The sequence below is a fragment of the Hemicordylus capensis genome, chromosome 4 (genome assembly GCF_027244095.1).
Source record: "Hemicordylus capensis ecotype Gifberg chromosome 4, rHemCap1.1.pri, whole genome shotgun sequence".
Classification (NCBI taxonomy): Eukaryota; Metazoa; Chordata; class Lepidosauria; order Squamata; family Cordylidae; genus Hemicordylus; species Hemicordylus capensis.
The window spans coordinates 52,713,429-53,170,911 of record NC_069660.1 but is presented as its reverse complement, the minus strand read 5'-3'; the positions used below and the strand labels follow the sequence as shown (position 1 = coordinate 53,170,911).

Sequence of the window (457,483 nt, the reverse complement as noted above, 5' to 3'; positions counted from 1 at the left end):
TGCACGCACTGTGCCAGGCACATGCGTAGCACCAGCTTCTACTTACTTTAGAGCTTTGCAGCCAACGATGGAGGCAGGGGTGGCAGGGAGGAACCCTGCCATCCCAAAACGTTTGTTTAAAGACGTGCACTGGAGAGGGAAGAGCGGTGGGAGGGGTAAGTACTACCCCCACTTAAAGTGACACTCCATGCCTCCGTGGTTCCGTGCACATCCCTACCCATCAACTTTGTAATAAATTGACCAATATGAACCAAATTGGGTACAGTTGTAGTGACATAGGAACATAGGAAATTGCCATATACTGAGTCAGACCATTGGTCTATCTAGCTCAGTATTGTCTTCACAGACTGGCAGCAGCTTCTCCAAGGTTGCAGGCAGGAATCTCTCTCTGCCCTATCTTGGAGATGCCAGAGAGGGAACTTGGAACCTTCTGCTCTTCCCAGAGCAGCTCCATCCCCTGAGGGGAATATCTTGCAGTGCTCACACATCAAGTCTCCCATTCAGATGCAACCAGGGCAGACCCTGCTTAGCTAAGGGGACAAGTCATGCTTGCTACCACAAGACCAGCTCTCCTCTCCCATAGGTACACCTCAATGGCATAGTTTGTGGTGATGTCATCCACCCCAATTCAAGATGGCGAATGCATAAGCTTTTGAGGTCCAAATGGGCTAACTTGTGATCCATCTAACTGATTTGAACCAAAATTGGTACAATTGTAGTGAGTGACACACAGGGACACCTCAATGGCATGGTTTCTGATGATACAATCCATCCTAATTCAAATCAAGATGGCAGATACATGAATGTTTAAGGCACAATTGGGCTAACTTGTGGACTGCTTAACCGATTAGAAGCAAATTTACTACAACTGTAGGAACACATAGGGATGGTTCAAGGACATAGTTTGTCATGATGTCATCCACCCTGATTCAAGATGGCAGAACATGAATATTTGAGGTGCAAGTTGGAAGTAATTTGGACCAAATTTGGTACAATTGTAGGGACACATAGGGATGGTTCAAGGACATAGTTTGTGATGATGTCATCTACCCCAATTCAAGATGGCAGACGCATGAATATTTGAGGCATAAGTGGGCTAACCTGTGAACTGCCTAACCGATTTGGACCTAATTTAGTCCAGTTGTAGGGATAGTGAAAGGAAAGTAGGCAGATTAGTTCTTACTAGAACAACTTGTTGAAGTGGTGGTGGGCATTTTGCTGCTACTTGAGATGACTGCATCATCTCACCTCATGAAAGGACTGCCCTTGCTTGCTCAATGGAATATCCTACCTGGAGATGTCAGGAAATGAATATGGAACAGTCTACATGCAAAGCAGGTGCTCTACCATTGAACTCTGAGCTCCAAATATTTTAGATTTAAGCCAGGCAAAGCTAGCTAGTTCAACAGTTTCAAAGTCATACAGTACTTTTGTGGCCAAAAGCATGCAAGACTTTTGTCAATGTAAGTACAGTCTGAGGTAGGAGAAGAATAACTCTACAGGCACCACAGAAAACAAAATGAATTTTAATGCAGACTATCTTGCACCGTATTAATTCCTGCCAGAGCTGGAACAAGGCATTTGTATGCCCTCAGCAAAGTTTGAAAATCACACCACCATGAAAGCATAAAGTGCACAATTTTACTTCTCAAAAGTTGGGAACTTGCGTGGGAATTGTTTTTGAGAAGTAAAATTTGAAAAATTTGTAATTTGTAAAAGTAAAAGTTGAGAAATTCCCAACTTTTGCCTGAGATTCTCTGCCCAAGTTGCCACCAACATTTGAAGTTGGGCAGAGGATCTCGAATGAAAGCCGGACAGAAGTTGAGAACCGGCATGAGAAGCGGATGTTGGCAAGCTCAGATGGCACACCCTCCAGGCGTATCAGCTCCCTGCAGACCTTACTGACTTTCATGTGGTCATGGGAACCAGCCCTATTATATATACAGTAACAGGATCCTGCCATCCCTTCCTGCCATAAACAGCATATTTATTGCTTTCTTGAGAAGCAGTTGGATTGTACGTACATTTCAGGCTGTAGGCTTGGTGAGTTGTGGTTGAAAGGAGGGTGGTATTCTTGTTTCACACTGTAGTTATGGCCGTCTGCCTGTTATAATGGTTCCAGTAACCTCTTCCTCCCCACAATGCAAATTCCAAATATCCTTCTGGAACCATCCACTGGAAGGCTTGGGGCCTTCATTTTAATGCCTGTGACGTGAAGCATCACAAAATGCATGCTACAGTGGGAGGAATTATCTAGTATTGAAAATACATTTCTAAAGTGTAACACTTAATAGGTCAAATGCTCCTTTCTTGTGCCCCATGTGTGCTACACCCTAGGTGGCTGCCTTGCTCACCTACACACCATCCTGGCTCTGATTCCTGCTAGTCATAGGGCTTTGGGAGTGTGTAGGTCAGTGGTAGAGTGCATTCCTTGCAGACACAAGGTGCCAAGTTCAAGTTTTAGCCTCCCTAGCTAAAAGGTTTTCTCGTGTCAATGTTGGGAAAAACCTCTGCCTGGGACTCAGGAAAAGCACTGCACCGGAAAGACAGCACTGGAGTAGATGTACCAATGGCCCAGCTCAGTATAAAATACCATGTGCCTTCCATATACACAACTGCTGCCACTATTGTAAAGGACCAAATACATCACCTGCATGATTGATGAATGGGATTCCTGTTGATGCCTTCCCTTACCCTGCTCTTCATGGGGACATCCTACTAAAGCTCAAATTTCCTAATCCTGGGAATTAGATTGCATCTGGGACTTGAGGATCCAACTGTAGAGGGAAAACAGTCTGCACTAGTTGCATTCCAGATGGCACAGAATGCAATGCACAGTATGCACCTTATGGTCTTTCCCTTTCCTCATGATTAAGTCTCTAATCATGATTTATTCTAGATCATTAATAGGGTGATTCACACTGCCTAGTATAAGATGAGCCCGGCTAGTCCAACTTTAAGTCCAGCATCCCGCTTTCCACAGAGGCCACCCAGATGCCTCCAGAAAGCCCACAATCAGGGATGGAAGTCAAAAGCCCTCTCCTGCTGTGGGACCCCATCCACTGGTACTCAGAGGCATTCTGCCCATGGACCTGAAGGATCCATGAAGCCATCATGACTAGTAGTAGCCATTGACAGACTTGTTCTCCATGCCTTTATCAAACTCCTCTTTAAAATCTCTAACATAATATCAAAGACCACATCTTGTGACAGTGAGTTCCATAGATTAATTATGAGTTATTATTCTCAGTGCCTTAAGGAGCCTTATATTCAGCCTGAACAATAGTGATTGGTTGCATTAACCCAAGAAATTTCAGCTTTGGTTCACAAGAAACATTTACCATATAGTCAGTTGCTGTTCCATTTTCTATTGTTTTCTAATTAATAGTTCTTGATTACCTGGAATTGCGGCTTCTAGCTGTTGCCTGCCCCCATGCCTGCATGCTGCTGCCCAGTCCGTATCCTTTCTAATCAGAAACCTCCTCTTCATTCTTCTTGTCTCACCAAAATGCCCTTCATGCTTTTATTTTTACATGCCTGGAGAATTACAACAGTCTCCCAAACAGTGAAATTGATGGAACAGGAACAGCTATAGCATTGGTGGGTCTTAAGAGAATGAATGTTTTCTTCCTAAATGTTTCAGACAGGTCCCAGCTGTAAGGAATCTTATCCTTCTAGTTTTTATCCGCTGCAGAATCCTAACAGTTTGGTGGTGACAAAGGAATGGCGCTAGAACAAATTGGTCCTCAACCAACAGGAGTGTAAGATGAGTGTGCTGATCAAATTCTGATTATTCCCTCTTTTTTCCTCTTTGCTCCCTTTCCCCTTCTTTTCATCTTTGCCTCCTCTCTCGCTCTCTCGCTCTCCCTTCCTCTTTTTCTTCTCCCTTTTGTTTCTTATTTAGGCTTTCCTGTTTATTTGATTATCTCTTTGTTGTGTGGGCAGAAGCATGAATTGTGGATGGCTGTGTGAAAGATTCATCAAACAGCCATACTTTTTAATTGGGAAGCAACTTCTACAGAGGATCACTTGGGCTGTGTTGATGGGCGGGCGGGCGGAGGCTGGAAAATTAAACAAGGATAAAAATAGGTATTTAAATAAAGTTAAATAAATAAAGTTATTTATGGTAACTGATTGTATTGATGGATAAGTATGTACCAACGTGAATAAAATAAAAATCTTTAAAATGTCTCTGTGTATATGAAATGTGTGACTGGCTGCAGCCAACAGATCAGCAGCATATGGATGCAATTCAGCACAAGCATATCTATGTTTGTACAGTATGTATGTGTGTGCATTGCCTCACACACATAGGCAAATGTTCTAAGGGCCAGTGCACATTCAGTCTGTGTTTACAGGTTATACACAGAGCAGGGCACACAAGTGAAACTTGGATCGCATGCACATACAAAGATAGGGGTGTGCACGGAACTGGCTGGTCTGGTTCGGTTCAAGTCTGAACTGGACCCAGACTGGGCCAGTTCAGTCCAGCACCCCCTCGAACAAAAAACATACCCCCGGCGGGGGGGGGGGAGGTGTCTGCAAGGCACTGACCATTCTTTGACCTATTCAGTCCTTTCTCCTGGTGTGGAGGCCACTCAGAGGCCTATTGCGCAGGCGCGGCAGCCTCCAAAATGGCCACCACGCCGGAGGAAAGAATGGGTGAATGGGCTGATTTTTGAAGGCAGGGTGGCCGGTGGGGGGAGAGGCAACCTCCGCAGACACCTCACCACCTTGGGGGAAAACACCCCCCCCCACCGAAGGGGTAAGTTTTTAAAAACAAATAAATAAAAATTTAACCTAAAAATGTTCGCGGACCACCCAAATGGGTTTGGTCCAGGGCCGAGCCAAACCAGCAGTGTACATGCCTAGTGACAGACTGCATTTGTGGGGCCTGTTCATTTGGACATCTATGCACATATGGAATTTGTTGCCACAGACCGCAGTATGGCCATAATACTACTCTGAAGGCATTACATTCAGGGAAGACAAGTCTCTCTCTGGCTGCTAGTCATGATTGTTGGAGATGGAGTTCCAGTGCATCATCCTTTTGCACCAACTATCCTAATGACCAAGCCACTTAATGGCACAGTGGGGAAATGACTTGACTAGCAAGCCAGAGGTTGCTGGTTCGAATCCCCACTGGTATGTTTCCAGACTATGGGAAACACCTATATTAGGCAGCAGTGATATAGGAAGACGCTGAAAGACATCATCTCATACTGCACGGTGGGAGGCAATGGTAAACTCCTCCTGTATTCTACCAAAGACAACCACAGGGCTCTGTGGTCACCAGAAGTCAACACTGACTCGACGGCACACTTTACCTTTATCGTAATGACCACTAAAGGCACTGGGAGCAGAGGTAGCTAGTGAGGGTCTCCTTACCTGTCCCTGCTTTCTTCTGCTCTGTGACCCCTGCTTTGTCTCCTCAGGTACTTCCTGTAGTGCAGGGCTGCTCAACTTCAGCCCTCCTGCAGATGTTGGCCTACACCTCCCATAATCCCTGGCTATTGGCCACTGTGGCTGGGGATTATGGGAGTAGTAGTCCAAACACAGCTGAGGGGCCTAGGTTGAGCAGGCCTGCTGTAGTGAGTCAGTCCTCTTCTTTTCCTCCTAGAGAGAAGATGTAGCCCTCTCCCCCCCCCCACTTATTCATTATGTAGCTGATAGATAGGATGGGTCTTTTCTATCCCAATTGTATTTCACTAATAAACCTATTTACTTTAGACTCTACACAGTGATCTCCATGTGTGTTCCTTAAATAGCTGCAGCAGCTAAGCTCTGCACTCTGTAACTGGAGTGGCAACTTCCTTGGTGCTTTGCAAAATAATCACGAACCCCACCAATGATGACCTTATCCTCCTGGTTCCACCTCTGAATATCCATTGCAGGGCAACAGCGGCCAGAGGGGTTACTGTACATCTCCTGCTTGTGGGCTTCCCAGAGGCATCTGATGGGCCACTGTGGGAAACAGGATGCTGGTGTAGATAGGCCTTGGGCCTGATCCAATTAGACTCTTTCCATGTTTTTATCCCTCAGTCCCCATTGGCAGTTATATGCATGGTAGGGAAGGCCACACAGTTGTGGGGCTCACGTCGTCCACACAGCCATATAACCATATGGATAGCCCATGTGGCCACCTGTTAACTGACCATGAGTGATCATAAACTGAATGGGAAATGGCTCGTGTAATTGCAAGTGAAAGGTACTGTAGATCTTAGGGTGGGGGGAATATCTTGAATAAAATGTTTTACATACTACATCACTATAGGAAATCCCTGATAAAATTAACTGATAAAAGAACTTCTCTCTGGGAAGGTATTGCACGGGGTTTGGGGAGCAAATCCTCATTAATGTAACAGGGACATTCAAGGTGTGTGTCTGAGGCTGAGGTGTCTGAGGCTGAGGAATTCAGAGCTTATTGCAGGTGTCTTGTGCAGGAACAAACCAGCTTGCCAAAAGCTTATACCAAAGTGATTCAGGAGGGATCAATGATATTAGCACCCTAGAAAGAAGTAATGCTGCTGAAGTCTGAAGTTCTAATTAATGTCCCATAATAAAGAACATTGATCTTTTTAATCATTCCACCAAATAATCTCTCAGCATCACCAATCCATTTCAACAAAGACAGTTTTTCATTTCTGTTTGTCCAAGGGCTTATTAGAAATGAATCAGGAAAATGCCTTCTCATATGCTGCTATGAGAATCTGTACAGTAATCTATGTTGAAAATCAAACACTAGGATTCATTGATATTAGTTTTCCTAGCAGGTATATGCAATGCAACTCACTGTCAAAATGAGTATAGCTGTACTTGCCAGTGACTAGTTCGCAAAGATCTTTTATTGCTCCCTTGTATAGAAAAAAATGCACTGTTGACTTAAGCCACTGGGGATTTTTGCTGGAATAACCAACAGCATAATTCAAATCTTGCTGACAACTAACATTCTGTCACCTCCTTCTCACTCCATTTAATGGCTTCTCCACACAAGAAACAATGCTTATGTCAACGGAGGATACCTACCAGGTAAGGTAAGGTTGCTAGGTATCTCTCCCAAGAGTTACAAGTTGGAGAAAAGGCTATATTTCATGTTTGTTAATCCTTACCTTGCCCCGAGCCCTTCCCCACCTGCTACTGAGTTGGACTGACCACAGCAGCCCTCTAAGAAAATCACCATGCGAGGGCAGAAAGATCTTCCCATTATGGAGGGATTATCATTATTATCATTTATTCAACACTGCCAAATATCTACTACACTTTACAGAGTAATGTGCAAGAGAGAGAGAGAGAGAGAGAGAGAGAGAGAGAGAGAGAGAGAGAGAGAGAGATGGTTCCTGCCCACAAGGAACCAGGAAATCTAAATTTCAGCAGTGAGAGAGATATCAGAGAGAGGGGAGGGCCTGCTGTTTAGTGGATGCATGCAGACAAACTTCAATACCTGCTTTAGTCCCTCCCTGGCACTAATGGCGCAGCGGGAAAATGACTTGACTAGCAAGACAGAGGCTGCCGGTTCGAACCCCCGCTGGTATGTTTCCCAGACTATGAGAAACACTGATATCGGGCAGCAGCAATATAGGAAGATACTGAAAGGCAGTAACCCCTCCGGCTGCTGCACCCCTGCAATGGATATTCAGAGGTGGAACAGGTCATCATTGGTGGGGTTTGTGATTATTTTGCAAAGCACCAAGGAAGTTGCCACTCCAGTTAAGAGTGCAGAGTTTAGTTGCTGCAGCTCTTTAAGGAACACACATGGAGATCACTGTGTAGAGTCTAAAGTAAATAGGTTTATTAGTGAAATACAATTGGGATAGAAAAGACCTATCTTATCTATCAGCTACATAATGAATAGGTAGGGGGGAGAGAGTGGGGGGCTACATCTTCTCTCTAGGAGGAAAGGAAGAGGACTGACTCCCGTAGACCACAGAGCCCTGTGGTTGTCTTTGGTAGAATACAGGAGGGGTTTACCATTGCCTCCTCCCGTGCAGTATGAGATGATGCTTTTCAGCATCTTTCTATATAGGTGTTTTTGATAGTCTGGGAAACATACCAGCAGGGATTCGAACCAGCAACCTCTGTCTTGCTAGTTAAGTCATTACCAAGGGTTAAAGCCAAGGCATTGTGGAAATAGTGGCTGGAACCAGGAACCCAAAGCTCTTGGTGTTGTAGAATCTAAAGGAAAGGACAAGGCAGTGGAGTGGAATCAGGAATATTAATAGTTGGATGAAATAGATATTCTGTGCAGAGAGGCAAATGCAGACAGCTTTCAGTGCTCTTGCTGCTGGGTTGTTGTTTTTTTAAGCCTCTACTCCAGGTCTGGAATACTAAAGCCCCATTCAAAAGTTTGCCTGAGTCAAGGAATGGATTAACACAAACACCACAGGTGCTACTGCCCATTGTGTGCTCCTTGGACAGTAAAGGGTTCTAAGGCTCCAGAATTCCACTCACCCAAGCTGCCCATTGGCTCCCGCTGACCTGGAAGGACAACACAGGCTTTGGAGTCAGTTTGGTACTTTGCCTGGGCCACAGACGTATCCAGTGTATGGGTTTGGGCAGAGAGAGAGACAGAGAGAGAGAGACAGAGAGAGAGATGGTACCAAGTGGGTCTTCTGGGAGGTTCTGATGTATGGCACACAGAGGAAGGATGGACAGAGTTGCTAAGAGACCAGGAGGCAACCTAGGCATAAGAGAGTAGTACAGTCCTCTCTACGATATAGTGTAGGCTAGCATTTCCCAGCCATTTTATTAAGGAAAAACCACAGATGGAATTTTGTCCTAGTTTAGGACCTAGCAGTCAGCTCTCAAAATGGAAGATGCCATTAATCACTTGTGCCAGCTTGTCAAAACAGTCACTGCCAATCACCTGGCAAGAAAAAAGATTCCCTTTTCTTGTAGGTGCATTTTAATCTAGCCTGTGGAACCTGTTCAATGACTACAGGCAAGTCAGAAAACACAAATATGACCCATTTCTGCAGCCTGCTTGAAGCTTGCTCCTTCCCTGCTGTTGCCAAAAAAAATTGAGCCAAAAAAATAATGCTGTGAATTCCTATAAACAACAGGCTCATTTACAGGAATAGTGTTGTTATTGCCAGGATTTCTCAGAGATGCGAAGGGGCCGGGTGTCAATCAAGGTTAGTATTGAGCCATGTTAGCATAATGGCTAGAAGAAGAGCCCTTCACAGACTGGGAATCTTCTTTAACCTTCTCCTATAAAACTGCTTCTACTTGCCCTGAGCCCTAGATATAAGTCGGGCTGTAATGCAGAAAGCACTTTCCCCAGCAATAATTCACCAAGGATGGGTCTCTTGGAGGAAAAGAAACTTGGGTTTTGAATCATACGGAAACAGAAACTAAATACATTCATTCTAATCTATCTGTACACTATCGCACAATCCAACGAAAACCACATGAAGGCAAGCATGTTGTTAGGCTTTCCATGGATCAGGACCTCGATGTGTGGTTTTGCTGGGATTTCAGTCAGTGGGCAGCTTTCTCTCGACATCTCTTTTGCTGTGTAGAATTCCAGCAAAAGGAGAACATGACCAGTTGCAAAATACCATTTTTTGTTTGTACCAGTTTCAAGTATGAATGAGAAGCTGTTGAGCACTCTGGCAATAGGTCAACATTTCCAGCAGCACAAATACCTTATGTTAATATCTGGCTTCACTGATTTCTTTTACTAGTGAAGCAGCCGAAGGCTAGAATTCTCTACCTCATGGCAGCACCTCACTTGCATGAGGGCTTCCCTGTTCTCCTTGATGAACAATGGCACCTGCATATAGTAGAGAATCTGGGCATTCAAAGTGCTTCGCTTCATAGAAGAGAATGGAAATCCCTTGGCCCACGGGGCTTCAGATCACATACATTGTGCTTATGGGTTCCCTCAGATATTTGTATTTACAATATGTCCATCAGGTTCACCCACACCTCCCTGTACTTTCCATTCATTGGTGAAGAAACTGCCTTTTATTCAGAGGTGTGTGAATTCTGCATTTATCTAATAAGCAATAAATGATAATAAAGATAATAATAATAATAATAATAATAATAATAATAATAATAATAATAATAATCTTTTATTATTATTATTTTCTTATTATTATGTTGTATCAGCCTAACACAAATTCAGTGCCAAATTCTGTGACCTATTTAAATTAGGCAAATTTTCATCTTTCCATGTTTTGCTGTTTCTGTTAGCTATGGGATGGAAATAGGACCTATACAGAGCATTGAAGTTTGGATTTTTGGAAGTTTGGAAGTATTTCCAGTTTGGAAGCAGCTCTTGAGGAGATAAGGCTCAGACCAGGGGAGGCAGCAAACATTTGTTTTCTTTCCTAAAGAAGCAAGCAAGCAAACAATTAAGTCAGTCAGTCAGTCAACAAGAAAACAAAGGGGAAAGGACAAGTTTGTTAGGGCTAGTCTTTTCTAGGGCTTGATTTCTGCCTGGCTAGGGGTTTGTTTTGGACATGGCAGTTTCAGTTTCAGATGTGCCTAGAGAGACAGTGGGTAGGGATTAGCCGCAGGTGAGTCACACAGCTTGTGGGAGGGGCCATATTTCTGAAGTGGCTCAGTTTGGAAGCAGCTCTTGAGAAGACAAGGTTCATGCCAGGCGGGAGGCAGCAAACTTTTGTTTGGAATTATATTACCTAATTTCCAGTCCTCTGGTACAGATCCTGATTGTAGTGACAAGTTATATATTTTTCTCCCTTTCTTACAACACTAGAACCAACATCCCATGAAACTGAAAGCCAGGAAATTTAGGACCACCAAAAGGCAGTACTTTTTCACACAGGACATAATCTTTGGAATTATTTGCCACTGGATGTGGTGATGGCCACTAGCTTGGATGGCTTTAAAAGGGGCTTAGACAAATTCATGGAGGACAGGTCTATCAATGCTACTAGTCTGGTGGCTATAGGCCACCTCCAGCCTCAGAGGCAAGATGCCTCCAAATACCAGTAGCAGGGGAGCAACAGCAAGAGAGAGGACATGCCCTCACTAGAGGTGTGCATGAACTGTTTGACAGTGGCCATGCAAATGGCCTCCATGCATCCATGGAGGTCATGCAAATGGCCTCCGCACATCTGCAGAGGCCAGATCAGTTTTGGAACTGTGTAGGTGGGCTGCTGGGGTGACCGCCAGATCTGTAAGCACCTTACAGCTACTTGTAAAGATGCCCTCTCGCCTCCCCCTCCCTCAGCCGCCATTTAGAAGTCTTTAAAAGCCGGGATTCCCCTTTGCTTGTAAAGGGGAATCCTTACCGGATTCCAATTCAAACCAGTTCAAACCAGTTCAATCGAATAGACCACTCCAGCCAGCTGGCTTGTCCAAATCAGTTCTCAGCCCAGCAGTTCAGTTCGAATTTGGTCCGAATTAGAACCAAACTACCAAAACAGGTCCGTGCACACCCTTCGTCCTCACCTCTTGCCTGTGGGCTTCTCAGAGGCATCTGGTGGGCCACTGTGGGAAACAGGATGCTGGACTAGACTGGCCTTGGGCCTGATCCAGTAGGGCTGTTCTTATGTTCATATGTTAAGTCCCACCTCATGGCTAATGGACTTCTTTGCTCACTCACTTCTAGTTCCTGGTATTTCACCAGGTTTCATGTTGCCCAGACAGTTATTTCTGCAACAACATGGCACAAGCCACTTCTTAACTTTAAAAAAGCCTATTAAATGAGCAGCTAAAAGTTTTGCAATGACCCAGTCATTGTTTTATCAGCTAATGAGAAGGATCTATCTGTGATTTAACAAACAGAGTCAGCACTGCTAATACTAAAGAGGCAGGAGTATTATTATTGGTTTCAGTTAGATCGAGCGCATGGCCATCTTCCAGGAAACTTTTCACAACCCATCCTCTCTTGTGAACATCAAGGATCTTCTGGCATTATTCCCCACCCAAGACCTTTAATCACCCATTGGAGTATTCCATTAAGTACCTGTGGAGCAGGGCCCAACAAAGAGTGTGTTCCTAAATGGAACTTAGGACCCAAATGTGACAGCACGTTATTAGTCAACTGGGAGCAAAACGTGCCCTAATGCTCACTGGCTAGCATCCAGAGTAACAGACCCAGGATGCAGCAGGAGCTGTGTCCTTGCAGCCAGAGACTTCTCTAGAGGCAGGGAGCACACACGCAAGTAGGGGTGTGGCAGGCTCCATTAGCCTAGAAACAGAGAGTTAGTAGAGTTGCAGAAGAGCACTCTTGCACAAGACGCTGCAATAGTGCAGGTGTCACTTTAAGCGGCGCAGCGGGGAAATGCTTGACTAACAAGCCGAAGGTTGCTGGTTCGGATCCCCACTGGTACTATATCGGGCAGCAGTGATATAGGAAGATGCTGAAAGACATAATCTCATACTGCATGGGAAGAGGCAATGGTAAACCCCTCCTGTATTCTACTAAGGAAATCCACAGGGCTCTGTGGGCACCAGGAGTCTAAATCGCCGTGACAGCACACTTTACCTTTAATTGCCTGGTAGAGGATCATTTGGAAATCATGGTCCTTTATCATGCAACTGCACATGTGAAATTGTGTGATCTTGTGTAAGAGCACTCTTGCGCAACTGCACAAACACCCCCTTCCTAGGCTGATGGAGCCTTGTGCAGTCAGCCGGTGAGGTTTGCTGCTCTCCCCAGCATCCAGAAATGCTATGTGCCTTAGGGTTGTACAACTTCTCCCCATATTTCCAGAAGAAATGTGTCCCCGAGGGTTGTACAACCTTTCAGCTTCTTTTGCTGGCAGGCTGCAGCTATTTTAAACAACCATGCATATGGGAACATAGCCAGGGCTTCTCACGGGATGTATGTTTTTGTCCGACAAGGGCTTGGACTAGAGAGATGACACCTTGGAGTCCCTTCCAGCCCCATGATGACCATGGCAATTGAGCCCCCACCATTCTGTGCACTGTGGGGAATTGTACAGCACCCTCCAAGAGCTGCCAAGAATCACTGGATCAGTGCCTGCTTCTAGTGCCAGGGCTCGGGGCCAAAATATATGACGATATAATAAAATGAGACAGTATCTGATCCCATACAGAGTGTGTTTCCTTGTGCCTAGCCATTACTCACCTCTGAGATTAAAACTTGGCCCTTTTTAAATAAACGACCCACTGCTCCAAGATACTGAAACATTAGCTATAGATCCTAAGCCAGAAACTGTGTGCAGCATGAGCCTACACATCTTTAAAGGTAAAGTGTGCCGTCAAGTCGATTTCGACTCCTGGCGACCACAGAGCCCTGTGGGTGTCTTTGGTAGAATACAAGAGGGGTTTACCATTGCCTCCTCCCGTGCAGTATGAATAAGATGCCTTTCAGCATCTTCCTATATCGCTGCTGCCCTATATAGTACCAGTACGGATTCGAACTGGCAACCTTCTGGTTGTTAGTCAAGCATTTCTCCACTGCGCCACTTAAGATGGAACTTACACATCTCTTCTCAGGAGTAAAACCCATCAAGTATGCCTAGGGTTATTGTTGAAGACGCAGCTCCAGGAGGATTGAATCTTTACACCTCCTATCCTATCAACCACTAGGGCCATTGGGAACTGAGATAGTAAGCAAGGTCTTCCTCTTTGCTTCCCCACTCTTGTTGTCTCTTCCTCTGTTCTGGCTTCTGATTGATAGACTCTCAGGTCTCCCCCTCCTCTTCCTACCTGCTTGTTCCATTTTACCTTTCTCGCCTTCCTTGTTCTGCTCTCACACTATGTAGACATAAAGCTCAGGGGCACTGGCTTTCTATCCAAGCATGTAACTTGCTTAATAAATTTTTAGTGGTATTTGGACCATAAATGTGGGTCTCAAGATACTCTTAATGGGCTTGGTTCTTCTCTCACACACTTGCTCTGTTATAGATGGGATAATTGAAATCCCGTCACTTCCCTACAACAATTTTATCTATCTATCTATCTATCTATCTATTTACACACACTTTTATACCGCACCCCACTCGTGTCTCTGGGTGGTTCACAATGATAAAACAGTTAAGACACATAGAAAAACAACGAAAAACTCACAATTTAAAACTCATAATTTAAAAATCAATCACAGAATTAAAAACCTATACATTATTAAGAAGCTGAAAAAGCCTGAGTAAAAAGATGGGTTACAACCATTGTAACCTTAGTGTAATATTTATTAAGACCCAGACCCTATAGTGCCAGGAAGAGGCAGTTCTTAGGCATGGTTCACAGCCCTGAGTTGCTCATAAGAGAGAGACATTCATCATCCCTCAACGTTCACCCTTGCATGGCAGCCTTTACTTGATCCACCGGCACACACACTGCCCGCCGCACACACACACCCCAATAGCTAGCTGTTCAATAGCTCCAAGCATCAGCCTCTCGGCTGCTTGGTATGCCATACTGGGCCCCACCGCTGGGAGCTGCAGCCATCAGCCTGAGTGTTAATTTCATTGTGATTGTTATTGATTACAGGCAGAGGGAGGGCGCCCAGAGTGGGCCAGGTTGCTGCTCAATCTCACGTTGTCAGTCCCGAGGCAAGAAGGAGAAATGTAGACCAAGGAGGCCATCCGTCATCATCCAACTTCCAGCACTTGAATCAAGGGAGGGTGCAGAGACAGCTCTCCACTCTGTCACTGGGACAACACAGACATTGATGCATAAGGGAGGTCACCGAGGAAGGTCAAGTAGGACTTTCACCTCCTCTGCTCTGATCAAAGTCCCAGAGCTGCAGAGGGGAGTCTGTCGGTCATCAAATGCCCATTGGTTGCTTTCTAAGGGGGTGGGACATATCATCAGTCTGAATGCCTTGAAGGGCCAGCCCCCCTGCATAAGCTGAATAATCAAGATCTTTTTAAAACGTATATAGTAAGCAGCCAGTGTGATTTAAGAAGGAATTGGTAGAGAGTGATAGGGGAGGGTGTCACGCTGTATGAAGCTGCCATATACTGAGTCAGAACATTGGTCCATCTAGCTCAGTATTGTCTACACAGACTGGCAGCAGCTTCTCCAAGGTTGCAGGCAGGAATCTCTCTCAGCCCTATCTTGGACAAGCCAGGGAAGGAACTCGTGGGCCCGTCGTGGGAGGGAAGGACTCACAACTAACTAGTAATTACTTTAATATTTATCTTTTATAGTTAACTTTACTGCAATAATCAATGCACTGAATATTGACCTTGGCCCCCTCATACAATGTCATGGTTGTTTCTGGCCAGCTGGGACGTTTGAGTTGTGCACCCCTGCCCTAAGGGGAATCTTTTACAGTGCTCACACATCAAGTCTCCCTTTCATATGCAACCAGGGCAGGCCCTGCCTGCTTAGCTATGGGGGCAGGTAATGCATGCTATCACAAGACTTTTATAAATATATAATGTAGGTTCACCAGTTTAGACACATTTTAAATCAGTTGAAAAGGCTTTGAATGGATGGATCTGGTCAAGCAACAATGCAGCACTAAGAACCCCCTATTTAAATCACACTAAATAGCAGATAGGTATTCCTGAGAATAGGTATGCACCACTGGAGGTCAGAGAGAATAGGACATTTCTGCTGCACTCTTTTTCACCAGCCGAGACAAGCCAGGCTGGGTCTCTGCTCGCTTTGCTTAGGCCGTCAGGACCTACATCACTGCAGCAGCCTTCCCCGGCACTAGGATTCCTACTGGATGACTCAGAACTGGACCAAGCCAACTCTGTCAAGGCTGAGCTGGTGACATGGAGCCTGGAAGGGACCAGATTGTTCCAGCCAAAGCCTCTGAGTGTGCAGATTAATTTCTGCCTGTGCCTCACTGCTGCAGCAAGCCATGCCAGACAGCCATCTTATATTAAGTAGGCCCCAATTAATTATTGAAATCAGAAGAGGTCAGTTATTCCCTTTGCCATTGCAAATGAGCAAGAGGGACTTTGACTCATCTCGTCTTGCAGAGCTTCATTGGAGGCCCAAACTGGCAAAAATAATGGCACTGTCTGGTTAAGAGGTCAGCAACAGGATCTCGGACTACTTTTCTCCCCCACCCCTACCCCTACCCCCACCCTTGTGTTGGTCTAGAGCAGGCCTACTCAACTTAGCCCCCCCGGCTGTTTTTGGACTACAACTCCCATAATCCCCAGCCACCATTGCCAATAGCCAGGGATTATGGGAATTGTAGGCCAACATCTGCAGGAGGGCCAGTTGAGCAGCCCTGGTCTAGAGCAAGGGTAGGTAATCTTGGCACTCCAGCTGTTCAGCTACAACTCCCATCATCCCCAACCCAAATACATTGTGGTTGGAGATGATGGGAACTGTAGGCAACAACAGCTGGCATGCCAAAGGTGGCCAGCCTCTGGCCTAGAAAGCAGCTGTTTTTATAATAATAATAATAATAATAATAATAATAATAATAATAATAATAATAGTAATAATAATAATTCGATTTCTATACCGCCCTTCCAAAAATGGCTCAGGGAGGTTTACAAAGAGAAATAACAAATAAGATGGCTCCCTGTCCCCAAAGGGCTCACATTCTAAAAAGAAACATAAGACATACACCAGCAACAGTCACTGGAAGTACTGTGCTGGGAGTGGATAGGGCCAGTTACAGTTACTCTCCCCCTGCTAAATAAAGAGAATCACCATGGTAAAAGGTGCCTCTTTGCCCAGTTAGCAGGGGATAATGGCACTTAATGACCCTGGCTGATATGTTGAGGAAAATTATGCAGAGTAGTCCCATTGAAATTAAAAGGACAAGTTATGCCTAATTTCATAATTAATTTCAATGGGACTACCCTGGTACCTATATTGGGCAGCAGCGATATAGGAAGGTGCTGAAATAGCAATAGCAATAGCACTTACATTTATATACCACTCTGTAGCTGGAAGCTCTCTAAGCGGTTTACAATGACTTAGCATATTGCCCCCCAACATTCTGGGTACTCTTTTTACCGACCTCGGAAGGATGGAAGGCTGAGTCAACCTTGAGCCCCTGGTCAGGATTGAACTTGCAACCTTCTGGTTACAGGGTGGCAGTTTTACCACTGTGCCACCAGGGGCTCCTTGAATGGATGATGAAAGGCATCATCTCAGGGAGGAAGCAGTGGTAAACCCCTCCTGTATTCTACCAAAGACAACCACAGGACTCTGTGGTCGCCAGGAGTCGACATCGACTTGACGGCACACTTTACTTTACTCTGAGTCATTTTCTTCAACATGTCAGGCCCTGGTCTTTTAGAACTGAGAAACTGTTTTCACATGCAATCTAACCTGGGCTAGGGACACCCAGCCTGGGTAAGGATGCACGTGAGAACCATCAGCATTGGGTCCAATCCTGACGGGGCAGCACTGCCAAGCCCAACATTTAAGCCCGGCTGTTAGCCAAGGAGGTTACCCCCACCCCACTCTGGCTACCTGCTCGTGTGTGAGCACGGGCTGATTCCAGCCTGGTCGCACACAGAGACGGGCGCCTAGAGCACCCATGTCACCTGGTGTATTCTGGGCTTGACAGAGGCCGGGACAAAGTGTCCCAGCCTCAGATCAATCTGTCTTGCTCAGCACTGCACAGAGTGCAGGAGTGTACTCCACCCTCCCACCAGGAGGTTTTACAGACAGGGCTTCCCCCCCCGAATCTACTCCTGATTGGAGTGTGCCAGTCCACATATTCACTGGATTTAACTTGACCTCCTTGTGGGCTATCGGGGCCAGGACAGACAGGGATTTATTTTTCTCCAAAGGGAGGCTGCGAATTCTGGCTTAGCCCGAGTTATGTCCAAGGTAAAAAAAAACCCCAACAACAACCCCTCTGTTTCCAGCAGCTTTTGGGGGAAAAACTCGGGGGGGGGGCCTTCTGCTTTCTCAGTGGGCGTTGATGGAGGTGCTGTTGGCTATGCGAAGGAGGTGCTGATAGCTATGCAAACGGTCCATCTAATCCCTCAAATTAAAATGCCTCATATCTGCTTCGCAGCAGATTCACTCTTCAGATACCCTGATCGTCTGGGAGGAAGGCAAGGTTTGGGAAACCTCCCTCCCTCCCGCCCTGTAGGTTATGTGAATGGCCCCTGACTTCTACAGCACAGAACATGTTGTTCCTAGTCCATTGAAAGAGAAGTTGCTGTTGTCATCAGGCTCCAAGAGCTAAGGAAGCCTGGGCTGCCTTTGAATGCTTGGAGAGTGTCCTTTCTGTAGCCTCTAGCCATGCACAGCGCGATCGCAATAGAAATATGCAATTTCAGCCAAATCACAAATCCCTGTTGAGACTAGTTGTGCTGTTTTAAAATATCCTTTCCTGGTCACACACAGATAATAGTTTACCACTATACTCTCATTAACTAATTTCCCTGTGTATATGTCTTTACTGGTTTTAACTTGCTTGCTTGCCTCAAGTTTATCTTGCTTTCTCCAAGCTGGGCATCATCTTCCTGTTGAAAACTTGGACCAAGCTACACATTTCATCACTGGCCTGGTTCACACAATTGCTCAAATTTAGGTGGGTTACTGACATGAGTGTGATTGTGTGAATCCACGCCAAGGTGGGAATATCAGATTTAACCTTGGTGTGGGTTCACACAATCATGCTAATGTTGGTAACCCACATTAAACCTAGATTTGAGCAATTGTGTTGACCAGGCCACAGTATTTTTCCTTGTTAAATAGCTGTCTCTGTGTGCATATCTATGTCAGAACCATGGCAGGAGAACGGTTAACCCCATCCATTTATTATTACATGTTTATCCTGGCTTTCCTCCAAGGAACTCAACTACAACACTATGAATTGGGTTAAGCTGAAAGAAAGTTAATGGCCCAGGGTTGCTCAGTAAGCTACATGACTAAACAGGGAATTGATTGTGGGTTTCCTCAGTCCTTGGCCAATACTCTAATCACTGCACTACACTGCCTTTTTCTACTTCCTTCACCGTGGCCCAATCCAACTGCTATTCACTCAGTTAAAAACAAGCCTACCAGCTCTAGTGTCTATCACACTCAACATCACGTGTCATTTGGCTCTGTTAATATCGGGAGCCTATCTTTCCTATAACAGTCCAGTTCTGTGACAACATACAGTCCACACCATAACACAGTGTGCTGAAGGCCAGGAGGAGCTCTATCTTTAATAACGTTTAAGAACCTTTATAGGAAGAATGCTCCAAGGGCCCTTTCATATTTCAAAGGTAAACATAACATGAACCAATTGGAAGCTGGGAAAAATGCCATGTGGATGTAAGCTTCCATTTGGAACAGGAAGAGTGACTTACCATCAGGTTTGCCAACTTTGTTTCCTGGCACGGGACCTGTGCCTTAAACAGCTGCATGAAAAGCAGAAACTCAACAGGTGAAGCAGACCCAATTTCTGTGTTTGCATGCTAGAAGAAATGTCACCTGCTGAATTTCTGTCACACAGCAGTTGAAAGCACAGGAATCTGCCTGAAACACTGTTGGCATTGGCCACTGGGCCAAAGTCCCAAGGGTTAAGCTAATCACTCCTCAAATTGTACTTTGATCAAAACAATTCAGATTTGACACAGGATAAACATTGTCAGTCTTTTTCACTGGCCCTGTGCCTGTTGCTTTTACCAGCAGCTTGGCATGCAACTAGTAAACAAGTCTAGCTTTTCCTGCCACTTATCTCCATGCCAAAAAAATCTGCAGGCACTCCTGTTAAAAGCACAGGAGCAGCAAGGCTCATTTTAAAAAGCATCAACTCTAGCAGCTGTAGTCTAGAGAGAGCAAGATTCTGCCAAGTCACACACTCTTTCACCTGGAAGTTCAGCCCCTCAGTCTCAGATTTTTAGTAACTCAGTGGTAAGAGAGATTCACCCTCTCTCTCTCTCTCTCTCTCTCTCTCTCTCTCTCTCAATTTCAGAATGGCTGGACTGATTTGAACCACATTTGGTACAGTTGTAGGGATGCATAGGGACACCTCAATAGCATAGTTTGTGATGATGTCATCCACCCCATTTCAAGATGGTGGATGTGTACTAACTTGTGAAGATGGCAATTATCAATTAAGATTATTGTGAAAGGAAAATAGGCAGATTAGTTCTTCCCAGGACGTCTTGTTGTTAATTGCTTTTGTGTGCACCAGATTTGAGACTTGGCAAGGAAAACAGGGGTCTGTGGCAGCCCTGATTATGCCCTGATGTTAGGGACCCTGAGAAAGGATGAGATTCACATTATGTGATTCACAACAAGGATTTCTTCTCACAGCAGGGATTGCCTTTCCATTCCCAGGACTGTCTACCAATGCTCCTTTAGTATCATCACTGCAGTGCCAGGAGTCTATGCTATTGAAGGGGAGCAACCAGGAAGAAACCAAAGGCTGATAAGAAGCAAGGACAGTCTGCCATGGGAGAAGGACAATCCAAAACTTAGCAGGGTTAGGTCATGCTGTAATTTGAACAATGTTCTGTCTCTCTTCCAAATGGATTTAGGTTTTGCAGCACTGGCTCATCTAGGCGAGGAGGCCTTGAGTCGGTTCCAAATAGCTATGGTGCCATCTGCTGGCTGAAGGTGCAACTAATCATAAATTCATGCCGTGCCAGAGTGAAGTGTATAATCGCTATGCAGCCCATGGGAATCACACCATTTCAGTTTGCAGGCCATTCACTGGCACATGTATAGCCACAAATAGTAAATACAGCTGGGCTGTAAAACATGAGATTCATGTGCCTACAAATGCACAACGTGGCAAGTAACAGCCAAAAAATCAGCCAGAGATGCTGCAAAGGGGATTGCCCTCCAGGCAAACTGCAGGACCATTCATGCTTTACATACAGTAGGCACACTTACACCTGTGTGTTTTGTAGTATATTCTCCAAAGCATAAATGGGGATATCTGTGTCTGTAAACACACAGCAGCTGTCGGAGCTGAGGCAGACTGCAGCTTCCTGGCATGCCTCAACCACATCTCTCCCAGTGAATGTCGGCTCTTTGACATCTGTGGCTGCTTTTGTAAAAACAATGAAAGTCCTTTGTATTTGTTCAGGCTTTTACCCCTTAGGGGCTGCCAGGCTTCTCCGCTCTCCTGCTTCTGTATGTCTTTCTTATGGTAGTTGTTTTTTGGGGTTGTTTTATGGTTTTTATTGTTAAATGAGTTTACGGTTTTAAATGTGATTTTTATGGAGTTTTATTGTTTTTTAACTTTTGTAAACCACCTTGGGCTGTGTTATGAAAGGCAGTATAAAAACTGAACAACCAACCAACCAACCAACCAACCAATCCCCTCTTCATGTGGGGCAGGGACATTTGTCACATAAAGAGGCTGTTCACCCCAAAACTGGGTAAGACCACCTAGGTTTTGGAGCTCTGTGTGCTCCCAATTTTTGGTTGTTTGGGAGCAACCAACTAGTGGGGAGGAAAGGGAAGGGGGGGGAGAAGTGATTGCATGGGAGACAGAGGCTGGGAGGGACAGTGCTGTCCTACCAGCATTTGACCAAGGTAGGAGGGAAAGCTAACTTGTCCAGCTCCTGTCTCCCACACAATCACCTCTCCCTCCTCCAACCTCGCTGTTCGCTCCCACACAACTGAAAGTTGGGAACTCACACAGCTCCCAAACCGGGGTAGGATCCTTGTCCCACCCACTTTTCAGTCGTGTGAACAGCCTCACTGTGAGGGCCGGTCCTCCACATCAAGAAACCCACATTCTGCCCAAAGAAAACTCAAGTCCACTAAATTAGGCACAACATGTTTGCCTCAATGTGTTTCATCTGTGTGTGGGGTTTTTTTTGGTTTTTGGATTTGCCCAAACCAATGTCCTGCAAGAATTGCAGATGGTCAAGGCGGAAGATGGGGAGAGAGATGCAGTAAGAGTGGGAATCATGGATTGCTTTCTGTTGAGGGCTAATGAGTGGTGTGTGGTTATGGAAGCCCAGGGCTTTCAAAGTGTAAAGCCCTGGTTGAGCTTTCAGCAGACAATGCCAGTACATTTCCTCACTTATTTATGCATCCATGAGTATTGGAGAGCTGGAATTCTCAGGAAGCCAAATCCTGCCTCCAATTCCAAAGGTTGTTATGTGCACACAGTTGGTGGGAAGATGAACAGCTGTGGCCACAACCACTATATCTTTTGGCAGAACAGAAGAACAGCCCTGCTGGATCAGCCCCAAGGCCCATCAGCATCCTGGTTCACACAGTGACCCACCAGATGCCACTGGAAGCCTATAGGCAGGAGTTGAGGGCATGTCCTCTCTCCAGCTGTTACTCCCCTGCAACTGGTATTCAGAGGCATCCTGCCTCTGAGGCTGGAGGTGGCCTATAGCCCTCCGACTAGTAGCCGTTGATAGACCTCTTCTCCGTGAAGTTATCCAAATACCTCTCAAAGCCATCCAAACTAGTAGCCAACACCACATCTTGTGGCAGAGAATTCCACAAGTTGATTATGCATTGTGTGAAAAAGTACTTCCATTTGTTGGACCAAAATTTCTTGGCAACCAATTTCATGGGATGACCCCTGGTTCTAGTGTTATGTGTGTGATAGAGAAATTTCTCTTGATCCACTTTCTCCACACCATGCATGATTTTATAGATCTCTATCATGTCTCCTCACAGTCATCTTTTTTTTCTAAACTAGGGCCAATTTTAAACCTGTAATTTCAGATAATGTGGCAAACTTCTGTTTTGTGGCGTCAAAGCTCTGTAAAGACTGCATTAGTAATTTGAACAGTTTGTGATTTTGTAAACTTTTGAAATTATTGAATTTTCTTATTAATGCTATTAATTGTTATTGTTTGTTAATCTGGTCTGTGACCGCAATAAACATACTACTTTTCTATACAAAAAAGCCCCAGGTGTTCTAGCCTTGCCTCATAAGAAAGGTGCTCTTCTGCACCTTTTCCAGTTCTACAATGTCGTTCTTTCGATGTGGTGACCAGAATAGTACGCAGTACTCCTATACATCATTTTGTATAAGGGCATTATAATATTAGCAGTTTTGTTTTCAGTCGCCTTCCTAATGATCCCTAGCATGGAATTGGCCTTTTTTACAGCTGCCGCACACTGAGTCGACACTTTCAATGAGCTGTCCACCACCACCCCAAGATCCCTCTCCTGGTCAGTCACTTACAGCTCAGATCCCATCAATGTATACTTGAAGTTGGGGTTTTTGTCCCAATGTGCATCACTTTACACTTGCCAACATTGAACTGCATTTGCCATTTTGTCGCCCACTCCCCCAGTTTGGAGAGATACTTTTGGAGCTCCTCACAATCCGTTTTGGATTTCACTACCCGAAAGAGTTCGGTATCATCTGCAAATCTGGCCACCTCGCTGCTTACCCCTATTTCTAGATCATTTATGAATAAATTTAAAAGCACCGGTCCCAGTACAGATCCCTGAGGGACCCCACTTCTTACTTCCCTCCATTTTGAAAACTCTCCTTTTATACCTACCCTCTGTTTCCTGTCCTTTGATTAACCAGTTAGCAATCCACATATGTGCTTGTCCTCTTATCCCATGACTGCTAAGTTTTCTCAGGAGTCTTTGATGACGAACTTTGTCAAAAGCTTTTTGGAAGTCCAGGTATACTATGTCAACTGGATCACCTTGATCCCTACACTTGCTGACACTCTCAAAGAATTCCAAAATGTTTGTGAGGCAAGGTTTATCTTTGCAGAAGCCATGCTGGTTCTTTCCCAGCAGGGCCTGTTCTTCTATGTGCTTTAGATGTTTATCCTTGAAGATGCTTTCCATCAATTTGTTGATAGACTTTCAGAGCAACATTCCTCGGAAGCCTAGATTTAAAAAGGTGGAATGGAGTCACTTTAATCCCACTTCTCTGTTATTAAAATGCAGCAATAGCACAGAGAGCAAGCCTAAGTCCAGGTAAGTGAGTGGCCTGGTTCACACAATCATTTGTATCTAGGTTTGATGTTAATTACTGACATTTAGCATGATTGTGTGAACTTACACCAAAGTGGGAATTTCAGATCCCTCTTGGGCCATAAACCACTTTGACATAGGTTCACACAACCACATTAATGCTGGTACCCCACATTTAACTTAGATTCAAATGACTGTGTGAACTAGGCCAATGAGTTTTAGGGTACACTGTCAGGGTTCATTCAAATGGCTATCCTCTTTTAAGCCCTTAGCAATTTGGCTCCTGGATGGATACCCAAAGCACGCCATCTGCTCCTGTATGTTTCTCCTCATTTGATAGGCCATCAAAGGGGCCTATCTCTGAGGGGCTCTGAGCCATGTGCCAACACTGAAAGAGACAAACCTTTTACGCAGACATGACAGGGCCTTCCTGGTTATTGCCTCAGGCTTAGGAATTCTCTCCCAGTGGTTGTTTGCCCCTTGATTCCCCCTGTTGCCTAAGAGGTTATTAAAGAGCTTGCTGTTTATCCAGGCCTTTGACCCTTAAGCGGTGATGTATTCTCTGGTTGATGTGATGCACAGTGATAGGCACCACTGCACACCACATCAGGGTTGTTGCACACTCATGAGGCAGCCCCTTGCTGTAGAGAATGAGCAGTTGTGCAATCGGTGCTCCCGCAGTTACTCCCAGTCACAAGCAATGACAGTAATGGCAGTAGAGATGCTTATGTGAGCACTTATTCCCTGCAGTATTGGTGCTGCTTTACAAGTCTGCATCGACCCTGATCCTGTGTGCGCCTTCTTTTTGCTGCTTCTTTGCTGTATCGATTGTTTGTATGGTTGGTTGTTTTAATGTGATGCTTATGTATTTTTTTAAAAATGGTGGTATTTATGTATTTAGATTGTGAACCACCTGGGGACTTGCGCATTGGGCAGCATGGAAATCCATTAAATAAATAATTAAATCAAATTAAATATTTTGATTCTGTGAAACACCTTGGGACATAAATTTATGAAAGGCAGTATTTAAAATGTATATCTCCCTTCTAACTGAACAAAAGAGGCACCTTTTAAAAGTGGCGATTCTCTTTATTTAGCAGGGGGAGAGCAACTGGCACTATCCATCCCCAGCACAGGATCCCTCCAGTGGCTGTTGCTGCTGTCTCTCTTAGGTTTCTTAGATTGTGAGCCCTTTGGGGACAGGGAGCCATTTTATTCATTCATTTATATCTATGTAAACCGCTTTGGGAACTTTTGTTGAAAAGCGGCATATAAATATTTGCCGAATTTGTATAACTACACATACAAAGAAATAAAATAGCAGATTCCTGTCCTCCTGGTTGGGCACTGAAGCACCAGGTCCATAGTTACAGAGAGACCTTTGAGTATCTAGTCTCCTTAAAGATACACTAAGCCCTTTCTCTGAATTAAATTAGATTAAATTGAATTAAAGTAATAAATTAAGACTGCAAAGCTATGCACACTTACATGGGAGTAAATCTAATTGAACAGAGTGGAACTGTGCATGTTAACTCAGAAGTTAATATGCATGGACTTGCACTGCATAGAACCTGAAACATAATTCATGTCTGCAGACATAAGAGACCATCTCCTCCATTGTATACTTAGACTGCTGCACCCTGACGGTTTTTGTTTTTTTTGTTTTTTGGCTATGGCCTATAGAACACTCGCCTGCAAGTGAAGACATACTAGTAGTGCCAGCCAAGGTAGTGAAGGAATCTTTTGCCCTGTGGCAGCCCTCCATGAAGGTCAGGAAGACAGCCGTCCAGACTGATAGTCTGGTGCAAGACTTTCAATGGGCCTTGTCCGTTGCAGCCCCTGGACTTTGGAATGCGCTCCCTGTTGAAATAAGAACCTCCCCATCTCTGGCAACTCTTAAAAAGGTGCTGAAGACACATCTATTCACCCAGGCTTATAATAGATTTATGGTTTAAATTTTTAATGCTGGTTTTAAATGATGTTAATGTTTTTAAATGTTTACATGTTTTTAATTGTTTGACTGAGTTCTGATTTTAACTGTTAAATTGATTTTAATCTTCTTATATTAATTCTCCTGGGTGTGCCTTGGAATGTGCGTCCCAGCACCCAGCTGATTGGCTGGGCAGCGGACGCGCCTGATTGGCTGAGGTGCACCCAGGAGGATTGGTCGCCGTAGCAGCGGGCCTGGTCGCAGAGGCCAGAGGCAGTGGCGGGCCCAGCCTGCCCATGGAGGCAAGGCCCGGGGGAGGGGGGGAGAAAGTGCGGGGGGGCAGAAGTGGCAGTGGGGAGGAGAGGCGGCTGGGCCCGGAAGCGGAGACTGGGGCAGAAGTGGGGGGAGAGGCAACCGCTGGCCCCAAAGAGTGCACAGATGCTCTGTGCGAACTTGGCTAGTTGTTTTTTATTTGTTGTAAACTGCCCTGAGCCATTTTGGAGGAGTGGTATATACATTGAATAAAAATAAATAAATAGAGCACTGGGCTTGATTAAGGGAAACCCAGATTCTAAGTCCCACTGGGCTAACAAGTTCTCTGCGTGGACTTGGCGAGTCATGATCTCTTTGCTTAACGTGCCTCGCCAGAGAAACAGTGAAGAATCTTGTGGTCCCTGAAAGACCAACAGATTTATTGTGGCACAGGTTTGGGTGGACTAGAGCCCACATCCTCTCGCAACGAGTGGGTTCTAGCCCACAGAAGTGCATGCTACAACAAATGTGATAGTGTTTAAGATGCTGCAAGTCTCTGTTGTGTTTTATTTGTGCTCGAACATCTGCAGAAATGATTCCGTATTTTCCGAAACCGTTCTCCTGTCCCTGCATAGATGACTCCTGGCAATGCTGTACCCATCACTCCTTTTGGTGTGTGTCTTGCTCTGGTCCCAGCACCACACTGACCAGCTGGAAGCCTGCCTTCCATATGGGGCTGTCACAGGGCAATGTGGTGCAATGGCTAGGCTAGAGATTCTCAGCGTTGGGTCCCCAGATGTTATTGGACTTCAACTCCTATAACCCCCAACCAAAGGCCACTGGGGCTGGGGATTATGGGAGTTCGTCCAATAACATCTGGGGACCCAGCATTGAGAATCCCGAGGATAGAGCACTGGGCTTGGTAATGGGACACTCAGATTCAAATTTCTGCTTTAAACCAAATGTATTGTCGTTGGGATTAGGGTTATCCCTGTGACCTGGGCAAAGAGGTACCTTTTAAACATGGTGATTCTCTTTATTTAGCAGAGGGAGAGTGACTGGCTCTATCCACACCCAGCACAGGACCTCCAGTGACTATTGCTGGTGTCTATCTGATGTTTCTTTTTAGATTGTGAGCCCTTCGGGGACAGGGAGCCATCTTATTTATATGTTATTTCTCTATGTGAACTGCTTTGGAAACTTTTGTTGAAAAGTGGTATATACATAATTGTTGTCAGTGTGTGTGTGTGCACGCGCGTGCGTGCGTGCACGCGTGCAGATAGATAGATAGATAGATCTAACAACCCTAAATGGCTCATTGCACCCTGAGCCCTGGCCAAATTCTGCTGTTGGAGGCCTTACTTTCCCAGCAGGCAGGGTGTTGACTTGCCAGCATTGTCAGTCCATATCTCAAGCATTTAGCATTGGCAAGCCGCTTCCCCTGAAGGATAAGGCACAATCGATGGCTGTCACAGCTCTTCAAGATCCAAACAGCCCTGTCAGGTGTCATGAGACTGTGCTAACAAGCGAGATGACCAATGAACAAGAAACAAAGAGTCCAGGCAGAGCACAGTGCCGGCAGTGTTCCCCAATGAATAGACCTGATCACTCAGAAGAGTACTCTCCAAATAGTACTAAATGATCAGATAATGGAAAGTAATGAATCAGCCATGGCTGGGTCAAGGGGAGGAGTCAAGCAGGCATCAGCCTGACACCCATGGGAGGTTCTCGACATCTTCCCTTGCCAAATGGGTGCGGAGTTGGAAGTGGGTCCCAGAAGGTTGAGGCTGCATGTAAAAGGGTCTCAAGTTTAAAAACCTGGGCTAGTTAGTAAGCAATGTAGCAGCAGAGGGCAGTAAAAGGAAACTGACCATTCTTCATACCAGCATTGGTATGGATGGTTACGGAAGTAGAATGCATTTCTTCAGTCAAAATTATACCAGAGCTTTGGGCTCCAAACTGCAGCAATGGGAAGGACAGCTGGTCCCCCCAAGACAAAGCAAGGTTTGTCTTGGTTTGCATTGCATTTGGATGGGTGTTTATATGTGACCACTGGAAGATACTCCCCTTAAGGGTGGGGCCATAGTTCATAGGAAGAGCATCTGAGCTGCTGCCAGTCAGTGTAGACAATACTGAGCTAGATAGACCAATGGCCTGACTCAGTATCAGGCAGCTTCCTATGTTCCTATGATTATGAAACAGGTTAGCAGAGGAGCTATTCCCACGATCGGGAAAAATCAGGCTAGGAAAGCCTAGCCTGATTTTTCCAGATCATGGGAATCACCAGGCTCGGCTGCGAGCTCGGGGGGTTCCTAGGCAGGTAACCCACCTAAGTACCCCTGCATTTAGCCTGGGTTTGCGGAGCAAGTGCTCTGCAAAACAGGGCTCCCTGATCATGAATAGCCACAGCGCGGCTCTGTGCTGCAGCTACTCACGAGTAGACCCCCAGAGGGGAGGCGAAAAGCCACCTCCCGGCTCCGGGGGTCTCCCCAGTATGCCCTGCGCGCTCGCACAGGGCATACTGGGGCTTCCGGGGGCCGTGAGGCCCCCCGAGCTCCCCAGCACCCGCCAGCTCCGTCACAGAGCCGGCAATTGTGTGGGCACCTCTTCCACCTGCCCAGGGCTCCCTCCCCACTTACCCGAAGAAACCAGTTCTCACGGATCATGAGACCCGGCTCAGAGTGTCTCTCATTACACACAAACCACACCGCTTAGGAACATAAAGTGTGCCGTCAAGTCGATTTCATCTCCTGGCACCTGCAAAGCCCTGTAGTTTTCTTTGGTAGAATACAGGAAGGATTTACCATTGCCTCTTCCCGCCGAGTGTGAGATTATGCCTTTCAGCATCTTCCTCTATCACTGCTGCCCGATACAGGTGTTTCCCATAGTCTGCCTAACGTACCAACAGGGATTCAAACTGCCAACCTTCTGCTTGTTAGTCAAGCATTTCCCCGCTGCGCCACTTAAGGTGCTGGTTGCTCATTAACCAAGATGGTTAGGGACTGCAACTTATCTAGCTCACACTCTGATTATTCCCTAAACAAGACACTTAAAAGGCACATCAGGCACCACAGCTTTGTGCTTTCGTTCTCTGGAACATGCACAGCTTGTCCCTGACAGTTCCCTGCGCTGACCTAGTAAAGCTTCCTTTACGTTGTAGGCCTAACACTGTCCTGTTACATGTTTTAAAAGCATGAGTTTGGCCTCAAGAGGTTTCGCACTCCCTGTTCAGCATTGGTGGTATTGCACTACTGTGATACATGGCTGGATTTAATTGAACAGAAGGCGGTAATGGGATGAAGACGGACACATGGCCACACACAATTTACCTCTGGACAATAGCAAGGGAATCAGAGGCAAGCTACATGTTAAGAACCAGGTGGTCCTCCTTGAACTATACCACTTCAGAATGCAGGTAGGGGGAATTGCAGTGCTGAATGCTCCCCCATCCCACTAAAAAAGCTCCCTGTCCATGGACGGTTAATGTGTCAGGAAGAGGGGTTCTAGCTCCCCCGTTTCCCTAGCAGGCAACTTACTTGTGACTTTGGCATATTACTTTTGGGGGGGAGGTAATCATTCCTACAGTCCTGCCCCCACATTTTGAAGTGGTGCAGCCCCAGCATGGCTATACCATGTGATGCTTTCTGTCCCATTCATCTTCTCGGTCAAAGGGACAGAACTCTGGTTCTTGTCAGGGTTATTACAAACAGATAGGATCGACATGCAGGCAACACAGGAAGATAACTTTATTGAACTTTGAATGATGTTAAGACAGACTGACGGACCCAAAAGAAACATGCCGCATGGGATGGGCAGCTTGGCAGAGACAGATGAGTTGGTGAAGAGGGCTGTAGTTTGCTTGGGGTTTTCCCCCCCTTTTCTTTTATTTTTGCTTTTAAAGCCTTTTCCTGGCTTCTTTCCTTATACCACAAGAACAAATGGTTCATGTTTGAAACATCCAGATGGTAGTTGTTCCCCGTGATTGTTTCCGCAGCTATGTACAACATCTGGAATTTTTGATTTCATTTTGTCTACATCAGATATAAAACAGGTTGCAGGTTTACAAAGAACCATTTTCGAGAAAGAAAGAAAAACAAAACAAAACAAAAAGGTAAGAGAGAGAAAAAGACAAAGAAGCAAGGGAGAAGGTAGCATAGAAACTGGGACCAAAATCTTCCAAGAAATTTAAAAAGTGCTATAAAACCCCCAGGAAGGAATACCATGCAGTTAAGAAACACAGAATCCGTCAAGTACACAGCTCTTCTAAAACAGGAATTCTTTCACTTTTTTAATATTAAAAAATGCATTTTCAATTAGAAAAAAGCTAAAATCGTAAGGTTTGGGCCACCAGTCAGCAGTAGCTAATGAGCCAAGGAGGAGACCCTCGACTTTCATACTATCCCAGCTTCACCCCAAGCCAAGACTCATGCCTTGGCAAGAGTGGAAGGTCTACATGTCTTTGGCAGGGACGGTGGGGAAGGGATGCTACGTTTGCCGATGGATCAATGGATTAGTGCAATTATCAGTGTTCCTGCAGCCTCCTTCTAAGCTTTCCTTGGGACAGAAACCCCCAGCTCCTAAGCACCAATGCTCCTGGTAGGAGCCACTAGGAAACATCTAGCTTTGCCCTTTGGAGTTTCATGATTAGATGGATGAAATTCCCAGATTCCCCATTTGTAATTTATTTTATTTTATTTTTTATTTTTTGCAATACAGGGCTGAAGTTGGAATAGCACTGAAGTCTGGCCCTCTCTTCCCCTCCCTCTCCTGACACTGCATTTGCTGAAGATGAGCATGTCTCATCCTTGGCTTTTTGGTCTTGGTCCCACTGCTCTTTGTCCAGTTGGGTCTCAGTGCTGATGCTGGATCACCCCTGCACAAGCTGAAAAATGGGAATTTTGCCCAACAAACATACAGGTGAAACTCGGAAAATTAGAATATCGTGCAAAAGTCCATTAATTTCAGTAATGCAAATTAAAAGGTGAAACTGATATATGAGACAGACACATTACATGCAAAGCAAGATAAGTCAAGCCTTAATTTGTTATAATTGTGATGATCATGGCGTACAGCTCATGAAAACCCCAAATCCACAATCCCAGAAAATTAGAATATTACATGGAACCAAGAAGACAAGGATTGTAGAATAGAACAATATCGGACCTCTGAAAAGTATACAGTGTACTGTGCTTGATTGGCCAGCAAACTCGCCTGGCCTGACCCCATAGAGAATCTATGGGGCATTGCCAAGAGAAGGATGAGAGACATGAGACCAAACAATGCAGAAGAGCTAAAGGCCGCTAATGAAGCATCCTGGTCTTCCAGAACACCTCATCAGTGCCACAGGCTGATAGCATCCATGCCACGCCGCATTGAGGCAGTAATTGCTGCAAAAGGGGCCCAAACCAAGTACTGAATACATATGCATGCTTATACTTTTCAGAGGTCCGATACTGTTCTGTTCTACAATCCTTGTCTACTTGGTTGCATGTAATATTCTAATTTTCTAGGATTGTGGATTTGGGGTTTTCATGAGCTGTACGCCATGATCATCACAATTATAACAAATTAAGGCTTGACTTATCTCGCTTTGCATGTAATGCGTCTGTCTCATATATCAGTTTCACCTTTTAATTTGCATTACTGAAATTAATGGACTTTTGCACGATATTCTAATTTTCCGAGTTTCACCTGTACTCCTGCCTATACACCACACTGCATGAGACTGCATGAGGGGGAAATCAAATTGCATTTGCAGCCTCAATGGAGGGTCCATAGCTCAGTGAAGCAGCCACAGCTCATTTTCCTGTAGACAGTGCCAGGTTAAACTCTTGGCACATCCAGGTAAGAAGGATCTTGGGCAACATGGCTGAGAAGAATCTCTACACAAGATCCAGAAGAATCGTTATCATTTGGGAGTTAACAGTACTGGACTAGATGGACCAGTGATCAGTGTCATGTACTGTAGTTGATTGTGTGCAGAAGGTCTTGTGTTCAGTTCTTAGCATCTCCAGGTAGGGCTGAGAAAAGCTTTTGACTGAAACCCTGGAGAGCCACTGCCAGTCAGTGAAGACAATCCTAAGCTACATACACCAATGGTCTCACTTGGTATAAGGCAGCTTTAAAGGTCCAGGCTCTTTGCACTTTTTTATTTTCATCTCCTAGGGGCTGCAGCTTACCAAGTATCTGCACTAAACATTAGTCATTTAAGTGAACTGTGTTAGCTCCAATTACAAGAAAATGTCTAAGACACACAAAATAATTCCTCAGCTTGTTTTCACTTTGTGGGACAAAGAGAGGGTTTGGGTAGAAGTTTCAAATGCTTGTCAGTCAGGTCGTTGGTCATTTGGCTATGGCAGGAGTCTAAGATCTGTGCACCTATCTCAACAGATCACTGGCGTCAGGTGCTGCATCTGGCAGCTATTCCGTCTCTGTAGCCAGCAGCCTCCCTGACCAGACTTCTCATCTCGCTGCCTGAGGAATTAAACTCAGGTTTCTTGAGCTCATTTGGGGCATCTCCTGAGCTTCTGGTGTTAAGCCCAGCACCATACTGTGTTACCTATTCATCCATGGTTAAGGGGCATCTTAACCATGCTTTCCCAGAAGTAAGCCCCCAGCTTACAATGGGACTTTTCAGCAATTTTGAGAATCATAAGCAGCATGGTTTTTATGCACGTGCTTGCACCATGAGTGAAAGTAGTAGTTCCACCCTTCCTACCTCCACCTAAGGAAGCAAGGTGTCATCTCGCTGGAAAACAATAAGAGCATCAAAGCTTCCTTAGGTGGAGGTGGGAAGGGTGGAACTACTACTTTCACTGTGACAAGGGGAACCTCATTTCCATAATTACTACCCCAACTGTGCATGCCCCGTTAGCTGTACATGCTTGGGCATCAGAACACTCTTATGTTGCAAGCAAGTCCATAAAAAAAGAGCTTCATGAGACTCTTGACTGCCAGTGTGCTACAGTCTTGCCCTTCTGCTTATCCTGTTTATGACTAAGGTTATGATTTTAAAAATAACTGAAAATTCCCATTGTAAGTCAGGGGCTTACTTCTGGGAAAGCATGGTTAAGATGCCACTGTACATCACCTGGATGAATCGAAAACACAGTGTGGTGCTGAAGCCCTTACCAGAATTTTCTTAATGTACCTACATCTCCTTAAAGGGGGAGAAAAAATCTTACACCAAGCTCATCACATAAACGGAATGGGAGATCATTAATGTTTGGCTCACAGGGAGGGTGAGAATTTTTGATGTTGGGAGTAACTGTGACTGAACAATCGCTCTTTTTCCTCTACTAGAAAGTGCCACTTGGGCATGTTTTAACCATCTGAGGCTGCAGTCCTATGAATACTTATGTGGGAGTAAATCCCATTAAGTACAGGATTTATTTCTGAATAAAACTAGATAGCTATAGATTACATACAACAAATTTTATTTGTAAACAAAAGCTCAAACTCACTGTTTCACAAGGGGCTATTTCGTATGTTTAAATGTATAATGGAATGTGTCTCTTCTGAAAAGAAGTGGTAACCTTAAGTCCTTTACAATCCTGTAGATGACAGTGTACTTCTTGAACTGATAATCAAAATGGCTCCGTCTCTGCAGGTGTCTCTGAGCAGTGGCCAAAACATACAAAAAAACAACCCGCTTGGGATGGGACAATCCTGGAGACCTAAGAGGATTCAGTGTCCATCTAGTTCACTGTGAATTAGATAATTTAGTTCCAGTATAACTCACCTCAAAATTCCAGCTGATCCTAAAGTTCATATTACCTTACGTAACTAGGACTTATCAGAAATGCATTTCTGCCTTGCAATCTCATTACAGTTACACCAGATCAAGGAGTAGCTAGGAAGTTTTCTAATCTTATTGCACCAGCTTTATTTGAAAGGACCCCGTCAGCCTCATCATTACCAATCTAGCTGAGCAAATGCAGAGCAAGCAACATGAGAGATGGGCTGGCTAAGCCCCATGGGAAGGAGGCATTTTGCTTCCACCCTCTTCCACTGGCTCATAGCGACTGCTGGGAGGTGCACATCCTACAATCAGAAATGAGTCCGCACAGCACAGTTACTCACACATAGTACAAAAAAAAAGAAGAACCCAGCAGGACGCATCACAGACACAGGGCTCAGCCCCCATGGCTGGTCCATCAGACTCATTCAGGCCATTCAGTTACAGGTTATTTACAGCATATCTTTATCCTACAAGAGCAAACAGAAAAGGCAAACGAGGAACCTTTGTGTCAAACCCAGCATTAGGTTTGGCATCTTGTACATCACTGTGCAAATAGCCCCAATACAACGAGGTGCTTGGGGTCAGGGTGGGGTGCTCAGCAAGAACGTTGAAATTCCAAGAAAACCGACAAATAAGGAAAACAGAGTGGGAGGAAAGAGAAAGCACCAAGCCTGAACACAGGGCTCACCCTGACTGGGCAGATGGCAGAGGAGCCCAACAGGTTGTGTACAAAGCAGTGTTCCACCTCTGGCTGGCTTAATGCAACTGTTGCTTCCTGAAGGACACAATCCCATGCACACTTACTTGAGAGCAAGTCCCATTGAACTCAGTGGGATTTGCTTCTGGGTAAGAGCATACATAAGGTCAGTCTGCAGGTGCCTCCAAATGGCCAATCTGGGAGTCAGATGATAGCATGTGCCTGTTTTAGCGATTTATTAATTTGGGCTCCATTCCATATATGGTCTATTAATGGATCCATCTATGCTTTTTTTAGCTGTTTGATAGAAAAATCTGTAAACTTAAAATGGTACGATGATAAAAGGTTAAATGCAGAATGAACCACTCAGTCCGTAGGAGACATTACCACATCACATGTTTCCAGTTAGAAATTCCTTGCTAATTACCACATATCTCCTCTGAAAAGTACAGCTGGATTTTGCGTAGGGATTCTCATGAGCAAGAAAGCATCAAGAATGACACAAGGCTTTCATGTTCTCTAGAGCAGGGTTCTCAGACATGGATACTCAGGTTTTTGCTGGGACTGTGGTCGGGACTACAACTCCCATCATTCAAACCACAATGCTATTCATCCAGAGATCCAAGGTTGGGAGCTCCTGCTCACAAGAAGGAGGCAGTCTGTGCAGCCACCCTGCAAAATGAGGCCTAGGACTGACTTGTAATTGGCTGACAATATATGATCATGAAGGGAGAAAAATGAATGCAGTATTGAAGCACTAACTTGAGAGAGGTCAATTCATCAGATACATTACTCCCTGCCCCCCAGCTGTAGCTCTGATAATATTTTCTGAATATTTTTTGTTACAATGGCATATTTTGGTGAGGGGATACAAAGAACTGTCCACTTTCCTTGTGGGGGATTTTTCCTCTCTTTTTTTATTGAGTGAACATCTTTCAAGTCAGTGCTTTTTAGTATTGTATGGTTAAAGACATTTATCATGCCAAGAAAACAGCTCCAATTACAATTGCTGGGGAAACAATTTGGATGGTGTGCAGTGCAGAGCTAAGTATTAGCAGCTTGCTAAAGGAATTCCAAAGAGAGACCCAGTCCTCTCTGAAGCTATTGGCAGGACACAAGTATCAAGGAAGGTGGGCATTTGCAATCTGTAACTTCAGCAAGGAGAGGTTTCCAGAGAGTGAGATCCAGAAGGCTATGGATGAGTTTCATAGCCTAAGGCAAATAAAGAAAGCTACCTATAGTTGACTGGGTTGTTCTTTATACCTGGGATAAAAATAAACAAATATTGAGAAAGGGGCTACAGAACCCTACACTGCTTTCCTAATCACTGAAAGCCCAGCTAATTGTCCTAGCCTGATGCTGCTCTGCTCCTATTGCACAGAACTAAGGATGCCACAGATAATTTCTGAGGGAAGCAGATACTCAACCACAGCAATGGCAATTTAAAACTGTTTATCATCTGAGAACTGGTTATGTACATAGCACCTATGCATTTGATTGTGACAGAGCTTTTATCCAGGAATGCGAAGGATCCAATCCAGTCAAATACTTTGCCTTAAACCAGCCAGTGTGCAGCTTTTTCCATAGTCCCAGAGTATTACCACTACCTGCTGGGTTCCAAAGCTTCAATGACATGACCAGGATATGTATGTACATATGTATAGGTATACAAAGAGAAACAAGCACCTTAGATCTGCAGAGGCCCACTGGCTAGAATCTCCCACAGTGCTGTTACATGGACCAATTCTTGAGAGAACTATTACAGACATATTTGAATGGCAGCATCACCCTGCAGCTGGCCACCAGTGGAAAGCAGGGGGGGGGGTTGTACCAAACCATGTTTTTCTTACAGCAAAAGGCCTCTTTGATTATACAATCCCAGATACAATCCAGGGAGAGAAACATTCTGTACTCTCTGGTCCCTGTTGTAATCAGCATCTACCAGGTAGCAGACCAGAGCATTTGTCCCAAGCTCTACATTAGCACACAACAGATCATGATAAAGGCTGGATGGCTGCAGCTTGATTGAGGTTATCTGCCATCAAAGCCTATCAGAAAGATGGTAGCACCTTCACATGGGTAGGGAGGCCCTTTTGGAATGTCTGTCAGGGACCGTAATTGGATGATGTTAAATGTTTCCACCTGATCAACTAGAGCAAATGTAGGGAGGAACTAAATTTGGATGTATTTTAGGTCCTTTGACCTGCTGTAATTAATCTTAATGCATCTTTTCATCCCCTTATTCAGGATTACCAGTGACTGAAATGGAGACTTCAAAGCAAAGTTATACATTTTCTTACCTTTTTGCCCTGTTCTAGCTATCCCTGGAGAAATTTAAGCTCTGAGCTCTGTTGTGCTGGAATGTATTATTCATAACCCTGCACAGGGGGGCGGGTGGCTTTCAACTCTAAACCCAAAGGGAGAAATGTTAGGGTGTCTGACTCAGGAAATGTATGAGGAATACCTTGCAAGGTAGTAACGGCAGGAATAACTGGCACACACAGCTTCTCACAAGTAAAAACTTCCTACTACCTCCTAGGCTTTAGGAAAGTCTCACAAGTTCTTCTTGGCTCACTGTAAATCTACAGACTTCACCAATGTACACTGCACAAGTTTAGCCAATGCAAAAAGTGGGTGGGAAAAGCCAACAAAACACAGAGTTGTATCTCCCCCCACTCCATTATCCAGCAATGATGCTTTCTGGAACTCCAGCTGGAGTTATGGCAAGTTGGAGAGGGAGGAGGTAGAGGGTACCTGGAAAAGGCACAAGAGGGGCCTTGTGTCTGCTTCTCATCTGGGGAGGGCAGCAGGTAGGAGCCAGGCTGTTTCAGTGGGTGGGAAGCTGTGGAGCTGGCTTGCATGCTCAGCCCTGCAGGGGACCAAGTAAAGGCCAGGCTAGATCTAGGGAATGACTCAAGATAAGGCTGGAGAAGGTCTTTGCCAGAAAACCAAGGCAGGTGATTGTCCCCAAAAAGGCAAGTGGTGGGGGCAGGGGAGCTGAAAGAAGCTGGGTGCCACTGGTATTGCATCTTTGCCTCCAAGCCCGAAGAGGGAGAGAAGGCCAGTGGGGAGAGATGCTCCTGTCACTGGGGAGCTACTGGACTCAGCACAGTCACATTACTACTGTTCCTCTCTCTAATTCTGGAGTTGGGGGCGGGGAGGATGAGAGAGGCCTGTTCTCTTTTGATTTATCTTGGGTTTTGGCAAGCAGGATGGCTCCTTTTCCTCGGAAGGCAGAGCCAAGAGTTATCTTTTCTGGCCAGATTCAGCTCTGGTTGGCTCTACCCCGAACTAGTGGCTCTACCCCGAACTACCCCCTTCCTGGTTGCTTTCCTGCCACTAAAAAAGAAATTTAGCTTTTGATCAAGGTGGCATCCTCACACTGCATCTTTCTAATGTGTAAACACGGCTCTGATCTCTTGATGGCAACTGGCTACAGCTGCCCCCTAGGTAATTGCAAGGCATGATGGGAATTAGGTAAAACAAGCTGGGTCTGGGTTGGGACCATACTTCCAGGTGGCACTCTTGATTCCAACCAAAGGGTCAGATGGTCACATTTCTTGAGAAACCTGTTTCATTCCGAGGTTGGGCAATGCTTGGCTTAGTCACAGCCACTCCTAGAGCAAAATGTCTCTCCAGTAAAGGAATGAGGGGACCAAAAAACTAGCCAAACCTGTACAGGTAAGTAGAGAGAGAGAGAGAGAGAGAGAGAGAGAGAGAGAGAGAGAGAGAGAGAGAGAAGGTTGGCTTTGTTTGCTGTAACTAATGATAAATAGACATCTACCAAATTATTCACTAAGGCGATCACCTAAAAGGTTGTAAACAACACTGTGAATGATGGGAGCAGGGGGGAAAACTTTGAAGAGAAGGAGTTAAATACTATCCTGCCTTTCCTCCCTACACTCTTAGCACTGGAGATGGAAGATCTAACATCTATCCTGGGCCTACAAGAACATTGCAGCCTTCTTCCTGAAGTCAACAAGAGTAAGAACAGCCTATCATGGCCAGAGGCCCCTCCATCCCTTCACTGAAATGATGACATTAAGGCAGAGTTTCAGCACCATGGGCAACTCCATAGTCATTCAAGTTGCTTTTTTTTTTTTTTTTTGCTCAGATCCTCACAGCTTGACAGCAGCACAACTTCAAGTTAAAGCACAAGAGCATTATGCAAACCGGGTGCTCATTTGCCTTGAATACCCATCCTTGAGTGACAGGGTAGTTCAGTGCTCCTTAGTGCTTGATAAAGCTTCTCTTCTCATGTACCCCTGCATCCTAATTCTGTGCTGGTTGGGGTATGTGTATGAGGTCAGTTTAGGGGGAAAGATACAACTGGGGAATAAGTGCTTGTCTGTGCTATACCACTTCCTTCGTACTCTTTCCCTCCAGTCTGTCAGATCAGGCAGAGGGGATTTTAGCAGCAAATGCTGAAGTCTGTCTCTTATCAGACTCCCTTAGCAACGACCATCTTGGTAGGGTCATTGTGGCTCACACTCTCAGATTAATTCAAAATGGATGGATGTAGAGACATTTAAAGCCCATTACAGGCTGCTTGAGGGAGGTAGTGAGGCTTCAAAAAGGTTGGGAGATGGCTTGTTCTGTATCCAGGAACTGGGGGGTGAGATGTACTCATATAATGTTTCAAACAAAAATCATTTAGTGCCCAACCATTTTGTTCACAGTTACAACCTAAGCTAACCGTTTTCAAAATATGAGGCAGGCTTCCATGGAGAGGCCCAGATAGCTGCTAGAAGAAGTACAGGAAAAATAAAATTGGGGAGAACAGTGGAGGCTGAAAAGAAGAAACAGAGGGTTAAGAATGACACTTTTGCCAAATTGCGACAACACCCTGTCTTATACAGCCCTTCTTTATGGGCTGTAAAAGATGTCATTTAGTTCTTGGGCTAAGGAAAACACTGCAAAATCTTCCATTTAATCCTGCATTTAATTTTCATTACTTGTAATTAATTGCCAAGGTGGTAGTCAGCCTTTTGGGCAATTCCGTGACCACTAAAGTCCAAAATATGAGATAGTGTCATTCTAGCGAGTGCTACAAGTGTGCACATACAGTCTCAATAGCTTACTCTATTTTTGCTTCTTATCCAGGGAGCAGGGCACAGTGTACTGTTTGAGAGGCAGGTTGGCCTATAGGGCTGACTAAGCCGTAACCAGGCCCGTGGGTCATTCTCCTCCTTTCAAAGCATACTACAAACAGCTGCCACTTGTAACATCTCATTAATTACATCATGCTTTTTCTTAACCATTTTTTATTTAGGGATGTTGACTATGGCAGTATTTGAGAAACTTTGTACATTTGTAGTGGGGCTTGGGCAAATTTGGCACATAATCTGGAGTCCTGAGAATCTTCACTCTAATTTTTAAAGAGCACATTTCTAGTCTTCATGATTACAGAGAAAATACTGAAACTATGGGCAGTGCCATTAAAATATACAGAAATAAGTGGGGCTAAACAAGACCTCTACTGATTCAGAGTGAAGTCCTTGAGATATCTGGCACAGAATATCCATAGTCCTAGCTAAGAATCAGTGTCTACTTCAGTATAAAAGAACCCCTAGTGGTTTTCATATCATGGTGATGGTTAGATTAGTATATTAGATTTATGAAATATAGCCAAATCCTTTAACTTGGATAGAAAGGTAATACTGCTTTGAATAAAGCTCTCAGAACACACTGGGACAGCCAGAATTCTGCCATGTACATTCTGATGCAGTATGAATTGAACCCCTACAATATGCCTACATGTTGGAAAAGTGGGGCCCTTCATTCTGGAGAACCTAACTTAGTTATCCTTAAGAGGATGTAATAAAGGCATAATTTAGCCAAAAGGAGAAGGGTGAACATTTTCTAATTTTCACTACCATGGAAACTAATTCAGACTTCCACCTTGTATTTCACTTCCTTTTCAGTGTGGCCCCCCAGGAAAACTAGTTGCTGGCCAGGGCTGTACAGGTGGGCACTCACAAGTATGTCATGAACCTTCTTCTCATTTGCAAAGAGATATAACCCAAAACAGCTACAGACTTTTTTTTCTTAGTAGAAACTGCACTAAAACCCACTCGAGACAAGCCTTCTTCTAGAACCGAAAGGCAAGGCTTGCCAGTACAGAAAAATAAGTCTGGCCTGAACAAAGCACTGCTGTGTACCAGTTAAGGTAGCCAACAGTGCAAGGGCAGGAAAGAGAAGAACAAACAGGATTATCTTCCTTGGATTTGGGAAGCCTGCTCATTGATGGCTCCTTGTTTAGAACCAAACAAGTGACATCCAAGGTTCAACATTGTCAGACAGCTTAAACACAGGACAATTTCTTTTGCTCAAGCTAACAATGACTATAGCAGATATTTCCATATCTACTATCCTTTCTGCAAGGTGGGCAACAGGGAAAGCAAACGAAGTCAAGCAGAGCCAGCAGCCTTATGTGTGTAGGTCGGGATGAGGGGGAGCTGAGAAACTTCTCTAATTGTGGAAACCCAAGACACATGATGGTTTTGATGCTGAAAGGAACAACAATTAAGCACTCTCCCCTCCTCTTGGTCCCAGTCAACAGGCCTCTTGTGCTTTTAAGGTTGGAAGGCCAAGGAATGAGGCAGGAAGGGAAGCCCATCCAGCAAACTGTGCATCTTTGAGAAGGTTGTGCCGCTGATTCAACCCTGTGTGCATCTGAAGCAAGTTGCAAGGACCCACAAGGCGGGTCTGGTTGCTGGAGGTCATCCAGTCAGCACCTATGTTAGTTTGGAGGGACTGCAGTGATGGAACTTACCGAGGCATAAAACAAGGACATGAAGTGAACTGAACAAAAAAAAAACCACAATGAATCCCAACGGCTCCTCCCTGTGTAACCAATGCCAGGTGGTTAAAAACAAAACAAAAACCAGAACCGCAAACATAATCCCTGAAACCAAAGAGCAAACAAAATGGCCCAGCTTAGCCAAAATAAAGAGAAGGGGGAAATCAGAGTTTATTGGGAGTCTGAATGTAAAAGGACCATCATGCAGATTAAATAAGGAGGGTACAAAGACAGAATTAACAGTCCTAGGCCTTTGCCTATGTTTGTGTTGAGAGGGAAGCGTGAGGGGAAGCATCCAGAGGGGAGCAGCTGTGCTAGCAGTTGGTTTGCTGCAGCGGTGACTCTTCCACTCTGATGCTTACAGGTTCCGTTCTGGGTTTTTGTTTTACTTTACTTTATAAAAAGGTCCTCATTTTAGGGAACCACAAACTTGGCTGCTGCCCTGTCCACCAGCACTGCCCTGCAGAAACGCAGTGGCCAGTTCTGTGAGGAGGTCTTAAGAGTCTCTGTCCCACACAGGAACTTGGATGCTGGGAACCCTGGATCCGAGAGATTTATCAATGCCCCGCCTCCAGTCACACTACAAAGCCCAGGAGTTTGTGATAGAGGCAGAAAGCCTAAGAATAAAAACTATCATTCGCCTACCACCATGGTCACAACGGTGGCCTTGCAGGCGGAGGAGCAAACCATCTGACACACTCATTGTCCATCTGCACAGATCCCAGAGCAAGCGAGTGATGGGTCGCCTCCCTGTCCTCTCTGGTGTTCTGTTCCAGGCTCAGGTGCAGATACAAATGACAAAGAAGAACTAGGAGCGAAGGCAGCCGAGACCAGCTCACTCCCATCTCCATTCCATCCTGTCCCAGTCACCTTTAGAGTGTGGACTGCATGTTGGGGTCCAGAGTTTCTCGGTCAGGAGACTCAATGTAGTTGGCGGCTTCCTGGAGCTTCAGCAACATTGCCATCTGTGTGGGACAAGACAAGGAAGAAGGCACTGGTAACCCCAAAGTTTTATAGGTGATGTGTATTGCTCTACAGATGTCCTTCAGTCTGTCAAGGCCAAGATCCAGCTGCTGCATGCCTTGTGTCAAAGCCTACCCCACAGGAATTTCAAATGAGTTATGGGGGATCAGGATTCCCATATAGGTGAGACAGAGAGACAGAGGTTTCACCTCAATGTTGTCTGCACTTTGGACAAGTCTTGATCAAGGGTGTGGAGGAGTGTACTGCCCTTGTGACACAGAAAGGAGTTCAAGTACAATTGATACAGTGTTGCATAATGCAGTCATGTTCCAGTTACTTACAGTTACATACAAAGAAAAAATCCTTGGTTCCATTTACATCTTTTTTTAAAAATTGTGGTCATTGTGTGCTGACTGATTCAGGTAGGGAGGGAGGGGTGTGTGTGTGTGTGTGTGTGTGTGTGTAAGCGCATGCACTACAAAGCTTTCCAAGAAGGCCTTGCATCTCAGAAGGGATAGATAGACATGCACAGTGAGGTACCTAACTCAGGCTCCTCAAGTCAATGTGTTTGGTGGTTGCCTCCCAGTATGGGTGTAGCGGATTACCAAGCCTTTGTCTTAGAGCAAGCCCACGTGAGGGGAAGAAAAATGCTAAATCATCCCCTCCATGCTTTCTGAACAAAGGCTTCTTCCAAAATTTCCCTGTATTTCAAGTAGTTTATGCGCTGCCACCACACCCAATTTTCAATAGAGTTTCACCCGCCCTGGGCTTGGGTGGAATTCCAGGGCAACTCCCTTTCCTCTGCTATTGGAAAAGTATAAAAACCTTTCACATGCAAGCTTACACATGGTGGGAAAACTTGGAAGCTGATGAATGTATGAGGCATGTTGCACCAGAGGGTGGGGGACTCCTTTCTCCCCTGCTTTCCTGAGTTAAAAATCCACTCAAAGAGGCTTGTTAAAATTGCAAAGAACAAAAATAAAAATAAACTTTATTCAAAATACTACAGACAGCTTCCGTCTGAGGCTCTCTTAGCTTTTAGTTACAGGTAAAAGAAATACTCAGTAGATTACAAGAATATTTCAAAAAGCACCCCAGATGATATTGGGGTGGCACACTTTAAAAATTGTGGTTACCCAGTTGCAAAGAATATGGATGTAAGAAAACCCTATTTAAAGCTTACAGTATTTTTCAACACCCTAGCTGGATGGGCTCAGGCTCAGCTTTTCTTAGCTTAGTTGTGTTACAAGAAAATGACAGTAGAACAGGTTCAGGGATATGCAGAGCACATGAAAGAAAGATAAGTTTCTAACACAAAATCTGACTAACAACTGTTTCCTAGACTAACCTCCAGAAGCCAAAAGCCCTGGCTTCCTTGAATTCACCCCAAACTCCGGGAGAGAACTCAGGTTTCCTGCCCTCCATGCCTTTTCAGGAGTTGCCGAGGTTATTCCATAAGAGAGTTCTCCAAGCCAGCTTTTGACCATGAAGAAGCAAAACTCCATCGCTCCTCCAAAAGCCTTCCTGCCCGTGCTTCTCCCAAATAGACTACTTCTTCTTCTCAAAATTTCACACAACGCCTCTCCAGGGCCCACCCACCTGGTGTACTGATTGGCTGCCCTGGATTTCCCAGCATGTCCATCAAGACAAGGGTTCACTCCCTGTTCTCTTTAGAGGAGAGGAGAGGCTGATTATTACAAGGGGTCATTCATAGGACCTGGACCCAGATGTGTCCTGGTTGCAGCATTTGGGAAACCAACTGCATAAACCCTCTAAGTTGGAATCCGGATTCCAAAATGGAACCCATTAGACTTGGACCCATGAAACTAATGGGGCAGAGACTGGCAAGTTCCCTAAGCAGGACCCTACGAGGTTTCTTATCATGATTCAACCCTAGACTTCCTAAACACAGCTGTACCAATACACCTCAATGCAACAGCACAGAAGTGTGATTCCCAAATGATGACGGCAAGACTCGTAAACTGGATAAATAGGACATCTGTCCCACAAAGCTTGCCCCTAAGGGGTTGCCTAGCAACAGTTTGTCTCAAGGTTTACAAAGCAATGAAAGCTACCATTTGCTTCCACCTTCTATCCTAGGGCTGCACAACTACAGCTCCCATCATCCCTAGCAGTAGTGGCCAATAGTCAGGAATAGTGGGAGTTGTAGTCCAAAATCTGCAAGAAGGCCTAAGTTGTGCAGCACTACTCTATCCCATAATATCCAAAATACCACAATGATATATTTCAGGAAAACCAAGACAACCCAGTAATATCTCAGTTGGTATGTGACACTGACAACATAATTCTTTGTCTTGCACTTACATGCCACCTTGTGATCATTGTGTGCACGCACGCTGGGTACTTGCTTTTACTTTCGGCTGAGGAGGATACTGGGGCGGCAGGGAGGTAAGCTGTCGCCCCGACAGAGACTTTTTAAGTGGAGTGCCAGTGGGGGAAATGCGGCGGAGTGGTAAGTGCACCCTCCTCCGCCTTAAAGGTATGCCCCCCGCTGCCTTCGAACCAACCCCCACCGGTTCCATGCACATCCCTATCTCCTAGTCAGTCATCGAAAGCTCAGACTCTATAAATGTATATGTGAAGTTGGGGTGGGTTTTTTTGCCACAATATGCATCACTTTACACTTGTTTACACTGAGCCACATTTGCCATTTTGTCACCCACTCACCTAGTTTGGAGAGATCCAATCTGTTTCGGATTTCACTACCCTAAATAGTGTAGTGTCATCTGCATATTTGTCTACTACGCTGCATACCCAACTTCCAGATCATTTATGAACAAGTTAAAGTACAGTGGTCCCAGTACAAATCCCTGCGAGACCTCACTTCTTACTTCTTTCCATTGTGAAAACTGTCCTACCCTCTTATTCCTACCCTCTGTTTCCTGCCCTTCAACCAACTACCGATCCACACATGAACTTGTCCCATTATCCCACGACCGCTAAATTTACTCAAGAGCCTTTGGTGGGGAACACTGTCAAAAGGGAGCCAGCATGGTGTAGTGGTTAAGAGTGCTGGACTAGAACCAGGAAGACCTGAGTTCAAATCCCCATTCAGCCATGATACTTGCTGGGTGACTCTGGGCCAGTCATCTCTCTCTCAGCCTAACCTATTTCACAGGGTTGTTGTGAGGAGAAACTTAAGTATGTAGTACAGCGCCATGGGCTCCTTGGAGGAAGAGCTTATATACTTATATAAATGTAAGTAAATAAATAAAAGCTTTTTGGAAGTTCAAGTGTACTATGTCAACTGCATTACCTTTATCCACATGCCTGTTGACACTCTCAGGGAACTCCAAAAGGTTAGTGAGGCAAGACTTTCCCTTGCAGAAGCCATGCTGGTTCTCCTTCAGCAAGGCCAGTTCTTCTATGTGTTTAACACACAGTATTCTTTCCATCAATTTACCCAGCACAGACATTAAGCTAACTGGCCTGTAGTTTCCTGGATCCCCCCTGGATCCTTTTTTGAAAATCAGAGTTACATTAGCTACTTTCCAGTCCTCTGGTACAGAGCCTGACTGTAGGGACAAATTACATATTCTAAGCTCTCTGATGCTGCAGGAGCTGGGCCATCCCTAAAATCTAATTCCCTCATACCAAGATTCTAACCATCATGCCATCATCAGAAGCCTGGCTTCAGTTTCTTGGCAACTGTCCTCCTCTGTAGCCTGAATGACATACCAAGGGATCCGATTCCAGAGAGCTGGGCGTAGTATCCTTGCCACTCCGTTCCTCTGGGGGTGAGACAGTGCTGTGGGGCCCCACACTGGGTGGGGGAAGGTGGTAGAGCTTTGATTGGTCTTGTTGGGCTGATGGCCATGGCAACGTGTCTCGCACCCACTCCACAGGGTCCTCCCAGGCAGCTTTTTGCCCGTGCACCTGCAATGGTTAAGAAATTAAGAAAGAATATTAATGTTTGCTAGAACCTGGCGGCAGCATTGTTCGCAGAAACAAACATCATGCAGCTGCCACTCATCCCATCTTTCTGCAAGAGACAGGGTTGAAGCTCAGAATGAATTCAAGCAGGAGCTGAGCAATGTTCAAATAGGCAGTTTGGCTGAGACTCATGATCTGTAAAATGCTTTAATCTAGACCAGCAGTTCCCATCCTTTTCCTTTATGTGGACAACTACATTATTTATTTATTTATTTATTTATTTGATTTCTATACCGCCCTTCCAAAAATGGCTCAGGGCAGTTTACATAGAGAGATAATAAATAAATAGATGGATCCCTGTTCCCAAAGGGCTCACAATCTAAAAAGAAACATAAGACAGACACCAGGAACAGTCACTGGAAGTACTGTGCTGGTGGTTGCATTGTCACCAAAAGCTTTTGCAGACCACCACATCAGCAACCCGTTTTAAACATCTTTAACATAGCCTATGGCTGATGGAAGTCATATATCAAGGGGTATTAAAAACACAGCTATTTCTAGTAATTTATTATGTTATATTACACAAGAATGTCTGTGAAGTGAATTATATTGTGAATAGTAATGTAACATTGCATATGATACAAAAGAGGTACACGGGATTATATTATTATTACAATATCTCTCTCACCACCCACAGACCACTTGCAGTTCCTTCACTGATCACCAGTGGTCTGCAGGCCACAGGTTGGGAACCTGTGTTCTAGACCATTTACAACAGAGCAAAAAGGTAGCTAAGCCATCCACCCATGCAAAGTGGAGGAGGCTACCGCCACTACACTAGATCTACTAGTGATGGTGGAAATGTAAGCGAAGATACCTTGATCCCATCCTTTGCTCCTTCCTGAAGGTAGGGGATGATGGAATTGTTCCACAGGTCAATGAACCAGGTCCGAAAATCCTCTATACCAATGGGGCACGACAAGAAGAAACACGGGCCTGGAAAGTGAGGAGGGGAGAATGAGCTACTGTCAATGTGGAAGCACCAAATGAACATAATATTCTGTCTACAAGAGGTCACTATTAAGTCACAGTGGCTATGTCTGTGCCAGATCCAGTCAGTGTGGTGTAGAGGAGAGAGTGCTGGATTTGGACCAGAAAATGCATTTGCCTAGAACAATTCTAATGAAAGTCACAGGGTGGATATATAAAAAAAAATGGAATAACCCACTAGCTGTTTAGAGATCCTTTCACTGGAGAGATGTCCATGTGGGCTTGTCCTATGCCTCATCGTTCCTGTTCTCATTGACAACACAACTTAAGGGCAGCCTGACCAACCAGTTCTAGGTAGGCCTGACACCTCCTTACTAGACTGGAATATATTCCCTCTGATTCCTATTGTAATGGATAGTGAAATAAGTTCACCCAAACTTTCCTTATTTCATTTGATTCAGCTAAGGCCTAAGAAATTATAATCTTATATAATTTTATATAAATTAAATGTAATTAAATATAATATACATTTAGTGAGGGAATATATATCTACATTAAATAAGTTAATCATGCATTTGAGTTAAAGTAACAATAGATCAAGTAATCAGCAAGCAAAGTTGTATGTGATAGGATTGGTAAGTAGTAAAACAGACAGGATTAGCTAGTAAGACAGGATTGGAACACTGATGTGTTTCTCAGTTATGATCTTGTATAGGCATGACAAATTTTAGGATAAAACCGTGGACATTTTAATGTAGATGCAGGTTGCCTTCAGGCACCTTCCTGACTCTGGACAATTGCAAATATGACTGAAGTAACTTTGAATTAAGAACTATGCTCTTTGAAGCCATTTTTCATGTAAAGCCCTTTGTAATCAATACTATGTTTATGTCTTTTGCTTTGTCTATGCTATAATGCCTGTATATGCTGTACTACAATTTATATAAGTAAACTAGTATTTTATAGAAGCTTTTTCTCTTTAGTTCTTAACACTGTCTATACTATAGCCTGAGAGAGAAAACTGAATCCACCCTCTGGGTGTACTTTCTAAATTGGAGCTTAGCACACCCTGCAATTTCTGGATATAGCTTAAGGCTAATCTAAATAATGAGGTGTGAAATGTCACCTATTAGTGGCAATCTGTGACACTGTGATATTTGGGTTCAAGAAATGGATTTTGTAAACAACATGTGGCTCACCAAATAGGAATTAATGAACGTGCAAGGAGGAGATAATATAGCAATTAGGGAAGGATGCCCTAAATATAGAGATGTAGAAGAAAACTGGACCATATCTGAGTCAGGACTCAGTGCACAAAATCTCTCTATATAATTCTCTAAGAGGTACCCATGGCTTATCCCATGTGTGGCAGCTCTTGAGAGAGTTTGTGAGTAGAAGCATCTGATTGGGCAGTGGGGATTCCATATGCAGATAAGGAGGAAGAGCCTGTGAGAGCAGAAGTACCATGGTGATTGGGCAGTGGAGATTCCATATGCAGATAGGGAGGAAGAGACTGTGATGGTTAAAGTCAGTTGGAATGCAACTGTTACTAGTCGGAAGACAGAGGGGTCGTGATGCAGGAAAGAGCCCCCCTTCAGGAGAAGTAAGCTGCCTTTGTGTGAATTAGATGAGGAAACAAGATGAACAAGATCTGTTAACTCAGGAAGGGAGAGAGAAAGAAAGAGAGAAAGAAAGGAGGGGAAGAAAGACAGAGGGGAAAAGCAAGTGGAGGAGAGAGAAAGAGAGAAAAGAAGGGAGGGGAAGAGAGAAAGAAGGAAGGGCAAGGGACGGGCCCAAGCCTGTCAGCGGCTTGAGGGGAACGAGCGGCCATGGCGACAGCAGCAGCAAGGAAGGCTCCAGTCAACCACTGCTGCTGTTTGGGGCCACAGAGACTACTGGCAGAGAGAGGCAGGCAGGCAAGGGATGGACCTGGGCCTCTCAGCGGCCTGAGGGAAATGAGCAGCTATGGTGGCAGCAGCAAGGAAGGACCTGGTCAACCACTGCTGCTCCTGTGAGGAGCAGCAGAAGTGGGGCTCGGGTGGGGAGGTCTCTGGGGATAGGGGGCTGCAGCTTGGCCAATAGGTGCCGGCAGTGCTGCAGCTGCGACCAAGAGGGGTGAGGGGCAGTGGAGTAAAGGGATGGAAGAGTGACCAAGAGGGGTGAGGGGGATGGAAGCAACGGGATGGAGGAGACTCAGGTGAGGGTAGAGAGATCTCTGAGGTGAGGGGGGCTGTGGCAGGGGGTGAGGGGAGCAATCAAGTATTAGCACATAGATGCTCTGCGTGGGTTAAGCTAGTTGTCTTTAAAACCAGGGGTAAATCCTAGACCTCAGAAATAATAATTCACAGTGCCTCTGAGCACATGCAGGTTTCTTTGTTCTCACAAATGAGTAACCACACAACCTAACCAATGGCAGGGATGCCAAATTGGCGAGCACAGCTTCTGTGTAATACTGAGCCCTGGAATCCCTCTTTCAGAAAAGTTAGACTTAACTGTTGGAAATAAGATGCAATTTGACTTATGCTGCATATTCCCAGATCTCATTACAGCTTCCTGTCCTAGCATCCTACACATGACAAAGCTTATCCCTGATAGCAGCTCAAGCCTTACCAATGAGGAAGTCAGAGGTACTGTGCTTCTCCAGAAAGGTGTGCAGATGGTACCAGAGTTTGGGCACCCAGTCTAACACACGCAGCAGCTCCTCCCGGTTAGCATTGACATCACTGTCGGACTCAAGCAGTTTCCGGCGTAGGTAGCGTACTAGGAAACCGTTGGCTGGCTCCACGTTATTGGAGAAAGTGAGCATCCTGCAGGACAAGAAACAAGTTAGATATGAGAAGAGGGAGAAAGGCCTGAACCTCAACACACAGCCTTTCCCCAAAGTCCTTTTTAGACCAATAAACAGAGTAGAGAAATAAGCTGTAGCTCAAAACTTCCTCTCCACCCTAGACAACAAAACATTTTGTAATACTGGCACAGTTGTAGCAGTATAGTTAAGATGAGGAGTCCTTTCAACATTCTGCTGTTATAAGCCCTGAGCATTCTAATGCTTATAAAGTCAAAAGCATCTACCCAATCCCTCTGAAATCATGCACGCATCAATTAGGGGACAAGTGACACCACTCCTCCGAAATTGTTGAGATGGAGCAGTTTAGAGCTGTTTTTAATTCCTAAAAAGAGGTTTCAAAGTGTTGGCAATGTATTTTCACCAAAGATAATGTCTATTTTTAAGTGTTTGATGTCTTCTTAGCATTCCCCCCAAACATTCAGGTCATAGGAAACATAGGAAACTGCCATATACTGAGTCAGACCATTGGTCTATCTAGCTCAGTATTGTCTTCACAGACTGGCAGCAGCTTCACCAAGGTTGCAGGCAGGAATCTCTCTCAGCCCTATCTTGGAGAAGCCAGGGAGGGAACTTGAAACCTTCTGCTCTTGCTAGAGCAGCTTCATCCCCTGAGGGGAATATCTTGCAGTGCTCACACATCAAGTCTCCCATTCATATGCAACCAGGGCAGACCCTGCTTAGCTAAGGGGACAAGTCATGCTTGCTACCACAAGACCAGCTCTCCATCATACGGACTGATGCCTTTTGCTAGTTTGAAAAACACCAATCTAGTGATTTTTGAGTAATTGTGGTCCAAAATCCCCATTTAGAAGGGGTTAATAACTAAGGGGAAGTTAACTAAGAGCACAACTGAGTCTGCCCACTGAGAATTCTGAAGCCAAAGTTGGGAGGGCAAATCCTGAAAATTTTTAGTGAGTGACTAGGGGTGTGCATGGAACCAGCTGCCTTGGTTCGGAACCCCTTCGGACCCCCCCCCCCGGTTCAGTTCGGTCTGGGGTGGTTCGCAATTTTTTTAAAAAATAAAAAATATATATTTATTACCTTCAGCCCCTTTGGGGGACTTCCTAAAGGCCCAGGGGTGGGTGGGTCCAGAGGGGTCCCCCCCTCCCCCCACTGACCTCAACTATCACTGCCGCAGCCCATTTTAAGTCTTTTTTCGGACCGTTGGGGCCTTGGTGAGCTAGCATGGCTGCCAATTTCATACCTGAGACATACCTGATAAATTTCTGCCCAATGCATCTCTGATCAAGGCAAAGCGTGGGTGCATGGAGTCTCATTTCTAAAGCCATCATCATATACCACTGTGGTGACCAGTCTCCCCTCCCTCTTAAAGAGTTAACAGGAAGTGAACCCTTGTCTTGACTGACAGGCTGATGAACTCCAGGGCTCACCCAATCAGTGCAACAGGTGGGTGGGACTAGAGAGCTGTTGCTGGGATTTCTGGGAACAAGAAAGGAAGTCTGTGCAGAAAGTGCAGACTAGCATGAGGTTGAATGACTCATGATTGAGCTGCAGGATAATCTCTCAGGGTGAGAGATTGGCAGGAGGCTTGATTCTCATAAGGAGCTTGGTGAGTTCAAGGGAACAGAAAGCCAAGGCTAGGGGCTATGGAAGTTTAGGGCAAGAGAAAGTGTTTTAGTAAGAATTTGCGTTAGAATTTCTGTTTCTTTGATGTGTGTGCTTTGCATTGTCATAAATATCTGTTCTTTGCAACTGAGAAACCAAGATTTCTAAAGTGTGCCGCCCCAGCATCATTTGGGGTGCTTTTGAAGTATCCTTGCAACCTAAATTTTAACTGTATCTAAAAAGCTGAGAAAGCCTCAGACAGAAGCAATCTGTAGCATTTGAATAAAAGTTTTCTTTTTCTGTTTTTTTTTTTACTTTTTACAAGCCTCAGAAGGGTTGTAAAAGAAGCAGGAGCTATGGGGGGACTTCTCTGCTGCAAAACACGTCTCAAGGAGAGCTTGGTCAAATTAATAATTAGTTCCATGTGCAAACAGATGAATGGGAGAGAAAGCACCCCCGCTTTCTTCATTCTTGCCTGGTAACAAAGGGAAAGAGGAGGGAGACAGGGATTTTTAATCACTCTAATTCCCGTTAGGAATAGCCTGGTTTTATAGGAGATATTTGTTGGCAGCAAGATTTACCCTACCAGAATATTTATTTATTTATTTCTGGGCTTTGGAAAGTTAAAGTTTTTTAAGCCAGCCAGTCTACTTCTCAAGCAGTTCTGCAGAATTAACTCAGACTGGTCAGTGAACTGGCTGAGTCAGAAGGAAAGGAAATTTTCCATATCCACAATCAGCTACAACCAGACTGTACAAAGTCTTTACAGCTTATATGGTGTATAAGTTAAGATGGGCACCTTGCATTTTAGGGCACAAGTGAAAATGTAAAGCATTTTAACTCTCATCTTAAACCGAAGGTTTTTTGATTACTGATATACTCTATGAATCCATATCAGTATCACAGTTTTGGAGCCCTAGATGATCTTGGAGCTGACAGAAGAAGAGATCCTAGCTATTTAGAGATCCAGCATAATTCTGTTGTCTCCTGTGGATTCACTATTACTCTTCTTACCTGAAGCTAAGGTGGAGACCATGGTTTGGAGTCATCTTCACAGGTTGGTTGGTTGTCCCAATGATGTAGGGGCTGATGAGAGAGAGAGAGAACAACTTTTTAAGCACATATCACATTTTATCACTATCTGTGAGAGTACAGCTGGACACCCCACCCCCGCATCTTTTTTCTCCACCCTTGAAGCAGAAGTATCCATTAGCATAGCTGCTTCACACCCATCTCAAGAAATGGAGGCTTTGAACATTACTAGCACAATATCTTTTTTTCTTGTACCATCTATCCATCACAAAACAACAATGCTCTCCACCCCCTGTCCGGAGAAGCTGTGGAAAGACAGAGTCCTGAACACTCAAGTTCTTCTGAGGACATGGAAGGTGCTGAGACTCAGGAATACACCAGAATCTGGTAGAACAAGTTGTCCTGTGTTTTGTCAAGCCCTTGATACCATCTGAAGTTCCAAAAGCCAAACAATTTCAGAACCTGTAGTAATGGAATGCCTCTCTCCAGTTAAACCTACAGCAGAGAATCTGAGCTCAAAGCAGAGTGCTGGCCAACCATTTCTGGCAGCTGCATCATAAGCATGAGATAGTGCTTGTCTAGTGCAGGGGTGGATACAAGGTAGCTCAGGAGCAACTTGTAGCTCCCAGGTTTAACTGAGTAGCTCTCCAGACATTTGGGATTACTTCTTCCTTCCAGCTAAACATCTGATTGGTTGACTGAGTGGGGGCATGGCGGAAACCATTTCCAATCTCTCTCTCTCCTACCACTGTAATGGTTGAAGAAGTAGTGAGGGGAAAGACATTCACACCCAATTGGATACTTGCTATCACTCCATAGGAGTGTGGCTTGTGCCAAAATCCCTGAAGCTGAGCTCTAGAAGATTCTGATGGGTATTATGAGCAGGTGCAGAAGATACCATCAGTCTGAATTCAGAGACCATGAAGAAGAATGCATTGTGTGGGGGCAGGGAGTTATATTAAAGTTGACTGGATGCTCAGAGGAGCACTCAAATTCAAAGAACGTTCTTTTCCACAGAATACAAGTCACAAGACAGCGATGGCACAAGCCATGGGCAATACCAATGACATGCCAACACCAGCAAATGCCAGCTGTGAGCTGGAACACAGGCAGAAGTACAAAGTACGGTCTAGTCTTGCCAGACCTTCTAACTGCAGAACATCCCTTGATGGTAGAGTGACAACACAAATAAAGGGTGCAAATCCAATGCTGATATACTGTAGTTTCTCACCATTTGTGGTACTTGCAGGTGAGTGCCCCATTGACAAGCTCACTGATTGAACCAGGTTCACTGAGGTCATCAAGGAGGATAACCAATGGCACATCTATCCCTGTTTCCCGATCAATTTGATTGGCCAGATTGGAGAGGTAAAGCTGTAGATCCTGATAAAAAATGATGCAAACAGAAGTCACTGTGCCAGGAAGTGAAATATATGCAGATATTTTATAACCAACCACTAAATAATATAAGGGCATTAGGAAAAGGTGCTAACATGGTGGCAATTCCAACAGGGCAGGAATGGTGTTCTGTAGTTTAGGACTAAGGAGGATCACTGGTTAGGAATGCAGGGGCTTAATGGCAAAGGGCTGAAACAGGAGGGCAAAGATGAAGGCTTCCAATAGTTGTGCATGAGGCTCCTCAGGCAGAAGTTACAAAAGGGACTGCGAATCAGGAATGAAGGTTATTAGCAGAGTTCTGCTAAGGACAAAGAGATTTGACCTGTGATCGGGCAGAAACTGGAGGTAACTAGTCCCAGCCAGGGGCTTCTTACCTTGCATGATTGCTGGTGCATGTTGAAAGTGTTGACAATGCCTTCAGTGACCTCACGGCCTGAACGCTCCACCAAATACTCAGCCAAACGATTCGTTAGATAGGTCTTGCCAGTTCCACTTGGCCCAGAGAGGATGAGGCGCCGGTGCTTGAGGAGAAGGCTGATGTAGTGCTGCATCATAGGCTTGGGGATAAGGGTCTCAAACACCAAGCTGTCCACACACTTCTCTTTCAAGCCTGTGCAGAAAAATTGGGCTGTGACGGGCATCCCTTCTCAAAGCACGGACCCTCATAAGATTCCAAGCTCCCTCTGCCATCACAATGGTCCCTCCTTCACCAAGATAGGCTCCTTTCTTCTAGAAAATTTGCCTAATACACTACTACATGGTGTAGTGGTTAGAGTGCTGGGCTAGGACTGCTAACTGGGCAAAGAGGCACCTTTTACCGTGGTGATTCTCTTTATTTAGCAGGGGGAGAGTAACTGGCCCTATCCACCCCCAGCACAGTACTTCCAGTGACTGTTGCTGGTGTCTATCTGATGTTTCTTTTTAGAATGTGAGCCCTTTGGGGACAGGGTTCCATCTTATTTGTTATTTTCTGTGTAAACTGCTCTGAGCCATTTTTGGAAGGGCGGTATAGAAATCAAATTATTATTATTATTATTATTATTATTATTATTATTATTATTATTATTATTATTATTATTATTATTATATTACCATTATTATTACATGGTGTAGTGGTTAGATTGCTGGGCTAGGACTGGGGAAACTTGAGTAAAATTCCCATTTGGCCATAAAACTCATTGGATGACTCTGGGCCAGTCTCTTATCTCTCAGCCTAGCCAACGGCGTGCTTGTTAAACATGACCACGTACACTGTTCTGGGCTCCTTGAAGGAAGAGCAGGATATCAATGTAAAAATAAAATAAATTGTCAACTCCCATCACCAAGCCTCTCTTCTTCTGTTATCTTCATTACGCCAACTTAGCTCATAGCAGCCTTTCATCTCTCTCTTGGCCAGCACTCTAGATAGGCCTGTGCCCACACAAAGGTCTGCTTGGAAATGCTGACACATCAACTGCATATACAGTCATATGAAAATAGAGAGAGGTGCAGTGACACTACACTTTTGTGCCTCTATATATGCAATTTGCATATTCCTCCTTGTCACATCCTCCCCACCACTCATTGAGCTTTCTCCCAGGCCCCTTAGAACAGAAACCTTTAGGATAAACTATTTTTCCATGAGACGAGGACAGGGGTGGTCCCGGGCCATACATCACTGGAGGAGGCCCAGGGGCTGGCTGTGCCCTAGGGCCAAGATGAACCTGCCACTGGTCATTCTCTCTCTCTCTCTCTCTCTCTGATTCGTATTTCAGCCCAACAGGAAAACTTGAGGGAAGAGATTCCCTGCAGTAGTCAAGCTCAGAGCACAGGTTGTCACCTACAATATGGTGCTGCAGTTAGCAGCTCCACCACCACCACCACCACCACCACCACTTCTGACCTAGGTGTAAGATCTACATGTTCTGAGATTCCAAGGTCCCTATTGTGTTTTCCTCTTCCTCCTCCTGCTCCTGCCACACTGCTAGCAGCCTGGGAGTTAGACAGGATAGAAACAAAGTGACAAGCAGAGCTGGTCTGGCATATCACTGCTGCTAATTAAATGAGTTGCAATGGTACCTTTCAACGTCACAGCAATGCTGGTCACTCCCCGCCGGCAAGGTGGCAGCTCTGGTGGCTCTGTGTCCAAGACTCGCTTAATGTGGCTGATGCTGTAGCCATAGACAGACTCAATGCTGAGCCCCAGGGTGGCAGCAGGATCCATTTTGGTGATGTACTCCTGGGTGGAAAGGGAGAGGGACCCAATTCAGGCCAGTCCTCAGAAACAGGCCTACTGTGGACAGGTTGGCATATTTAATTTAATTTAAAATATTTAGATCCCATCTACTAACCAGAGTTATCTAGGAAGCTTACAGAACACTTGTTTTAAGAAGGCACAATATAAAACAATCATTTTAAAACACACACAGAAAAATCACCAACAAATCCAAGCAGAAACAGTGACTGACATGAAACTCAATCTACCATTTCCATAATGGTCTGTTCTGGGAATGCGGTGAACTTTTAAGCACCTCGACGCTGTTCAGAACAAGCAGCCATGCAAGTAGCACTGCCACAGTTTCCCCCATTTTGCCTCAATGGCAAAAACCACGGTAGCACTGAATGCACAACCATTCATTCTGAATAGAGCTGAGGCTGCTTACCAGTCTGCAGCAACCCCAGGCAGAGCATTGCAGAGGCAGCATGCTGGGCATCATGTTAGCCAGTGACTGAAAAATGCCAGGATATACAGAAAAGCTTTTACTTGGCATCCATAAAGTCAGTCAGAGACGGAGCTCTGCAGAAAAGGTGCCAACACAGAGAAGACCTTTTCTTAGGTATTCATTCACCAATCTAAAGTGAGTAAGCAAGGTAAGTCCCTGACCATTTAGGGCTTTCTAGGTCAAAAGCAGCACTCTGAATGGTGACCAAATCAAGAACTGCTCTGGCTACCAGTTTATAAGTGCGGGCAAGATATGCTCCCTCCTCTCTGTATGAAGCAATAGCCTTGCTGCTGTATTCTGAATCAGCTGAAATTTATGAACAGTCTTCACAGACCACATAGCACATATGACATGTTTTAGTGCTCAAATTTGGGGTGAGAAAGCTGGACTCTGAAGAAGCAAGATGGAAAAATCACTGATGCTTCTGAACTTTGGTGCTGGAGAAGACTTTGGAGGATACCATGGACAGCCAGGAAAACACACATATGGATCATAGAACAAATCAATACAGAATTTTCACTTGAGGCACAAATAACCAGGCTCAAACTATCATAATTTGGACACATTATGTGAAGTCCCAGCTCCCCTGAGAAGTCCATAATGCTGGAGAAAGTTGGAGGAAAGAGAAGAATAGGACAACCAGCAGCAAGGTGGATGGACTCGGTTACAAAAGCAATGAACGCACCACTGAGAGACCTTAAAGGGCAAGTTGAAGACAGATCATCCTGGAGAGAATCTATCTATGTGGTTGCTAAAAGTCAACACTGACTTGACGGCACTTAATCAATCAATCAGTCAGTAGTCAAACTGGATGTTACCAGGGCATAGATAACTGTGGCCAGATCATGCTTTTCCGGGAAGACCTGCAGTTAGCATATCAACCAAAGCTGGTAAAAAGTGCTTTGTGCCCTAGACACCAGATGAATAGGTTCCTTGGACTGGGATGTGTTGATGCAAACAAACAAACAAACAAACAAACAAACAAACAAACAAACAAACAAACAAACAAACAAACAAAAACAAAAACAAACAAAAACAAACAAAAACAAACAAACAAACCTGTTTTTATTTGGTGGCTAATAGAATAACTATCAGGTGCATGGACCTAAAAAGGGCATCCCAATGGAGTGCTACCACCAAAGAATTCTGATTCTTACCTGTCTGACCACTGCAGGTGAGGATACCTGAAGCTGGGCCTCCCCAGATTCTCCCAGAGTCATGGGCACGATCTTGCGATTCATCTCTATCAGCACTAGCATTCAATATTCTGCATGCAATGCTTCTCTCTCTAGCTACAGCCTAGGAAGGGGAAGCAGGCAAGGGCAGAGGAGCAGAGTGCTTGAACTCTAACGGCCTTTTAGATCCCAAGTAAGAACCTTTCTGAGATAGATTTCAGATCAAGCTTTTGAAGATGTGAGTACAGCCAAAAGGCTGCCATTAGCCCCTCACCTTGAAGACCTGACAAACAGCTTCATCCAGCATTTTCCAATCCAGTTTACCACTCACTTTACTACTGCCCAGATAGAACTCTTGCTGCTTCAGGTCCTGAAATCCAAAAGGGAGAGATAAACATGGCTGGGACGCTACTGCAAACCAGTTTATTGTGGCCACTGGCTCCACTTGGCAAAGCCTCCACCTCTATGTGGCTGATACAGCCCCAAATACTGGTCTCTTTCCTCTCTTTCACTGGTGCTTACCCCTTTGATGATGTGCTGCGGTGGCATGCGCACGACAATGCGTAGGGTCACCTCATCCTTCTGGGTGCCAGCACTGATGCCATCCATTGGTGACAGCTCTGGAGAGAGGAAAGTACCGTCAACACTCAGTACAAAGGCAAGCACTAGTATTCATTTGGGATGGTGCTGCCAGGAACTCCCAAATGTCAACAGAAAGACTTCCTTCCTGCATTGTCACACATTTGCTCTGACTTTCATCATGCTCCCTTCGCAGCTCAGGACATCTCTTAGCCCTTTTGCCAATAGATCTTTTCCCCTTCTCCAGCACAGATTCTCCCTTCTTTTAGGATCAGATTATCCCATCTTGCCCTTGCCCTTTTTTCATCTCTTTGTAGGGTCCACCTTAGATACAGCAACAAGATAACAATAACCAGCAGATCTATGTACTTACAAAAGAAATGACATTTACTCAAACTGATAGAAGAAATCACATTTACTCTGATGCAAGGCAGGACCACTTGCATACCAGCCCACTGCCCAAGACTATATGTGAGCACTGTAGATATTCCCCTTAGGGGATGGAGCTGCTCTGGGAAGAGAATCTAGGTTCCAAGTTCCCTCCCTGGCTTCTCCAAGATAGGGCTGGGAGGGGCTCGTGCCTGCAACCTTGGAGAAGCCACTGCCAGTCTGTGTAGACAATACTGAGCTAGATGGGCCAATGAGACCATAACTCAGTATATTGAAGCTTCCTATGTTCCTCCCACGTAAATCAGTCCACACAATCCCTCCACATATTGTCCAAATGCTTCCTCCAAAGCCTTTCCCCACCACAAGATCTTAAAAACCAAAGCAAACTGCTCTCAGTATCTTTGTGGACATCCTTTCCCTGTTCTGTTCATACCTGTATCAGCCAGACTGGGGCTGAAAGGGTGAGCAAGTTGGAGTCCTAGAGAGCGTCTTGGGGAGGAGGCAGCAGATGAGCTCAAGACATGGCTCGGGATGGAGCTTGGCACAGAGGAGGGTCCAGGAGCCACCTTCAACCGGTCATTCTCAGCTTTCAGTAGATCCACCTCCAGCTATAGTGAATGTACAAAGCAGTGGAAGGGTTGAGAGAATTGCTAACTTCATGGTTAAAGTCCCTAATAAGAAGGGGATAACTTAGCATGGTAGCTAGTCCTAAGAGGTGCAGCCTTCTTGAAGGATGGGACACTGAGCGAAGACTCTCACAGCCAATCTCAGGGTCCCTTTCCTAGAAGGACAGCAGGAGACAGACAGTTCTCTCCTCCTGCTCACTACCACGGGACACTGCTGTCAAACACAGAGTAGTGACCAAAGGCTGCAGAGCCATTTCTTAGGCCCAAGGCCCTTCCTCCAAAATGCCAACTAATATGGCATTGACACATCTGCTTAGAACGTTATCACTGGGATGGAGTCAGAGAATGAAAGAAATGTTGAATAGCTTCTACTGTAATATGTCCCATGAAGACTTTGGTGAAGTCCAAAAGCTTGCTTGCTCACCTGCAGACAATGGGATGGTTAGAGGATATTAATCATGCGGCCTGCTGTGCCTTCTTGTGTAGCCACATGAATCAACAGCAGAATCAAAAAGGTGTTTATAAACTGGGGTCTCTTGGTGGCGCAGTAGGACACAACACCCACCTGCATATTGTGCATAGTTTCACGCAGCTGGTCCAGCTGGTGGGCAGAGTTCAGAGCTTCCAGTCGAATGTCAGTCAGTTTCATTTCTTTCTCCCAAAGCTCTGAGCGCAGCTCTGAGACTTCCTTCTTCTCAGGCTCCTCCTCTTCATTGGTCTGGAAGAGCCTGGACAAGGGAGGAATTCCAGTGTTCAGATATGGGGACAGATGAGAGTACAGGTAGAGGCCGAGGAACTGTGCCAAATGAGAACTGCTGCTTCCGTCCAAGGATCTTTCCACATTGCTGTGCTCTCCTGACAGTGTCTGAAGCCCACACACTGCAGGAAGTAAGCTGCCCATTTCTTCCATCTAGTCTCCTAATAATCATGCCACTCCAGGGTATGTGATATCTGGAACCAGACCGATCAATCGAACGGAACCCCCAAATTCAAAGAAAGGGAGGGACATTATTGCACTTGAATTGAGGACTGGAGCTTAATGTAAAACATAACAGGTTTAATGGAGAGAACTTGTGTCATAATGCATTACTATTATTGTTATTCCCTAACCTGTCCATCATGTGCAGTATGCTTGAAAATGTTTGTGTCATCTTATCTTCTATCATCTATGTGTTTAAATAAATGTGCTGAATAAATTAAATAAATATATCAGATAGCTCACTATTTTTCACCATACAGATGCAAAAACTTGAGGCCCCGAGACGCTGACGTCCATCTACAGTAAGGCTGCACAATTTTGGCCACAGCTTGTATGGGCCACAACTCCCATCATCCCCAGCCACAGTGGCCAGTAGTCAGGGATTCTGGTAGTCCAATATCTGCAGGAAGGCTAAAGTTGTGTAGCCCTGATCTACAGCCTAGTATACCACAATGGGTGGAATGGGAGGCAAGCCCACCCACAGCAGATGAAGGTCTGCCCAGTGAGGTACTCCTACTTTTGCTCCTCAGAGAATCAGGAAGTGAACTTACTCGGTGGTATCAATGCCCACTGAAGAGGAGTTGGAGGATTTGATGGAGGGCGAGGCTGTCTCAGTGGAGCCATGTTGCAGCTTGGGGGAGGATGGTGCTGAGGAGTCAGGGGTGGCAATCTCTTCTATGTCAGAGTAGGAGGAAGCAGATTTGGGGCCCTTCTTGATGCTGAAGGCCTTGTTGAAGGAGCTCCTCAACTGAAGGGGAAAGTGGAGATGCAGAAAAGGTTGAAAAAGCCAAAACTCATTGCAAGGAAATAGAGGATGCTGCACAAATAGGTTGTAGGTGACAGAGGCAGTCTGTGCCTTCTATACTTCATTTCATTGCACACTGAAACCAGCCTGTCCTTTGCTTTTCAAGACAACCAGCAGACTAGGTGCTCCTCTGACCTGCCCCAGCCCCTTAAAGGACACATATCACCCTCTAGGATCAACACACATTACACATCTCACTGTTTTGAAGAGCACATATATATGATTTTTACTTTGGCTTAAATTACTTCTGGGTTTCATACACACAATCTCTAATGCAGATTAGAATCCCCACCCCATGCCTAGACAGGCATTGACAGAATGGGAGAAGTACACCTTGGAGGTGTTATTTAAGCAACCTGAATGCAAGCATGTAAAAGGCAAACTGTTACCTCATTTGCATTTAATACATCTTAATTGTGCTCCCCAAGACACCAAGCAGCATATCTAGAATGCTGAACAAGAGGAATCAGCAGCAATACTGGTTGCTTCAAGCATGCCAGTTTCTGCTCTGAGACTCCAGGGAGTGAGATTACTTCTGCCAAACCCAAATGCTAGTTCCCCAATGGAATGTAAAACACCTCAAAAGCCAAGCCAGCTCCTAGCAAGGAAGCTGAAAGGCCTCGAAATATCATTACATTATCCCATCACTCAAAGAACTGGTTAACTGGCAGCCTCAAATCTGGGCACTTTCGGAAAGAAGCACTTTTAAATGCTCTCAAATGGGAGGATCCAAACACACAGAGCCCAGCCATCACCAATGATTCCAAAGAGGAATGATCACTGAGCTATTGCAAGTTGGGGCAGATTCCTTACTTGCATCTTAAATAGGAATGGTAAGTGATCCGATCCGACCTACACTAGGAGGAAGCAAGGCAGTTTATCAGCCTGGAACTTGGGCTTGTCCAAATATGCATAACAGTCACTTAAAAGCCAGTAGTAACATGCCACTGACCAGCTGAGTCCATGCATTTAAGTGTTGCCACTCTCATGCCATGTGTGGAAGATGCAGAAGAGTGCAGCCTTTCATTCTGAGTATTCCATCTTCCTTGCATCTTTTTGAAGAGCAGGGGGGTGGGATAGCAGGCTTGTTTGTATAACTGGCAACTTTGTCCATGCATACAAAACTGCCAGTGGTATTGTACATGACCAGGCTCAAACTATCATACTTTAGACACATTATGTGAAGACCCAGTTCCCTTGAGAGGTCCATAATGCAGGGGAAAGTTGAAGGAAAGAGAAGAGAATGACCAGCAGCAAGGTGGATGGACTTGATTATGACAGCAATGAATGCACCGAGAGACCTTAAAGGGCAAGCTGAAGACAGATCATCCTGGAGAGAATCTATCTATGTGGTTGCTAAGAGTCGACATTGACTTGACAGCACTTAATCAATCAATTAATTGTACAAGGAGTGTACAATGGGAAAATTCATTGTGAGATCGTCATGGCCACTCGCTCGATGTAATGGCCAAGTTGTTTGTCAAGAGGGGCTAAGGTTTAGCAAAAAAAATTTCTCATAGCTGCTGTCCTGCCTTGGGAAAACAAAGGTGGTGGTATACCACAAGCCAAAAACATACAAAAACATACATGCCAAAACAGAATTCTTGACTTTCAGATTTGCTTTTCAGCACCTTTTTGCTTAACCTATGGGCAGTGGCAGATAGTGCAAAGAGAAGACAGAGCATCAAAATCTTGTCATCTCTATTGAAGGCAAGAGGCAACAGGGAAAGAATATCAAGACCTGCTGTGTCACTGAGGAGTGGACAGAGGGCATACCACATTTCAAAGTCACATTCATTTTCTCACAGGTTCAGGTAAGATATTAAAGTTAAGCAAAAGAATTTGAACGATTGCAGTGGTGAGTGGGATAACTTCAGGATCCCCAAAAAGGGTCTACCCACTGTAGGGTTTTCTCCTAGATTCACACATTCATCTGCTTTTCTAATATAACTGAATGTGTCAAGTCAAACACGTATCATTTGTACAGCAGCTAGGCAGAAAATTGCTCATTTGGTGTGGACAGGCCCTCAATGCTTGTTCATCCAGGACCAGCAGCCCTCCTGACCCATTAAAGTCTTCACACCTGGAGCTTACATTTGCCAAATCAAACTTGGTTAAGGACAATTCATTTATCCAGAGAACCTCTCTCATGACCCCGCCCCCATATGATAGAGGCACTGGCCTGCCAAATCTACAGAAAGAATGGTAGGCTCTTCTCCATCCACAAAAACATGTAGCAACTTGAAACACATTCCAAGTTTTAATGGAAGCACTCATCAGGCAGTGGTGCTCAGGCCTGAGTGGGTCCTTTATCTTGCACTCAAGGAGTTGGCTGCTATGAGTCTGGGGAGGAGCCTTTCCTTGCCTAATATGTTGTGGCTCAATCAATACTACAGAAAGGTACAGAGTCAAGTCCAACACGGCTGTGTTCTTGCTCTTGAGGGGAATAGTTAGTGTGCGATCCCAACCATGCTCAGGCGGAGCATGCAACATGCACGCACGCAGACACACACACATACGCACGCGCAGACACAGAATAGGCATAGATTCACACATGTACTGAGAGAGTAGCAAGGAGCATAGGCACTGTAATGGGTGGAGGCAGTACTGGAGTGAGAGGGGAGGTGCTATCTTCCCCCCACAAGCCAGTCTGGGAGCACACAAGAGGCCAGGGGACTGGAGCTGTGTCAGTGATAAGACAACTGCTACCCCTTCTTCTGGCTTCAAAGGGCACTTGCCAGAGTCTGAGTTGGATACATGGGAAGCAGTATTCCTTGGAACAGGGATTTCCAGATGTTGTTGACTACAGCTCCCAGAATCCCCAGCTGCAATGGCCTCTGGCCGAGGATTCTGGGAATTGTAGTTAACAACATATGGGAATCCCTGTTACAGGGAACACTGATGGGAAGCCATCTCTCCCCTTCCAGCTTACCATAAGCTGTGGCAGCACTGAACCCTTTGCTGGAGTTTCCAGGCCCAGGCATGAGCTCACTGATGCCATTGATAAATGGATGCAGGCCCATTGGTGCCTGCCAGAGCTTTCATCTTCTGCTCTTGACTAGGCCTGGCAGACATGGGGGGATTTTCACATTTAATTGCATGTCATCATTCGGACATTTAGATGGAAGTACGAATACAGCGAATATTTATACACCACTTTTCAACAGAAATTCCCAAAGTGGTTTACATAGATATAATATGTAATTCCAGACAGACTCACAAACTCAAAGTAAGTTTAGGTTAGGTTTAGAAGTCACAGTCAGACTGCTGAGTGTGACCCCCTGAATTACAGCACAAGTTATCTCTCCAACCCAATGATTCCTGAATTTGGAAAGTTCCCTCAATAGAAGCAAAGAGAAACTGCTCAAATTGGGAAAATATAGGACGATTCCCTAGCATGGAAAGGGAAGCTACCCAAATACATCCATCAATGTTCTCAGGGTGTACTTCCTTTTCCTGGACATAGAGCCTGCTGTTACCAAATACATTTTGAAACAAGACTTTGGAAAAAACATAGTGAGGCTTTGTGACACACGCTCTCCTCCCTTCAGTTTGGAATACAGGCCAGAGAACCCCAGCAGTTACTTGTGGCTGAAATAAGATATTCCGCCCCATTACTAAAATATCTTTGATTGGGGGGAAATCCATTTCCAGAACTCCTTTTCCTGGTGTCTTTCTAGGCTTTAAAGGAAAGTGGCAGATGCAAAGCCACCCTTGACAACAGACGTGAAACATTCCCCCCTAGCCCCAGTGCAGTGGCCCCTTGTTGTGTGGCTTGGCAGAGCAGGGGTAAGAGCAAATGGAATGGTTAGTTTCACGAGTGCTGTGTTATCCCAACACAATGGAGGAGTGACCAGTCAGGAATAAAACGCAGGGAAAGGACTGGTGAAGAGGGGACAGGGAAGTTCCAAGCTTACCTCATACACCTGGAAAAAAGGGGGTTGGGGTCAGCATTGAAGGAAGAGAGGAGGGGGAAAAAAGTACAGCAAGACTTAATCATGCGTTCAGCTCAGATCCCTGCCCACAACAAGCTGGGAAGTTGAGAAACCAGGACAGCCTCTTAGGTAAGCTTTCACAAGGGGATGACACACCTACGGAGCTGGGAGATAGACATGGCGAGTGAGCCCTCTCCCCCTTTGGAGCAGTGGGGAAAGGCAAGGGCCACAAGGTTAACGTAACGGAAAGTAAGGGCCAAGACAGCAGCACATCTAAAAAACTGCCATGCAGAAACACTTGTGATGCAACAATTACTTATATCCAAGTCTTTTATTGTCATAATGTCATATCTATTGATAATACCCCCAACAAGTTTCAAATCGAATAATTCTTTTCCACATAGGCTTCAAAAACTGGAATTTTGCTACTCTCATTTCTGACTCAGAACTGAATGAGAGCAGAAAAACTCTGAGTGCAAAAGAGTAATGTGATGTGAAACATGTCAGGAACATTTCAGTGCATGTAGAATGATTATAATAAAGACTTGGACTTTATTATAATTATTGCATCACTGCTAGGTTAACATCCTTGTTTTATCTACCTGCTGGGCTGGTGCCATCACATCCACATCCTGATTAAGGTTAGGAGATCTGGTGGATGATGAACATAACTTAATACTCTATCTAGCCTGGGAGCCAGAACAGATTCCTATTGACATTCACCCTCAAAATGGGTGCAAAGTAGGCTCTTACAGGAATCTGCTAGACAATCATTTCTGCTTCCACAGACCAATATCTCTGAGCCCCAAGTTATCATTACACTAACTAGCCTGGCAACACATAACAGGGTTTCATTCTCCGATATACAGATAGAGCCCATCACTACTTCCCCCAGCTTTCCCCCCTCCTTGACCTACCCAGCTTTTCTTCTTCTTCTTCTTGGCATCTGCATCCTTGCCACTGCCAATGCTCGAATGGCTGGTGATGCTGTTCAGGCTGGAGATGCTGTCTGATGAGTTTTGCCTCTTGATTCGTAGCTCTTGATTCAACACAGAGAAAGGAGGACAGAGGGAGAGAGATTCAGAATCTGTGGACAGGGTGAGGCAGTCTTGCAGGCACCCAAGAGATGCAGGTGTCTGTGTTCCAACTTCTGCCCCCAATCAGCTAATACTCCTGCCCAACTATAAAGGGCCTTCTTTGAACTTTGCTCCCATTCATCTAGATAACTCACAGGAAAGCTAGAATTCCATCTGAAAAAAATATTCAACATTCACCCCCCCCCCAAAAGTAATGTTAGGCAGAGCTTGGGATGTGGACTGGAGTAGGGAACGGAGCATTGGTGTTCACTTACCGTGAAGGCTCCTTCTGGTTGATGTTGCCAGGGACACCTCTGGGTTATCCTTTCCCACTAGCTCCAAGGCAGGACAGATTCGATTGGTTGTAGAAATTTCAGCCACGCCTCCTTGGTGCTAGGAGGATAACCCCTCCCAGTTCTTGCTGTCCGAGAGATATACTGGTACACACCAAAGACGGACTGGACAATAAATAAACATGTGAAAACAACCAGACTGTAGCCGCACACAGGGTTCTTGGGCTAGAGGCAAAGAGCGGATCGGTATACCCTGCGAACCCCGGAGGGAGGCCTGAGAAGGGACTCTCCACGGGAGGAGGCCAGGAGCGCCAAACTGGGTGGGTCGAGGTGTCCCTGGCAACATCAACCAGAAGGAGCCTTCACGGTAAGTGAACACCAATGCTCCGTTCTCGGTTGAACTGTTGCCAGGGACACCTCTGGGACATACCACAGCTTGTCCAACGCAGAGGGCGGGTGCGCTCCGGCCTACTCCCGAGGGAGAACCCGCTGAAGCACCCTTCTTCCAAAGGACGCCTGAATATCGGCGTAGGATTCGATCTTGTAGTGCTTAGTAAACGTAGAGGGATTGGCCCAAGTGGCGGCTCTGCAAATGTCCTGGATTGGGGCATTAGTTGAAAAGGCGGCTGAGGTGGCGGCCGCCCTGGTAGAGTGCGCCGAGATGCCTGAAGGCTGGGGTAAGCGGAGTGTGTCGTACGCCAGCGAGATACACGCCCTTATCCATCGTGCGATAGTAGGTGCTGATACGGGCGAGCCCATTGATCTCGGGTGGAAGGAGACGAACATTTGGTCCGTATTTCTGAATGAGGCGGTGTGGGCGATATATTTCTTGAGGCAGCGCCGGACATCCAGGTTATGCCAGAGTTTCTCCCTCTCGTGGACCGGGCGCGGGCAAAAAGAAGGGAGGAAAACATCTTGAGACTGATGAAAAATTGAGGCCACTTTAGGTCTAAAAAAGGGGTCTGGGATTAACCTTACTGCATCTTTTGAGAAGATACAGAACGAAAGATGAACAGACAAGGCTCTTAGTTCAGAAATCCGCCGTGCTGACGTTATAGCCACCAAGAAGGCGAGCTTAAAAGACAGCAGTCGCAGGGGGACGTTTGTAAGAGGTTCAAACGGAGGCTTCTGAAGGGCTTTGAGAACGACATGCAGATCCCATGACGGGAAACGGTGCACTGTTGGGGGGGATAGCAGGGTTGCCCCCCTAAGGAAACGCCTCAGGTGTGGGTAAGTTTGCCAGGAACTAGGGCGGTGGCCCGAAAGCAGTCCGACCAGTGAAGCCGCCTGTCTTTTTAAGGTGTTGGGGCGGAGGCCCTTGTCTAACCCGTCCTGAAGGAAAAGGAGGATGTGGCGGAGAGTAGCACTGCCCCTGGGAATGGAGTGGCGAGACGCCCACCTCAGGAAGGCCCTCCAGGTGCACTGATAGATGCGGTTAGTGGAGGGCCTGCGGAATGCCAGCATGGTAGAGATGACCTTTGTAGAATAACCGAATTGCCTTAAGGCTCGCCGCTCAGTCTCCATGCGGCAAGCCTTAACCATCCGGGATCCTGATGAGGAACTGGTCCCTGCGATAGGAGGTCTGGGCGGACCGGGAGTTCCCAGGGAGGTTGAGTGGATAGGTGAAGCAGCTCTGCGAACCAGGGACGGCGAGGCCAGAAGGGGGCAATTAGAATGACTTGGGCCCGCAGGAGGCGAATCCTCCTCAAAACCCTGGAGATGAGAGGGGTCGGAGGGAAGGCGTATAGAAGGCCGGGGGGCCAGACCGCTGACAGAGCGTCCGTTGCCATTGCTCCCCGGCAGGGGAACCTGGTCATGAAGAGAGGCAGTTGAGCATTCAGTGGGGAGGCAAACAGGTCGACTGTCGGTGATCCCAATCTGTCTACTACCTGCTGGAAAACGGCCGGATGGAGAGACCATTCTCCTGGTTGTACATCCTCCCTGCTCAGCCAATCCGCCAACACGTTCAGGTCTCCCCGCACGTGGTGAGCTGTGATGGACTCTAGCTCCTTCTCTGCCCAGGAGAGGAGTAGGATCGCTTCTTGGTGGAGGGAGTGGGATCGGGTGCCCCCTTGTCGGTTTACATGCGCCTTCGCCGAGGTGTTGTCGGTCTTCACCAGCACGTGGCGCTTCAGAATCGTGGGGTGAAAGGAAAGTAGCGCCAGCCTGATGGCATGAAGCTCCCTCCAGTTGATGCTGTGGCGTTTTTCTGTGGCCGACCAAACGCCTTGAGCCGTCAGGCCGAGACAATGAGCACCCCAACCCCTGTCGCTGGCATCCGTGGGGACGACGATTCTTGGAGGGTCCAGGAATCCTTTCCCCAGGAGAAGGTGGTCCGGCGAGAGCCACCAATGGAGGGCTGTTCGGACCGATGGCGTCAACCCCACCTTCATTTTGCGCCTCCGAGCGATGGCCTGTTGATGGGGAATGAGGAACCACTGGAGTGGGCAGAAATGGAGTCTGGCCCATGGGACTACCTCTATGGTGGCGACCATCAGGCCCAGGAGCCTCGCCAGAGAGAGCAGCCAAGGGGATGGAGACTGTAAGGCTTTCCGCACCTCTGTAGTCAGGGTTACAAATCGCTCTTGCGGGAGAAAGAGACGATCTTGCTCTGTGTCGATGAGTACCCCCAGGTGGAGGAGTCGGTGGGATGGAGATAGCTGGCTTTTTTCGCGGTTGATGATGAAGCCGTGCCGTTCTAACTCTGTGAGGGTCAACAAGATGTGTTGTTTTGCCTCTAGATGTGATCGGGAGTGAAGAAACAAATCGTCGAGGTAAGCCATGAGCCGCACTCCTCGAAGCCTCAGCAGGGCCACCAGCGGTGCCAGGACCTTGGTGAAGACTCAGGGCGCCGATGAGAGGCCGAAGGGAAGAGCCGTGTATTGGTAATGTAGGCTTGCATATTTGAATCGCAGAAATCTCCTGCTCTCCAGGTGGATAGGGATGTGCAGGTATGCCTCTTTGAGGTCCACAGAGGCGAGAAGATCTTGGTGATGTAGGGCCTCCGAGATGGAACGTAGAGTGTCCATGCGGAAGCGTTCTCGCCGGACCCACTGGTTGACATATTTTAGGTCCAAAACTGCGCGTCGGGAGCCGTCCCTTTTGGGGACGGTGAACAAGATAGAATAGATGCCTCTCCCCTCCTGAGGGGTTGGGACTGGTTCTATGGCTCCGATGTTGAGGAGATGAGATATTGCCTGAGCCATCTCGGAGTGCTTGGTAGCTGACTGGGACCGAGGTGTTGGGAGGAAACGAGGGGGGGGAGGGGCGACCATTTCTATCTTGTAGCCTACTCGGATGACCTGGAGAACCCAGTTGTCTCCCACGGAGGACTCCCAGGCGGGGAGGAAACGGCCGAGGCGGCCCCCCAGGGAGCCCTGGGGCGTGTCATTGGGCTGGCTTTTGTTTGGATGTAGATGGTTGTGGTTTATAGGATTGCCTACCCCGGTAGGGGGTGCGTTGGCGACCCCAGGAGCCGCGCTGTTGTTTGAAATCTCTATCTCTGCCCCTGAAGGGGCGGTAGCCCCGAAAGGGCTGCCACTGGGAAAAAAGGTCTTTTGGACGTGCGGTCTGGTTTGCGTGCCGATGAAGGCATGGTTTTGCGTTTGTCATGGGATTCAACTAGGACGTCCTTAAGGGCGGCCTCCCCAAAGAGCTTGGTTGCGTCGTATGGAACCGCAGTTAGGTTGCTCTTTGATGTGTTGTCAACCTGCCAATTCTTTAGCCACAGGTGACGGTGCCCTAGCACTGCAGCAGCGGCAACTCTAGAGGAGAATCTAACAGAGTCCAGGGTGGCATCAGCTATGAAAGCCTGAGCCTTCTGGACCTTCACTAACTGTTGCCTAAGCTTGACTGGGTCAGATGGGGTATCGTTAAGGAGATCATGTATCCATAAAAGAGAGGCCCTAGCAGCCATAGAAGCTGCGGTGGCTGCTCTGGTAGACAGGGAGGAGTTGTCGTGTGTCCTCTTAAAAGCAATCTCCGCCTTTTTATTGGCTGGATCTTTTAGGGTCACCTCACCGTCCCGGGGCACCAATGAATTGGAGACCAGTTGGGCGATGGGAGCATCTGCGCAAGGCGTCTTAAGGAGGTCAGATGGAGCCTGCTGGTAAGAATAAAACCGGTTAGTTATAGACATGGGTTTCCTGTTGGCTGCGGGGAGAAGCCACTCCTGCTGGATCACCTCCGCGAATAAATCCGGGAGGGGCAGCAGGATGTCCTTAGGTTTAGCCCTGGGAAAGACCACCTCTCCTTTATCAGGAGCGGAGGCATCAGCAGGGGTACTATGATGAAGACCAATGGTTTTCAGAATACGTGTCATTAATGGGTTAAAATCCTCCGCCACAAACAGCCTCTGAGAGACAGAGACTGTCTCATTATCCTCCCCACCAGACCATTCCCCTTCCTCCCTGTCTATGGGTTCGGTATCTTGTGGAGGGCCCCCTGGATTAGAGGGGTCAATCTCCACCTCAGAATCCGAGACCGCTGGCCGTGAAAGGTTAACTGGCCTTGGGTTGCTCGGAGTGGGATCCCCCGACTCGTGCCCTGAAAGCTCCGAAGAGTGATGGGAAGGAGGAGGGGCACGCTTCTCTGGCCTCGGAGCCTTCTTAGGTCTTAGGTGCTTTTTCTTTTCCCTGGCCTTTTTAGGAGGTGGGCTATGTTCAGAGGAGGAAGCAGAGCTCTCCGAGGAAGAGGAGGCTCTCCTCCGCTTTCTTGATTTTTTCTTTCCCTTTTTTGCGGGTTTCAATTGGGAGACAGTATTTATGATGGCATTTTGAAACCAGGCTTGCCATTCCGGTGGAACAGATTGGGGAATAGCCATCTGGATTATAGGGGCCGCATTAACAGGGGCAGCTGAAGAAGTAGTGGGGCCCACATATACTGGAGCAGAGTCAGAGAGCTCTCCCACAGTAGCGCCAACAGAGGGCTCCGAACACAGTACCTCTGAAGGAGGCTGGCCAGGGGCATCCAAGATGGCCGCCGCTCCGTCCCTTCGCGCCATTCCCGCCTTTTCTAAGGCCCTTGCCCGCTCCAGTTGCAATCCGAACTCCCGATGCTCCGAGGAGGCGGGGGGTGGTTTGGAGTGGGGGACGCTACGACCACGGAGGAGTAATGCGTCCACTTGTGCCTGGGTAGCCCGCCTAGCCGCTGCAGCGCGTATCTCGCGGCCCTGGGGCGGGAGATCAGCGGGAGGGCGAGATGCGATCGGCGCGGGCGGCTCTGAGGCGGCCGTCGCCGTCGCTGGTAGCGTAGCCGTTGTCCGGGCGGAAGGAGCAGCCGCTGCGCTATTTGGCTGTGGAGCTGAGCGGTCAGGAGAGAAAAACGCTGGCTCCGGAGCTACCGGCGGGTCACCCAAGGATTGGGGCGTTGGTGGGTCGTCAGACTCCTGGGCGGGCGATAAGGCGGCCACAGAGAGAGGAAGTCCGAGAGGCTTTGAAAACCCCGGTCCAAAAGGCCGCTGGCGAGACCCCCGTGGGACTAAAACTATCCTTCCCCTACGCTCAGACTCCATGCAAGGAAGGGCGGGGGAGGAAGTGGGGGGAGACAAACAAACGGATCCCTATTCCTTCTTTTTTTTTTTTTTTAAAGGTGGACACGAGGGGAAAATATGGCAGAGAGGAACAACACACGGGGGTAATAACTCACGAGGAAGACCAACACTGGAAGAGAAAAAAGCTGGAGGAGAAAAAACACGTCTGCCTGGAGCTGAGCGAGGACAGAAAGAACTGGGAGGGGTTATCCTCCTAGCACCAAGGAGGCGTGGCTGAAATTTCTACAACCAATCGAATCTGTCCTGCCTTGGAGCTAGTGGGAAAGGATAACCCAGAGGTGTCCCTGGCAACAGTTCAACCGAGAAGGGGGCATGCAAGCCCAATAAGAGAAGGGACATAGTCTGAGGACCAGAAGGATAAGTTCTAGAGATCTAATGGAAGTAGGACTTTGCCCCTTCAGTGGACTCCCATCCACCATATATTTTTATAGACCACCCAGAGCCTTTAGATGGGGTGGTCTATAAATGTAATTTAAAAATAAATAAATATAAAGGTCAAAAGATAAAAGCAAGGTCAGAGATGGAGAGCTTGATGATGACCTAAGTTCCATCTGGCTAGGAAAAGCACACCCAGTCCAAAGTCTGTCTCCAGCTTCAGAATGCGTTGGGAAGAAAAATCATCCCACCCTGTAGGGGCCTAGCTCGTGATCAATCTCCCAGCCTTCGAACCCATTCTTAACTGACACATGATTGGCAGTGTGCCCAGCTCCCAAATTAGGGAGGTTTGAGGAGTATACTCGTGTGAAATAGGGGCCGTAACCCAGAATTTGGCTTTTAAAAAGCCAATTTGGCAACATGTGCTGAAGGCTGTGTTCACCTTTAGGTGTGATGTCAGTTCCATTCAGGGCGCCCTGGATAACAGCCTGGGCTTCAGAGTTCTTCTTCTTCAAAAAATCAATTGTCTCCCGCAAATCCAGAAGCTCAGTGTCCTAAAAGATGAAGGGCTGATTAAAACCTTGAGTTTTATCATTTCAGTCACTGTTTTGTTGCAAACATATCTTAGGGGAGAATGGGCAGAAGAAAACATAAGCATGTATAATGCACACAGTTCTCAACTGCGGATGAGAGGAGGCAGACTGGCAATCACTTGAGCCTCATCATAATGAACTTTTTTTTTTTTTTTAGTAAATTAGACATAGTTATCATGATGATGGATGTAAACAAAGTTTGCTTAGCTTGGGTTTGGAGAAGAATTCTTGGGGCTTGGAAAAGTCCCTCAAAGGAGGGAAAAGCCAAAGTTTTTCTGAGCTCGGAGAAGTTCAACATCCTCTCCCCTGCCACCCACCCTGTGACCTCCCCACCACTTTTCCTTAATAGGTAGCAACGGCTACCACGTCCCCTAGAGTGGTTTGGAGTTCGTGGTGTTTTTTTGTTCATTATACATCTGTCATTAAAATGGAGGGCTGGGGGAGGGAGAAAGAGGACTGGTTTGCACAAGACTTTAATAGCTTAAAAGTAAGTATTCTGGGGGAGGGATTACAGATGAAGAGACATGCAGGCTGTAAGATTAAAGAAGGACACCAGCAAACTGATCTCTTATTGGAGAAGAATTTTAGGAGTTCAAAGAGCCCACTTCAAAAGAGAGGCTCTTTGATCCCCCATATTCTTCTCCGCTTGGAGAGGCTCTCCCCTCGTTTATTTATTGCTCCCTGGTCACCAGTGAGGAGAGTGGAGGCGACAGTGACAGTTCTTTCCCTTCTCTCCCCACCCTTGTTTTCCTGGCAAGCTGTGAAGCAGAGCAGCAGAAGCAACAGCAGCAGGACAAGGACTGGGAGGACTTCTTCTCCCGCAAGCCTTGTCATCCCAGCATACGGCTCCTCAGTGTGTGTGCCAAGAATAAAAGCAACTTTACAATGGCTGTTGGGACTTCTTGTCTTTAAAAGGGCTAATGCAATGGCTTTGCAGTGCATCAGGAAAACAGGTGGATGGAAGAAAACCTCCCTTGTCTGTCTCCATCACTACCACTTGTCCCAATGCTGCTCCAGGGCCCCACAAGGAAAAGAAGGTGAGATGGTGTTTGAGGGTAAGGGCTGGCATGCTGGGAAATTACCAGACTTTGAACTGGCTTGGAAAATGACCAGATGGTGTTTTTTTTTTAAAGACTGGACTATTTCTAAGCTAAGTCAACGTGAACAGAAAAGAACTCACCTACCTCTAGTGAAAAAAACTCCCCTCCCTGCTTTATATGAAGATGTTTCAGGAGGAAATCAAGGAAAACAGAACATGCTTTTTGTTTTCCACTATCCAAAACCACCACCACTCCACTCACACGATATAGCACTGAAATGTTTAGGTTCAGGGCTTGCACCCAGTCCCAGGGACCGAACCCTCTAATTTTTTTTTAAAAAAATAATAATTTTAAAAAACATCTTTTAATAACTATTTTATTCTATTGTTTTTATTGTTATGTATTTTAATTTGTGACTTCTAAATATTTTAAATTTTGTACACCACCTGGAGATGTACATATCAGGCGGTATAGAAATATGATAGATAGATAGATAGATAGATAGATAGATAGATAGATAGATAGATAGACAGACAGACAAATAATCCTATACTAGCTGACCGGGCCCAAAGCATCTGTGCCCCTAATTCTCCCTGTCTCTCCGCACCATCTTCATTTCATTCTCCCCCCACTTCAGCCCCATTATGTCCCCTCCCCTCCCCCAGCCCCAGTTAGTTCTCCTCTGGCCGCCGTTTCTCCTCCCCACCCAGCGGCCAGCTGGCCTGGCCACCGCTTCTCCTCCCGGCCTGCTCATTCCCCTGGCCAGCAGTTTCTTTCCACCCATCCCCATTGCTAATTGGCAGCTGCTTGCAAACTCTTGTGAGAGCTGCCACACATGGGATTAGTGATGGGTATGTCTTAGATAAATATATATAAAGAAGAAGATAGCACAGCAGGAAATGGCCTCGAATGGGGGCGGGGGAGGAAAAAATGTTGTTGCCTTTTCCTGCCCTGAAATTACCCCCACTCCTGCCCCCCCCCCCCAGTCTGAACAGCACTACAAGCCACCTACTTCAGGTTGACTGGAGCCCTCTCGTTAAGGGCTGCAGATACACTGCAGATACATCTTGAGTACCACTTCTTCCTCAGGTTTCTCTTCACCTTCTCCGCTCTCTCCCCTTCCCCCTCCAACTGTCCCCAACTGAACTCCTCCCCCCAGCTCTTTTCCACGTTCTGTGCCCTTCCCTCCAGAGCCCCAGTGCTCTCATAGGCGTAGGCATTACACATTTAGGCATTTATATTTTGCATTTATGTACCACCTCTTTGTTTGGCAGTGGGAGAAGCATTCAAGGCAGCTTACAGTTTAAATACAGGACACAAAAATTATAGCAGGCCAAATAACGAAAGAGTGGATGGCATTAAGCTTTTGGTTTGGTGCTCTTCTCTCCCGCCTTTCCTTCAGGGCACACAGGACTTAGGAAGGAATAAGAAGAGGGTCTGCTCAACAGTCCACTCAGGCTAGCAATGGCTACACTTGCGGATGGCCAACGTCCCCAGGTCTGGGCTTCCCTTCTTCTGCCTCCCCCTCTGCACACATGGCGGTGTCTCACCTCAAATACATGGCGAAAGCATTTGGGGTCCTCCATTACTGAAATTTCTGGCATGACTATACAGGCATTTAAAAGAAAGGCCTACTCACTCTCTCACGCACAAACACACACGTGCATTCACACTTGCTGCTGTAGGATTATTATAAATCAGTCTTTATTACAGTCTTTGGCCAGCATAAAGTAAAATACATTAAAACAGCATATAAGTTTACTTGTTGGGACTAGTTGCCTTGTAATGTTACCTGCAGAGTTTTAAGCCATTCTATTCAGTGGACACCCAACAGGATGGATCAGAGAACTGATTGCTATATGGTGGGACAGAGAGGGGAAGAAAGGCAGTAGATTCTGTGACCTGGTCTTTCGGTACATAGATGTCCCAGTGCTGCTTCTCCTCTACAGTACTCACCTTCTCTTCTGCAGTGTCTGCAAGATGTCGGAGACGGGATGTCATGTTTACCAGGCTCTGTTCAAAGGCAGCTACTAAATTAGCCTGGAAAAGGAAAAAGCATCAAGAGTCACATCCCAGCATGAAGAAGCAATCATATAAAGAAACACGGCATGATATTGCACAAAATGCTGCAAGTTCCTAGTTAAATCAACTAATCTGATCAGAGATTATAGTCCTACAGGAGACATATATGGTAAGAAAGCAAGGGTTGAGAGACACACTTAAAAGCCCAGCTTTACCGTTCATTACTATGGGGCAGGTGCCCTTAGGAGTATGAATCTGGTAAGGGGAGGCAGATTTCCAGAGAAAGATAATATTTCTGAGGCAGGTGGCCTTTTCTCCCTGCTCCAGCCAAGACTTATTGGCAGGTTAAATACTGCCCAGCAGAGGACCCTTTGATCCACATTGGGTCTGTCAGAGTGATCGCTCCCCTACTTGCTCAGAAAAGAGAGGCTGCTGTATTCCAATGGAATTTTCCTATGCATGGCTTTTGCAGAGCAGGGATCAGAGATGCCTGGTCCCATTTCTGTTTCTAATGCCAGTGTCGGATAAGTGCTTTGTGTCCTGACAAATCTCTGCACAAAGCAACACACTGCATGCAAGGATATATGACTGCATGCAAAGATTTCCATCCATTATGCAGAAGAGCAGGTGGTTGATTCTGGGGGGCAAAAGGTAGAAACAATTTAGGAGGGGTCATCAGCTTCAGTGGCACAGCAGAGAAGCAGCTGGCCTAGGGAGCAGCAATGGTAAACCACTCCTGTATTCTACCAAGAAAACGACATGGTTCTGTGGTTGCCAGGATTCGACACAGATTCCACGACACAATCCTTCCTTTCATCCTCAATACGTTTGAGAAATACTGCATGACCAAAACCATAAGTGCCCACAAGAGGGTGCTCCTGTTCCATGTTGAATAGAGAAAAGCCAATTCTGTCCCCACTCCTCAATTTTCTATGGTCATTTCCTGCAAGACAATCAAGGACAGAGTTCTGGACTGCATGGACGCCGCAGTTGTTCAATAGGGCACCGTTGCAGGCAGATGTCAGAATCTCATCTTCTGTCTCACACAGAATACATTTCAAAGGATCAGCACTGGGGAAGGTAAGCCTGCAAATCCTTACTTGGATAGGGCTGCTGACATTTGCAAGGCTGAAGTGCAGTTTTGCCCAGCAAGCCATCTTTCCTCACAGCGTTCTCAGCCACTGTCTCAGTTCCACCCAACACCTTCTAGCATTTCTTGGTCTTCCCCTCTGTAGCGTTTCCGCTGGCTGACATTCTGCACAGTGAAACCTTTGCACTGCACACTTAAAAGGCAGTCCAGGGCTGTTGCAGAGACAGGTTGTTGCCCACCTGCACATGGGCACTTCTGCAGTGCTTCTTCCATTGGGAACAACCGAAGGAGCAAGACACAAGGGCCCACATGCTGTTTTAAGGCATTTTGCAGCAGCCCTTGGGCTGCCTTTTGCATGTGCAGCAGTCCTGGTGGCTTGCTAACACTGCGGATTCACTGCAAAGCATGTCAGCCACTGATTTCCCTACACTGCATAATTACTTCTGAATACAAAAGCAATGGTCAGTACAGAACCTGCCTGGACTCAAATTCAAATCCAGCGCATAGATTGGAGCATCCATTCTTATTAACATAATAAAATAGGTTAAATAAGATAAATAAACTTATGCCAACTCTGAGGAAACAAGGCAACTCACATTGGCTGAGAGCTGGGATGTCAGGGTGGCCACTTTCTCCTGGGAGGACTCCAACTCACGCCGCAGTTTGCGGATTTGCTGCAGGAAAAAGAAGAGGAGGGGAGGAAGGTCAGGGTGCAGAAAGGCCCTTTGCTCTCCACCGACAGTCAAGAGCAATGCAGGGGAGGAAAGAGAGGATCTTACTGTACCTCAGACTGCATCCTCTCCTCAGCCTGGCAGCACATGATGGGGCAGAGGAGAGACAGAGAGGCAGGCAGTTAGGGTATATAAGTAGAGCAGAGGCATTCACAGGCAAAGACAGCACAGGTGAACAACAGCCATGCACAGAACCGGCCCCAGCATGGCACTCTTTCCAGCCCCCACATTACCCTTCTCATCGCAACATCGTGCAACTTATTGTTCCATGCCGCGCCCCCCTCCGCCCCGCTAGAAGACCAGCATGCCAAGCCCTGCATCTGCTGCCCCCCACCCCACTCTGCCTGAAAAGACTGTAGCAGGAGATCTCCCTAGGAAAGCCTGCTAGGATGCAGCACAGAGAAAGCAAAGGGTAGGACAGGCTGGCTGATGAAGGGAACAGAGCTTACGGAGGAGTAAGTGGAGGAAGCACTGGACGCCAGGGACAGCACGGATCCATGAACTGCAATAAGACAGAGAGAGACATGTGTCACCGGGCATCCCCTGGCCACGGAAGGGAGAGCAGCCGGTCAGCAAAGAGCCTTGGGAGGATGAGCGCGCACAGGGGGTGAGGAGAGGGGGACCCAGAGGGCAGGTGTGTGCAGAGGGGTGGGACCATCACACCAAGAGCATCCGGAATTAATACGAGGGTTCTCTTGATGACTAGTGCAGGAAACCTAGAGGTTCAGAAGAACATTTAGTCCTGGGAGAAGCTAGCCATATCCCTTTGCTTGTGAATGCTTGGGATGATTTAAATTCCCTACAATGAAGGATCATTCATCCCAGCATGAAGAGGGAAAACTTCATAGGAACACTGGAAGCTGCCATAAACCAGTGTTCTTCATTTTAAGGCCCAGGGGCCAGTGGAGGCCCCCGTCAACCCTAAGTGCAACTCCCTGACTGACTCTTTATTGGGCCTGTGTGAAACTTCAGCCAAAGCTGAATACTCTGCATAAGCCCCCCACCCCACCCCCACCGGCCCCTTGTGGAGACAACTAGTCCACTGTGCAGCCGTGCTCTGCTTCACCCAGCACCGTAGGGCTCCTTTAAGGGAAACGGAGCCCTCTTGAGCCCCTGCACCATCTTGGGAGGTGTGCACAGAGTTGCTGGGAAGTCTAGCCTTTCTCAGCAGTTTCCTCTTACGAAAGGGCTCCGCTTATCTTAACGGGTCCTCCCAGCACTGAGAAAAGTGCCAGCATAGTGGGAAAGGGCTCCCACATTGGAACCTTTTTGCCAAAGTGACCCCTTCTTGATCAACAGTAAGGATCACGGCCTTTTACCGAGTCAGTCCATTGATCCACCTAGCTCAGTACTGCCTGCTACACTGCCTGGCAGCGGCTCTGCAAGGGTTCCAGACAGGAGTCTTTCCCAGTCCTATCTGGAGATGCTGCCAGGGATTGAACCCGGGACTCTTTGCAGGCAAGGCAGATGCTCCTCTGCCACCGAGCAATGGTCCCATCCCTGGCAGCACAGCCTCCTGAGTTGGCCGTTTATTGCTCTATGCAACGTGAATGCTTCCTTAGTGCTGGCCAACGTGCAGGAGGGAGAAAGCAATGTTGCAGAGGCGCCCGGTTCACCTACTCACACCTTCCATCTCTGCCGAATCATGTTGCTGCCCTACTGCAAGAAACCTTTTCAGAGCTGCACTGGCCACCTGCCAAGATATCCTGAGCTGCTCGGGAGATGCCCTCATGAGAATTCACGGGATCCCTCCCACCGCAGAGGAAAACCTTGCCCTCCGGGCTGGGTGCAGGGCTCTCACCATCATCCACAGGGTCGCGGAAGGAGCCCGAGCGGATCATGCCCTTGGGCCGGTCTGCCAAGGAGAGGGTGCTGCCCATAGGGGAGGCGTTGTACAGCTCAAAGGTGGAGTCATGAGTGGGAATGCTGTTGGAGCGGGTGATCCTCGGGGTGTTGGTTGCCGTGGGACTCACTGCAGGAGAAGGGGGCAGGGGAGGAGAGGATGGTCAGAGCAGCTCGGAGCCAGGGACAGGGTCTAGGCAAGAGGGTGCATCACGCAGGAGGGATGTGCACGGGACCGGCAACTGCCAGTTCAAAGGTGTGTGTGTGTGAGGGGGAGGGGTAGCTTTAAGGACTGGGAAGGGTCCTCTTACCCCCCCTGCTGGCGCTGTGCTTTAAAACAGTGCTGAAGGGGTGGCAGCACACCTCCTTGCTGACCTGGAAGAACCCAGAAGTGCACAGTGCGCATGTATGAGAGTGACGGGAGCACAACATGCGCACATGAGCTGGGCACTTCCAGGTACTTCTGGTCTGCCATGCACCAAGGAGCTACGCTGCCACCCTGCGGGACCGTCTTAAAGTACAGAGCCAACGGGGGGAGGACATGGGGGGGGAGAGCACCCTTCCCGGTCCTTAAAGCTACCCACCCCCCGACCTTTGAACTGGTCGAACCAGTTCGTGAACATCCCTACCACACATGGGGGATTCCTTAAAAACAGCCAAGGTGGAGATATAAGGAAAGGACTACTATGTACGCACCACATCTTACATATGAACCTGTTGGCATCTGTGTCACTATAGCAAGTCCATGACTAAAGCTGCTGGGAGCATCTTGGGAACAGCAAATAGTCCATACGTAACATCTGTCCCTCTCTCACTCTGACATAAATAGAGAACTCACACTGGCTCAGTCTTCCCCACACAGATACTGGGGGTGCTCAGTATAGTTTAATCCCCTCCAAAGACAGGAGAAATCAAGACTAAATCTACTATATTAAAAAAAAGTAAATACTAGAATGGAAAGACATAAAAGGTGCATCAATATTCTAATACATGTTCAGGAAAATTCCGGACTGTTTATATGTGCTTTATATTCACTGACCTTTAAAAGTTTATCCCTTATTTTATTTATATACTGCCCATCCCAGAAGGGCACAGGGCAGTCCACATCCAAAACTGAAACTATTAAAATGTAACATAAAACAAAAGCAGTTAGAATATTAACATAAAACTCAATTTCTAAAACTTTAAAAACCAGTTAAATATTATTAAAAACCAGGCTGAAAACAGGAGGAGTCATAGCTCTCTTGAAAGCCTCGGAAGACGATAAGCCTCTTATGCCCATGGAGAGTGTGATCCACAACTTAGGGGTGACAACTGAGAAGGCCTGATCCCAGGTCGCCACGAGATGAACTGGTGGCACCCGAAGACGGATCTCTCCTGATGTTCCTAATGAGTATAGTGGGGGTCTTGCAAGAAAAGGCGCTCTCTCAGGTAACCTAGGCCTAAACCATTCAGGGCTTTAAATGATGATGAGCTGTTTTTAGTCAAAATGCATTGGACTGTCTACCTTTTAAAGTAGATATGAGTCCAAACAGCCTAGCTGCACTTTCACTTTTGCTATTGTCAAAAACCACCTGCATTTTTCCATATGTGCCCTCAAAACTGCATCTGTTTTATGTTTATCTACTTTTTAATGCTATGTAGTGCAGAAAAGGGTTGTTGCTGGTCACATGAGCTAGGAGGGGAGGGCTTAAAGACTATCTATAAAAGGATTCTGCCAAAGTTTTAACTCAGTCAATTTGGGAAGCTTCCTTGACATTGGTTACAGAAGCTCCAGGATTTTACCAATCAATTGCTCCCAAGGCTCAAAAGCTTCCCTGCGTGATGCCCTCTTGGTTAGTTCAGGGACTAAGCAATTCCCTGGAGCCTTAAAGATCAGCCTTTGGGTGTTCTACCACAGTTCTGCCTGAGATGTGATTAGTGTCCTGAATTTGAATCCTGTCCGACCAAAAGGATGAAATATTGAATGAAATGGCATATGGGAAAATGCAGCTGCTTTCTGACAATAACAAAAATGAATCAAACAGACTGGGCTCATCTCAACTTTAATATGTATGTGCATCCACACAATTTTTCTTTGTCTCTGGGACTTTTACATAGCTCTGTCAAGCTGTCATTAGCACCCACAACTTGGGTGAAAAGTAGAAAAATGTTTGGCTTTTTGCAGATTTGTTTATTTGTTTGGTGAAAGGTCCTCCCGCACTAAACATGCAAATTACAACATTAAAATCAAAACTCATAAAAATTCAGGTCAGCTCTGCAGTGAAATACTAACACACCTTGGTGTGTTTCCACTCTAGTTTTTCCTATTTGCAAATGTACTACAGCCAGTGAAATCACCCTGGGTCAGCAAGATATCTACATGAATCTTTTTTCCCCTGGTGCTCTTATCACTATTGTCCCTGGAGATAACCAGTTGGGTCTAGGGATGTTACATCACCATCCAGTATGACCTGGCTTCTGGTGTCACTAATGTGTCACATTTCCATCAAGAACAGCAGCAGGCAAGACCCATGAGAAGGACAAAACAGATGTGCTCATTTCTGTCATGATACCTAAAGTCATATCAGGCAGTGTGGTGATGGAAGTCCATCTTTCACGTTTTACACTCCATCTCCCCGGGTGATATTATAAGCTACCTCCAGGGCACCCCTCAAGGTGTCCTTTCGATATGGCATTTTCTTTAGACTCTGGGCAAGTTGGCAATATTTTTTTGGAAGGAAGAAAATCAATGGCTTCAGTTGGATTGCACTGATTCAGAACTATCGTGCCCTCTGCCGCAAGCATCCTCTTGCAGGAAAAAAGGAGTAAAGAGAACTAACCAATATTAGTGAGTGGAGCCTTTCCAGCCAACGGCATGGAGACAGCAGGAGAAGGCAGCTCGGACTGATCATCTGATTCCTGTAGCCCTCCAGTGGTGTGGGAGTGCCGCCTCTCCTTGGCTTCTTCCTGGGACTGGATTTGATACCTGCCAAAACCAAGGGAAAGAGGTGTAAAGCGAGACCAGTTTGGATGCAGATTGGTAGTACTTTGGAAGGAGAGAGCCATAAAGGATCTGTGGTGGGTGAGCCTTAACAAGTTTCCTCTCCTATGTTCAAGATGTTAAACAGAGAGATTCTGATTATGATGCAAATCTTATCAGGTTTCCTGGTCCAAGCCCTGGTTTAACAATCAGAACTATATCTTTACAACTGTTGGGAGATTGTTGAATAACACGTCTCTGTTCTACTTGTGGAAAAGAATAAGGACCAACTTTTCCTGATTCTAACCCTCTTAAGTTCCCCAGTACCGTATATAAAGGTAAAGTTTGCCATCAAGTTGATTTCGACTCCTGGTGCCCACAGAGCCCTGTGGTTTTCTTTTGGTAGAATATGGGAGGGGTTTACCATTGCCTCCTCCCTCACAGTATGAGATAATGGCCTTTCAACATCTTCCTATATCACTGTTGCCCAATATAGTAGCAGCGGGGATTCGAACCGGCAGCCTTCTGCTTGTTAGTCAAGCATTTCCCCACTGCACCACTTCATGAGAGGGTTTAAATGTGGAACATAACCTTTTCATTCAAAATGGCCAATTTGAAGTACCGTACAAGTTATAACTCCAAAAACATTTGGAATGTCACTGTTTGCAAATGACCTCGAAGCACCTAATCTATAGCAATGGTGATGCTGAAGAAATATGGACCACTGGAAGCCTACTACATCCCTCAGAACTTTCTAAAAGAAGAGCAGCATACCTTCATCAGGATGCAAGGCATGCCTCCCAAGTGAAATCAATGTGGGGCGGGGGGGGGGGGACAACTTAAGTCAGTGAATGCATTTCACACCAGCAAATATTTGAAAGTGGCCCTAAAAATCAGTAGAGACTAAAGCAAAAATTGTAGCTCTACAAATCCTGCACAGGATTTTATTCCACTCTATATTATTTATTAATTGTGGGTTCTGCTTTGTTGCTTTTAAAACAAATGCTATCGCAGCCATTAGAAATAAAAATAAGGTCAATATAGTTCATACAAAATGGCTCTTACAGGGGCTTCTGCTCTGCATAGGTGGGACAGCTGTGCCTGCCCTCTGACAGATGTGATCAAGCAACAGAACCAAGAAGTGAGGAAATATCGCCAGACCTCCACTCTAATTTGGAACGACTGAAACTGGGTGGGGCACTTTGTAAACTAACACTTAGCTTGGTCTCACAACCATAAACTAGGTAGGACAAGCGTCCTACCAAGCTTCGGGAGTTGGGTGCGCTCCTGATTTTTGATTGTGTGCAAGTAAAAACCTAGGTAGGAGGAGGGAGAAGTTATTGTGTGGGAATCTCATGCTGGGTAGGGTGGTGCCATCCTACCTAGCACCTGTACCCATCTGTTTAATGAGTTGAAGAAAAGCTGTCCTACCCAGCCCAAGGCTCCCACATGATCACTTCCCCCTCTTACCATCTAGATTTTGGCTAGCACACGATCAAAGATCAGGGGCATGCACAGCTTCTGAACCTGGGTAGGATGCTTGTCCTGCTGAAATTACGACTGTGAGAACCAGCCTACATAGGTAGTCCATTTTCTATGGAATCCTAAATCTTTAGTGCTGAAGAATTTCAAGTTCCCTGAGTAAGCAGATGATAAACAGCATGTTCAGAATTATGCGCAGTGCTTGTTGCTTCAGCTAGCCAAAAGGCAGTTTCTCTGCACAAAAAAGGGTAGGCCATTCCTACCCAATTCCAGGTAACTGATTTCTTTAAAAAAAAAAAAAAAAAACACTGCCAAAAATGTCAAATTGTTATCAACTTGGGGGGGGGATTAGTGGGGGAAGGATGATTACCGTAGTCCCTTCTTGGACAATGTATTCCGGTCACGGTTAGAGCTGCAGGAAGGGAAATGAACAACAGTACTTGTTAATTGTTTGCCCAAGTCCAGCTGTGGCTCCTGATGGGAGATAAACTAGTTGTGAAAGGTTAGGAATGCAGGACATATTGGGCTTCAATGAGAGGGAAGCTTTTATTTGTATCTTGGGTTTAAGTTAAAAAGAGAAGTTTGCATTTGCACCGTTGGTGCCACTGGACCTTTGCCATAGAGAGAGGTACCAGAAGAATGAACTCAAAGATTATGCTGGAGTTTGCATTCCCTGGCAAAGAATGTGCATTGTAATTCCACCCCCATCACCATCTCCCTTCCTGATCACACTGCAAGCATTTCATTACAGGGACAAGGGGTTCCTTTATGAAGAATCCCTTTCCTAAAAGTTACCATCCCATCTAGCTTGAGAAGCATCCTACCTGTCCAGGTGTGAGATCCTGGGACTCCCCGTCCAGGCCATCTCAGTGGGCTCCTCCTCGGCAGGAACAGGAGGGATGGGAGCAGTGGTGGGAGCAGTAGTATTGCCTGCAGAGAAGGCACTGTGCAGGCTCATTGGCATCTGCAGGGATTCCATGCTCCTGTGCAGCCCCGAGAGCTTGGGATACATGCGGGTTTCCTTGGGGATGCTGAAGCCCCCCATGAGCTCCAGGCCCTGGGAGAAACTAGCAGAGTTAATGTTGAGGACTGGTGCAGGGCTTGGCGTGAAGCACGACGTAAGGTGGGAGCCCACTGCAGCCGAGTGTGGCTCCTGCAGCTTGCCACCATGTATCTGGTGGAGCTCACTGGAGGGAGGGAGGTCCAGACTGTTGGAGTTCACCTTGTCCAAGTTGGCCAAAGAAGGGGCTTTCACGTAGCTTTTGGCAGCTGACCTGCAGGGAAGGAGCACAGTGTTAGGGCACAGCTATGAGCAGGGATCTCTGGAGAAGGGAACACCGAGGGTACAGGGACCACTTTGTGTGCCTGTGATCATATCACACATTGGAAACAGGACATGAGAGATCTGTACAGTTTTCGGGGGGGGGGATGAGTTTGTTTTCAAAAGAGCAGGTCTCTAGCTAATGGAACTACAGAACCTGGGTGTTTTTTTAGTACAGAATTCTAAATATGCACGCACACACACGCTCCTGAGTCACATAGTGACCTTGGAACCCAGAGGAGTACAATTACAAGACACTCCAGCACTGAGGGTAGAGTGGAAGAACCACACAGCGCTTTGGCCTCACAACCGACAGCCACCCTGCTACCCTGTGCACACAAAACTCACATTCATTGTCTGAGGCTCATAATTCTGACTGTGTCCGGGTTATAGTGCTTGGGATCCAGGCTGGCCCCCTGAGCAGAGTTTGTATCTGGACCCCCCTCCCCTACCATCACAGCACCAGTCCCACCTGGAGATCCCTCACTGCCCCAAGTAATTCCAGGGCAAATAAAAAACTTCGGTTGGAGGATGGGGAAGAAATTGTGTGGGAGCCTCACACAGGGTAGGGCAGCACCATCTGACCCAGCACCTGTACCCACCTGTTTAATGAGGTAGGAAGAAAAGCCGAGCTATCCAGTGCAAGATGCCCACATGATCACTTCCCCCTCCTACCTAGGTTTTCGCTAGCACATAATCAAAAATCAGAAGCGGGCACATCTCCTGCAGCTCCCAAAGTTAATTCCAAAGTCAGAGTTCAAGGCCCAACACTCAGCAAGGCTTTGTTGTTATTTCTCTTGGTGCACTGTATAAATAATGGGATTGTTAGGTTTATATTCACCTATATTCCATACTATTTTAATAGCTGCATGCAATCACAAACTCTGGGCCCTGTAAGATGCCAGCAATGACTAGCTTTAAACATACACCATTCATGTCTTCAGGGCAGAGACAGCAGATTTTAAGAGAAGGTGAGCCCTCCTTAAGGTACCAAGTGAGTCCCTACCTGAGTGGTGTTGGCGGCAGCTCAGCCACTTTGGCAGAGGTCTGGTGGCTGCCTTGAGCCTTTGGGGTGCTTTCAGGGGAGCCAATGCTCTTGAGGGAGATGCAGTCGGAGTCCAGGGCCACTGCCTTGGCTTTGGCTTTCTCTTTCTCTCTGTCTGTCTGATTCACGGGCACTGGTGTGCTCCGCCCCGTGCCAATTTTAGAGGGCTCCTTGAGCCGTGACACAGAGATGCCCCCTTTTGTGCTGAGGAGGCTGGGGTCAATGCTGCTGCTGACAGGCCGCGGCCCATTGCGCCCCCCAGTCACACTCATGGAGCTAGATTTGGCTGGGCGTGGCAGGCTCCGGTACTGGATGTTGGTGCGGGCCCCAGGGGCCATGAAGCCAGGCTCTCCAGCATTAGAGACATCTAAGCTGGTTTTCCTGCCATTGACTGGCTTGACGGGGATGCTGGAGGTCTTCTGAATCTTTCCAAGAGTGGCTGACCCACCAGCTTGCATCACGGTGGCAGTGCCAGTTGCAGGAGGGGGCTTCTTGTAGCCAAAAGAGCCAGAGGTGGTGGTCCGGGTGAGCCCAGAAGGTGGCTTCTTGGCGTCCGAAAGCCGATCTCGGCCAGCATCAGAAGAGGAGCGCTGCAGGCTGGCATTTTTCACAGACAGCTTATTCTTGTCTGTTGCTTTTGCTTCAGGCTTACCTGGTGGAGAAATTTAAAGCATCCAGTCAGGAGATAAAGGTCTGAACAGATACAAGAAAATTTTTTGATGAGAGTATAAGATGATCACAAGTACTCAGGTAGACTAGCCAGTCCTCACACTGAGGTGAGCCCACACTAGTCCACAGTCCATCTGCAGAGCAATAGGAGACCTCAATGGTGAAGTGGATCCCTGCTACCTGAGCAAAGAGGCACCTTCTAAAGTGGTGATTCTTTTCTATTTAGCAGGGGGTGAGCAACTGTTCAGCCCCAGTACAGCATTCCTTCAGTGGTTGTTGCTGGTGTCAACCTAGTGTTTCTTTTCACATTGTGAGCCCTTTGGGGAACAGGGAACTATATTATTTACATTTCCATAAGAACAGCCCAGCTGGATCAGGCCCAAGGCCCATCCAGTCCAGCGTCCTGTTTCACACAGTGGCCCACCAGATGACTCTTGGTTCTGTGAAACCAGTCATCCTGAAAGGGCCAGGGTTTCATGTGCTTACTCTGGAAGGCTCTTCCTGATATACAAATACAGGATCCACAGAAGTCTCAAGGGACCACTGAACTGAGCTCTGGAAACAGGTGAACTAGAAGAACATAAGGCCCAAGGCCTATCCAGTCCAGCATCCTGTTTCACACAAGAGCTCACCAGATGCCTCCGAGAAGCCCACAGGCAAGAGGTGAGGGTATGCCCTCTCTCTTGCTGTTGCTCCCTGCAACTGGTATTTAGAGGCATCTTGGAGGTTGCCTATAGCCACCAGACTAGTAGCCAATGATAGTCCTCTAGGTTTGACACTCAAGATGAATGGCAAGCAGACAAGTGGCCACAGCCCTGCTGACAACAGTTAGTGAGGAGCTGTACCTCCATGATGTACAGTAAATTCAGAATCATGTGCGTGCATAGTGGACAAGGGGGCAATTTTCAGCTATCCTCCCTCTCCCTGTGAAGTAGGTCCCCGAGGACTGCATGACCTTCAGGAACCTATTTCTGATTTGTAGGGAGTACTTCCAGAGGGATCAGCAAATCCCTCCCCCAGAGGCCCCCCCCCCAAAAAAAACCCAGCATCACTTTGCATTGCTAAACACTGTGGAGATGGTTTGCATATTGCACCACTGCACTGTTAGTCAGGACATCAACCATTATGTCTCCACTTCCTGTTCGAACCTCACCTGCCACTTTAAGAGTCTGGGCTGTATGTGTAATTGGGGAAGTCACAGCCACAGGTGGTGTCTTGCCCTTCTTCAAAGATCCAGGAGGGCCCAAACTGATTGGCTTTTTCAGCTCCCCGCCTTTGGCAGGAGCCTCATCGCAGCTTTCAGAGCGCTCCCGCCGCCACTTGGAGGAACTGTGCTCCATTTTCAGACTCCCGCTGTCATAATCCATCTTCTTCTGAGCCTTTTCCTCTGGCTCTCCGTACCAGTTTAACCCACTCTCCGCCAGTGAGCGCTTCTCTGAGTCTGTCCGCAGCTAGAGGAAAGACACCAATGGAAAGATAGTCAGCTTGGTACCTCAGCCTTTCTACTCATGGATGCACCACAGCCCTCTTTCAAATGATCAAAGCTCCCAAACGGCTGCAGTACACACCAGTTTCACAAATGAAAGAAAAACCACTCCTTTAGTTCCAAATCAGAAGTCCCTACTGGAACGTGCTCCCTTCTGAAATAAGAGCATCTCCTTCTCTATTTGCTTTTAGGAGGTCCCTGAAGACGTACCTTTTTCCCCAGGCTTTTAATTAAAATATAATTTTAATGTGTTTTTATTTATTGAGATTTTATCTGTTTTATGAATTTTAACTGTTTTATATTGTTGTATGTTTTAATTTGTACACCGCCTGGAGATTTCTATATCAGGCGGTATAAAAGTACAATGAATGAATGAATGAATGAATACTGCATCAGGGACAAAACACAGGGCAGAATGAACGAATACTGCATCAGGGTCAGAACACAGGGACAGAACACTAAATACTCTGGAACATCGTTAAATCTCCTTGGGCTTTGGTTTCCACTACTGTGACTTAAAGTGAAATGTAGCACCAGGAGTCTCTCTCTTCCCCCTGATAAACTAGCATGAGCTTTATGGAAAGGCAATCCCTTTCCTAGACTTCATTCAGCAACTTTCTCCAGTACCAAGTCTGCTAGAATGGCATGAAAACATGCAGGCATCTCTGGGTATCCCAAGTGCTTGGCCTACCTACCGCTATGGCGGAGTTCCTGCGGGAAGCCGTCGGGGTGGAAGGCAGGGAATTGAGCGAAGAGCTGGCATTAAATTCTTCTGAGCTGAGGTTATCTGAGGCATCGCTGAGGCCGCTGCTGATGGAACTGCTCTCATCCCAGCTGCAACACATAGGAAACAGCAGTGGTTAGCAAAGAGTTAACATGGAGATGCTATTCAGCAATAGGATCAGACATCCCCACCCATTACAGTCCAGGGATGGAAACAAAGCGTTAGCAGCTATGAAAAATTATTTAATTTCATTTTAATTCCCACCCTATTTTCCAAAACAAAGAAAACAAGGAAGCAGTAAAATTAAATCACAAGAAGATTAAATCCAATTAAAAGTATACTCATTGCAAGCCCAACTTCAGACACTAAATTGTTTGAACAAGAAGATGATTCATGGTTTTGATATATATCCAAGAGTGCATATTCCTGATTATGCAAAACATACTGTGAAGAAGTATGTCTTAGCACCCTTTAACCACCCTGTCTTACTCACAACCATGGTGGTCAAAAAAGTGGCAAAGAGCCATTGTTTTGCTATTCTTTGACCTCCCTCGGTGTAACACTTTGAATGATGTTGGATTATTATTATTTTAATTCCAAAGGCATAATTGTGGTAGAAACAAAAGATCAAAATTTTATTCTGGATTAACTGAACTAGAATAACTACCACTTCTGGATTCTAATGCATGGATGTTAATATAGATTTTAAAAATAGAGAAAAATCCCATCTGAATGTCAACCAGTGTAAACTGAAATGTGCTCAGAAACAGAAACTGGGTTTCACAGCTCAGCTGCGTCTTTCAAAACACAGGCCTAGAAGGGAACAAGCCAGCCAGACCTTGGGGCATCCCAGGAGAAGAATCAGGGACACAGCAAGCATGAGGAATTGCTGCCAACCCTTCCTCATGGGACAGAGGTTCAGGAACACCATGAACAGGAACAAGCTTCTTTCCTATGCGGAGGGTCTGGAAGGAGCAGGTGTTTGGGGAAGGAGCAGGAAACTTTTTTAAAAACAAAAACACAAAAGGCTTCATTCATCTCGTCTGGTGCTCTGCACTTCAAATTCCAAGAAGACTAGCACAGGCAGACTCAAATTATGATAGACCATGAAGTCGCACACACGATCTCTGAGAGTGCCATGGAGGGCAGGAAGGGGGAAAGGCAGGATAGCACCTACCTTCCTTCCCCCACCCCCAAGACAATCCGGCATGGGCCCGATATGCACGGCTTGTGTGCCCACACAACCAGAGCCTTTGAGAGTCATGTGGTGTTCTGGGAGCTGGGGAAATGAGTCCCGGCCTCCAGACACCCCCACAATGCACTGGGTGCTGAATGTGGTGCCCTGAGGGATTCCATCATGAGTCAGGCACTCTAGGTGCCCAGCTCTGTGTCCGCTCAGGCTGCGTGCAGCCAGGTCAACGGTCGGGTAAGAATCCCGGGCTACCTGGGAGGACAGCACCAGGACCAGCCTCAATCCCAGCATTTCACCAGAGCAGCCCTATATCATGCGCTGCCCAAGCCTGGGTAGGGCTGCTCATATGAACAGCCTCCATGTCTGACAGGAGTTCCTTTTAAAACGGTCCAGATGTTTAAACAAACTTGGAGGTCCTGTATGGAAAGGGGCTGTAATGCAGCCCAGTGAAGGAATGTAGGATAGAGGTCATGTGATTACTACAGTACAGTCTACTGAGGACCAGGACTACAGAAGGGTATGCAATAGCATAGATTCTCTCCCCATACACAAAGTTTTTCATGTTCCATGTTATTGATCCAAAATCTGTTCCCCCCCAAAAATAAAAATTCCAGTTCCACAAATTAGTAACACTTATGCCAGTTTGCTCAATTTTACACAAAGTCAATCATCTTGCATTCTTTTTTCCAATCTCATTGTTAGGAGTAAATACACTATTCAAGCTGCCCTACATGTGCAAGTGAGTGGGGCTGGTAAAGGGCTTTTGTAGGCTACCAAAATGTATGTATTTATCTGAAAGGTAGAGAGATGTGCACAAACCAAGCTTTATGCATCTCCCTCATCCTCCCATTGCTATGCAAGTATCTGGGATGTTCAAGCCAATTCTACAGCTCCTTGCTGCTTCCTGACTTTAAGCCTGCCATCATATATAGCGTTGCCAGGTTCTGTGCAGCGGAGACCAGCATTCATCAGCGGATGGCAGGCAGTGAGTCTTATCAGCCTTAATCTGACCCTCAGTGACTCTGGGTGGGCTCTACACTTGCTCACTCAACACCGACTCAACAGAAAGACTTACACGCCTCTCTTTTTCTTACTGCCCCTTATCCAGTTTTATTACTTAGGCTTTTATCTATTCTTGTCTTCTCAGGTCTTTTAATCTTTTTACATCCCTTCCTTTTTATGCCCCCCATCCCTTTTTATACCTTTTCAGGTTTTTATACCCTCATGCTTCTTGTATACTTTCTACTATTTTTATTATTTTTAATATTATTAGGTACCCTAAGTACCGTACCATATGTAATCACCCTGTGTACTTTTTATCTATTCTCACTTTTAATATGTAATCAGCCCTTATACTTTATGCCGGTCTATAACCATAATAAAGATTGATTGATTGAAGCTTCATGCACAGGTTTGGCACCACCAGCAGGAGAGCAAGAGCTTTAAAAGAAAAGAGAGCAGGTTCTTCCCAGCTTTCTGCTGTCACTTCCTGCTGTGGCAGCACTTGGCCCAAGAATCCCCATGCGGTGCCAACATGCACATGGTGCCCGTGCATGCGCAGATGCCATGTGCACGCTGGCACCGTGCTGGGGTTCTTGGTCCAAGTGCCACCACAGCAGGAAGCTGCATGTGGCGGTGGAGAGCAGGTAATGACCTGCTTTCCCCTTTTAATATAAAGATCCTGCTCCCCGCTCCCCTCCCTGCAGTGCCTAACAGGTTCGGACCATTTCGGTGCCAAACCTGTGCATGGTTGGTTCGTGAACATCCCTACTGAAAGGTTGCTTTATTCTGAACCCAGCAGCTGAACTGTGGTAAAGAACAATGTGGTAGGAATAGAAAGAAATGGTTGGTTGATGGGCAGTAATGATACTTGCTGGGTGACTCTGGGACAGTCACTTCTCTCTCAGCCTAACCTACTTCACAGGGTTGTTGTGAGGAGAAACTCAAGTATGTAGTACATCGCTCTAGGCTCTTTGGAGGAAGAGCAGAATATAAATGTAAATAAATAAAATAAACGAATTATGCTGTAACTGGAGCCACTGGCAAGGAGAGGTAGCCATATTGAAACATAAAAGTTCTCTGACCCCATCAACACTAGATTGTTTTGTAGATTTTGCCTAAATATATTCTAACCTATTGCTATAGTCATGAGGACTAGAAATTTGTTCTTAACAGAAGCATTTCTAAGAATCCATACCAGATATTAGATGTTCTACGAGTCACAGCCAATAAGGTCAATAGCACTGATTATCTATTAAGTAATCTGTAGTCTGATGCCTGCTCTCCTGTGAACAACTCAGCTGAGTTGTTATGATGTGACCTGCCCTTGTTCCAGCCAGCAGTTGTGGCTAATTCAGCAGTCGGTGGAAGTTCAAAATGGTTCGGTCAAAATCTTCACAGTTCTCCCCTTAGTACCATCGAGGGTGCTATTGAGAGCAGAACATCATCCCAAAGCACGGTGGTTGCTGGAAGCACATTACACCTGATCTTCTTACACTTCTAGCACCAGTCAAGCTATATCCCCAGCATAAGTACTGAGTGAAGCAGGAGACTGACAGATGCTAATTCAGGCATTACCAAATGTTACACAGTGACATTTATTGAGTGCTGCCACCACCAATGTCAGCCAATAGCCTGGCTCTGAAGCACAGCACAAGGAGATCATTAAAGAAAGCAGAAGGGATTGGTTCGGTTTAGCACAGTATGGTTATTATCAATCATTAGCACTTGCTGAGATGGAAAACTACTGCTGCCAAGTTCTAAGAATCTAAGGGGCGTTTGTAACATTCTAGAGCAGGGCTGTACAACTTTGGCCTCTTGTAGATGCTGGACTGCAATTCCCATAATCCCCGAGGTCATTCACACAACCACAAGGGGATGACCATTTCCCCTTAGGGCTCTGCCGCCTGCGAGCCCACACAAGCGGCACAGCAGTGAGCCTAGCACCAATCAGGAAGGAGGAAGCAAGCCGGGGCCGCCAGGCATCCCACAATGCAATGTGTGAGCAGCAGCGTGGTGAATTGGAGAAGCTCCGCACTCCTTGGCCTCTCCTCTCTGCCACACCCTGGGCTCTATCATAAAGATGGCTGCCGGCAATGCAGAGCCCCAATGAGCATTTATTTAGCATATCTGTATACTGCCCACTACCGAAGTCTCTAGTCAGTTTACAACATTACAACAGCAGAGAGTGAGAGGCACACACTTGTCCTGACTAACTTGAAACCTAGGTAGCCAATCAGGGCTACCCAGGGGAGGAGCAGCGAGATTGGGGGCGATCCTGGGCCCCAGATGGGCTAACCCTACCCTGGGCTAGCCCTGTGTTACCCAGGTAGGGCTGATCATGAGAACGCGCTCCCTGACTATTGGCCACTGTGGCTGGGGATGAGGGAAGTTGCAATCCAAAACGGTGGAAGGCCAAAGTTGTGCAGCCCTGTTCTAGAGCAAAGGGGTCTAAGCGGGAACTTTCTCAGAGCATGTGGGCAACCTTTTCATTCTCTCCCCTCCACCCCAGCTCTGCAGGACTTAATTCTGCTTATCCCAACAGGCCAGCTCCTTCAGGTAAAGGACAGCACTTCCACCCCCTTTGTTACCAACCTCAGCCAGCATCCTTCTCTTGCTCCTCCACTATCAACCCACAATGAGCCCAAAAGCAGAGTTCAAGCACACTGCCCTCTCTTTATGTAATTATTCACCCTCTTTTTTTCAACACTCCCTCAGTTCGCTGTCAGAGTGTGACCCTGGACAATGCGGACACTGGTTGCTCAGAAGAGGCAGCCAAAGGGTTCCTTCCCACACCGAGACTTTCACAAAAGGCTGCATTAGGCTTGCTCTTCTGCTCAGAGTGGATTCTGAGGACCAGAACTGGAAAGGCATTGGACTCCCGTGCTGGGCAAGAAGATGAGACTAGAGCCAAGCAAGAGAATGAGAGTGACTGATGAGGCTGGGAAGGGCACTCCTGCGAAAGGAATCTTTCATATGTCTTTACTCTGATCCACAGATCCTCGCTAGCAGCTGCAGGCTACACTCAAACAGCTACATGCCAAGTGTTCACCCACTAGAACAGATGGTTAAGAGGGGAGGGTTCACTAGGCAGTGTATTTTTAGCTGGGTGGTGGTGGTGGTGGGGGGAGTATTCAAATTGTTTCAGAAATGCTGGTCTAAAACAACAGAGATCTCAATCAATGATGTTCCTTACCTGCCCAAACCAGTCATATGTATTCCAAACAGTCTGACTTGGGAACAGCATTACAAGTGTAAGTGTAAGTGCATGCATATGTGTGTGTGTGTGTGGGGAGAATCTTTAGCCGCATGACCCCCCGCCCGCACCCCGCCCAAAAACCACAACTGGGCAGCTTTTCACTTGGGATTCAGTTCCAATGTACTCAAGATAATGATGGAGACATTCCAAAGAACACCCAAGAGTCTAAGCATATTCCCTTCTACCCATGGAGAAATCACTGCATCAAATTAATAAACAAGATTAGAGTTGCATCTTCTTCCCCAACAGAAGCTCTGTGCCATTAGGAGTTGTGTGACAGGCAGATATTCAGTAGGTGAAGCTAATAGATGCAGTGACTCAAGGGCTCGGGAAAGCAGTACTTGTTATGAAGTTTTGTTCATGTGCTTCATGAACACCCAGATGGTAGGAAGAAAGAAAAGTCAATTTTCAAGCACTTGGGAAGCAAAAGAAGAAAGATGGATGATATGGTTGCACAAGCCAGGCCTTGATCCCTCTGATCACTAATGCTGCACACTCAAGCTTCTGTGAACAATCCCAAACAAGTTCTGTATTTGTCTGCATGAGGGAGAGCCCCTCTGCTTCAACTGCAGCTGCCAGATCCCATTCTCCCCACATGTCTGTTTCCAAGTATGAAAGCAGAATTAATGCAGAAGTAACTGGATAATTTATTGCAGAGATTTTTGCAACTGTATTGGTGGGCTTTTCAAAAACAAGGGAGGGTAAAAACAAAACAATCCACCTCCCACGTAGCTCCTTAATTCAACACGCAACTCCTTACTTAATCCAACACATCCTGTCTATACAGAAACAGAATATTGAATGAAGGTTTCATCCCCCTCAAGAACTTCCAGCAGTTCTGCTATTCCCCCTCACCTTCAAGTTGGGTTTGCTCCTCTCCCGCCCTGTTCTTCCTTTGCATGCCATTCATCCGCCCACGTACTTGAAAGAGCTTGTGAGCTCTTCTCTCTGTTCATACCCAGCACCTTAACCCCATTTCCCCCTGATTGATTAGGACAAAAAATAAAATAAAATGATACAAGTGCATAGGAGGTGTAAAACAAAGCCCCCCTCCCCAAATCTAATCCATTATTGACAGCCTGGGAGGAGAAAGCACCACTATCTAATAACAAAGCCCCACCATGTTAATCTTTATTTTGTACAGTCTGGATTGTTTAGACAAGCGTCCATGGACGCCAACAACTACTCCACCCACGCTGAAGTGCTAATTCCCAACCCCCACCTCCAGGATTGTTGGCACATATATTGCAGCAAGATCCAAGGCCAGAGGGACAGAGTAGAACTGAAGAGGGTGGGGCAGCAATGGATCAAGTTTACTTGCTATCTAGGGCTCTTTTGCACTTTACAGCCAAATGAAGTCAGTACACTAACAAAGGCTCAGTACCCACAGTCACAGCCAAGCTATGAAAAGCTAAGACAGACTCACACACATGCAAGTTTGCCCCGCCAAAACTCTATCCTTGCATGGACAAAACTCCTCAGGCAAACATCCTCTTTCCCCTCCCCTGCCAAATTGTTGCCCATATCTACCTTATGCCTAAATCAGACTACTTCAAGACCCCTCTGGGCTATTCTGCTCCTTCCCAAGATTCACAGCTTCCTTCCCTCAAATGCAGTCTGCTTCTGTACCTCTAATTCCCTAACCGCCCACAGAATGGACAGGACCTTTTGAATAATTATTTTAAAATCAACAGTTTTCATTGTTTTTCAGGTTTTTAGGTCACAGAGTACAGCAATTCGTGAAATAAGTTGTCTGTATAGGAAAATAGACCCTCACAGTAGAGATCAATATAGGATTCTGTATGGTTTTTATTCCTTTCCCTTCATGCGTTCTGTTTATCTAGAGACTATAGTTTGCAAGGTTTTACCATCACAAATCCTATCCAGAGGGCATGATTAAAAGGAAGAAAAAGAAAAGGGTGAGGGAAGACAGTAGAAATCCTGGTTCATTTATTCCAAAAGCAATCAAGGATGGGTACTTTAGATTTCCATAATTATCTCATGGCGTGATGTAGTGGTTAGAGTGCTGGATTAGGACCAGGTAGACCAAAATTCAAATCTCCATTCAGCCATGAAACTCACTGGGTGACTCCGGCGCAGTCATGTATCTCCAACCTAACCTACTTCACAGGGTTGTTGTGAGGATGAACATAACCATGGACACTGCTCTGAGCTCCTTGGATGAAGAGCAGGATATAAATGTAAAAAAATTCCAAACAAGTGTTTTAATAGCAGACAATCTGCTAGCAGGTATTAATCTGAGCTATAGCTCACCAGAGCCCAGCACCACTATCTGCTGACAATGCTTGGACTCACCCTGAAACATGTGACCCAATAGTAAAGACCATGTCCCTGAGCATGTGCTAGTTACTCAAATCCCAGTTGTGTGGGTGGTAGGGAAAGGCAAAGGGTGTCCAGGGCAGAGGATGCGATTTCCAGTCAAGCTTAAACCTAGCAGCTCCCTGTCCAGTGGCCTGGTGGCTTTCTCTGGGATAACCAGGCAGGAAGGAGGTCAAAGACAGCTAATGGCATCTTCCAGTCTCAACAACAGAGAAGAATCTTGCTAACAATGCCCTTAGCAGGCCATCTGGAAAAGCCCATCTTCTTAGCTGTCAATCAAACCATCTCAAGTGAAGAATGCTGCTCGGTCACTGCATTGCTCTGATGCTCCAGGCTGGAGTGGCAGCTGCCATTTCTCCCTAAGGTCCATCCTCCCATCAATTGAGGGACCCTCAGGCTATCCCCATGCAAGCTGGAACAGAACTCCTTCCATCAGGATAAGCACAGCCCCCTTTCAGGTCACTGCTTGAGTAGGTCAGTAGTAGCCCCCCAGGCCATTTTAGCAAGTCTAGACAAGGTCTGGGGCAGAGGTATGATCAAGAGGACAAATGCCAGCTTTCTGAATGAAGAAAAGGAGTCTGGAGGAGGGAAGAAAAGACATCTCCCCACCCCTTGTGTCTCCATTTTGGCTCTCATAGGCCACAATTCACTCACTGCTCTCTTGCTCTTAACTCAGTAGAACAATGCATCCACTGCTCATTTCCAGAGATATTGGGGCAATCCAAAGGGATAAGGGATATTATATTCTCTCATTCCTAACTAATAAAATCTCACACGTAGACGAGACTATGAAACAAAAGACCATGTAAGTTGGAGAACACGCAAGATGCCTGTGTGCAAGCAAGAGAATTACAATGATAAAGATACGAGCTTTGGAATATGCTCCCTGCTGAAATAAGAGCACCTCCTTCTCTGTTTCTTTTCAGGAAGAGCCCCAAGACTCTCCTGTTCTCACAAGCTTTTAATTAGAATCTTCTTTATATATAATTCGCTAAGACATACTTGTGGCCAATCCCATGTGTGGCAGCTCTCGCGAGAGTTTGCAAGCAGCTGCCCAGATAGTGATGGGCAAGAAAAAAAGCAATGGTGGCCGGAGGCGGGCTGGCTGACTGCCAGGAAAAAGCAGTGGGCCAGCCGGCGAGAAGAGGTGGCCGCCAGCAGCGGGAGGTGCCAGTCCGGCTGGCAGAGGCAGCCAGTGGGAGGGTGGCCGGCCGGGAAAATAAGCACTGGAGGCAGGCAGAGGAGCGGGGAGAAAACAGCTGTGGCAAACTGGAGGCGTAGATGCTCTGCACCCAGCCCAGCTAGTTAATTTTAATAGTTTTAATAACGGTTTTATACTATTGTTTTTGTTGTGACTTGTATATTTTAATGTGTTGACTTTTAAATATTTTAAATCTTGTATACCACCTAGAGATGTACATATTAGGCAGCATAAAAATATGATAGATAGATAGATAGATAGATAGATAGATAGATAGATAGATAGATAGATGATGGTGATAGCAGCCATATTGTGATAATTGTTTTATATTTCAGCATTCTCTGCACAGGGTTACGTTGTACTGAGGAGCAAATGATTGCTTACTGAAATGAAAGTCTGTAGGAAGCTAATAAGGTAGCATAGAAGGCTTCTGTATTTGGTATCCAGACGTGGAAGCTGAAACAGGAATGATGTGTAAGAAACACAACACATAATCACACAATGCATAATCAACTTGTGGAATTCTCTGCCACAAGATGTGGTGACAGCCAACAACCTGGATGGCTTTAAGAGAGGTTTGGATAACTTCATGGAGGAGAAGTCTATCAATAGCTACTAGTCAAAGGGCTATAGGCCACCTCCAGCCTCAGAGGCAGGATGCCTCTGAGTACCAGTTGCAGGGGAGTAACAGCAGGAGAGAGGGCATCCCCTCAACTCCTGCCTGTAGGCTTCCAGCAGCATCTGGTGGGCCACTGTATGAAACATGATTCTGGACTAGTTGGGCCTTGGGCCTGATCCAGCAGGGCTGTTCTTATGTTCTTAAATAAAGAATCCAAATTCTCAAGTGATATTCTTTACAGGTCAGGCAGACATCAGATCTTGTTTGCCCCCACTGAAAGTTCGTGTACATGTATTGTAAGTACTGCAAGTACATAAGTACAATAACTACGTTATTGTAGTTACTAATGACTCCACCTCAAAAACAATATCAAAGCTGAAGAAGGCACAGAAAAGACAAGGGAAATTATAGTGCTGGCATAGGACTGGTGGTTTAGTACTATGCTGACACTATAATTTTCTTTGTCCTTTTCTGTACCTAAAATTATCAGGATCACCTTCTTTATGAATACATTTTTAGGTGGGGTTGTTTTTTTTTTAAAAAAAGACTAAGTGGGAATATGACAGAGATTCATAAAATTACTAGCATGAGCAGTCCATAGTTGTGCCATCCCAGCAACATGTGGGTGACCTGCTCTGATGTCACAGAAGGGCTTTTCCTATGAGCTTTTCTTGAATCAAACGTCAGAGGATGTTCAAATATAGACCAAAAGAGCTACACAAAAGTCAGCTATCAGCACGCCAGGAAAAGTGATCCCTCTAATTTTTTTCATCTCTGTGTAGAATGAGTTTTGTTCTGGGTGGCAGTATCAAGGCAGTGTGTGTGTGCACATGCATTCAGAATGGGGCCTTCCTGATTCAACCTGAGTGGGATCTAAAATGAACTGAGCAGACATCCAAAAACTTGTGAGCACACGACTTAGAGGGAACAGTGACCAGGAACAGTAAATAGAGAAAACTGATGGAAATGGAACATCTAGTGACAGGCTGAATTTCATGGCGATCAATATAAGATGTGAAGAAGCAATAGGTTTCCCATTCAGCATGCATGATGAAAGCACCACTCCTGTGCCGACACTATGGGGCAACAGCCCCGACAGTATCAAGGAAACAGTGGCAAACATATTGTGCAGTGCTAAGAGGGTGAAAGAAGGGCTGTGTGACCCTCAGGAACATATTTCTGCAAGCCAAAAGGACTTTTGCAGGGAGAGGAGAAAAGCAAAAAGCACTTCCCCATCCCCTTCTGCACATGCTCGGATGACGAACAAGCCCTTGCCGCAGCTACTCTTTGCAAGTGTGGAACCCTTCTTCTGACCTTATAGGACTTCATAACATATGGGCCAGTGTTTAAGTACCAATCCTGTCTGGCCAAAGAAGTGGATTAGATGGAGTCAAATTCCTGGGCCCCATCTATAGTTCACAGATCAAGAAAACAGTGGATGCTGGAGTTTTGCCTTCCCACTGCATCCTTCCATCTAGTACTTGTTCCTTGACTGAGTGGAGATTATGATGATAGTTACCCAGTCAGTGGCCTGAAATCGTCTCCAAGGAAATTTGTGCTGCTTCTTGCAATGACAATTCCATACTGAATTATTTTTTGTTGACTGCGGACTACTTTGGTGCCAGAGAGGCATGCCACTGCTAGTAGCTAGATTTCTCTCTCTTCTATAATTTTCCTACTTTTGCAGAGCCACTCAACTGGTACTTCTTTAAGGGGTTATAAAAAAATAGGGAGCAGGTAGCCTTTGTGTGCTCCCACATCCACAGATACAGCTGAAGTTTGATATGGGTGGTCTTCCAAGTTACTGATTACATCCATTCCTGCTGCAGTGTGGTCAAGGTGCAGTGATATTCCTCCCAGAAGAGACAGAAAGGCACTAAGTATTCATTCCTAGGCAGCTGCAGTATTCCAAGAGCTCTAGAACTTCTTATTGCATTGTAATGTCAAATACTATATAGTGCCAAATACTATTATCCTGTGTTAACAAAGCTGAAGGGGAAAATGAGCTTTTGTTGAATCAGAAGTCAGAGGATATCCAAATGTAGACCAAGGCAGATGTAGTTACATAGAATCCATCCTTTTAAACAACAAATTAAGTGGCCAAGAATACATTATGGTCATTCTGCCCTTACTTTGGCTGTGATGCCACATGTGTTAGTTTGTAGAGGGAGAGAAGTTGTCTCCTTTGATGATCTATCTCCTAATGCATCCCCCCCACCATGACCGGATGAAAAGCGGGACTGTCAGGCAGCCAGCTTGGACAGTCCGCCAAACACTGTACTATTTGTATCTGCACCAACAACTGCAAGAGCATATGGAGGGGGCGGCCCTCTTCCCACTGGGAAAAGCACCAATACTAACAAGCCTTCCGGCTTGTGAGAGTCCTTGTTTACAAACTCAGCTTGTTGGAAGCAAAAAAAAAAAAAAAAAGAAAAAAAAAGGACAGGATGAGTGATTGTGGGGAGCAGAGAGAGATGAAGAAGGGGGGGAGACCAAGACAAAACAAGGAGTTCAGTGTCCTCTTGTTCAAAAGCCCAGCTAACCATCAATTTCCAACAGGAAGAGACTTACAAATTTTGCACTCAAGTGTGCCAGGTGTTAGATTCAAACTGACTGCATGCAAATGGAGAATACACAAGTCCTTGCAATATCCCATATAACTAGTGCTGTGCATTCACTTGCTAGCACACAACACGTAACACATTTTCCTGCAAATTTACCCACCTACTACAACTGATTTCAATATGGTACCCAAAAAGCTATTATTTTCCTGCCTCGTTTCTAGACCAACAGTGCAATGCATGCTGTTTACTCAAAAGTAAATCCCATTGTGCCAAATTATGCTTACTCCTGAGAAAGTTTGCATAGGATTGCTGCCCAAATTTCTAAAGGCACTTTTTAGAGATGCCAGGCTCTCAACCACCATAATGTGATTGGGAAATTCTACTAGTTGTCCCTGTCCTAATCTTTCCTATTAAGGCACTCTCAAGCAGAGAAGCTTGAAATATAAAATGGCAGCTAGAAGGTAATGTGTCATCAGCAACCTCCTTGGGGTGTAACTAATTTCCAGGAAGAGAGGGATTAAAAGAGATGCTTTCTAGCACTTTTGATATCTCATGATCTTCTTCCACTTATTCTGGAAACCAGCTCTGGCTCTTCCTCTTTCCGTTTTCATTTGTCCTTTTTCATCTCCCGTTTCCTTGGTTAGCATTAGTTAGCAGGACATTTTATTAACTAAATAGAATCTCTCTTTCCTGCAAGGAGATAGGGTATTTGCTCTTGGCCAAGCTCAGGTAAGTTATAGCCTCTTCCACCTATCCTTTTCCCCAATATAGATTAGAGCAGTGTTTCCCAACCACCTTGCCGAAGCACTCTGGTGTTCCATGATACTGGCTGGCGTGCTGTGCTGAATTACTTCAAGTGAGCTCCAAAAGTGAGGAGTTTTGAAGCCAACTTGGACATAACATATCAGGAAGGATGTGTTATGCCCCCTTCCTGGGGCATATGAAGAGTAAGCTCCCTGCTTTTGAAGCTGGCTCAGTTCCTTATGCACCAAGAGTGACATATGCTATGGGTGAATCAGCTCCAAATGGAACTCAAGGGATAGCTATAAATAAGAATAAAAATGGTATATGAATCAAGAGGAGGAAGGGAACTAAAATAAACAAAAATTGTAAGCTAGCTTTGCCACCACACACAAAAATAGTATGTGTGTTGGGGGAGGCAGTATGCCCCAATATACACTTTTAAAAATTTAAGTGTGCTTCAGAATGAAAGAAGTTGGGAGACACTGGATTAGAGCATTCCCACTGTGGTTTTACTCAAAACCACTGATGTGCTGGGCACACTTAAGATTCTTGAACCTCCCGATGTTACATAACAAAAGCAGATCAAGTGTATGGATTTTGCAGATCAGTTGATTTTTTTCAGTCACTGTAAATCATAATCTCCATAAGAATTGGCACCACATAAATGGAAGAACATCGTATTTGTACTTCATACTTATGCATCTAGAATATTTATCACTGCTTAGCTCCATACTATCATAAGCATAGATTCCCTCACTTCATATGTAAGTGTGCAGTGAAAAGTGTGGAACAAATCTGCCCTTTAACCATTATTTATCCACTGCCATGGGAACAGAACAGGGTTCTTAATGGATATTAAATTTCTTAATGGGGTAACTAATTTACAGTAAATATACACCAAAGGTTGTTTGAAATAGTTCATATTGTGAGCTCACAGGCCATGAGACTTTCTGGCTGGAGAAGGCAGTTAACAGCCACAGAACCGATTTGATTCCAAGAGCAGAGACAGGCTTTATTTTCTATTGTAAAAAAGCACCACAAATACAGACTTGGCTAATTTTTTAAAAAAAAACTGACATTCACAGCTCAACCAAAGAAAAGGTTACAGGCTGGTCGACTGCTTTGCAAAAACAAGTTAGGCAAGGAGACAAGTGGAAGTTCGGATGCTGCTCATTGTGCCCACTGTAGTCATCACAACAAACCATGGTTGGTTGTTGCAATGAGAACAAGCCTCGCCTCACAGACTTCCTTCCCGCTTCTGGACTCTGAGGAAGAGACTAGAAGCAGGGGCATAGCAAGGTTTCCGTCGGCCAGAGGACAAAGTTAGGCAGGGTAGGTATGTGCACAAAACTGGTTAGCCCGATTCGGATCCGAACCAGGTCCGAACCAGGAGGGAGTGGTTCAGCTTTGGTTTTGTCCGAACCACCCCCAGGTTCGGTTCGGATCCGAACTGGTTCGGACCCCTGAAAATTGGTAGGATGGTAGCTGGCACCCAGGGGTACCTGTCACCCAAACCCCAAAGCAATCAGACACTCGTACAATTTTTTTATGAATTTGTGAAAATTATTTATATTTCTTTCTCATAGGACATAATGGGACTCGAACCAGGCCATTATTCCTTATTGTGGAGCACCCATGGGTGCCAACAACCATGCAAATCCTGAAGCAATCAGACACTCCTATGATTTTTTATGAATATTAGAAATATTTTAATTATTTTTCTCATAGAGTATAATGGGACCCAAACCAGTCCATATCCCCTATTGTGGAGCACCTATGGGCACAAAAGTGGGGTGGGTGGTAGACAGACAGGGGTGCCTACCACCCAAAAAAATCCCAAGGCAATTGGACATTCCTCTGATTATTGGTGAATTGTTAAAGTATTTTTGAATTCCTCATAGGGAATAATTAGGATTGCAGCAAATGTATAGCTTCACGTCGGGGGGAAAGGGGTGTCGTAGAGTGGAGTGTGGTGGGTGGTAGTTCCTAGGGTGGGCAAGGAAGCTATCAGAATTATTTGAAAGGATTTGGGCAGAGGGCTGATTTTTAGTTAATTGTTGAAGTTTACGCGTCTTTAAGGTTTTTCCTCATAATAAGTTATAATGGAGCTTTCAGCAGCCCCATAAGTGCACTTGGGGGCTGCTGGGGTGGTCCAGAGCGAGTGGTGGTGTAGTGCACATAGGGTGCCAAACACCCCCATGGGCTTCTAACCCATGGGGTACAGGGTTCTCTTGTTTCTAGGTATTGAGTGTGGGTTCTATGATAGCATATTAGAGTGGATTCATGGTGTCTCATTGAAAATCTCATTTGCTATCATAGAATCCACATTCAATGCCTCAGAAACAAGAGAACCCTGTACCCCATGGGTTAGAAACCCATGGGGGTGGTATTAAGTGTGGATTCTATGATAGCATATTAGAGTGGATTCATGGTGTCTCATTGAAAATCTCATTTGCTATCATAGAATCCACACTCAATACCTCAGAAACAAGAGAACCCTGTACCCCATGGGTTAGAAACCCATGGGGGTGGTTGGCACCCTATGTGCACTACACCACCACTCGCTCTGGGCCACCCCAGCACCCCCCAAGTGCACTTATGGGGCTGCTGAAAGCTCCATTATAACTTATTATGAGGAAAAACCTTAAAGACGCGTACACTTCAACAATTAACCAAAAATCAGCCCTCTTCCCAAATCCTTTGAAAAAATTCAGGTAGCTTCCTTGCCCACCCTAGGAACTACCACCCACCACACTCCGATCTACGACACCCCTTTGCCCCCGACGTGAAGCTATACATCTGCTGACACCTCCATGCTTCTTTATGGAGAAAAACCTTAAAGATGCGTAAACTTCAAAAATCACTTAAAAACCACCCCTTTGCCCAATTCCTTTCAAATAGCTTCCTTGCCCACCCTAGGAACTACCACCCACCACACTCCACTCTACTACACCCCCTTCCCCCCGACGTGAAGCTATACATTTGCTGACACCTCCATGCTTCTTTATGGAGAAAAACCTTAAAGACGCGTAAACTTCAAAAATCACTTAAAAATCACCCCTTTGCCCAATTCCTTTCAAATAATTCTGATAGCTTCCTTGCCCACCATAGGAACTACCACCCACCACACTCCACTCTACAACACCCCTTTCCCCCGGACGTGAAGCTTATACATTTGCTGCAATCCTAATTATTCTCTATGAGGAATTCAAAAATACTTTAACAATTCACCAATAATCAGAGGAATGTCCAATTGCCTTGGGATTTTTTGGGTGGTAGGCACCCCTGTCTGTCTACCACCCACCCCGCTTTTGTGCCCATAGGTGCTCCACAATAGGGGATATGGACTGGTTTGGGTCCCATTATACTCTATGAGAAAAATAATTAAAAATATTTCAAATATTCATAAAAAATCATAGGAGTGTCTGATTGCTTCAGGGTTTGCATGGTTGTTGGCACCCATGGGTGCTCTACAATAAGGAATAATGGTCTGGTTTGAGTCCCATTATATCCTATGAGAAAAAAATAAAAATAATTTTCAAAAATTCATAAAAAATCGTATGAGTGTCTGATTGCTTTGGGGTTTGGGTGACAGGTACCCCTGGGTGCCAGCTAACATCCTACCAATTTTCAGGTGTCCAAACCGATCCGAACCGAACCGGGGGTGGTTTGGTTCGGATCCGAACCAGTTCAGATCCGAACCGGTTCGCACATCCCTAATGCGCTGCCAAAACCATGCCCGCGCTGCCAAAACCATGCTCCCTTCATCTACGAGTCCCCCCTTAATTATCTCTGCGGGTGGGGTGGGGCCTCACTGCTGCCCCTGCAGCTACTTCACATTTTCACCGCCAGGAGAGCAGCGGCAGTAGCGGCAGGCAGGCTTCTCCCTAGCTTCCCCCCATTCCACTACCAGCCAATGCGCAGGCTTCCCTGCCTCCAAACAGCACTTCCGCACTGTTTGAGTATGGAGACCATCACGTGCTGTGACAGAAGCACTGTTCAGAGGAAGAGAAGCCCATGCGCTGGCCGGTAGTGGCAGGTGGCAAAGATAGGAAGTAGCAGCAAGCGTGGGTGGGATGGGCTATCCTTATAGTCTCACAAGGGGAGCTGTTGAACCAACAGCAGGCAATCAGGATCTGAAAGCTTTTGTAGCTTGCACGGCCCACACTCTCTTCTGCTCTTCTTAGAAAAGCTCAACTTCTGAGGAGACTTCCAAGTTGGCTTCCCCTCCTCCTGAGGTGACCCATCGGGTGAAAACCCTGAGCAGCCAAATGTATGGTCTGAAGCTGGAACTGGATCTGGGCTTGGTGCCATCTCCTTTCCTAGGGACTTCTTGGGCAGGGGCCGTCCTTCCACTAAGCAGTGCTAGATCCTCAGTGCTCCATGAAGTCTCTGCAGTGACTTCTATTCCAGTGCTGCTGAGTCTGGGGGTTCACTGTCGAGGCCGGCTTCTCCTTGTCCTCAGAGTTCTCCTCCTTCAGGTCGGTGCCTGAGCAAACCCTGAAAATACTGCAGTTTGTTACAAACCAGAAATTGAAGCTTCTAGTCTTTTCCTCTTGCAGTTGAAGATGAAGAAGGAGAAGAGGAAGTCTGTGTGCTCAAGGCTTACCTCTGCTCAGGTGTGGAGGGAAGCCAGCAGGGCCCCGGATACAGCTCGCCGCTGTGGCCCCCCCCCAGCCACGCCCCATACATCATGTCAGTGTCTGATGTCAGATGCAGGGGGCGTGGTCTGCTCACAAATGGGGCCACGTGGTTGGAGTGACTCTCCTTGCCTTTTAAAGAGCAAGCCAGATTTTACTTGCAAATGGGGCATGCGGCTCTGTTTGTGAACAAACCATGCCTGACGTCTGACACTGGGGGCATGGCTGGGGCACGAGGTGCAGCCCCTGAAGTGCAGCAGCCCCTGTTATTTGGACCCGTTCGCACTATGGTGGCTCCGCCAGTGCCTCTGCTAATTCTCATCAAAACAAGCCATGGCGTATTGTGATGTCTGAGCCAGGCAGCGTCTCTGATTTCACTCCTGATCGCGAGAGACAGCATCACATATTTCAAAGTCTAAGAATGGACAAACATGATGGTATGATATTTTCAGACATCAGAGGAAACAGACCATCTGTATTTTACATTGTAAGCCACCTCCTGTCATTTGCTCATGTTATGGTCACACAAACCATACGGGAGCGGGGAGCAAATGCTGGTCAACATGTATCATCAGGGAATTCTTGCTGTTATCAGTGCTTCTCCTACTGAATTCAATTGCAAAATTCCCATTGATGTTTGATGGAGCAGGGCTGCAGTCCTCACCAGAACGTTTATTAGAGCAATGATCTGAAGGCCTAGAATTTCCAGCGATTCAGCTGGCCTTTGCTGTTACGGACAGCAACAAATAATCTGGTCAACTTGGCATTTCATCAGCATTCTTATGCCTGCCTTATAAGAAGCATCTGGGATCAGTTGGCTTTCCATACAAGCCAGAGTGTTACACAGCATCTCCTCCCATGGGACAAAGGGCATGGTTTCACACAACCAGTGAAACCTTTAATTGGTAGGTATGATAATCCTTCTCTGCACAGTACTGTCATGACCACATCTGGAACATCACTCATATGGCTGACCACCAAATGGTAATGAACTGGTAATGCCAGAGAAAAACAATCCGAAAAGATGCTCTAGACAGCATCCAAGGACTAAGATACGAGGAAAGAATGCCAGAGTACACTGTGGACAAATATAGCCTGTTAATGAAAAGGGAAGGGAAGGATGTTTAGCAGACAAGAGCAGCCTGCAAATATTACTGACAAAAAGAGAGCTAGGAAAGGATAGGTGTGGTCCAAACAACTCTGTGAAGGGGAAAAGTTGAGGGCATTATTCTGGGAAGTGGGATGACGACACCACGCTCAGGCGTTATGTTTAAACTGTCCATCTGCAACTCCTGTCTTGTAATTGTTTTTTATTTTATTGTTCTTTCATGTTGGGAGTCACTTTGAGCATTTTTAATTGAAACCAAGGGGGGTGTGTGTGTGTGTGTGTGTAAACTAAGTGGAAAATTCATGTCCAGTTAGAAATAATCTTGTGCTTGCATGGATTAATTAAATATAAGGTTAAGCTGGACCTCTTGGTGGACTAGCTCCTGTTGGAGAGACTACACAAGCACTGGAGTGTTAGACTAATTGCTATAGAAACCAGAGCATGGTGTGCATACCTGGCCCCATCCTGACAGATTAGAAGCAGCAGAGAAGAACACTAGCCACGTGGGACAGAGAAGTGGGAGCAATTTGTCTTGGGTGGTGAAAAGGAGGAGGCCAGCTCTGACTTGTCTACAAGAGTCTTCCTAGAATGAAACAACCCCTCCTCCTTTTCACTTTGTTAATACACCATTTCAACTCCATTCCAGTGCTTCTGATGGCTACTCGCTAAAGGAGAGCAATGCTCTGATTCTTCCCCAGCAGCTGAAAGCATTCAGACTGGGGTGACATCTCATCTCTGAAGGGGCTGAAATTCATTAGGCTTGCACTAGTTACGCCTGGCCCTAAGCCATGAATATCTGTGGTTTGTGCTTAAACTCCATCTAAATTGTCTCTTTGATGCTCCTGAACATTGTAACATTGAGGGAATTTTGTTAAAGCACCACATCAAATTCTGAAGGGTAGCTTATGAGGCAGTGAAGCGAGAGGCAACAAGAGGTTTGGCAGGGTACACAGGAGAAGTACCAGAGAGGATCCCAAAGACAGAAAGGGACCATAAGCACCAAAGTGATTTTGGCAGCTCAATCTGGAACATGAATTCCTTGCCTCCCCCCACTTTCCTGCTTCCATACTTTTCTTGACCTCGCAATCACTCCAGTGAGGGGGAGTCTACCGTCTGCCTCATTACATGTCTGTGGTTTGAAGCAGTTCTGAGTAAGCCAAGCTAATCTAGCCAGCAAATCCCATGGCGGCAAGGAAAAGGAACCCTATGGAAAGAAGGGTTTGTGGGTGAGAGCAAGAGAAGGGAGGCTGCATTCCTTAAAAGAAAATTTGCTGAGAATTAATACCCTAGAAGGCAGGAATCCAGAAAAATCAGACTCCTTGCAGCAATGGGAGGTTGGTGCAGACACGGCAAACGATCAGGGTGCTTTGAAAGTCTTCCCCAGACATTCTATAAATAGTCAGCATAAACAAGCAGGTTGGGATACAAGTGGTGAAAATATCTATTCTGATGTACCAGACAAAAAATGGGGGAGGGGATGATCAAATTCGACATTATCACATAGAAAATACTGCTGTTGGGAGGATACCCATGCTCCCTCCCCCCACCCTTGGGTATCTGGGTGGTTGGAGATATCAACACAACCATCTATTGGGCTTTCACATAACTCCCATCTTCTTAACCATCAGGCCATGTGGGTGGGAAAAGCAGAAGCATCATACATTATTTAATATGACCAGGAGGATAATTCTTTCCTACACTGAGTGAATCCAGATGGCTCAGGAACTGGAAAAAGCAAGAACTTCTCGGTGACCTTAGATCTCTCCCTATGCTGATCCTGAGTGCTATTGTCATGGCAGGCCACCCACGCAAAGTCAGGACACAGTCAACTCTGATCAGGCTTGGAATTTTTGCAAGGCATCTTCCAAAAAACAAACAAAAAAGTGCTGGTTTGGTGGTGGCGAAGGTGTGACTCGATTTGTTCTGGGTTTAAATGAAGCTGAGCTTCACTACTTACTGAGCTTCACCAACTGCCCTCTTGCTACATTTTTATCCAACACATGCAACTTAAAACTGTTTTGCTCAACACTATTCAGTGTAGAATCACCAGCCAACATGACGAGCAGTAGGAACCTGTCAGGGCTGCTGCACAACTTAAAAGGCAGGTAGCAACAGGGCTGCTGTGGAATGGCTTGAAAGCACCCCTTTCTATTGCTGCCTTTTAAGTTGTGCAGCAACCCTGGCAGGCTCCTACCAGTGTTCCCTGTAACAGGAATCCCAGATGTTGACTGCACCTGCCATACTCTCCAGCTACAATAGTCTTTGGCTGGGGATTATGATAGTAGTAGCCTAATGGTGCAGTGGGGAAATGGCTTGACTAGCAAGCCAGAGGTTGCCGGTTCGAATCCCCGCTGGTATGTTTCCCAGACTGTGGGAAGCACCTATATTGGGCAGAAGTGATATAGGAAGGTGCTGAAAGGCATCACCTCATACTGCGTGGGATGAGGCAATGGTTGGAGATACCCCTCCTGTATTCTACCAAGGGCTTTGTTATTGCCAGGAGTTGAAACCGACTGGATGGCACACTTTACTTTAGTTGACAACATCTGGGAATCCTTGTTACTGGGAACACTGGTCTCTACCCTAATGAGGGCCTTTTAAATGAGGAGGTAGCAAGGTAAACACTGAGCTGTTTTTCATTTTATTTCCCCGCTTATGTTTCAAAAATGTGTGTATGGAAGTAGAAATAAAATGGCCAAGATACAGATCTTTGTAATGTATGGATCAGTTGAATTCAAAACTGAGACGTATGTCTGTTAGAGGTCCCCAGAGATTGTTTGAACTTAAGTTGTAGCAAATTACAAGACAATTTTTGCTGTTTTCCTACCTCCTACATAAAAGAATGCAGAAGATAATGGACATATGTGAACCTTTTGGTAGGGGAGCCTTCTCCCCATCAGAGAACAAGCAAGACTAGATTGGAACGATATCTTGTGGGATACAGATGTTCTCTTTTCCTGCTACCACCACTTCCTATCAAGCCTGAAAGTCATTTCACAATTCTGGGCTACAGCCCCAGTTCTCTCCCTACCCACTCCAATAAGCCCTACTCCTACATAACCTGCTCTTCTCTCAGCATGTGCAAAGCAAAAGATTTTAAGGCCCAAATTCAATGGCACGCTTCACTTTTTGAATCTTATAAAATAATGGCACTCAAAACTGGAAGAGTATTCTTTTTCAAATGGGGTTTGATAATAACATTTACTATTGATATAATATAGTTCAAGGGTTCATAGAGCTTTACACACTTAATCTTAGAAAGCTTTCAACAGTGCTGCAAGTTAGGCAGGTCTTATTAGCTCTGTATCCCAACTGTGGGAATGGAGCTGAAGAATGGTGGCTTACCTAAGGCTACCGAGTGAGCCCGTGGCTTAGGTGGATAAGAAACAGGGCTTCCTGGCTCACAGCTCAGACTCTTAGCCCCAGACGTAGAGCAGCAGACTAGCATGGGATAGCTCTGCCCTGGGGATAAAGGGGCCATCTGTTGCTTCTGCAGATTGGAGGGACTGGGCAAGTCTTGGACACACAAGGGAACTCCACACAGCACTCAATGCACTCCTTTGCACTACTGGACTGCAGCCACCAGCGGCGTGCATTTGTATGACATATAGGACTCTAAGCAACAGGAAGGCGGCATTCCCAGCTGTGGTCCTTTGGATGTTTGCAACACACTGAAGTCAGCGCCCCAGAGTCAGGCCTGTACACAGAGAAAGGGATGAGGCTATAATGTTTCCTTAAGAAGCATACAGTATTGAAGGTGGGGGGCAAAGAGGAAGGACAGGCACAAAAGGCTCATTGACAAGATCTTGTTTCTAGGCTCCAGATTTCCCCCTTCACTATATTTGCCTTTTTCGTTTCAAAACAAAGGGCAGAACCCACAGCACTGCCTGGCTTAACAGGCTGCTCCTTAATGAGGACCAACTGTGAGGGAAGTGCTGACTCAGCCTTTTGTCACCCAGCCACATTTGCTAATGTTACAGCCGCCCACTCACTGCCTCCACCTAGGTAGACTATAAAATACAACCAAACCTGGGGACAACTCCAGTAGGCGCACAGCCAAAAGAAGGAAACTCGGGAGACCTCAAAGAGCCAGCCCAGCTTCTCTTTCCTATTCCTTTCTCAGAACAAACAGGGCTGAGCCTAAACCATTCACATTCAATAAGCATTTTAGCACCACTCTTTGCAAAGAGAATGACAATATAGGCCTTTCCCAAGCTTTCCAGTGCCCCAGGCCCTCCCTACTCCTAACAGACAGAGCTGCTGATCCTGCGTTGGAAAGTCCTATTCCTAAAATGAGCCCAGATACAGAGTTGTTCGCTAGGAATGTCTCTTCAGTGTCACCAACCAGATCCCCCTCTCCTAGCTACCCTTGATACTTGCAGTGGCTACTGGATGGTCTGTATTAAGGTGACCAAAGTTGATAGCATGCCTACTATACCCATCATGATTATGTGTTGAAGAGTTCCTCTTCAACACTATTAAAGATATTGGGCCCCTGTCTTCTATTATTATTTATCCATTGGGCATCAGGAAGGAATAGCAAACAGCATTTAGAAGAAAGAAGTTGAAAGCCAATACCAAACATCCATTTATGGATGGCAATGCTTGGAGTAGTGAAGCTGGATGCCTTTTAGCAACCATCTTTCCACAGAAGTCTTAATATTTTATCCTTTGGTTCTCAGGCTGGAAAAGAACGCCTTTACTCTGATCAACCAAGCAAACTACTTCTCAAGCCTGGCTTATGCATGCAGCAGAATGAGGTGGTGAATGGACATTCCCACTTCAGGCTCCAGGAAAGCGATAGTTTTTTGAATGCTCTTCCAAATAATAAAAATTCCCTAAAAACAGAAAACTAGACCATCAGGAATAAAAGTTCTAGCCCAGCCTTTTGCCCATTGTGCTGGTTTTCTATTTGCAAGGAGGGTTTAGCATCAAGAACATTAAATGAAGTGATTCCTGCCCCCACAGCCTGAAATTCTGCAGCCCAGTCTATTATCTGCATTGTAGAACAAGCCTTAATATATAATAGGGATTCTGTGTGTGTGTGTGTGTGTGTGTGTGTGTGTGTTCATCCAACTCCTAACATCAGCCAAATAGTGTTAGTTCTTTCTCGCTCAGTTACTTTCATACAAACATGCATGCAACGCTGCCAGTTTGTCTCCATCCCAAATCACAGTAAATGATGTTGTCCTGCTTGTTGTTTCCATATAGCTCTTGGGCTGAGAACAGAGCCTCACATAAATGTGTCAGTCTTTATGATGCCACAAGATGCTTTGTTCTTTTTTGCTGCAACAAACTTAACACAATAACCCCCTGGAAGTTGTTTCAATTACTAGACAAGACTTTGAGGCACAGCCTAAGAAAGGGTTTAGTAGGCACAGGATTTTCCTAGCATCAGAATCAGAGTCCTCACTCAAATCAGTTGGCTACAGTTAACCAAGATGGAGGGAGAACTTAAATTCGGTGGGGGTGGGGGGGACATATTACTAAACTGACAGAAGATTTCCACAAAAATTGAGGTACTGAATTTGGTGTATATTATGTACACAGCATTTCCACCACCTTATCCAACACAACAATTTTTCCTCAAATGCTTGAGTGCTGATCCTAGAGTCAAAGGAAGACCTCTCCCAGTTTCCAACAGGTTCCCTGCAAGACATCTATGCACTCTTATGAGTGGGAATGTGTGCATGCAGCCGTGCAAGAGTACATGTGCCTATGTGAAAGCAATCTCCCTCTCTCTCTCTCTCACACACACACACACACACACACACACACACACACACACCCCCCTTGGAAGCAGTCAACTGGCTATTGCTGAATTAGCAGAGTAGCCCCAAGACCTAATAGCTATGCCTCAGAGGACGGATCATTGATCAAGATTTAGCTGAAAATGGTGGGGGGGGGGAATCTGTTTCCTAGGAAACGTCTAGAGTCTTAGTGAGGAAAGTCTTTAAATCAGTAGAAGAAGATGCAAAAATCACAGCCCTGGCTCCAACTCATAAGGACAGCTCTATATCAACTAGTGACCGACAGAACGTATTTCCTTTAGCACAGGGCTGCACAACTTCAGTCCTGCAGATGTTGGACTACAACTCCTATCAGCCCTGACTATTGGTCACTGTAGCTGGGAATGATGGGAGCTGTAGTCTCAAGTTGTGGAGAACTCAACAGCTGGAGGACTCAAGTTGTGCATCTTTAGAACCTAAGCCTGGGCAGCCACAGTAAGGCCCAGACAAGGTATGGCAGCAACAATTCCACAATTTAAATATGGAGCTTCCAAAGGTGGGATGGGACTGGTTTTAACGGGGCAGGAGGGGATCTCCCAAGCAAGCTTACTTCTGATTAGTATAATTTATCATCCACTTTCAATCCAATACAATTGCTAACTATCCAAGAGGGCTAATAATCCACCAAAGCACACAGACGAATCTGCTTCATCATTCCTGACAAATCTACATTCTGTTGAGGTGTAAACAAAAGTAGCAGCCCCATAGCTTTGGGAACCAGCAAATCCTGGGAACACAAGACAGTGTGTACCCTTAAAATACTGGCAATAGCCCTGTTCCTACTTGTTTACTGAAAACTAAAGAGACCAGTGCCTTTTGTAATTAACCTGTATAATTCAGTAATATTCAAAAGTATGAATTAAGTGTGGGTGGCAGTAAATGGAATAATTCCAATGGTAAGAATGATTCAGTCTCCAATTCCATGCACCACGGAGGGTGTGTCACTGCATCCTAATGTCTCCCAATCCAACATATGGTTTTCTACTCAGAAACACGATTGGTTTAAGGGAAAGAGTGTTGGGTGACATCCATTCTAACTACTTTAACTTTTGACTACTGACTCATACAACTATTTTACACCATTCTTCTTTCAAGGAACTCAAGGTGGCATATTTAGGTTTTTCACTTCACCCTCATAAAAACCCTGGGAGGCAGGTTAGGTTGAGAAACTGCAGCTTGTCCAAGGCCACCCAAATTGCCCCTTAGCTAGTTTTTAAGGGTTTGGTCACAATATGAACCAGCTGCCTAAATAATAAGAAAAACAAAACATCATTTCATACAGCAACAAACAGCAGAATGGTTATTTTCCATAAACTCCATGCGCAACATACACACAAGTTAACATTTCACGACAGCAAAAAGAGAGCCACAGCCATGGTCCAAACGTGCCCAATGTGCTTCTGGCACATCACAGATGTCTGACTAGCTCACAGACAGGAGGACTTCTGACTAGAAGTAGGGTGGGAAAGCAGGGTGGCTTGATTCAAATATCTGAGGAAAGGGGCTGATTTAAACAACAATTCCAACTTCCTAACAGCTATTTTCTGAACAAGCATGCATATTAGTTGGCTGCTGTGACAGATAAAACAAACCTGTTTGCAACAAGAGAGAGCCTTTTCCTATTCAGGAGCATAAACCTCTGGGCAGGCAGCCTACATGACTTTTGCACTACAGAATTATTTATACCTGCTTACCAAAAGAACCGTGTGATCGAAGATTTCGGTTTGATTTTGTTCATGCACATGTAAAGTCAATAAGCAAGATCACTTAAGTAACCAGATCTTTCCAGAAGGTAGGTACTGGCCACAACAGTGACTCTCTAGGACAGTTACAGTAAATATCTATTGCATATGTTTGACACAGTGTGAACAAATAATAAATATATTCCTATTGTGTCATATTTATAACAGTTGACCTAAAGAGCCACTTTTGCTTCTTGTTCATTCTTAGAAAACAAGCATGCAAGTTGTTTGATAAAAGGGCATAATTTCTTTGTTGAGATTATAAGTGTGTAGGCTTTAGATTGTTTTTGTGTTAGATACGTTCAGATACCACTATAAATACCAAGTTATTTTAACAGAAGCCACCTAATGGCGCAGCAGGAAAATGACTTGACTAGCAAGCCAGAGGTTGTCGGTTTGAATCCCCGCTGGTATGAAACACCTATATCGGGCAGCAGCAATATAGGAAAGTACTGAAAGTCATAATCTCATACGGTGCGGGAGGAGGCAATGGTAAACCCCTCCTGTATTCTACCGGAGACAACAATAGGTCGCCAGGAGTTGACACTGACTCGACGGCACACTTTTACCTTATTTTAACAGAACACTCAATAAAACTCACTTGTCTTAATATAAATAAGAATTAAAAATAATAATTTATTGTTATCCATTATGTAGGAACGGGCAATTCTGTGCCACTAAGACAACAGCCTAGCTCTCCTGAAATGCTAGATGGTGGTATACTGTTTAGGATTACTCCAGTCAATTGCTATTGGTATATAACCAGAACAACACAGTGTGTTAACTGGCACTTCTAATGTACCCTGCAGCCAGTGTTCCTTCTAATAGGGATTCCCAGATGTTGTTGACTACAACTTCCAGAATCCTCAGCTGCAATGGCTTTTGTTTGGGGGTTCTGGGAGCTCCTCTAATAGGGACTCTAATAGGTCACACTGTCTGTGGCCAACCTGGCAATGGTCAGACTTGGATAAAATAAAGTGATGGGCAAGCTTTCTAACACTTGCTTCACAATTGGCTCACAATTTCCAAGTTTTCTCAGAGAACCTCAAGCATTTTTCTCACAGTTCACTTCCAGTTTATAATGGTGGTACATTAAGGGCTCGGAGAAACCTCCCTACCAGTCTCCTCCCAAAATTCACCCTTGTGAAAGGGCAAGGCTGGTGATAGGTAGGGTTGGTGACAAACACCACATCTTTCTCAATATTTTCATGGTGTGTCCATTGACAATGGGGAGCATGGGAAATCTAGTTTCTAATGCATTCAGACTCAATCCTCCATATACACTCCATATAAGCATCCATGCTTAAAAGACAAAGACGCTGGCGCTAGCTCTCCCTGCTGTCACACCTTTTCTTGTTTACAAAGGAAAGTTTGAGAAATGGAAGGAAGGGAGAAGCAGGGAGATGGCTGGCAAGCCTATTATGAGCCAGGCCCATATTTCAGAGGGAATTTGGGTCTGTGGTTTTCCAAACTAGAGAAGACAGTTTCTGAGCCCACCCAGTTCTGAACTACATCATCACCACGTGATTGAATTGCAGGCACTTGATTTCCAACAACATTGAGCTCCTAGGAGCTAGACACTTTCACATCACCTAGAACCTGATACTAGCTCCCCTAAATCTGAGGCATCTGCCTTCCAACCCTGAAATAGGTTAGTGGGTGGGCAGGTTAATTATCTGCTCCCACTTCTCCAATGTCCTTAACAGCACATATTTTGCAAATGTGCCTTGGCCGTCTTTGAAAAAGGGTTAAGAAACTCTAATCCTTATTAAAAAGTGTCTACATGGGGGCTTAATATAGATTAAGTCCAGGCTAATTAATCCTGAGAAAAAACATCCAATCCTATCCAATCCAATGAAGAAAAATATCCTCAAGCCAAGGCCTTTCAATACTGTGTATTTTAAACAAAGCAGCAAACTCCCAGATTTGCCTAGTGCTGCCAAGAACGAAGCAGCCACACAGCCTCAAGCATCTGATTTCCCATTACTTGCCTGCTTCCATGTGGGACCCTAGGAAGACAATGGGATCCCACATGGGGATTTCCATATGGAGCAATGACAAGAGTGGAAACTGGAGGGGAGAGGCTACTAACTCTCCTCTTAAAAGGTGTGTTATGTAAGGTGCACTGGAAAGAAGTGTTCTTCATTGTAAGGCCTGGAGCCAGTGATGGCTCCCATCAACCCAAAGTTCAGCTCCCTGATGAATTGTTTAATAAGCCTGTGTGAAGCTTCAGTCAAAGCTGAATACTCTGCACAGTCCCCCTGGCACCTTGCAGAGGTGACCTTTCCCACTGATGCTTTTCCTGGCACTGGAGGGCTCCTTTAAGAGGAAACGGAGTCCCCTTGAGGCCCCACACCAGATTGGAAGGTATATACAGAATTCTGCGAAGTGTATTCACCATAAAGCTCTTAAGAGAGGGTTCAGTCTCTTTTAAAGGCATTCCCAGCCAAGAGAAACGTGCAGTATTGTGCAGAAGTCAGTACAGTTGGAAATTGCTCTCACACGGAAGAGTTGTTGTTTTTGTTTTGCCAAAGTGGACCCGGCTTAAAAAAGAGTGAAGATCACTGCTGCAAAGCAAAACCATCCGAGTGGGAGCTATTAGGTATTCCTGGAGGAAAATCAGAACAGTAGGAGTTGCAAGAAGGAAAGCTTTCTACAGGATCCAGGTACATGTAAAGCAATCCAAGTTTCCCCACTATAACTACATACATTCAATGAGGCTGTTCACACGAGTAGCCAAACCCAGGCTTGAGCAGCCCTGCCTGAGTTTGGCTGCCCATGTGACGCACTGGAATCAACGCCAATCCTGGCCTGGTGCTGCCTGCCCTGTAAGCCCAGAACTAGGTTACAGGGCACAAATGCACCCTTTACCCCAGGTACTCATTGTGTCCGCATGCTAGGGCTGCACACAGCCCAAACACACATAGAGTTGAATACCTAGAGTGCCCAATTCAGGGGGAATCCCCCAAAGCGGGGGGATTGTGGGATATCAGGAGTCTAGGTGTCCTTCCCCCGGCCTCCCTACCGCTTGCCACATTGATGCTCATCTGCAGTAGGGAGAGGCACCTACCTCCTGCTTCAAGGAAAGAGGTTGTGTACACGACCTCAATATCTCTAATCATCATCACCTCAAAACACAGAACCTTGATGTGGACTGATATACCTCCTATTATGTCAAAGAGCCAAAAAAGCTATAAACAGAAATAATAGCAGGCTATATGAATGTGGTGTGAGCATGCCACTAGCCAAGGGTCAGTGGTACATCTCCTGGGATACAAAAGCCTCCATTGCCTAGGCCTGTTCTTTCCTCTGGCTTCCATCCTTAGAGTTGCTTTCCATGCTGCTTGCTCTTCCATGAGGGGCGGGGGAGGCTACTGAGGTTGATGGAGGTGGGTTTTTTTTTAAATAATGAAACCAGTCTGTATTGAGAAGCAGAGGAACAAGGAGGAGCTGAGCTTTTAACTGAAGTGGCTGGAACAGGCTTTGAAGAGGACAAGAGGCTCTGAATGGTGCAATAATGAGTACTCCACTAATCAATGGCCATGCCAATCTTACAAGGACCCTAACCATTGAAGCCTGAAGTTAACTAAAGTGAAAAAAGGCCAAAAAAAAAAAAAACCCTCAAGGAGATAGGCTCAATAGTCAAGACAAGACAGAGTGATACAGTCTTAAAGAGCGATAACAGTGCTTAGGATATCTGTAACTTCCATTTTGTCTCTGCTCTGCCCATCCCTTTTGATCATCTTTACACATCTGATCTATGCTAACTGGGCAAAGAGGCACCTTTCAAAGTGGTGACAAATACTTCATATTAAACAGAGGAAGAGAACTGGCCATATTCAACCCTCACACAGCATCCCTCCAGTGGCTGTTGCTGGTGTCTCCCTTGTGTTTCCTTTTAGACTCTGAGCCCTTTGAGGATAGAAAAAATTATCATTATTTTTTTTCTATGTCAACCACTTCACAAACCTTTTGTTGAAAAGCGGTATATAAATAGTAGTAGTAGTAGTAGTAGTAGTAGTAGTAGTAGTAGCAGCAGCAGCAGCAGCTATTCCTGCTCTTATACCTTTACATTCGGATCCTCAACACATCTACCTGAAAGCAACTCACCCTTCTGATTTCAGTGCAACTCACATTCAAGTAGCATAAAGAGAGCCCTTTCTCACGATCAAGAACTTCCCTTCCCGCAGATGGTCCTGACTCCTGGTCTGGGCATGGAGATTGCACGCCCAGATGTGTAGCTGCCTCCTCAGGCTGCGCAGAGGGTAGGGAGCTGGGACCCCACCTCACAACACCCATAGTGCACTGAGCAAGTCCCAGCCCCAGACAATCAGAAAAATTAATATTATTATTAATTTGATTTCTATACCACCCTTCCAAAAATGGCTCAGGGCGGTTTACATAGACAAATAACAAACAAATAAGAACATTTAACCTCATGCTCCCTTAACCTCATTTTGAAGGCAAGCTCTGGAGGCAGGTTTAGGAACATAGGAAGCTGCCATATACTAAGTCAGACCATTGGTCTATCTAGCTCAGTACTGTCTTCACAAACTGGCAGCGGCTTCTCCAAGGTTTCAGGCAGGAATCTTTCTCAGCCCTACATTGGAGAAGCCAGGGAGGGAACTTGAAACCTTCTGCTCTTCCCAGAGCTGAGGGGAATATCTTGCAGTGCTCACACTTCTAGTCTCCCATGCATATGCAACCAAGGCAGACCCTACTTAGCTAAGGGGACAGGTCACATTTGCAACCACAAGACCAGCTCACCTCTCTATGCTGCCGTGCTTCCGCCAGGAGCTGTGTGGCTCCTGGCAGTTCCCATGCGCAGGCAAAACCGGTCTGGGCTTCCTTAGCCTGGTTTTGCTTGTGTGTGAGAATAGCCTCTTAGTATCACAGACTTAAGAAGTTCTCTGCCAAGCTTTGCTGATTCTCTCCAATGGCCTCCTAAGTGTTTCCTAGGTATCAAATTCATATAGAAGTACGAGAAATCTAAATCTACTTCCCTTGGGAGCAATCAACAATACCTAGAGAGGCCATTCAAGCAATTCACTGCAGAGGGCATTGGAATACCAGGCAGACAACATGGACTGTGCTTCCAACTCGCCACGTATTGGAGAGGGAACTGCTGTATTGTTTCCCTTGATCTTTCAAGCTGTTTCTTCCCCAGGAAATCACAGTAGGGTGCTGAGCAGCGACACTAAAGAGGTCAGGCAGATACAGAATAGCCTAAAGGACGCTGGGTAGGCTGGAGGGGACCTGTCAAGGGACAGGCAAAAAGAGAGGCTCAGAGAGCACAGGAGTAATTCCCATATAGAGGTTTTAGTGAACAACTTGGAACAGAATTCCTAGACTTCAAGAGAGTCTCCTCCCAAAAATGCCTGACAGAACCAAGGAACTCTGAAGCTGTCTCCAATTGTTTATTATTTTTCTAGGACTGAGAGAAGGCAAGTGAGGAACTCTGCTCTTGTGCCAGAAAACTAATGCGTTGCTTTACTTTAAACTGTATGCATATACAGAAATGGTGAAGCGTGTCCAAGTATTGGTGAACAGAATTTTACTGTTGTTTTGCATAAACAAGCCGGCACTCACATGCAAACCCAACTCATTGAACATGTGGCCATGGACAGTGATGCTAGAGTTGCCAACTTTTTCTGGCAGAGCTCCTATGCTTTTATTATTTCCATAACAAACCATGAATTCAGCAAGTGAACTTCCCCCCTCCCAATGACTGTATGTCTGGGGCAAGGTGTAGTTATGCAGCTGATAAAGGCACGAGAGAGCCAGAGCAGTGGCTACCAGAGATAACCAGGTTGAAATCTCCACTGAAGCCCAATGGGTGATTTGGGGACAATCAGCATCTCTCAACCTCTTCTACACACATGGTGGTTGTAAGGATTCAATAGAGAAAAGAATCATATACATTGCCTTGAGCCCCACAAAGAAAGGATGGGATACAAAAATGTAATAAATAAAACAGAAGATTTTCCGGGGGAGGAACTGAAAATCTTATTTGCTCAGAGACAGGACACTTCTTTGTGTCAATAAACAATGAGGCTATTCACACGAGCATGCTTAGCCCAGTTTTGCACGCTCGTGTGAACCATGGGGATCGGGCCTGATCCTGGCGGCTAAACGGTGGCAAACCCTCCTAAGTAGCCTCCCTCTTAAGTGAGGTTAAGGGAGCACTTGTGCATTTTATTGATCGTGGCTGGCACACTCGGGGGGGGGGGGGTGTCCCAACAATGCATCATGTGCTTGCGCAGTGCATTACTGGAGCTCGGGGGTGGGTGGAGCTGCTTGTCTGCAGGGAGGGTGAGCCAAACCCGCTCTCCACGCAGACCTCCATGGAGCTCTTCTCACTGATTGTGAGAAGAGTTCCAATAAGAAATCAGGTTCTTCAACAGCTATTAGCCAAAGAACAAAAAGTGAAACCTCCATGTTCAAAGGCAGTGTATCTGTGATTGCCAGAAACAGGGGACATACAGCAGAGAATGGCTGTTTCCATTATGTCTTGCTTGTGAATTTCTTCACAAGCAGGATTTCGCTCACAACAGCTACTCAGTGGGCCTTTGGTTTGATCCAACATGGAAATGCTTACATTCTTCATTAATTTGAGATGATTGAGCAGATTTCCTGTTTTGGCTTGCTCAGCAAACCTTTTGGCAGTTGAATATATAATACACAATGCTGTCTGAGTGCAGTACTGAGCTCTGAAACTCAGGCACTCCTTGCAGACAACACCCTATGAATCATTCTAGGATTGTTGTCAAGTCTTTAAAATAAAATAAAAATTGTTCTGGTAAGAACTAATCTGCCTACTTTCCTTTTACTATAATCAATTGTTAATTACTATCCTCACAAGTTAGCCCATTTCAGCCTTTACATGTCTGCCATCTTGAATTGGGGTGGATGACATCATCACAAACCATGCTGTTGAGGTGTCCCTGTGTGTCAAATCACTACAACTGTTCCAAATTTCAACCGATTAGGCAGTCAAATTCACGTGTTCGCCATCTTGAATCAGTGTGGATGACATCATAACACACTGCGCCATTGAGGTGTCCCTATGTGTCCCTCCAGCTGTAGCAAATTTGGTTAAAATTGGTTCATAAGTTAGCCCAGTTACACCTCAAATTTTCATGTGCCCACCATTTTGAATGAGGTGGATGACTTCATCACAAATTATGCTGTTGAGATGTCTTTATGTGTCCTTACAACTGTACTAATTTGGTTCATATTGGTCCAGGCATTGTGAAGATAGGGGGATGGACACACACACACACACACGGAATGCCGGGTGATCTCATCAGCTTACTTTCCTTAAGGAAAGTAGGCTAAAAACAGAACAAAACAGAATAATGTGTCTTTTTTACAATCTTCTTTTTAAAATATTAATTTTTTTTTAGATTTTGCTGTAAACCACCTTGGGATTGTTTTAATGAAAGGCAGTATATAAATTTGACAATAAATAAATAATAAATTAAAGCAGCCTAGCTAGTTCAGTACTGAGCCAAGGTCCGTAGGCCATGTTGCATGGGTGCTGTCGGTCTCTCCTTGGCTGTCCGCCTTGATGCCAAATGTACCAATGGGCTAAGCTAAACCAGGGAGAGTCTGCTTCACCCCACCCAGTGCACTCCCAGATGCCCACACCTGTCTCTGAGAAACACGCCAGTAGGTTAATTTATTGTAGACAGAATTTGGCATGTCTGGCTAAGTCTGCCTACGAGAGGCCAAGGGCCTGGGAAAAAGCACTTGTATGAGTGACTGTGCATGTCAGTTACAGCTTCTGTAACTGGTCTTGTGGTAGCAAACATGAATTGTCCCCTTTGCTAAGCAGGGTCTGCCCTGGTTTGCATTTGAATGGGAGATTACATGTGAGTATTGTAAGATATTTCCCTCAGGGGATTATTTTGGTGTAACACATGAGCACAGGACTATTGGATCAGTCATCATGAACTTTTCACCTTGTGGGTTGGCAAAAACTGGTCACTAAGCATGAGCTGAGGTTGGCAGCATGCCTGCATGTGAAGGTGTCAACAAACTGGAACAGGACGCACCTATCCCTCCCCTAATGGAGTTGAGCCCCACTGAATAGAACACTCAAAAGCAAATTGCTCTGGGGGGAGATCTTCCCTCTTGAATGATGTTTGACGGTTGAATGATGTTTGACGGTTGAATGGCTACTTCTCACCCAATTAAAATTGATGAATTGGCTAGCAAGGACTGGGGAGGAGAAGCTTGTAAGTCAACAAGAGGCATGTATCTTTCCACCTGGAAGCATTGTCATCTCTGAGATAGTAAACAAACAGAGCTCATTCAGCAAACTCTGCCACATTTGCATAGCTGGCTCTTGCCTTTGTCCAGAAGGACCCACCTAAAGTAGCAATGGACCCTGTTTTACACAGCAACTCCTTGCCCTCTGGGGTGGGATAGTCATCTGACTGAGTTAATAGTTGCTTCAGGGCACATTTTTTGATATAAATACCCCAGCCAGGCAACAGTGTCTTCAGATTCTGTTAGCTCCTGCTTGGACTCTGCCTAGATTCCCTCCAGTGGCTGTTGCTGGTGTCTACCTTATGTTTCTTTTCAGATTGTGAGCCCTTTGGGGACAGGAGACCATTTTATTTATGTATTTTTCTATGTAAACTGCTTTGTTGAAGAGCAGTATATAAATATTCATCAAAGTAGTAGTAGCAGTAGCAGTAGATTCCATCCCACAAATTTTCACAAGCGAGCTGTGGCTGCTGCTCCCTTACTCTTCATCCTCACTTCTACCCAATTCTTTGCTCCAAAGGAGGCACATTTGCCTGGTCATCGCGCAACCAACTCACCCAGGAAGGACCACTAAATGACTCTGGGCCAGTCACTTCTCTCTCAGCCTAACCTACTTTACAGGGTTGTTGTGAGGAGAAACTTAAGTATGTAGTACACCGCTCTGGGCTCCTTGGAGGAAGAGCAAGATATAAATGCAAAATAATAAATAAGAAGAACTTCATGCCTCTCCTGAAGCCTTCTTACTTGCGTCCCTTTCTGCATCCTTCCCTGCTCTCCACTCCAAGCACTTTTGACTACAAGCCTCTAACCAAGACTCTAATTTAGAACCTTCGCCAAATTATTTAATGCCTAACTAAACTCTCTTTGCCTTCTGTAACCCCCATTTTAAACCTCAATAAAGCTTTAAAACTGTACCTTCATCTCTTCATCCTTTCCAATACATCAAGACTGCTAAATTGACACTGTGTCACAACTACTCCCCCAATCTGAGCTAATTTCCCTACTTTAGCCAAAAGCCTAGCTGGAGCGCCCTAGCCAATCGCTCCAGGGCAGTTTTGGTAACAGTATCAAGTTACACCCAGTTCTTTTTTAATGCTCAGAGTCAAGGAAGTTCTTGTCACCAGAAATCCTGCCTGCACAAGAGCCTTGGTTTTCTTTCTTAAAGGAAACCTGGTCAAAGATTTCCCTTTTGTATCCAGTTTCCACTTCTTCCTGCAGACTCCCATTTCCTCATGGAAAACACATTGTAGCTATTCAGCAGATGGAGGATGGATACAATCACAATCAGAATATGGTTTCACTACCTCTCAGAAGTGAATGCAGCTACATGTACAGGCAGAAACACTGTGGATATCTGCCTGTAGGAACAGCTGACTATTCTGAGGCAGAAATTTACAACTGTGCACAGTCCATTGTCTAAAAATTATACATTTTATGCAACACATTAAAATATTTGTTTTATTCAGTACTAGTAAAAGGGCTCACAGTTTGCAGGCATTCCTTCTATACCACAGAATGCCTATGCAATCTCCTTTCACTCCATGCTAGAAGAGTTTCTTTGTTTTGAGTGTGTAATAGTGTTGCTACTGCCCCAAACCCCAAAAGAGACACATTCCAGGAGACTGAATGAGATAGATAAAGGCATCTAGTGCAAGCCTTTTCATGGTTTTTTTTTTAATTTCTTAAGCACATTTCATGGAAATCCAACACAGATAAAAATCCAGAGAACTGAAACAATATAACTTGTTTGTTTCTGCATCATTCTGTTGAAGTATGCACTTCCTGTCTGTAAAAGTACCAGAGAAAACTTCCAAAGTTCATCAGAAGGCATCATTTCCCATGCTTTTCCAATGGGAGAGTTTCCCCACATTTTCTGGGAAATTAATGAATTTTTCTGGGGGGTTTGATTTTCCTGGTAGTGTGGCAAGGTCTGGAACCTACCTGTAAAATAGTATGCTTCTATCTTTCATGGTTTGGTCTGGGAGTTTCATGTCAGTGAATGCAGCTGAAGGAGCTTCATTGGACATTTATTGCCAGGAACTGTACACACTGCTCCTGCCTCCCTGTTAGCCCAGGAATATAAAGAAAACATTTTGCAAGGTCAAGGAGGAATGCATTATAGCTTTGAAAGCTGGAGTCAAATATGCAATGTCGCTCGCACTGTAGGGGACTCTCCTTCAGAAACAGCCCGTATCCATGCAATATTGCAATGCAACCCTGGGAAGAGAGAACTGCGGAAAGGACGACCTGGGACGTTCGTTTAGCTGGGGAGAGAGCGAGGTCCTCTTGCTTTCAGCTAACCTGCGCTACGTTTGCAAACGCCTGGAGTAGCGGATGACTCCACGGATCAAACGCACCTGAATTCCTGAGGAGTGACCTCTGCACAGAGCAAAGCCAGAAGAGGCGACGACGGTTTCAGCCTCGCTGCCACATCCACCCACCCTCCCCTTGCTCCGCCCTGCACACAGGAGGAATTGCGGCTTCGTTGAAGGGAACGCCCGCGCGCCCCGCTCCCAGGAACAAGCTGCCTTCCGCGAACGAGGCTGCAACGCTCGCCTCCTTGCCATTTCCCCTAGGCACGCCACTTTGCCCTCTTCCCACAATCGAGCCGCGCGCCTCGCCATCCACGCCTCCTGCTCGCCAAAGAGACAAGGCTCGGTCGCTCCCAAGGGGAGCCTTGGCTTCTGCTCCTTGCGAGCCGGTCTCACGCGAGCATGTGCTGCTGCGTCGCTCGGCAGGGGCTGTTCCGTGCAAATTCAAACCGGCCAAGTCCCACCTATTCTTTCCCTCGTGGCCTCCGCCCCTCCCCTCCCGGAAAGATCGCATTTCGCAGGCAAGGAGATGGGGGAGAGATGCGCGCGCGCGCAAGCACGCACCCAGACAACCGTAATGCCGGGGGTATTTCAAATCAAAACACGCACGGAGAGAAGAGGAGGGACGGGAGGCGGCCAGGTGCCCAAGAGAGGGGCAAAAAAAGCCGAGCAAGCCTCGAACACTGCAACAAGCGCACGAGAAGGTCCAGTTAATCCCCCCCACCCGCGCGCGTGCTGGTGCCATCTCCCCAGACCGCGATCGATACCGGTGTGCGTGGCACGTTGTTGCAACAAGGTATATTGTTAAACACTCTCCCTCGCTCCTCGGAACCGTTAACATTTTGTTTCTCTTTCTGCTTTGACATTAAGACGGCGCAAAAGAGAGCATTTCTCCGCCAAAGAGGCATCCTAAGAAGTAAAGACCCTTCTCTTTGTAGCTCGCGTCCCACCTCACGTTTGTGTGCGAGAGAGATCGAGGGAGGATGGGTGAAAAGCCATATTTTTACCATTTAAACCCACGCCACACCCCCTTTCGATCCAGGTTTCCACATTCACACCGGTTGCCCTAGAGTAGAGGGGCTTGCATTGCACTCGTGTGCGCCCATCAAGCCCTCCCCCACGCACATCTGACGCCCAACGGACATTGTGAAAGGGCTGTGCTTCTCGCCCCACATCATTGTTTCCGCGTACACTTGCCCCCACCCGCCCAGAGCAGCCTACACCGTTCGAGAGCGTACCACGACGACGGCGCCGGCTGTGCAAGCGAGGGGTCCGTGGCGGTGCAGGGAACTGTCAGGAGACCACGCGGCTGGCGCGGACAGAGGCGCTTCTGCCCAGCCAGCACATCGGGAGCCTGACTGTCAGCCAGGAAGCGGCGGCATGGGCGAGCTGAGCTCTGCCTGCAGCCCCGATCCTTTCTACGGCAACACAAGGCTGGACCCGCCACCAAGCCCCGACGGCGTGCCTTCCTTACCTGCTGGGCCTGGCAAAATGGACCGTCCGGAGCGCCCTCCCCGACCTCTGCACTGGGGCATGGAGCATTTTCTCGAGCCGTCCCTAGAAACTCATAGCAAGCCTTGCAGCATCCGATAGCACCCCGCAAGGCGAGCTAGTCAGTCACTCAGCCTCCCCAAAAGCGGCCACATGAAGCAAGGAGGAGGGAGGAGAAGAAATTAAGCCCTCCCCTCTGTCCCTCCTTCGCTCTCCCCTCACGCTCGCTCTTCTCTCGGAGGGTTCCTGTCAGCGGCGCTTAAAGCTGCAGCGCACCATTTCCCCCCAGCGCTGACTCTTGTCCCCTCCGCTTCCTGAAGCTGCCTCTTTAACACCCACTGCAGGTACGGCAGACAAAGGGCTGTTTGGGTTTGCCTAGCCATTTCCTCCTTGCAGCAGAGGCTGCACCGCAAAGATGCATGCTACCCTAAGAAATGGAAGGGAGTCCTCCTAACCAGCAGCCACGGGGGGGGGGGTGCTGCAGCATCCTAATTGCATTAAACCTTTTGCACCCTCCTGCTATGTACCTCTTGCCCTCCACATTCATGCACCCCTGTGCTGCGTTTCTCTACAATGCCCCTAGATCAGCCTTCATGCTGGCAAGAAGCAAGCAAAATGTCTTTGTTCTTCACCAGGCTCTTTCTTCCCTGGCTGCATGGTGCATCTGTCTATTTGTGCCCTTACAATCAGGCAATCAGTGGTGCTGCTGCCAGGGTGGAAAGGGCACTGGGGAAGCATGCTAGCACGAGCAGGCGCTGGTTCTCAGCAGCCGCCTTCCATATGCTCAGCAAAGAGATTCTCGTACTTTCAAATGCAGTCCATCTCCTCCACTGCCAAAGTGTGCAAAGGAAGAAGACGCAGTCACCTCCTTCAGCTGTAATTACAGTGTGTACCTTATGCTCTTGATGATCCTCTCAGATGTAGCAGCAGGCTTCCCCCCCCCAACCCCCCCCCCCAATCCCTTTCCAATAGTCTGATGAAGTTCCGCACAAGAGAGAAAATCCATAACTCTTCCACTGGAGGGGCTTCGTACAGGCAACCATTTCTGCCCATCATAGCACTGGTGACAGAGTACTATAAACTCCTGATGGACAAGTTTGCACCATAAAGCACCACAATAGTTACAACTGTAAAGTGTTCCACTGAGTTAGTGTCAACCCCTGGAGACCACAGAGCCCTGTGGTTGTCTTTGGTAGAATACAAGGGGGGTTTACCACTGCCATCTCCTGCACAGTATGAGATGATGCCTTTCAGCATCTTCCTATATCGTTGCTGCCTGATATAGGTGTTTCCCAGAGTCTTGGGAAACATACCAGCAGGGATTCGAACCAGCAACCTATGGCTTGCTAGTCAAATCATTTCCCCACTGAGCAGGGGTTATATCCCAGGAGGCCTTGATTCTCATATTCTTTATATGAGAATAGTAGCCCATGTTGTGTGTGTGTGTTGGAAGACAGTGAGCTAGGAACTCCATTAGGTTAAATCTCACTCTAGTCAATGGGCCAAACAGTCTTAGGCAAGTCACTGTTCTTTCAAGGCGCCCTCCCAGTCTGTGATATTTCTGGCATACCTAACAGGGTTGTTAAAAAGAACAAAGATATAATGTCTGTGAAGGGGATTGGGGCCATAGCTCAGTGGAGAGCATCTGCTTCTCACACAGAAATTCCCAAATTCAATCCCTGGCATCTCCTGGTAGGGTTGGCAGAGACTCTTGCCTGAAATCTTAGAGAAGCCACTGCCAGTCAGTGTAGACAATGCTGAGTGAGACAGACCAATGGTCTGACTTGGTATAAGGCAGCTTCCTATGAAGCACAGAAATAGAGCTGCCAGGTCACCTGTACTTTTAGATGCCCTGCTGTAGCCCTGAGTTTCCCATCCTTCCCATCCCACTTGGACTCTTGGCCCATTTCTCCTTCCCCAGTTGCCATGTCCTAATGTCAGTTTTGTCAATGTGAGAGACCAAGGCAGGCTAAACCCCATAATTTATGGGAGGCACTTTCCTTGCTCTCATCCCAGGCCCATCATATCTCCTCCTTACTATCATTGCTCCATCAAATGAGGTTGAGAAAACCAACTAAAAAGCTTTATCGGCAATTTAAATGCCAAGAACAAAGCCAAGTGATACAGTATTCAGGTGTTCTTAAAACTGCAGGGTAACCATTTGTTCTGCCTCCAAAGGACAAGTTCATTAAGGAGAAGTCCCTGACAATGGACTCAAGGCCTAGACTTCAAAGATAGACAGCAATGACACCCAGGAGACACCCAAAGAGCTATGCTGTTGTTGCTTTCCCACTTTCAGCCACATGTAGAACTGAAACATTCCTTTCACATCACAGCAGACATATGGTATTTTGGGGGTGCTTTCATTATGCTCTGTCTCTTCTACACTTGTGCACAGCAGAGAGCTACACTGCTGCTTCAAAAAGTCATATATGCTGGTAGGAATAAACACAACAATTGAAGTGCTGGGGAAAATACAAGTGGACTGTGGCATACCACATAGACAATAATGTTGTATAACCTCCTTGTAGAGACTAATCAAAACATGACAATCCCATACTAAGCCTGCCTGGAAGCACCCCCACTTTTGACATCCTACTCAGTTACAAAGCTTATCAAGCAGACTTGAGCAAGTCACTCATTCTAGCCAACCTTCTACGTCTTTTAAGGGAATAATTGAGATAAGAGGTGCAAGCACACACAAGAGTTTGTTTTAGAAGGGTTAGTTACTACAAGCCCAAAGTGGTCCCAAATCATGTTCTCTTCCACTTGTGGTTTCTGTTCAAGTTTATCACTTATATTTATTTTAACTGTATACTAGATATGTTCCCCTCCCCTCCCCTTCTTCCTTGACTTCCCTCCTCTCATCAGGTATCAGAAATAAAGACTCCGGGGAGCAGGTAGGAAGGATGACCCAGCTCTCACATTCAACCCCTCCATCTCCTGTGATAATCTGGACACCTGGCACTGAAGAGCTCTCAGACATAAGTCTGCAAAGCCCCTAATATGCATACATCTGCAACACGCCTTCTAAGGTTAACCAAAAGCCTCTGTGAATGTCAGCCTGACCATTTCTCACTGACTCAATCCTGATGCTTATTCAAATGGTACCCAAAAAAACCTCTACACCCAATGCCCCATTTAAGCTTAGGTTGCTGAGTCAGAGGAGCATGATAGACTTTAGTCACACCTACATTACTCCATTTGGACTGCAGGTAAACCTGACTCAGGAACTAATAAGACTTTAGGCAGGCAGTTTCAAGCCAAGACATGCTCAGAAAAGACTGAGAAAGGAGGAATCGCTGGTGAGAGGAAACAAAGATGTCACTGAAGTTGCTGCCATCACTGGGTACCTGAGGTCAGTGAACCTGTTTGGGTCTACAGAGTTTTATATAACCCATCACAAGGGTGCTCTCCCATGCTGGCCAGTTTTTACTTGATGGTTAGGTATTTGTGATGAACTTTCCAAACTCACCTTTCTTAAGGACATCATTAAGACTGGTGGAGTGATTCCGAGATGCACAGAAGGGATGGCAAACAGAAAGCACTATTGCTATACAGGGCAGCTTTACTGAATGAGGCTGATTCCCTGAGTACATCTCTAATAGCGCTGCCAGTCAGAGCATAATAACAACTACCAAGGCAATTGACAGTCAACCCCATTGCTATTCAAGTCACACAAATGCCTCCTATCAATTTTAACGTAAACTGAATCAGGCGTACCTTCAAGTGTGCTAAGCTGGGTGATTAAAAACATAATCTAACATCCATTAAAACAGTCTTGTGAATAGGCTACCATGGTCAAATTCCCTAAACTATTTGATCTGGTAAATTTATGGACTTTTCCAGCATGTTTCAGAACTGCAGTGACTGCAATTCATGGTGGTAATCCAGAGCAGAGATTCTTACCTTTTTTGAGTGCTGGGACCAGTAACCATAACACAATAAGGCTATTCACATGCACAGCCCAGCCGGGGTTGGCTGTGTGTGTGAAGCACTGGGAGCAAGGTTGCTCCTGGTGCTGTCCCTGCACGAAGCCCCTCTTTTTAAACCCAGCATTCATTTAGTCGAAGTCAAGTGAACCTGGGATTCTGGGTGATTGCCACCAGGTTGAACAGCTTCCCGCTGGCCTACTGCTATTTCCGGCAGCGAGCCAGTGAGGAGGAAGAGCCATGCCGAGGATGGTGGCTGCTGTTACAAGAGTAGCCACCGTGCTTGTGCCCCAGGGCACCTTGCGATGCGGAGGGGGGAGTCCTCCTGCCCCCAGAGTCTCCATCCTCCTCACCATTGCTTGTGTGGGTTGGTGGTGCAGCAGAGGGGAGTACGGCAGCTGCCTGTCTACCACGGAAGGCGGGCATGCTCCTGCTTTCCCTGTGGCCTGTGCAGAAGCCCTCTGTACGTTTCACCATGGCATGGTGACACTATTTTGCTCAGACCTAGATCAAAACAAAATGCTTCAACAGCTTCCTTTGCGCTGCCATTTTTTGCTGAAATTCAAAAATGAGAGCAATCTGAAATATTAGAAGCCAATGATAAATAAATATGAATAGACTGGATGGCATCCTAATGAAGAAGCATGTGTATAAGTAGGGCGTGTATACATGCTGCAGCAGCAGCACCCTCACATAACTTCCACTGTCCCTCTGGACTTGCACAGTAACACAAGATGGCTAAGGGTCTGGACTCCCTCCCTGCACTTCAGAAATGCTTAGTAAGATCAAAAACAAGCCATGCAACGGCATGAGTGCGAAGGGGCAGGGGAAGGTAGATGAGGGGTGTTGCTGCGTGCCCACGCACCCTACTTACATGCATGCCTCATTTGTCAGCCACTATGCTTTCTTTGTCTCACAGGGTGGTATGAAGCTATTCAGGGCCTTAGCCCCCTGTGGCTGGTAATTAGCGTTACAGAGCCTATGTGCTTCCATGGCTGGCAATAATAGATGGAACTCCAAATATACACATGGTGCCTGCAGCTACCATAGCTGACAAATGGAGAGCCACAATTGCCTGAAAAGAGGTCCAGCACTGGACCACAGCCCATGTGCTTAAATGTCTCAGCTGGTCAAGCTAAATTGTGTGTTCGGTGGCATGTTTAAATATGTAGTATTTGATCCACACATGTTAACTATTTTAACACATTAGCACCCCTCCCTTTGCATTATATTTCCCCATCATACACATTAGCCCTCAGGGATTATAAAAGATCATATAAAAGAACAAAAGAACATAAATCAGCTGATTGATTTACATGTCTCTGCTATTTAATCAAGGAGCAGAAAGACATGCTATCCCAGTCATTTGCTCCGAGCTTTGCTAAAAGTCATTTGCTCTGAGCTTATACCAGCAGTCTGTATTTACAGAGTGTTCTGAGCTCTGTAGCTGAACAGAGAGGGTTAAACATAACTTTAGCAAAGCTGGAAGAACATGTCCCTGTAGACTCAGAAATAAGTAATTCCTTCCTCAAGCTTTCCTTTGCCTAGGCAGGATTTCCCCCCCTCTCCTCTCTTGTCAGTGAGACCTCAGCCTACACCTTGTTTATCCCTATGCCCAGGAAAACTACAAAACAGCAAGTGATGGGTCTGGTTCCATATTCTTCATTAACTCCATGTGTGTGTAAGTAAGTGCAGTGTGAGTTCAAGTATATATGTGAGTCTGTACACAGATGTAGAAGTGGCTGTATGTGCATGCCAGAGATGTGCAAGCAGACACAAGTGTGTGGAAACTGACTGTTAAGAAGCTGTAGATAGAGGTGATGTGACTCCACCACAGTGTCCCCGCCTGGACTGAGCAGTTCCTCATATCTCCACGGTTAGCTGTGATTGCTCATGCTGAGGCTAATTCAAATATTAGTTGAGTCTGTAACTTGGCACTCAACCAACGCCTCTCACACAGAATTGCTAGGCTGTTTTAAGCAATGAGAGTCCAACATACTGAGCAATGCAATTAGGCAGTAATGAAGGCTAAGCTGACAGACCCAGGAGTAAGGCACCACAGAAAGGCCACCACTCACTCCAAAGGAATCCCCATGCATGGTGTGATTAAAAGGGTGATCAATTATTCACTCTTCCTGTGTGCTGCTCCGCACCACTCCTCCCCTGAGCCCACCGCCTGCCTTGTAAATCAGCTAGCCTGAAGAAGCCCATCTTCCCCACCCCTTCTTTGAGTCCACTGCCTGCCTTATAAATCAGCTAGCTGGAAGCTTATGCTTTCCCTCCTTTCTTCAGTTCTCTGGCCAGCATTTGGGAGAGTTACAGCAAAAGACTCTTAAATCAGATCAGACGGAGCACTGACCTTCTCCCGACTTCTGAAGCTGCCACTCCCCTGCACCCCACTTCCCCCCTTTTGCAAGGAAAGAATGACTCCATTAAGCATGTCTGGCTGTCTACCCAAGGGCCAGACTACATGTCACGTAAAGCACGGCATTGGGCCACATGTCCTTGCCTTTTCCCCCCTACATATCAGCTGGAAGAGGGGCTTTAACTGTCTGCCATTGCTGTGGTTGTGATTCGGATTGGGCCTCCTGCAGCTCCTATTTGCTGCAGGAGGCATGGTGATGCCAGTGCCCCAGCAGGAAAGCTGGGTCACACAGAGAAGGGGCCAGCCCCCAGTACTGGTGTTGCAAACCCCTGTATGTTAGGCTCACTGAGAATCTTGTCTAGACAGAATGCACAAGTGCTTTGCACAACACCATGCCAGGTCATGCCTCAGCAACATTGGCGGGAAAGGGAAAATGCAACCCAATGAGCACTCAAGCGGCAAGTCCTCTCACAACTGAGCGAGATGATAAAAGCCAGAATTGAATACCACAGCTCACCATCATCTCCCATTCTGTCCTGCTATTCAGGAGCTAGTAGGCATTACTTACCTGGGTCAGATAAAACAAGAAGCGGGGTGGGGACAAGGGACAAAGGCATTACTACCAATCCGAAACTGAAACTGCCAATTAAGAACTGAGAGCAGAGCAGGATCTAGACCATTTGTTTGCATCCAGACACGTTGGTTATTTCCCATTTCAACAACTTCCTTTCAGTCTCTGGGTTTGGAATCTAAACTAGCTAAAAGAGGTACTGTCAAGCAAGGGAAGGTTCCCTCTGAAACCTCTGTTCTAATGCTCTATTGCACTCTTTTGATCCGGACTCATTAATCCAGAATAACTACCACCCCGTAGTTCCATATCCATACCCACAATTATTAAAACAGATCAAAATCCACTCTCTCCTCATAAGTGTGCATTGGGTACTACGTGATGCAGCCATGTAGAAGCAGGTCGGAACAGCTTCCATAGAGTGGCTGTGACTTGCTATACATGTCACGTGAGAGTCTTCATGCCTCTGCTAGCCGATGTCAAGAATGCCCACCAGTGGCATGGGGACTCTCCACACGATGCGGGCAAACCAGGATGGAAACTCTCTCTGCAACGTGGCAGATCCACACAGCAAACAATTCCAAGTGTCACATGGCATGAAGCACTTGCAACAGAGATGCTATTTGAGCCAGCGTCCATGATGTAACTGGTGCAACATGTAAATCAACCCTGACAAGTTGTGTGTGCTGGTAGGAGGTGCAAAAACAGTCCTTTTATCATTCCTTAGCCAACTGATTTGAATAATAGCAATAGCACTTAGCAATAGCACTTACATTTATATACCGCTCTATAGCTGGAGCTCTCTAAGTGGTTTACAATGATTTAGCATATTGCCCCCAACATTCTGGGTACTCATTTTACCGACCTCGGAAGGATGGAAGGCTGAGTCAACCTTGAGCCCCTGGTCAGGATCGAACTTGTAACCTTCTGATTACAGGGCGGCAGTTTTACCACTGCGCCACCAGGGGCTCATAAAACAGGTGATTTTAGGATGTGCTCCCAAAAGACAAATGAGGAGCATATTTAGAGCAAACCACATTGACTGAACTGTGAAGGTCTGCCAACTAAGTCTTTACAATTAGAGACAGACATATAGAAGACATACAGAAGGCAGACGTGGGCCTGGAGACCTACTATCCTCCCAAAACTGGCATGGAAAAGATAACGTCTGCTGAGATGGCAGGAGGAAGGCAGGACAGATTTATACCACTTGGCTGCTGCCAGGCAAGTGGGGTGACAGCTGCTAGGAATATGTGGGCTGTTTGCAGCAAGCACCTGTTCTCTTTGGGGGTTCACACAGAAACACACACACCATCACTATCCAAGCCCTGATCAGCTGATGCCTGTGGAATGCAGCTTTGATGCAGAGACATACTCCTGCTCCCAGAACACTATTCAAAACTAGAGCTGAAAAATACAGGGCTTTGTCTTTATGAATCAAATCCAAGTATCATCTCCTTTTGACTATTAAAAAACAAAAAAAGGCCACATTACCTGGTTGCTTGTGTGGCCCTGTGGAGTCTGGAGAAGGGTGTGGCATCCCTCCTGTGGGGCTTTCATTCCCTTCAGGGGGCAGGAGGGATGAGAAGGGTCCAGGCTGGTCGGATCTAGGGATGTGCATGGAACTGCGGAGGCGCAGTCCGGTGCCGGCAGAGGTCTCCCTTTAAGGGCGGGGGGGGGGGGGGGGCGGTGTTTACACTTACCCCTCCTGCCACTTTTCCCCTACCAGTGCTCCATTTTTTTAGCTGCCCTAGCCCAGTCTTGGCTACTCGTGAGAACAGCTTTATTCTGTTTCAGTTTCTTGTTCTCAGTTAAAGCTTTAGTCAAAGTCATCAATAGCTTTGTGGGAACATGGCAGATCAATCTCAGTTCCCACTCTGCACTGTGTGGCTTATTCAGGTCCATGCAAACAGAAATAGAATTTCTTTGTTCAGACATCTTCCAGAATAAGGGACCAACTGAGAGTACATTCCTGGTGAATAGGCCATCAAAAGAAACTGATCGAACCAGCAGGTGGCAAAGAGGTGGATTGTGCAAAAGCACTTCAGTTAGGGATTTTTCCATGGAAAATAATGAATGAATGACTAGGATGAAATAATTTAAGGGGAGGGGGAGATTATACAGGCAGTGAGTTAAGGCATTTACTTGCTAGAATACATAGTTCAGAAGAGTGGAGACAGAGATCTCAGGAAGGGAGTCCCCCCCACTCTTATGTTTTATTTCAATGTATTTCATGTATTTATTTATTTAACATGTTTTTATACTGCTCCATACACAAGTCCATGGGGTGGTTCACAATCTAAAAACACCACAATTAAAACATTAACACAATCAAAACAGTTTAAAATACAGATTAAAAACTCTAAAACACAATAGCCTGCCTAAAAAGCCTGCCTGAAATGGGTCCAGATAATTTGCTTCTTCCAAGACTATCTGGAGCTGAGACGCCATCACCATCTCAATCACCTTGCCCAACTATGAGAGGTTGGAGACAGGCTTATAATTGCTTAATTCTGAAGGATCCAGTGCAGGTTTCTTCAACAGTGGTCTAAGAATCGCCTCCTTGAGACAAGAGACATCCTGCCCTCCCTCAGAGAAGCATTAATGGTCTTAACAAGGCCCTCTCCAATAACCTCCCTGCTAGCTTGTATAAGCCATGTTGGGCAAGGATCAAGAGGACAGGTAGTAATGTGAAGTGTCCCAAGCAGCTTGTCCACATTCTCTGGAGTCACAAAGTGAAATTGGTCCAATTTCATGTGACACTTCCACAGTACACTCTACAGTAACTGTAGCATCTAATTCAGTTCAAATATGAAAGATTTTATCGGGGGGGGGGGGGTGCTCATTTAAAATGTCACAATGGGTAACAGATGGGTCCAAATTATGATTCAAGGGAGGAGAGACATATACTAGCCCACTCACAACCCAAGACAACTCCGCTGGACGTGAGCTTGCAGAAGCAATGGCTTCTTTTTCTTTTTGTTTTCTTTATGAGATGTTAGAATATGATGAAACAATCCCCCCCAGTAACTTTGGCTTCACAGAGTCGATGAATCCTTAATATTTGACAGGTCCTGGGCTAGAGCTGTGGCGTTCTCTGCTGCAGGGGAAAACTGAGATAGGGCTGGTCCTATCTCATTCAAGAGCTGTACACTACTCACGAGTTTTCCCCATATGCCAGAGAGGGTTGCCTATGTGGACTCTGGGGCATAGAGCGTTTACTTAAATTCCAGGATCTAAGGATCTTGTTACCAGCTTGCCAGGAAAAAAAGACTGACCTGATCTTGTAACTTCTTGGACGGCAGACATCAGGAGAGCCATGGAAATAAGCATTAACATTTGCTAATAGTTTGCACATCAAGCTGATGTTAAAGACAGAGGTTAGAAGCTGAGCTGGGGGGAAAAGAGAAGTTGGCAACCCTATCTGTGAAACCTCTTCAGAGCTACTGTGGCCCACCTGAAATCTAAATCTACAAGTGCTCAGTTTCCTGAGCTGCTGGGGTGGGGGTGGGTGGGTGGGGGGAGAGACATTCACCTTAGTTCTTATAGTAAAAAATCCTAATAACTTAAATATAGAACAATGGCTGTTTTAAACAGTGCCTTTCCCTTATTCCAGAGGCATTAAACCTTTGTTTGCATATCTAAACTTGGTACTCTTTCCACATCAGGTAATTTTAAAAAAAGGAAATCACCAGAAGTCTTGAATTAAAAACAAGAGAACGAGGAGTCAGGGAAACAAAGGGGTTAATGGCATTTTATTTTCATTCAAAAACTGCTGCAGGGCGGAGCTGGAGACAGAGACAAGAAGAGGGGAGGAGAGAAGACTAATTTGCCAGAGCGCTCCTTGGTATGTGTCTGCCTGTGGTTAGGGGAATTAGGGGAGGGGGAAGGAAGCATATGGGATCATGCTGCTAGAACCAATACATTTGTTTTTTCCTGCAGTTGGCTGAAGAAAGAACCAATCACATTCAAAATAAGTAGCTTATATAGACCGTTAGTGGTAGAGAATTGGGTGTGTGCAGGTATAGGCTTAGAGGTGATTGCCAGGTTTGATTTGGGACAAAGAAGCCACGTAAATTTTCCCAAGGGCAGATTCTAATTCATTCTTCTCATCGAGTGCTATTGCAAATTATTTTGTATCCTGGCTGTATGATATAAAAACAAACATAAAACCCTCTGGGTGTAGTACTGCTTAGAATTACACTCCCAATATCTTTCTCTAAATCCACCAGACTGACTGCATAACAAATTCTGAAACACATAGATCCACACTGCAGCTGCCACAGAATACAAGAGCGTAAATCTATGAGTCATGGATTTAACACCAAACCCACTGCAGCTGAATCAGAAAACAGGGGATCAAAGTGAATCCTCTTTCTCTCTTGAGAGCGAATGGTTCAAGGCATGTTTTCTGTCCCTTGTATGCATGAGTGTGCACACATGCATCCCTTTTTCTACTTACTATGATTGAAATTGTTAAGCACATTGTTTTAATCACTCTGCTGTACCTATGGGAAGGGCACAGCAGGGAAGTTTTAATGTCATTCTGGATATTCTAACCCTGAAACCAGTAAAACTCCCAAACTTATGGGAAAGCAACCTTCCCGAGTTTGGGGAACTCTCAGTACAACCCTAACGTTTCTCAGAAGTAATTCTCACTGGGTTCAATGGGACTTATTCCCTAATAAGTGTGTACAGTACAAGCACATTGTCTTGAGAACAAACCGCATTGAACACAGTAGGACTTACTACTCCGAAGTAAATATGCACAAGATTGCCCTACGAGGTTTTACGCTCCCATCCATTTGGTGTGCCATAACTCTTGTCAAACTGACAAGATTTAGTTCAGTTCTCTGAACTTTGGAAGGTGGCTTTCTCATGAGCTTGGGAATGTTGCTGCTTAGAATATCCTCCTTCACACTAAGGCTATCCTGCCCATAGCAAAGCATAGTGATTAAAACAGTGGCTGAAATCCAGACTAACAAAGCACTGATGCTAGCAGAGAAGCATGATGCTTCTAAAGAGTTTTACTAACAGCTCCACCATTCATGCAGGGAGGGGTAAATTTCAATAATCTCCCCTTCCCCCTGGAAGTGCTCTGTGCCACGCAAAAATATGTCCCCATGGGTTGTGCAGCCCTCAGGGACGTAATATCGGCTGGCACAGAGTGCTTCTGGGGAAAGGGGAAGTTGCCTAATTCCTCCCCCTGCTCACAAACACCAGTGCAGTGCAAGTCTGAAACTCTTCAGTAGCATTGATTAAGCACTGGGGCATTATTAGTCTGGATGTCACACTTATGTTCAATCTATTTATGTAAAAAAGTGAGATATGTGTATGTGAGAAGGACAGAAAATATGCCTTTATTCGTGAGTTATGAACCTTAAATGTGTAAGGGTAGAAGGACACCAGAATGTTCTTCATGTTAGCATTATTATTTTAAGATGTTTATCCCTCTGAACATGGTTCCATATAGCCCTCAGGGTGACTAACAACACAGTGTAAAACAACAATATGTAAAAACACTATAGATTCAAACTACAAATAAACCAACAAATCAGCCACAGCAGTGAAGCAAAGGAAAGTCTGCCCAGCAGATGCTAGAAGTATGAAAGGCTAAGCTGGCTCCTATAGCACTGAAGGTCTCAAAAGCCCACTGGAGCAAAAAGATGTTTTCTTTTTACCAGCATTCCAAACACTGAGCTGGCTCGACAGAAGGGAATTCCACAATAAAGTGCCATGACAGCAAAGGCCTGGTTCCTTATTGGCCATCAGTCGAGCTATTGCTAGACTGCTGCTGCTACTGAGGGAGCAGGACTCCCTTGGGTTGTCTGGGGCATCATTAGGGGTTGGCCCATGGGGCACAGGTCCCCTGTGAATTAGCCGGTACTGATTAAGCTGGGACACAGGATTCATCCCTGGCCTCTCCTTGTCTGCCCACCCAGCCTGGAACTGCCTCCTCCGTGACCTCTTCCAGAAAGGCAGTGCAGCAGCAAAGGCACCTGCACAGCACATAGAGAGTTCCTACTCTCACCTAGCTCTCTGCTGCTTCCACCATCATAAGTGCTGTACTATAATATTAGAGCCTTTTAAAAAACTTTAATAATTATTGGGGGGGGCGGGCGTGTTACAATTGAGTTTGATTATGAAAAGTGGGGCTATGGGTCTGAGTCCCAGATCTTTTAAGTACCTAGCAACAGCCCTGATTTTGGTACAGAGTCAAGAGTATAAGCTCTCATCAACACACAGCATCCTTGAGCAAATACTGGAGCCAGGGCCTACCACCACTGATGCCATACTGGATTTACATAGATGACATAGGAAAGCTGCCTTATACCAAGTCAGAACATAAGCTCAGTGTTGTCTACTGGCAGTGACTCTCCAGGGTTTCAGACAACTCCACCTTGAGATGCCAGGGATGGAACCTGGGGTCATCTGCATGCTAAGCAGATGCTCTACCACTGAGTAAAGCCCCTCCTTTGGGGGTGGGTGGGATATGTTCCTTCCAAGCACTCCTCTCAGGGCTGGCACAGCTGAAGCTGCCATTTTAATTCCCCCACTATGGCCCCAGTGTAGTAGTGCTGATCCAGAGCTAACATGATAGCATGTAATGAGTGGGAACACTGGTCCCATTCGGACATAGCATGAAACCTTGGGTAGACGAAGCTGTGGTGTATTTATTTAACAAATTTCTATACCACCCAAAACATATATCTGTGGACTGTTTATAATAAAAACAGTACAAATTAATACAGAATTAAAACATTAAAGCAAATTTAAAATTTAACACAATGTAAAACTATAAATCTAATTAAAAGGCTGGGTGAACAAATGTGTTTTAACTGCCTTTTAAAAAGTTGTCAGAAATGAAGAGGCTCTGATTTCAGCAGGGAGCACATTCCAAAGCCTTGGGGCAGCAACAAAAAAGGTCCATCCCTGAGTAACTACTAGACGAGCCGGTGGCAACTGCAGATAAACCTCTCCAGATTATCTCAAAGGGCAGTGGGGATCATGGCAAAGAAGATGTTCTCTTAAATGCCCAGGACCTAAGATGTTTAGGGCTTTATAACCAGCACCTTTTATTTTTCATGGAAACTTATCAGCAGCCAGTGTACCTCTTTCAACACAGGAGTAATACGGTCTCTCCAAGACCAACCTGGCTGCCGCATTGTGTACCAACTGCAGTTTCCGAACTACATTCAAATGCAACCCCACACAGAGCACACTGCTCAAGTCAAATCTGGAAGTTCCCAGCAGATGTACCACTGTTTTGAGGTCCTTTATCTCAAGAAATGGATGCAGCTAGCATATCAGCCGAAGCTGATAAAAAGCACCTCTGGCCACCGCCTCAACCTGGGACACCAAGGAGAGGTTAGGATCCAGAAGCACCCCCAGACTACATACCTATTCCTTCTGGGGGAGCATGACCCCATCCAGAACTGGCAGATCAAAATCGTCTCCTGAGCTCCAACCCCACACAATAAGTACCGCCATTCTATCTGGATTCAGTCTCAGTTTGTTATCCCTCATCCAGCCCATCACCACCACCTCCAGACAGGCATTTAGGGAGGTTATGCCTTCTCCCAATGATGTTGACATGGAGAAATAGATTTGGGTGTCATCTGATAACACCCTGCACCAAATTTCCTGATGATCTCTCCCAGCAATTTCATGTAGATGTTTAACAACACTGGAGACAATGTGGAGCCCCAAGGGACACTATACAAGAGTTCAGATTTTGTAGAGCAACAGTTTCCAAGGAACATCATCTGGAATCTGCCTGAGAGGTAGGAGCGGAACCACTACAGAGCAGTGCCTCCCACTCTAACCCCCTCAGACGTTCCAGAAGGTTACTATGGTTGATAGTATTGAAAGCCACTGAGAGATCTAAAAGGACCAACAGAGTCACACTCCCTCGGTCAGTTTCCAATTGGAGATCATCCATCAGGCCAACCAAGGCAGTCTCCACCCCACAGTCCATCTGAAAGCCAGTCTGAAATGAGTCTAGATAGTTTCCTCCAAGACTGCCTGGAGCTAGGAGACCACCACCCTCTCAATTACCTTGCCCAATCACGGAAGGTTTGAGACAGGCCTATAGTTGCTTAACTATGAGGGATCCAATGCTAGCATCTTCAAAAGAGGTCTAATAATTGCCTCCTTGAGATAAGGAGACACCCTGCCAGAGATCCATTTATAATCTCTACCAGGCCTTCTAGGACAACCCACGGGCTGATAGTATAAGCCAAGTGAGACAAGGGTCAAGAGAACAGGTGGTTCAGGAGAACAGGTTGACCGCTCCAAGCAGCTCGTCAACTTCCTCAGGAATCACAAACTGAAACTGATTCAGCCTAACCACATAAGAGGATTCGTTGGATACCTCCGCATTAGACACTGCAGCAATTGTAGCATCTGAATCTAAGTCGGCCCAAATATGAGATATTTTATCCAGAAATAACTCATTAAAATATCACAGCAGGTAATAGATGGTTCCAAGTTCTGATTTAAGTGAGGAGGGGCACACACTAGCCCTCTCACAACCCTGAACAGCTCCTCCAGGTGGGAGCTTGCAGATGCAATACGGGCAGAAAAGAATCGCTTTTTGCCACACGTATTGCCTGAGCATAGATCTTCAAATGTGCTCTATGTTGTAATCTGTCAGAGTCAAGTTGATTAGAAGCCGGCAAGCCAGCTTCAAATCTCTGAAGCTGGGAATCATGCCACAGATGCACGGGTGGAGCCTCCATTGCATGAATGGGTTCGAAGAACGCAGGCCGCCATGCTTCAGAGGCCACGCTTTGTGCCCCGGCCACACTCCTGCATCTGACGTCAGATGCAGGGGCTTTATTTCGCTCACAAACAAGGCTGCACAGCCCCATTTACGAGCAAAATCTGGCCAGCGCCGCATTCGCAGCATGGCCGGAGCAGCTCCCCCGCCTTTTAAGAGCAGGTATTGTTGCTCCTAGCCACACTGTGAGCGAAATCACCAGCGCTGTGCTCAGAGAATGGCCAGGAGCGACTCTCCCTGCCTTTAAAAGGCAGGGAGAGCTGTTCCAGCTGTGCTGTGAACGTGGCACTGACTGGACTTAGCCCACAAATGGGGCTGTGCGACCCCATTTGTAAGCTAAGCCATGCCCCCTGGCTATGAGATGCGGGGTGTGTGACTCAACTACACACCCTGCATCTGACATCAGATGCTTATGTCTGATGCAGGGGGTGGGGCTAGGGGGCAGTGGCAGCAGGGTGAACCTGGGCCCCTGCTGGTCTCCCTCCGCCCCTGCACAGACAATTGACTAACTACAGTTTGGCAGCCTCTGGCTACTGGGTAGAGGAATCCCTCCCTTTCCCATGTCCGCCTGGGCTGCATCTCAGCAAGCTCCATCCTTCTCATGTCGCCAGACTGAGGGCACGGCATCAGCATGCTAGTGAAGCTGCACCATTGGCTGCGATGTTAGAGGGCTCATGGTCAGCATGATCATGCCTTTACAGCAGTGTTTGCCTGCCCTCGGCAGGGCAAAGACATGTTAATCCTTTCCTCACACAGCTCACACCACTGTCTTCTGCAGTTGGGGAAGAAGGGTCTTGTGGCCCCCCTCTTCCCTCCCCTGGGAAGAGAGGATTGGGCTCCTCTCCTCCCACTTATACTGGTTAAAGATAGACTGCATAAGCAATCCCTCTACTTTTCCCCATATGTTCGCAGAATGAGTTTGTTCCTGGCAATGGCCATATGTGACATACCCATACCAGCCCATTCTCTAGCAAATATGCCATGGGATGCATGCCCTCCTCCTCATTTCTCCAGGGGCTTCTATTTTTTCCTCCCACTAGTCCCAAATGAGGCTTACATATGGATGGACAGGATGAGACTGCTAGGAAGAGGGCGAGATTACATAGGATTTGCCTAAAATCCAAAAAATCCTTCCATTTTTGGCAGTATTGCTCTATTTTTTGTACAAGTTGGTGGGGGACAGGGGAACCAGCCCCTTCCCCTGGGTGCAAGCATGCTTGGTCTTGGACACACATCATGAGACGAATTATCCATCTAGAGCAGGATTAAATCTCATAAGAGATTCCTCTTATGCGATGAAAATGGATTCTGCATCTGGAGCGGATCACTCTCTCATGCAATTGCCTGGCCATAGAGAAACCCATGTGGGCTGGAAGGTTTTTACTGCCCAAACAGTTCCACCAAAGCCCCAGGGAGGGGCCCTCAGCAACATCTCTCCCAGTCCCGGAGATTGTAACAATATAAACTCATCTTAAAAGAGTCTGATCTCCCTGCATTTCCATGCTCGATTTTGCTGCTCATGGTCACCTAGCTGGCTAATCCATGGGTATCCCATTCCAGAGTGCCTCACAGTGGCTGGTTTTTAGCCTGGGACATAGGTTTCTTCCTTGGTCTCTCCTTATCTGCCCACCCAACTCAGAACTGCTTGAAAACCAGAAGTGGCCCAGACCACTTTTGAGTCCGGAAGGGTTGGGTGGACGGGGGAAGATGCAGAGTATGACTTATATTTTTAACCAGTGAGACCCACTATAGTTAGAAGGATTACCCCATGAGAGAGCTGAAACACATTGGTATTCCTGTTATCTCTGATGGACTGGCCCTCATGAGAAGGCTAACCCCCTGGCCAGCAAGCTGGCACAAGGATGAGAGTGAGTTGGGTCTTTCTCACAGCTTTGCCCACGTTTGCAAGCCTGGTGGCACCCTTGGCTACAGTGAACCAATCCCCAGGATCCTTTGCCTGCCAGTGTGTGTGTGTGTGTGTGTGTGTGTGTGTGTGTGTGTGTGTATGTATACACATCTCCCCTCCTAGGAAGTCAATAAGATCTGTTCCTGGAATACCAGAAAAGCACCCCTGACCCTTCTGTGGTCCAGCAACCAGGATTCCCTCAGTCTGGTTTCCTCTCCACACCTTTGTGTACATTAAAACCAAAGAAACCACACTCCATTGATAAGATCTGAGAGCCCCACGAATGGGGCTGGATCAGGTGTTAGGTCAATGAAAGGCTCCATGCACATATGTCTATTCTTCTTCTTTTTAAGTGTGCTTTCTCCACTGCTATTCCATCCCTTTAAATGCAGGAACCGCAGGGATGCGACATCCCTGTTGCTAAGCAGCAGCAGGAAGAGCAAGGGGACGGCAGAGGGAGGGGACAGCAGAGGGTGGGGCCACAGAGAGGCAACCAGAGAGAAATGCAGCCACCCTAGAAGTGACGCATTTATGGGCTGCTCTGAGCCAGACTCTCTAGTGGTGGGAGGAGCTTGTGCATGAAATCCAGGTTATAGTGGTGGCAGAATTCAGACACAATTCTGCCTTTTAACCTCAGGTTTCATCAGCAAAACTCACTACAAACCAAAGGTTGAGATCCAGGTTTGGGAGCGAAAACAGAGATGCAGTTGGGTGATTAAACCACAGCTTCACGCTTTCAGACAATCACGAACTCAAATCTCTGGTATGTTTACCTCTGGTTTGACGTTATGTCTGAACGGGGCCACTCAGACGCCCCTGCACTTTAAGGACTCCCTTTGTCCTTAGGTTTGGATATTTGTTTTTATAGACAGATCCAGCAATATGGAGCATATTTCCCTACCCACCCACCCACCCCCCGCCACACACACATCCTGAAGTGCAAGAGATTTTGACAGTTGCTTCCCAACAACTTAGGTTCCACTTATCAGAGGTCAGCCAAGACTGTTGGGTGAGCTTGGTGAATAGTTTTTCTCAGAGCCGTGCACAGTCTCTTCAGACAGTCAGTGTCCCCAAACTTCCTGCTAACAAAGCAGGGACAGAAATGATACATTAAGTTCTTTTAGCAGACAAAAACAAGGCTGGAGGGAATACTGTTTTGCTCTCTAGGCATCTGTAATCGATCTGCACTCCTTTTCTCTCAATTTCACTTCTGTTTAATTGGATAGGAAAATAATTAACTCCATAAGCCAATATTTCCATTTGTGGGGTGGGATTGCATTCCTGGCTTGTTTTGCTGTACAGCAGGGAAGTATGCTGGCTCCTTGTTGAACAGAACCACCATCTTATTTCCTTCAACTTCACAGCCCTGATTAGAAGACATTCTGAGGATCAGCTCTGCCCAAACTCCGTATTTCTCTTCCCCTTCAAGGAGCTAAACCATTCAGGGTTACATTTTCTTGGCTTCGAGAGAAAACCTAATTTCCAGGCTCGGGCCAGCAATTCCCTGTTGGAGCTCAGCCCAGCCAGCAATAATCATTAGGGGTTTGTAAGCATTTAATTGATTAAAGACTCCACCTCTGTCTTATAACCTCAAGTGGCTGACACAGCACACACTGCCATGCTCTTGGCCAGTCATTTCATCTTCTTGAAATGCTCTTGCTATAGCCTTGGGGTGGCCATAATGCTAAACTATTCTGGTCCCCATAGCTTGCATTGGCAAAATTGACCAGAATGGTCAGACTCTCTAACCCTTTTGTTCAGCTAATATATTCCACATGCCATATATTTCACTGATGTCACGGGAAAGTTCCTATTCTAATTTTTTTTTTTTTGCTCTGAATTACAGATTTATTCCATCTTTTCTCAAGGTGGTATATGTGGCGTGCCCTATGAGGTAGGTGACATTGAGAGGGAGTGAACATCTCCCTGTGACCATGGCTGAAATGGGGATTTGAACCTTGGTTCAAATTCCCAGACTGAACCGAAACCCTTGATCCACGACATCATGCTCTCATTTCAATGATTTATAAAGGTATGGAAAATTAATGCACTATTATGTTCCTTTTCCAGTGCACATGCTACTTATTCCATCCATCTAGGGGCAAGGCTAGCAGATGCCCAGAGGAGAACACCTGGTAATCTAGAGTTGTTGGAATCATCAATGTCTTGCTCAGACGGCACAAGCCGAACTCACATGATGCAGGTAAGGTCAGCAGCTATTATGGAGGCTACAGAGGATATCACAACAGGGTTCTGTTCGCTTGTGTATGTGTGTTGCCAGGATTTTATTTTTTAAACTTCTATTCCAGCTTTCGGTTCTGTAATGCAGCTTCCAAGGTGCATCACAATTTCAGTCGGTCAATCAATCAAACACAAACCAAAGAACAGTGAGGAGCAGGTATAACCACAAATAAAAAGAACAGCACATCAGCATTCCAACAGGAAGTACCAAGTCAAGAGCACATTATTAAAAGGCAAGCCTAAACAAGGTGGTTTTGGCATCCAAAGGAGCATGAAGCATAACCCATGTGTTCAGGAGTTTCATAACCAGAGTGCCATATCTACCTCCCCTTCTCTCACAACTTGCAGCAAAGAGTTGCAGCTCTGGGGCCAGAGGAGAAAGGCTCTGCTGTCCAGCTCCCAAACAATACTTGCCGTCTTCTCATCATCATATGGGAGGACATCATATAGGAATCCCAAAAACGTGCTGTCTTCCCACTCAACATCTCAGGCCTTGCTCATACCACTAACAGAGATCCAGTTAGTGGGAACTAGAGACAAGGCCTTTTCGGTTGTGGCCCCTCGGCTCCACATACAGCTTCACCATGCTCCCTCCCAGTGTTTTTGTTTAAAATTGAAAACACATCTTTTTAGATAAGCTTTTAAATGTTTCATCTCTGTTTATATCTAGTAGGTTCTTTAGTTTTTATAGGCCTTAGTTTTTAAAATAACCTTTAATTTCAAACTTTTTAAAAAAGTTGTTGTTTTAAATGTAGTTTTAGCCTGGTTCTTAATGTGTTTTAACTTAAATTTGGTTAACTTTATTTGTCTTATTTTACACTGTATCTTTTTATTAATGCTGTGAGCTGCCCTGAGCTGTAGTGTGCTGCAGGGGGTATAAAGGGTTTATTTGTTTGTTTATTAGACAGACAGACAGACAGACAGACAGACAGATAGATAGATAGATAGATAGATAGGACAGATAGACAAACTTTTGCTGAAATCCAGAAGATGCTGTGCCCTGCAAATCCCTGCTGTGTCTGCGATTTGCATGACCCATCTTTTCTGTACTGAGCAGCTGGAGCTCATCTGTGGTCACCAATATACAACATTCAGGACACTCAGCAAAGTTCTCTACATATACATGTATCTCATTCCATTACTTTACCAAGGAGTCTGATAATAATGGGGTCCAGTTTCCTGGCACAATGCTCAAGCAAGCAAGGGGAGACACAAACAATCCCATAATGGCCCTTTCAAACAGTTACCCAATTGTGCAAATGACATCAGCATCAAATCACAACCATGTGCCCTGGCTCTGAAATGATCTGGACTAAGCCACAGAGGTCCGCTCACATCCACACTGTCCACAGAGCAATACTATTGCAAGAAAGAGACTGTATGCAGGGCTGATCAGAAAGCATCACTGCTAGCTATTCATCCACAATAGCAAAGTAGAGCCCATGACTGTTTACTTTTGAGGCACAAATGAGACCCCAGACAGGAAAGGGACTTGTGTGAGGTCCCGTGTATAGAGGAAATTGTGGTGGAATCCATCACTTTGGTCACGCTGCAATCCCTCTGTATAAAAGCGCAGCCCTTGTAGAAAGAAAGCCAGCTCTCCTCACTTCATATTTTTACTCCTCCTCTGTTGCAGAGAGTTCCTGTTGGGGCACAGCCTGAAGCGTGGGTGTATGGCTGGGACCAGTTCCTGATTCTGGGCTGATCTGTGTTAGATGGATGGCTCCCAGCAGGGTACTGACGTTGGTATTTTCCATATGAACTTCAAAGCCCTCCAGCGGTGGTGGGGCCTTTTCAGAACCACTAAGGTTTGGGTGTCAGCGCCAACCAGCAGACTCTCCAAATCGCTTCCATCTTTTGCATTGTGCTGAAACATGATACCATCCCTTCCCTGCACACGCATATGCACACACACACACTTTTGCTCATTTCAGTGGAATAGGCCTCTTCACAAAGTCACTTTCGGGAACCATAGAACACGGGATCTGCCTGGGCACATCCCGTTCTCAGTGCTGCACACTTCAGCTGTGTGCCCAACTAACAGAGCAGGCTCTCAGTGAGCTACCTGGAGCAACAGGATCCTAGCACATTATCACCATACCCTCATATTTATTCCACCTTGGGAGTTGTATACTGAAGCATGCTTTATAAATTATAGATTAAGTTATAAATTAAAAATCAGAATGAAAGCATGGAAGCAAAATCTCTCACTCTGCTCGGAACAGCAGGCAGAGCTGCCTCAAAGACAAAGAAATAAAAACTTGGGTAAAGTGATGCTTTCTTGTTGAGGTTCTCCATGTTGTGTGGAGACAATGCCCTATGTACCTTTCAACGTTCTGAGGCACTAAGCAAGGATATGGCTGCTGCACCTCTCAGCACAATCGTCCATGGATCCCTTTAGCTGCCACCCCCTTGCTCCTACTGTACAAGGCAAAGTTAGAGCCCCGCAGGCTACTGTTGTGGCAAGAGAAAAGGGGGGAGGGGCAAGAAGAACAGGGGCAGCATAGGGAAGGAGGTACAATGGTTGCATCTCTGTTGGTGCCTTAGAAACTTTAAAATATAGACCGTCTCCCAGAAAGGGCTCAGCCACTTCACTTGTCTTCTATCTAAACTCCAGCACCAGCTTCTTAATTTCGGGCTGATTCACGCCCATTGAAAATGGCAAATGGTACTCAGAAAGGTCCTCCCTCCGTTCTAAACATGATGAGTGCCAACCCCAGCTGTCCTGCAACACCCAAATTGCCATTCCATCTCCATTTCTCCCCAGAAAGGTTGGAGCATGTGACAGGGAAGTAGAGCTTGATGTGTATAGCAGACCTGGCAACCAGATTGTTTTGTTAGTGCCAGCAACAAAACCAAAGACCCAGATGCCCAGAAAGGAAGTCTTCTTGGAATCTAACAAACAAGAGAAGCAAAAAACCCCACATGAACACAGTTCTATGTACATGTGTTCTGCACAAAACGTGTCTCGTTCAAGATCATACAGTACTATCTGATAACTGGATCCACAATACATACACTCCTCTCCATTGCAGACATGCAAAGCTTTTTATAAAGCAAGCACATCTATGTAGACTGGTAGCTAATTCCAAAACAAGCTCTTCTTCCCCGCACAAACTGTCTTAACTTACACGTGCATTATGTCTAAGGCACCCACATGAAAACACATTTCCAACTCTACAGCCACAGGCTTCCAAACATCTCCTCGCTCCATTAAGCAATTCCCATTGCACCCACCACACACTACACCCTTTTAGGAGCATACACACAAACACCCACCTTCTCCCTGAGGGCGAACTGCAACCATGGAGCTCAGTCACGGCTACTGAGCTTTGCAAAGTGGGGGAACCCACAGCAACAAAAAGCAGACATTATATTTCACCTCCATCTGCAAAAGCACAGCAGCCACAATTGCAGGGTAACCAGAGAAGAGTTAGCTGTCACAGCACCCAATTAAGGCATCCCATTCTGGGGAGCGAGCAATGCCAGAGACATGACTGGAGAACGCTGCTCCCAGCATCCTACATTCTGTCTGTCTGACCTAGACAGATTTCTCCAGGTTGTGGAGGGGATGCCAGCTGGCCTATGGCCAGTACAGTTGGCCTTAGCTGTTCTCACAGGGCCAAGTTCACTGAAAGAATACTATATTTCTCCCAGGGAGGGTGGGTGGCTGAGTGTCTTGAGCTCAACACAATGAATTATCAGGAAGGGAGGGCTCAGAAGCTGCTAGTAAAAGGCTCCAAACAACACAGATCAAATAACTATAGTGTGACTTCTGTGGAGTTTTTTTAAAAATCCACACATTTTAGTCCACTGATTAGCAGTAGATTCAGGACAGACAAAAGAAAGTTCTTCAAACACAATGCATCATTAACTTATGGAACTCACTGCCACATGATGTTCCCTGTGTCCCCAGGGCTCACAGTCTTAAAAGGGGGGCTGAGGCTGGCATTAAAGGAGACCGTGAAGTATACTGGCTACTAAGGAATATGTAATGTAGGAACACAGACACACAGCTGTATGACCTTGGTTCCCATTGTCTCTTGTCTTCTCCCTCCCCAACTTTTTACCTCGTTTGTTGATTGAAATTACTGCTGGAGTGTGTAATTAAAGTTGTGAACAATATAAGCAGGTGACCCACAGAAGATGGAGGAACAACATTGAGGCTGGAGTTTGACGCTGAAACGTACAGTTGTTTTTTCTATGCTTTTAACAACATTTTAAACAAAGTTTTTACAAAGCACTGTCATCTGTTTTTACATAATAAATTTGAAGCTTTAAGACAAAGGTTGTTCTAGTACTAATCAGCCTATTTTCCTTTTACTGTCTCTACATCTGGACTAAATTTGGTGCAAATCGAGGTCCACAAGTTAGATCTCTTGTGCCTCAAATGTTCATGTGTCTGCCATTTTGGATCGGGGTGGATGTCATCATTACAGAATGCACCATTGAGGTGTCCCTGTGTGTCACTCACTACAGCTATTCCAAATTTGGTTCAAATCGGTTAGACAGTCCTCAAGTTAGTGCACTTGCTCCTCAAAGGATTATGCATCCACCATCTTGGATCAGGGTGAGTGACATCATCACCAATTATACCATTGGAGCATCCTTATGTGTCCATTCAGCTGCAGCAAATTTGGTTCAAATCAGTTAGACTGTCCACAAGTTAGTGCACTTGTGCCTCAGAAATCCACCATCTTGAATTGGGGTGGACGACATTGTCATAATCTTTGCTGTTGAGGTGTGCCTGTGTGTCCCTACAGCTGCAGCAAATTTGGTTGAAATCAGTTACGCAGTTCACAAGTTAGCTCACCTGCACCTCAAAAGTTTACGCGTCCACCATCTTGGATCAGGGTGGATGACATCATCACAAACTACATCATTGAAGTGTCCCTATGTGTCACTCACCGCTACTGTACCTAATTTGGTTTACAGTTCACGAATAAGCTTGCTTGCACCTCAGATTTTCACACAGCCACCAACTTGAATTGGAATGGATGACATCATCACACACCATGCCATTTGGGCATCCTTGTGTGTTTCTACAGCTGTTGCAAATCTGATTCAAATCGGTTAGGCGGTTCACAAATTATCCCACTTACGCCTAAAAGGTTTATGAGTCTGCCATCTTGGTTCAGGATGGATGACATTATTACACACTGAGGCTATTCTCACGATCGGCTAAAATCGGGCAAGGGGAGGCTAGCCCGATTTTAGCGGACCATGGGAACCACTGGGCTCGCAGGCAAGCCCAGTTGCCTCACAGCGGGCAACCAGCTTCTGCAGCCCTCCCCTTAGCCCAGGTTAGCGGAGCAAGCGCTCTGCTAACCGGGGTTTCTGGATCTTGTGTTGCCACAGCGCAGCTCCATGCCACAGCAACTCACGAGGAGACCCCACCCGGGAGGCTGAAAAGCAGCCTCAGGGGCTCTCCAGCATACTCTGTGCACTCGCACAGAGCATCCTAGATCTTCTGGGGGCCATGTGGCTCCCAATCCCCACAGCCCCGTGACAGAGCTGGCAGTCATGTGGGCGGCCGATCCGGCCACCCAAAGCTGCAGCCTGCTCGTGTGCAGGGAGAGCAGGCGAAGCCCGCTCTCCCTGCTAACCCTCTCGAGGCGGGTCTCACTGATCATGAGACCCATCTCACTACATCGTTGAGGTGTCCCTATGCGTCATTCACTGCAACTGTACCTAATTTGGTTTAAATTGGTTAGACAGTCTACAAATTAGCTTGCTTGCACCTCAGATGTTCACACAGGTGCCATCTTGAATTGGAATGGATGATATCACACCACACCATTTGGGCATCCCTGTGTGTCTCTACAGCTGTAGCACATTTGGTTCAAATCGGTTAGGCAGTTCACAAGTTAGTCCACTTGTGGCTCAAAAGTTTATGCATCCACCATTGTGGATCAGAGTGGATGACATCGTCACAAACTACGCTGTTGAGGTGTCGCTATGTGTCCCTACAACTGTACCCGATTTGGTTCATATTGGCCCCGGGTTGCGAAGTTGATGGGGGGGACACACAGATGGCGACATGGAAACACACACAGAATGCTGGGTGATCTCATAAGCCTACAGGAAAGTAGGCTCAAAAAGGGGTGTCAAACTGTGGCCCTCCAGCTGTTGTTGGCCTACAACTTCCATCATCCCCGACTGTGGATGATGGGAGTTGTAGTTCAACAACAGCTGGAGGGCCACAGTTTGACACCCCTGTCCAAAAAAGAAACGTGAGTTAGGCACCAGCAACAAAAAGGATGATGACTTTAAAGGGGGATAAGACAGTTTCACAGAAAAGGAGAAGTTTCTCTATGGCTAATAGTCATGATGGTCAAATGAAACCTCCATGTTCAAGGGCAGTATACCTCACAATATCAGTTGCTGGGGGACAAGCAAAAAGGGAGGGCCACTGCTTGTGGGGTTCCTGGAACCCTCTGGTTGGCTACTGTGGGAAACAGTATACTTGAGTAGGTGGGTGCTTGGACTCGTAATCCAGCAGGGCACTTACATTCTTTGCTGGTAAAGTGTCAGTACGGGAAACAGCCATGAACAGTATGGCAGGCTTGTTATTGGTGTGCTTCCCAGTTTGGGTTACTAACTGTGTCTCCTGAGGTGAATCTATAAGTTAATTACACATTCCATGAAGAAGTTCAGTACCTCCTCCTTTTTCTTAGAGTCAATTCGTTTTATTCCATTTCAACTCTGACTTTTCACAAAGCCCTAAGGCAGCCTACGATCTACTTAGTTACACAAAACAACATCACACACATATAATTACATCTAAACCTTATAAAACACAAAGCGCACAGCCTAGAGTAATGTAATTACAGCATTCTAGGTGCTTTGTTACAGATCAAAGCGTTAACATCTTAGCTGACCTTTCACAGCAACGCTGCTTTCATTTCCCACAAACCCGTTACCTACACAGGATGAAGTCCTCCCTTAGCGAGAGTCCAAGATTTACTAGAGGGGGGATCATATTAACTTCCTGCTGGTTATTAAACTTCAGCAAATGTTTATAAAACAGCCAAACATGCTGAAATAAGCAACGGACTCCCCAGAGCGGCCCAAGAACAAGCCCGCACACACTTGGATGCTAATGCCTTCATGGATGTTTCCTATAGTCTCCTCCTGATGGCTCATCAGTTCTCTTGGACTCTCTGTGGCTACACAATCCTAACGGTTTTGGAGAGTATGATGTCTTGTGCTGGGGAGAGCATGTCCAGCTAAGAACAAGAACAAGAGGAAGTGATGCTATAAAGTCCAGCAAGATTTCTGATTGAGAATGTGTGATGCTAAGAAATGGCAGAGAAGGTTCTCCCCAAACACCATCAAACCAGGGAGCTTCTGCCTCTAGAGCTTCACTGTAAGACTCAGGAGCCAGTGGTGGCTCCCATGAAGTGCAGCTCCCTGACTAATTGTTTAGTGGGTCTGAGTGAAGCTTTGGGACAAAGCTGAATAGCTTGCACAGTCCCCCCGGAGCCATGTGGAGGAGACCAATCCCACCATGCAGTGCTATAGGAACACAGGATGCTGCCTTGTACCGAGCCTGACCACTGGCCCACCTAGCTCAGTATTGTCCACTCAACCTGGAAACAGCTTCTCCAAGGCTGCAGACAGGAGTCTCTCTCAGCCCTATCTTGTTGTCAAGGGAGGGAACTACATGCAAGCATGCAGATGCTCTTAACCCCTGAGGGGAATGTCTTACAGTGCTCACATGCAATCTCCCATTCAAATGCAAACCAGGGCTGACCCTGCTTGGCAAAGGGGACAATCCGTGCTTGATGCCACAAAACCAGCTCTCTCTATACTTTGCCCAGTGTTAGTCCTTTAAGGGAAGCAGAGCCCTTTTGAGCCCCTGCATCATCTTGGAAGGTGTACCTGGAGTGATAGGATGTGCAGCCCTTTCCAGTGCTTTCCGCCAAAAGCTCTTAAGAGAGGGCCTGAGAAAAACACAGTACTGTGCAGAGGCCAGCACACTGGTAAATGGCTCTCCCATTGAAGGTGTATTGCCAAAGTGGCCCCCACTTGAAAAATAGTGATAATCACTGCTCTAGATGGGGTTAGGCAAAAGCAAGGTCTGAAAAGCAAAGAAATCTAAAGCAGAGAGGACTGATGGGACAGAGCATGCCAGGCACCTGAAAGTGGCTGAATGGAAGTGGAGAGTTGACCAGTTCTGGCTAATCAGCCTGAGAATTGCCATCTTCACTCCATGCTGTCCATAGTGTTTTTCTATTTCTCCTTTAAATTGAAGTTTCCATTGCAAAGTTATCACACACATTCAAAGAAACACGGGTAACCAACATACCCACTTTGCTGTTAAATAGATCAATGCAGCCTCGACCTTATTTCATTTATTTAGAAATTTTAACCTTCAGCCTTTCAATAAAATATTACCAAGGCAGGGAATATCAATAAAATAACAATAATAAAATCACTAGGACGCTCAAATAAACAATAAAGATGAACCAAGTTATTTCAAACAGCAGTAGAAAACAGTAATTGTCACTCCAGCTGTCATATTCTGTAACTGAAAGCTAATCTGAAAAGGCTTTCAAGGCCTCCTTAAATGGACCAAGTTCCCAAATTTGTCAGATTTCTTTGGGAAGACAGTTCCACAATCTGGGGGGTATAATAGAAAAAGCCCCCTCAGCTGTCATTACTAATTTTACAAAACACCACTTTGAAATTGGCCTGGAAACAAAATGAACACCCAAAGAAGCTCATGAAGAATTTGTTCTTATACTTTATCTTATCCAGCAAGGGTAATGAGACTGGCTGCTGCATGCTGTACTAATGAAGGTTTCCAAACAGTATCCAAGGGCAGTCCCATGTATAGTACATTACAGTAGTCGAAGTAAAACACTAGGACAGGGATTGACAAAGCCCTGGAAATTTAACTGTGGTGCCTAGACTAAGATATTCTGAGGCAGCGTTATTTTTAAAATAACTGATTTTATTAAGTTAAATAATCCTTATTTGTCCCAGACAACACTGTTTGTGTTCTAAGTCTGTTACTTGTAAAGGAGATAAAAAGAAGCCCATTAATAAATCATCATCATCATCATCTTTATTTGTTAGCTGCCCCATAACAAATTGTTCTCTGGGCAGCTCACAACACAGCATTAAAACATAAAATGAAAATACATAACACATATCATTAACCTTTCCCCTCCACAATGTCACTAAGTCCAGTACTTCTGTTATGTGTCCACTGTTTAAGATGCAAAGAAAATCGGTTAAGGCCTGCAGTAGGAAGCTGCAGGGCAGGCAAAGCCATTTTCCTTTTGCAAAGAAAGTACTGGGGACTAAAGATTATTTTTGTAGTATCTATTCATGTACAAATACTGTATACAAATAGAGTAGGGAGGCAGGTATTCCAGCAGGTAATGCTAATACAGCAGCAGTCTCCCCCCCCCAAATACAAAGCAACAGCACACCCATATAGCTCCCCAAGACTGCCTTTTATCACTCAGCCAAACAATGCTCAATATCCTTTTTCTGGTCCAGTTTGAACTGCAAAAGTGTTTCCTTCATTCCCTGCCCAGACAGGTGAGGTGTGACTCAAATTCCAGTGGCTTGGAGTAGCCACCAACCATCCAAGGCCATTAAGCAGGATCCCTTCAGCTATCAAACTATAAAAAAGCCGGGAGAGATGGTGATCTCTTCACTTTGCACAGCAGAGTAGTATATCCCATAACATCATGCTGTCCAAGATACTGATCTGGAAAATTACTCACATGCTTTATGGTTAACTTCCCTGGATTTCACATGCCAAGAGCTGCAATCCCTCTCCAAGGGGAAAGGGAGACCAGTTGGGGCTGTCTCTAAGAGGGTGTGGGGCTGGGGGCGAGCTGCACTGCCCCTCAGCCACTCTCCTCCGCCACCACCGTTCCGCTCCTTGCCCCGCACCCTGCTGCCAGTTCATCACTTACTTCCAGATAAAACTTCGCTTACATGTAAGCAAATTTCTATTTGCCCACCGCATGCTTAACATGAGGCCTGGTCCAAAAAGGACCAAGGCAGCTTAACACAGCCCAGGCAGGCACCAATCCTACCCCTGTCTTTTTTGCATGCACATGCACACACAGACACACAAGCTCTTTCAACCCATTATGGAATAATGAAACAGTCAGATGCAGCTAGTCAGCAAGAGCTAGCTAGCATTGCCTCATAAACCACAACACAGAACATGATCCCAGAGGCTCTGTTTGCATCCAGAAAAATACAGCTGCTTTGCAATCCCCATTTCACTGACTGTCAGCTCTGCCAACATGCTGAAGGGTTTTAATCCCAAGGCTCTGTATTGGCTGGAATCCCAAGATATCCTGGAGCATCTGGCCAAACAGACTTCTTCCCTACATTTTTCCACCCCACTATCTACTTCTGCTTTCTGGACTGCTGAGCCCATGACGTTGTGTGGATGAGCAGGGTCTGAACTCTCCTGAAAAGATGTATTGGGTCACCCAATTATATTGGAAAACAGCCAGGGCTAAATATCTTCTGCTATTGGGGGAAGAAGTGCAGTATTGGCTCTGCACTTGTGTGTTGCCAGAAGTTGGGGGAATGAATTGGGGGGGGGGTAGGGAGGGGGGAGCGGCATCTCGCCGCACGTCACCTGTTGGGAAGCATGCTGCTGCATGAAAGGAAGGGCCAATGACAAGGAGAAAGTTGGGCAGCTGAAAGCGCCAGCTCCTTTTCCCATCCACATTTGAACCCGCAGCTTGCGGGTGATTCTGGACCAAACGCTGTCTTTGGAGGCACAGGTGGTAGCGGTGTGCAGAAATGCCTTTTACCAGCTATGGCTGGTGAGCCAGCTGCAACCCTACTTGGAGAAGTCAGACCTGACCTCAGTCACTCATGCTTTGGTAACGTCCAGATTGGACGACTGCAGTGCACTCTATGTGGGGCTGCCCTTGAAGATGGTTCAGAAGCTTCAGCTGGTTCAGAATGCTGCCGCAAGGATGCTCGTGGGTGCAGGTCACTTCACGATTATTACACCCATCCTGCATCAGCTTCATTGGCTACCAGTCTGCTTCCAGGCTAGATTCAAGGTGCTGGTATTGACCTTTAAAGCCCTACATGGTTTGGAGCCAGGGCACCTGTCGGACCACATTTGCCCATATGAGCCTGCCAGGGCCCTCTGCTCATCATCTCAGGCCCTGCTCATGGCCCTGCCACTAACAGAGATCCGGTTGGTGGGGACTAGAGACAGGGCCTTTTCGGTTGTGGCCCCTCAGCTTTGGAATGTCTTCCCTGAAGAGCTTCACCATGCTCCCTCTCTCAGTGTTTATAAAAAACAACTAAAGACATATATTTTTAAAGAGGCTTTTTAATGTTTCACCTGTTGTGTATAGCTGGTAGGTTCTTTAGTTTTTATAATTCTTAGTTTTTAGCTTTAAGAATTTAATTGGGAATTTTAAAAGCTAATTATGATTATGGTTTTAGCTTGGATTTGTAACTTGTTAATTTGGTTAATTTTATTAGTCTGGTTTTATATTGTAACTGTTTTATAAATGTTGTGAGCCGTCCCGAGCAGTAATGTACTGCAGGGGTGGGGTATAAATATTTTAAATAAATCATAACTAAATCCAAGAAGCACTCTTCCATTCACTCATGTGGCCATGGAAATGTAGCGGCTTGGCTTCCAGGAGCTAAGCAGGAATCCCACCCTGCAGCCCAAACTGGACTGGGAGTTGAAGGGTTTGCCTGCTCCGCATTGCCTACATGGCAGGGTCACACCACACTTCATGTATTGAAGCAAAATGTAGTCACAATGGCAATGGTGCCAGGGTAGAAAGTGCCTAGCTTTAGATTTGGTAGGCACCCTGAGACATCAAGTGATGACAGGATTTCCCTAGATCAGCCTCTCAGTCATTGGGCTCAGAGGATGCAAAAGGAATGGAGCCCCTTGAGGACTGTCTGCTCACCCACTAAGCATCATAGGGCTTGTGTGGTGGAAAAGAAAGCAGGAATCCCCGAGTCACCTTAGTAGTTGTGGTTACAATGTGTGGTGATCAGAGCAGCTACTGATCACTGGCATGGAGCCGGGGTGGACTTTTCTTAAGCTTTGGATTGTGGGTAGTGTTAAGAAGTTATACTATCCCAGACCAGTTAGCTACCAGTACCAGGTTTGGTTGGTTTAACTAGTTAGTTAATCTTGTGGCAGATGGCATGTTAATAAATAAAACTGTGGCCCTTTATTTCATCCAATACAAATGTCTCACCTCTTCATTACTGCATCTGGGGGCAATAAAATGACCTGCTTGAAGAAAACAATTCCTTTGCTTTCCTTAATGTTCTCATCTGTACAATAGGTAAATACAGATGTCCTTGTTTCTGAAGGGTTCATATCGTTGCTGGGCAACATTCTGCAAAGGATGAAGAAAGACAGCTCTCTCTGTTGCCCTTCACCAGGTCTGGTGCCACATAGGCAGGAGCAAGGAATCCCTTTCTCATCAAGCTGAGAGACTGAGACAACCAAGTGAGGTACTGCAGACTAGTTCCTGGCCACATGGGCGAACACTTGGAAATTTGCCAGCTTAAAAAACTGGGGAAGAAGGGGTTTAACAAACAAACAAAAAGGTAGAGGAGAAAACAGAAAGTGAAACCAAAGGAAAAAATAGATTAGCAGAAACTTGAAGCCGATTCAAAGAGGACTTTTCCCAGGAGTGGCCTCATCACTTTCAAGGCAGCATGGATCATTTCCTCTCACTACTAGCATAGCAAGGGGAAGGGGGGCCCGTGTTCAAATGGGCACCCCTCACAGTGGCAGAGGCCCTTGCCCTTCACCTTCACCCCATCCCTGTGGCAGTGGCACCCCCTCCAGCATCTCGCCACACTCCCCATCCCCAGCCACACTCCCCATCCCCATTCCTGGCAATACCGCACTCCTGCAACCACGACTACTTTCCCGCTGCTTGGATAAGAAGCTGACCCCAAGCTGCTTGGGGGGCAGGCGTGGAACAGTGTGCATGCACCCTTCATTCCCAGCCGGCTCAGGGTCAGAACCCAAGAGGCAGGAACATGGTGGAGCACAACAGAAGCATAGCAAGATGTGGGCAGCAGGAGTGCAGAACCATGCAGAGGAGGATGGCGATGGGGCCCCCATGGGCCAGTGTTCCTTGAACACTTTGGGACACTGCCTAGATATGTACATATAAGGGAGGGAGGGAGGGAGGGAGAGGGATCTGCCCCTGCCTCTCATACGTCTCTTTGCACTCTACTGGACAGCATCCGCTTGCTGTATGTTATCAGCCCCAAAGGGCAAGGGGAAGATTAGACAGATAGTAGGCCACATCTCTCTAAGCACCTTGTCTACATCCTCAGACCACAACTGAAATCCATCCAATAAAACAGGATCAGATAAGGCCCTGGATGGATTTCATAGACTGAACTGCCAAACTAGTAGCATCACGTCAAGTCAGATAGGAATGATTTTATCTTCAAAGAGTTTAGTAAATGTCATATCTTGCTTCCGAGGGTTCTTTTACATCTCACTGAGGGCCACATTGTAAAAGGCCCCCAAAACACTCAGAAAAAGTCGGCTGGACACTACTCCACAAATGAACAGAATCAGAGAAGTGCTGTTTCTTCATCATCATGACTGTCACAGTGTAGACTCCGTAATGAGCTGATGTAACGAAATGACTTATGTTTGATTTTAGTCACAGTTAGTTTTCTGGGACACATTCTAGTCAAGCATGTAGGAGCAATCGTGTCTACCACCTGAGTTATTTCCACACCAGACAGAGTGACTAGGGCTTCAACAGGAGCATAAGTCATGCCAAGCAGAAGCTCCCAACAGATTCCATCAGCTTCTGGGATGGGTTATTCTAACAGAGAAAAGTAGTTGCTGTCATTCTAATCCTCAATGGAAAGTGATCTCACTATGACAAAGAAGTAGAAGAAAAGCCTCCCACAACCAGGTCACCACAAACATATGAATCTTCCAGCCCAGTTGGGGGGGGGGCAAATTGAGAGAGGTCATTCTCACAACCTTGGACGCGGGGTTGGGGAGGGCTGGGGGGAAGGCAGGCAAGTTCCTGTCTTTTCGATTTGTTGTTTTCCAACTGGATTGGAAGATTATGTATGTCTGTCAGATTGGTACCTGGAGAGGGAGTTGGGATTCCTTTGAGCCTGGAGAGGGAGTTGGGTTTCCTGTAGATTCCATCAACTCTACCTTCCTGGTCATCAAGACTGTGTTGGTGCTGCACTGTAAACCCAGTGCAGCATGACTAGGAAAGGTAAACTCTTCCCAGCACATCCAATGAAGTTTCAATAATGCAGGCCAAGTCTAAAGGAAAAACGCAGCTATTAAATGCCCAATGGGGAGTAATACAACCTGGGTAATAAATCATCAGTCATCCACCACCACACACCACCTAGGTATGGATATTAAATAAAGTATGAGTTGGCCCTATCCTGTTCATCTCAGCATCAAAGGACAGGCTCTTGCAAATAGCTCTTGCAAATGCAAAGGGAGGAAAAAGGGGAAGTATACACTACACTGCATTTCCTTTCCAGGGCAACAAATCCTTATGTATAACCTCAGCTATGTTAGCACTGGCTCCCAGTTCTCCTGGCCTCTTCATATATGGAAACAATGATAACATTTTGCAATCTTCAACCACAGGCCTCACAGTACTGTGCAGGAGGCAGATCAGCACAGCTCCTTCCATCACACAGGCTGAGAGATCATTTGAGACAGTGCCATCTTCCCAATGTCATTTTAGAAACCATTAACACAAATAACAATACCTACCAGGTTTCACATAGAAATGACCTCAGTAGTACCTGCTCTAAAAGATTTGATCTGCATTAAATTTTTCAGTACAGTATTATTAATACTGCTATAAGTCTGTTCTGATGATGTGAGAAGTGTTTACTTTCTACGTTACACAACCGCAGGGTAGGATTGTTAAAACCCAGTAGTGGCAACTCTGCATCCTCTCGAGCCAATTACACAGACAGCAGAAGTAAAATACCTCTCTCTTTTGACAATCAGTCACTAGGGCATTTGGGCTATAAACTTCAAATCACTCACTTCCAAAGACATTCAATTATAATATTATTCATATTATGGAATATGAATGTTAGAGTTATAGTATGGAACAAATAGGGACAGAGAAGCAGAGAGCAGGTTGGCAGGTATATCGGGGAATTAATGTGTGCCTGCAGTATAAAAACAAAAGGAGAAGTTGTTTGTCTCATGAGCCAAAAGGCCAGCAATGCCTTTTGAGGGCTCCACAGGTGCAACATCTCGGATATGTTCAGGCCTTCTACTGTAGTAGGCATTCTGAAAGGGTACTCCCTGGAAAACTAATCCTGAGTAAACCACATTAGTTGCTTTACTGGACCAAAACGCTTTGCCCCTGAAGATTTGTTCTGCAATTGATTTCTTTATTTTAATTGTTTTTATTTATGTCTATAAGTTGTCTTGAATAGTCAGAGAAGCAAAGTATTAAATCAATACAGTGTGCATTGTGCAATGTCAGATAAGCTTGCTTAATTTAAGGAATAATTTAATAAAACAATCCTGAAAGGTCTAAGAAAGTGATTCAAGCAGCATGTTATGGTATACCCTCTGTTCCAGTTTTCTGGAAACGAGTACTTGTCCCAGTTTTGTCCCTAATTTACCTGTTGGCTAGACTTTGGGATTATCTCTTCTTTAAAACAAAATGTATTGTGCATACATGTGCATTGGAGCACACTAGCTCCCCCCTTCTACTCCCCATGACCACCTACAATAATGACCGTTCCAGACAATAAATACTGCTGACTTGCATCTATCTATCTATCACTTTCTAAGGCATACCTGTGGCTAATCCTGTGTGTGGCAGCTCTCGTGAGAGTTCGCAAGCAGAAGCACCATGGTGATTGGGCAGTGGGGATGCCATATACAGCTAGGGAGGAGGAGCCTGTGATGGTTAAGGTCAGTTTGAATGCAACTGTTACTGGTTTGAAGATAAAAGGATAGTGGGCAGAGGTCTGCGAAGAGAGGGCTCACGAGGGAGGAAAGAACCCCTTCAGGAGAGGGAGACTGCCATTGTGTGAATTAGATGAGGAAACAAGATGAACAAGATCTGTTAACTCAGGAAATGAGAGAGAGAGAGAGAGAGAGAGAGAGAGAGAGAGAGAGAGAGAGAGAGAGAGAGAGAAGAGAAGGGAGGGGAAGAAAGACAGAGGAAGCGCGAGTGGAGGAGAAAGAGAGAAGGGGGGGAGAAAAATAAGGAAGGGCGAGGGATGGACCCCAGTGGCCTGAGAGGAATGAACAGCCATGGCGGTGGCAGCAAGGAAGGGCTTGGTCAACCGCTGCTGTTGCTCCTGTGGGGAGGAACAGGGCTCGAGTGAGGGTGGGATGAGGGTGGGGAGGTCTCCGGGGATAGGGGGCTGCAGCTTGGACAATAGGCACCACAATGTTGCAGCCACGACCAAGAGGGTTGTGGGGGTGGAGTAAAGAGATGGAGGAGGATGAGCAGGAGTGCCACTCAGGTGAGGGTGGAGAGATCTCTGAGGTAAGGGGGGCTGTGGCAGCGGGTGAGGGAATCAATCAAGAATTTGAGCACAGATGCTGTGTGGGTTAAGCTAGTTCTATATAAGTACAACCAGATCCTCAATGAGATCAAACTTTCTATTCAACACTCTTGCATATTAAGACTTAAATCTCTAGAAGGCCAAGAAGCAGGATATAACTTTTCAAAATAACAAGAAAACTGTTATGTAAAACACTTGTTTCAGAAGTCAGAGTGTGAAAGCTGTTGAATAGCAAATGAATGCAGAATATAGTACACAGAGCAATGGAGTTGGTATTGCTGTGAGAATGTGGTGTTATAAGTATGTAAGAGTGCCCCTATTTTAATTTCTGCAATGTTGGAAGGCATGATACAGCAGAAGGCAAAATAATAGCATTTGGATTCTTTGCTACCCTTAGGAGAGCCAGAAATACGTCTTTTTTATCCCCAATCTTGTCATCATCTCAAGTGTCTGTCTTGGTTTTAGATATTCACAAAGAAAAAGATGAACTCTCTACTCTCCAGGTTCTATACCCAACTACAGCAGGAAAAAGAATTTATTTTTCAAACTTTTAGATAAAATCCAACATTTTATTTTCACCAACACATTCAAATTTGTATTCTGTGAATCTGCCAAGCTATATTGTCTGCACACATTCATTCTGTTTCTAGTTTATATTCTGTTTGATCAGGGCAGGGTTGCCAATCGTCCAGGAATGAGCTGAAGTCTCTAAGAATCGGCATCGATCCCCAGGGGATGATTGAAAGCAATCCCGAAGATGTTAATAGCTTGATACTGGGAGAAATGTTTTGGGGGTTTTTTGTTTTGATTTTTTGTGGTGGTGGTGGGAAATAGTCACAAATAGCTTCACTCAGGGAGGGCAAGCCTAGATCAGCAATAGGCTGCAACGGTGCCAAACTAGGTCATGGCTAGGTCTGTTCGGCTTCAAGTCGGGTTCTTTTCCTTTCTCTTTGTTATTGTTCAAGGCTAGTGTCACCTTAAGTGGGGAGTGGGGAAATGCTTGACTAACAAGCAGAAGGTTGCCGGTTCGAATCCCCGCAGGTACTATATTGGGCAGTAGCGATATAGGAAGATGCTGAAACAACAACAAATATTTATATACCGCTTTTCAACAAAAGTTTCCAAAGTGGTTTACATAGAGAAATAACAAAAAAATAAATAAGATGGCTTCCTGTCCCCGGAGGGCTCACAGTCTAAAAAGAAACATAAGATAGACACCAGTAACAGCCATTGGAGGTACTGTGCTGGGGATGGATAGGGCCAGTTACTCTCCCCCTGCTAAATAAAGAGAATCACCATGTTAAAAGGTGTCTTTGCTCATTTAGCAAAGGCCATCATCTCATATTGCATGGGAGGAGGCAATTATTAACTCCTCCTGTATTCTACCAAAGACAACCGCAGGGCTCTGTGGGCACCAGGAGTCGAAATCAACTTGATGGCACACTTTACTTTATTCAACAGTCTAGCTTACAGACATGAACCCTAACCCAACCAGTCTGCATAACAGTTTGTCTGTTCACCAGATGACACAAAGGCAAGGGGCAAACCACTTGGAGGGACACGGCTGCAGAGAGCAGGAAAAGTCCTGGCTTCTTGGCTTTACATTGTCAAAGACATAAGCGAGAGGAGGAAATCAGAGGAGTCTGTGTAAACACAGCATAGTGCAGAGACAGGGTCAAGGCATGCAAGAATGACTCACAGTTTAAACAAACATGACCCAGGCACTGCAAGGGAGAGATGGCGTGGGGGTGGGAGAAGCTGCTTTTCATCGAGGACAGAAAGAGAGAATTCCAAATTTGGAGTAGTTCAATGAGTTATTTTGGGCAGGACAGACCCATCAGTATAATTTACGAGACTGCCTGCACTGCATGCATTAATAGCTATTTAATATAATTTTAATACACATCTCAGCTGTAGCAACTGTGAAAGGCACTCCAAGAATGGGCATGGCTAATGAGTTACTGTACTAAAAGCAGTCCCAGTCTGCAAGGAGCAAACTGAATGGCATCACTTTTATAGAGTATAATGCGCTGTGTGAACAAACTTCTTATGTTGATGCTGGGACTCAAGCACTGCAGACGGGCAGATGGTTGTATCCTTATAGCTTTCCTTAATCATCTCCCTACTTCCTTTGTTCACCTACCTGGAACACTACAAGATGGGTTCAGGTGTAGCTTATGAGTGACTTGATTTAGCAGGGGCATTGCTATGTACTTAACAGATCCAAGACCCAGGCCCACAGCCTTCCTTTTGGTAATTAAACTCAGTCATTCTCCCCACAAGAATCATTATGCCTGACTTCTCCCAAAAGGGAAACTAGAAGAGACAAGTGCTATACTGAGGGCTAAAACATCAGTTTTGTCTCCAGCACAGCAACTTCTGGAGAAGAGATGAGAAGTGATTCTTGCTGCTGCAGCAACAGCAGCAGAGATGACCGGCCGACCCCCCACTCAGAAGGAGGTGATTGATTAGATTCGGGGCTCTCAGTCATTCACTGGGAACCCGAGCTCCAGAAGCTAATGATACCCCTGTTAGCCTGAAATTTTAAAAAGCGGGTAGAGAGACAGAAATTCCACCCACACACCTGAAAGGTACAGCTTAGTTACCCTGATGTAATCAGACAATTGTTAGTACAGTAGAAAGCACCAGACAAAAGCATTAATGACATTTCTTATCTTTCATAGGAAAAGCATAGTTTGTCTTATGAAACATCAAGATTCATTTTGAGGAAACTTTTATTTTATTTTATTTTATTTTTACATTTTTATACTGCCCCAAATGTACGTCTCTGGGCAGTTTACAACAGAATAAAAACAAAGTAAAACATCCATTAAGACAAAAATGGGGGGGGGACCACAAACATTACAACAATTTTTAAAAATTTAAAATAATATTTTAAAACAGCATTAAAACCATTAAAACAGCATTAATTAAAAGCCTGGGTGAAGAAATGTGTTTTTAAACACTTTTAAAAAGCTGTCAGAGATGGGGAGGCTCTTATTTCACTAGGGAGCACATTCCAAAGCCTCGGGGCAGCAGCGGAGAAGGCCCGTCCCTGAGTGGCCACCAGACGAGCTGGTGGCAGCTGCAGACGGACCTCTCCAGCAGATCTCAGTGGGTGGTGGGGTTCATGCCGAAGAAGGCGTTCCCTTAAATACCCAGGGCCCAAACTGTTTAGGGCTTTATAGGTTATAACCAGCAGCTTGTATTTTGCCGAGAAACATATCGGCAGCCAGTGTAGCTCCTTCAATACAGGAGTTGTATGGTCTCTCCTAGATGACCCAGAGACCAGCCTGTCTGCCATATTCTGGACCAGCTGTAGTTTCCGGACTATGTACAAGGGCAGCCCCACATAGAGCGCATTACAGTAATCCAGTCTGGAGGTTACCAGCAGATGTTCCACTGTTTTGAGGTCATTCACCTCAAGAAACGGACGCAGCTGGCGTATCAGCCGAAGCTGATAGAAGGCACTTCTGGCCACCACCTCAACCTGGGGCACCAGGGAGAGGCTCGGATCCAGAAGCACCCCTAGACTGCGTACTTGTTCCTTCTGGGGAAGTGTGACCCCATCCAGAACAGGCAGATCAAAACCGTCTCCCGAGTTTCGACCCCGCACAATGAGTACCTCCGTCTTATCTGGATTCAGTCTCAGTTTGTTATCCCTCATCCAGCCCATCACCGACTCCAGGCAGGCATTTAGGGAGATTATGCCCTGTCCAGATGATGCTGACATGGAGAAATAGATTTGGGTGTCATCAGCATACTGGTAGCACCCTGCACCAAATCTCCTGATGATCTCTCCCAGCGGTTTCATGTAGATATTAAACAACATCGGAGACAATATGGAACCCTGGGGAACAGCATACAAAAGTTCAGATTTTGAAGAACAGCAGTCTCCAAGGGACACCATCTGGAACCTGCCCGAGAGGTAGGAGCGGAACCACTGCAAAGCAGTGCCTCCAGCTCCCAACCCCTTCAGACGCTCCAGAAGGATACTATGGTTGATAGTATCAAAAGCCGCCGAGAGGTCCAGAAGGACCAACAGAGTCATACTTCCTCTGTCAATTGCCAGTTGGAGATCATCCATCAGGCCGACCAAGGCAGTCTCCACCCCATAGCCAGCCCGAAAGCCAGTTTGAAATGTGTCAAGATAATCAGTTTCATCCAAGACTGTCTGGAGCTGTGAGGCCACCACCCTCTCAATTACCTTGCCCAGCCACGGAAGGTTGGAGACAGGCCTGTAGTTGTTTATGTCCGAGGGATCCAGGGTAGGCTTCTTCAGAAGTGGTCTAATAATTGCCTCCTTAAGACAAGGAGGCATCCTACCTTCCCTCAGAGATGCATTTATAATCTCTACCAGGCCTTCCACAACAACCCCCCTGCCAGATAATATAAGCCATGTCCGACAAGGGTCAAGGGAACAGGTGGTAGGCCGCACCATTCCAATAAGCTTGTCCACATCCTCAGGAGTCACAAACTCACATTCAATAGTGGGGCTTCTGTTTAATCAGTTTTAAGTTGTGCTGAGGTTGGGTTGAAGTTGTAATGTGTGTAGGTTTGTCTGGAGATGGGGAGTCACGGAGTGCCTTCGTTGAAGGTGGGGCAGCTATTCCGGTGGTGTTGGGGAATAGAAGAAGAAACACTGGCAGGTCAGCAAGCTGTTTCAGGGGAAGGGTGGTCAGAAATCTAATAGCTGTCCCCCTTTCCGGCTGTCCTGCCAGCTCTTTGACCTCGGGGAGCACTGCCAACATCCCACATAACCTTACCTTGCTCCTCTGCAATGCCAGGTCGGTCCAGAATAAATCAGAACTCATCCATGATTTGATCATGGATGAAGGGGCCGACCTGATGTGTATTACTGAGACTTGGTTTGGGGAGGCTAGTGGTCCAGTCTGGTCCCAGCTTCTCCCGCCAGGATATTCTGTAGAGGAGCAGGTGAGGGGACGTGGGCGGGGAGGTGGAGTGGCTGTCGTCTATAAGGATAACATCTCCCTCACCAGGGTCCCTATTAGGGTATCGGACCATATTGAATGTGTGTACTTGAGTTTGGGGACCAGGGATAGATTGGGACTTCTGTTGGTGTACCGATTGCCCCGCTGCCCAGCGGAATCCCTTACTGAGCTCACGGACTTGGTTGCGGAACTTGCGTTGGAGTCTCCCAGACTTTTGGTGCTGGGGGACTTCAATGTTCATTTTGGGACCAATTTGTCCGGTGTAGCTCAGGAGTTCATAGTGGCCATGACAACTATGGGCCTATCCCAAGCAGTCTCTGGACTGACGCATATTGCAGGTCACACACTTGATTTGGTCTTTTATTCTGATCAGGGTGGTGTTCCGTGGGTGGGGACTCCTACGATCTCCCCGTTGTCATGGATGGACAACCATCTGGTTAAGGTTGGACTTACAACCACTTTCCACTTTCGCAGGGGCGAGAAGCCTATTAGAATGGTCCGCCCAAAGAGGTTACTGGATCCGGTAGGATTCCAAGAAGCCTTGGAGGGATTTAATGTTGGCTCTGCTGGTGATCCTGCTGATGCCCTGGTTGAGAACTGGAACAACTTGCTCAACAGGGCAGTAGACACGATTGCTCCTAAGCGTCCCCTCCGACCTGCTTCAAAATTGGCCCCTTGGTATATGGAAGATCTACGGGGGCTGAAGCAGCAAGGTAGGTGACTGGAGCGCAAGTGGAGAAACACTCGACTCGAATCCGACAGATTACGACATGGAGCACATTTAAAGATCTATGCTCAGGTGATACGTGCGGCAAAGAAGCGGTTCTTTTCTGCCCGTATTGCATCTGCGAGTTCACGTCCGGCGGAGTCGTTCAGGGTTGTGAGGGGACTAGTATTTGCTCCCTCTCCCTTGAACCAGAATTTGGAGGCATCCGTTACCCGCTGTGGTGTGTTTAATGAATTTTTCGCGGACAAAATCTCTAGGATTAGGGCTGACCTAGATGGGGACTCCACAATTAACTTGATGTCTGAACTGGGGGTGTCCAACAACTCCTCTTATACGATTCGACTGGATCAATTTCAGTTTGTGACTCCTGATGATGTGGACAAGCTGCTTGGAGCGGTGAGGCCTACCACTTGTTCTCTTGATCCTTGTCCAACATGGCTTGTTCTATCTAGCAGGGAGGCCGTTGTAGGCGACCTGGCAGAAATCATAAATGCTTCTCTGAGGGAGGGCAGGATGCCTCCTTGTCTTAAGAAGGCAATTATTAGACCTCTTCTGAAGAAGCCTGCGTTAGATCCCTCAGAGTTGAGCAATTATAGGCCAGTTTCCAATCTCCCATGGCTGGGCAAGGTAATTGAGAGGGTGGTGGCCTCTCAGCTCCAGGCGGTCTTGGAGGAAACTGATTATCTTGACACATTTCAAACTGGTTTTCGGGCGGGCTATGGGGTGGAGACTGCCTTGGTCGGCCTGATGGATGATTTCCAATTGGCAATGGACAGAGGAAGTGTGACTCTGTTGGTCCTCTTGGATCTCTCGGCGGCTTTCGATACTATCGACCATAGTATCCTTCTGGAACGTCTGAGGGTGTTCGGGGTGGGAGGCACTGTTTTACAGTGCTTCCGCTCCTACCTCTCGGACAGATTCCAGATGGTGTTGATTGGAGATTGTTGCTCTTCAAAATTTGAGCTTAAGTATGGTGTTCCTCAAGGCTCCATACTCTCTCCAATGCTTTTTAACATCTACATGAAACCGCTGGGAGAGATCACCAGGTGATTTGGAGCTGGGTGTTACCAGTATGCTGATGACACCCAGATCTACTTCTCCATGTCAACTTCCAACTCGTTTGGTGGCTACACAGATACGGGCCTTCTCGGCTGCTGCCCCGAGATTGTGGAATGCGCTCCCTGCTGAGATACGATCCTCCCCATCTCTGGCAATTTTCAGAAAACACCTGAGAAAACATCTCTTCAACCAGGCTTTCTCAGCTTTTTAAAACTTGTTTTTAAATTTTTTTGATTATTTAATTGTTGTTTTATGATGTTTTTAATTGTTAGTTATTGTTTTATGCTTTATAATTTTTGTTTAATTATTAATTGATTTTAATGGTGCTTTAATGTAAACCGCCCTGAGCCTTTTGGAAGAGCGGTATAAAAGTTTTTATAATAAATAAAATAATAAATAAATAAATAAACTGGAACCGATCCAACCTAATCACACAAGAGGAATCACTGGACACCTCCACATCAGATATTGAGGTAATTTGGAGACGGAGTCTAAGTCGGCCCGAATAAAAGATATTTTTTCCACAAAGAATTCATTAAACACATCACAGCGGGTAATCGATGGTTCCAGATTCTGACTCAAGGGAGGAGGGGCACTCACTAGCCCTCTCACAACCCTGAACAATTCTGCCGGACGTGAACTTGCGGATGCAATACGGGCTGAAAAGAATCGCTTCTTTGCCACACGTATCGCCTGAGCATAGGTCTTCAAATGAGCTCTATGTTCAATCTGTCAGATTCAAGCTGAGTCTTTCTCCACTTGCGCTCCAGTCGTCTACCTTGCTGCTTCAGCCCCCGTAGTTCTTCCGTATACCAAGGGGCCAGTTTTGAAGCAGGTTGAAGAGGACGCTTAGGAGCAATCATGTCTACTGCCCCAGTGTGTTTGCTGTTCCAATTCTCCACCAGGGCATCAACAGGATCACCAGCAGAGCCAACACTAAATCTGTCCAAGGCTTCTTGAAATCCTATTGGATCCAATAAGCTTCTTGGGTGGATCATCCTAATAGGTCCCTCGCCCCTGTGAAGGTGGGAAGCGATTGTGAGTCCGACTTTAACCAGATGGTGGTCCGTCCATGACAATGGGGAAATCACAAGATTCCCCACCCACGGAACACCACCCTGATCAGAGTGAAAGACCAAATCAAGCATGTGACCAGCAATGTGCGTCGGCCCCAAGACCACTTGGGATAGGCCCATAGTCGTCATGACCGCTATGAACTCCCGAGCCGCCCCGGACAAATCGGTCCCAAAGTGAACATTGAAGTCCCCCAGCACCACAAGCCTGGGGGACTCCAACACCAAGTCCGAGACCAAGTCCGTCAGCTCAGTTAGGGACTCTGTTGAGCAGCAGGGAGATCGGTACACCAACAGAAGTCCCAGTCTATCCCTGGTGCCCAGACTTAAGTACACACATTTGATATGGTTCGACACTCTAACAGGGATCCTGGTAAGGGAAAGGTTATTCTTATAGACCACTGCCACTCCACCTCCCCGCCCACGGTCCCTCACTCACTCCCCAACAGAGTAGCCTGGAGGAAGAAGCCGGGACCACACTGGGCCCCCAGCCAGGTCTCTGTAATACATAACAGGTCGGCACCTTCATCCAGAATCAAATCATGGATGGTTTCTGATTTGTTCTGGACTGACCTGGCATTACAGAGGAGCATGGTGAGGTTCCAAGGATGATCGGCACTGCTCCCCAAGGTCAAAGAGCTGGCAGGACAGCCGGAAGGGGAAACAGCTATTAGATTTCCAAGTCCCCTTCCCTTATAACGGCCCAATGACCTGCCAACATTCTTTCTTCTGTTCCCCACCACGACCGGAATGGCCGCCCCACAGTCAGTGGACACACCCCGTCTCCCCATCCCCAGTTAAGCCTAGACACATTCTAAGAATGTCTCAACCAGGATAAATTAAAACAGAAGCTCCACTATTAAATGCCCCCCCATACAAATACCTAGGTCAAGAGACCTGGCCCTCACCCTCACTGTCCCCCGAAGTGGCTCCCCCAAAGGGGCGACCCCCTTTGGTGTCGTCCCTTCGGTGGCGATCCCGCCGCCACTGGCAGAAGCCTATATAGCCCTGAGCAGGCAACTCTAGGCAGCTGGAATGCAGGAAACTGCCAAGTCACCCTCCTCCCCAGCCCCAATCCTGCAAGGCCTCACCTCAGCACAGCAACCAGTCCTGGGGGGCAGATAACAGACGGGGGGCAGTAGGGCAAGCAGGACAAGCAAACAGGCAGCTAAAGCAGGATTTTACCAGAATAACCTTAATCCAAAGCACTATTGTTAACAAATCTGGTGCATGAAATTGAAGGACCATTTACTTTGCTGAAGTACAACCAGATCTGTGTTATATATACAGAGGCATCCAGAAGCAATAGACACTAGTAGCAAATTCACTGAGATTAGCCAACCCTTTGATTGCTGCCAGGAAACCTCTGGGACTTAGATAGCACACCTAATCAGTGCATGCAAGTAAAGAGACATGCAAGGCAAGGACATCTCAGGATCCTCGCTGATGACTCTAGCAGCAGAGGAAGAAGACAGTCCGAGGCACCTTTTAACGTGGTGATTCTCTTTATTTAGCAGGGGGAGAGTAACTGGCCCTATCCACCCCCAGCACAGTATCTCCAGTGACTTTTGCTGGTGTCTATCTTATGTTCCTTTTTAGATTGTGAGCCCTTTGCGGACAGGGATCCATCTTATTTATTTATTATTTCTCTGTGTAAACTGCTCTGAGCCATTTTTGGAAGAGTGGTATAGAAATCAAACAAATAAACAAATAAAAACAATGGGACTGAATGACTCTAAAGACCCTCCTGCCAGTGACATTTGCAAGAGGGAGAAGCAGAATACAAAGGACAGGGTGGCAGCCTGTACTTTTGATTGATTCGATTGATTGTCTTCAAGTCAGTGTCAGCTCTTAGCAACCACATAGATTCTCTCCTGGATGATCTGTCAGCCTTTAAGGTCTCTCAGTGGTGCATTCATTGCTGTCGTAATCGAGTCCATCCACCTTGCTGCTGGTCGTCCTCTCCTTCTCTTTCTTTCAACATTTCCCAGCATTATGGACTTCTCAAGGGAGCTGGGCCTTCACATAATGTGTCCAAAGTATGATAGTTTGAGCCTGGTCATTTGTGCCTTGAGTGAGAATTCTGAATTGATTTGTTCTATGATCCATGTGTGTGTTTTCCTGGCTGTCCATGGTATCCTCAAAAGTCTTCTCCAGCACCAAAGTTCAAAAGCGTCAATACTTTTTCTATCTTGCTCCTTCAAAGTCCAGCTTTCACATCCATAGAGTGTGACGGGGAAAACCATAATCCGAACGATTCTAATCTTTTTAGACATCACAGCATCTAAATATCCTTTCCAAGGCCTTCACTGCAACCCTACCAAGTGCTAGTCTGTGGCATATTTCCTGACTGCTGGATCATTTACTGTTGATGGTTGATCATAAAAGGCAGAAGCCATCCACCACTTCAGTGTCTTCATTATCAATTCCAGCTCATACAGATGGTTGCTGTACCCATTGTCATTAGTTTAGTCTTCTTTACACTTAGTCGTTGTCCCATTTTTTCACTGTGCTTCTTGACATTCATTAATAGGGCTTGCAGATCATCCGCATTCTCAGCTATGAGAGTGGTGCCATCAGCATAGCGCAAGTTATTGAAGTTTCTTCCTCCAACTTTAAAGCCACGCTCATCTTCTTCCAATCCAGGTTCTCTCAGTATATGTTCAGCATATAAATTGAATAAAGAGTGAGAAAGTATACAGCCTTGTCTTACTCCTTTGCTGATCTGGAACCAGTCTGTTTCACCATGATCTGTCTGGACTGTGGCTTCCTGTCTCGTGTATAGGTTTCTCGTTAGAACAATGAGATGTTCTGGGATGCCCATTTCCCTAAATATATTCCACAACTTGACATGGTTGATGCAATCAAAGGCTTTTCTGTAGTCAATAAAGCACAGAGACAAAGTTTGGGTGGTATATAAATGTGATGAATAAACAATAAAATATTGACAACTTCTTGGTTCTCTTCGGCTTTCTCAATTATCCAGCATGCATCAGCAATGATGTCTCTTGTTCCTCGGCATTTTCTGAAACCAGCTTGAACATCTGGCATTTCCCTTTACACACAGGGCTCTAATCTGTGTTGGATGATCATAAACATTATTTTGCTAGCATGTGAAATTAAGGATCTTGTGAGATGGTTTGTGCAATCTGTTAAGTCTCCTTTCTTTAGTATGGGTATGTAGACTGACCTCTTCTAGTCTGTTGGCCACTGTGTTGTTCTCTAAATTTGCTGGCATAGTTTGGTTAGAGCCTTGACTGACTCTTCTTCTGTTGCATGTCATATTTCTGTAGCTATCCCATCAATTCTTGTAGCCTTCCAACTTGCTAATGACCAGAATGCTGATATAACTTCATTTTCCTGTACTAGAGGTTCATGCAAGTAGGAAATATCTTCTAGATTATCTTGGATGTTGACATCCATGCTGTACAGATTTTCAGTATACTCCTTCCATCCCTGTTTTATCTTCTCTGAATCAGTTCCTATCTGTTTTTTGGCATCTCAACATACCAATTAGAGGTTGGAAATTCCTTCAGAGTTCAGAGATCTTTTGGGAAACTTTCCTTGTTTTTCCATGTCTATTTCCATCCTCAAGGTCTTTACAGATGTCATTGTAATACTGCTTCTTGTCTCTTCTAACAGCTTTCTGAAATTCCCTATTAAGTTCCTTCCTGAGGACTTTTATCTTTCTTGACTTTGGCTTCTCTCCTCTTCTTGGCAATTTCCACCGTCTGTTCTGACACCAATTTTGCTTTCTTCTGTTTCTTGGTCTTTGGCAGTCTCTTTTCACATTCGTCCTTAACAACTTCTTTGATTTCATTCCACAGTTCCTCTGGTTTCCTATCAATGAGGTTCAGAACTTCAAAGTGGTTCCTGATGTTTTCCTTGAAAATGGTGGTACATTCTCAAGATCATATCGTGGAAGCTGGATAGCTTTGTTTTTCCGCTTTAGAGCCTGTACTGAGCCTCAATGAGAAAATGTGCTTGGGCATTTGTATTGTGGTGGAATAATACATGTGCTATACTTTGTGTGTGCTGTATGTGAAAGATGGAGAGGAGAGAAGGACTGGATGCCATGAGAAATCTTTCTCATTTCCTTCCTTTGATTCACATGGCAACCCTATAGCTCTTAAGTACATTATACTCCAGCGTCACGCTGCAAATTTTTACTGAGATCTTGCTATGACTGGGTAATTCCATGCCTCTGGCTCCCTTTGAAGTCCAGATTACCATAGGCTTTCCTGAGAGAAGCCAGACTATTGATTATTATGCCTCATGTTTTTTTGTTTCCTGGTTATAAAAGGCTACAGGCTTAATTGGCCCTGCATATAATCTATCTTCTTAGGCTACCCAGAAGATCTTGTAAATTCATCACCATGATCCCTTCAGGATTCATGTTGAGGGAAAGGATGCTCATGAAATCCCATGGCAGTGAACTTGAGATACCAGTGAATGGAATTCAAATGACTGATCCCTTTAGTTAAATCTGTCAGATCTTGTAACAACAATGATAAAAGCAGTATTTTTTAACAATTCTCTCCCCCCTCCACCCCACAATTAATCTCACAATATTTTGAGGGCAGAAATTTCAGTCCTATTTTTCAAACGGGAGCTCAGGTACAGAAAAAACGTTAAGATATTGATCACACAAGAAGCTCACACTCAACCAGGGTTCTTCTATTACGTAACACTGACATGACGACTTCCAATATGCCACACCAGAATGTAGTATTCAAGTGTTTTAAAACATTGCTTCCCTCATACACTGATTTATTTTTCCCCCCTCTTATCACCACCACCTTTTACAAGTATTACTATTGCTGCTATCACATTTCCTACAATCCTTTCAGAAATTTCACTCACTCAGAACAGCCACAGAGGGAGGCAGCCTGAGCACAGAATCTCTCCTACCACGAATGCAAGAGGATGATTTGGGGGTGTGGGGGACCCTGACATCCAGCCCTGGGCCTGCAAATACATCTAAGGCAATCACCAGTGTCAGCACTGGTGAGAGATGAGGAAAAGAAGAGAGGCAGTTCAACTGGCAAAGCAGCACAGGCATTCTGACTTTTGCTGAGCTCCCACTTGCTGGTCTGGGGTAACTGCCTTCAGATTAAAGCCTGAACCACAAGGTGATGAAAATGCCAAACATTGATTTTAGGATCTGTAAACCTCGATATGCATCATAAAAACACAATCAGAGGCAAGACAAGCAAAAATACCACTAGCACAAATGACTCTGTTTAAGTTAGTTATATATAAGCAGCTATAATTTAAACTGGAAATTGAGCTGGGATTTGTCCCCTTCTAGCATAAACATTCTATCTCTAACTCATCTCTCTGCTGCTGCCATACCAGGAACAGCTGATCTGACTTTCCTGTTTCAGGGGGTTGCACCAACATCTGCCAAAGTTTTAATACTTTTAATATTGGGTTTTTAATGTTTTCAATGTTTTAAATGATTTAATTGTTAATTGATTTGATGTTTTAAATGATTTTAATTGTAAACTACCCAGAAACGCAAGTTTTGGGCAGTACAGAAATATTTCAAATAAATTAAATAATAAATAAAAGGGCAGGATGGATCACTCTGAGTTGTCTTCACAGCCTGCAGACTTGGCATGCTGGGTACATGAACCAGAGAGGCATTTATGACCACTACAGGTATTTATATACCGCTTTTCAACAAATGTTCCCAAAGCGGTTTACATAGCTGTTGATTGGCACTATGCCAGGCCCACATAATTCCCTGGTCATCTAGACCAGTATCAAGGAGGGCAGTGAAGTAGTTGCCGAGATGGGTACCATACCTACAAGAGTTCAGGTGCATAGGCTAGTAGATGCTATAGCAGTTGCCAGCTACCTTGGGAGAACACTTTCTATTAGGCTCTATAATCCACACAGCTTAAAGACTCACCACCTGCCACATCCTTGCAGCCATGCCCAATGTTGCCCAACTCCTATCCTCAGCCTCTCCCCTTTCATTCATTCATTCCATGTCTGCACCACCCAATCCAACAGCTCTGGGAAGGATTCCAATTAAGTACGACTAGCCTCACTGGCACCCTACATTCCAGGCAATCTCATGATAGTGCAGCTAGAGAAAGGCCCAAGGCTGCACCTCTCTGGTGCAGATGTGACAGGCAGGTTGGTCTTGAGGAGTCTTATGATGGTGGCTAAAAGGTCTGGCAACTGGGGTGAGAGGAGACAGTCCCTGATGTATCCCCTTATTGAGCTTGACTGAATCTACTTGGCAGTCATCATTGCTGGAGTTCGTTTTTAAATTTGTTTTCACTTTTTGAGAAGAAAGAACCCCCACTGTGTTCAATAGGAACTCCTGCAACAACAGCTGCAGAGCAGAACTGGATCAGTTCCCCTCAGATACATGGAAGAACTTTCAAGTTCGTGAGTCATTGCAACTGGAGCAGTACATCCCCTCTCCCCTTGAAAGGCATTAGCAGATCCATCTTAAATCTAAATGCAAACACATAATCCACTCCTGTACATCATCAGGTCTTCAATTTGTTGCCGGGTCAGCAGCTAAAACACCAACATGCAGCAGCCAGTTGAACAATCACAGGTGTCTGCTTAGAACAGTTGCTTTAGCAGATGCCGCAATGAATTTTTTTTTAAACTATGACAGGCTCTCACCAACACATAATCAGAAGTCATAAACTAGAGATCAGGGAGGTAGCAAGGTTGGAGTGGGCCCTGGGCCAAAGAGTGAAGATGGGCCCCTTCCGCCGCCCCCTTTTGAGAAGCGGGAGGAAGAGAGCAAAGAGGAAACAGTCACTCAGCTGATGGGGGCCCCTCTTCCTCAGGGGCCCGGGGACATTTGTCCCCCTTTGTTCAATTATAAAGAGACAATGCCCCCGCTAGAGATGGAGATCCAAAAGGGAGAGCAAGGGAGGAAGCTCCTGTACAGCCACTAGATCTTCCCTAGTGAGAACAGGCCTAGAAACATCCTGGCTGCTTTCAGCTTTTATCTGTGACATGCAACAACAATATGGCATGGATCCACTCGAAGCAAGATGTTTTTAATGGTGCTGCATTAGTGCTATAGCCACCGAAGCATCCTGGAATAAAACCTTAAGCACAGCCTGACTCAGTTGAACCCACAATGCTGTTGCCTTTAGCAAAATACAGGGCAGCTGAACGCCTTTCCAAGCAGGAGGACCTTCCCCTGAGAAATTCTTTGAAATCACCCTTATTGCTTGACACATTTTGGGCACTCCCAAAGTAACATGCAGCAAATATGCCAGAATCCATGTGACGAATGAAGAGGCAAAGAAATCTCTGTGCACAAATTGATTCGAGTTTACTTCCAGATCCTTGTTATTCCCTAAACTATACTGATATAATTTAGAGCATTGGGGAAGGGGAAGGATACTAGAAATAAATCTGAATGCATGCAGGTTGGAAAAGAAATTCAACTCTGCACTCTTCACAGCTTGTTCCCTATGGACAGGGAAATGTGATCGGAATGAAACCAGACTTTCCAATAAAGGAGCAAGCCCAGAGCATATTGTAAACTACCTATAAAATACCCACTGCAGATTCCTAGAGCATCCCTTAGCATGTTCACTGAGGAGCAGCCATGCTCCGCTGCCATGGAAACGTGCCTTTGCTCATCCCTCCCTCTCTGAGCATCTGCAAGGCAATCTTTCTGCTACTTCGGCAAATAGAGCAATCAGGCTGGGCAGCTTGCCAGCCAGTCTTCCTCAGAACAGCTGACATGACCCTGCAGAGGGCTGGCAAAACCTCACCCTAGATCAGGCCTGCACAACATAAGGCCCGGGGGCCGGATCTGGCCCACAGGGACTATTTTACTGGCCCCCACGTATCCTGCAGCAATACAGGAGCTGGAAACTGCCTTATAGCGCCATCCTGTGCATGCTTTCTCAGAAATATGCTCCATTGCTGTGCCCAGTGAGGCTTACTCCCATGTAAGCATGCCTAGCATTGCAGCCTGAAAGCAATGGCAATTTAGGGAGAGGAGAGGACTTGGCATTTGTTTGGGGCCAGCATGCACTCCAGGGGCCCCACTGATTGAGCAGTGACAGGACCTGTTCTCTGGCCACTGTTCTTGGTTAAAACTATGGTCCATTGACACTGGGAATAGATCCACAAGCAATTAATAGTATGTTTAATTGTAATGTAATAATGTGCTAAAGATTTGACCTCGGCCCCTGCATGCCAAGTGATGGATGGTTCCGGCCCACCAGGGCATTTGAGTTGTGCAGCTCTGCCCTAGATAAAGGCTTACAGACACAAATGTAAGAGTGATTGTTCAAAGGTATGGGCCAAATCTCAGCTGAACAAAAGACTACCTTTCTCAAAAGTTGTGACTGGGGCAACTCACTAATATAGACAGCATTTCAGTAGTCAAGCTTTGCGAATATGCTGATAATTGCAGTTACAAGCATATGCACCATTGTTTTAATTTTGTTTGTCTCAATTTATCTCAGCTTGAGTTATCAGGGAGAGGTATGGATCCAGAAGTGCTCCCAAGCTACATATCTGTTCTTTCAGGGGGAGTGTAACCCCAGCCAGAATAGGCAGATCTAAAACACTTCCTAATTTCAGCCTCCCACAACGAGTACCTCCATACTGTTTGGATTCAACTTCAGTTTGTTCTCCCTCATCCAGCCCATTACCAATTCCAAGCAAGCATTTAGAGAGGTTAAGCCATCTCCTGACTTAGTTGATATGGTCCCAGTCTCCATAACTCAACTCTGGGCCAGAGCGTATAGGTCAAAATATATTTCAAGAGGATTACACTTGTGTAAGAGAGCAATGCAAGTTCCTTGAGGATCTTGACTACTGTATGCCATTGCAAAGATACCTGCCGCCCATCCATGAGCACTGTGCAAAGGCTAGTACGACAAATATCAGGACCACATTGTGCAAGAGAACCTGCCTGCCTAAGACACGTCTAGGTTTCCAACAAGGAAAAGGTTGCTGTTAGCAAAATAACTCACCTACCCTCTACAGCAAGTGCAAAATGTTTTTAAAGGTCCCTGGTGGCCTTTCTGACTTACAGCTCATTCAATTATGAACTCACAGGAAATTGCTGCCTGTAAATTGTCCTTAAGAAATGTGTCAGGCTCAGCTATTAACTACAGGGCAGGCCCATTAAATCTGCCACTCACCACATTGCCTCCTACAGCTACCCTCTTATTCTGGCACCTGCCAAAGAGTCACAACCTGCCCAAGGAGCCTGGTGTCTGTGGCATACCTGATTGCTCTATTAATGCTATCTGAGTTTGCGTGAGCTGGAACCTTCACATCTGGTGGGGATCCTGTGTAAACTGCCCCCTAAGTAGAATTTTATTTGGGAAAAATCACAGAGACAAGGATTTATAGTAAAAATAAAATAAAATAAAATAAAATAAAATAAAATAAAATAATAATTATAATTATTATTATTTTGGTATTAGCCTCAGAGGTTCTACCAGCTTCTTCTGGACCTCTGTCAGCACCAGCTGTAGAAACTGGAACCATATTGGAGCAAAGCTTTACAACATGAGTAAGTTTCAAAGTTAGATCAAGCCAGTAACAGGAAAAATTAAAGAAACCATTATCCTGAGCAAAGAGAGCGCCTTCTCTGTCATTAATCCTGTCGCCTATTAAGATCATTTGGAGAGGTCCAGTTATGGTTGCTGTCAGCTCGTTTGGTGGAGATCCAGGACCAAGCCTTCTCTGTGGCTGCCCCGGGGGTCTAGAATGCACTCCCTGTTGAAATAAGAGCATCTCCTTCTCTGCTTGCTTTTAAAAAGACCCTCAAGATGTTCCTCCCCCCACCAGGCTTTTAACTGAAATTTAATTTTTATTGTTTTTATTTACGGAGATTGTTTTTATCTTTTTAATGAATTTTAACTGTTTTATATTGTTTTTACATTTGTTATATTTTAACTTTGTACACCACCTAGATATGTCTATATCAGGCAGTATAGAAATATGATAAATAAATAAACAAATAAATAAAATAAAGAGCACTACAGTGTGAGAACAAAGTACACAGTCAATATTAAACTAAAGAGACTAGATAGAACAGTCTCTCCCATTCAGTTCTTTCACACTTTATAGTCATGATACATCCTGTGTTTCATTTATTTGTAACTGATGTTATCCATCTCAAGGACCTGGGGAGAAACAGGACAGAAACGGAACTAAATAAATAAGTCTTAAACCAATATATCCTAGTACAATGCTAGTGTATATTGGTTTAGTAATTTAGTATATTGGCTAGAAGTAATTTTTCAACCAGTGGGTCTTGTTCCCAGCGGAGGGAGGATCCAAACAAAAAACATTTGTGTGCCAGGCCAAAGTATTTTTTAAAAAACAGAAACAAACACATTTTAATAATCAAACCAAGTTCATTGTAACAGAGTACTTTAATGAGACACTTGTGCTTCTTTGGCATCAGTTAACTCCTTTAAGTTGGTTTGAATTAAAGAAACACTCATCAGCTCATCATTCTCCACGTTCTTTGCTCCTTCATTCTATGAAGTATTTGGTCAAGATCTTTTTTTTTTTAAAGGATTGCATTTGCACAATAGGATAAAAGTACAGAATAATAAGACAATTTCTACCCACAAAAATAAGGAGAAAAAGCTGTACAAAGCTCTTCTCTTTGTTTAAGGGCCCCCTTGCTACTAAGCCTGCACACAGAAGTTCTGTCCAGCAGCTGGGCAAAAGCATCTCAAATAAATAGTTCTAAGTAGAACTAACAGAGCCTACTTTTCACTTCTTTTAACATGGCGACTTTCATCTAGGACTCCCTCCCATGTGCTGTGAATCTGTGTATCCAGTTGTCAGCAGATCAGTTACTAAGGGGTATTGTCTATATTTTGAGTGGCTGCCATCTTGAACCAACATGGCAGACAGTAAACAAACAAACAAAACCCACCTCCACTGAGGTCTCCTAGTGCCCCCTCTCTTGTGCTGTGAATTTGTTCTATATCAGACTATAAACACAAGTTACTGGAGAGGAATACATAGACCTTTTCTCACGGCTGCCTTAGTGAAGGTGATGGCTCCTCCACCAGATGTGTGTTCATCTCCTTCAGTTTTGATGTCCCATTGTTGCTGCTGGGATTTTTTAGAATTGTGTTTTGCTGATTTTCCTCATTTTTTTCTTGTTTTGATTTTCCTTGAATTTTTAACTTCGGTTTATTTTTCTGTAAATTGCCTTGTTTGGAACCATTTTGGGGTCAAAGGCAGTAATGAAGATTTAGTTACATCATCATCATCATCATCATCATCATCATCATCATCATCATCTCCTCACTCGCTCAGCAGAGCTTCTTGGCCTTCCAGAAAGGTGGCACAGCCACCACTGAAAACAATGGAGCAGTAGTTCACTATTGCTCCTAACAGCCCCTTCTTCTGGCTTCAGCTCCAATGGGGCATTGTTTTTGTGTCCTTAGTTGCTGAGGTCAAACAGAATTATGAACACTCTGCTCAGTAGAAATCTGAGTCTTGGATAGGGAGGGACGCGCTCTGACCGGCTGCTTTGGACTAGAGAGCAGCATTGAGGCAATTTGCAAGCCACAATGGCTCAGCGGGGAAATTACTTGACTAGCAAGCCAGAGATTTCTGGTTCGAATCCCCACTGGTATGTTTCGCAGAGTGTGAAAAACACCTATATTGAGCAGCAGTGATAGGCATAATCTCATACTGTGCAGGAGATGGCAATGGTAAACCCCTCCTGTATTCTACCAAAGACAACCACAGGGCTCTGTGGTTGCCAGGAGTCAACACTGACTCGACTGCACACTTTACCCTTTTACCTATAGCAATTACAGCAGGAACTCTGCTACGGAAGCCTTCAGGGGGGAAATATCCATCCTTTTCAAATGTCCTAAGGATAAGATAGATTGAGAGACTTTTCTTTTGGACGCTTTCCAGATTAGCTCCTCAAAAGCAGCAAAATGCTTCCATTCAGGCAAATCACTTTCAAAACTAACAACCCGAAAAAATAGCAACACTTTTATGCTGGATATACAACGTCATAGCACTATATCACAGCGATTAAATTCAAAACAAGGCATCAGAACTGTGAATGGCACCCTGCTGTCAGCGTAGGGACTGTGGTGTCACAACACAGGACGTGTGGAAGCACACTTCAGAGATTCGCCGTGACCCCGTTGCAGGTCGTAATCTGGAAAGTGCCTCGGTGAAAGATCATGTCCATTGCTACAGAAATGATTGCAACAGTATAACTAACAATAGACATAACAAATGATAGTAGTTTGGGGTATGAAACCACTCTGCTAGCTTAAAAAAAGTCCAGGTCAAGAGAACTACCCAACATATCTGTAAAGGTATGAAATAGTAGTCTTGTGGTAGATCAGTATTCTTCTGAAATTACTTTTTGATGTTTACAATAGGAAAATATTGTGGGAAACAATAGAAAAGTGCGCTGCGCTGCTGCCCAGAAGTGGTCACTACACTGTCAGGGCTGCCTTTTAAGTTGAACAGCAGCTCTGGCAGGTCCCTAATGTTGATGGAGGGCTGCCTGTCATACCAGCTACTGTGTTTTCAAATCTTAGGGTAGTGGGATCACAGTCTCTTTCTCTCACTCTCTAAATTCTGAGGGATTCTCAAGTCCACTACTTGAAAGCCATAGATATAGGAGCCTTGTCAGTTACAACCATAGATAAGTATGTAATATGGTTCCAAGATTCCCCACAACCAACATAGATGTCCACACACTTTTCCAAATGTAACTTCATATGCAAGGGTTACCAGTTGTCCAACATATTTGAAAGATTAGCTTCCCTTCACATGCTCTCAATCGCTGCTTCTAAATAAAAAAAATTTCCAAAATGGCATACACACAAAACATTAAAAACAACACTTATAAGCAGAATCAGTGGGAAACACTTTTAAAAACCAGAAACTAAGCTGAAGGCTAGGCAAATAAAAAAGTCTTTGCCTAGCATCTAGGTACTGGGCAAGCAGCACTAGAGAGAGCATTCCACAATCAGAGTGCCAGTGAGGGTGCCACCCCAGAAAAGGCCCTTTCCCCAGTTGCCACCTGCCTAATTTCTGATGACTGCTACACACAGAAAAAACCTCTAGTGCAGCTCTTAAGGTTCATGTGGAAGAAGAAAAATCCTCAAATACCTGGGTCTCAAGTAGAGGAGACTTCTGATGGTTTGGACCTGGAAATTGTAGAATCCACCTTAATATCTCCTCTGGGATCAACTGAGACTTGAGAAAGGGCCTTTTGATTGCCTCCTACACTGCAAAACTACAACCACAACTCATGTCCATGAACAGGGAATGCTTTGGTGGCCTTGCACTCCTGTACAATATCCCATCTGGCAATGAGACAGCTCCCCAGAACGTGATTAAACAATCCGGCCATAACAGACACGTGGACAAGAACAGCAGAGCCATTATAACAGCACAATTTCCCCAGCACGTCTTTGAGAAGGAGAGTTCCACAAATGAGGTTGCCAGATGTCCTTTATTGGAAGGGAATGTCCCTTAATTCAGAGCATAGCACTGTCATAGAGTACAACAGCCATCGCCTCACTTCATAAGATCACAGCTTCACAGAAAAATGGATTGAAAGAAATTGAAAGCAAAAGCAAAAAAAAGGACTAACCTCAAGTTCTGAAAAGTTGATCTGACAGGCCTAATCATGAAACCCCCATCATGAAAAAGATGCCTCCCTGCGGCTTGCACATCCACACAGAATATGCCACGTATTATAACAAGCAGGGCATCTTTATCATACAACTTGGGAGAGAGGAAAAGAATGAGAAACATCTGCAAGGAGCAAAAACTGACTCCACTATGTTAGTCCGATCCTGTGTCCTCTGCTAAAACTTGTGGTTCTTCACCAGCAACCTGACTGCTAGGATCTTGCTTGCTTCAAGCTGTTGTGAGACCATGCCACCTACCTTCGCCAGCCCTACCCCCTGGGTGAGCCTGGTCATGATGCCCTGTATTTTTTCCAGGTTTGTTTGTTTATTGGTATTATATATACGTATTTTAAATGTTAATGTTATAGAGCTGTGTGTAATGTTTTTACAATGCTATGTAAGTATGTGCAGGAGGTAAAGGGTTAAAGGAATTTTTATGTGACACAGAGAGGCTGCAGTAGTGGGATCCCTGCAGGCAGCTGGGGAAACCCAGTTTGGAATAAAAGAAGCAGCAGCAGCAGCAGTCAGGCTGAGGGAAAGAAGCTAGTTGTTGGTTAGGATCGTGGGTCTTGGGGAAATAAATAAAACTGCACAAGAAAGTGACTTCTCCAAGGACAGAGGAAGAGTGGATTTTATCTAGAGGCAGAGGAGTTTCTCTAAAAGCAAAACCCATTTTCTGTCCTCAGCTGAGAGGCAGGTCTGAGCAAATCAAAGTAACTAGGCAAGTCATCCTAACCCTAAAAAGGAAACTCACAAAAAAGAAAGTGACAGAGAAAGATTCTTACCAGTAAAACATCACAAAATATCAACACTATTATGCTCACCTTTTGATACCTGAAACCATCATGCTTGCAAGAACTTGTTCAACATCATCTGAGTAAGCCCAAGTAAAATAAAACCTGTTACTTAGTGATACAAAAGTGCCAGAATGTTTTATTTTTTCTCCCAAATTCACCAGAGGTTTTTCACCACCTACAGGTAGCTTATCATATTGGAGAAATATAACAAAGAATAAGCATGTCTCAGAAAGGGGCATAGGGACTATGGAGCAAGGGGGGACCATCGTCCCCCAGCCGCCAGGGTCTGAGGGGGCTGCCTTGGCACCTCCTTGCCCTCGGCCAGGGAGCCTTCTTGCCCCCTCCCGCACCCAGCCAGCGCTGCACGCAGGCTGCAGGGAGCAGTGCTACAGCTGTGTGCAGCCTTTTGAACAGTGAGCACTGCGCCCAGAAAAGTGGCAGGGCGGCAGAGGAGCAGGTAAGGGCCTGCTTACCTGCTTTTTAAAGGAATTGACCCCTGCCCCACCCACGGCTGCATGAGCTATTCGTGCACATCCCTATTGCATACTGTAGTAGTTAAGAGTGTTGGACTAGGGCCAGGGAGACCTGAGTGCAAATTCCCATTCAGCCAAGAAACCCACCGAGTGACTAGGCCAGTCACTTATCTCTCAGCCTAACCTACCTCACACAGTTGTTGTGTGAATAAACATAATTTTGTACACTGCTCTGGGCCCTTTGGAGGAAGAGCGGGATATAAATGATAAAATAAATATAAATATATTCTTTGCTACAGAAATAGGGCAACCCAAATTCTATCTGCTCTGCTAATGCATCTTCAAAAAGAGTCTGACATGCAGGAATTAAGCAAGGAAAGATTTTTCTTGCAAGGATGGGAAAAGCTTTGCTTGCTTAATGTTTGCATATCAGGTTGCAGTTGAGCAAGGCCAGTTAAAAAGTTGGCAAACCTAAACTGAGATTGCCCATTATCTGTCAGGAAATAGCCTTTCATCTTCCCATGTGGATTTCCCATTGCAGCCTCACAGATTCCAGCTTCACTCAGATCTATACTGTTAGCGATAAGCTCCATTATTTCAGTATCCCAATAACAGCAACGTTAAGCCTCACAGCTGGACTCTGGGCATGTCACAATTATACATCTGCAGACCAGAGCTGTGGAATTAACAAGGACTCTCCAGCATGGCTTTCCATGACACGTGAGTATTTTTAGGCTCCAGTCTTCTACACCCCTTCCCTTGCTAGAGCTCTGGGATTTAAATCCTTCCAGTGATAAATGGAAAAAACATGACATAATATCTCACTCTGTGAGTTTCCATCTCTCTCAAGCACTAGGGGGTGAGAAGCCAAAAGGAAACATGGCCAAAGGCCCCTCACTGCCAAACTGACCAAACCACCTAACAATTTGAAGCATAACAATCAAATAACAAGGACAACACCAATGGCAAGTTAACAGATTTGCAGAAAAAAAGAGACACAGGATCCCTTAAATCCAGATTTAGGATATCCTTGAGTATCAGTACAGGCAGGAATTGACCCGAGCTGCAGTCAATGTATTAAAGGTAAAGTGTGCCGTTGAGTCGATGTCAACTCCTGGCGACCACAGAAATGGTTTAGAAAGAATCCCCTGAGCATGCTACTATAGTCATTCCAGCAGAAGAGACTTCTCAGATCCATTCTCGGGCAACCATGATGCTTTTTCTCAGCTGCCATCTAACCTCTCTAGATGGAACCCAATCAGTTGTCATTGCACTGCAGGGCTGGGCGGGGGGGATGAACTACAATAAATTCCTCCTTTTGCTCATCTCAGACTACAGTACGGGCCAGTTTTACCCCTATTACAGGCTTCTGAGAAGGGCCTTTAAATGAATGTCCCAATGGTTTGAGAGTTCAGTGGATTATGGCATCACATCCTCTAGACTCTTTCCTTAACAATAATGGGAATAGCAACACGCAGAAAAACCATACTGAAGCTATTCCCACAATCAGTAGAAAGCGGGCTAAGGGAGCCTAGCCCACTTTCTACTGATCGTGGGAACCAAGGCAGATAGCCCTCCCCTTAAATGAGGTCAACGGAGCAAGCGTTCCATTAACCTCATTTTTTTGCTCGTGTGCCACCGCGACGCATGGCAACACGTGAGTAGACCCCTGACTGCGAGGCTGCAGCCACCCTCTCAGCCTCAGGGGTCTCTCCAGAATGCACCACATGCTTGTACGGGGCATCCTGGAACTTCCGGGGGCCACGCGGCCCCCGATCCCCACAACCCCCACCGGCTCCGTGACGGAGCCGGTAGTCATGCAGGTGGCCAGGCTGTAGGCATGATCATCTGTGGGGAGAGTGAGCTAAGCCCGCTCTCCCCACAGATCCCAGTAAGGCGCTTCACATGAATCGGATGAAGTGCCTCACTATATGGGTGCACTATTTAAGAGCTTAGCTTCTTTTGCTGGTAAATAATTTCTGGCTAACTCTTCCCTCTTTTTGCTGCTTTTTAGATCTAGCTTCACTTCTTTCAGAATATAGCAAGCTGTGAGGAAATGCTACAATGAAGTCTCGGTGTATGTGGTAGTCTCTGGTGGCAACCTACATATGGTTAGAGCTGCCAAATCACCACCTGGAGATCCTGGCTGTACCTTTAAAAGTTGTTAATTGGCACAAGCAGATGCAGCCACAGCGATTCCCTTCTCTACCACTTCCTTTTTCTCTGTCACCATCTTCTGTGAGTCCTGCTTCCTACTTTAGGTTGTGAAGAAGCAGGGTGGGCAAAAGGTCCTACAGAGGTGTGGGGTAGAGAAACAGTAGCTGCATTATTCTGCAATCCAACTGTCTCAGAATAATTTCTGAAGGTAAAGATAGTATTTCCAGGTTATGATCTAACAGGTCTATACACAATGCAACTGGGGGTCAATTTCATGAATCAGAAAATACTATTTTAAAAATACAAATAAGGAGTGAACTGGGATGTGGTTTGGAACAATGTGAAATGATTGCCCAGAAAAACTGAGCAGCCATTTTGTACTGTCTACCAAGGCGCAAGCATTCACAGAGGTCATAAAATTGGCCCAGAGCAGTTGTGTGTCTAGCAAGGTGGTGGTAACAAGTGAGCATCCAGATCCTAAAAACCACTGCTTGGAAGTCAGTCCATTCAATGCAATGTATTTAGGACTAGAGAATCTATGATGACAACTGTAAACATCCATTCTGTCAGATCAATGGACTTCATTCAGCTGGAAGAATTGGCATAAATACAAGCAAGACAATCACACTAGGCAAGAACGTTTTCTCTAGAGATGATGAGTAATCAAGAGCAGATGTCATTCCTTATCTGATTCCCTGTATACAAAGCATGCTGCTTCAGGGCCAAATGAGAAATAATGACAAACACTGGCCCAGGGTACAAAAACAGCTATGTTCAGGGCTAAATACAGTGCACGAATATCCAGAATACTGAGACTTAGACCCTTTCAGAAGCACACTGTTGACTGACTAAAACAGAGCAGCGGGTAAGCTAAGTGGACTAGGCAAACACATGACCATAGCCCGACCTTGGCCTTAGCCCCATAGTTCAGCTGGGGCTGAACCTCCCCAGTTCCACTTGCAATGCTAGCAGTCAGAGTTTGGTTTGATGCCCGGAGGCTCTACTCACCCTGTAGTGATGTCATCGTCCTCGGTCATTGTCTTGCCCATTAAGTCACTGTCACTCATGTACCCAGATTTGAGATCTACGTCGTCAGCATCCAGTGACTCGACAAGCTCCAGGCGGGAAATGTGGCTGAGCTTGCTAGGGCTGCGCATGGGCATGGTGTGGGAATAATGAGCTCGCTCCCCATGCATGTACCAGCTGGGGGTGCCTTCTGAGCGGCAGCCCCCGCCCACTGAAGGAGCATCCCCAGCCTGCAGACGTGGACTAGACTGGCCATAGCGCCAGGAGAGGGGAGAGGAGCGGTTTGACAGACTGGACACGCTGCGGGGGTTGGCTTCGTCACTGTCGTAACACGTCATCTCCAGCGAGCTACAGGAAGAGAGCAGAGAGGGAGGTTTAAGGGCCAGAAGGAGGAGGACAGAGGTCAATTCCAGTAGTGCTCCTGAAAATCAAAAACACCCCCAAACTTGAGGCACTAGAAATCACAAGCATCTAACCCCAGACTATGGCAGTTTGAAGACCAGATTCCATGGGATGCAGAGAAAGTGCAGGCACCACTCCAAAGACTATATGCTGAGCCAACACGGCAGATTGCCAGATTTAGTACAGGATAAAGATCCTGTGCTTTTAACTGGTTGCACAGAAAGGGAGAATTTCAGTAAGCACTGATTTTTCACTTAATTGCAACAGGAGTAGGTGCACTTCTCACAGTTCTTTCTCTTTAAGCATCACAACTCAGGTGCTCTGTCCCATGGTTACCCTGTAACTAGAGACAAAACATAATAAAGGCTAGGGAGTTGTTCCTGGCAAACTGAGACAATAGGTAGTGCTGATGCACATCAAATCAGAGAAGCTAGGGCAGTCTGCTCCCTGTTGTTTGCACACAAATGGAGAGTAACTCACAGTTAAAACAATAAGATACAAAGCTTCTGTTTCAGTAATCCCCGCTCAGTATGACCTTCCAAGACACCCCTAAAATTCTAACCTACCTGATGGGGCTCCTGGCTCTCCCTCATGGTGGTTATTTATTTAATTTAATGTATTTATTTGCTAAATAAATATTTATTTATTAAAATTATCCTAAAGCAGTTTAAAATATAATTACAACAAAGTACAATTAAAATACCAATTAAAAATAAAAGTATTATAAAATATTATATCTCTAAAAGTTTTAAAACCTATATAAAGCAGTAAGACACAAAACACAAAGCAGCAGCAGCAAAAACTGTACTCTCATACAAAAGCCTGTGTAAGGAGTCACATTTTAACTTGTTTTCTAAAAACTGTGATGGAGGCTGAGGAGCGGATGCCAGCCAGGAGAGCATTCCAAAGCCTGGGGGCAATGACTGAGAAGGCCCTGTCCTGCGTGCTCGACAGCTGAGCCTCTCTCACCATTGGCATGCAGAGCAGAGCCCCCTCTGATGATCTTGTCAAGCGGGCAGAAACCCTTGGGAGCAGGGGTCCTTCAGATATCCAGTGCCAAAACCATTAATGGCTTTAAAGGTCAAAACCAGCACCTTGAATTGGACATGGAAACAAATTGGTTGCCAGTGCAGCTCTTTCAGAATGGGTGTAATATGATCCCAGCAGGCAGCTCCGGATAAAATCCTAGCTGCCGCATTTAGTACTAGCTGTGGTTTCTAAATATGCTTCAAGCGCAGCCCCACATAGAGCGTGTTACAGTAATCCAGCTGTGACATGACTAAGGCATGGTTAACTGTGGCCAGGTCTGCCTTCTCGAGAAAGGGATGTAGCTAGCACACTGGCTGAAACTGTGCAGAAGCATCTCTGGCAACTGCCTCTACCTGAGCATTCAAAGGCAGAGCTGGGTCCAGCAGTACTCCCAAGGTGTGCACTTGCTCTTTCAAGGGGAGTGCAATCCCATCCAAAACAAATCGGATCCCTTCATCCCAATTGGTTCTCCTACTGACCAAGAGCACCTCCATCTTGTCTGGATTCAATCTCAGTTTACTAGCCCACATCCAGCCCATCACAGCCTCCAAGCCCCAATTCAGGTCATCCACTGCCTCCCTAGGATCAGGTGACAAGGAAATATAGGGCTGAGTGTCATCTGCATATTACTGACAACTCAGTCCAAGTCCCCAGATGACCTCTCCCAGCAGTTTCATGTGGATGTTTTCTGTTAGTACTTGCCTTGCAAACATTTCAGATGACCATTTCTGAGCACAATAAATGCACAATAGTTACCCAGTTTTGTTCTATGCAGTTGGGATGTTTCCCACTGACATTATGCTGTTTGTGAGTAGAGACTGCATTTTCCCAGTACTGGATGTGTTGCGTTTTGTACCTAGAAAAATGCATTTCCCCAAATTGTGTATCCATTACCACTGCTGTAACGGATTGCTGTGTGGAATATAGTTGCGAAAGTGTCATAGGCACTTACTAGATTTTGCCCACTGCAGTCACAAATCCTTCCTTCATGTCCATGCTATCTTATAACTTCCTTGATGGTTTATTGAACCATCAAGGATGGTTTAGATGCTGAGCCATCCCCCAGCATCCTGTTCCACAACAGGAGTCTTCCTCTCACAAACACTAGCAAGGTTACCTTTGTCCCAGCTTGCCTGCAGCAGTGCTTTGCTATTTCTTGAACTGTTTGCTTTCATTTTTATTCATCTGAAGGCTGAGTGCAACTCCTTTCCAATACTGCCATGCACCTTTACCCTGATTTTCTTTTTCTTCATTCATTTATCTCTTCTTCCACATCTACCCCAAATCCACTAGGCATTATGTGTGGACTGGATATCACACTACTGCTTTTGAATGAGGAAGTTAGTAGTTAGGGCAGTCAGGGGACACGTTCACCTGCACAACTAGAAAGCAACCTACAAAGCACTTTGCTGCTTTGTGCTAGAGAAGTATCAGCAAGTTCAGAATTCCCTCCCCTGCCCCACCACATGACACAAAAAGCAGTGGTGGAAATTGGTGTGTAAAGAGCACGATGGTGTTATCAGCGCAGCAGTACAGCGTGTTTGTGTTTCTATTACAAATAAAGGCACGTATGAGAGTTAATGGCCCTTACTGATGCCCCAGCTCCCAGGTATGCCTTTCATTTAGATTCAATAAAAGCACAGTTACTAGACATCAAATACAAAGTGATGATTAAAACCATCCCTGGAATGAATTCACAGCACAAGGAGAAATGGGGCTCAGCCTGCAGAGGTCTGTAGACATGGTTTCAATCATTGTGTGGATGCCCAAAAGTTGTCTTGTTAAACTGAAATTAAAATGCGGGTTTTCAGCCTTTTAACTTGGTGGGAAAGGCTGCCAACTTTCTGCTTAGCACATAAGAGGAAAGTGCTGCTGCACTCTGGTCTGGCCCATGAGCAATTGGTGGACGTGAAGGAATCCCAGCATTACTGAGTGCCCCCTGCTGGCAGAGATGCACACAGCATCAAGTATTCTTCATCCACCCTGGAGATTTCTGCTAACACGAAACATTGCCTTTCAGCTGCTACTACTACAACAACTACAATTTATATGCCACTTTTCAAATAACGTTCACAACGGTCTGATTCTCAGCAGTAGAATCCCTTCATTGCTAGCTGAAGTGTTCATTGCTAGCTGAAGTTTTAGCAGTGCAGCACAAGCAGGAGCAGAAAAGATCTACAGCATTAAGGATGGGTTAAATTAGGGTCTTTTGTTGCACTAAGGTTGGTTGTCCACCATCACATAGCAGCAGCTTTGCAAAACAAGTCTCAAGATCAGAAAATTAAAGCTCCTACCCAACATATTTTAAACAGCAAGGTGTAACATTGTGAGAGTCTTGCCAAGGAAAGGTAGTGGATCCACCATCACTTAACTCTTCCCCAAATCAATATTGTGCTCAAAGGTTTTAAAGCAAACTTCTCAAACTTGGGTCCCTAGAAGTTGTTGGAGTGCAACTCCCATCATCCCCAGCTATGTTGGGGATGGCTGAGGGTGATGGGAATTGTAGTTCAGGTGCTATTGCACCTGGAGGCCCAGGTTTGAGAACCCAGGCTTTAAAATTATGCTAAGATACATTAATAGCCCTAACAACTAACAAGCAGAAAACAATTATTTGGCTGTTTCATACTGGTGGTCAGCCTAGGTCAGTAGCTGTCAAAACCCTTGAGATCCCAAGCTTGTTTCTGCCATGGGAGGGTATAGGAACATAGGCAGCTGCCATATACTGAGAAAGGTCCATCAAGCTCAGTATTGTCTACACAGACTGGCAGCGGCTTCTCCAAGGTTGCAGGCAGGAATCTCTCTCAGCCCTATCTTGGAGATGCTGCCAGGGAGGGAACTTGGAACCTTCTCATGCTCTTCCCAGAGCGACCCCATCCCCTAAGGGGAATATCTTACTGTGCTCACACGTGGTCATCCATTCAAATGCAACCAGGGTAGACCCTGCTTAGCTAAGGGGGCAAGTCATGCTTGCTACCACAAGACCAGCTCTACTCCCATATAGAACTCAGTTCTGTATGCTCATGCTGATAACTCTCTTAAACGAACTACAGCAATTACTTTCAACACATAAGACCTGCTATGAACACATGTTAAACTCAAAGAGACCAAAGTTGTTCAAAGTGGCTATGGGAACAGCTCACATCTAGGCTTTTGATCATGACAGTATTCAACTCTGCTTTTCTTCACTAACAGATGACTGTGGGAAATCGACTTCTCTTTTCCAGCAAAGTAGGTGGGATCTAATCTTCATGCCAGATTGCCCTGGGTTGCATTTGCAATATTACCTGCAATACTTTTTAATTGATTCAAACCGTGTGATGTTTCATGCTATTGCCTATAGTTGAAACTGAGTTTTCCCTCTAAAATGGAAAATATGGACTTTGGGGGAATGGCACTCTAGGATAAATCTTAGGAACAGAATACCGGATGCTGTGAGATAGTGAGGCTTGTTTTGAACTCTGAGGACTGTGTTGCTAAAGCAGCTTTATTTTGGAGTAGCAGACAGCACCCCACCATATGCTTGGGACCACACCTTCCATTTTGGGATGCCTGTGCTCAGGGGATCATGAACTCTGCACATGCTCATATTTGGCAAGGCTTGCAACTGGTCGCTTAGCATAAGCAAAACATGGGGCAATGCTACCCCAAGATCATAATAATAATGGAGACTAGAAGGGAGTCATCCCCACAATCTCTGGCAAAGTAGACCCCCAAGTCAAAAATGCTGTCTAGGAAAGTAATAAACTCCCTTTCGCAAGAGAAATAGCATGAGCAAATCTTCTCCACAGTAACTCAAGATAAGCGCGACTCCCCATCCCACTGTCAACAGCAAATGAGCTAGCAAATGACTAGAAGGAGGCAAACTTCTAGTTTACCTAAAAGTTTACGTAGACATTTATCTTTGCACCTGGAAAGAGGTGCCTACTTGTACCTCAGACACATGCCCTCAGAACCTGTACTGGAATCTATACTGGAACCTGAATTGGAACCTGCATAGTAGTCTGCCTGGATTTACAACATACTGGTTCTCAAGCTTGTGAGTGGTAGCTCTATGCCACTTGCCCTTTCTCCTTCCCGCTCTTCTGCTGCCTTCCCTCTGTGAAGAGGCCTGCTCAGATGCCAACAAGCACACCTGATGTGCCAGCATATCAGTAATACTAACCTCCTAACCCTCTGCTTCTCCTCACCCCCTTCTCTTTCCTCTCCATTTCTGCATTCAAAGCCCTTTTTCTATGGCAAGCCTTAAGGTGACATTTACAATTTGGACCCTATGCTAAAACCCCTCTTAGTGAGATTCTGGTTAAGACTGTTACTTAAGATAGTATTGCCTGCCTAACCAATCTGCTTCTTTTCCTGTACCCTTATTTATCCTTAAATGAATCCTTGAACTGCATTTCTGCCTCTGCATTATTTCCAGACCAAAACTCTGCTCAAATTAAAACTGATAGACTGCTCCCCCAAAGTCAAGCTGATTCCCCACGTTAGCCCAAAAGTATAGTTAGAGTGCCTAGCCAGCATTCTGGAGCAGATCTATTAACAACTGCTTAAACCTTACAAATTTCCTATGCAAAACAAACTTACTTCTGGGAAGGAAAAAAGTAATGAAACCTGCATGTAGGTTGTCATGTTTGATATTAAACAATAAAGAGAGTAGCAAACAAATATTATAAACATAAACATATTTTTATGCAGTATTATATGATTTAGATGACTATCTTATCCTGCATTCTGTAAGCTAGCATGCATGATTCACATGTTATGTAAGATTATTTTTATTTTGTTTATTACAGTCATACATATTTGTTTCTCTAAAATGTGCATGTTGGTTACTCTTTGTGCCTTTTTGAGGACATACTTTTCCTCCTTCCTTTTTACTGGTATTCCTGGAGTACCAGTTTGCAAGGTGCGATATAAATGCATCAATTTTCTCTGTTGGTATATATCGTGAGACAAACATGGGCACAGTTGCACATTTGTATGCATAATTTATTAAATACATTTGTATCCTGTCTTTTCAATCATCGTCCAAAACAGCATAGAAATATAAAATCATATGGCTATTTATAAATAATTTTCATGGTTATTCCTAAGTGGACATGCTTTCTATGCAGGAAATTTATAGCGTCTGAAGTTGGCCTAGACTAAAGAGAACACATCTCACATGCAAATATATTGGTAAATCTTCAAAAACTTTTCAGATATTTTCAGAAACTGCTTTGAGAAAGTTTGTTGGAAAGTGGTATATAAATATTCGCAGTAGTAGTGGAAGATATTTGCATTTCTTATTTCCTGCTAGTATTGTGCAATATTTTCAGGTATGCTTGAAATTATGTTCTATTCTGTTTCCCTAAAAATACGTTTTGTGGTTTAAGATTACACTTTCCCCCTGGGTTATTCTAGAAGCCTTTAGGCAGTGGGCCTAGATAGCTTTCTACTATGTTACCTCCATGAAATAATTCCAAGGAGAGGAATACAAAAACTAGATAGAACTCCCGTAAGCTAAAGAAAGAGATGCATACACAATGTCAGATTTACTCCTGCTTGAGCTGAACAGATCTATCTACCTGAATTTGTAGCATAGTGGCAGCTACTCAGAATATGTGGAGTATGGATATATAGAGTAGTGGCAGCCACTCAGATTAAGCACCAACATAAAACTCTAGTTATCACACTCTTAAATAAAAAACCATCCAAGGGCTGTGTCTGAGTATGGAAAGCATGCTGGCTTCACAAGACCAGCCCCTGGTTACATGGCAAGACCTTTTTTAAAAAAAGGAAAGGAAATGGAAAACCAGCACGCCAGGGAGAGCACACAGACATGCTCATTTCCTACACGCAGGGAAGTTTTTAAACTTTTTCCTTAAAGGAACATGCAAAATGTGATGCATCCCCAACTTTGTAACCTGCAGGCTACAAACTGTAGACTTACATAGGAACATAAGAAACTGCCATATACTGAGTCAGACCATTGGTCTATCTAGCTCAGTATTGTCTTCACAGACTGGCAGCAGCTTCTCCAAGGTTGCAGGCGGGAATCTCTCTCAGCACTATCTTGGAGAAGCCAGGGAGGGAACTTGAAACCTTCTGCTCTTCCCAGAGCGGCTCCATCCCTTGAGGGGAATATCTTGCAGTGCTCACACATCAAGTCTCCCATTCAGATGCAACCAGGGCAGACCCTGCTTAGCTATGGGGACAAGTCATGCTTGCTACCACAAGACCAGCTCTCCTCTCCTATCTATCTATATGTATAGATATCTATATGTATATGCAAAAGGCAATAGCTTAAATTTTTCTATAGATGGTATAAATAGATCTAAACTTTGTTCTTCTATTACCTTTGTATGCTGTACTCTTGTGTTTTGTTTTTGTTTGTAATCTGGAAAATGGTAGCACAGGAATCTAATTTATCCAGATGAGAGGTCATGGCTGAAGCCTTAACATTCTACTTTGAAAAGTATTTAACAAGTAGCAAAACGCTGGTTGTCTCAGAGGAAAGGACCCACATTTAAAAGATTCTTTTGCTTTAGTAATCCAAGTGGATTTTTGTTTAGAGAGAGAGGGGGTCTTGGAAGGTTTCTGCCACTTCTGAAGGGTAGTTCTACCCCAAGATTTTGATAACTAATTTTGCAAGCATATCAAAACTTGGGGTGAAGGATAGGCCAAACGTTTAGTCATCCAGGAGTTCTCTTACTAAATATAGTCCTTGCCCAACAGGTCTCTTTGATCTTTACTTGTGTTTGGCACTCTATAATTTTGTTTTGCTCATAGGTTGTATTCTTGTATCATATGGTTTAAGCTCTTACTAGAAGTGTGGGTGTGGCAGATCACGTCTCAATGCACTATGTTATTTTATGCAACCTACTCATGCACACACCCACACACATATTCTATTGGAACCTACAAATAACGCCACACTATATTCTATTTTGATTGGCTTAGACGGAGAGCCAGGCTTTAGGGAGATTAATCTAAATAGAACAGGAGCTTATGTGTGAGAGAACTGGTCTTGTGATAGCGAGCATGAATTCTCCACTTGCTAAGCAAGGTCCACTTTGGTTTACAGTTGGATGGGTCAATACATGTGAGCACTGTAAGATATTCCCCTTAGGGAATGGGGCCATACCTCAACGGTAGAACATCTGCTTTATGTGCTGGAGGTCCCAGGTTTAATTCCTGGCATCTCCAGGTAAGGCTGGGAAAGACTCTTGCCTGAAACCTTGGAGAGTCACTACCAGTCAGGGTAGACAATACTTAAAAGGACCAATGGTCTGGCTCTGTATAAGGCAGCTTCCTATGTTCCTATGAGATTATCTGAGCCCTCAGTGAAGATCCATAAGATTCATATTGCTTCAAATTTCACTGAAGCGTTCTGTAACAAAAATAAATTAACAAGAAAACTACTCTGTACTCAAGGGGTACTTTCCAACTAGCAAGTGGGCAGAATGACCATTGCCCAGGCAGCCCAAAGGCTGCCTACCTGCCCTGCCCTCTAGTCTGCAGATAGCCCAGATCTTACTGATCTGGTAAATCTGTGTCTGGACTGTACCACTCCAGACTGCAGGTGGAGGGACACATGGGTGAATAGGTGTAAATCAAAATCCCCTGCACATAAAAGATTAGATGTCAGAGAGGAGGGTTCTAGCTTAGCCTTCTCCCTGGCATCTGGGATTGCTATGCACAAGGGGGTGTTTATAAATTTAGCATGGAGGAGCCATGTGAGCCTTCACCTACAACCTTAAGTGGTACAATTGGAAGGGTAGATATGGAGGATGCGGAGAAGTGGTGAGGAGAAGTGGTGGCATTATATATTAAATTAAGATGGAGATATGTTCAGTCAAGTGAGCCTCTATCTACAATCTGAAGGATGAGGAGAGGTGGTAAAGTGATGGGAGAAGTGATGGCAATCTGAAGTGGTACAACTATATTACTTCAGTATGGAGGAGCAGTTAGTCGTGTGAGCCTCCACCTACAATCTAAAGTGGTGCAGCTCAGACACAGGTTTAGCACTTTAGTGTGAACTGGCCCTAACCTGCACAGCAGCAGTTATCATCAGACATGGTGGCATGGGGCCACTCCCCTTGACGATCCATGCTTGTTCCTGCCACTGGGCCACTTACGCCCAGTCACTAGGCAGCCCATCTTTACTACCAGGTTCAAGGACCAAGCTTTGACCTAACAATATCGTGACAAGGACACCAGGCCAGGAACAGGAGGGAGGCGCATGTGTGCCTGCCTTAAGGATTTGGAGAGCTCCGCTTGGAAATGTAGGAGTTCATCACAGCACACTATTGGAAGGGCAGGATAACTGAAGAGACTCTTGTGCAGCTTTCCTCACCCCTTGCACACAGAGACCTTGCTCTGGCATGGACAGTTTGTGCTGACTTTTGTTCATGCACCTGCTCTGCCAGTTGTTCTGGGGCTACAGCCAGGCTAACTGGCAGCATTTTTGATTTACACTAGGCAGATTTCAAGGCATGCATTAGATCTCCTTCTGTGCTTGTCCTTTGCACTTTCTGCACAATCAGCTTCTGTGTCTTGCTTCAGGTCCAGTGCTCCACTTTTTCTGTCTGCCTGTAAACTCACTTTACTATAAGAAACTGGGCTTAAAATTCAGCTTCTTGAGAAATTCAGTTTTTAAATTTATGTATGATTTATTTCCAATCCTCAAGGGCACAGAGATCTTCTGAAATTTCACAAACATCTGTTGAAATCTGAGAAAATAAAGCTCCAGGGTTGAACAGGCTTCCATGCCCCTACTCCATGTGGCCGCTTAATCCGCTATCCCTGCACCTATTCCCCTTCCAAGCTACAGCTTCACTCCTTCCTTGCCTAGTATAATTCCAATCAACCATTTTCTGCATAAAGTTCACTCAGCTCTTGGCTATGTATTGTATGCATTGCATTCTGCATACACGTACTGGACTTGTATGCTCCTCTGCTGCCACATATCAGTCAGTGTATCTGCAACGTGTGTGTGTGTGTGTGTGTGTGTGTGTGTGTGTGTGTGTGTGTGTGTGTATTCATGGTAGCTTCTGAGTGCAGAATGGCTGCTTTAAATTCTGCCATACTTATTAATTAAAAAGGAAAGAGAAAAATGAAAATGAAGGAACAGGCATGACTGATTATGTTCTTGCTTGTACCAGATGGTTGGAAATCAGGTGACAAAAATGCTACTTCGGGCAAATGGGCAGAACTGCTGGTACACAATAGCCATCAGTTGCCTGGTGCATGATTACACTGTAAGGTAAGACAGCTTAAAGCAGTGAAATCAGGTGGGGAGGGAATAAAAGCCAGACATGGAAACTGGGGCAAGGTGTATGCGTGGAAGGGATCCTTTAATTACTGAATGTTCAGAATTGGCTCTTTGATCATTGGGTGCAGTGACTCCAGTGTTGGACTTAGCTGGGAAGACCCAGGTTCAGATCTATATTTTAGGCTTGTTGCAAGGATAAGCGGATGGAGAACCATGTATATGCCCTCTGAGCTCCTTAGAGGAAGGGCAGGACAAAAATATAATGAATAGAAAATATGATGGGCATAAGGACCATACAAATGCATCTGTTATACTGCCTGAAAGGCACTGATGGGCTCAAGTACATTTTGCAGAAAAATCACAGCGCCCTGGTATGTAAAGAAATGCCTTTCACACCACTGGCTGTTACATTTTCTCCTTTGTGTGTGCTGATTTGTAGAACCCACATTGTGGTTCAGGTTCACACATTCCTTGGACATTTGGAGCTTTCCTCCTCATTTTCACCAGGGAGTTTATGACCTGGTTCACATGGTAAACCTCAAATCTAGGTTTAAATGTGAGTTACCAACATTAGCATGCATGTGTGGACCCATGCCAAGATGGTTTATGGCCCAAGAAGAATCTGAGATTCTCACCTTGGCATGGGTTCCCACAATCGCACTAATGTTGGTAACCTACCTTAAACCCAGATTCGAATGACTGTGAACCAGGCCTATGCCTTTTACCTTGATTTGCCTCTTGGTTAGCCCAGCCCTCCTGAGACTAGCCTTCCTCTATGAATAACCAATGCCTTGGATGTCTCCCACAAAGCAGTCTGCTCTGATCCAAACTCTGCAAGTTGAGCAAAGAAAATCAACTGGAAGCAACCCAGCATCCCCCCTCTAGCTGTATGGACTCATCTGGGTGGGGTTTATTTGGCTGCTCCCATTTTGCATGGGGGAAAGCAGGCAGCGTGGGGCTCTTGTTTTGCAACATGCTATAAACCATCAGCCAGAATCATTTGGGGAGAAAGACAGAGGAATAAGATGGGAAAAGATGAGCAAGAGCATGTGTGTGTGTGTGTGTGTGTGTGTGTGTGTGTGTGTAGGGAAACTGCATTCAGAACAGCAGCTTGTCATTGCATGCAGCTGGCCTAGTATTTATAAACTGTCCACGATCAGCATTAATCTTTGGATTTATTCAAAAAGCAGTGACTTTTCCCAAACAACTCCAGGTGGCTCTCAGTAACTTCAAGGCCAGGCCGATGATAACAGGAAGTTACACAGTCATGCAATGGCTCTGTGGGAAAGGAGATGAAGCTGCACTGTCAGGAACAGAGGACTTGCTGCAAGGAGCTCTTTCTCATGCCATTACATGTTTCTATTATAATTTCACAGAGAAAAGATCCTGCTCCATCTCATTATCAGCTCCCTAAGACAAAACTCAGGATGTAAATTAGGATTCCAGTGAGAGTTGGAACCATGGAGAGAAAAGCTGGACAGATAGAGATTGGCCACATTTCCTTCATTCCCTGATCTTGGCAGCCTGATCACAAATTCCACGCACTCAGCTTGGGGAATGAGCTCACCTTGCCAGCTGCCTACTCCCCGCACCCCCCCCCATCAAATTACAACGATCCAGATCCACACACAGAGACCCCTGTGGTTTGCTCACTGGAGGCCTCAAAGGCTGTGGTCACTGCATTAGGTAATTTGGACAGGACAGAGCCAAAGCAAAGTTTTATTATGAAGAGGCCACTGTCAGTGCCTTGGCCTGAGGAAAGCGGGGAGAGGGAAGGACTGAGGCCATGAGGGGACAAACCCACAAGGCACTGATGCTACACCTGCCTCGAAAGGGACTGAGGTTATTTATTAAGACGGATACTGTGAGGCTGCTCGCACAAGCAGCCCTGCTAGGGTTTGCACAACTCTACTCAGATAGAGGAGAGGAGAGCTGGTCTTGTGGTAGCAAGCATGGCTTGTCCCCTTAGCTAAGCAGGGTCCACCCTGCTTAATGGGAGTCTTGATGTGTGAGCATTGTCAGATATTCCCCTCAGGGGATGGGGTCGCTCTGGGAAGAGCAGAAGGTTCCAAGTTCCCTCCCTAGCTTCTCCAGGATAGGGCTGAGAGAGATTCCTGCCTGCAACCTTGGAGGAGACGCTGCCAGTCTGTGAAGACAATACTGAGCTAGATAGACCAATGGTCTGACTCAGTATGTGGCAGCTTCCTATGTTCCTAAGGCTGCCCATGTGGAGTGCTGGAATTGGGGTTAATCCTGGTGCTGCATCGCCAGGCAGCCCAGGGTATTTCCCCAGGCTATTTCTTAAGTAGAAGAGCATGAGCACACCTTTCTAGCTAGGGTCCCGGTCATGTCTCTGCTTGGGCTTCCTGCAGCCTGAGCAGACACAGAGCCAGATGCCTAGAAGGGCCGGCTTGCACTCTTCACCTGGTGAAGGCCCCTGGCCTCCAGAATGCTGTGTTGCCAGGAGCAATGCAGCTTGTGTGGGCAAGTGAGCCATGCAGCCCACGGAAGAGCTAAGACCGTCTGGTGGGGAAGGTAAGATCGATCCGACCTTCCCCCCGCCCTTCCTGCTCTGCTCACAGGTTGTGAGAAAGACCTTTGGGTCTCTTTTGGGGAAACGCTCCCAACTCCACCCATCTCTTTCAGAACAGGTAATCCAACCATTGTTAACAGGTATCTGAAGAGAAGAGTTGGACTGAAAAGGATATGCATGACTAACTAGAGACTTTTGAGTAAAGAGATCAAAAGCCAAATCCATTCTTCTCAGAGCTGCTTCTCTAAATATTTGAATTACTTTAAAGAAACAGGTAGGGGTCCTTCCAAAATTCCTCCCTCCAAATCTCACCCCAGATTCAGAGGTTCTGAATCATTGAAGCATGGCACCAATGGCTTAGTTTGCTGCCATGTTTTCCATTTGAATTTCTTGTCTTTGTAAATACTGCTTCATATGCTCAGTTTGCTCTTGGCACAGTTTCCCATTCCTTTTATTTGCTCATGTTAAAGCCCATGAACATGTGCATTAAAACATCACTTTTAGTACAACTGCATTAACATTCCCTTCAGTTAACTGAAATACAGTAAGCTCCTATACCATCTTAGAAATCTTGCATGCCTCTCATTTTAAAAATTATTTCCTCCACACCCTGGCTATCTACTTATAGTTTATTAAAGAAAATCTGGTGTTTTAATGTTTATGATAACACATGTGCATGACTCTCTAAGAAGGTGGGGTGGGGGGAGAATGCACTAATGCTAAATTTAATTATTGAAATTATGAACAAACAGAAGTCAAGCAGAGTGGAACAACCAGCATAGCTAATCTGTGGAAGATTTGACAATCGAAGTCAATTAATAAAACTATTGCTGAGTCATGCCTTGTTGCAGCTGCATACGTGGTGAAATGGGCCATCACTTTACACATATCCAGATGTAACACAGATTGACTACGGTCAACTTGTCATGCTGCAAGCATTGTGTGATTTGGACCTCAGGTTCTGATTGTTTGGGGTGCAATCTGATCTCAAAACAGAGCTCTCAATGAAAAGGAATTTAAGAGATGCATCAGCCAGCAGGCATGTGATTTGTGTCATTAATCTAAGTGTGATTTGTCTCAACTAGTGGCTGCTTTAGATGACAGTAAGAGCTTAGATCTCAGTCTTTGCAGAAGAGACAAAAGGGGAAAGAGCACAACTATGTAACTGGCAAGGACTGAGAGTCAAATCTTGAACTTTCAAATTGGTGACTCTCAGGAAGTATTTACTTGGGAGAAAAACAATTCTTATCTTCCTTGTAAAGAAGGTTTGGGAAGGGAGGATGTTGCCAGGAGCACCGCAACTGGGCTGGTTTGCGGGATCACAAATGAGCTTTGGGTGAGAGGATAGTAAACGAGCTTGGTGTGTGCCCGCTCCCTCCTCTCCATCCCTTCTCCACTCACACTTGCAGCAAACATCTTGGTTTGTCAAACCAGTTTATTGAAATGTCTGAATCAGCAAACTGTGGTTTAGCAAATCAGGAAGTATTCTATTAAACTGGGCATGCAAGGGGAAAGGGCAGCAAAGCATGTGCATGGCTATGAGTTTGAAGGCTCAGAGAATTTGACGTCTGAATGCAGCCACAGAGCAGAGTGAAAGTGGCAACCCTTAGCTAGTATGTCTGGAATGCCAAAACTGAAATGCCACCTAACTACACTGGCATATTCACATCGTAGCACACAAGAAGGAAGACATCCATGATCAGTGAGCAGAACCAATATCTTTTCAATAAACTACACCCTTTTTTAGAGGCAGCACTTCATCTTGGCAATGTCTACGCACAGGAGTAGTTTGTGGGCACCAAAGCTGCCTTTTCAAAGATTTTGATCCATCAGGATGAGTACCTCGTGTTTGTTACCGAGTAAACAACACTGTTCTTTCCTGTCCTCTGGATGCTAGGAAGGGACAGGCAGGATCTAGTCAGTCTGGGATATGATCAGATGGGCTATTGTGATGCACCCAAATCCCAGACCTCCCCCATGGCCAAGTGTAGGGGAAACCCAGGAGAAGAGGCCTCACCTGTGAGTCACTTGGGAGCCGCGCAAACTGGACATGGTCTCCTCCAGGTTCTGCCGCAGATCAAGCACATTCTGCACAGTTCTCTTTCTCTGGGATTCAGGATCTGCAGGGAGAAAAGGATATTAGTTCCGCAGTGAACTGCAAAAGGAAAATAGGGCATTCATCGTGCTGAATGCCACCGTGGGCCCCCAGCATTCCCCATCAGTCCTTCGTTGGCTCTCATCACTCAACCTGCCCATTGCCACCAGTGCATCTACATTCCTAACAACATTCACCTCTGTGTGCTATTTGCCCACCCTACCTGTATGGCTTTCTCTTTCCCTGTTAAGTGGACTCCATGCATGTATGCTCTCTGCCCAATCTAATTAGCCAGCGGTGGGAAACTGAATTACACGAAGGACCAAATACTTGCAGCAGTTATTCTATTATAGTCCTAAACCTAGTTGCTTCCAACAGCACAGCCAGAATGGCTGTTTGTAAGTCATGGACTGGGGAGCTTGGAACCAGCTCCACCACCCAGTACCTCAATTGCTCATCCCTGAATTAAGGCACTTTTTGTGCCACCTGTCTTGGTGTATGCTCAGTGTCTCTATATGTTATACTTCCCCACCTGTTTCTATTGCCTTGTTATCCAACAGGCAGGTGAGTATATCCCTTTTCATACCAGAATTTTCTAAAGCTTCAAAGCTGTGGGGGATGTCTCTGGAAGAAATAACACTTCTTTTCTGCTCTCTTTGCCAGTAAAAAACACGTCTGATGAGTTAGGCTGCTAGACACAAACACTTTCTTATGAAATAAATCATCTCAATTTTTATCCACACACATTAAGATATTACTCATTCTTCTTAGCATTCCTTTAATTCTCATGGACAAAGTGATTTTTCAAGATGAGGTATAAAGATCTCTGTGCACACATGGCTCATCAACCACTGAAAAAAAAATTGTCCTGCTTATTTTCACTGTTTGTACTGGGATCCACTAAATATATTACTACATTGTCTGTATGTAAAGATTTCTTCTTCTTCTAGTCTTTATATGCTATGTCAGTCATACACACACACACACACACACACACACACACACACACACACCTGTTTGATGCAAAGTACCTTACAAACTTGTACCTTACAAGCTTTCTCATTCATCTTCACAAACTGTGAAACAGAATACTTACACTAGCTGACACTAAGGGAGACTACTCTACTGGGCTAAGAGGCACCTTTTAAAAATTAAGTTGATTGAAGGTGCTCAAAAGTTTTACAATTGCATCCCCCTTATCTCCTCCCCACTCCCAGTTACAAGAATATGAGTATATTCTCTGCTCATATGCTGAAGAACATGGGCATAGGGTCCACTGGACAAGGGGGGGACAAATGTCCACTGGCCCGGAGGGTCAGGGGATGCAACAAGGCTTGGGGTATGCCCCGCCACCACCTCCCTTTCCTCACCGGGCACTGGTGCCCTGCAGCTGGGGCATGCACACGCTTTCCAAGTGTGGTGGGCAGAGAAGAAGCATGTGGGGCTGGGCTTCCTTTCTCCTCCCTCCCCCTATGCTTCCTCCTCCCAGGGTAGCGGACCGCCCATCGCCGCCCTCAGTGCTCCGGGTGCTGGGCTGGGCTTCCTTTCTCCTCTCCCCCTGCATGCTTCCTCCTCCTCCCAGGACCGCCCCTCGCCACCCTTGATGCTCCTGGCCATGCTGCCCGGCCCCATTCTGCTGCCACTACCCCAGCAGAAGACAGTGACCCCCAGCAGCCCCACACCTGGTCCAGCTCCACGCTGTTGAGCCGGCACTGCTGCTGGCCACCCTCCTGCTCTGAACAGGTGAGCCAGCGGAGGGCAAGTCTTGTGGGGGTAGGTTGCCCTGCCCCTTGTGATTGGTGTCGGATGTAGGGGTCATTTAAATAAATAATAAATAAATGTTTACAAGACAGTAGTGTGGAAGGAAGGAAGGAAGATTTGTGGTGTGTCTACACTGGTAATGGTTTTTAACTGACTTACTCTCCATATAATTCCACAAAGTTATGCCAAATGGTTAAGAATCTGTCTTAAGGAGGCACCTTTTAAAGTAGTGATTCTCTTCCATTTAGCAGGGAGGAGATGCAACTGTCTCCATTCCTCCCAGCACAGCAACCCTCCAGGGTCTATGCTGGTGTCTCCCTTGAAATTCCTTTTAGATTGTGAATCCCCTTGGAAAAGAGAACCAAATTCTCACTTCTTTTGCTATGTAAAACACTTTGAGAACTTTTTGAAATAGAAAAGTAGTATACAAATACCTTTAACAACAATAAGTTTACCCACTCAGTCAGTACATTGTTGAGCAAGGAATTAAATCTAAAGTTTGCAAGTCTAAGTGTAACCCACTCGTCACTGGCCAAAGGAAGATCTTGATCCAACAACCATATCTTGTTTGCTAAAGAGCAGTCTGTCCTGTTTAGTTCCATGTATATTCTCCTGTCCCATAGCTCTATTCAAGAAACAGCATTCACGAATGATAAAATCAACTGCATTATGTCCTAAATTCTCCACTACATCATATGTGTGAGACCTGACACATCTGCGGGTAGGGGAGTCTGCCAAAGAGTTCGGCTCTCAGATGACTATGCTCTTCTGCCAACACTGGCCTCCTCCAGAGTCATCACGAGCAGAATGCATTCCAATGTGTTCTCTTGCATCAGAATGTTCTGCCACAAAGGATAAGTAGCAACTGATGGAGCTAACTCAGTGTTCACATTCAGCAACAGTCACTACAGCATGTTAGCCTCTATAGCAGTGGTTGTTTAACCATATGACAACAAACTGTGAGGATGCTTCAGAAAATTATCAGATGTTCCTCAGGGGGGAAACCCCCTAGAAACAATAGACAGCTGTCCCTGAAAGATAGTTTTCCCACCATGACTGATCTTCTCTTGCAACACGCAGCCACGGGCGAGTGCTTGGTGCATTCCGGCATGAGCAATCCCGTTCACATGGAATGACTGTGAGGTCTGTTTGGCTTGGCCAGCACTCCACTTGAATGAGCTGTGAGGAGGGCAGAACCCTTCCCCAACCAGCTAGTGTTGCCGCCCCAACACCCCTCACCCCTGCCACCTCTCATTCAATCTTAAATGTGGCAAGGGAAGCCAGGGTGTGGACATCCACTGGAAGGGCACTCTAAAGACTGGGGGCAAGGACAGTTGAGCCAGGCAGTCCTTCAGGAATCCAGGCTCCAAACCATTAAGGGCTTCAAAGGCAATGACCAGCCCTTTGCATTGGTCCTCATTCCAGAACACAACAGTCCTGGTGGCGGACATGTAAACACACTAAGCATGCAATGCCATGTGAACCCAGGCAGGTAGCAAGATGCAACCCAACTATTTGCCAGGTGTGGTCCCAACAGTACTGTATATCCCAAGCTCATTCTGGCTGCTATAGCTAAGCTGTTGTGTAGTAGGTCACAGGGTAGCCTGAACCACAGAAAGATTCCTGCCAAGTGGATTTGATTATTACTTCTGGAAAATCATGCTAGGCTCTTTCTTCTCATGTTTTATAAGGCTTAAGGCACGGGCGGAGCACAGCCAGACAGTTGCAAGGCTGCCTCTCTAACCTCCCCTTTGGTCTGCCCCATTTTCTACTGGCACAACCCAGCTGGCAATGACATTTGAATCCCAAATCTCAGCCGGCACCCTGCCTGTAACCCAACTGGCTAACCCAACTGGCAGGGGTGGAATTATACACCCATTCCCTTACAATGTGAAAGACTTCTGAGAGCAGTTCTCAGCCCAGCCAGTGGAACTGTGATGGTGACACTAGAGGGGAAGGGAAGGGGGGTCCAGTGGAAAGAAACTTTTTCTTATATAGCAAAACAGGAGCTGTAACGGAAATGCTGGGCAAGCAGCCAGCTGATTGAAGCTGGTATAAACGACAGCAGCTGATACAGTCAGCAGCAGGTATGCTCGTTCCCTGGGACGTGAGCTGCTGCTGCTGCTCTTCGGAATTAAAGTCTGCATGCAGGAATTTGGAGCTAGCTGCACAGTCTGAAGGCTGCGCATGCTCTGAAGGAGAGCAGAGCAGAGATAGAGAGCTGTACAGCTATGGGACACTAATGGGCTAGGATGCAAGAGCAATGGTGGTGCAGTGGTTAGAGTGTTGCATTAGAAACAGGGAAATCCAAGTTCAAATTCTCATTCAGCCATGAAACTCACAGGGTGGCTCAGCCACCCACTTATTTCTCAGCCTACCTCACAGGGTTGTTGTGGGGATAAACATTACTATGCACACTGCTCTGAGACCCTTGAAGGAGGAGTGGGATATAAATGTAGAAAGAGAGAAAGAAAGAACATTTCTGTACATGATGGGAACACATTCTGCCACTATTGATTAACATTAGCAATTCATTCAGTGATAAGTATCAAAATAAACAGACATGACAAATGTGACAGACAGGGCTTGATAAACAGGGGAAGGCTAACTGGTTGTTGCTGTGGGGCAAAGAACATGGGTGCTGTACTCCAGAGAGGCAACTGGTGCCCCAGAACTTATCTGGCTGCAGTTCACATGGGATTACAGAGCCTTTTGCCTGTGTCTTCAGCCTGTGTAGTCCCTGTTCAAATTTAGTAGCCATCCAGGGCCCTGGAGGGAGCCAGAGTTGCCAAGCTGCAGCAGAAATGACACTTCCATTTCCATCAGGTGGTCTTTGCAAAGTAAAGTGTGCCGTCGAGTCAATGTCGACTCCTGGCGACCACAGAGACCTGTGGTTTTTCTTTGGTAGCATACAGGAGGGGTTTACCATTGCCATCTCCCACACAGTATGAGATGATGCCTTGCAGCATCTTCCTATATCGCTGCTTCCAGATATAGATGTTTCCCATAGTCTGGGAAACATACCAGTGGGGATTCAAACCGGCAACCCCTGGCTTGTAAGTCAAGTCATTTCCCATTAGGTGGCCAGGTGGCCTTTAGGCATTCCCAAATAGTGTTCAGGAAGCACCCACCTGCTCTAGTCATGATGACCCTTTGAAAGAGCTAGAGATCAATGGCGAAGCAAAGGCTGGTTCATGGAGCAGCATGCAGGGGGTAAACAGATGAGCTAGATTAAGGTATAACATTGTGGACTCAGTTACCAAGTTCTCTCTCTTGTTCTCCTCACAACCTGCAAAACGGTTAAAATACAGTGATAGAATGCACAGCATCCAGCTCCTCAGTAGCATCATGGTTCAGGGACCGATTTGGAAAAACACACAGTGCCAGCCCCTAAGTATAAACTTGCACACAGTCTGGAGACAGTATAAAGCTTTATTTTGCCTTGTGGTTTCACAAGCACAAGTCGAAAAAAACTGTGATAAACTGCTAGTGTGGTGAAACATTAGGCCAAGCTGACTAAAGGATTCTCAGGCAACATATGTTGCCAGGAACTGAACAGCTTCTCATGCTTCTACCTCACCCATCCCCCCACGCCCCACACAACTCCCCCCCCCGCCCCGCCACTCCCTGCCCTGAGCAAGGAAGCAATTGGTTCAAGCCATGCAATTCAGACCCTGCTCCAGATGTTATGGCCTGCAGCAAGGTGGCCTAAGCCAGTTATTACACTTACAGTAGCAGTGGGGTAGGAACCTGGGGAGAAAGTTCAAACCACACATGGAACATACAAGATACCGTAGGTCCAAAAGGATTGGAGTAGGCTCACTCCCAATCTGGATCTGCATACTTAAAATAATAAACCCCAGCTGCATGTAGAAACTCTGCACTAAGCAAACATTCTCCCTCCAGGAGGTTCTTGCAATAAAAGCTGAAACAAAGAGCTTCCTAACAGATAGTGGACTTCATTGTTAGCTGGATGGGAGTTCCACACAAGTTACTCTGAACTTTCTAAAAGAACAGCATGGCACAGAAACATTAATTAACTTAGCAGCAGGCAACTGGGTATTATATTTGCTCGAAAATATAAGTCCTTTTTAGCCTACTTTCCTTAAGGAAAGTAAGCATATGGGATCCCGGCTCTGTGTGTGTGTGTGTGTGTGTGTGTGTGTGTGTGTGTGTGTGATGGCATCTCCATCATGCCCTTGCTCAAAGCAGGAGGAGAGCTGGTCATGTGATAGCAAGCATGAATTTTCCCCTTTGCTAAGTAGGCTCCACCTTGGCTTGCATTTGAATGGGGGACCACATGTGAGCACTGTAAGATATATTCCCCTTAGGGGATGGAGCCACTCTGGGAAGAGCAGAAGGTTCCAAGTTCCCTCCCTGGCATCTCCAAGACAGGGCTGAGAGAGATTCCTGCCTGCTTGGAGAAGCCACTGCCAGTCTGTGAAGACAATACTGAGCTAGATAGACCAATGGTCTGACTCGGTATATGGCAGCTTCCTATGTTCCTATTTTTAACACATGGGTTCTTGAGAGCACAAACAGCAATTGAACTCACAAGAATGTAAGAATACAAAACAAGTATATTTATGTAAATATGAATCAGCAGAAACATTTCAACACACAACTTAAAATATTCCCATCCCACATATTTCTTTCCCCACTCCCCGCTCTGTCTGTAAAGCAGAGGTCATGTTTGGCCACCCAGTGCAGCACAAGCCAGCAGACTAAAGAGGATTTGGGGCCCCCAGGTTGCCAGAACCCAAGGGGTATACTCATGGGTCAAATGGGCCGTAACCCAAAAGGGCCAGGGGTAAGAGCACTTCTGGTGGCAAGGCCCCCATCCATCCCTCCCCTAGGACAGCCCCTGGCCCCTCTTGCTTCTCATGCCTCCATTTTCTCGATCTTCTGCATCAAGCAAAAGAAACCGATGGATGTTTTAAAACACTCAAATCTGCACACTCAAAACAAGGAAGAAACACATGAAAAGTGTTGAGAAGCTTATTACAGTTCATGAAAATCTCCCAATTCTGATGTCCATTCATACCAAAATGAACATTCAAGCTACTAACAAGAATAGTAAGTAATAGTAACAGTCCTCAAACCCCTTTAGAAATCATCCCTCCACAGGGCCGGGCTTCAAAATTTCTGGACATTTCACATCTGTGGCTTCAACCAACCAGCAGAGGGAAACATAATCATACAAATTGCAGTACAGAAATATGGCCAGATTTTTCCATGTCATAGGAACATAGGAAGCTGCCTTCTACTGAGTCAGACCCTTGGCCATTTTAGCTTAGTATTGTCTACACAGATTGGCAGTAGCTTGTCCAAGGTTGCAAGCAGGAGTTACTCTCAGTCCTATATTAGAGATGCCAGGGAGGAAATTTGGAACCTTCTGCATGCAAGGCTGTAGATGCTCTTCCTAGAGCGGCTCCATCCCCTCAGGGAAATATCTTATAGTGCTCACATAGTCTCCCATTCAAATGCAAACCTGGCTGGACCCTGCTTAGCAAGGGGGACAATTCATGCTTGCTACCACAAGACCAGTCCAGTAATGATAACTGGTGTAGTCTTTTCCCACAGAGTTCAACCACCAATATGTGCTACATTTCATTTGATAACCTGGATCTGGTTCATAGGAATATCAGGCTGTTGGGTGCATAGCTATGATGCCAATTGCCAAGACAGGTGGTGAGAGATGCAATGGGCAGTGCCACACGCAGTGCCATAACAGGAGGCACAAACTCAATATTCTAAACTTTCAGAAACAGAAACAGGCATACTGCAGAACTCACAAAATATGAACAGCAGAAACAAAGATTAAAAGTAAACGTTTTGGTGTAACAGCTTAAATGAATTTGCAAAGTGTGGCTTTAATTTTGAATTCTCAAACATTAAAAAAGGATTGTGAAAAGAGCTTCAGATATTACACAAGTCTGAGTCTTTGTGACTCCACTGAAGCTTTTGCAGCAACCAGTGGAGAGGGCACTTTAGCCTTACTTCCGCACACAGGAACTTTGCAAACTCATACCTTGTAAAACCACCCAGTGGCACAGTTGCCAACCAACCTTTACCTCCTGATTTATTAACTGCTTTTTCTCTTGCTTTCCATCTTCAAATAATCAGGCATAGCTGATCAATACCCACCTCTTTTTGTAATGTGATGCACTTCCCGCCTCCCCCTCCTCCAATGAAAAGGCATTTTTCCAAAGCCCTAATGCTAAATGCCTAGTAGAGGAATGGCTGATGAAACAAACAACTCATGATCTCTTGGTAGCAGACAGCTGCAAGTTTAAAGAACAAAACAAAAACCCACAGCCTAAATTTTGTCATCTTGGTATTCTAGTTTTTTTGTTTTTTTGGGGGGTGGGGGGGAGAATCTGTCTTCTCCTAGTTTTTGTTCTAGAAGGGGCAAGGTCAGCCTCTAAGAGGATCAATGAGTCCAAGACCATCTTAATGGACTTCTTTCATCTTCAGAGAATAGAGACATCAGAGAAGGCTGAACAGGAATTCTCTATAATTTATTAAAACTTACTAACCAGAAATGCCAACAAACTTCTCCAGGCTCAGAGAAGAATTTTGGGGAGTCAGAAAGACCTCTCCCAAAGGAAGGGCAAACTTCCAGAGCCCCAATAGTTCTCCTGAGCTCAGAGAAATGCTCCCCTGCTCCCTGTCAGCCTCCCAGTCAACACTTCGCCCTTTACTTACCTACCTCAGCAGTGGCAGAAGCAGTGGCGGCCCGTGAACGTGCCTCCAGGGGGGCGGCGGGAGGCAACTTTAAGAGTAAAGAAGTTCGGGACTCACCTCCACGGCACTTGAACGCTATACGGAGCCGCAATATGCCGCCCAGCAGCCCCTACAGTGGGGAAGCGCCTCCGTCACTCACCTGGCTTCCATGGAACCAAGCCCCTGCCAGCGGCCAGGTGAGTGGTGGAGGCGCTTCCCCGCCGTAGGGGCTGCTGGGCGGCACGTTGCGGCTCCGAATAGCGTTCAGGTGCCGGTGCCGCGGAGGTGAGTCCCAAATCACTTTACTCTTAAAGCTGCCTCCCGCCGCCACCCTGCACCGGAGGAGTGTTCACGGGCCGCCACTGGGCAGAAGCAGCAGAATTTACACTGCAGTAGCCCTATGAAAGACTCCAGATCCCAAGGGCTACTGGCCCTTTTCTTGGTGCACAGCAGAGCAGCACATGCCCACATGGAAGCATTGCCTCTGCTGCTTTTCCCATGGTGTGTTGATCTGGAGCCTACTGGGGCAGTGGGGAGAAAAAGAGAACCTACAGGTGAAACTCGGAAAATTAGAATATCGTGCAAAAGTCCATTAATTTCAGTAATGCAAATTAAAAGGTGAAACTGATATATGGGACAGACGCATTACATGCAAAGCGAGATAAGTCAAGCCTTAATTTGTTATAATTGTGATGAGCATGGCATACAGCTCACGAAAACCCCAAATCCACAATCTCAGAAAATTAGAATATTATATGGAACCAAGAAGACAAGGATTGAAGAATAGAACAATATCAGACCTCTGAAAAGTATAAGCATGCATATGTATTCAGTACTTGGTTTTGGCCCCTTTTGCAGCAATTACTGCCTCAATGCGGCGTGGCATGGATGCTATCAGCCTGTGGCACTGATGAGGTATTATGGAAGACCAGGATGCTTCATTAGCGGCCTTCAGCAATTCTGCATTGTTTGGTCTCATGTCTCTCATCCTTCTCTTGGCAATGCCCCATAGATTCTCTATGGGGTCAGGTCAGGCGAGTTTGCTGGCCAATCAAGCACAGTACACTGTATACTTTTCAGAGGTCCGATATTGTTCTATTCTTCAATCCTTGTCTTCTTGGTTCCATGTAATATTCTAATTTTCTGAGATTGTGGATTTGGGGTTTTCATGAGCTGTACGCCATGATCATCACAATTATAACAAATTAAGGCTTGACTTATCTCGCTTTGCATGTAATGTGTCTGTCTCATATATCAGTTTCACCTTTTAATTTGCATTACTGAAATTAATGGACTTTTGCACGATATTCTAATTTTCTGAGTTTCACCTGTACTGCCTCCTTGTATGACACTACCATTGCAACTGCTTCTTCTGCCACCAAGAATAGTAAGTGAAAGGCAGGAGGCTGACAGGGACGGAAAGAATAGTTTTTCAACCCACTTCAGACCGGCCCAGCAAATGATCCAATCTCCTAAAGATTTTTGTGGAGGGCAGGAAAGAACTCAGATAATTTTTGAGCCAGTTCAAGACAAGCTCTGAAGGGTTCACCCATCTCTGATAAGGACCACAAGGAGTTGGGTGTCCTTCTGGATGCTGGGCATCCTTCCCCCAGCCTGAGGATCAGTGTGCCGCTTGCTACAGCACCAGTTTTGTGGGGGCACAAGAAGCGGCACCTGTGGACGATCAGTGGTCATGTGGTGGGAAGGTAGGTAGGATCCTGCCTTTCCCCCAGCCCTCCTCAACGACAGGTTGCTTACCTGTAGCTTGGTCTCTTCTAGTGGTCATGTGTGCACTTACACGAATGGGCTTTGCGCCTGCGCAGAGACCACATCGGAGCTTCCAAGCTAGAGTTCTAACTTTTTGGCGGTAACCCCACCCCCACGGTATATAGGCGGCTGCGCGGGCTTCCCTCTTCAGTCTTCTGAGTCCACCAACCTGAAAGACTAGCAGAAAAGACATTAAAAGAGGAGAGGATGGGAGGGTGTATAAGAGCACAGATGACCACTAGAAGAACCCAAGTTACAGGTAAGCAACCTGTCGTTCTTCGACGTGGTCTCTGTGCTTTACACGAATGGCCGCATAGCAAGCTGCACCCGTGCCATGCTCACCTGGAGGCGGGATCAGGCGAAGATGGATTGCAACACCGCCCTACGAAACGCCGTGTCTTTTCTGGCTTGGACATCCAGGGCGTAGTGCTGCACAAATGAGTGTTTTGATGCCCACACAGCCGCCTGGCAGATGATGTCCAAAGGAATGGACTTGTCAAAGGCAGTGGAAGCCGCGACCGCCCTTGTTGAGTGTGCTTTGATGGAGGGTGGGAGAGGTTTCTTGGAGAGCTGGTATGCTAAACTGATGGAGCGAACCACCCATCTGGATATGGTCTGTGCAGAGGCCTGCTTGCCTCTGTTGGGTCCAGAGTGAAGTACGAAGAGAGAGGTAGAGGTGCGGAGAGCCGAAGTGCGGTCTATGTAGAAGGCGAGCGCTCTACGAATGTCGACGTCGTCCGGCCTCAGATGATGGTTCAGAGAAGAACGCAGGCAAGGAAATCGGTTGGGAGCGATGAAAGGAAGTAACTACCGTCGGGAGGAAGGCAATGTCTGGTCTGAGGACGACCCTCTCTCTAAGGAAAACCAGGTAAGGAGGGTCAACTCTCAGTGCTCTGAGTTCACTGACCTGCCTGGCGGAAGTGATAGCCGTAAGGAAGGCCACCTTACAGGAAGGGAGGTCCAGAGAAATCGTGGCCATGGGTTCGAAGGGAGGGTGCATGAGAGAGGACAGCACCAGTCAGGTCCCATGCAGGTGCCATGACCGGCGGGTCCGGGTAAAGATGGGTGAGGCCTTTCAGAAAACGCTTGACTGTGGGGTGTTGGAATCACGATGGTATAGACGGTGGAGAGTTAGCCACTATGGAGGGCAAGGAAGGCATCTTCAGTCCAGCCTCCTTGAGGGACAGTAAGTATGAACAAACATGTTCTACAGAGACAGAGTGTAAGGGAACGTTCCTGTTTTCTAGAAAGTTCCGAAAACATGTCCATTTATGGGAATAGGAGGCGAGGGTAGTAGGTTTACGTGAAGCATTAACTATTCTCTGTAGGTCTACAGGCAGGTTGGGACTATGTGCCAAGCCATGAGATGGAGACGTTGTAGGTCTGGATGGAGGAGGCGACCATTCTGCAGGGAGAGGAGGTGAGGGTTGTGTGGCAGGTGGAGGAATTGATGATTGGAGAGGCAGAGGAGGTGGGGAAACCAGGGCCTCCTGGGCCACCACGGGGCAATGAGAATGCAGTGCAGTCGGTCCTGGGAGATTTTCTGAAGAACTCGAGGAAGTAGAGGCAATCGAGGAAATCGGGGGAAAGGCGTAGACCAGAAGTCCCGCCCAGTTCATAGCAAACGCATCCCCGAGGGAGTTGGGCCCGATCCCAGATCTGGAGCAATACAGGTGACATTGTGCATTCGTCTCTGATGCAGAGGTCTATTTATGGGAGGAATCAGCAGCGGAAGAGGGAGTGGAGCGTGGGGGGATTTAGCTGCCATTCGTGGGATGTTGAGTGAGTCCTGCTCAACCTGTCTGCCGTGACTTTGTCCTGGCCCTGAATATGGACCGCCAGGGGGGTGATCTCGTGGCAAATGCACCAGAACCACATTTCCATGGCTAGGAATAGGAAGGATCTGGAGGAGGTGCCGCCTTGCCTATTCAGGTAGGCCTTGGCAGTAGTATTGTCCGTTTGGACCGGAACATGAGAGTCTCGTATCAGAGGGAGAAAGGTTCTTTGAGCCTTGAAGACAGCCAGCAGTTCGAGGTAGTTGATATGGTGAGCGGCTTCGGCCCGGGACCAGGGCCGTGGATGTTGTGGTTGTTGGCGTGGGCACCCCAGCCTTCCATGGATGCGTCCGTAGTGAGTAGAAGGGTATGACGCAGATGCTGGAAGGAGGAGCCGATGCTGAGGTTGGCAAGGTCTGTCCACTACAGGAGGGAATGTAGGACTTGAGGCAGGATCGTAAGGGTGCGGGTGAGGGAATCTTCATGTGGGGAGAATACGGAGAGGAACCATTGGTGAAGAGTCCTGGCACACAGACGAGTGTGAGGGAGGACGTAGGTGGTAGAGGCCATGTGGCCCAGCAGGCGCTGGACTGTATGTGCAGACTGACATGGGTGGTAGAGGAGGTGGGATGACAGATCCAGGATAGCCTGGATCCTGCGCTGAGGCAGGAAAATCTTTGACTGAATGGAGTCGAAGATGATCCCCAAAAGTCTATGGTTCTGGAAGGGATGAGTTTTGACTTCTCGTAATTCACCTGGAGCCCCAGGTTGGAAAGGTCAATGACCGTGTGGAGATCTCACAGTAGGGATTGTGGGTTGTCGGCCACCATGAGCCAGTAGTTGAGGTATGGAAAAATTTGAATGTCTTGTTGCTGCAGGGCCGCCACCACTGGAGCCATGCATTTGGTGAACACCCGCGGAGCGGAAGCCAGCCCGAAGGGGAGGGCACGGAACTGGTAAGTGGTGTCCGCTGTCTGAAAGCGGACGAAATGACGGTGCTGAGGTCTAATGGTGATATGATAGTAGGCAGCCCTGAGGTCTATTGAGACAAACCGATGTCGAACCTGTTTGGTTCAACTGTCTGAGGTCGAACTGAACCACCCCCTGTTCGGTTCCCTGCCATTCGGTGGTTCATGATTTGGGGGGAGGGATTCCCCCCATTTTGGAGGCTGCCGCACCTCTGCAATTGGAATCTGTGAGCCACCACAAAGTGCAATTGGTCTCCAAAATGGCCACTGCACCGGAGGTGGAAGGCCCAAACAGGCCGAAGAGCTGGCCGAACGAGCCAGTTTGGGAGGTAAGGGAGGCCGGCGGAGAGAGCGGGGGCCTCCGCAGACAACCCCTGCCACCTCGAGCAACTTCCCCGGAGGGAGTAAGTTAAAACAATTTGTTTTTAATTCAGGGGAAAAATCACTACCCCCCCAGACCAAACTGAACCAGGGGGGTTCGAGGGAGTGCTGTACCAAACTGGCCCGGTCTGGTTTGGGTCTAGTTCAGACTCGAACCGAACTAGACCACCCGATTCCATGCACACTCCTACTTACAACAACCCTGTAAGGTGAGCCTACTACCCTTCCTCACAGGATTGTTGTGAGGATGAACATAACCATGTTTATCGCTCTAGACTCCTTGGAGAGAGAGCAGGATATATATGTAAATGAAAACATAAACCAATAAAAGGAAATAATAATATCCCTATTTTGCAGCTCGGGAACTGAGCCTAAGTGGCTTGCCTAAGTGGCTTGCCCCTCTGATGAACGTAGAGCAGAGGTGAGATTCAAGCCAGGGAAGTCCTCATTCACAGTTCAGTCTCTAAGCTACCATGCTAAAACTGGTTTGGATTTGGAGCTGAAGTATGGAGAATATCATAGGCCTGCTGTATCCACCCCACAACCAATTTCTTCCTCTTCCTACACTTTCCCATATGCTCTGGGTTTGCAGGTGCTGAGGGACCTTTTGCTTCTAATGAGGAAGAACTGGATGCCCAGCACTGCGGCTGCATTCAGCTAGAGAGCAGGAGCTGGTGAGAATGCATGGTACCGTTTGTTGTGGACAGGGCCTGTCTTGTGTATAGGCCTGCAGAAAATGAACAGAGGACAGGCAGCACCCAGAACAGTAGTCTCCCTGCAGATTCCTGTGGGCAGTTGATACAAAACAGCTCACTGTGTGAGGAAATCAGAATAAAACAGGCTCTCTGTTTACTTGTTCTGTGCTGGCCTATTAGGAGTGTGAGTGGGTGTATTTATCAGTGTTTGTGTGTATCTATGTGTGTCTGTGTTTATATGCCTAGTAAAATTAGCCAGGGTTCAGAAAGGACCTACTTAGATGACTCAAAGGCTCCCTTATTACAGGGAGAGGCTTCATGTATGCAATCTCGTTATCCAAGGCTTAAGGGTCAGCAGTCATGGTCTCTAAATGCCTGTGTGAGTCCTCTCAGTGGCAGGCAGTTTTATGAATGATACATGATGCTCAGAAGGTAAACCAAGAAAAATCCCTCTTGGTATAAGGCCCAAATTCTTCGAGCTAAGAAGGGTTGGGCACTAGAGCTTGTGATAGATTATACTATATCATCTCAAGGCTCTATTCACAAAATATTCATTTTCTAGAAGATATGCTGAAGCTTATCCAAAAATAGTGAGTTTCCACATTGTATCATATCATACGGTATATCATTCATGTGCAAGCAGTGCTTGCGTGGAGGTCAATAAAATGGCCTCCAAGCACACACAGAGGCCTGAACTGAGCCTGCCTGCTCCAGCAGGGGGATGAAGTCCCCACCACCACTCCCATGGCCACCACCACCACAGGCAAATTTAAGGTAAAATTTAACTCCCCTACCACACAACCCTCTTTAGCTAAGCCCCCTGCCCCCCCCCTTTACTGGTAAAGGGGAATCCAAGTACAGTATGTTCCAAGTTGGTTTGAGTTGAACTGGGCCCGGTTCGGTTCTACCTGAACCCCATCGAACCGGCTCGCACACCCCTAGATCTAATACAACCCATATTGTTCTTGTCTTTGGAATAGAATCTATCACAAAATGGACTACCACTTAGAAACGTAATAGTTTGAAACACACAGGAAGTCCAAGTCTTTTGAAAGCTATGTCCAGCACCCATGGGATCATGTGTTTAGAGCACGTTGGATTCTATAAACGATGGCTGTGCAAGGAAGTAATAAAGCCAGTTCAACATTCTACTGCTTTTGGCTTCCATCCCTACCAGCAAAGCTCCATTTATCACTAGGCAAATGGTCCGGAGGTAGCCAGCCACTTTTAAGGATTAGTGAGATTTGAACATTACATTACAGAGACATGAGCATTAGGGGTGTGCAATTCAATTCACCCTCAAACTGATTCAGGTCAAATTGGGGGTAATTCACAGATTTGACCCCAAACTGAATTGCCCTCAAAACAGAGGGCCCAATTCGGGGTTGAGGAGAATCACCCCCGATTCAACCCAAATCTACTCAGGTGATTCGAACACCATTTTGAGGCCCAGTTTGCTCGAACTGACCTCGAATCAAATAGCAGATTGGGATTCGTTCACATCCCTCGTGAGCATTACATTATTAAGGGATCTTATCTACTTGGCTGCTGCAACTCTGAGCGGTACAAGTCCTCTTTGGAAAATAATACAGCCTCGATAAATTAATTGCAGTATAGAAGATGCAAAGCAAAAAGCAACATTCAATGATGAATAATAAAAATGCTAACACTGCAGAATCACACTAAGAGTTTAGCAGTCATCGCCACAGTGGTCTTTGTTCAGCTCAATGCTATAGTTTCAGGACCCCACTGAATTCCAAGTTTTATTTCTGGTTCACTTTATTTCCATCAGCTCAGAAATTTAGGGCAGGTTTGAAGATATTGGCCCCAATCACACACTTATTCAAGATAGTCTGACTGGTTGAAGTGGAACTTTCTCATAAGAGCTTTTAGGATAGCAGCCAATGTAAAACTAATGGAAAAATTCAATACATTGCACTTCACATGGTTATTAACTCCCTACAGTAGACAGCATCATTCAGTTGCCATCTACTAAGTTACCAAAGTAGATGACAATAATTAATGACTAGGCATAGACATGCTCTCCATGCTTTGTATCTGTCAGAGAGTTTTTACACCTAGTATAAGACTACTGTAGTTTTACTACAGTCCATAGAATCTCTGTGTGTTTTTTCTTCTTCCTTGCTCTCTAAAATGGTAAGTACTGTACCATCTACTAGCCTCAACAGCCACATTGTTTCTAGGAAGTTCCTCAACTGGTAATTGGAGTTAAAGAAGGCAATCTGCAGATCAGGAGTGAAGGACACTGATAAAAATAGAATAGCACATCGTGGGGCAGAAAAATGCCCAAAATAAGCTGAACCGTTAAAACAGCCCTACAAGCATGGAATTTGGCAGAAATGTTTTCAGATACTACTTTTTTTAGAAACTGGGGCAGGGGTGCAAAAAAAAAAATCCAATATGGTGGCTAATAATAAGCATATAAAATATGTGATGTAAGATGTGAAAAATCATCAGAATCATTCATATTGTGATACAAACCTGAGATTTGGCAGGAAATTTTTAATATGTTTATGGTTGTAATTAGCTGGCTCGCACATCCCCAGCAGCTATTGAATAAAATGATGAGATATTTCAGAAATCAGAACTGGAATTTTGGAGATCTGGAGGGCATCTTTTCTTATCTGTGGTGTTCCTTACACAAGAAAAGCATTTACTGTACAGGGGAAGGGACAGAGAGGCCCCTGAAAGCTGTTTTGTTTGGCCAGTGGGTGGTTGGTAAAATCATCAAGAAGGGGTGAGTTCTGAGCTGGATTTGTAATTTATAAAGCTGCCAATTCCACTCTTCTCAAAAGCATTTCCTCACTATCACCCCTCTGTAGCATGTGGCACTTGCCATATCCAACCACAAGATGGCAGTAAAAGGCCTTGTATGAAGAAGCTGCATGTTCCTTAGACCTGGTCAGAAATTTGCTTGGAATTATTTCACACTGTCTAACAAAGCTCCCTGGGAGGGTGGGGGCAGAATATTCTGAGTAACCATTTAATATGTCTGCTCTGCAGCCTGGTCATAGGCACAGAACTCCATTGCTCAAGCACAGATGGATCCTGACCCTGTAGGTGAGACTGGAGAGAGAAACCTAGATGCATAACTAGCAAAAAAGAAATGGCTTTTCCTACAATTGAAGCACATTTCTTGCTCTGCTGGACAATGCTGATAGTGCTAAAGCAAGCAGATGGGAGTGGATCCCATTGGAAGGGACTGCACTGGAATCCAATTTAAAGGCTATTAAATGTGGAGAAGGGCACATAGTCTGTACCTCCTCAAAATATTTGACACAAAGCAACCCCACTTCAAAATCTCTCTGCACAGTCAAAGTTAACATGTTAGAGAAAGGGCTAGGCTTGGCTAACACCCCTGTCCCCAACATGTCAGTGCTGCACATGCAGAGAAATTCTGATGAAGCATTCAAACATGCCATGATGCCTAGCCTGCATTCTGAAGTGACCATGATCCACGAAGACCACACCATGTGCCCAGATCAAGGTTTGAACCTACTCTGAGCCTTTAGCTATTGTGGGTACTTCCCCTTTCACTTCTATTCAGACAAAGGAGAGGAGAGCTGGTCTTGTGGAAGCAAGCATGACTTGTCCCCTTAGCTAAGCAGGGTCTGCCCTGGCTGCATATGAATGGGAGACTAGAAGTGTGAGCACTGTAAGATATTCCCCTTAGGGGATGGAGCTCCTCTGGGAAGAGCAGAAGGTTTCAAGTTCCCTCCCTGGCACCTCCAAGATAAGGCTGAGATAGATTCCTGCCTGCAGCCTTGGAGAAGCCGCTGCCAGTGAATCTGTGAAGACAATAATGAGCTAGATAGACTAATGGTCTGACTCAGTATAGGGCAGCTTCATATGTTCCTATGTTCCTAAAGCTTATTGAAGTTTCTAGTGAACTTCCTATGTCTTCTCACTTTCTGGGAAGCAGCCTATCTGACCTTTTGGGAAATAGTCAGTTGGAAACAAGCCAGTGGCTCTGAAAGATTCATGGCCATATCCTCACATTGTATCGAACTGCATTACAATACAGTACACACGCCATGAGTAAATAAGGCAGGTTTGGCTCAACCCTCGCCAGGAACTCTTGGTAAGAATGGGCTCCCCAATTGCTCCCTGATCATCATCAGCGACAGAGACCTCATGGTCCTGTTATTTCACTGCATGCAACCCCATAAGGAATACCAGACAATGAAGGTGTTGGCTGAACAACAGTCTGTGCCCAAGGGCACAGCTATGAACTGTACTGCATAGTACACTGTTGACCTTGAATGAGGTAATAAAATGGTGCTTAGAACCACTTTCATTGTACTGGGCCCTTGCAAAAATCTGATGCACCAATTGGGTTTCATAGGAAAAGAGATATATTTTGTGCTACACCCTTGGCCTGAGCTCATGAACAGGCCACAAATGGCAGTACAATCTGATTCATGCTTCATATGGGAGCCAACATCTCCCATATGAGGCCTGCCAGCAAGGCCTTGCCAGTTAAAATTTTCATTAAGAACATGCTTAAGTGTTTCCTGCCAACGCCTTGCCACACAATTGTTCGAGGCAAGATGGAGGGAAAGGGTTGCTACAGCAACACAGACAGAAACAAGAGCATCAACCGAGCAACACAGATAGAAACAGGAGGAATTCAGTGTGCAGGTTCAACTTCTCCCAAGAAATACATGAGTAAATACAGTGTACTAGTTGCTTATAGATAAAAATTGTTGGATAAATCAATAGAATAATCCTCTAGGTATTGGGTTACTACTCAAAGGTTGCATTAGTAACAAGTAGTATTTAAAATATGTAAGCATAATTAACTAAAACCGAACAGTCGCCACTCAGGAATAAGTCCAAGGTCGCCTCCTTCTCTTTGGTTGGTTCTGCAACCATCTGTTCTAAAGCACAGTCATTTAGCATATCTAGAAATTAGGCCTCTCTGTCAATATCCGCATGTGAATAGCCACACATAGACTGTATGTTACGTGACTTGAATTTGAGAAGAGTAATCAAAGATCGTTAAAGAATAACTAACTTCCATTATATGATCTTAAAAACAATACACTAAAATGTGGTAAAATGTGGTTGCCTTTTCGCTTCTGGGTCCAATTCAAAGTGCTGCTTCTCACCTACAAAACCCTAATGGGCTTAGCACCTGTATATCTCCAGGATCGCCTCTCCAAGCCAGTTGTATCCTGTCCTGCGAGGTCTTCTCAGCTGGTCCTCCTGAGTGTCCTGGGCCCTGGTGTAGTGTGTGGTACCTGGGCCCATAGGAGGACCTTCTCTGTGGCTGCCCCTCTTCTTTGAAACACTCTTCCCCCCAGATTTGTTCAGCCCCCTCCCTGGCTGCTTTTAAGGCCCTTCTTAAGACCCACCTGTTTTGTCAAGCGTTAGAAGAAGAAGAAGAAGAAGAAGACCTGGCGCAGAGCATCTGCGCCCCTCATTTCCCCTTGGCGGCCGCTTCTCCTCAGCCTGACAGCCAACCTGCCAGCAGCCACTTCTCCTCAGCCCGCTGGTGGCCACTTTTCCTTGGCCCGCCAGCCAGCCCAGCAGCAGCCGCTTCCCCTGGGCCCGCCAACCGGCCCGGCAGTGGCCACTTCTCCTGGGCCAGCCTGGTGGCCGCTGCTTCTCCTCCACTAGCCAGGCCACCCGTCGCTAATTGGCAGCTCTCTTGCAAGAGCTGCCACATATGAGATTAGCGACGGGTATGTTTACAAGAATTATATATACACAGATGATGATGATGATGATTTTAATTAATTGTTATTGGTGTTGTTGTTCACCACCTAGAGTCTTTGGAGGAGGCGGTATATAAGAAAATTTAAATAAATACATACATAAATAATTCCGATCTAGTAATTGTATTGTTTAATTTTAATAAATAAATAAATAAATAAATAAATAAATAAATCCGATCTAGTGATTGTATTTAATAAAATATTCTAATATTTATTTGACATGATTACTATAGCATGATGGGCAGCCCTGTGTCGAAGGAGGGGCCCACCAGGACTGCTGCACAACTTTAAAATGATGCAGCGACAGGACTGCTACCAAATGACAGGGCCATAGCACTCCTTTTCATTGGGAATAGCCAACCATTTTATTGATAATTTATATGCAATAAAATATTCTTATAATTTTATAGACAGAACCATGAAGCAGTATTTATTACAGATTAACTGGGTGGAAATTAACTGTAAATTTATTACAGATTAACTGAATGTGAGACTGTACAAATGCCTCCACTCTTGCTAACAGCTGCTAATCCCAAGTCAAGGACGTTCCCCTTCAAGACCATGCACTCAAAGTCCATGAATCAGCACTGACTTTTGCTGACATGGGTGTTAGCAGAGGATGTGGCACAGAAAAGGCCAGGTTTGACATTTCACAGGAAGCTGAAAGGAAATGACCAAAGAACAAAATGGAAGACTGCTGATTATTTAGGCATGTAGCAATGCACGGAATGTTGAGGAAACTGCCAAAGAATTCTTTGCTTGTGTTAGGTTGTTTGCATGCAAGGATCACTATCCCCACTACCATACTCAAGCCACCAAATGTGGTAGCTGTTGACAAAATGCAACAATACAGTCCAGCACTTTAGTACAGTAGATTGTCACATGATAACTACATTACACTAAAGAATGGATGATGGAATGCTGCATACATGATAACATTCATCTCCCAAACAGGTGCATTCCGGCAGAAGGACAAATGGGAAATTGCTAGAGGCTGATCAAAACACAAAGAGATGGGTTGCTTTACTTGTGCAGTGAATACTGAATAACTGGAGAACATGACATTAACAGCATTAGCACAGTGCTACACGCAGATGTGAGCTAGGTTACACAGCTGCAATAAAACAGGCAGTAGAACACACCTAATGGTGCAGCGGAGAAGTAACTTGCCTAGGGAGCAGGAGGTTGCTGGTTCAAATCCCCGCTGGTATATTTCCCAAATTATGGGAAACACCTCTATCAGGCTGCAGAGATATAGGAAGATGCTGAAAGGCATCACCTCATACTGCGCGGGAGGAGGCAATGGTAAACCCCTCCTGTATTTATCAAAGACACCCACAGGATTCTGTGGGCGCCAGGAGTCAACACCAACTCAACGGCACAACTTTACTTTACTTTAGAGCACACTACCAAAATCCTGAATGGATGTGGCTTTTGCTCTCTGTTGATCCTCTATTTTATTTTATATTTTATTTGTACACTGCTCCAAACTTCCGTCTCTGGGCAGTTAACTTGGAAGTGAAAGAGTACCAGCCACCACATCTCTGTGAGTCCTAGCAGCAGCATTTCTGATCTCTTTTCTATCACCCTTCCCATCACCCTGCCTAATACTGATGGCACCTTTCATGTCTGGAACTCAAAATTCCAGCACCAAACCCATCACTGCAGACTACTTACAAATTCATGCACATTCCACACCAGACAGCAACCCCAAGCTGATCTCTGCTACCATGATCATTCTGAAGAGACCTTTTCATTATCTAACATGCCCTCCCATTCCCTATAGTAAAGATTTGACCTCCATCTGCTATGATAGTCTGCAACAAGCTTTGATGTGACCAAAGGGTATCGATGATACGGGGCCAGGTGCTGTTCTGGCAAAACAATTCTGCTCCTCATAAATTAGATTCAGTTTCCACTAGCTGACCAATGACCTTATCTTCACACACCGTTCTGCACATGTGGCAGCTATAATTTCCAGAAAGCCAGTACTGCCTTCCAGCTGTGCTGCCATGAGCTGAACCAGTCATATGCACGTTGAATGAATATGCTGACGTCAATCTGGATTGACTTTTGGCATGCTAGAATACAAACCTCAGCATGCACTGCAAATCAGCATGAGCTGTCTGAAAACTGTGGCTCTCATGGGTTGATAAAGTCATGAGAATTGCTCCTGACAACCATCAAAATATGGGTCAGTCACACAACCTCTGCTAGAATGCCTTCCCTCATTCTCTGACAATGTAGCTCTCTGTTATCAGTTGGAGACACTATATGAATCATATAGAACAGGGGTTCCCAACCTGTGGTACTCTGGATGTTGCTGAATTACAACTCCCATCATTCCCAACCACCGTAAATTGTAGCTAGGGATTATGGGAGTTGTAGTCCAGCAACATCGAGAGCTTGCCTTGCATGTACTATCATGCCTCTAACAGTGGCTGGAGCTAGAGCCGGAGATATGACCATAGCATTCTGACTAAATAACATGATTGAAGTCCTATCAAAATTAGTAAGTAGTCCTTTAGAGTAACTCCTGAGCAGCACTACTGAGTAACTTAGCTTTCAAGTCAGCCACTGTAACTTACAATGCAAGCCAGAACAGTCCCACTTTCTCTCACAGGGATTTTCACTAGCCATAAATATTTGCTGGCACTCAGGGAGAGAGCCAGAATTAATTAACAGATTTCATTAGCACTCAGGGATTGGTCCGTTATCTGAAATCCCCAATACTCCATTATAGAATTAGTCAAACATCCTGAATGGTGGTGGGGGACCCTTTAAAGTGAAATGTTTGCTGACTCAAATTATGCCACCAAAAATAACTATTTTCCCCCAAACTGTTTTCTATTTACAAACATTTTCAAAGTTTCTTTTCCAGAAGTTACAAATAGCAAACACTGTGTCCTCAGGAATATGAACAGCACCCAAGGTTCAATTCTGCATTCATGTTTGTTTTTGACTTGTCCTAAACTTCTATTAGTTTGGAAATTTAGAGCACCCAGAGAATACCAGTCAGGCCGCTGGTGGTGGGGAGCAGCGAGCAGGATCTTTAGGGAGTAGGACAGCAAGTCCTTACCTGCTCTCCATCACCACATGCAGCTTCCTGCTGCAATGGCGCTCCCCCCAAGAACCCATGCCTGGCACTGGGACACACATGGCACCCACACATGTGTGGATCCCATGTGCGTTCGGGCACCGCACACAGGTTCCTGCACGACGCTGCATGCAGCAGCAGAGAGCAGGTAAGGACCTGCTCTCCTCCTTTTAAAAGATCCCACTCAACACTCCCCAGTTTGGGGAGTGCACATGCCCTACAGTCAGGATAAGTTGTTTGTGGTCTCTTACTCCCTTAGGTCTGCCCACATTTGTATAACTAGGGAAGTGCGAAGCTTTTGACAGCCTAGTTGGTTTCAGTCCAATACTGTCTGGTCCAAATCAGACTCAAATCAAAGCTGATCAGGTACCTTTAGGCCAGCTGCTTAAGCTTTGCTTTGGCCCATTCCTCTTCCCACTTGCAATTCCCCCTACTGCTTAAGGTACTTACTGAACCAGACAGGGGCAAGAGACAGACTGGCAGTGGAGAGAAAGCAGCAATCTGCACACAGTTTGACTTTTATAAGTCTCCTTCTCTGTGGGGTTTCTCTACCCCCCCACCCCACCCTGCCTGCCTCAGTAAGTCCCCTGGAGTCCTGGGAATGGTGTAGTTATTCCTAGCAATTAGTCTATTCTGGGGCTGCAACCACTGCACCAACCCAGGAAAAGACTACCATTCCCAGGTTTACCATGAGGCTTTACTGTGAGTTCGTGGCGTAATGGATACTCCAACGCAAAATGAGCATTTTTTTTATCCCAGACATAAACTGGGCTAGGTTCCAATATGGAGGGGGAAACCCAAATCGTGTGTGAAGTGCTCTCTGAAATATCTCATTGAGTTCAGGCTAAATCTGGCCGATATGTGAATGTACACCCACCCTCCCAAAGTAAAGTCACGGTAAAGTCGTCATCTGAAAAAGCTCCAAGGGAACTGAAGGTAAAGTGTGCCGTCAAGTCAGTTTCAACTCCTGGCGCCCACAGAGCCCTGTGGTTGTCTTTGGTAGAACACAGGAGGGGTTTACCATTGCCTCGTCCCGCACAGTTTGAGATGATGCCTTTCAGCATCTTCCTATATCGCTGCTGCCAGAACCTTCTACTTGTTAGTCAAGCATTTCCCCGCTGCGCCATTAGGTGGCTTGCCCAGGAGAACTAAAGCGGGGAGGGGAACTGAAGAGTCTTTTAAAAAGCAAGGCAATGCATGAGTTGCTGCTCTCTCTTTGGCAAGCCTGTCTCCTTCCCCCTGTCTGGTCTGGTAAGTACTTTAAGAGGCTGGGGGCGTGGAGGAAGGAGCTGAACAAAAGCAAACCCTTCAAATCAGGTCAAAATGAAGCAGAGCCCTCCCCAGATCACTGAATCAGGGGAGTGGGGCTGAACCACTGAGGCAGCCCCCAAATCAAAGCAATGTTGCTTCACACAGCCATAATACTGAGCTGCCCAGATGACCATATCAGCTTCAGACAATGCCTGCAAGGCTGTGAGTAAAACATGCAAGAAAGAGTTTATCAGGGAAGGTAATTTGATAAATCTGTCTGTACTCTTGCTGCCAAAGCTGTAACCCCTCTTCCTAAAGCTCTGCAAGATTGCATGTAAATACTGCATATTTCCTTTTCTATTTATATTTCTCACTGTAATCGCTATGTGATTGCTTACCTCAGCCAGAAACCAGAAACCTTCTGCTCATCTCTCTTTGCACACATTTATTCATTTTAATACAGCTACAAAATTCAGGAGAACCAGGCTTCTTCCAAGTTTGCAAAACATAATTGCAAAGAGGAATGAAATGCCTAGGGAAGTTATTATTCTGTCTAAGCCTGGCAGTGTGAAAGAACTCCCAACAGAGTTCCCGACTTCTAGAGAGTGCAATGCCCTGAATATTAATGCTAGGTGTGGAGGAACTCTTAAGTGTCAACTCTGAAAGGACTTGGGTCTGTAATCTAATACTTAAAGAGTCTGCTTCTGAAGTTGGGAGCTTTGTTACAATGAATAAAGCTACCCAGAGATAAACCAGCAGAATTATTATTATTATTATTATTATTATTTATTATTTTACATTTATATCCCACTCTTCCTCCAAGGAGCCCAGAGCGGTGTACTACATACTTGAGTTTCTCTTTCACAACAACCCTGTGAAGTAGGTTAGGCTGAGAGAGAAGTGACTGGCCCAGAGTCACCCAGCTAGTTTCATGGCTGAATGGGGATTTGAACTCGAGTCTCCTCGGTCCTAGTCCAGCACTCTAACCACTACACCACGCTGGCTCTTATGACCTGGTTTCTGGGTGAGGCAAGTGCCATGGTGGTTATTGGTAAAAATATGACTCTGAATAAGCTCAGAGCCAAAAAATCAAAATAAAGTGCCTTGCCATGCTCTGCAGGTCTCCAGTTGTCCAGGAATGCCCCCCTCCAAAGTCTGAGGATTTTTTTTTAATGAGACACAAAATGGCTAATTTTCTCAAAATGGTTGCCAGCAGTGACCGCTGAGGTCACCTAGGAACCTTAGATACATGGGTTTTATCCCTTTTGTATCTGCGGAAATTGAGGTCGGGTGCCTATTATCTGACTGCAGATATGCGGAACCGCAAATAGCGGTACCACAATTAACGAGGTCCACCCATAGTAAATTCTTCTGCCAATAAATTACTTGCATTTTCACTACGTTGTGGCAATATTATTTTGTTCTTCTCTGCTCATGAACAGGGTAAGGATCCTCTCCTAGATTTAAAATATTAATACATTAAAGGAAAAAAACGGAACAGTCAAATATTGCTGGAGTGCTTGCTCTAACGCAGTGACTTCTTATCTGGGAGGCTTTAAAAGTCTTAACCAATTTACACCTTGGAAAACGGAAGCAACCTGTTCACAGATAATTTGCATCCCAACTTATTATAGTCCTTGTCAATGAAGCTTGCATTATGCAAGGATAGAATCAGGCTCTTAGTTGCCACAGGAAGCCTTTCCCCCTCAGATCACAGTCTGAATGAAGTAGGTGAAGATGCAACAAAATTCTCTTAGTCCAAAATTCTGGCTCACTTTGTGCTGGAATGCACACCTCTGCTGTTGACTAATATAACATGTTCAGATTTTAAAAGGAAATTATCCTGGGCAATGTGTGTCCCAAATTTCAGGTTTCAGGGTAGCCATCTTAACCATTTGGAGGTATTCTTATTTCTATAGAAAGACATATACAGCTGTCCCCCGCCAACTCTAGGTTTCCCAATCACAGATTTTAGTATCCGTGACTGGGAAATTGTGGCAGGTCTCACCAACCACGACCTGAGTATCCACGGTTTGGTGAGATTTTTTTGAAATGTGGGGGTTGGGGGAAATTTGAAGGGTCAGGGGTCATTTATTCTATTTTTAGCTGTTTTGTGACCACAATTCCCCTAACCCCCTGTTTCCCATCAGTTTTAATGCCCTGTCAACCGTGAATTCGCCAACCACGAGGTTTCCCAGGAACTGAACCCTCGTGGTTGGCAAGGGATGCCTGTATCCCATTTAGATATTTAGAGTAATCAGCTTGTCTTGAGCTACATGTCCACTATGGGTGGCCTGGAAGTACCTTAACCGTTTGTGAAAAGATGGGATATATTGGAGTATCTCATGTTAAAAGAGAAGTGTACAGACGTCCCACTGTCAGAATTTTCTAGTAAATGGGGTGTCTTGGTCTCCATGAACACCAAATTTCAGGCCTTTGATTCCTCAATATATTTTGACACACACAGCCCCTGAGTGAGGTTCAAACACCTCATACAAAATGGCTCTAGAATATTACTCTTCTCTGCTACAGACCATGTACACCACAGCTAGTGACACAAACAGAGGTAGTCCCATTAAAAGACCCACTCACAAGGCCTACCCTTTCGAAAGCTCCTTCACCCTTATTAAATCCAATGGGATCATAGTGTGCAGACTATCATGGTCTGCTATCACGTCTATCTTTTGTGGGGAACAACGAATCACTCAAAACCTACAAAGGGCCAGCTGATCCCTGTATCTCCTGAACACCCTGTGTTGCTATGGAGATGCTGGCAGCGCCTCTATTAAACAGAGGTCGTAAAAGCACTAGAGAAAGAGAGATACTGCTGAACAGCAGAGGAAGATGAGTGATATCTGAGCAGAGAAGGAAACTCCCTGAGCAGAAATAGAAACAAAGGCAGGATGGACAGAACACAGTTCAATTGCCAAGAGCACAGGAAGTGATCTAAATGACACCAGGCAGGGAGGGCGCGTCACCCTGTGTCCATCACTCAGCAAAAGCCAAACGGAGAGAGAGATCAGCCACACCCGCCAAGCAAAACATCAATAGGCCAGAGTGGATCAGATGATACTTCTTCACCCCTACTATAGTTTCTGCATCAGGCGTGCTCATTGGTCTGAACAACAAGGGCACCGGGTTTTCCAACTACAGTCCGCTTTGGATGGGCTCCCTGCCTTCCAAGACTGTCCAAGTCTCAAAGCCACTGAGGAAGATTTATCTGCCAGGAGGAGAGTTGTGGAAATCCGGCTACCTTAGCTACCTGCCAGGCTCTGACGGCCAAGGAATAGAGCAAGGCCTTGCATCTGCCCTCTGCCCTCACCCTGCCCAGTTTCCATAGCAACAAGAGGGAAGCATGCATGTGCCGTTCTCCTTGTTTTGTTTGCTTTCAGAAATGTGGACCCCCTTTTGATGGGACCATGTTAAAAAAAAATGAACTACTTCTCCTTCTTTATGGCCTCATTTTGCTTCCAAACCTATCAGAATGAGGCCACCATCTTTTGCTATTCATCATTTCCTCTAGTAGCAAAGTTGGTGGCCCCATTCTGCCTCCTGCTAAAGAGTGATCCAAGGGTTCTCAAACTAAAGGCAAGTGTTTTTACAGCTTGAACTGTTACTATAATAGCCGCTGGGGTAATTCACACTATCGTGCACGTGGGCGGGGAGAAGGCAGGGTTCAACCTACCATCCCCCAGACAACCAGCCACTCTAAGCCCATGTGGCCCACATGACCTGCGCTGCCAGGAGCAACATGGATGACTATCAGCCCTGCTCCCAGCAGAGCAGATCAGCAGGGGCCGAGACTCTGGGTATCCCAGACTTTTTATAGTTCTCAGATGTTAGCTTTTAAAATAACTTTTAATTTGGAACTTTAAAAAGAAAAGAAAAGTAATATTAAAAGTAGTTTTTGCCTGGTTTTAACTTGTTTAACTGAAATCTGGTTAATTTTATTAGTCTGATTTTACTTTTAAATTTTATCTTTTTATTAATGTTGTGAGATGCCCCGAGCAGTAGTGTACTGGAGGGGTGGGGTATAAATATTTTAAATAAATAAATCCCACTGTGCACCAGTGTGCTGAGTTATCCCTGCCTCCGGGCATCCCACAATGCACCCCATACTGAACGCAGTGCACTGGGGGATTCCCCTGGGGGACGGGCGCTCCAGGTACAACTAGCACACCATCAGGGGCGTTAGCAAGGTTGGAGGGGGCCCAGAGACAAGATTTTAAAATGAGCCCCTCCTCACTGAAGCTCAGCTCATGAAGTAAAGAAATCTTAAATGAGGCTGAAGAGTGGTAACAAAAAGCATAGTAAAAATTTATATATATATATATATATAAAACACCTATGTGCTACAATAGAACAGCGTCCTAAATTATTTTTAATAAGGTTTTGTAAATTGTGGACGATGCAAGTCATTTAATGGTACTAGAGAAAGACATGCTGTTCTGGTAGCTCCAGTTCTTAACACTCACATCAATTTCAGAGAATGAATACAACTGAAAGAAGCCCGGGCGGGTGCGTGGCTGGGGGGAGCCAGTCATGTGACTTGCCTCTGGGGGGCCCCCCAAAGCAGTGGGCCCCCAGACAACTGTCTCCCCCTGCCCTATTATAGTTACACCCCTGTACACGATCCTAGGAGCCAAGTTAAGGGCGCATTTGCACATTTAACATTGACTGAGAGCCAGGCTTCAGTGCTGGGTTTGGCACCCTGGCACCACCAGGATCCCTGCAGTCCTTATGGGTAGCCAAGCCCAGTGAGAACAGCCTCATTGACTGCTTAGCTATGCTGTCCAACAGCCGTGCTTTTCCTTCTTTAAGCTGGACAAGATTCATAACCCTTCCCACAGGCACACACATAACTGCTTGTGCTGTGGATCCATTGTGCCAGTGTGCAGCTCTGATACTAATGCAACTCTGGGATTAATGTCTGCAAGTAATGCGTCCATGAATGATTTAAAGTGTGTGTTTGCAATTGTGACCCTATTATGAAATAAGAAAGAACATGGCTGGTGACTCTGTGTGACAGTGGCACTTGCTTTCATGAGTGTGTGTAACTGCATGCTGTTTTTATCCTACAGAATGTATTCAGGAAGCCCCATGTTTCAGACACAAATCAAAGCTGGAAACTACTCCCCCTGACACTATAAAAGATTTTAACAGTGAACAGGAATTTGCTATAAAAGGCCTTGCTGTAATTCTGAGTCATTATACTGGGGTCCATTATACAGTAGCAGCAGCAATGAATCTCCTCAGCCAAGGAAATATTTTAAGTGATTGCAAGATTCCTTCCAGCTGCCTGGAAAAAAAAATAATCTACACAATAAAAGGTAATATTCTAGAGTAGTAAAGATTCTTCTGCCCCAACAGAATATCTCTGGATCTATAAATCCTTGTAAAGATTTGTGTCCCCTGTGAACTGAGCCACTGACTTACTGAGATAGTGCAGATACAACCAGAGCCTGGCTATGCATTAGACAGATATTCATGCTGGAAGATGCTGCCTGTGTCTGTTCAGGGTTCAGAACTCTCTGTAGAGTTCTCTTAGGCTCCTTCCCACAACTGCCCCTATTGGTAGGGAAATGCTAGAAAGAACTGAATTCAAACCCGAACTGAGGCCTGGTGTCAGCATGCAACACTCTTAGGCAGTTGTCAGGGCCCCAGAAGGCCCCGCAATTAATACTATCTCTAGGTACCTATCCTCTTGTTGGTGGCTTCCATTTCCCCCACAGTGCCTTGGAAATAAAGTTGTTCCAAGGCATTGTGAGGGGAAACTGGCAGCTGCCAATGGGGAAACACATTCCCCCCCCCCTGCAATAGTTCTAACCTTGAAGATGTGGGGGGGGGGGTGGCATCTGTCAATCAGCAGTCACCAAGAGAGAAGAAGAAAGAAGCAGCAGCCACTGCCACTATCCAGGTAAGCCCTCCCACATGAACCTTAGGGGACAAGAGGCCCACCTGAGAATACCTTGCCAGGCACTCTCAAAACTTCCAGCTGGCTCTGCCCTGTCACCACCCTAAGAAGCAGAAAGCCCCAGCATGTCAGACTCTGCAGCTGTAGCTCCTTGTTGCCAGAGAGCAGGGTTCCAGGCTGGGGGTTATCTTCCTGTCTTAACACCTAAGCTTCCAATCTAACCTAATGCTCGGAAAGAGGGAAGATAATCCTATTCACACAAAAAGTTCCTTCATTTTAGTAACTGCTGGAGCTAAAACTTACAATCTTCGCATCTGTGCTCTCCTTTCCTGTGTGAGAAACCACTCAGACTGCAGGTCAGAAGATCTCCTGGGCTTTGCTATGCCACCAGAAATTATAGCTTCCCTCCAGGGACTAACAGCAGCATAGCAAAGACGATCCAGATTAGGACCTTGGTGGGGTAAAAATTTAAAGTCGTCCTCCCTCCTGCACAGTCCCAATCCATATCAAGTGTTTACCCAATCGCTGTCTACAGTTTAAAAAAACAAAAACAAAACAGGCCCCAGACATGCAATATTATGCATATCATCTAGTTTGGCCTTAACTCCCATTGGTTGCCCATGAGCTGGTAGAGGCCAGTGCCAGGCTTGGGTGTTGCCTGGGATAAGGTCGCCTTGAATGTATCTGTCTGGATTAGTTCTCTGTGTACAAGACCTTATTCGATTGCCTGCCTCTCAGTTTGCCTATCTGCATGCTGGATTATTCTGCTTCCAGCTTCTCCTTTGCTTCCCTCTCCAAATTAACTACTATGGCCCAATATCTACACTTCGGCTTTAAAAAAAGACACCTTAAGGCTCTCCACACAAGCAATGTGCCCACACAATTACCAGCTCCTTGACGGAACCTGTTGGGGCAGCAGGGATCAGGGGCCGCCCAGCTCTCAGAAGTCCCAAAATTCTGGGGAGCCCCGCAACGCTGGGAGGCTTGTTGTAGCCTCCAGATTGGGGGTCTTCTCGTGAGTCACTGCGGTGCAGAGCCGAGCCATGGCAACACATGACCAGGTAGACGGGGTTAGAAGAGCGTTCACTCCGCTAACCTCATTGGTGGGGGGAGATTAAAGAGGCTTGCCGCCGGGAGCCACACAGCTCCCAGCGGTTCACACATGCATTGGAAACCAGGCTGGGCTCCCTTAGCCCGGTTTCCACCACGTGTGAGAATAGCCTCCTTAAGTCCTTGTAGCTCTTTTATCATTTCTTATTTTCTTTCCAATATTTATAAGCCGTGTTATCCACCACAATAAAATTCCTCTCCAAGTGTGCTGTCCACTCAGAGGGGAGTTCAGTATAGAAGGAGCAGCACAAAATTCATTTTAAGGAGTAGTACACTGAGCCCTTCACTGTTTGTTCATGCGATTGTTACAGGAAAGGGGCCTTTTCATCCATTTTCCAGGGTGACTTTATTGTATGGTTCCTTGCAGTGTAGGAGATGGTTTCAAGAAGAACTCTGGGACATTCTACACCATATCAATATCAATGATATCATCTCCGACAGCTTTTAAACAGTCCTTAAAGACGCATCTGTTCACCCAGGCTTTTAGTTGATATTGTTTTGATTGTTTTTAATGTTTTAAAACATTGTTTTTAAAAAAATTGTTGTGTTTTTAAATTTCTAGTTTCTGTTTTTAAGTAATGTTTTACTTTTGTTTTTATCTGATTGTAAACCGCCCAGAGACATAAGTTTTGGGCGGTATAGAAATACGTTAAATTAGCCCAGAAACAATGCTATTAGGTATTGACAACAATGCTTTGCCGAGGAAATACTGGATCCTCTATATATTTGACAGCAGCAGCAAGACTGACATTTGCACACAAATGGAAAGACAGTCATTGCCTGAGTAAAGAGGATTGGATACTTAAAGTATTAGAATTGGCAGAAATGGCAAAATTAACAGCATTATTAAGAAATAAACTTGAAGTATTTAAAAGGGATTTGGACCCTCTTCTTGTTTATCTAAAAACACATTATAAAATGGATTTTTATCAGGCCTTCGAGGGGTAACAACAAATGTTTTAAAAATGTCCCAGAGTTGATTTCTGTATGATTTATCGGGGGGAGAATGATGAAATCACAGGCATGACCTGGGTATTGTTATGGACACTTGTTTCAATGATGAGATGGAAGTCCTTATGTGCTCTTTTTCCTTTTCTTGTCTGTCTGTCTGTTTTATTTGTGCTCTCCTTTTTGTGTTGTGGAAAAACTGAATAAAAATATAATTTTTAAAAGAAATACGTTAAATTAAAATAATAATAATAATAAAATAATGTACATGATCCTCCAAAGATGGGAGGATGATCATCAGCATCCTGAATGCACCATGAATGCTACATGAGACTCACTCTCATATAGAACCACGTCAAAAGTACAGTTTATATTAATGAGACTATAGCCTCAGACTGAAAATCCTATGCAAGTGCTTGTAAATTCAGTGCAGCACCTACAGTATATATCAGTAGCAGTAGTAGTAGCAGTAGTAGTAGTGTTGGTGGTGTTATATTCCGCTCCCACAAGGCAGCTTATCCCTCTTGCAACAGTTTTTATAATATGCATCCCTCACCAGCGTCATTCATAATGGCCTAACTGCCAACCTCAGGCATTCATATGTTAAGACTAAAGCCAACAAAATCATGAAACTAAGTCTACAGCCTTTGTTTGCCTTTTAGAGTCATTCACTTCATATTTCTTTGCACATTTCTTCTCTGCAATACCAAAGGGTAAACATTCAATGTGTTATTAAATGGAAGCTGACCACCTCCACAAAAATCACATGACTCCAAGGAGCTGGTGTTTTGGAGAAATATATCAAACAATACCACGTGATTTTCCAAAATTGTAGTGGCAGTATAAACACAGGCAAGAAAAATAAGCCAGGAGATGAAATATGTCCTCTGTACAAGGTTTTAATGCCAGGTTGACAGTGACAGTTGGCTTATCTAAAATTATTACCTTCTTGATTTTTGAAGATGTTCCTTATACAAGAATCTTGATTGCCCTCAGTGGGCACACGGAGTCTAACTGAACAGATATTCAGATCTCAATATTAGTTATTAAAGCAGCCAATCAGAGACTTACACTCAATACAGTGTTCTCTACAACTGGGCCAATGCACATGCATTATTTAGTCCTCTTGGAGCTGGAAGGGACGACGTCTGAGTTATCTCATCATTCTTGGGCTTGGGAACAGTTGGACAAAATGGAATACCCCAGAGAGTTTTAATGGAGGCTGAAGACAAACTTACCAATCTTGAACAAAACCACTACCACAAAGTGAAATTCACTGCTTTGATCTATGCCCAAAGCCATCTCTGAGCTCAGTGGCCTAAGAAATACAATCTGAGGGCTCAGCACCATTCATAACTGTCCAACTGTACCAAAAAAAGGCTCTACGTGTTACACTAGTTCCAGACCACCACTTGTTGCCCCTACTGTTTTCCTGTTTCAAATGAGCTCCATGAATTGCAGAATGCCGGGAACCAATGAGATTTGGACAGTATTTTGCATGTTGTACGCTGCCCCGAGCACAAGTGCACTGAAGGGTTGGGGTATAAATATTTTAAATAAACAAACTACAGGACTAGGCTGGCTTTTGCAGTTGACTGTAGCTCTCCTGCTAATGTGTTCTGCATTCCTATCTTGAAAGAAGGATATAGAAACGGTTACATACATATAAAGGAGAAGTCAACATTGCCTGTATGAGGGAGAATGGCTGAATACTCTATCCATTAAGACCTGCAGAAAAACTGCTTAAAACACATCTGTCAAAGGGCATCAGGCCACTGGATCATCTTATCTTAGCATTTCCACTGGTTCTGCAGCCGCCTGTACTAGGTGGTGACAGCAGTCTAAAATCTTTGTGTCCTCTACTACTATGTTATAAGTGACATGGGGAAAAATCCCTCCTGATCCCTGATGACTATTATCTTTCACCCTAGAGCACATGGAGTGATTACTATTAAGTTAGCATTTAAAATGCCTTCTCAGATGGAATTAGATGGCCTTTGAATCACTAAGCCAGAATCCATCTCTGAGCCACTTTTCTGCGCAGCTGGTCCCAGAGGCAAATGCAACTTGTTAATATCACCTTCCCTGTTAAATTAATTCTCCTTCACTCCTCAACTTTCAACAGTTATTTAAAGGAATAAATTATCAACTAAGAAGGGTAATTGAGCTATTTATGTTTTCTTGACAATCACTGAGAGTTCATATACAATTTCTGGGCCAAATTCTCATGCCACAAACACTCCTACTGAAAAAACAGAGAGCGAGAGAAACACACACACACCCTTGTCAGCCCTGTGTGGAAAATGATCAAATATAGATAACGATAACAGTTCTTGCAAAACTCCATTAATACTTTGGGAGCTAGCAAGACTTTATCAGCTATGGGATATTCATCAGCATTACAACTGGGAGGAACATCCATACAGTATTTATCTGACACCTAATTGTACATGCTTTCTCCCTACCCTAATCATTTATACATGGATGCACAGCAGTTGATAAATGCTATCCAAATGACCCCATTTTCATCCACTTGGCATAGCTGTAAATGATACTTAACCACCCCTGATAAAAAGTTACATAAAAAGAAGTGGCAAGTATTAAATGTGGAAGGATTGGTTTGATTTAAATCAAATCAATTGAAATTATGATTTAAATTGTTTCACAGAAGGGCTCAAATTTAATTATTTAAATCACATTTTAAATCACTAAGGAAGATTCTATTTGATCATGATTTTCTAGTAAAATTACATTCTTGTTGTCTAATATAACCTTAATACATATTCAGAGATTTTGGTTTTGGAAGGTAGGTACACATAAAGTAGGTACAAACTTCTCATAATGCTGTTTCATTCAGGCAACCAGGCCTTTTATTTCTTTGTTCCACCGCTTGCATTTTGTATACATGCCCGTCTTAACCACAGGCACAGGAACTTCATTAAAATATTTGCAAATATGCTCTCTTTTACGGCCTGCTGCCATAATAGGTGTTTCCCTTCTACAATGGAGGATACATGCAGAAAAAGTTTCCTCAGGACTGCATGAATATGTTGTTCACTTTTGGTTTCACTTTCTATTCCCCTGACCTATCGCTTGTATTTATATCCAGATTCCTCCTCCTTACTCAAATCTACTCACTTGCCCACAAATCCTTTATTCATTCATTGGGCTTTTTAAGCCTGATTCAAGTCAGTGTATAGATGTCTGTACACATGTTTGTATGAATAATTGTACCTGGATTCATTTTAAAAGTGAACCTGGATACAGGCCATTCAAATGCATGGTACAGATAGGAAGTGCACTGCTATGCCTGGACTTAACATAACATATGAATGACTGTTCCTGTGTACAGAACTGTACCTGTGTGTACTGTATACTTGAATGAGTGTTAAACATAACGTGTGAATGGTCCTAATGTCTTTGTACTTTTAGAGGGTGGGGTGAGGACTTGACTGTTGTACTGCTGTTCGTACACCACCTGCAGAATAGGATTGATCAGGTCCGTCTTCTCTCATCCCCATATACTGCGTTAACATGTTCATAGAATACAATTAAAAGTTATGATTAACATTCATTATGATATATTTGACCTAGGTTCTTTACACACACACACACACACACACACATCCAATTTAACTTTTTTTAAAAACCTAATTTGCATTTTAAAAAATCATCATTTTTTATCGACTCTGAAATGTGGTCAGGCCAAGAACTATTGTTGTCCAAAGGGAGAACAACAATCTGTCATATTATCATCTGAAGGATTCTGTGCTGCTTAAAATTATTTGAACAATACTGTAGTTTTACCAGAAATAGTTCTTGATAATACATAGCTTATGAGTCACCTCTTAATTCATCATTTCCCCCCTGTTCCTAGTATTCTACTTCCTATGGTTTCCCCAGTAGGGATGTGCACGGAACTACGGAGGCGTGGGCCGGCACTGGGGGGAGTGTGGCTTTAAGGGCTGGGGGTAGTACTTACACACACACCCTGCTGCTCATCCCCCTCTGGCGCTGGACTTTTCTAAAACATTTTTGGGGCAGCAGAGTTCCTCCCTGCCACCCCTGCCCCCATCGTTGTCTTCCAAGTTTACAAACAGTAAAAGCTGGTGCCACGCATGCACTCATCGCGGCGCACACGCGCCCGTCGCCTCCACCGGCGTGCGCACCACATACGTCACAATGATGCTTGGTCTGGAGGGCAGGCTAGCTGATCATCTGTGGGGAGAGCAGGTCAAACCCGCTCTCCCCACTAACCCCCTTTAGGCTCTCCACGGTGCTTGTGTGTTGGAAGTGAAGGACTATGCGCTGTCTCTTGTCTCAATGACAGTGGAGGACAGACCAGTGAGTCAGAGGGCTAGAGGGTCAAGACACTGGTCATCTCTTCTCTACTGCTCTGACACTATCCCTCTGGAATGTAGATTGCTACTCTCAGGGACACTTCTTTCCTTCCAGCCACTTCCTTCCTCTTCCCCTCTCTTCCCTTCCTTCTACCTTGCAGCATGCAAGCTCCTCTCTCCTGCACCATGTGTGCAGAGATGCAGAATCCATCCGTATCCAGCTAGCTAGCTAGATTAGAGATCCCATCTCCTCACTTTCCTATCTAGAATGGAGTTCTCTCATAAATACCACTTAAATTGATTTGAAACTATGAACTGGCTCCAAGTGACTTTACTCTCAGCATACACACATGCCTAACTAAATTCCGCTGTGTTGTGCCTCTGTGCACTCTGCTACAATGGAAAAGGGTTTCTCTTACAAGAGAGAATTCCCAACAGTGTGGAGAGCCTTTTATGTTTAATGTTGTCTAGTTTTAATTGTCATTTTAATCTGCTTTTAATTGGTTTTTTATTTTAATTGTTAATTGCTTTTAATTGCTTTTTAAAAAAAATGTAAACCACCCTGGGCCACTTTTGGAAGGGCAGTCTATAAATCAACAGTCAAACAAACAAATAAAAGCCCACAAAGAATTTTTACTAGCCAGCTTATCCTACTACTGGCCTGAAAGAGAGAAAAACCAGCAGCCTCATTTACAGAACCAAACCTAGAGGCAGTTCTTACTCACTACAGGTAACCAGGTGAACAGCTATTTGCAAGCCTGTTCTAAAGGCATCATTAATTTCCTCTCATTCCACTCTCAAAACTGAGAGACAAAAAGATGAACTTCGTGGTCCATTAATCTGCACTGGTTTTATTCATCCACACCTCTACCCTGGCTCTGGACCCAATTTTGGCTGGGATGGAGGATCCTTCAGCTACTTAAACAAGTCTCCTTGAGAGCTATAAACATGGCAGCTGCAAGAATGAAACTGCCACACCCAATTTTTATAAGCAAAACAAAGACATGTTCAGCTATGGAACCAGCAGACAGCAAGGGGTAGTCTAGTTCAGAATGCTTGTTCATACCTATTCAGAAGTTTGTGCTGACAACACTGCTTTAACTCATCATTAGAGACTGGAAGGCAGAGGGCACAGAACAGTGGCTTCAATGACCAGCAGTGGAGAAAAGAACTCTCAATTCAGCCAGATCAGCATTTCCTGCCCAGCTAAGTCCTGTGAATCTCTCTTAATAAATTGAAAAGAGCTAAGAGACCTGAAATTTGAACGTACCCACGCTTAAGCAAGCCAAGCTTTTAGAAGGATTCAAACTTTCTCAGGAAAGAAGTCTATAAATCTAGTTAATTGGGTTTTCACACACACATACATAATCCCAAATGAGTTCTCTATCTACCAGACTATAGCAGGATAAAGTCTGTCATCCCATCTCTCTAAAAACTCTTTAGGCATATCCAGCTTTCGCCTTGGCCACAAATACAGAAACAGCCCCGCCACACACACCATTTATTAGACAAATTGGACATTTCTTCCAGCTGCTAGTAGACTTCCAGGAGACACTGAAAAGCAGAAGCTGGAAGACGGTGGGGTGGGGTGGGGCAGAACCAGCACAGAGCAGAAGTGGGGAGGGAGTGGGAGGCAGCAAGCCATCCAAGAGGCAAGAGAAAGCAATGCAGGTCTCCAAGCAGGAGGGCTTCGGAGCAAACACAGACCCAGGACAAAGGGTGCTGCCCTGGGCTCTCGACAGAAAAACTGTAGCGCAGTGGCAGAGCATCTGCTTTGCATGCAGTGGGTCACCCCAGGTTCAGTTCCTGGCACCTCCTGGTTGGGCTGGGAAATACCCGTCTTAAAACCTGGAGAGCTCCTGCCAGTCAATGTAGGCAATACTGAGCAAGATGGATCAGTGGTCTGACTCAATATAAGTCAGCTTCCTATGTAATATGCAACCTATGACATGGGCAGCAAAATATGTAATATCTATCTTACACAGATTCTCCAGTCCACAGCTACATTCTCCCACTGAGCACCAAGAATCTGTTCCTTTTCAGCAAATATCTTAACCTCTCCATGACAGAGTAATTGTTCCCATTATTGGCACTATATTCAAAAATATCATTACATTCCTGAGATACATATTTTTTTGTAAACCAAAAATAAGATGCAGTTGAAATGGTCTATATGCACACCCTCAATCACTAACATATTATTTAACCCATGCAACACATCAACTAAAGAATGCACCATCTCCTTCACATTAGTGGATTATAGATCTCAATTTTGCTTCTCTTGCTGCATAACCTTGGATGAGTTACTTCCCCCCATGTGATTGCTGCACATATTATTTGAAGCCAGTTACAACTGATAAATAATAGCTAGGTAGTACACTAAGCACAATCAGAATATCTATTTAACATTGTTCACCTACCTAAATATTGTAAAACATTATATATGGTTAGAAAATAAAGGCTAAAGGAGAAGAAAGGAGGGGGAGCAGAGGAAGAGCACTGCGTTCTCTGAATCCCAGAGAACAAAATTCTAGAAAGGTTCTAAGATGCTTTATTCACACAGATGGTGCTGTATTCCAGAACAGCAGGCAATATCAATTCTTCTCCATCTCTCATAAAAATAAAATAGTTTGAACAGGCATATGGAAATTCAAAATTGCAGATGGGTCTTTTCTTGGATTTTTGTCTTGTTTCCAAGGCAACAAGACTCAATGTCATCTGCTAGTTGCCATAGCAATTTCACCTGATTTCTGGTTGAGCAATGTATTGGGAGATAAAGAGAAACAGCCCCTCTGCTGTCACAGGGTTCCTGGCCTTCTGCATTAAAGTTACTGGGGAGAGTGATAAAAATGGGTTGAATCAAAAGGAAAAAGGACTGCAGACATCCACAGCACAATCCATTCTCAATTAACTATTTCTGCACCATCCAGATGCGTAACTGGTGGTGACCAACACCTTACTTAAAGGGGCAGTCACATTATCAGTAAGCAGGTGATAAAGTACTCCAATGATCTTCACTATTTTGCAAGTGGGGGCCACTTTGGCAAAACACCTTCAACCCGAGAGCCATTTCCCACTGTAGTACTGCACTTTTCTCAGTGCTGAGAAGGCCCTTGAAGAGAGAGAGAGAGCCCTCTCTTAAGAGCTCTAGGAAGAAAACACTGGGAAGGGCTTGGGCTACACTTCCCAGCACTCTGTGCATGCCTTCCAAAATGGTGCAAGGGCTCAGTTGGGCTCCATTTTCCTTAAAGGAGCCCACCTGCACTGGGCAAGGCACAGCACTGCACAGTGAGAACAGTCACCTCCACATGGTGCCAAGGGACTGTGCAGGGTATTCAGCTTCGACAGAACCTTCACACAGGCTCAACAACCAACTAGAAACTGCACATAGGGCTGATGGGGGACACCACTGTCCCCAAGGCCTTGCAGGGAAGAACACTGAAGAACTTTGTTTTACATTGCTACATTGTTACAAGCTTTTCTTTTTCTGTGCTTCCTTTAAATCAGCAGATATGATCCAGTTGGTCAGATGATTATAAACTGAACTAACCATGTTTGCAAACCATAAGACTTTTTTTAAAAAGAAAAGAAAAAGGCCATATTCTTCCTTGGCCCAAGATACGCAGAACTAGTTTGGCTTCAATGTGTCATGAAACAACTGTAGATATCTAAGGATTCTTTAGATATAGAGCAGCGCTTAAATAAAAGCTACTTTTAAAAAAATGTTACAGGAGTGTAAAAATATCTGCATTTTTTAGCACAAATAATATTAAGAAGGTGTCCTGAAATAGTAGGAACATAGGAAGCTGCCATATACTGAGTCAGATCATTGGTCTATCAAGCTCAGTATTGTCTTCACAGACTGGCAGTGGCTTCTCCAAGGTTGCAGGCAGGAATCCCTCTCAGCCCTATCTTGGAGAAGCTAGGGAGGGAACTTGAAACCTTCTGCTCTTCCCAGAGTGGCTCCATTCCCTGAGGGGAATATCTTACAGTGCTCACACATCAAGTCTCCCATTCATATGCAACCAGGGCAGACCCTGCTTAGCTAAGGGGACAAGTCATGCTTGCTATCACAAGACCAGCTCTCCTCTAGTATCACACAGCCTCAAACAACTGTAGGAAAGGATAGCCAATGGGTGACCCAGAGGCCTGAACAGCTTCCCCGAAGAATTTTATTTCATTCTTAAGGATTCCAACATTGTCAAGAATACCACAAGCGTAATCTTTTCACTCTCCTTACAAGTAAAAATATTGCATAATTTCACTTGTGAGGAAAAGTGGGGGGGTCAAGTTATAAGACACAGTGCACAGGTTGATCTCACATCTCTCTTTTCACTTTGTATGCTAGTATATACAGAATATTTTGCATATAATGTTATGCTTGAACACATACACTCCGTAACTAGGAAGTCCTCCTCATTGCTAGATAGTACCAGCTTGACCACAGACTCAGATCAGTTTTTGTTGCAGGGTCATGGACCACAATCTGGACAATGGCATGCTACACGTATATAGAAAAAGTTGCCCATTCCTGCTCTATGATACAAGACTGTAGCTGGCAGTCTTACTTCAATGTGGGCAGAGCTTCAAAAAACAAGCATTTTTTTCATTTAAGTATCTAAAATCAAAATTGCTTGGAGTTCAGGACTGTGGTCAGCTAAAAGCTGCTGCAGCTACTCAACAGACCACATGGGAAATATGAAGTCTCTCAAATACTTTCTAAATGGACAAATTGGTAGGCTGAAGTGCCACAGATCCAACAATTTTCTAAACAGACCAAGGGAGAAATGAAGTCTCACCAAAAAAAAGGTAAGGCAATTATTGGCCCACCCTCTTTTTCTCTATTCCAAGTGAACACTAGCAACTATGTTTAACACACATGTTGAAAACCCTGTGGAACTCCACTATAAAACATGTGCAACATAGTCTGTTCTGTGCAAGTATAACCTGTAGCTAGACTGCATACAGCAAAGGGATACTTGTGTTAGGAGTGCAACATCCTTACTAGTTTATTGCTCAGGATCTATGTCTTCTCTCAGAGAAGCACTTATATGCTTTATGGACAACACTTCTGCCAGCATACAAACTACAAGGTATTGTTCTGGAGAAAATCCAATTCTTTCTCTAGCTAGTGCAACTATTATGGTTTGGAAAGGTGTCTTCAATCTGAGTGAATCACAGGCACCTACGGAATAGTCAATCTGATGCATCCTATGATATGACATAAATTCCCTGTGCTCATGCTACGTTGTGCCCCTAATACCAGCTTGAACAGAAGATACAACTAACCATTTTCAGGGTAAAGTCTAGCTTCTCTCTCCCTCTCCCTCTCCCTCTCTCTCTCTCACACACACACACAGTTTGACTCTGCCTTGAGACTTTACTTAGATTCAGTGAGAATGTCAAACCAACAAAAGATTTATCCAGACTTGATACTAGTCAGCTTCACATATTACATAATCCTCTCTTCACAGGTGGAGTGCTCCCCTTCTATACTGGAGCATACATCATCCAGCCATTAATTAACTGCTCCTCATTTCTGCTCAGTTGATCAACTATTTATGTATTTAATTTAACACATTTATTTACCCCACTTTCCCACTCCAGTGAAAGTGCCCAAAGTGGCTTATGAAGTAATATGAAAACATTTAGCAAAACAGCAAAGTAAAACACCAACTCTTCCCAGTGTCCAGGGACTACATAATGCTATATAATAAGGGTTTGTACATATCTAAACAGGTTGTTCTAGTAAGACCTAATCTGCCTACTTTCCTTTCACTATCCCTACAACTGGACTAATTTTGGTCCAAATCAGTTAGGCAGTTCACAAGTTAGACCACTTGCACCTTAATGTTCATGTGTCTGCAGTCTTGAATTGGGGTGAATGACATCATCACAAACTGTGCTGTTGAGGTGTCCCGAGGTGTCCCTACAACTGTACCAAAATTTGGTCCAAATTGGTTCCCACTTGCACCTCAAACATTCATGCGTCTGCCATCTTGAATCATGGTGGGTGATATCATTACAAACTATGCCCTTGAGCCATGTGGCCCTACACCTATAGCAAATTTGGTTCAAATCGGTTAGCCAGTTCACAAGTTAGCCCAATTGCACCTCAAATGTTCACGTATCCACCATCTTGAATTGGGGTGGATTACATCATCGCCAACTAGGGATGTGCATGGAACCACAGAGGTGTGGTCCGGCACTGGGGGGCATGTAGCTTTAAGGGGGGTGGTAGCACTTACACACACCCCCGCCGCTCTTCCCCCTCTGGCACTGGTGCATTTAAAAATCTTCTTGGGGCAGCAGAGTTCCTCCCTGCCGCCCCTGCCCCTGTCGTTGTCCTTCTAAGCCTGCAACGGAGTACAGCTAGCGGTGCGTATGCGCCCTGCGCGGCGCGCACGCTCATCTCCGCTGCTGGCGCGCGCATGCACCACATAATGTATGCGGCGCATGCCAGCAGCGGAGACAAGCGCACACACTGCGCAGGGCGCATGTGCGCCACTAGCTGTACTCCGTTGCAGGCTTAGAAGGACAACGGCAGGGGCAGGGGCGGCAGGGAGGAACCCTGCTGCCCCAAGAAGATTTTTAAACGCACCAGCGCCGGAGGGGGAAGAACGGTGGGGGGGGTAAGTACTACCCCCCCCTTAAAGAGACATTCCCCCGCCCTTCCAAACCTCCGGACCGCCGGACTTCCGAACCGGTCCGGAGGGCTTTTATATTGTGCCTGAACCGAACCATGCACACTACTATTGCCAACCATGCCATAGAGCTGTCCCTGTCTGTCACTCACTACAACTGTACCAAATTTAGTTCAAATCAGTTAGCCAGTTCACATGTTAGCCCTCTTGTGCCTTAAACATTCACACATCCACTGTCTTGAATTGTGGTGGATGACATCATAACAAACTACACCATTGAGGCATCCCTATGTATCCCTACAGCTGTAGCAAAGTTGGTCCAAATCAGTTAGGCAGTCCCCAAGTTAGCCCACTTTCTCAAAAGTTTGTGCATCTGTCATCTTGAACTGAAGTGGATGATATTATCACAAACTACACCATTGAGGTGTGCCTATGTGTCGCTACAACTGTACCCAATTTGGTTCATATTGGTCCAGGCATTGCAAAGTTGATGGCGTGGACGGACACACGGATGCACACTCAGACAGACACATACCTGGAATGCCGGGTGATCTCACAAGCCTACTGAAAAATAGGCTAAAAATTGGAGTGGGGCTGAGACAGAGGTGCACACAACATTTTGGTCTGATGTACAATTTTCCCCGCAGGGTTGAATTAATAGAAAACCAGTTCTGCCAATTTGTAGCAGAAGTTGACTTTTTAAAAGCACCTGAAAACCCACCTCTTCACCTAAGCCTTTTCAGCTTTTTAAATTTTTAAGTTTTAATCTGTTTGGACTTTTAGATTGCCTAAATTGTTTTAAGATTTTTGTGTATGTTTTAACTTGCTGTATGTTGTTAACCACCAAGAGACGAAGGTTTGGGGTGGTGCACAAATTCAACAAACAAACAAACAGACAAATAAATGCCTGATTGGTTGGTGCCCATAATACCACCACCTAGACTTCATTTCCCTGCAACAGTACAGTTCACCTTTAAAAAAAACCCACATATACAATATTATTCTAAAAATAAGGTGACAAATCCATAAACATTCAAGCAGCACTTTAAACAACACCAATACACAAAGGCAGTCAGCACAGCTGAAGCATGGTGAGAGGGCAAAAACTGAAGTCAAAAGCAGCACTGGACACGGGAAGCAAGCATGTCTGTCATTTGCAGTGCCAAGGTGGGGGGAAAGCTGGGCTGGGCTCACACTGCAGCAGGGTGGGGTGGGGAATGTTGATGCCTGCATTTAGGTATGTTGATATGCACCCTAATGTCAAGGTATTACAGCACCACAAGGAAGATCCAAATGATAATCTAAACCTTAGATAACCAGTAAAACTGTTATAACTGGGTAGGCAACTGCATAGATGGGTGTGAAATCTGACACAAATGCAGTGACAACTTGCAAAACATTTTATACAAAATCATCCAGTTCATCAACGCTCCTCATACAGGCAATACACAATTAAAGTGGGCATATCAAAAATCAGTATTTGCCTTCATCATATTCATATTCATAATCAGCCCTAAGATAGAGCAATTTAAGAGATTCAGTCCAATTCAAGAGCTTAAACACAGTAGGCAACTGTGGATAAAAAAAAATCAATGCACAATATACCCAGTGGTCTCTCTTGAATTTAACTTCTCTGATACGGATTAGCTGAAAGGAGGAAAAGGTGGGAGAAGGAAAATAGCTCTCTCATTCACAGTAGTTTGAGCTAGCCAAGCTCTCTTGATGGCCCTGTTCTTACACATGCTCTGTGGGCCTAAACCAAAGCACAACTGAGTAAAAAAGCATAGAAATTGAGTGTTCCCACTGAGAAAGGGGAAGACACCAAAGGGAACTCTCTGATTAGCATAGGCCAAAGCTGTGGGTGAATAATTCACAGTGAGCCAGCAGGGCTCTCCAGGGCTTTCATTTCCATGGCTTTAGTTAAACACTTTCTATGAATTCTAAAGGGGGAAATAGCAATGTCACCCTGTTGCAGCAAAACCAGTAAAGTCTTGCGGCACCTTAAAGGCTAAGACATTAACAAGGCCAAACAGCCTCAGATAGTTGGAAAGCTAATGAGGAATATATTCTTCCCCCAGAGTAGCCTCTGGAAGACAAATATTTTTCCAGTCCGTTTGCCCTTGCTCTTGGGTGCTTGGCTGTATGCCAAAGACCATGGCATCCCACATACTCTTAAGTTTAAAAAACAAAAGTTAATAAAACCTATAAACAGAACCTTAAAAAACAACAACACAGAGTAACTTCTTAAAGCCACTAAAAATTATGAAGGCAGGAAGCAAGTGGGCCAGCCTGTGTTTTGCACAGTGTCTAAGCTGGTGTTCATTCATTCATTGTTAAATTTTTATACCACCTTTCATTAAAATAATCATTAAAATAAATAAGACATTTAAAACAATAGAAAACTATAAAAACTGCACAATAAAAATTACATTTGAATAAAAATAAGTTGTTCTAGTAAGAACTAATCAGCCTACTTTCCTTTCACTGTCTCTACAACTGGACTAAATTTGGTTCAAATCGAGGTTTACAAGTTAGATCTCTTGCACCTCAAATGTTTATGCATCCACCAATAAATAAAATAATAAATAAATAAATAAAATAATCTTGGACCAGGGTAGATGACATTATTACAAACTATACCATTGAAGTGTCCCTGTGTGCCACTCAGTACAATGGTATCAAATTTGGTCCAAATGGTTTAGACAGTCCTCAAATTAGTGCACTTGTGCCTAAAAAGTTCACATGTCCACCATCTTGGATCAAGGTGGATGACATCATCACAAACTACACCATTGGGACATCTCTATGTCTCCCTACAGCTGTAGCAAATTTGGTTCAAATCATTTAAGTGGTTCACAAGTTAGCCCACTTGCGCCTTCATAGTGTATGCATCTGCCATCTTGGATCAGGGTTGGTGGCATCATCACAAACTATGCCTTGTGTGTCACTCACTGTAACTGTACGCAATTTGGTTTAAATCAGTTAGACAGTCCACAAATTAGCCCACTTGCACCTCGGATGTTCACACGGTCTCCATCTTGAACTGGAGTGGATTACATCATCACACACCACACCCTTGGGGCATCTCTGTGTGTCCCTACATTTCTAGCAAATTTGGTTCAAATCGGTTAGGCGGTTCACAAGTTAGCCCATTTGCACCTCAAACATTTATGCTGCTGCCATCTTGGATTGGGGTGGATGACATTATCACAAACTACGCCGTTGAGGTGTCCCTATGTGTCCCTACAACTGTACCCAATTTGGTTCATATTGGTCCAGGCGTTGCAAAGTTGATAGGTGGGGACACACGGAAACACGGACACACACATAGAATGCCAGGTGATCTCATAAGCCTACTGGAAAGAAGGCTAAAAATACAAATCTAATTAAAAGTTTTAAAAACATGTACAATATAATAATAAGATACAAAGCAGCAGTAACAAAACACTCATATAAAAGCCCGGGTAAAAAGCTAAGATTTTACTTGCTTTTTAGAAACAGCGATGGAGACTGGGAAGTAGATGCCCATCGGAAGAGCATTCCAAAGCCTGGGGGCAATAACTGAGAAGCCCCTGCCCCACATGCACCAAAGGCAAGACTCCCTCATTGTCGGCACACAGAGCAGGGCCCCACCACCACCGATGACCCTGTTGAGTGGGCAGAAACTCTTGGGAGCAGGTGACCCCTCAGATATCCAGGGCCCAAATGGTTAGGCTCAAGGGCCAGTAGTGGCCCCCATCAACTCTAAATGCAGCTCTCTGACTAATGGTTTATTGGGCCTGTGTGAAGCTTCACTTAGAGCTCAACACGCTGCACAGTCCACCTGGCTGACACCATGTGGAGGTGATCATGCCCACCATGCAGTGCTACATTTTGCCCAGCATCAGGGGCCTTCTTTGAGGGAAACAGAACCCTCTTAAGCTGCTGTACCATCTTGGAAGGTGTGCAAAGAGTGTTGGGCAGAGGCGTAACTATAGGGGGGCAGGGGGGGCACGTGCCCCGGGCGCCATATTTTCTGGTCACGTGGGGGGCGCCGCCATGACAAAATTTTTTATTATTATTATTTATTTTTTGTTAATACAAATGTTTCCTGCTCAGTGCAGCAGCGCTGCAGCAGTCAAGGGAGCGCGTCAGCGCCCCCTCCCCCACGAGCGGTCCCTTCTGTGCTGCCCACACACCCCCATTGCTTTGCTGGCGCCTGGCAGCCAGTCAGTGGCCTGGCTTGGCGGCGGCGGGCGCTTGTGAGGAAAAACCTAAGTATAATGTAGTATGTTGGGGGGGGGGCACCATTTCAGTGCTTGCCCCGGGCGCCGTTTTCCCTAGTTACGCCTCTGGTGTTGGGGAATGTAGCTCTTATCAGTGCTTTCCTCCTAGAGGTCGTAGAGGGCTCTGTGTCTCTTAAAGCACAGTACTATGCAGAGGTAATGGCTCTCACACTGAAGTTTTTTGCCAAAGTGGCCCTTGCTTGAAAAGCAATGAAGATCCCTGGTCTAAACAATCAGGGGCCATAAACCAGAGACTGTAGTAGCCAGATTCCAGCATTTTACTCCCTACATTACCACAAGTGGTCCCTCTAATTGTTTTCATCTTTGTGCAGAGTGAGTTTATTCTGGGCAGCAGTATCAAGGCAGTGTGTGCGCATGTGCATTCAGAGTGGGGCTTTCCTGATTCAGTCTGAGTGGGATCTAAAATTAACTGAGTGGACATCAAAAAACCTATGAATGCATGCACATGCACACGCCTTAGAGGGAACACCGATTATCACAGCATCCAACCAGAAGAGAGTAATACAGGTACAACAAGCCAGTGATCTGTGGTGCATCACCAAGACAATTAGCCAGGGAGAGATGACTGCTGCCTGCCACACCCAGGCTTGACTCTGGTGACTCAGCAGTCTGTCAAGCAAGCAATTCAGGGAATAATGGAACTTACATGTACATTGTGCATCCTCGAAGCAAAACTTGTTCCTTCTCTTCAGTCTAACAGATAGTCTCTCTATTTAACTGCTTTCACATGATCATGCAGGCAGGCGGGTGGGAGAAGGCAGGGTTAAGCCTACCTTCCCTGCAGACGATCTGGACTAGCCTCAGCCATGCCATGCTGCTGCATGTACGATCACCAAGGTGGTGACTGGTGCAGTGCTCCGGAGGCCGGGGGAATCCCATAATGCACTAAGCAATGAGCACAGTGCATTGGAGGATTCCCCCAGAAGACTGGCACCCTAGGTGCTCATCTCTGTGTCAGCACAGGTTGCAAGCACCCCGCGCTGACACATGGTCCTGGAACCAGGGTTAACAGTGAGCTCACTCGGTTAACCCAGGCTAAGACCCAGGCTTCGGAGCTGGGCAGGGGCGTACCAAGGTTGGAGTGGGCCCAGAGACAAGATTGTAAAATGTCCCCTGTCACTGAAGCTCAGCTCATGAAGTAAAGAAATCTTAAATGAGGCTGAATAGTGGTAACTTTATATATAGAGAGGGGGGGAGAGGGAGAGGGAGGGAGAATGGACATCATCCTAAATTATTTTTTTTAAGGTTTTGTAAATTGTGGACGATGCAAGTCATTTAATGGTACTAGAGAACGACATGCTGTTCTGGTAGCTCCAGGTCTTAACACTCACATCAATTTCGGAAGATGAATACAACTGAAGGAAGCCCGGGTGGGTGCGCGGCTGGGGGAGTCAGTCATGTGACTTGCCTCTGGGGCGGAATCCAAGGCAGTGGGCCCCCAAACAACTGTCTCCCCTTGCCCTATTATAGTTATGGCCCTGGTGCTGGGTTTGGCACTGCCAAGATCTGCATGGATCCCAGTGGTTCTCATGGGCAGCAAAGCCCAGACTTGGCTGCTCAAGAGAACAGCCTCTAAGATTCTTAGAGACATACATAGATGGGTTTGTGATATGCATGCAAAGTGTATGGTGATTTGTCTGCCTAGTGCAAATACTGCGGTCATCATTTAGAATCTGGTTGTTCGGTTTTCTTGGAAAGGAGTGAGTGGTCACTCTGAAGAGGAATGTGGAGAGCTGGCAGTTCAAATCTCACATCAGCCATGAATCTATTAGGTTTCCTTAGGCAAGACCCCTCTCAACCTCAGTACCTTGGGTATTGATGGAGCAGTGGAATACCATCTTCACAGCTTCTGCACCTAAGATGGCTTCTTTGTACCATAATCACTGAAGCCTGATTCCAGCTACTACAAGCAGACAAGCAACTGGGTAGCAATTAGGGTTGCCAATGTTTCTATGCCACAATGAGGGATACAAGTTCCAGAATGAGAGAGACACGTTGGTGGGTGGGTGGGGTGGCTGGCTGGGAGGTGTATGCAGTGGTAATCATGAGGCTGAGTATCACTGATGTATATGTAATGGAATTATATGCTATTGAATAATGCCAGCATTGTTATTATTTAAAACATATTCAAGTTATACCTACAAGGACCAACATTTCATCCCTGAAATGAGGGACGCCCTGCGTAATGAGGGACAATCGGCAACCCTAGTAGCAATACACTTGCAAAGCTGGATCCTAATGGCAATCCCTGATGCACAGCATAAAGCCCACCAACAATAAATAATATTATTATAAATAATAAGATTAGTTTATAGTAAAATCCAATTTCATAATTTTAAAGGATATTTTTAAAGAATAACTGGTTTATGTTTAATATCATTTAAACAAAATCCAACACAAATCAATAATGGGGTGGGAAAGCAGCATTTGGGTTGTTTTACCCCGCCTGACTTGAGGTTTGAGTAGAAGTTCAATGCAAATGATTTGGAGACATTTCCACCCCCTCAGTCATCTACAATATAACTGTTGTTGGGCTTAGCATATTCACATGGTATTGGGTCAAGTAGGGACACATTGTTTGAGGGCCAAAAATTCTATGCAGTCTCTGTTTCACACCCTTCCAATCACCATGTCCTAGATGACATGCACATTCCTTACCGAAGCCCATTGGGCTATTGTGCTGTTTGGATTAGGCACTTCTAGTGGAGTTCTCCTTTTAAATGCAGTCATGATCCAGAGCAGTACACAAACCAATCTTAGGCAAAGACACATCAGGCAATTACTCTTCTCCCACAGGGCAGACAAAACAGGTCAAAATAGTATGTATGTGTGTATATAACAAACGTAAACCACTAGAGTTCTTTTCAGTCTGGATTTTCCTACTAGGATATAATTGCTGGTGCCAAAACTTCCCGAGCTGTTGGAATCTACAAACGTTTCCTTCAGGCAGCTGCCCAAGTACACACAAGTAATAATGAATAACATGACACAAGGAATCATTATGAACCAAAATGAATGCTTTCATTTGCACCAATCAAGGGTGGCCTTTTTGGGTTTTTTGTCTCTCTACTGAGCCAGCTCTGTTAACAATGCTGACTCTAGCTTTCTGTTGCCTTCTGCCTGGTGTACTGTACTTCAGGCTCCTTTAACTGCCTGAGGTTAATGAATTCCTTTTCACTGGCTATTTCTTGCCACACAGACCGAGTTTATAGCTGATCTTTAACAGAGTTTTATTCCCAGGAAAAAGTGGAGTCTCTTTTTACTACAACCCTGATTGTATGGCATGTGGGAAAGAAAGAGGGCTCCATTGACAATGCCAGCTTTATGTCAAATTCACCAAGCCAGAGCAATGTGGGTCCAAAGGCAATGCTGCACCCACACTGCCTGCCTGCATCCCCAGGGCCAACTCTTGCATGGACAGTCATGTGGAAAAATAATGTTTGCAAATGGAAGGGTGGAGAGAGGGAGAGCGCAACAGAGCACTGACAGAACTGATTATATTACCCTGGCAAGGAGATCCATAGACCCAGTTATGGTATGTCAAGCCTGTTCTGGACACAGTTCCACTCTCCTTCAAAGAGCAAGTCCGCAGCTTAGGAGTTCTCCTTGACTCAGCTTTAGAAAGGCACCTGACCTTTCTAAGTGGTGATTCTCTTACATTTAGCAGAGGGGAGAGCAACTGGCCCTATTCAACTCCAGAACAGCATCCCTCCAGCGGCTGTTGCTGGTGTCTACCTTATCTTTCTTTTTAGATTGTGAGCCCTCTGGGGACAGGGGACCATCTTATTTATGCATTATTTATTTTTCTATGTAAACCACTTTGAGAACTTTTATTGAAAAGAGGTATATAAATACTACTACTTGTAGTAGTAGCTTTATACCTGAATGCCCTGATGGCAGCTGTGACTCAAGGAGCCTCTGCCCAACCTCAGGTGGTGTGCCAGCTGCATCCATTTCTGGATCAATTGGACCTGGCCATAGGAACAAAGGAAACTGCCTTATACCAAGTCAAACAATTGCTTCATCTAGCTCAGTATTGCCTACACTGACTGGCAGCAGTTCTCCAACGTTTCAGGCAGGAGTGTCTCTCAGCCCTACCTGGAGATGCCGGGGATTGAACCTGTGACCCACTGCATGCAAGGCAGATGCTCTACCATTGAGCTACAGCCCCATCCTTGTGGCTATCCATGCCCACATCATTTCTTATTTGTACTACTGCAATGTGCTCTACATGGGGCTGCCCCCAAAGACACTTTAGGACAGGTCTGCACAACATAAGGCCCAGGGGCTGGATTTGGCCCACAGGGCCTATTTTACTGGCCCCCAGGTATCCTGCAGCAACACAGGAGCTGGAAACTGCCTTATAGCACCATCCTGTGTATGCTTTCCCAGAAATATGCTCCATGGTGTACTCAGTGAGGCTTACTCCCATGGAAGCATGCCTAGCATTGCAGTCTGAAAGCAACAACAATTTAGCGAGAGGATTTGGCCTTTGTTTGGGACTGGCATGCTCTCTAGGGGGGCCACTGATTGATCAGGGACAGGACCTATTCTCTAGCCACTATCCTTGATTAAAACTATGGGTCCATTGACTCAGGGAATAGATCCACAAGTAACTAACAAAATTTTTAATTTTAATGTAATAATGTGCTAAAGATTTGACCTCGGCCGCTGCACACCAAGTTGTGGATGGTTCCGGCCCACCAGGGCATTTAAGTTGTGCAGCCCTGCTTTAGAAACTTCAGCTGATACAGATTGTAGTTCAAAGGTTCTGACAAGCTCTAGACAATTAAGTTATTTACATCTTTTTTACAGCAGCTGCACTGGTTGCCAGTGTTTCCAGACATGATTCAAAGTGCTGGTCATGATGTTTAAATCCCAAAATGGTTGAGGTGAAAATACCTTAAGGACCACCATGTTCCCTACAAATCTGCCAGTTCATTATGGGTCTTTCAGAGTGGCTCTCTTGCATGCTCCACCAATTTCTGAAACCTGGTTGATGGGGATGCACAAACACCAGGATTTTTTTTATGACTGCTTCCACTCTGTGGAACTCACTGCCATGTGAAATGTGGTTGGCATCCTCCCTGCCAGTTTTTAAATGTCAGCTGGAGACATTTATTCCAGCAGGTTTTTCCTGAACTGCTTTTTATTAACTATATTTTTATTGCTGGTCTGGATAGCTTCATTATTCTATGGTTTGAAAGACAAGATTTTTCAGACTGCTTTTATTTTGCATGTATTGTTTCTTTTCTTAAAAACTGTACTGTTAGCCATCCTCAACTTTTGTAGGAAAGGACAAGATATACATTTTAAATACATGCATGTATACATACATACATACATACATACATACATACATACATACATACATACTAGTACCAATGCTACGATTTGCAGTCTCATACTCAAGTATGTGAAAAAAGACCCATGTTTGTTTCATGATATGACAATGTCACTTTCTGTTTAGATGCTAATATTAAAGACAAAATAGTCACATGCAACCTCCTGCATGTCCCCAAGGCCTTTATTACTGCCAGCTACTCAAAGAGCTCCCCTGTACAGTATTTCACTTGAAAGGTTTGTCTTAGTATCCCAGATTCCCTATTTGCTGATAACACATACTAGAAGCAAAGTCTTTTATATCTTCCTGTCTTTCACAACTTTGCAGGAATGTCTGGCTTGATACAATCCTTCCCAAGTAAAAGACCATTCTTAACATTACCACAGCAGCACAAGAGCTGCTGCAATGTCGCTTCTTCCTAAACCATTTCATTCATGCAATATCCTGGAGATAACATGTGAAAAGTTGATGATGCAGATACTAACAATCCCACCCCAGCATTTTCTGTCCTAGGAAGCAGGCTAACATTTATGTGGGCTTTAACCTTGTTGGCAACCCCTCTCATGTGATCTCTCAGAGATCATACATTAGTGGAACACCATGATAACTCCTTAAAAGAACAGCCCTGCTGGGTCAGGCTAGAGGCCTATCTAGTCCAGCATCCTGTTTCACACAGTGGCCCACCAGATGCCTCTGGGAAGACCACAGGCAATTGCTGAGTGCATGCCCTCTCTTACTGTTGCTCCCCTGCAAATGGTATTTAGAAGCATCTTGCCTCTAAGGCTGAAGATGGTCAATAACCTATGATAGACCTGTCCTCCATGAATTTATTTAACCCCTCTTAAAGCCATCCAGGCTGCTGGCTGTCACCACATCCTGTGGCAGAGAATTCCACAAGTTGATTATGTGTTGTGTGAAAAAGCACTTCCTTCTAAGCTGTGTTCCCTCTAACAGGGATTCCCAGAGGTTGTTGACTACAACTCCCAGAATCCCCAGCTACAATGGCTTTTGCTTGAGGATTATGGGAGTTGTAGTCAACAATACCTGGGAATCCCTGTTAGAGGAAACACTGCTTCTTAAGAACAGCCCTGCTGCAGCTCCCAATGCCATTATTCCCACACAACCTAACTATTCAAGAATAGCAAAGGTAAAGTGTGCCATCAAGTTGATTTCATCTCCTGGCACCCACAGAGCCCTGTGGTTCTCTTTGCTAGAATCCAGAAGGGGTTTACCACTGCCTTCTCCCGCGCAGTCTGAGATGATGCCTTTCAGCATCTTCCTGTATTGCTGCTGCCCGATACAGTAGCAGCGGGGATCTGAACCGGCAACCTTCTGCTTGTTAGTCAAGCATTTCCCCATTGCGCCATTAGGTGGCTAGCCTTAATAAATGGGTGTAGTCCCAACACAAGAAACACTAAAAAATCAACAACTATGGAGGCTGACGGGAGTTCCATTTCTTGTCAGCATTATCTGGCTACACCAGGCTCTTCTGGTGGTTACCAGTGGTCTTTGCCACAATAAATTACAGGTCGGGATGAGGGAAGCTGTAGTCCAGCAACAGCTGGAGAGCCTCAGACTGACCCCTCCAGTCTATAGCAAGGGGATTCGCTTTCCCCGTGAAGCTGAATTCCAGCTCACGTGACTCTGGCATAGCAGGAAGCAAGCTGCTCATCCATGGCAACCTAGTCAGCCTCTTGCCTCCAAAATCCAGGCTTCCAGTTAAGGATGCAATTTGTTTGAAAAGGGCTATTAACATTGGGTAGTTGTTCAGCAGTTCATGTGTGTAGAATAAGGATGTCGGAATCAGCAGCATCTGTATGTACTTAGAGAAAACAAACGAGAAGTAGATTTGCCAAGGTTTTGATACCTATCAGGTTCTTTGACTGGCTTACTCTTTGCAATGCTGCGTCTCTTCAGCGACCCATGAGGTTTATTATCAAAGATATTAAGGATACCATCAAAGAAACATTAGAAACTATACTCTCTGGGTCCACATAGGAGCTTGGCTCCCCTTTTGTGCACATTATGTTTTTCTTCTGCCTTATGTCTGTAACTACATTGAGTGATATCCTATGACTATTTGTTACTCCATGATATATGTAAATAATATGGCTGTTCTTACTAGCCCTTATTAGAAGACAGCAATATATGAATATATGGATTGATTATACTATTTACTTAGTATCTATTTTTCCACTGCATTTGTGTGTTCCATTAACATGGTATTCTGATTGAGATTTCTTGATTTTACGTGTTCTCCCTTTTGTATTTGGGACCTAACCTGGGCTGCCCCAGGCAGGGTTAGGCTGGTCGTGAGAAGCACTGGCATCCTCGTGGATCCCTCCGCTCCCTGACCACCTAACCCCACTTAACAAACCTGGCTTTTAGCTGAGGTCAAGGGTGCTCTTGCATCCTTAACCCGGCTACCGGGTATCGTGTGATTCCTTGTGCAGCCTGAGGAGTCAGAGATGGGCACTCTATGAGGGAGGAATCCCCAATGCAACACCCGTGCTGCGCATTGCACAGTGGGATGCCTGGAGGCCAGAACAACAAGTTCCGGCTCCAGATCCCTTCGCCCTGCTCCATGCTTCACGGAGCTGCACAGAGCAAGGCGGCCTGTGTGGGTTCGTCGTGGGAGGTGCTGATAAGAGGAAGGTGTGCCGAAGAGGAAGGTAAAGGTGAAAAGACTGGGTGGTGTGCCCAAGAGGACCTGCTTGTCATCTGGGGTGGGTGGGTGGCAAGATGAAAGCAGCCTCCCCGCAGCCGCAACACCCTCCCCACCCTCCCAGGGCAATCGTGTGAATCACCCCAAGCTGTTGCAATGTTGTCAGTGGGATGGCTATGTTTCTTGGCATGGGAGCTTCAGTCCACCTTCTTGAAAAACCTAAAGATACCAGACACAGATATGACGCTGACTGGCAACACTTCCTAAACAATACCATTGCTGCTAGGGAAACTAAGTCAGTGCTGGACACAGCAAACACTGTTTACAGTCAACAAAAACATCAGGTCTCCTAGTTGCTCAGACCAGCAAGCAAGTCTGACCTGGAAGCTTGTATCACCTGATCTTCTCTGATGCAAAGAGGCTTCCTTGGCTGGTCGCCTTGAAGTTCCTTCCTTTGGCCACTGCTGGGTGGTAGAGCACAGATTAAATCCCTACCTGAGATCCCTCAGTTCTCTACTGTGGACTTAAGTCCCATGAGCCGGTCACATCAAACTACTTTCACAGAAATTACTGAACTTTTATAAAAGAGACAGGTGTGGACTAGAGCCTGGAGGATGCTATAAGGCATGGGTGGGGGGACTGTCTCAACAGTGTAATTTTTAGAAAGGTTTCTGACATATGAAGCTGCATCAGTATAGCAGCTTTAGGAGGCAAGGATGGGCTACATACTTTGAGGCATTTGAGGGACATAAACACAGTGGAGACTGTTGGCATACACATCCTTGAGTTTACAAGAAGGTTTTGCAGCTCAAAGCCAGGGGTGTGTCACAACCAGAGCCAGGCTCCCCACTCTGAAGCAGAATAAAGACAAGCAGGAGACATTTTATTCAGAGAGAGGAGCAACTCACATTTGCTTTCTGACTATTGGAATTATATACCCTATGGGACTAAATGAACAAGGGGCCTTTTGTCCCTTTCTCCTGGAGACCAAGAGCCTTGTGTAGAGAAATGTGTTGCAAATACAATTCTTCACAGTCTGAGCTGGACTCCATAGCAAAAAGATACAAACTATTTGTCCATCACAAGAACTACCAAACCATCTTTCCCCCCTAACCAGCAGCAAGCCTAATAACCCCTCTTTTCCCCAATAGCAGATGAGTTTTCATTCATAGGAAGATTTTCATTCCGAAGCAATTTTAAAACATGATGTGAAGGGAATCCCTGAAATGCAACCACCTCTAAGGCAGAATGCAGCAGCTGCTAAATAACCAATAGCAACATCACTAAGCAATTTAGGACAGGATATTAAATTGTGAATGAAGTACAGGCAAGCAAAACGGAATTGTTTTTGTGGGATCTTAGCCAGAAAAATCAGATTAATAGTTCAGTTTTGAGAAAGAAAGAAAGAAAGCAAGCAAGCAAGAAGGAAAGAAAGAAATAAAAAGAATTTTGCAGCACAGCAAAGACGGCAATGCTGAAAGTAACTGTTTTTACATGCACCACAAGGGGGCTAGTGCCAAGGGGACATTCAAACATATATTCAAGTCATTATTATCTCTGAGAACGTTCCTGAAAGTCTTCTGTTCAGTCTTGCTTAGTGTGCAAACCAACAGAGCCAGAGGGTGCACTAGACTAGACTGAGGGCACATCCAAAAAAGATGCTAATTATAAAAAATGAGGTGGATACAGGTGTTCTTTTTTTAGAATTGCAATTAGAATCTGACTTGAGATTTCACAAACTCATTACATTCAGTCCACCAACCACAACTCTGCTGGGTGGAACACTCTGAGCAAAGAGCCCCTTTCCTGGTACCACCTATTTCTAAGCATTAACAACAAAGCAAGCACAGCTAACTTCTCCACACTAAAAAGGCAAATTTGTCCTCGGAAGCCCTGTTTGTGGAATGGACACAAAACAACCCATCTCCAATACTTCTCTGTTATTGCCAATATTGGAATGCAGCCCAGTCTTTAATGCATTTAATCTTTCAATTCACACTATGTAGAAGAATAGTGCTGTTTTTCCTTTCTTAAATGAGGAACTGTGGATCAGAGTTTAAATGATTTGAACCATGTAAGAGAATGAGTCTGAACACAATAGGGAACTGAATACAGATTGCCATGGTGCTAAATTGTCACTCCAGTGCAGTAATGCCCAAACTCTGTGCTCTTCAGAGTACATTTGAAGGCTGTGAGGGAGCTGCAAGTGTGCCACAAGACATAAATTTATTAAATATATTACCCGCGAGGCCCCACGTTATCAGAAGCTGCCCACTGTGTCTGTGCATTGTGAATTGCTCTGGCCTTATCTCTTTACAATTGGTCTTCCCTTTAGCCCTATTCACACACTAAGTTCAACACACGCACAATCTGTGTATAGTTTGTGCATGTATAGATCTGTACATATGTACAGTTATTCACACATTATGAACACACATACAGCAGCACTGCCCTAGCTGTGCCATGTATTAGAGCAGGCTTGCACAACACACAGCCTGAGGGCCGCATGTGCCCCCCCCCCCGATGCCTTTTTCCCTGGCCCGCCACTCCCAAGCCCTCCACGGAGCTTGTTTTCCCCACCCACCTGCCTTTCCGGCAGCTACGGCTGCCTTAACTGGCTAAGCCCTACACGGAGCTCACTTCCCCCCACCCGCCTGCTGCCTTTCTCTTCACCGGCCGAGCCCTCCATGGGGCTCACTTCCCCCCACCCGCTCTCCTCTCTGGCAGCTCTAGCTGCCTTTATTGCCCAAGCCAAGGAACCTTCAACCTTCGCTCCGAGCCCCTCGGCTGCTGCCGGGGCAGGAGCTTCCTGGCAACGAGGGCGCACGCGTGCTCTGAATGCCCCCTCATTGCCAGGAATTTTCCCTCCACCTTCCGAGACCCTCTCACATTCAGGGCAGCCAGAGCCAGCCACCATTCAAGCTCTCTCCTCCCCTTCCCCTGCCTTCTCTTGCATTCTGCACCCCCCATTTCTCTCGCCAAGTCTGCCCCATTCTTTCTCAAGCCAAGCCTGGAATTTAAAAAACAACAACCACGGAGGCTCATGGCAGGATAAAGCAAGCGGCAAGCAGCATGAGGTGTGGCGCAGTGGGGTGGCTCTTTCCATCAGTTTCTTTTTAAACTTTCTCTCTCTCCCCAAGTCTGCCCCATTCTCTTTCTCAAGCCAAGTCTGCCCCGTTCTCTCTCTCTCTCAAGCCAAGCCTGCCCCATTCTTTCCCTGTCTCACTTCTCTCTTTCCCTCTTATAAAAGCCTGTGTGGTGAAGGATCAAAGTGTAACCTTCTTATCAAAATTAAGAGAAAAACTTCTCTAATTTTTTTCCTTAGAAGTGCTCCATGTTAAGTGTGATGATTTGGCAGAGGTGGAAAGGACGAACAATGCATTTTATTGTTATGTATTTTGTACAGATTGTATTGTATTTATTTTATTAGAATTTGATTAGAATTTTTAATTCAATTCATTTTATTTTAATTTAATTTAATCTTGCCCTGCCAGAACTTCAAAAGTTTAATTTTGATTACATCCATTTTAATTAATTTCACTTTAATTTGATGTAATTAATTGATTGATATTAAGTGTTACTTTGATAATCAGCACCGTAAAAATTGACCTCGGCCCCCATGAGTCAAGTCATAGTCAGTTTCGGCCCACCAGGTCACTTGAGTTGTGCAGGCCTGTATTAGAGGGACCTGTACCTAGGTTCGCTTTTAAAATGAACAAACATAAACGTTATTCTCATGACCAGCCCTACCCAGACAGTGCTAGCCTGGATAAGGCTGGTCGTGAGAACCGCCGGGATCGCTCCTGATCCCAGCACTCTTTCACTGGGTACCCCCAAGTTCTAAGTCTGGACTAAAAGTGAGGTAGGAGGGTGCACACATGCCTCCTACCTCACTCCTGGCTCGTGTGGGTGAGCAGGCTGCCGGCAGCCATACTCGCCATAAAGCCTCTGGGAAGGAGGGACCTGGCAACCAGGAATTCCCCAGTGCACTGCACTGACTGTGCAGTGCACTAGCTGAGCCAGACCAGGGACGGCCCATGTCCGGCCACTATGACGGCCCTGCTCACCTCGCCCCCTACGTCTGACATCAGACACGGGGGTTAGCCCCACCCCCACATCTGACGTCTGATGTGGGGTGTGTGGTCTAGCTCCCAAATGGGGCCGTGCAGCCCCGTTCGGGAGTTAGATCCAGGCCAGCGCTGCGTTCGCCTTTAAGGCAGGGAAGAACTGCTTCCTGGCAGCGCTGTGAATCCAGCGCTGGCCATCCAACTCCCAAATGGGGCTGTGCAGCCCCATTCAGGAGCTAGATCAGGGCCAGTGCTATGTTTGCAGCATGGTCAGAAGCAGCTCTCCTTGCCTTCAAGGCAGGGAAGAGCCGCTCTTGGCCAAGCTGCAAATGCAGCACCGGCCATTTAGCTCCTGAATGGGGCCGCGCAGACCCACTCGGGAACTAAACCAGCAGGACCCACTCGGGAACTAAACAAACCGGCACGTTGGGGCCGTGAGGCGTGGCCCCTGAGGGGCGGCGGCCCGGGTTCTTTAAACCTGGTTGCCCAATGGTGTCTATGCCCCTGGTGCATTATAGGATTCTGGCAGACTGGGCATCCCCCACCCCACCTTTGGACCAGCACGCCACTTGGTGCAGCACCAATCAGAGGAATTGGCTTTTGTGGGGGCAAGAGGAAGGTAGTAGGATCCTGCCTTCCCCTCAGCCCTCCCCAAGCCCAGCCCAAGTGGTCATATGAATGACATCATAAGGTAAAATGTGCTGTCAAATCGATTCTGACTCCTGGCACCCAAAGAGCCCTGTGGTTTTCCTTGGTAGAATACAGGAGGGGGTTACCATTGCCTCCTCCCATGCAGTTTGAGATAATGCCTTTCAGCGTCTTCCTATATCGCTTCTGCCCAATATAGGTGCTTCTCATAGTCTGGGAAACATACCAGCGGCAATTTGAACTGGCAACCTTCTGCTTGTTAGTCAAGCATTTCCCTGCCTCATACAGTCATTCAGACAAAAACTTGTTTATGTGTAGCAGAATAGCCCATCCTCAAAAGCCCTGTTCAAACAATGCATGTACAATGTAATGTTTGAATAGGTCTTTTGAGGATGGGCTATTCTGCTGCATGTCATGCAAAAAAACAAGTGGTGGGTTTATCTGAGGGCAGGTACTTATATTCTTTAGCACTGTGGGGTCTATGGGAGAGGTGTGCCTCCAATTTCAGTTTAGTGGGGAGAAGTGGGTCTGAACTATAAATCATTTAGAAAGCACTGCCACAACAAGAAAACTACCTTTCCAACCTAACAGATTGGTCTGTTCCTATAGATTTGATTATAATGTACAGTGGGGAACAACACTATACATTTAACTCCTCGCGTTATATAGCACTCGGAGGATAAGAAAGCAATCAGAAGATAGAGAGCTGACTTCACATTTCCATCTTGGAAATTCCTTTTATCCAAGATGTGTTAACAATACTAATTCTTGGGCTGCGTGATTAAGTGATGACAGCCTTGTTATTGCATTGACTACTCAGCCTAATACAGGAGTGCTGAGGACTGAGGGAATGTGTTTTGACACATGTAGTCAAATCTGCATGTAGTTGACATTCTAAGAATGCCAGGCTAATAAGAATTATTTACGATGAAGGGTCTGGAAGCAGGTGGTGATGTGGGAAAAGAACTGACCTCAGTGAAACAACTGCACTTTACTAACCAAGCTCTTTATACATTTTCCATAGCTTATTTGCATAATTATATCAAGGCTGATAGTTGTTTTTTTTAAACAAAGTTATAAAGAGAATAAATCAAACCTCTTGCTTCAGGGTGTAGGAGAAACTGCAGATGGGGCTCCAGTAGGCATCCTCCTCCTATTTTTACAATGTGTGAAACATTTGCCTTAGGAAGGCTAGTGATTTGTTTTAGAGCTAATCAGAAAACTGAAGTACAGAATTAATCTCCAGTCAAAAGGGAATTCTGCTTTATCTTGTTTGAATCAGGATGGTATATCTAATGCTAACTTGGCAAAGAGGCACCTTTTAAAGTGGTGATTCTCTTTTATTTAGCAGGGGGGAGTAACTGGCCCTATCCACCCACAGCACAGTATCTCCATTGATTGTTACTGGTGTCTAACTTATTTTTCTTTTTAGATTGTGAGCCCTTTGGAGACAGGGATCCATCTTATTTATGTATTATTTCTCGGTGTAAAACACCCTGAACCATTTTTGGAAGGGCGGTATAGAAATCAATCAATCAATCAAATAAATAAATATATCAGGATTGTTGTCTTATTTTAACCACACCAAATGGAAATGCCAGAATTATTTTATTTGGCGTGCAGGTTCATAGACCACCCTGCCATCATTCCCAAAACCCTCTTGCTTATTCTTCGATATAGGTGTCACAAACTTGCAAACTGTATTTACACATAAGCATGTGCATGCACATGTATGCATACACACATATACACAATCCTGCACCATCTTTCTCCTTGGGACTGCACTCCCTGTTGACTGCATCAACAAAATCACTTGGAGTCAGTTATTGCCTTCAAGTATATTTCATGTTTGGGAAACATTTCCTCCACATGGTTCTAGGCTTTCCATTCCCCTGCAAGACTGCATCAGATGCAGCAGAGGCCAAGGGATATTGAACTAAATATATCCAATCTACAAATGCAAGAGGCAACTTCCCTTCCCTACCTAAAACAACGCTTGTCACTCCTGAGGTTCTCAGTTTTGTTTATTTGTAAGAATACTGCTGGACCCGACTCCAAATCTAGTATTGCTGGATTAACATTAATCTATGCCATGGAAACTTACAACTCACTGATCAAGTGTTAGGAAATGCTGAAAGGACAGACAGAAAAGATGTGCAATGATACAACGGAAGCCTTTTAACTTAACACTCTCTATACCTAATTGCCTATGAAAGCTCTGAATCAAACCATTTTTCTGTTTTCCCAACATACTTGTAAGCCTCAAAGGAAAGGCATTACTGGAAGTACGTCCCACTGAATTCAGTAGCATGGATCCAAGTAAAAATACTCAGAATCAAATTGTAAGGCAACTTTTTAAAATGGCAGTTAAGTAATGCACAGTTACAAAACAGAGAGAGAATTACATAGGCTGATGAGCTGAAGCAGAGGTCGCAGCTGTGGATACATAAAAGCACCCAAGGGTAGCCAGCAAATTAAAACACAAGCACAGATGCCACCTTCTTTCACTGACAGACAGGGCACAGTCAGCCAGTGCAGAAAATAATGCAGTGTGTTCTGCCACATTAGAAGAGCATGGAAAAATGGCTCCTAATGAAGCACCAGCAGTCTCGTGAAAGAGGCATAATACTTCAGGTAGCATATCTGTACTCCGGACGTACTAGCTGGATTGGAATCATGTCACTGATGGCCAAGTCGTGTGTTTCTGATCTAACTAGTACTTTCAGAGTGGGTGTGCTACTTGAAGTGTCTGAACTCTTGAACAAAAACGCAAAGCCGCCAGTGCTTTGCTAGGAGCCTGCAATCAGTGTGGGCAGATTGGCTCAGCCTGATGGGGATATGATCCCATAGGCACCGAGGCTCTCCACACAAGCAGTGTGGAGAGCCGAGGTGGGCTGAGTGGGCTTAGCCTGCTCTCCCCGCACACAAGCAAGCAGGAAGCCCTGGGCGGCTGCACGATTGCTGGCTCTGTCACGGAGACAGGAGGGGCTGCGGGGATTGGGGGCTACCTGGCCCCTAGAAGTCCCAGGATGCCCCGCACAAGTATGTGGGGCATCCTGGGGAGACCCCTGAGACCAGGAGACTTGTTTCAGCCTCCTGGAGGGGAACTTTTCGTGAGTCGCCGTGGTGTGAAGCTGCGCTGCGGCACCTCACAATTGGGTAAACAGGGCTCTGCTAACATCATTTAAGGGGAGGGGTATTTATGGAGGCTAGTTGCTGGGAGCTGCACGGCTTCCGTTGCAGCACACGATCAGCCAAAAGCAGGCTGGGCTCCCTTAGGCCACTTTTGATTGATTGTGGGAATAGCCTCGACTCTCAACACCAATAACTCCTATTGACCACTAGGGACAGTAGGAGTGGAGGTAGAGAGCACAGAACTGTCCCCTTGTTCTCTCTTCAGTCTGTCTCTCTGCTTGGTAGACAGATATTCTTAGGGCGCTCAGGGGCGGATTAACGCATAGGCAAGATAGCCTCTTGCCTACGGTGGCAAATTCTTAAGAGGCAGCAAATTCGGAGGGATCAGGGGCAAGTTAAATCTATTTTTAAACTTTCTTCAACTGCCGCTGCATGGCAGGGATGGTAGAACAGATGGGGGGGTGGCCGGCAGGCACTCGCAGAGCTGAGGGGAGAATGAGGAGGGGGACAGCAGTGGCAAGAGCTCCTTCCCTGAGCCCGTCTGTCTCCCAAATGAAAGGTCAGGGCTCTCTGACACACACACACACACCCGAAGCCCTCAAGCTGGAACAGAAAATCTTTTTTGCCTACAGGTAGCAAAAAGATTAATCCGCCCAAGGGCACTCCTTCTTTGTTCTCTCTGTTCCTTCTCCTTCCTTCCACCATGAGGTACTGTAGGTAGTACAGGGTGCAGGATTTCTATCTAATTGTAACTTCTTCAAATAAGCTGTTACTTGTTTTAGACCTTAAGTAATTGTCTGCAGATCTTCTCTGTGAACTCTGTTCTCAGTGAAGCTAAATAAGGTGTTGACACAAATTCTCCCCTACACAACCCACATTAAACTGTGCTACATATTGGGTATTGTTTTTTTAGACTGATCTACCAACCTCACAGGGTTGATACAAGGATAAAACCACAACCCCAAGAATGTAATCCTAAACTCTTTGGAGGAAGGACATCATACAAACATGATAAAGGAACATCATGCTAAATGATGAAGTCTAGTCATGTTTAAATTTGTCTTTTTTTTACCATAGGAAAACCTTCCTCCAACTTGGACACACCCTATGCTTCTGCTAGAGTCATCAAGGGCTTCATTATATGGTTTCAGAGCTGATTCCAATCCCTTAGTCATACAATCATTAAGTCATACAATCTTTGAAGAAAAATCTTGATTTTTCAGTTAAACATTTTTACCAACAGTCTTTGAAATCATACTTCCACAAAGCAAAATAGGGTGTGTATTAGTTGGCTTAATGATTTGTTTCATGCAAATCAGAACGATTTGCATGAAACAAACCATGACAGAACAAAGACTCAAAGTTATAATTAGAGTGGACATTCCTTATGGATACGGATCAATTAGAATTTAAGGCTAGATTTTAGGCAAGAAAAATACAACAGTAATATACAGATTAATGACTGTATCTATGCCACAGAAAGAATTTATATATAGGGATAAAAATGTGATACCTGTAAAAATTGCATGAGTGTCTCTTACTGTCCTGATTATACACATTTGGAAGCTAAAGTGCAGAGTGGCATCCAAAAATGAGTATTCACAGTAAACAGACATCTATGTGATAAATGAAAGTGCACATAACCATAGCTGGTTTATTCAACAACGTTATTACCTTCATGTAGGAAACATCACGTATGAAACAGCTTTCAGGGAATACTGTCCTGTAATCTGCATTTAATTTTACAAAAGAGACTAGCTCCTAGATTGGAGAATCATCAAACTCCAGAAATCCCCTGCAAAGTTGGGGCTTACAGACCATCAACGAGTAAACACTTAACATTCCTTGATTAAGCTGATAAAAAGGTTATGCTTTCCAAGTCTTTTACTATCAGTGATGCCTTCCAGACCACAAAAGTATTCATGCAATTCATTTCTGCAAATGTTTCCAAAATAATAATGAGAAAGACATTTGATGAGGTAAACGTGCATGACAGTGGAGCTAATAGCTCAGTCAACATTATCTGGGCTGGCAAGGGACTTCATTGAAAAGACAGATACGGTCACATTCCATTTTACACATGCATCTCAGTGGAGATGACTTTATTACTCATCAGAATCTGATGAGTCTTTGTCACCTGATGACAAAGACCTTGGACACCCTGGCTGGGCTCTTTTTCACAATGTGTATTAAGAGGCATGTCAAAGAGGGGATAGCCTACAGTAGGCACAATAGAAAGACTTCAGGAGGTCTGACTCGGCTGCAGAAACCATTCCCTACCAGCTGTCAGTACAACACCATAGACGATTTCTCCACATTAGCATCTTTTTCTCCCACACTGGGCAGATGTCCTGAGTATTGCAGCAGTGGCTTCTTTTCACAGGTTTAGTCGCAAATCACACTAAACCATTATTACCCCAGAATTCAGCCACCTGCTATCTTAAGGGTGAAATGGTTAAAAAAAATCATTATAAACTGTTCATGCACATGAACTAATAGATTAATCAGGTTGTTTTGAGGCTCTGTGACCAACAATGCCAGTTCAGGTGCAGAAAAAAAAGTTCACTCTCTGCATGACCCATAGGTGATATCTGAACACTGCATAGGCATCTATACTGTTGGAAGATGGGTGAGTGGTGAAAATAAACTTGGTCTTGGCATTGTGGGTGGTTGCTGACTGGCTAACTGCCCTTTAAAAATGTCAGTGCATTTCTTCTTCTGCCTCATTAGGAGATGGAGCCAGGAAAACAGAGGCTTAGGCTTTAATGCATAGAACTGGGAAGATTTTAGGCCTACAAGATCTACTTTATATTTTACCAGATCACTGAGGTGCAAAAAAGTTGGGGGGGGGCAGGAATGGCTGGAGGGCAGAGTCAATTAACTTACTGCACCCCATTTATAGTGGGATGACCTCAGGGGCACAGCTATAATTGAGTGAAAGGATTCAAAGAACATGGGCCCCCAGCCCCTGAGGGCCCTCCAGCTCCATCCCTCCCTATTTTCTTCATTACCTCCCTCATTCTGGGGGGCCACCAGAGAGAGGGATGAACACGGGCCACCTCTCCCCTAGCTACGCCCCTGGATGACCTGCATATACAAATACAATCTGCCTCTGAGTTACTACCTACTAATCAAGGATTCTAACTCAAATCTGTGGAACTGGATAGCAGAGCTGCACAAAGACTCAGTCAAAGGCAACCAATTAATATTCATATTTTAAAAGTGAAGAGCACTGAGTCTGAGAGGTGTTTTACATGCAGTTTTACTTGCTATTGTTAATCCCAACAAGGGTCAGAAATCCTTGCTGATCTACTGGAAATCACCCAGAGATCAGCAGTAGATCTTGATCTGCCCACTCACCCCTGGACTTTGGGGCCAAGGTCCAGGGCCTCCACACCCCCTGGGAGCCCCCAAATCCTCTTTAGTCTGTCCTGGGTGGTGTGGTTTGTGCCCTCAAGAGACTACATGTTAAAAAATGATGCTTAACTTGCAGCGGGTGGAGGGGGGCTCAAAAGGCCTTTAGGTCCAGGCTCAAAATTACCTAGGTGCACCTCTGCTCCCATTCCAAAAGTATCCTCATTTTCTGCCAAGAGCATATCTCTACTGTCCTTTTTAATCCAGGATAACAGCAGCAGTATCTCTGGATTTTTGGTTTTGGCATTGCCAATCTCCAGTATTTCTTTCTTTCTTTCAATTCTGTGTTGTCTCAGGTTTCTGACATGAACTGTCAAGGAAAAGGGGAAAATATAACATTCCTATATTTTTCAACAGTTGTGATTTCTGAGTCTTTTTATCAAGATTTCTCGTGAGTGGCCTCAGGTTTCTCACACCAAGATAGCAATTTCTGAAAGAGACTTTTGAAAATATGCATTATAGCTATAAAGTATAACCCAAGCCCCCTCGATGTGAAGCTCTCTCATATTTTCCCTTTCGAGTTTACTCTACTCTACCATGACCACATCTAAATTGGACACAAAAGTCATTCACACGACCTGACCCAATGGGGCTGGGGAGGAAGGGAGGATCGCACCTACCTTCCCCCCAGATGCAGGAGTGGATTAAGCTCTTTGCCACTCATAGGCGGCCAAAGATTTGCCGCCTCAGTAGCAAAGGAGGAAGGAGAGGGGAGTTCAAGTCAAATTTTTTAATGTTTAAAGTTGCTGCCTCGCAGGAGCCAAATTATGATGGTGGCGGGTCAGGGCAAGACAAATTTGTGGGCGTGCAGCGCCAGGAGAGTGGTGATACCTCTCCAAACCCAAGTCCGCCTACCTCCCAGATGACTGCAATTGCCTGGTTTCAGGCCTTTCTGTGCGCGCGCACACACACACACAGACAGAGAGAAAAGCCTGAAGTTGGGTGATTACAGTCATTTGGGAGGTGGGCGGGCTTGGGTTAGGAGGGGTATCACCACTCTCTGCATTGCACGCCCGCAAATTTGTCTTGCCATGACCTGCTGCCATCATGATTTGAGAGGCGGGCTAGCGGGTGTGAGGGAGCTCTTGCTGCCATGCTTCTGCGTGGTGGCAGTTTTAAAAATAAAGGGGGGAAATTTGTCAATGAACAAAATTTGCCACTGGGGGAATTTTGCCAACATAGGCAGTCACCTCTACTGCCTCTCGGTTAATCCGCCAGTGCCCAGAGGGCCCTCTCTTCTCTGTGGCAGCGCCACCCACATGCCCACATGAGGGATTTCCCTACTCCTGGGTGCTCTAGCCACACAGCTCTGTGGCTGTTTGGGCTGCAGGCAGCCAGGTCAGCCACATGACTGGGGACTGAGGTAGTAGGGTGCATTTGTGCCCTTCTACCTCAATAAAAGCCGGGTAAAATACTGAGGCTATCCAGAGGGGCAGGACTGGGATTGGGACTGATCCCAGAGCTCCACACGAGCAGCCCTACCCAGGTAGGGCTGTGCAAGCCCTGGAAGAGTTGCTTGTGTGAACATCCCCACAATGTTTTTACTCTGTTTAGATCATGTATCCCACTTGTGCTCATCCTCATGTAGGGAAAATGTCATGTGCCCAATGGCCTTTAGCAAATAGGTAGAACTGCAAATGAGAATTCTCCCAAGGTTTGAAATCCAAACGTAGACACCTCTCTTTAAAATATTAACTCCAAGATAAACACTCCAAGGACAATGTGAAGCTCTAAGTTAATACAGGAACAGGAAAGTGAGGTGTCATACCTTACATATCTCTTAGGGGGGATTGAGAATTCATGTTCCCCGTCACAGTATAATTCCATATTTATAAGGTTGTGGTAAAGGCAGGATATTGTTCAATTAACTTTGGAGGGGATCTACTTTTTCGATATGGAACCTCAGAGCTTAAACTCGGTTCACACAGTCACAAGGATCCTGATGAAAAGGTTAATCAGGATTAGTGGGCCCTGTTGAGCTGATTGTGAGAACCCAGAATTCCAGGATAATTCTGGTCAAGTCACTGTTAAATTTATATACTGCCTTTCATTAAAAAAATAGTCCCAAGGTGGTATATCAGCATTTAACCATGATAGATAACCAGGATTGAATCCTAGTTATCTATCCTGGTCAAATGCTAGTGAACTGAAGAGGTTTGACCAGAATTGCACTGAAATTCTGAGTTCTCACAAGCAGTTCCACAGGGCTCACTAATCCTGATTAACTTTTTAACCAGGATCCTTGAGATGGGGTGAACCAAGCCTTAATATATTATTCCCTCCCTGTTACAGAAGGAAAGATTGAGACCCAAGGACAGGAAGTGACTCAGCCCAAGGTCAAAGATCTGGAAACATGAACCAGCTTCTGAGAAAAGTTTCTGAGTATAGAGTTTAGATGGTCAATGAAGAGGAAACCCTTTGTGAATATTTCATCATTTTAAACAGAAATTGCATCAGAAAGCATATAAAAATAGCAAGTTGAGCTGCAAACTATATGTCTTACTCTTTCAATAAGATACAACATACTGCTTTCTATGGAGAGTAAATTGCTAGCTAGAATGCAGCCTATATGCTGGATTTTCCTTCAATAGTTGAACTTAAAGCCAAGTTCATTCAAGACTAGCAACAATCTGAGGAATTCTGGTTGTGTGCTTTGAGCTGGTGGTAACAGTACTCAACAGCTGTTACTGAGTTGTAGAACCTTTTCAGGAATAGAGTAACACATGAACATTCTAACCAGATCATGCCCATAATGTTGGTATGGACCTTTTCAGAGCACAAGCACGAGAACTTCATTCTGCCAGAGAAAGCCAACCACATGACCCTCTTGTGCATGCAGGGCCAATCATATATAAAAAGTGTCTTCAATGGGCTGTTGTACTGACGCACTGTGACAGGTCAGTGGCTGTACAGCCCCAGGGCACTTTAGCTGGGGGAAGGGAATGTCAGATTCCCAATGCACTCAAATGTTAAACTGTATAATTGCTCGCCTTGTGCCAAACGGTTCATAATGGAAGGCAGCGCATCCTTTCACTCCCGCAGAGAGGCAATTACTCCCTGTGGTGGGTCTTGCAGGCCTCAGGGAACTTCATGAGCCACATAAGCGTGTGGAAAAGTGGATGAGCTACACACCACCACTTGAGCATCTCATGAACTCTGAACTGGGTTGGAATCCCTGCTGTTTCACCCACTGTTTTTCATTTAGTAGGAGAATGAATGAGGGTCTTTCTATTGAGTAAGAGGGCACTGACAGACCTTTTTGCATTACTGCTCCTACTGGAAGACTAACTCACAGACATAGCCTGAGTGAAATGGCAAATAGCACTGTGAGGAACATCTTGCCTTGCCTATTCAAAAAATGGCTTTTCCTTCAGGCTTCTTCATGTAAAACAGGCACTCCTGAACAACTTCATTTGCCTTACAGCAGTGGAGTCAATTTGACTATACCCTTTGCAGTTGGGATTGAAATGCTGCCTTCATCTATCTACTTTGCAGCCCCTGGTGGTCACACATCCACAAACCTTAGGTTCGTTTGTGAGCTGGGGCTGGAGAGGGCAGGGGGTGGGGGGAGGCAGGAGCCTGCCTGACTTCCCCCACAGAATTGGAGCCACTCCCGGGCTCCAAAGCACCGTATGCCCATACAACCAATGTGCCCACCATGTGTCCACAGGACCAATATGCAAGCTGAGAGCAATGAGGGTGAGAGGTGAAAGCAGGCTTTGTCCTTATATAGGAACATAGAAAGCTGCCATATACTGAGTCAGACCCTTGGTCCATCTAGCGCAGTATTATCTTCACAGACTGGCAGTGGCTTCTCCAAGATTGAGGCAGGAATCTCTCTCAGCCCTATCTTGGAGATGCCAGGGAGGGAACTTGGAATCTTCTGCTCTTTCCTGAGCAGCTCCATCCTCTGAGGGGAATATCTTACAGTGCTCACACATCAAGTCTCCCGTTCATACGCAACCAGGGCAGACCCTGCTTAGCTAAGGAGACAGGTCATGCTTGCTACCAGAAGACCAGCTCTTTCCCCTACATGACCCACAAGCTGGGGCTGGGGAGGGCTGGGGTGAGAGAAGAGGCTGTCTGCCCTCCCCAATATGAGCGAGGCCATTTCCAGGCTCCGAAGCACCATGCACCCACATAACTAGTGCACGAGCACTCCAGGAGTAGCAAGGGTGAGTTGGGGAGGAAGCAGGCTGGGTCCTTCTCCTCCCCACAATGCACCACACAAGGAGCATGGTGCATTGGATGATTTCCCCGCTGCTGGGTGCTCCTTCCACCCAGCTTTATGGAAGCTCCAGGCACACCCTCCTCTCTCACTTTTAGACTGGGCTTAAAACCCGGGCTACCCAGCTGAAGAGCACCAGGATCAGGACCGATCCTGGTGCTTCTCACGGCCAGTTCTACCCAGGTAGGGCTGCGCTAGCCCAGATAAAGCTGGTCATGAGAACAACCTCCTTATGGGAGACACAAATTTGTAAATTTGAGACCCAGTCCACACTCAGTCTGTGACTTGCTTATGCGGTTTGATTCCCAGGGCTTTAATGATACTGGCTGACATCCTGACTAAGGGAGCACTTGGGTTCCTAGGGGTTGTGGGGGCACAACGGGAGTCTTCGAACAGCTCCTCCTGACCCCCTGTGCAACCTCAGTTGTGCAAGAGCCTGAGGGCCAGCAGCAACACGTTCCCTGTCTTTCAGAGCTCTTCTGGAGTACAGGGAGCTCTCTGGTGTCTAAAGGCTCTTGTGAATCTTGTGGGAGGAATAGCGCAAGGGCTTCTTTTGAGACCATGCAGCCCCAGAAGCCGAAGCACTTAGTTAGTCAGGATGTCAGCCACTATCTGAAAAGCAGCTAGACCAGGTCTTTGATGTTACTGTCATGGGGAACGAGAATGGGGGATCATGGGCAGGAACACACACTACTGATTGGCCACAACTTATCCAGTGAGACATCTAGCAGGTAGGAAAATCACTACAGAGATGCTAGTCGCCACACAAACATAAATGAACCAACTGTTATTTGGTGGCATGTAGTAGAATCCCACAAAAAGTAGTTAAGGGCCAAACTAGACATGACTCTAATTATGTCACTGTCCTGGCATGCTTGCTTTCTTTCCCTTGCAAACAGCATGCAGATTGGGAACTTGGCAGGCACTCAGGGGGCTTTAACCCTATCCCACCACCATGGTCCCAATCCAGATTCCCTCCCCCATGTATATTATTTACAGGAGAGAAGAAACATTATGCTGGGACCAATGATGTGGCTAAAAGTCGCATCTAGTTTGGTCCTAATCGAGTTTATTTCTCTTGATCCACTTCATGAGGCTGATCAAACCACCTACATTCAATCATCACATTTCAAATGTTTGACAAGATGGTAATCATGCACTGAATAGTAAGTGAATCTCTGCAGAAAGAAGAACATTATTTCATGTATTCACTCTTGAGTTGGGGTGGTGGTGGGGGGAGCAGGGGTTACATGGGCTGAATCAGGTTCACTTTGGTCCTAAAGGGAGGCTTTAATCTGCAGTCTCTAAGAAAGGTGTTTTGGAGCACTGACAGAAGGATGGAGTGAATGTCATAGAGAGTCAACACAGTTTCTAGGTCAAAAATGCAGCCATTTTTACCAATCAAGTACAAGACAAATATCCTAGAACTGTGATGGTTGTAATGTTGATAATACATTTTTATCATTGAAATGGCAGCACATACACTCAATTGATGGAGGCTCAGCAGCCTCACACCTGGAGATTGAATTCATCATCACACCACAGCTCCTCACAGCCACCCAGCCTAATTAGCCAGGACAATTCATGCATCCTGCTTATCATCACCCCTCCTCCTCTCCACCTGACCACCACCACTCCGTCCCCCCCCCCCACACACACACACAAAATCCCCATCTCTTCATGATTCTGGGGTCTTCCTTCAGAACAGCATTCTAGAAGTGTCAGCTTCATGAAGGGGTATAGCTATAACTGAGCAGATGGATTCAAAGAACCCGGGCCCTCCATTTCCTGAGGGCCCCCCCCAGCTCCACCCCTCCCTATTTTCTCCATTATCTCCCTTATTCTGAGGGGCTGCCAGGGAGAGGGGTGAACACAGGCCCCCTCTACCCTAGCTACGCCCCTGGCTTCATGCCAGTTTCACACATAAATGCACACTAAGGCCCTGCCTATGAATCATCCCTCACTGTCTGAATGCATTGGACTGTAACAAGAGCACAGCCCACGCAACATTTAAAAGCTCTGTTTCAGGTGAGACAGAAACCAAGCCAATGGAACCTCTCCACTTCCCACTATTATGATCCCTTCTGAATTCATTCATACTTCATAGAAATTCTTAAAGGAGCAGCAAGATTTCTATGGATTTACATTAGCTCAAATGTTGTTTGACTTCCGCTCCTAGTATATCCCTCTCCCCATTCCCACCCAAAGACAGACCCAGCAAAGACTGCAGAGGTGACCTGTCTTATTGTTCCTTGTCTGAGATACCCACTCCCAATGCCTTGTACATACATCAAATCTTATACTACCTTGGTGCCTTGATATGAAATCAAGGAACTTAGTCAGTTGTTACCTGAAGCCTTATAATATGAAAGGTCAGAAATTATCACAACAGCGCATCATAAAGCAGAGGTGCAAAATAATCAGTTCCCCTTTCACTCCCTTACTGAACAGCATACTTCATCCCAGTTCAACAGACATCTTTGATGTTCTCTGCTCCTCCCCTGTGCCATTGTTTCCCAACCATATTTTACCTATTTAGAGTGCAATCCCTCTCAAACACAGGCTGTCATTCAGTCTGCATTTGCAACCAGGCAAAATGCACTGATGTGTAAATTGGCCTTACTTTTGAAGAGGGAAGCTCATCATGGGAGAACGTTGTGCAACGTTCTCTCTAAAGCCATTTTTAGAGTTAATGCTATGAATGCAGACACTGGTTTTACTGAAAAAGTCTCATGATAGGTAAGATTCTTGTTATCTTTTAAATCAATTTTTTAGTCATCTTTTGGGGGGTGGTGCTTGGGGAAGAGCAAGGTAACTGGGAGAGTGTGCCTGCATTGTCACACAGGAAAGACCATGCAAGGCCTCTCCTGCGTGACAGTGGACTGTCCCACATGCAAGGTGCCCGGGGTCTCAAACTAGGGACAAATAACTTGCTCTAACAGCAAGACTCAGGTGCCTTATTCCTTATGCCACCAAGGCAGCTCCCAGACAGAGAAAAGTACTGGTCTGATATCTGCTGACCTAGAACATCACCCATATAATGGTCTGAAGCAGCACAGTTGGGTGTTGTTTTATTTTAGCCCAGGTGACTGGATAAACCAATAGGGACCTGACTGGCTCAAATGAACAGTTGCTCCAGACTTCCTTGCCCTGAGCAAGTCTCACTTCTTCAGCCACACAGACTGCCCTGCCCATCTGCTCCAGAACCTGATCATCAGCCTGCCCCAGAGCACTTCATCTCCTTCTGGCCCTTTGGATCTTTGTCTGCTCCAGAGCTTAACTACTAGCCTGCTTTGAACCCAGTGAGGTTGATGCCTCCGACCCCACTGGGTCCTAGCACTTATTCAGGTTATTCTCAAGACCTTAGCTGTGGGGCTGGGGAGGGCTGAGGGGAAGCTTACTTGCCTTCCCCCCATGCAAGCTACTGCCCTCTTGGACTCTGCCACCCCACACACCCCACACGGTTGGTGCAGAGATGGAGTCCCAAGCTGGAATCGGGAGGAGAAAGTCCTCCAGTATCCCAGAGCCCACTGTGGGAGGAGCAGAGCGGCTGCTCTCAGTAGTGCAGCCACTCCACTCTGTGCAGCCACTATTTCTCCCCACCCCCCCAGGTCACTGCCAAAAATGGCAGTGGGCCAGTGGGAAGCCCAGCTACCTGGGGCGATTGTACCCATGATTGCCTGCTGGGGTAGAATGAACCATGGGTTCGTTTTGGCTCAGTCAACTACCAGATTGAAAAAATGGACTCCGCAGGTTTGGATCAGCCGGGGCCGGAGGTCTCCCAGCACTCCTCCAGGCGACATGGGCTGCCCTTGCTTGCTACTCCAGTCCTGCTCTCCTTTGTTTTGTTTTTTGCTTGGGGATGGGCTGTCCTGCACACATTGGGGTTTTTTTTGGGGGGTGGGGAGGAGTTGTTGTTTTTAGTGTTCCACTGTATTCACCTAAGAACATATAAACAGCCTGAAAAGGTAAGTTGGAAAGCAGATTACAAATTTTCAAAACAAACAAAAGTTGTAAACTTGTGAACCACCTCAGATCTGGCTGCCTTTCCACTGTGGACCATGTTTATTAATATTTGACATAGCTGCTTCTCTCTTTGCAAACATTGTGGGGTAGAATATAAATGACTGTGTGAAAATTACCCACCAATATCCTTATCTGCTGTAAACATCAAATGAGCTAAAGCTATTTTCCTCCCTCAAAAGATATACAAATTCTGGCAGAGGACTCAATGTTTCACTATTCCTAGCAGCTAAATATAAGGATACTAAAGATAAAGCTATCTGCTTTCTAAAGTCATTGTGTAGGAAATATGATAAAGTTGAGAAACACAAATTTGGGATTCAGAGCTTAAGCCCCAAATAGCAAAATGAAGCTGTCAACAGGGCTGCTCTGTTATGGAAAAGGATGGAAAGCTGGAAACCAAAAACCACAAGTACATCCGAAGATAGCTTGATTCAAAGCTAGTGTCCTCCTCCTCCTCCTCCCTCCCTCACTCCCTCCCATCGGATTTTCCATTGTGGGAGTCATATCAGTTGTTAACACTACCGCCATGTGTCAGCATCACATTTTGAAACCAAATACTATTGAGGCAATATATATAACATGATCTGAAATCCAACCATTTTGGTCTTTCTTGAGCTAGAGTCTAAGGGCTGGCTGCTTCCCACTTGGCATTTGCATTCTGCCACAGATACCAGAGTTCAAAATACACATCCCTCATGTCTGCTAAGAATGCTCCAGACATGCTTTTAAATTACTGCCTTTGCTTTGTAAAACACAAGGAAGCAGTAGCCAGGAAAGGATCAGGGTGCCGCTTCCATGCATTTTACAAAGAAAAGCAGCAATTTAAATAACTAGGGGTCATTCTCAATGAATGCGAGATGCTCATCTTTTGTACTGTAGCATATGTTCCTGAATATATATTGAGAGAGAAAAAACCATGCTGAAAGAGAGAGACATAACCCATGACTTGGGACAGTCAAGACTCTTTTAACTACAAGACTAAAAACTTCTCGGTCTTTTAGGGAACAGCAGTCTTACAGTGAAGACTTTCCCATGCCAAAGAAAACTAGCCTGTACCTCTGTTCACCCATGATTGCCTTGCCTAAACTAGTTTTCCTTGCCTTCATTAATTAACCTCTTGTTAATACCATGGACTCAAATTCTGCAGCAAAGAACAGAAGATGATATTGGTGAATGCGCATAATTAAAGAGTTAAATATTTGTAATTTTTGCGTACACACACACACACACACACACACACAAGGCATTGATCTGCTGTCGCTCAGTCAATTGGCTTGTGACATGAGCAAAACTCCAGACCAAGCATAAAATACAACCAAAAGTCCAGGAAGAGAATAAAATATGTAGCACACCTTCCACAGTCAATATAGCACTATTCTATTTTAGTGACAAGTTTTACTGCAGGTACAGAGCTACTTCTAACTAATCTTTGAACTGGTTCACACAATCATTCAAATCTAGGTTTAATGTGGGTTACCAACCTTGATATTGTGTGAACCCATGCCAAGGTAGTTATAGAATGAGATTCCCACCCTCACATGTGCACACAATCATGCAAATGTTGGTAACCTACATTAAACCTAGATACAAATGACTGTGTGAATGAAGTCCATGACTCTAAACAATTTGTAAAGGTAAAGTGTGCCATCAAGTCGATTTTGACTTCTGGCACCCACAGAGTCCTGTGGTTTTCTTTGGTAGCATACAGGAGGGATTTACCATTGCCTCCTCCCACGCAGTATGAGATGATGCCTTTCAGCATCTTCCTATATCACTGCTGCCTGATAATAATACCAGCGGGGATTCGAACCTGCAACTTTCTGCTTGTTAGTCAAGCATTTCCCCTCTGCCAGAGCAATCCCAGTCCCATCTAGACTATAGTACAAACTGAGACTGTTCTCACGAGCTAGGCTAGGGACTGCCTAATCCCATTGTCATACCCACCTCTTAAACGAAGTTAAGAGAGCAAGCACTCCCTTAACCCCGTTTACCTGACCATATGGCAGCACTGGCTGCTGGGATGAAGCAACAACAGTTAAACCAGTTCTTTTAGTATGAATCCTGCCATACAGGCAGGCTGTAATGAGGGAATTTCAAACTCATCCAGCAGAATTCTATGCACAGTTTCCCCCAAGACTCAGCAACAGCTTAACTCTCTGGTCATAGCAACAGCAGAACAAAATCAATCTGACCTCTAAAAGCATTTGTTACGAATGTATCTGGACCCAGTGCCATGAAACACAATGGCTGGTAGGGTATACTTGTAGCACAGCTGAATGGCAGTCACACTAATACACAGAATTGCAGAACGAAGTACTTTCAATTGTTCCATTACCATTTCCTGTAAATACACACAGAGAAATGAGAAAGCGCATCAAGCTATTGTTTAACAATGAATCCACAGCGAATGTCAGAAATACCAGCAATAGCAAAGCTCAGATTTGTGCTGATATCCAAACTTTCAGTTTCAAAAGGATTTGCAATTAGTGCTTCAGTCTTGAATTATCAAATGTATAAATATGCACGGAGTGTTCTCTTCCTTTTTTCATTGAAAGGCTCCAAGATTGGTAAACTGAACCATACCAACAAGGTGTTATTTGAAAGCCTTGGGATACTGAAAACACTAAGCAGGTTCCACTTCATGCAGATTGCTGACAATTCTTAGAATTCAGATTCTGCCCATCTATACTTTTAGTCCACACACAGAACTGAGAACCACAGCTGGTGATTTGCAAAGGAGAAGTGGTACACTAGCCCCTTCCCTTAGACTGATGTTTTTCCTGTGCAACCTTTCCCCCTATGTCTGGCATATCAAATGCGGAGAAGCAATAAGGGGAGAGGGGTTTTGAGGACCAATCAATCAACTCCCTGCCCACCACTTCTTCCCTGCAATTCATGCCCCTCCACCCAATCTCTCACGCATCACAGCTCTACAGAGGACAGAAACTGACAGGATTCTCACACTCATGTTTTTCAATGGAAACATAGTTCGGTTCATGTTTTCAAAGTTCCCCCAAGTACTAAGGCACCCCATGTCAGAGCTAGAAAGCTTCTTTATAGCAACAGAGCAGACAAGTCAATGACAGCAAAAGAGACCATGATAAATCTACATGATCTCTGTGACATCAGAGCAGGTCACCTATCAAGCAGAGGAAGGGAGTAAAGAAACCATGTTTCACCATACAGATGATCCAGTTGCAGAATGTAAAAAGAGAGTTCTGACCAAGGGCACCTTCAGCAACATGTGGGTCTTCCAAGACCACAGCACTCACTGAAGCTATTCACATGATGGGGTGAAATCGGGCTAGCAGAGGCTATCCCGATTTCGCCCCATCGTGTGAACCACCGGGCTCGGCTGTGAGCCTGGCGATTCCTAGGCGGGTAACCCGTCTAAGTACCCCTCCCCTAAAACCAGGTTTGTGGAGCGAGCGCTCCGCAAACCTGGTTTTACAGATCATGAGTAGCCATGGCGCGGCTCTGCAGTTACTCATGAGTAGACCCCCAGAGGGAAGGCAAAAAGCCACCTCCCGGCTCCGGGGGTCTCCCCAGTATGCTCTGCGCGCTCACGCAGGGCATACTGGAGCTTCCGGGGGCTGCGCTGCTCCCGAGCTCCCCAGCCCCCACCGGCTCTGTCACGGAGCCGGCAATCATGTGAGCAGCCGATCCGGCCACCCAGGGCTCCCTCCCTGCTCGTGTGCGGGGAAAGCGGGCTTAGCCAGCTCTCCCCGTGCACCCTCCAAAACCGGTCTCACTGATCGTGAGACCCGGCTCACTTTATTTGATCATCTTGTATCATCATTTCCCTGCAGTTCCCAAGCATCATTTTTGTAGCTTATTATATTTTCAATACTGACATTTATTTTGTCAATTAAAAAAAAATTATACCCTGCCTCTCTTCTGAAAGATTTAAGGCAGTTCAGTACATAAAAACAGAAACATATTACAGGGTAATAAGAGACAGAACAATAGAAGAGACAGAGTTTGGACCGAATTTGGTCAAAATGCGTGTCCGCGAGCTGGTTCGTTGGTGTAGTACAAAATGGTCCATGCACACCCCTACTTAACATCACCCCTTTGCCATGGCCTGTTGCAACTTCAAACCAAAAGTGGGAAACCCATTAAGATGGTCTGCTCTGGCTTATGAATCTGGGTTGATTCCTGGTGGCTCTAGGAGATTTTTTGGCAACAGGGTTGATGATCCTGTCGAGGTCCTGGTTGACCTCTGGAATGAGTAGATGACCAGGACTGTTGATATGATGGCTCTCAAAAATCCTCTCTCTAGCTTCAGAGCCTAGATGGCTCCTTGGTTTTCCATGCAGCTGCTGCTAATGCTAGGGAGAAAATGGGAGTGATGGTGAAGGAAAACTCTGGAACCACTTATTGTCATTTACTTTGAAACATGCCTCTCACTGCCACCACCCCACCCACCCGGCAGCGCCCTGACCCCTCTCACTGCTGAAGCAATTTGCTTCAGTCCGGGTTTGGTTCAGTTCAATCTCAGACCTGGCCTCCTTCCTGAAGGGTGGTCCAGTTCATGATTGGACCACTCAAAACACCCTGGTTCACAGTAGACTGGTTTGAGTGAACCCGTTCTGCAAATCCCTAATGTGAATACTCTCCACTACCAGATCATTCTCTTCTGTCTCTACAAAAAACACTAGCTCAAGCCTTGCCCTAGGAGTGGGTAATGATATTAACTGGAACAAGTCCAGGGTAGCCATGGAATCCTGAGCCACACTTGGGGCAGGAGATACAGCTTCAATGTTGAAGCCACCCAGCACTATAAGACTGGGACACTGCAATGCTACATACAAGACTACATCAGTCAACTCAGGCTGGAAGATGGTTGGGCAGCAATGCTGGAAGAAGACCAAAATAATTTTTATCTTGTCCTGAACACCTGGCTTTAGGCACAGATACTCAAACGCAGATGATTATATGAGGGAACAACTATTTATTTATTTTTATTATTTATTTTATTTAACATATTTTTATACCGCCCAAAACTTACGTCTCTGGGTGGTTTACAAGAAGATTAAAACATTAAAACATTAGTTAAAATACAAAAACAAGAAATTTAAAACACAATTTAAAATATTTTTAAAACAATATTCTAAAACAACATTAAAAACAATCAAAACAGTATCAGTTAAAAGCCTGGGTGAACAGATGTGTCTAGATGCAACTAGACAAGGGGATGGATTCACAATGGACAATCATGACCCCATCTCCCTGACTCTACAGACAAGGCCTGTTGCTGCAGCATCTCAAAACTTAAAGGACATAGCTGGGAGAGGGCAACCCATCCAGCTCATTCGACTAGGTCTCATTGATAGGTGGCTCCCTCAGCCCAGCCTAAATCCCAAATAACAAGATTTTTATTGTTCACCAAACTAAAGTGTAGCAGTAGCAGGGCTTGCCAACAGGCTGTAAGACTTACAGAGTTACGAAGGTCCCAACATTGGGAAAGGGGCCAAATGGAGGGATGGCCACTACCTGGCGACCTCCCTATCAGAGGCATAACTATAATAGGGCAAGGGGAGACAGTTGTCTGGGGGCCCACTGCCTTGGGGGGCCCCCCAGAGGCAAATCAACATGACTGACTCCCCCAGCCGCGCACCCACCTTCAGTTGTATTCATCCTCCAAAATGGATGTGGATGTAAAGACCTGGAGCTACCAGAACAGCATGTCTTTCTCTAGTACCATTAAATGACTTGCATCATCCACAATTTACAAAACCTTAAAAAAATAATTTAGGATGATGTTCTATTGTGGCACATAGGTTTTATATATGTATATAAATTTTACTATGCTTTTTGTTACCACAAATTCAGCCTCATTTAAGATTTCTTTACTTCATGAGCTGAGCTTCAGTGAGGCAGGGGTGCATTTTAAAATCTTGTCTCTGGGCCCACTCCAATCTTGCTACACCCCTGCTCCCCATCCACTATATTGGCTAGCCCATCTCCCACCACTGTCTCCATGCCCATCAGCATTCTAATGGTGGTGCCTTTCCCCACCATTCACATTCTAATAAAACTATGACATCTCCCTTTTTGATATATGTGGTGTTTTTGGTTAGTCCATTCCTTGAGCCATGCTAGCTTTTGAATGGGGCCTTAGTTACCTGTATTCTGGAGTAGAGGCAGGGCTAACAAACAGCCATCAGTGAGAGCACCGAAAAGCAGTCTGCTCTTGCCTCTCTGTACATACCTATTAATATTCCCGATTCCACTCCACTACCTTGTCCTTTCCTACACAACCCTTAGATGCTACAATATAAAATGGAATCAAAGGCTGCAAACATTCAGAGAAATTAAGATAGGTTGGGAGCAATTGAGAGTTCTTGTGTTTTTTAACTATGATAAATTTGTATAGAATCACAAGTAATCTCTTTCCTAATATAATGGAAAATGCAATTAACTGCAATGGGAATTCCCCCTTTGGATTCAATGCCAATTATATGGCAAGTGGTATTTAAACATATTGCTGTTGGATCAAACTGCAATAATGTTGTGTCACTATTCCAGATGCTCCAAATGCTGCATTCAGCATGTTTGCAGCATACAGAACTGAAGTCATTTTAAAGTATGAACACACACCCCCAAAAATGTAAGCACTATCTCTGCAGTTATGTGCAGCACAGCTTTCTAATTCCTGGTGCATCTTCTCAAGTATTTGAAAAATAACCTTATACTACAACTTTGATGTGAAACAAGTTTGCTATGCATTCCATGTCAGTTCATAAAATGGTTTGCTACTGTGATTTGTGAATATTTTCAGTACCATGGGCCCTTCAGCAACTACAGAGAAGGTGACATCTAAATTAGCATAATGGGGAGAATTATACATACCCCACTTACTCCACTGCATCCTCCCCATCATCTTAATACCCCCTCTTCTTGTGCCTCTCAGTGCCCCCATATGCTCCTTTCCCAGTTCACTGGTTTCCCTAGTGTTCCTTTTCTGCCTTTTCTCCTTTGACGCCTTGTTTGTTTTCCCCATTAGAACCTTTCCTGCCTCTCTTGCCAAACCTTCCCTTTTATTTTTATCCATTTCCCCTCCTGCCATCTTCTTTTAGAAGCTTTATCTCTCCTGTCATCATGAAGTTAGGCCTAGAAAGTCTGAGAACTGGATTTGGTATTGTTTCAGGAAGTTTAAGGCAAATTCCTGAAAGCACAGAAAAAGAGATCCACTGGAAAGTGTCAAAGCTACTCACCCCTTGTCATCTGAGTCAGTTGGGAGACAAAATCAACTTGTGTGTCCAGGCTCTGCACATGCAAGAATCCATCTTACATTTTTTGTCTATGTGGTGTAAAGTGCACATTAAAAACCCTTGAAGTAGCCTGTGTGCACTCAAAGATTGTGCATGTCCCCTGCTAACTGAGCAAAGAGGCACCTTTTTAAAGCGGTGATTCTCTTTATTTAGCAGAGAGAGAGAGAGCAACTGGCCCTATCCATCCCCAGCACAGCATCCCTCCAGTGGCTGTTACCGGTGTTTATTTTATATTTCTTTTTAGACTGTGAGCCCTTTGGTGACAGGGAGACATTTAATTTAATTTAATTTATTTATCTATCTATCTGTGTAAACTGCTTTGGGAACTTTTGTTGAAAAGCAGTATATAAATTATTCGTCATATTCATATGTCTGTGCACTGTGTGGGGTTTTAAAATCAGCCAAGACTCTGAAGATCACTGCTGAACACAACCTCTCTTTAGAACTCTGAATTCTTCAGAGCTCCCTCTTGCCATAAGGCAAACAAGTTTCTTCATTATATACTCCACAATACCAGCAAGAGATCCCATATCCGACAGAGTCAGGATCCATTTCTCTCAAGAACAGAGCAGACACTTCCTTCGAAGAGCAGGCAAGTCCAAACTCTTTGCACAAATTAAATAAAAAACACATTATTCCCTGGATTGGACATGACAAAGAAATGATGTAGGGAATGAAAGAGGCAGCTGGGGGAAACACAATTTGAAAGCCACTGATTAGAAAGCAGCAAAGCACAGTGAGAGTGGCTGATGAGTGCAGCTCTGCAGTGTCACTCTTGCTTTACCAAAAGACACAGCAGCTGCTTTTGCACCTCCAAAGCTGCAATGCAGACAGTATTTCTTGCTCTCCTGTCTCCCCTCTGTGCTCAGCCCCTCAATCAGGACAAGCTGCAATACTCTATTATGGGCATACCACTGCTTCCCAATCTTCTTTCATGATCTGCCATTCTGTCCTCCATTTCAGGTTGTTACACACACTGGTCTCCAACCCTTAAAGCTGGGTAGCATTATTCCCTTCCTTCACATTATAGCACACTTAAATTCTCCCCACACCTCTACAAGAACACATTCATCCAAGCAGCCAGTTGTGATACGTGACAAAGGCTCTGCAGAACAAACCTAAGCATCTGGATGGGGAATCTGGCTAGGCTTTACTTTTTATGCCAGTGCTTTGCAGAAACAGAAGGTGAGCAATGTAGGCTGGAGAAGCCATGCATCAGAATTATAAGTGAAATCCATCACGTACCACAGAGAATCTCCAAAGAAGGCTGCAATGGCAATGTGGTTGAGATGATGCAATGGCAATGATGCTAGCAGGACTAAGGTTACAGGCTATAAACCAGAGCAATCCCATCTTTAGCTGTCTTTGCCTTAGGACAAACAGCTAGTTAGATTGCAGCATCATACTTGTCTTATACTGAAGGAGCATTTTCTGATGACACTCCAAACGTAGCTTTCTCCTTAGCTTGTACAGTATCTCCATTCAATTTAGTCGAATAATTTGGCAACTCAGTATAGCTGATCTGCATGACAATTACCTACATGTGAGTTTCACTTGGGTGAACATGTGCCAGACACACACTGAAGATGTTCTCACGACAAAGGGAAATCAGGCTAGCCCGATTTCCCCTGGTTGTCTGTGGCTGTGCGGGAGCTGTGCGGCTTCCAGCAGCAAACCAGCAAAACCACCCCTTCCCTTAAACGAGGTTAGTGGAGTGAGCGCTCTGCTAACCCCATTTGGTGGCTCATGTGCTGCCGTGGCGCGGCTCCACGCCACAGCAACACATGAGGAGTCCCCCGCCAGGAGGCCTGCAAGCAGCCTCCTGGGCTTGGGGGTCTATCCTGGGACTTTTGGGGGCCATGTGGCCCCCAATCCCCACCTTCCCTGCCAGCTCTGTGACAGAGCCAGCAATCGTGTGTGTGACTGATCTGGCCGCCCAGAGAGGAGGCAGTGGTTGCCTGTAGGGAAGTAAGTGCTTTTGGGCTTCCTCCCCACAGATGGCGGAAGCCTCCTGCAGTGATTGTGAGGATCGCTTCACTCTCTCTCTCTTTAACCTACCCCATGGGATCACATTCTCACAATAAGAATGAGTGCAGTTAAAAGCGTTAACCGTAATCTGAGATCACCTCACATGCCCATGGAGCATGTCATGAAAACCCAGAGTTTCCAGGCTATCCTGGTTAAATATCTGCAGATAACCAGCACTTAACCAGGATAGATAACCAGGATCACATCCTGACTCTCTGGGGCTATTCCCACGATCAGCAAAAATCGGGCTAGGAGAGCCTAGCCCGATTTTTGCTAATCGTGTAAACCAATGGGCTCGCAGGCGAGCCTAGCTCACTTTTGCAGCCCTCCCCTTAGCCCAGGTTTGCGGAGTGAGTGCTCCACAAACCCGGGCTTCCCGATCGTGACTATCCATGGCGTGGCTCCGCGCCATAGCTATTCACGAAGAGACCCCCGGAGGGAAGGCGAAAAGTCACCTCCTGGCTCCAGGGGGTCTCACCAGCATGCCCTGCACACTTGTGCAGGGCATGTTGGAGCTTTGGCCGATCGGTCCCAGCCCCCGCCGGCTCCATCATGGAGCCAGCAATCATGTGGGCTTAGCCCGCTCTCCCCACGGACTCACAAAAACCGAGTCTCACTGATTGTGGGCTCTTTATTTGGGTTAAATGCTGGTTAACCACAGTGATTCAACTGGGATAGCCTGGAAATTCCGGGTTCTCATGGGAATTTGAGGAGCTCACTGATTGCAGTTGACTTTTTAACTGCAGTCATTCTCATCCTGAGAAGGCAGTCAGAGTTGTGAGGATAAAGTGAGGAGGATAAAATCTCCTTAGAAGAAGGGTTAGATGATTATGAAAATTAACCATTAAAATCAGAGGCAGGGATCACACCTAAGCAATGAAGCTGCAATTCACTTCTGCTGAGTGAATGAAAAAGGTGCAGAAGAAGGCAACCAAGATGATCGGGGGCCTGGAGCACCTTCCTTATGAGGCAAGGCTACAGCATCTAAGGCTTTTTAATGTGGAAAAGAGGCAACTAGGGAAACAGGATAGAGGTGCATAAAATTATGCATGGGGTAAAGAGAGCAGATAGGGAGAAATTTTTCTCCGTCTGTCACAACACTTGAACTGGGGGTCATCCCATGAAACTGAAGGCCAGGAAATTTAGGACTGACAAAAGGAAATACTTTTTCATACAGTGCATAATTAATCTATAGAATTCTCTGCCATAGGATGTGGTGGTGGCAATTAGCTTGGATAGCTTTAGAAGAGGCTCAGACAAATTCATGGAGGACTACTAGTGGCTATTAGTCTGGTGGCTGTAGGCCACCTCCAACCTCAGAACAAGATGCCTCTAAATACCAGTTGCAGGAGAGCAATAGCAAGACAGAAGGCATGCCCTCACCTCTTGCCTGTGGGCTTCTCAGAGGCATTTGGTGGGCCACTGTGTGAAGGAGCATGCTAAACTAGATAGGCCTTGGGGCTGATCCAGCAGGGCTGTTCTTATGAGTGAGGCAGGAGGCAATCATATATCCAGAATCCACCCTCTTGGGCATAAAAACATATACTGCCACCACAGTCTTTGACCGTGTTCCTGATCATTTAACCACTAAGAGAGTGGGGAATCTTCAGGATGTGAACATTTTCAAAATTCCTGTAGAAATTTAGTTTACTTATGGTTGCACATGAAGTATAACTGAGAGGCATAGACTGTGAGGAGGGGTGAGTATGGGTGAAGCCAAAGAAAACAGGAAAGAAATCTAATGGGCTCCAGAAATTTAAGTGGGGCTGTGCAATCATCAGTTTGAGATGCTTGAACCTCTTTGGTTAACAACTCCTGAAGAGAAGAAGAATGTTAAGCAGCAGTCAACCCTTCACCAATTAGACAAAAACATCTCTCAAAGCTCCTAGGAAGGGGAATAATACATAACATGACAGATTTGCTGTTCCTACACATTTTGCAAGGTGCGTCAAATGGAGGATATTTTATTTATTTTATATTATTTTTATTTTACATTTTATATCCCACTCTTCCTCCATAGGAGCCCAGAGCGGTGTACTATATATTTAAGTTTCTCCTCACAACAACCCTGTGAAGTAAGTTAGGCTGAGAGAGAAGTGACTGGCCCAGAGTCACCCAGCAAGTAGCGTGGCTGAATGGGGATTTGAACTCAGGTCTTCCCGGTCCTAGTCTAGCGCTCTAACCACTACACCATGCTGGATAGCGGGGGCTAACTACTGCAAGGGAGAATTTAGAACAGGAAAACAAAGCAGAGAAAAGAGTTAAATATACCCCCACCCAGCACTGATGTCCCAAGCTAATATCACCACCACAGTCTCAATTGTCTTTAAGTTAAAATAAAAATATGGTAGATCCTATCATTGTCCATGTGCATAACACGTAGTTTGGCCCTAAGAATGGGGAATGAAATATAATAATCTGATATGGGAAATCAGGAAGAATTAGACGCTGTAAGCAGAACAGTAGAAGTTAAGCTAGAGAGATGAAACAAACATTTAGGGGCAGGCTATACTAAAGATGTCATATATCATTGGGGCCAGAATTGCTGCCATGTTCAACACAAGCATATACTGTCACAAATAGTTGGCATCATTGAAAGGTTATGCTCCTTAAAAGGAGGTAATCTCCAGTTCTGCAATGACCTGTAACAAATTCCTCCAGGTAAAATAGCCTCCAGCTCTGCCTGGATGCTTCCATGGAACCTTCTAATGAGATCTGAGACGAATATTCATCTCAAATCACCTAGCATGAAGCTGACTGGGAAGAAAATAATTCAAGGAAGCAGTTGCCCTAGACATGGTGGAAATGAATGGAGAGGAGAAGCAGTGTGGAGCAGTGGACAGAATGTTGACATGGGACAGGGGTGACTTCAGCTCAAATCCCTACTCAATCATAAAGCTCACTAGGTGACCTTGGGACAGTAACCCTCTCTCAGTAGCCTAGAACAAAAGGAAGACCATGTATGTAATTTTGAACTTCTTGGCAGAAGAATGGAATTTAAAAATACAACGAGGATGGAAACAAAAAGGAGCCAATTACAGGAAAGGAAATTTCTGCAGCATATAACACTTCAGTAAGAGAAACATCAGGCTCAACAACCTCTGGACAACATGCAAGTTATCAGATTTCAAAGACTAGCAACTGTCTACAAGCTCAAAGTGCTGCATCATCATTTATAAGGAAGTGGCTTTGCAAGGACACCTCCCAAGCAGTGAACACTCTTGAAATCTCTCTAAATGGACCCAATTTACATTACAGCAACTTTGCTGGTTAGACCAAGGCATATGTGGTTTAACATCCTATCATGTTACGGAGAAATCAACAAGGAGTTGATCCAGACTTTGCTTTTAAATTAGCAAGACTCATTTTATATGGTGTTCCTCTTTTTGCAGGCTCTGCACTGGATCATGACATCATGGGAGGTAGCAAAGATGTGTCGCTCAGCATCAGTGACGTTGTGGGCACTGTCCATTAGGCACACAGATGTTGCCTATTCAAAGAGGCTTGCCAGGTGCTTACAAGAGAGGGGAACTAGTTTTGCTCTCTGACTAAAGGGAGAAAAGTTGCAACTTAGCTGCAACTGAATGGCAACTTTTAAAGAATCTTTGTAACTTCTAAGATTCTGACTTTGAACAATTGTCATCTCCAGCTATTTCAGAGTTTTCGCTAAGTTAGCATGCTACTTGAGTATATTTTGTTGCTGCAAGTCTATATCTGAGTCTATTCAATTTTCCCCAAAATAAGCCATTTGTTTTGGGGGGAAATCCTAGAGGGGGGCAGAATTCAAGAGATTTTTTTACTTTGCTTACAGGCATACTCTAAGAAAGCGGTTTGAGGGTATATTTGTATGTAATCTAAAGAGAGAAGAACTTGTCTAGTCATAGAGTGATAGATCTAAAAGTGATCTGAAGAACATCTTCTTCTAGCCACCATGTGTTTTTATATAATCACAGCCCTATCCACATGGCTATACTCAATAAGACTATAGGGAAAGAAGGAAGCCAAAACTGCCAGGTGTTATGCAGAGAGGGGAGAGGGGAAAAGGACAAGTACTGAATTAAAGTCCAGTACACCAAGAACAAACCCCAAGCCAAGAAAACTGAAGTCAACATCATTCTCCGGTTATTGTCCATACCAGATGTTTGCAAGAACATTGCAGGGCAGGAAGCAATTAACAAGTTGTTATGGCAAGCAAGTCCTACCTCCATTAAATTTAGATGTAAGAATGATGGCCTCATCTCCTCTACAGCAATTCTTTTATGAGCTCCAGCCTTGCCTTAGATTTCCCTGGGTCATATAGTAAGAGTGGAGCTATGGAGTTACGGCTGCCAGAATACTGAGTTAATTTTGGTTCAGTACCTCTTTAGCCACAAAGCACTCAAGAACTCAGAATAAAGGAAGTGAGGAAATTACTGAGAAAGTAAGAGAGATAAATGGAATGGGACATGATAATATGGGCTATAGATCAGTGGTAGAATGCATGGTTCACATGCAGAAGGTTCCAGGTTCAATCTCTAGCATCTCCAAACAGAGCTGAGAAAGATCCCTGTAGACCATATCTGACAGTTTCATATATTAAGAAAATATAAGAACAGCTCTGTTGGATCATGTCCAAGGCCTATCTAGTCCAGCATCTTGTTTCCCACAATGGCCCACCAGATGCTTCTGAGAAGCCCACAGGCACAAGATGAGGGCATGCCCTCTCTCCTGTTGTTTCTCCCCTGCAACTGGTATTTAGAGGCATCTTGCCTCTGAGGCTGCAGGTAGCATACAGCCTTCAGGCTAGCAGCCATTGATAGGCCTCCATGAATTTGTTCAAAGTATTATAAATTACTAACAAAATAAGCAGCTAAAATATAATTAGCAATTAGACAATTTAATTTATTTTTCTTATTCTATACATACATACTGTAGCCCATATCAGCATTAAGGAAATCAGCATCGTTTGCAATTTTAGGATTATTATTATTGGATTGTCTAGACCCTTTTCAATCTGGCTATTGCCCTGGGTTTGGGACTGAAACTGCCTTGGTTGCCCTGGTGGATTACCTACACCAGGAACGAGACAGGGGGAGTGCATCTCTGTTGGTTGTGCTGGACCTCTGAGCGGCATTCAATACCATCGACCATGGTATCCTTCTGGACTGCCTCTTGTGGAATGTGTGGAACTTGTGGAATTCTCTGCCACAAGATGTGGTGACAGCCAACAACCTGGATGGCTTTAAGAGGGGTTTGGATAACTTCATGAACATAAGAAGAGCCTTGCTGGATCAGGCCCAAGGCCCATCTAATCCAGCATCCTGTTTCGCACAGTGGCCCACCACATGCCGCAGGAAGCCTACAGGCAGGAGTTGAGGGCATGCCCTCTCTCCTGCTGTTACTCCCCTGCAACTGGCACTCAGAGGCATCCTGCCTTTCGAGGCTGGAGATTACCTCTGTATAGGGATCGGGGTAGTGTATTGGAGTGCTTCTGGTCCTTTCTTGGGGGTAGGTTCCAGAAGGTGGTGCTGCGGGACTTCTGCTCGACTCAGTGGCCTCTGGGGTCCTGAAAGGCTCAGTATTGTCCCCCATGCTGTTTAACATCTACATGAAACCGCTGGGAGAGGTCATCAGGAGATTTGGACTGAAGTGTGTGATCAATATGCAGATGACACTCAGCTCTGCCTTTCTCTGACATCAGATCCTAGGTAAGCAGTGAATGTACTAAGTTGCGAGGCTAGTCTCACGACCAGCAAAAATCGGGCTAGGAAAGCCTAGCTCGATTTTTGCTGGTCGTGTTAACCACCAGGCTTGCAGGCGAGCCCGGTGGTTTAAAAGCAGCTAACTCGCTTGCGAAGCCCTCCCCTTAGCCCAGGTTAGCGGAGCAAGCGCTCCGCAAACCAGGGTTTCCGGATCGTGTGTGGCCGTGGCACGGCTCCGCTCTGTGGCAACTCACGAGGAGACCCCCGACTGGGAGGTTAAAAAGCAGCCTCCCAGCTCGGGGGTCTCTCCAGCATGCTCTGCGAGCTTGCGGCAGCAGGTGCATGCGCGCACGTTCCTTCTGGTATTCCCAGACAAGAACGGGGGCGGAGGGGCAGGGAGGAACGCTGCAACCCCCAAAACATTTCACAGAAACAGAGCACCAGTGGGCGGAAAGTGGCAGGACGGGTAAGTGCAACCCCCCCACCCGTAAAGGGAGACACCCGTCGGCGCCGGACCGCACCTCCACGGTTCCGTGTACATCCCTAGAAGTAGCCCATGCATGTGCGCAAGTTGGGCTCGCTTGCACGAATGTTGGGCATCCCTATAGGTTACTACTTTTAAAGTCCTTAATCTTTTGAGGTTTAACTGATTTTAAGGGGTTTAATGTGATTTTTATTGCATTTTAACTTTTGTTAATGGCCATGGGCTACCTTATGAAAGGCGGTATAAAAAATAAATAATTAAATAATAAAATAAAATATTTTGGTGAACGTTACAGTTCACTCAAGATAAACCCCCACCCCTTCTTTTGAACCCCAAATTTCTAAAACTGTAGTTTTTACCCTTCTCCTGGCAATTTTCTCATTCCTGGGAGGGGAGGCATAATCTCTTTAATAGAGTAAGGTTTAACCAAGATGATTCTTCATTGATATGTCAGTCAATTAGGTCCCTCAGCTCTGGAGCGCCCTCGCTGTAGAGCTTTGCCATGCTCCCTCCCTCAGTGTTTTTTTAAAGAACTAAAATCACATCTTTTAAAAGAGACTTTTTAATGTTTCACCTGTTGCTTATATCTGGTAAGTTCTTTAGTTTATTTAAGAATTCTTAATATTTTTTAAAATAACTTTTAATTTGAAATTTTAAAATCTGTAATTCTAATTGTGGTTTTAGCTTGGATTTTTAACTCGTTTAGCTTAATTTGGTTAATTTTATTAGTCTAGTTTTACACTGTAACTATTGTATAAATGTTGTGAAGCGCCCTGAGCAGTAATGTGCTGGAGGGGCGAGGTATAAATATTTTAAATAAATAATAAATAAAATCAATCAACAATGGTCAGGCTTGCGACAGTCTTCCAGTCCTCAACCCCAACTAGCAGGCTGCAATCTCTTTCCCATCTTGCCAATAACCTGAGTAGACAGCAGCACAGTGAGCTGATTCACCATATCCCATGCTGATCAGCAAATACTATCACAGCGATGCAAGTATTGTTCACACCAGAGGTTTAGCTAAGGCTATGCACATGTCGTGGCAGGCGGGTGCAAGGGAGGAGGCAGGATTCCATCGACCTTCCCCCTGCCCCCAATGATCCTTTGGATTCCCATGGGCATGCTGCCGCGTGCCCACACAATCCGGCAGGCAGCAAAGATCGTCGAAAGCCAGGACTAATTTCCCCAGCCTCCAGGAATCCCACAAGGCACCATGCAGTGAGTGCAGTGCCTTGGAGGGATTCCCCTGGAAGTCAGGTGCTCTAGGCACCCAACTCTGTGTATACTCAGGCCCTCTAACCTGTGCTTGCACCCTCTAACCCAGGTCAAAGCCCAATGGGCTTGCCACGGAGATCAGCCTCAATGCTGGCAGTGCACACAGGTAGAGCTGCTCATGTGCACACCCTTACTGAATAGAAGTTTACATACTTCATATTAGAGCAGCCCTGCTGGACTAGACCAAAGGTCCATCTCTAGTCCAACTTCATTCCCAAAAGTGGACAACTAGATGCTTCCGTAGGATTACAAGCAGCTGCCTCATACTGAGTCAGACCATTGGCCCATCATTGGCTCAGTAACGTCTACAATGTCTTCCAGTTACTCTTTGAAGTTTCCGGCAGGAATCTTTCCCAGCCCTACCTGGAGATGCCAGGGATTAAACCTGAGACTTTACACAAGCAAACCTGCAGATGTTCTTCCACTGAGCTACAGTCCCTTCCCAGTTTGTCCTGAGAGTATGATGGCAACAGCCCTCCCCAGTTTATCTTATGTATATGGTGTGCTTCCCTTAGAGATACACTGCCTTTGAAGATGGGAGTTCCATGTAGTTATCATAGCTAACAGCTGTTGATAGAACCATCATGATAGAGTACTACGGCAGATAAAGGTGCTCAGTTAACTGAGCCACAGCACCAGAAAAGGCATGTATTCCCTTTCTGTAATCTTCTTTATTCTTGGGGCAGTCAATTAGCAAGATCAGATATGCAAGAAAAGAGGCGGACATCCTGATTAAAGAAGCACTTGCGGATGGACGCCACACTAACTACCTGTACTGGCATTGCGCCAGTACCTGAAGGCTTGTACTTGCACAACTATGGGACATCTCATTTATTTGAATGAATGCTTGCACAGTTGCACAAATCCCTGCTTTTAGTGCAACTACGTGATCTGCTTGTGCCAGCACAACTTTGCTTGTTATGTAAATGCTTCATTAGTCAGGATGTGAGTCACAAAATTCAATGTAATTCCATTTTCACCAAGTAATCAAACAAAATAATGTACAATTTTGAACTTTCAAATCAGAAACAGTTAAATAAAGGCATCATTTTAACCCATTCTGCACTCACGTGCAAACATAAACCTGGGCTAACTGAGCAAAGTGGTGGCTCTCCTAGATTAAGCAGGGGACTGTCAGTCTGGCACAGCATCCCTCTCAGTGGTGGTTGCTGGAGTCTCCTTTGTTTCTTTTCTTTTCTGGATTGCGAGCCCTTTTGGACAGGAAACCATTTTTTCACACTTCATTTTATCACACTTCACACAGTAAACTATGTTGACAAACCCTATTCAGTGAAAATCAAATAAAGCAATTTTTTATTAACAACAACATACTGCTGAGCCTTCTTCAATATATATGAACATAGACAGTCTTGAATTTTATGTAAAGCTCCCTTACAGCTCTGACCTTCCTTCTCTGGTCTGTATAAGTGCCAAAGCCATATCCCACAAACTTTCATAACGAACATCATGAAATGTATAATTTGCATGTTGAAAATAGTCACTAGAAAAAAAAGATGTTTTTCAAGCAGCTTCTTCCAGAGATTCCTCCCAAGGCACATTCCTACTAGAAAGGCTTTACATATCCTTTATAAAATCTCAAATATTGCTGGGTAATAGTAATAAATACAAGCCGCATTCTACATCCATTGACAGAGTTCACCAGCTGCCCACATTAACCCCAATTCTCTTGAGCATGCAATAATTAAAGAGTGTGAGGAACTGCCAGACCCATATTCTTACCCTGGTTCTGTTACTTTTGGTCTTCACTTCAACAGGCACACTGCCCACAGGATCACTGACTGTTGATGAAATTCATGTCTCAGGCTTCAACCAACAGGCATGCAAAACACTTCTCTTTCAGATGTTTATAGTAATTTCAATGTCATGGATTTGTGTAAGGTACTTATATGGCAGGGCTGAGGCTCTCTGGGAGCTGACAGTGGTCTCCCCGACTCTCCTTCTGCATCAGGCGCTCAGCCCCAACACACACCAGCAGCTTCTGTTTCTCAGCTTCTGTTTCTTCTTGCCCCTTTAAGACCTGCCTGTTCTCAATGAGAAACAGCAGTGGCCAGTGCAAGATGGGTCAGCCCTGCCTCACTGGCAGAGACTTGGTGACATCATCAGGCCACCTTGCATAGCCACCGCAGCCCATGCAGGCAGTGACAACAGCAGGCAGACAGTGGGCAGTGAGGGGGAGAAGTGGCAAGGGAAGCAGATGGCATGAAGTTAGTGGATAAGGAGCTCCTCCTCCAATTTTGCCCCAGGGCTTCAACGTTGCTACATATATACTTCAATGTTGCTACAACTCCAACTTGTGTATACCAGATTTCTGCTTACAAAACAATTTAAAAACAGTATAAAACCATTAACAATTAAAACATTTAAAACAGTTTAAAAACCCTGGAAGGCCAGGCCCAGGTTTTAAGGACTCTCCTGAAGGCCAACAATAAACTCAAGCTACGGATTTCTGTCAGGAGTGCATTCCACATCCCAGGAGCAACTACAGAGAAGGCCTGCCTCTGAGTCACCACCAGATGTACCGGTGGTAATTGGAGACGGACCTCCTCAGATGACCTTAATGTGTGGTGGGGATCATGCAGAAGCCACTCTCTAAGGTAACCTGGACCTAAGTCATTCAAGGCTTTAAAAGTAATAACCAGCACTTTGTATTTTGCCCGGAAACATATTGGCAGCCAGTGCAACTGTTTCAAAACAGGCATAATATGGTCTCTCCGGGTTACCCGCAAGACCAATCTGGCTGCCTCATTTTGAACTAACTGAAGTTTCTAAACTACGTACAAAGGCAGCCCCACATAGAGCATGTTGCAATAGCTAATAACCTCAAGCCTGGAGGTTATCAGCTGATGCACCACTGCTTTGAGGTCACCCTCTTCAAGGAATGGATGCAGCTGTCGAATCAGCCAAAGCTGATAGAAAGTATTCCTGGCCATAGCCTCCATCTGAGATACCAGGGTGAGGCCTGGGTCCAGGAGTGCTCCCAAGATGCATACCTGTTCCTTCCAAAGGAGTGTAACCCCATCCAGCACAGGAAGATCTAACTCATCCCTCTAATTCTGAACCCCTACAATGAGCACCTCCATCTTGCTTGGATTCAGTTTCAATTTGTTATCCCTCATCCAGCCCATTACTGCCTGTAGGCAGGCATTTAGGGAATGAATGCTATTTCCTGATGATAAAGATGTCAAGGAGAAATAGATTTGGTTGTCATCAGCACAATGATAACACCCAGCACCAACTCTCCTGATAACCTCACCCAGGGGTTTCAGGTAGATATTAAAAAGCACTGGTGACAGACAGCAGCCCTGAGGGACTCCATATAACAGTTCCTGTTCTGAGGAGCAACTGTCACCAAGCGCCACCATCTGGAATCTATCTGAGAGATAGGAACGGAACCACTGCAAAGCAGTGTGCCCTAGCCCCAACTCCCCAAGGTGATCCAGGAGGATACTATGGTCAATGGTACTGAATGCCACTGAGAGATCCAAAAGAACCAGCAGAGTCACACTCCCTCTGTCAATTCCCTGGGTTAGAGTGCTGGACTAGAACTGGGGAGACCCGAGTTCAAATCCCCGTTCAACCATGAAACTAGCTGGGTGGCGCTGGGCCAGTCACTTCACTCTCAGCCTAACCTACTTCACAGGGATGTTGTGAGGAGAAACTTAAGTATGTAGTACACCGCTCTGGGCTCCTTGGAGGAAGAGCGGGATATAAATGTAAATAATAATAATAATAATAATAATTATTATTATTATTATTATTATTAATCCATCAGGCGGACCAAGGTTGTTTCAACTCCAGAGCCAGCTCTAAAGCCAGTCTGAAATGGGTCTAGATAATCCGTTTCCTCCAAAATTGCCTGGAGCTGGTCAGCCACCACCCTCTCAATCACCTTGCCCAACCATGGGAGATTGGAGACCGGCCTATAACTATCCATCGCAAAGGGATCCATGGAAGGCTTCTTAAGAAGCAGTCTAACCATTGCTTCCATCAAACCAGGAGATGCACTACCGTCCCTCAGTGATGCATTTATGTTATTAACTAGGCCACCTCCAACAATCTCCGTGCTAGACAAAAGCAGCCAAGTAGGGCAAGGATTCAGAGAACAAGTGATAGGCCATACTGCTCCAAGCAGCTTGTCCATATCCTCAAGATTGAAACTGATCCAATCAAATACTGCAAGAGGGATTGCTGGACACCCACTTCATAATCTTTGCAAAAATAGTGGAGTCCAAGTCGGCCCGAATACAGGAAATTTTATCTGCAAAGAGCCCATTAAAAGTGACAAAGCAAAACAAAGTTTTCAGGGACTGATTTAAAGGAGGTAGCAGGAATTTAAAACAGCAGGAATTAAACTCCTCACAACCCAGAATAGCTCTGCTTAATGTGAACCTGCAGTCGCAATGCATGCAGACAAAAATCAATTTTTTTGCCACATGCACTGCCGTCGCATAAACCCTCATATGGGGCCTATGCTGTATCTTGTCAAATTCGAGCCAGTCACCTACCACTTGCGTTCAGTCACTTACCCTGCTGCTTCAGCCTCTGCAACTCCTCTGGATACCAAGGGGTCATTTTTGAAGCAGGTCGGAAGAGGCACTTAGGAGCAATCGTGTCTACCATCCTGGGAAGTTCCCTATTCCACGTTCCCACTGTGGCATCAACAGAATCCCACAAGGGATTAAAACCCTCCAAGGCTTTTTGGAATCCTACTAGATCTGGCAGCCTTTTTGGGCGGACCATCCTAATAGTTCCACCACCCCTGCAGGGGTGGATTGTGGCGGTGAAACCCACCTTATACATATAGGATCAAATTCAGATGATATCTACATCCACAGCGGCCCATCACACAAAGAGAAGCAGTGGCATGCAGCTACTCCACACCCCCGATAGTCACATGGAGAAGAAGGTCTGAAACAGCCCTAATCACGATACAACTGCAATGAAGTCTGATTTGGATGTTCCACTCCGCACAGGACTATGCAGGGGCAGGCAGGGATAATGCCCCCTCCTCCTCCACTTTACCCTACAGGCTGCTGTGGATGGAACTATCATCCAAACCAGCCCTATATTACACTAAGTTATACTTACTCCCAAGTTATATTAGGATCAAGGAAGATGCAAGATAGTAAAGTGGGTCTGTGACATCTCTATGCTCTGTGCAGACCCCAAAACATTACTGATTATATATTAAGATTGCAAAATGAGATACTGTCCCATTAAACTCAGTGAGACTTACTTCCATGCAAGCATGCTTAGGATCAGACTGCAAGAGTAATATTTTCAGCCGGTGCTATGCTACAGTTAAGACTGGTATGTTGAGGAGGAACATAACAGTTAAAACAAATTTTCAAGGCAGACCTAAAGCAAACAGACTGGAGGGGAATCTTCAGAGAATTCAAGTCATCTAGTTAAGTGGTGTGGAAATCTCAGGTTACTGGAGAAAGGATGAAGAACCTTACAAGCAAAGCCCAATAGGCCACATCCAACAAGGTCACTGCAGAGTAGAATTTGATATAGGCTAATGCAACTGACATGAGCAGAGGGGGTGGTGGCTGTTCTTAATGAGAAGGAGATTGTGCAATGGACATAACTTTAAAAAGAAATAACCTTATATACAACAGGACAAGTAGATCATGACTAGATGGATTTCCTTATTTCTCTGGCCCCCCATAATACTCAGTACTCCAGAAAGGAACACTTACACCCATCACCCAAATAAAAGACAAGACAGCAGCTGGACCACAATTTTATTAATCAAATGTCAACATATATCTGCAACGTCAGTTAACCTGGAGTACAGGTACAATTCTATGGCTGAGGCAGAAACGGCCATACTTTGCAATTGCAATAATTGCCTTCCCTTCCTTGGGCAAGCAAACGAGGACCTAGAAGTCACCTATCTGCTGCCAGCTCTTCGAGTCACAAAGTTGGCTGTGTTAAGAGAGGTTTTCCTGTGTCATCACTCCCCAAGTCTCATAGCTCTGAATGGGCAAGGCAAGAAAATCTTCATAATGAGGTCCATTCCCAGATACCCCCAGGCCACAGAGCCCTGAGAGGCTGTTCCACCCCTATAATGGTGCCCCTAATTGCTTATCAATGATGAGACTGTAGTCATTCCTCTGTAATTGTGACCAATTGCTATTGTGACCAGGGGCTACTTTAGTTAAGACACCCATGACTAAAAAATTACAAATGAAAAACACATCAGTGTGGAATAGGCAAAAACAAATCCCACCAAAGCCATCAAAGGTCAAGAAAAGTGGAGATCAAAAATTCCTATGTGGTCCTACTGGTGACCAGCTTTCCCTCACTGATAAATGGGAGGGTGGGTAAATTCCAAGCTGAAACTGAAAGCGGGCCAGTGCAAGCGTAGAGCTAGTTTATATAGCTCTCCCCAATAATATATCCTGGCCCTCACGTGTCTCTCTGCTGTGATGCAGCACAATAGAGATGTGCACAAATGTCTCATGCAGGGTGGGGAGCACTTCTCTTAAGAAGCAGGTAAGCAGGTCCTTACCTGCTCCTCTGCCACCACCACCCCTTTTCCGGGAGCAGTGCTCACTCTGCTGACACCACATGGGGCTTCTTGGGACATGTACCACTCCAGCAGGAAGCTACATGGGGCAGCTTCTTAAAGCTCCTGGGCCCTGCTCCTGAAATGTCCTCGAACAACACTTCAAACCATGGTCCATGCACATCCCTAATCATCAAAATGTAGCTTATGATCAAAATCATGGAATTCACAATGCTTCTTTCATTCCATAAATCTATTTTTATATATTAGAATCATCATTGCTACCCACTGAGTATTAAATTTACAAAATAAGTTTTAATATTACCACATTATATTAATTTAATATCATCATATTACGCCTGTTTTGAAACTGTTGCACTGGCTGCCAATATATTTCCAGGCATAATACAAAGTGCTGGTCATTACCTTTAAAGCCCTGAATTGCTCTCTACCTTAGAGAGTGCCGCCTTCTGGATGATCCCCATTGCACGTTGAGGTCACCTGGAGATGTCCGTCTCCAGTTACCACCGGTACGTCTGGTGGTGACTTGGAACCGGGCCTTCTCTGTAGCTGCTCCTGGCCTATAGAATGCACTCCCGGAAGATATCCGTAGTTTAGGCTCGCTGTTGGCCTTTAAGGGAGCCCTACAAACTTACTTGTTTGGCCTGGCCTTCCAAGGTTTTAAAATTGTTTGCTTAAGAAGTGCTTGGAAGAATCAGACTATGGTCCACCTGGTCTAGCATTCGTTTCAAGAATCCCAGCAACCTGCAAGCATATGATCCACCAGAAATTGGCCAGTGGACCATGTTTCTGCCCACTCCTGTTTGATAGTTCTCTGCAGAGCTGCCACAACTGATTTTAATTCTACATCATTTCTAGGCACAGCTACCAGGGAAATCAACAATTTACCGAAATTTAGGATTGCTCCAGAACATATTTGTGGTTGAATATAAGCCAAAGCAAGGCAGATGAAGGAACATCTTAGAGAATATTGAGACAATCAGTACATGGACTAAAGCAGGGACTGTTTGTTTTTAACAGCAACATTAATTTTATAAGACAGGGGTGGTCAAACTTGGCCCTCCAGCTGTTGATGAACTACAACTCCCATTATCCCCCACCACAATAAATTGTGGCTGAGGAAGATTAGTGTTCAAGTGACATGTCCAGTGTTTATGTGCATGAATTTGAGCACATTTTTCTCATATGACTTAGCTTGAGAAGTGAACTAATCCCAAAGCACAAATAGGAAAAAAGAAAAGAAAAGGGGGAGGGGGGTGGGGGAGACTGGAATCCCAGGAGCATGCAAATTACTTCAGAACAGCAAACTTAAATAGCCACCCTTCTTGAAGTTTCAGTATTAGTAAATTAAATTAAGTTCACTTGATTAATCAGATAAACTATAAATAAACTAAAATGTTTTAAGTTTGTTGACAGCCCTAATATATGTATGCTTACATACACAAGCAGTTGTGCCAAGGTCTATGGGGGATTCAGGAAATGAGAATCACTACGAAAAGTATAATGCTCCCTCTGCAGCTTCCTGATACAAATCCAATCTAAACCTTTTTTCAAGTTCAGAACTCATTTTTCCAGCAATATATAAGAAACTGAGACACCTCCGGAGATTTCCACCCCCATACTGCAGGCTGAGTGAATTTCACAGATTTAGTCATCTTCCAGACTGCATGTTGCTAACAGATTTGAAAACTCACTGGGACTGCTTGATTGGCATGTACCCTTATGATGCCATCAGTATGCTACGAGACCAAGAAGAAAGTGAGACGCAGGAGTCAAAGCAAGCAACTGGTGTTAAGAAATCCAGGGTTCTATTTCTATTGCTATTTCACTATATGCCCTATGATATGCACTTTCACTTTCAAATAAAAATAGCCCAATAGCAGCAACTTGACCCTAGGTATATCCCAAATGAGGGATATAAATCAGGTATATCCCAAATGAGGCACTGACTGATTTCTGCTAATGGTATACCTGCATCAGCTACATTTAACCTGATATGTAGCTAAATATACCATGAAGAGTTGATGCAATCTTCATCTTGAATCCTCTCAATGGTTTTTGCTTGCAGGTCTCAACACAGAAGAACCTCACTGAAGAGGTATTCACCTTCCTGGATATCCCTCATGTCAGGGCTCAAGTACACATTATGTTAAGCACACTGTTTGGCCCTGGAGTGTCAAGGGGACTGTAAATAGAAGCTGCAGGGGAGTGGGTGAGATCTGAATCAGAACCATGGTACGTAGGGGAAAGGGCTTTGAGCCCTTTCTCCCCACTGTGGTCCAGATTCAGACTGCCGTTCCTGCAGCTGCTATTTTCCCCAGGAGGAAAGCACTCATTTGCACCAAGCAGCAGCTGTGGGGAGTGATCCAGTTTGAGAAAACAGAAAGCGAAAAGAGAGTAGAGGTCCTCTCCCCCACACCACAGTCCTAATCCAGATCAGAAACACCCCACCCCCACAGCTGCTATCTGTAACAGCCAAACTATGCATTTAACTTAACATGTATCTTGGTCCTTAATCTGGACAACATTCCAGGATCCTCATTCTAGGTTCTGACCTATTCTGGAAGATCCTGACCTTCTCCACTACAAACACATTTCCTCTTCCCTCCCCTTTTTAATGCTGATATAATGCACATATAATCTCTATAACAATCAGTCAACACCAAAAGAGATAACATTTCCTTTATTTGAGAAGAAAGAGGGAGTCTTTTATCAACCTTTCAGAATCCAAGCTCCTGGACGTTCTTGAAGAGACATCATGATAGGACGTGCAACTATTTCAGCATACATTCACCGGTGTCGTTCACTGCATTGGGGATGGGGTTGCAAATCCCAGTTTTGTAGGAGTGCTTTTGGATCCAGCCTTGTCTTGGATGTCTAAGCAGCATCTGTGGCACTATACTTTCAACAAACTAAGGCCGGTGAGCCAGCAAAGAAAGCCTGGCTGCTATTATCCACACGCCAGTAACACCCAGATTTAACTAGTACAGTGAATTGCATGTAGGGCTGCCTTTGGTAACTTCTCAGAAACATCCAGAATATGTTGGTTGGCAAGGTCATTACCAGAGACTGGCTGAATGGAATGTATCTTACTAGGTCTTAAACAACTTCTCTGACTGTTATTCTGTTTCTCAGCAAAATTTATGTGCTTACCCAGATGTTCTCAAACTTGGGTCCCCAGATGCTGTTGGGCTACAACTCTCTCTAGTTAAAGGCCATTGTGACTGAGGATGATGGGAGTTGTACTCCAGCAGCATCTGGGGACCCAAGTTTGAGACCCCTATGCTTGGGTATCCTAAATGGCTTGGGACCTGAATACAGCCTGAACCTGCTTGAATACTAAGATCATCTTCTGAGGCTTTTCTCTGGGTGCCCCCACCTTCAAAGGTTAGCAACCAGTGATGATCAGCAAATGGGGCTTCTCAGTTGTATTGCCCCCTCAGTCAAATGCTCTCATCAGGAAGGCTCATCAAGCACCTTTCTTGTACCAGGTGAAGATTTTTTTCCCCTATAACTGGCCTTTTTAATTCTGTTAGATTATTCTGCTGGTTTGCTCTGCTGTTTGAATTATATTTTGATTTCTTTTTAATGGTTTTTGCTCTTGTTCTTAAATGCTGATATTAAGTCACCCTGGAAGTTGTCATATTGAAGAGTGGAATATCAAATAGATAGATAGATAGATAGATAGATAGATAGATAGATAGATAGATAGATAGATAGATGCAATATTATTCAGCATTATGTATGGTTTGTGAGTAACTCACAGCACTGGGAGGAGGAAGTACAAAAACATGGGAAATGTGGGGGGAAAACATGGCAGCACAGAGAGACATAAGACTAGGAGCACTAGCAGAGAAATACTCCCGGAGGGCAACAATGACATCAGAGCTTTTACAAGGGAGTCACCTCCTGGCATGGATTTTATAAGAATTGCACATCACAAATCACATGGTAACAGAGGCTGTCTTGCCAAAGAAAAGGAGATAAGGGTAAGCCAGCTGATGCTGTGTTCTTTGATTTCCAAAAGGACCTTAAGAAGGCCAAAAGTCTCTCAAAAAGCCAAGTAGCCATGGAATAAAATGGAATATACTTTTCTGAATCAGCAACTGGTTCAATGCAGGAAGCAAAGAGAAGGAATTTATGAACAGTTCTCGCAGTGGAAAGAGGTGTACAATGAAGTGTACTTTGGAACTTGCTCTTGTTAACATATTCATTAACAACCTGGAAAGGGGTGTGAACAAATTTGCAGATCATGCCAAATAATTTAAAACTAGCTGCAGTACACTTTGAGGAGTCTCAGAAGGTTCTCATAGCTCCACAGAAATGAACAATGAAACAGCAAGTGTTTCCGCAATGAAAGATGCCAAGTGATTGAAATTAAGGGGAAACCTCCCCAAAAGAGGTTGAGCACAGAAGCAGCTATTGCTACTCATCTTAAGAGACCTTGAAACCATTACAGGCAGCTCTCTGAAGATAACATAACTAATGTACTACAGCAAAGAAATATGTGGATGATTAGAAAGGAACAGCAAGGAACTCAGTAATGCACATCTTTTGATAAGTATCCAGTTCTGGCTACATTATGTCCATAAAGAAACTGGAAACATTTCTATTTATTATATTTAAATAGTTTAGTGTATTTTTAAATTGCTTAACTGCCTTGGTCATTCATACAAACAGAAAGAAGATAGACGTTCTCTTATAAGTAAATAAAAAGTCTTGGTGAGTGTTAGCTTTTAAAGCCCTAAATGATCTGGGAGCAGGTTACCTAAGCACCTCCTATACTGCCCAAGACCCAAGATTAGTTTCAGAGGCCCTGGTTTCTGGTCTGGCAAAGTAAAATCTGATTGTGTCCTGCTCCAGGCACTGCCACTGTCTCCTCTAGAATAAGGACCAGGATGCCTCAGACCCTGGACAGCTCACAGGGCAACAGTTCACAGGGCAACAGGCCAGGACCACAGTTCTGATCAGGACAATTCAAACTGGTTCCTGTGACAAAATGTGGAGTTGCTTCAGCAGTGTCTGTGAGCAAACTGATGGGTCTTACGCTCTGTTATTCAGGCGAGGTGACTTGGCCCCACCTCTTCCAGGAGCAAGCTTTGGACTTCTTAAAGAAGGCTTGCTTGATTTTGCAGAAAGGTGCCTGCTCCAATATCTTGCTTCTGTCATGGCCAGGAGGTCCCTGGAAGGTTATTCAGATTGGAAGAATGTGGGCAAGGCACCATTTTTGGCATTGTAGTACTAATAGAGATTATTTGAATTCCTCTGGTATGGGGTTCCCAGAAGCATGAGGTCACCAGAGGTCTAGGTCAGTGGTACCTACCATTCCAACTTCTCTCCTGGACTCTGTGCCCCATCCCCTACTTGGGTGGCTCTGGAGTCATGACAGATTGGTGGGTAGCAGAGACAGGGCTTTCTTAGTGGTGGCACTGCAATTGTGGAAGTCTCTTCCCAAGCAGTTCAGACTGGGTCCCATACAAACAATTTTAGATAAATGGTTAAGAACCTCCTTTCAGAAGACTTTTTATACTCCTGAAATCTGTTTTTGACTCTGATTCTTTTACTTGCTGCTACTGTTTCATTTTATTGTTGTGATTCAAATAGTTTTTATTGTTTCCTTTTAAAAAACATTTTTATATTGTTCTTAACAATCCTAAAAGCTGTTTTGTTATCTAGTGAGAGAAAAAGCAAGACACAAATACATAAAATATTACATAAATAAATAGGAACAACAAAAATATCTGCCAATATGGTGTGCCGATTACAAAAAGAAAAGCGTAAAACATTGGAATATCGGCTTAGAAAAGAGATTCCAAAGAGGTGAAAAATGTGCAAAATGGCAAGTGGACTAAAAAAAGTGAATAAGGAACTCTTTACTCTTCCATGCAATGAAAGCAAGATATTCTACTCATAATGAACACTGGACTCTCTGCCAGCAGTATTAACAATGGCCAATTACAAAACTTCATCCAGGAGCAATTGTGGTTAATTCTAGGGAAGATAAATACATGCAGGAAATTCACATTCACCTCAATATTAGAGTGTCTCTAGAATCAAGCTTCTAAGGCTAGAAGGAAATAGATCATCATCCTATGCAATTATATATTAACCAAAGCATTCAAATCTGGCCACAGTCAAGAGAGAATATTGGGCTTGATGCACTAACAATCTGACAGACCACAGCTCTTTATATATTCTTTTGACTTTCCTATAACCTTCCCTCTCTTCACTCACTCACTGTAATCTTGCACAATCCACATTTATTCAGGCTCTCCTGAACTGCTCCAGGAGTAAAAAAAGGGGGAGTAGGAAGAACCATGTGATGTTCCAGAGAATGTCTATAATCCTGCATTTTGCAGTGTTATTGGAACTTAAGTACATGGTGTCTATATATTTTGTAGCAAGGCAAGAGGATGAAATGCTAGGGACTTGGAAGGGCCAGAAAGAAAGTCTCATGCTTTGTTTGCCTTTCATTCTGGTCCAGGCTAGGTCTGACTATCCCCTTCAGCTTTAGAATTTACTTCTCCCTTGGAATGAGAGGAGGGGATGCGAGGGGAGGGGGATACAGGCAGCATGTCAATTCTCAGCCAAGACTACAGTTGAGTTCACTATCATTTGGGGAGGGAGCTTCGGGGTGGGGGGTCTGAAGTCTGCACAGTTAGCCTAGAAACACAAGCCACCTGCTGAGCAACCTGCTTCTCCCAGCCCCCACTGAACAATGACAACCTTCCAACTTGTGTTTCCCATTTTAGTGTGATTTTATTTACATATATATCCACTTGTAAACTAGCAAAGTTGGTCTTTGCTATAGCTGAGGGAGGGAGGATGCATTACAGAAAAAGTTCACTGCATGGGGCCACAGACTTGTAATTCCCAAATATCAGCCCTCTCTGTTGATCCGTCCCATGGGTTTGCTGAAGTCCCTTCTTCTAATACGCTGCTCCTTTTTGCTACACTAACCCTATGTATTCCACACTTTCCATCAGTTCTGTCTATGCCCAGTAATCTGAATGTCCTCCAGTGCTAAGGCAGCCTTGTATTCCCTTTCCACTCAAGCCCTGGCTCTACCCAATGTCCTTGGATTCTAGGAGCTGCTTCACATACTGTATGCCATGTTTCCTATGCAAATACTGATGTATTCGATCTGTTTTCAAAATGGCACAAGTGCAATGATAACATTCATGCCATCTTCAAATAAGATGGCATACACAGGTGCATACACAAATATTATCTACATTTAAGAAAAATGTCATGTATAAAGCTACCCTAACACCACACATTCTGTTTCAGCCTTCTATTATCACTGAGAATTCAAAGACAGTCTCTCCTTACAGCAGTCTTAGTGTCTCTGCTGTCTTCCCCCCCCCGCCCGCCTCACCTTCTAGCCCTATATCCCACCTGTCATGGGTCGTTCAGTCCTAATTCTGCAAGTCAAGTGTGGAGATGCCCCCACACACACACACTCCCGCCCCACCCTGCCTCTCATTCAACAGCTATTCCTGGTTCCCAGTCTCTTTTCCCATCCATATGACCTGTTCTGCCTGTGCTTCTGCAGCCTCGCCTCCTCCCAATTCCAGCTCTGGTCTGCCATCCTGTAAAGACTGAACGGTTGCCACCCCAACCTATGCCATTTGCTACTTCAGCCAGGAGCAACAGTTGCTAATCAAAGCAAAGGGTGTGGTAGTTTTGCCGTCCAAATGATCCTAAGTTTCTAGGAGCACCATCTTGGTACAAGCAACACCCTCTCCAACCTTCTACTCCCACATACAGAAGCTTTCTTTTGAATTCTCTCCCTTGCACACAGCTCTGTTGCAGAAGCATTGACTAAGGGGGGAAAGAGCAAGGAGTTTCATAATCCATGGTGATTGATCATTATGAGCTGTTGCATAGAAACCAAATTGTTGGTGCTTAGGAGGTGCTGCTATTTATTCCCTTATGCTAAGGCTATGACATTCACAAAGCAGCCATTCCTGGGCGGGTGTCTTGAACTGAGAGAATCCAGGTGGGGAAGCGTAACCGCAGCACTGAAGCACCAGCAACTGCCATTCCTATGCAGATCTCCCTAGTAACCAAACAAGAGTCTACTCCTCTGCCTCTGTTCCAGGAGGCATCGGCACATCCTTCCCTCCCTGCAGCCCTGTATCCCACAGCCATGTTTCAGTCGTCCCTTGCAGCTGGCACAGAGCGATGTTAGCGACCACTCCCCTCTCTCACCAACAGCAACCAGAAGGCAATGACAGCTTACTCTGTGCCCAGCACGTCTGCTTTGCCGTGTGTGCGCACACCCCCTTGTGGGAAATACGCCCAGCCTGCAATCCAGCTGTCTGCAGCATCTCATAGTTCTTGACTGCCCAGCTACATGGATGACAGCCCATGTTGAAGTCACAATTTTGTTTCTCTCTCACACACACACACCTATCACCGCAATAGCCATTTGCTGCTGCAGGCATTACAGAATGCTAGCATGACATAACCGCAAACACAGAAGAGGACCTTCTCCACTGTACCTCCCTAACAGAGTAAATGGGGTATCATCCATTTTATCATCGGTACTTGCATCCCCTTGCTATTCCACCCTCTCCACACACAGGAACCTAATGCGGTTGCACTTGGTATTTGTACAGTTCTCCCTTGTCAATTCAGCCTGATCAGTCTCATTAGCTAAGATGCAAAAAAAAAAAAGCTGATTTCTCTCTCCTTTTCCTTTCCCTTAATCTGGATGTGTGTCAGGATCAGGAAGGAAACAGATTTGTTCTCTCTTCCACCTTGCCTACTTCTTGCTACCTGTTTGTCTTTCCCCATAAAGTTGGGGGATCTGGCTCTTATTTATTTGAATGTCAGTTCATCAGTTCAGGGCACTGCAGTTTGGAAATGCTTCTTTTGCCAAAGAAAGCTTACCTATGGAAGGAGAGCCTAATCTGCTGGCACTCGAGGGACAAACTGAATATGAATAAATGAGGAAGGTGGCACGAAAGCTCCCCAGAGCGCCGAGACCCGTAAAATGACCAGATTAAAGTGGCATGCGGATAGTCCTCCTTTTGCAGGAGAGCTTACACCTGGCACTTAAAAGCCTCCCAAGAATCTCATCTGCCCCATGCAAGGCAAGGTGACCAGACCTTCTCAAACGCATCAAAATGTGCTAAGCAAAGGAAGCCAGATGAAGGGTGGCACCCCAGTGCATGCAGGCAGGCACCCTAAACCAAAAGCGTCAGTGGACTTCACGCCCAGGTCTCCTAATAACCTTCAGCGAGCAAAGCAGCCAGCCAGCCAGCGGAGGGAGCGGGGAGGGACGGACTCACCCAGCATCTGGCTGAAGAGCAGCTGCTCCAGGTCGCCCAGCACGGTGACCACCAGCTCGGGATCCACCTTCAGGAAAGCCTTCTCCTCCGGCGGCGCCCCCTTCCCGGCCGGCTGGCTTGCCGGCTGCTGCTGCTTCTGCGGGGCCGGCTTGCCTTTGCTGGAGAGGATCTCGTCGTCGGACTTGGGGTTGTTGTCGCTGGGGTTGCCGGCTTCGGGCGCCTTGCTGAGGGGCTTGACCTCGGCGTAGGGCCCGCGCGGGATGCGGCTGGGCTTGCCCAGGTTGGAGGGCAGCGGCGCCAGCGGCTTGTTGCCGGCGGCCGGCGGGGCCAGCTTGGCCTGGAAGAGCGAGTGCTCGGAGCGGGAGAGGTTCTTGGACATGAGCGGCTGGGGCGCCTCCTTGCCGCCCTTGAGCTGGCCGCGGCCGCCGAAGCCCTTGGCCGCCTTGGCCATGTCGTCGCTCCACTTGGGCTCGTAGAGCTGCATCTTCTTCTCGCTGTCGGTCAGGAAGGCCAGGTTGGTGAGCGACTTCTGCTTGCGCAGGTTGGAGGCCACCGGCGGCACGCGGCCCTCCACGCTGCCCGCCCGGAAGACCTTCAGCTCGGCCGCCTTGGGCGCCACCACACCGGCGGGGCCCTTGGCGTTGGCGCGCTTCTGCATCATGGCCTTGTTACCCTCGCCAGACAGCGCCGCCGCCGCCACCGAGCCAGACGCCGCCTTCTTGTAGCCCTTCAGCTCCTCCGGCCCTTCCTCGCCGCCGTTCAGCACCGCGTCCTGCTGCAGGCTCTTGACACTGGGGCTGCCGCTGCTGCTGCCAAGCATCTTCTTCCCGCTCGCCGCGAGGGAACCATTTAAAAGCCCAGCCTCTGAAGCACGGAGGGAGAAGAAAGAGTGAAAGAAGCGGGCGGCGGTTAAAAGGAAGGGACGGAGAGAGGAGAGGGGAGAGGAGGAGGAGGAGGAGGAGGAGGAGAAGGCGGAGGGGGGACAAAACAGAAAAAGAGACACGCTATCAAAGCAGCCCGTGCCACCTTCCCCGCCCCGGCGCGCTCGCAGAGGCGCAGAGCGCACGCGGCCCCTCCTCTCTCCTCCAGCGCCGCTGGGGAGAGACTGCGAGAGGGACCAAGGAGGCGAGCGCTGCTGCCAAGGAGACAACAAAAAGGGCCCTCCCTGCCCGCCCGCGAGATGCTCCCGGCTCGGCAGAGAAAGGGAGTGGAGTGGGGGCGCGAGACGCGCGCGGGGCTATTTCTGGCTCTGCGAAGAGGAGGAGGCGTGTGTAATTGCGCGTGAGCGGGCGGGCGGGTGTGCGTACAGATAGGAGGAATAAGGACGCGTGCGCGCGCACTCGCGAAGGCTGCCTACCTCCGCGTCCGCGGTGGAGAGGACCAGGCGAAAGCGGGGAGATGAGGGGGCTTTCGACAGCGCGAGAGGCAGGCAGGCAGGCGGACCAGCAGGCAGGCAGCGGCGCCCGCTGGGGGACGGCACTCCCGCCAGTCACCAGGGAGACACGGTCCTCTGTGCAGACCTGACTGACATGCTAAGGTAATTGGGTGCCCGTTAAGTGCCCTTCTTTCAGACAGGTCTCTGCCCTGCCCTCCTTTCGCTGGAGAAGAGAGAACCAGCAATAGGTGCAATAGCACGAGGAGCGCCAGATCAGATGAAGATCTCAATTTCTAAAGAATTTCTTGAAAGGCGCCCAGGTCTAAGGTTGCCATTCCCTGCAAGCTGCGAGGCAGAGGCAATCTGTACATGCTCAAATGCGTTAGTTAATATTTTATGTCTAGTCTGGCACTGGAAACAGGTTCCTGGGCAAAATCCTGTTGAATCGTGACTCAGGTTGCCTAGGAGGGGCAACCATCTTTACTGCCAAGCTACTCCTGCCCTCACAGTCCCACACTCATAATTAATTCCCAATATAAAATGACACCTTATATTTGAGCAGTCTTTTTTCTTTCTTTTCGCATGAAATATTGCATGCATCGGGAACCTGCCGCCAGTTTTGCAGCATCCTTATGAGTCACATGTCATGGCTACCTTTCAGTTTCCTATACAGAAGTGACTTCCGTTTAGGAATGCAGAACATACAAAGTCCTGTCCCATGTCACACATGGCCCATGCGCCACTGAACATGCCAAGAGCAAGAATGTCATACACTGAATGGCAATAGCTCTCCAGGGTTTTAGGCAGGTGACTTTTCCAGCCCTATCCCAGAGATGTTAGGAATTCAACCAAATCTGTAAAACAGAAGCTCTACCAGTGAGCTATGGATACTCAAGTCTTTCTCAGCTTCACCAATCTACAACAGGGTGATAATAATATTGAACTTATGTGGAATACTTTGACCACTGCAATGTACTACAGAAATGTTAAATACTGCTAAATATTTGGTGCTTCAGGATGGTGATGAGCAACTGATGATGAGACCAGAAGCATGTGAACTCTATTTTCCAAGCAATGCAGCCCATGCTAACATCCTGCTTCTGAAGACACTTTCGTGGAAGTGCATCCCAAAGATCTCCATGGAATTTCCCTTCATTTCACTTGAATGTCCACTGCATTTATTCTAATGAAATTCAATTTTCAAAGAAGTAAACATTCATAGCATTATAAAAGGTAAAGTATGCCATCAAGTCGATTTCAACTCTTGTCGCCCACAGAACTCTGAGGTTTTCTTTAGTAGTATACAGGAGGAGTTTACCATTGCCTCCTCCCTCACAGTATGAGATGATGCCTTTCAGCATCTCCCTGTATCGCTGCTGCCCAATATAGTAGCAGTGGGGATCTGAACCGGCAACCACCTTAAGTGGTGCAGTGTGAAAATGCTTGACTAACAAGCAGAAGGTTGCTCAGCATTATAGCTTCATTGTAAATAGAAACTGTAGCAGTACTAAACCAGGAAGTGGGAACTGGGAACAGAAAAAAAAAAATCATGATTAGAAAGATTAAAGATCTCAAACTGCATGTTGAGCAGGGGCATATCATCCATTGTGTGGATGGGTTCAAATAACCTGGTCGGCCATGTCCCAGGGGATGTGCCTGACGCCCCAGCCACACCCTCTGCAATTGCCGTCAGGGGGAGGGGGCATGCCCCCATATGGAAATAAGATTCAGCTAGTGCCACATTTGCAGTCTGGCTGGGACAGTTTCTCCCTGCTTGCAAACACAGGGAGAGGCAGGACCCCAGCACTGGCTGAAACCTCTCAAAAACAGAGTTGTGCGGTTCTGTTTTGAGAAGTTTCAGCCAGCATTGGGCTCCCACCTCTCCCTACTTTTATCAGCAGGGAGAAGCCATCCAGGCCAGGCTGTAAATGCAGTACTGGTCAAATTTTCCTTCCAAGCAGGGCACACAGCCCTGTTTACTAACGTGGCCACACCCCTCGCATCTGACGTCAGGTGCAGGGAGTGTGGCTGGGGTGGGCCGTCGGTGGCAGGCTGGACAGGGGCTGGCGGCATCCTCGCTATGCCACTGATGTTGAGGTCTCTCACACAAACTCATGACCACTGCTGATCTCGCCTGCCTTCCCTGGCAGATGAGCAATGGCCGCCCTCCACTCTGCCGTGCTGCACACCCACACGAGCGTGCAAAACCCCGGTGTTTCACACACACTGCCTAACTGAGGCTGGGCTGTCCTAGCCTGGGCTTGGCTGCGTTTGTGAACAGTCTCGTTATATTAGGCATATAGTTTGGCTCTATGCATGTGGGTGTTTCTCTGAAATGAGGGGAGAATGCAACATCGGGATGTGGCACACAGGGAATCAGTAAGTATTTAACCCTTTCCCCTCATACTGCACTTCCAATCACACACACACACACACACAAACACACACAGCTGCTATTAACCTCAAGGAGGAACTTCCTCTTAGACGATGTGCAACAATGTGATGGGCTGTTTACAAGAGAACAGTGTATGTCCAACCAACGCTGGCATGCTCAGTCTGGCAGAAAAAGGAGAAGTCCCAGTGGAGAGTCATCAAATTCTGAGAAAGGAATACACTCAGGGTGGGATCCTGAAGTTAAGCAAAGGCTCAGGCTGATGGCGTAAAAGGAGGCAGGCCTCAGCTGGCCTACCCTGAGGGGGAGGAGGGAATGCCACAGACTTCCCTAAAGCAAAGTGCAAGGAGAGAAAGAAGTGCTCACCCAGCCCTGAGTGAGTCACTGCAGAATTATTGGTCAGCTGAAGCCAGCCTCAAATCCCCAACCCATGTTAGATAAAATAGGACAAGCCTGTTATCTCTGCATGGACAGACAGTGACTTGGAGCCTTTCATGTATAGCCCACGTTAGTCATATTATGTGAGCTCCTGCTGAGGTTTGGCTTGAGTTTCAGGATTTAGAACATATACAGGCTTTAATCAGGACCTGGTCAGAAGGAGAAGAGAGTGCCTCGCTGGGGGATGTGCAGGAACCTAAAGAATCTGGAGAACCACCTTATACAATCAGGCTGGGATTGGGGAAAAGCTGCATGTGATCAGAATAATCTAGATTGAGTCCCTTGCACCAAAAACTCATCCCTGCTCATCAATGGCTGGATTATTAATCCAAGCTTTTTCCTTTTCTGATGAGCTTCCCCATAAACCCAGTTTAAGGCAATTTCTGCATGTCAAAGGAGGGGAGAAAGTTACTGCTTGGCCCACATCTGTGATGCCAAGATGATGCAGTTGGGTCCTCAGGGAGCTAGGCAGAGCTGTCCAAAGAAGTGATCTGAATATAGGCATTTAAAAGAGAGGATTAACATATCTGTGGTACATTTTTGTTCCTCAATCACGAACAAAAATGGACCACAGATATTTTCTTATTTATTTTTAAATTTTAAAATTTATATTCTGTTCTACCTCCAAGGAGCCCAGGGTGGTGTACATAGTTTTCTCCTCACAACAACCCTGTGAAGTAGGTTAGGCTGAGAGAGAGGTGGCTGGTCCAGAATCACCCAGCAAGTCTCATGGCTGAATGGGGATTTGAACTCAGGTCTCCCCAGTCCTAGTCCAGCACTCTAACCACTACACCACGCTGGAACACAACAGCAACTTAGGAAAGTTTGAGGTTGTTGATTTGAGTTGCAATCACTTTGGTGGGCACCTTATGACATTATGTTGAACACTTGTACAATGTGTGTACAGTGTACACAGGTACAGATCTCTACACCGGTACAGTTATTCACATGCTATATTGAACACAGGTACAGTGGGGGTGGGGGTGCAGAACTGGTTTAACTGGTTTGAGATCAAACTGGATCAGTCGCCCCAAAAGGGGGCAAGTCTGAGTTCGAACTGGTTCGAGGGGCTCTGCTTGTAAAGGGGAATCCGGTGAGGATTCCCCTTTACCAGCAAAAGGGATTCCTATCTGTAAAGGGGTTCAAAGAGCTGGGGGCAGGGGGTGAGCAAGAAGGCACTTTACAGGCGGCATGGGCAGCAGCTCCTCACCAGATTCCACTTTACAAGCAGAGCCCCTCAAACTGGGTCAAACAAGGTAGAACTGGGCCAAACTGGTTCGACCCAGTTTGTCCACACAGTTTGTCCCAGTTTGTCCACACTGGCCGGTTCTAACGAACCAGCTCACAGACTGGCAGTTCAGTTCAAATTTCATTCAAGTTTGTTGTTTGCTTACATGGCAAAGTGGCTTGGGTGAGTCCTTCAAACAGCTGGAGCTAAAGCAAATGGGAGCTTCCTCATGCCAGTTTTGGGGAGCAGTAGGAGGATCTACGTGGACCTGGAGCCGGTGTGGCCAACCTGAGGTGCTCAGATGTTGCTGGACTACAACTACCATCATAATAAATTACAGCCGGGGTGATGGTTACATGGGTGCACCTTACGCTGGTGCTTGAATCACATTATTGCTATTATTCAGAATATATTATATGCCACGTTTCACCAAAAAGTTCTCGAAGCGGTTTGCATAGTAAAAGGAATTAACAGATGCTTCCCTATCCCAAAAGGACTCTCAGTACATAAACACACACACACACACACACACACACACACACACACACACACACACACACCCCAACAGCCACCTAGTGGGGCAATCTGTTGGACTGAACAGAGACAGTTGCTCTCCCCCTGCTAAATACAAGAGAACCACTACTTTAAAAGATGCCTCTTTGCTCAGCAGGAGTTACTTGGTGTATGATACTGATACATTCACATCCCTTGCACCACATAAGAGGCTATCAAGTGGGACGGGGAGGTCTGGCTGAATCAGGACCACATACTTGTGGCTTCTGTCTAGGTTTATAGATAGAAGGTTGTCTCCATCTCCATAGTAATGTTTCCACATCATCCCCACAGCCTTCCATCCATGCACAGCTGGGCTGAGCTGCTGGTTCTGTATGCCTTCGCTGTGAGGCTTTTGTCTACAGCTGTCACTGCAGTCTTTGCATGTTTGTCTGGGAGAGTCCCATTGACCTCTGTGGCACTTATTCTGAGTAAATAGGCATAGGATCAGGCTGAATGAGTCTGTCTATTGCTTTCTATCTTTGCTGTAAGCCAAACTGCCAGATGCAGCAGCAATTCTGTGCTCTTCCTAGTTCTCATATTCAGAGTGCCCACACCATGCATAACCCTCTAATTCAGTGCTAACAGAGTACCTGGCTTAGATGGACCAATGGTCTGACTCAGTATATGGCAGTTTCCTATGTTCCTATGTGTTCTTACAGTACCTCATCATCCTCTGGAGTACTTGCCATTGAAAAACTGGGAAACAACCACATGGGGGATAAAGTAATTCTGGGTGGAGAATGTGGGATGAAATGGCTGTGGTGTGTGTGTGTGTGTGTGTGTGTGTGTGTGTGTGTGTGTGTGTGTGTGTGTGTGTTGCTTCTGAAATTTGGCATTTCACTTCTAGAGCCCTTCAGAGGCACATAATGCAGAAAGAAGATTAGGTGGTTTCATACTGCCCAAGTCAACATTGAATGTCTTGTCTACCCTACATATCCCTAGTATCTTCTAGAATGAGAGATAGTATTCATTTTCCCTTTTGAAGCAAAACCAGTCACTCTGATATGGAGTAAAACCCCAGGGCAAAGTTATTTGGGTTTGCAAGAAGAATATAACTTGGCTTGGTGACACACTGTTCATTTCCAAATCCTCCAAAGTGTGCTTGACCCCATCTGAGCTCCTCTTAAAGCCAAAGATTTCATCCAAGCCACATCACAACAAGCAGAGAGAATCCTTTACCTAAGAACCACAAGACTTCCATGCCAACAAATCCATCTTATCCACTCATATAATAATGTATGATGCCAAGAAAAATATTTTATAAATTAATTTGCATGATTAATAATTACTGCAGTATCTCTCTTTTTGCAGAAGCTGCAGTTTTAATGGCAAGCATTGGGATTTTAGGAGGTGAAGAGAGAGAAGGGTCATAATTCATTATATGGGAGAATGCAAATGGCATTTAGGGCAAAATGATACATTCTGGGAACCTGTATGGCAACAGTAGAACTTATAAAAGCAGCTTTCACCACTCCCTGTAACATGCACTAAAAGCATACCTTATGTCCTAGCTGAGCATTTCTTTGCCTCCACCAGCAGTATCCAATTATATGGAGGGTCGGTGGGGTGGGGGGAGGCAGTGAAATGAACAATGCAATGACATCAGGACACAAGGTAAATTATTGTACTATACATTGCAGAGGGGAACGCAATGCCAGGCTGCTGTTTTTAGCAGCAGCCCCATATTTGAGCCTCCTGCCTCAAAGGTCTTCTGATGCATTGAGATCACTCTGGCACCCTCTTAAGAGTTTTGCAGGCAGGCAATGTGTTCCATTTGTGGCTGCCAGAGGGCAATAGGTGGAAATCTGAATGACTGGGCTTTGAGATTTTGTGCACAGCTCCTTATTTCTAAAACAAAGAGCAGAACCAGGGGTGGGTGGCCCTTCCATAAGGCACGGCAAGGCGGTCACCTCAGGTGTAGGGATGGATGCAGGGATCTGCAAATGCCCAGCCCCCGCTGCCATGAGTGCTACTCAACTGTCCACTGCCACCACCCTTCCTCACCCCACTGGGGCATGCTGTTCATTTTCCACTCCTCACCCCACTGGAGCAATTCCTCTCAGAATTTGAGCTAGAATTCACCGGCTGCCACTGCCTGGCTTGACGGCATAGTCTGAAAGTGCTTGCCTGTCACCACTGGCCTGAGAATGCCAAGCACCCACCTGCACAGATGGATCATATTGTCCTTTGCCTCAGGCTGCCAAACATCTTGGACTGCCCTCTGCGCAGAACTATACTTTATAAGAAACAAAACCGCATCTTGCAATTTTTCATGGAAGTAGCAGCTAGAATCTTCCATGTGTCCCCGCTTCAGATGTTAATTAACTTCAGACTTTCAGATATCACATGCAGAGAGAGAAGATCGCTTACACCAGAGGTTCTCAGACTTGAGTTCCCCTTTGACCACTGTGGCTGGGGATGATGGAAGTTGTGGCTCAACAACATCTGGGGATCCTTAGAGTCCTCTGCTTTCTCTGCAAAAACACTAGAGTGGATAGAGTCTAATTACAATAAGCCTTGAAGTTTGGTCATTTTGACACCATCGGTTCCGAAGAATATATGCTACCCATTCAGGTAAAGTGATAAAACCTGCCTATCCTTGCTTAGAGAGAATAAGCGGATCAAAAACAATGAGAGGATCAAAATACGATTGCCAGGCCTTGGAGCGGTTATGTAGAATGCTAAATGATGTGACTTCTGGGATGAGGACCTGGGAACCAGGAACCAACTTCAGCCTCTGTTTTAGGGAGTTTTAGACTGCAAACTATATCCAGTTACTTAAAACTCCACAGAACTCAGTGGGGACGCTTCTAAGGAAACATGCATGTGGTCAAGTTGTGCACCTATGACACAATAAAAAATTAGGCCTGGCTGTAACAATGTCCAGATAAGAAGAGTCAAGCAGAGGAAAAACAGCTACACCACCGACCAGAAGGTAACAGCATAAACAGCCCTTCCTTGCCCCATTCTAGATCATGCCCTAAGGATTGCAGCCTGTCTAAATGATATCTCCAATTCAATCAGTTCCCCAAAATAAATAAAGGGGAGTAGGCGATGATTATAGTAATTTTTCTTTTTACTAATTATCCTTCCTGTGGGAGGGGGCAATTAGTTCTATCTGATGACCTCATAGAAGATTCCATGGCAACGGACAGGATGTATCACATTAAAGAACATTACCATGTGTTGTGGGGGGAAAGTGGACAAAGAAGGAACCAAACAGTTAGAAAAGTTGCTTCAGGACAGGCAGAAGACTCAGGATCCAACTTTTCTGCACAGGCAGAGCATCAGTGGGTTCGAGATCATATCACAAGGGATCACAGGAACTAGGATTTGGAAAGTGGGCATGAATCAGGTCTCCTGCTGCTGAGAGTTTGAATCCGTATTTTACAACATACCATATCCTCCAACAAACAGAACATGAAGATCCAATGGAGAAGGCTTAAACTCCTCCCACAAAATGAGTAAATATCCACCTTACGTTGCCCCAAATTCTGTAATCTACTCACCAATGCTGGGGTGAGGGATCAATGGTTGACCTCCAGAGCAATGAACTGCTTAGGAAAGGACTGCACACTAGCACAAAACAGTTGATCTGGCTAATAGTGTTACATCTGAAGTATACTTGCACAGGATCCACAAATTTAGGCTTAGCTTACTTGCCAGCCATTATTTGTGGTCACCACCAATCTCCTCTCTTCCCGCAGATACTTTTCTGGCACATGGTCAGAGGGCTTAGGAGAGAAGTGGGTCTTCTATCATTTCCACTGGGAAATAGAATGGTAAGAAGCAGTGAGTGCCCTTTCCTACTACTCAGAAAGGATTCCTGCTGTTTCTTACCTTCTCAAAAATGGAAGTGGAAATGAGAGCTCTGGTGAAAAGATTTGTGTAGTGCTGGGTGTCCTGCACACCAGAGGACTGGGGGCACTTGTCACTGATGCGCTGGCAAGTTGATGTGTAGAGACCTGTGCTTGCAACTATGCAACAGTTGCGCAACTGCAGAATGCCTCATCTATTTCAATGGGAACTTTTGTTCAAGAGCTCAACCGCACCCTTGCATGGTCCCAGTTTTCAACTCAACTAAGTTGACTACTTCTGCTAATGCAAATTTGCTTCTTCCACAAGTGGTTCATTGCTTTGGATGTCCACCAATGAAACTAAGCCAGATACATTAATTACATTAAATTTAAAATGTATTACATCTTTTAATATTTAGAAGTCCTGGTTTTGAATGGCATCATCACAAAAAGAATTGTTGCAAGAAATACTGATAAATATAGTCAGTTCTTGGCTTGATCAAGCATCTTAAGTTGTGCAAGTTGATGTGACGTGTAACTACAGCATTGGCTGAGAAATCTAAATTAAGCAATAAACATACACAAAATGTTGGACTAAGTTGGCTGGAAACAAAATCAATTGCCATGGCAAAAAGATAAGTAGAACAGTCTAGTTATCAGTATCTGTTGAAAGATACTGGACATCTGTTAACTCTCTCAACAGGCCTGCTCATCCTTGCACTGAGATAATCACCCAGAAATATTTGTCATAAGTCCAGTGTTCCACCAATTTAGCCTCTGAACACACACTACACAGTGATTAGTAATTATGAATAGATGAAACTGCTTCCCTAGGCCAGATATTTGGTCCATATAACTAAGCATTGTCTATTATGACTGGCAGTCTCTCTGTGAGGTCTCAGGGAAAGGTCTTACCTAGTATGGCTAGTTGAGATCACTCAAGTGGTGGAAATATCAGCAATTGAACCAGAGATCTTATGCAGGGGGTGGGGAGTGCTTTGCCACATGTGCTACAGTCTGTCCTGAATCTTAGGAACAGCAACATCCTATTCTGTATCTTTGCAGTGATCTATACATTTGCAGTGATTATTCTGTCAAAGGAAAAGAAAGAAGAGCAACATACCCAAAAGCATAATAAGAAATATATAGGCCAACAGAAAATACGTTGCCTGGATGGTGGCAAATATGTATGCTGGTAATGCTGCTGAATGCCATGACATTTCCATTAGAAAAGGCCGTTGCCAGCACTGCTGCTGGTGGCAAACGTATAGATCAGAATTCTGTGGCATAAACATCCACATAGCCAACATCGCTCTGAATCCTCAGATAACTGCAGTGCAGAAACAGTTGGGAAAGAGATGTAGGCACAGCCAGCAATGGGATCCTGGAACACCTCCCCTGCTTTATCTAGTCCCACATTTCACAGCAACCACACAAGTAGGCACCTGAAAGAGGAAATGCCTATATGAGCCGGGGCGAAACCACCACTGACAGAATGGGTTCAAAGAACCCGGGCCACCGCCAATCGGAGGCTGAGCCTCATGGCCCCAACACGCCCCCAGCATCTGACATCAGATGCAGGGGGTGTTATTTTGCTCCTAAACGGGGCCACGCAGCCCCGTTTGGAAATGAAATCAGTCCGCACTGCATTGGCAACATGGGCTGGAGCAACTCTCCCTGCCTTTAAAGGCAGGGAGAGACGCTCCTGGCTTCGCTGCCAATGCAGCGGGGTCGATCTCCCTCCCAAATGGGGCTGTGCGGCCCTGTTTGGGAGGGAGATCGGCCTGCGCTGCATTGGCAGCATGGTCAGAATGGCTCTCCCTGCCTTTCAAGGCATGCAGGGGCCATGCAGCCCCATTTGGGAAGGAGACTACACCCCGCGTCTGACATGCCAGCCTTGCTCAGCACCTGTATATGAGTCCATAACACAAAACAGGGTGTGTGACAAAACGGGGGTTGTGTGGACTCTGGCTGTACAGTGCCTGTAAGTCCCAAGCCAGACAGTTCTAGGTTGTTGAAGTTGTGTCTAAGCCTGGTGAGTGGCTTTAGATCAGTCTTCAACTGATGCTGGTGGCAGCCTACCTCAAAGGAGCGGCATGCTCCTAGACTGAGATCAGAGCAATCTCTCTAGATCCCAGGAAAGCATAGAGTAACCCCCATTTCATCACAGGGTAGCATCGTATCCATGGGTGCAACTGTTTGATTTGGCTGCAAGTTGCATTAAGTATTGATTGACACAGCGTCATCCAATCCTAGCCTTCTTTCCGATGGACCCTCACAGGTGTTTCCTCTTTTAAGTGCTACCTGGATGATGTGAAATGCAGAGCTAGGCAAACCGAGGAAGTACTCCAAGGGCCTGCAGTTGGGGGTGAAGGTAGCTGTGCCCACCTCTCCTTCTTGGCTGCTTTTGCTCCATGATTATCTAGGAACTCAAAGCTGTATTGGCCATGCAGATGTGGTGCATGCATGTTCCTCAGGTACAAGAATGTGACCACAGTTGGTATGATGGACCAGCATCCAACCATCTTATGTGATGGGTTGCTTGATGCTGCTAAACAGAGCTCACCTCTAAATTTTCTTCTCTTTATCCATTAAGGATTTCCTTCCTATTCAGTCCTGGTAAAAGAGAGCATTTTTAGATTGCTACATCCTCTTCCCCCGTGATCAGACACAGCAAATGCAACAGGAGAAAGCAGAGAGTTCATTCTCAGGGTCACAAGAGTTCTCCTCTGAAAATCTGAATAGGCTTGGAAACATTTTAATTATTATGTTTTGCTATGAAATTCTAGCACTGCCTCGGGACCTCTGTCAAATCCAAAGCTCTTGCCCCTCATTTAGAAATGTCCTCAGATGATAATTTGTTTGCACAGAGTCCTCTACTATCATCTAGGTTGCGCTCATAATTTGTGTCATGGGACTGATTCAGTGATTGAGCCAACATGCTTCTCATGCTCAGATATGGGGTGATTTTTAATACTGAAAAAGAGGAAAAGACAAATCAGAATTCACAAGAATGCCTCATCCAGTGTAGCTGACACCTATCTTACCACATATCTAGTTTTAGGTAGGTAATGTACAGTTATCCATTCCTTACTTAAGTTACATAGTTCCCCGCCCCCACCAACCTTACCACCAACTATCTATCAAGCAGATAATATCTAAGCAGTGTAGTAACCAAGTGAAAGAGGTTTCCAGGCCAATCCTAAACATGGAAGCTGTCCCACTGCATTCAATGGGATGGACTCCAAATGAAGTGTGCATATGATCGCTGCTTTTTATGGTTTGAGCAAAACGTAAAAATATTTCTAAACATGGAAAAGTTTATTGAAGACAGAAGAGAACAAAATAAAATAAATACAAGAATAGTATGCGAGTGAACCCAATGTTTTATCTTACATGTTGAATAATTCAAAGCATTTACGGAATGTCGGGCCAGCTTTTTTATTCTCAAAGAGATAGACCCAACCAACCAACCAATCAACAAGCCAGCCAGCCAGCCTTCTCTGTCTTAGCATGTGGCAGCTGGAGTCCAACATACTGTGTATGCAAGCCTGAAAAAGAAGAATATAGGTAGCCAGAGCCACACCCTTTTTATGGAATTGAGGGACGAATGACATCATACAGACTCATTCAGTTTAGAGCTAATGAGAACATTTCAGTTACCATTTCAAATCAGACACAAAATTGAACCATGTGCGGACACCACTGGAGTCCATTTATACTTGTTAGAAATTATCAACTCAAGGTGTCTACCCTAACAGTGGAATACAATGGATTTGCATTCTATATTTAACACATGTGATAGAAAGCAAGACAGACAGGTCTGGTACGCTGAAAATGAATAGGGTTGTTTTCCCAGCAACATACCGTTGTGTAGAGAAAACATGACAGCACTTTTGTCAAAACAAGCAAAGGTTAATTTTCTCCATACTTTGAATTACACAAGACAGTCTGTGGCATCCATGGTGTCTGGATGGAGTTCATATTGCAGAACTTGGAAGACAAACAGTGGAGACGTCAGCAGAAAATGGCACCCCAAACAAAAGAGGTGGACAGAATGTTCCATACGCATCTGACCAGCCACAATGCTCAAAGCTTCTTGCATGATGCCACTCCATCCCACTATGTCCCAAATCTTGTGAACTATATAATGAGAGCTCATTTTCCAATAATATAATAGGTGGGGATGTATTGCAAAAACACTAGTGATTATATATATATTCATATTTATATTTATATATTTATATTTATAATAGTTTATATATTAATAAACTGTTAATCACACATTATTAAACGGTAAGGCAATTCACACAATCATTAATCACAGCTTCAGGAGCTGTGTGCACTCCCAATTTTTGATTGTCTGCTAGGAAAAAAACTAAGGCGGTGGGGAGCAATCATCTTCAAGAGAGGAGCTGGGTAAGATGGCTTTTCTTCCTACCTCATTAAATTGCTGGGTACAATTGTTGGGGATCATTTCCCCATCCTCCTACCTAGGTTTTTGCTATCACATGATTGAATATCAGGAACAAGCACAGCTCCCAAAGCTGGGTAGGATGCTTGTCCTATCCAGTGTGAACTCTTTTATTGATTGTATACTAATGGATCCAAACTGACTTTGAACAGGTTCCCTTTACTTTAGTACCCTATCTATGAAAAAAACATGATGATTTTAGGGATCTATGAGCATTACAAAGATGATCCAAGGAAGACTTGGAGTGAACCCTATGCCACTAAGATCCTCATGAGCTCAGGCTTATGCATTGCCAGAACCTGAGGGGTATACTCATGGGTCAAATGGACCGTAACCCAAAATTTGGCTTTTAAAAAGCCAATCTGGATCTCCATGAGAAACAAGAAAAAAACCTCCAGAGATGCTTAAGCGAAGCAAAGAGGATCTGGCCACAACTGTGAAAATACACCTGATGTACTCACGATTAGTGGCAAGGCACCTGCTCCTGCTCCCAAGCACCTTCCTGCATGGTGGGTGCAGTTGGTGAGCAAGCAGTCTGATCACCCAAAGCCTCATCTCACCACCTGGGCTATTGCCAAGATGATCACTTTGGATGACCAGCCATTCCAGGTGGTGGAGAACAGTGGCTTCCACTAGCTATTCTGACTGCTTGACCCGACTATAAGATCCCCTTATGCACCAGAGGAGAGCTGGTCTTGTGATAGCAAGCATGACTTGTCTCCTTAGCTAAGCAGGGTCTGCTCTGGTTGCATATGAATGGGAGACTACATGTGAGCACTGTAAGATATTCCTCTTCGATGGAGCTGCTCTGGGAAAGGGAATCTAGGTTCCAATTTTCCTCCCTGGCACCTCCAAGATAGGGCTGAGAGAGATTCCTGCCTGCAACCTTGGAGAAGCTGCTTCCAGTCTGTGTAGACAATACTGAGCTAGAGAGACCAATGGTCTGACTCAGTATATGGCAGCTTCCTATGTTCCTATGCCCCACCATCTTTAGCTGGAGGGTGGTGCCCTCCCTGTCCTGGGCATGCAAGGAGGCCATGTTGGGGATGCTGTGTACAGCATCGCCTGACACAAGCATGCAGAAGTGACTTTAGAGAGCCCTGGCAGGGTGCAGAGTCTGGGGCAGATCAGCTAGTGCAGGGGCCTCTTGCAGTTATTTTTAGGGGGGTTAAAAGAGCAGGGTACAGGGCAGTCGCCCTGCAAGTGTGCACTTCACTGCTGATCTGTGGGCCAGTGGAAGGGGGCTGCATGCTTCTTTCCTGACCCTCATGGTGCACTGGTGGGGAGCAGGAGAGTGAGGGGAATCTGCTGGTGATGGGGTGGCCAAGCCCTCCCCTAGCAGCAGCATCACCACTGCTTCCCCGCACGGCCCCAGTTGGGAGCATATTCCGGCCAGCACCGCATTCACAGCACAGCCAGGAACACTCTCCCTGCCTTTAAAGGCAGGGAAAGCAGCTCCCGGCCATGCTGCAAATGCTGCGCTGGCCAGGATTTGCTCTCAAATGGGGCTGTGCAGCCCTGTTTGGGAGTGAAGCCATGCCCTCTGGGTCTGACGTCAGACACAGTAGCATCTGATGTTAGACACAGGGGGCATGGCGTGGGGGGAGGGGGAATCCCGGCAAGAAGAACACGGGTTGCTGGCTGGCCGCCTCTGCCAGTGGATGGACTGCGGCCCTGACCCATGTGTCAGGCTGCCAGCTGGGGCCCAGCACCAATCTGAGGCCATGGTGTTATCCAGATACAGGCAGGCAGCAGCATCGTGCAATATACGGTGGAGAAAAGAAGGAGAGTTCTTCTCATGGTAAGAGTCTAGAAGCTTTGTTTCTTGTCAGATCATTGGTCCATCTAGTTCAGTATTGTCTAAGGTATACAGAGTCAGACTTCTCCTAGGTGACAGGCAGTAGTCTCTCCTTTCACCCTATATCTGGAGGTATCCAGGAGGGAACCTGGAACTTTCTGCACACATGGAAGCATGCAGATACTCTTTGCAGAGCAGCCCCATCTCCCACAGGGGGCATCTTAGAGTGCTGTTAGTGCTCACATTTCTTTCTGCTCCTTCCATCCTGTTCAGTATCTTCAGACAGCTGAGCTCAGAGCTGAGCTGCCCAGGCCATGATTGCTCTGTCCTCGTGTCTCTCTGTGGCAGGCAGGATGAAAGGCAGGAAGGCTTGATTTTGTGGTTTTCTCAGCACTGAGTATAATATACTCTGCTACTGCTGCTATAACGATCTGGTTTTGCTGCATCTTCGATTGACAAAGTCAGAACTTGGGTGCCTGCCTTCCTTGAGTTGTGGCTTGGTATATTTGTGAGATAGTGATGTGGTGAGCAATGGACAATGGAAGCTCTCTCTCTCTCTCTCTCTCTGGAATATTTCTTGGTGACAGCTGTGATGAGCTCTACGTCTGGCCTTGAGACTAACTTGTGCTTCACTCACTGCTCTGGTCTCCTCTGCAATCTGCATTGCAAGGTGGACTCAGTCAAAATGTCAAAATGTTGCTTTAGTTGAGCTTATGGCTATGCTTGCTGCTAAGTAGGGGTGCTGGAGCGGCAGTGTTGCAATGCTAGGAAGTAACATAAGGAGTCATAATTGTGTGTGAGAGCAACATGTGCCAATGATGTTACTGCAGCACAGGCACTGTGGCTGGCAGTGGATTCTGGGTCAGTGATTCTTTTTTGACCATTTTTTGGCTCCATTGAAAATGTGTGTTCTGTGTTGAGAGGGATAGATTCCACTGTGTGCTTCTGCAGTGTTTTTTAAGGCAGAGTTGCAAAATGCATTGCAATGCACTCTGTGAGTACAACTTGTTTCAGCCATAGGGAACGATGAGGAAACCGGAAACACCCCATTGTTCCCCATGGGTAACTCCTAGGGACACCAAAATGGGTTGGGTGGTAGGGCATGATGGGTGCTACCTATTACCCAACCCACAAAAGAAATGGGCAAGTGGGTGATCTTTAACAAATTTTTAAGTTTTCCCTTATGGGCATCCCTAGTATACACATCCCTAGCACTGGCTATTTATCTTGGTTATTTTTTGCTTTTCTTGTGCCTTTGCTCAACCTGAATCCCCCCCCCCGCATTTTTACCTGATATTTATTTATTTATTTATTTGGTTGGTTGGTTTATATACCACCCTTCCAAAAATGGCTCAGGGCAGTTTGCATCAAAATTTTACAGTTCAGATTTTACTGAACTCTTTTGGAACTAAGAAGATTTTGAACCAAGTTTTCCTTGTTGTTTTGAACTTCCAATAGCGGCTCTGTCAATTATTTTCCCCACTTCATGCCTACTTGTGTAAATTTTGTAAAGCTGAGAGACAGAGGCTCCAGTGACCGGACGTTAGGACCAGTCAAAATAACTCTACCTGGTGGCAGTGAGTTGTTCTATGTGCAGGGCCCGCTGTGGCAGTGCCCTCCACACAAGCATTGCAGGTTTAAAAACAATACAAAACTCTGTTTACCAGAAGTTAAATTATGATTAGTGCACAAACCACGAGCAGTAGTCCCATTTCCCCCTGACCAAGTCCCCCTGACTATCTCCAGCTTCTGATGCAGCTTTACCAGAATTTGTTGAGAAATCTATAGGAAGAAACCATAACTCCATTTTTCTATTCCTCATATGATTACTGCAAATCAAGAAGGGCACGTATAACTCTGAAGGTTTGTACAGTAGTACAATGTGTGCATTGCATGTTTGAATGGCATATAATTTACAAACCTAAACTAGCCATCTCCCCACATGTCTTAGTAGGAGCTTTAATAGCACAGACTGTACAGAATACGTAATTCTGTTGCTATAGTAGCTCCCTTCCCTCTCACCAGTGCCATACAAAATATACTGTAAAATATGCTGTGGAATACATGGCACAATAGAAGCTCCCTAGATAATCATACCAACCTCAGGAAGATTTGGGCTCACTTTAGGTGGTTTGCTGCTTACATGCCATGCAAAAATTAAGTAATCAGCAGCATACCTCAGATCCACAACATACATGGGAAGAGAATTTAGCAATTTGCAGCAGATCTTGGAAAGCTGAACATGATCTATAAACTAACCTTTCCCATCTCTCTCTCTCTCTCTCTCTCTCTCTCTCTCTCTCTCTCTCTCTCTCTCTCTCTCTCTCTCTCTCTCTCTGTGTGTTTTTATATTCTTTGCACATCCCTAGAGCATCCCACTATTCTCTTCTTCAGAGCTAGTTCCTTTGCTACCTTGGCAACAGCCATCCCAGCATCATTCAATTAAAAAAAGAGAGAGAGCACAGAGGTCTGATGAATTTACAAAATCAATCTGCACAGGGAAATTTCTTTCCCCCTCCCGTCATTCCTATAAGGAAAAAGGTAACTCAATTTCCCCTCTTCCTTCCTCCTCACCCCATAAAGCCTCCTAGTGTATCAGTAGCTGCAGTGAGCTGCACGTAGCCTACAGACACAATTGAGCTGGAAGAAATGCCTGTGAATGGTTCATTGAAAAATGACTTTGTAAACGTGGATTCAACCATTAGCCTGGTGGGGGTGCAGGTAAAACACTTATGCAGACAGCACATACCATGCAGCAGCTTCTCCTGAGTACAGAGGGGTTCTTCCCTAATTATCTTTACCAAATAACTCCCCTGTGGATATAACATCCCTAGATGTCAGAGTGCATCCACCATGGAGCTTGCTTGCTGCATTTTGCTTTTATTTTGTATAGATTCTTCAGCCTTGTTTTTAAAATCTTCTTTGAAATGGGCTGTCCCTGCATTTCAGAACTAGGAAAAGAGAGTAAAAAGGCAAAGGAAAGAAGGATTGCACAGTCCTTGAGCAAAGATAATGGATCATCACAACCCAATTAAACAATTAGAGGAACAGAACAATGCCTCTGTATTCCTCTTGCACTATAACTGGGATTTAATTTCAGTTCCAGTCTCCTGATGGGATGTGACCTGAGCAAAGGGTCTGGCCTTCTCCCAAGAGAGCAGTGAAATCAGTTTATCCCATATACCATAAAATATACAGTTTGCACTACATACTGTCCATCCTCCTTTCCTCAGTGGGGCAATGTTTCATGGGAAACTGCTGAGTTTTCCTTTGGAAGACACGAAGGCAGGATTACATGCCCAGAAAATCCTGTTTATAGGAATAATCGCCAAAAAGTGTTGAAAGGAAACTCAAAAACCAATCATGGGAAAACAGTTGCCATGCAGTATGGGATTACACTAACGTTCCAAGTAATATAGAAAAGGTTTTAAAATCAAGAAGGTCATCTATATGGATGGTGACTATTCTATTCACACACATAATTACTTCCCATGAGCGGTTTCCTTGCTTACATTCAAGAGATGAATGCATTCATTTAAGAAGGTTGCCTTAGGGGGAAAACAGTTATCACACAGTATGGAATTACACCAGAGTTCCTTTGCCACTTACAAAAGAACTTAAACACCAAAACCAATAAGGAAGACTAAGTGGGATTATTCAGAGCAGTGCAGAGAATTACCTCCCACATGTGGTTTCTTTATACTCTCAGAGTGCCCCAATACTGATGTTAAAAAGCAAAGCCCTTTTGGGGAGGGCTGCATAATTCCCCCCACTAGCTGTTTTGCCATGCAAAGTCCACCGTCAGCCTGCTTCTTCTTGCTTCTAGCAAGATACTAGAAGCATGTTTAATCTCGGCCATTATCTTGTATACATTTGGGTTCTGCTCAGAAATGTCACAGAAATGCCACTGTCTCTTGCATGCTATGGCCTTGTGGGCTCATTATATACAACCTGTTGTTGTTGTTGTTCTGTACCCAAATCTCTCTGTCTGTTACTCTGCACTAATGATAACACTACATATATCTAACAGTGGCTGTAGCAGGGGCGGCCCTTCCGTGAGGCGAGATGAGGTGGTCGCCTCAGACAGCACATCACTGGGACACCAGCAAGATGTCCCCTGCCTTTAAAGGGGGACAAGAGAGGGGGAGAAAAGGTGCACATGAGCGGGGGTGGCATTTGGCACCCTGCCTCAGGCATACAGAGGCTTTGAGCAACCCCTGGGCTGTAGTCTATTAATGCTTATGCCACAATAAATTTGTTAGTCTTTAAGGTGCCATGGGACTCTTGTGTCATTTTTTGTGCAACAGACTAACATGACTATCTCACTGGAATTCCAAGCACGTAAACCTAAATTAATACATGTGGATAAATGGACAAAGACTGTATGTTATGCTTTTTGTTTTGGCTCCAGGAGAAGTAGCAAGCCTAGTTATCTCATATTTCCTGTGTTCCTCTCCCTTGTGTGATCTTGAGACGAGAATGGAACTATTTAGAGAAGAGCGTATGGAAGCTGGCCGAGGAACTGAAAGCAGACTCTTTGCTTGAAGCGCATGCCATGGTTGAATACAGTTGCAATGTCAGTTTGGTTCATATCTCAGTTGGGAAGGGCTACGCGGGGATTCCATGTCAAAGGCATAGAGCAGAGCAACTCCTAGAAGTCTGGCAATGAGGTGGCATTGCCATCTCTGCAGAGCCATGCCCTGATTCACTCGCTGGTCAAGGAAGTAACCATGACAATCCTTGTCAAATTCCCTCAGCCCTGCCCAGCCACAGATGTGAGGGGAGGGCAGAGCAGGCTACATCCACCCTCTCCCATCCCCCACACAGCTGCAGTTCTGATGAGTGGGAACCAGTTCCTGTGCCAGATCTGCGCTCACCCATCCTTCTAGCCTGGTCACGCTGGATAATGTTTCGCCCACAGGGCCAAGCAGAGGACATTTCCTAGCCAAGTGCTACGATCTCCGGCCACAGTAAATTAAACAGCAGGAGCTTACGGAAGGGCTGCTGGAGGGATGTGGTAGTGACCCCCAGCTTTCTGTTCTCTCAGGCAAGTCATAGTCTACGACAGCTGGGCCTGGCTGGCCCTGGATTCACAGGGATCATATGACCAGAAGAGAGTGGGAAAGCATAGGCAGACCCAATGCAGCTCTGCTCCCCCATTGCTGGGGCTCTTGGTGAGATTAGGCTGCAGCTGGGAAGTGTCCAGACTCCTCCCCTGCTACCACAGTTTGTCATTTTCATACACAGTAGACAAAACAGTGTGGCCAAGTCAGTCCTTGAGGAGGAAGCACCAGGAAAACTGAAGAGCTAATGTCGGCCAGGGTTACTTTTCTCAATAGGTTAGAAGTCACTGGCTTGGATGGTGAGTGTGTGGCAGCAGGGGGCGCTGTGCTACAGGGGCTGCTGAAACTTCCTCTGGGTCTTCATTCTGTTGTCAGATGTTAAGGTATCAGCTCACAACCATCTCAGCCTGTCCCAACTCCAGGAAGGAAATCACATGCTGCCCCTCCCTCCCTCCCCCATCTAATTTATCTCTGTGGTTTCGGCCACTGCCAGCTGTAGATTATAATTTGTTGAGACCTGCACGAGAGATTCAGCTGGTAATTGTACCTCAGACACATGGAAGAGGCAGAGAGAGCTGTTGTCAAAGAACTTGTAAATAATTATTGAGCAATTAAACAATGAACAGATGTCTTATTTACTAATCATCCATATAACATGTTAATAATAACAGTGTTGACATGCAGACTAATGCTGTGCTGTCACGCAGGGGGGGGCAATTTTCAGTGATCTTTCATTCCCTCTGAAGCCCACATTACCTCCCAAAATACAGCCCACAGACTTCCTTCCAAAATGTCTTCTGCCTGTCCACTCCCTTCCTCCCAACAGATCACAGCCTCTCCTGCCACTGGTCCTATGAGAGGGCTTTCCCCAGCCCCATTCAGCCCCTCCTTGTGTAAACTCCACACCTACACCATCTGTCGGGTAGCATCGAGACTAGTTAGTGAGGATGAAGCACCACCGAAATCCATGAGACCAGTCAGTTATGGGGTTTAGTCATGACTAGATTTGCCTGATTGTTGTCCAGTGTTCCTTCAAGTCCCAGCTTTACAGCTATTGCATTGGGATATTCCTTTAGCCATCCTCTCAGCCCGTTTCCCTCAGTATTGGCCTTAGACATTAACCCACCTGAGTGGAGGGGTGGGGAGTCAAAATGACACTTCTCCCTACTCATTTTGTAAATAGTTAATAGAAATACGATGAATATGATGGATATGTTTTCACAACCAACATTTATAGACCGCTTTTCAACACAAGTTCCCAAAGCAGTTTATATAGAGATAAATAAATAAATAATATGGCTCCCTGTCCCCAAAGGGCTCTCAATCTAAAAAAAGAAATATAAGACAGACACACCAGCAACAGCCACTGGAGGGATGTTGTGTTGGGTATGCACAGAGCCAGTTGTTCTCCCCCTGAAGAGAATCGCCACTTTTAAAAAGATGCCCCTTTGCTCTCTTAGCAGGGGACTGAGTTTGAAGGCAAGAGTATGACCCTCTCTGGAATGTATCACCTGTAACTCCCCACCACCCAGACATCCTTATTTGTCCAGCACCTTTGTCTTTCACCCTTCACTTCACCAACAATTTTTCCTGCCCTTAAGACCTGTATCCATTTGTTCCACAGCCCTTCCCTTCTCACTGGACCTTCTTTTCTGCCCATTCTCCCACTCAGGCCTCTGCTTCCTCAGCCTCCTCTTCCCTCTTCCTTCAGCTAGCCTGCCTCTAGGTCCTCCTCCTTTCTAGCTTCCCTGCCTCCTGGAACCTCTTCCCAGGCAACCTCCCTGTCCTCACCCTCCCAACCTGCCCCTCAGTTCCACCTGTCCCTTGGGCCTGTGTACCAGAGGATAGGGGATGGCAAGTCACAGGAGGCCATGCAGATTCCACTATGTCCGATTATGAGTGGCAAATAATACAAAGCCCTCCATTTCCTTCCTTCCACCTCACTCTCAAATAGCTATTCCTAGCATGTCACTGAGATCACAGAAGGTCTAGAGATGTGGTGCAGAACCTTCCAGCCAAATGCATACGATCACTTGTGGAAGCCACCATCTGCCCTCTTGTTCACCTCTAGTGCGTTTCATGCCATTAGGCATATTGAAGGCTTTCTCCCGCCCTCCCCCCATTAATGACTTTGCCCTCCCTCCTCTAGTGCATTGGTCTTGACACCCATCATCACAAGAACAGCAGAGCTGACTCTGGAGCTCCCATCTGGCAAAGCAGTCAGGTTACAAGCAGCACTGGATGAGTGCCTGTCAATCCATCTGCCTTCTCCTATTTAAAAACAGTGCATCCCAATTTGCTGTGGCAATGGTAACTGGAAAAGAAAGACTAATGCTAAGCACTGCCCAGGCTGGTGTGTACTACACTTTCCTCTCTATGTCCTCCTTTAGTACAGTCTCAGAGGACTTATCTGTGATGAGGTTTATGATCATATATCTTTCCCTTTGGGGAAAGTGCAGAGTAAATTAGCAGAGTGTCGGGAAAGCATCCACTCCAGTTGCAGGGTGTGGAGTTTAGCAGCTATTTAAGGAACACGTAGGGAGATCACTGTAGAGTCTAAATTACTTAACTAGTTTATTGGTAAAATACATTACGATAGGAAAGACCTAATCCTATCTACTAGCTACATAATGAATAGGTAGGGTGGGGAGAGATGTTTCCACCTTCTCTCTAAGAGGAAAGGAAGAGGACTGACTGACTACAGGAAGTACTTGAGGAGTCAAAGCAGGGGTCATAGAGTAGAGGAAAGCAGGGACAAGTAAAGGAGACCCTCACTAACTACCTCTTCTCACAATGCCCCTAGTAGTCATTAGGAGAGTTGGTGCAAAAGGTCCATGTCACTGGAACTCCATCTCCAACAATCTGACAGGGGATGACAACCAGACTAATGAAGTGCTGGGGCTGCTAATGCTGCACTGCTGCTATTGGGGGGGGGGGGGCGGCAATTTTAATCAATCTCCCCTTCTCTCTGAAGTGCACTACGACTCCCAAAAATATGCTCCTGAGGGCAACACAAAATCAACCCTCCCTCATAGCACCAGTGCAGTGTTAAGCAGCACCAGCACATCATTCGTCTGGATGCCAGGCAGGGTATCAGATCTTAATTATCTGTTCAAAACAATGAGCAACTTCCAGGCTCAATGAGTCATGACTAAGTCCCATTGAAATTTTTGGGATCTATGCTATTTTTGGGACTGGTGCTTCTGCCCAGCCTAACCCTGCTTCCAAGCCAGGCTCTTAGCCAAGGTTAAGGAAGCAAGTGCTCCCTTAACCCAGCTGCTGGGATCATGTGTCTCCACGGAGCCTGAGGAGAGACAGAGACAGGTACCTAGAGCGCCCATCTTATGGGGGAATCCCCCAAGGCACCACACTTGTCACACAGTGCCTTGTGGGATATCCAGAGGCCCGGGAAATGAGTCCCAGCCTCTGTTGATAGTGATCTGCACTGCTCCTCCTGGTCATGTGGGCGTGTGGCTCATGTGCCGAAGAAGTGACCATCAGTTGTCTGGGGGAAGGAAGGTTAAACCCTGAAGAGCTTCACCATGTTCCCTCTCTCAGTGATTTTTTAAAAAACAACTTAAAACACATCTTTTTAAAGAGGCTTTTTAATGTTTCACCTGTTGCTTATATCTGGTAGGTTCTTTAGTCTTTAGTTTTTATAATTCTTAGTTTTTAGGGTTTTTTAAGAATTTAATTTAAAAAATTTAAAAACTGATTCTGATTGTGGTTTTAGCTTGGATTTTTAACTAGTTTAAATCGGTTAATTTTATTAGTCTGGTTTTATATTGTAACTATTTTATAAATGATGTGAGCTGCCCCAAGCAGTAATGTACTAGAGGGGTGGGATATAAATATTTTAAGTATAAACAAACAAACCCTGCCTCCCCTCCCCTGCCCGCCCACCCACACAGTCGTGTGAATAGCCCCATTTTCAAACAGGAAAAAGTGTGATGACACATGGAAGTTGTCACATGATGAAAGGATGTAAATCTGCTTCACATGGTACCTAGGTTTGTTGCTTATCTTTTCCTGGGGGATGTAAAGATGCATACATTTACAATAGTTCATTGCCTAAAACCAAAGCCAGGTTGATGCTGGATATTATTCAGCCAGTTTACAACACTGACCAGCTAAAGATCTAAAGAAAATAGGAATAAGAGAATTTGGAAAAACACCAAGATGGCAAATCCTGTCTGTAATTCTGGTGCCCGATCTATCTGCCACGAAAATCATAAATAAATACACCAAATTAGTAGCTTTAAGCTTCAGCCTTAAATATAATTTCATGGAAGTATGCTTACTGAAATCAATGGATTTTCTTCCAGATTAACAAGGCTACAATAACACAATAAGTGTGTGTAGGAGTGGGGGGAGTAGTTTATTCTGTACAAACTTAATTATACCACATTTGTCTCTATTATTTGGTGAAAGCTACTGGAATAAAATAGAATGTTTTCGAGTGACTTGGGCAATGGACATACTTACAGTTACACCGACCAACCAGGGCATGGATCCCTTGCCTGGTTATTATTAGTAGCCCAAATGATGCCCAAGGCAATGCCGGCATTCCTGATTGGCCAGTGCTCCTGTGCATGTGGAAGCCAGCCCCAGCACTGTTTCACAAGAGCATAGCTATGTAACTTGTTGGGCTGCTGCACAACGTGAAAGGCACCCGGATGGTTATAGCACAACGGGTCGGCTGCAGAATGGCTTAAAACCAATTCTGGGCAGCAGCCCAGAGCTCTTTCCATTGGTTCCAACAGAAGGAGTGCTGCTGCCTAGAAGTGGGTTTCAGGCAGCCTGCAGCAGGCCAGGTGTACTACGCCCTCAGGGCTGTCTTTCAAACTGCACAGCAGCCCTGGTGGGCTCGTAACAACAACATAGGGCTGCCCATCATGATGTCCATTATTATTATTATTAGCTGTTGCTCAGCTGGCAGGCCCCCCCCCCGTCAGGGGCCAAAGGACATTTGCCTGCCCCTCACCACTTAGAGCTACACCCCTGCTCCTGCTCTGTGCTTTTTTGGTTCTGCCTCTCATCCAAGTTCAAATAACTGGGGATGGAAGCAGTGTTTTAACTTGGAGGTTTGTGGTAGTGTTAGAGGACTAATTCACTATATTTTTAATCATGCCCAGGCTGTGCCTGAACAAAGTGGAGCGGTTACTTCAGTAAGAGATTTGATTCTGCGATACACATGGGTACAATCAGCTGTGAGCAGAAAAGGAGCAACATTGTTTTATAATAATTATCTTATTTATATAATATTTCTCTGTGTAAACTACCCTGAGCCATTTTTGGAAGGGCAGTATAGAAAATGAATTATTATTATTTCTTGTTTACACAGTCAGACAGGTGTTATTAACTGGTTTGTTTTATCCAGACATCATCATCATCATTATTATTATTATTATTTCTTGTTTACACAGTCAGACAGGTGTTATTGACTGGTTTGTTTTATCCAGACATCGAGTCCTTCCCAAGGACCTGGGATGGCTGAATTTTATTATCAATATTGTTGCTGTTATTATAGATATCATCGCAGAATATAGGCTGTTCCCAGTAAAGCTGCTTTTTGTAATTGGCTGATGGTGATTTCTGTGGCCCCTATGGTGTTGAGGTGCTCTTCAAGGTCTTTTGGAACTGCACCCAGGGCGCCAATTACCACTGGGATTATTTTGGTCTTTTTCAGACCACAGTCAGACAGGTGTTATTGACTGGTTTGTTTTATCCAGACATCGAGTCCTTCCCAAGGACCTATTATTATTATTTCTTGTTTACACAGTCAGACAGGTGTTATTGACTGGTTTGTTTTATCCAGACATCGAGTCCTTCCCAAGGACCTATTATTATTATTTCTTGTTTACACAGTCAGACAGGTGTTATTGACTGGTTTGTTTTATCCAGACATCGAGTCCTTCCCAAGGACCTGTTATTATTTCTTGTTTACACAGTCAGACAGGTGTTATAGACTGGTTTGTTTTATCCAGACATCGAGTCCTTCCCAAGGACCTGGGATGGCTGAATTTTATTGTCAATGTTGTTGCTGTTGTTATAGATATTGTCACAGAATATAGGCTGTTCCATTTATTATTATTATTATTATTATTATTATTATTATTATTATTATTACTATTACTATTACTATTATTATTATATAATGTAAGTTCTGAACAACCACTTAAAAGCGGGGTTCTGCTTCTGCAGAATTAGACCAATCCTGCCTCAGGGGAATTTGCCGATTGAGCTACATGCAGAACACTCCCATCACAAGTATGTATGTGATTAAGTCCCACATACTCTTTCTTAAAGCCACCTAATGGCACAGCGGGGAAATGACTTGATTATCAAGCCAGAGGCTGCCGGTACGAATCCCCGCTGGTATGTTTCCCAGACTATGGAAAACACCTATATCGGGCAGCAGTAATACAGGAAGATGCTGAAAGGCATCTCATACTGCATGGGAGGAGACAATGGTAAACCCCTCCTGTATTCTACCAAAGACAACCACAGGGCTCTGTGGTTGCCAGGAGTCGAACCCGACTCAATGGCACACTTTACCTTTACTCTTTTTAACCTTGTCTTTGGCAAAATCAAGGAGTGTTGCTTCAGGAATAATTTCAGGACTTGGCTGCTATTCAGCTGCTGCTTAATAAGAACAACAATACAGACTAATCAGCATATTCTACTGGTTGAACATAGCTCTCTGTATACCTGAAATTTAATCCCCTACCATGCTGTAGGATGAAGAGGTGTGAGTAACCCAATCCTTGCATAATCCCATATGAACAGAAGTTGGCCCAACAAAAGAGATCATATTCTCTATTTCCCATTAGTGATAAGCTAAGGAACTTCTTGTGCCAGTGCTGCAGGTGGAGAAGGGTGTAGAGAAGTCCTCAGCCAAACAGGAACACCAGTAGGGTTACCACCGCCCCAGGATTCACTTGGAGTCTTGAGGATCAGCATTAATCTCTTGATTAATTACTGAAAGCAATCCAGGAGGTGTTCATGGCTTGTTATTGTGAAAAATACTGGGGGGAAACTTCCAGTCAGAGATAGCATTCCTGATCAGGAGCATCTGAGTGGATCTGACTGAATCAACTACTCTCTGCCTGCTTCTGCCCTCCAGGGAGTCCTCTCTTGTAAGTCTTTTGAATGGGCCCATAATCCTGTTACCACACACGTGCTGCCCATTCTTTTTCTGAGAGCCACCAGGGGGGATTTACATCCTATGCCCTAATGGGTCTAATTCCACTGCAATCCAGTAACATGGCTTACTACAAAGCTTCTCTGTGAAGCTGCTGGTCTGGCAGCAGAGGAAGCTCCCATGCAGATGAATTCGCAGCAAGTCAGTGACAAATCCCAGGCTTCTAAATTCTAGAAAAGGCAGGTGATGCTTTACCTGTAGTCCAATCTAGTGTCAATGCCAGATCGTTTGGAAAACATATCTGCCCACCAAAAGTTTAGGCAATGATGAAATGTCAAAATAAGAAAATGACATCTTCTCCCTCTTTCCCCTAATTTCATTCATTGGGGTGTGGTTGGAGTTGCTCTCTATTGTGGGGGGAACGACACTCTGCATGAGCTCAGAGGGAACCTCTCATACTTAAAGCTTGGGTAGACCATTACAATGCAAGAGATAGTTATTTAGAGGTGTGCCAAATACACCGTACTTTTACACCGTACTGTTTAGGGTCATGTGAACAAGCCTACTATCTGGAAAACTGGAGATAGTTTGACCAGAGAAGCATCCTTGGAAAGAAATGGCAATTGGCTTTGGAATAAACATTTTAACTAACAGTCTGAGAAAATAAGTATATGCATGGGTTGGTAAAGAAATTATATGGCCAGGTGGGGGAGAAGGCTGGTCCAACTCACCTTCCCCCCAGATGGTAGCAGACATGTTGCTGGGAGTGCAGACCACAGACTGCACTCCCAGGCAATCTGTGCTGTGCCATGCAGCACGGAGCTCCTGAGGCTGGGACGATGTGTCCCAGCCTCCAGATATCCCACAACGCACTGCACCATAAGCACAGTGCATTGATGGGATCCCCCAGGAGATGGGTGCTCTAGGCATCAGTCTCTGTGTTCACTCAGGCTGAATGCAGCCCAAGCGAACACACAATCCGGAGCTGGGTAAAAAGCTGGGCTAGGCAGCGCTGCCCCACTGGGATTGGGCCCAATCCCAGCTGTTCTCACATGCAACCTAACCCAGGCTGGCCTTCCCTAGCATGGGTTAGGCTTTGTGTCAGTACAGTCTCTATGGCTATCAATCATTTGCCCCAAGACAAATACAAGGTCGAAAAAATATCCAGTTTCTTATATAGCATAATTTTTCTACATCCACCAACAAATCCTGCCACATTCACCAACAAATATTGCATACTACTATTGAGTGCAGAGAAAATGTTAAATCCCTGCAATAGAAGTGCTTCCTTGAGAGAGGATGTTTGGCTCCTGCACCACAAATATTTGTACATTGTTTGTGTGCACACAGACACACATACTTCCAAATCTCATCTGGAAAGTCCCTTACCAAAGGGATGCCTATCTGAACGCCTATCAGCATCTGAAGCAACAGCATTTAATATGGGTGGGTAAAAGAGACAGGGTAAACACTGCACCCAGCATGTTAAAATCTAGAGAGAACATTTTGGGGAGTTAGCTGGAATACGGGCATTGAATATTCTGTAGCTTTTGTCCTTTTCCCCTCTATATTTCTGCAACCACTCTTGAGATACAAAGTATTCTTTGTCAACATAAAAATGATTTTTAAATACAAACTTCACTCTAATTACACTGCCATTCATCAAATCAACATTGATTAAGAGTGATTTCTAGCATTCCACTCTTATTCTGGACATATTTGCTAACTGAGCAGTCTCCTGTTAGCTGAGCAAAGAGGAACCTTTTTAAGGTAGTGATTCTCCTTTTTGATCAGGGGGAGAGCAACTGGCCTTATCGAACCCCAGCACAGCATCCCTCCAGTGGCTGTTGCAGGTGTCTAACAGTTTTGATTGTGTTTTACCTATGAATCAGGATAGTAGCATCACTCAGATCCAAAACATGTACTGTATATTCAGCTGCATTGAAAAATCCAGCTGAGTTATCAAGCTACAATTTCTCCTGCTGCCGTTCATTTGCTTGCCAACAATAATAATAACACAGACTGAGTTCAAAGTGCCCCATATTGATCTTGACCACCAGACAGCCCCTCAATCCACCTGCACTCCCTCTGCCCCCTTCCTTCTAAAAAAACCCAAAAAACCCCACCCTGGAACCTACCGACTGCCAAGCGCCAGAAAAGAATGCCTCCCAGCCACCCCCAATATAGCCCTAATTATATTGAACCATTATATGGATTTTAATTGTGAGCAGTTGGAAGCCAATCTTGCCTGAAAAGCAGGGCATATGTCGAATAAATGTTCATTGCCTCTGCAATCACAGAGAAAGGCTGTGTGTGCACTCTTGTTTTTAAGTTGAAAAAACATTTTTTCCACATATTTGTGCCCGCATTTGAGTTCACAAAGCATGATTCTTTGAAGGTTTTTTGCTGGTTTGTTTGATTTTGGGGGGTTTGTTTGTTTGTTTGTTTGTTTGTATGAATACTGGGAACACATAGACATGTGTTAGCCATGATTCTATACCTGTTAGCAGCACTGCCTGCAGTCTAATGTTTACAGGCAATTTCCCACATCTACAGAAAACAGCAGCAAAATCATACAAGGCAAGTCTGCGGGACTACTTTTAAAGCTCAGAAAGCCTTGCGTTGGGCAGTTTTAAAAAAGGATTTTTTAAAATGTAAAGGGGGGGGGAATTCTGGCCATTGTCAAAGGGCATACTTTTTAGAAGATCTACTTATTAATATTTATAATTTCTGTATCTGCTGTTTGGTTGGTTTTTAAAAATTCTGTGTTGGTCAAGACAAAGAAAAACACCAATTACAAAAAGAGGATATATACTTCTATAACTTTACGTCCATGCAGTGTGCCGTGTGTGTTCAAAAAATTTAAATTCACTGTGTAAAGAGTCCAAATTCTGCTCCAAGAAAAGCTGAATTCTGTGACCATCAGTTAGGCAAAATGAGTACATTTGCACAATTTATCTTATGTGCAAGTCTGCTTTTTTTGCATTAATTTATTCTAACTTGAGTACTGATGGGGAGAGGCAGGGGCGTAGCCAAGGGACAGGGGCCCGTGTTCACCCCTCTCCCCAGTAGCCCCTCAGAGCGAGGGAGATAATGAAGAAAATAGGAAGGGGTGGAGCTGGGAGACCCTCAAGAGCTTGGGCACCCGGGTTCTTTGAAGCCACTGGTCAATTATAGCTACACCTCTGGGGAGAGGAGTATGGAGGTATATAGGGTGCTGACGCCCAACCTTCAATCTTAGGACCAAACTACACATTAGGCTTGTTCACGTGACCCTATACAGGGTTGGAGAGCACCCAGCAATGGCAGGAAAGTTGTGCGTGCTTCTGATCCATGGTCATGTAAATGCAATCATCAAGGGAGGAGAAGGGGAGAGTGATAGTGTGAGAGCTGGGAGCCGAATAGGACAGATGTGCCCTACCCACATTCTGTCCCCAGCATTTTACTGAGGGTGGCTGAAAAGCCATCCTACCAGGGTGTGCATGGACCATCAGACTGGTTCACGGTCCTGCAGACCAGTTCAGATGGACATTGAACCAGTCTGGTGATTTGAGGCAGTACAGCGAGTGGCACCTTTCACAATAAAGATGGAGGGACTTACCAGCCAGACCACTACACCAAGCAGCTTCGTGGTGCAGGCATGGCTCATGTGCAGAGGCCAGGTCAGTGAAGGAGCTGTGCCAGCGCTGTGTGCGGACTATCAGAGGGAGTGCCGCTGCAGCAGGAAGCTGCTTGGAGTGGCAGTCCAGCTGGTAAGGCCCTCCGTCTTTACTGTTAAAGATGCCACTCACCGCTGCCACCCCCTCCCCCCCCCCCACAAGCACCACCTTGAACCACTGGACCAGTTTGAGGTTTCACCAAAGTGGGCCGAACTGGTCCACGGACTGGTCTGAACAAACCACAGTCCATGCACACTCCTACATCCTACCCAGCTCCCACACAATCACTCTCCCCTCCACCTAGCTTGATCTTTGGGTTCACACAGATGTAGTTCAGGAGTGCACACGGCTTCCCTACCCTGGCTGGATGCTGCTCTGACACTGATTAGGGTCATGTGAAAAGCCCTACCATGTTAAAATGCATAGTTTGGCCTCCTATGCTTGTTTTTTGTAACTTAAAAGCTATCGGTGATCAGAATTAGAAATACAGTGTAGATGGCTTTGACCATTTCCTCAACCTTGGTCCCAATCTGGACCACATTCCCTACAGCTGCTATTTCTCCCAGGAGGGAAGCTTCCCCTGGCACCAATGAGAACTTCCCTCCTAGCTGTAGGAGAAGTGATCTAGATCAGGAACACAGCCGTGATAAAAGGTTAAAGCACCCTTCGCTTCTTGCCAGGGTCTCAGTCCTGGATTGCACCCCACCCCTCTTTGACTGCTGTTTAGGTTACAAAAAACAAGCACATAGAACCAAAGTACACAATATAGCACAATGAGGTCATTCTCATTCTCGTTTGTCCTAGGGCCGGGGAGGGCTGGGGAGGAGGTGGGATCAGCCTGGAAGTAGCTTGAGCGTGTGCGCACATCGTGTGCATGAACACGCAAGCGCGGGAGCTACTTCCGCCAACTTCTGGTCCGAAGAGCAGACGGGGCAGCAGGAAGATATGCTGCCACCCCGCCGGACCAGTTTTCCAGCCAGTGCCGGTGGAGGGAAAGCAGTGGGAGGGGTAAGTGTACCCTCCCCCGCCCTTAAAATTATCCAACCCACACTGTCGAACCGGTTCCATGCACATCCCTAATTTTTAGTATGGGTACAAAACCCAGGCTATCCAGTTGAGAAGCACTGGGATTGGGACTGATCCTGGTGCTTCTCATGACCAGCTCTACCCAGGTTAGGGCAACCCTACGTGGGTATTGCTGGTCATGAGAATGACCTTAATGTATCAGTTGGCCATTATTATTATCTTTGGCTCCTGGGATTTTTGAAAAAACTGCTCACCCACTTCCAAGCATCTGTTCACAAACATAAGGGCTAGACCAGAGCTTTGGAAGGAGAGAAAGGGGGAGGGGAGAGAGGGGGGTAGAGAGAGAGAGAAGCTGAATTCTATGCCAACTAACTGATTACTGTACCAGTTTGTAGGAGTTTGCACAGAACCATTCTGGGCAGTTCGGTTCAAATTCAAACTGAATTCGAACCAAATTGCCAGTCTGCGAACTGGTTCATTAGAACCAGCTGGTCGTTCAGTTCATGCAGTCGAACCAGTTTGGCCCAGTTCGGGTGGCTATGCCTATAAAGGGGAATCTGGTACGGATTCCCCTTTACAAGCAAAAGGAGTCCCTAATGCTAAAGGAGTTGAAAAGGCAGGTGCGGGGCAGGAGAGAGGGCAGCTTTCCGCCACCAGCAGCAGCTCATTGGAGGTGGCAGTGATAGCTCCCCCAGCCCCCTGCACTCCTTCCCCCCACCAGTGGGGGCCTGGTTCCAGGTTTGAACTCAGATCAGCCCCCTTTTTAGGGGGCCGGTTCTGCCCACCCCTAACACCTATTTTACACCTGTTTTTCTTTTGTACTCTCACAGAAATGCAGTTAACCTGCAATTAAAGTTTAATGCTGGTCAACCAAAGTGGTTTGTTCGGATTTGCCCTTAACTTCTGAGTTCACACTATCAGCTCTGCTGGGCTCACTAATCTTCTTTAACTTTTAAACCAGATCCTTTTGATTTTGTGAAGCCAACCTAGGAAAGTGATCAGACTGCCTTACTACAATCTGATCTTCTGTTGTTTTGCTTCCACTGCCCCTAAGCAAGGCAAAAGGGAGGGTATCTGGTGGTAAAGGAATACTTCTGCTGCTGCTACCACGGCTATCCTAACCAACAGCCATAACCATATCTTTCTACAGCCTGTAAAAGCTTGCTCACAGGCTGTAATATCGCTTATTTTCTCCACGCTGTTGTACCTGTGACTACGAAATCATGCGGGAAAAGGTTTGTATGAACTAAGACAGAAACATATACATATATGTAGTTTAAACCTCAGCCTTAAGTCTGTTCAGAATTGGGTTTTGCCTACTTAAATTCCTCACCATATATTCAGAGTCTGTCCTTAAATATTCTACCTGGTACTTTTCCTGCTAGAGTGTCAAACAAAGGGGAACAATCAGCAGAGACATGGCTATTTCTAGAATTGCATTACTTAAGTTGTTAATACCAAGCTCATTCCATTTCTCTAATGATCCACATCTGAACTCCAGATTCCATTTTATTCTGTGTCTATCATGCCATTCAGAATGCAAGCCTGCTTTTAATTATTATTACAAGAGTAGGAAGTACCTACCTAAATACCAGGCTCACAACTGATACTTGCAGGAGCTGGTTGCAGCTATTTCCCACTTTGGACATATTATAAAATTATTGGGGAAAGTCTCAGTGTGTTATAGAACTAACATTGCAATCTATGACACTTCTGTGAAATATACATGAAATATTCATTGAAATCTAATTGACTTCTCCCATTTAAAATTGCCAAAGACGTTTTATGCATCAAGACACCTCCAAGAGTAGAGAATCCTGAGTTATGGGTCCAGTTTCAGAGAGAATGCATGCAGAATTGTCTTTGATCTTCTTTCCTTCCACTGTATAAGGAACTTGTTTCACCTTAGCCAGATTTTCTAAGCTTAGTTCTACAATTCCCCAAGAGTCAGACTGCCGGCCCATTCTAGGGCTGGATTCACACAATCACAGGGATCCTGGTTAAAATGTTACTCAGGATTAGTGAGCCCAGCAGATCTGATTGTGTGAACCCAGAATTTCAGGGCGATCACGGTCAAACCGCTCCAGTTAACCAATATTTAATCAGGATAGATGACCAGGATTGAATACTGGTTAACCAGAGTGGTTTGACCAATCTTGCCCTGAAATTCTGAGTTCACACTATCAGCTGTGCTAGGCTCACTAATCCTTTTGATTTTGTGAAGCCAACCTAGGAAAGTGTTCAGACTGCCTTCTGATCCAATCTTCTGTTTTGTTTCTACTGCCCCTAATCAAGGCAAAAGGGAGGGTACCTGGTGATAAAGGAATACTGCTACTACTACTATGACTACCATTTGTTTTTGTCTTTTCTTGTAAAAGTAGACCACATAAACTGTTCTTATTACAAAAGGAGTTGGTTACCTGTCTGAACAGCCTGGAATCCCAGCATTCCCCTTTGCAGACAACAGGACCTTGGACCCTTTTATTGCCCCCCACTGCAATCCATGGCCAATCCATATACTTGCTTTTTAGTGGAAATTTCCTCCAGCTGCAGCTGGAAGCAAAAGTGGGTAACACTACACTAACTAATGGACTGAGCAAATCTGAGCAAATGGACTGAGCAAATTATAAAGCCACCTTGGTTTTGATACCAATTCAATGGACACAAAGTAATATTTAGATTATTGATCTACTGCTTTTCAGCACAAAAAAAGTCCTCAAAGGCGTTTACATAGCAAGAGGAATGATAAATGGTTCCCTCTCCCAAAGGGTTCAAAATCTAAAAAGAAACGCAAGGGAGACACCAGCAACAGCCACTGGGAGGGACGCTGTGCTGGGCTGAATAGGAACCATTGCTCTCGCCCTGATAAATCAGAGAGCCACCACTTAAGGCGGCTCCTTTTACCCAGTTATTATCAGGGATTCTCAGACATGCAAACAGAGACAGAGCCGACCAGTAGAGTGCCCAGAGGCTTAAGCCTGGTTCACAAAGGATATAGGGTCTGTTCACAAGTCAGTTGCCATTTAATGGCCCACGGATGGTCACCAATTCCTGTATTCAGTGCACAAAAGCAGACCCACCTTCCCCTGCAACCAATCACATGCCATGTATATAACCTGATCCATTGGCTCCATTTCTTTCCCCATAAGGAAGAGCTCAGCCCAGCATTTCGACTTACCCATGCCTCTCAAGCTGAGCTCAGGCCCTTCCGCAGGGCTGGTCTGTTCACCACATGGATGCTCCTCCTTAGAATGGCTGCTCCTCTCCTTCTCACCTTGTCGCCTATAGGCAGAGAAAGCATATCAAGTCACTGTCTCTCCATATGCAATGCATCATACATTCTTGGACAGAAGGTTCCTTGCAGTTCAGTCCACTGTGAAGTTCATTGTCTGCCCTTTCCCCATATACAGCAGAGGTTGAGTGGAGAGAGGTCTAGTTTTTATCTTAAAAGGTGCATGGGGCGGGGGGGGGGAGGGAGCTGAACCCCCCCCCCTTTCCTACATCCCCATACTTCAAAGCGCAGACACTTTTCGCTTGGCTTAGTTCCAATATTAGAAGTGAGCAGAGATGGAGACAAAAGTGCCATGAAGAGGCAAGGAGGTGTATGGTTCAGCTCCACTCACCTGCAGGCCCCCTTTGCTCTAAAGCAGGCTTCCCCAAACTGCGGCCCTCCAGATGTTGCTGAACTACAACTCCCAGCATCCCTAGACACAATTTTATGTGGCTGGGTATGCTGGGAGTTGTATTCAGCAACATCTGGAGGGCTGCAGTTTGAGGAAGCCTGCTCTAAAGTGACCACCTCTGCTTTATACAGTCACAAAAACAAACAAATGTGCCCCATCACATCTAATTTGGTCCAAAGTCATGGTCTGAGTGCATTTAAGAATTCTCCAGCACAGACTTACTATCTAGTCTTGGACAAGTCACTTTTCCTCAGTTAAAGTGGTCCTGTCAGCATCCAATCCTAGAGTCAGATAAAGCCTAACCAGAGGAGGACTCGGTCATGGGCTCCAGTGTGAACCTGGAGATGGGGCCCCTGAGGGTAGCCCTGAGACCCTAACCCACTCAAGAAAATCTGAAAAATTAGAGCATTCATTGTGCCCCAACTGGATACACCAACCTCAGTTTGGCCAGCTCTCCCTGACACTGTGTTCACCACCAGGTCCTCAAGAATGTAGATGGTAGCAAACCCAAATGAAAGCATGAACTTAATGGTGTAACATTTCTTCTACGATTTTGCAGAGTACTTACCGATAATGGAAAGGAGCAACAGTAGCCATGATGGGATGGTTGTGCTGGGGCACAGAAGAAAAGCTGATGGGTCCAGTGTGTAGCATAGGGCCCTTATTAAGGTTGCTTGTGTCTAGTGAGATCACCTGAGGTTTATCCTCCAGCTTCAATGTTCCACTGCCTTTCCAGTTGGCATCCGAGACCCACTGGCCTTTCACCGGACAGCTCTGAGGCCTCTTCATTGTGGTCTTCATGGTGTCCACATCTGAAGACCTGGACAACAAAGTCTCACTATACAGGCTGAGATGGGAAGGGCTCTTTGCTGGGAGATGGGAGGTTTTAGGGGCCTCAGAAATAGTACCAGGTTTCCCAAGACCCCTCTTGGCACCAAGACTACTATAGTCCTCTCCATGTTTTGAGGTATCTTTTCCTTTTTCTGTGGCTTTAACTACAGCTTTCTTAGCTGCCCCGGCAGTTCTGGAGCTGGCCTTCTGCACCCCTCGAGGACTGCTGCAGCCAGACACCATGCCCAGGCTGAGACTGGAATCTATCCCATCTGCCCCACCATGGCTCTCAGAGTCCTCCGCTTTCTCCTGTCCAGGGCTTGAGGCTGCTGGGGCCTTGGGGATGGCCTTCTGCTTGGGTCCTTTAGGAGCGCCACCGCTTGAGCTAACCAGTCCCTTTGCTGTTCTGGGTGATGATGCCCTCTGTGAAGGAACAGCTCCCACCACACTGTTCTGCCTTGGGGGGAGTTTGGGAGATGCTGCCAGAGTGTGTATCTTGCTGTGGGATGCAGCTCTTGGCACTGGGATAGAGGAGGCATAATGGCTACGTCCGGCTGCGTTCACATTGGCTGTTCCATTCATCATCAGAAAGGCTTGGTTGGAGGGGGTTCAGTCTGAGAGAAGAAAAATGCAGAGGACGTTAGGACTGGGGTTTCTATAAACAAATCTACTGATCCAAGTGCATCCCTCTAGGTTGTGATATACAGGGCTTTATCAAGTGTGCCAAATACTAGACCACTCCCACCTCCTCCATTGCCAGTTCAGACTGGGGCATTCAAAGAAATGTTCTGCCATTGGTTTAATGATCATGAGCAATAGTAACCATTCCATTTCACACAGGGCAGGTTTACATGACCACCCAACAGTCTGGAAGGGAGAAAATGTTGGGGATATGTTGGGACACAAGAGTATGTGCTCCCAGTGGGCATGACATCTGAAGCTGCCCAAGTCCAGTTCTTCACCTGACATTCTCCTGATTTCCATACCCAAGATCTGGAAGTTGGGCAGAAAATCCTGGGGGAATGCCAGGTGGACAGCATGGGAACCAGATTTGGGCAGGTTCAGACATCACGTCTACCAGGAGCACACACTCTCAAGTCTAGAAGTATCCCCCATATTCTCCCCACTTCTAGACTGGCCTACGGTCATGTGAGCCTGCCCATAGGATCTCCTATACTCTATTCAACACAAAATTTGACCGGTTTAGTAAGGCCTACCAAAGAATTATCAGCTCATGGCCTCCAACCAAATAAAATGGCCTTTCCCAAACCAACTTTTATTTAAGATATTTAATCAAATGAACCAAGCCTCACACACAGTCAGTTTATTAGCTCCTTGCGAGAACGGAGTTCTTGCTCTGCCCTCAAAAGGCTGGGCTGCATGTCAGCCAGCAAAGTCACTACTACTACTGTAATGTAGTATTTTATCCGCACATCAAGGGGCAATTTGGACAAACCACCTCCCCCGTCCAATTAGGTGGTGAGATGGCATGCCAGATGTGCAGAGGGAGAGACTGCCCAAAATACTCCTCCATGTATTAGAGAGGGCCAGAGGATCATCCAAACCAGCCCATTACAGAATCTCAGGTCACAGATTTGCCCACAAAGTCAATGTTTTTTTCAAAGGAATTCAGCTATCTATCTATCAGCTATCTAATTCAGCACTGGTGACTGCAGTCCATCACCACTTCAAGAGAGGTACTGTGCTTAGGAATCAGATTTTTCAGCTGGTGGCAAATATCAAACATATGACAGAAAACTCACACTACAAATCCTGCTTCCTCAGATCCATGGCACATTTGTACTAGTTTGTGATCCTGCCTGTGGACTCCAAAAAGAAACTCCCCCGATTTAAGACATTTATTTATTTACATTTATATTCTGCCTTTATGGAACTCAAGGCAGAGTACAGGAGGCTCCCAGGTGATCTCCCATCAAAGCACTGACCACACTCAGAGCTGCTTAGCTTCAGCAATGTGGCTGTATTATGGGCACTCAGGCCATGACCTGGGATAAACTGCCCTGAGATGTTATACAGGGCAGTATATTAAATGTGATAGAGATAGATAGATAGATAGATAGATAGATAGATAGATAGATAGATAGATAGATAGATAGATAGGCAGTTCTAAGATAGTAGAGACTGAAAAGCAATCCTCTTTTTTTAAAAAGATCTTTCTTGTTATTGGATAAATGCCCCTGAAGAAAGCTTATACTGAAATGTGTTGGGCACATTAATGCACATCAGTAAAGAAGTCTACAATTTCATCTTAAGACTTGGTCTTTCTCATTGCTTTTGCATTGGATGCTTCCTGTTCTTTTTTTTTGTTTTTGCTGTTTTCAGATTCTTTCAAAAAAAAACTTTATATGAAGGGTTACAATTTGGCATTTGCTGAAATTTGTTTTTCCTAATCTATGCGTTATCAATGGCAATCTCAAAATTATATTGTCCAGCTGCATTAATACTGGAAAACTGAGTATTCTAATATTTACTGCTTGCTGGTAAGGAGTGGCCTGAAGTGATGACCTAATTGGCTGAGCAATAAATTTTGGTTTGGTTTGACGACTCTTGTGAGTTACAGTCAGCCCAGTGAATACAGGGTTTCATACTAGAGGCTAAGGTTACATTGCCACCATCATCAGTGTTGCAATGTTCCTTTTTTACAGCCAGTGAACTTAGGGATCTGGGGGATTCTACAGAAGGCATGGTTTATATAAAAGTCAAGCAAGCAGAAGAAATACACAATACACTTCAAGCTTCAGGTGGTTACTGCATGCTTACTTAAAGGTAAGGTAAAGTGTGCCATCAAGTCGATTTCGACTTCGGTCGCCCACAGAGCCCTGTGGTTTGCTTTGGTAGCATACAGGAGGGGTTTACCATTGCCTCCTCCCGCGCAGTCTGAGATGATGCCTTTCAGCATCTTCCTATATTGCTGCTGCCCGATATAGTACCAGCAGGGATTCGAACCGGCAACCTTCTGCTTGTTAGTCAAGCATTTCCCTGCTGTGCCACTTAAGGTGACGGCATGCTTACTTGGAGACAATTAAAAACAACCTCCCCAAAGGAAACCTAGAGACTATGCACACAACTGTGTGCACGGTTGGGCAGGTGGGGGGGGGATGCAGGGTTCAACTTACCTTCCCACAGACAACCACTCTCAGCCTCAAAGGCACACAAGCCACGTGCCCGTGTGCCCACACGACCAACACTGCCAGGAGCAGTGCGGATGAATCTCCCCGCTGCTCCATGCAGTGCAGGTAAACAGAAGCTGGGACTCCATGTCCTGGGCTCTCTTAATCCCACAATGCAGCACGCAACACGCACAATGAACTGGGAGTTTTCCCCAAGAGACGGGAGCTCTAGGCACCTGTCTCTGTGTGCAGCTCGCACATGAGCAAGAGGCCCGGGTTAAGGGAGCACTCACTCCCTTAACCTTGGCTATCAGCTGAGCTAAAGATCCAGGCTAGGAAGCGCTGGCCCCCTGGGATCGGGCCATCAGGATCACATCCCTAGCCTGGGTTAGGCTGCACGTGAGAACAGCCTGAGTGTGTCAGGAAGAAGGTTTGGTGAACACCTTTCTCTGGTCAGTTAGTTCCCCCCACTCTTTTTATGGGAAAACACTCAAATTAGAGCTGGATAAAAATGCCCCTCAAATTCACCACTCCTTTTGCAGCTGGTACAATTGGGGGGGGGCATCTTGGCTCTGTGTGTGTGTGTGTGTGTGTGTGTGTGTGTGTGTGTGTGTAAACTGAAAGACTGTTGGGAGGGGGGCTTACCAATGTGCAACCAGCAGCGGCAGCAACATAGCCCTTTAATTTTAATTTTATTTTTTAACTATGTCTGGGTTCACACATTCCCAAGGATCCTGGTTAAAATGTTAATCAGGATTAGCAAGTCCTGTGGAGCTGATTGTGAGAACTCAGAATTTTAGGGCAATCCTGGTCAAAGTGCTCCAGTTAACCAGCGTATAACTGGGATAGATAATCAGGATTGAATCCTACATTTAACTATCCTGGTTAAATGTAGGTTAACTGGAGCGATTTGACAAGGATTGCCCAGAGATTCTGAGTTCTCACAACCAGCTCCACAGGACTTACTCATCCTGATTAACATTTTAACAAGCATTTGTGTGATTGTGTGAACCCAGCCTATTTTGCTGCTGCTATGGACAACAGTGCTACTGACAGTCCACTTGGCAACTGCTCCTGGGTTACAACCATATTTTCCACCACAATGCCCTGGACACAGCATCATTCTGGGATATTCTGGGGGGGAATAGGTGGCCAGCCACAACTGTATGTAAAACGCTCTTTAAGTATGTTAGAATTAAAATATAAACCACTTTCAGTTCTTTCTTTACATGTAAACAATATAAGGGAAGTGTGTGTTATTGAGTTGTCATGTCTTAATATATTCACAAATATTCAAAGAACAAATTTCCAAGCAAAGTTTTGAATGTGTTTGAATATAAAATTTAAATCATATTAAATGTGATGTGATCAATTCCCACCCTCTCCAATGAAATATTTCAGATCAACTACTTTTTGCTTTTGCGGGAGCAGGGGAATTGTGATATTTATGAATGCATAAAAGCAACAAGATGTCCTGGTTTATTGTTACTATATTTAGTAAACCAGATCCTAATCAATTAAGGGCATTTCTGGGGGGGAAATGAGAGAAACTTCCCTGGATGGGGAATGGCTATGATGTTGACAAAATGTTGTTTTCCATTTCTTCCATGTTATCAACAACCCAGGAGAAATCAGGGCTATGGGGAGGACACAGAAAACATTTCTTAACTTTCCCATTGCCGACTCCTGGTTCCAGTGCACTAGCTGCTCCGACTGAAGCTCAGGAGAGCTGCAAAGCCCAGTCATCTATGGGCTCTGGGAATGCTCTCGCATTACAAACCGTTGTGGCTGTTGTCGCTGGGAAACCGGCCAGCCACAGCTGGCTTGCAAGACATTTCTCTTGGAAACTCTCTCTGCTGTGGGGGGTGGGTGGCTGGAGTGGGGACTGAAAGACACTCTGGAGCTCTACCACAGGGGGAGTGGAGCCTGCACAACCAATGCGTGCTCTTATCCCAGCCCCATCTTTCAGCCTTTCCAATGCAAAGCACTCAGTCTCTGCTGCTTTAATGCCATTAGGGAGCTGCAGTAATGATTTTGAAGGCAGGGTTGGCACGCGCTTCTAGTGGTAAGTCTGACTCGATATAGACGCCGTTTTGTATCCTCATCTAGAGTTAGTTCAAATGGCACAAACATTTCCAGTGGCTCAAAACCTAAGCAAAGAAACAAGAAGAGCCACCTAAAAAGATGAACATGAAGAGACAAGAAGAAGAAGAATGGCCTCTGTCATGAATCTGTCACCATTTATCACAAGAACCATGCATGTGTGTTACTTGTGCAAAACACCCAAGCCAGCAGAGTCACAATCTACGGTCGCACTGGTATTCCACCAGCACAGGGGAGGCCCTTTCAGGAGGCAAGGTGAGGCAGCTGCCTCAGGAGGAGATTACTGGGGCACCAGCAGGGTGGCAACATGCTCCCCACTGCTGCCATGGGGATAGCTCTTCAGGACCAAGCTGGCCTTTGCAAGCGTCGCAGTGGGCACCTCTCCTCATACTCCATGCAAAGCTTGCAAGAAGCACAAGAAGGGGAGGAGGCTGCTGGCAACCTTCCCTCCTCCCTATCCCCTGTGCCATTTTCAAAGCTTACAAAGGTCAGGCTTGGAAAGGTGCTGGCCCCCACTGGGGGCATGGGCAGGGCAGCACTTGGCACCTCCCTTCAGGTGACACAATACCTTGGGCCTTCACTGCACAGAGTTTTCTTTACCACCAAATGATTCCAGGGTCCTAAGCAATATGCAGCGGGTGCAACACACCTGAACCCAACACATCCTTCCTAGTGCAGAGCCCAGAGTGACACAGAGCATGAAGCCTGTTGTAAAACTAAAACATGAAACAGAGCAGTCTTAAGTGCAGCTCCCACCCACCCCTGCCCACATGACAATCAGTCCAGTAAACATGAAATGTGGGCCAGGCAGATTGCATGGTCCCTTCCCATCCTACCTGGCTGCGTGCTTGGTGGCATTACAAAATGGTGCACATTTTTAAAAAGTAAGCACAACTTTCCTCGCACCCTAGTCATTTCTGAACCAGCTGCTACTTCTTAGTAGGCTCTTGAAATCATCATTCAGAATATCTGCAATGTCAATGCTGCAACAATATGGGGCTCTTGTCCCAGCCCCATCTTTCAGCCTTTCCAATACTGCCACTTTAATACCATTAGGGAGTTGCAGTAATGTTTTTGAAGGCAGGATTGGAATGCAGGAGTGAGTAAATGCAAATGCATCTGAGAGGGGGATCGTCAAGTGAAAATGCCCCAGAATCACTGAGTATTGGAAAGAAATTCTGGATACTCGCATGCAAAGAACTGTTGCCAACACTTCCCTTGATGTAAGATCCAGATGGAGGAAAACATCTTTCAGGTAATAAGGATGAAGTGTTAAGGGCAGTGTGGGGCCAACACAGTTATTTACAATTGGTTCTGGGAACAAAGAAGAGGATGGAAAAATGAAGCAACTCTCTAGGGTGGCATAGGTAGCAAGCAGGTGTTCAAAGGAAATACACCACAGTCCACAGCTAATGAATTAATCCCCTCACAACAGTGTTTTGAGCAAAGGACCAAGGTTCCGGGACATGATGTCTAGATTCAGTCACAATTTGCATACATTTTGTCTTCTGAGGACTTCAGACTCCTGTCTGTAAAATGGTAACTGAATTGAACATTTTAATACGCCGCCATCACGGTCCGCTGGCATTTTACAGCTTTAAAAAATTACCCAAAGAAGTCAAGTTCTAGTCGAAAGCAGTTTACAGTCTAAAGATGATCAATTACTTACTTTATCAGCATTGAGAACATGGATAAATAGGTAACTGGTGCTGCATCCACTGATCATACAATCACCAAGACAACAAAATGCTGTGTGGAAAAGCAAAGCAAAACCTTCTAAGAATCCCACTCTCCAGTTTGTAGGGGGGAAATCTGACAGCTGGCACCTTGCAATCAGAGGGTGCATTCACTGCTGAGTGACAGGCGCTCTACCTGTCCCCTGCTACGGTGCAGTGCTGCTGTCTGCCATTCCGAGCTGCACTGCAGCCTTCTAAGAGGGACATCACTTCCTTCCCACAAGGGCTGTTCCCTTACAGGGCCCTGTTTCAACGCCTTCTCATCCCCTTGCCTTGCCCTCTGATCAGAGGACAGCAGCAGCCCCGTGCTGCTTTGGGCCTAGCCTAGCCCAGCTGTTGAGACGGCATGTGCTGGAAACAGCTTCTGCTGCCTGCATTGCCAAACTTCCTGCATTGCAGCAGCCTGCCCTGCCGCCCATTCTGATCCAACTTCCTGCATTGCAGCCCCTGGAAGGAAGAGCACGAAAGGAGAGGTGGGGGGTGGGGGGTGGGAGGCAGACTCACCGGAACCTTGGGCTTCCCAGCCACCGCTCACACGCTGCAGCTCCTTACGCGCAGGCATGCAAAACCTGGGAGTCCAAATTCCATTTCTCACCAGATGTTTGCTGACCCAAACATCCTCCTTCTCTCTCCTGTGCTGCCTGCCAAGCGCTGGAGCAGGGAGGGAGGCAGGCTCGGCTCCCCAATGCAAACTAAGCCAATTCACGCCGCTAAGCCTTTCTGATGCAAGCTCCGCTGCCCTGTCACACTCTTCAGACCATCCACCGCTTATAAATCGCTCCCTAAGAAGTGGAACTTTCTGCGTTAAAAAACAACCACCACCCTCTCCTTTCTCATTTGTCTGAATTCTCCTCAGCCCTCACTTCAAGCTATTCCTCCAGCTGCTCTCTTGGATTCAAACTGGCTCCATCTGGAAAGGCAGGAAAGAGGGTTTGTGCCTCAGAGGAAGTTTGCTCTGGTTTTATCCAACTTCAAGGATGCTGTTCTCACTGGCCCATTTGCTCAGATGCCGTCACCTGGTGGGGGCAATTCCAGTGACACAATATTTTCTAGAGACAAGCAGGAGCCTCCTCAATTCTGACTTACCATAGAGCAATGGCCAAGTCATTTATCCCTGCATCAGTTTCTCCCCTGCACTAAGACACATAACACAAATCTACAAACCCCTCCTGTATTCCACCAAAGACAACCACAGGGCTCTGTGGTCCCCGGGAGTTGACACCGACTTGACGGCACACTTTACCTTTACATACTGCAGGTACACATTTTGGCTTAAAGCACATGGCTTGGCTACCTAGTCCTGTTTACCGCCAGCATGGTACCTCCAGTGAATGTTGCTGATGTCTATCTTATGTTTCTTTTTAGAGTGCGAGCCCTTTGGGGACAGGGAGCCCTCTTATTTAGTTGTTATTTCTTTGTGTAGACCACTGTGGAAACTTTTGTTGAAGAGCAGTATATAAATATGTGTTGCTGTTGTTGTTGTTGTTGTTGTTTATCCATAAACACAAGCAGGGGCATAGCAAGGTTGGAGTGGGCCCAGAGATAAGATATTAAAATGTGTCCCCCCTCACTGGAATAAATATGTGTGTGTGTGTGCGCGCACACACACACACACACACACACACTCCTATGTGCCACAATAGAACACCATCCTAAATTATTGTTTTTAAGGTTTTGTAAATTGTGGAGGATGCAAGTCATTTAATGGTACTAGAGAAAAAGATGCTGTTCTGGTAGCTCCAGGTCTTAACACTCACATCAGTTTCGGAGGATGAATACAACTGAAGGAAGCCCAGGTGGGTGCACGTCTGGGGGAGTCAGTCATGTGACTTACCTCTGGGGGGGACCCCAAGGCAATGGGCCCCCAGACAACTGTCTCCCCTTGCCCTATTATAGTTATGCCCCTGAACACAAGCCTTACTTGTCTTCACCATCTGTGGAGGAGTTGCTGAATTTTAGAGCTGAGCTCCAGAATCTGCTAAATTGAGCTTGAGTCAAGGAGAACCATATATTCGCTCACCTGGAGCCCTGCCAGATGGCAATTTTACTTTGGAAGGGCAGGTGTGCTTTCACATATCATCCAGATTTACGTCAAAGTCCCTGTAAACTATTGGGTTTTTCACGATTCGGGTTTTTCATTGAGTATTGGAGCTTCGCCCAATTTATGTCCGGGGTAAAAAATTCCACTTTTTGCATCATAGAATTCAGCAGTTACTCATACTGTCAAGTGCTGGATGAGCTAAGGAAGCTATGATGATGGAAACCAAGGATAAAAACAGGTTATCCTTGGTTCATTCATTTCATTTTGAACAACTTTGAACTATTTCAGAAGCACCTTCTAAGGCTCTGAAAAAAGAAATAGAGAAGAAGAGCGTAGACTGGCTCAGCTTGACCTTCAGAAAAGCTTATTTAAAATACATCAGTGAGTGATCTTCCTCTTTTTTTTCATTTTGTCACTTATAAGTTCTCACATACGGCATTTTGATACTATTATATTGTATGCAATTTTTGATGTTTCTTCATCGTGACAGCCAAAGTGGTATAGTGGCTAGAGCGCAGGACTAGGACTGAGGAGATTCAGGTTCAAATCCCCATTCAGCTACAAATCCCCATCCAGCCACAAAACTCATTGAGTGACTCACTTATCTCTCAGGCTAACCTACCTCTCAGGGTTGTTGTGATGATAAACATAATCATGTACTGTATACCGCTCTGGGCTTCTCTGCAGAAGAGCAAGATATAAATGTTTTAAAAAATTAAATAAATCATATTCATCACTGCTCACCCAAACATCCTTCCTTCTGGCACAATAACTTGTATTACCTGCTAAGCAGACTAGGGACCGGGTCTCACGATCAGTGAGACCCGGTTTCTTCGAATGCGCAGGGAGAGCGGGCTAAGCCCACTCTCCCTGCACACGAGCAGGGAGGGAGCCCTGGGTGGCTGGATCGGCCGCCCACATGTGACAGAGCCAGAGGGGGCTGGGGGGAGCAAGGGCCAATTGGCCCCCGCAAGCTCCAGCATGCCCCGCGTGAGTGCGCAGGGCATACTGGTGAGACCCCCGGAGCCGGGAAGCGGCTTTTCGCCTCCCCTCCGGGGGTCTCCTCATGAGTAGCCGTGGCATAGAGCCATGCTGCGGCTACTCACAATCCAATAGCCCGGGTTTGCGGAACACTCGCTCCGCAAACCCGGGCTAAGGGGCGGGCTACTTGAGTGGGTTAGCCGCTCAAGAACCACCAGGCTCATAGCCGAGCCCGGTGGTTCTCACGACTGAAGAAAATCGGGCTAGCAGAGGCTAGCCTGATTTTCTTCAATCGTGTGAATAGTCTCTAGGCCAGGGTTTCTCAACGTGTGGGTCCCCAGATGTAATTGGACTTCAACTCCCATAATTCCCAACCAAAGGCCACTGGGGCTGGGGATTATGGGAGTTGAAGTCCAATAACATCTGGGGACCCACACGTTGAGAAACCCTGCTCTAGGCCAAATAGGCAGCAGAAACCCTGCTTCAGTTTCCACTATATCCAGAGACCATATTGGCCTCCATGAGATGCATAGGTCATTCACACAATCAAAAACTGTGTTCTATCCAGGTGTGGGAGCTGTGTGTGATTTACATATGTCAGGTATACAGTTGTGTGGACACAAGGTAAGAGGAAAACTTGGGTAGAAGCTATTGTGTGGAAGCAAGGTAGGAGGAAAAGCTACCCAGGTTTTCCTCCTATCTTGCTTCCAGACAATGAGGCTCTGCAGGGACAGCAGGCTTAGACTACTGTCCCCACAGACAAGCAGGGAGTTTGCCCTGGGAGGCTGGATCGGCTGCCCACACGACTACTGGCTCCATTACAGAGCTGGTTGGGTTGGTGGGGACCGGGGGCCACCTGGCCCCTGGAAGTCCCAGAGCGCCCCATAATGAGTGTGTGGGGCATTCTGGGGGAAACCCTGAGGCTCAGAGGCTTCTTGGAGCCTCCTGGTCAGGGGTGTCCTCATGAGTCACTGTGGCGACTCACGATCGCCAAAACAGGGTTCACGCCATTAACCTAGTTTAGGGGGAGGGGTACTTTGGGAGGTTTGCTTCCGGGAGCCACGCAGCTCCCATTGCAGCACACAACCTCCCCAAAGCGGGCTAGGCTCCCTTAGCCCGCTTTTGGGAGGTCGTGAGAAGAGCCTCAATGAGGCCATTCACACGATGGGGTGAAACCGGGCTAGCTGAGGCTAGCCCGATTTCACCCCATCGTGTGAACCACCAGGCTCGGCTGTGAGTCCGGTGGTTCCTAGGCGGGTAACCCACCTAAATACCCTGCCCTAAAACCAGGTTGGCGGAGCGAGCACTCCACAAACCTGTTTTTGAAGATCACGAGTAGCCACAGCGCAGCTCCACGCCGCACCTACTCACCAGGAGACCCCAGAGGGGAGGCGAAAAGCCACCTCCCGGCTCCAGGGGTCTCGCCAGCATGCCCTGCGCACTCGCACAGGGCATGCTAGCAGTTCTGGGGCCTATCAGCCCCTACTCCCCCCAGCCCCCGCCAGCTCCATCACAGAGCCAGCAATCATGTGGGCGGCCGATCCGGCCACCCAAGGCTCCCTCCCTGCTCATGTGCGAGGAGAGCGGGCTTAGCCCGCTCACCCCGCTAAATCGGGTCTCACTGATCGTGAGACCCGGCTCAATATCTCCTACCCAGGTTTTCCTCCTACCTTGCTTCCACACAAACAAAAATTTGGAGCACACACAGCTCCCAAACCAGGGTAGAACAGCACAGTTTTTGCTTGTGGGAATGACCACACAGGATTCTTTGGGCTGGTACTCAAAAATGTCCTTCCACAGGATGCATATGTGGCTCAATCCCTCCTGGTGCTCAGCAAGCAGCTTAACACCATTTCCATATGCTCATTTATATATTATTCATTTATTTATTTATCAAATAAATAAAGCAAATAAAAGAAATCCATGTGCAATATGTTTTTCATGGCCTGTTTATAAAAGTAGCCTATGTCCATTTGTCTATTGACATCTTCTGTTTGGGTGCACCTCTATTGAATGTCCTGTTCCAGGGTGGTTCACTCTTTCCCCGCTTCGTCTCGTATCTCAGATTGAGCCATCAGCCATCCCTAGTTCTCTGATGGTCCTAATATGCCCATTCCTTGGTTTTAGAATGTTGTCCTGTTTAGGAACCAAACTCATCCCCGATTCTTCTTTTTACTAGGCAGAAAAATCAGCACATTGGTTCGTTTAAGTCTTAGAGGTTATTCACACATGCATGCAAAACCGGACTAAGGGATCCCAGCCCGGTTTTGCACGCATGTGTGAACCTCCAGGATTGGGCCAATCCCAGCAGCATCATGGCAGCAAACCCGCCTGTGAGGCCTCAACTCTAAAACAGGGTTAGGAGAACCAGCACTGTCAGCTGCAGCTGCTTGCAGTTGTGGCTCAAGACTATGGGGAGCCTGGGGAGGGGAGCGGGGGTCCCCATAAGGCACTGCACACTTGCATGGTGCGTTGTGGTATTTCCGGGGGGTGGGGTGACATGTCCTGGCCCCCTGGCCCCCAGAGCCGCCGGCAGCAGCCATTGGGATTCACCCACACAGGGAAGCCTGGAGGTTTTTCACACATGACTCTGCCTCAGGGTATCTTGGGAGCAAATCTGCTTTGCAGCAGGTTCTAATTTGAGGGATTACATGGACCATTTGCATAGCCATCAGCACCTCCATCAACACCTTCAGAGAAAGCAGAAGCCCCAGAGTCCCCCCCCCCAAGCTGTTGGAAACAGAGGATTTTTTTACCCTGGACATAACTGGACATAACTCGGGCTAAGCCAGAGTCATACAATTCGCCTCCCTTCGGAGAAAAACAAAGCCCTGTCTGTCCTGGTCCCTGATAGCCTGCAGGAAGGTCAAGTTAAATCCAGTGAATATGTGGACTGGCACACTTCTATCAGGAGTGGATTCGGGGGGGGGGGGGGAAGCCCTGTCTGTAAAACCTCCTGGTGGATCATCTGCGGGGAGGTCTGTGCTTCCTCCCTGCAGACAGGGTAGCCCTTTCTCAGGAGTTGTGAGAAAGGGCTCCTTGTGTTGTTATGGTCCCTAGATCATGGTGTTTTGGATCACAGCAAAAAGAATATCTCATCCATTAGCTGCAGGTAACTTTGTGGCTTGAACATGGAACCTTGTGAGCTAAGGCTGGGGCTTAGCCTGGGGAGCAACCTAAGAATATAGGCTCATCCACACACCCATAGAGGGCAGGTGAGCTTTTACCCCATCAGCAGCGGATGAGCAACACATCCCTTTAGGACTGCAAACCCAGGAAAGAGACGATCAGAGCAGCCCCTGGGTTCATTACTTAACTCAGTGGCTCCAAGTGGCCCCTCCCCTCCATGGAAAGTCCCCCAAGGGCAACTCTGCCTTCCCAGCATGCTTCACAGTGCCGGGCAAAGAATGAGATCTGCAAGGATTGGTGAACAGTGAGCAACCTTATCATGGGATTGGGGGACAGGGAAAGTCCCTACTGTGTGGCTCTTTCTGGGGGGGGGAGATGTGAAGATGCTGACAGCGAAATACGAAAGGAGGAGAGAAAAGCAGGGGAGAGAGGAAAGAGATCTCCGATGATGCAACAGAGACTCCTCTGTATGCAGCCTGCCAGCTTAGAACTCTGCTGCCGAGTCAGACGCCAAATAATGTTGGGTTATGTGGTGCTGGGTCTGGCTTGGGACGTCTCCTGTCTTAAGTGGGAAGGAAATATAGGTCAGGCTTTCAGAGTGCACTGGAGGATACAACACAATGAAGGCAAAACAAACAAACACCACCCTAGAATTTCTGTAATCCCAGGGCAGAATCAGACTGACTGTATTTAATCTTTAAAAAGCACAGCAGGTTCAGAGACCCAGGCTGCATTCTCTGCAAAGGTCAATGGTTTTCCATCAGCATCCAGATAAATTAATGTGAAAATCCTGTTTCCTGCAACCCGCGTGGCCTCGATCATTTGACCCGCCAGCCTGTTCAAGGAGATAGGGGAGCAGATCAAATTATGGAAAGAAAGGCTTTATTTTTCAGACAAAATCTAACTGCTTTCAGATACGAGCTACACGAGCACCAGCTTGATTACATGGGAAACCACGAGACACAATGCTCCCTTCATCTTGTTTTAATTAGGGGAAGAAGACAAGTTGCAGGCCAGAGGCAAAGGGCAGAGGAGCATGAGGCACCCAGAAAGCCATATGGGTGGACCTGTTTCAGGGCATATCTAGCCAGCCATTCTGATAAGACCCAGGTGTGCATGCAGGCAGGGCTGGCCCCTAGGGTTTTTGGTGCCCTAGGTGATGTTTGATTTTGCTGCCCTCTGCTCCCACGAAGTGCAGAGCCTTGGTTTTAACTTGAGCTATGCAGGCTGCTTGTTTGCAAGGCTGAATCACCAGCCCACCTGGATGACCAATGAATGACCAGCCTGCACTGGCTTGAGAATACTATGGGAGTGTTTTCCCAGCTGATGATGTAGGCAAAACTCGAGCACTTCAGAGATGAAAAGATGCTGCTATGAATGTGGAATTCCAATCTGAGACCATGAATGCTGGCAATTCCTAGTCAAGAGAGGGAGTGCAGCTTATGAGACTAGCTGTTTATTGGTAGCTGAGGTGCAATGAGCAAAGACGACTGTATTTTGGGGTGCCACATTTGCAGGAACTTTGGGGAGCAGGGTTCAGTAGCACATATTTATTTTATATATTTATTTTGCACATTTTATATTGCCCAATATATGGATCTCTGGGTGGTTTACACATTTAAAAACACAAACAGCAATTAAAACATTAAATCAATTAGAACAGGCTTTAAAATACTCTCAGTAAACTTTAAAAAAATGTAGGAACTAAAAGTCTGCTTAAATGGAGGTGTCTCCAGGTGTTTCTTAAAAGCAACTAGAGATGGGGAGGCTCTGATTTTATTTGGAAATGCATTCCAAAATCCTGGGACAGTCCTAGAAAGTCCTGGTTTGGGGTCACCACCAAATGAACTGTTGGCAACCACAACGTGACCTCCCTCAATTTCTTTACATCCTTACACCACTGTGCAGTATTTAAGAGGTGCACTCCAGAGAGACAGAAAGAGTAGATGGGGTGCTATATTCTGGCACTATTTATGCACCCCCACCCCCATGCACTGGTGCCCTAGACACCTAGGTTTGCCAAGTGGACGGGTCAGCCCTGCATACAGATCACACCCTCTGCTTTATGAATGTGCTGTTGTCTCCTGTCAGGGCTCTCCCAGACACCGTCCGTAAGGAGGGCAAGTCCAGGGAAGAAGGGGAGTCTTCCCTGGCCCCAAACCCTGCTCCTGACAACAGCCCCTGGAACCAGCAGAACTAGAGCAGCCCAAATCAGCTGCTCTTTCAGAGGAAAGCATTGTAACGTATTCCATTTAGGGGATGGGGGCCACTCTGGGAAGAGCCCCTGTATGCTTGCATGCAGAAGGCTCCCAGTTCCCTCCCTGGCATCTCCAGATAGGCCTGAGAGAGACTCCTGCCCAGAGGCGTAGCTATAATTGAGTGGATGGTTCAAAGAACCCAGCCCCACCCCAGCTCCTGAGGGGCCTCCAGATCCACCCCTCCCTATTTTCTTCATTATTTCCCTCACTCAGAGGGGCTGCCAGGGAGAGGGGTGAACATGGGCCCCTCTCCCCTAACTAGGCCCCTGCTCCTGCCTGCAACCTTGGAGAAGCCACTGCCAGCCTGTGTAGACAATACTGAGCTAGATGGACCAATGATCTGACTCAGTATCAAGGCAGCTTCCTATGTTCGTGGAGGAATCCTGGAGATCTGCAGATCTGGCACCCCTAGGTGGGGTTCTGGCCCCTCCCCTTGAGCTACCTCCATCACCTGGGTCCCCAAGAGCAGAAGTTATGCCAGGCCTCTGGAGTGCACACTTGTCTGCTTGGAGTCTGCCTCCTGGTGGATCTTCACATGAGGAACAAGCCCGGGTGTCTCCTCAGGAAGAAGGCTGTCCTAGGAGTCCAGAAAGAGGTAGAGCTCCTTCTGGCCATAAAAACCTCCAGTTCTCACCTGCATCTTGCTGGCTCATCAGCTCTCTTTGGAGCTTGCTGGACTACAGTCTCTCCATTCTATGCTGGCCCCTAATTGTCCTCATGCAAAGCATGGCAAGAATGATATCGCCATGGAGCATGCAGGCCATACAGTTATAACCAAGCCCAAAAGCACCTGCATTTTGCCAGTGCATGATCTGTTCACACTTCTAATTTCAGAAACTCATGTCCGGGTGTACTGTACCTTGAATTACCCCACAGCACAAAACAAAATCCTACAGATTAGTGTGCCAGTGAAGTCCTGTCTAACAAAGATAGGGAACTGCTCAGGGCCTACATTTATCTTTGAGCTGATGGAGGAAATAAACATGTCCTTCCTAGCATAAGCCTAAAGTAAGCATGCAATGAAGCAAAGAGCAGTATTTTCACTGTACAGTGTCCCTTAACAGTTGTTATTGACAGCAAGTGGGGGGAAAATTCTCTTCCTCTTCTACTGTAGCCATAGAAACATCTACTGAAGCTCCTCGAAAAGAGAAATCCACCAGTTTGGAAACAACATTCCCCTTTGTCTTTTCTGTCTTTCCTTCCATGGAGTTCATCAGTTATATCAATGCTCCTAAAACTGCCCAGATTTAATCAATTATTTCAGTGCTGCTAAAACAAATGTGTCTCCTTTCCAGGTTAGTCCTGACTCCAGCCCCCCTCAAAGTCCTGGTGTCTGTCTGTCTTGGTGTCCCATGATGCATAGTAGCCTTAGGCCTTTACTGTCCCTGCTTTTCCTCCTCCCATTGTGCAATTGTGTCTATCAGCCATGTGACTTCCCTATCTGTTCCCTTTGATTCCTCCAGCCTTCAGCTCCTAGTCTTCAAGTCTCCATAATTCCTACCTAGATCCACTTTCAGTCTGGTTGATCTCATTTCTCATTCCTGCTTGCCAGGCGAGGCTCCCCCAGGGGTAGAGCTATAATTGAGCGGATGGGTTCAGAGAACCCAGGGCCCCCCCCCAGCTCCTGAGGGCCCCCAGCTCCACCCCTCCCTATTTTCTTCATTATCTCTGTCACTCTGAGGAGCCGCTGGAGAGAGGGGAGAACACGGGGCTCCTCTCCCCTAGCTACGCCCCTGGCCTCCCTCTCACTTCAGTATGGCAGCACCTGCATGTTGCGGGTGGACATTTTAGGCACCTATTTCTGGCATCCTCACCATGTAATGTGCTATCTGGTCTATGGTTTGATAAGGGTTTTAGCTGCAGTTTTTGGTGGGACTAGTGGTTGGACCCTCACAGGGGTGTAGTAGCTAGGAGAGAGGGGGCCTGTGTCCACCCCTCTCCCTGGCAGCCCCTTGGAGTGAAGGAGATAATGAAGAAAATAGGGAGGGGTGGAGCTGGGGGGCCCTCAGGAGCTGGGGGGCCTGGGATCTTTGAACCCATCCACTCAATTATAGCTACACCCCTGGAACCTCATCATGTCCACCTAGGAAATGGAGAGCCTGCATCAGGACAATTCCACTGGGGAGCAAGGAGGGAGGCTAATGCATCCTCGGCTGTACCCTCTTGATCAAAGTCAGACAGGGAAACATCATGAGACTCTGTGTAGATGCCACACCCCATATGACAGAGGTAGCTGGCATGCGAGTGGGCAAAAAGAAGACACTGTTCTTAAGGAGCAGAATTCAAATAAAGATTCCCTTGAAGGAGGAGTATTTATCTGAGATGGCTTCTCAGGATGGAGCTCAAAGCAGCCTTTGATATTCCTAAATGAACAGCCACTCACTTGCAATCCATGTCACTGTGAAAAATTAAGGGCGTAGAAGCGCTTCCATCACTTCACATCTGATCAGTAGCTGGCAGTTCTGGAGTAACCTTCTCCCTGCTGATTTAACAAGCAAGGTAAGAGGCCTATTCTGTCTCTGTTGAGATTGCCACAGTAATAGCATCAATGTCTCCGTCATTTCACCTTGAACACTCGCTTGAATTTTGAACATGACAGCCGCAGGCCAGAATCCTGCATCTATTTTACTTTCTCAACATTAAGCAAGGGGGAGGCTGCTGACGTCATTCTAAGCAGGCGAAGATGATGCCACGAGAAGGGAGGTCAGGCTTTGTGTGGACCACGTATTTCCACAACGATGTGGATTCCGTCCTGTCCAACTGCAGCCCTAAGTGCCTTTCTCAGGGGTGTTCACTCTTTCCCATGACATAGTCCTCTCTCAATCCTGGAAATAAGAGACAAAGATTCTTAAGGTGCTGGCTGTCTTTTGGATTTGGGAGGGATTGTTTTTGTGGTTGGCCTGAAAGGAGTGACCTAATTTAAACAAACAGCTTTTGAAGTAAGTGCTTCCAAGCTGTCAAATAGCAAGGATTACAAGCATCAGCCACCATTCACAAGGCGTGCCTGGGGAGCTGGCAAATGCATGGCCTGGGTAAGTGAGGGAAGTGTCTTTGCAACTTTCTACTGCCAGGAGGCAGCATGCATAAACGCTGGTGTGAATCAAACTATACATTGTTTCTAGAATGTAGTGGTTATCATGTTTGCCTAACAGGTAGAAAGTCTCCAGTTCGTAACTGGGCAGTTACTGTTCGTCACCAGGGGTGGAGAACCGGTCTTGTCAGAGTGAGCATGTTCCCTTTGCTAAGCAGAGTCTGTCCAGGTTTGCATTTGGATGGGTGACCACATGTTGCACTGTCTGCTGTAAGAGTTGTAGTTTAGCAACATCTGGAGTGCCACAGGTTGGGAACCCTTGCTGAAAAGCTTTGCATTCATAAAGTTTTTCACATGGGGCTTTTAAAGCCCTTTAACTCACATCTCCTCCAGAATGGAGGGGGTGCATTCACATATCGGCTAGATTTGCCCCTAAGTCCCTACCCTGAATTCTCTGTGATACTCAGTATCAAGGAGCAGTTCACACACAATTCGTGTTTTTTTTTACTGTGCGTTAGTGTAGCCCAATTTACACCCAGGGTAAAAAAAATCCACGACTTGTGTCAGTTTTTTGGGACAACTTCAAGTTCGCAGTATAGCCTCCCACTAAACTTGCGGTAAAGCCTGCTGTGAATAAAATTCCCTGGTCGGGCTAGGAGAGGCTCCTGTCTGAAACCTTGGAGAAGCCCCTGCCAGTGTAGGCAATACTGAGCTAGATGGACCAATGGTCTGACTCTGTAGAAGGCCGCTTGCTATGTTTCTGTGTATATTCAGTGAACTAGTGGCCATCTCCACAATTTTAGCTACTCTTTTCCTAGCAGCTATAATCTTACAAACAGATGTGTGCAGCTAATAAAATCATACTAACTTTCCTCTGTGCAATGGAATAGTTGTGTACATAGTCACACCCTGAAGGATTTTAGCAGTGTGAAACAGTCTAGATTTGAAAAGGCTGTTAGATCATTTTGCTAGTCTGACAAGTGACCTGGACGGCACTTTTGCCCATGGCGGCAGAAACTCTAAGCCAGGCCTTGACTTCTGCTCCTACAACAGCAGCCCTCGCTATATGAGTTTTTATGGCCTGGCATCAACAACTCACTTGCTCTAGAGAAATCCTAGTAAAATCAAGGAGACTGCTCCAAAGTATAGGGGTCATAGACGAGGCCACACTGCTATGTGTGTTTCTCCATTAGTGTTCAGCAATGCAGAGCGTATGACCCTAGTGGGAGAAGTTCCTATTACACATGGCACGGAGTAGATATGTCCACATACACCAGCCAGTTAATAGTTGCATTTGCTTTTCACTTTATTTTCTTTGTCAAAGGAAGTCCCCTTGTGCTTTACAGAGTGCAATTGTGCAGTGATAGGACTAAATAATAAATCAAGGCATCGGAAGAGAGATTAGGAGCAAGGGCCAGGGAGAAGAGAGATGTTTTCAGCTGAGATTTGAGAGGAGATGGGAAGTTGATGAGGCAGAGAGAGAGGCACAACCTGGGAGGGAGGAAGTATCTGGAAGGATCTTGTTAACAACTGCACGCTTGCTGACACTTTGTAGAGATCAATCAGGAAACTGGTCTGATTTCACCTTCAATGCTTTTGTCTAGTTTCAGAACTACTCCAGGAAGATATCAGAGACCGAAAGTCTGGACTCATCTCTGAATTGGATTGCAAGACAATGGAACAGTTACAGGTAAAGTTGCCATCTTTTTCCCCCTTACTGGGGGCCCAGATCTTATATGATAGGCAGAAATTCAGCAGATGCAGCTTTCCTCATGACTGCATCTCTGTGCTGTGAAAAGCGAGGCCTGTGGTTGAATTTCTGCTTCTTTTGTGACCAGTAAAGGTCTTCTGGAGTCCTTTGCTGTTGGTCCCCGTTGGTAATTTTGGAGCATACATTGGGGTTATTCACATGCTGTGCAAAATCAGACCAAGGGAGCCCATCTCAGTTTTGCACATACGTGTGAACCACTGGGATCGCACCCAATCCCAGCAGCACCATGGTGGCAAACCTGCCTAAGCAGCCTCCCCTCAAAACAGGGTTAAGAGAGCAAGCACTTGCCTAACCCCGTTGTTTTGATCATCTGACAGTCACAGCTGCCAGACTGCAGGGAGCCCGGGGAGCGGAGGGGGGAGCCCCATGATGCACCATGCGCTCGCGCAGTGCATTATGGTATCCCCAGGAGCCGGGATGACACATCCCAGCCCCCAACCCTCCACACTGCCTGGGCGCAAGGAGAATCATTTGGGTACGTGGGGAGCATGCCCAACACAGGAGGAGCGGTTGTCTGCAGGGAAAGTAAGTCTAAGAAAAAGGGCTGCTCAGGAGAGGAGTCTTCCTCTCCCATCGTTGTCTTAGTTGCTGGCTTTGCTCCACTGACAGCTACGAGGGCAATAAAGGCTGCACACGTTCAAAAAGGGTGAGTGGAAGAAAGAAAGTTGCCTGCCACCACTGAACCAGAGCATTCTCAGGGCTGCGTTGCTCTTTGCTCCCCACCTTGCATTTTGGTGCAAGTCCTTGCAGTCAAGGGAGCCAAATTCACTCCACAAAAAGCAGTGAGAGGCAGTCCAGCACCAAGGCTTGCAAGTCTCTCCTCATGACTTGCTGAGGCTATTCCCACGGTCATGCACAATCAGGCTAAGGGAGGCTCGCCCGATTTTGCAAGGCCGTGAGAACCACCAGGCTCGCAGCCAAGCCCAGTCTCACGAAAGCGAGTCACCTGCTTAAACAACCCTCCCCTAAGCCCAGGTTAGCAGAGCGAGCGCTCCGCTAACTTTGGCTTTCTGATCATGAGTTGCCATGGTGCGTCTCCTCGTGAGTAGATCCCCGACCAGGATGATAAAAAGCAGCCTCCTGGCTTGGGAGTCTCACCAGCGTGTGCTGCGCACTCACGCAGGGCATGCTGGAGCTTCCAGGGGCCGCACGACCCCTGATCCTCCCAGCCCCCGCCGGCTACGTAACAGAGCCGGCAGTCGTGTGGACAGCTACTTTGACCGCCCGGAGCAGACTGTTTGCTTGTGGGACAGAGAGCTAAGCCTGCTATCCCTGCTCACCCTCCCCAGGCAGCTCCCACTGACTGTGGGAACTGCCTCACTGTCTTTGACAGCTAGAAGTGATCCTCCCAAGTAAGGAAAATGTTTTATTTTTTAAAAAAAAAATCAGGCAAAAAATGTAACCTTGAAAAAGTTTATTACAATCAGATAGATAAGATACAGATCTATCTATCTATCTATCAGATCAGCTATAGACAGACAGAAACACCCACACCATATAGATCTGAAAAAGATCTTGCACATGCCTAGTCTCCCCTCCTGCTTGCACACACCTTACCTTGGACCTGCTCCTGCCTTGCTGGACAGCTCCCCAACCTCATAACCTCAGTGGTACAGCAGGGAAATGCTGCCCTGCTCTGGTTGGCATGAAAGGAAAAGGCACAGAGAAGTACCGCTTCACAAGGCTCTCTTGTTTCAGAATCCTTCTGGAATCTGATCTGATTTTTATTTATTTTTTTGCCCACCTATTTTTATGTTTTATGTTTATGTTATGTTTATGCTGATGCTTTGTTCTGATTGCTGATTTTACTATTTCCTGGTTTGATGCCTTGACTGTTTTCCTTGCTCCTGCCATTGCTTAGTTAAAAGTTGTGGGTTTTATACCGATGTTATTGTTTGCACACTTTTAAAAATGTGTTATATGCTACTTTATTATTTATACTGGAAAGCAGGATATAAATATATTAAATCAAGAAATGCATGCATTTTCTAAGGGTCTCTTCAGTTTCATTTTCTCCAAAACAGCTAGAGAAATTCTTTCCTACCACCCTTCTCCATTTTTTAAAACACATTTTATATCCTACTCTTCCTCCAAGGAGCCAAGAGCGGTGTACTACATACTTAAGTTTCTCCTCACAACAACCCTGTGAAGTAGGTTAGGTTGAGAGAGAAGTGACTGGCCCAAAGTCACCCAGCAAGTATCATGGCCGAATGGGGATTTGAACGCTGGTCTCCACAATCCTAGTCCAGCATTCTAACCACTACACCACGCTGGCTCTCTCCATGCACAGACTCCCCAATTATTCTTTATTCTGAACCCTTCTTCTCCCTGCTGGATGCAGACACTCCTATCTCCTACTACCTGTTCCTAATGCATCTAATTTATTTGTTATTTCTCTGTGTAAACTGCCCTGAGCCATCATTTACTAGACCAATTGTGCTCCAGATGGGGAAGGAACAGTCCAGTTCAATACAAGAGAGTGAGGTCATTCACACAATTAAAACCTGAGTTTGGGAGCTGTGTGTGCTCCAGTATTCGGTTGTGTGGAAGCAATGTAGGAGGAAAATCTGGGTAAGCTTATCCTCCTACCTTGCTTCCCCTCAATCACTTCTACCCAGGTTTTCCTCTTACTTTGATTCCACATGCACAGCTCCCAAATCTGGGTAGAACATTGGTTTTGATTGTGTGAATGAGCTCAGTGAAACAACATATGCCTGAGCAGGATGTTTTACCCTGGCAAAACATTTGTTCCAATATATACTAGAATCCATGGGGATACTACAGCTATTATTACACAGTATTACTGTGTAATAATAGTGTATTACTCTCCACTAGAGCAATATTTTCAGGAAAGAGGAGTTGCTTTGGGAATCCAATCTAGCAACAAATACTCTATTCACCCAGTTATGTCAATACAAGTACCCATTATGTGGTCAAGGCCACTGATTCTTGTTTGGCTTAGAAGAGTTTATCTTGATCTACCGCAGAGGAAACACAATTGTAAATATTTGCTAGAACCTGATTTCTGCATCAGGATATAGTTAAGTAGTCAGCTTGATTAGAAGCAGACCAGTTGTTCTTCAACTATTAGTAGCAGAAGATCTCATAAGAGGCCCCCACTGTCCAAGGCAGGGGACTTTTCCAGCCCTGGTACCTAAAATCCCTTATAACTGGAAATGCTCAAAATTAAAGCTGATGCCTTATATCTTTCAGGCAGCTCCACCACAGGGGCCAGGCTTCAGGTTGTGTAAACTCTGTATTTAAAAAAATTAAAAACGTTGAGCACCAGGCAATCTAAATTCTGCTAAATAATAATATACAACATGAAGACATTTGTAAGTTATGATAAAAGATCCATAAATAGCAGTTCAGTAGTTCAAGTGTTGTAAGCTGAATGCTCTACGGGAAGCCTGTCAGCTAAACAATTTCATAAAGTCCTAGTCATGAACATGAACAATGATGCCTGAAAGGATCCTGATTCAATATTGGATATTGAAGGTGTTGACTTCACTCCTGGTTGTTACTCTCTGTGGTGTGACCTTTCTGCTTAAAAAAAAAAAAAAAAAAAAAAAACATTTAGCGAAATCCAAAGCTATTATGAGATCTGTAAAGGCTGGAGGCCTAGAGACATAAAGCAATATTCATAGCTGAAATCTGTCATCTTTACTGTTCCCAAGATGATTTCACTGAAGATGGTGGCCAACTGAAAGTGTGCCACATATGTAGCTCCCGCCACTCCAGAGCTGGTCCCCAGTAGAAAAGGTTTTCAGCAAACCGCTTCACTGGGAAAGGAGGCGGGTCTCACAATCACTAAGCCTGCTCTCCCTGCAGACGATCATTAAGCCCTCCCTGGGTGGCTGGATCAACCTGCCACACATCTGCCAGCTCCGCCACGGAGCCAGCAGGGGTCTTGGGAGTTCAGGGGCCGCACAGCCCCCAGGGGTTCCAGCATGCTCTATGCAAGCACGCAGAGCTTGCTGGAGAGACTCCCAAGTGGGGAAGCTGCTTTTTAGCCTCCCGGTCGGGGGTGTCTCCTCATGAGTTGCCGCGGCAACACATGATCCAGAAACTCTCGCTCTGCTAACCTGGGCTAAGGGCAGGGATTCGCAAGTGGGTTAGCCACTTGTAAACCACCGGGCTCCCCTGCGAGCCCGGTGTTTTACACGACCAGCAAAAATCGGGCTAGGCTCTCCTAGCCCGATTTTTACCGGTCGTGAGAATAGCCTCAAGCTTTCAATAGGCACTGAGCCCTTTCTCATGATCAGTGAGAAAGGGCTCCAACCTGCTGGGGAGGAAGCCTTAAAATGCTTACTTCCCGGCAGACGATCGAGGGCTCCTTTGTGGGTGGGCAGATTGCCCGCCCAGACAATTGCCTGCTACTGCCAGGAGCGTGGAGACTGGGGGCTGGGATGCATCTTCCCAGCCCCTGGCACTCCTATAATGCACTGCCCTAGAGTGCGGTGCATTATAGCGATCCTCCTGGCACTGGCTGGGAGTCTACTCACATGTAGGTGCTGTACAGCACTGACACATGAGCATTAAGCCCTTTAACTTGCCTCCAAAACCCAGGCTAAGTGGTGGACTCACTAAGAGGGTTTGCCACCAGAAGCCATGCGGCTCCCAGCAGTTTACACATGCTAGCAAAACTCCTAAGCCCGGTTGTGCCTGCATGTGTGAATAGCCCCATTATCTTCATACTGCACTTCAAAACATAATTTCATATGTTTCATAATTTCATATTTCACAGAGGCTAGAAACCTGATTTAATAAAACAAAACAAAACCCAGAAAGCTGAGATTCTCAGATTCGCAAGCATGACTTGTCCCCTTAGCTAAGCAGGGTCCACTCTGGTTGCATATGAATGGGAGACATGATGTACAAGCACTGTAAGATATTCCCCTCAGGGGATGGAGCCAATCTGGGAAGAGCAGAAGGTTCCAAGTTCCCTCCCTGGCTTCTCCAAGATAGGGCTGAGAGAGACTCCTGCCTGCAACCTTGGAGAAGCCGCTGCTAGTCTGTGTAGACAATACTGAGCTAGATGGACCAATGGTCTGACTCAGTATATGGCAGCTTCCTATGTTCCATGCCAATTTTGATACTTTTCCTGCACTCCTTTTTTTGCAAAAATTGCAGCACACCAGCAAACCTGATTATGCTCACTCTCTCTCTCTCTCTCATACACACACACACACACACACACACACACACACACACCATCATTGTTTCTATCCCACCCTTAGCATTTGTTCTTCATCACACTCACACCCTGCTCACAAAGCCCTGCCTGGCTTTCAACAGGCAACTCTCACAAGAGCAAGTAGAAAAAGAATCCCCAGAGCCACCTGGATGCTAATAATGCATGACACTGGACAACACGCCATCCAACGAAACAGCAAGCTTAAGCTTGTTAAGCACTTTCCCCCCATCGATCTACTGAAAAAGAACTGGCAAGGGGCATGCATATGTACTTTTTATAGTGCAACTATTTATAAAAGGTGTTTATGAAAGGAGGTGATGGCTAATTTAGCTTGCTTGCTTATTATAAACATACTGCCTCCAGCTCTCTGCACTGCTGAACATTCTGCATGGTAGTTTGCAAATGCTGAAAATAATCACACACAAACAGCCAACATAATAAAACCAAACAGGGAGGGTGCGCAAACAGCAGGTACGCCCACAGTTCTCACTGATGTCTTTAAGGAGTTAAGTATGTACCAGTCATTCTTTACTTGGGAAACCCTCTCTTGAATCATATTAAAGAAATATGAGTCAGTATGCTCTTTGGGAGGCACAAACAGTTAAGAGCTGTGTCACTTTGGCCATAGATGATAGGCATGAAATGAGACTCAAATTGCAGAACATGGAAGCTGCAAACATGAAGGTTTTGAAAATTTCAAAGGTGATATCTCACTGCTAAGTGATAGAAGGGAAAGGTGGATACATATGTTGCTTTCATGCCTGAAATAAGCACCTCAGCATTTTTCAAGGGTTTACAACAACAACAACAACAACAACAGCAACAGCAGCAGCAGCAGCTACCTGTCTATCTTCTTCCCAAGTGGCAGAAGGAACAGATGGGTAGTACACAAGTGTGTGTGCAAACCAATAAAAACAGACTCAGCAACGGGAACGCTAAGCTTAGTTGAGCTTTCCATTTTCAATAGCCCTGTATCTTCAATCACTTTCATCTGTGGTGCTGAAAGAACAGCTCCTGTGGGGTATCTTCAAGTCTATAGCCCAACTGCGATGGAGGTTTCTAAAGCCACCATGTGAAATGCCTATTCATATGAAGAATAATCAAATCTTCTATGCTATATCAGTTCCAAAGTTCTGAATCATTTCACCCCTGTATTATCTATAGCAGGGATTCTCAACGTTGGGTCCCCGGATGTTATTGGACTTCAACTCCCATAATCCCTAGCCCTAGTGGCCTTTGGTTGGGGATTATGGGAGTTGAAGTTGAATAACATCTGGGGACCCAACGTTGAGAATCCCTGATCTATAGTACACAAACGAAAGAGCTGACAATTTGTGCCATGGATAGCAAAAGATCCTAAGGGCATCTTCCTATTTTTTTTTTTTTACAGGGAAAAACAAAATTGCTGGGGGTTCATCAGGGTTACAGTGGTGCTTCCTGTGCAAAACAGATAATGTGCAAACAACACAGGTGCATCATTACACCTGGGTGCAGGCATGGAGAAGTCCTGGTCATTGTGTTTGCTACAAAAACAATGGGGCTGCCTTAAGCCAAACAGCTGCATATGAATATTTGCCAGTGTGAGACCTTCAGTTCTATTGATGTTGCTGCTTTTCACTAAACCATCCATCTCTCCTGTTGCTGCTTCTCAATCCCTTCTATGCAAATCTCGATGTTACTTTCCCCTTCTTCCTCAAGAACATGCCCTTCTCTAGGACATAGGAAGCTGCCTTCTACTGAGTCAGACCATTGGTCCATCTAGCTTAGTATTGTCTACAAAGACTGGCAGAGGCTTCTCCAAGGTTGAAGGTAGGCGCCTCTCTCAGTCCTATCTTGGAGATGCCAGGGAGGGAACTTGGAACCTTCTGTGTGCAAGCATGCAGATACTCTTCCCAGAGAAGCCCCATCCGCTGAGGGGAATATCTTACAGTACTCACACATCTCCCATTCCAATGCAAACCAAGGTGGACCGTGCTTAGCAAAGCAGACAATTGGTGCTTGCTACCACAAGACCAGCTCTCTTCCCTTGACTCACATCTCTCACTCTCCTCCTTGCTATACATACACATTCCAATCCGCTCCATGTGTTCTTGTTGGAAACTTATCTAGACTCATTTCAACCTGGCTTTAGAGTGGGCTATGGGGCTGAGATGGCCTTGGTTGGCCCAATAGATAACCTTCGCCAGGGAATTGTCAGAGGGAGTGTGTCTCTGCTGGTTCTTTTGGATCCCAGTGGCTTTCAGTACCATCGATCATGGTATCCTTTTGGATAGCCTGAGGGAGTTGGGCATAGGAGGCACTGCTTTACAGTAGTTCTGCTTGTATAACTCAGGTAGATTTCAGATGGTGACACTTGGTGACATTTGCTCTTCAAAACAGGAGCTACTATATGGAGTCCCTTAGGGTGAATGGGTTAGGTCTGGGTTACTTGAGAGAGCACCTTTCTTTACAAGATCCCCACCATTCATTAAGATCATCAAAAGCAATCCATCTTCGGGTGCCACTGGTTCTGGTGTTGACCTGGGATTTGGCTTTCTCAGTTGTCACTCCTAAGTTGTGGAATGTGCTCTCCATGGATATAAAATGATTATCTTCTTTGGAAAACTTCAGGAGAGCCTTAGATCCATCTTTTTAGCCTGGCTTTCAATGACATATAATTTTAATTTCCATCTGGTTGAAATTTTATTTTAATTTTTTTGTTATGTGTTTTTTATTTATTTTAATGTAAACCACCCTAAGCCACTTTAGGAAGGACAGTATATAAATTGAATGGACGAATGAATGAATTCCCTGCTAGCCTGCTCTTAACTCCCCTCCCTGTACCAATCTGGCTCATATTCCTCTGAGATTTGCTACTAATACACTTGCCAATGATTCTATTTCCCTCTGTCCTATGAAGGGCACACTGGGGAAAAAACACACCCAAAGGGCTCTGTTATGAAAAACAGCCAGCAATAATTGAAATGTCAGCAACTCCAATACCTAGATTCCCCTCCCATATTTCCCAGTCCAATTTCTTCCTGGTAAGGAGAAAGAAACAGGGGGAAACATGGTGAATCTCTATTGAGCTCTGGAGCTATTTTCATGATCATCTCAGCCTATTCAAGAAAAGCTAGCCTGTGCTTACTTCCACACATGGCACTGCCATTATGAGAAGCTTCTGGAAAACACTGGATTTTGTTTTGTCACTACTAACTCCACATTTAAGGTTTTGGAGGTATGGCAAAGCCAAATTTTGCATGCTGCTCAAATATTTTGCAAGGGGCTGGTGTAGCTGGAAGTCTAAATGGGAAGGATCCTGAAGCAACAAAGGCTAAGAGGGCTATGAATATCTCTTTTCTTAACTGCACAACAGCCACTACTAGGTTCTTGTGTTTCCTGAACACAGTTTGGCAATTCTAGTGTATGCTAATATGGCTATGGGATAATTAATATCAGGATGATGAATTGCATACAGCAAAAATATGTATGAACTATTGACAACACTAATTCCAAATTTTAAACTCTGGGACACATAAATAAATGCACTTCAAAGTAGAAGTTAAGCACATTTTCCAACAGCAGCAAATACTAATTTAAATACCTGTCCAACCAAACAGAATATTCAAGTTTACCCACAAATTTGTAAAGACTCCATGGCTGTGAGCCAAGGAGAAAATATGTATGAAATTCCTTGAGCAAACCGAAAGAGTATCTGTGGCAGATTTCTGAAAGGCACCAGCATTTCAGTCACACTAGCATGAAATTTAAGAACATGAATTCAAGCAGCACATAGCATAAAGCACTGGGACCATGAGCTATTGAATCCTAACAAACTTGCAGCAGCCTGAGCCCATGGTATTATTGTTTATAGCAGCATCCACATCATACACAGTGCTCGACAGAGAATGAGAAGATATTTCCCTGCCCGAAAGAGCTAATGATCAAGAAAATGAAACCGGGGAGGCAACACAGGATGGGAAGGGAAATGGAGGCATGTGTAAACAGAGAGGGGCATATCATCCTTTTCTGCAGTGTGCCTACACCATATGCTGTCCTTCAGTCCAAAAAGCAATGTCAGCATTGCTTTTTGAAGATACAGGAGCACATGTCTGCATCGTAAGATGAGTTTGCCTGCCAGTATCTCACAGGTGTATGCAAGTGTAACTTCAAACAATAATACTGCAAGCAGACATCAGAGGATCATACTTTTCAGGCTTTAACCAATATGTTGTCAACGATTCAATTCCCCACTGTCTCGTGAAGGGCAGGCAGGAAAAAAGCAAAACAGCTACCTGGATTTGTTGTGAAAAGTGGCCTGACAAAGGAGATACGTCAGCCAGTGGTGGCACAGAATGAAATACCATGCTTTGAGTGATTTGTAACAGTATATTATTATTTTTAATTCTTATTCTTAAAAATTGTTTTCATTTTTTCATATATGTACTCATCGTTCACTGCTTTTTGTGGAGAAAGTGGTATACAAATATAATTAACAATAATAAGCCTTTCCCAGGCAGAAATATTGTTCCCCTTCCAATGCAGCCAGTATGTTAAAAGCAAAAAGATTTCATTCAAATGATTCTGCGTCCTTTCTGGATTTCTTTCAAATGATTCTGCGTCCTTTCTGGATTTCTTCACACAGCAGAGCAGGGAAAGGAAATTGTTTTCATTTGTGACAGTTCTCTGTGGCATCAAAAGCATCTGCAGGACAGAAGCAGCTTGTGCTGTCTTAGCACATTGTAAGGCACAAAAGAAATGGCTATTTTTGCATCTGATCTGTCATGCAACTGGACCGTGTGCTGCATCCAACAGAGTGAAGGGACAGATTGTTTTGCATGAGCTGCCTAAGTTTATATTGTTCTGACCCATGCCATTCTGTTAAACCGTGGAGAAATGGTTTCATTTTGACTGGCCTTTGATGGAAGCCAGTGGACAGTAAAGTGCATGTGACTGTTTCAAGCACCTGTGCATGAATCATGTCTATGTGGAGGCAGCTACAGTAAAACTGCTTCATCCAGACTGAGTTAAGCAAAATGTGCGCAAAAGCAGCTGTTTGGCATATTAATTGAAGAATGGGGGCGGGGGGAGAGAACTGAAGTCACTGTGAATCAGGTATTATTGGCTACATGCTTGTCTCTGCATCCCTGCAATGACTTGTACCTGTGCTCCTTGTAAATAAATCGATTATCAGAAAGCCACTGCAAGTCTCCAATCCTTCTCCAAAGAAAACTGACCCTATGAAGGCTGCCCCAAGTTGTGGGACTGGCTTGGATGAACACAGGAAACTGACTTATCCAGAGTCAGATCACTGGACCATCTAGCTCAGCATTGTCACTGACTGGCATCAACTCTCCAAGCTTTCAGCAGGAATCTTTCCAAATCCTACCTGGAAAATCCAAGGACTGAACCTTGGACCTTCTGCATGCAAAGCAGATGCTCTACCACCGAGCTATGGCCTTTCCTTTGTGGGCAGGATATAAGACAAAAGCCACATTCTACCTGCATTTGCCCATCAGACACCCTAAGACTGGAGCATGCAAGGGAAGAAGAAATCTTTCCCTCGTGTGTGCATCCCTACTGAGTTTGGCAGCGTGAAACTGATATTAGAGTGCACGTATGAGAAAAAACCATCCTCCTGATAATTTTTCTTCCCTTCAGTTTCTTGGTTAGGCTTGGGAGCTGAAAAGGAGAGGAAAAGTGCTGCTTGACCGTGACCTTATAACTTGTGTTACGAAGCACATTTTCAGTTCACTTAGAGAGCCAGTCAAGTTATTCCCACCCTAGCTGACTCTCCAAGAAAGTCTGGCATGCAACCATTCTTGCTTTGTAGGAGAGTGGAAAGTTAGAACATAAGAACAGCCCCATTGGATCAGGCCCAAGTCCTATCTAGTCCAGCATCCAGTTTCACACAGTGGGCCCGCCAGATGCCTCCGGGGAGCCCATGGGAAAGAGCTTGCCCTCTCTCTTGCTGTTGCTCCCCTGCAACTGGTATTGAGAGCCATCATGCCTCTGGGGTTGGAGGTGGCCCACAGCTACCAAACTAGGTAAGTTGGGCCTGAGTACTCTGCTATACCTTCTCAGGTGGCCCTATTCTGATGAGGCTCCACACAGTTTCAACCCACTGACCTTAATGAATTTTGATCACACCTTGATTTGTCCGTTCCGCTCTCCCGCTTTCCAGCAAATTGCACTGGAGCTGGCATAGCCTGCTCTTCCTGTCATCGCCTCCACCCTGAGGTTTGTGGGGCAGCTGTGATCAATTTATTTTCATTAGCAGTCTTAAATCACTTCCTTTTTTTAGCTAATTGGAAGGGGACCAAGTGAGAGGAAAGGATGGAGCCAATTATCTAGGTCGAGTCTGAGCCCTAGCAGGCTGGGCGAAACTCCCTTTCACTCCTCCAGAAAAGTGTGACACAGCACTAATGGGGACTCTTGCACAGCAAGCCTGTGCTGTGCTCACCTACTGAAAATGTCATCTCACTAATTGCATGGGCTACGTTGTTGGTAAGTGGCTTGCAGAGAAGAAACCAAAGCCAATCCACAAAAAGGCAGAGCTCAAATGCCTCTTAATAAAATGGTTTCTTTACAATAAACTTGGAATTAAGGGAATTAAGGGGGCTGGTTTGATTAAATATCTTGGGAGACTTTGTTTCAGCTAATAAAGTAAGGGTACTTCAGTATTATTTACTTAACTGATCATGGATAGAAAGCATTATATTATAACGCATTATATTAATAAATAGAAAGTTTGCTTCCTGAAAGGCCTGGATGGACAGTTACAATTATGACTGCAGTTTATTTGTGGTCTGGAGGTATTCAATAGCCTCACTTCAGATGGTGTCAGGGAGTAGAGAGCAGCACCAATTTGATGACCAATGAAAAAACACATTCCAGTCATTTGTGAAAACTGATGTTTGCCCAGGAAACACGACAGGGTTTTCATTGAATTGTCATTGATTAGTCCAGGGTGCATCAAGCAGCTCTTTGGGTTCAAAACACACACAGAGAGAGATGCCTCTAGGACTGTTCATGATGCTACCCCAAAGTGGAGATCATCTCTGTGCTGCATGATTGACCTCTAGGGTAGACTCAACAATTCCTTTAAAATCACCCCTTTGCCCAGTTTCTTTGGTGTTTGGGTGGTAGTTGCCACCCATTGGACACTGGCACCCTACCCACTCTGGTGCCCCCAGCCCTTTAATTTCCCCCCAAATTGATTCAATTCAAGTGATGGGGATTCAAAGTGGCCCATTACTCCCCATGGGTAGCACCAAGGTGGTCCAAAGTGGGCACACTGGGTGCCAACTATCCCCCAACCTGCAAGCCAGTGGAGTTCTTAGTTTTTAAGGGTTTAGACTCTTGTGTTGTGATTTTTCCTCGTAATGAATCCCTATGAAGATTCTTTACACCCCCAATAATCTAAAAACTCAAAACATTCCTAAAAAAATAAACAGAGAACCCCATTGGGTTGGGGGGGGGGTAGAATTAGTGGTACCCCATGTGCCTATGACTCCCCCCCCAACCCAGTCCTAAGCCTTGTAGCCAGATTGGCAGCAGTTTTCTAGGTGAGGATCATTCCCAGCCTCATCTGGAGATGCCAAGGACAGAACCTGGAACCTTTAATTTGCTTGCAGAGCAGGAGCCCAGCTACTGAGCACTACAGCCCCTTCTACTAGCAGTCCAGCTGCTGCAGAAAATCACAGCCACACAGTGGGATGCATGTAAATCTCACACGAGGCTGCTGGGTCACACGGGAAGTAGCTATAGTAGCACCTGCTCCCCCAGGGAGGTGTAGTTGTGGCCCAATGACTTCCCACACAATCCAGTGGTTCCATGTGAGCAATGTTCCCTCTAACGGGGATTCCCGGATGTTGTTGACTACAACTCCCAGAATCCCCAAGCAAAAGCCATTGCAGCTGGGGATTCTGGGAGTTGTAGTCAACAACATCTGCAAATCCCTGTTAGATGGAACACTGCATGTGGGAAGAGAGTCAGATGTTCTCATAGCCAAAGACTCCAATGATCAAATATTATTTTTGACAGTAGCAACACCAATGGCAGAATCTTTGGATCAAGCCTTGGATGCTCTATGATAGAAGGTGCAATGGATTTCTACTTTCTAAGCTTAATGTCCTGCTTCTAGGCAGCCAATAGAGTTATCTGTTATTTTTTTGGCCTTCACTCTTTGAAGAGAGATGAGCATCCGATTTCGGAATGTTGACCTATCTAAGCACCGGCAACTTTTTGTGCTTTATGTCTAATGATGTTAGAACAGTTTTGCTTTTCTTCTTCTTCATAAACCTCAGAGGTGGAGTCATGTGATTAAACTAAAGTTGCAGCATTCACATTTTGCATTTGAAGATATATTCCTAGCCCTTTGGGTGACAAAGAAAGGCTTGAGAGCATCACCTCAGGCAAACATTAAAAACTAGATTTTTTTTTTTTTTTTGAGGAGGGAATCCTTTTTAAAATAAAGAACATTGTTTTAGAGGGCTCAGTAGTTGTTGTTGTTTGCAGTATTGCACCAAGTGTAACATGAATGTAGTCATCTACAGCTTGCTCTATTTCCTCCTTTCCCGCATCTAGAATCTAAACACAGATAATAAATCTTCTCTTAGGTCTTGACATCAGCTCCCTAATGGTTGCACAGCAGGAACAGCTACCTAAATGAACTAGGCCAGAAGAAAAAGTGCTTTAATATCTGTGAAAATCTCTAGATCTGTAGCTATAACTGGGTGGCAGCAAAGTGGAAAAGAATCCCAGGGCAAATTTCGGCGACAAACCCCCACTCCCCACTGCCATGTAGAAAAATAACATGCTTTCCTGGTTCACCACCACCAAATTCCATCTGCCTTTTATGTCTGTGATGTTGCCTATCCTGAACATTCAGGGTAAGGCGACTTTAAATAAAATTAAATATATGTCAGAAGGAAGTGGTTTCTGCACTGTCTTTTGTGGCTATGCTGAGAACAAGCTCAGGGCTGCTAAGTCAGCAATAGCTGTTCGCACTCACTCTCTGCAACTGACATCTGTGCTGTGTGTTGCTTTGGCCCACTTAGTTACTCTGCCAATTAGGAGCTGGTCTGGCTTCAGGCCCTGCCAGATGGACTGATGCCAAAGAGCTTGTGCTGCTTCTAATCCCTTTCCCGAGGGGACCACAAACCCCAGGGCGGGATTCAGCTGCCATCACCACAGCAACCACTAATTCTGTGAATGGAGCTGGGACCTCTGTCAACGTACACACTGCCATAAGCCAGTGAATGCAATGCAGCACCCAAGGAGAGGGACAGGAGCCCAATATGGAGCATGGTTGGACAGGATGCTGACAAGAAAGGCGCCAAAGTGAAAGCTGGGGTCGGTGGGGGGGTCTGTCTAAAGCCTGGGCTGCATGTAACCTTGAGAGGCATTCACAGAACATGGGTCAGGGAAGAGAAGGTGATACAGAACTAAGAGGATTATGATTATTGCTGCATACATTACTTTCCCAAGAAGTTCAGGATCAAGGGAAAAGATAAGGAGTTGATGAGGAATCTTAGCAGAATCTCAGCAATGAGACATGTTGAGAGCATTTCATATGCACTCATTTAATGTGTGTGTTTCTCTCCCCCACCCTTATTATTAAATAAATGTTTGTGTTACAAAAGACAAAATAACCAGAATCATTATGAAAACCATGATGAAAATATCATCAGAAATAAGCAATGCTAACATAAAATCCCCAAAATAATAGGAGGCTAACTCCCAAAAGCAGATCAAGAAAGAACAAGTTTCTAGTAAGAACTAATCTGCCTACTTTCCTTTCACTATCTCTACAACTGGACTAAATTTGGTTCCGATTGAAGTCCACAAGTTAGACCTCTTGCACCTTAAATGTCCACCATCTTGGATCGGGGAGGATGACATCATTGCAAACTATGCCATTGAGGTGTCCTTGTGTGTCATTCACAACAACTGTACCAAATTTGGTTCAAATTGGTTAGACAGTCCACAAGTTAGCCCACTTCCACCTCAAAGGTTTACGCATCTGTCATCTTGAACTGGAGTGGATGACATCAACACAAACTACGCCATTGAAGCATCCCTATGTGTTCCTACAACAGTACCGGATTTGGTTCATATTGGTCCAGGCATTGCAAAGTTGATGGGGGTGGGGCACATAGGAACATAGGAAGCTGCCATATACTGAGTCAGACCATAGATTCAGCTAGCTCAGTATTGTCTACACAGACTGGCAGCGGCATCTCCAGCATTGCAGGCAGGAATCTCTCTCAGCTCTATCTTGGAGATGGCAGGGACGGAATTTGGAACCTTCTGCTCTTCCCAGAGTGGCTCTATCCCCTAAGGGGAATATCTTACAGTGCTCATACATCGAGTCTCCCTTTCATATGCAACCAGGGTGGACACTGCTTAGCTAAGGGGACAAGTTATGCTTGCTACCACAAGACCAGCTCTTCTCTCCCACACACAGACACACGGCACACAAAATGTTGGGTGATGTCATAAGCCAGAAAGTAGGCTAAAAAAGATACAACTTTCTAAAAACAAAAAAGCAAGTATGCATAGTTCTGTTTCCATTTTTTCCTCCCATAATACATGTGCACATACATAACCATATGGAGTACACAATTGTGTATTATATATAGACTAGCTGGGCCAGGTGAAGAGCATCTGCACCTCTAGTTTTCCCCGCCACTTCAGCCGCTGCCGATTTCTTTCCCAGCCCGCCCACCACCATTGCTTTCTTCCCCCACCTGCCACCATTTTCTTGCCCTTCCACCGCCACCACTTTCTCCCACCCACCACTGCTGTTTTGTCCTCCCGCCGTTTTGTTTCCCACCTCGACTCCGGCACCGCTGCTTTCCTTTTCCCCTGCCAGCAGCTTGCTCACAAACTCTTGCGAGAGCTGCCACACATGGGATTAGCGACGGGTAGGCCTAAGAGATAGATAGATAGATAGATAGATAGATAGATAGATAGATAGATAGATAGATAGATAGATGCACACACATATACTTGTGTGTTTGAGACATATACTCATTTAATTTGCACCCATGACCACATTACAAGCTGGACTCACAAACGATTCACTTCAACTGGCAAGTCACCCCAAGTTCTCTATGCTAAAACACTTCCTTCTGTGCATCTTCCCAACGGATGTTGAGTATCTGCATTATCTTTGTCTCGCCAGCAAGATGTGAAAGTGTTGGATGAACTCAAATTAGCTGTATGCAAACACTGCCAAGGAACTCTCTCTGTCCTAATTAAAATCATATTCTCTCACCGAAAGGAAGCGTGAAGGCAAACCAGTGATGACATTATGTGTGACAGGAGAGCTCAAAAGTACGAAACAGGAGCCAATTCCTGGATTGAGAGGGCTGCTCACAACAGGGTGACTGTAGCTGCCCCTCCCCCTAACTAAGCAAAGAGTCACCTTTTAAAGTGGCGATTCTCTTAGGTTTAGCAGGAGGAGAGGAAATATCCTATATCCTATCCTATCCCAGCACAGCATCTTTTCAAGGGCTGTTGTTGGTGTCTATCTTATGTTTCCTTTTAGATAGTGAGTCTTTCTGGGACAGGGAGCCATCCTATTTTTCTATGTAAACCACTTTGAGAATTTTTTTTGCTCAAAAGCGGTATAGAAGCCCAGCAGAGGAGAGGGAGAAGTCTATCTGCTTCCCACCCAGTGCTGCCTGGAGTGAGAGACCAGGGGGGTGCTGGGAGCTCCTTCTGCTGTTTCCTGCCTGCTCCTGCTTCCTCTGCAGGGCTGCAGCCCCTAGGTAACATCTGTGGGGATTGTGTGCAGGACTGGGACAAGCCCCTGAGTGACTTATCTGTTCCTCGGGTCATCTGCTCAGCCTTAGGCTTTGTAGAAACACTGCCTGTGGCAGTGGGCCCACCACCGAAAGGGCAACACCAAAGGGGTCACCCCTTTGGGGGATGGCGAGGGCTAGAGGGCTTCTGTTTAATCAGTTTTAAGTGGGACTTGGGTTAAAGTTGTTGTAATGTGTTTGGGTTCGTCTGGAGATGGGGGGACAGGAAGGGCCTTCGTTGATTATGGGGCAGCTATCCTAGCAGTGGTGGGGAATAGAAGAAGTAACATTGGCAGGTCAGCAGGCTGTTCTAGGGGAAGGGTAGTCAGAAATTTAATAGCTGTCTCCCCTTCCAGCTGTCCTGCCAGCTCTTTCACCTCGGGAAGCACTGCCAACAACCCACATAGCCTTACCCTGCTCCTCTGTAATGCCAGGTCAATCCAAAATAAACCTGAACTCATCCATGATTTGATCATGGATGAATGGGCCGAACTGATATGTATTACTGAGACTTGGTTGGGGGAGGCTAGTGGTCCAGTTTGGTCCCAGCTTCCCCCTCCAGGATATTCTGTAGATGAGCAGGTGAGGGGGTGTGGGCGGGGAGGTGGAGTGGCTGTGGTCTATAAGGATAACATCTCCCTTACCAGGGCCCCGGTAGGGTATCAGACCATATTGAATGTGTATACTTGAGTTTGGGGACCAGGGATAGATTGGGACTTCTGTTGGTATACCGATTGCCCCGCTGTCCAGCGGAATCCCTTACTGAGCTCACAGACTAGGTTGCGGAACTCGTGTTGGAGTCTCCCAGACTCTTGGTGCTGGGGGACTTCAATGTTCATTTTGGGACCAATTTGTCTGATTCCAAGAAGTCTTGGAGGGATTTAATGTTGGCTTTGCTGGTGATCCTGTTGATGCCCTGGTTGAGAATTGGAACAACTTGCTCACCAGGGCAGTAGACACGATTGCTCCCAAGCATCCCCTCCGACCCGCTTCAAAATTGGCCCCTTGGTATACGGAAGATCTACGGGGGCTGAAGCGGCAAGGTAGGCAACTGGAGTGCAAGTGGATAAAGACTCGACTCGAATCCGACAGATTGCGACATAGAGCACATTTAAAATCTATGCTCGGGCAATACATGCGGCAAAGAGACAGTTATTTTCTGCCTGTATTGCCTCTGTGAGTTCATGTCCAGCAGAGTTGTTCAGGGTTGTGAGGGGACTAGTATCCACTCCACCCACCCCCCGAACCAAAATTTGGAGTCATCAGTTACCCGCAGTGATGTGTTTTAGAGTTTTTTGGAGATAAAATATCTCAGATTCGGGCCGACTTAGATGGAGACTCCACAGTTAATTTGATGACTCAACTGGAGGTGCCCAACAACTCCTCTTATGTGATTTGACTGGATCGGTTTCAGTTTGTGACTCCTGAGGATGTGGACAAGCTGCTTGGATCAGTGAGGTCTACCACTTGTTCTCTAGACCCTTGTCCAACATGGCTTGTTCTATCTAGCAGGGAGGCTGTTGCAGACAGCCTGTTGGAAATCATAAATGCTTCTCTGAGGGAGGGCAGGATGCCTCCTTGTCCAATCATTAGACCTCTTCTAAAGAAGCCTGCATTAGATCCCTCAGAGTTGAGCAATTATAGGCCTGTTTCCAACCTCCCATGGCTGGGCAAGGTAACTGAGAAGGCGGTGGCCTTTCAGCTCCAGGCAGTCTTGGAGGAAACTGATTATCTAGACCCATTTCAAACTGGCTTTCAGGTGGGCTATGGGATGGAGACTGCCTTGGTCGGCCTGATCAATGCTCTCCAATTGTGAATTAACAGAGGAAGTGTGACTCTGTTGGTCCTTTTGGATCTCTCGGCAGCTTTCGATACTATCGAGCATAGTATCCTTCTGGAACGTCTGAGGGGGTTGGGAGGCACTGTTTTACAGTGCTTCCGCTCCTACCTCTCGGACAGATTCCAGATGGTGTCGATTGGAGATTGTTGCTCTTCAAAATCTGAGCTTAAGTATGGTGTCCCTCAAGGCTCCATACTTTCTCCAATGCTTTTTTAACATCTACATGAAACCTCTCGGAGAGATCACCAAGGGATTTGGAGCTGGGTGTTACCAGTACACTGATGACGCCCAGATCTACTTTTGTGTGTCAACTTCTTCAGGAGATGGCATATCCTCCCTAAATGTCTGCCTGGAAACAGTAATGGGCTGGATGAGAGAGAATAAACTGAAGCTGAATCCAGGTAAGACGGAGGTACTTATTGTGCGAGGTCAGAACTCTAGAAAAGATTCTGATCTACGTGTTCTAGATGGGGCCACACTTCCCCAAAAGGAACAGGTTCGCAGTCTGGGAGTACTTCTGGATTCACACCTCTCACTGGTTTCTCAGGCTGAGGCGGTGGCCAGGGGTGCTTTCTATCAGCTCCAGCTGATACGCCAGCTGCGCCCGTTTCTCAAGATCAATGACCTCAAAACAGTGGTACATCTGTTGGTAACCTCCAGACTGGACTTCTGTAATGCACTCTATGTGGGGCTGCCTTTGTACATAGTCTGGAAACTTCAGTTGGTTCAGAATGCGGCAGCCAGGTTGGTCTCTGGGTCACCTCAGAGAGACCACATTACTCCTTTACTGATGGAGCTACACAGGCTGCCAGTAGGTTACCAGACAAAATACAACGTGCTAGTTATAACTTATAAAGCCCTAAACGGCTTAGGCCCTGGGTATTTAAGAGAGCGTCTCCTTCACTACAAGCCCCACCACCCACTGAGGTCATCTGAGGAGGTCTGTCTTCAGTTACCGGCAACTCGTTTGGTGGCTACACAGAGACGGGCCTTCTTGGTCGCTGCCCCGAGATTGTGGAATGTGCTCCCTGCTGAGATACGATCCTCCCCATCTCTGGCCGTTTTTACAAAACACTTGAAAACCCATCTTTTCACCCAAGCTTTCTCAGCTTTTTAAATTTTTAGGTTTTAATTTCTGGTTTATTTTTAAATTGTTAAACTGTTTCAGGTTTTTGTATATGTTTTTAACTTGTTTTATGCTATTGTTAACTGCCCAGAGACAAAAGTTTGGGGCAGTGTACAAATCTGATGAATAAATAAATAAAATTTGATAAATATATACTGTAAACGTTTTGTAGTCATCGCTGTAGGCTTTTATCATCTTTATCACCCCTGGGCTCAAGGAGTGGGTTACACCAGAATGTAACCCAGGGATTCTCAAACTTTGGGTCCCCAGATGTTATTGGACTACAATTCCCATCATCCTCAGCCACAATGGTCAAAGGCCATTGTGGCTGCAGCTGATGGGAGTTGTAGTCTGACACCATTTGGGGACCCAGGTTAGATAATCCCTGGTTACACTCTATCCTCCTCTTCCAATTACAATAACCTTGCCAAGCAAGTTAGGCTGATTTGGCCTGGACCACCCAGCAAGCTTCATGGCTCAACAAGGTTTTGAACACATTTCTCATCCACCTCCAACCCTAACACCCCGTGCATGGCACCAGCACACAAACCTGTGTATAAAATAGCCATGAAGTCTCTTTGCAGAGGAATGAAAATGGCAGAGCCCTCTCGTTCACCCCTTCTGGCAAGTCATTAAGGTGAGGGCAGAAGAGCCACCATGGCATGCAGAAGCACTCTTGAGAGTGGTCCCAATCCCGGGAACACCTGGTTTTTCCTGAATTTCAGCCATGCACTTTTATTTTATTTATTTTTAAGGAAGAATCTCTACGGTTGGGAGCAAACAAACAGTATTTATGCAAACCACACACATACAGAAGAGAAACGGTGTGTCAGGGCTCTGCTTTCCCTTTCAGCCCTCAGCACATTAATATTAGCCTCACATTCAGGCCAAAAGCCCAAATCTTGGCAGAGGATCAAGCCCAGCTCTGATCCAGACTTTGGATAAGAGTTTGGAGTAACGCCATGAAAGCTGATGCAATTTCCCTGGTGTAACCAGATGAGATTCTGGCTTGGACTGGATGGCTGAATGTGAGCCATCTGTGCAAAGCGGTCTCTCTCCCCCTTGGCCAGCCACCTCTGCTCCCACTTCACCAGCCTGTTCACACCGCCAAGAATGAGTTGCTGTCTGAGTTGCATAAAACTTTCTTATAAACAGGGGAGTTATCAATGGAGAAACAAGCTTTTGCGGGAGAACAGTCTTCCAATTGACCTGGCCTTAGCAGCAACTTCCATCACTAAGTTAGCAACCGGCAGATCCCAGGCAGCTCCTGGGTCCTCAAGGCAACAGCCTGGTGCCCAAATGTCCCTGGACTGCCAGCAGGGATTGCGGCAAGCCAAGCTTCTGCTCTTGCCCCCACTTGGCTCTCTGAGTACACTCTTCTCTGCTGTAGAAGAAAAATCAATCAAGTTTATCATGTGATTCAACCAACTGAATATCAACATACAACGCTGCCTTATACTCACACTATTAATCCATCTAGTGCAGGCCTGCTCAATTTAGGGGGGCCCCAGCTGTTTTTGGACTACAACTCCCATAATCCCCAGCCACAGTGGCCAATAGCCAGTGATTATGGGAACTGTAGGCCAACATCTGCAGGAGGGCCAAAGTTGAGCAGCCTTGATCTAGTCGAGCGCAACATGATCTACTGACTGGCAGCAGCTTTCCAAAGTCTCAAGCAAAGGCTTTCCCCAGTCATCCGTGAGGTACACAGGAAGCTACTTTGCAAGAAGTCAGACCATTGGTCCATCTAGCTCAGTAGGGTCTGCACTGGCTGGGCACAGCAGCTGTCCAGGATTTCAGACAGGGGTCTTCCCAGCCCTAACTGCAGGTGCCAGAGATGGAATATAGGACCTCCTGCATGCAAATGAGATGCTCTTCCACCGAGCTTTGGCCCCGTCCCAGCCCTGCCAGCAAGATCCTTTGATTAGGTATGCCAGAGATAGAACCAGGGATCTCGTGCTGTACAGACAAAGCAAGTTCTCTTTCATGAGTTCCTCCTGACCCAGTGCATTTGGCAGTGTCTGCTTCCGGAACAGTGAGAGAAAGAACTATTCTGAAGCTTTCTACTATCTTGCTCTAGTATGTTTGGCTGAATAAAAGAACAGCATTGATTTTGCAAATGATCTTAGAATGGCTGGCTTGGGAACACACAAAAATTGGTGGAAAGAATGCAGAATCCTTTACTGTATCTACAACTCATGTATATATGAGCCTGAAATTTTCCTCTTGTTACTTTACTCTACACACACATACACAAAGACACTGATGGGTAGAGGTGCTGCAGAAGAAAAAACAATTTGACACTGTGGGACAAAGTTCATCATCCAAATGACAGAGAGGCAACATATGATCCAACCTTAGTAAAGTGTACATAACTACAAAGCTTCCTCTTGTTACTGTGAAAATTTCCTCTTGCAACATTCAGTGCTGGTCATATTATGTACTAACACTGGCCCAGACTTCATGAGATCATGACTCACACAAATCCCATGTCAAGAAGATGCTTAAACAAATAAATGAGCATAGGGAATCTTTTGGATGCGTGTGAGCAACAGAAAATGGCCCAGACTTCACTACTTGCAACATTACACAACTAAGAAAATAAAAAGCAAATCCCTGGACAGAGGTGAGCTTGAACAAATATATTTGCCAAATGGGAATGAAAGAGCAATGATTTCACTCATCAACTGGACCTCTGAGTCATGCTTAGCTCACAAAAAACAGGTACTAGATTTGAAATAGTCATGCATTGACCTGGAGGTCACTGTAAGACTAACTCACCTCTGTCTATTCATACCCAATCACCAAAAGCCTTCCTAAGCTAGGCTTTCGGGGTCCTGGTACCCTTCCTCCGAGTCCTAACTTCTAGGTTACACATTTTCTAGAATACGAATGGAAAGACTACAGGCTTGCAAGATCTACCACCACACCCCCACCCCAATTACAAACCCCAAATCCATCAACCAGAATTAGGCATGGAACAGTCAAGTAAGTAAGTAATGAGCAAAGTGGTTAGAGTCAGATGCAACATGGAGGCTCTGGGAGCAAAGCCAATTACCCCATGGGCCACACGACCTGGGATAACCTTGCATATGCTATCTACATCTCAGTTAGGACCGATCAGAGATTCTAATACAAGCCTCTAAAAGATGGCCAATAGGATGGCACAAAGACCTTGGCAACCAATTAATTCTCATATTTGCAGGGGAGGAAGAGCGAGGCTAAGAGATAAATGATTAACATAAAGGCAGCCATGGCAAAGTTCTTTTTAAAAATGTGTTTCTACTTGCTAAAGGTAAAAGGTAAAGTGTGCCATCGAGTTGGTGTCGACTCCTGGTGACCACAGAGCCCTGGGGTTGTCTTTGGTAGAATACAGGAGGGGTTTACCATTGCCATCTCCCGTGCAGTATGAGATGGTGCCTTTCAGCATCTTCCTATGTCACTGTTAAGCTATTGGAAGTCAGAAATCTTTGCTGGTCTATTGCCAATCACCCAGAGCTCCACCAGTCTATCCAGGGCTGCCCAGAGGGTGGGGGAAACTGGGGCAATCTGCCCTGGGTCCCCCAAAAGGAAGGGGCCCCTGCCTTAGCTCATTCATTGTCATAGGAATGAGCAGGGGAAGCCCATTTGTTCCCAGGGCAACTGGGCAAAGAGGAGCTACATGTAAATTTTCACCTATGTCCCCCTAACTTTGTTCACACATGCATGAGTCCTTTTAGAGGGACCCCAACTTCACATCTGCCCCAGGCCTCATAAATCCCATGGGCGGCCCCAAACATATCCTGAGCAACCTTCTAGAGTTTACTTTTTAGAACACCCATTTGCAGTCAGACTGTGACCATCCTTGCAACAGCCCCTTCCCACCCCCCACCCTACTAGGGTGAAGCAGTAAGAAAGAACAGACTTGAAGGGGCAGCCTGCCTGGGGCAATGCTAGAATGCCTTACAAAGGAAGGCTTTCAGTGGAGGAAGGAGTGAGCAGTTGTGTGATCAGCGTTCCAAAGAAGACAGCTAGTTTTGACCTCAGTTGGGAGTGTGAGCTACATCAAAACAAAGAAGGCCCTGTTGTCTGTTTTAAAAATAAAGGTTGTTTTGTCATAAGTGATCGAATGTGGCTGCAGAGACTGCGAAGATCCTCTGCAGGGGCTGTGGAAGCCGTCAGACTGCCAGTGAAAAGAGAAAGGAAAGATCTGGAGCTGCCCCGTTGGAGACCAGGAGGGGGCCAAAGGCAAGGCATGCCTCATTCCTAAACGGGGAGAAAAAAATCCAGCATCTATTTTTAAATGAGGTTTGGAGTCATCCCTGAAAGGACCCAATGTTGGCATAGCAATTTTCACACAATGGGGCAGGAAGCAGGCCTGTTGCTTAGCGACACACCACAGGTAGCTTTCCAACAGGCCCAGAACTGTAGGAAATGCTCTCCGAGCAGAACAGCTAGACCAGAAGGATGGTGATCAGTGTCCTAGAATAAGGGAAGGGAGGCTGAAATATTCTGCCTATACTGTCATGTGGCAGGATTTTCAGAAAAGAGCCTGATTGGACTCCAGTAGTAGCCCCGTCCTTGCTAATCTAAGAAATCATAGAAGAGGTTCTGAACTATGGAGCCTTGGTAGAGGGGAGGAAAAACGCTAGAACAGGCCTGAACCTGGAGACTGGATCCAGCCCACAGGGTCCTTTTTACTGGAGGAGCAGGAGCCATTAAGAGCTCTTGGCTTGTCCCAATGATGAGCAGCAGCGGCCAATACAGTTGGCCCCCTGAAACCAGATGAGATGCATGTGGCAGTCATGGACCAACACGGCAAGTGCGCCAGGTGCTGATGCTTGAGGTGCAGCTGTCACAAAAATAGATGGAGTGGGTTGGGACAGCAGCAGCAGGCAGACACAGACAGAGCACACCCCAGAAAGACAGAGGGGTCCATCTCTGGTCAGTTCCCCCTTCTCCAAGGCGGGGGGGCATCCTCTGTCCTCTTGAGAAACTACTTCACAGCACCATTCTATGCATGCTTACTCGGAAATATAGTACATCCCATGGTTTACCCAGTGAGGTTTACTCCCAAGTTAAAAAGCTAAACCAGAGACAAAATCTCAAAGTGCTGTAAAGCATTTATTGAGCCCAATGCGTTTCAGCCATAAAAGGCTCTCTTTGGGGGCAGTAATTTCTAGTGTTCCGAAGAGAATTCTACAAGCAACTCTTTGCCTTCTCACAAGCAGTGTTCCCTCTAACACAGATTCCCAGATGTTGTTGACTACAACTCCCAGAATCCCCAAGCAAAAGCTATTGCACCTGGGGATTCTGGGAGTTGTAGTCAACAACATCTGGAAATCCCTGTTAGAGGGAACACTGCTCACAAGCTTATCAAAGGACTACTTGTAGAATTCTCTTTAGAACACTATAAATTGCAGTCCCTGAAGGAGGCCTTTTGTGGCTGAAATGTGTTGGGCTCAATAAATGCTTTACCGCACCTTGAGATTTTGTCTCTCGTGTTGCTTTTTGGCCAAGTGCTTCCTGTTTTTCCCCCCATCTGCTTTTACTCCCAAGTAAACATGCCTAGGATTGCAGCCTGAAAGCAACAGTGACTTAGGAAAAAGAGGGAACTGCATTTGTTTGGGGCTGGCATGCCCTCCAGGTGCCCCATTGACTGAGCAGGGACAAGGCCTGTTTTCTGGCCACTATCCTTGGTCAAAATGGTAGGTCCCTTTATGGGCTCCACAAATAACAAATAATTGCTTCCATGAATACTCTTAGTTCATTTTAAGGTAATATGCCCTGAAAACATACCTCGGCCCCTGCACACCAAGTGTTGCTTGGCTCTGACCCGCTGGGGCATTTGAGTTGCACACCCCTGTGCTAGAAGAACTGAATCCCCAAAAAGGCTTGTAGTTCTGGGCGCAGTTTGCATGGCGAGATGGAATCAGCGGATTCTCAGAAGGCCTAATGCCTCCCAACAAGAACTTGAATATCTGTCTGCCAACAAGAGTAAACCTCCTGAAGCCTGATGGCCTCTAAGCACAGACTTCAGGGCACATTTTCCATCTCCATTGCACTTAGCAAGCTGGCTATCCCTTAACCGAAAAGGTAGAATGGTGCGCGTCTGCATAATGCACACATGCTGCCTTTTTTAAAGTTGTTTTAACTTGAGATATCACCTACTGAATCTGGAATGTCTAATATTCACTCTGTCACTGCTTTAAAGCCCTTTAATGCCTGCTATTTATAGAAACATAGGCAGCTACTATATACTGAGTCAGACTATTGGTCCTTCTAGCTCAGTATTGTCTACACAGACTGGCAGCGGCTTCTCCAAGGCTGCAGGCAGGAGTCTCTCTCAGCCCTGTCTTGGGGGTGCCAGGGAGGGAACTTGGAAGCTCAGATGCTCTTCCATCCCCTGAGGGGAATATCTTACAGTGCTCACATGTGGCCTCACATTCAAATGCAACCAGAGTGGATCCTTCTTAGCAAAAGGGACAATTCATTCTTGCTACCACAAGACCAGCTCTCCTCTTATATATAAGTCAGATGGAGCGGGAGTCCAGTTGCAGATCAGAAAAGGAGTGTGGATAGAATTTTGGCGAAGCAGGAGCGGGTGCAAGAAGGTTATGTATGTACTGTATATCTATACTCCATGCTGCCACTGAATCTGCCCATACCTGGAACAGACTTGGACCACTGAAGAACACTCTCCTTCTTTTGGTTGCTAGCCCTTGTAGCCCCCACCCCCTTTTACACCAGTTCACAAGCTGGGCCACTTCACTATGGCATCTTCCCATCCCATTGTGGCAAGTGGCTGAATACAGAAGGCACATGGGCAGGTCCAATTGTGTACTACCCTTTTGCCTCTTGCCCTCCTGCTTAGCCAGGCAACAACTGGTTTGGAACTCAAACAGCACAAGTCAATGATCTTCACTATTTTTCAAGCCGGGGCCATTTTGGCAAAAAGCTCTTCAATGTGGGAGCCATTTCCCACTGCGCTGCACTTTCCCCAGCAACAGGGGTTGGCAGATGCAGAACCCTGCAGGGGCTCATTGCAACCTTGGAAGGTGCACACAGAGTACTGGGAAGTGTAGTCCTCCTTAAGACTTTTCCTAAATAACTCAATGGGGAAAGCATTGGGAAGGACTACTATACTTCCCCCCCCCCCATTACCTACATGCCTTCCAAGATGGCAGCGAGGGTTGAGAGGGCTCCGTTTCCCTTAAAGGAAACTGTACAAAATTCCCACCAGCACTGTGCAAAGTGCAGCACTACATGGTGGGCAGTTGCCTCTCCATGGTGTCAGGGGCTGGACAGAGTATTGGACTGTGGCCAAAGCTTGGCACAGGCTTCATCAACAATTAGTCAAGGAGCCACATGTGGGGTCAATGGGATCCACCACTGGCTCCTGGGCCTTGCAAAGAAGCACAATGAAATAACTGGCCCCAGCAAGTGACTCCTTGTATTCAAATGCTTACTGGGGTGGTATTCAAAGTATTCAAATGCTTACTGGGGTGGCATGGGAAAGCCCCACAGAGAATGTGTGAAGGAGAGGATATAAATTCAGAGTTGGATTTAAGGGTCCAAGGATAAAGCTTTTCAGACCCACACAGCTCATGGCTCTCTGACCCTAATGGCATAACACACACATGCACTTTAACATTATCTCCTCCGTTGCTTCTTCCTTGGCCAATTCTTTCTAAATCAAGCTGTCAACAATTATGCCCAGAAAACATATGTTCATGTTTGGTTGGAGATCAGTGATTCAGAGCACTCATCATGCATTCACTTAATGAAGATTTCTTGTTAAATTTTTGACATAGGGAACAAGGGGCGTAGCAAAGCTAGAGTGGGCCCTGGGACAAAACGTGATGAGCCTGGAGTATTTTACATTGTGAATTGTCTTATAGTTTTAGAGTTGTATTTTATTATTTTTAGAATTGCATTATTAGAACGGCATTTATGTTTTAGAGATATATTTTATCCATTTTAGTTAGCTGCCTTACTATTTTAATTAGATGCTTCAAGCTTTCTTTTAGTATAGCTTTATTTTAAATAATTTTGATTATACTTTATAGTATATTTTAAATATTTTGTATTTTTTAGATCTTAGTTCACCTATCTTCAATTTCACCTGTAATATCACTCTCAGTCTTAGTAATACATAATCTGATTGCCCTATTCATTGTACTGTATTATAACCTGTGCTGGTCTCAGACCATAATAAAGATTGATTGACTGACAAAACATGAAAACGGACCCACCTTCTTCAGAGAGGCACTGGTGGGGGAGAGCAAAGAACAAGCTGTCACCCAGCTGCTGCACCCCCCTCAGGGGCCCAAAGATATCCATCCCCTGCCATTCAGTTGTAGCTACACCCCTGTCAGGGAACACAAAGGCACAATGCCATTGCTACGGGGGTGGTGTGATGTGATGGAGAGAAGAGGCTGGAATAGTCTCCCAAGGTACACCCCTGTATAAATCCAGAGAACCCCTATCAGGTAGAATGGAATAACTGCATTCATGCCACCTGGGTACTGAGGAGAAGCTTTAAGCTTGGTGTCATCACCTCTCAACAGTGCCAGTGTAACTAAGGTTTTCATCCCTCTTAACATCAGATCCTTTCTAATCTCTGCTCAGTGACTCAGCTCAATGTTATCCAAATCCATCAGCGTAGCAGCCACCACAGGATAACCACACAGGCTCACTCAACCTCCCGGCAGTCCAGACCTTTGCTAGTAGAAAAGGGAGATGGGACTCACCCATTTTAGCAGAGTTATTACCACTCAGTAAACAAAGCACGGGAGGTCTCTGTGATCGGAGCTCAGCGATCCTCTTTACGGGCCTTAACTGCTCATCAGTGATCCCATTATACACTTAACCCTCTTGACTAAAGCCTGGCTTTGTATTTCTCTATCTAGAGTGCAACTTCAGATTCTGCATCACAGTTAACCATTGGAGGCCTAGGCAAATAAAACCCCAGGAAATTAAACTGATAGATAAATAACACAGGGCACCAAGGCAGAGCAGTGGGGGGCAGATACAGAATTCAAAGAGGAAAATGAAGTGGAGATTTTTATTTTTTTTAAATGAAGCTTAACCCCCTGTTAAGGCAGGAGGGGGTTTGCAATACTGGCTCCCCAGATGCTCTTAAACTACAGCCCCTAGCAACAATAGCCAAAGGCTGGGGATGATGGGAGCTGTAGTCCAATGACTTCTGGGAACCCAGTGTTGAGAACACCCAAGTTAAAGAGGATCCAGCAGATGTTCTGAGCATGAACATGAAGTGGGATGTGCTTTGGGGCACAGATTAACAAGCATGGGCAGAGCTAAGGAACCAAGCATGGAAACAGCAGGTGGGTCTGAGTGGCCCATTATATAAAACAAACTATGGGGGAAGAACCAAGTTGAATGGGGTGGAGAAGTTGCTGCAGCATAATTATTTCAGCATTTTCAAGGAAACAACCGAGGCTCATTTTTGTGCTCGCCTGCTTTGGGGGAGAGGCTGGGTACCCTGGCCACTCTCTCTTCAAAAACAGAAGGGCAGTCAATCAGGTTCCCATCTCTAGGGTAGCTAAATATGGATAGCCTAGCCCGAGTACTTCTGAAGCTGCCTTCTGCCGAGTCAGACCCTTGAGTTCCTGGCTCAGTATTGTCTACTCTGACGGGTAGAAGCTGCTCAAGGCTTCAGGGAGGGCTTTCCCCCTACCCTGCTTGAGACATGCCAGGGACACGGACCCTCCGCCCTGGTGCCTTACTTCTTCATACAAAGCGTGTATGGCTAGCCAAGCGTGCTGGCTAGCCTAGCCAGCAAGAAACGAAGAGCAGCCTGGGCGTTTTTCACAGCAGGCTTTACTGCGAGGCAAGAGAGTTCAAGGCGAGAGAGGATGGATGAGGGGCAGCAGAACCTTAAAGGACACTCTGCTTTCAAGCAGGGCTTCCTCTGTGCTGAAATCATGCTATGGACGGTAAAGACTGGCCTGGCTGCGGCTCAGAGAAATGAGAAGGTGGGTTCGCCCTCCTGTGTCTGGAAAACCTTCGTTCTTCCTCCCCACTAGAGAGCCAGCCCGGCACACTTCCACGGGGCTCCCAGCTCCTTCATCACCCAGTCCCACCGCACTCACGCAAGCGCACCTGTGTTCTCAGTTCCTCAGGGCGCAGCTCCTCCACAGCTCCTCTAGTCTCTATCTGAACACTGATACCCGGGCTCAGCAACGCTCCTCCTCCTCCTCCCAGCTACTCAAGAGCCCGACTGCAAGCTCAGGGCCAGCGTCTGATGTGCTAATTCAAGCCGCCCACTCCTAAGGGCTGCTGGCTCGCGCGCGCCTCACTTCCTCCCAGCCTGACACCAATGATTCGACTCCGCGTGAGGGTTGCCAGCCTGCCAACCCTCCGGGACCAGCAATCCAGCATCGATCTCCAGGTGATTGTTGGAAGCAATCCTGGAGATTTTAGCGGCTGGATGTTGTGAACAGAATCGGAAAAACGGGGGCGGGGCGGATCTCCAGAAATAGCTTCAGATTTGGCAACCCCACTGCCCATGAGTGGATCCAAACTCAAACCCAGGTTTTCCCTGATGGGGGTAAAACGATCCCGCCCAGCACTGAGGCGCGAGATAACGACCTGGCTCTCCTGTATCAGAAGAACAACCAGAAGGGATTCGGCGCCGCCTATCCTGACCCACCACCGTATTGTATTGCGTCTCCGTTTTTAGAGCGCCACGTGGCTTTAGTGTCTAGCGCCCTCCTTCCATCCCTGATCCCTCCCCAGCCTCAATCTACACCAAGGAAAATGGCGCGGGGGGGGGGGCGCCGCGCGGGACGGAGGAATGAATCCTACATCGAGTGGAAAGGCAAGCTGGGGAGCGCCAGCCTCGCCTCAGCGTGCTTCGCAGCAGCGCCGCAGTCGCGAGCCCCGCCCTTCCTCCACGACGGGGAGAGGGGCGAGTGCGTCTGGGCTTGGCCTTTCCAGGGGTGACTGCGTGCGTGATTGCGCGACGAGTCAGGGCGCTCTTACCCCTGGACTTCCGAAGTCCAGAGCCCCCACAGCCCCTGGGTGCCCCCCGAGTCTTCTTTCATCTGGTCTGCCCTGTGTGGTGTGGTCACCCAGCTAAGCATGATTAATTTGCAGGGGAGGGGGGCCTCCAAAGGCCTTTAGGTCCAGGCTCCAAAATTACCTAGATGCACCTCTGGCTGCGACAAGCAGCCAGTTTCACAAATCATCACCGGAACTGGTGATTTATTCTGCTGCTCGCCTTTCACAGAAGTTGCTCATCGGGAACTTCCTAACATAAGTGACCCAGAGAGCGGACGGGGGAAGCTCACTCATCCTTGGAGCGTATGAGGAGGTCCGAGCGCTCAGGATGAGGCCTTTTGTAACCCACCACCAACCCCCTCCCTAGCCCGTTATATATGATCGCCATTACGCAGCGTAACACTGCAGCTGGCCATTATAGCAGTAAAATACCCCTGCGTGTATTTCCCTTAAACACGCGTCATATTAGCGGCAATCCTAAGCATCGCTGGCAGGAAAAATGGGCTATAGATACAGGACACATGCTAGGCGAAAAACTCAAGCTTTCCACGCGGGGCTTAGGCACGATTCAGAGCACCTACCGACTCGGTACAGAGGCTGGCCCTTTGCGTTAAACGTGAGCATGCCTGTAGTGCAGTCACCACCGATTGCTGGAGTGGTAATTTTAACTTGTGTGAATGGTTTGGTGCATTAAAACCTTGGGCGAAGGTGTCTGGAAAGCATACCTGAGTTGGATAAGGGCTTTCCCTTTGGCCCACGCCCCATATAAATGAATCGTAAATCGGACTCCGGCCTGGTTCACACTCACATTGGCACATACCATTTCTCTGCACTTGACTTGCAGCCACACCTGAATGTGTGAACTGAAAAAGCATTGTATTTAAGGAGAAGCACTGAAAAATAGATCTCTGTGATGTTAAATCTGGGATGGCTCATACACACACACACCACCACCACTTGGTGTTGCAATTACCAAGTGATGAATATTTATGTGTGAATCAGCTTGAAGTTTTCCCCAGTGTGTGAACTGACCCCACTGAAAAGCAAAGTAATAAGAAACTTCTACCAGTGGTCAGAAGACTTTTGAGAATACCATGGCCAGGAAAACAAACAAATGGATTATAGAACAAATCAATCCAGATTTTTCACTGGAGGCACAAATGACCAGGCTCAAACTATCATATTTCGGACACATTATACAAAAGCACAGCTCCCTTGAGAAGTCCACAATGCTGGGGAAAGTTGAAGGAAAGAGAAGAAAAGGACGACCAGCATCAAACTGAATGGGCTCGATTACAACAGCAATGAATGCACTACTGAGACCTTAAAGGCCAAGTTGAAGACAGATCATCCTGGAGAGAATCTTTCTATATGGTCGCAAAGAGTCAGCACCAACTTGATGGCACTTAATCAATCAATCAATCAATCACCAGTGGTCTTATATCTGTGATAGCTTCACATAAGTATGTTGTCAAGTGATATGTATGTGTGAACCATTCCTTACTTTGAGGAGAAACCATTCCTCACAATAAACATTTCGAGAACAAAGTTATGAGACTGGTTCATTTCTCCCAAAATACAAAATAAATTATGAGAATCAAAATTTACTAATCATCTGAATCTAAGGAAATCCAAATTCTGACTTCTGTTTACAAATAAACCAGAAGTAACAGTATATAAATGTCCATGGTTTGTATTATTGATCCCAATTACGATACTTGATTTTGCTTTGCTGGAATCTTACAGGAATCTTCTGAGGAAGAGGGCTTTTGGGGAGGGACAAAACACAGGGCAAAGGGTAAAACAAGTTGTCATGCAAAGGAATAATGTAAGAGATAGAAAACCCTGCTCTCGCCCAAGGATCTTTCTCTTTGGACCTTCACGCTTTCCATTATTCATCTGCTTCCTTCAGGTTTAAATACTTGTTTTTAAAGCTCAAACTGTACTTCTTGGATGTGGGTAGGAAATAAAGAAAATGAAATGGGGGGGGGACTATGGGAGGTGTTTTATAATTTATAGTGTATATCTCTGGTGAGCAACTCCCAAAAGAAGCCACTCGTCTTTAGACAAAGTAGTAAACATTCTGGGAGTATACAAAGGCTGTGTTAATGCGGTAAATTTTGATGTGGTGGCTGGCAGCAGCAGTGCTCAGCAAAGATGAATAATCTGCTATGCTAATCCCTTGTACAACAGGCTCCAGGCATGACGACAGGACACTGACTATGCCTCAGTCCTCTGCCCACAGTGCCTTTGGTGAGATAAGATTGTGCCACCTACTCCAGATGTATTTAACAGATTTGTATACTGCCCAAAACTTACGTCTCTGGGCAGTTTACAATAAAATAAAAATTAAAACAACATTAAAATTTAAAATAAAAAAACCTGTAAATCTAATTAAAAGCCTGAGTGAACAAATATATCTTTTTAAGTCCGAGATGCAAGGCAGAGATGGGGAGGCTCTGATTTCAGCAGGGAGTGCATTCCAAAGCCTTGGGGCAGCAACAGAGCAGGCCTGCCCCTGAGTAGCCACAAGACAAGCCAGGGGCAACTGCAGACGAACCTCTCCAGATGTTTTTAACTACTATTCTCTGGTTATGTATGGACAAACACCACATACATGTAAATGGTTTGCAAAATGTATCCTGACTGATACTAACTTGTTTTGCAAAAATTGGAAGCTAATGTTTAGGGAGGATCTTCACTTCTTACACCATAACCATGCACTGGAGGTGTGGAGGAGTGGTTCAAATCCTGCCTTTGAACCATTCACTTTGATGCTAAATGAACAGGTTCAAGTGTGTTGGCGATAAGCACTTAAGAAAAGCCCTGGTGGATCAGGCCAAGGCCCATCCAGTCCAGCATCTTGCCTGACACAGTGGCCAGGTTGGTGCATCTGAGAAGCCCACAAGTGTGGGGGGGAGCCCCCTGCTGTTGACGTTCCCTAGCATCTGGTGTTCAGGGGCATGCCACCTCTGATCCTGAGGGAAGTATATACAACTACAAAGGTGTCTAATTCCCCTTTAAAGCTCATCTAGCTGTAAATTTGTAATTTTACCTTTATTAATCTTTTATTTTACATTGTATTGATTTTATTAATGTTGTGAGCTGCCCCAAGCAATAGCGTACTGGAGGGGTGGGGTATAAATTATAAATAAATAGACTGGCAGCCATCACCACATTTCAGCAGCAGCAAAGTTAACAACCACCAAGTTGCACTTTTGATTTTCAAGCCTGTTTATTTCCAATGTCTTGCAAGACAGTTCTTTTATTTGCAGTTCCTGATTCTTTATATATTGCTCCCACTTCCTTATTCAACAGAGAAATACAGATGTAAAGATGCAAAAGGCTAAGCAAGGTTGTGTATGAGTAGGGTCAAGATGAGGAGGGTTACATTGAAAACAAGGCTGCTTTCATTCACAAGTAAACAAGGCTGGGGTCATGTGTTTTGACCGGGGGGCTGGGAGAGGAAATGTAGGCATGAAGGAGCATGGCAGCTTGTCTGAACATGAGAGGTTAATGATGGAAGAAGAAAAAGAATGTAGGTAGTGGCCTTATTCTAAATCATGCCATTGGTCCATCTAGTTCAGTACTGTCTATACCAGAGCTGCACAACTTCGGCCTTCCTGCAGATATTGCTCTACAACTCCCATAATCCATGACTACTGGCCACTGTGGCTGGGAATTATGGGAGCTGTAGAGCCACCTAATGGTGCAGCGGGAAATGACTTGCCTAGCAAGCATGAGGTTGCCGGTTCAAATCCCCGCGTGTATGTTTCCAAGACTATGGGAAGCACCTATATCGGGCAGCAGCGATATAGGAAGATGTGGAAAGGCATCATCTCATACTGCTTGGGAGAATGGCAATGGTAAACCCTTCCTGTATTCTACCAAAGACAACCACAGGGCTCTGTGGTCACCAGGAGTTGACACTGACTTGACAGCACACTTTTCCTTTAGCCCCAAAATAGCTGGAGGGCTGAAGTTGTTCAGCTTTGGTCTACACTGACTGGCAGCAGCTCTCCAGGGTTTCAGGCAGGAGTCCTTCTTAGCCCTACCTAGAAAAGCCAGGGTTTGAACCTGGGACCTTCTGCATGCAAAGCAGATGCTCTACCACTGATGTGCTACCCTAAGTAGCATGAACAGAAGAGTAACAGAACTAAGTATGAGGAATGAGATCCATGATAAGACTCAAGACCAGGGCTGCTCAACTTTGGCCCTCCTGCAGATGTTGGCCTACAACTCCCGTAATCCCTGGCTATTGGCCACTGTGGCTGGGGATTATGGGAGTTGTAGTCCAAAAACAGCTGGGGGGGGCAAAGTTGAGCAAGTCTCTGCTCTGCACAGATACATAGACTCTTGAGTTCTGACACTCCAGAAGTGGCAGTGAGGCTTTCCCCAGGGCTACCTACTGGCTGTCCAGAAGAATGCAATCAAGCTTTTGAGCTGTTAACTACGATGCCAAGTCAACACGGCAGGACAAGCAATGCCATCCTTACTGAAATATTTCCCCCAAGTACAAATGAGCCGCACCTGGTTCCCTTAGGGCGTATCCTTCCTTTCAGGAGTCAGTAGTGTTGGACAGCTCTACAGTGACCCAGTGCTCTGACAATGAGAGCCTTGCAGCGGATTGGAGAAACAAAGTGAGTCCAGCCGCATTTGAGACTGTTTTTACACAAGACACTAAGGGTCTTTGAGCCTTTTGCACACTCTTTTGTCCCATGGATGAAAAGACGACTGCGGGGAGATATGATAAAGGTCTACAAAAATCATGCATGGTGTGGAGAAAGTGGATAGAGAGAAATTCTTCTCCCTCTCAAATAACACTAGAACCAGGGGTCATCCCATGAAATTGATTGCCCCGAAATCTAGGACCAACAAACGGAAGTACTTTTTCACACAATGCATAATCCACTTGTGGAATTCTCTGCTGTGAGATGTGGTGACAGCCAACAACCTGGATGGCTTTAAGAGGGGTTTGGATAACTTCATGGAGGAAAGATCTATCATCAGCTACTAGTCGGAGGGCTATAGGCCATCTCCAGCCTCAAAGGCAGGATTCCTTTCAGTACCAGTTGCAGGGGAGTAACAGCAGGAGAGAGGGCGTGCCCTCAACTCCTGCCTGTGGCTTCCAGCAGCATCTGGTGGGCCACTGTGTGAAACAGGATGCTGGACTAGATGAGCCTTAGGCCTGATCCAGCAGGACTGTTCTTATGCGGTTAATATGGTGGGAGAGAAATCAAATGTACATTTGTAGCAATATAGCTTTTTAAATATAGCATTAAGGACTGATTTAAGAAACAGCTATTGTAATAACAGCAACAAAAATGGCAAGATTTAGCATTTATATCATGCATAAAGATCTTTCACATACATTGTCCTGGTAATCTAGTTTTCCATATTGCAGATGGGCAACTGAGATACAGGTGGCCTTCATTATCCGCAGTCCTAGCACCTGTGGTTTCATGTATATGCGGTCGGACTATAGACTTAACCTCATTATCAGCAGTTCAAAAAATAGGCAAGCTTCGCCTATCTGCAGTTCCTGGGTTATGATTATTACATTTATATCCCGCTTTTCCACCAAAGAGTCCAGAGCGGTGTACTACATACTTGAGTCTCTCCTCACAACAACCCTGTGAAGTAGGTTAGGCTGAGAGAGACGTGACTGGCCCAGAGTCACCCAGCTAGTATCATGGCTGAATGGGGATTTGAACTCGGGTCTCCCCGGTCCTAGTCCAGCACTCTAACCACTACTCCACGCTGGCTCTCATTTCCTGTCATTTCCTGCCAAAAATCCTGCTTTTTTTTTTTTTTTTTTTGCCAAAACTCCATAGAATTGGGGCTTTCTGGGTGTTGCTGGACAGCTGGAAATGTGAAGAGCATGTACAGTACTTGATTGCTCTTATTTCTTCCTTCTCCCCACTTTTTTAACCTCAAGGAACCTAACCTCTCCAATGCTGGTTCTTCTGGATCTCTCAGAGGCGTTCGATACCATTGACCATGGTATCCTTCTGGATCGCCTGGGGGAGTTGGGGATAGGGGGCACTGCTTTGCAGTGTTTCCACTCCTATCTCTCGGGTAGATTCCAGATGGTGGAGCTTGGTGACAGTTGCTCCTCAAAGACGGGAGCTGTTATATGAAATTCCTCAGGGCTCCATTCTGTCACCATTGCTTTTAAATATTTACATGAAACTGCTGGGTGAGGTCATCAGGTTTGGTGCTGGGTGTTATCAGTATGCTGATGACACCCAAATCTACTTGCCCTTTTCATCTTCAGGAAATGACACTCATTCTCTAAATGCCTGCCCACAGGCAGTAATGGGCTGGATGAGGGATAACAAATTGAAGCTGAATCCAAGCAAGGTGAAGGTGCTCTTTGTGGGGGCTCAGAATCTGAGGGGTGAGTTAGATCTTCCTGTTCTGGATGGGGTTACACTCCCCAAGAAGCAGCAAGCCCAGCTTGGGAGTGCTCCTGGACCATGGTATCTCAGGTAGAGGCCATGGCCAGGAGTGCTTTCTATCAGCTTAGGCTGATTTGATAGCTGTGCCCATTCCTTGATGAAGATGACCTCAAAACAGTGGTGCATCAGCTGATAACCTCCAAGCTTGACTATTGCAATGTGCTCTACATGGGGCTGGCTTTGTGCCTGTCTTTAAACAGTTACACTGGCTGCTGATATGTTTCTGGGCAAAACACAAAGTGCTGGTTATTACCTTTAAAGCCCTGAATGGCTTAGGTCCGAGTTCTCTTAGAGAGCGCCTTCTTCTGCTTGATCCCCACCACACGTTAAGATCATCTGAGGAGGTCCATCTCCAGTTACCACCGGTTCGTCTTGTGGCGACTCAGAGGCAGGCCTTCTCTGTAGCTGCTCCTGGGCTATGGAATGCACTCCCAGCAGAAATCCGTAATCTGAGTTCATTACTGTCTTTCCGGAGAGCCCTTAAAACCTATCTGTTTGGCCTGGCCTTCCAGGGTTTTTAAACTGTTTTAAATTGTTTTAAATTTTGGTCCTGGTTTTCCAGGGTTTTTAACTGTTTGAAAGTTTAATTGGTTCTATTCTATTTTTATAGTTTTGATTTTAATTTTTTTGTTTTTATTCTGTTGTAAACCGCCCTAAGCCATTTTGGAAGGGTGGTATATAAATCAAATAAATAATAAATAAATTCCCATTGCCTCAAGGTCTCATTATCTGCGGTTTCATCATCCACTGTTGTAGGCCAGAACTGAACTCCTGGGGATAACGAGGGCCACCTGCATTGTGGCTTTCTATCACCTACCAAGTTTGTGACTGAGGTGTGATTTCATCTGATGTCCTTTTAGTTCCCAGCTCAGTCTTTGAGCCACCATGCTGTGAAAGCACTTTTCGTGTGATACTTTCACAAGCCCTGATCCAGCAGTAGTAGCATGCTATCCAGTCCCTGTGTAATAGGGTGGGTTGCCTTCCTGTTATTCACAATTTTTGTTTTTAATAGAAACTTGCAACTGGCTTTGGACTGAAGGTAAGTGGACAGTGCATGGCCAGCAAATAAATAAACACAGACACGCAGAGATACATGTGTGTGATTCAGATAAGAAGCAAATAAATTATTACTACTGTAAATGTCCCCGAGATACATTTTATTTAACTGCCTATTAAATCTTTTAATATGTAGGCTGATTGTATATATTATGGCTTTAACTTGTTTTATGATGGTTTTATTTATATTTCTATGATTATGCATGCCACCTTGAATGTTTTAGTAGGAAAACAGAAAGGCAGGATAACAATTCTCAATTGAATAAATAAACGAAAATCCCTGAAATGAGGAATGTGCAGGACAAGGCATATTTTTTGTTGTTTAGCAAACATTTTTTTAAAACGTAACATTGAATGAGATGAAGGAAGAATGCCATTTTCTCAAGTACAAAATGTAGAAGATGCTGAAAAATGCAATATCCCCTTATCAGGAGAAACACAATTTTGAGGAAAGCAAAGCTGATAGCAAAGCATTTTTTGTTTTATAAAACTGATCATGCAGAAAAACCCGAGACAGGAATTGAAACAATGTTCTGTTCATTTTCTGTTCTTGGGCCTAGCTAAATTCAAAGGCCTGTGACAGTAAAGCTATGGGTTTTCTCCATAAAACATAACTATAACCTGCCCTGATCATATGAATGTATTGAAATACTTGAAGTCACATTTGTGGAACCCAGAATTTTTAATCTTGTCAAAAGAAAGTGGTTCATGGTTCTACTTCCAACTCTGCATATCACTTCAGCAAGTTATAATCAGTTGTCATATTCTCACATATAAAACAGATGCTACTGTGTCTGGGGATGATGGGAGTTGTAGTCCAGCAACATCTGGGGACACAAGGTTGGGAACCTCTATTCTAGCACAGGAGTGAGCAAACTTGGCCCTTTAGCTATTGCTGAACTACAACTCCCATCATCCCCAGCCACAACTGGGTCTGGGGATGTTGGGAGTTGTAGTTCAACAGCAGCCAGAGGGCCAAATTTGCCCACCCCTGTTCTAAGCCCAGAGCTCACTAAAGCTGGGCAGGACAGACAGTCACTTAGTTTTCCAGCATCCAATCTGATGCATTCAAGAGTTCTGGACTCTGTAAGGCCTCACAAGCAGCAGATCAGGCAATCTGGTTAAAGTAATATGGAGGCGTGCGGGGTGGGGGTGGGGGAGAGAGAATAGATAATGATCTGTTAAGGGAAATCTCTCAGACAGCCGCAAAGGCATTTGCTTTTTCTTTCACAGCTGCCATATTGCTCAACCACAGCATCCGGCTTACAAGAGTTGTCTCAGGCCTGTAAAGGGAACACAAATGCTTTAAGGTTTCTGTACTTGAAAATAGCAGGTGTCTTCTTAATGTGCTTGGATTAGCTTCCTTAGGCTCAACAGTGAGAGAATGGAAAAGAACTCCTTGTTTCATAGCTTTAGACCTTGGAAATGGGAATAACCTGGCAGGGACTTTGGCAATGGCATGGAGGAGCAGATACGATCTAGAGGGCTGTTAAAGACATTAGTCCACAGGGGGTCCATTTGTCTGTAGACATATGTGCAATGGTGATGCCATAGGCTGAGTTGCATGGATGTTATGACGTGTTACTATCCCATTCATCATGCTCCTTTGATTACCACACCTGCACTTACACATTAATCTATATAAGCCAGAATCCACTTCAGCACTCCCCACTCAAAGAGGAGGGGTCTTCAGTGTGTTGGCTTCAGCGAGAAAATTATGAACTGCGGAAGCTGGCAATGTTCTGTACCTTCTTTGGGATCAGCACAGCAACAACACCATAACAAACCCATTTCTGTGTTTATTTTCCTCCAAGGCCTGTACAGCTGTGTTTGTGGTTAACTTTAAAAAAAAGAAACCTCATTTTACACACACAGGCACATTAATGATATTTTAAAGCTTTAAAAAAAGCTCCCTCTGCACTTCTGCAGAATAAGTCTACACAGCATCCAAGTCCATCTGCTTTAAGAGTTTTATTGGCATGTTTGGAATGAATTGATTAATTCACACACACACTGAGGCTGTGAGCATTGCTGAAATCCGCTTAAATCTTTGAATTGCACAAGAATGCCTGTACTGCTTGCTCTTCTCTTGAAAGGTGTCTCTGAGGCTTGCCTTGTAAACATGCTTGGGAGTGGACTGTAAGAGAACTTGATCAATATGACCTAGAAATGCCTCTCCAGCATGGGCAAAAACAGTCTGCGACACACAAGTCCCCACCGTAATCTTCAGATTTATAAGATTCAAGAGTTTCCAGTCTGTTCAGTGTAGCAGCCCAGAGCATGATGTGTTGGAAGGCCCCCGTTTGAAACTCAGCTCAGTCATCATCTCACGGTGTCGTGAGGCAAGCTGCTATGTCTCAGCAGTCTCCTCAAATGGGATAACAACACGGACCTGCTGTTGTAAGGAGCAGCGAAACCAGGGGCACAGCCACCATTGAGTGGACAAGTTCAAAGGAGGAGAGCTGGTCTTGTGGTAGCAAGCATGACTTGTCCCCATAGCTAAGCAGGGTCTGCCCTGGTTGCATCTGAATGGGAGACTTGATGTGTGAGCACTGCAAGATATTCCCCTCAGGGGATGAAGCCGCTCTGGGAAGAGCATCTAGGTTCCAGGTTCCCTCCCTGGCTTCTCCAAGATAGGGCTGAGAGAGATTCCTGCCTGCAACCTTGGAGAAGGCGCTGCCAGTCTGTGAAGACAACACTGAGCTAGATAGACCAATGGTCTGGCTCAGTATATGGCAGTTTCCTATGTTCCTAAAGAACCTGGACCACCACACCTGATGCCCCAGGCCTAACGTCAGACATGGGGTGTGTGATTTAGCTCCCCTTTGGGCCGTGCAGCCCCATTTTTGAGCTAAATTGGCCAGTGCTACCTTCACAGCGCTGGCCAATCTAACTCCCAAACAGGGCCACATGGCACTGTTTGGGAGCTACAGTAAACCATGCACCCGTGTCTGACATTAGACATGGCGTGGGGCTAGGGTGCCCATGGCTGCGGCAGAACCCGGGCCCCCGGCAGCCTCCCTCTGCCCGAGTGGAATGTATATGAAACATATTGAGGCTGTTCACATGTGCAGCCTAGCCCAAGGGCAACTCAGCCTGGGCTACTCTGCGCATGTGAAGTGCCAGGATCAATCTCGATCCCCCGCACCAAGCCCAAGAGTTTAACCCAGCATTTAGCCGAGATTCGCTTAACCTTGGCCAGCGATCATCTGGGCGATCACCTCCAGGTGAAACGGCTTCATCCCCAGCCCACTTTCATCTCCAGCAGCGAGCAGGGGAAGGAGCTGCCACACTGAGTGCGATGGATGCTCTAATGAGAGTGGCTGCCATGCTCGTACCCAGCACTTTGGGATGCGGGGGGGGGGAGTCCTCCTGCTCCCAGCTCCTGCGGTCACCACACTGCTGCTCATGTGGGCACGTGGCATGGCAGAGGGAAGGGCGGCAGAGCTCCCTTTAAGGTGTGCATGTGTGTGTGCACGCTCGCACATTTTAGATCCTGCTCAGCTAATAAGGAAGATCCCACTCTGAACCTGAGTGGCCAGATTTGGCTTTTTGAAAGCCAAATTCTGGCTTATGGCCCATTGGACCCATGAGTATACCCCTTAGGTTCTGGCAACCTTGCCTGAATGCATGTGCTAATGCACTGCCTTGATACTTCTGCCCAGAACAAAACTCATTCCACACACAAATGAAAAAAAATGAGAGGGAATACCGAAGGGTGGCCACAGCTCGTCTGCAAGGGAAGGCAGGTGAGTTCCTGACTTCCCTGCATCACAGCCATCAGTGTCCTCAAGGCAGTGGCGTGGCCAGACCACGAGCGGCCCGTACCCGGCTGCCACCGTGGCCCTGCTCACCCCGCCCCCATCTGACATCAGATGTGGGGGGGGGCATGGTCCGGCTCCCAAATGGGGCCACATGGCCCCCGTTCAGGAGTTAAAGCCAGGCTGGCGCTGTGTTCACAGCGTGGCCAGGAGCGGCTCTTCCCTGCCTTAAAGGCAGAGGAGAGCCGCTTCTGGCCGTGCTGAGAACGCAGCGTTGGCCATCCAACTCCCGAACGGGGCCGCGCGGCCCCATTCGGGAGCTAGATTGGGGCTAGCACTGCGTCCATAGCGCGGCCAGGAGCAGTTCTTCCCTGCCCTGGCCGTGCCGCGAATGCAGCGCCAGCCATTTAACTCCTGAATGGCGCTGCGCGGCCCTGCTCGGGAGCTAAACCAGCACCCCCTGTGTCTGATGGCAGATGCGGGGGGCGTGACAGGGCCATGAGGCACGGCCCTTGAGGGGTGGCAGCCTGGGTTTTTTGAACCCCTTCGCCCAATGGTGGCTCCGCCCCGCCTCAAGGTCGTGTGAAAGACCTTATTCACAAAAGCATCATATAAACAGCATCAAGTGCCAGCCTTTCCCTGTTATCATGAGTACCACCCCACAGGCATCCCTGCTCCCTGCTACCACTGCCCTTCCTCGCCCCACTGGAGCATGCTGTTCATTCCCATTCCTTGTCCCACACGGGACTCAGGAGTGCCTCTCCTTTCCCCTCTTCTCCCCACAATATGAGCTAGGAGCACCCCAATCGCCACTGCTTGGCCTGGTGGCAGAGTGTCAGAGAGTGGTGCTTGGGTGCTATCAGCACAGCCACAGCAGCATGACCTGGAAATGTGGAGCACATTCCTGCAGATGGTGGGGCGAGCATCCTGTTATCCTTCACCTCCGGAAGCAAAATGTCTTGGACGGACCATCCTTGGTAACAATCTTAAGCGCACGGCTGTAAATCATGTCACCAGAATGCAGTGTCCACAGGGCATGGCCTGCAGTCTGATGCGTGAATGATATCACAATCAAGCTGGAGCCAAGCAAGTCTGAAGCTGGTCAGTGGCTGGAGAGTGCCTGGAAACTCTGTGTGCTGCCTTGACTTCCATAGATTAAAACAGGACATAAACATAACCCCTGCTAACTGGCCAAAGGCATCACTTAAAGTAACAGCTCTTATAGTTACCTGGGGGAGAGCAACAATCCTAGTGAAGCAGCATATCTGAACCCAGGATAGCATCCTTCCAACTGGCTGCTACTGGTGTCTCCCTTCTCTTTATATTGGGAACAGTATTCCCTCTAAGGCATGCACGTGTGAGCATATTCAACACATTTTTAATGTCCACTCAATTAATTGTAGATCCCACTCAGGTTGAATCAGGAAGGCCCCACTCTGAATGCACGTGCACACACACTGCCTCGATACTGCTGCCCAGAACAAAGCTCAAATCAACACAGAGATGAAAAAAAAATAGAACTCTGATTGAGAGCAGTGTTCTCTCTAACAGGGATTCACAGATGTTGTTGACTACAACTCCCAGAATCCCAACTGCAGTGGCTTTTGCTTGGGGATTCTGGGAGTTGTAGTCAACAACATCTAGGAATCCCTGTTAGTGGGAACACTGATTGGGAGCCCTTTCCAACTTTCCAATTCATTTTGCTGCGTAAACTGCTTTTGAGAACTTTGTTTCTTATAAAATGGTATGTATACATCCTGAATAATGATCACAATGATATTAAAAGTGACATGCTATTTATCCAATAATACAACATTTGAGCATCAGGGTTTGTGTGTACATGTTTTACATTTTTAGATTTATGTGATTTTTCAACCATTGTTCTCACTCTGGCATGTCTGTAGTTGCTCATTTTCACAAATATCAAGTCTTTAAAAGGCAGAAGTAGCCATACACTACTCTCTTTAGCAGAGCTGTCAGTTCCTAAACAATGGGGGATAAAAGCTAATATTTGCATCTATTAAACAACTGTGTCACATCAGTCTGAGATTCACACCCTACACCTTCCTCTCTCTCAAGGCCACAAAGTAAACCTCCATGTGCATGAAGAGACTGTGATTTTCTTTCGACAGATACATACCAAAGCAATGTCAATCCCCAAAGTAGACAGTAACTGCACTCACAACAAAACGAGGGTGGTTTTAAAAAAAACACACACAACCCACAACATAGCACATATTCAAATAAATATGAACTAGCCACCAAATGGCACAGTGGGGAAATGACTTGTTTTGCAAGCCAGAAGTTGCCGGTTTGAATCCCCACTGGTGTGTTTCCCAGACTATGAGAAACTCCTATATCGGGCAGCAGTGATATAGGAAGGTGCTGAAAGGCATCATCTCATACTGCGCAGGAGGAGACAATGGTAAACCCCTCCTGTATTCTACCAAAGACACTCACAGGGCTCTGTGGTTGCCAGGAGTCGACACCGACTCGATAGCACACTTTACCTTTTGTAGCATTCCTAAACCACAATACATGGGAGGGAGCCACATAGAAGTTAGTGGGACTTCTCTGAAGCCCGATCCACACATGGTATGTCCCTAGCCTAGTGTGACCTCTTGAAATGGAAATTCATGGAGGCTTTATCTTGTGTGGAAAGCAAACAGTCTGTGAGTAGTTCCTGTGATTTTTAACCAAGTCATCGCAATCCTTAGTTTTTTATGGTTTGCAGTCACATGGTTGAAATCACTGGCACCGCATATGGCAGAGCTGTTCACACACAATGGCCACCACACACAGTTGTTTCAAGGGGCCACCCATATAACGTGTCATGCAAATCAAGCCTGATAGGAAATATATTAAGGCTGAAGTCTTAGCAGAGCTGGAACAAATGCTTGTGAATAGAATTTGCCCTCTAATGTGTTTGAACCCCAGGATTAAATTTGAGGCCCATATGTTGTTTGCTGGCTCTGGCTCTCTGCCTTTTGCTGTTCTGCAGTTCTGTATTTGTCAGTTCCGCTAGTGATTTGTTTCTGTTCTTTCATCAAGTGTTATAGGCTAACCAATCAATGGCTTATAGAAAATCAAAGAGAACCACTACAGAATGAATAAAGAAGTGAATGGATAATGAATAACAAAGGGGAAGACTATATAGATGAATCAGCAACATTCGGCTGAATACTAAACATCTGTTTTTGCAAAGTTGAGTGGTTATTATGAACTGGACCACAAAATGCTTCTAATCTGTCTGTTCAAACAGAACTGATGAATTCAATGCTTTCTCTGAACAGTCATTTAGTTCTCATGAAGCTCAAAGAGAATGCAGCCTCATTAACCTAAATGGCCTTCAGGGACATCCAAAACTATTCAGGTAATCAGTGGTACAGATAAACCAGGGCACTACTTATGTGGGATTCTGATAACAAAGAGGTGAGCTAGTGTGATAAGGTTGTATTGGAGTTACTTCTTGCAATACAGGATATCTAATGCAGAAGTCTTCTCTAGCCTTGGATCTCTTTCTAATTGCAACCTGCAACATGTCACTCACTTTATTTTATTTTTTTACCATCTCCCCCCCTCCCTGCCCACCCCGCCAGTGTGCTCTTCCAATCTCTCTTAAAGCAAGATAATATTATGATGAATGTGCCCATTGGTATGACTCATTTCTGGTTGCTGGATGATGACTCAGATGGAAACCAATGCTGTACATCCTGCAAAACTAGAATAATAGAACCACAGAGTTGGAGGTGGCTTTATAGTGAAACCCATCTCTGTTGTGGGGGTAGTCTTCAAGCTGCCCACACACCTGTTGGAAATGTTTTCACTCAGGGCAGGAAATCTAGAGCTAAATCATTTCCAACAGGTGTGTGTCCAACTTGAAGGGTCCCCCACTCAGGGATTCGTTCCATTGTCAAACAGCTCACTGTTAAGAAGTTTCTCCAGGCAGTCTACCTTCCTGTTGCCTCCTCTAAATCCATCTCAATGTGTCTTTATCTCTCTTTAAGTACAATGCCAGAACTGGACAAAGAACTCTAGATGAGGTCTAACTAAAGTAAAGTAAAGTTGTGCCCTCGAGTCAGTGTCGACTCCTGGAGACCACAGAGCACAAAGCCCTGCGGTTTTCTTTGGTAGAATACAGGAGGGGTTTACCATTGCCTTCTCCCATGCAATGTGAGATGATGCCTTTCAGCATCTTCCTATATCGCTGCTGCCCAATATAGGTGTTTCCCAGAATATACCAGTGGGGATTCGAACCAGCAACCTATTGCTCGCTAGGCAAGTCATTTCCCCGCTGTGCCATTACTATTACTTCTTGTGACTTGGAAACTCTATGGTCCTAGGAATCAGGGGCGTAGCCACCATTTGGTGGCTGGGTTTAAAGAACCCGGGCCACAGCCCCTCAAGGGCCTTGCCTCGCAGCCCCGACATCCCCACGCATCTGACATCAGATGCAGAGGGTGCTGGTTTAGCTCCCGAGCGGTGCCATGCAGCCCCGTTTGGGAGTACAGCCCCATTCGAGAGTTGGATGGCCAGTGCTGCCTTCTCAGCGCAGCCAGAAGTGGCTCTCCCTGCCTTTAAGGCAGGGAAGAGCCGCTCCTGGCCACACTGCCAACACAGCGCTGGCCTGGATTTGACTCCCAAACGGGGCCATGCAGCCCCATTTGGGATCCAGACCACGCCCCCCGCATCTGATGTCAGATGCAGGGGTGTGGCTAACCCTCACGTCTGATGTCAGACAAGGGGGCGGGGCGAGTGGGGCCGCAGCGGCGGCTGGACATGGGCCGCCCTGGTCTGGCTCTGCTAGTGCTATGAATGTTATGCAACCTAAAATTGCATTAGCCTTTTTCTTTTCGGCTGCTGCATCACATTTCAGTATCACAAAAACCAATGTGTATATGCATGATTTAAATTTTCACTTTAGAGACTGATACCTAGCACTGTAGCTGTCATGCCCAAGCCAACTGAAAAGAGACTTTCTCCTTAACACTTGTGTAATAATGAAGCCATTTTAAGTTGAACACAGTCCTTTTGTAATAAATTGTCACCCCAAGGTTAAATGCTGCAAATTGTAGGGCTGATTACTTGCCTCCAAAGTTGTCTCTAGGTAAATTTATGCTAATGTTCTCCCAAATGTGCAGCATCCATTTATCACAACAAATGAGGCTTTCCCAGTGGCTGATGTTATAAACACAGCTGCAACATTGTGTCTGCAAAGCAGCATATTTCTGTTTACATTTGGGTGATTGTATCTTTGCAACAGAAGAAAAGCCGCTTGATTAGTGTGTGCCAGTTGTGATACAGGTGGTCTCATCCAGCAAGAATCGTAGCATTCCTAAAATGCCAGGAAAGGGAGAATCTGAACATTTCCGTTTTCTCCAGTGCAGATTAAAAACAGTTGTAGAGGCAAAATCCGCAGACAGAAACGGGCTAGTGAAGCCAAGCCTGGCCATGCCCACATGTGAGAACTGCCAGGTTCATGTCCAATCCTGGCGGTCTCTTGGCAGCAAACCCACCAAGCCACCCACCCTCTTAAATGGGGTTAAGGAAGCTAGTCTCCCTTAGCCCTGGTTTGTTTTTTAAAAAATCATCTGCTGGGGGGCTCCTGGCCAGCATCAGGAGAATGATCCCCATAATTATGGGAGTTCTGGGGGCCAAGGCAATGTGTCCCGGCCCACAACCCTCCGCGCTGCCCAAGGAGGCAGCTGCACGTCTGAGAGCACAATCTCTGCACCCAGAGCAACAGCGAAGAAGATTACCTGCAGGGGAAGTAAGCTTTTCGGAGGCTTCCTCCCCTGCCCCTTGAATTAGCACAATTTCCCACGGATTGTGAGAAAGGGCTCCTAGTATTTCTTGAGTACTTACAACAAGTACTTCACCTGAAGTGTAGGAACATAGGACGCTGCCTGATACAAAGGCAGACCATTGATACATCTAGCTCAGTGCTGTCTACACTGACTGGCAGTGGCACATCAAGGTTTCAGACGGGAAGTCTCTCCCAACCCTACGTGGAAGTGCCAAGGAGTGAACCTGGGGCCTTCTACATGCAAGCAGATGCTCTTCCACTGAGCTATAGCCCCATCCCTTAATGGGAAGATCTTACAGCAGACAGTGCTCACATGTAGTACCCATCCAAATGCAAACCAGGTCAGACCCTGCTTAGCAAAGGGGACCATTCAGGCTCATTACTGCAAGACCAGCTCTCCCCCATCTCCACTACCTGTGGTTCAAAGGGTCACACCAGTAGGCCAAATGCTGCATCAGACATCTCTCATCTCACATCTCGACACCTCAATTTTTAATGCATACAGATTGATGTACAGATATTGTCCTTCACCTGCAGGGTTTGAAGGGAGGGCAATGTCATGAACTCTCTTTTGTCTGGGTTATTGTAATGTGTTCTGTGTGGGGATGATGCCCTTGAAGACCATCTGGGAACTGCTGCTGCGGCTCTCTCCAGGTCAGAGAGAGCATCTTCTTCCAGCCATAGCTCATCTGCGTCGGCTGGCTCTCCAATTCCTTCCAGATACCATTCAAGGTTATGGCTATAATTTTAAATTCCTACATTGGGGATGGCCAAGCTGAGGCTACAAGCTGCTGTTGAACTACAGCTGTGGCTGGGGGTGTTGGGAGTTGTAGTGCAGCAACCGTCAGGGAGCCTCAGGTTGGCCACTTCTGGCCTACATTATCTGGGCCCTGTGTATCTCAGGGACTACTACTATGAATAGTCATACACCACTTTTCAACCAAAGTTCTCAGTCTTCTATATATTGTTTATTCCTGTCCCCTAAGGTCTTCTAAAGCTTCCTTGCTCTATCTGCCTTTCTTTCTCTCATTCAGTCAGCTGGGCTTAGAGCAGAACATTTTTAGTGATGGCACCCACTTGGCATAACTCTCTCTCACGCTAGAGATCCATCCTGTGCTTGCCTCCTCTTTCCCAAGTCTGCCCTGGCCTGTGGATTCAGGAGGGGCACTCCCAGTGGGGTCATCATCTAACTGTTATAGCTTTTCATATGGTGGACTTTGCACTATTTTTATACCGGTTTTCATTACCATTTTATTTGGCATCAGTTCAATTTCTTTTATTTAACGTGTAGCTTATTGTGGTTGTTTTATCTTGGTTTCGCCTGTAAATTGCACTGAGTAATTCGTTTTAGAAAAGCAACTGATAAGTAAGTAAATAGGCACCCATCACTGCTGTAACACAGTGTTGGAGGAGGCACTATCAAACTGCCTCCACCGCCACTCATGCAGTGCAATCCTGGGCGTACACACGAGTCAGAAATGAACCTGGAATATGGTGTCTAGTTCAGGGCACTGCACTTTAAACACTGAAATCGGTTCAGAGAATGGCAACAAAGATGGCCGGGGGTCTAGAGACAAGCCCTCGGTGCAAAGATTGAAGGGATGTGTTGAGCCTGGGGAACCACTGAGACCGTGATTCTTCTTTTGAAATGTTTGAAGGGCTGTCACAGAGGAGGGCATAGACTTGTTCTTTGCTGCCCTAGAGGGTAGAACTAGATCTAATGGGCTTAAGTTACTGGAAGATAGATTTCAGCTGACTATTAGGGGAAACCTCTTAATGGTAAGAGTAACTACTGTAACCGTATTTAGAAACCTAAAGCAGCTGGGATGCAGAAAACCAGGTATAGTGCTGTGAAACTTTGTGCAAAATACAGAACACCTTCTTCATCTCGCCACTGAATAACCACAATCAGCCCTCACAGTCTGGGGAGAGTCTTCCAGGTCAGAGGGCATGGCTAGCAGGCAGACCTAAGTGCTCCTTTATTTCAGAAATTGAGTACTAAATGCGTTAAGTCCTTGAAAGCCACTTCAAGCATCTTTTTTAGAAGTCAAGGGTATGCATGCAACAAGGCCAGTTTTAAGGCAAGACAAAGGTATCCATCTGGAGGCTCACATTTCAAAGCAGCCTCTGTACCAGGCTGTTTGTTGAAGAAGTGGTGAAATTGATGGAGCTTAGTCAATACCCCTTCTTTTTTTCCCCTTTGCAGAAGTGTGTGGGGAGGGAGAGAGTCCTTTGTCAATGTCATAGTTCACCTCTCCAAATTGAAGGAAGGTTTGCAGGGAGGAAATGCACGGATAGCAAGGACCTTACACCTCTGCCTTGCCAGCCAAGTGCTTACATTGTTTTGAATTCATTGTTTTGTAACTGAATGCTGTAAACTGCCTTGAGCTTGTTGAAAAGGCTTGTGTATGTATGTATGTATATATTTAACATATCTATATATGAAGTCTCTAGGTGATTTACAACAATAAAACCAGGAAATTTCAACAATTAAAACATAAAAAAATCAAATTAAAATACCCATTAAAACTACAAAACAGCTAAAAAGCTTGGCTGAAGAGATGTATCTTCAGTTGTTTCCTAAAAGCCATCAGGGATGGAGCAGCTCCAATCTCAGCAGGAAGTGCATTCCACAGTCCTGGGGCCACTACAGAGAAGGCTCACCTTTGAGTTGCCACCAGACGAGCCAGCGGCACCCTCAGACAGACCTCCCCTGATGATCTTAAGAGGCCGTAGGGTTCATATCAAAGAAGGCATTCCCTTAAATACCCTGGGCGCAAGCCATTAAGGTATTTATAGGTAATAACCAGCACTTTGTATTTTTGCCTGGAAACCTATTAGTGGATATTTTGATACAAAAATTTCCAAAAAAGGCTAGTTCATATGTGTACGAACATGCCTGTGTATACATCAAATCAATATTTATATATTACGTGAATGCTTATTATTTTCTTGAGTGTTTTTCTTTCTTTCTTATTTTGTGGATTATATTTTGTGTCTATTTTTCAGTTGAAGTTTAATAAAGCATTTTTAAAAATCACTCGAGGGCAGTTCACACGATTGGGGTTTTCTGAAGCAAAGAGGTTAGAATAAACCAAGATAAATGGGTTCAGACATCATGACCAATCTTGGTTTATTCTAACCTAGATATAAAGTAGATGCATGGGGATGGGAGGGGGGAGTACACACTCCTGAGGCCAAGGGATGGCACATGGAACTTGTCTTCAACTGAGGTTTTACAGTACATCTGAACTGGCCTAAAGGAAAGTGAGTCCATAGGCCACATGTAAGAAGAGACCATCGCTCAGTGGAAGAGCATCTGCTTTGTATGTAGAAGAAGGTCCCAGGTTCAGTCCCTGCTATCTCCAGTTAGAAATTCCCATTGGACACCCTGCAGAGCTGCTGCCATTCAATGTAGATAGTACTGAGCTAGACTATCTAATGGTTTGGCCCAGTGTAAGACAGCTTCCTATGTAACCGATGCCTTTTTTTTTTTTTGACAATAAATATGTAACAACCCTCTTTTTACATCTCCTATTAAGACCCAAGCATGAGGCCAGACACCCACGGCTTCTGAAGGCAGCCCAGCAAACTCTTTAATGTCAGACTCTTAATGTCAGGCTTGTTTCAGTCCTCGGGTAATCCTTGTATCTTTTCCCTGGACTGTCTTCAATTTTTCAGCATATGTTCAATAATGTAGACACCAAAAGTGGATAGAGGGTACAACAGAAGAAGCTGTGATCTTCAACCCTGTGTAAATCAGAGTTCCTGGACGGAAGCCAGTTTAGTCCCTCTGGATGCACTGAAGCTTGTCTGCTGCTGCAGCAGCACCAGGAGAACCCAAAGGGCTGACGCAGCAGCCGGAAAAGGAGAACGGCGGCTTGGACGGAGGCGGGCTTCATTTATTGATACTCCTGACCCCTTTATTGATATTCCTGATTCTCCCGGGGACAGAGATCACTCCAAAGAAACTTCTCAGAAAAGGACAAAATGGATTCTAAAACATGGATCCATAATGACTAGAAATGACAGGACAGACTGCATGCCGTTGCTATAGCCAGACATTATGTTGTCCATGCATACAGGCGCCTCTGCACATGTACATGATTTTGTGTGGATGGCTGCACGTGTTCAGTTAAAAAATGAACCTGGGTACAGGTCTTCTCAAATGCAGGGTAAAGTGTACTGTGGGCTCAACATAATGTGCAACTGTATGTATGTATAGATCTGAACATGCATACTCTGCACACAGATCATATATCGGTTGAACGTTATGAGTGAAGAGGCCTTTTGGTGCTGTATCTTGCTCTAAGACAGGATACATAGCCAGCTAGTAATCCCCACTGGTGTGTTTCCCGGACTATGGGAAACACCCATATCTGGCAGCAGAGATACAGGAAGATGCTGAAAGGCATCATCTCATACTGAGCGGGAGGAGGCAATGGTAAACCCAGAGATATAGGAAGATGCTGAAAGGCATCATCTCATACTGAGCGGGAGGAGGCAATGGTAACCCCCTCCTGTATTCTACCAAAGACAACCACAGGACTTTGTGGTCTCCAGGAGTCGACACCAACTCGACGGCACAACTTTCCCTTTACTTTTGCTTCAGTCCATCAATAAACCTTTCCAGTGGGGTACCTCCAGTGCCCCTAGTGGTTTGGTTTCCTTGGAGGTGCCTTGAAATTTATTTAGATGGCTGTCTCATCATGCATTTTGGGGTATATATGGTGATGCTGTGTTCGAGTGTATGGGACTTCCTTCCGTTTCACAACTAAGTCTTTTCAGAGTATGCTCCTGAGTCATAATAATAGCGGTTGCAAAGCAAGGGTGCTTTTTGCTAGATTTAACAAGTGATAGTTTCAGCCTCTGATTCTTTCAGATGTCCTGCAGTTAATTCAGGGGTTCTTATTTAACCCCTGTGCAATTCTTTATCATATACAGGTGGGCCTTTAATGTTATAAGTGTCAGTGAACAATGGGATTGTGTGTAGGAAATTGTTCTTTTCTTTGTATAGGTTTGTTCCAGGATACATGCCTGGTTTACTTAACCATAACAACTCTGCAGTTGCAATATGGTTTCCTTATATCAGATCGAAGCAGGCGATAGCTACATCTGGGTTATATGTTGCTGCCAATCAGTGTAGACCAGGGGTTCCCAAACTGTGGTGCTCCTCCAGATGTTGCTGAACTACAACTCCCATAAACCCCAACTACAATTTATTGTTGCTGGGGATGATGGGAGTTGTAGTTCAGAAATATCTGGAGTACCACAGGTTGGGAGCCCCTGATGTAAACAATACTGAGCTAGATGGCTCAATGGTCTCACACGGTATAAGGCAGCTTCCTACGTCTATTGTCGGAAGCAGCCCATATCTCCCAGCAAGCAGAACTTCATCGCTGTGGTGTTGAGGCACTTGTATACCTTAGAAGGCAACAAGGCCCTTGCTTTCTGGCACAAAAGACCAACTGGTGACCTCTGGGCCCAATTTAGCTTGCAAAGCAATTTTATCTGGCCCTCAGTAGTCCTTCCAAATTTTAATTATACTTTAGCAAAGCTTTTACCCACAGTTTTGATGGCAAGAAAGAGAACATTATTTTAAAAAGAGAGAGATTCCAAAATGTAATGTTGCATCTTTCTTCAGATCTTTGTAATGAACGCCCTGGATGTGGCCAAGTAAATGCATGCCATAACTGTTGAGTTCTGACGACTAGGCAGAACCAATGTCATGATAGAGCTGATCACTGCAGGTCAAGCATGCAATAAAATACAGGTCTGGGTCCCTCAGCAACAACTAAAGAATGGTAGTGGGCAGAGTGGGGTGGACAAGATCGAGAAGTTGTCCATCTTTGCTCTAAAACATTGGGATTAGCAGAATGCATCTCCTTGCCCTGCTCTTCCTCCCTTCCCACATTTCTGAAATGGTGATTAATCATTTTAGAGCCATTAATTCTAGCCCTCCTGCTTCCCTCTGGCTGAAACGCAGCATTCTCCACTGGAATGAACCTGGTGGCCTTCGGCCTCGATTAGTGCTGTGTTGTGCCGATATCTACGTGTGAGCATCTGTGAACGCAAAGGCTGCGATATACTGCAGAACAGATCCTGCTTGCAGCAAACATGCAGCAAGGAAGCCTCCCCCATGTCTGAAGAGCAGCAAAGGCCACTGGCCATTCAGGAAGACCAAGGACACCGTCCCTTCTCTCTGGAGCCATTCATTCTAAATGGATTTCCGGATATCCAGAGGGTAAAGGCCTGAGATTTAAAATGACCTCTGTTTTTCCAGCAAGGTATGAGTCTTCTCAAATTATCTGCGGAGGAAGCAGGGGCCCTGGAGACAAAATGGGATGGGGGAGAGGAGGAAATGTTTTAAATTATTGCTTCTTCCTGAGCACAGAGGTCTCAGCCTCAGCTCCAGCATCCCTTTTAATCTGAAATGACATCTCTTGGCAGCCTTGACGTAGGTCTCGCAAAGCCCCGAAGAGGGTTGATCCTCCTAGGAGATGCAGACCTGAGAGGGCTCCCACGCCCAGAGGCTGAGGAAAGGAGTCAAGAGGAGGTCAAGATGGATGCTGAACTGAAAGAGAGGAGCAGATAAAAGATCCCCAATTCACAAGGCAAGATTAAAGGGCATTGGAGGGGATGGGGCAATGCTATGCCATGTTCTGGGGGGAGGGGTTTTCTCATCTCCCTGACCCATCTGCCCTGCACTTAACAGTTTCAGAAAGAGGGTGTCATAAGCCAGGGTATGTATTCTCTGCAATTAAAAAACAAAACCAAAAAAGCAACCTGTATACATCATGCAAATCATGTTTGAACATATTTGTATATATTTGCATAATTGTGCTTAGGCTCATTGTAGAGAAGGATACAGCTATGCCCCCCGACACCGAACCACAGGACAATTTGCCTAGACCTTGCTCAGAACCCCACTCTCTGAAGGCTTCCCCAGGCCCTGCCCACACACCTTGGAAGCCCAGCTGCTTATCGATATCACCACTAGAAACTTATCTTTAACAAACCAAGCTAACCCGGAGATCTACAGGATGCTAAATTCTGCACTCAGTGCCCATGTTTGTAGCTGCATATGGAGCCCTGGCAATAAGACTCCGAGGCAGCCCCTCTTTCCCTCTCCTCCTGCTAATCCCACTCTTAAATGTGTTTCCAAAAAACCTGGCAAATCCATAAAAATATCAGCCAGCGCGCTCTTCTTTTCCTAGAGTCACTGGAGTGAACTTGCTTAAGCATAATATGAGAGGCTGATTATATAAACAGCAGCTGATTCCTCTTCGTGGCGCCCGGAATGGGGGAAGCCACGTACATCTTAAAGTTCCAACATGCTTTTTTTTTTCCTTGTGTGGGTTTTTTTGCAAAACAGCTGTGGAGGGTCTGATGGGGAGTGACAAGCAGCAGGGAAAAGGAGGGCTCCGAACTTCCCTGCCTATTGTTTCCCCACTCTAAATCTCCCCTTGAGTGGATCCTCCCCCACTAGCACCCCTGCACCCAGGGTTTAAAATGCACCTTTGCAAAGGTATCAGTAATTATTTCATGGTTTGTCTGGCATGAGGGGCTGTCCATGTTTAGCAGGTGAGATGTACAGAAACATAGGAAGCTGCCTTACACCTTGTCAGGCCATTGGTCCCTCTAGCTCTGTATTGTCTACCAGGCCTGCTCAACTTAGGGCCCCCCCAGCTGTTTTTGGACTACAACTCCCATAATCCTCAGCCACAGTGGCCAATAGCCAGGGATTATGGGAATTATAGGCCAACATCTGCAGGAGGGCCGAAGTTGAGCAACCCTGGCCAGCTCTCCAAGGTTCCAGGCAGGAGTCTTTCCCAGCCCTACCTGGAGAGTTTGCTAGGGAATGAACCTGGGGCCTTCCGCATGCAAAGCAGATGCTCTACCACTGAGCTACAGCCCCAGCCCAGTTTTGAACAAAGTACCAGAGAACTGTGGCTGGCAGAGAAAGAGGTACTTGCTACATCTTTCTGAACCACTGCTGACATCACTAGTGGAATGCCATGTATTTATTTATTTATTGTATACCACCTAAGACATCCCAAAGTGGTTTACAAAAGTTATCTATTTTATTTTGTTTTATTTTATTTATATACTGATGGATTCCAAAGGCTCTAGGTGGTTCACAAAAGTAACTACAATAAAAGCCAAATAAAACAACCATAAAACTACCTTATACTCAGTCAGTCCATTGGTCCATCTAGTTCAATTTAAAACATTCACAGATTACTAAAAGCCAGGCTAAAAAGATGCATCTTAAGGGCTCTTTTAAAGGTGGGTAACTAATGGCACAGCTAATGGCACAGCAGGAAATGACTTGCCTAGCAAGGATGAGGTTGCCAGTTTGAATCCCCGCTGGTACCTATATCAGGCAGCAGCGATATAGGAAGATGCTAAAAGGCACCATCTCATACTGCACGGGAGATGGCAATGGTAAACCCCTCCTGTATTCTACCAAAGACAGCCACAGGGCTCTGTGGGTGCCAGGAGTCAACACCGACTCGACAACACACTTTACAAAACATTTTTACCTTTAAAGATGTTGAATCTTGAACGGTTATATGGAGCGCATTCTAGGGCCCAGGAGAGACTACAGAGAAGACTCACTCCTGATGTGCTGCCTGGCAAGCTAGAGGCATCCAGAGACCGACCTCTCTTGATGTGCAGTGGGGATCATGCAGAAGAAGGTGCTCTCCCAGGTAACTCGGTCCTATGCCGTTTAGGGTTTTAAAGGTAATCACCAGCACTTTGTATTTCGCCCAGAAATCCATTGGTAGCCAATGCAATTGCTTTAAAACCGACATAATATACCCTGCTAACTGGGCAAAGAGACACCTTTTTAACATGGTGATTCTCTTTATTTAGCAGGGGGAGAGTAACTGGCCCTATCCACCCCCAGCACACTACCTCCAGTGACCGTTGCTGGTGTCTGTGACTGTTGCTGTCATTCTTTTTAGATTGTCTGCCTTTTGGGGGACAGGGATCTATCTTATTCATTTATTATTTCTCTGTGTAAACCGCCCTGAGCCATTTTTGGAAGGGCGGTATAGAAATCAAATAAATAAACAACAAACAAAACAAAACAAAACAATATGCCACCAAACAAAACAATCTAGCCACCGCATTTTGGACCAACTGAAGTTTCTGAACCACATACAAAGGCAGCCCCATGTAGAGGACACTGCATTAGTCAAGCCTAGAGGTTACCAGATAATGCACCACAGTTCTGAGACCATTATTATAATACAATAAAACTCCACAAAAATCACATTTAAAACCTTAAAATCAGTTAAACAATAAAAACCATCACACACACACCATCAAAAAGAAACAGAAGCAGGAAAGCTGAGAGACCTGGCAGCCCCTAACAGGTAAAAGCCTGAATAAATAAAAAGGTCTTTAGTTGTTTTTTTAAAAGCAGCCACAAAGAGCGAGCATACATTGGGAGAGTACTCCAGAACCTGGGGGCAACAACAGAGAAGGCCCTGTCCCACGTGCATGACAAGTTAGCCTCTTTTAGGCTAAATATAGCATATAAGACTTCCAGTTCTGAAGTCCCAGTTCTGGACTTCCGGGGTGGCCAACCTGAGACCCTCCAGCTATTGTTAGACTACAATTCCCATCATCCACAGTCATAATCTGTTAGAGCAGGGGATGGTGGGGGTTGTAGTCCAACAACAGCTGGAGAGCCTTAGGCTGGCCACCCTTACTATATAATTATAAAGCAAATGCTGACCCATGAGAGGCATTTCAGAGAAAACCTGCACAATTAATTTCTGTTCTGATGAGCCTCAAGTTGTAGCAAAACACTAAAGGCACTTGGTGTACTTTACTTTGTGAAACTGAAAGTCAAGAGATTATTTAATGAGGACCTGCACAATGCAATTGGGGAGAGGGGATCATAGCTGTTAATGCTAACAAGGATCATTATGCTCCTACACAACCCAAGACTAAGGTTCATCCGATACATCACAATGTTTTTGACCTTGCAGGCAGAGGCTAAACAAGAGGCAGCAGCGGGAAGTTAACATCAGCAACATTCAGACAGGAAGAAGCCTCACTTTCTGATCTTCCTACCTTCGATCTGACCTACCCGGATGACTGAGAAATTTGCTAGCATCTGCATATTCTAGAGCTTCTTTAAAAACAGAATTAGTTCCTGATACACTGAGAATGTTAACGGAACTATCAAAGTTGCTTGATGCGTTCAAAGTCAATCATGCTATTGGTCCATACAGCAAGATGAACGTAGTGGAGAGAGGGCTGCACGGTATCAGCAACTGAGAGGTATCCGTAGAGCAGGCAACCATAGATCAGGGGCAGTGCGTGTGCACCGTGCGCAGAAAACCCCAGGTTCAATCTCTGGTCTCTCCAGGTAGAGCTGGGGAATAAAACTCTCCTGCCTGAAACCCTGAAGAACCATTCAGTCAGTGCAGACAGAGAATGATGAACTCAATGGAGGTAGCGCCCTGCCCCCCGCCATATTTCCTGCTAACTTGGCAAAGAGGCACCTTTTAACGTGGTGATTCTCTTTATTTAGCAGGGGGAGAGTTACTGGCCCTATTCACCCCTAGCACAGTACCTCCTGTGACTGTTGCTGGTGTCTATCTTATGTTTCTTTTTAGATTGTGAGCCCTTTGGGGACAGGGAGCCATCTTATTTATTTGTTATTTCTCTGTGTAAACCGTCCTGAGCCATTTTTGGAAGGGCGGTATAGAAATCAAATCAAATCAATCAATCAATCAATCAATAATTGTGGATTCACCTGCACTCAAAGCCCCACTTGGGCAGGAATCTTACTAGCTGACCTTGAGTAAAAGGAACATTCTCAAGGTCAACTAGTGAGATTCCTACCCAAGTGGAGCTTTGAGTGCCATACCTAACCTATCCCAAAGGATTAAAAGCTGGAACAAGGTATGAACAAACTCCTTAGAAGAGGGGGTTCTCAAGCTGGGGTCCTCATCTGTTGTTGGACTACAACCTCCATCATCCCTCCATCATCCCTGGCTCCTGGTAGGAGCCCCTGGTGGCGCAGTGGTAAAACTGCCGCCCTGTAACCAGAAGGTTACAAGTTCGATCCTGACCAGGGGCTCATGGTTGACTCAGCCTTCCATCCTTCCGAGGTCGGTAAAATGAGTACCCAGAATGTTGGGGGCAATATGCTAAATCACTGTAAACCGCTTAGAGAGCTCTGGCTATAAAGCGGTATATAAATGTAAGTGCTATTGCTATTGCTATTGCTATCATCCCCAGATGCAATGGCCATGGTTGTGATGGGAGTTGGAGTCAAAGAAGAGCTGAGGACCCCTGCTTGCAAACTGCCTTAGAAGAAGATGGAACAAACTATTCATGAATGTGAACGAAGAGTGGCTAGACCCACTTACCCTGAGCACAGCAAGCACACCTTCTGCCTCTTCTCCCATTCTTTAAAACGCACCCACATGTAGCTCCTACAGCCAGCCAACCATTCTGCCCCACTTTTGCACCAAGTGCATTATACCATCTTCCTCCTTACCACTTGGCAGGACTAAATTACAGACTCAGCTACCCTGAGAAAGTCCACTGGGGATTGTTTTGATTGTTTGTATGTGCTCTGCATGAGATTGCAATGCAAGATGGCTTTAACACTCTCCTCTTAAGGGAATCTAAAGATCCAGTAATGTAGGCCATGTACTCAGAGAGAGAGAGAAAACATGTTGGGAGTTTGATGAGGACATGTAAATTATTAAAGGATCAGAAGTAGATCAAGCATAGTTTACCTGCTGTGTCCTTGCTTGGTGACATTTACAATCACTTCTGTCAATATTTTGTTTTTCTACTGCATGCAGTTTTATGACCAGATCTTGTTTTAAAATCTGAACAGCCAGCCAGTTTAACAACACTTTTCAAAACTGCAGAAACAGTCTTCGAGCCACAACACCTCCTCTGATCAGCTTAATCATAAGCATCGGGAAGTGTGGAGCATCTAGGGCAGGGCGGAACAACTTGGGCCCTCCAACTGTTCTTGGACAATGGCTCCCATAATCCCTAGCCACAGTGGCCAATCGTCAGGGACGATGGGAGTTGTCGTCCAACAACTGCAGGAGAGCCAAATTTGTGCAACCCTGTTATAGGGCTGCCATATGTGCTCATTTCCCCCGGACATGTCCTCATTTCCATGAAAAACAGAAATGTCCTTGAGCAAAGGCAATCTGTCTGGTATTTTCCTGCCCCCATGTGTGAACCACCTGGCAGACCTGGCTCCGTTTCAGCCAGTGGCCAGATCTACCAGTTCCCAGAGACCAGAACTGCCAGTCCAAGAAATAACGCTGGCAGGTAGACTTGACCCCTTTTGAGCCAGTAGCCAGGAGGGCTAGCCCAGCACAGGAGGCCAGCCAGGTCTACCTGCTGTGTGCAGCAGACCCTGGGAAGACCTAGCCTCTGACACTCCAGTGGCCAGGAAGTCTACTAGGTAGGCAAGGCTCAAGCCATCTCCCCAGCCAAGTCAATGAGTGGACCCTTCTGGCCACCAGGCACGCCAGAGGCCAGGGCTACTGTTGTTACTGGCTCACTCAAGTCAATTAATAAACCTGGCCTCCATCGCACTAGTGGCTGGGTCTATTGCTGCTACTGCAGCTGCAGGTAGACCTGGCCTCTGTTCTTCAGGAAGAGTGTTCTCGTTTTCCATGTTGAAAATATTAGCCCTAGGAACGTTCCCAGAAACCTAATAGATCACGTGTGCAAATAGTCACAACTGGCTGCACAACTGCAAGTTCAATTCTTCAGGCAACTGTAGTTCTATAGCCACCGATGTCCCTGGCCTTTTGAAAAGGCTTTCCCTGCATGTGGAATTGGTATCGGAGAAGCTGAACCTTGAGATTGAAATAATCAGGCTCCACCTGACAAACTAAAGTGCTGCTCCATTAATGCAATTTAGAGAGCGATTTCCTTGAAAATGGAGTTGTTCTAAAATGGTGCTGCCCCCTGCTGGGAAACAATGGCCCCACATGGTCATGATTAGCGTGGTGACTAGAGTATTTATACTTGTAGGACTACATTATGTTTAAAGCATAAACGTATCTACAAAAGGACTTCACCATCTATTAACTGGCACATTTCAAAAAGCCTTTCACAGTGCACAGAAGCTTCTGTCGCTTCAACAACTGCATAACAGGCAGAAATCAAGAGGCAATACTTTCCCCAACTGGTTCCTGTTGGAAAACAATTCTGGAATTTCTTTGTTGGCCTAGGATGGGGGGTCATAACAGCTCTCTCCTCCCCATTTGCATGTGCACAGACATACATTTGCACTGGGCTGTCTCAGTATACTGACTGGAAACTTGCCTCTTTATTTGCCATGTGCTACCAGCAAGATTTGTAGAAGGATGCCTTCTATGCCTTTGTAGAAGGATGCCCGTGATAAACCAAAATTCGCAGGTGAAGCTTTCTCCAGTACATAGGATGGGGAAAGTTCCACCTGCTGAATTTCTATTTGTCATGCAACTGCAAGAAACAGGTTGGCAGCTCAGCTCCCTGAAAATGTGCAAAATCTGATACTTGGTGCACAATTTGCAAGTGCCAGATTTTCAGCTTTATAACTATGCTGCCAATGATCAAAGTCCATCCAAAGAGAACTGGCTGAGAAGAGCCTGGAATACCTTCTATAGGATGAAACTAACATGCCTAATAAGGTTTAGGAAAGGGTGGAAACAAGTACATTAGATAATATATTTTAAGCTAGAATCTGTGTGTTTGTCTCTGGAACATTTATTTTCTGCCCTGGTCTCTTTGATGAAATCTATAAAAGCATTAAAATAAAACAAACCAATAAAAATGAAACTTGATCAATAGCTTCAAATATCCTCTGGCTTTGACTCAGACATGTTACCAATTACGTAGTATAAATGTGTTAATTTAAATAATAAAAAGTGAATGTATTCTTTCCATATTGAATATTGTTGCATTTATTTCTAATTATTCTTCTTTTAAAAAATAAATAAATTGGACAACATGTTTCTGACACCTGTCTGACTTAATTATAGGAATCCAGATTGATTCAAAGATCTTTATCCCATAGTTAGAGGCCTAAACAGTTCCAGGGATGTTTGCATCTGCTTCTGATGTGAGTCCACTTGATCACGGGGGATGTATTTTCACTAGCAGCACCACACCTCTCTGGGGTTATGGTTGCTAGGCTGCAACAGCCCAGGCATTGCAGCGATGTTGTCAGATTCCCAGATGCAGCTGGAGACTCAGCAGCTAAGACCTTTGCAGCCTGCCCTGCCCTGCCTCCTTCTCCTGCTGCAACCAGTGATGTAGTTGCAAATTCAGAAGTGCAGGTGCTTGCCATGACAGCCCCATGGCCATTCCCCACAAAAGCCAGAGAAGCCGCAACCTACTGGCGCTCCGTCCCTGCAGGTCCCCACTCCACTACACCCCTGGCTGCAACAGACAGGCATCCACTCCTGGTGCTCTGCAGGTAGACGGGGGTGGGAATAATGGGGGAGGGGAGCAGAGAGATCCCATGTACCGAGTAGTTTGAGTGTCCGATTGCTCAGGGCCCTGGGCTTCAATTCCCCTTTAACCACGAGGCTTACTGGATTATCTTAGGCCAGCTACACACTCTCTCTCTCTCTCTCTCTCTCTCTCTCTCTCTCTCTCTCCCTACCTACCTACCTACCTACCTAGCCTACCTCACAGGGTTCCTGTGAGGATAAAAGAGGGGAGAGCCATGTACAGTACCTGAACTCCTAGAAGGAAAGGTGGGATTTTAAAATGTCAGAACTTAATAATGTACAGTCGCTGAGTCTCCTGATGGGGGAATTCAGATCTCAGCAAACTCCAAGTCGCACCCTGGCAACTCAACCCTTCCAATGCAGCCCAGCAGGCCCACATAGTAAGCAGCTCCAGCCATTCCCACGGCTTCCTGGATCCTTGTCCAGAGGGAAGAGATTTCCAGCACCAACCATGCCGCTGCAGTAGAAGTGTTTTAATTGGGTCTGAGTCATTGGATGACTGCTTACTAGCAGACAAGTCAAGCAAGCATCCAGTTCAGTATTAGCAGCAGCTTCTTCAAGGTTTCAAGCAGGAGTCTTTCCCAGCCCTACCGGGAGACGCCGAAGATGGAACCTGGAACCTTCTGCATGCACAGCAGGCACTCTGCCATGGAGGTACAGCTGGCCCTGCCTCCACTGGTGTTCTTCTATATGCACTTTCCCACGGAGGATTTAGCCGAAGTGGAAAGCGTGATCTTTTCCTGCCCGCCCTGCTCTCTCCAGCCTGGCTTCCTCCATAGGCGTTGTGTTAGAGACAGTTCATCCTGCCTTTCCAGGAGTTGGGCTTTCAAGCCGCGCCTGCACTCAGACATGCCAGCCTGCCGGATCCCACTCAGCATGCATCGCTTCTCCCTCTCGATGAAGGGGAGCACGTTTCAGTTTCCTGGTTGCCTGCCTGTCTACCTACTAAGCTTTTTAAAAACGCTGCTCTCAAACACAGCTTGCAGGGAGACTCCCAAGACCACGCAAGGAACACGCAAAGGAGAGTCGGCCAGCTCTTTCACCTGGCCTCGGCTGGGAGGGCAGACAGGCTGGGGGGAAGGCGGGAGCTTAACTGCCTTCCCCCACAGAGGAGTGGCAACCACCTGTGCTCTTGCTGTGCCACACGGCCACACGACTGGCGGTATGGCGAAGGCTGTAGCCGGACTTCCCCCCTCCCCCACCCCAGGGGGCGCCATGCCCCAAGCGCAGTGGCTGCTTGCATTAGGGGGAAGGCTGAGGGGGGCGGCTTTTAACCCAGCAGCAATTGCCCAAACAACTGCCCGCTCAGGTGAAAAGTCAGGTTAGGCCGGCGGGCAGCACTGGGATTGAGCTCGATCCTGGTGCTGCACACCAGGCTTGGACTGGCCCACAGGGCACCAGGGCATATTCCCGGTGCGCCCCACCAGACTCGGCAGCAGTGAATACTCCCACCCTTAAGTACTCCTTCTGCTCAAAACCCGGCGCCCTCCCCACATACATGCCACCACCCTCTCAGTGCCCCCAGTCTGGCCTTGGCCTAGGCCAGGCTGTCCTAACCTAGACCAGGCCCCTCGTGAGAACAGCCTCATTGTGTTACAGGCTGTTCCCCCCCCCCTTTTACAACAGAGGGACATCATCCATTTAAAACAGAGAGCGGAACATTTGAACCTGTTGCATCAATGTATGTGCAGAATCCTTTCATATGGATAGCACTTGAACCCAAGACATTCCATCAGAGCTAGAATGCTTGGGGATGATGGGAATTGTAGTCCAAAAGCATCTAGGAATGTCAGCTTAAGCCAACATTTGCTGGCATGAGCAATGCACACTCAGTAACCTTGAGGAGTAGCAGCTGCAGAGGCCATCTCTTGAGGGAACTTTTCAGACCACTTCATTCCCTTTGATCCCCATTCCCCACTATTAGGGGAATAACCTCCCCAGTGAGGTTCTCCTGGCTTCATCATGTTGTTCTTTTAGATGCCAGGTAAAGCCTTTTTGGTTATTTTTATTTATTTACTTACATTTATATAAGTATATAAGCTCTTCCTCCAAGGAGCCCATGGCGCTGTACTACATACTTAAGTTTCTCCTCACAACAACCCTGTGAAATAGGTTAGGCTGAGAGAGAGGTGACTGGCCCAGAGTCACCCAGCAAGTCTCATGGCTGAATGGGGATTTGAACTCAGGTCTCCCCGGTCCTAGTCCAGCACTCTAACCACTACTGCATGCTGGCTCACTCAGGCCTTTTAAATTCTGATTTTCAGATTTGATCTGATTTTTAACTAATTTTAAAATGAATGTTTAAACTGCCTTGTATTGTATTTTCTTTTCATCTTTTTTGTCTGCTATGATTTAATGGGTTCTGTGTTTTTATTGTATGTTTTAATCCTCTGTTGTGAGCCGCCCAGAGAACAATTTGTTATGGGGCAGCATACAAATAAAGTTGTTTGTTATTGATGATGATGATGATAATGATAATGATGTAAAGTCTGTGATTGGGGGGAAACACAGGCTACTGAATCCAACATTAGATCTAGTTTATATTGATGTTTGCTGCGAGTGCTTACTTGAGAAGATGCATAACTTAGAGTCTCATCATATAACTTTCCACCATCTCAACCATTTGGACTCATTCAGACAGGCACAATGGTAAATGCAGAGCCCTGTTGTGCTCAGCGGCTGCTTCCCCTGCCTGGCTGATCCAGAGTTTTTTTTCTGTATTGCTTTTAAAATAATATACATGATTCTGCAAGCTCCACGGTATCAAATATTGATCCATCTCACTCCCCAAAGCCCCAGGGATACTGCAGCACTTGGAGTCCCCTCCCAAAGCCATCATCTGATTGCATTTAATTCACTAAATGCGGAGGGAGGAGACTGGGGATGAGTGGGGGGGGGGTGCCAGGCTGAGCTGTAATGGATGGGAAGGGCTAGGCTTGGATGGAAAATGAGACACTTGCTCTTTCTGCTGGCCATTCTGGGGAATTGCAAGGGAAACCCAGACAAAGGGTTTGTCCCTTCCACATTTTCTCCTTCTTGTTACAAAGGCTTAACGGATAGAACTAAAAAGAAGCCGCCATTTAACAGCAATCATTCTGTGAGAAAACTGCTCCTTTAGAGAGATGGTGCAGGCTTTCTTTTGCTCATCCACCACTTGCTACTATCAGGGCAAGAGAGACACAGTCCAAAGGGCACCTCCGGGTCACCCTGCGTTGCTTCTCCACGCCAGCCGTTCGGGTCAAGCCTAGCTTGTACATGTTGACATTCTGAATTCAGCATCGAGCTTGGCCAAGATTCTTTCTCAGCATCAAACTGCTCCAGATGCCCATCTCAGTCCAAACAAGTGGATAATGATACCTAAAAGAGACGTGTGCTTTTCGGCCTTCTTGCTTCCTTCAGCGGAGATCCTCATCCATTCACCCTTTCCTGTGTTCAGCACCTTAGGAAGTGATGCATTCCATAGATGGAGTGCTAAGGCAGAAGAGCTGCAGATTAACCTGCCCAAAACCAGCCAGAAAGCTGCAGTTATCACCTCAAATCCTCCAATTTTGAGGGCTGCTTCTCATACAAATATTTCCCTCATTTCCATTGGATAACTTGTGTCTATCTTCACATCTGCCAAGCATACTGTTTTATAGCTGCCTCCCTTCCAAACACAAAGTAGTCTTATATAGATTTAATTAAGGGGGGCGGAGTTAGGAACAACTCCACTTTCTCCTTCTCCTTTCCCTCCCTTTTCCTTTCTGACACCGCGCGCGCACACACACACACACACACACACACTCCCTACAGGATTTTCACTTCTAAACAATAAAACATAAAAGATATTGGATAGAATACAACCCATACAGAGGCACTTACTCCTGGACTTCCAGGCAAAGGTCTAGCACCTTCACACCCCCTGCCGCTGCAAATCCTCTTTAGAGACAGTGGGGGGAGTGGGGAAAGAAATATGTGGGATGGGAATATAGTAAGTTGCATGTTGAAATGTTTCTGCTAATGCATATTTAAATATACCTGTTTTATACTCTTACATTCTTGTGAGTTCAGTTGTGGTTTGTGCCCTCGAGAACACATGTGTTAAAAATACTGCGTGTGTCACAGGGTGTGTATGTGTAGGTGGATGAGGCTTAACTTGCGGGGGGAGGGGCTCCAAAAGCCTTTAGATCCAGGTTCCAAAATTTACCTAGGTGCACCTCTGAACACACATGTAAATCTATTTCATTACTGGTACACATAATGGATGACCTGGACTGGCCCTGGCATCGCATTGCATGGACACAGGGGCGTAACTATAATAGGGCAAGAGGAGACAGTTGTCTGGGGGCCCACTGCCTTGGGGGGGCCCCCCAGAGGCAAGCCACATGCCTGATTCCCCCAGCCGCGCACCCGCCCGGGCTTCCTTCAGTTGTATTCATCCTCCAAAATTGACGTGAGTGTTAAGACCTGGAGCTCCCAGAATAGCATGTCTTTCTCTAGTACCATTAAATGACCTGCATTGTCCACAACTTACAAACCTTTTTAAAAAATTTATATATATATATATATATATATATATATATATATATATATATATGCTTTTTGTTACCACGCTTCAGCCTCCTTTAAGATTTCTTTATTTCATGAGCTGAGCTTCAGTGAGGGGGGGGCATTTTAAAATCTTTTCTCTGGGCCCACTCCAACCTTGCTATGCCCCTGCATGGACATGTGTTGAAATGGGCATGGGCATGTTGTATTGCACATGAAAGTCATGCACACGACCACAACTGCTGGGGCTGGGGAGGGCTGTGGGGGGAGGCAGGACCTTATCTGTCTCCCCCCACACGATCCTTGCCACTCCCAGCCCCACATGCCCACATGCCCAGAGTGCGAGTACTCCCGGAGCAATGAGGGGAACAGGGGAAACCTGGCTGCATCCTCAGATATCCCACAATGCACTGTGTGAGGAGCATGGTGCATTGTGGGAGTTCTGCACTGCCGGACTGCTCCTTCTGCCTGACTTGATGGAAGCTCGGGCTGCTAGCAGCCTGTGTGTCCACACAACCGGGCAGTGAGGTAGGAGGGCATGTGTGTGGCCCCCTGCCTTACTCTTAGCCCAGGTACAAAGCCCAGGCTACCTGGTGGAGGAGAGCTAAGATCAGGACTGGTCCCAGCAGTACTCTTGACCAGCCCTAGGGCAGTGCTAGCCCAGGCAGGCCTGGCCATGGGGATGTCCTCATGACGTCGTATCGGCTTCTCTTGACACAAACGTAGTAACAGTTGAGGGAAACTGTCTGTTTTGAGCGGGAGCCCTGTTCCTGCACATTATTAGTAAGTGGCTCTGGGACACAGAACACCAGACTGGCTCTGCTAAGAGACTTGTCATCTCTTTTTACCACCCCAACTCTGCTAAAAAACCAAACTCGGGGTATGCAGCACAGCAGAATGGGCAAACTGCAGGTGGCTGAAATGCCCATCTTGTCTCATCAAGAAATTATGGTGAGATGATGGAAGCTTAATGGGCTAATCACTCTGTTTGAGGAGAAACTCTGAGAAGGAAAATATCTGGAGGAAGATGGGCAATGGACTTGGACGCCACATCCTAAAGGCACTTACTTGCAATTATTCCCATTGACTACAGGCAGTACTGATGAGCCAGTGATTTCAAAGCCAAAGGGAGAATTTATCTAGAATGGTGCAGGGGGGTTGATCAATTGCGCCTCTTTCTAACTTGCCAAACTTCCCCCTAATTCCCAATGCAAGAGAACATAAACACATACACTGCTGTGTATAAAACAGACCTGAATTTCTCGGGTTTCTGCTTCAATTACTGCTACAGGACCAACCATTTCCTTTCATTCATGAGAGCTACCAGAGGGCTGTGTGTGTGTGTGTGTGTGTGTGTGTGTGTGTGTGTGTGTGTGTGAGAGAGAGGGAGGGAGGGAGAAGTTGATTTATCCAGTAATGTTTTGCATTGGACACGAGACATTGGCCCATGAAATTTTTTGCAACAAAAAACTGTTCTGAGTATTTGTTTGTTTGTTAGTTATTCGATTTCAATACCACTCTTCCAAAAATGGCTCAGGGTGGTTTACACAGAGAAATAACAAACAAATAAGTGGATCCCTGTCCCTGAAGGGCTCACAATCTAAAAAGAAACACAAGATAGACACCAGGAACAGTCACTGGAGGTACTGTGCTGGGGGTGGATAGGGCCAATTACTTTCCCCCTGCTAAATAAAGAGAATCACCATGTTTAAAAGGTGCCTCTTTGCCAAGTTAGCAGGGATAATAATTTCTCTTATTTTGGTTATTTCTTTAATAAAAAAGAAATTCCCCTACTAACTTGGCAAAGCGGCACCTTTTAATGTGGTGATTCTCTTTATTTAGCAGGAGGAGAGTAACTGGCCCTATCCACCCCCAGCACAGTACCTCCAGTGACTGTTGTGGGTGTCTATGTTTCTTTTAGATCGTGAGCCCTTTGGGGACAGGGAACCATCTTATTGATTTGTTATTTCTCTGTGTAAACCGCCCTGAGCCATTTTTGGAAGGGCGGTATAGAAATTGAATAAAATAAATAAATAAATAAATAAATAAATAAATAAATAAATCCTCCTGTAAAGGTGTGTCTGTCTACTATGATGCTGCAACATCAGTAGCAAGGCCAGCTGTGTCATCACACAGGGGGACCCTCAGCCTCCAATCTTCACCCACATCCCACTCCCTCATGTACCTCATTCCAACCTTGAGAAGCTGGTGTGATGAGGAAGCAGAAGTGCTTCCTTTATCCTTTCAACCATGGTCAATGCAGGAGAGTAAGGCCTCCTAGTGGCCACGAAGCATGAAAGCAGCCCCATGAGAAAGATGAAAATGGGAGCATTTGGGAAGGAACACATAGCAGGAAAGCAATAACCTCAAATGATGATCTCAAATGTGTCAGTGGAAACATTCAGCAGCCGGAAGGAATCCTGTTCTCCCCACAGAAGACTGGCAGAATTAATTTCAAAATTGGTTTTGGGGAAAGCTCATGAATATTCTCAGAACAATGTGAGTGGGGGTCGGGGAGGGGGGGAAACTCAACACATCCGGTTTGATCTGTGAATCAAAGTCCTGGCAGCTCTAAGCAGATGATAAAGCAAAGAAGAGCCACAGAGAGCACTCTCACCTATTGGGAGTCCGTTTCAGTGCCTTTCCCCTGCAGCCCCTAGGGTAAGCAAGAGAGTGCAGCCAGCTGGGATGGGGAAGGCTCCTTTGGCCCAAGGGTTGACACAGAAGATAACTAGTCTCAGTGAGACTAGATATCTCCTGTCAAGCCTTGTCTCAGCCATGGACTTCGTGGGGAGTGCTGTCCCCCAGGACTCAGTGACAAACTGCTGGAGCCCCAAGCAGATGCTGGCAAATTCACTGCACTGAAACCCCATCTCTGATCCCATCTGGCACCCAGAGATCTCCGTGAGCTCCCACTGCAGATATCATCACGAGGAAACACCTTTTTCCTGCCTCTCTGGCCACAGCTGCGGGTGGCTGTTTTTCAACAGGAAAAATACTTTATCTGAGCAGCCTATTTATAAATCTAGTCTCTCCTACGACTGGGCCTGCTGTCCTGACACCGGAACTGTTCACTGTGCCCTCCGAACATCCTCATGCTGCTTTTGTTGCAGGCCAGCCCAGGATTTCCTGAATCGGGTATGGGAGAGAGACATGGAGGGGGGCATTGATACCAGCTGCACAGGGCCAAGGTAAACAAAGATCTCACCCAGGCACCTGCCACCTACTATGGGATCCCCACCACCACCACCAAAAGGAACAAATCAGCTGGACTCTCCATGCTGTTCATGGGCTGGAAAAACTCCACACACATTCTAGGGCAGGGGTGTTCCAACTGTGCTCAGCTCTTGTTGGCCTACAACTCCCATCACTCCCAGCAACTGGCCACTGTGACTGGGGATGATGGAAGTTGTAGGCCAACAAGAGCTAGAGGGCTGCAGTTACATAGGAACATAGGAAGCTGCCATATACGGAGTCAGACCACTGGTCTATCTAGCTCAGTATTGTCTACCTGGGTACTGGCAGGTACAACTGGCAGGTACAACTGACAGACAACTGGCAGCGACTTCTCCAAGGCTGCAGGCAGGAATCTCTCTCAGCCCTATCTTGGAAATGCTGGGGAGGGAACTTGGAATCCCTGGCTCTTATGCTCTTCCCAGAGCAGTTCCATCCCCTGAAGGGAATACCTTGCAGTGCTCACACTTCTAGTCTCCCATTCATATGCAACCAGGGCAGACCCTGTTTAGCTAAGGGGACAAGTCATAGTCATGCTTGCTACAACAAGACCAGCTCTCCTGTTCTAGAGCAAGGGTGAGCCACCTCCAGAGGTTGTTGAACTACAACTCCCATCAGCCCCAGCCCCAATCCTGTATATAACAAAAGCTCCAGTGCCTGAACAGGGACAGAGCTTATCCCAATTGCTCTGCTGCAGCAACCAGACCCTGCATATTGCGCTGGGGGAGCACTGCTGTCCTGTGCCCTCCCGTATGAAACCCATCTGTGACTGGCAGCAGGGAACTGCAATAGCAATAGCAATAGCACTTACATTTATATACTGCTCTATAGCTGGAAGCTCTCTAAGCGGTTTACAATGATTTAGCATATTGCCCCCCAACATTCTGGGTACTCATTTTACCAACCTCGGAAGGATGGAAGGCTGAGTCAACCTTGAGCCCCTTGGTCAGGATTGAACTTGCAACCTTCTGGTTACAGGGCGGCAGTTTTACCACTGCGCCACCAGGGGCTCATTGGACTATGTCTCCAACATCCTCCTCAGCATGGCTGGGGTAGTCCCCATGATCCTTTAGCATCTGTGCAGTACCGCACTAGCCAAAGCAGTAGTCATGCACACTATGAGGTTTTAAGCCTGTATAAAGGCAATCAGGTCAGGTGCCAGGGATGAGATGGCTCCCAGATACTCTTGTGGCAAAAACCTTGGTAGTGACAAGATCAAGCTACTAATCCTTTCCCCTGGGTCTGATTCTGGAAGTGGCTAGTAGAAAGCAAGGCACTCCTGGCAGAAAGGTCTTGCAGACAGTAAGTAGGACTGTTCTCACACACCCCTAAACAGGGTAAGTATAGGAGTGCCCAGCCAGGGCAGGAAGATCCGTGCAGTCCTGTGAATGCAAAGATCAAGGCGGGAGAAGGAGAGAGGGGGGAGCTGTCCCCTGTTAACTGAGCAAAGAGGCACCTGTGTGAAGTGGCCATTCTCTTTATTGAGCAGAGGGGGAGCAACTGGCCCTATCCATCCCCAGCACAGCATCCTTCCAGTGGCTGTTGCTGGGGTCTTTTCTTAAGTTTCTTTTTTAGATTATGAGCCCTTTGGGGACAGGGAGCCATTTTATTCTATTTCTATGTAAACTGCTTTGGGAACTTTTTTTGTTGAAAAGCATATTCGTGGAAAGGACAGCTTTTGTCCACCCTTGACATCTGAGTCGGAAAAGGCTTTTGCAGCATCTCTGCTAGCCATGCTTTAATCTCAGCAATCGGGGGGTGGGTGGGTTGCACTGCATATATTGTACTTCTTACTTGATAGTGGCTACTTGGCCAGGTCCATTATTGGAGGAGCAATCATTGGGGACAATTTAACAAGAGACAGAGACAGGAGTGTAGCAAGGTTGCAGTGGGCCCTTGCCCCCACTTCTTGATCTGCTCCCCCCCCCATCTTTGCCACAGAGGAGTGAGCTATCACCCACCAGTGGGGGTCCCCTAATGGGCCCAGGGCCATTTGTCCTCCCTCCAACTTCTTCCATTATAGCTACCCCGCTGAGCAGGGATCCTATAACCCCAAATTCCCAAACTGACTGATCAGAACAAATTATGCAAACTGACCAGTTCTACAGGCACGTTTCTAAATCTTTATGCACCCTTTGAAAAGCTCTGGTTAGGGATGTGCCCAGAACTGGCAGGACACGCCTGATGTGTGCACGCACACCGGGTACTTCCGGTCGCTTCCGGTCCGAGGAGGCAACAGGGTGGCAGGGCAGAACGCTGCCACCCCGCTGGACTCTTTTAAACTGCAGCGCCAGTGGGGGAAACACAGCGGGGTGTGTGTGTGTGAGTGCACCCTTCCCAGTCCTTAAAGGTATCCTCCCCACCTTCGAACCAGTCGAACCACTGGTCTTTTGAACCTGTTTGGAGACCTGTAAAAGGGCGCATCCCTAGCTCTAGCTGCAGCAGAGGAGGTACTGGAAGGAAGGCAAGGCTGGTAGAAGCTTGTGAAGGACCCCCTTCTCCCAAATGAAGCTGCCCATGTGTTAAGATCATTGTCCAATGGCCTGCTGTGGGTGAGCCTTCCTCGGAAGTTAGGCAGGAGGCCATTGCAGTCCTATCATCTCCCAGACAATGGAATACCCACTTCAGAAATATCCTCTTGGTAGCAGGGCTAGCCTAGAAGGCCGTCAAGGTCCTAAAAACTGGGTCTGGACTAGAATGCCATCAAGGTCCCAAAAGGTCCCCAAACCTCTAAAATTCTGTTATCTATCAAGCACCTACATTTTTGTTAGGCCCCAAGTCTATTTTTTTCTTTGCTTTTCTTTAGTGGACAATAATACTGCCTCTCTTGCTATGTCAGCACTAGCTGCTGCCAGTATTGTTCATTATGAGATGTGTTTTAGGACTGTGGTTGGCAGCTGGCAGCAGCTTTCCAAGGTTTCAGGCAGGAGTCTTTCTCAGCCCTACCTGGAGATGCTGGGGAGCGAACCTGGGACCTCAGATGCTCTACCACTGAGCTAACATGTAGTTCCCCATCCAAATGCAAACCAGGATGGACCCTGCTTAGCAAAGGGGACAATTCATGCTTGCTGCCGCAAGACCAACTCTCCTCCCCCAGAGGGCCTGGCTGGGTTGAATCTAAGGAACTGAAGGGACATATAGCAGAGGCTAACTGAGCTAATGGCTCAAGCATGATGACTACATGACTACCTCCAAGTTCAGAGGCAATAAGCTTGCAGGGAAGCAACAGCGGGAGAATGATGTAGTCTTCATCTCCTGCTCATGGGCTTCTCAGAAGAATCTGACTGGCCATTGTGGGGGGAAAGGGGGGGTGGATTAGATAAGACTTGTTGTGTTTGATCCAGCAAATTATTATCATGCTTTTATGAAGTGCTCCAGAGGTCAATGCGTGCAAACAAACTGACATAAGAAGTGTGGTTTATTGGGGAATCAACACTGCAGATAGCCACGTCGTGACGTGACTATGTGATCACAGTGCATAAGAGATATGACCTGTGTTTTTATGAGGTAATGTAGGGAGATGGCACCGGAATGGTGCAAACCAATATTTATAAAAGGATCTCAATGCATTTCAAACCTTGGTTGCTCCTCGGAACATTTTTTACACAAAGACAGACCTGCTGTCAGGCAGGGAAATTCTCAAACTAAATTACTCCCCTGTGGAAAAACTGAGGCCCAAAATGCTTTGGAATCTTTTCATAGCTGTTAATTGGTAGCCTGCTGCTGTCATTTTGATCATTTCACAAATTTGCATGACCAAACTGACATGCAAACAAATGGGAATCAAATGGAATAGAACAGCACTTCCATCCCAGGCCTGGCTCTTTTTGGCCCCCTCAAACTAACCGAAGTGGCACAGCAGTGGCAATGCGGCACAATGTAGGGGGAGTTGTGAACTGGCTGTGCATGCACTGAAGCTGTTCCAAAACACACTACTATCTATCTATCTATCTATCTATCTACACACACACACACACACACACACACACACACACACACACACACACCACTTGTCAACCAAAGTTCTCAAAGTGGTTTACATAGGAAAATAAATAATACCTACGGCCAGTGACAATTCCATTCTGTTCACTCAACATTTCAGTTGCCAGTTTGGTTATCTGAACCCGTCTCAAATCCCTTGTTAATGGTGAGCATTAGCCTGGAGTGCATTCAGTGACACGGCCTCAGCACTCTGTAACCTGAGACATCCATTCCCCACATCCCACTGACAGAATAGGCCAGTGGGATTAATATCCCAGTGTTGCCAAGGTTTCCTACCGGCCACCACATGGGGAAACCTAGCTTGGAGCATGGAGAATGTATGGCCCATTTCATTCCGCTGAGAAATGAGAATGCCATTTCTGACTGGGCAGAAGTCCGGGGCCCCACAGGCCTGTGGGTGGGCCCATATGATGTCGCTTGTGTTACTGTTGTCTGGCCCGGCCATGCCATGCTGGGTGCCAGGCAGCCCAGCGCACTGGGCAGTGAGGATGGAGTCGGTTCAGCACCTGCGCACATTGATGATGTGGCCAGCCAGCCACTGGACAGGCAACAACTTGGGCCTGGCACTGAGCACTGCAGATAGCAGCTTCCACCTGGCCAGCCATTCCAGGAAGCACCTGGGCAGTGTGCACTAGCATACGTGACAGGGAAGCGAGGCACGCCACCCAGGAAGGTTTGGAATTTGCAACTGAGGCTTGACAGGTGGAGCTGGCAGCCGGGAGGAGCAAAGGCAAGCGGCTGAAACCAAGGTGGAGCTTGGGGAGTGGGAATGGCTGAGCAGGAGCCCACATTGGCAGCAGCGCCGCTGCAGGTACACAGGAAGCCGCCATACACTGAGTCAGACCCTTGGTCCATCTAGCTCAGTCTTGTCTACACAGACTTGGCAGCGGCTTCTCCAGGGTTGCAGGCAGGAATCTCTCTCGGCCTAAGGATGCTGCCAGGGAGGGAACTTGGAAAGGCTCCATCCCCTAAGGGGCATATCTTACAGTGCTCACACTTCTAGTCTCCCTTTCATATGCAACCAGGATGGACCCTGCTTAGCTAAGGGGACAAGTCAGGCTTGCTACCACAAGACCAGGGTAGGGAAGGAAGGGGAGGCGGTAGCAGTAGTGACTGCAGGAATTATTGGGCCCCAGAGCCCGCCAAGGAAGTGAGATCAGACTACCAGGATGGATGTGTGTGTGTGTGCTTTAGCCAGGAGAAGTCTGGTCTGTCAGGTTTTGGTTTGGTTTGGTTTGGGGCTGGAAAACTGAAGCAGAGACAGCGCCCATCTTCTCCCCGCCCGCCCCAATTCATGTGTGATACACAAATCATTATAAAACTCATCTGAAGGGATCCTCCGCACAGACCACAAAGGGGGATTCTGTGAAAATGCCAGAAATCCCCATTCTCCACCCGTGCTGGCTTGGGTTTGTTACTGGAAAGGGAGGATAAGTGTGGGGTTAATTGAGGCCATCGACGCTGCCTGGAAGTGAAGCAGGCAGCTCCAGTCTGTTTTGTCAAATGGGATGGCTAAATTTGCATCCCAGCCCTCCCCTGCAAACCTCTACTTTCAGTTTCTTGTGTGTATGTATTGCCACCTTTCCCCGGATAAGACTTGCATATGCACATCATTGCTAGAGCGTTGGCTAAGCTGTTTTTGTTATCAGAGCGCGCTTCCTTTGTGGCTGTGAAAGATAGGGCTCTCCCCGCTCCCTTTTTGTTTGTTAAAAGGCTAAACAGTAACAAACACCACACATCCCCAGCCACGTGGCTGACAAATATTTTCCACCTCTAAGAATGGCTGTAGATGACTGCCCCTTGCACGGGACTGTATTTTCAGGGAGGTGTGCGTAATTTTCCCTTTGCTTTTGGACACAGGTTCTGCACAAGTCCACGTTAGTGAAGCGACTGCTACGTCAGCTGTTTTGTTTGGGTCATGAGACCCGAGTGGGGAATCCCGCTTCTTCTAATTGGTCTAGTATAGGAGTTTCTGCCTGATGGTTTCTGAAGAGGGGACTTGTGTTTTGTTTAGTTGTTGCTCTTTTTATGTCCTGAATTTTTTTTTGCCGTGTTTTGCTTTGTGTTGTATTCTGTCCAGTAATCTTTTGTATTTTGTTGTTTGGATGTTTGTCCCAATAGGAATCCCGTAGGGAGTGTGGGGTGGAGTCAGAAAGGAAAGGGGAGGGAAAAGAGGAAGGGGGAAATGGAGTTGTTCCAGTATAAACCTTTAGTTAATCTACGTAACATTTATTTGTGTGTATGAGGGAAGAAGCTATAAAACAGTTTCTAGAAGTACTTGCTAATTAGAAGTACTGTCTGAGCCCTCAAGAACCCATGTGTTAAATAATGTCAGTGTCACCAGTGTATGTGTGCAGAGGGATGGTGCTTATCTTGTGGGGTGTGTGTGTGTGTGTGTGTGTTCCCATGAGGTCATTAGGTCCAGGCGCCAAAATTACCTAGCTGCATCTCTAGACTCACCTCTCCATTTCAATGATATGGGGAAAGCACATATAACTTTTTATGATGATTACGATAAATACCACTTTCAACAAAAGTTTCCAAAGCGTTTTACATAGAAATAAATAAATAAATACATAAAATGGCTCCCTGTCCCCAAAGGGCTCACAATCTAAAAAGAAACATAAGACAGACACCAGCAACAGCCACTGGAGGGATGCTGTGCTGGGGATGCATAGGGCCAGTTGCTCTCCCACTGCTAAATAAAAAGAACCACCACTTTTAAAAGGTGACTTTTGTTCAGTTAGCAGGGTCATTTTGGAACTCTCATATTCAAATGCAGATTGAATGACCAGCCCATTCAATCTGCATGTGAACAAAATACACACACCCCAGATCCTCTTTTGCCCTGAGTGAATTTGTTCCTCCTCATGCAGTGCCAAGCCTGAATCACCACTGGGACAGAACTGGGGCAAACAGATGAGCTCAGAAGCAATCTGGAAGGGACACATGGTAGCAATGATCTCCATTGAACCACCATGGCAGCAGGAAGGGGGCACTCCCTTTAGGGAACTGTGCCAAGCTGTTGCCACCTCCAGCCTGCCTCTCTATAAACAAGAGGATTGTGTTGCATCTGCTGTGCTTTTCCAGGCTTCACCCTGCCTGGCAAAAGTGAGCACATAAACCTCTCATCCTCTTTGAAGGAGAGATCATCACCATTTCTTTCTGTCTTTGTTTATTGCCTGCCTGATCCTGCAGGCTGAGGGCGAATTATTACAGTGCCACCAACAAACAGCAGAAAAACCACTGTCCCGGAGGGTTCACCATCTCAGTCATGAGTGCAGCAGGCTTGCAGAAACAAAAGAGGACATTTTGGTAATAAGAATAAGAAGAATGGGTTGAAACCTTCTAATGTATGTGAATCACAAAGGTCAATAAGATTAAGCTTCTGGTCTTCAGCCTACTGGTGGGGATGGCAAGGTCTGTGCCAGCTTTGCATGAGAAGCAACAATCCTGGTGCTGGTTGGTCCAGCGGGCACACATTGCTCCCCTCCTCCCTGCTTTACTTCTCTTTGTCTGTGCTTTCTTCTCTGTGTGGGTTGCGAGTTTCCGAAGCAGAGGCTGTGCCTGGCTCAGGATATCTGCACGGAGCCCAGGCAGGGCATCTATCTGTTACGTAGGTGCAAACCATCCAAACAAACCCTCAAGACTTCTGGCTAAAGCAGCTCAACCCAGCTCAGAGCAAACTAGTGGAAGCCTGCCCTCCACGACAAAGCCAGAACCAAAACACCCGGCGCCTGCCTGATTTCCAAAGGAAGAAGGAGCCGTGTTCATTGTGAGCCACGCGGGTTCCTTATGACTTCTCCGCCTCCTGAGGAACTGGAATGCCGCTTGATGATCACACACACGCCCCACTCCCCGGCCTTTTAGTGCCCACAATTCTCGGCCTCCTTGGCCTATTTCCTGGCAGACTATGGCCAGAAATGACTTATCCCCTGTGTCATGCTGAGGAGCCGAGCCAGCCTTTGGCGGATCTGCTCTTGGCCAGGAGAATCGGGGCTGAGATTGAAAGGGAGGTTGCAAACTAAGCACACTGGCTGGCTTCCCTGCAGGCGAGGCATTGAGGAGCGTAAAGCCAAGACAACGACCACACTGGCAACCAGGACACTCAGCACAGAGGGGCTGGGGTTGCAAATCAGCAGCAACAGCTCTGTCTGTGCCTACTGGGTAACGTGCAAAAGGGAGACTTGTGCTCCACATACAGTGGGTGCTCCATACCCATCCAGAACTCACAAGCCCCTCTCTTTCGGGGAGAGACCCAAGGCCCCACTTTGTCCATCGCAGAGGGAAAAGCACTCTGCTTTCTTGCATGCAACATGTGGCAATCTCTTTGCCTCCGGGCTCAGCTTCGGGATGAATGTACCCTTTTGACACCTATGCTTGTAAACATGTGTTTGCCGCATTCACACCTTTTACACGCTTGATTAGGTGGATGCCTGAAAATGCAAAGTGCAAACTAGGGGCCTTTGAAGGAGAACTGGCCTCTGCTTCCTCTCTCTGCCCCTGCTTGCCTGCCTATCCCAAGCCATTCTTTGTGTATGGCAGCGAGAGAGCAGCAGATATGATTGGGAATGGCATATCCCGCCCCCCGCCCATAACTAGCCCCAGTTTGGAAGCCACACACTAATCTTCAGCATGGCACACGGGATGGGGTGGCGAGTCCTCCAAGACAGAACTACACGCTAGGCTGGATCCAAGGGCTTCCCCCCACCCCGCTCATCCACTTTCTTTCTATGGGGTCTCAAGTCCAAAACAAGGTCCAAAGAAAGCTGTTGAGGGACAATGGGGGAGCCTAGTCCAGGGTACAGCACAGAGTCTGTTTATGGCAGCAGAGTCTGTTTATGGCTCACCTTCCTCCCAAGAGTCCCCAGGAAGTGGAATGTGTGGAATCCCCAGGCTGGCAGCAGGTCTCCCATCCAGACACTGACCAGACCTAAACCTGCTTAGCTCGCAAGGCTGCAGCCTTCGACGTGCCTTTCGAGCACCGTCCAGGAAAGGGCTGTAACGAGAGAGAGGCCAGGGCAGCGGCGGGGCTGGTCGGCAGTAGTAGCCGCGCACCACCAAGTCTGCGATGTCCATCCAAAGCAGACACCGCTGCCACGGGTGCCAGACTCTGCTTCAGCCTGTGAACGTCTCTGGACTGGCCAGGGTAAGGGGTCCTCCTCCGGCTGCACCCCCTCCCTCCCCCCCCCATCGCTGACCCAAGCCCACCGCGGCCCTCGGCAGCTGCCTTTGCTGCAGCCCAGGGCGAGCCACCCGGCTGCCCCTGCCCGTACCTTTCTTGGCTGCTTGGCAGGCGCCGCCGAAGACAGAATGTGCCAGATGGCAACCCTCCCCCTGCCCCCCCCCCGCCTCTCCAGGGAGCCTCGGCGAGGGACACAGCAGCCTGGGCGAGACACCTCAGCTGGAGGGGGGCATGATCTCCCTCGCTCCCCGCGACCCCTCGCCCTGGGCGAGCCCCAACTCCCGCCGCACACCACACGCCGTCGGCGCCCAAGCCCGGCGGGACTTACCGTGCTAGGCGGCCCGCCGCGCGTCCCCCATCCTGAGCAGCGACAGCAGCGCCTCTTCTCCTTCCGTGCTTCGCGCTGCCGGGACTCGGGAAGCGAAGAAGATCCACGCTCCGTCCTGAAGCGCCCGCCCCGCGGCTCCTCCTCCGCGGTGGGTCCAACAGCCAGCCCGGACGGACGGCCAGCCAGGGCAGGGCGCCCCGCCGGGCACGCTGCCACCCAGCCTCTCCCAGGAGCGCAGGCTCCGTCCTCGCTCCGCGTCGACTCCGCTCCAGCGGGGGCTGCTGCTGCTGCTGTTGCCGCCGCCGGGCAGGACCTCGCTCACTCCACAATGGGGACGGCGGGCGGCGGCGGCGGCGGCAGCATCCCGAACAAAGTGCCGATCCCCGGGGATGCCGGCTGGGAGGGGCTGTCACGTGGGCGCCCACCCGCACCCGCGGCACACGCCGGCCCTTTCTGCTGCGAGGAGGGAGGGGGCCAGGCGGAGGGTGACACACCACGCGGCCGCCGGGCTTGCTCACTGACGCTCTCTCCCTCCCTCCCTCCCTCCACTCGAAGCCCGGCTGGCTGCGGGGAGGCTGCCGATTCCAGCGTCAGGCTGTCGCAGCGAGCAAGGACGGAGCGAGCAGCTGCCTCACCCTTTCGGCCCCGGCGGCCCAGGCAGCTCTCGCCCTCGCTGCAGCAGGCAGCCCTCGGGGAGGGAGGGAGGGAGGGAGGGAGCCTCCTCTTGCCAAGGTGCTGGGCCGCCGGCTTGCGGGCTTTCTCCCAGAGACGCTGCGGAGGGGGCAAGGCAGGAAATCTCTCCTCCCGCGCTTGGCTTCCTTCTGCTGGTGACAACAACAATGGGCTGGAGGGGGACGGGCGTGGTGCGCGGTGGTGGAGAGGCCGGGCTGCGGGCTTCTCTCCACGAGATCTTGCAAGCTGCTTGGGACACCCTCCGCCCCGCCCTTCACCTCCCCGGGCTAGGTCAGGGAGGAAGGCTACCGGCCTGATTAGCCACAAGCCCGTGCAAATTGTCACACGCGCGCGCGCGCGCGCACGGGTTAAATCAGGAAGGAAACATCACTCACTCGGTCCTATTCCTTATGATCCTTCCTGGAAAAGGAATCCCCAACGCCCCTCCAAACACTTCCTTTCATGTCCGCGAGCACGTCCCTCATTCTTATGCTGCATCCACTGCCCCTACGGGAAAGGTAGAGGCGGGGGGGATACTTTGCTGGGGATGGGGCAGCTTTCCTTCAAGGAGCGCGTCCAGCAGCGTTACGTCCTTTTGCGGGGGGGGGGCCTTTAAAAAATATAATAAAATGATGGTGATGGTGATGATACAACAACAACAACAGTATTTCATTTCCCGTTCTTGTTCATTTCACTTTTGTTGTCAAAAGCTGGGGAGCCAGCGGCTCTTTTGCGCTCCCCTCGTGTAATGAGTGGAGTTCCGCTAAAGTCTCCGGGCAAAATATGCAGAAGCTCCTAAGCGCGACAAGAACCTGACAAAAAGCAGGGCTCTCGTTTACAGACTTTGCTTGGAGGCTTTACCTGCAATCACCGGTGAAACTGAAGCCATAAACCGAGTCTTGTTATTCTCACTTCCCTATTGGAAGTTTCACTTGAAGGCAAAACTCAAGACTCAGTTGGGTCAAAAAGCAAGTTAGGCATCAATCAATCACTACACAAATTATTTATCCAGGAGAAATCTGTGAAAGTCTTCGGTCAGTTTCCCTGCCTTGGTGCTGGAGCTCACAGGTTCCAAATCATATTGGGCAAGATCCAACTAGAGATACGCACTCTGATGTCCCATTTATTTCTCTGAGGAAGTATTAAGCGCATGCTTAAGTCTTCTACTGAAACAATAGGACTTTAACCTTGGCTGGATGATATCTCATTCAAACAAACAAACAACCATGGAGGGGATGTGTCTCTCTCAGTACCATTTACTTAACTGGCAGTGTCCAATAGGTACTGAGCACAGTTACACAGCCACATTCTATGCAACCATCACAATAACAATGAATGCCCTGGAGAAAGGATAGCATCTTCCCAGTAAAATAACTGCAGTCTTGGGGAAATGCTCTGTCTCACAAAGAACAGACATCTGGATACCCCACCACACAAAGCAGTAAAAACTATGCTTTCATTTCTCAAACAGCTGGCTCTTAGGAAGCCTGAGGAGGAGAGCAGAATCAGACCAAGCTATTTGGGTCTGAGACAGAAAATCCACCAGGAGCACTCTTTCCCACTAATTAAGGAGCACAGACTCACGAGGAGTTCTCCTGCCCAAGTCCTTTTAAAATGAACAGGAGGGAACAGTAGTGCGCTTGCTCAGAGCTGCTTCACTTGAATGGGACTGGTACTGTTGTTCAGATTTCCTAACAGCCTTTTCAGACAATCATTTGCAAAATGAGTCTTTATTATTGTTCCCAGATTTTTAAAAAAAAAAAATCTGACACACACACACCCCGCCACTTCCATTGAAGGATACAGCATTTCCAGTCAGAGTACTAACGGACTACATGGCCCTATTCAGCCCCAGGCATCACAGCATTCCTTCAGTGACTGGGGCATCTAAAGGTAAAGGTAGTGTGTGCTGTCAAGTTGATTTTGACTCCTGGCGCCCACAGAGCCCAGTGGTTTTCTTTGGTAGAATACGGGTGGGATTTACAATTGCCTCCTCCCACGCAGTATGAGATTATGCCTTTCAGCATCTTCCTAGATCGCTGCTGCCCGATAGAAGTGTTTCCCATAGTCTGGGAATATGTCCCCCATATTCTGGGAAATATACCAGCGGGAATTCAAACCAGCAACCTTCTGCTTGTTAGCCAAGCATTTCCCTGCTGCACCACATCTACCATGTTTCTTTTCAGAGTGTGAGCCCTTTGGGGGACTGGGAACCACTTCCTCCTCCTCTTTGAGTACTTTCCTCCTAAAAAGCTGTATATCAGTAGTAGTAGTAGTAGTAGTGCCAGTCTGTCAGTCTTGGGTGGAGAGCCAGTCTTGCAGAAAACCACGCTCGCCCCGTGTCTGACGTCAGATGTGGGGGGCGTCTCTAGGGCCGCACTCGTGGCCCCTGATTGGTGGCAGCCCAGGTAAGATATTGGTGGCGGCCCGGGTATGCTGTAAGATATCCCCTTAGAGCAGGGCTACTAATCTGCGCCCCCTCCCCCTGGCAGTTTTTGGAGTGCAACTCCTAGCATCCCCAGCTACAGTGGCCAAAAATCAGGGATGATGGGAGTTGTAAACCAATATCTGCAGGAGGGCCAAAGTTGAGTGGCTCTGCCTTAGGAGATGGAGCCATCGCTCAGTGGTGGAGCATCTGCTCTCGGGTCAATCTCCGGCTTTCTTTCTTTCTTTCTTTCTTTCTTATACTTTTATACCACCCAAAACTTGCATCTCTGGGCATTTACAATTAAAATCATTTAAAAGATTAAATCAATTAACAATTACAATCATGTAAAAGATTAAAAACATTTAAAACCCAGTATTAAAATTAATCAAAACTATAAATCTAATTAAAAAACTGGGTGAATAAATGTGTCTTCAGTGCCGTCTTAAAAGTTGCCAGAGATGGGGAGGCTCTTATTTCAACAGGGAGTGCATTCCAAGTCCAGGGGCTGCAACGGAGAAGGCCCAAATCTCTCCAGATGATCTTAGCAGGTGGTGGGGCTCATGTTGAAGAAGACGTTCCCAGGTACGGCTGGGAAATACTCCTGCCTGAAACCTTGAAGAGTTGTTGCCAGTCAGGCTAGACCAGGCGTTCCAACCAGTAGTACTCCAGATGTTTCTGAACTACAATTCCCATCATCCTCAGCCACAAGTGTTCCCTCTAACAGAGATTCCCAGATCTTGTTGACTACAACTCCCATCATCCCCAAGCAAAAGCCATTGCAGCTGGGGATTATGGGAGTTTTAGTCCACAACATCTGGGATCCCTGTTAGAAGGAACACTGTCAGTCACAATAAATTGTAGTTGGGGATGATGAGAATTGTAGTTTAGCAAAATCTGGTGTGCCAGAGACAACACTGAGCTAGAAGAGCCAAGGGTCTGACTCGGTATAAGGCAGCTTCCTTTGTTCCTATGTAAGTACAACATTTTGTTATTGGGGGAAATGCTGTCTTTCCCTCACATTCTAGCCACTGCAACATCTGGTGGTCTCTGAATTCCTGTCAACTGGCACAGCAACCTTCAGTCACACACAACCTGCCTAGGTCTCCCTCTCCTCTCCCAAATGTCAAGGGGAGAGCGTGTGCCACTGCTGAGATGCCTGTCTCCCTGGGCCAGATCCACAGTGAGATTCTCCAGCTCATCGTTCTGTACTATTCATGGACTTCGTTCTGGCTCCACTGTTCCCTTGAGCTGGGATAAAACAATTGATAATATGTACAGCAGCAGGAGTTCAGGGAAGGTCATCCAGCCAAATCCCTGTGAGTCTCTGGGATGCCAGGAGCAGGCCCTTTTGGCCAAAGAATGGTCTCCAGCAAGACTAGTTTTAAATATCCTCTCTAATAAAAACCTTGGTGTCTGTCCGTGGACGGACACCAAGGCGTGTGTTCATGCCTCCCTGGGCATGAAGCGCATGCCCAGAACAGAGCAAGGGAGACACGACCGCCAGCACCCGGCGGCCATCTTGGGCGGCCAGAAGCGGCTGTCCTGAAAAAGCCGGGTATGCGGCAGCGGGGGGAACTGGCTGAGGTGGCGACGATGCCGCCGCCTCGGCCAGAGGACGCAGCGCGGCTGAGGCCTGGCGGCGCCACCGAAGCCAGGCGGCGGGAAGAGGCAGCGGGGGAAGCCGGCCAAGGTGGTGGCAGAGCCACCACCGAGGTCTGGTGGCGCCGCCGGAGCCGGACGGGAGGGAGAAAAAAATGCTGCCGCGGCCGACACTGCCAACCTACCACCCTCCCTCCCAACTGCCAAGTCCACCTTACCCCGACCCGTGTCAGTCGGGTGAAGATAGTCCTTAATTTCAGAGGCAGAGAGGAGCTCGCAAGCAGAGCTCCTCTCTCTGCAAAGCCTCTTCCCGAAATGGCATTTTGGGCTCAAAGGACGCCTACTGCGTCCTTTACGTCCATACTGCCAGTTCCGGCAGAGCCTTTGCACAGAGAGGAGCTCTATTTGCAAGCTCCTCTCTGCCTCTGAAATTAAGGACTATCTTTGCCCGACTGACACGGGCTGGGGTAAGGTGGACTCGGCAGTTGGGAGGGAGGGTGGTAGGTCAGTGGCGTCGGCCGTGGCAGCATTTTAAAAAATGAATTCTACGGCCTCCGCTCCGCCCCCGGTCCCGGCCTCAGAAAGGTTAAAAAAACCAAAAAACCACACACACACTTAAAGGCGTGAGAGAAAGCTAGCGCCCGTTATCATAACGGGCTTAAAAATACTAGTCGGTTTATAAGAAACACTGAATAAGGAATGGCAAGGAATGTGACAGATTATCCCCCACAAGCACTGATAAATATAGCTCTTCTGTTGCCAAATAACCAGCTGTTTGTGGCATGTCTGAGGGCGCACTTATAGGTGCACATCAGGTCAGTTTGTTGCACATCTGTTGGTCTGTAAACTAAGCAAGTAATTCAGTAAGCAAAGACTGACCACACATGACTCAGCAGTGCCTCTCCCTGCTAAATTGTGGAGGGATGGGAAGAATAGTGGCATCAAAGCGCAGAGCAAGCAAGACAGAAGCAAAACACATCCTCAGGTAGTCCTTGGCAGAGGCAGAATGACTATGCCCATTTTCTTTATTCCTGGGACAATCACGTCATTTCTAGGATCTATTAAGCTCACAAAAACGGTTTGCTCTTCAAAAGACAGAAAACAAGTAGTACAAACAGAAGTAAGTCCTATTAGTAGACATCCTGACTACTGAAGCACCAATGGTGCTTCTGAAAAGTTCAACGAACTCAGCTCCATCGCTGGCTCAGTGGTGGGGGCAAATTTCAGTGACCTCCCTTTTCCCATGAAGGGCTCTGTGCCACTCAAAAATATGTCAGTGAGGGTCACACAGCCTTCGGAGGCATATTTTTAGATGACACAGAGAGAGTAGGAATGTTCATGATCTTTGGTTTGAACCGTGGTTCAAGCACTTTGGGGGCAGGGGGGACTAGGAATTTGAAGAAAAAGGAGAGCAGGTCCTTGCCCAAAAAGTGCTTCTGGGGGAAGAGGAGGTCACTGGAATTACCCACACACTGGTGCTACATGAGACAGGATGCCAGCCACAGTGTCCAGTGGGGCTTATTCCCGGCCTGGGTAGGGCAATATGAAGCCATTATATCCTTGTACATTATACATTATGTCCTTGCTGTTGTTATTTTAGTGCAGAGCTTCTAAACCAGCACTGATCTTTTCTCGGCATCCTAACTCCCCAAGCCTAATTTTGTCCTCACACACCTTAGATCCAGCCTATGGCATTAAGAACTGAGACACACAATTTAGCCAGTTCTGGTCCCGTCCAGAAAAGGAGCCTCCACTCATGCTGAATTGTGGCTCAGTTAACCATGTAACAATGGGACTGCAAACACAGGAGCCAGGTCAGTGTGGATTTCCCAACAGCACAATCAGAGGAACATAGGAAGCTGCCATATACTGAGTCAGACCATTGGTCTATCTAGCTCAGTATTGTCTTCACAGACTGGCAGCGGCTTCTCCAAGGTTGTAGGCAGGAATCTCTCTCAGCCCTATCTTGGAGAGGCCAGGGAGGGAACTAGGAAGCTTCTGCTCTTCTCAGAGCGGCTTCATCCCCTGAGGGAAATATCTTGCAGTGCTCACACATCAAGTCTCCCATTCATATGCAACCAGGGCAGAACCTGCTTAGCTAAGGGGACAAGTCATGCTTGCTACCACAAGACCAGTTCTCTTCTCCATATCAACGCTGCAGTGCTAAGCATACTTACCCAGCAGTTAAGTTGCATTTAAATCATTAGGGGCAGTCTGTTATTTGTATGTTTAGTTACAAGTGCACTCTAGTAAGTAGCTAGAGAGTTGGTTATTTTGTTATCACACTAGTATTCCATTCTTCTTCAAAGGAATTCATAATAACATGCATGGCACACATTAGTACACATAGTAGCAGTATAAAGGTAAAGGTAAAGTGTGCCCTCAAATCTATTTCGACTCCTGGCGCCTATAGAGCCCTGTGGTTTTCTTTTGGTAGAATACTGGAGGGGTTTGCCATTGCCTCCTCCCAAGCAGTGTGAGATGATGCCTTTCAGCATCTCCCTATATCGTTGCTGTCCGATATACTAGCTGTTAGAATTCGAACTGCAACCTTCCGCTTGTTAGTCAAGCATTTCCCATTGCCTCCTCCT

At 46.0% G+C, this 457,483-nt stretch overlaps 1 protein-coding gene and 1 long non-coding RNA gene across 9 annotated transcripts; one reads left to right on the top strand and one right to left on the bottom strand.

The window, feature by feature from the left end:
- Positions 1-41,308: 41,308 nt before the first annotated feature.
- NAV1 (neuron navigator 1) lies at positions 41,309-450,665 on the bottom strand. Of its 8 annotated transcripts, none has more exons than XM_053243557.1 (31): positions 450,194-450,665; positions 349,921-350,797; positions 348,848-348,951; positions 312,721-313,584; positions 205,112-205,214; positions 189,860-190,225; positions 89,317-89,455; positions 88,289-88,586; positions 86,428-87,118; positions 84,925-85,374; positions 82,479-82,624; positions 79,616-79,786; positions 78,264-78,316; positions 77,868-77,891; positions 77,680-77,757; positions 75,928-76,011; positions 72,781-72,892; positions 65,961-66,082; positions 60,855-61,051; positions 59,890-60,052; positions 59,132-59,306; positions 58,252-58,349; positions 58,004-58,099; positions 55,911-56,070; positions 54,227-54,462; positions 53,686-53,837; positions 52,437-52,508; positions 49,619-49,815; positions 46,896-47,014; positions 45,824-46,021; positions 41,309-42,126 (listed from the first exon to the last, which is right to left on the bottom strand). In XM_053243557.1, exons 2-31 carry the CDS (start codon positions 350,766-350,768, stop codon positions 42,034-42,036), a joined length of 6,609 nt encoding a protein of 2,202 aa, XP_053099532.1. In that variant the 5' UTR covers positions 350,769-350,797; positions 450,194-450,665; the 3' UTR covers positions 41,309-42,033. The 8 variants fall into 8 exon arrangements, with proteins under 8 accessions (XP_053099532.1, XP_053099531.1, XP_053099533.1 ...); XM_053243556.1 differs by lacking the exon at positions 450,194-450,665 and adding an exon at positions 400,424-400,657; XM_053243558.1 differs by lacking the exon at positions 450,194-450,665 and adding an exon at positions 357,087-357,156.
- On the top strand, positions 138,293-149,663 carry LOC128322398 (uncharacterized). Its single transcript, XR_008305694.1, has 4 exons — positions 138,293-138,331; positions 147,019-147,066; positions 147,243-147,375; positions 149,050-149,663. It is a non-coding gene; the product is annotated as an uncharacterized LOC128322398 (long non-coding RNA).
- Positions 450,666-457,483: the final 6,818 nt, after the last annotated feature.

Coding starts and splice junctions, on each gene's coding strand:
- NAV1 (XM_053243557.1), bottom strand. CDS start 350,768: ATGATGAATGGAACAGCCAATGTGAACGCAGCCGGACGTAGCCATTAT. Junction 190,226..205,111: donor GGCTCCCAAGTGACTCACAG/GTGAGGCCTCTT, acceptor CTCTTCCTGTAG/CTCGCTGGAGATGACGTGTT. Junction 66,083..72,780: donor AACTGACATCACACCTAAAG/GTGAACACAGCC, acceptor TGTTGAATCAAG/AGCTACGAATCAAGAGGCAA.